The 422,942-nt window shown below is 39.3% G+C and overlaps 16 protein-coding genes and 1 non-coding gene across 33 annotated transcripts; 6 read left to right on the top strand and 11 right to left on the bottom strand.

The window, feature by feature from the left end:
• Positions 1 to 2,200: 2,200 nt before the first annotated feature.
• LOC130904546 (sodium- and chloride-dependent taurine transporter-like) lies at positions 2,201 to 28,733 on the bottom strand. 3 transcript variants are annotated; one of them, XM_057817395.1, is made up of 14 exons: positions 28,543 to 28,733; positions 24,827 to 25,056; positions 24,608 to 24,742; positions 19,516 to 19,750; positions 19,245 to 19,377; positions 18,853 to 18,987; positions 16,642 to 16,745; positions 16,354 to 16,478; positions 14,487 to 14,599; positions 12,153 to 12,290; positions 11,672 to 11,774; positions 8,491 to 8,591; positions 8,224 to 8,394; positions 2,201 to 4,263 (listed from the first exon to the last, which is right to left on the bottom strand). In XM_057817395.1, exons 2-14 carry the CDS (start codon positions 25,053 to 25,055, stop codon positions 4,108 to 4,110), a joined length of 1,878 nt encoding a protein of 625 aa, XP_057673378.1. In that variant the 5' UTR covers position 25,056; positions 28,543 to 28,733; the 3' UTR covers positions 2,201 to 4,107. The 3 variants fall into 3 exon arrangements, with proteins under 3 accessions (XP_057673378.1, XP_057673387.1, XP_057673370.1); XM_057817404.1 differs by having other exon boundaries at positions 28,408 to 28,543; XM_057817387.1 differs by lacking the exon at positions 28,543 to 28,733 and adding an exon at positions 26,291 to 26,404.
• A 26,378-nt stretch (positions 28,734 to 55,111) lies between these two features.
• Positions 55,112 to 71,112, bottom strand: abtb1 (ankyrin repeat and BTB (POZ) domain containing 1). 2 transcript variants are annotated; one of them, XM_057830203.1, is made up of 12 exons: positions 70,846 to 71,110; positions 62,980 to 63,042; positions 62,847 to 62,902; positions 62,570 to 62,714; positions 62,246 to 62,405; positions 62,109 to 62,154; positions 61,833 to 61,949; positions 61,632 to 61,744; positions 57,907 to 58,005; positions 57,660 to 57,827; positions 57,322 to 57,522; positions 55,112 to 57,193 (listed from the first exon to the last, which is right to left on the bottom strand). In XM_057830203.1, the coding sequence occupies exons 1-12, from the start codon at positions 70,899 to 70,901 to the stop codon at positions 56,987 to 56,989; spliced, it is 1,431 nt and encodes a 476-aa protein (XP_057686186.1). In that variant the 5' UTR covers positions 70,902 to 71,110; the 3' UTR covers positions 55,112 to 56,986. The 2 variants fall into 2 exon arrangements, with proteins under 2 accessions (XP_057686186.1, XP_057686187.1); XM_057830204.1 differs by lacking the exon at positions 57,322 to 57,522 and having other exon boundaries at positions 70,846 to 71,112.
• A 1,550-nt stretch (positions 71,113 to 72,662) lies between these two features.
• On the bottom strand, positions 72,663 to 82,703 carry LOC130912316 (deoxyribonuclease-1-like). The gene is made up of 10 exons (XM_057830312.1): positions 82,077 to 82,703; positions 81,923 to 82,005; positions 81,724 to 81,812; positions 81,562 to 81,648; positions 81,383 to 81,495; positions 81,062 to 81,174; positions 78,083 to 78,240; positions 77,863 to 77,959; positions 77,639 to 77,771; positions 72,663 to 72,870 (listed from the first exon to the last, which is right to left on the bottom strand). Exons 2-10 carry the CDS (start codon positions 82,001 to 82,003, stop codon positions 72,752 to 72,754), a joined length of 990 nt encoding a protein of 329 aa, XP_057686295.1. The 5' UTR covers positions 82,004 to 82,005; positions 82,077 to 82,703; the 3' UTR covers positions 72,663 to 72,751.
• A 4,124-nt stretch (positions 82,704 to 86,827) lies between these two features.
• On the top strand, positions 86,828 to 95,946 carry LOC130912315 (uncharacterized). 2 transcript variants are annotated; one of them, XM_057830311.1, is made up of 5 exons: positions 86,828 to 87,161; positions 87,330 to 87,588; positions 92,386 to 92,662; positions 92,851 to 93,096; positions 94,987 to 95,946. In XM_057830311.1, exons 1-5 carry the CDS (start codon positions 87,036 to 87,038, stop codon positions 95,744 to 95,746), a joined length of 1,668 nt encoding a protein of 555 aa, XP_057686294.1. In that variant the 5' UTR covers positions 86,828 to 87,035; the 3' UTR covers positions 95,747 to 95,946. The 2 variants fall into 2 exon arrangements, with proteins under 2 accessions (XP_057686294.1, XP_057686293.1); XM_057830310.1 differs by having other exon boundaries at positions 86,828 to 87,588; positions 94,987 to 95,945.
• A 2,865-nt stretch (positions 95,947 to 98,811) lies between these two features.
• LOC130911850 (N-chimaerin) lies at positions 98,812 to 116,664 on the bottom strand. 3 transcript variants are annotated; one of them, XM_057829453.1, is made up of 15 exons: positions 116,505 to 116,664; positions 116,221 to 116,315; positions 109,651 to 109,689; positions 109,447 to 109,502; positions 108,951 to 108,982; positions 108,757 to 108,870; positions 107,376 to 107,502; positions 107,128 to 107,289; positions 105,318 to 105,395; positions 105,170 to 105,254; positions 100,558 to 100,731; positions 100,396 to 100,473; positions 100,197 to 100,334; positions 100,022 to 100,127; positions 98,812 to 99,836 (listed from the first exon to the last, which is right to left on the bottom strand). In XM_057829453.1, the coding sequence occupies exons 2-15, from the start codon at positions 116,237 to 116,239 to the stop codon at positions 99,665 to 99,667; spliced, it is 1,380 nt and encodes a 459-aa protein (XP_057685436.1). In that variant the 5' UTR covers positions 116,240 to 116,315; positions 116,505 to 116,664; the 3' UTR covers positions 98,812 to 99,664. The 3 variants fall into 3 exon arrangements, with proteins under 3 accessions (XP_057685436.1, XP_057685435.1, XP_057685437.1); XM_057829452.1 differs by lacking the exons at positions 109,447 to 109,502; positions 109,651 to 109,689; positions 116,221 to 116,315; positions 116,505 to 116,664 and having other exon boundaries at positions 108,757 to 108,887; positions 108,951 to 109,406; XM_057829454.1 differs by lacking the exons at positions 107,376 to 107,502; positions 108,757 to 108,870; positions 108,951 to 108,982; ... (2 more) ...; positions 116,221 to 116,315; positions 116,505 to 116,664 and having other exon boundaries at positions 105,318 to 105,688; positions 107,128 to 107,274.
• A 3,458-nt stretch (positions 116,665 to 120,122) lies between these two features.
• On the top strand, positions 120,123 to 190,085 carry LOC130907800 (FERM, ARHGEF and pleckstrin domain-containing protein 1-like). The gene is made up of 28 exons (XM_057823268.1): positions 120,123 to 120,326; positions 128,040 to 128,251; positions 150,923 to 151,027; positions 151,113 to 151,155; positions 151,391 to 151,469; positions 155,601 to 155,698; positions 156,350 to 156,464; positions 160,075 to 160,222; positions 163,919 to 164,014; positions 164,120 to 164,286; positions 164,444 to 164,512; positions 164,587 to 164,656; positions 164,732 to 164,924; positions 174,037 to 174,227; positions 174,344 to 174,433; positions 176,624 to 176,760; positions 178,149 to 178,230; positions 178,309 to 178,370; positions 179,296 to 179,471; positions 179,877 to 180,007; positions 180,095 to 180,163; positions 181,787 to 181,876; positions 181,949 to 182,031; positions 182,193 to 182,305; positions 182,822 to 182,982; positions 183,944 to 184,051; positions 185,500 to 185,651; positions 187,490 to 190,085. Exons 2-28 carry the CDS (start codon positions 128,078 to 128,080, stop codon positions 187,563 to 187,565), a joined length of 3,078 nt encoding a protein of 1,025 aa, XP_057679251.1. The 5' UTR covers positions 120,123 to 120,326; positions 128,040 to 128,077; the 3' UTR covers positions 187,566 to 190,085.
• On the bottom strand, positions 187,068 to 190,931 carry LOC130907808 (gamma-glutamylaminecyclotransferase-like). Its single transcript, XM_057823277.1, has 2 exons — positions 190,834 to 190,931; positions 187,068 to 189,908 (listed from the first exon to the last, which is right to left on the bottom strand). The coding sequence occupies exon 2, from the start codon at positions 189,888 to 189,890 to the stop codon at positions 189,423 to 189,425; it is 468 nt and encodes a 155-aa protein (XP_057679260.1). The 5' UTR covers positions 189,891 to 189,908; positions 190,834 to 190,931; the 3' UTR covers positions 187,068 to 189,422.
• A 4,601-nt stretch (positions 190,932 to 195,532) lies between these two features.
• On the top strand, positions 195,533 to 215,024 carry LOC130908996 (uncharacterized). The gene is made up of 10 exons (XM_057825032.1): positions 195,533 to 195,694; positions 199,867 to 200,012; positions 200,915 to 200,996; positions 204,256 to 204,391; positions 204,571 to 204,770; positions 204,857 to 204,993; positions 205,078 to 205,219; positions 205,328 to 205,609; positions 205,913 to 211,922; positions 213,761 to 215,024. Exons 1-10 carry the CDS (start codon positions 195,569 to 195,571, stop codon positions 213,769 to 213,771), a joined length of 7,272 nt encoding a protein of 2,423 aa, XP_057681015.1. The 5' UTR covers positions 195,533 to 195,568; the 3' UTR covers positions 213,772 to 215,024.
• vegfc (vascular endothelial growth factor c) lies at positions 212,264 to 248,527 on the bottom strand. 4 transcript variants are annotated; one of them, XM_057825061.1, is made up of 9 exons: positions 248,120 to 248,527; positions 241,437 to 241,460; positions 241,220 to 241,361; positions 240,963 to 241,153; positions 235,369 to 235,499; positions 231,912 to 232,015; positions 231,412 to 231,546; positions 231,097 to 231,298; positions 212,264 to 216,927 (listed from the first exon to the last, which is right to left on the bottom strand). In XM_057825061.1, exons 1-9 carry the CDS (start codon positions 248,219 to 248,221, stop codon positions 216,816 to 216,818), a joined length of 1,143 nt encoding a protein of 380 aa, XP_057681044.1. In that variant the 5' UTR covers positions 248,222 to 248,527; the 3' UTR covers positions 212,264 to 216,815. The 4 variants fall into 4 exon arrangements, with proteins under 4 accessions (XP_057681044.1, XP_057681027.1, XP_057681037.1 ...); XM_057825044.1 differs by having other exon boundaries at positions 241,220 to 241,460; positions 248,120 to 248,247; positions 248,350 to 248,527; XM_057825054.1 differs by lacking the exon at positions 212,264 to 216,927 and adding an exon at positions 220,842 to 222,250 and having other exon boundaries at positions 241,220 to 241,460.
• Positions 248,528 to 256,572: 8,045 nt separating this feature from the next.
• Positions 256,573 to 256,654, bottom strand: trnas-aga (transfer RNA serine (anticodon AGA)). Its single transcript has one exon. It is a non-coding gene; the product is annotated as a tRNA-Ser (tRNA).
• A 171-nt stretch (positions 256,655 to 256,825) lies between these two features.
• On the top strand, positions 256,826 to 269,808 carry zgc:86609 (ER membrane protein complex subunit 3-like). 2 transcript variants are annotated; one of them, XM_057861385.1, is made up of 9 exons: positions 256,826 to 256,938; positions 258,418 to 258,580; positions 260,033 to 260,090; positions 266,340 to 266,433; positions 269,013 to 269,117; positions 269,181 to 269,262; positions 269,326 to 269,405; positions 269,471 to 269,553; positions 269,631 to 269,808. In XM_057861385.1, the coding sequence occupies exons 2-9, from the start codon at positions 258,426 to 258,428 to the stop codon at positions 269,757 to 269,759; spliced, it is 786 nt and encodes a 261-aa protein (XP_057717368.1). In that variant the 5' UTR covers positions 256,826 to 256,938; positions 258,418 to 258,425; the 3' UTR covers positions 269,760 to 269,808. The 2 variants fall into 2 exon arrangements, with proteins under 2 accessions (XP_057717368.1, XP_057717377.1); XM_057861394.1 differs by lacking the exon at positions 256,826 to 256,938 and adding an exon at positions 257,694 to 257,776.
• usp11 (ubiquitin specific peptidase 11) lies at positions 269,768 to 300,724 on the bottom strand. The gene is made up of 21 exons (XM_057861345.1): positions 300,243 to 300,724; positions 298,810 to 298,916; positions 298,066 to 298,196; positions 297,821 to 297,932; positions 293,134 to 293,279; positions 290,138 to 290,199; positions 288,633 to 288,732; positions 288,380 to 288,553; positions 288,146 to 288,304; positions 285,964 to 286,188; positions 285,347 to 285,430; positions 285,171 to 285,265; positions 284,852 to 285,034; positions 282,882 to 282,985; positions 282,350 to 282,814; positions 282,196 to 282,266; positions 274,149 to 274,261; positions 273,934 to 274,083; positions 273,756 to 273,871; positions 273,589 to 273,677; positions 269,768 to 270,546 (listed from the first exon to the last, which is right to left on the bottom strand). The coding sequence occupies exons 1-21, from the start codon at positions 300,353 to 300,355 to the stop codon at positions 270,397 to 270,399; spliced, it is 2,949 nt and encodes a 982-aa protein (XP_057717328.1). The 5' UTR covers positions 300,356 to 300,724; the 3' UTR covers positions 269,768 to 270,396.
• Positions 300,725 to 305,118: 4,394 nt separating this feature from the next.
• On the top strand, positions 305,119 to 316,905 carry rfc2 (replication factor C (activator 1) 2). 2 transcript variants are annotated; one of them, XR_009067342.1, is made up of 7 exons: positions 305,119 to 305,513; positions 307,823 to 307,928; positions 307,998 to 308,099; positions 314,174 to 314,432; positions 314,516 to 314,776; positions 315,091 to 315,255; positions 315,336 to 316,905. XR_009067342.1 is itself a non-coding variant. In XM_057861357.1 (6 exons), exons 1-6 carry the CDS (start codon positions 305,228 to 305,230, stop codon positions 315,199 to 315,201), a joined length of 1,125 nt encoding a protein of 374 aa, XP_057717340.1. In that variant the 5' UTR covers positions 305,119 to 305,227; the 3' UTR covers positions 315,202 to 316,904. The 2 variants fall into 2 exon arrangements, 1 of the variants encoding a protein (XP_057717340.1); XM_057861357.1 differs by having other exon boundaries at positions 315,091 to 316,904.
• Positions 315,344 to 336,478, bottom strand: LOC130932022 (protein NDRG3-like). The gene is made up of 16 exons (XM_057861372.1): positions 336,335 to 336,478; positions 333,592 to 333,671; positions 333,482 to 333,514; positions 329,402 to 329,507; positions 329,171 to 329,291; positions 327,924 to 327,986; positions 323,632 to 323,692; positions 323,102 to 323,188; positions 322,975 to 323,031; positions 322,792 to 322,895; positions 322,507 to 322,572; positions 322,383 to 322,434; positions 322,252 to 322,299; positions 321,099 to 321,134; positions 320,975 to 321,026; positions 315,344 to 317,401 (listed from the first exon to the last, which is right to left on the bottom strand). Exons 2-16 carry the CDS (start codon positions 333,646 to 333,648, stop codon positions 317,268 to 317,270), a joined length of 1,077 nt encoding a protein of 358 aa, XP_057717355.1. The 5' UTR covers positions 333,649 to 333,671; positions 336,335 to 336,478; the 3' UTR covers positions 315,344 to 317,267.
• A 1,641-nt stretch (positions 336,479 to 338,119) lies between these two features.
• Positions 338,120 to 355,713, bottom strand: LOC130909049 (PHD finger protein 20-like). Of its 5 annotated transcripts, XM_057825151.1 has the most exons (18): positions 355,639 to 355,713; positions 354,352 to 354,431; positions 354,087 to 354,261; positions 353,246 to 353,327; positions 352,303 to 352,376; positions 352,104 to 352,221; positions 351,939 to 352,022; positions 350,797 to 350,856; positions 348,998 to 349,193; positions 348,294 to 348,391; positions 347,785 to 347,898; positions 346,595 to 346,678; positions 346,361 to 346,503; positions 346,174 to 346,273; positions 343,346 to 343,541; positions 342,950 to 343,145; positions 341,436 to 341,658; positions 338,120 to 339,505 (listed from the first exon to the last, which is right to left on the bottom strand). In XM_057825151.1, exons 2-18 carry the CDS (start codon positions 354,429 to 354,431, stop codon positions 339,357 to 339,359), a joined length of 2,172 nt encoding a protein of 723 aa, XP_057681134.1. In that variant the 5' UTR covers positions 355,639 to 355,713; the 3' UTR covers positions 338,120 to 339,356. The 5 variants fall into 5 exon arrangements, with proteins under 5 accessions (XP_057681134.1, XP_057681099.1, XP_057681118.1 ...); XM_057825116.1 differs by having other exon boundaries at positions 351,939 to 352,221; XM_057825135.1 differs by having other exon boundaries at positions 346,595 to 346,675; positions 351,939 to 352,221.
• A 110-nt stretch (positions 355,714 to 355,823) lies between these two features.
• LOC130909072 (arf-GAP with coiled-coil, ANK repeat and PH domain-containing protein 3-like) lies at positions 355,824 to 389,603 on the bottom strand. The gene is made up of 25 exons (XM_057825161.1): positions 389,391 to 389,603; positions 380,623 to 380,680; positions 378,634 to 378,753; positions 378,265 to 378,318; positions 375,798 to 375,856; positions 374,681 to 374,864; positions 374,479 to 374,523; positions 374,303 to 374,398; positions 373,946 to 374,020; positions 373,446 to 373,457; positions 373,178 to 373,290; positions 373,062 to 373,113; positions 372,893 to 372,993; positions 372,581 to 372,692; positions 370,824 to 371,032; positions 369,481 to 369,550; positions 368,154 to 368,251; positions 367,052 to 367,269; positions 366,742 to 366,831; positions 363,518 to 363,607; positions 362,234 to 362,448; positions 359,901 to 360,010; positions 359,704 to 359,814; positions 359,082 to 359,143; positions 355,824 to 356,921 (listed from the first exon to the last, which is right to left on the bottom strand). The coding sequence occupies exons 1-25, from the start codon at positions 389,435 to 389,437 to the stop codon at positions 356,815 to 356,817; spliced, it is 2,508 nt and encodes an 835-aa protein (XP_057681144.1). The 5' UTR covers positions 389,438 to 389,603; the 3' UTR covers positions 355,824 to 356,814.
• Positions 389,604 to 391,403: 1,800 nt separating this feature from the next.
• Positions 391,404 to 420,367, top strand: fgd1 (FYVE, RhoGEF and PH domain containing 1). Of its 2 annotated transcripts, none has more exons than XM_057829720.1 (18): positions 391,404 to 391,826; positions 402,641 to 402,826; positions 402,895 to 403,057; positions 409,372 to 410,416; positions 412,497 to 412,586; positions 412,665 to 412,813; positions 412,957 to 413,113; positions 413,397 to 413,535; positions 413,810 to 413,868; positions 413,944 to 414,090; positions 416,130 to 416,222; positions 416,471 to 416,550; positions 416,620 to 416,650; positions 416,754 to 416,855; positions 417,528 to 417,656; positions 417,739 to 417,897; positions 418,360 to 418,506; positions 418,676 to 420,367. In XM_057829720.1, exons 1-18 carry the CDS (start codon positions 391,676 to 391,678, stop codon positions 418,949 to 418,951), a joined length of 3,303 nt encoding a protein of 1,100 aa, XP_057685703.1. In that variant the 5' UTR covers positions 391,404 to 391,675; the 3' UTR covers positions 418,952 to 420,367. The 2 variants fall into 2 exon arrangements, with proteins under 2 accessions (XP_057685703.1, XP_057685704.1); XM_057829721.1 differs by lacking the exon at positions 391,404 to 391,826 and adding an exon at positions 396,235 to 396,565.
• Positions 420,368 to 422,942: the final 2,575 nt, after the last annotated feature.

The raw sequence follows: 422,942 nt of genomic DNA, 5'->3' as shown, positions 1-422,942 counted from the left end.
AATCCTGTATGAGTGGCAATAACAGGGAAAAAGGTTCCCATAAAGATTATGTAGTACATAAAAAAGAAGCGGGACATTAAACAGAACTCTCCATCAGGCAAGGAGTTGAAGTAATAGGACAATGACCATTTTAGTTTCCCTCTAAACACTATCATGATCAGCCATCCATCTAAAATTTTTATCAATTCGCTATTCAAAATATGATAGATTGTTTTGTTTACCTGGCTTTTTTCTCTCTTTTTAACCTGTCCTGTGCAGGTGCTTGACACTGAGAATGGAAATCTGAGTGTCCGATTGGTCTGAAAAGTTTTATTGTACACATAGGAGTATGGCATATTCACATTGTGATCATTAATCATACCTCATTTATTACGAGAAAGCAGTGAACAGGAAGGGGTTATGGGGGAACAGAAAAGAGACCGAATAAGCACAAAAAAAACATTGAACGCCTACACATGTTGGTGCTATCGTTATCTAGTTGTATTTCCAGTTGACACCATGTGGAGGGCCTGATGACCAAGGAGAGAGGGGAAGAAAAGTGATTGGGAGGGGTGGAGTGTACACAAATCCGCCACGTGTTCTAGAACCCAGTATTTGTGTGAATCCCTTGTGTGAGTATGTTAGCATCCGATTCTATGCTGTCTTTGCCTGGCACGGCCAGACTGTTCTCACTTTATTTTTCAAACAATGTGAGAATAGTCTGGGACCCAGCCCATTAACGGCCTCTTGAGCAAGAACAAAATCAACCATCCAATCATTCGTTTATTTGGGTGACGTGCTCTTAACAAGCAACGTCACTCTTCCGCGTCGGAAGTAGTCTCCACAACAACACAGATGGCGAACAGAAGAGCTGAGAATATGTTCCAATCCACGGTAAAATCAGTTTTAAATTACCAAAAACACATTGACACAAGTCATTGACAACAGTCCGTCTCGCGCTAGCCATGTCGAATAAACTCCGCTCTCCTCGTATGTTTACTTCCGTGCGCAAGTCCCTCGTCACTTTACTAACGTCACGTCCGCCCATCGCTGATTGGTCCACTCTGCTGTCTGTTTGCTGTGGCTTGCTCAGCCCTTGAAATTTTATCTGCTGAATAATGGCCAGACTCAATAGCTGGAACAGCAGTGAGTCTGTGGTACCAGGCTAATGCTGTCTCATAGCTAATGCTGACACCAAGGGTTTGTTTACCTGACATCTTAAAACTAAAGCCATTTTTATACAGGCCGTTTGATATAATTTTATTTTTCTAAAAAGTGGGAATTATTAGATCACTATTCACGTCAGGCACGGGTTAGGTTGGTTACTTTTTCGCACGATGACACTTCACAATCCAGTCTTTTTTTTTTTAGCACACTAGTGTATCAATGAACACTTAAATGTTGATTGCAAGCTTGGTTTTTGTCTTTTTTTGGGGGGGGGGGGGGGGTGGATCATCAGTATAACTGCATGATTTCCAGTTTCCAAACAATATGGATAAACTTACTAACAGAGAAATAGGTTCCAATGAAAATATACAAATGGTGTTAAAATCCTAATTCTTACTTTCCATTTACAGTGTTATTGAAAATGTTCGTCTAAGAATCAAAAGATTTTGTATACATATGTAAAAAGACAAGCTTGTCCAATAAACAGTGTTTATTTGTACTCTATTTGAATACGACCCATTGTTAAATCAAACAGACAAATGTGAGATACATACTTTGGTACGTTTAGATTTTTAGTGGACAAAGTTGCAACTATAAATCCTTGCCGGTATTGCATTATAGTCCAGATTAATTGCTAACACTGAACATTAACATTGTCATTTCTACATTGAGTATTGCACATAGTAATTAAAACACACTTCTGAGTTGTCACTCAAGTCAACAGTCATGGTATTTGTATGATGTACAAAATTGTTACAAAAGGCATGTGTGATTTATAAACAATTGCAATTGTAATATACAACTAGCTAAAGTTAATGTTAAAGCCGGGCGGGAAAACCCATCATATTCCAAAATGAGCACAATAGATTAGTCAGGATGTTGAAGAGAAAAATAGTTGTAGTTGCATGATTAGTTTACAGATAACACTGGGGAACATAATATTTGTTGAGCTAGGTCTGACAGCTGTTTTTACCAAATTTTTAGGGTGCGGAATCCAAAACGTATCTGAATTTTTCTCTATCACATCAAGTTGTAGTATCCACGTTTTCTTAAAAAAAAAACTGTACTTAACATAAGTGTTTTGGAAAAATTCTCAATTGCCCTTCAATGAGATATGAAAGAAAAACATGACAGTCATGTTTATTTAACAGGCTTGTGTTTTTAGAAATATTGTTACTGTAATTCTAACTGTTCAAGTAGTAACATGGTAAGCAGGTAAGGTGTGGAGAAAAAAAATAGAAAAAAACGACCGCAACTTTAGAATCAGCATGCCAATTTTAGTTTAAACAATAAACCTGTTCCCCAGTATTATGTATAAATCAAGATGTATCATTTTAAGAATGACATGTTCACTAAACTAGGATTTATTAACATTTACAAAGTCAAAAACCTACATTAAAATATTACTTGCTGAAATGGCTTGCATGTTCTACAGCAACAATAAAAACAAACACTACAACAAAGGTGAAACAGCAATAAAGTGCAAAGAGGTTTCAAAAAAAAAAAAAATGCACCGTGACTGACCTTGGCAGTCGCACAAGTGTACAAATACACAAAAATGTCACTTTTTTTCACTTGTGATTTTGATCTACATTTTCTTAATGCGGACCTTCAAATGAATGTGCTTATCATTGTATTTGGCCAAGTCCTTCAAATAAAAGCAAGGTCCTACAGTGTAAATGCTGCATGTTGAAAAATATATGAAGTCCCCTAACACAACCAACCTATTTTACACCACGTACCGGTGTGATATGGGCATTTTTTTTTCACGGACCAGCAATGTGTGGCAGAAAATTACAGTAAATATAAAATATTACAACGGGGCTAAAAACAAACAATAAGTGCAGGGAAAATATAACTCACCATATGCTGAATTAACCTTTTTTAACAGCGGCCTCTCCTAAAACTTGACATGTCGCAGACATAGTGAGTTCTTCTCCAATCGTGAAAGTTTTTTTGGCTTTAGCAATGCGGTTGATCACGAGGTATGATGCTCTCACTGCATTTGCTTTTGTTGCCTCGTTTCCTAGCTTTTAGTCACATATTATGCAGAATAGACTTGGTTGTAGATTCCTCTTCTGGCTCAGCAGGTTGCCTTTTCCCCGTAAAAAAGCTGCCCAAAGACGTGTTTTTCTTCATTTTCGCTAACGTGTGGGCTTATTTCAGGGAACAAATCTAATGCGTCTACGTCATTATCGAGGACAAGCGCACAGTAATACGAGCAAAACAACTGGAAGTACCCCGTCCGCCACTGCTGAGGTGCGCCACCTGCAGCACACAGCCAACAGCAGCAAACACTGCTGTTTACATTGACAAACGCTGGGCTGCTATTGGTGTGCAAACACCCCAGTAATGGCAGCCAAACACTAGAGGGCGGCATACACAAATCTACTCTGATAAGTCAATCAGATTGCGGTCGTTAACAAATTATTTAGTATTTCTCCGCGGCCCGGTAGCAAATGTGCCATGGAGCGGTACCCGGTGGATGGGGACCAGAGATTTGGGCTCACAATTACCTATAGACGAGATACATTGCTGTTCAGAATCAGTTGAACGTGACAAATTAACTCAGTAACAATGCTGCTGCATTCACCTCGAGTGTTCACATATGGGCTACCCTTTCAATAAGAGAACTGAGAATTTCATTGCTCCTTCTTTGTCTGATGGAAAATACCTCAAATCTCCGGAATCAACAAGAAGAAAGGTAGTAAACATTGAACATGTTCTATGTCAAAATATTGTACTGCTTACGATCAATGTCAACTACAGCAACAACAGTTAACATTAACAAAATAGATATGGTATAAAATAAGAGATAATCACAACAATACATAATTCTCATAGATATCAAACCACAGGATGTCTAATGTGAATATGCAGGTCATTGTAAACCTAGCAACGTTAGCAAATACGATAAGACAGAAAGCACATGTATCTTATTATTCCTCTCACAGAGAGCGCTCACATGGTTGTTTCTACAATGGTGTGGGTGGACTTGATCAGGCCGTTGTTCCCGTTGGGGTCCAGGGGTTCCGTCAGCTCGCTGTCCTTTGCCGTCAGCTCTTCGGGTCGCGAGCTCACCCCTGACTTGGCCGGGGCCGCCACCGCTTTGATCCGCTGCGTGAAAGAGGACCAGCAACATCATTAGCATCATACCAATTTTTTAATGCCAGCTAGAGATGCAAGTACACACACGACCGGTTTATGATATGTCTACATCCCAAAAGTCACAATAAGGTTCTTTTTTTTCTATTCTGTTTAGCAAAATGTTTCGTCCCCAAGTAAAACATTGGATGATTGCATAAATACATAAAAATACTATTAATAAAATTTCTATACATAGAAAATTAAATTGAAAAAGACAGAAAAAGAAAAAAAATACTAAAATAAAACTTTTTAAATTTCAAGATAAAAATATACAATACAGATTTTTTTAAAAATTGAAATCAAAACCTAATAAATTGCAAAAATAAACAAGGATTTCATTATTAATTTCCTCATTTTTATTAATGTTTCCTTTTTCAAGAAATCATTAATTTTGTAATTATTTTAAAATTTGTATTTTTACACATTCTTAATTTTGTATCATTTGATGATTTTTTGTTGTATATTTAAAAAAATTCTACTAAAAAAAAATTACATAATCATTATTATTATTATTACATATTATACATTGATGCACTTATGTATCCCTTAAATGCTCTTGGATGTATATTTATTAACTCTTGCGCCGCCAATGATGGCGATAGACGTTTGCTGCCAGACCTCCCGGTTAAAGTTGTAAGTCTATCGAAGTCAATGGAAGCCAATGAGTTAAATAAATTCAGACATCAAGGAAGCAGTTCGAAAAGCTTTGTAGCCATCAAAGACTGTATTGTGCTAAAATTACATTAGTGTTTTCATATAGCTACAGATAAGCTCAGGCAGGCGTTTGCACAAAGCTGTGTAAAGTTGCCTGGCTCTGCCAAACTATTCTCCCTGTATTTTTCAAACACTGAGAGAAATAGTCTGGGAACCATCCCATTAACGGCCTTTTCGAGCAGGTACAAAATCGATCGACAAAGCAGATTCGTTTATTTGCGTGACGTGTTCTTAACGAGCAACGTCACTCTTGCGCGTTGAAAGTCGTCTCCACAACACAGATGGTCAACGGGATAACCGAGAACCTGTTCCAATCCGCGGTAAATTCTGTTTTAAATTACCAAAAACACATCGACACGAGTCATTGACAATAGTCTGTCTCGCGCTAGCCATGTTGAATAAACTCCGCTCTCTTCGTATGTTTACTTCCGCGCGCAAGTCCCTCGTGCTTCCGTCGTCAGTTAATAACGTCACGTCTGCCCGACGCTGATTGGTCCACTCCACTGTCTGTTTGCTGTGACTTGCTCCGCCCTGGAAATTGTATCCGTGGGAATGGTGGCCAGACTCAATAGCTGGAACAGCGTTGAGTCTGGTGTACCAGGCAAGTGTAAAGTGTATCTAGAGGGCTGGTGAAGGTCATTTATACCATAGGTGGTGTTGTCGGTCCCTTTAAGTACTGTACAGTGATCCCTCGTTTTTCGCGGTTAATGAGGACCAGAACCCACCGTGATAAGTGGAAAACCGCGAAGTAGCCACCCCCCCAATTTTTTTTTTTTTTTTTGTGTGTGTGTTCATTATACAGTATTTATTCAGATTTAGCATTGTAGCGTAGCATAGCATAGCATAGCATAGCATGGATATATATGACATGTTTTTTTTTTTCACAATCATGCATATATGGCGGAAAACACAGACAAGGCTGAAAAAGCAGTTTCTGCTCTTCCACCCCTCCTTAAAGTAAACTGCTGTATTTTAAGCCAAAAGAACTGTTGCGTTTGATAGAACATTGTCTATATGCTGCCATAGCAGATTCATGGGGCATTAAGTCCCCGAAATATTTTTAATTTGTCCGTTTTACCCTGGAAACCCCTGTTTACAGATGTCGCGCAACCCCTTTTGTTTCAACCTAGCCATAAAAAGAAAGTAAGTAATCATATTTAGTATTCAAAATGTCTGTAATTTTTAGCTTAGAATCATTAATTGATGTCTATTAGTTTAAAAAAAAAAAAAAAACGACTTCAAAAAAATCTCTTGCATATTTTAAACTTTTAAATAAATTATGTCACAATGAAAAAATTGGCGTCTGTAAAAAAAAGTCACTGATATCTACCTCATAATTATCGCTTAATTGTATTTTTTTCATTACAGTCTCATTTTCCCCAATATTTTAGATGATAATCGATCCAAACAAAGAAAAATTGAAGAAAGAAAAAAAAAGTTAAAAGGGTAAAAATATGAAAAAGAACATCTCGACCACTGCTTGATGTCTGCCATTTCTGCATCGCGACCCTTGTTATATTACTATGTTTCACCCATAAAATCCCCCCAAAATCCGGCTGTGGCCATTCACATCTGTGTCTTAACACTCGGTGACTACATTGAGTTTTGGGATCGAAATAAGGTAAGTACGTGATAATATCTCGTTAAAATCGTGGCGTCTCATCTCAATGTTCTCATCTTAAGTTAATGTTTTGCTGTTTACATTTTTTTTAATGCCCTCCTGTTCAAACCCCCCAATTGAGATTTTAAGCTTTCCAATGATGTATCACACATGCATATAGGACAATTTTGAAATATGGCCAGATGGCAGCAGGGGGTCTCAGAGCGGAACTGAGTGTGATTGAACTGAGTGTCACCTGAGTGTTTTCCACCATATATATTTTAATAAATGCTTACTAAGCATTAAGCATGTTAAGCACTTCACTTGCAAGTTTTAAACATGTTACTGTCCCATTTAATTATTTTTAAACAAGTAGAAAAATGATTGTCTTTATTACATGCTTCATTGAGTGAGTCCACTCAAATCTGCTCAAACTGCTCACTTACACACAATGAATTGCCACAGCAACTGTTTAACAAGTTAAACGATGATTGACGCATGCGGCGCTTTGAAGCTTCGGCTTCCAAGCATCTGTGACAAGATCAAACGAACGTCTGTCATTCGTCAAGCAACTCCAGTGCACTGCCTGACCAACAAGGAGCAGCAGTAGAGAAAGTGAGACTACGTGATCAGCTAGGGACGGGTCACCTGTATTTTTTAAAATTTTGTTTTAATTGAAAAAAGAAATCCGCAATGGACTGAGGGCGAAAAGTAGTGAGGGATCACTGTATATATTAGGGATGTCCCGATCACATTTTTGCACTCGAGTCTGAGTCACCTGATTTTGAGAGACTGCCGATACGAAGTCCCAAGCCGAAGTTTTAAACATGTTACTGTCCCACCGTGCCGCCTCCATAATGTGATCTTTTTAAATAATGTAGAAAAATGCTTGTCTTTATCAAATGCTTCATTGAGTGAGTCCACTCAAATCCACTCACGCTTTGACACTCACACTGCTGAGAACAGCCTTTCACTTACACAATGAGTTGCCACAGCACACTGCAAGTGTTTAACAAGCTAAATGATGATTGACACATGTGCGCCTTTGATGGTAGAGCTATCAAGATTCTCTGGCAAAGTCAAAGCTACACCGCTGTCAATCATTCATTCATTTTCCATGCCGCTTATCTCACTCGGGTCGTGGAGTTGCTGGAGCCTATCCCAGCTAACTACGGACAGTAGGCAGAGTACAGCCTGAATCGGTTGACAGCCAATCGCAAGACACAATGAGACATACAACCATTCACGAACACACTCTTACCTACGGACAATCATTGTTAACTTTAAATAGCTAACTCCAGGGTACTGCTGACCAAGAAAAGCTGGAGGAGGGAGAGTAAGAGGCTGTACAAGCATGAAGCAGAAAAACATAAATCATTTTTTAAGAATTAAAAGCCAACCTTTTCACCCGATTCCGATCCTCCGAAAAATAATGCGATCGGCCCGATTTCTGATCACGTGATCGGATTGGGACATCCCTAGTATAAATTGTGTTTTTGATCATCCTAAATATAGCACTTTAAGAGCTTGCACTATCATGTTTGTCTAGCTTGATTGTCAAGGATGCAAATGCTTGCTGTCCGTCAAATTCAAATTCTCACTTTGTTTCTACTTACTTCAATCAGGGGCCCCTCAGACTGCAAGATCTTGATGACCATCACCATTGGGATGCAGATCATAGAGGCCAAGGCCAAGCACCAGCCCAGGCCGATGGCCCATTCTGGATACTCGTACACTTTGTTGTAGGTCAAAGGCTTATACTTGACCAGGGAGAAAACAAAACAGCCCTGAGGGACAAATGCAACTGGGTTTTAGTTCAATGCATCAATACTAATATCCACTTAGGTCCACCTGTCTTTAAACGTAAAGGCTGAGGGTCCCACCATGCAAAGGACTGGTGTGATGAAGGACCAGCTCCATTTCATCCACGGGTTTGGTCTGTAGCCAATCATATCCTCGACGCCATCATAGAAATTATCAACTCCTAACAAACATTGATAAAAAAATTTTTTTTTAAAACATTCTTGTGAGTGACAAAATGGCCCTCAAAACAAGTGACAGTGTGGTAATTGTTTATAGCTTTACAAGCTCTTATCTGTCTGTGTAAATGACACCCTATCTTGTAACACATTTAACTCGAAGGCCACCAAGGATGTGCCTGACGGAAGCAGTTCACTAGGTCATTTATTTTCAACAGCAGAAGCGTATTGCGTTTGCGCACAAAATCTGTGACGTTGTCCAGAATGACACAAACATGGAAAGCTTGTGATTAGGTCACACAGGTGAGAATGACTCAACGTCTTTTTAAAGAGTGATATTTTCCTGAATGGTGTTGATGTTATTGTTGTTTCGTAATGTCTTGAAACTTCTGAATGAGAAGTGGCGAGTCCAGCTATTTGTGCTACTTCACTTATTCCACTAAGTCTGCAATCTAATAAAGAGGATAGTTTTTGGAAGTTAAGCTTCATCCACATAGAACTGATTTTTTTTTAGCTTAGTTCAACTGTTAACTCATTGGCTGCCCTTGACGGTGGTAGACAAGCCAGATGTGCTCTAAAAATGTATAGTTTTTACAGTGACCACACAGTAACTTTGGCATATTGCCACATGCAACAATGAAAGTAACCAAGATTAACTAATTGACAATTTGCTGCTAACTGTTCCATTTGCCCGCACAGAGTTGGGTAACAGTTTTTGCGCTTCTCTGGTCCTTCAACATGGAACCTGCTAAAAAATGACTGGAAAATAACGAACATACGCATCAATGACTTCAGATCTGGACTGAGAGCGCTTGAGACAGCCTTCATAACCTGTAACTTTTATCTAAAGCCCCTTTCAGACTTATATTCTGCTAAATTCCCGTGTAATGTGATGTGGGATTTACCAGTGTCATAGCTTTCAGACAATGGAGGGATGTACTGGGACTTATTCGGGTTATGGCGTTAGGAGACGGACTTGGGTGGGAGAAAGATTTCTTTGGAAACAACATAATAGAACAACAAGTTCTATAACATGAGACTCATCAGACTAATAAATACTGTCGCACGTTGTTTCCGAAGAAGTTGTCCTTTTCCCGTCCAATTCCATCTGCTTTGCTTTTTCCGGGCAAATGTAACAAGTGATCTAATTGAAGGGCAAACAGCCAATCAGTGTACTTGTGCCAACTCTGATTGGTTGGCTTCGTGGCACATTTGTAACGTGTGCCAAACTTAGCACGCAAAGAAAACATACCGGCGAGCGCAGGGGTTGAGAGATTGAGCGAAAGCGGGGGGGTGTAATTGAGTAGGTAAAACTAACATGCAAACAATTATGATGCACAGACTAGATTTTTTTTTTTCTGTGCTCGAAATATTTCAAAATATATCAAAATCTATCATTGCTAGCTCAGAATTGTGGCAGAAATATTACACCATACCGGGTTGGACACTTTCAGACTTGTGCCGTGTTTGCAACTCTGCGCTCTCTGTGTGGGGGACGGAATTTTATAACCCGGACATTATGCCATTTTTGGTCGGCATCAGCAACAAAATAAACCACACATTTCCAAAGATGGACGATGGACTGTCTGTTCGTCGGCTCTAAGATCCAGGAGCAATTTCATTTCGTTATGTTTCAAGTTTAATTTTGCCATCTTTCCAGTTTGCAATGTTGATAATTGTGATGTTTGTTAACGTTCGTCTTACTGCAAAGAAAGAGGGAATGACGGATGGCACGCCATTATATATACGTCATCAACCTTCACCCTGTGACTGGGGAATTAACAGACTGCTTTCATACATGCCGCAACATAGCTAAGTCCCGGACTTTATACTAGGACGCGACCCAGTTATTGTCTGTGTCAGTCAAACCGCTAAATTGCCTTCAGACACAAGGGCTACTCGTTAAAATCCCGGGACTTAAACGGAGTTCGGCGTATGTCTGAAAGGGGTTTAATTTGAAAGTCATGTTAACTGGGTTTTAATTGTAACTATGCTACCTCTTGGCCCGTAAATAAAATAAGGAAATGGATCAAAAACCTTTCTACAGTTATAATTGTTTTAATGTTATATAACAAAATTAGCTTACTGGCTGAATGGACAGTAATAGATGTCCAATCCATTAGTACTGGGAGGGTTGGCAGCGATCAGTGTAACTGAGACATGATCACTCAAGCCAGCCATGCCAGTTCAAATGGATTTCAATGGACAATATTCAGTATCCGGAGGACTAAAAGTAAGAACGACTACCCCGTATTTTTCGGACGATAAGTCGCAGTTTTTTTTCATAGTTTGGCTGGGGGTGCGACTTATACTCTGGAGCGACTTGTGTGTGAAATTATTAACACATTATTACATCATTTTCCATGTTATTTTGTTTTTTTTAAAGTGACACTGATGGTTTGGTAATGTCAGCATGTTCTTTATGCTGTAGATATCTGAATAACTTCATAGCTATGTTACGTAAACATACTGGCCACGTTCGCATTTCGTTGTACATGCATTATGTAACATTATCATACTGTACACTTATTCAGCATGTTGTTCTCTATTGTATTTTTATTTTAAAATGCCTTTCAAGATAACATATCTCTGTGTTGTATTTTATCAAGTAAATTTCCCTCCAAAATGCTTCAGTGCGACTTATATATCTTTTTCCTCTTCGTTGGGCATTTTATGGCTGGTGCGACTTATAGTCCGAAAAATACGGTAGGTTAAAATATTTATTACAAAAGACATAATGAACTTGTGCACTTTCCCTTCAAGATATTTCCTCAAAGTGGGTCTTTTTAAAGCGTCTAAATACCGCTACCATCAGCAATCAAATATGAGATTTTTCGATTTCATACTAGTTACGTTACTACGGAATTATAAATGTGTTTAAATTGGCATAATTAACTGTTTTGCTGTTAATTAATCTTGTCGGATCGCAAATAAACATCTAGTACTAAAAGAAGTACCGTCTCTTTCACAAATGTTGTGGACTGAAACACAAGGTATTTGTTTATTTGTGTTTTTGCAACTCTTCATGATCATTACTTTAACGAACAGCTTACAGAAAAAAACAATCAAAGTCACTTCCACTTACCATAAACCCAGGCTACAGCAATGCATTCAAAGAATGCAACCCACAAAAGGCACACACCGCTGGCTGCATAGTAGTCAAAGAGTTGAAACACGTACATGCCACCCTGGGAAGAAGAATGGTGGCATCAATCGCTCCACTGATGTGATTGTGTGTGCAATTGAAGACATTTGCGGAGATGGAAGGCGACTTGAATAACAGAGGGGAGGCCGGGATGTTGAATGTAAAGCGCAAGAATGTTTGGAGCCCGACCAGCTGGAGCAGAGTTCAACAGGTGCTGAAAGCTCATTGAAGCGCAGTTAACTGTAGCTAATAAGAGATTACCAATTCTTCCGTTCGAGGATGCGCAGAAAAGTGGGAAGAAAATATTTAGAACGCCGTATTTGGTCGAAACGCGAGTCGGCCAAAAGACAGTGACCTTATGGCGAGTCTCTTAATTTGCTTCTCCGAACAGGATCATCACTGGCTTAAAGTCATGTCTTACCTTAGTTACCATGGCAAGTCCGAGGAGATAGCTTATGAAGCAAATGATGGCGATGAAGATCTCTCGCCGGTAACCCTTCCTGAGGAGGGACGGATATAGATCCACTAAGGATGTGATCTGTCCTTCCACTTCAACAAACTGCACAGACATAAAGAAAAATAGTAGATCGTTATCAATATCATTTTACCAATTTAAATTTCTCATTGTTGGTTGGTATTATAATGTATATAAATCTACAAATCTATGTTTAAATACCAGGTTTTTAATATTTTTTAAAAATCCAGAACTCACATTGTATGATTTTTCAATCATTTATTTGTTTGCAATTACAGAGGTCAAACGCGTTCTGTAGTTCTTCGCCAGGTTTACACATATAGAAACAGGGATTTTGGCCCATTCCTCCACATAAATCTTCTCTAGATCTGTCAGGTTTTGGGGCTGTCGTTGAGAAACACCAAGTTTCAGCTCTATCCAAAGATTTTCTATTGGATTGAGGTCTGGAGATTAGCTAGGCCACTCCAAAACCTTGATAAGCTTTTTACGCGGCCATTCCTTGGTCAGCTTGGCTGTGTGTTTCAGATTATTGTCATGTTGGACGATCCAGCCACGAGCCCACGACTCATTTTCAAGTATCTGATAGAGGGAAAGAGGTAACGGCTCAAAATCGTCCTGTCCCCTTTGCCAAAAAGCAGCCCCAAACCATGAGGTTTCCACCCCTATACTTCACAGTGGGGATGGTGTTCTTGGGATTGTACTCATCCTTCTTTTTCCTCCACACACGACGAGTAAAGTTAGCACCACGAAGTTCTACTTTGGTTTCATCTGACCACATAACTTTCTCTCATGACTCCATTGCATCATTCAGATGGTCCCTGGCAAATTTCAGACGGCCCTCACATGTACTGGCTTCAACAGGGAACCTTCTGAGCAATGCATGATTTTGGTGTTCTACTGATTGTAGCCTTTGACCCCGTGCATCCAGCTTTCTTCAGGTCATTGACCAGCTCCTGCCGTGTAGTACTAAGCTGAGCCTTCGCATTTCTCATCATGAGTGATGTCCCACGAGGAGATATTTTACATGGAGACACAGTCCGAGGTAGATTATTAGTCATGTTTAGCTTTTTTCCTTTTCTAACAATTGCTGCAACTGTTGATTTATTCTCACCAATCTGCTTTCCAATTGTCCCATAGCCTTCTCCAGCTTTGTGGAGCTCAACAATTTTTATTTGGTGTCTTTCGAAAGCTATCTGGCCCATGGTAGTAGTTGGATTATGACTGACTGTGGGGTGTAGGTGCATGGTTACTCATGGGGTAAAGGTGGACATTTTTATAAGGTAGACTGTTAAATATTGCTGATTCTCAGGGGTACAAATACTTATGAACCCCAGTAAATTACAATTATTTAGAAAATCATAAAATGTGATTTTTACATTTTTTAGATTATGTCTCTATAAGTGGAAATGCATCTTTGATTGAAATTTCAGACCTCTACCTATTTTCTAAGTGTGTGAAAATCACCAGGGGTGCAAATACTTCTCCTCACTGTACGTGCATGACGAACTGATGCCACAAAATGACTACGCTTTTTTTTTTTTTTTAATCGCAGTTATCAGAGGTCTAATAAATTTGCATACTTAGCTCTTGATGCTTATTGTTGCAAAATAGAGACATTCAAGATCAAAGCAAGCTCAATGTTTTTTTTTTTTTGCCTAGATGCCTGCTGTCACTACACCATACATAAAATTATATTTTTTTATTATTTTAATATAATCTAACTTAATCCTCAATTTGATTTTGCATCTACTTGAAAGCAAAAACAGGTGAAAGCTTTATAAATCTAAACTCATTCAATGCCATTCACAGCAATAGAAATCAAATCAATGTCAAATAGGGATGGCTGCCATTGAGTGATCATGTTCAACATCAATTGACGGGAATCAGACGTCAAATGTATTTTGACTGCTGGACCCCCAGTCATGTCTATTGATGTCAATGACAGCCAAGGAGTTACTTTTTTTTAGTTTTGGCGTCAAGAAGTTAAATACGTGGACCAACCGCATTTCACGTGGTCATTTATACTCGGTGCTGTCTGAACACCCTCTTATAGCAGGAGGTGTAGTTCATAAATGATAATAATAAAAGACTAATCACATTCAAATTTACTTTAAATAGGATAGGTCCCTTAGACACTTGTGTTAACACGGACTGCTGTTTACAATAGTTCATGTCGAATATAAGTATTCCCTATTGCATATTGCCTCCCAGCTATAAGCTACAACAGACGAAATGTATATAACACCAGTACACTAGCTACATCATGCATTGAGCGCATACCTGGCTGTCAAGACCTAGTAGCAGCAGCATGATAAAGAAGAGGATAGCCCAGAAAGTTGGCAGTGGCATCATGGACACTGCTTTCGGATAGGCGATGAAGGCCAAGCCGGGACCTGAAGGGAAAACAGATTGGGGTAGGGGAGGAGAGGTGGTAAAAGACAGCATTAAAAACTCTTGTTTAGTTTAAGCTTGGACGAAATAAGCATGTTGGAAAATAAAAATCATGACAAGGCTGCGCTAGTAAGACAGAAAAGGATCCGAAAATCCCTGTTATTTACAGGAAATGAAGCATAATCAGAGAATAGCTCAAAGATTTAATAAATGTAAAAATTAAATATTGCGTGTGAAGTCGCCATGACAAAATCATTAAAAAATGCCCTCTAGGTGTTTACTTGCACGACAACCATAGAGGTAATAAATGAGTCAGAATGCAAGCAATCACATAGACTCAGCCTCTTTTAAATGGAGCATTCAAATATTAACTTACGTTTTAAATGATCGTATAGTTCAACTAGCCACTCATATCAGCCGTAAACAATACCAAGGTGCAAGTACTGTGAAGAATTGCACCATTAGTTTCTTCTCATTGGATCCAAAAATGTAACAAGGCTATAAACACTGATGCTGAATCACCTTTTTAGCTTTCATGTTCTTATATTGACAACAGGACAAATTTGGCATCAAGTGATCTTACCAACATGGTGGCAAACTGCTAACGATTTTTTTTTTTTTACATAAATCATTTTACAACATCCATTGACAATAATTCTCTGTTCTTCCATGTCAATTCCTCATCTGAGCTCAATACTATACTCCCACTCAAACGGTGGAAGAGAGCAACAATAACCATAGTAAATTATTTGGAGTATCTCTCACCATTTTGAGTCATAGAATAAGATAAACATTTACCCCAAATTGAAATTCTGACAAAGCAATGTACAGTGAAAGCAGATAATAATGTAGATATATAAAAACCAATACATTATAACAAAGCTTCAGGTATGACAAACATGCTTTTGACGGGGACAACAAATACGTTTATACAAGTCTACAGTGTATTCGTCTAATTGATTGTGCATTCAGTTTAAAGATCAAATGCATACAACAACATTTGTCAAACATTGTGGCAGCTGTTTAAGGGACTTTGTGAACAGCAGAACAAAGTGAGCGATTGTTGAGTTGTATAGTCACATAAGATCATTTGCAGTCTTCTTAAACATCAAAACCTCTGTGCGCCCTTATGGAAAAGGAAAATAAAATTGCTGCATTTAAAACTGATCAACCATCATAGTCATTCAATCATCAACCAATTGTGATTGTTTTTTGTTTTTGTTTTTTAGGTCACTGGGCATCAGTCTTGAAGCCAAGCAAGAGTTGCCAACAGCAGCAAGCACGCTGAGAGAAGGCGCATCTTAGTCAAAGACCACAAAGCAATAGAGAAATCAAATTCAAAAGAAATCCAAAGAAGAACGGATGTCATCCACTTCTGGTGATTCAAAGTTCGTTAACAAAACTGGGAGGAGGAGGAAATCGAGGAAGAGGCCCATCACTGGCAGTGGGGAGCTCAAGCACCCAATCTTCTAAGTCATGTCCCAAAGCTACAAGAGGGCACGAGCAGCTTGGATGTGGGACACGAAAGGGAGGCTGCATTGGTGCACTTGATAAAATGATGTCAACCAAATCCTCTGGCACCTGACCCACACTATGAAGCCCCCCACCAAGGAGTGTGCAATTGCCGATACCCCTACAATTAGCATTATTTCTTAATTTTTTTCCACTTGATTTTTTGGGGATACTTCTCCAATTGTCTTTTCCGAATGGCAGCAGTGCCCACCATCACTGCTGCCAGCACCTTGGACCCTCGTACCTGACTCTGCCACATCGGCAATGTCCACCCCTTGTTCTTGTGCCATGAAGCCCAGGACGGAAAATATTGCGAAGCCAGACACAAAGCTGGTACCGCTGTTGAGGACTCCCAGCAGCAAACAGTCCCTATGTCACACATATGTCATGGAGGTTGTTAATGAACACACACGGAACCGAAGTTCCCATTTTCTTTTCTTTTTTTTTTTTTTCTTTTTCTTTTACGCAGCCGTCTCAGACACGTCACTACGTCTGACCCGTTCCCCACCCTCCCCCCAGAGACTCTGCTCACCTGTAGCAGTTGTACTTGTATTTGTTGTAGCTCCCAAGTGATGTCATAGCACCCAAGCAAATGGCGTAGGAGAAGAAAATCTGAGTACCCGCGTCAATCCAAACCTTTAAGTACAGTGAAGAGGAGTAGATATGTGTGAGTTGATTATAATGACATAGCAATAAATAGAAGGTAATATCTGATTAGAACAAAAATAATCTTCATTAGACAGTTTTGGAACATTTGCAGCCAAGAAACACGCTATGAGATGAATATATTACTCCCAAAGCATTTGTAATTGCAATCATTTTCTGGGAGAAATTGAGCATTATCTGACAGAATTGCAAGGGTGCCAATACTTTTGGCCAGCACTGTAATAGACTGTTCGAAATGACGAAGAAAAAGTGGCAAACGTAGGTGAGTGCTTCATGTGGTGTTTAGGCCAGCCAGGATAGATGGCCCAGACTGCAGCTTACCAAGGGAAAAAACATAGAAAGGGAGAGAGAAATCAACTAATTTTATTAGGCCAAATGTCGATCACATGCATGCATTGCGATATTCACATATTGATGTGTGCCTTTACAGGGCGTGGCCTAGTAAGCAACATTAGAAGCCAACTCCAGGGCATTTACCACCTCCTTGTTTGTCATGCTTTCATTTCATATTTCATCACTGTCGAGCAAAAACCTATTATATTCAAATATGGTCAATTTCATGTTTTTCACATTAAGGATTATTCTTCTGTTACTAAATCTCTTGTTTTTTACAGGGGATATACAACACCTTTATCATGTAGATCCGAGCGGAAAGAGTCTTGTTTAATAAAATGATAAAGCATAATTTTCATGATGTGTAATAGTGGATAAAGACAGAGGCAATAATTCACTGACTTAGACTATTTAGCCGTTGTCAACTTGAGTTAAGAGTTATAGTATTTATTATTACGTGCCATTTTAGCCCATCTAATGGAAGTACCTCAGATTGTGTCCCCTATTCATCGTGCATTGGCTATTCACCATGGACAATATACGTTTTAATAGATTTAAAAGGTAAAACGGGCTTCATTGCTGCCTCAGAAGAAACTGGAAAGACAGTGACATTGAACAGGTACAGTAACTATACAGAGTGTGCACCCATCTTTTTTGCTATTGTGCTTTATACCCATTTTGAGTGTATTAGCATTTGTGCCGTATGCACACGTGTAACTGACATTACATTGTCACGCAATGGCTGTAGCCATTTTTTGTCTGTGAAATTTCACTACATTTTTCAATACTTTGATCAAGCATATTTCACATTAACGCCATACAGTGTATCACAAAAGTGAGTACACCCCTCGTATTTCTGCAGATATTTAAGTATATCTGTTCATGGGACAACGCTGACAAAATGACACTGACACAATGAAAAGTAGTTTGTGTGCAGCTTATATAATAGAGTTAATTTATTTTCCCCTCAAAATAACTCAAAATATAGCCATTGATATCTAAACCCCTGGCAACAAAAGTGAGTACACCCCTTAGAAAATACATACATCCCTCAATGTCCAAATTGAGTACTGCTTGTCATTATACCTTCAAAATGTCATGTGACTTGTTACAGGAGTGCTGTCAGCATTGCTGCAGAGATCGAAGAGGTGGGGGTCAGCCTATTAGTGCTCAGACCATACGCCGTACTCTACATCAAATTTGTGTGCATTGCTGTCACCCCAAGAGGAAGTCTCTTCTGAAGACGGCACACAAGAATGCCCGCCCGCCTCATCACGCCATCGGACAGTGTTCCAGTAACCCATGTGTTTTGTTGACATGTCTTCAGCAAACTGTTTGCGTGCTTTCTTAATTACTTATACTTACTTATACTTAACACTTTAAATATCAGCAGAAATGCGAGAGGTGTACTCACTTTTGTGATACACTGTATATACAAGGTGTGGTTTAAATCGTTTGCTCTCTTTAATGATGTAATTTTAATTTTTGATGAAATTTTAAGATTTTTTTGGGCACCAGCATACATGTTTTTGGCTTTTCACCCCGTTTAATAAGAGTAAAAACAACTAAGTGTAAGTAAAGTAACCAAGTAAAAACTGATCAAATGACAGTTTCTAAGTGGAAATTAGAGAACTCATAAATCAAGGCACTACTGCATATATGCAACAAGATTGTCATGAATGTAGAATTCTGCTTTTGGATAAACCAAAATGACTAAAACATTTTCCACCATTTCCTGTTTTACCTCTGGGTCCTGCAGGCGAGACAAGTCAGGGTAAAGGTAGAATTTGATGCCTTCTAATGCACCTGGCAGAGTCACTCCACGTACAAGCAGCACAATCAGCATCACGAATGGGAACGTCGCCGTTATATACACGACCTAGATAGGGCAAACAGTGTTATTGAAGTCCTGTCGTACTTTAACGTTTATTACTGCCAGTTTACATTAAGCCATTAATGCAGGACAAGATAAAACTGTCTTAAAGAGCAGCTATCAAGTAAACTACTCAAGGTAACAGGAAACTCACAAACACTTCTGAGGTAAGTTTATTTTCCCACTGTCCTAGCCTAGATAAGGGGGGGAGCTTTGAGGACACATAATATTGACAAACTACATTACTCAATTTCCTTACTCACTTTTCCTGTAGACTTGACTCCCTTCCAGATACAGAAGAAGCAGATAATCCACACTGCCAACAAACAAAGGGCCAGATCCCACTTGAGGGGCCCAATGTCTTCGATCCCAGAGGAGATGCTCAGGACATTGCGTCTGCACAGGATTTACATTATATATTAATTGGCAGCTAATGTCTTTAAGTTCCAAAATTTGGGGGGCATAACATTTACAGTGGTATTTTTTTAAGGTATAGATAATGTGACGTGTGCGTGAGTATCTCCAAATACTCACTCCCAGAATTCTGTCACAGGGGAGGTAAAGTTGGTAACATTGGCCATAAGCCAAAGGGACTTGTTCTTTCTAACAGTGTCCTCCACACAGTGTTCTGTGTTCCAGGGCTGCTTGCATTTGGCCCAGGGAAGCTCCGGCTGAAAGCACTGGAATAGGTAGTAAAGTCCCCAGGCCAAGATTACTATGTAGTAGATATTCAGCAGGGAAACGATCACAATTGAGGCATAGCCAATACCTGCAGACAAGAAAGAAGAAAATAATAGTAAAATTACATGTGAGTCGATGTGAGGCTGCTTGCTAGTCATGTACTCCCCTTCATGCCAATATCCAATTGGCAAACCAATAATATTATGTGATGCACTTAGACACCGTCAAGATAATCTGCTAAAAACATGATGACGATTGAAGTGATTATTGAAAGGCATAGTAGGTCAAACAAGGCAAAGGCAAATTTATTTATACATCACAATTCAACACAAGGCAATTCAAAGTGCTTTACATCACATGAAGATCATAAAAATCACATTAAATGCATAGAACGTAAAAACAAATACAATCGAAACAGGAAATAAAATTATACATAAAAATCGCATGCACCATATCCCACACTGGAAGCCCTCTTGTCTGCTAATAACAGAAAATAATGGTTGTAAATAGAAGAACGCCAAGTCTAAAGAGTGTTTGCCAGGTTATAGGGTTTCCAAAACTGACAATATGCGTCATTTTTAACTTTTTTGTTTCAGGATTCATTTTGGACAAACACGAGGCCATTTTTATAGCTGACTATAGTTCAGTTAACCTTTGCCTATCTTTGCGTGAAGACCTGCTCTTGGAGTTAAGTGATTGAATCAGTTGTGGTAGTGAGATGCCTTCCATGAAGATGTTTGTCTAGAACAGATTCCCTTTTGAGAAAATTGCTGAAGATAGTGTAAATTCTTCATTGGAGCAATGTGATAAAAGCTAATACTAACAGAGCACCTTTGGTAAGTAATGGAGATGGTAGATCGACAAGCATCAGCGTGATGCTATCTCATGGAACAAAAGCTCCAAGTATGTTTTGGAAACATTGCTAAGCCGTGCCATGAAGAATGAAGGACCCGTGAAGGCGAAGCAACTAAAAGGTCCAACGTGACGCGACTTATAACATTACCAATACGAGTCATGTTGTCTTGCCAGATAGTGAAGTCCCGTTTTAGCCCTGCCGTTGTCAACCTCAAACTCCTCCGGAGGGAAAATTTGGCTCTTATGCTGCGAAATTCTTCTACTGTGGCTAACTTTGTCAACGGCAACCATAAAACCAAAACAGCTGCAGAGTGATAACTTGCTGCAGATTTATCACTATGCGCTCAACACCTTTCACACACTTGTATTCATTTGAGCCATTGGGTTTCATGTGCACCATGTTAAATGTGAAGCTTGAAATGATAAATTGAAAAGTTCGACTATTTTCTGAACTCAACATCTACACTATATATCGTCATCTGCTCCAGGTACATCAAGTTCATAGATGACATAGGCATCTTTCCACTCTGTTTCCACACTGACTATGCTTACGGTGTTTCTAATGGCTAAATTTATTCTTTTAGTTATTTCAGGCCAAACTGAGCTACTTGGTTAAATTTAATTTGGACATGGATATATTTGTAAACTTTCTCATCCTGAAAATGGTACATGGAAATATTCCTGCAATACAGGTAACTTAATGTCTTCCAAGAAGTCGTTTGAAAATCAGTTTAGAAAAAAAGTACCGGTAGTACACATTTGCCTAAAAAAATCTGATTTTATAGATGCAAGTTTATTTTTCATTCAGTTGGGGACAAGACTGTTTTCATTATCTTATCGTTAATAACTGGGTCACAAAAAACCCCACCCCAAAAAAAAAAAAAAAAAACACTGATAGCAACTTACCTCATTTTTTGTAATTCTTATTACATTTCTGGACCTTTTTTTTTTTCATTTATTTTCAGGACAAATCATCCATTGTTTTACTACTAGGTCATTTGTGTTCTAAGGGTCCACAGTACAACTAGATACTGAAAAAGAAGTCTGTGTCAACAAAGCACTGTTGTTGAGCAACTCATTACTACTGATATCCATTCATATAAATGAGGTCAACGAGAGGAAAGCGTTTATAATGATTTTGCGTTATTTTTGGATGACTTTGGTGTGAACCTCAACACAGAATTTCATGCTTCTCAGAAATGCCTTTGACTCATCACCAAATCAAATCTCATGTGCATGTGACAGGTGTGAGAAAAAGGCCAAGTGAGTAGGCGTAATCATGTGTGATGAATAAGTTTCTTGATACATGCTGAATTTCTCTGAATTACTTATTGACGAGAGACTAGCTGCTAGAGCTCTGATCTCACAAGAGTTTCTGCTCTTTATGCCATTGTACCATGTGAACATGACTTTGAGGGTAGGGAGGGGTGGCGTCTAGGGTTGAGAAGCACTGTCTATGTGCTCTGCATCAAAGGGCCCAAACAGAACCTGACCAAAACAGCATGATGCAGCCTTTAGAAAGATCCTCAATGTGAAAACGGTGTTGTGTCAACACAACATGCAGTGCTCATTGCTAAGCAACTTGTCTTTTTTCTGTCTAGTCTGTTTCCATGGCAACCAAGAACCCATCAATCCATTATGTATGCAAACGCACAACTTGAAATGCTTTATTTGTGCCTTGGTATGTGCACATCGGTGATGCTTTTTAAGCACACAAATTTGATATATCTTGTACACTGTATAGTGATAAATTATTCATGATGCTCTCTTAAAATTAAGTGTTTGGGTGTTAATACTTGAGAGAATGGGGGGGGGGGTAAATTGACAATATGATTCAGACAAAAAATATATATTATTTTATAAATGAGAAAAAAAAAACAGTGTGTCACAATTTCCAATCACTCAATTCAAGGGTAAAAAATTACAAACCACTATGATGCACGAAATATTATCAGCTTTTATGTGACACAGTGAACTTCAATTACAATCATAAAGCTATTACTGCAACTGAGGGATACAGTTCTTGTAAATTATTAAAATACAGTGTGCCAAATGTGGCCTTACTGATTAAAACACTGAAAGCTGGTATTCAAGAAAAGCCAGTCAAAATCTATGTGGAGGTTTTAACTGGAACTTTAACTAAAAGTTCAATTCCACTGACAATTCCGAGCTTTAACCGTACACATTTCAGGTGTTTCTCAGTGGTTGTGAAGCAGGCTTTCCACTGCAATGCTTATCAATAAGAGCTCCTGTTTGGAGAATCTTGCCAAGTATAGTGTCACTTGGCAGGTGTGCTGGTCATAATGGTTCTAAAAAAAAAAAAAAAAAAAAAAACCTTGAAATTCAAGTATTCGGCCCCCTTGAATCTTGCAACCTTTCGCCACATTTCAGGCTTCAAACATAAAGATATGAAATTAAAAATTTTTGTCAATAATCAACAACAAGTGGGACACAATCGTGAAGTGGAACAACATTTATTGGATAATTTAAACTTTTTTAACAAATAAAAAACTGAAAAGTGGGGCGTGCAATATTATTCGGCCCCTTTACTTTCAGTGCAGCAAACTCACTCCAGAAGTTCAGTGAGGATCTTTGAATGATCCAATGTTGTCCTAAATGACCGATGATGATAAATAGAATCCACCTGTGTGTAATCAAGTCTCCGTATAAATGCACCTGCTCTGTGATAGTCTCAGGGTTCTGTTTAAAGTGCAGAGAGCATTATGAAAACCAAGGAATACACCAGGCAGGTCCGAGATACTGTTGTGGAGAAGTTTAAAGCCGGATTTGGATACAAAAAGATTTCCCAAGCTTTAAACATCTCAAGGAGCACTGTGCAAGCCATCATATTGAAATGGAAGGAGCATCAGACCACTGCAAATCTACCAAGACCCGGCCGTCCTTCCAAACTTTCTTCTCAAACAAGGAGAAAACTGATCAGAGATGCAGCCAAGAGGCCCATGATCACTCTGGATGAACTGCAGAGATCTACAGCTGAGGTGGGAGAGTCTGTCCATAGGACAACAATCAGTCGTACACTGCACAAATCTGGCCTTTATGGAAGAGTGGCAAGAAGAAAGCCATTTCTCAAAGATATCCATAAAAAGTCTCGTTTAAAGTTTGCCACAAGCCACCTGGGAGACACACCAAACATGTGGAAGAAGGTGCTCTGGTCAGATGAAACCAAAATTGAACGTTTTGGCCACAATGCAAAACGATATGTTTGGCGTAAAAGCAACACAGCTCATCACCCTGAACACACCATCCCCACTGTCAAACATGGTGGTGGCAGCATCATGGTTTGGGCCTGCTTTTCTTCAGCAGGGACAGGGAAGATGGTTAAAATTGACGGGAAGATGGATGCAGCCAAATACAGGAACATTCTGGAAGAAAACCTGTTGGTATCTGCACAAGACCTGAGACTGGGACAGAGATTTATCTTCCAACAGGACAATGATCCAAAACATAAAGCCAAATCTACAATGGAATGGTTCAAAAATAAACGTATCCAGGTGTTAGAATGGCCGAGTCAAAGTCCAGACCTGAATCCAATCGAGAATCTGTGGAAAGAGCTGAAGACTGCTGTTCACAAACACTCTCCATCCAACCTCACTGAGCTCGAGCTGTTTTGCAAGGAAGAATGGGCAAGAATGTCAGTGTCTCGATGTGCAAAACTGATAGAAACATACCCCAAGCGACTAGCAGCTGTAATTGGAGCAAAAGGTGGCGCTACAAAGTATTAACGCAAGGGGGCCGAATAATATTGCACGCCCCACTTTTCAGTTTTTTATTTGTTAAAAAAGTTTAAATTATCCAATAATGTTTGTTCCACTTCACGATTGTGTCCCACTTGTTGATTCTTGACAAAAAATAAAAATGTCATATCTTTATGTTTGAAGCCTGAAATGTGGCGAAAGGTTGCAAGGTTCAAGGGGGCCGAATACTTTTGCAAGGCACTGTATGTCACGCAGCACTGTTTTGAAATCACTAAAAAGAGGTCCATCCGATTTAATCCAAACCTTACTCATTGGTATCAAATGGCTTGCCTAATTCAATGATGAGCGGTGACGCACAAAGTATTTGGACTGACCGGTGAAGATGGGGCAGAGTTTGGCCCAGCAGGTGATACCCCCTTCAGAGGTGTACTGCCCCAGTGCCACTTCCAGGAAGAAGACAGGCAGGCCTCCCCCAAACAAGAAGATGAAGTAAGGGATGAGGAATGCACCTGCGTGATGGACACCCGCAATCAGTTCAAATGGCATCTCATTCCCCCCCTTCCCATTTTCAGTTTTGTGACTTTCCAACCTACCTCCGCCATTCTTATAACAAAGGTAAGGGAAGCGCCAGACGTTTCCTAAGCCGACAAAGCCTCCGGCTACAGACAAGACAAAGTCAAGCTTGCTGGCCCACTTCTCCCTCTGCGGAGCCTTGCCTTCGGCCTCGTCTTCAGGCCGCGTGCCTGGGCTTTTCCCCGGCGAGGGTTTCAACGTGTCCTTGTGAAAGTCCTTCAGGCATTGAAGCTTCTCTTTTTGGGCCATGCTAAAGAGAACGGAGGCAAAACAGAAGACACACGGAGGCAGAGGTGAGCGGGATGAGACGACAAGCGTTAGCGAGATAATACCGTCTACTGATTGCGTTACAGAGTGCTGTGTAATCACTGGGTACATGATATTCAGTGGCATGGTGCTAATCTTGCTAATCTGAACAGCTGATGCGTGGAGGTCATTCAAGACTCGAGAAATGTTTGGGTGGACGATTTAAAACTGAGACAAGCCACCTTGTCAAACTAATCAAACCTTTGTCTTAAGAAAAAAAACAAAAAGTTATCAAAAGGCTAATCACAATGAAGCAGCACCATCTCCAATGTGCCTAATGAAGTTAGGAAAATCAACACAATACGTACTTGAAGGCTGACAAAGTTGACATCTATCTTGTGCTACAGCACTTATAGGTCCAAATTTAGGGAGGAAGATAACGCTTAGCCTGCTTACTCGCCAGCTTATACAGTAGTAAGGTCAACTGAATGCCTGCTAACGTACCTTTCCAGGAAAGAACAAGATTTATTAGTGACTGAACTACATCCCTTTTAACCAGAAGGAGGGTTCATATTGCTCACTCATTGGTCAAAACCTATTGTGAAATACAAGGTGAATGACTTTTGCCTAATGTTACGTCAAATCAAATAAAAGCAGGACAATAATAACCGCCGGTCGACAGTTCATCTCCATCATCCATCAAACTTCCAACTTTGATATTGGGATGGACACATTTTCTCACCTCAATAGCACCCTGCCTAAGCGTGAGCACTGTTTCATCCTTTTCTGGCATTTCTCTCTCCTCGTTATGCATGACAAGTCAAACTGAGTGGCTTTCCGTTCTCCAACCTCATTACATAACTGCATCGCACCCACGCCATTTCTCATCCTCTCACTCCCTTTCCCCTCTTTTGCTCCTGCAAATGCTCCTGCACCTGCCTGCCTTACTTCTGTTGTTCGGTGCCTGCAAGATAGTTCAACTCTCTTTGACATTTAACCCCTTATTGGCGTTTTAAAATATTTAAATCCTTACATTTTGTTTAAAATTGAAGTTCTACAATTTTATGGAAGACATCATTTCTACCCCCTGGTTGCTTAAACAATTAAAAAAACACACTTTAAGAGAGGACTAAATTAAATTCACCATCGTTATTTATGAAATTAAGATAACCTTGGCGATGAACAAGTGACTCCCTGAACTGTCATATTCTCTAATAAAGTCAATTAAGACAACTTACATTTCTTTCATGGCTGCAAAAATGTCAAGAGTTTGTCGTTATCAGCTGTCACCATTCCTCTGTACTGAGTGCATTTATGCCTGCTCGGGTCATTCCGAGTGGAGCTGACAGCACGGCCCGCCCCTCAGCTAAAGACAATTAAATCCAAAGCCAGGATTGGACAGAGCTGTGCTTTGACAGACAACTCAGGTACAAACATGGGAGACTGTAAATTTCCACTTCCTACTGCCCCCCCTCCCCAACACACACACACACACACACACACTATCTCCTCATTGAAGTTGGAGACACAAGAGACACTTTTCTCAAAAAAAAAAAAAAAAACAAAATCAATTCCAGAAAAGACCATACCACCAAAATGTCTTGCTATAATAATTAATGTCATCAGTTAACATCGATAAAATTAAGGTTAGGCCACAAAATAAAAAGGGAAATGTTATCTGGAACTTTGGGGAAACCAGCTCATTTTGAGTCAGTAGTTATGTCGTTGTATTGGATTCAGATCCTAAAAGAAATTCACACAAGGTGCTAAAGATGTCATTCTCCCTGCTCAATCCGATATTTGCGTTCACTCTATATGCGACTAAAAGGTCCTTTAAACATCTGTTGGGTTTGGACAGTGAAGGCACTCGATAGTCATATTGATTGAGCGACACACACAACTAAACTAATATTAAAAATGAATAGATAAATTATGCTCATCTTTAATCCACACTTATTTGATCAATTAAGTGGGAAATATTGTTTATACAAGGAGAATGTCGTTTAATTTCAATCTCTATTCCAGTGTTACTTTGGCGAAAGAATCAACATTGCAGCACTACTTTTGATGGACAATAATAATGTGATCCAGGGCCCATGTTAATATCCATAAGCAGCTGACATGTTGAATTTATCAAAGCTTATTGTTGCATGCATCAACTTGCTGGACACATGAGACAAACTACTCTCAATAGACGACAAGTCTGATAAACACTTGTGGTCTAATTCTCCCGTTTTATTGCACGATGTCACAGAAATCACCAATGCCGTAATTTCATAGAGGGTCCTTCAAATCACTTTGGCATCCAAGTAACACTATTAATGAGCATGTTGCAGCACTTCTGGTATGCAGGCCACTTTGAATCTCTGTCCTCCATTCTGCCATGACACTTGCTTTATCATCTGTGTGCTGTAAACAACTCCAGTATCAGCCTATAACATAGCCTAAAAAGGAAACTATGGATGCAGATACGCCACTCAATGCTCCAAGAGCGAGTCCAGCATCACTGACATGCAACAATCGATTAAACACCAAAAGGTTCCTCGAGAGGATTTGGGGAGTTTAACAGGGGAGCAGGAAGCAGTGAATGACGAATGCTATCCTACTTGTACACACATGCACGCACGACCCCTCTAAGCTCTGCATGACAACATAAGCCATCGCATTTTGGCCCATGTCATGCTCTATGGACATCTGTTATGTAATGGTGAACAGTCAGTGTGTGAACAATTGTGCATAGTGAGAGCATCATCGTCACATTCATCCAAGATGATTTGCAGGGAGATATGCAGAAACAAAACTGTGATTGGTTTTAGTGTTTTGATGTAGACATACAACCAATGTCACTACATCATTGAAATGATCTCTAATTTGGCATGCCTTAACCAGGTTTCATGTTTAAATGTTTAAACATGGCTGTGCTTGAGAATGAATATGAATGACATTAAAATGAGCAATCCTGTGTAGATGTTTGTGTTGGATGTGCGTCATTTCTATTTGGGGTGCGGGGGGACCGTACAATAATAAAAATTGAAGCGTTTGTAAAAATACTCAGCACTGTTGTCAATTTGAGATATCAAAGTCAGATTTTATTATGTCAAGAAGATTATTGAAGGGTATTCCAACTATTAATAGTTTAAGTAGGGTCTGAGACAATTATTCTAAACAATTATGACAATAGTCATTTGATAGATGGATAGGAAAATTACTATAATTTTTCAAAAAGTAGATTTGACATTGTGTTATCAGCATCACATGGGAAACTGACTGTGTTCAATGGCAATCGTTTTGTTCTTTTCATTATTATTAATATTACATTTTATGCACCGTAACAAAACAAAACAGGGCACCTTACGTCAAAGAAAATCATGCATGGCACGAAGAACTCCCGACACTGGCTTGTCACCTGAAATGTCAAATATTCTCGCACTGTCTCGTCCAATACGTTGTGATGTCATTTTCTGGCTTCACGTGAATGCAAAAGATTTACCTGTCGCCAGGGCCGTTTGCTCTTCGTCACGTTTATCACGTTCAGCGTTGATTGAAACAATTAAGGCAATTTTCCCGCGTGACCATGACGATCACAGGAGACGTTTGCCTTAATATCAGTTTGAGTGGAAAATCACCAGCTTCTCCATGCAACAACCCCTTAAAGCGACAGTCTCCACGAGCGCACCTGATTGTCAGAGCGCCCCCAAATCCTCATCGCATTTTTGCTCTTGAGTGACACTTTGCTCGTGACGTCCGTGTCGGTGCATTTAAAAGTGCAAGGAAGATGAATAGGAACGCATCATAAAATAGTGGGCAAATTATGCTGAGAATACGCGCTCCGATGAATGATTAACAAAACGTTTTATTTTTATTAACTGATAAACAAAAAATATATATACTGTACATGAGGATTCGTGTATGTATTATCAGTAAATATGCATATTTTCTTTTAAAAAAATAAATTAATATTTGTAATAAATTAATATATATTACAATTTCTATATCAGTTGTTGGTGAAGCTGGATAAAACTACCTCATGCAGTGGCGCCACCAGGGGGTGGCCAGGGGTGGCCACGGCCACCCCTATAAACTGGTTGGCCACCCCACTGGCCACCCCGCTTGCCAGTATATCGTTAGATTGTTGTAGCATCAGTTATGCATTTCATCCCAAATGAATGCATTTATTTTGTTTTGTTAAATGTAGGGCTGTCAAATTTATCGCGTAAACGGGCAGTAATTTTTAAAAATTAATCACGTGAAAATGTTTATCGCAATTAATGCATTCGCGATACGACTCATTCACACATTGCCGCAAACAGGCTACAATGGCGCCATTTTACTTATATACAGAGATAAGAGGCAGTTTCAAGTGAGTGGAGTAGATACAAGCATTCATTGGGGCTGTGCTTTTAATTGGCAAAAGCTTTGTCATCTCTCACACAGCAACTATAAATATTGTGGGAAGCGACGTGGGGAAGAATGACAGGAGTTGATCTTTTTCTTAACACCCTGTATTGTACCCAACGCAGAGAAGATATAGCATTTGCAGCCACCACACACAGTCATGGTTGCACCACTTCCCATTATGCATTTGGGCAGAACAGTTAAGTCGCTACAGTATCATGTACTGAAAGCTCAACAAATACACTAGATGGCAATATTTAGTCACAATATACAAACTCACATTTATCCTTTAAGAATTACAAGTCTTTCTACCCGTGGATCGCTTTCACAGAAAGAATGTTAATAATGTTAATGCCATCTTGTGGATTTATTGTTATAATAAACAAATACAGTACTTATGTACAGTATGTTGAATGTATATATCCGTCTTGTCTTATCTTTCCATTCCAACAATAATTTACAGAAAAACATGGCGTATTTTAGAGATGGTTTGAATTGCGATTAATTACAATTAATTAATTTTTAAGCTGTGATTAACTCGATTAAAAAGTTTAATCGTTTGACAGCCCTAGTTAAATGTACACCTTATGCCTAATATATACATAACACAATAAAACAGAATTGTTGTGGAACTCAAAATGTTGACTGGACAGTTATGGACTATGCACATTAAATCATTAGTAACATCAAATATTACACAATACACCAAAGTATATCAGTAGCCGTGTCCTTAAGTCTTTCTGATAGTTTTCCCCTGGCCTTTTTACTACAATAATATAATGAAAACCGGAAATTATGGCTTTTAGTTTTGGCCACCCCATGATTTTAAGTGGCCCCATCTAGCCACCCCTAGGAAAAATTTCTGGAGGCGCCACTGCATAGGCGGAGACTTTGGGGGGGGGGGGGGGGGGGGACACAACATGTTGATGACCCCGAAACGCAGTGTCAGCAATAAAATCAGACTTTATAGAATATTTATAATAAGTTGACAATGAGTGTTTTTTTGTTTCCCATCATTCTAACTAGGGCTGCTTAGGCAATACTATTTGCCAAGATCGTCATCCATTGAATATGGTACGCCGGCCGGTGTTGTGCCAATGTAGTTACCCCAGTCAAAAATTGTATCCCCTGGGCGGAGCCATACGGAGGTGGATTTGTGTCTTTATTATTCAATCCAAAAAAAAAAGTTGCTTGAATAATTTTTTTTTTTTTTTTTTTGCTTCAATCAAAATATGTATTTTCAACCCAAAAAAAGTCGCTTCAATCAAAAAAAAAAAAAAAAAAAAAAAAAAAAAATGTTTGAATGCAAAAATAAATGTAAAACTAAAAAAACTCAACAAATGCAAAGTTTTTTTTTATTTTTTATTTTTTTATTGAAGTAATGTTGATTTGTGTTGGGGCCACATTTTGGCTAGGTCCTTTTTGTCTTTATCATTCATTCAAAAAATAAATGAATTGCTTCAAAAAGTAAATATTTTCAAAGAAAAATCAATCAAAAAAAAAAAAAAACGATTTCAATCATGGAGAAAGTTTTTGAATGCAAAAAAATATTTGAGATTGAAAATTTTGCATTTGAACACTTAATTTTTCATTGAAAAAGTGTTCTTTGATTTGTTTTTTTTGTTTGTTTGTTTGTTTTGTTTGTTTTTTGTTTTGTTTTTTTCTTGGGCCTCAAAATATAGGTAGGACATTTGTGTCTAAATCCCCCAAAAATTTGAAAAATAAAATTGCCCTCCCTAATTTTTGGGGGGGAAAATTATATACAAAGCAAATGACCATCTACGTTGCTAGTCACATGATCCGTTTGAAAAATAATTTTTACCCATTATAATATATTTTTTTGTTCATTTCATTTATTTTTGTTGCAGTTTTATTACTTTACAACTTTTATATATATATGAAAGTCAATGACATGCAATGACACTTTTGGACCCCCTTAAAATCCGCTTATGAACTATCTCCCTGCAACTATGGTTCATGTAAAGACAGATAGACAGTCCAGGCTTTGGGAACAACTAAATTAATGTTTTTCAACTGTTTGTTTCAACCGCGAGGGCTGACAGCCAGTGGCGGTTTTAGGAGTGGGGGAACAGGGGCACCTTTAATCGCGTAATGCACGCTACACGTCACCTCCGCTCATTAATATTCATGACGTTAGCAACTGTTGCTAAGGGGGGACACCAGTGGTGTTATCAGGATGGCAGCTGTGGGTGGGCATTACTCTTACCTGGGGAGGTACTTAGAACACAACTTAAAACTTCTATATGAATGGGATACCATACGCGGTGCCCAGAGCGTGTCCCTGCCCACTCCAGCCCCCCCCCCCCCACCCCCCCCGCCCCCCACCCCCGGTAACGCCCCTGGGAGACACGCTACCATTCGTTCCCAACTGTAAATTAATGGAAATAGTGCATGAAGGAGATGTTTACAGAGCTAAACCTACCAATTCTGTCCGAAAATGATGTCCCTAGTGCCAAATTCACAGCTAAAGATGTGGAAGAACATACAAATGTTCAGTTAAAGAGATGGCTGATCCACACCTTTTTCCTTGCGCCGCTGACAATGACGCTCTCCTGTTTCAACATGCTATCCTATTCCCCCATATGCCCTGTCTTTTTTATATATTATATCCTCTGGTTCTCTGATGTCTCTGACTGTTCTTGGGGTAATTGTAATTTATATTGTTAGTTTTGTGTAGCAATTGCAAATTCTACCTTGTGACAGCCAACGAACACTTTTAATTTTTTCATCAGTAACAAATCTTAATTCTATTAATTTATTTACACTTCCCCCTTACTAAAGTTGTTTCTTTACAACAGAAAAGGAAATGGTGGCAGTCAGATATCACTTTCATTCTTTTCAGGTCAATCATTGTCAGACAGCAGCAGCACGGCAAAACGCCACGCTAAAAATTAGATTAAAATATCAAAATAGCTTACCATTTCAGGGAACGCTGTGGCAGGCAATGGGTCGGGATTGTCATTTGTAGGTGAATGACTTCACCTTGCTGGCATTACACTGGTCTTTCAGACGTCCGCACAAGCTGATCCATTGTTCACATTTTTTCCTTTGACTCTTTGGTTTCGGGAAGCGTATGAAGAAAACATCTTTCATATGTGGGCGTCGTAATGTCTAGAGTCATTTCTAGTTTGATCGGCATGTTCGTTTTTGAAAGATTACCAGAGAAAACTAGCAGAAATATAAATGTTTGTATGTGAGGGCGTGTCTATAATGTCCCACTTCCGCTTTACGATGCGACATCATGGTCTAAAAATAGCATTCGTGCGGTACTCTATTTGAATGTCCCCTGAAGTGCCCTTGGGTCATGTCTATCATTCACTGTCAGACTTTCCAATTCAAATCGAATAGACGTCTGTCAACGTCAATGGCAGTCTTAAACTCAAACCATTACAACAGACGTCAATTGCAGTCTTAAACTCAAACCATTACAAAGTATAACTTTATTTTCCCATACCTTAGGGCAGTGTTAATGTGCTGACTGTGTATGCCCTTAATGTATTGTTACTGTTGGCCATTTTAGGTAAATTGGTAAGCAAAGACATTTTTTTGGAAGGTATCTGTTGTAAAAAGTTAAATGACCACTGGAAGGAAAAGGAATACAGAGAGGAAGAAAGGATGAACAGATGTTTGGATCATTGCAACATGCAATTATGGTACAATAATATTATTTTAGATGGGGAAAAAATGCATTTCGGTCATATTTTTATATGGGGTGCTATGTGGATGTAACAGAGTGGACAGTAATAGAGGGGAGATTTTGTGCTAAAGTTAGCCCTCAGCCTTGCTTTGCAAGCATAAACGCAAACATGACTTGATACTTGATGAAAAATCTATAATTTTACAAATAAACCTTTTAAAATGGTTCAATTCAATTCATTTCTTTGATGTATAGCTTTAACAGAGTGGACATTAACCATCAACCACACTGAACATACCTCATAAAACTGCAAAACCTCATTTTTATTTTAAATTGCTTACCATAGTTGAATTTCCCGCCACTGGTGTGATGTTATCACAGAAGAGTGATGTCATTAATAAAATGGGGGATTTTCTTAAAGGGACACAACCACAACTTAATAGGACTGTGACACTGGGGCCGACAGAAACCTTTTTTTTTTAAATTAATTAAATAAAATAGTTTAATTTATAACATCATATGATTAAAGATAGTTGAGGCAGGACAATAGGATTGTAACAATTAATTTAGATTTTTTTTTTCTACTTAAATTAGTTATTTCATACACTGAATGTGAATGAAACCCTACGGACATAGCAAAATTCCATTAAAACCTTTTACCAGGAGTAAATAGAATTTTGAAAATAGAATTTAGGTGCCTGTACTCTTGAGTTTATGATAGACGACGATTGATAATAAACAAAAGAATGAATTGAATCAGTATTTGGCCAACTTTAGTGAAAATACAGCTTAGTTTATACTGGGGACACATATGGCACCCTATTAAAAATGACCCATTCTTAATAAAGTGTTGCTCTTACTTTATAATTACATAAAATACTGAAATAGCCTCAGTTAATAGCATACCAAAACTTGCTCATGCAGCCAAACAAGGATGTAAATGAGTGAGCAAGTGGCAGAACAGTAGACATTGTTCATTGTGTGGGTTAACCAGAGCATCATCTGTGCTATCGGATGCCTTTTTGTGTGTGTTTCATGCTATTTAGTGTTTCCATACCTACAATGTCATATCCGTACATACAGGACTGTATGTACAGTTATTATTTACAGTACTATGTCCATATTGTGTTAAAGGCAAGTCATCTAAGATGTGTGTAGCAATATCTAGAAATAGTAGGACAACACTTCCCTTTTTTCGCAGTTTTGTCGTGGCAGGGTCCATACCAACGATTTTTAAATGAATTTTAAAAAATGTATTTCCCTACATTTTGAACCTTAAAACGAGGTCAATTTGTTTTATAACAAGAAGGTTCAGTGATTGTATTGTTGTGCAGAGGTAATATCAAATGCTTACCAATTCTGTTTAAAGATCAATTTTATTACTGTTTAACCTTTCAGTGAAGATAGGTTAGATGATCTACGACTGGACCCCGTGGAAATGATTCAGCAAAAATATTTTCTCATATCATTCAGCAAAATATTTTGATCGACATTTTGAAGTGCATAAATGAATAGTTTCTTATTTTTATTTAGCATGTATGACTTGCACTAGTCCAAAATCACATTGAGGCAAGATGGAAATAAAATAAAACAGCCATTGATCTCCTTCAGCGGTGGCGTCACCGTGTCAGAAACAAAAGCTTTGTAAATGCTTTCTCACTCCCAAAGGTGGGGAAACGGCAAAAATATGCAAGTGTGGACTCTCACTATTTGGTCACAAAAACAAACCTTGAATGTAAAGTAGCTGAAGTCACATGGGTGAGCAAAAAAGAGCTAAAGTCAAGCTTGCCAATAGTGTAGCATAATGACATTTCATTTTCAAAATAAAATCCCATTACTTACAAAAATATGTCATCATCCTTGTCCAACACATACTTAATGCATTTATTCTTAGACTCTTTCCTCTTTTACGTATTTACATGGAAGAGGTTTGGCCTGCTTGTGTTGAGTTCTGTCTGAGGTCAGAGCAGTCACATGGTTACATTGTAATCCTTGTTCACATGCAGACACTTTTTGTTTCTGCAACACTGCCATGTATTCTGCTACTGGCAATATTTACCACAGGTATATCTTTATCCTATAAGATACCAAATAAAGACAGAGGAATGAGGAAGGATGCAGGGGAAGATGTTTCCTAAAAACAAGACTCATGATAATTCCCGAGTCATTACAACAGTTGCCATGTTTACATGGAGCCAAATATTCCAATTACAATCGGAATATTTGTTCAAACCGAATAAATGTGTTCCATATAAACACCTCATTCGGAATGAACAGGCCTAAACCGAATGGAATTTCATTCCGATTCACAGGGGTGGAATATTCCTTTTCCCAAACCGATTAGAAGTAAAATTATATCATGTAAACAGGGAAGCGGAATGGTGTCTGGTTGCGTTCTTTCTGCACATGCTCCGTACTGACGTGGTGACGTCATTTGGTGACGTAAGTAACGTCATTTGCAACATGGCTTCCAAGCACACGCACAGCGCACCTAATTGGAGTCCAGCGGGAAGATTGTATTTAATTCAAACTTTAAAAGAATTGAATATAATTGCTCGCTTAGACGGGCGTAAAACGAGGAACAGTGAACTATTTAAAAAAGTTCACGAGAGGTTACACGAAGCCGGAATAGACCGGAGCGTTGACCAGATTAGAAACCGGTGGAAAACCGGCTACTACAAGGCAAAAGAGCAAAACAGCAGAAGCGGATATGACCCCACAAACACAACAAGTGGGTTAAAGTTAAAACAGCAGCACTCCGACGATTGATCTCCATGTTTTGCAACGTGACGCTTTGTTTTGATTAATCTGCGCATGTCAGACGGCAGTTGTCAAACGTCCTTTCGGAATAAAGGCAGTCACATGTAAACGCTGGATCGGAATAGATGAAGTGACATGTAAACAGCTGATCTGAAATTTCCATTCGGAATGATTTGAATCGGTATGAATAAAAGTCAGCATGTAAACGTGGCTAGTGTTCTACATGGACATGAGGAAACTGAATAGCGTACCGCACGAATGCTATTTTTAGACCGTGACGTCGCATCGTAAAGCGGAAATGGGACATTATAGACACGCCCTCGTATACAAACCATTATATTTCTGCTAGTTTCCTCCGGTAATCTTTCAAAAACGAACTTGACAATCAAGCACTGCCTATATGGAACTTGTAGAAAGGACTTTAGACATTACGACATATGAAGGATGTTTTGTTCATACGTTTCCCGAAACCAAAAACTCGGAGGAAAAAATGTGAAGAATGAATCAACTTGCATGGACGTTTATCGCCAGCAAGTTGAAGCCATTCACATTTCACATGCAGGAAACATTTAGTTGGTTGGCATTGTCCTTCACAGGACAAAGAGGTAAGCCATTTTGATATTTTTTATACTTATTTTTTAGCATGGCGTTTTGCCGTGCTGCTTCTGTCTGACAATGAATGACCTGAAAAGAATTAAGATGGTATCTGACTGCCACTGTTACCTTTTCTGTTGTAAAAAAACAACTTCAGTAAGGGGGAAGTGTAAATAAATTATAGAAGATTTGTTATTCATGAAAAAAATGAAAGTGTTCATTGGCTGTCAACGAGTAGCATTTCCGATCACTACACAAAAATAGCAATGTAAATTGGCCAAAAGAACGGTCAGAGACGTAAGACAACCAGAGGATATTACTGTATTGGCCCGAATATAAGACGGTGTTTTTTGCATTGAAATAAGACTGAAAAAGAGGGGGTTGTCTTATATTCGCGGGCTAGACATTATACCCATTCACGACGCTACATGGCACCGGATATCATTGAAGCGATGTTCTGTCATGACAGAGCTCAGCTACTCTCCCAATTCATGACGCTAGATTGCACCAGATTTCATTGAAGTGATGTTCTGTCATGACAGAGCTCAGCTACTCTCAAGTTTAACCAGTTTGCATTATTTTATTGCAATGCTTTTCCTTATTCAGATTTGTTTCAAGACTACAGTTAGTTAGACTTCACTATGATGGTTAATGCAGTTATTGCAATTTTGTTGTTTTATCACAATAGATTGGCTTATTTACATTTCAAAAACCAGAAGCCATTCATTTACGAATGTGAATGCACTTTAGTTTATTATATATTTAAATGTTCAGATATTAAGATTTGAATGAGGCAAAATAACATGCGTTTTCTTTCAAATATATTGTTATTATCATTTGTTTCGGATGTACTGTAATTATTTTCTGTATATAAATTAATTTGGTATTCAAAAAGTCTTTTTTCAAACTTGAGTCTTGAAAAAGAGGGTGTCGTCTTTTAATCAGGGCCGTCTTATATTTGGGCCAATACGGTATATATAAGATAGACAGGGCATATGGTGGTAAAGGGTAGATTGTTGAAACAGAAGAATGTCAGTGGCGTAAGAAAAAGGTGTCAATAAAAAATCTAAGGTTAAGCTTAGGTTGGCTTGTTTCTTTTTTCTGTCTTTTTAAGCCCTTGACACTCAAGCCATCTCTTTAACTGAACATTTGTATGTTCTTCCACATCTTTACCAGTGAATTTGGCACCAGGGACATCATTTTCGGACAGAATTGGTAGGTTTAGCTCTGTAAACATCTCCTTCGTACACTATTTCCATTCATTTACTATTGGAGACAAACGGGAGCTTGCCCCCCGCCCCCACTTAGCAACAGTAGCTAACGTCATGAATATTATTGAGCGGAAGTGATGTGTAGCGTGTGGTACGCCGTTCAGAAATTTGATTCAGAATACACTGATGACAATGTAGTACTGAATTGTTGAGAATAGATGAAGCATAAAGCCATTTCACCATTTCTGTTCAATAATTTTATTTAAGGCATTGCTAAAACAGGGAGCAGCAGCCGCCTCAAACTTCAGCGCCTTTGTTTGAACAGCTTCCCTTTGCGTCGTTTGCTGGCATTTCTTCTCCACAAATGTCAAACAGACTACGAGGAGGACTACAACTTGACTGCAACTATGTGGACCACGGCTTTAAGCTGGCCTGGTGACTATAAAGCGCCTCACTGTCAGTGCACAGGAGAAAACATAGATATAGGTAGGCATAAGAAAGATTTGATTTTTGATTGACAGGTGACGTGTGTAGGCCGTGGCACATTGAGCAAACACGTCAGCATTCAAATTTGACAGGATTAATGACAACACACTTTTCTGTGATGAGTCAAATTTAGAAAACATAGCCGAGCTGGGACTTTGAAGGATTATCTTATTGATCATTTAAAACAACGTTTTGTTTTTTTTTTGTTTTGTTTTTTTTGTTCTGGATTTACTACCCTAAAAGAAGACAATTTGATCTGTAGCATACCAAGAGGGTTAACTGGTGTTTCTTATGTGAAGAATATCCAATGATTACAAATTGTGTTCAATTTTATTATTGTTTAACCTTTTTGGTGAGGATATGTTTGATGATCTACAAATGTACCACGTGGAAATGATTCAGCAAAACAGTTTGCACCAACATTTTCAAGAGCGTAAATAGTTTGTTTCTCGATGGACTTGTTTATGTGATCATGCCGAGACTTGAATAATTCCAAATTCGCATTCAATGACATACAGTGCCTTGCAAAAGTATTCGGCCCCCTTGAACCTTGCAACCTTTCGCCACATTTCAGGCTTCAAACATAAAGATATAAAATTTTATTTTTTTGTCAAGAATCAACAACAAGTGGGACACAATAAAGTGTAACAAAATTTATTGGATAATTTCAACTTTTTTAACAAATAAAAAACTGAAAAGTGGGGCGTGCAATATTATTCGGCCCCCTTGCGTTAATACTTTGTAGCGCCACCTTTTGCTCCAATTACAGCTGCAAGTCGCTTGGGGTATGTTTCTATAAGTTTTGCACATCGAGAGACTGACATTCTTGCCCATTCTTCCTTGCAAAACAGCTCGAGCTCAGTGAGGTTGGATGGAGAGTGTTTGTGAACAGCAGTCTTCAGCTCTTTCCACAGATTCTCGATTGGATTCAGGTCTGGACTTTGACTTGGCCATTCTAACACCTGGATACGTTTATTTTTGAACCATTCCATTGTAGATTTGGCTTTATGTTTTGGATCATTGTCAAGTTGGAAGATAAATCTCCGTCCCAGTCTCAGGTCTTGTGCAGATACCAACAGGTTTTCTTCCAGAATGTTCCTGTATTTGGCTGCATCCATCTTCCCGTCAATTTTAACCATCTTCCCTGTCCCTGCTGAAGAAAAGCAGGCCCAAACCATGATGCTACCACCACCATGTTTGGCAGTGGGGATGGTGTGTTCAGGGTGATGAGCTGTGTTGCTTTTACGCCAAACATATCGTTTTGCATTGTGGCCAAAAAGTTCAATTTTGGTTTCATCTGACCAGAGCACCTTCTTCCACATGTTTGATGTGTCTCCCAGGTGGCTAGTGGCAAACTTTAAACGAGACTTTTTATGGATATCTGTGAGAAATGGCTTTCTTCTTGCCACTCTTCCATAAAGGCCAGATTTGTGCAGTGTACGACTGATTGTTGTCCTATGGACAGACTCTCCCACCTCAGCTGTAGATCTCTGCAGTTCATCCAGAGTGATCATGGGCCTCTTGGCTGCATCTCTGATCAGTTTTCTCCTTGTTTGAGAAGAAAGTTTGGAAGGACGGCCGGGTCTTGGTAGATGTGCAGTGGTCTGATGCTCCTTCCATTTCAATATGATGGCTTGCACAGTGCTCCTTGAGATGTTTAAAGCTTGGGAAATCTTTTTGTATCCAAATCCGGCTTTAAACTTCTCCACAACAGTATCTCGGACCTGCCTGGTGTGTTCTTTGGTTTTCATAATGTTCTCTGCACTTTAAACAGAACCCTGAGACTATCACAGAGCAGGTGCATTTATACGGAGACTTGATTACACACAGGTGGATTCTATTTATCATCATCAGTCATTTAGGACAACATTGGATCATTCAGAGATCCTCACTGAACTTCTGGAGTGAGTTTGCTGCACTGAAAGTAAAGGGGCCGAATAATATTGCACGCCCCACTTTTCAGTTTTTTATTTGTTAAAAAAGTTTAAATTATCCAATAAATGTTGTTCCACTTCACGATTGTGTCCCACTTGTTGTTGATTCTTGACAAAAAAATTAAATTTCATATCTTTATGTTTGAAGCCTGAAATGTGGCGAAAGGTTGCAAGATTCAAGGGGGCCGAATACTTTTGCAAGGCACTGTATATGCAATTATTTGATGTTGAAATAAATAAAAGGAAAAGAGCATTTGAAAGCCTTACAGCTCATTCATTAATGTAACCAGCTTGAAAGAAAAAAATCAAGGCAAAACCATAGCCCTTTTAATAATAGTTTGTTGAGACCTCTGCAATCTAAATTGTTACGTAAGATTTAGGTGTGTGCGTATCAAACAGCAGCTACTGTGGTTCACTCCTTGTAGGCAAACGGATGTGTCCGCTTTTCAAGTGTCCCTCATTCGGGCCGTACGTTTCAGCTCCCCCTATAATTGTTCAATCAGATTTTGATCAGGACTTTTCAGAGTAGTATTCTTGTGAATAATAATAATAATAATAATACATTTTATTCATGGGTATTTTTAGCTGGGTGTTTTGAGTCTTTCGGCTGAAGGACGACCCTTGATATGCAAATGAGACCAAGCTCTTTGACGCTCAGCAGCACTTCTCGGTCCAGAATGCTCGGCTAGTCTTGAAATGTTATTGTAGTCTGCACTGACTCAAAATAGCATCTGATGGACAACTCCAGACCATTATGTTTTATTCTAGAACCACATTTTAAAACTTTATTTAATATTATTTGACAATTGAAAGCAATGAACAGACCTTAAAGTCTTTCTTTCAGTCTAGATTTTAATTACCTTTCCAAATGTGACAAGAAATGAATAAAAACAAAAATGTATCAAAATGTCAAATGACAGTTAACACTGAGGCTTTCAAACATAATTGTCTTGTAAAATTCACATTGATTTCACATTTGACTAGCATGTGGTGAATTAAGGAAAAGGCTGGCGATTGTGGAACAGTCTTCATTTTCTGGTGAGAGATTTTCCGCCATAGTTTAAGCAAAGCTCCTGAAGCCCAAGGTAAGTGCCTGCTAATATGACCACTGCTCACTAACTTGTCTCCGTCCTGACAGCTAATACTTGGACGGCGCATGTAAGACTTAATCCCTTATTACTGTGGCTATGTTAAGTGTAGGCATCGGACTATAGCACACTTCCAGGAGCTGCTTCCATGCAGAGTGAGAAGGTAAACAATTGCTGCTGGATAAGCTTGAGCTTGAGTATCAGGATGGCACAAGAACTGGGGTCTAGAACTCAAGTTATTTCAGGGTGGCTAGATATACAGTATGAATACAGGCCACAGCAATGATTCCACAAAAAAGGTTACTTTGAAGTACCATATTTTTCGGACTATAAGTCGCACCTGAGTATAAGTCGCACCAGCCATAAAATGCCAAACGAAGAGGAAAAAAACATATATAAGTCGCACCGGAGTATAAATCGCATTTTTGGGGGAAATTTACTTGATAAAATCCAACACATAGAACAGATATGTCATCTTGAAAGGCAATTTAATACAAAAATACAATAGAGAACAACATGCTGAATAAGTGTACAGTATGATTTTACATGATGCATGAACAACGAAATGCGAATATACTGTCCTCACCAGGATGCTATGGCTCGGTCCTGGCTATACAGCGAGCTAAACTCCCAAATGACGATGCTGGACGTCCGTATAATTTGCTGAATCAATTCCGTCCTCCAACAGGTTCGCATCAACGTAAATAAATGGTAATTAGGTGCTATTACAGCAATGACACAAACAGTTATTATGCATTTGCTAGCATTAGCACATCTTTCAAACAACCACACAACTGGCACAAGCGTCCGATCGCGTGTGGAAAACACAAAACAACAACAGGAAAGACGATACACACAGGCGTTGCCTATGCAGAGATATTTTACAAGCATAAACAATGAACGTAGGTTCGCAGCTGTGTCTCTCTCTCTCGCTCTCTCTCTCTCTCTCTCTTGCCCACTCGCTCAGAGACGCTGTGTAGCTGTCCCTCTTCTTCTGGCATGTGAGTGCTCTTCTTCTCGTAAACAAGTGCGAGTGTGCCCCCACGTGGGGGTGAAAGCGCCACAAACTATAAGCATGCATTTCAATATAAAAAAGTCAATAATACAATTGAATACACATTGCCAAAGGCAGAACGCGAATGTGGCCATAGGTATTAAGAGTTACTCAGATAACTATAGCATAAAGAATATGCTAACAAGTTTACCAAACCATCAGTGTTACTCCAAAACACCAAAATAACATGTGAAATGATATCATAATGCGTTAATAATTTCACTCATAAATCACTCCTGAGTATAAGTCGCACCGCCAGCCAAACTATGAAAAAAACTGCGACTTATATTCGGAAAAATACGGCACTCAAACAGGTGGTACTCCAAAAAGTGCAACTGTTCCAATCTTTCCTATTTTTACTAATAATATTTCGGTAACACTTTAATTGACAGTGGCGTCATAAGACCGTCATAATATTGACATGACACTGTCATGAGCATTAATGAAGGCTTATGACATGTCATTAAGTGTCATTCGGCAAATTATGTCACTTCTGAATGGATGTAAAAGATGCGGACTGGGCATAGATGGAGTGACAAAATTTGCACGATGACACTTGACATCTGTCATATAAGTATCCATTAATACTCATGACAGTGTCATTATTAGGGCCTCTACCCCTCCCCTCCTGAGACCAGGCCCACCTTGCAGGTTGGATGTTAGACGGGTGGAGCGGCCACAGGTGCTGGCAATGCCAATGAGCCATCTTTAAAAGCCAGTGGACACAACCACCTTGATGCCCGATCAACTTATCTGGTTCCTCCGTCAGTTGTTTCTAACATTACTTTCCCGTCGGATTACTACGCCTGGCACCTTCCCGAGTCTCATTTCTCCACAGTGGCTTGACTACCCCGAGTGGAAAGCTCCAAACACCTTGCAGCGGTCTACTCGCCCTCTGCGTAAGCTCTGGCTTTAGTCACGGATAAATACGTAAAATAATTTTACTCATCACAAACTCGTGCTTGTCTACTCAGGGATCCTCTCAATTCAGCGCACCTTGACAGTCTTATGACGCCACAGTCAAATAAAGTGTTACAAATCTTTTAAAACCTGAACGGTTCTTCATAATCTTGAATAGGAGTGATGACCTGCTCCCCCACTTTTGTCTTTATGGTTTATCGCATACTACTTATCCTGTGTAGTTCAGAAATGGTGTCTTGTGTTGTAATACTTGAGCATTGCAACTTTCTCTGTCCCATTAGGCACCTGAGATTGCCCATGTGCTCAGCAAAAACACATTCCGTCTCCATAGACTTCATAATTGTATTGACGGTTCAGATCGGTCATGCACTTTGCCTCGGCTTCAAGTAGGGGGCCGCCCACATCAAGAGGAGCTATTCACAAACACTCGCATGCACCGATCTAATACAGAATTTCTGTTGAAAAAGTATGAAAGCTGTACCGCATACAAACAGGAAGGATTGTCTGAGGAGTGATTTGTTCGAGGATTCAAGGTAATTATTATATTTTTCGTACCATGCATGCATTTTGAAACGCGGGAAAAAAATCAATGGGAGAAATTAGCCGCTACTGCATTGGCATCATAGTTCGCAATATTTACGTAAAATAAATGCTAACCAAGAATCGAGACTGTTTTACGTCCATATCTATAAAGAATTCAGGGATTTAAGCATTTATTCACGCGAATTTTCACCGGAAAAGCTCTGTTTACATAAGGCAGCCGCTAGCTACATTCACTAACAGACTAGCATTGTACTTCGACATATTTACGTAAAATAAATGCTAACTGCACATTTTTTTGTTTTTTGTTTTGCTTTAACCAAGAATTGAGACTTTTACGTCCATATCTATAAAGAATTCGGGGATTTAAGCATTTATTCACAAGAATTTCCACCTGAAAAGCTCTGTTTACATAAGGCGGCCGCTAGCTACATTCACTAACAGACTAGCATTGTACTTCGACATATTTACGTAAAATAAATGCTAACTGCACGTTTGTTTGTTTGTTTGTTTTGCTTTTAACCAAGAATTGAGACTGTTTTACATCCATTTCTATAAAGAATTCAGGGATTAAAGCATTTATTCAAAAGAATATTCACCAGAAAAGCTCTGTTTACATAAGGTGGCCGCTAGCTGCATTCACTAACAGACTAGCATTGTACTTTGATATATTTGCGTAAAATAAAGGCTAACTGCACTTTTTTTTTTTTTTTTTTTGCTTTTAACCAAGAATCGAGACTGTTTTACGTCCATATCTATAAAGAACTCAGGGATTTTAGCATTTATTCACAAGAATTTTCAACGAAAAAAGCTGATTGTCTGTGATTCCACTTGGTCAACTTTGATGGCCTGGCCTCGGCAACAATGCAGGCTCCCTATTTATCGGCCCCGCGCCCCTTCAACACATTATGAAGTCTATGCCGTCTCCCACTTCTACTGAAAATGGTTAGACATGGTTATATATAGACAGGCATGGGACTGGTTGACAGGATGTTTTCCTTCCAATTGCTGTCAATTCAATATTACATTTAACTAAGGCAGTGTTACTAATTCACTTTGGCTAACTCCTCTACAAACGCCACCAAAAGTTGTCATGAGCCTGAGCTTTTGTAATGTGCAAGTGATTAAACAACAACAGAAATGAAAAAGCTCAGTGCAGAGGTCCACACTGCACTAAACTTTGATACAAGATGGTGCAAGTAATCATTTGGGTCTGTTTTGTTTTGTTGTTTTGTTTTGTTTTGTTTTGTTTTGTTTTGTTTTGTTTTGTTTTGTTTTGTTTTGTTTGTTTCAAGAGATGGCCTTGGAGTTGTTTTATAAATGTTTTAGTCCAATTGCGCACGAGAGTTACATTGAGTCTCTCCAGCTCTTGTGCCTGCAAGGCAATCCTATAAAGAGATCGTCTTGGCGGCAACCTTTTTCCAATGGGGTACGTGTGTGGTCCATACTGTGCCACTTCTTACATAACAGCTGCCTTGGAAATCACAACACAACAAAGGCCCATGTTCTAAATCTCTCCAATGAAATGTAAAGGACTTCCTGTGTTGCTTGTTTTATTATTCACAAAGTGAAACATTCACATATTTCATGAGAGAACATTTACCTAATAAGCAACCTTAATTGGGGAACATGGAAAATACGTTCTAAGGTAGCTTTTCAGGTCAGTGTCTGGCTAAGTACAGGTTTACCACTCTGTCTCAAGTACTAATCCTCTGACGAACTGACTAGGATTTTTGCAGAGATACAAGCAGCGCGTGACTTTGAGTGCATTCTCTATCCGTTGGAGCACATAGGCTACTGTCTTTAAGTAACTATGATGGTCTCACACTGAAACACATAATCCTTGAAAAATTGTAGTTTTAATATTAAATTCCAGTCAAAATAAATGCAACTATTCATATTGGCAAATAAGCAAATAAATCTGTATAAATTAACCAATCAAACTTAGACATGTCAACGGTGGTTACTGTACTGCAGGGGTCCCCAACGACCGGGCCGCGGACCGATGCATTTGGTACCGGGCCGCGCAGAAAAAAATAAATAATTTATTAACGACTGCATTCTGGCCGATTGACTTTGGCCTGTGCCGCTTAACACACCAATATCCCTGTCTACTCTAGGTATACAACTACAGGATAGGAGGTCGTCATAGAAATGCATTGATTGGACTGTTAGCAATCCATCTTGTTTTGTATATCTATGTGCACTTGGCCTCGATAATAACATATGACATAGGTCGTCGCCCATCACATTTGTTCCCGGAAATAATTAGCCCCCACACTAGAATGAATGAAAAACAGACGTCTTTGGACAGATTTTTTACGGGGAAAAGGGAACCTGACGAGCCAGAAGATGAGCCTACAACCTTGAAGAAAACAAAATCTATGCTACTTCCCAATCACTACAGAACCACAAACTGCGAAGGAGTGGATTCGTGACCCATATGTGAATAAACCGAGTGATTCGAGCATGTCTGTGCAACAGGAATATCAGCTTGCAGAGATCGCAAATGACGGCGACCTTAAACGTACATTTCAGACAACTTTACTGAGGTTCTGGATTAAAGTCATTTTGGAATATCCTGACATCGCTAGGAGAGCACTGAAAACTGTGCTATAACTTTCAACATCGTATCTTTGTGAAGCGGGCTTCTCTCACTCTCTCCCATCTTGGGACCATCTCGTCTCAATGAAACAAGCTCAGGCCTCCCACTGATTCAGCGGGTGAGTTGTATTTTCCCTGCACTTAACACGACGGGGCTAAAAACAAATGTTATTTTATATTTGCTGTATTTTTCTGCCGCACATTGCCGGTGTTATGACAAATTTGGCATGCGTGTACCGTTAAAAATGACCGCGAATGCAACGATTCCAAAGTACACACTACAAACTTTCTTTAAAGAAAGGAATATTAACTTACGTTTGCCATGTCAGCTGCATACAACAACTGCACGCAGCTCCCTCACTTAACGACTTCGCCGTGTCGTTAAGCAATAATTTACGCCATTTTCGTGTTGCCCACGTATATTTATGATGTAAATAGTTTTTTAGCACCGTTGGATAACATTGAGAGTCCAACTGAAAATAAAAGAGGGCTTTTTTCACCGCTACAAAAGCTTTGGGAGCAAAATTTATAAGGGTGCAAAATTTGATAGAACATCGGTCCGTGAAAAAAAGACCCAAAACACACCGGTCCGTGGTGCAAAAAAGGTTGGGGACTCCTGCTGTACTGTATATGATGCGTAAAGGTGCACAATATAGGACTGATGGCCAAAAATGGCACTGCAACTACATCAAAAATATTGACTAGGACAAAATGCCATTCAGCTTCGGGTTGCCAGAATTCCACTTCACATTGGACAACCTGCAGGAAAAGAACTTTAAGTGACAAGAGACGAGTCGTCTGCAGAAGTTGCATCTTATTTTTCATTTTCCTACAAGATGTTTTCAATGTAATAATGCCAACATATAGTAATGATGATTAAAAGAGCCGTGATACGAGGTCCAAGTTAGTTTTTGTCAAAATGACCAACGTGAGGGAAGGCTACTTTTCTCAATGTACAAGCACACTGGCAAAGAAATATATAATTTGGTAATGCATTGATAGCATCACAAAGACAATTTAATTGCTCCAGCCATTATAATTTAATTACCAATTAAATACTGCATATACACGCGTAAAGACTTTATCTTTGCCCTGGTCAATGGCTCCACATGCTAAATAAAGTAGCACAACCACGCCAAATGAATGCATATCCTTGTTTTTCTATGTTGTCTGGAATACTTTGCTTGAGAGTGTAGACATATTTCAGACTTTGTCAAAATTGGCAGTAGTTTACAATGCGCACAGAGTTTTGGCAACCAGACTGAAGACTGGAAGCTGGTGTCGTGATACTGATAGCAAGATTTGAATGTGATGAATAGCATATGAACCGTCAAGAATGTAGCAGTATTAAGCTAGCATTAGAATTCTAAACTTTAAACATTAAACAAATTAAATGAGTTTTGACATCTTGCGGATAATCAAATATTTAAATAAAAGTTTTCCCTCCGGTCTTTGCCCCATACATATTGTTGCAACGATTGAATCTTTCCACACTATAGAGTGTTATTATAACACAAAATGTTTTTAAGATTAATTCTAAGGTTAAGGTAAACTGACCTGCCAAACAGAAATGTTGCTAACTCTTCATTGCTTTTGATTCCTGTCAGCTGTCTGAGATCCCTATTTTCGATTTCTTTTTGCTGGTCGTATATGCCCATTTGTTGGCAAACAAGGAATGGCCATTTCTTTATTTATTTGCAGAGGGTGATATTCTGCCAGTTTCAGACAAATACCTGAAGCCTAAGGTAACAGGTCAACTAAACAACCTACAGGTCATGTCTTGTGCCTCTGAGTGTTTTTCCTCAGGCACAGTGATTTCATAAAAATCCAAATTAGAGGCATAACATACAGATGGATTTTACTTTTTCACAGGTTATTTTACCAATTACCTATTATTAGCTTTATATTGTAAGTTATAAAATAAAATGACAATGCCTATGTAACCTGGAATGCCCAAAATGTACCCCACAAGACATTTTCTCGATTTACTCATATATGTGCTGTAGCTGAATGGAAACACAAAAGTGTGCCCGAGAAAACCTCAATTATCCCTTTAATGCCTGCAATATGAAGCAATTGCAGAGAATCACAAAATTTGAAAAATAAGGTCTAAATGAAACATTTTTTTTAATTTGTAAAAAAATATATATATGTGTGTGTGCAATAAACACTCTAATAGCTATAACCCTTGCTAAATCATGTTTTTTTTTTTCTCATGGAACCTGCAGATGCATGAGTTGACTTGCATCCATCTTTTTTTTTTTTTGAGGAAAGATATTTGGAAATTCTGAATTAGTCTCAAAATCATGAATTTCTAAGTGTATCAAATGTGATACATTTGGCAAGAAAGGGTTATCCAGACGTAACAGGAGACAGGATGCAGTATAATTTTGTTGTTGTTGTTTGTAACCGTTAACAGTAAATTCATCTGTAGTTTTTAATGAAGACCACTACATGGGTAACTTTGTTTTAGAGCTGTCCCAACTAGTCGACGTAGTCGACGTCATCGATAACGTAATGCAGGGGTGCCCAATCCCGGTCCTCGAGAGCCCCAATCCAGCTTGTTTTCCATGTCTCCCTCCTCTAACACACCTGAATCAGCTAATCAGGATCGTTATCAGGCTGCTGCAGAGCTTGCTGATGAGCTGAGCATTTGATTCAGGTGTGTTAAAGGAGGGAGACAAGGAAAACAAGCTGGATAGGGGCTCTCGAGGACCGAGATTGGGCACCACTGACGTAATGCTTCGAGGGGTACACCAACCGGTCGACGGTTAATGAAGGGTTAAAAAAAATATATGCGTGGAAAGGTGAGAATGACGGACGTTCGGGATGCATGCGGGGAAAGCAGCTCAAAGCCAAAAAAACGCACCAGAGTGGCCAAAGCATAGACTTATTTCAACAAAACAAGCTTGCATACTGCAGCCGCATGTCGGCCGAGAATGAACATTTGAAGTGCCGTCACCCAGTTGTAATTTTGGAAGACGACAGGAGACAACAAGCTGGCAAATCGTAAATCCATAAACCCTAATTAACTAACTAACTAAATAACTAACTAACTAACTAACTAACGGTAGCATGCAAGGACAGGAGTCTGGCGTGTAGTATTGAACCATGGAGCTAAGCCGAGCTGTTTTAATGACATCAAAAAGCAAACAATACAAAACGCCTTACACTCGTACATAACTCGCAGGAGGAAGCCTCATGCATCCGGCTTTTTCCTTTACTAAACCCTTACCCCTGGCAACTATATAACCCGTTAACATTAGTTCCAGGGCTGAGTTCTCTAAAACTCACTACATAACGACATTTGTTATTGAAATTGCCTTTATGTGCGTCGTATCAGCGTGCATTGTTATTTTCACGTGCTTCATTCCATTGATACCTGACATTTATTTATCTACTGTGCTGCTGCTCCCAAAAGCTGTAGGTCTCACAATATCTGTAGTCCATGCACAGCATGCGGATTCATTTGCTAGAACGATTGCTGCTCCCGCTAGGGAAAAACATTTAAAAAAAAAAAAAAAAAAAAAAAAAAAGATTAATGGAAACATTGGCCTGCTTACTATAGTCCATGACTGCACTAATCTTACTTACTTTATATCATAACGTATTATTATGTATATACATATATCAGTATACTATAATATTAATGCTCCATATTTATATGGAGTTTTTCAAAGAATTGTTTTGAATCATGTTGGAAAGTTGAAGTCACAGTGTTCTGAATCTGTTTACGTTCCATTCTTTTAAGTTAATGCTATCAGCATTTGACCTCATTGTTTATTTGTGATTTATTATTGTTATTTAAGTGTTTATTTGTACTTTAATACAGAATGTAGGGGTTCCAAAATGTTTTTGTGAATTAAATAGCATAAACATAATTGAATTGCAAATTAGTTTAAAAAAAAAAAAAAAAAAAAAAAGGAAAAAGAATATTAGATTAGTCGACTAATCATTAAAAAAGTCTGTTGATTAATCAGGAAAAAATTAGTCGTTTGGGACAGCCCTACTTTGTTTTGTTTGGGATGTACATGGTCTACATTTGTTTTGTGGGGAAAAATAAAATATTAGGGGTGTCAAACGATTACAATTTTTAATCGAGTTAATTACAGCTTAAAAATTAATTAATCGTGATTAATCGCAATTCAAACCATCTATACAATATGCCATATTTTTCTGCAAATTATTGTTGGAATAGAAAGATAAGACACAAGATGGATATATACGTTCAACATACGGTACATAAGTACTGTATTTCTTTATTATAACAATAAATCAACAAGATGGCATTACCATTATTAACATTGTTAAAGCGATCCATGGATAGACAGACTTGTAGTTCTTAAAAGATAAATGTTAGTACAAGTTATAGAAATGTTATATTAAAACCCCTCTTCATGCTTTCGTTTTAATAAAATTTGTAAAATTTTCAATCAAAAAATAAACTAGTAGCCCACCATTGTTGATGTCAATAATTACTTACACAATGCTCATGGGTGCTGAAGCCTATAAAATCAGTCACACTCAAGCGCCAGCAGAGGGCGGCAAAACTCCGAAAAACACAACCAGTACACCTTTCACTGTGCTGTCATTTTAATCTGTTTGAGCGGGGCATTTGTGCGTTAATTGCGTCAAATATTTTAACGGGATTAATTTAAAAAATTAATTACCGCTCGTTAACGCGATAATTTTGACAGCCCTATAAAATATATTTGTTACAACGCAGACTATTTGTTTGCTCCGAATATAACCTTATTCTGGAATATTTTACAACACACATATTATCTGTAGTATATATATATTTTTTTAATTTGGCAATCATGTGTTTTTTGGATTTGTGTTTAAGATTTTGGATTTGTGTCAAAGTTATGAGAATATAGGGTGTGCTTTCAGAAAAATGCGTGTAAACAATTGAGAAAATTTGTAAAGAAAAAATGAAGTAGAAGATTCCATTTTTGACAACCTAAAAGGGCAGCACACCAGTGGAAAGCCATTGTATCCCTAAAGGGACAGTTGTCTCAGATTATAGGCTATAAAAATGAACCAAAAAAAAAACGAGACAGTTGAGCTACATTATTATATCGCAGAAATGAGCTGCTTCACATGAATTTGTGACCTTGCAGATTCATATATACGAGGAGACAGATGTCACTGTGAAGCCTCTGTGAGTCACGCAGAGGCATGAGTCAAGAGCCAAGAGATTTCATCCCCTGCTGCCCTCTTCAAGTTATTTTTTTTCTAAAAACACATGGAACTTGTCAGTGCTAAATATTATTCAGAACACTAGTGGACATGCAAGAGAAATGTGAACCACGTCTTGGCAAAATGGGAAGAGTAACAGTGAATAGTATTCAAAATACAGACAAGTAGGGATGGGAATCGAAATCCGATTCCAATTTCAAACCGGTTCCTAGTGTTTCGAGGCCTCGACATCACAATAAAAAAAGCCTTAAGGATCCCTTTAATGATTCCTAAAGACGCGTATTGTGTCATCAATATGCATCTTTAGGAACATGTCACGTCACATGATGACTCATCACGTGACGTGACATGTCTTGTTGTCCAGATGCATCAAACTAGCATGGCGCCAAGAACCACCTGCTCCAAAGTTTTGGCTTCACCAGGACAATTTGCAAAGTGTGGATATCATGGGCGGCCGCGGCGCAGTTGGTAACTTGAGTTGTCCTGGGACCGAAGAGTCAGCAGTTCGATTACCAGGTATTAATTGCCCACAGTTGACGTGCCCTTGGGCAAGGCACTGAACCCTAACTTGCGCCCAACGGGTTTGCAGCACCTTGCATGGCAGCAGCACCATTAGTATATGAATGTGTGCGTGAAAGGGTAAATGTGTGCTAATGTAAAGCGCTTTGGGCATTGTAACAAGGTAGATGAAGCGCTATATAAGTACACTCCATTCCATCATCTAAGGGTGGGAACACCAGTAATATAAACATAAACATTCGCAAACACAGCACGGCGTCTGCATCACAGAGTGTCACGTTTTCGACTCATTGCGGATACAAAGTGACTCAAGTAGCGGAGACAGCGGCAGCACAGTGGCTACTCCAGGTACCTAGTCACATAACTAACAGCGCACACAACATGCCCTTTGCTTCACATCGAAACGTAACATTAAGCAAATGCTATGCTTCGTTGTTTCTTTTACACTTAGATCAAAACGATGATGATAGACAGAGCCTGACTTGTTCAGAGGCTGGTAGCACATGTTCATTGGCTGTCGCGCCACCCTTTGTCGAGGCAGGAAAAAACAGACACAGGAGAGGATCGATCAATGTCACCGAGCAGTGACTAGGTTTGTCGTAAAAGGGTTACATCCCTTTTCTACAGTCGATGCCCCTGACTTTCGGTAGGTTGAATTTGTTCAGGCTTTGCTGTGCTTCTCAGATGGAATTGTTTTATCCACAACTGTTCGGTAAAGGAAAAAAAAATACCCTACAGCCCACTACAGTAGGCCTACTATTACATTTGTGGTGGGCCTTTTTCTGCTAGGCTATTTTGTGATTAGGCTGCTTAATGTTTAATGTAAAACTACCCCACTTTTCTTTGTGAAACTAGTCCTGTCTGAATTAAAAATGATAAAAATCAGAAAAAATAAAATTGTCCACCCCCCAACCAGATGTTTCACTGTCATTCTGATATTTCTTAGAGAGATGGCAAAGGTCCTCATCAAGTATATTTTGGTTCTCAGGTTAACTGCTTACAATTTATTTTAATAATGGTATATTTTTGGTCCTCAGGTTGAGTCCAGGACACTGACCACAAGACTTTACTGTTTGATTTGAAAGGTATTTCCAAACTAAAATAAGTGGATGCAGATTTACTAGTTTGGTGTTTTGTGTCCTTTGTTTTAAAAGTGAGAATCGATAAGAGAATTGGATCGTTAACTCATTTGATCCCAAAAACGTATAAATACGTTCTATTTTTAATTGTTTCGGTGTCCCAAAGACGTATTTATATTTTATGTTTTTTTTTTGTTTTTTTTTTACAAGAAACATCTCTGGGTTCTGATTCAATTTAGATCCAAAGCACAAAGCTGAAAATCCATTTGAAAGCAATAAAACTGGCCACTGGAGGACAGTAGCGCACTTGGTAAGACCCGCCACCCGAATCAACGGCAACGAACAGCCGGGCCGCTTGGCCTGGGCGCCAGCGAAAGACGACCGAATGGAGAACAACCTAGAGGACGCCTGGGATGCCAGGCGCTGGACGACTGAGCAGAACGACTGGGACCACCAGTGCAGCGGACGATGCCGTTGAGTCTGTGCTGCTTGCCGAGCAGACCCCGCAGAGACTCAATAAAATCCATCTTTATGAGACAGGCGGCGATGAGGGAAAGGTTTACCCGGCTGTCGCGGCCGCAGCAGCGTCATCTCTCAGTTATGTGTAAATAGTTACTTTGCTATCAAAAGCTCTATTTGTCTTGTTTATGTTATTTTGTAAAAGGAAAACTTTATTCAGATGTTTGGGATGTAACTAAAGCAAAAAATAGCTGTGTTAAAGTCAAAGTTATGTTTGAAATGTATGCTTTCACAAAAAGCTCAGTTTCTCTGTTTTTTCATCACAAATTGGAAAATTGCTCAAACTAAGCTATTTTCTAATGCTGATTTCTAAAGAATGGAACAGATATGAACTTACTTTTTTGTCCTGCTGAAAGAAGAGTGTCTAATCTTTCTTTTGGTGGGTACCATGTTTATATTTGCCTGGTACACCAGACTTACCGCTGTTCCAGTTATTGAGTCTGGCCACCATTCAGCGGATACAATTTCCAGGGCGCAGCAAGCCACAGCAAATAGACAGCGGAGTGGACCAATCCGCGACGGGCAGACCTGACGTTAGTAAAACGACGAGGACAGGACTTGCGCACGGAAGTAAACATACGAGGAGAGCGGAGTTTATTCAACATGGCTAGCGCGAGACAGACTTGTCAATGACTCGTGTCGATGTGTTTTTGGTCATTTAAAACTGATTTTACCGTGGATTGGAACATATTCTCGGCTCTCCTGTTCACCATCTGTGTTGTTGTGGAGACGACTTCCGACGCGGAAGAGTGACGTTGCTCGTTAAGAACACGTCACGCAAATAAACGAATCTGATTTGTCGATTGATTTTGTACCTGCTCGAGAGGCCGTTAATGGGCTGGTTCCTAGACTTTTCTCTCAGTGTTTGAAAAATACAGGGAGAACAGTCTGGCTGTGCCAGGGAATGTTTATATAGCAATAGAACAGAATTTTCTGTGGGCCTTGCAAAATCATTCAAAATCCAGAAAAACGGCCGGGAGCGAAGGGGGTTGCACCGGTGAAAATGGGAGTGAATGAGTTAAACTGAATCGAAAAGAATCGGAATTGGAAAAATCGTATCAATTCCCATTCCTACACACAAGTCTTGAAAGTACAACACTTCAACTTTTATATTCCTCTTGTGTCTTTGCTTTGACGAAATGAATGAAAAGTTGTCATGCTAGGGTTAGGCCGGGGTTTACAATGTGTGTGGCAGTAAACAACTCTATAAATGAAAAATGTTATTTATTATTTGACAAAGGAGTAAAGGTGCAGTGTGGTAATTGTCCTGAATGCGGATAAGATTATAGTACAGGAAGTGAAAGGAACATTTCCTAGATTTGCAATCACATGATATGTAGACAGGTGAACAAAGTGTACAGTAAAATATTACACAACTACTGAACAGGACATTTCTTTGATATCAAAAAGAAAATGTTACAAGGACACTGTCCTACGACCTATGACTAAACCGTTGTTGGTTGCATGGCAACAATAAAACATTTGCACAAGAAGCTTGTTGGGGTAATAACTGTGCTGTTTATTCTAGTACAGTCGACCTGTCAGCATTGAAGAGACATTAAAGCCAAAGGTTTTGTTCACTGACCTTTTTAGTGGCACTGCATAAACATATCAGGATGGTAACTATACTTAGTTGATTTGCACTCTGATAACTTCAATCTGCTCTGAACATGGAGCTACAATGTTTTATAAAGAAAAAAAGGCATAAACTTCAAATGTATTACTTGAACATGGGGAGGAAATTGCCATACTAGATACGTTTGTGATAGATACTTTGTGTGACAAAGTTGACGGTAGAACTTGTTGAAAAGCTGTAAAATTCTACCATCTAGTGGTAGAAATATAAACTCATCAATATTACCGGGGAACAAAGTATTTTTACCCAAACCAAGCATATTATTCTCTTATTAGACAAATTGCAGCGAATTTATATGTAAGTTTCCACTTTTTTTCGCTCTTACAAACACAGCCAAAGATGTTTCATAACATACAACATTGATAAGTATCAACTCATACTTGATATAGAATATGACAATTAAAATATTAAAATATATGAAAAATGCATATATGGCCAAATATAAGTAGTAAAAGGGTGCAATGGAAGCAACTAATAGTGATGTTGCAGAATTGTTTAGAGAACAAATTAAAGTCAGATAGAATTGTTTAGAGAACAAATTAAAGTCAGCATGTAACCCAAAACAGTCAAATATGATGACAGTGGAGATACTAAAAAGTATACACGTCCCTTTTCAAATACAAAGTTTTTTCGAGTCTTGCAACCGAGATAAATTTTCATCAATTTCTATCATTGACGTGTCGTATAATCTGGAACTAATCTGTGGAAAACAACGAATAAAATAATGTTTCCGAATGAACCAATTACTTTCAAACTTCTGTTAAGTGCAAATCAGCACGTCTGCCTTTCTTAAAAGTGTCTGGGATTAACCCTAAATTGAGTTCAGGTGTTCTGATATACATTTTCTGACATTTTTGTTGGTGTGCGGAAATCTTCCATGTGATCAAAGGACATCATTATTCAATCAATCATGAGAAAGGGGTCGAAATAATTTCCCAGTGACAACATACAGATGACCACAAAAGGAGAAAATATGGGACAACAGTGACATTAACAATGGATCTCTCTCCAAAACTGATGAAAACTGGTTGGCGAGGACGGAATCCTTATTTCCTGAATCCTTATATACAGCTCAGTTAACATGCCCAAACGTGGAAAATTGTTATGATCCAAATGAAACCAAGATTGTGTTTAAAGGCCATAATTACAAAAGGGGTAGTATACGTGGAGCAAACAATATTGCTAATCTCCAAAAGAACACCACAGTGACAGTAAGGCATGGTAGCAGCAGCGGCAGTCTTTGGGACTTTTTCTACAGCTGAACCTGGGGCCTACAGCAAAGGTGGAGGAAATTTTGAACGGTTTTAAATAGCAATCATTGTTCTGATAGAAAGGAAATTAATTAAGAGGTAAAGCCTATAGGAACATTTAAACTTGAAACTTGTGTGCTGACTTCCATTTAACGTGAGTTTCAATGCAAAACCCCCTGGAGCCACATTACCTCAGTTGGTAACTTACCTTATGGATGAATGCTAATGAATTGAGTTGTACAGCTAAGGAGTTCCATTAATGGTGAAAAAAACGTTTTGAAATGCATTTAGACAGGGGTAAGTATACTTTTGTTTCTCCACTGTACAAGACAAGATGGCATGCAGACTAATATATGCAATATTCTCGCTAATCTTTAAAACTAAAAGTAGGTTCTGTACATTATTTTAACAAGGCGTGGTACATAAAATAAGCTTGCAACAGAAAAAAGGTCATTCCTCATGCAAATTGCACCTCAAGAAGTCTTCAGCAGTCAATATCAATGCTAAACAGCAGCTCTTCCAAGGCATCTAGCTTCTGATTGGCCTCCTCGATGGCACTGTACGTCTGAACGTGGGTGGCAATGTGGAAACGGATGTCGTCTATCAGAGGGACCGAGTCGGTCTCGTGACGCTTCTCCAGCAAAGCGGCATCCTCTTTGACCATCTCGGCAAACTCTTCATTCTGCACCAACTGTGACAGACACATGACAAGTCAACAGGTCAATGTTTTCGATAGAGGAAAAGTGCGGTCGGTCCGAAACAATAAAATAGCAATGCAGATTGTTGGAAAATATATACAACAACAACAAAAAAACGCACTCGCTCAATTATTTTGGCCATAAACTCTATGCATTGATCCTCCAGCCGAGAAAGCCGGAAAAGCTTGGCTGTCTTCCACAGGCACAGAACGTTATCTTCACATATATTCTTGGCAAGAGTCTTCCCGCACAGTCGTTTCAGGCCCGGCAGAAGGTACATGTCAGCCACACATAGGACGTCAAACACGTTCTCCCGTGTCAGCTGGACATGAGGAAGAACCAGTTGGTTGTCGCACTAATGATCAACACTCAAGTAGCAACATCAAGGAAGTTGATGTTTTAATATTGTGTGGACTGTAAAAGCACCACCGAGTTCAAACAAAACAACCTTTCTCAAACCTGCGTGTCATCGCTGTAGATGTAATACATGACGTGGATGAAAATCTGATGAGAGATGTTGTGCAGAGTTATTACAGGTGTGCTTGGCTGGGACTGAAGCTGCTCTCCCTCACTGAAGTGGTCCTCCACTAAAGCTTTAAAGTAATCACTCCGTCCACAGAAAAAGGCCTGGGGAAACACACATTGGCAATAAAACTTCAGTTAGTGTGAAAACATGGGGAATGAGAATGAAAAGAAGGCTTTAAACCTTATGACACAAGAAATCATAGCCATCGACTCGAAAGCAGACGTCGGGATAGGTGGGCAAGTGGTCCACCCGATTGAAAGGAAGTACCCCATATCCAACCTGAGGTGAGTTAAGAACATAACAAATGTCACATAGATGAACTAAACCATTAAAACAAGAGCTATAGCAATGGAGCCCGTTGGCCCAAGGCAGTACAATATAGGTAAATGCTGGGCACCCTTTATAAGGCTCATTGGTTGCCATTGACGGCGTTTGACGTCCAATCCATTTTGACAAAGAGCAGCGTTCATTCACATTTTTGGTCATGTAGGCCAGTTCCTAACCACCGGTCTCGGCCCACAAGACAAATAAATAATTATTTTCGTTTTAAACCCGTCGCACACGAGTAAAGAGATCAGGAGCCAACAGCGCGCTTCACCACAGGGTTTCACGGTATCACGGTATTGCAATTATAGCTCCAAAATGTGTTGTTTTGAGATGTATGGGTTAAAAAAATAAATACATTCTGGGATTTTTTATTTTTCAGAACATATTTGCAAATTGGAACATGAATATAATGTTAAATGAATAAAAAAATATATATTTTAAATAAAATTAAAATCAATAGAACTTATACTAGTAGACTATCCACAGCCACAGCTCAGGTTGCTAAAGATTAGAGAAAGAACAAATATAATTGCTATAAAAAAGTAAAAAACACTTCTAAATAAAATTAAAATATATCGACCGTACGACTTTTTTTTTTTTTGAGGGGGCAAAAAGCTCAAGTGAAGTTTCGCTATTTTCAGCCACTGTGTCAGCTTTAGTCTACATGTCATGCCTTTGTGTTAAAAAAAAACAAAGAATTCATAAGTTATTAAGTTAAAAACATATAAGTTAGTTGAAATGTAAATATTGTTGAGTAAAGGTTTCATCTAAAAAATGCTGGGAGTGAGACCTCTCCTTGTCCAGCGAACGTACATTTGTGCTTAGAGCACGATCATCTGTCCCAATTAGCGCCCTTTGATATTATCCCTTTTCCTACATTCAAGCTTGTTTCTCAGTGGCCGTGAGATTTATAACCTCGACAAAGTTGCTCTCGCAGCTAAGACTAAGCTAACATTCGTCTTTGTAAGTTTTGAGTTAGTTTGTATTTTGAATTTGAAAGGAAAATGTGTTTTGTTTTTGGCAAACATTTTCATAGTGTTCATGGATATGACTTCCTTACATTCTTCTGTATTTGTGCGAATAAAGCTACTCACACGTGTAAAAATACTATTGTACAACTTTTTAAATGTATTTGTTTTGTTTATTTCAGTTATCATGATTAGAGGCGTCCATAAATTAAAGAAAAGTACGCCTTGTGTTTGGACTGTTTCTTTTTTTGGTTCGCTGGCTGTATAGACCCTACTCACATGACGTCACAACCACGCCTCCGCACCATATTGTCCGTCAACTCGTCGTGTTGACGCATTACCGCTACGTAAAGTCCTCCTATTATGGCGTGTTTTTCTGCTCGTTAACATTAATAATCAAAATGGTGAAGGCGTGTGTGGCGATTGGTTGCAATAACAGAGAAGATAGACGGAGAGACTTGAAGTTCTACCGTATTCCGAGAGGCCCGGAGAGGAGAGCGAGATGGACTGCTGCAATTCGACGAGAAAACTGGGCTCCAAACGATTACCACAGATTATGTAGTAGTCATTTTATATCTGGTAAGATGCATTTAATATATATTTAGAGGGTTTTGGGCTGACAACCACAATTAAGATCATTGCGAGGCTAATCGCCGACAACATACAGTTTCAAATTCAAGATGCTTATTTCTTCCACCATCATTACATTTTGAATAATATTTAGCTGGTACCAAGTGAAAGAAGCTGGCATCGTCTACGGATCATCAGTTAAACAGGTGTGTCCAAACCTTTTGCAAAGGGGGCCAGATTTGGTGTGGTAAAAATGCGGGGGGCTACCTTGGCTGATTTACATAGAACAATATATTTAAACAAATTTTAGCAAGCCCTTCTGTGTGTCACATTTGCTTTATTATTTTTTTTAATTCATCATTTCAACAGTCTCGTCTTGCGACACTCGGGCTCTCGCGAAATACTGCTGCTGTGAAATTAAACTAGCTTCAAGTTGCTATAATTTCTCACTGCGTATCTTCCCTGTAATCTCGTCGTACATGTCAGCGTGTCTTGTTCGGTAATATCATTTTCGCGTCACATCGAACTCTTTGAAAACAGCGACTGTCTCTTTGCAAATGAGGCAGACACAGTTGTTGCGTGTTTTATTGAAAAAATAGTCCAATATCCACCTATCCGTGACGCGTCAGCCATCGCAGTCAACTTTTTTTTTTTATTGATTGTCGCCATTTTAGAAAATTGGAAGTAAAGGGTCACACGGGGTATTGTTGCTTAGAGTGCTGCTCTTAAAGTTTTTCAAACTTTCGTGAGAATAGGCTGATTTTGTGTGGACAAGATAGTTGTAGATATCAGGGTAGCAGATGTCAGGCAGAGAGGGCGAAGACAGCGGGTCGAAAAATATCGATTTAGGCATCAAATATGGATCTGGCGAATGGATAGACTGAAGCTTTTCCACATAACGCCTTTTATGCAACGCATCCAATGAGTTAACAGCGTCTGAAAGCACCGGGGCTTCCATGAATTGCACTATAAATTGCACGACAAATTGAAACCATTGAGAATACGGATAAACAATGACGGACAATATGGCGGCCGGATACAGCGACACGCCATTCTGTGACGTTGGTGAGTAGGGTCTATAGCAGAACAGTGTCACTAACACATACAGCAACAACCGGAGAGGGAGGGGTGAGCGCTGCTGCTCCAAGACACTTCTGGCTGCATTTTTGGGAAATGTATAATAGCGAATACCATACTACGGTGTGACGGAAAATTTTAGTGGTTTTGAAACCGTGACGTTTTCATACCACGCTAAACCTTGAAACCGGTAACCGGCACATGCCTAAGTATAACCAACCCAGTTCGGAGAGAACCCACCCAGTCAGTCAACACTGCTGCTACTACGCACTCGCAGCGCATGCGCTCATCACACAACAAATATGGCGGCCTACTGCGAGTACATTTCAGAAACTCTTTTTCTTTTCGTAGCAGAGCCACTGGCTCTCGGGAGCAATCAGCACAGTGTGCAGATGGCGCAGTGCAAGTGGTGCCTTGTATGCACTGGGCACAAAGGCTGAACGATAGCAGTGCGCAGCTGGCAGCACGGAAACCCATATATTGTGTATGTCAGTCGGGACTTTCCATAAGTGCGCTTTGTTGAAGTTTCACTAGCATTGGGACGCTTGAAAAGTGCCTCAACCAAATTCTTGCTGAAACTTGTATATCTCGCCCTCTTCCTTGAAATAATAAAAATTGCGGCCTTCGTGTTGCGCTTTAAATTCCCGCTACCCGACCCGAATGAATAAAAGCTGTGGTTGTCTTATTTAACAATGAAAAATAAATGCATTCGTGCTTTGAATTTGGGCTGTGGCAAGGTCATCTTTGGCCGTCGTGTTCCCCCGGTCTGCGAGAAATATGAAATGGCTTTACCAGTACGTGATGACAAAAAGGTTGGGTCCCATTGGTCCATGGAGGACCAGGAGTACAAAAATTATATAAATAAATAAATAAATACACAAATACATTATTTAGATGTGTCATTAAAATGCTTCTATTTCAATATTTATTTATTTATTTCACTTCCTCAAACCCATTTCTTACTCTGAGCTGAGGCGGCAGAGCACAGTCTGCCAACTGGGCCATATCCTCCTGGAGTTGGCAGATATGTGGCTCCAGACTGAGAACCTTCACGCAAATGCCTGGCTTGTTGGAAACTTTGGTACAAAAAACAAAAAAACAAAGACATTCAAGCCTTGCAACATGAGGGATAAAGTGCAGTCTAACCATAAAACAGGATCTTACCAAAGTCATACACCTGTTTACACTTAATCTGCAGTTCCTCAATGAGAGCTGTCATTTTACACTGCTTTGCAAGTCGTCTGCAGTCATCTACAAGGCTCACATCAATATCCATACGTCCTGGAACATCAGACCATAGTAGTTTTTGGATGAAGTTATAGTCAAATGCATCGATCGAGGAGATTTTTCGTTTACTGCAAATGATTCATGGCTCACTACAAGGCCGTCACGTGTTATCATTTCTCGCCCAGAGAATTACGAGCTGTCGAATATCCCCACCTGTATATAAATACTGCAGAATGGCTCCAAAAGCTGCAGGGTTGATCTGAAATCAAGTACAAATAAGTATGCTACTACCACATACAGTGTTATCATCTCATAACAGAGCAGGCAATGACTCCGTCAAGTGGACCTACCAAGGGATGTTTGAGGTGGATCAAGGTTTTGTTCTTCCATTTGTTTGCGAACATTTCAGTGAAATACTCTGACAGTGCACCGAGCACGCATCGGTGAGCCGTGAACATTTGCCCGTGAACAAGGAAGGTGATGTCACTATGCAGTCCCTGCTCCAGCAACCTGCGGAGAGAGCAAATGGTTGGAAGATGAGGCCAAAGTATATAAAAAGTCTAAACACCCCTATTCAAAAGCATGCATTTTGCGCTATAAAAAATATAGACCAAGATAAATAACTTCAACGGTTTTTCCACTATGAGTGTAGGAATGCCTGCGTCTGTACTTACACGTGCAGGAAATAGTTAAAATCGTCTCTCTTCATGGCGCGAACACTGACACATTTGTACTCTTTTAGCAGGCGTCGGATTGAGTCGTTCAGTGACCCGTACAGGCACCGCTCACCGTCAAATGTGTTGGCTTCACATTTGGCACCTACACAACAAGTAGGAAGGAGAAAATAAGTCATCTTCTGAAATCTTGATCTTGAAATGTTGTGTCAGGCAAGATAATGTGACTTTACGAGGTTTGATTTTTCACATAATGGTACTAATATTTTGCCCTTACCACTTGCCAGCAGGTACTGGACAAGCTCCTCATGGCCACAGAGACAAGCATAATACCTAGCAAATAAATGCAGGTCTATATATTATACTCTTGAGTGGAATAAACATAAAGGTATTGTCTGAATGTCACTTACAAGGGGCTGCTATCCCATTTATCTCTTACATTGAGGTCCACATCTCGCTCTTCAATGAGGTATCTAGGAGACACAAAGCGAGTAGACTCATAATAACATAATAAATGGAAAATGAATTAATGAATGAATAATAAAATGACCAAATATGAGGTGGGTGAGTGTCAATGAAAGACGACCAGAAAAACAAATTTCTCAGATTTTGCTATTTAATCAAAGTATACATCCATATAATTAACTTTTTTGTTTGATTCAATAAACTAATGACAACCTAACTCCCAAATATAAACAAATACCGTATTGGCCCGAATATAAGACGGTGTTTTTTGTAGTGGTGTCAACAATAATCGATGCGGCGATGCATCCCGATGCGGGTCATGGACGATTCGATTCGATGCGGGCAACAAGCCGAATCGATTCAACGCATTTTAAAATATATAAGTACGTTCAAAAATCTTCCCTGCGCAATTCCGGTGATGCAATGGATTTGGTTTCCCCATTTGTATTATTATTGTCATGTTTCATTTTTTACACACTGCATAACTCTGGTCAAGTTTCCCACCAACCTCATAGAAGCCAAAATGTCTCCAGATGTCAGCTTTCAATGTCTTAGGTGCATCAAGAATCTTTCTTGCTCCCTCTTTCTCCGCTTCAGCCATTGTTATGTTATGTCCTATCTCTTAGAGGTTAGATCTTGTGCCCGAACCCGAACGGGTCGGGCCCAAAATTTTAAGCATTCATGTTCGGCGCGGGGCGGCCCGACCCGACCCAACCCAACCCGCGCCGGACTAATAAATTATTTTTTTAAAAAAAAAGGATAAAACCGAGAACAGGCTCTCTGTATTGTGCATTTGCTTGTCCACTCACATGAAGCAGTGGCGCCGCCCGCTTTTTCTTCTTCTCCTCCGCTGTGGCGCTTGCGATTCGTTACGAAAGACACTTTTATTTATGCACACAAAGGCAACACAAATAAGAACCTTTTGAATCCTCTCCTCTATGTGTCTGCAAACTCTTTTTTTTTTTTCATATTAAACTTTCCCAGCGTTATTTCGTTGTGTAAATGATTTTATAATGATCACAAAAATATGTAGACTATTTAAACATTAAGAAAACTTGCGTTTTTTTTCTGCCAACTGAGAATTCGTTACGAAAGACACTTTTTTATGCACACAAAGGCAACACAAATGTGATCCTTTTGAATCCTCTCCTCTGTGTGTCTGCAAACTCGTTTTTTTTTTATATTAAACTTTCCCAGCGTTATTTCGTTGTGTAAATGATTTTATAATGATCACAAAAATATGTAGACTATTTAAACATTAAGAAAACTTGCGTTTTTTTTCTGCCAACTGAGAATTCGTTACGAAAGACACTTTTTTTATGCACACAAAGGCAACACAAATGTGATCCTTTTGAATCTTCTCCTCTGTGTGTCTGCAAAATCGCATGTTTTTTTTTAATATTAAACTTTCCCAGCGTTATTTCGTTGTGTAAATGCTTCTATAATGATCACAAAAATATGTAGACTATTTAAACATTCAGAAACATGCGTTTTTTCTGCCATCTCGAAGAAATGAAAATGAATTGCTGCTGCTGCGTTTTTTTTTTTCCGCATCACTCCAAGCCGGGTCGGGCTTCAATACCAGCGGGCCGTGTCGGGTCGGGCTGGATTTTTTAGGCCCCATCTAACCTCTACTATCTCTCTGCTCTTTCACTTGCAAAAAAATGATATTTCCTCATGTTGAAACAGATTGTTATGGCTGCTAAAATGCTGCTGCACTTCATTTTAATTCATTATTTTTTATTGTTATGTGGTAGTTACTGATTGCATTTCTAAGTTGATTGCACATATATAGTGGGCTAGGCCTACATTTTACTTTTGTTCTACATTGCAATTTAGTTGGATGTTTTGTTTGCAACTGAACTGATCCCTGGATTGATATAGCGATAAAGATGCTGCTGCACTACAATATTTTCTTTGTCGCTTTCTTTAATATTTACTTGAATATTTTTATCGATGGGTTGTTGTGACTAAAATACAGTTACTGTTATTACTGATTTTGCACAGGAGTTCAGATGCTGCACTGTGTAAAAGGCAGCTACTGTGTGTAAAAAAAAAAGAGAAAGCCCTGGTCTCATTCAAAGCACCAATTAAATGCTGTGATCTGTTTTTTTTTTTTTTTTTTTTAATATATATCTAAAAGTATTTTCATTTGACTTCAACCAGGAGCGACACAAGAGCCAATAAAAAGTTGTTTAATGTCTGACCGCTTGTGTTGCCTCATGATTCACGAAAAATATGCTTTGCTTTAGAATTTTAATGCATCCCAGGCTTTAAGGCATTGCGATGCATTGTCAAATCGAACCGAATCGAATCGTGACCCTCTGAATCGAATTGAATCGAATCGTGGCCCTCCGAATCGTAATCGAATCGAATTGTGAGGGCAGTACCGATGCACACCTCTAGTTTTTTGCATTGAAATAAGACTGAAAAAGTGGGGGTCGTCTTATAGTCGCGGTCTAGACATTATACCCATTCACGACGCTAGATGGCGCCAGATATCATTGAAGCGATGTTCTGTCTTGACAGATCTCAGCTACTCTGAAGTTTAACCAGTTTGCATTATTTTATTGCAATGTTTTTCCTTATTCAGATTTGTTTCAAGATTACAGTTACAGTTAGACTTCACTTTGATGGTTAATGCAGTTATTGCAATTTTGTTGTTTTATCACAATAGATTGGTTTATTTACATTTAAAAAACCAGAAGCCATTCATTTACAAATGTGATTGCACTTTAGTTTACATATTTAAATGTTCAGATATTAAAATGTGAATGAGGCAAAATAACATGCTTTTTCTCTCAAATATATTGTTATAATCATGTTTCAGATGTACTGTAATTATTTTCTGCATAAAAAAATAATTTGCTGTTCAAAAAGTATTTTTTCAAACTTGAGTCTTGAAAAAACATTGAGACATGGAGAAAAGAAAGACCAAAGAACTGTCTTGGGAACTGAGAAGTAACATTGTGAGGAAATACGGGCAATCTCAAGGCTACAAGTCCATCTCCAAAGACCTGAATGTTCCTGTGTCTACCGAGCGCAGTATCATCAATGAGTGTAAAGCCCATGGCACTGTGGCTAACCTCCCCAGATGTGGACGGAAAAGAAAAATAAACGAGCGATTACAACGAAAGACTGTGCAGATGGTGGATAAAGAACCTCGACAAACATCCAAACACGTTCAAGCTGTCCTGTAGTCAGAAGGTACAACAGTGTCAACCCATATTATCCGTCGGCGTCTGCATGAAAATGGACTCTATGGTAGGATACCTAGGAAGACGCCACTTCTGACCCGGAGACATAAAAAAAACAGGTTGGAGTTTGCCAAAACATACCTGTGAACGCCAAATACGTTTTGGAAGAATTTTCTCTGGTCAGATGAGACAAAAGTAGAGCTTTTTGGGAAAAGGCATCAACATAGAGTTTACAGGGGGAAAAAAACAAGGCCTTCAAAGAAAAGAACACGGTCCCCACAGACAAACATGGTGGAGGTTCCCTGATGTTTTGGGGTTGCTTTGCTACCTCTGGCACTAGACTGCTTGACCGTGTGCATGGCATTACAAAGTCTGAAGACTACAAACACATTTTGCAGCATAATGTAGGGCCCAGTGTGAGAAAGCTGGGTCTCCCTCAGAGGTCATGGGTCTTCCAGCAGGACAATGACCCAAAACAGACTTCAAAAAGCACTAGAAAATGATCTGAGAGAAAGCACTGGAGACTTCTAAAGTGGCCAGCAATGAGTCCAGACCTGAATCCCATAGAAAACCTGTGGAGAGATCTGAAAATGGCAGTTTGAAGAAGGAAACCTTCAAATCTCAGACCTGGAGCCGTTGGCCAAAGAAGAATGGTGTAAAATTCCCGCAGAGCATTGTAAGAAACTCATTGATGGATACCGGAAGTGTTTGTTCGCAGCTATTTTGTCAAAAGGTTGTGCTATCAAGTATTAGGCTGAGGGTGAAGATACTTTTGTCCGGCCCGTTTTTGGAGTTTTGTGTAAAATGTTAATGAATTAATTTTTTTTCATTCTCTTTTGTGTTTTTTCATTGCAGGCAAAATAAATGAAGATATTACTACTAAAGTTTTTGTAATTGCAATCATTTTCTGGGAGAAATTGAGCATTCTCTGACAGAATTGCAGGGGTACCAATACTTTTGGCCAGCAGTGTATAACATTTATTTGGAATGTGAGGTTGTTGGGTGTTTTCTAATGCAGAACCGAAGCACCAATTACACAGACTGGCTCTATTTCACTAAATTGTTGACAGACTTGGTCATATTTAATTATGGATTCCTTCAGACTGATGGAATAGAAAAAATAAAATTTTACAGTATTATTTACCTATTATTATTTAGTTTCTGATCCTGTCTAGCTCATCTTCTTCATGTTTTGCCTGTGTCTTTTTTAATTATGTCACATGAATTCTTATCTTTGTTTACCTTCTGCTATACATTAGGGGCCATAAAATGCATACTTGGGGGGCCTGCAAGCTTTTATTGGTCATGTCAGATATTGTGCAGGCATACGCTTTCTGGCAGGGAGGAAGCGCTTTTCTGTCTTTATGTCTTAAAGCTTCACACATTCAAAAATAACATTGATTTTGACTGAACAATCATCTGTTAAAAGAAAAACTGCCAAAACACTGGCATCATGACCAATAATTAAACAAAGTACAAACATGAAATCAATACACAATAATTTCATTGTTATTATATAGTTGTGCTCATGAAGTCAATGTGAAATTATTCAGATGTGCATTATTCTTCAAAGTAAACATGCGCAATCAGGTAAAACCACTTTTTGCAGAAAAGCCTGTATTTCTTCTGAAGCTGCTTTTGTTTTTTTTCTCTGCAATCCAAACACTGTGGCAGTTATGGCTAAATCTTTGTTGGTTTCAAAATCTGTGACCGTGGCTCAGTATTAAAAGAATCTATATTTTTTTAAATTATTATTATATTTACCTGATTTATCATGTGTACATCATTGAATGGCATTTGCAAAATTTTAGATATCCTTGCACATCAATTTTATAAAGTTCAACTATCATTTCTTCCAGACTCATATGTGTAAACCCACCAACGTGATTACTGCCTCCAAAAATTAACAAATGTTTGCTAAGGTCTTATTTGGTAAGACACAAAAGACAATCGGTGTGCTTAAATAAAGTGCAGCCGATATTAGAAAATATTTCCTTATGGGATGCTGGAATCGCAGCATCTGGACATTTAAAAATGAAAAATGGTGCATCAATTTAGTTTATGATCAGTCAGTTGTTAATTAATAAATAAGATGCATTAGTAATTATTTCAGTAAAAGAAGGGTTCACTAACAGATATAGACAAAAATTATTTGATAGAAAGGGCTTATAATCCTATGGCCTATTGACATTCAAACATGAGCATTGACAGTCAGTCCTCCCAGTTGAAATGACTTGGACATCAATTGCTGTCATTGGCGGGCAATAAGTTAAATAATATGAAATTTAAAAATGAACAAATTTAATAGCACCTTCGAGTGTTACTTGGGGATAAACAGTGCATTTCTATTTTTATTCGTTTCACACACACAACACAGACACACACACACATATATATATATATATATATATATATATATATATATATACACATATATATGGCGGAAAACACAGACAAGGCTGAAAAAGCAGTTTCTGCTCTTGCACCCCTCTTTAAAATAAACTGCTGTATTTTAAGCCAAAAGAACTGTTGTGTTTGATAAAACAATATGTCTAAATACTGCCATAGCAGCTTCATGGCGCAACTATTTTTAATTAGTCCGTTTTACCCTGGAAACCCCCGTTTAGAGACGTCATGCAACCGCTTTTGTTTCAACCCAGCCATAAAACAAAGGTAATTAATGATATTTATTATTCAAAATGTCTGTCATTTTTATCTTAGAATCATTAATTAATGTATAATATTTTGTTTAAAATAACAAAAAGCCTTTAAAAAATTATCCACTCACAAATTGTAAACTTTTAAACAAATTACGTCACAATGAAAAAATTGACGTCTGAAAAAATGTCACTGATATTTACCTCATGACTATCGCTTGATTGTTATATATATATACATTATATATATATATATATATATATATATACACATACATATATATATAATATATAAAATTATCGTGTTAACGGGCGTTAATTAATTTTTTTAATTAATCACGTTAAAATATTTGACGCAATTAACGCACATGCCCCGCTCAGATTTAAATGACAGTACAGTGAAATGCCCACTTGTTAATTGTGTTTTATGGAGTTTTGCCGCCCTCTGCTGGCGCTTGGGTGCAGCTGATTTTATAGGCTTCAGCACCCATGAGCATTGTGTAAGTAATTATTGACATCAACAATGGCGGGCTACTAGTTTATTTTTTGATTGAAAATGTTACAAATTTTATTAAAACGAAAACATTAAGAGGGGTTTTCATATAAAATTTCTATAACTTGTACTAACATTTTGCTTTTAAGAACTACAAGTCTTTCTATCCATGGATCGCTTTAACAGAATGTTAATAATGTTAATGCCATGTTGTTGATTTATTGTTGTAATAAACAAATACAGTCCTTATGTACTGTATGTTGACTGTATATATCCATCTTGTGTCTTATCTTTCCATTCCAACAATAATTCCCAGAAAAATATGGCATATTTTATAGAGGGTTTGAATTGCGATTAATTGCGATTAATTACGATTAATTAATTTTTAAGCTGTAATTAACTCGATTAAAAATTTTAATCATTTGACAGCCCTAATATATATATATATAATTCCAAAAATACAATAATTTATTGGAGGGAAAAATACATAATTGAGGCATAGCACGTTCACATACATGAACATTACATTTTTGGTCATGTAGTTCACAATTGTTTACCAATGTTATCACACATGCATATCGGACAATTATGAAATTTGGCCAAATTGGGAGTCTCAGAGCGGAACTTTATATATATATATATAAATTAAATTAAATTAAGCTGTAATTAACTCGATTAAAAATTTTAATCATTTGACAGCCCTAATATATATATATATATAATTCCAAAAATACAATAATTTATTGGAGGGAAAAATACATAATTGAGGCATAGCACGTTCACATACATGAACGTTACATTTTTGGTCATGTAGGTCACAATTGTATACCAATGTTAAAATAAATTTGAGGCCTACATGACCTAGAACGCCATGACTTAGGAGGTAAAGTTGTTTGTTTGTTTGTTTGTATGTTTGTTTGTTTTGAATGACCAAAAAAAAAAATAGTCACTTGCCTTACAACGGGTTAAATATTTGCGTTTAGCTTGTGAAAAATATTGAGTCACAAGCAACTCGTAGCCTGCCCTTGACAGCGCTAGACGTCCAATCCATTTTAACTGGGAGGGTGCACGTCCATCGCCATCAGTGGTCGCCAATGAGTTAAGTAGGCAAACTTGACTTGCTTTAGTGGGCCTTGAGTTTAACTAAATTCTTGATCATACGGTTTGGATGGCGGATGTGTTTGGCTTTCTTTTTACTTTGATATTTTATCAGAATATCACACGTGTCCTTGTTGTATCGTCATGTAATGACGTCAAATCTCTCATCTGATCATGGCATAATCTGCCAAGGTTGCATGTGCAAACTGAGCCGCCTGATTCTCTGATTCCAATAAACTCATCTTTGCTAAATATAACAACCCTCGTTTCGCTAAGCAACAGCTGTACAATACAATCATGCTTTAAAAAAAATTTTTTTTTAAAGAGCTTCAGCAAAAGGCACTCATGTAAACAAATAATGGTTACCTGACTCTACAAACGTCGCCCTTTCTGCAACTACTAAATAACTCGTGGACGTCCATGATGCCCTCGGTGTTTTCGGTCCTCTGAAATGCATTGAGTCGGCCTGTCTGCTGGACAGGTAGGCGATAAGTTACTAAGGCTTGAGAGTTTGTTAGCTCCGAACTTGGCAGAGGTGGCGGTGGTGCGCTTAGCTCGACGCGAGGTTGTTGACGAGTGCTTTCTGCTCAGTAATGTTTTGGTGGAAGGGGTTCTGGAGTCACGTGACGTGTAGCGTTGCCTTCACGGTCTAAAGAATGGCGAAGAAAAGAAAACTCCCCACTTCAACATGTGTGTACACTTCGATTTCTCAGAGGAATTTTATAGGGCATGTTTTAGGTTTCTGACAAACTTATCCTACTTGTTTCAATAGAATTCAAATTGCGCTACGGCATTATATATTTTAAGAGAAAAAAACTATTTTCAAAACATGTGATGCACGTGAATGCAATGATATACGTAGTATGGCTTGTGTTTTTTCTGGGTGAAAAAATGCAACGTTTACGCTGAGTAGCAGTGTCTCATTTATTTAATACCTTTTTTAATGTAATAATGTCATCAAGCAACATTCTACTTCTGATAAAACAAATATTTAACCTTGTAAAACTTTAAATTAAACTGAAGCTATTTCAAGGCAAAATTCAGCCATGGCAACAACATGTTGATGACCCCGAAACGCAGTGTCAGCAATAAAATTAACTTACAAACATTCTTGAAGGGAATTCTAAATCAGGCTGCTTAGGCAATACTTTCCCCAAGATTGTCATCCATTGAACATGGTACGCCCGCCGGTGTCGTGCAAATGTAGTTACCCCAGTCAAAAATTGTATCCCCTGAGCGGAGCCATATGGAAGTGGATTTGTGTCTTTATTTATTCAATCAAAAAAAAAGTAGCTTCAATAAAAAATAAATTAAAAAATGTGTTTGCAAAAATAAATTTGAAACAAAAAAAATGCATGTGAAAGCTAATTTTCCTTGATTTTTTTTTTGTTTTTTTTTTTGTGTTGGAGACAAGATTTTTTTCATTGAAGCAACTTTTTTGATTGAAGTAATGTTGATATGTGTTTGGGCCACATTTTGGCTAGGACGTTTTTGTCTTTATAAGTTGCTTCAAAAAAATATTTTTTTTTTTCAAAAAGAAAAATGACTTCAATCAAAAAAAAAAAAAAAAAAAAAAGAAAAACAATTCAATCATAGAAAGCGTTTTTGAATGCGAAAAAATATTTGAGATTGAAAAATTTGCATTTGAACACTTATTTTTCATTGAAAAAGTTTTCTTTGATTGAAGCAATCCTTTTTGTGTTTGGGCCATATTATGGGTGGGACATTTGTGTCTAAATCATCCAATCCCCCCAAAAAGTTGCTTCAATCAAAAAAAAATATTTTCAATCAAAAAAAAAAAAATCATTTGAAAAATAAAATTGCCCTCCCGTAATTTTTTTTTTTTTTTTGGGGGGGGGGGGGGTCATATGCAAAGTAAATGACCGTCTTAGGTGCTAGTCACATGATCTGTTCGAAAAATAATTTTGACCCATTCTAAATTTTTTTTTTTTTTTTGTTCATTTCATTCATTTTGGTTGCAGTTTTATTGCTTTAAAACTTTTGTCTATTTATAGGAAAGTCAGTTTCATGCAATGACATTTTTCTGCCTGCCCCCCTCTTAAAATCCGCTTATGGTAGTTGGCATCAATAGAAGTACAAAGACATACTGTATTTGTAATTCACAAATAATGACTGAATTTGACATATTTCCTGTGGCAGCCCCATTGATCTCTGTCCCCAATTTATGATGCATTCATTAGAAGTTTCTCCTCTCCAAACTAGGGGAAAAAATTATAAGACGGGGTATATGAAGGTACTTTATTGACTCTGGTCACATTCTTCTGAGTGTGGCAAGGCGATGCTTTAATAAAGCGATCTGAAGTTGAAGCTTTTCACGCTCCAGATAGAGGTTTTCCTTCTGCAATCTCAACACATCATCATGCAGATGCTCTGGGAAGCGAAAGACATACACTTTATTATTTTATTTTAGGGAAGGCACACCTTATTAGTATTTGAAAGCTCAATTACATGTAGGCCTACAGTAGTACCTCGACATACAAACGCACCGACATACAATTTTTTTTCTACATACAACGTAAACTTTGACCAGTCATTTGTCACGAAACTCTCAAGATACGACATCATTTTCGGACAGAATTGGTAGGTTTAGCTCAGTAAGCATCTCATCCGTACACTATTTACATGCATCTAGCATGAGGGACAAACGCAGGTTTGATCCCCCTAGCAACAGTTGCTAACGTCATAAATGTTAATGAGCAAAGGTGACGTGTTACATGCGGTACACTATTGTACCTGCAGTATTTATGAAGGATTTATCATAGGTTTTTGGGCTGTGGAACAAATTAATCGAATTGTAATGTATTGCTTATGGGGGAAATCCCTCTCGACATATGACCATTTCGACATACAAACCAGGTCCTGGAACGAATTAAATTCATATGTCGAGGTACCACTGTACTGTAGTCACGAGGATATTTAAATTCCCTTAAAGTTAATATCTAATAATATCTTAACAAATGAAAGTATTTTAATTAGTTTGTTCATCAGACATACACACGCACTTGTTTTGAATGAACTGTCACATGTGATGCCTTGTTAAGTCATCAAAACCGCATATTTGGCAAGAGTACAAGCCAACACTAGACTGTAGGATGTGTCCTGAATACCAAAGGCTAACAATAATCTGAATTGTAACAATTGTAGAAAGTTGTTATGTTGTGTGTAGGTGCTTTTAAATGAAGTCTACTTTGGTAACACACCCAAATTCCAAGCATTCCGTGTTGTCCTGAGTGCACCCTAATTTGTACGGAGCAACTCATGAACGTGCAAGTGAGAAGTGGTGGAATGTAACAAAGTACTTGTTACTGAATTTAAGTACATTTTTGTCTATCTCTATATTACTTGAGTACAAATATGAAGTGGCCCTTTTTACTGCACTACATTTTACAGCACGTATCTGTACTTTTTACTCCACTACTTTTCAAATTGTTGGCTGCGTTACACATTACCTTTATTTGTTTGTTTGTTTTTTTCTCATTGAGAATTGATTGTTTCGTTTTCGTGCCTCCAGCGCAATCAATAAACCCCGTGCAACTATTCCGTAATCGCGCACGAGAGGCAGCAACACGACTGCAAGCATGATTAGGTTTATGAACAAGATAATTGATCAATAAAAACCAACAATGAGAGCAGCGCACCTTCTGATGGGTGCTGCACACGCTTGCACAGTAGATGTGGTATTGCACCTGATAGGTGCTTGCAATCTGCCATTAAAGTAAGTTTTGGAGGTTGTTTGTTTGTTTTTGTTTTTTTTTTGCTTGTTAAGCTTCTGTTTAAAGTGCAGTCAATTTTAATTCTTATTTACATTCTGCACAGATTTAAATAAAATAAAATTGAGCAGTCAATGAATTTTGTATACTATATATACTATTAGAGGAGTTCCAAAAAATCGATTATTACATGCATCGCGAGTCGACACGTGACGATTCGATTACGATTCATAAAGGTTCAGAAACTATGTTTTTCCCTCATAACTTTATGGCAGCCGCTCGTAGCAGAACGAAATTTAAGACACGTCTGCTGCCGGGCACCGTTAACGGGCGCGCGCACGTTATGATGGATGCTGCCGGTTACTGAGAAAGAGATTTACTGCTTTTTAAAAGACTGGAAAATAAATTTGTGTATTAGACAGACAGGAACAGAAGTGCGCAAGTTATTTTTTGGGAGCAAGAGGGGAAGAGAGATAGTTCGTTGCTCCTTGTCATTTAGATGTCCAGCAGTAGTTTTAAGGCATTTCAATTGAAAAATGTCCTGAGTGTGTTTCTTAGACCCGTGTGCATCTAAAAGAGGTGAGTACACGAACCCTCTTGTACTGTTTGGCCTTTATTGTTGTTGTATTTGACATGTTAATAGCGCAGAGCGCTAAGCTAATCAACTAATTCACTAACGTGTATTTCATATGCAGAACGTGTAAAACCACGATTAAGTACAGCGGTATCACTACAAACATGCGAAATTGTACAGAATTCTGTGAAAACAAAGTATATTGGTTAAAAGAAGTCTTATTTCTAAAGACACTTTGTTTCCAGAAAATGGGGAATTCATTCCACCTTGTGTAAATGTCATTGTATTGTTGAGAGAAATAAGTACTCCCTTTAAAATGGTTAATGTTTTTGCACTTTCTTGTAGTAATACATTTTTTGTTTTTTTTATTTATAGAGCTCTTTTACCGGTGCTCAAAGGCGCTTTACAGTTGAGGAAAATAAATAAATAAATAAATAAAGCTCACACAACGTGGGCAGTACAAAACAAAATAGAAAAAATTACAAATTAAAAGCCAGTTTAAAAAGGTGAGTTTTTAACAATTTTTTGAATGTGGGAAGATCAGAACAGGTGCGTATGGTTTTAGGGAGTGCGTTCCAAAGTGAGGGGGCAGCAACGGAGAGGCTCTGTCCCCCCAAGTACAGTGTGTTATTAGTGGGGGCAGTGCGAGAATGTGAAAAATAAATAAATAAAATGGTTAATGTTTTTGCACTTTCTTCTAAAAAATAAAAAAATTAAAAAGCAGCTTAAGGGCAGCTTTTTGTTGTATGGGCATGTTTCCGTCGTTCCTGTTGAATCATTAGGATATTTTAAATAAATAATGGACATAAATTTGTTTGGCTACTGTATTAGGTAGAAATGCACGAAGCATTGATAATTGCGATAACCGTGATTATCGTCAATACCAGGATCATCGTTTAATAATCGGATCGTAGCACCCTGAATCGTAATCGAATCGAATCGTGGGGTGCCTTAGATGGCACACCCATAATATATATATATACAGTGGGGCAAATAAGTATTTAGTCAACCACGAATTGCGCAAGTTTTCCTTCTTGAAAATATTAGAGAGGCCTGTAATTGTCAACATGGGTAAACCTCAACCATGAGAGACAGGAATGTGGGGGGAAAAAAACAAAAAATCACATTGTTTGATTTTTAAAGAATTTATTTGCAAATCATGGTGGAAAATAAGTATTTGGTCAATACCAAAAGTTCATCTCAATACTTTGTTATGTACCCTTTGTTGGCAATAACAGAGACCAAACGTTTTTTGTAACTCTTCACAAGCTTTTCACGCACTATTGCTGGTATTTTGGCCCATTCCTCCATGCAGATCTCCTCTAGAGCAGTGATGTTTTGGGGCTGTCGTTGGGCAACTCTGACTTTCAACTCCCTCCACAGATTTTCTATGGGGTTGAGATCTGGAGACTGGCTAGGCCACTCCAGGGCCTTGAAATGCTTCTTACGAAGCCACTCCTTTGTTGCCCTGGCTGTGTGTTTGGAATCATTGTCATGTTGAAAGACCTAGCCACGTCTCATCTTCAATGCCATTGCTGATGGAAGGAGATTTTCACTCAAAATCTCTCGATACATGGCCCCATTCATTCTTTCCTTTACACAGATCAGTTGTCCTGGTCCCTTTGCAGAAAAACAGCCCCGAAGCATGATGTTTCCACCCCCATGCTTCACAGTGGGTATGGTGTTCTTCGGATGCAATTCAGTATTCTTTCTCCTCCAAACACGAGAACCTGTGTTTCTCACAAAAAGTTCTATTTTGGTTTCATCTGACCATAACACATTCTCCCAGTCCTCTTCTGGATCATCTAAGTGCTCTCTAGCGAACCGCAGATGGGCCTGGATGTGTACTTTCTTCAGCAGGGTGACACGTCTGGCAGTGCAGGATTTGAGTCCCTGGCTGCGTACTATGTTACTGATAGTAGCCTTTGATAATGTGGTCCCAGCTCTCTGTAGGTCATTCACTAGGTCCCCCCGTGTGGTTCTGGGATTTTTGCTCACCGTTCGTGTTATCATTTTGACGCCACGGGGTGAGATCTTGCATGGAGCCCCAGATCGAGGGAGATTATCAGTGGCCTTGTATGTGTTCCATTTTGTAATAATTGCTCTCACAGTTGATTTCTTTACACCAAGCATTTTACCTATTGCAGATTCAGTCTTCCCAGCCTGGTGCAGGTCTACAATTTTGTCTCTGGTGTCTTTCGACAGCTCTTTGGTCTTGGCCATAGTGGTGTTTGGAGTGTGACTGAATAAGATTTTGGACAGGTGTCTCTTATACCGATAATGAGTTAAACAGGTGCCATTAATACAAGTAACGAGTGGAGCCTCGTTAGACCTCGTTAGACCTTGTTAAAAGAAGTTAGACCTCGTTGACAGCCAGAAATCTTGCTTGTTTGTAAGTGACCAAATACTTATTTTCCACTCTAATTTGGAAATAAATTCTCTAAAAATCAAACAATGTGATTTTCTGTTTTTTTTCCCACATTCTGTCTCTCATGGTTGAGGTTTATCCATGCTGACAATTAAAGGCCTCTCTAATCTTTTAAAGTAGGAGAACTTGCACAATTGGTGGTTGACTAAATACTTACTTGCCCCAATGTGTGTGGGTATGTATATATATATATACACACACACACAGTATATATATATATACACATACATATATATATACATACATACATATATATATACACACACATATATATATACATACATATATATAGCAATTTTTTCTTAGATACTTGTACTTTTACTGAAGTATTGTTTTTTTTTGCCCCTGTCTCTGTCCATTGAAAAAAAGGTTACTTTATGCAAGTGAGAACGACAATATCAACTAAATTCTAATTTTGCTCTTCACCTTGAGAAACATTTTTTACTTTGGGATGCAGTTGGTATTCATTACAACCTCTTTGGTTGAAATTTCTCATCCAGAAAGGAAGGGAGCTAATCAATTCCAGTTCAACAGGGTAGCGGTCACTCACTTGCAATGCCTGTGGAAGTGTGCAAAATTAATATGAGAATATAGATTTTTTTCACTATTATTATTGTTATTATCACATGTGAAACAACTCAGGAACTTACCAATTCTTCTGTCATTGAAAACTCTCTGTGAAAATTGAATGGTTTGGCTGACTGTGGAACAATGGCAGCCATCATTTCATCTCCGTACACAACAATCCTTTTTGAAAGCGATAAAGACAAGATGAAACTAAACCTTCGACTCTTTTCTTAAAACAACAAAACCAATGAAACCACTCATCAGGATTTTCCTTAAAAAAAAAACATTCTAATGACTACGTGCCTGTCATATGTGTGTACATTTGCTGTATCAGCAGTTGTGTCCATATCATCACTAATGAGCCAGTGAAAATTCTTGTCGCTGCGAATGCGAAGCGCATTCATTCCATTTTGAGTGACAAATTTTCCATCTGCATTGAAGTCACCGAGGATCATTATGTTCTGGGGGAGAAAGATGACAAGTATCTCAAGTACTTTAATTTTTATATGTTGTTTTTAGGCAAATTAAGAGTTCAGTAGAAGAAGCCAACTCATGTCATCGTATGCTGACAATCCACGGATTTCACGCACCATAAGCATACTTTTCATTAAGTGGACTCTGTGCTTTTTATTCATTTTACCCGGTTGGATTTCATTTCATATCAAATATGGAAAGGATGAGTGATGAAGTACCAACGGCACTAGGCTAAACAAAGTGTTGTTTTTGTTGTTGTTTTTTTACTGAGTAATGGATTTTAGGAGCTTCCTTTTCACAAATTTACTTATACACCATCACCACCTGGCATCATGTTCCCTGACAGCAATGCAGCTTAAAAGGTTACGGTAGGTTAAAAAAATATCCTTTATTTCAATTCGAATGCTATTTATAGACCCTACCCACCTACGTCACAAAACCACGTGCTCACTGTATGGTTCCGCCCACTTGTCCGTCATTTTGACTCTGTATTAGCATTGTTTTCAATTGATGGCGGAATTTAAAATGCATTTCATGGAAGACCCGGTGCTTTCTGATGCCGCAAACTCACTGGATCTGTTGCATAAAAGGCGTTATGAGGAAAAGCTTCGTTCTATACAGTCGCCAGATCCATATTTGATGCCCAAATCGATGTTTTTCGACCCACTGTCTTCGCCCTGTCTGCCTGACATCTGCTACGCAGATATTTACAATTATCTTGTCCACACTAAATCAGCCTATTCTCACGAAAATATGAAAAACTTCAAGAGCTTGGAGGCTTATAAATACTTCGTTGCTGGTTGGGTGAAACAGGTCCTCGTCCACGAAAATTCGGCAGGAATCTATCTTGTGCTTGGAAAGGTGAGTTACGAAATTTTCAATTCAAAATCTTTTGTTATTGCTAACATCCACTGTCAAGTCTAATGTATTTCATGTCGTTTGTCAATGGAGTTAAGGCTTTTAATGTTTATATGGTTTAGCGATAGCACTCTCACTACATACATACGTGTATGTTGTCGGCGATTAGCCTAGCAATGATCTTAATTGTGGTTATTTGTCAGCCCCGTAGACGAGGCCAGTTTCTTTCACTTGGTACCAGCTAAATATTATTCAAAAAATAACGATGGTGGAAGAAAGGGAAGTCACAAACATCTTGAATTTGAAACTATGTCGTACTACGTCGTATGTTGTCGGCGATTAGCCTCGCAATGATCTTAATTGTGGTTATTTGTCAGCCCCGTAGACGAGGCCAGTTTCTTTCACTTGGTACCAGCTAAATATTATTCAAAAAATAACGATGGTGGAAGAAAGGGAAGTCACAAACATCTTGAATTTGAAACTATGTCGTACTACGTCGTATGTTGTCGGCGATTAGCCTCGCAATGATCTTAATTGTGGTTATTTGTCAGCCCAAAACCCTCTAAGTATATCTTAAATGCATCTTACCGGATATAAAATGACTACTACATAGTCTGTGGTGATTTTTTGGTGCCCAGTTTTCACGTCGAATTGCAGCCGTCCATTTCGCTCTCTTTGGATCCCTCGGAATACGGTAAAACTTCAAGTCTCTCCTTCCATCTTCTCTGTTAGTGCAACCAACAGCCACACACGCCTTCACCATTTTGATTATTAATGTTAAGGAGAAGAAAAACACGCCGTAAATAGGAGAAATGTACGTAGCCGTAACAGGTTAACACTATGTTTTGACGGACAAGTGGGCGGTACCATTCAGGAGAGCGGAGTTGTGACGTCACGTGGGTAGGGTCTATAGGGGTTTATTGTAAATGAATTTACAGTACAGTATTTGCAAAAGCATCGACAGGTACGTGCTGATTGGTGGCATCTCTGCCTCTGCTCAGTCGCTTCCAATGTGAATAGCGATGGACACCATACGGCAGACATATCCAAAGTCCGGCCCGGGGGCCAAATGCGGCCCATGGTCAAATTTCATCCGGCCCCCAGACTCCGTCATGAAATCAATAGGGTCTGGCCCGCACACAGACTCAATAAATTGGTCAGCAGTACTGCTACCAGTATAGGAAGTAGCTTACATACTAACTGCTTCTCCTCATTTACCCACTACAAGGCAGCAGCACCCTAAGCAATATTACCCCTTGTGACCCTTTACTTCCAATTTTCAAAAATGGCGATAATCAACAAAAAAAAGAAAGTTGACTGCGACGGCCGACGCTTCAAGGATAGGTTGAAATTGGACTATTTCTTCACTAAAATATCCAACAACTGCGTCTGCCTCATTTGCAAAGAGACAGTCGTTGTTTTTAAAGAGTTCAATGTGAGGCGATATTACGAAAAAAGACACGCTGACATGTACGACAAGATTACAGGGAAGATACGCAACGAGAAATTGAAGCAACTTGAAGCTAGTTTAATTTCACAGCAGCAGTATTTCGCAACAGCCCGAGAGTCAAAAGAGAACGCCACAAAGGCTAGTTGCAAGATTGTTGAAATTATTAATTTAAAGAAATAATAAAGCAAATGTGACACACAGAATGGCTTGCTAAAATTTGCTTAAATATATTGTTCTACGTAAAGGACGACAGACAAGGTCGGCCCCCCACATTTTTACAGCACCAAATCTGGCCCCCTTTGCAAAAAGTTTGGACACCCCTGCCATACGGCAATCTATGAAATTAAATGGTAGAATGTAGTTTTCCCACAGATATTTTTCCAAATTCACTGGAATGCTGGAAGTGAACCAAAACTAGTGTGTACCAATTTACCAAATTATAAATTACTAGTATACTCAGTCCTACAGAGTTTTAACTCTAGGGGATTGGTAGAACTCACATCCGTTTTCCATTTGGCCTTGACTGCCAGGAAGACATCATATAGTTCATCCAGCTCTTTTTCAGTGTCCCATGGTGTGGTCCGGACTGGGATTAGCACCATATCTCGCAACACTGAAACATAAACACACACACGGCTCTATCTGCGTGTGCATACGTGACATAATATCTGCACATGTTCTGCCTTACTCTAAATCCAGTGATTGACTGAACTCGACAAACCTGCTTGTCTTTGATTTGTGGCTCATTACCTTAACATGTGCATATGGGACTCAAACATACTACTACAGCCAGTCCAGAAAAGTAAAGCAAATAAGCTTGCCAGTGTTGAGTGGTTTGAAGTGCAGAATATAGGGTTCCCTAGAAAAAGCATCCACATCACAGTCTTGGTTGTCTTCATATTGATAGCAGTCAATAAGGTCAACCACGTCATCCCTTAGACATGGAGAAACAAGACTTTGGTGAATCTTCGCTGTATATTTCACTACTGTATGAATTTACCTGTAGAGAAAGAGGAACTGTTCCTTGTATCTGTTTCTACCCAGTCGGCCACTAAGTTGCTGAGCATAGTGATGGCTTGTGTTGACTCTGTAAGGCACAACAGGTAAGATACAACAGAACCAGGCAACATCTTTTGCTTAATTTAGAAACGAACAAGCCAACCTATTAAGTTCTTTTACTAAAATTTCAATTGATGCACCACTGACATCCACCACTTCTAGAATCACAATGATGTCATATCGAGACACAATCTAAAAGATTTAAAGGTTGGAGAAATGAGGACATGGGGGAAAAAAAGGTAAATTCTTTTGGAATGAGTCACCTCGTGTTCAAATATATCCCTGTCACCAATATGTTCTACCTTAACCAGAGTTGAGAGCACGGCTTGATTTGAGACTTTAGTTAGCCCAAACCTCTGAACATTGAATGCAGCAATTTTCATATCTAACAAAAAAAGATTGATACAATTAGACACCAAAATTGTGCTAAAATGTATTCCTCCAAGCAGTTCTTACCTGCAGTTTAGATGTGTGCCTCACAGGTAGCGCACACTGAAAGCACGTATACCACAAGATTGCGCTAGTGACTATAGAAATGCTTGTTTGAGAGAGAACAATGATTGGATAAACATTTTCATACGGGAAAAAAAAATCAGTTTGCAAGACCAGTTCCTCGGAGGTATTGTTAAGCAGTTATTTTACTTCTTTCTCTTTAGCAGAAATATGAAAGCTGCAGATCTGTTATCATTTGATTATTTTTCATTTTTGTAAATAAACTGAAAGTTCCTTCTAAGAGTACTATAAAATTATTTCATGTGAATAGAAAAAAATAGAATTGTAGACACGTGAAATTTAAATTTTTGATCGTTTCTAGCCATTCTTGACTGCGTGAGTTACATACAAAATCTGAATTTAAGGTTTTCCTTGTTGTGGGGATCCATTGCCAAGCAAAGCTCCCCACATATATTGTTCGTATATTTTTCCCTGTCCCCTTTTTCAGATCGCCATATGCACATGCACTTTGATCAATTATGACCATTTCAACTTAGAAACATCCGAAAAATTCACACGACACAGGCGCTCTTTTGAGCTCACCCGCAACGTTTACAATTACAGCAAAAATGTGTTATTTGTCAAAAACAACATTCCTTTACAATGGCAAAGGTAATTAAAAATGTTAGATTTCAAAATGTATTTATTTTTTATGCAATTCACAGAATTTACAAATAAACAAAATTCAGGAAATTGAGGTGCACAAAACACCCCCATTCACATCCAATGGGGAAAAAAATACTAAAAAGTTACCTGGAAAAAAATCTACAGGAAGTGATCCAAAATGTATTGGAAGTGACCCCAGAATGACCCCAAATATGCCACAAGTGACCCAACAACAACAGAAAGTGACCCGCAATCGAATATTTATTTTCATGATACGTAATTGAAAAATCGGGGTGGGATTTAATAAGTTTTCTTCGTCCCACTCCCTTTCAGGCATTTTTTTCCCCCTCTGTTGTTTCTTGAAAGCAAAGAACTGTTTTCGTGAAGATTAATGTAACTACCTGAAATGAAATGAAAAAAAAAAAAATTTAATTAGGCATGCAATCAACCAGCTTTCTGTGGAGGTCCTTGGGGCGCAGCTGGTTGACTACAAAGAGCCTCGCAAATATTCAGGTACATTTAGTTTTGATGAATAGTATACACTATTCGTATATTGCTACGGACTAGCATCGCCCTTCGACATACTTATGTAAAATAATAGCTACCTGCACTTTTTTTGCTTTTAACCAATAATCGACTGTTTTACGTCCATATCTATAAAGAATTGAGGGATTTAAGCATTTATTCACATGAATTTAAACACAAAAAGCTCTTTGTTGTGGTCAGGCGGTGCCACAAAACACGAGCGGCACATTCAACAAATTTACTTAAAATAAACCCAACCTGCACGGTTTTGGGTTTTTTTTTTTTGCTTTGAACCAATAATCGAGACTGTTTTACGTTCATATCTATCAAGAATTCAGGGATTTAAGCATTTATTTACAAGAATTTGAACATAAAAAGCTCTTTGTTGTGGTAGATGGCGCCACAGAAGATGAGCAGCTCATTCGACATATTTACTTAAATTCTACCTGCACGTTTTTTTTTTTTTTGCTTATAACTAAAAATCAAGACTGTTTTACATCCATATCTATCAAGAATTGAGGGATTTAAGCATTTATTCACAAGAATTTAAACATCAAAAGCTTTGTTGTGGTAAGGCGGTGCCACAGTGTACCTTGAGGACGAGCCGCACATTTGACATTTACTTAAAATAAATTCTAGCAGTCCTTGGAGCAGTGATGTTTTGGGGCTGTCGTTGGGCAACATGGACTTTCAACTCCCCCCGCAGATTTTCTATGGGGTTGAGACCTGGAGACTGGCTAGGCCACTCCAGGACCTTAAAATGCTTCTTACGAAGCCACTCCTTTCTCGCCCTGGCTGTGTGTTTGGGATGTCATGCTGATATACCCAGCCATGTCTCATCTTCAATGCCCTTGCTGATTTTCACTCAAAATGTCTCGATACATGGCCCCATTCATTCTTTCCTTTAGTCCTTCAGTCATCCTGGTCCCTTTGCAGAAAAACAGCCCCAAAGCATGATGTTTCCACCCCCATGCTTCACAGTGTGTATGGTGCAATTCAGTATTCTTTTTCCTCCAAACAAGAGAACCTGTGTTTCTACCAAAAAGTTCTATTTTGGTTTCATCTGACCATAACACATTCTCCCATTCCTCTTCTGGATCATCCAAATGCTCTCTAGCGAACTGCAGACGGGCCTGGACGTGTACTGGCTTCAGCAGGGGGACACGTCTGGCAGTGCAGGATTTGAGTCCCTGGCGGCGCATTGTGTTACTGATAGTAGCCTTTGTTACTGTGGTCCCAGCTCTCTGTAGGTCATTCACTAGGTCCCCCGGTGTGGTTCTGGGATATTTGCTCACCGTTCTTGTTATCATTTTGATGCCACGAGGTGAGATCTTGCATGGAGCCCCAGATCGAGGGAAATTATCAGTGGTCATGTATGTCTTCCATTTTCCAATCATTGCTCCCACTGTTGATTTCTGTACACCAAGCATTTTACCTATCGCAGATTCAGTCTTCCCAGCCTGGTCCAGGTCTACAATTTTGTCTCTGGTGTCCTTGGACAGCTCTTTGGTCTTGGCCATAGTGGAGTTTGGAGTGTGACTGACTGAGATTGTGGACAGGTGTCATTTATACCGATAATGAGTTAAAACAGGTGCCATTAATACAGGTAACGAGTGGAGCCTCGTTAGAAGAAGTTAGACCTCTTTGACAGCCAGAAATCTTGCTTGTTTGTAAGTGACCAAAAACTTATTTTCCTCTCTAATTTGGAAATAAATTCTTTAAAAATCAAACAATGTGATTTTCTGTTTTTTTCCCACATTTTGTCTCTGATGGTTGAGGTTTACCCATGTTGACAATTACAGGCCTCTCTAATCTTTTCAAGTAGGAGAACTTGCACAATTGGTGGTTGACTAAATACTTATTTGCCCCACCGTACATTGCACTGTTAACAACTATAAACATGCCCTGACACTGTACATTGTTAACACTAAGCACAACAGTGTGTTTATGTGCATCTTATCCTCTTGCTCCTAACTGTTTTAATTATTCTTCAAATATTACCAATGTATGTCACTCATATTAACAGTTGAGGAAGACTTTGGTGTACAGTACACAAAGTATATTGCATGTTCAAGCTCTGACGTAACTTGAAGGACTTGCAACATTTTCACTTAAGTACCTATTTTTGTGTTTTGGACCTTTTGTTTCTGTGTAACCTTGTATTTTGTTGCAGAATATATCAAAATAAACCATGTCATTTGGATAGTGCTTTCAAGTGTTTATTCAATTAAGGCAAATATTAGGTGTACATCAAACTACATTTTTACAAATATTAGTTAAGGCACAGCAAACGGTTACTATTCAAGGTTATAATCATCCAACTTTTCTTTCAACAGCTGTTTTTCTTCCAAAAGGTTGTTTATCATGTCTTTCCTTGGTTTACACAACACACAGACTGGTGGCTGGTCCATGTCTGTCTGTGTGGCAACATGACAAGGTGGCTGGTCCATGCCTGTGTGCATTGCAGGAGGAGAGGGTGGCCAGTCCATGTCTGTCTGTGTGGCAACATGACAACGTGGCTGGTCCATGCCTGTGTGCATTGCAGGAGGAGAGGGTGGCTGCTCCAAATCGGATCGTGTGGCAGCAGGAGCGGGTGGCCAGGCCAGTTTGCGTCTTCGATGCCTCCGAAATCTTGCATCATCTGTCACCTGCACTTCACCTTGGCCCAACCGCAATGACTGTTTCCAATCTGGGTGGTTCTCTAGCATTTCATAAGATGGCTTACCTGTAAACAATGCAAGAACAAGCAACACAGAGAAAACATCAGTCTGTGACCACAGAATAGATGTACAAATTTTTTGTTGCAGAAAATGTAGCCAGTGTACAAATTATTTGCCATCCTCTCACGTCAACATAATACAGCTTTTTCATTTAGAAACAACAGGAATTATGTCTTATGAACCATTTCTGAAGACAATGCACATATATGCAAGCTAGTTGTTTGGCTGTAGCAATAATTCACAACAGGCCGACTTTGGGCATGAAGTTACCGAAATTTGCGTAGACAAATGAAATTAACTTACCGGAGTGGAAGTGCATAGAGCAAACTCTGTGAGTAACTGTAGAATCAAACGTTATGTCCTTTCTTCTGATCGAGGTGACCCATGCAATTCTTCGACGTTTGGTAAGTTCAGATATGAGCATTCCCTCGCCTTTTCTCCATGTAGGGATCCGGAAGAAGCTCAATGGGGTTCCGTCAATCTGTACATTCACCTTTCTATTCGATCGGTTGTTGCAATTCGTTACCGCACAATAGTTTCCAACCATTTTTGAAGAGCGACCAGTGTTGAAATGCCTCACTGTTTATGTTTCCCAGGGTTCTGATAACGAACTTCTTGCTTCCAAAATGGCGATAGGGGCGGAAACCTCGCGAGGTGGGGTGGAGTGCTACGTCTTACACTCGATCCTAATGTTGAGACCAAACCTACGCCCTTGGGTCCACTGCTGCTCCCCTTAGCATCCACAGCCCCACAAACACCTTCAACCTCTACCTCATCTATGCTTTCATTTACGGATTGTGTACTGTAGAACTTTGTTTACATTTGCGGCACTCACGACAGCTGCTTTACGGCAGCTCCGCGGATACATCACATGACCGCAGCACTGCCGTCTGTTTGTAGCCGATGTACTTCTAGCTCGCGTCCACGCGTTGTGCATGATACTTTTGTTAAGCCGAAATAAAGGCTGTGTTAGAAAAAGATATCTGACCACTCGTCATTTCACATGGTGTCAGACGTTAACCGGACCTGATTTTCACCACAAAAACGGGAAGGTGAATGAGAATCTAGCGCCATGGCTATGTTTAGCCCGCCTGCTAACTTTTCCTTTGAAAAACCGACTGAGTGGCCGGACTGGAAACAGCGTTTTGAGCGCTACAGAATCGCCACAAAACTGGACAAAGACGAGGGGCCAGTGCAAGTAAGTTGTTTAATCTATGCTATGGGCGCTGAAGCCGAGTACATTTTCAAGTCCTTCACGTTTGTACAAGACGGGGACAAGGACGACTTTGCAATAGTTATGGCAAAGTTTGATGACTACTTTTTCCCGCGACGAAACGTGATACACGAGCGGGCCCGTTTTCATCAGCGTGTACAGCGTCCCGGGGAGAATGCGGAGAGTTTTATCCGAGCACTCCATGAAATATCCAAGCACTGCGACTTCGGTGCGGCAAGGGATGAGCACATCCGCGACCGGATTGTTGTTGGGATCCGGGATAAAGAGCTCTCACGTATGCTGCAGCTCATGTCGGATCTCACACTGGCGCTCACCATACAAACAGTGAGGCTGTCTGAAGAGGTGCGGCCCAAGAATAAAAGCACAAGCTGGAGAACACATCGCAAACAAGGCAAGTTGAACACTCACAAACTCTAGGGAGAGACTGGGAAAACGTGTGGGAAATGTGAAAAAACTACAACACAGATGAGATGAAAGGTGCCCAGCAGGGCCATGTAAAGAGGGTTGCGACTCTCCCATAGGGATCCATTATACGATTTTACCTTCGGTAGTGGAGTCTCGGGTAGTTACAAACATCGCTTGGACGAGGGCGGACCGCATTTATACGAATGGCTGTCAAGTATATTCGGAGGTAAGTTGATGAAAAAAACGATCCCTTTTGAATTTTAAACGCACTGTATTCTATCAGAGGCCTTCTGTAATGTATATGCTGAGCTTTATTTGTGCGTGGCGTAATTATACATATATTTTATCTTGGTTAACGAGCGATTTTATTCTACTTTTTGAGCTGACGCTGCTGACTGGGAATCTATCGCCAGGGATAAATTCATTAAGTCACTACGTCTTTTAAATTGTCAGCTCTTTCAGAGGCCCTTTGTGACGTACACACTAATCTGTATTTGTGAGTATTAGACGACCGGCTTTCATGTGCTTATTAGCTCGATTTTGTAAGCTTTGAAGTAAGGTATCACCCTCATTGAACCTGTATTATCTACACCAAAAGTTTGACATTATATTTTAGAGACGTGTATAGATTGAAAAGTGATTTGAACAGTGAACAGACACAAATTTATAATAGAAAACTAATTTATATTAATTTTTTTTAAGGTTACATTGATCCACATCATGCTGCTTCTGCTGGGGACAGCTGCTGGCTGTGGGCACTAAGCCCATTTTAAATAGCAACAAACAGACAAAAAAGCCTTTTATTTCATGTTTTGACTACCGACCATTGCCATCCATTTTTTTCTGCTGCTCTTGGTCCTTGGGGAAACCATGCTGCACGACCAACCACCACAGGCCACTGATCTATAAAATGTTAGGTGTAAACGATAAACCATGCCACCTATTGTTCAATTTTTAAAAAATGATTTTCTTTATCAAAGGGTAATACATTGTTGTTGTTCTTATACATTACACCATGTTGAGGAAAATAATAAAATGTTGCTCCTGTCTTGTAATTGTTTTGTGTTGCTTGGGTCCAAACGAAATGAAAAATGCATCTAAAGAGGTACAGGTTTGGTTTTGCTAAAATTAGAGGCTATATTAAAAATTTAGTTATGCAGGAAATATTTGTTAAATGTCATTTGTTTGTGTTTCAGGTCAAACTAAGTCTATAAAATAAGGAAAATGTACACAAGCATATTTATATGGATTAGAAAGTACAACAATAAAAAAAAAATGGAAAATAGAATTTAGAAGTTGTGACACAAACCCAAACTTTTCGGGAAACAAAATTATTTTTGTATGTCAATGCGACGAAACAAACTAGGAAGTAGGAACTACCACTTCAAACTTCGGAACAAAAAATGTTATACATGGTGTTATCTTTAATATAACAGGTGGGTGAATCAAGGAAATTTAGACATTCTCTGGATTCTAGTTGTATTCTAGTTGTGAAAAGAAGAAAAACCTAAATCTTGCATTTCAACGTAAAAGCCGATTTCCCGTGCTAAGGCTAACACAAACATGATACTTTCACTCCACAACATGGGAAGGTTCCCTTCTGCGGAACAGTTTACAAAGTTTTCAGTTGTCGCCTTACCACTCCAATTGTAAAACTAGCATTTGCAAATATGTTATAATGCAATGACATAATCAAACAAGTACTTAGATACGTGATTTTATCCATTTTTCCATAAATGTCGCAATTACTGCTGTCAGTTCCATTGAAAACCACTACCGCGCAGCTTGTGCTTGGAACTACTAACGCCCTGCATCAGGGTTGTCAAACTGGTTCCACAAAGGGCCGCAGTGGGTCCTGGTCTTTGTTCCAACAAATGGAGCACAGACAGTTCAACCCATGAGGTTTCTGCTAAAACAAGCAGCACCTGACTGCAATCAATTGTAAGACGCCAGGTTCGTAAAAGGCTGTCCTCCTGATAAGTTACAACAAAAACCTGCACCCACTGCGGCCCTTTGAGGACCGGTTGGACACATGTGCCCTACATGAACCACGTGACCACCCGCGGCAAGATCAAAGAGCGTCGCAACTCTCTTTACACGGCTATGATGCCCAGCTTCAAAAACTACATGTCACAAATGTAATAAGATGGGATATTGGGCTAGAGTGTGTCGTACTGGTAGGGCAGTCAATGAAGTCACGGAGACAGAGCAAAATGAATAAGCTGCCCACTTCCTGGGCTCAAAAGGCAAAGTGAAGCATGGACAGTGTTGCTCCAAGTTGATTCGGTCACAGTCAAATTCAAGATTGACACAGGAGCCGTTCCACACCATCTCCGAGGGAAAGATATTACAGCCATCGGACTTCCTCTAGACAGTCCAAGTGGAGAACAGCTGTGCTTGGGCTGCTTTAATGTGAATGTCTGCTACAAAGGTAAAGACTATTTGGCCAAAATTTATGTTGTGCGTGGAGGAAAAGTGAACAATCTGCTAAGTCGTTCCTTGTTACTGGAAATGAACCTTGTGAAAGAGTGGATGGAATCTAACAATGCAGACAAGCAGCCGCAGCAGCCTTATGGGGAACATGGCACTTTAAAAATTGAACCAGTAAAAATCGAGCTGAAAGACGATGCTATGCCATATTCTATACACACACCGAATGCCGTGTACACTTCCCCATGCTACAAAAGGTGAAAGGTGAGCTGATGAGCAAAACAGTGCCATTACACGCGTGACAGAACCTACAGAATTTTGTTGAGGTTGAGATGCAAAACAACTTGAGTATTTTTTTTTTTTGTACCTCATTGAAACCCGTTAATGTTTACATATTAATGTTTACACAACTTAAAGCAGAAAAACACATTTTTGAGCCATTTGTCTGGAAGCAGTAGGACACATTGTCCGTCATTTATACCTGAGCTCACTTTTAGTTGGATAAAAATATATATTTTTGCCAAATGCTACAATTTATTATGTTGAAGATTGAATGTAGTTTAAAGCTGCTGATACAGAATTTGGACTTGAGTATTCTATTTACTGTTTTGAACTGTTAACTTGATACTGAAATAGTAGGTTATTTAAGCCTGAGAGAATTTTTTTGTAACTAATGTACGAAACATTAAAAGTAGCTAATAGTTTGGGGGGGGTGCATCAATAATCGATTTATCATCGAATCATAGCCTCTGAATCGTAATCGAATCGTGAGGTGCACGAAGATTCCCACCTCTAGTACTATGGTGTTTTGGTCTCTTGATGCTGCCAGCGGCTTGTGGCAGATCCTTCTAAATCCAGGCCGATACTGCTTTAAGAGGTTTCCCTTCAGCATCACAAATGCACCTGAAATTTTTCAACGGAAAATGATGGAAATTTTGGAGGGCGTGGTGGTTTTCACGGATGATATCCTGCTGTATGGGGCCACAATGGAGGAAGATAACACTCATTTGGACAAGGTGTTCAGTAGCATTGACTCAGCTGGCCTGAAACTCAACAAAGTGCACCCTGAGGCAGAGCCATCTGCGGTTAATTAATAAATTAGTTACTGGTCATCTGATTGACCAGTCAGGGCCAAGGCCATACACCGAGAAGGTTCAAGCTATTAGCCAATTGCCCCCACCACAGAACATACATGAACTGAAAAGGGTGCTTGGGATGGTCAATTACCTTGGCAAGTACATTCTCACACTTGCAACTGTTGGTCAACCCTTGTATGAGCTGCTGAAGATCAACACATGGACTTGGGGTCCTTCACAGCAGTCCTCCTTCGACAACATCAAAAACATGCTAACGACAGCACCGGTTCTTGCCTTCAATGACATGGAAAAGTCAACAACAGTGTCAGCCGACGCAAGCAGCTATGGGTTAAGGGCGGTGCTTCTGCAGCTCCACAGTGACATGTGGAAACCAGTCGCTTAATGCTCCAGACGTCTGTCTGAGGCTGGAACAGACAGAAAATGAAAAAAAGATTCCTTTTGAAATGTTCATTCATCTGTGTTTCACTGTAATGTTTATTACTAGTTATTGCACTTGGAAATAAGATTTTGAATAGTATTTGTGTTTACAGAATAATTATTATTTCAGCTTCATTCCGGGAGGAATGTGCATGTTTACATAAAAGTTAATTATGAGTTAATAAGTGCCAATAAATTCTGATTATCTACTGTGACTGTATTTGAGCAGACAAATAAATGAAATGATTAGAAAATTGATTGCTTATTTTATATGCTTTGTTGCACCAAATAAATGAAATGATTAGAAAATTGATTGCTTATTTTATATGCTTTGTTGCACACTGAGAAAATATTAACTCAAAAGAGGAAGGTGTCATGTATGCATTGTGTAGTACTTTTACATTTATGGCACTCACGACAGTTGCTTTATGGTAGCTCCGCAGATACACTGCAGCACTGTTGTACGTTTGTCTCAGTTGTAGTTCCAGCTCACATCCCCTCGCGTGTTGTGTTGTGCATGATTATTTTGTTAAGCCGAACTAAAGACTGTGTTAGGAAAAGACATCTGACCACTTGTCATTTCACATGGTGTCAGACATTAAACGGACCTGATTTTCACCACAAAAATCTACTCCTTGTCTTTCCCTGGTTGTGTCACACTCATTTGTGGCTGCTACTCGCGATGTGCTTTTATTCAATGTCAAGTATAGATATTTGTTTTTTAACCTGTTTTAAAATGTGACGATACAATCAAGCTAACGAGTCATATACTGACATGCGTGTTACGCAGTTGTATGGAGAATTTTCATTTCAAAATATCTTTGCCTAATGTTTTTTAGATACATCTCCAATGTTGGCGGAGAAGAAATCTAAGCCTGTTGACGTTGGGAGTGATGGTGCAGTCCAGTCATTGGCCAACTATTTGTGCACCTTAAGGGACCATAGCCGTGCGTTGTCTATGGAGGAGTCAAGTCACATCGTGTCCCTCTGGAGTGCACTGAGTGACTTTGACAAAGCCAGGACAGTGTACCTACCTCGTCATCAAGACACATTGGCGAAAGGTTGCTTTAGGGCCACCAAGAAACTTGTGCCACCAGGAGTCAAATCCATTAGACGGTATGTAAAGATAACTCTCAATACTTGTTACTTATCAACTCTGATGTTAAAAGCTGTGTGTTAGTCCTTTTAGTTTTCCTTGAAGTGTTGACATACTTTCGGCTAGTGTGCTTTCCAACAATCAAGGATAAAGCATGCAGGTCAAGGTTGTTAACACCATATAGAGTAACTTCTTTTCCACATTTCAGCTGCTTCGCTGGCTCCAATACCCCAGCTCAATGGCCTGACTGCAACCGTGTGGTCGAGGCCATCTTTGTTAAGCTCTGCTTAACAATCACCTGTTGCAAGAAGACCCTAGAAGGCACTCGCAGCAGGTGGGCTCAGGTCATCCATTCATACAGTACCATTAGGGAGTGCATCGTGACCAATGCAAATGTGATGGCTGAGACGACGTTGCAACTTCCAGAGGTCAATGTAGCCACATTGGCACAGTGGTTAGTAAATCACTCAGTATTTCATCTTATGCTTGTGTACTAGGGGTGCAACGGTTCAGTTAGCCCACGGTTCGGTTTGAACCTCGGTTTTGGGATCACAGTTTCGGTTCGGTTTTGGTTTACGTATTGCTTTATTTATTTATTTTATTTTATTTTTTTAGCTGCCTTTATTTTGCTTAAAAAAATGAAATAAACACTTAAAATGTAAACATTTTCGACGGTTAAAATGCCTCTTAGCTCTTTGGCTAGTGTAGTGACTGACTACTGAAATACACACACAGTAGTAAAAAAGTTACTTGGCAAAGTAACTGGTGATACCTTTCATGTTTTTTTTTCTTCATTTATATTAAAAAAAAAAAAAAAAAAAAATAGTAACCTTTGCTATGTTTGGAGGTCATTTAATGTTGTCAATCAACTGTTAAATTTGATAAAATTGCTCCCGTTTTTGCATTAGTTCCCTTTTGTCTACTTTCGACATGTGAAAATTTTAAAACTGTTTCATCCTTTAAAGATAGACTCAAGTCAAGATATTGCCGATTTAGGAGTATTTTACATAAAAAGTTGCTTAGGTTCACTCGTAAGGTTTACTACAACAGAGCCTTTCTGAGAAGTTTACTGCTCTAAAATGGCAGCTGTTTACTAACGCTACCGAGTCTGTCATTTCGCATGTAGTTCTATATGCATGAGACATCTAGGCGTAGATTGTATGTTGTCGGCTAAGTCAGGTAATATTGGAGCCACCTAGCCTAGCATCGGGTTTGCTACAGCGTCTCAACAAACACTCTTCCCTCTCCGAGTCTCTGACTTTTCTCGCGTCATTCAAGCAACGCATTGTCTTGTTGCAGAAACGGTGACCAAATCCGAACGGATGAAAAAAAGAAAACGTGCAGATTTTGAACTTACTGTACGGCGTACACATTCAAAAATGAGTGCTCACTTGTACAAATTACGACGAGACCGTACAATTTGGCAGGTATGAATTATAGTGGACCGTCACAGTTAGGTAGTAGCACTCTGTAGCACGGGCGTCCAACTTCTAACTATCAGTGGTCAGGGCGAAACTATGTGCTTAAGCAAAATCATCTTCGATGGCTTTGCGTGCCATTTCATAAATGTCGGGGATTACGTTGTTGGAGAAATATGTCCGCGAGGGAACAATGTAACGCGGGTCAAGCGTTGCAAATAGATTAACGAAGCCCGCCGTGTGTTTTCACTGGTGTCATCTTCGGGGTTGTCCTACCCTGTGAAAGTGATAGCTGTTGGTGATGCTGGCTGAGGTGCCGGAGTCATGTTATAAAAGTGTTGCCATTAGCATGGGGAACAAGCGCTGAGCAATGCTTGCATTTTTTTTCTTCATTATTTTCTCTCCCTCCGCATTGTAATCCACAGGGAAACTAAAATGTTGCCACACCGCAGATTTGAAAGAAGCCGGTGCTTCCTCAAAATTTGGTCTCTCCACTCCTCCGCTCGCCATAGCTATTTGTTTTCTTTCTTGTTTCACTTTCACTTCGCTCGTAAGCGAGAGAGGGCGTTACTCGGCTTCTATTACACAGGTGCTTGACAGTGATCCGACATTTACTTGCGGGGCGGGAATTTCTCCACAGCGGTGCTTCACATCACACACAGGCACACAGAGCTCGATCAGTTCATTCCATAAGCGTTCGGAATACATTAATTGCAAAACCGAAAAGGCGTGGTTCATAAAGGCGTATTGAACCGTGCAGGGCGAACCGAACGGTTCGGCTTTGAACCGCAAACCGTTGCACCGCTATTGTGTACATGTGTAGAACTATCAACAACAATAAAAAATGGATGTAATTGAATTACACATGGAGTAACTTAATGTTTCATGACATTAATTCTAAAATCTATGCACATTCTGTTCATTAGGTACAACAAGCGGAAAAAGAACAGGGAGGTTAATCAAGGTATCATCCACTCTGATGGACTACAGGCTGGTCCTGTACACCTTTCTACACCTCAAAATGAAGTTTTTTCTACCTCACCAGCTGGCAATAAACATGTGTTCGTGCTGCCACAAAACACAACCAGGATGGCAAAAGAGGAGAAGCCTCTCCAATTTGCTGCCACAGCAGTGTCAACTCCCATCCTCATTTCCCCCATCTCTACTACACCAGTGCCACATCACCAGCATCCAGTTGGCCAAGGGACCTCTGTCCAGCATCCACCACCAACCCCTGTTATGGGCTTAATAATACCTGTCTCAATCACCTCACTGTCAGCCAGACCAGGAGCAACTGGAGCAACCTTCCTGCTCCCCCAATCCAATCCTCACGGTGGTGAGCAGCAAGTAACACCAAGGCCAATCCTGCCTGCCACCAGAGCTGCCCTTCCTGCACCTGTGTCCTCACGGGTGTCCCTGTCCCTCAACCCAAGCCTTCCAACTGCTACTTTCTATTATAGAAAGCGAAAGAGAGAAAGGGAGATTGCAGGTATTTTCTCCAGAAAATATGTGAGGAAGAGTGAGGTGATCCATTGCAAAGCATGCAAAAAAGACAGAAAATCAGATGGCCACCACCACCACTATGGCAACTGGTACTGCCAAGAAACTGCCAGTCAAACATTAGATGAGTGGAGGGAGGCAATGGCAGCCAAAGGCTATGGCAGAAAGGGCACAGGACAAAATTAATGTTATTGTGTAAATAATGTGTTTCCAACTGTTTGAAATGTTTCCAACCAACTTACTCCATTTTGTATTGCAGCTTTGGGTTTATTTTAAATGTTTCAATATACACATTGTTGATTAAAATGTTTCCTTGTGTTTAATTTATTTTCATTTAGTTATTGTTGGTTTTCACATTTTACAACAACATATATGGGCCAAAGTGCTTTGAAAATGAAAACAAAAACAGCAGGGAAGGAAAATACTCTTAAATCATCAAAAAAAAAAACAGAAATAATATATAAATGATACAATTATTCAATACAAACACTTAATAATTAATGCACGGAAACAGTCAATGTGAGTTTAAAGCTAGCTTGGGACTGTTAATAATTAATGCATGGAAACAGTCAATGTGAGTTTAAAGCTAGCTTGGGTAATGAAGAGTTTTGTCTTTATATCCCAATATATAATTTTCCAGTAGTTACAGTTGCTTGGCACAAGGGAACATTTCGTTCAGTACCATAAGGGGTTTGGCAGTGTTGTCACTAACGCGTTATTGTAATCTGATTACTTTCAGTAACAATCTAACGCGTTCATTTTTCGAAACCAGTAATCTGGTTAGTTTCCTTAGTGTCTGCGTTACTATTTTGTTATTGCCTCATAATGTATGTAAAATGAAGAATATTGTAGTCATATACGAAGACCATTTTGAATAGAAAATGTTGGAAAGGTTCCCACTATGCGTTTGTTTCCATGGTAACAGCTCATAGTCACTTCCTGTTTTGGTATCGAGTCACAAGTGCAAAGTGTTTTGGGACTGAGAAAGACGTGCTCCAGGCCAGCGCGGGTGCACATTCGAGCCGAGTGCAGCCACCTATTGAGATGTGCGAGGGAATGTTGATCTGTGTGCGTCCGTGAATGAACGTATTTTCATTTTCATTTTGGAGGGTTCCAGCGATAGGTTGGAGCCGCTACATGTGCAGCCGTTTTATAGCTTTTCCGTTGCAACGGCGGGAAGTCAGTGAACATTGATTACACCATATTCGTGTTGCACATTTAAGGCGTGATGTGACGTGTTCGTTTAGCATCTTTGGAATGTTTTTTAAGTTCGATTGAATGTAAAGTCCTTAGTTGCCGCCACGTTTTTTGGCCAAATAGACCGCGCGTGTGTACGGCGTACTTCTTGAGGGTTATGCATGCGCATTTGCGCCCTCCTCACCTTTGTGTTCTATGGTTAAGCATAATGCCAATGTATGTTTCACAATGTATTCAAAAATAGCCCCAAAACTATACATACTATACCCCCCCCCCCAGTACACGATGTTGATGTTCTGGTTTATGAACGCAAAAGGGTGGATACAATTTTATTGTAACTTCTTAATATCTGATGGAAGGGCATTTTTTCCTTCTGCCTGTCACCTCTACATCACTGGCCTTGATTAACATCATTTGTATTTAACAAATACCAAAACTAAAACTATGCAATGCATGTCTTAAAAGTGACAATATACTGTATACTAGTCCTTCTAAAAAAATTCGCATATTGTGATAAAGTTCCTGTACTGATAAACATTACACTTTTATTTTAGATACATTACACACAACTGAAGTAGTTCAAGCCTTTTATTGTTTCAATATTGATGATTTTGGCAAAAAAGTCCAGAAAAAATCCCTACCTCAAAAAATTAGCATATCATGAAAAGGTGCTCTAAAGAAGCTACTAACCTAATCATTTGAACGAATTAACTCAAAACTCCTGTGAAAAATTGCTGAGGCTTTTAAAAACTCTCAGCCTGGTTCATTATTCAAAACCGCAATTATGGGCAAGACTGTCGACCTGACTGCTGTCCAGAAGGCCATCATTGACACCCTCAAGCAAGAGGCTAAGACACAGAAATTTCTGAGCGAATAGGCTGTTCCCAGACTGCTGTCTCAAGGCACGTCAGTGGGAAGGAAAAAGTGTGGCAGGAAACGCTGCACAACCAGAAGAGGTGACCGCACCCTGAGAAAGATTTTGGAGAAGGGCCAATTCCAGAAACAGCAGAAACAGTGGACTGAGTCTGGAGAAGAAACATCCAGAGCCACCGTGCACTGGCGTGTGCTGGAAATGGGCTACAGGTGCCGCATTCCCTAGGTCAAGCCCCTTTTGAACCTGAAACAGCGGCAGAAGCGCCTGACCGGGGCTACAGAGAAGTAGCACTGCACTGTTGCTCAGTGGTCCAAAGTACATTTTTCAGATGAAACCAAATTTTGCATCTCATTCGGAAATCAAGGTGCCAGAGTTTGGCGGAAGACTGGGGAGAAGGAAATGCCAAAATGCCTGAAGTCCAGTGTCAAGTACCCACGGTCAGTGATGGTCTGGGGGTCCATGTCAACTGCTGGTGTTGGTCTACTGTGTTTTATCAAGGGCAGGGTTAATGCAGCAAGCTATCAGGAGATTTTGGAGCACTTCATGCTTCCATCAGCTGAAAAGCTTTATGGAGATGAATAGTTCATTTTTCAGCACAACCTGGCACCTGCTCACCGTGCCAAAACCACTGGTAAATGATTTACTGACCATGGCATTACTGTGCTCAATTGGCCTGCCAACTCTCCTGACCTGAACCCATAGAGAATCTGGGGGATATTGTGAAGAGGAAGTTGAGAGACACCAGACCAGACACTGTGGATGAGCTTATCGAAGTATCCTGGGCCTCCACAACACCTCAGCAGTGCCACAGGCTGATTGCCTCCATGCCACGCCGCATTGAAGCATTCATTTCTGCAAAAGGATTCCCGACCAAGTATTGAGTGCATAGCTGGTATAATTAATTGAAGGTTGACTTTTTTTGTATTGGTTGGATGAAATATGCAATTTTCAGATGGGGATTTGTTTCTTTTTTGCCAAAATCAATATTAAAAGGTTTGAACTACTTCAGTTGTGTGTAATGAATCTAAAATATATGAAAATAATTAACTTTATCACAATATGCTATTTTTTGAGAAGGACTAGTGTATATTATAAACAAAATACTGAATATGTAGAATCCACTAGTTTACAGATACATGCACTCGTTGGACTGACAAGGCAGGGCAAGAGCAGACATCACTCATGACAATTTGGAATAATTTAATTTCCCCATGCAGACTATACAGAAAATTGTTTACATCAACATGACAATGTAAAAAAAAAAAAACATTGAAGTGTCACAGATACAAAAGGCTCATAAGTGGTTCGGTTTCAGCAGATGGCGGTAGTTAGTCAATGATGGAATCAAAAACCACGTATATTTTCAATTCACACCAAAACCAAAACAAACTTCATTTGTTAGAAAATGATGTTACTGTATGTCACATCTCCACATTTTTAGGCAGTCCAGCAGCAATGGGTGATTAGATTTTTTCACAACCTTAAATGTTTTACTTCATGAAAAAGTTCAAGTAAAAGTTGTTCATTGTCCCCTTCCCCCGACAGAAATGGGGTGGAACTCACTCCTATTGTATGCAATAACTAATAAATAGCAGGACAAACAAAACGAATATGGACTTCATTTCCCCTCTTTTTTAAATGGCACTACTGTATTTCTTTTAATTGAACTCTGTGAACACAATCCTTCATGTTACGATTACGTGATATCGCTCTGTGAAATTAGTAATGCTCACTTTTAGCAAAATACAATCACTAAATCGGAAATTGAGGGAGTATGTGGTTGTTGTGGTTACCATAAAAGCCTTGCTGCAATATTTCAGTTAATTTTGGCTCATGATGGCAAGCTGCCAGCTCATTGTGACAAAGCTCAATGAACAAGAATGGAAATACAGCATTTTCTTGACTGCTCTGACACTATATGGCTCAGTGTTAGCATTTTTAAGTGTCTTCTCAAATTTCACTTTGGTTCTGGGCAAATCCACAGACAAAAACAGGCTCCCTCTTTTTTTTTTTTTTTTTTTGCCCGCCGCCTCTCAGAACAACACGTCCTCATTGGTAATGAGCGTTTCAACCACCAGCCTTTGGTAGCGAATGTCATTGAGTGCCGTCATAGCATCGAGGTCAGGTGATCTCATCAGCGTGGGCCCAAACACGATTCCCAGGTTTTCACTGGACATGAGGTTCTCTTTCTCACACTGGGTCACCCTGAGGGAAGCGAGACAAGCACTCATGTAAAGCAAAGGCGTGCCCAAAAAAATTCAAACAGTGATCTTTTTTGGGGGAAACTTCTCCATGGGTTAGACTGTGTTGTATACTATTCCCAAAAAGACGCAGCTGTATTTACTGTTCATACCGTTACAATGAAATAAATAAATGTGGCAGGCGATTACCTCTTAAGGTGAGCCATGAGGTACCGCAGTGACTCGCAGTGAGCCGGCGGCAGTAGCTTCAGGGCATCGTGGAGGGATTCCAGACGCTTTTCTGTGTCAGAGATCTCTGCAATGTGTAAATGGAAAAACATCAGGAAAAAAAACAGGTTGTCGCGGTCAGTGTTGGGGGGCCTACTTGCAGACTCTATGAAACGTGGGTAGGCGTCGTATGTGATGAGGGGAATTGGCAGCTCTCTAAAATACAGCTTGAGTGCGCCAGTGATGATGTTTATGTCCTCATATACGCTTGACGAGATATCTGCCCTCTCACCATCTGTGGATGCAATGCATTGAAATAGAAAGTGCTCATCACAGATTTTTCTAGCGATTCTCACCTCTATCAAACGCTAGTTTGACGTCTTCAACCAGCTCGCTGAAACCAGATATTCTATACAAACCCTCCGACTGCAGACCTACGGAGCAGCAGCAGGTCATAGTTAAAAAAGCAGAGTGATCAAAATGGGGCTTTACCTTAGGAAGCTCTCCACGCCACTCACCTCTGGCTTCAATTTCCTGAATGCACATGTCGACAACCATAGGTCTTTTGGTGTTGTGCGCTTTGACCAGTGTGGTCAGGTCGCAGCTGTACACCTTTTTGACATGACGCAGGTCTGGCTGGCAGTCATTTGGCACGACCTTTGAGCACTGCTTGTGGACGTTCAACCCGCAGTCTGACTCACACACACACACGCACGTTTTTTTTTCAGTTTAAATGTGAGAAATGGGTGACTCAAGTCACATAAATTTTCTTGGTATTCAACTCAACTATCGGAATCAACAAGTAAAATTCGAGTCTTTCATGAATTGAATCCAAGTTCCAAAATTCTAAAAAGTAACCTAAATCTTTTCAAGTCCCATAAATTCGGTCGAATTGAATCCCAAGTCATATTCAAGTCTTTGATGACTTAATTTCAAATTCCACACATGATTTGACTCAAATAAGATTTAGGTCACTTTTTTTTAGGAATTGGCATTCAATTTAAGTCATAAAAGACTTGAAATTTTACTTGGGATTCTACTTAACCAAACTTAAAACCACATGATGTGAATAGTATTGTCTGTTAACATTGTCAAATCTACATTTACCAGAAGTGTGATTTTGTTTAGGTCCCACTGCCAATGCTATACAGTGATCCCTCGTTTTTCGCGGTTAATGGGGACCAGAACCTGCCGCGATAAGTGAAAAACTGTGAAGTATCTTTTTATTTTTGTATGTGTGTTAGAGCAGGGCGGTAAACCGAAAATTTACCGTTACCGAAATTCTTCACGAAGACCGACGTAATTTTGACCATGTCGGTAAATTCGGTCATTTAATAAAAGAAGAAAATATAGTCTTTTCATTCCGCTTTGACTCTGTGTTGTTCGGCTATGTTCATTCCCCTTTAAGAAAGCAGACAGTGTGCTTACGTTTGGAGTCACATGGTTTTCAGGAAGCCAATCAAACAGAAGCCCGGTAGGCTAACGCTAGCGGCTAACGCTACAAGTAAACGGGATGAAGTCGGGCTTAAGTTAGCTTCGCCAAACTTTCACCCGACATTAAGTAAACTCTTGACGGGTTCCAGATAGGGATGGAAAAACCTAGGCTTTCTGAAACAATGAACCACTTTTAAGACAATTGCCCTAAATTGAATCACTGTTTGACACTGCAAGAGCCCCATCTACTGGATAAACAGTGCACGTTTCTTTTCAAAAGTAAAATTGACAAATTGCCTCAGCATTATATATCTTCAATAGAATTAAGTGGATGTCGTCTATTTCAACCAGGAGATTGTGACATCATTAAGTGTGATTTACACAATTAAAGTTGACCTCTTTAAGCCTGTGTCATTGCTTTTGTCTGTGAAGATGTGTTCAAAGCCGTATTTGTAATACACGACAGTGCTAGTCTTGTAAGTGGCTCGTCCTAGATGACGGGGAGTAACTATGTATTGTTTATTTTTTGTAAAAATTACAGTACAGTAAGCACAGTGCTTGGGAACAGGAATATTATTTATTGCATACTGTAAGGATTTCCAAAATCATAAGATGTAAATAATTGAGCCGAACAAAAGAAAGGAAAGGTTTGTGAAACATTTTATTTTTTAATTAAGTATAATTTCTGGGGGGCGGGTGGATGTGTCGTATTTGTATCTATTCTAAATATCTAAACGTATGCCACTATCTAGTGTATAACAATGCGGAATGAATTTAATGAAATTCAAGTGATGATATTTTTCAAGTCATACAAGCTGTTATAAATGTTCACACAAGAATTCTTATTGTTTACAATATTTTTTTTAATACTTAATGTTTAGACTGCATGTGCAATTGTTAAATTGAAAGCTGGTAAATAAATTTAACGAGAAACTATTAATTTGTATTCCATGCATTGATTCAAATTTTCAAATTATATAACAGTTTGCTTGGGCGAATTTATCGTCATTTATCGTTATCGAGGTAAATCTGCTCTTTATCGTGATACGTACTTAAGGCCATATCGCCCAGCCCTAGTGTGAGTTGAATGTATTTATTCAGATTTAGCATTGGAAAGATACACAGAAGACATGTTTTTCACCTTAGGGCTGTCAAACGATTAAAATTTTTAATCGAGTTAATTACAGCTTAAAATTAATTAATCGTAATTAATCGCAATTCAAACCATCTATAAAATATGCCATATTTTCCTGTAAATTATTGTTGGAATGGAAAGATAAGACGGATATACTGTATACATTCAACATACGGCACATAAGTACTGTGTTTATTAAGACAATAAATCAACAAGATGGCATTAGCATTATTAACATTCTCTTAAAGCGATCCATGGATAGAAAGACTTGTAGTTCTTAAAAAATAAATGTTAATACAAGTTCTAGAACTTTTATAGTAAAACCTCTTAATGTTTTCGTTTTATTAAAATTTGTAAAATTTTCAATCAAAAATAAAATAGTAGCTCGCCATTGCTGATGTCAATAATTACACCAACTCACTCAAAGTGCTGAAGCCCATAAAATCATTTGGACCCACGCGCCAGCAGAGGGCGCCAAACACCAAAAAACAAGTAACAAGCAGACATTACACTGCTGTCATTTTAATCTGTTTGAGCGGGGCATGTGCGTTAATTGCGTCAAATATTTTAACGTGATTAATTTAAAAAATTACCGCCCGTTAACGCGATAATTTTGACAACCCTAATATATATATATTTTTAATAAATAGTTTTTAAGCACTTCAAAGGTAATAATTATGATAAGTTTTAAACATGTTACTGTCCCACCGAATTATTTTTTAAACAACAATAAGGCAGAAAAATGTTTGGCTTTATTAAATGCTTCATTGAGTGAGTCCACTCAAATCCGCTCAAGCTGCTCACTTACACACAATGAGTTGCCACAGCAACTGTTTAATAAGGTAAACGATGATTGACGCATGTGGAATTTTGAAGCTCGCTTCTCTGCCAAGATCAAACATTAAATGTCTTTCAACCATCGTTAACTGTTATAAGCAACTCTGGTGCACTGCCACCAACAAAGAGCAGGGAGAGGGAGACGCGATCGGCTTCGGACAGCTCGTCTGTATTTTAATTGAAAAAAAAAAACTGCAATGGACAGAGGGCGCGAAGTTTAAAGCTCGAATTAGCATGGGACCACTGCAATACCTTTTTGAAGACTTGAGGCATAGGACTAGCTGAATCTAGTGATGCAAGACTAACCGTAGTGTTTGTTCACGAAGTAAGACGGGAGAACACTAAAATGTATGCCAACTAAGGATGCAACAATACTCGGTTTTATATTGAACCGTTCAACTCTTCAATTAAACACGCAATAACATTTGATCCAAATGAAAAGCCCCCAAAATGTATTTTCCAAATTTATTTTTGTCGTCTCTCTCGCTAAAATGTCTGGCGCAGCTCTGCCTTGGAAAAACGAACTCTGCCACTAGCAGCCCCTCTCCTCCACTCCTCCCCCAAACTGCATGAAAGGTGGGAGCTGTGGCGCACGCGAATCCTTGCTCGTGAGGTAAGGCAGAAACCTATGGAGGCGGCTTGCTAGCTTCAATATCGTATAGATCCGTTGTTTGACAACATTTTGGGTGAGCTGATATGCTATCCCCATTCGTACATATTAAACAAAGACCGTCAATATATTGTAGCCGACTTGGCCGCTGCGAATAACCTCGCTTTAACAACAGACAGGTTAAGACCGTGGGTCACAGAGACCTAACTCACGGTTTAATGATGAACAGTGAGTGGCAAATTAAGAGCACTGTACTTCAAACTTATCCTGTTTATTAAAGTCGATCGTCAAATGCTGGTGTTGTGCAGTAATGAGCAGACGTGACTTCTGTTGCATTTGTTAACTTTTTTAAATGCCCGACAACATTCGCAAGCACACAGTAGATATCATCAAATAGCAACCTAGATGTGCTACGTTAGATCCCCCCCAAGTCCCATGCCATTGGCTGCGTGAGCCCAGAGTGCTCATGGGACGCGTAGTCCATATACTTAATTGATTAATTAAAAATCGCCATGACTGAATGGAAGTTTAAGCAGGCCAAATCAATCCAAACCAGTGACTATAGATAATGCTGCAAATATTGTTAATTTAGTACGTAACACAGATGGACTTGGACCACAAATAGGATGTTTTTCTCATGTGGTGAACATACCTCCTAAGAGAGTAATAGAAATCAACAGTGTGCCCCGCCTCACTTTACAAACAGTAAAGATTGTTCTCAGCACTTTTATACAAAATTTCTTTAGATCAGTAAGAAGTAAGCACATAAATATTATGCACTATAATGCATGTTTACATGATGGCATTGTTATTTTTGCTTGTTAGCAAAGTAAAACATTTTTAAAAAAAACACTTGTATTTTTTGTTTCAGAGCATTAAATGTATTGAATCGAATTGAAAATTGTACTGAACTGTGACTTAACTGTATCGTTGCATCCCAAATTCCAACATGATATCCTAATTTAATCACCGAAGACTTGACATTAACAATTTCACATAACGGGTTAAGGAATAAGTGGTGTTATCTTATGTCACTGTAACTTGGCAATTGCTTGAAACTTTAATGTTAAAATTAATGACAGTCCCGCATTTGGTGCCCGTGTTCATGTGTTACCTGCGCACTTGACTCCTTGAGCAATGAGTCCCCACATGAAGTTGGCGCAGTACTCACACCAGTGAGGGCCACGAAATGTATGAACCTGATGATGGAGACAAAACCTGAATAAGCAATCAACACACACACACCCACAAGTGTGTCTCACCTTAAAGTTGTGAACCTTCTCGTATTTGGGCACCATGTCACTCTCCCTCAGTGTGGCTCGACGCACTAGCGATGTGAGCTGTGAAAGGGCAAAAGACTTTATTGGCTGCCAGAAAGCGGACACAGGAGGTGTGGATTTAGACAGAACTGTGCTTCGGTCAACTCTGGTCGCTGTCTTTACAATTGGGTCCAAGGCACTGCCAGCAACAGGAAGATGAAGGACTGAGCCACCGCCGCCTTTCAAACCAAGAGCAGCAGCAAACACAGAACCTTTTTGACGTGCCCGTTTCTCAGCTCGCCTCCCTGATGGCTTCTTACCCCTCTTAACAAAATGAGCCTCACCGTTTGGCATTATGTAACGTCGTGTTAAATCTATAAGAACAGTTATGGTAAATAACACAACAAACAAAGAATAAGTTGTAGAATCCAAACAAAAGGAGTCCCTGTAGGTCACAGCTGAATTTCTTTGCCTCCTGATCCAGCTGCCAAACAAAACTCAGCAAGTAAAAAAAAAAAAAAATGGTGAAGGCTCTACAAATCAATGTAAAGCATCTCCATTCTCAAGACTGGACTGGTGTTACATCTCTTGCTCTGCACGCTTCACTCCACATGACTGAGTGTGCGCTAATGCGCCTCTACTCTGAGCAAGTGAGAGAGGGAGGGTGAGATGGATTGAACAGGTCACATTCAGAGGAGAATGAACCAATAAGACTGCAGTGATTCTTACAGTCACTAAATCCTGGTCCCCGGAGAGAAAGTCAACAAAGATGATTGTCTGTCTTGTTGCATGTTACAACCCTATTCTGATTCATTTGTGATACTCGCCAGTAAGCCTGAACGATATATCGTTTAAACATCGCCATCGCGATGTGTGCGTGCGCAATAGTCCCATCGCGAGGACGTGCGATAGTTTTTTTTTTTTTTTTTTTAATCCACACACGCCCTGCTTTCTGCTCTGCGCAGAGCCTCACACGCTCTTTGAACCTCACAGTCACTGCTGGTATCTTTGATCTTGCCAAAGAAGCGGATATCACAGCACAGCAGCTGTCAATCATCGTTAAACAGTTTCTGCAAGGAAGCCGCTTTGGAATAAATGTGTGTGCGTGTGGAGACGTTTGTGACATAAATTAAATGCCAGAAGTGATCATGAGGAGTTTGTAATTTCTACATGTCCACCAAGAATCACAGCTAAGGTAGATAAACAGAAGTATTTAATAAAGCCAAGCGTTTTTCCACTACAGTACTTTATTCTTGTTCAAAAATGATTTTGGTTGGACAGTTATGTTTAAACTGATCATAATTATTACATTTGAAGTGCTTAAAACCATTTATTAATATGTATATACATTTTTTAAAAATCATACTTTGGGGAAAAAGTGAGAAAAAAAACATGCCTGATATGTATCTCTTTCCAATGCTAAATCTGAATAAATACATTGAGCACACAAAAAAACAAAAAAAAAACAAAAAAATTGGGGGGCGGGGTGCGCAACTTCGCAGTTTTTCACTTATCGTGGCAGGTTCTGGTCCTCATTAACCGCGAAAAACGGGGGATCCCTGTACATTGGTCATTGTGAGTCATCCAAAGTCTTTCCAAACAGCTATTCAAGTCATCTAGTGAAAATTTATTTTAAAAAAAAAAAAATATATATATATATATATATATATATATATATATAAATTTTTTTTTTTTTTTTAATATCGCAATATAATATCGCAAACCCCCAAAAAATCGCAGCAATAGGTTTTTCCAATATCGTTCAGGCCTACTCGCCAGTCAGAAAACTGCATATAATTCTCAACGTTCTCACCCGCTCCTCAGTGTTGCGATCATCTTTGATGGGAGCTGGGCCATCAATGGCGTCCATGCTATGTACCAAGTGTTTCTTCAGAGTGGTCTCCTGGTTCAATGTAGTGTAGCCCACGTGCTCATAGATAGGGTTAATAGTCATCTTGGCAATGTACTCCGCTGCCTGAAATAGTCACAGTTTTAAATCAGGCAAAAAGCTTTTGATTGCTAGAAGCAGCAATTTATGAATAGTGCCTACTGAGTGTTCACCTTTGTTTCAATATAAAGAGTGATGAGGCCATCTGTGACCAGATCATGGATGGACTCGAACCTCTTCTCTCCTACAAAGTGCTTTCCATCATGGTAAAGACGGAAGTTTCTTGTCTGGCTACCAAACCTTTAGGCAGTGGAAGGTAAATTATATTTAGAAAAAAATCAGCCCACTCCTTAAAGGGTCAGACAACAGCTTTATAGTGATATTATTCTGATGTGTAATAGTGGAGAAAAACATAACTAAAAGCCAGTATTTTCAGGAGGTGGCATTCCAGGCAGACATTTTATCAGTGCTGTTATTATATTAGGCAATCAAATGAAAGTATCCCAGATTGTCCACCCTCCTTGTGACATTAATACTTATTATCACATGCACCTATGCTTGAGTCTATCCGTGTTTATGTGCGTGCATGTAACTTACGTCACAGAATTCCTATGGTGCTGAGTGATGTCATTTATTTGTCTTTAAAAAAATATTTTCTCCACTATCAGATATTTTAATAAAACACCATTTGCATATTTATACACTGAAATGTAACTAAGTCTTTCACATGAGGGTCAAGCGATCGGATCACTGCCACCACTTTCCAGTCAGAATGGATTGGACATCACTGTCAATGGCACTGAAATATGATCATTCAATGCCATCCATCCTATTTTGAATGGGTTTGCACTGAATGAGTTAATGCCTCTTAAGAATTAATTCATTTTTTCGAGCCGCTTATTCTCACGAGAGTCGCGGAGTTGCTGGAGCCTATCCCAGCTATCTATGGGTTGTAGGTGAAGGACATCTTATATCAATTGCCAGCTAATCGCGGGGCACAAAGACACAAACAACCATTCACGCATACATTCACACCTAATAACGATTTGGATCAATCAGCCTATCATGCATGTTTTTTTGGGATGCGGGAGGAAACTGGAGTACCCCCAGAAAACCCAAGCAGGCATGAGGAGAACATGGAAACTCCACAAAGGAAACCCAGGATTAAACCCTTGATCTCAGCCCTGTGAGCCAGATGTATTATCCACTCACTCACCGTGCCGCCAACTCGTAATAAGATAAAAAATGACAACCGTCATAAAGATACCAAACTGGGACAATGCTTTTTCTAGGCCTTGGATAGACACTAAGATCATTAACCCAAAATCAAAGCTTTCATTCACTGAGAAGTATTTATGGAAGGTAATTATAACCACAGGGAAACATGGAAGCGGCTGTGTGCAGGTGGAACACGGCTATGAATAGAGCATGCCGACCCAATATCAAGTGGTGCCCCAATTTGGCTTAAACTCATTCAGTCTGTGACGAAGATTCACATTGACCTTCATAGAGCATTTGACATATGGAAAAGAACAGTTTTGGAAATGCATGTACCTCAGCGCAAGTGTATATGTGCCCGGCTGTCTCTGACTCTCTCGGATGAGGTAGCTGCCTTCGGCCTGACTCAGAAGTTGGTCGGCCTCCTCTCTGGAAATCATCCCGTGATACCTGGACACAACACAAGCCTGCTGTTTGAATTATATAATTATCACAAGACACGTTTGAGAAAATGCAGTATTTCTACTTACTCTCTTCCATAGTATTTGGGTCGATTGTCCACCTGCAGGTGAAATAGACATTTTCAAGAACAACGACAAAAAAAAAAAGTTATGCAGAAGAATTCCACCCACAAGGAAAACTAATATTATTCGTGAGATGAAAACATGCAGCATGTGAGTTGGTGTACGTGTGGGAGCACAGAAGCTCGAATGAGTCAGGAAAAGATCAAAGCGTTCTGTTGTTCCCGGGAAAAAAAATGTTGACGTCAACACACTAGCAAATATTTGTGTGGTGTTACGTAAGGGTTAGTGGTTGTACACACTAGTCAGTTTATGGGCAAACGTTTAACATGACGTCAGCTTGTCACTAATTATGTGAAGTAATATAATCTATATATCTATCTACAATTTTAAATTATGCAACCTTGAGTTTGGGCCACAATTTCAGCATCACATAGAAAACATAAATAGCATTAAAGATCAAATCAAAATACTATTTTTAAACATAAGGTAACTGGAACCTGACCTCACACGTGCAGGTCAATCGACGTGGGTGTGGCGCCTCCTGCTGGAGTTGATACACTGTGGCAGAAATCTCAATGTAAGTTTTAAGGAAGTTACAACGATGCATTATAACCACAGTTACAATTTTGTAATTCACAAAATAGGGGATACCCATGCAAAAAACATACATCAGTAAAAAATACAATGTACTCTAATAAACACTTACAATAGGACTTCCATACCGGTGGCCTGTATTCATCGTGATCTGAGGAAGGAAAATGTAAATATTTCCTCTATTAGTTATAATCAATCATTAGAGGGAAAAAAGAAACGGTGGCCTAGTGGATGAATGGTTAGCAGGACCGCCTCACTGTTCAATGATCAGAGGTTCAAACCCGGACTTCAACCTTCCTGTGTGGGGTTTGCATATTTACTCCATTCCTGCGTGGGTTTTCTCTAAGTACTGTATTTTGGTTTACTTCCACATTCCAAAAACATGCATGCTAGTTTGATAATACAGTTTAAATGCTACATAGGTGCGTAAGGTCATCTATCTACTTGTCCCTTGTGATTATCTACTAAAAAGCAAAAATACACAACAAATATAAGTTTAAGAGTTCATTTACAAAAACCGATACAGGCCATTTTGGAAAAAATGGATCTGATGGTTGCGACTTACTACTTGCTTGCTTACTTACGGCTGTTTTAAACGTCAAAATCTATTTTTTTTCTAAGCTAAAGCTGTCAACTCCTCTCAGCCAATCAATTCAGCGCATTTAGACACGCACGCACACACACAGACACACAAGCAATGCGCCAGAAGCATACCCAGCAGAGAAGCTAACCATGTTTAAAATATTAAATATAAAAATGATGAGGACACAGAGGAGGCTGTCGTTCTTTCATCATGTTGACATAAAACGAGGCGAAATATACAGTAATGGCCAAAAATATTGGCACCCCTGCAATTCTGTCAGATAATGCTCAATTTCTCCCAGAAAATAATTGCAATTACAAATGCTTTGGTAGTAATATCTTCATTTATTTTGCTTGCAATGAAAAAACACAAAAGAGAATGGAGAAAAAAAAAATTAAATCATGATAATTTTAAACAAAACTCCGAAAATGGGCCCGGACAAAAGTATCTGCACCCTCAGCCTAATACTTGGTAGCACAACCTTTAGACAAAATAACTGCGAACAACCGGTTCCGGTATCCGTCAGTGAGATTCTTACAATGCTCTGCTGGAATTTTAGACCATTCTTCTTTGGCCAACTGCTCCAGGTCTCTGAGATTTGAAGGGTGCCTTCTCCATACTGCCATTTTCAGATCTCTCCACAGGTGTTCTATGGGACTCAGGTCTGGACTCATTGCTGGCCAGTTTAGACGTCTCCAGTGTTTTCCGTCCAACCATTTTCTAGCTCTTTTTGAAGTGTGTTTTGGGTAATTGTCCTGCTGGAAGACCCATGACCTCTGCTTTCTCACACCGGGTCGTACATGATGCTGCCAAATTTGTCGGTAGTCTTCAGACTTCATAATGCCATGCACACGGTCAAGCAGTCTAGGGCCAAAGGCAGCAAAGCAACCCCAAAACATCATGGAACCTCCGCCATGTTTGACTGTGGGGACCATGCTCTTTTCTTCGAAGGCCTCGTTTTTTCCCCTGGAAACTCTATGTTGATGCCTTTTGCCGAAAAGCTCTACTTTGTCTCATCTGACCAGAGAACATTCTCCCAAAACGCCTTTGCCTTTCTCCGGTAAGTTTTGGCAAAGCCCAGCCTGGCTTTTTTATATCTCTGGGTCAGAAGTGGGGTCTTCCTGGGTATCTTACTATAGAGTCCCTTTTCACTCAGACGCCAACAGTAATGGTTGACACTGTTGTACCCTCGGACTGCAGGACAGCTTGAACTTGTTTGGATGTTAGTCGAGGTTCTTTATCCACCATCCGCACAATCTTTCGTTGAAATCTCTCGTCAATTTTTCTTTTCCGTCCGCATCTAGGGAGGTTAGCCACAGTGCCATGGGCTTTACACTTATTGATGTCACAGCGCACGGTAGACACAGGAACATTCAGGTGAGTAACAGGTGTTTTTAATTACACAAATTTGAAATGAATCATATGATTTTTCAAAGGGTGCCATTACTGTTGTCCGGCCCTTTTTGGGAGTTTTGTGTAAAATGTAGGGCTGTCAAACGATTAAACATTATTAACATTCTGTTAAAGCGATCCATGGATAGAAAGACTTGCAGTTCTTAAAAGACAAATGTTAGAACAAGATGTAGAAATTTTATATTAAAACCCCTCTTAATGTTTTTGTTTCAATAAAATTTGTAAAATTTCAATCAAAAAATAAACTAGTAGCTCACCATTGTTGATGTAAATAATCACACAATGCTCATTCATAGTGCTGAAACCCATAAAATCTGTCGCACCCACGTGCCAGCAGAGGGCGACAAAACACAGAAAAACAAGCAACAAGTGGACATTACACTGTGCTGTCATGTTAATCTGTTTGAGCAGGGCATGTGCATTAAATGAGTCAAATATTTTAACGTGATTAATTTAAAAAATTACTTACCACCCGTTAGAGCGATAATTTTGACAGCTCTAGTAAAATGATCATGATTTAATTTCTTTTCCCATTCTCTTTTGTATTTTTTCACTGCAAGAAAAATAAATGAAGATATTACTACTAAATCATCTGTAATTGGAATCATTTTCTGGGAGAAATTGAGCATTATCTGACAGAATTGCAGTGGTGCCAATACCTTTGGCCAGCACTGTACAGCCTATAACCCCAATAACAATGAATGCCGGGCAGTCAAGCTGTCTTCTAAAGAGATCACCTATAAACATCAAACTCTTTACTGTACTGAAGACAAGGTAAAACAAGGCGCTGTGCTGTTTTCGTACATGGATGTCAAGACAGTAGAAGCATATAAGATCCAAAGTGAACAATTGTCCACAACAAAAGACGAGAGACATATCTGTGAAGTACTTGGTCCTGGCCTATGAACATGAGTACTATTATTGTCTTATCTTCTGCGTCGCACCTTTTTTTTTATGATGCGCTGAATGTTCTCTATAGGTGAAAGATCTGGACTACGAGCTGGTCGTTTCAATACCCAGATTCTTTTCGAAGCACCCATAATTAAGTTCTGGCTTTACCATGTTAAAAAATGACAGTTCCTCTCCGAAAGAGATGACTTCTGGATGGGAGAGTACGGTATGTTTTTGTAGAACCTGAATATACCTTTCTGCATAGTGCTTTCAAGATGTGCAAGCAGTTCATGCAACACAAACACTCCATTTTAAATGGCCCCTGGCCCAGAGAAAACGTCTGCGCTTCAAGGTCCTGTTTAGAAATTACTTCTACTTTGCACTGTAGTTTCAGCTGGCGAGGGTGGATGGCACGGTGGATTCTGTTCACTGACACTGGTTTCTGCAAGTATTGCTAAGCCCATTCAGTGATTTTCTTTAACTTTCCTGTTTGTGGTGCAGTGCTTCATCCACTATAGTTTTACAGCCTTGGCCCTTTATCCAAAGAGACTGTGCCGGATTCTCAGAATCTTTGGATGATGTTATACACTGGAACTCGTAACTCATCATTTTAAACTCTTTGCAATTTTTCGCTGGGAAGCACCTTCCTGGTATTGCTCCACTGTCTACCTCTGTGCAACACTGGAGGAATTGGTGATCCACAACTCATCTTAGATTCTCACAGACACAGCCACTCTGAGAAACATTTTATAGAATAGAATAGAATAGAATAGAATAGAATAGAATAGAATAGAATAGAATAGAATAGAATAGAATAGAATAGAATAGAATAGAATAGAATAGAATAGAATAGAATAGAATAGAATAGAATAGAATAGAATAGAATAGAATAGAATAGAAATGTTGCCAAAGAACCCGATTAGTTCTCATTGGTCTTTCAGCTGTTCATTATACAGTGCCCTCCATAATTACTGGATTTATAATATTTATGTGTTTTTTAGCTTCTAATATTTTTTTTTCTTTTCTAAATAATATGGGACCTTAATGGGGAAAAAAAGAGAAAAATCCAACCTTTAATACAAGTGCATTTATTCAGTGGGGGAAAAAATCCCACATAAAGAATTATTTGACATCAAATAATGCGTGTCACAATTATTAGCACCCCTGGTGTTAATACTTTGTGCCCTTTTGCCAACAAAACAGCACCTAATCTTCTCCTATAATGTTTCACAAGATGGGAAAAGACAGAAAGAGGGATCTTCAGCCATTCCTCTTTGCAGAATCTCTCTAAATCATCCAGAGACCTGGGTCCTCTCCTCTGTACTCTCCTCTTCAGCTCACCCCACAGGTTTGCAATGGGGTTGAGGTCTGGGGACTGAGATGGCCATGGGCGGAGCTTGATTTTGTGTCTGGTGAACCATTTCTGTGTAGATTTGGCCATATGTTTAGGGTCACTGTCTTGCTGAAAGACCCAGTGACGACCCATCTTCAGCTTTCGGGCAGAGTGCAACAGATTTTGATTTAAAATGTCCTGGTATTTCAAAGCATTCATGATGCCATGCACCCTAACAAGTTTCCCAGGGCCTTTGGAAGCGAAACAGCCCCACAGCATCACTGACCCACCCCCATACTTCACAGTGGGTATGAGGTGCTGTCTACACGCCAACAAGCTGTTTGGGAGACATGCACGGAGAAAACCTTTCCTCACTCACAATCATAAACGCAAACGTCTGGAGTTCGCCAAGCAGTATTGGGGCTTCAACTGGGACCGTGTGCTTTGGTCAGATGAGACCAAGATTGAGCTTTTTGGCAACAAACACTCTAAGTGGGTCTGGCATGCCACGAAAGATGCGCATGCTGAAAAGAAATATGCTTTGTTCCATACCCGCAGTATTTAAAAGCAAACAAAAACCCGTTTTTGTGGGATAGATTACGGTTTTGTTTTTATTTTTGCTCCTCGTGGCAGGACAAGGTCCACATCCACTGTGAATAGAGGAGAGCTACAGTAAAGTGCACTGATATGTGCTATAGTGTGCCACTTGAGAACAACAAAAAAATGGAATTTCCTCACTTGATCGGTTCACTGTAAATTATCAAGGCTTTTCAGTTATATTGATTAGAAATGCATGGTACGAATCAAATAATCAGGATTGTTATCAGGCTCTGGCAGAGCTTCCTGATGAGCTAATCATTTGATTCAGGTGTGTTAACGGAGGGAGACATGGAAAAAAAGCTGGATAGGGGCTCTCGAGGACCGAACTTGGGCACCCCTGATTTAGACTAACGTAAAACTTAACTAGAACCTAAAAATAGCTTGACACAAATGGAAATTCAATTGATACATGTGGGAAAAACTGCTAACTTTTCAGTGATGTGTTATCATGCGTAATAACATATTTAGGTAAGAAATATTTTTATAATTTTGTTTTATCTTTTTTTTTTTTTTTTTGAGTGAAAGCAGTGAATTTGTTGTTTTTTTCTAGTCACATCTGAGATGAAATTGTTGGCTGTTTTCAACAGTGTACATCTAAAAGTCATTGATTGTCTATAAATAGTTCAATATCAGGTAAAATGTCTTGTTTTATCAGGTAAATTTATAATTGCTGTTTACCTAAAAAAACATGTTTTATCCGATTACACAATTAATCGACGGAATTTTCAGTAGAATACTCGATTACTAAAATATTCGATAGCTCCAGCCCTAATCATTCATTAGTAATAAGACAATGCATTTTAAGATGAACTTCATACATACTATTCTCAACATGACGAAATTGTTTCCTGTCTTGTCTTCACTAGTCATGCTTCTCCTCACAACATTGTCTTTTTGGTGACATTCTAAGTAGTGGCACACGACATGGGATGCTGAGGGTGCTGCCGCACTCCCAGGTGCTGGGGAGTGGAAAAGTGTTTTGGTAGATTCTTTTTTAGTTAGATTTCTTTCTTGTTGTTAAAAATAAAATAAATAAATATATCATTGAAACAATAAAGTATTCAACTTTGGGGATTAAATATATATGTTGAAAAAGTTTTTTGGGGGAATAACATGGTCACCGCCTGACACCTTTCTGGCTTCCAGGTCACATTGAATAAGGCGTTAGTGGAACGGAAAAGTAAACTGTTGACAGAGGAGGCGTTAAAATGTCGCAAAAATGAATTTGCAATTTCTTTCTTTTTGCAAATTTCTTTTCAAAAACAGCAAAATTTTCCTAAAAATCATTTCTAGCTGCACTGATTTGCGTTATAATACACAGGGGCTTTTATTTCCAATACAAAAAATTCCAACACTCACTGTAGGTGGAAAAAAAAAACTCTGGCTTTCTAATAGCCTAGTAGTAGTAAGTCAACTATCCAGCATGTGTGTGTACTGCCATTGTAAACGCCTTGTACGGAGAAATACACGAGCATGACTTTGGACCGAAACGTCTGTTTTTAGATAGGAAACACTAAAAAAAAAAGCACCCTCAGCACCCCCTGCTGTGATTGACTTCCAGCGCCCCTGATTCTAAGTACAGTATTTTTCAGGCAAACTCAGCAGACAAGCTAGTTCCAGTACAGGCAAAATCTTTTCTGTAAAATACGCTCAATTAAATCACTACCATTTTCATGCCATATTAAATTTAACGGTGTTCTATACTGATCCGTTAAAAAATAGCGACTGGTTTCTTGCGAGTTCAAGTAGGCTACATGACGAGGAGACAACAAATAATGAATGTTTCAATCTAATGAACATTTACGAGAAGAAACGATTATGCACTCGGAATAGGCAGTATTTGTAAACTTGATGCTGCTTACCAAACACATTTAGGGCCATCGTGATTCTGTAATTAGATGACGAAGGAGGTTAACAATGGAAAAATCACATCCAAATCCTGCTGGCCCTTAAGATCCTACAACAAGAATGAAAAATGAGCATGAGTAACAATCTGAAATATACAAAGTGTAAGACACCCAGCCAGGCATACAACAAATGATCCAGCAGCAGCTCAGGTTGTGCGATAAGCTAACACGACCAGGTTTATTACTTCACATGACAGGATTAGTCGCAACTCGTTGCATTTAAAAAAAAAATCAAATACCTTGTGTTGTGTTAAACATGTGAGTGCGACTGCTAAATGTAGAAGAATACACCGGCAGTTCCAAGGTAGCTGTGCGATAATTAAACGAAGTACAATACTCTCACACACTAGCATCAATTCCACAATGTGGTCGCCATCTTGCTGGGTCACGTGAGCAGTCTCGCCCTCTCCCGCTGTCTATGGTAACTATAGCAACGGGTTTGACCGGTGAGCAAAACAATATATCCCATGATTCTTTGCGCCATTGAAAGCGTTGCGTTGCGAAAAATTAATATTTTTTGTGAATTTTGTAAAACACGCATGGACGCACCATTATTATGTCATAAGTAATTTACTTGATTGACCCTTTATGGGACACTCATTTAACTCATTGGCTGTTAGATGGCTGCCAAAAGCAAATCGCTGCCAGTCCTCCTCGTTTAAATTGGACGTCTATTGTTGTCAGTGGGAGGCAATGAGTTGAATACTATGAAATAGAAAAAAGTTAACTTTAGTGTGTTGTTGGGAGCCATAACCAGAGTTTATTTATGTTTTTATTCAATATTTATGATGCTTTGATACAATTTTATTAATTTTTAACGAAATAAATATATTTGATACAGTATATATGGCGGAAAACACAGACAAAGCTGAAAAAAAAAATACTGTTTCTCTTCTTGCACCCCTCTTTAAGATAAACTGCTGTATTTCAAGCCAATAGAACTGTTGTGTTTGATAGAACAATATGTCTATATGCTCCCATAGCAGATTCATGGCGCATTAAGCCCCCGAACTATTTTTTATTTGTCCGTTTTACCCTGGAGACCCCCGTTTACAGACGTCGCGCAACCTCTTTTGTTTCAACCCAGCCATAAAAAGAAGGTAAGTAATTATATTTATTATTCGAAATGTCTGTCATTTTAAGCTTAAAATCATTGATTGATGTTTAATATTTAGTTTAAAAAAAAAAACACTTTTAAAAATTATTCACTGCATATTTTAAACTTTTAAACAAATTACGTCACAATGACAAAAATAGTGTCTGTAAAAAGTCACGGATATCTACCTCATAACTATTGCTTAATTATATATATATATACTGTCGCATTTCCCCCAATATAAATGATCGATCCAAACAAAAAATAAAGAAAAAATATGTTTAAAAGGGTCAATATATGGAAAAGAAAATTTCAACCACTCCTTGATGTCTGCGATGTCTGCATCGCAACCTTTGTTATATTACCATGTTTCAACCATAAAATCCCCCAAAAATCCGTCTGTGGCCATTCTCAGCTGTGTTCTTGACACTCGGTGATACATGCTACATGGAGTTTTTGGATCGAAAAGAGGTAAGTACGCGACAATATCTTGTTAAAATCATGGCGTCTTTAATTATGCTCTCTCGTGCTCTCAACTCCAGTGAGGGTTTTTAAAAAAAAACATTTAAAAAAAAAAAAAAAAAAGCCTCTTGTTCAAAATGTTTGTTCCTCCAAAAAAATGAGATTTTAAGCTTTCCAACGGTGTATACAGGACAATTTTGAAATTTGGCCAAATTGGGGGTCTTTATAGCAGAACTTCAAGTTACGTGAGTGTTTTCCGCCATATATATACATAATATATAGGATACAATAATGATTTTTTTTCTAATTATTGAGACCTAGCGTCCACACGTGGACATAACGTTTTGGGTCATTGTCGGCCAGAGCACACTTGTATATAGAATGTTAATATTGTTGCCTACATGACTAGAAATGTGATGTCCTTATTTGTGGACGTCGGGTCTTCTTTATGAGATTAAATTTTTCAATTCCCCAAAATAGGCACTTCCCATGGAAGCCCATTCCCGCCACTAAAAAACAAAACAAACAAAAAAAAGTATAAAAACTTTTTTTTTTTTCCAACAAAACAAGAAGCCAATTTCCGCCACTAGAAAAAAGGGTTTTTTGTTTTTGTTTAGTTTTGTTTTTTTACTTGCTGTTGCCCGTTCCCTGTGAAGCATTGTCGTTATCAAGGAAAACCCGCTGATATCACGTGGTAACTACACAACAACTACAAGCAGTGGCGCCTCCAGAAATTTTTCATAGGGGTGGCCAGATGGGGCCACTTAAAATCTTGGGGTGGCCAAAACTAAAAGCTATAATTTAAGGTTTTCATTATATTATTGCAGTAAAAAGGTCAGGGGAAAACTATCAGAAAGACTTAAGGACACGGCTACTGATATACTTTGGTGTATTGTGTAATATTTGATGTTACTAATGATTTAATGTGCATAGTATATAACTGTCCAGTCAACATTTTGAGTTCCACAACAATTCTGTTTTATTGTGTTATGTATATATTAGGCATAAGATGTACATTTAACTAGGGCTGTCAAACAGACACCTTATTTGTTTCAACCCAGCCATAAAAAGAAAATAATTATATTTATTAGGGCTGTCAAACAATTAACATTTTGAATCGAGTTAATCACAACTTAAAAATTAATCGTAATTAATCGCAATTCAAAGCATCTCTAAGATATGCCATATTTGTCTGTAAATTAATTTTGGAATGGAAAGATAAGAAAAGACTGATATATACATTCAACATACTGTACATAAGTACTGTATTTGTTTATTATAACAATAAATCCACAAGATGGCATTAACATGATTAACATTCTTTCTGTGAAAGGGATCCACTGATAGAAAGATTTGTAATTCTTAAAGCATAAATGCGAGTTTGTATATTGTGACTAAATATTGCCATCTAGTGTATTTGTTGAGCTTTCAGTAAATGATACTGTAGCGACTATACTGGTCCTGCCCAAACGTATGATGGGAAGTGGTGCAACCATGACTGTGTGTGGTCTCTGCAAGTGCTATATCTTCTCTCCGTTGGGTACAATACAAGGTATTAAGAAAAAGATCAACTCCTGTCATTCTTCCCCACAATATTTATATTTGCTGTGGGAGGGATGACAAAGCTTTTGCCAATTAAAAGCACGGCCCCAATGAATGCTTGTATCTACTCCACTCACTTGACACTGCCTCTTATCTCTGTATATAAGTAAAACTGTTCTATTGTAGGCTGTTTGCAGCAATGCGTGAATGAGTCATACCGCGAATGCGTTAATTGCGATAAATATTTTCACGTGATTAATTAAAAAAACAAAAACAAAAAAAAAACGCTGTTAACGTGATAAATTTGACAGCCCTGCATTTAACAAAAAAAAAAATTTTGGGATGAAATGCATAACTGATGCTACAACAATCTAACGATATACTGGCAAGAGGGGTGGCCAGTGGGGTGGCCAACCAATTCATAGGGGTGGCCACGGCCACCCCTGGCCACCCCCTGGTGGCGCCACTGACTACAAGACGCCCTCCATTTATCATTTGAACAAGAATATTACAATAAAGTGATTATATGGAATAGTAATTGAGTACATTTCTTAAGTGCATTCATTTTTATGGTTAAAAAATGTTTAAAATAAAGTATGAGGGGGAAATACAAATGAAATTCGAAACTAGAAATGGCCAAGCTTTTTTTGTCGACAGACATAACGGTGCAGGTATTTTATTTTTTCTACCAGAAGATGGCGTGACAGAGCTAAATCATTGTGGCCGGGTCCCACTGGGTGGCTTCGGGACTGTAGGCGGTACACTGCTTATTGTTCCCGAAGAAAGCTCCGAAAGCTTCGTTCGCGTTTTCCTGCATTTGTCCTAATGGCTGCCACGCAGAGCCCACGTCCCACCTGAGAGCGGACATCTACGTAGCGGGAAACGGACCGACTGGCCGGCTCCCGCTCGGTGACGGTAATCCAGACAAACCCAACGGACCACCCGGGAAAGACGATTTAAGGTGAAGAAATCATTCTATCCGGATTATCGAACCAGGTTACACGTAGGCTCTCGGCGACGACTCGTTTTGCACGCGTTAACATCAATTTATGGTTAAATGAATGAGCAACCTTGTGTGATGTTTAGTGTTTTTAGTGAACCAGCAAATTTGAGTAAAATCTCATTTTATTTGCATCAAGTCTCAGCAAAACTAAGGACCACATCAGCAAATCTTATTTGGCTGTACAGTACTGTGCTGCAAGTGTGCTTAAGTAACTGCTTTCAGTATTTTACATCCTTTTCACATCGCTTTGTCTTCAAGAAGCTAGTTGGGCAACTTATTTAGTTTCCCTTGCTGCTGTTATACTCCCAAGTTTGTCATATTGTCTAAACATTACCATCAGTATTTCCTAACAAGCAGCAATCCTTAGCCTACTGACATCTTTACTAGGGCCTAAGGATTACTCTGCTAACCTACATCTTAGCCTTTCACTCTGTCAACAAAAAGCATTATGTCCCTGTACAGTGGAGAGCAGGAGGGATGGCGGAACTTTTCTCATTGGGCCCCTTACAGAAGTATGCAAGGGCCACTTTGACATTCATCAATAAGTTTTTTGTATAAGCTTAATAAATATGATTTTTTTTTTAATGCATTACACAGTCTGTACCAGGTAGTGCTGCAACAATTAATCGATTAACTCGAGTATTCGATTAGAAAAAAAATATTCCAAAATTAAATTCGCTGCTTTGAATATTTGTTTAATCAAAGTGAAAGTGGCGTTGTAATGGTTTGTTTTGAAAGTGTTTGCATTAAGCTTTATTGATTTGGGTGGATACACTGCCCTCTAGTCTGCCTCATTTCACATGGCTCAATCCAGCTGCTCGTTGTTAAGACCAACATAAGCTAAATTTTTGTTTGACGTAGTTTTTTTTTAATGCATTTGTAATTTAATTTATAGGTATATTTAGCCATTTTTTGTGGGAATATGTGTGTGAATCATTTGTTAAGAGCAGGGGTCGCGTTAACCGAATATTTTCCGTCGTTGACCGGTTTTTTAAAACGGTGACGGAAAAAACTGAAGTCCATCCGTCATTTTGACAGGTTGCAATTCACACCCCAGACCACAGGGTGGCGAGTGAGCATATTAATTAGCTATTGTCTCTCTTGATGCATGACGTCGTTGGCCTTACTCGGAAAAATGTCAAGGCAACTGAGTGTTTGCCTGGCACGGCCGGACTGTTCTCCCTGTATTTTTCAAACACTGAGAGAAAAGTCTGGGACACAGCCTCTCGAGTAGGTACAAAATCAATCGACAAATCAGATTTGTTTATTTGCGTGACGTGTTCTTCACGAGCAACGTCACTCTTGCGCGCCGAAAGTCGTCTTTACAACAACACGGATGGCGGGAGAGCCGACAATATGTTCCAATCCGCGGTAAATTCAGTTTTAAATGAGCTAAAACACATCGACACGAGACATTGACAACAGTCTGTCTCGCGCTAGCCATGTTGAATAAACTCCGTTCTCCTCCTATGTTTACTTCCGCGTGCAAGTCCCTCGTCCTCCCCTGGTCCTGCTCTCGTCGCTTTGCTAACGGCATGTCTGCCCGTCGCTGATTTGTGCACTCCGCTGTCTGTTTGCCTCTTGTTAAGCTTGTTCGGACAGAATATTGATTAAAAATGAATGAAAACTAAATACTATTGAATATGTCATTATTATCATTTTAAAAATGTAAGTGACGGGTAAAAATAGATTATGACCGGATTTTTATGACACTGTCAGTCAAAATGACAGACAACGAAAAAGTCTAGCGCAATCTCTGGTTAAGATCATTGTAGAAAAAAGAGTTAGCATTTTATAGCATTTAAGCTAGCTGACTTTTGCTATGTAAGTTAGCCATTTTTTTGTTTTTGTTGTCCATAGATTCTCATTTATTTATTTTTTTATACCGTTTCAGGCTCAGCTCAGGTATTTTAATTTTTTATATTCCTTATCTGATTACTCGATTATTCGAACTAACTAATTTATCGATTAATCAAGTACTAAAATAATCGATAGCTGCAACCGTAGTTCCAGGTTATAGGCGTTTGTGTAGTATTTTACTACAGCTGCAGTTGACAACCATTTAAAAAATTGTTTTAAAAAATTTAATAAAAAAATTCCATCCCTTTATTAAAACGGACAGAATATAATCAAAAACAAAAAATGCAAACAAACGTACAAGCAAGTGGATTATTACCACATTGACTGACATTGAAGGCGAAAGACATCCATCTATGAAATGGGAGGGCAGGCAGCCTGGCAGTGATAAATGTGGAGTTATGCAGTTTTTGCTTTTTGTTTTTCATGAATGTCTCAGCAAATAGGCACAAGTGTTTACCATTATATTCCAAACCCTAAAAAACAGCTTGCTTTCATGCCACTGTTTCCAGCGGTCTCACATTCAATTCCAGTAAAGCTAGGAAGTTTGGTTAAACATGAATAAAAACTTATATTCAACCTACTGTATGTTCAACCTATATTAATAACTACAAAGACGAGATATTTCCTGTTCAAACTGATAAACTTTATTGTTTTTAGCAAATAATCATTAACTTAGAATTTTATGCCTGCAACATGTTACAAACGAGCTGGGAAAGGTGGCAAAAAAGGATGAGAAAGTTGAGAAATGCTTATTAAACACCTCTTTGGAACATCCCGCAGGTGAGCAGGTTGATTGGGAACAGATAGGGGCCATGATTGGTTATAAAAGGAGGTCCCTGAATTGCTCAGTTATTAACAAGCAAATGTGGGGTAAGGTTCATCCACTCATGTGAGAAAATTGAAAATAGTATAAAATGGGGAAGGCACAATTAATACGGAAAGGTACAGACAGGTTTTGGAGGAACATGGGCTGCCGTCCAAATAACATGTTTTTGATGGATGCTCCTGCCTAATTCATCGAGCCAATGCCAAACCACAATCTGCATGTGTTACAGCAGCATGATGTTGTAGTAATATAGTGTGGGTACTGCACTGGCCAGTCTGTATTTAAGACCTGTCTCCCATTGAACATGTGTGATGCATTATGAAGTGTAATGTACCAGAAAGGAGATCCCGGACAGCTGAAGCTATACATCAAGTAAAAATGGGAAAGAATTCCACTTACAAAGCTTCAACAATTGGTGTCTTCAATTACCCAAATGTTTATTGAACATTGTTAAAAGAAAACGTGTTGTAACACAGTGGTAAACATGACCCTGTCCCAGCTTTTTTTTTTTTTTTTAAACATATTGTAGCAGCAATGAAATTTTTAATTTCAGGATTAGTGGAATAATTGTGGAATAATTGGAATAATTCTTGAAAAAAAGAAGCTTTAAGCTTTTACTTTTGGTTTATTGTCAAACTAAAAACACAGAAAATAACACCTGTTTTCAAAACAACCACTTAAATTGAGATTCTTGAAGTAAAGTTATCTTAATTCTTACACACAATTAAAAATGCCACGAACGGCAAAAAATAGCATCAGTTTTGTAATGGTATAAACATTTTACGCGTTTGCTGCCATTGATACACACTGTTTAACTAATGAAATACAATTTTTGTCATTTCTGTATGTTTTCTTAAATTGGAAAGTTTTACGATCTTATTTTTCTGATTAAATAGACATTACAAAACATTTTGATTTTTGAGGGGAGGGGAGGCTAGAAGAGATTACTTACTAAATTTTGACTGCTTTGCAGAGCCCTGCACGTCATGCTTTTTTACCATGCATTGTACACAAATCTTATGTCGTTTGGGGCTAGAAAGCCACAAGCCTACAGTACATAACAATACCTTTTCGCTTAACTGATCACATTAAAGGCCCAGGTTGTTATTTGTTATCGTCCTTCTCCAGAGTGAGGTCAGAGAGGGCATCACCTCTGATCCTGCCACACTTTCATTGAATGGACCTTCTGGTCTCGCACCTTTCACACCTGCTTGTTCATTGCACAGTGTCAAAGTTCTGTTCTTCTTGCTGCTAGATGACCTTGATGAGTGCATGAATGAAAGATTGAAAGGTGAAAGATGCCCCCTTCAAGTCTTTTCATCGCACTATTCCAAATTCCAAAGTTGCTCCTGGATATCTTTGTATCATCTCTTTGTAGGTGTGCCATTTGGCTATTTATTGGTCTCTTTCAACTTGCATCATAAAGAGTGTGTGTTGCTTTGACTGCCAAGACAGCCATCCAGTTAAAGTGCCGGCACTTTATCTTGTCAAATGCAACTTTACCATCCACATGTTGTTATTGTAGTTCCCAAGTAGACCCCCACACAATTGCATGGGAACCCCAGCGCTTGGCTTTGACTCCCACAAACCCCTGGGAAAAGTTCTGCGAAACACCAGTTCAAAGGCTGTGTGAGCGTCTCTCTGAGTGAAAGCATTGCTATTAGAAGCTCCCACAGTGGCTTCCTTTGTGTACATGTGACTAGTTTGCTCTGTATTCTCCTCTCGCCCCTTACTGCATCCCTGTTTCCTCTCATCACTCAACCCACTGAGCCGAGAAATAGGTCAAAGTAACAAGGAGAGCGTGTCATCCTTAATTTTGGTATTGTTTATTATTGCCGTTATAGAAGAGATCCTAACTGATACTGTGCCAGACTTTGTCCTTGTGGTTTAACAAGCAGTTTGCAGAACTCTGCCTTATGTGATATTGGCTTGTAACTGTTTAGGGTAAAATGCCATCTGGTCATCTGTGATTAGACACTTCGAAAGAGACAATGATCGCCTCTTCAACTCATGAAAGATGTGTTTTGTTTTGTTTTGAAACAAAAAAAACAACAACTGCAGTATACTGTATTGATAATTTAGTTTTTTTCAATAAGTGCTTTTCACGTTTTTGTTTAAAAATTAAAAACCCACAATTGTTGAAAGAACATTGTCCCCTGAAGCATTGTGGCTTGTCATTATGCATTTAAGCAGATTCCAGTCAGATCAGTGATTTTAGTTGTAGTTATTTCACTGATTTTCCTGTGCAACGTGTACAAATAAAAAAACAATATCGTACTTACAGTGATACAAACAGCAGGCTCAGTTGTTCTGAGGCTGCTTTGCTAAATCCGCCACGGTATCTGTGCATAGTGCAAAGGAATCTCGAGATTTATCAAGGCATTCTGGAGCAAACCACCCAATGTTTGAAAGTTTGATCATGGTGAAGGTCATGGCTCTTACAACAGGATAAAGACACAGTACACAGCTGCTAAAAAACAAGAAAGGCTAATAGTAGAACAATGGAATGATGTACAGTAAATACCATTGGACATCTGCCAAGGAATCTGACATTTACAGTGTGGAGAAGGCAAGTTTGAAACCCGACATTTTATCATGAATAGTGGATCAAAGTACCTGCTAAGAGTTGAAGAAGTCAACTGAAGTCGAATTCAAAGTTACACAAGTCTTAATTGCAGTGGTTCCTTCAAAAGGTTCTGCAGTAGTAATTTCTATTAGACCAATCATCTTTTGTTTGCTAAGATAATGCTGGACAGCAAAAATATAACAATGCCCAATTTTTATTGTTAAATCCTTGTAAATCTGTTTCCTATCATTTATCAGTTTGAATCCAGTTATTTGTCTTCGATTGTGGCTTTTGTTTCACTGACAGCGTTACCAACATTTTTTTCCTGTGTGTGTAATCGAAGGTCAGATCAGTTCATTGATTTCAATTTCCTGTGAGCTTAACTGTTTGTATTCTTTAGAAACCTTCAGGCTTAAGTAAAGGGACATCTCCAAAACGTAAACATTTCCAAGGGTCTTTTCGTGCAGATGCTTGGAAATATTTTGTGCATGTAGACAACAAAAAGCCTTGCCTTTCTTGACCTTTTAATCAACGTGGTATGTAAATGTGTACACCCCGGTTACCAATAAAAATATTGATTTTTTTTTTTTTTTTTTTTCATGGCACTAAATTAAAGTGGGGTGGTGTTTGCGCAGGCTGGACACCACCAAATGGAACCCTGGAGAAAAATGAAAAACGGAAGCTTTCTATTTCTTGGGTAAAATGTGTGTGTGTTCTCAGGATTATCTTCTAAAACATTCCTCAGACGTGATGTCACCGAACGTCTGAGAGGATATTTGTCTGAGGCAGAGGGTTATCAAGTGTGGGATAGAGGTAGGGGGTGCTGAAAGGTTTGTGTGCTGCGGTGTGTGTGCGTGTAGGGGGTTGTGTCTTTGTGTATTCTCAGACCATGTCTCATCTGCCCTACTTGTGAAGATTTAACACAAGTCTGGACTGGTTGCTTGGTTTGTAGGAAAATACCATTACTCCCACCTTTGTGTGTGTCTCGCCACAGTTTTATGTATGTGTGTATGTTGGTCCAATCAATGAACAAATTCAGCAACAAAAATATTTGCTATTCCCATGTCAGCAAGTAACAAGATTTGTTTAACATTTTCTTGACCTCTTTGCAGTTTCCTACATTGCTGCTCTACACTACATGATGCTGTTAGGTATTTCATGATACATGAACTCCTTCAATTTCCAGGAGCTTTCCATTCATAGTTTGTATTAGGCCTGCACAAGATATCGTTTGAACATCGCCATCGCAATGGTCACATCGCAGGACGTGCAATTGTTTTTGTTTTTTACATGTTAACCTTTGATTTACTTCATAAAAGCGGCAGGTGTGCAGATTCTGGATCCCTTTTATATACCACAAGCCTGGATTAATCGGCATTAAAAATTAAGGATGTCACCGATCCGATCACGTCATCTGAAATCGGGCCATTTTTCAGTGGTTCGGAATCGAGTGAAAAGGATCAGGTTTTTGATTTTTTTTTTTTTTTTTAAAAAAAGGGGTTTCTGCTTCATGCTCCTACAGCGCCACAGCCTCTCAGTCTCCCTCCTGCTAAGCAGTGCGACCACACTGTTTTTCTTGGTCACCAGTGAAGCTGGCGTTTAATTGGTACTTAACATTAGCGATGATTGACAGGTTTGTAGCTTTGATCTGGCCAGAGATGCCTCGGTAGCGCTATGATAAAAGGAACAAATGTGTTAATCATCGTTAAACTTGCAGTACAGTCTGAAAAGTTGTGTGCCAACTCATTCATTGTGTAAATTAGAGGCTGTTCTCGGCAGCATGAGCGTCAAAGCATCAGTTAATTTGAGCGGACTCACTCAATGAAGCATTGAATAAAGACAAGCATTTTTCTACGTTATTCTTGTTTGAAAATAATTCACATTATGAAGGTGGCACTGTGGGACGTCCATCTCACAGTTCTAGGATCGTGGGTGCAATTCTGGCTCCGGCCTACCTGTGGGGAATTTTCATGTTCTTCCTATGCCTGTGTGGGTTTTCTACGGGTTCGTGCCACAACCCAAAGAACTGCATAGTATGCTGATTGAACACTCTAAATTGTCCATAGGTGTGAGTGCATTTGTGAATGGTGTGTGTCTAGATGAGATGTGCCCTGCGGCTGGCTGGCAACCTGATCAGGGTGTACCCCTCCTTCTACCTGGAGTTAGAAGGAGTTTTTTTGTAAAATGCATATTTTTACACACTCGCAAAATACAGTGCAACCCAGGGCAAGGACTCATGTAAAAGCTTGGGTGTCTGCGGAAATGCCTGAGTGGAATGTGCCTGCTTTTTAAAGACCAGAATATAAAAATACTCAAATGGCTGACTGGGGAGGTCGCAGCCAGTTTAATTTGGAAAAATAGACACAATCTGCCAGCCATTTGGAGATGAATCACAACCCTTCTTTTGTTTCTTCAGCAGACGGGAACCGATCAAGTGAAGAAGTCACAAGCCCTGCCATGGTTGAACCAGCTGACAGACAATCCACGGCCGGCCAGAGGCTGGGTGCTCCCGAAAGTTTTGGGGTGTCTACCCTGGAGCCCGGCCTGCGTCCGCCTATACAGGCACCAGGAAGAAAAGTCTCTATCAGGGTGCAGATGTTAGATGACACACAGGAAGTCTTCCAGATATCAGTGAGTAAACTGTATGGCACTGTGTTGAAAGTTCTTTAGTAAATAACACTTGACTTGTTTCTTATTTATCTGTTGTGTCTTTTGGGTGGAGTATTTTTTTCCTTTTGTATTTCTTTTTGGTGGTGCCTTTTTAACAAAGAAATGGATGCGACTTTGCTTACGTTCGGGAATGCACTCTGAGTGCACTGTACTACACTCCACATTGTTCAGAAACTCAAGAGTATTGTTGCAATGTGCTGTTAGGTTATTCATAGCGCCAAACTCTGGGAGTGCTGGGCTGGATGGAAGACGCAAGAGTTGTCTACTAATGGATTATTTGACAACAAAATACTTATAGCGGTGCCTCGAGATACAAATGACCTGATTTAAGTATTTTTCAAGATGAAAGCCACCTTCTGGCCAGTAACCTTACTTTGAAATGTGAGCAATAAAAAAAAACTCAAGCCCAAGTGCTGTATGGTGGCAGCCAAATCAATTCGCTTAGAAAAGCCTCAGTTTGAAGATGGTCAACAGTTCTACAATTATGACGCTTCAGGCACCCCCAGTTAAAGTTTACTGTCAAACTATTCACAAAACTAAAGCAAATAAACGTTGGATATCTAAAACAGCTAATGGCCAAGGAAAGTTCACTTAGCTTCATGCGAACCAACAATGCAATATGTTATCAACTGGCTAACAAATAGTGTTTGAGTCAGTGTGACAATTGTAAGTGATGTGGACGAAGTCAAAATCAAATCAAAGGAACCCACAGATTCTCCAAAAATGGATTTAACACAATGTAAATGAGGGTCTGGCACTGTCTTTGCTGTGCGAACTCCTGGAAGCGCCTAAATATATGGTTTGAAGGGGAATGTTTTTATCACCGACCAGCTACAAAGTGCCACTGTGGATGTACCCCGCCATACGCCTTACATTCCGAAACCAGCAGCAGACAATATTTCAAGAATGTGGATCACTTCTCTAAACTTAAAATCTCCACCTAAACGATTATATGTTTGTTCTTATCACTTCGTTAATGTAAAACCCACCGAAGAGCATCCTTTCCAGGAACTATGGTTGTGTTGTTGTAGTAGCAGCTACAGCAGCAGTAGTTGTAGTATAAATTATTAAACTTCATAATTACAATCATCATCGTAATATCAATAGCAAAGGCAACAAGTCGATTCATGCGGCAGATTTTAGGTTTTGTATTTTTGGAGAACATACCTTGACCTTCCATAAAACAGCGGCAGCATGATGACACGTACGCCTGGGACCCGCGATACATGTACAGCCCGCAGTTTCGACATCTCCCTCCTTGGTTACCACCAACCATGCTTTGTGGTACATAGCATTGAGGCACTGGCTTGGTTCCACATCCGTCTTCATGATGACAAAATTCCCGTGTTCATGTAAGAGGACACATCCAACTTTGTGGCTGTGCAGGTACTGGAATGCCTCGTAACTTTTCAGGTTCCTGATGGCGTTTCCATCCACTGCCATAGAGTCAATAAAATACGATAATATTTTACTTGGGGTCACCCTCAGCCATTTCTTTATGTTGTCTTCCCATGTTGAGATGGCAGAAGGATGCGGTATTTCCAAATAGTGTTTTTTTTTTTTTTTCCCAGGGTTTTTAGTGAGTGATGTCACTCTAGCGCCATTGCTATCAATGTTAAATAACGTGAAAAAGGAAGTCGCGAGCAGAAAGCAGGAAGTATAGCGGAAGTACCTCGGAAACTTGTCCATAGATTAGAATCGGTTAAAAAACTGATGAAAATGAAACAAAAAATGTTGGCCTGTTTAATTTGGTAAAATAAAACAAGTAACTGTGTAAGATAGTGCTGTTTTGGTTATGTTTATTGTCAAAGGGGTAGTATTTCAACGACAGGAAGCAAATGAAACACTTTCACCTCTTATCACTGATCCTGGGAAAACAAGGGAGCCATTGTCTTGTCTAATCATGTCCTCTGCCATGTTTGTGCTGTTTTTGTCCACCCCCCCTCCCTAACCTGTGCAACCTGTGAATGCACAGATAAGCAGCTCATATTGATCAGGCTGGCCCTAGTTGGAAGTATTTTTTATTTTCCATACAGGAAAGTCCAGGTTTTGGTCATGCAGCTATCCATCTAAATGTACAGTATGTTTCTGCTTTAAATAAAATTAGCCGGGAATGTGCACTTGATGACTCTCATGAGGGATTGTCGTATTCTAATGGAAGGCACATTACTTAAAATCCTATTTCGCTGTTTTGCAATGGCAGGACATTCCAGATAAGAAGTAATATTGAACATGTATTCATTCTCATTTGCACTCACGCAAAGCCCTGCAGACATCTGCAACATCTTCATATTCACTGGGGAGCAGCGAAGTCTTTTGCTTCGTAAAACGCCCCACCCCCAATTCGAATTGATCAGATGATAAATGTGTAGTAAAACTGCACACAGAGCCACTATTCCTGATCCCTGATAGAACGGTATTGTTTTCTAACCCAAGTCTCTAATTGGTCAATAATTTCATCTCATCCAGCAATCTTACTTGACCTTAATCCGCGTAAGGCTGTCCATTACATCCTCATCATGACTGACTTCCTTGGTGGACACCAGCCGCTTTAAAGACCTAGACGGTGTGCGTGTTCAGGCGCAACAAGATTACTGTGTGGGGTTTTTGTTGCATGATTGGATTGTGGCTTTCTGATCTGTGCGTGTACAAGCGTACGTGGGCGTGTGTTAGATCAAACCACGATAGGCTATGGGAGGAGGATTAAGGCAGAGAAATATCATAAACATCATCTATACTTCACCTCCCTTTGAACTGAAAATTTCGTACGTACGTACATACATACATACATACATGTATACTCTGATTGCTCTTAGGACTAGAAAATGCTATTTCTGGAAAAATTGCATGGGGATGCTTTGCTCTACTGGACAGGAAGGATTTTTGGACATTTCTAGGTCATTTCCTGTGGCATACGGGCCACTTCCTGTTAATTTTTAGGCATTTCCAGGTCACTTTCTATTGCTTTTTTTAGGTCAATTTCTGTTGATTTCGGAGCATTTATGCATCACTTCTTGTTCATATTCTCAAGACTGAAGATGTATGAATCCGCAGCTACTGTACTGTACATAATACGTACATATTGTACATACTCTCATCCATCTTAAAACTTTAGGGAAAACGAGGCCACACATACAGACTGAAAACAATTTGCCTGGCACGGCCAGACTGTTCTTCCTGTATTTTTCAAACACTGTGAGAATAGTCTGGGACCCACCTCATTAACGGCCTCTCGAGCCAGTACAAAATGATCCGTCCAATCAGATTTGTTTATTTGCGTGACGTATTCTTAACGAGCAACGTCACTCTTCCGCATCTCCACAACAACACAGATGGCGAACAGGAGAGCCAAGAATATGTTCCAATCCACGGTAAAATCCGTTTTAAATTACCAACAACACGTCGACACAAGTCTTTGACAACAGTCTGTCTCGCGCTAGCCATGTTCAATTAACTTCTCGGTTCTCCGCTTGCGCCGCGCAAGGGTTGTCGCTTTACCAACGTCACGTCTGGCCGTCGCTGATCGGTCCACTTCGCTGTCTGTTTGCTGTGGCTTGCTCCGCCCTGGAAATTTGAACCACTCATTGGTCGCCAGACTCTATAGCTGGAACAGCGGTGAGTCTGGTCACCCAGGCTAGAAAACAAATGGGTTTGACGGGAATAATAACAAATGTAGATTTTCTCATTTATCTTTTGATGTTAAATCAAAATATTTCATTTATAGCAAAAAGAACACTGACTAATTTACAGCCCCTCTAACAACAGTGAAGAGTCTGTCTTTTTAAATGCATATATAACGGGATTGCTTTCATTGATTTACAGTAAAACAAAATTGTGAAAACGACTTAGGCTTCCGTTAAATGTGTTACATTAGCAATACTGTCGCTACTACAATAGTCATACAATGCAGCAACCCCTCACTAAGATGTTAGGTTTATTAGTTCATACTGTGTTAATGTACAGTGCCTTGCAAAAGTATTCGGCCCCCTTGAATCTTGCAACCTTTCGCCACATTTCAGGCTTCAAACATAAAGATATGAAATTTAATTTTTTTGTCAAGAATCAACAACAAGTGGGACACAATCGTGAAGTGGAACAACATTTATTGGATAATTTAAACTTTTTTAACAAATAAAAAACTGAAAAGTGGGGCGTGCAATATTAATCGGCCCCCTTGCGTTAATACTTTGTAGCGCCACCTTTTGCTCCAATTACAGCTGTAAGTCGCTTGGGGTATGTTTCTATCAGTTTTGCACATCGAGAGACTGACATTCTTGCCCATTCTTCCTTGCAAAACAGCTCGAGCTCAGTGAGGTTGGATGGAGAGTGTTTGTGAACAGCAGTCTTCAGCTCTTTCCACAGATTCTTGATTGGATTCAGGTCTGGACTTTGACTTGGCCATTCTAACACCTGGATACATTTATTTTTGAACCATTCCATTGTAGATTTGGCTTTATGTTTTGGATCAAATGTTGTTCCACTTCACGACTGTGTCCCACTTGTTGTTGATTCTTGACAAAAAATTAAAATTTTATATCTTTATGTTTGAAGCCTGAAATGTGGCGAAAGGTTGCAAGGTTCAAGGGGGCCGAATACTTTTGCAAGGCACTGTATCTCAAATTGTACCCATATGCAGGGGTAGACAATAAGGGAAATTAGCCATTGGCCCTTCGAGCTAGTGGCTTTTGAAGTTCACTGGCCCCACTATCAAAACCACTGGCCCAGCTCAATGCGTCAGTTATTGATCCCAATAATCATGAAAAAGGACAATTTGTTTGAATAACATCAATAACATTTTTTAACATTTAACATTTTTGTCGACCCCTGATATGGTTTATTGTGTTTGTACAATTATCCAATCAGTGTTATAATTTACGGCAGTGGCTTTCAAGACGTTTGTTTTCAACAATGTCCCTATAATGCCTCCAAAAATTAAAGATAGCTCCCATGTGTATCCATAAATGCAATACGCAATAAAAAAATATACTTTAATGTTACAGTATATTGCTACCACCCCTGCCACCGGCTTGTCACGAAAACATACGCAGTTTTTAAGTATATATCAAGTAGAACATAATATTTCACCAGACAATGATTTTAATAAAAAAGAATTCTTTGAATGTAAAGTAAAATAAATTAAGGGTCATTCAGGGGCCCCTATGGTCCTGAGGCCCGGGACAACATACCCAGTTGCCCTCCCCAGTAGACGGGCTTGTCCTGGTGTATTGTAATGTGAGACTGAAAGTTTAAAGAGGGGAAAAAGTCAAAATTTTACGAGTGAATTTTCAATATACAACTTTCTTTCGGATAATAGAACCCATTTTATTCTGGGAAACACAACCTCTAAAAGGACTTCTATATTCTTGAAGAATGTACCATCTGTTCTCAAAAATAGGACTTTACTCCTATAATGAGATGGCTTTTGTTCCCCCCCAAAAAATCATTAATAAAATCACAAGATGTGATAATTTTATGTGATACGTTACAGTTATGCAGTATATCACCTTTAAATTACCCCATCTTGTATGGTGTATTTGCATGTCGGTCAGTTCATGTATTTATGCAGTATTTTTTGATACAACATGTTTTATTGTAAATTATTTTGTGGACACCCCCAAGCTCAGCTCACGGACCCCCAGGAATCTGGGGACTTCACTTCCTAGTACTCCGGTTTGAGTCAAAACACTGTGAATTTATCTAGCAAATGCAGCACATAGCACTACCAATATCTCATTCAGTGGTCATTTCCCATACCAATTGATCACATGGAAGCAGCATGCAGTATCCCACAGACAAAGGGTTCTATGTTACGCAATAGTCGGCATTGCTTGCACTCATTCCTGTGGTCAGATACTTCCTTTAGTGGCGCACAGAATAGCAATTCAACTTGTGACAGCCTCTATTTTTCTTGGACTTTTTGAATTTAGAGCCACGTGGAAGTACTGGCATGTGCTGGGTTTAAAGACAAGGCCACGGCGTGAGCTGTCCCCTCCAAAAAAGCACGGCCATTGCAAGAGCATTGAGTACGGAATTACCACTCAAGAGAGTGAGAGATGGTTTCCGAGTGAAAGGGTTCAGGATGGGGCCCAGCAGCAGGACCTTGTGTTGTTCCGCTTGCTGTCATGGAAGAATACAGCGATATCACTCAAAGAGCAAGGGCATTCACACACACTCATCCGTCCCCCATGGAGGTGTCTCACCATGCGGCCATTATACTCTGTCCACTCTGCATGGCTACAAATAGGATGCTTGTTGTTTTTTGCAAATGCTGTGAGTTGTATCCCGAGTGTGTGTGTGTGTGTGTGGGGGGGGGGGGGGTACTTGAAGCCAATTTTACTTTGTTTTTTTCATAATGGAAGATTATAAATGGAAGCACAAACATTTGGCAGAACACATCCTTCTGTCAAAACAAGAAGAGATACAGCGGTGAGCCCAACCTAAAGGGCCACATTTTGTTTTTAAGGGACCATTTGATGAAGTATTTCAAAAACGTATAGTAAAATAGTGTAATAGTCAATTAATTCATGCTTATTTTTAAAATGTATTGTTGAAAACTACGTGCAATTTTGGTGGCGCGATGGTTACTGGGTAACACATCGCCTTACAGTTCTTAGCATAACGGTTAAACCTAGGTTGTGGCCTTGCTGTATGGAATTTGCATAATTTTCCCTGTACCTGTGTGGGTTTTCCCAGTTACTCACAATTTCCTCCCATGTCCACAAAACAAAAGATTTTTAGGTCAGTCGTGACTGTGAGTGAAAGGTTGTTTTGTCTATATGTGCCCTACAATTAGCTGCCCGCAAGTTTAGGGTGTCAGTTATATTTATTTTATTCAATAAATGAAATAAACACACCCTCAATTTTGGTATCTTCTCCATTATTTGGATTACAACCAGCCCAGTGGTCTCCTTGCCATATCTCATGAGTGTGTTTCTATGAGAGTCATGAAATTTACGAGGGTCATTATTGCGGGCGGCAGACTGCAGACGGACGCATCAGCAGACATACTTTCTGTATGGGAAGCTAATTGCTTTCTTAATGGGACGAGGCTGTGCATGTACTTAATTTGTTTGCTTCAATTGTGCTAAGAGGAATAGCGTGCACACGCGCGCGCTTGCACTCACTCACCCACGTGCGTACGGACGCGTGGAGCACACACACACAGCCGCTGCACACTAACATGCTGCTGCCAGTCACCTGCAGACATCTTCATTGTTTCCAGTTCCATAATGCCTTGTTGTGTATGTGACAGGAAGATCTTCTACATGCTGGAGTGGTTTTTTCCCCCTCTAGTTGTATAGCGGAAGTGACTTTGACATTGGTATAAGCTTTTTGAACTTAATCTGAGTGAAGTACTTTGGTCGTTGGTGGATATTTAAAGAATTGGGAGTCTCTCTCAGCTCTCTGGCAAATTTTCCATTTTCTATTATATATTAGTATATACAGTGGTACCTCGACTTACGATCGCTTCGACACACGATCTTTTTGGCATCCGACGTAAAATTTGACTGGCTATTTGTTTCTACATCCGACGACATGCTAGAAATACGACAACATGAGAGCACCGTAGACGAATGCATGGCAGATTTTCTTGTGTGAGAAATCAACCCAGGTTTCAAAAAGGTTGGTACAGGTGGTGAAACAAGGAAAAAGGTGAGGCTTACCTTCTAAATGAAGATGCAAATTATAGAGAAATATGAGCGTGGGGTGCGCATCCGTGAACTACCTCAACAATACATCTCCACGGTCCTCCTCCGACCACCGTTCGCCAGTCTTTATAAGTTAAGGTGACACTTATTATTGTGGTAACATTGCCAAAGAAATTGCCAGCTTTGTCTCGTTTTTATCATTTATTTCACAATTTATCCAACACAAACGTCTACCGCAGTTGATGGTGTTCTCTAGAAAACATTGAAAACGAAAGTAAGCTCAAGCTCTTCGCTCCCTCTGTCTCTCACGTCAGCCACGCGGTGCGTTCAGGTACAGCAAAAAACGTCCACCACATTAGAACCCGAGTTGCTACATTATTACAGGAATTATTATTATAATTATTAAGTTATTCCGATTTTTATTTATAATTTATTTGATTTGCTATGTGTAATTGCCATTTGAAATAGTACCAGCAGTATTTATTAAGGATTTAGTGTAGGTTTTTGGGCTGTGGAACGAATTAATGGAATTATAATGTATTACTGCGGAAAAATCCTGCTCGACATACGACCATTTCGACTTACAAACAAGGTCCTGGAACGAATTGACTTCGTATGTAGAAGTACCACTATAGTACTTAGGACAGTATATATTATATTTTATCGTTTTTTAATACCAGTGAAATATTGGTGTGTACCACGTCAGTGAAGTAAGTGTGTTGACACTTTTGACAGTTACTGATGTAGCCAGACTGGAGTTGTGCCCTGGCATTTCCAGTATTTTCCCATCTGGACTGGCCAAATAATGAAAGTGTTTGAAGCAAAAAGCGCCCTCACTTGTGTAAATGTGCATGACAATGAGCTGCAGTGAAAAGTTTTCCGACAAATTTTGCAGCAGGGGTGCAAAAGAAAAAGTAGTGTTTGTTGGTTGTTTTCTTTTGCTTTTCTCTTCTTTTCTCTCCCCCAAATCACCCTCCCCCCCACCACCACCACCATCTTTCTCGGATGGTTCTTATCATCAGTCTCACCCATCTGGTTTCCATTTGTTCTAGTCCCTGCGATTTCTACAGATCGAGTGTTTCATGCTTCCCAGTCTCCTTTCACTACATTTTGAAAGGCAAAATACTAACTGGCAAGCAACAATTCCAGATGAGAGCTGCTGGAACGCTTCACAATATATTGAAAACCTTCCCTTTTCCTGTCTTTTCAATTGCCAAAGTTGACCAATTCCAGGTTGGCATCCGTTTAAAAACCAAGCTACCGAGCACAGATGGTGAAAATGTTTTACTTGGCCCCGCGGTGAAGAGTGACATGACATACCGGAAGAAAAAAAAAAGTAATTCCTGGAAATATACAAGTTTTATACAACATAGGTCAGGTGTTTGCTGAGGCGCTTTAGGAAAGTTGAATGCTTCAGATCTTTTTGTAAGCTTTAGGTTATACCAGCATTTATTCTTCTGTTGTTAACTATATCGTAGCTTTACACTAATGACGAAACGTAAAGACAATTTGCATCTGATTTAAGCAATCCCCACATGACCTTACTTTACTACTACTACTACTACTTGCATGTTAGGGCTGCAACTAACGATAATTTTCATAATCAGTCGGACGATCAATTACACGATTAATCAGATAAATGTCACTTTTTTGTAATTCCCTTTGTAATTTAACTTGAAATTGTTTCAGGCATGTTCTAAGTAACAATGAAAACAAAATGAATGAGTACTTCCTTCAAAAATGATATTTTATTATAGCTTTCTGACTAAAAAGTACAATTGTACTTTTAAGGATATAACATTTGTTTAAAGGTTCTGAGTATAAAAACTTTTTCTCAACTTTTACACAAATCAGGTAAAGTTCAGTTCAATCAAATAAAAAATTCATGCTGATTGACATTTTTCATGTATTGGCAAAGTGCTGATGTAAATTGTGTCAGTGACTTTTTCTAAAGAAACTAAACAACATACATTTGATCAAAAATGGAAAAACATTTGTCAAGCTAAATTGGGACATTTCTGTCGAATTCAAATTCTATATAACAGTAATAGTAATTATTCATTCACATATATTTATTCTACTTAAACATGAATGAAATGATTAATAAAACAATAATTCAAATACTGACCTCAAATTCGCGGGAGAAAATGGATGGATGGATGTTTTTCAAACGTGATAAACTGTAGTTATTGTCAAACACTGACAGTGTCCGTGCAGAAACTGCCACTGAACTTCACTTCCGCTTACCTTAGCTCGCGCTAATAATTTTATGAGGAAAAAATTGCATAAAATAAAACTGAAACGGTATGCAACTGAACCAAACTGAACATGCAAAACCAAAACGGTTCAATACATCCATGTGATAGGTTACACCCACGCACAAACTGTTGAACAACCTGCTAAATTGTGCTTAATGAATTGATTCTGTTTTACATTTGTGTTCTTATCACAGAAATTACATGGTACGTGCCAAGTCCATTTTGCGAATTGCAGGTGATTCTTCGCTTCACTTTGTTTTAGGTGAAATGTTGCCATGTTTGTGATGTTTTTGTAGATCATGTGCCTGAGCTGCAGTCGAGTTACTCAACACTGCCATTGTTGTATTAATTCACTGTCGCTACTGCATATGCACTTACATGGAGTACACCCACAATTAGTTGCCAAAAATAAACGATAATGAAATTCGTTGGCATAACAGATTTAATCGATAAGAGCTGTCCCGACTAGTTGACGTAGTCCAAGTCATCGATGACATAAATGCGTCGACGGGCACGCCATCCCGTCGACGATTAATGAAGGGTTAAAAAATATATATACACGTGGAAAATTAAGAATGACGGACGTTCGGGATGTAAGCGGGGAAAGTGGCACAAAGCCAAAAAAGTATACCAGAGTGGCCAAAGCATGGACTTATTCAAACAAAACAAGCTTGCATTCCACGGCAGCACGTCGGCCACGAATGAACACCTGACGCGCCGTCATCCAGTTGTAATTTTGGAAGACGACGGGAGACAACAAGCTGGTAGATCGTAAGTCCATATAACCTAACTAACTAACTGTAGCATGCAAGGATAGGAGTCTGGCGTGGAGTGTTGAACCACAGAGCTAAGACGAGTCGTTTTAATTACATCCAAAAGTACACGATACGAAACACCTTACACTCGTACATAACTCGCAAGAGGAAGCTTCATGTATCTGGCTTTTTCCTTAACTAAACCCTTACTCCTGGTAACTATATAAGTCGCTAACATTAGTTCCGTGGGTAAATTCTCTAAAACTCACTAAATAATGACATTTTGTATTGACGCTGCCTTAATTTGTGCCGTATCAACGTGCATCATTAACATTTATTTGACATTTATTTATCTACTCTGTTGCTGCTCCTTAAAGCTGTAGGTCTCACAATATCTGTAGTCCGTGCACAGCATGCAGATTGTATTTGTTAGAATGATGATGCTTCAGCTGGAGCGGGAGTCAGCAACCTGTGGCTTTAGAGCTGCATCAGATTCAGATTCAGAGATTAATTGTCATTGACAGGATAATACCGAAATTCAGATTGGCGTTTCAACAACACTACGTATTCAGTACCCATTAAAAGTGCTTGGTGCAGAGCAGGATAAAGGTAAAGTGTCCCCACTGCCCCTCACAATCCGCACCATAAATAAATAATAAATATCAATACATTTACATAGCCATTCGGTTTCTGTAGGAGGACAAACACGACAGAAACATTCTTCTAATTCATTAATATTGTAATGACGTTAAACATGAGGCGGCGGCGTACAACAGAGTCGTCACGTGGTTCGTCACTCTATAGGATGCACAGCAGGGAAAATAAACATTTAATCATGAAGGGTCATTATGTATTTGTAGCCAACTTAATCATTTTAGTAGTAGGATGATATAGCAAATATAGATACATATAGTATGTGTTGCCTTCATCACAAGGTTTATGTAAGGCTTTTAATTTTTTGCGGCTCCAGACATATTTGTTTTTTGTTTTTTTCAGTATGGCTCTTTCAACATTTTGGGTTGCCGACCCCTGCGCTAGTAGAAAAATATATTTTTTAAATTATTTAAAAAAAAAAAAATGGAAACACTGGCCTGCTTACTGTAGTCCATGACTTCACTAATCCTACTTACTTTATATTATAACAGTGTATCACAAAAGTGAGTACACCCCTCGCATTTCTGCAGATTTCTTATCATGGGACAACACTGACAAAATGACACTTTGACACAATGAAAAGTGGTCTGTGTGCAGCTTATATAATAGAGTTAATTTATTTTCCCCTCAAAATAACTCAATATAGCCATTAATATCTAAACCCTTGGCAACAAAAGTGCCAGGGGTTGCCAGAACTGCCTTTATTCTCCTGGGCATGGAGTTGACCAGAGCTTCACAGGTTGCCACTGGAATGCTCTTCGACTCCTCCATGACGACGTTGCTGAGCTGCCGGATATTTGAGACTTTGCGCACCTCCACCCTCCGCTTAAGGATCCCCCAAAGATGTTCTGTTGGGTTCAAGTCTGGAGACATGCTTGGCCAGTCCATCACCTTCCTCAGCCTCTTCAGTAAAGCAGTGGTCATTTTGGAGGTGTGTTTGGGGTCATTGTCATGCTGGAACACTGCCCTGCGACCCAGTTTCTGGAGGGAGGGGATTATGCTCTGCTGCAGTATTTCACAGTACATGTTGGAGTTCATGTTTCCCTCAATGGAACTCTCCAACACCTGCAGCACTCATGCAGCCCCAGACCATGACATTCCCACCACCATGCTTGACTGTAGGCATGACACACTTATCTTTGTACTCCTGACCTGGTCGCCGCCACACATGCTTCAAACCATCGGAACCAAAAAAATTAATCTTCGTCTCATCAGACCATAGGTCAGGGTTCCAGTAATCCATGATCTTTGTTGACATGTCTTCAGCAAACTGTTTGCGGGCTTTCCTCCTGGGGTGACAGCCATGCACACCAATTTGATGTAGAGTGCGGCGTATGGTCCGAGCCCTAACAGGCTGAACTCCCACCTCTTCAATCTCTGCAGCAATGCTGACAGCACTCGTACGACGATCTTTCAAAGAAAGCATTTGGATGTGAAGCTCAGCACGTGGGCTCAGCTTCTTTGGACGACCAACCCGAGGCCTGTTCTGAGTGGACCCTGCTCTTTTAAAACGCTGGATGATCTTAGCCACTGTGCTGCAGCTCAGTTTCAGGGTGTTTGCAATCTTCTTGTAGCCTTGGCCATCTTCATGTAGCGCAACAATAAGTCTTTTAAGATCCTCAAAGAGTTCTTTGCCATGTGGTGCCATGTTGCAACTTTCAGGGACCAGAATGAGAGAATGTGAGAGCTGCACTACAAATTTGAACACACCTGCTCCCTATGCACACCTGGACCTAATAACACTAATGAGTCACAAGACATTTTGGAGGGAAATGACAAGCAGTACTCAATTTGGACATTTAGGGATGTCGTTTCTAAGGGGTGTACTCACTTTTGTTGCTAGGGGTTTAGATATTAATAGCACTATTTTGAGGGGAAAATAAATTAACTCTATTATTTAAGCTGCCCACAGACTGCTTTTCATTGTGTCAAAGTCTCATTTTGTCAGTGTTTTCCCATGAAATCTGCAGAAATGTGAGGGGTGTATTCACTTTTGTGACACACTGTATATACTGTACATATAGTAGTATGCTATGATATTAAAGCTACATATTTTTAATAAGTAGTTTTTTTAAGAATTGTTTGAATCATGTTAAAAAGGTGAAGTCACAGTGTTCTGAATCTGTTGACATTCCATTCTTTTGCGCTAGTTAATGCTATCAGCATTTGACCTCATTGTTTATTTGGGATTTATTATTGTTATTTACGTGTTTATTCGTACTTTAATAAATAATTTAAGTGTTCCAAAAGGTTTTTTTGTGAATCAATAAACATCAACAATTTAATTACTAGATTAGTTAAAAAAAACAACAACAACAACAAAATCTTAGATTAGTCGTCTAATTGTTAAAAAAAAGTTGTGAGAAAAATAGTCGTTAGGGACAGCCCTAGATTAGTTGTTGCAGCCTTATTGTATGTAATGCCTTTTAACTGTATATGACTATCAGTTATATTTTGCTCTGCACTGTAGCCCTGCATGACTTTATGCTTCTGTTGAATCTTTGTTGTACTTATGTCCAGTACTGTGTCAATGTTTACACTTGGCACCTAACCCTTATACCTGCAACATGAAGCAATTATCGGAGAATCCAAAAATTTGAAAAATAAGATCCTAATGAAACCTTTTTTTCAAATTTGTAAAAAGAAAATATAAAATGAATATGTGTAAATAAGCGCTCTAATATGTATTACCCTTGCTGAATCCTGTTTTTTTCTCATGGAACCTGCAGATGCGTGTGTTGACTTGCATCCATCGTTTTCTTTCTTTTTTTTTTTTCAAAAATAAATGTCAAAATTCTGAATTAGTTTCAAAATTTTGAAATTTTAGGTGTATCAAATGTGAGGCATTTGGCATTTAAGGGTTAAGGGTATTTATTATATGGGTTTTGCACTTTATCAACTTACCTGTATGGATGCTCCAAAGTTTCGTTGTGCTTTTGTAACAATGACAATAAATATTCTGAATCTAACTGTCATATTGATTGCAAGCAGATGTCAATCAAATTACTTGGCTGCTTACTACATGTTGGATATTATGACCTTTTGTACCTTTTAAAATTATAGACATACAGTGGGGCATATAAGTATTTAGTCAACCACTAATTGTCCAAGTTCTCCCACTTGAAAATATTAGCGAGGCCTGTAATTGTCAACATGGGTAAACCTTAACCATGAGAGACAGAATGTGGAAAAAAAAACAGAAAATCACATTGTTTGATTTTTAAAGAATTTATTTGCAAATCATGGTGGAAAATAAGTATTTGGTCAATACCAAAAGTTCATCTCAATACTTTGTTATGTACCCTTTGTTGGCAATAACGGAGGCCAAACGTGTTTTTGTTACTCTTCACAAGCTTGTCCCACACTGTTGCTGGTATTTTGGCCCATTCCTCAATGCAGATCTTTTCTAGAGCAGTGAGGTTTTGGGGCTGTCGTTGGGCAACATGGACTTTCAACTCCCACTCCAGGACCTTGAAATGCTTCTTACGAAGCCACTCTTTTGTTGGCCTGGCTGTGTGTTTGGGATCATTTTCTTGCTGAAAGACCCAGCCACGTCTCATCTTCAATGCCCTCGCTGATGGACGGGGATTTTCACTCAAAATCTCTCAATACTGGCGGCACAGTGGCTGAGTGGTTAGCACATCCGCCTCACAGTTCTGAGATCAAGGGTTCAATCCCGTTCTTCGGCCTTCCTGTGTGGAGTTTGCATGTTCTCCCCATAGCTATGAGTGTGTGTGTGTGTGTGTGTGTGTGTGTGTGCGTGCGTGCGTGCGTGCGTGCGTGCGTGCGTGCGTGCGTGCGTGTGTGAATGGTTGTATGTCTCATTGTGCACTGCGACTGGCTGGCAACCAGTTCAGAGTGTACCCTGCCCTCTGCCCTTAGTTAGCTGGGATAGACTCCAGCACCTCCGCGACCCTCGTGAGGAGAAAGCGGCATGGAAAATGAATGAATGAATGAATCTCTCAATACATGGCCCCATTCATTCTTTCCTTTACACAGATCAGTCGCCCTGGTCCTGGAAAAACAGCCCCAAAGCATGACGTTTCCATCCCCATGCTTCACAGTGGGTATGGTGTTCTTCGGATGCAATTCAGTATTCTTTCTCCTCCAAACACGAGAACCTGTGTTTCTACCAAAAAGTTCTATTTTGGTTTCATCTGACCATAACACATTCTCCCAGTCCTCGTCTGGATCATCCAAATGCTCTCTAGCGAACCGCAGACGGGCCTGGACATGGCTGGCTTCAGCAGGGGACACGTCTAGCATTGCAGGATTTTAGTCCCTGGCGGCGCATTGTATTACTGATAGTAGCCTTTTTTACTGTGATCCCAGCTTTCTGTAGGTCATTCACAATTTCCCCCCATGTGGTTCTGGGATTTTTGCTCACCATTCTTGTTATCATTTTGACGCCATGGAGTGAGATCTTGCATGGAGCCCCAGATTGAGGCAGATTATTAGTGGTCTTGTATGTCTTCCATTTTCTAATAATTCCTCCGACAGTTGATTTCTTTACACCAAGCGTTTTACCTATTGCAGATTCAGTCTTCCCAGCCTGGTGCAGGTCTACAATTTTGTCTCTGGTGTCCTTCGCCAGCTCTTTGGTCTTGGCCATAGTGGAGTTTGGAGTGTGACTGACTGAGGTTGTGGACAGGTGTCTTTTATACCGATAATGAGTTAAAGCAGGTGCCATTAATACAGGTAATGAGTGGAGCCTCGTTAGACCCCGTTAGAAGAATTTGCACAATTGGTGGTTGACTAAATACTTATTTGCCCCACTTTATACATTAATTTTCTTTTTAAGTGTAAGTCAGAGTTATGACATTCTTTGTCTTTTACACACTTTCCAGGTGGTTCATGGCCGTTGTGCGAGGCCACATGCAGTGATATGTGTGTCTAAAATGACATGAGTCCTTCTTTACAAAAGATCATTGCTAAACTTAAGATGAGAGATTTTGCTTTTTTTGTAATAAGATTTTTCAAGCTATTCAGTTAATTCTTTGAGGCCTAGCTAGTACAGTGTACATCAATTGTAACATTACAAGACAGCAGAAAGAGTAATGTTGCAATATTACATACACATTGGCATGCAGTAAATATTAGAGCTGAAACGAATACTCGAGCAACTCGAGTAACTCGAGTTTAAAAACTGATCCGAGTAATTTTATTCACCTCGAGTAATCGTTTATTTTGACAGCTCTAAGCATCACGTTTTGCTCGGACTACTTTTAATGCGGGACAACGCGCTGATGTCACGTGCGTAGAGGAAGAAGCAAAAAAAAAAAAAAAAACTTACTGCAGCCGACAACCGCTACAAACGACGCCGACGTTGCTAAATACTAGCCCGCTCATGCTACGTTAGTTGCAGGTGGCGTCCAGTGAGTCTCATAGAGATCACATGTATGTTGAACTAGATGCGCAATGACAGACTAGGCCGCGTCTGGGCAGCGTTAGCAAACAGCCGCCATCTTAAAGCAGTAGAGCGCTAAGCGCTAATAAAGAGCGCTAAACGCTAATATATACTGTATAAGATTAACGTTACTGTCACTACTAGCTCACCTTACGTTAGCACTGCGGAGGGCTAGGTTTCAATTAATTAAGACCGCTTTCGATGCGTGGCTAACGTGTCTTACATACAGGCTATAACATAACATAGCGTTATGGAGTGATGAGGGTGTCAAATAAAAACTCAATAATGCTAACGATCAATTTTAGCTCAGTAGTCATTGCTGGATAAAACACCAAGTAGCACTAGTCCCTAATGTGCTCCAATACAGCCTGTATCATACATTTATTTTGAACAGTGCAAAAACTCAAAATCCTATCAGGACTTACAGTTTAGACCAGACATGTCCAAAGTCCGGCCCGGGGGCCAAATGCGGCCCGTGGACAAATTTCATCCGCCCCCCAGCCTCTGTCATAAAATCAATAACGTATGGCCCGCACACAGACTTAATAAATTGGTCAGCAGTACTGCTACCAGCATATTAAGTAACCTACACACTAAATGCTGCTCCTCATTTACCCAGTAAAAGTCAGCAGCACACTAACATTACCCCATGTGACCCAATTTTCTATAATGGCGACAATCAACAAAAAAAAAGAAAGTTGACTGCAACTGCTGACGCTTCAAGGATAGGTGGAAATTGGACTATTTCTTCACTAAAATACGCAACAACTGTGTCTGCCTCATTTGCAAAGAGACAGTCGCTGTTTTTAAAGAGTTCAATGTGAGGCAATATAACCAAACAAGACACGCTGACATGTATGACAAGATTACAGGGAAGATATGTAGCGAGAAATTGAAGCAAGTTGAAAGTAGTTTAATTTAGGGCTGTCAAATGATTAAAATTTTTAATCGAGTTAATTACAGCTTACAGATTAATTAATCGTAATTAATCGCAATTCAAACCATCTATAAAATAAGCCATATTTTTCTGTAAATTATTGTTGGAATGGAAAGATAAGACACAAGACGGATACATACATTCAACATACGGTACATAAGCACTGTATTTGTTTATTATAACAATAAATCAACAAGATTGCATTAACATTAACATTCTCTTAAAGCGATCCATGGATAGAAAAACTTGTTCTTCTTAAAAGATACATGTTAGTACAAGTTATAGAAATTTTATATTAAAACCCCTCTTAATGTTTTCGTTTTAATAAAATTTGTAAAATTTTCAATCAAAAAATAAACTATTAGCTCGCCATTGTTGATGTCAATAATTACACCATGCTCACTCACCAAACCCATAAAATCATTTGGACGCCAGCAGAGGGCGTCAAACAACAAAAAACAAGTAACAAGCGGACATTACACTGCTGTCATTTTAATCTGTTTGAGCGGGGCATGTGCGTTAATTGCGTCAAATATTTTAGCGTGATTAATTTAAAAAATTAATTACCGCCCGTGAACGCGATAATTTTGACAGCCCTAGTTTAATTTTACAGCAGCAGCATTTCGCAAGAGCCCGAGAGTCGAAAGAGAACGCCAGGCTAGTTGCAAGGTTGTTGAAATTATTAATTAAAAAATAATAATAAAGAAAATGTGATACACAGAATGGCTTACTAAAATTTCCAATATATAATAATATAATAATATATTGTTCTATGTAACGGACGTCAGCCAAGGTCGGCCCCCCCACATTTTTACCACACCAAATCTGGCCCCCTTCGCAAAAAGTTTGGACACCCCTGGTTTAGACTAACTTAAAACTTAACTAGAACTTAAAAATGGCTTGACACAAATAGAAATTTAATTGAAAAACGTGGGAAAAAATCCTAACTTTTAAGTGATGTGTGTTATCAAGCGTAAAGGCATTTTTAGTTGTGTTTATATATATATATATATATATATATATATATATATATATATATATATATATATATATATATATATATATATATATATATACACTTTTTTAAAATAAGATCTAAAGGTTTTTTGAGTGAAAGCAGTGAATTAGTCATTTTTTAAAATTCTAGTTACATCTGAGATGCAATTGTTGGCTGTTTTCAACAATATACATAAAAAATAAAGACATTGATTGACTGAAAATGATAAAATGTCTTGTTTTCTCATGTATATCTATAATTGCTCTTCACCTAAAAATATATTTGTTTTATCCGATTACTCGATTAATCGATAGAATTTTCAGTCGATTACTCGAGTACTAAAATATTCGATAGCTGCAGCCCTAGTAAATATTTTGGGGTCCTGCAGACTAGGAACATCATTCCTAATTTGGGACTTTGACCAAAAATATTTGGTAAATAGCTTGGGTTAATTAGTACATTTTAGTTTGAGATGTGTCAGAAAACCTCCAAGACACGTGTCGCGAAAACAATCAGTTTTTCTATTTGAGGTACCCAACTTGGTCTGTGTAATCAATTTTCTCAGCCTTCTCTGTCACACTTTCATTCACTTGAAAAATTATTCAGGGATCCACTGTAGCCTCATTATCATGATCATCTTGACATTTTCCTCAACTTTAAAACGGATCCATTTGGTGAACTTGGGAAATATGAAGAAATCATACTGAGGAAGCGGCTTCCTGATGTCAGTTTATCATGATGTGTACTTTTAGGCAATGATTACTATAATTTGCTGGGTGAAAAACCACCATGACTCACTTTATGAAAACTGCATAGAAATGGCAAGCACCAGCTGTTTTTGGGCGACTTGTTGTGATAGGAAATAAGATTTTGAGTTCTCTTTCCCCTTTGTGTGTTATTTTACAACAAGGCAAATGAAGAAGAAAATAAGGTTCAAAAATATATCTTAGAGTTTTGAAGGAATTTTGACTGTTGAATCTGGATATTTTAGTCCCAGACATTTGTATGAACGTTTCCACTTCAGGCGTGCTGCCAAATTCCAACTCTGCTTGCTGATGGACAGGCGGCTATTGAGGCCACTATTCCAGCTCTCTAATTATTCTAAATGTGACGAGCTGTAGTGGTATGCGTCCCGAATTTGAACAGACAGCCTGTATGAAACCTAACCCCCTGCTTTTACCAAAGCTTTGCAGGTTCAGCATCAGAATGGGGGGGGAAATCCCTCTTCCACTGGTTAATCGTTGGTTAATCTTCGTTAATCTGCCTAATCCTCGAAACATCACAAGTATGCATTCATGGTTAAAAATATTACAAAATAGGTGGGGGCTTGTGTATTAGACAGATACCGAAAAAGAGAGTGTGTGTGAATCTGGGTAAGAATCATAAATCATTAGTGCTTTTCACCAATTTTAACAGTTAAATTGTGTTTTATGTATGTGTGTTTGTGTGTGTGTGTGTGTGTGTGTGTGCGTGTGTGTGTGTGTGTGTGTGTGTGTATATATATATATACACAGTATTTTTTTTTTTTTTTTTTTTTTTTTTTTTTTTTTTTTTGTGATGCTAATTCACTTTCACAAATTTTACGTACGTACAGCTCCAAAACTGATAACCATTTTAGGAAGACTGTTTTTCGGTTTTAGGTCTCCACTTACTGGTGAGGTGTTGTTATTAGTGGTAACGTTAGCTTGGAGACATCCTTCTTTTCCCTAGAAAACTTTTCACAGTTAAAGGGAAAGTCTTAAGTTTGTCCAAATGTTTAAGGTGACATGATATGTGTTGATGAAGCCCGTGTTATTGATATTTAATCCGTCATTCCCTTAGTCCATTGCTGTCCAAACTCCAATGTGACACATATCTCTGTGAAGCATGCCTTAAGGTTCTTGGAATAACTCAGCAGCTGAGACTGAGGTGACTAAAAATAATGTTTTTCATTTAACTATGAGAAGTACTATATTCTGTATGTGCTTTGTAATTTTAAACACCCATAAAAAATCATTTTTCCTTAAGTCATTCACTATCATTGACTATCATGCACGTCCAATCTGTTTTAACTGGGAGGTCTGGCAGACCTGTCAGTTAAAATTGATTGCTTGTGATATATGTCGAAGCTTGTGATATATGGCGAAGAGATTTGTAGTTCATAATATGATAGTATTGCTGGAGTACTACTACTTTATGTGTGCATGGAAAATGAACAAAATGTGTGCACAAACTTGAAATTACCTTGACATCGGGAGTGTGCATTGAATTTGTTTCCATCCAAAATTACCCAACTGAATGGATTTCCTCAATCTTCAGGAAGAGATGATTAAAGACTTTTTGTATTGGGAAAGGCTCCAGCACTCCCAGGACCCTCGTGAAAAAAAGCTGCATGGAAAATGAATGAATGAATGTATTGCATCAACATGTCTGTCATCCCAATCACTCACGTTTTGATGTCATCAGATTTTTTAAAAATAGTGTTGTATTGTGGGCTGTTGTAGGCATGTCTGTCTGTCTGTCTGCTAATGCTGCCAGTGTGTGGGCATGTTTGCCCATTCAGACTGACTAGACACGCAAGAAAATGGCCATACACACATGGTAGCCAGATGGTGGGAGACTTGACTCGCATCTTTGCCATTCTGATCTTTCTTTTGGCATCTCTTCTTGGCATGACATTTTGGGAGCTTTTTAGCAACTTAAACATGCGTGAAACTAAATGAACTCAAGTCATAGCTAAACCAAATGATACCCTCAAGTTATCTACTGTAGGTAGCTGGTTGACCATCTTTTTTCAACTCAGCCATCATCATGTTTTTAAGGTTTTAATTGCATAAGGCATGTTTTCAGGTAGATTATTTAAGATAGTACTCTTTAACTGTTCTATTCACACTAAAAGTTTTTCTCTTCCAACTTGTAGATGCAGTGATATGAAGGAGATTGCTGTATGTACTTGTACGGTGATCCGTTTCACAAATGAGTATACTGTATTCAGCTTTATTTTTGTTTGGCTTCAGTTTATTTAGGATTATTTTCTATGTGATCACTTTATTATACTGAGCAGCAAGTACAGAAAAATAGCTACAACATTCCTACAGCAAATCACATTTCTGTTTTTTTGGTATACATAATCGTAGTATATCTTTGCCATGACTTATACACTTTTGTTGTGACGTCAAACCAAAAATAGACAACCACTAATCTGAAATCTTGCCGTTTGCTGTTATGTTATACATGCGTTACTGTGGTGAAACCACAACAATACGCTGTAATTTGCATAAAATCCCCCTTTATAAAGATAGTCTATTGGAAACGGAAGCTTGGAATTCCGTAAGTTTTTTTTTTTTTTTTACAATCCAGAACATAACTACATGTCCCGAAACAATTTTGAGTGCATCATTGACGTACTGTATAGGCATCATATTATTCTACTGAGAGGAGTGGTTCGACATTATTATAGGAAACATGGTAACATAAGAATTCTTTCAGACACTAACAATATTTTTGGTTGTTTTTTTTTTTGTGCAATGCAGTACCATGAGTTGTTACCAGTGCGCATGCCCGAGGATGGTTGAGATTCTTGTCCTACACTATAACAGGAAAAAAAATATATCCTAGGTAATTTAGGGTTTGGTTCCACAGCTTTGTAAGTTTTGCATTCCCATTTGCAGAACACAGCTGAGACCACTGGACAAGCAACTTGTTGCTTTTTCCTGTGGTCCATTGGTTGGAAGCTATGTACCCTCTTAGTTATTCATTAGATCAACACTTAAAGTCTACACTTGTCACTTAGGTCAAGGATTGTCATCTTGTGTTCAGGGAAAAGTTTTGTGTTTCTAGCATCTACTGTATATCTGCAGCCTAGTTTTGCTGTGAACCATCTAATTAGACTCTCATAAAGATGAATACTCCTCCAAAATTGACACTCACTACATTCGTGCCCTAAAAACACCGATTCAATTTAACCTAATTTCCTTCATGTTATCTCGCTTCCAGCAACGCTCCCCAGGCAAAGTGCTGTTTGACCTTATTTGTGTCCATCTCAACCTGGTGGAGGGAGACTATTTTGGGCTGGAGTACCAGGACCACCGCAAGATGACTGTGAGACGTGCATGAAATTTGAAACAATTTTTAAACTGTGGCTTTGTAACTGTGATGTCATTGTTTCAATCTGACCTTCACACAGGTGTGGCTGGACCTGCTGAAGCCAACGCTGAAGCAGATCCGACGTATGTTACATTAATCCCTTGTATTGTTTTGTCTTATTAGAGTAACTAATATTTGCATAGAGCAAATTATTGTTATTAAACTTGAATACCCTTCGATACATGTCAAAATCAGAGAAACTGATTATTTCGAAGTGAGTTCTTAATTCTCTTACCGAACTGTTCTTTTACACACAAATAAAATGACTCAAAAGTTTACTCTGCTTTACTTTTTTGTACAATACTGTCCTTGTTCAAGGGCCAAAGAACACCATTCTTCGCTTCGTAGTCAAGTTCTTCCCTCCTGACCACACACAGATCATGGAGGAGCTGACACAGTAGGTCCTACACACACGCGGACACACACAACCTACACACACGTGCATTGGCACCCATATGTGGCGGTGCAATTTCTGTATCATGTCTACCTATGGAGATAGAATAGTGCCAAAAGAAGTGAGGTTGTAAAATGAAAATTCTTCCTGTAAAATGACCATTTTTAACTAAAAAACACTTGTATTACCGACTTTTTCCTTTTGTAATAAACATGAAAAAAACACAATGTAAAAAATACATTATACAAGTGTTTTTTTTCCAATTACAAGTGATTTTTTTTGTTCTACGGGTGTTTTTTCTTAGCTACAGGTTAAAAAGTTTTGTCTCACCCTTGTCGCGTTTTATGAGACAAAAAAAATACTCGTAACCTAGTTTTAAAATAAAAACATACCTGTAAAATGACTCATCTTAACTAAAAAACACTTGTATTTTAACTAAAAAAACACTTGTATTTCCAAATTTTTTCGTTGTGAAATAAACATGAAAAAACAATATTATAAAATTTCTTCAAGTGTTTTTTTTCCTCATTTACAAGTGATTTTTTTTGTTCTACGGGTGTTTTTTCTTAGCTACAGGTTAAAAAGTTTTGTCTCACCCTTGTCGCGTTTTATGAGACAAAAAAAATACTTGTAACCTAGTTTTAAAATAAAAACATACCTGTAAAATGACTCATCTTAACTAAAAAACACTTGTATTTTAACTAAAAAAACACTTGTATTTCCAAATTTTTCGTTGTGAAATAAACATGAAAAAACAATATTAAAAAATTTCTTCAAGTGTTTTTTTCCCCCATTTACAAGTGATTTTTTTATTTTTCTACAGGTGTTTTTTTCTTTGCTACAGGTGAAAAAGTTTCGTCTCACCCCTTGTGGCGTTTTCTGAGACAAAAGTCACTTGTAACCAAAGATGAAAAAATCTACTTGTACATCGAAATAATATGTTGTAAAACACAAAAATATCATTCCAAGTCGTGGTCAAAAGAAGACGTTAGTTAAGAAAGAACACAATCTAGTGAATAGTTCTTCGGGTGTTTTATCTTTAATAATCTACAAGTGTTTTCTGAGCATGTACAACTAAATTTCGGCCCAAGCATGTGATGTGAGGCAAAATTCAGACCAATCGGAACGGCGATTGTTCAGGAGGAGGGCGGGACACACCATTGCCGACCTGCTCCTTCTTGCTTTATTCATCACGGCAGAGTACGACATACGGCAGAGTACGACAGAAATGGCAGAGCAGCTCTGCCATTTCTGTCGTACTCTGCCGTGATGAATAAAGCAAGAAGGAGCAGGTCGGCAATGGTGTGTCCCGCCCTCCTCCTGAACAATCGCCGTTCCGATTGGTCTGAATTTTGCCTCACATCACATGCTTGGGCCGAAATTTAGTTGTACATGCTCAGAAAACACTTGTAGATTATTAAAGATAAAACACCCGAAGAACTCTTCACTAGATTGTGTTCTTTCTTAACTAACGTCTTCTTTTGACCACGACTTGGAATGATATTTTTGTGTTTTACAACATATTATTTCGATGTACAAGTAGATTTTTTCATCTTTGGTTACAAGTGACTTTTGTCTCAGAAAACGCCACAAGGGGTGAGACGAAACTTTTTCACCTGTAGCAAAGAAAAAAACACCTGTAGAAAAATAAAAAAATCACTTGTAAATGGGGGAAAAAAACACTTGAAGAAATTTTTTAATATTGTTTTTTCATGTTTATTTCACAACGAAAAATTTGGAAATACAAGTGTTTTTTTTAGTTAAAATACAAGTGTTTTTTAGTTAAGATGAGTCATTTTACAGGTATGTTTTTATTTTAAAACTAGGTTACAAGTATTTTTTTTGTCTCATAAAACGCGACAAGGGTGAGACAAAACTTTTTAACCTGTAGCTAAGAAAAAACACCCGTAGAACAAAAAAAATCACTTGTAAATGAGGAAAAAAAACACTTGAAGAAATTTTATAATATTGTTTTTTCATGTTTATTTCACAACGAAAAAATTTGGAAATACAAGTGTTTTTTTAGTTAAAATACAAGTGTTTTTTAGTTAAGATGAGTCATTTTACAGGTATGTTTTTATTTTAAAACTAGGTTACGAGTATTTTTTTTGTCTCATAAAACGCGACAAGGGTGAGACAAAACTTTTTAACCTGTAGCTAAGAAAAAACACCCGTAGAACAAAAAAAATCACTTGTAATTGGAAAAAAAACACTTGTATAATGTATTTTTTACATTGTGTTTTTTTCATGTTTATTACAAAAGGAAAAAGTCGGTAATACAAGTGTTTTTTAGTTAAAAATGGTCATTTTACAGGAAGAATTTTCATTTTACAACCTCACTTCTTTTGGCACTATTCTATCTCCATACTACCCCTCACTTCAAGGCAAGGCAAGGCAAATTTATTTATATAGCACAATTCAACACAAGGCAATTCAAAGTGCTTTACATCACATGAAGATCATAAAAATCACATTTAAATCAACACAACGTAGAAACGAAGACAAAAGATCGCATTTAATCACAGAATAAAAATAAATAAATAAAATAAAAATAAAACAAAAACTACTACTAATAATAATAATTGAAATCAGCAATGGAGATAAAAACAAGAGGAATAGAAAGCAGGTAGATTGAAATATATAGACAGTTATAGATATGCAGTGCTAAACAAAAGCGTTTTTAGCCCTGATTTAAAAGAGCTAACAGTTTGAGCATACTTCAGACGTTCGGGTAACTTGTTCCAGAGGTGGGGAGCATAATAACTAAATGCTGCCTCACCCTGCTTGGTTCTTGTTCTTGGAACATGCAGAAGACCGGTTCCAGACGACCTTAGGGGTCTAGATGTCTCATAGGACTCTAACAAGTCAAGCATGTATTTTGGTCCAAGGCCATTAAGTGTTTTGTGGACGAGCAGTAGTATTTTATAGTCTATCCTTTGACTTACTGGAAGCCAGTGTAGCGATTTCAAAACTGGTGTAATGTGGTCCAGCTTCCTTGTATTTGTGAGGACTCTGGCTGCAGCATTCTGTACCAGCTGCAACTTCCTGACTGATTTTTTTATCAAGACCTGTAAATATACCGTTGCAATAGTCCAATCTGCTAAAAAAAATGAATGCATGCATAAGTTTTTCCATGTCTTGTTGAGTCAAAAGCCCCTTAATTCTGGTTATATTTTTTAGGTGGTAATAAGCGGATTTAGTGACGGACTTTAAATGGCTATCAAATTTTAGGTCTGAGTCAATAATTACGCCAAGGTTTCTGACTTGATTTGTAGCTGTAAGTGACATTGTGCTAAGTTGGCTGCTTATCTTTGACCTTTCCTTTTTTGGCCCAAAAATGATCACCTCTGTCTTCTGCACATTTAACTGGAGAAAATTCTGGCACATCCATTCATTGATTTGATGAATGCATTTGCTCAGGGTGACTAAGGGACTATAATCATGTGGGGACACAGAAATGTACAGTTGTGTGTCATCTGCATAGGCGTGATAGGAGATGTCATACTGTTCCATTATCTGAGCTAACGGAAGCATATAGATGTTAAATAAGAGTGGTCCAAGAATTGACCCTTGAGGGACTCCACACGTGAATTTGGTTCGTTCTGACTGATGGTTTCCGATTGACACAAAGAAATCCCTATCATGTAAATAGGATGTGAACAACTGAAGAATAGTGTCAGTAAGCCCTACCCACTGTTCCAATCTGCTGAGTAGTATGTTGTGATCAACCGTTAGTTAAAGGTCAACCGTATTTTCTGGTGGCACAAAAATCCTGCCCAGTTTGAAATCTCTGAGCGATCAGACTGACATCAACAGACAGTGTTATTACCATCTTTTTCCCCTTCGTGTCTCTCTTACAATTGTCAGCATTTGCATTGGATAGGTCAGTGTTTCCCGACGTATACCAAGATTCATTTTTTGCATTATAAAAAAAAAAAAAAAATCTATCGGCACACAACTAACAGAAATGACACATATACAGTAATCACATTTACTCACTATGTATTAAATCTGTGTCTGTTAAATTGAACACAAAGCCCAGAGCAGTGTGCACAAAAATGTACTAAAGTATAAAAGTACTCTTGCTTTGGCGCTTTTCCATCTCTCATCCCTATGCTACTGCTTGTTTTACAGGTATTTGTTTGCCCTGCAAGTCAAGCGTGACCTGGCCTGCGGTCATCTCATCTGCAACGACTCGAGCGCCGCCCTGATGGTCTCCCACATAATCCAGTGTAAGGGCAAAAAGCATCACTTACATTAAAGGATCTCATGCTTGGTGGTGGGAATGATGGTATCAGAAGTCTTACCAAGCATGGGGAAATAGCTATAAATGCTGGTGGAAAACCACAAGACTGAACAGCAGGATGCAGAGCAGAAGGCTCATGAATGTGTACTGGTTTCCAGGGTAACCATCATTGCTGTGTCTTTGCAGCTGTACTGCATGGGGAGATTTATAAAAAGTAGAACTAGAATAGAAACCATCTGAGCGTAGACCTCTGCCAAGGCAAAAGGATCATAAGTGTATGTCTCTGTCTTGTATGATTGGAAAAATCAGGAGTGCTGTTAACTCTTTCACTTGAGTCTAGCTGATGCAGCTCCATCTGCTGGAGCAGCTAGAACACTCACGTTGCAAAGCAGATGAACTTTCGAAAGTCAATTAAATTACTGTATTCAGATTGTCAATAAACCGTAATGGTTTCTTGTGCTTTACACTCTCCATTCATTATAAAGATGGAAATCTTACACTCTGTTTTGCATAATGCCATATACAGTATGATTAGTAGTGTTGGTGGGGGGTATTTGACCTGCCTTCACAGAACTGGTATATATATCTCCATCTTTATCCCTTCCCTTACATCCCTTCTGTCTGTCTCCTAATTCAGCGGAGATAGGAGACTTTGATGAGACTCAGAGCTGGCAGCATCTCCTGCACAATAAGTACCTGCCAGACCAAGATGCCATTCGGGACAAGATCACTGACTGCCACCGAAAGCATGTGTAAGTTACAATACCCTACTTCTAGACCCATCACCAGATGTTATTCTCAAGGGGGAGGGGCGTTTGAAATGCATGGGGGAGGGGGGCAAAGCAATTACATTTATTACCCTATACCTATGTTTTGAGTAAGCCTACAGTATTCACCTTTCACATTAATCATCACGTCTGAGGAAGGTTTGCTACTTTCGATCAGCTGCAAAAAGAAATTGTGAACATTGTTTCAAAATAACATAAGCAGAGAAGCCTCAAAAGCGGAATTCAAACCCAAGAGAAGAGATTTGATGGTCTTGCCTCACTGAAAGCATTTGACCACTGCACCACATGTTGGTGCATTTTCACAAGTTAAAATTGGTCTGTCTGAAATGTGTAATATATTGGCTTGCCATGGTGTCGTGTGTGCCTACTAATATACTGACATTCTGAACAAAATAATATTTTTCTCCATTTGAGCTGTTAACTTTTTGGAGAATGGCCATTTGTGTCTAAATTGCTACCCTTTTGAATCATTTTCGCTTTTGTCAAAAACCAAAAGAGAAGGTTTAGTATAAATGAACTTCATGTGAAATATGGTTGCTCGGAGAATCATGAATTTCTTAGAACTATGATAATGGAGAAATCATGTTTTTAAAAAAATGACTGCACTTGCTAGCACAACCATTTGTGACAAACCTGATGTCAGTCATGCCATTCACGAACAGCACATACAGTAAATGCTGATCTACTTGAAACAGGTAATAAATAGCAAAGAAAATTGACACACACTCTTTATACTGTACCTGTTCTGGAGGGGTTCGGGAGATTTTTTTTTTTTTAAATGTCAGACGCTTGGTATGCAAGCGGGGAAAGCGGCACAAAGCCAAAAAGCGCACCAGAGTGGCCAAAACATTTGACTTATTTCAATGAAACAAAGGAGGGTACACTGTTGTGTCCTGTCTCTTCAATGCCAAGCTTGGCTGCACATCGGCTGTGAACGAACACCTAAGGCGCCGTCACTCAGTTGTAATTTTGGAAGACGACAGGAGACAATTACAAGCTAGCAGATCGTAAGTCCATCCAACTAACGAACTAATGTTATGTTTTATTGAAACTGCTAAACCTGCCGCGATATGCAATGATTCCATTTATCGCACGGTAAATAAAAATGAGGGCGGTAATTTTCACGGCTGCGCTTTATCGTCGCGTGTGTGCATACATTTGTGCGTGCGAGTACACGTGCGTGTTGATGGCATATGAGACTCCAGTTCTTTTCACAGATGTTTTTTGGTCATCAACACGCCGTAGAATTAAAGTTCTGACATACAAAATAAGGAAACACATCTATATTAAACACAGTAAACGTTAGCATTGCTACATTGAGGCTAGTGGGGGAAAAAAGACTTTAGCCTGCTGTAAAACATTGGCAGTCTTCTCAAAAACGCAAACTTGCGGTTAAAAGGTGACACTTCAAACATGAAAAATCGCTGCTTAACAGCATTTACAAACGAAAAAAATGGAGAAAAAAATTGATTACTTACACCACTTGCAATGACAAAAAGCTGTTCTTTTGTGGGGTGTAAAGCTTCCTGTTAGTGGTTTAGCGAACGTACTTCCAGTGAACATTTCAAAATAAAGCACATCATGTTCGTCATATAAATAACGATTTCTAGAGTTAATCCCACATACTTCAGAATTCAGATTGTACCCTAAGAATAGCTTTAAAATGACACCCTTTATGAAAAATCTGATTGCAATAAATAATTATTATACTACTATTATATATAGTAGTGTACTATAATATTAATGCTAGATATTTTTTTAAGAATTGTTTTGAATCATGTTGAAATGGCGAAGATAGTGTTCTGAATCTGTTTACATTTCGTCTTTTGCACTAGTTAATGCTATAAGCATTTGACCTTATTGTTTATTTGCGATTTATTGTTGTTATTTACGTGTTTATATGTACTTTAATAAAGAATTTAAGTGTTCCAAAATGTTTTTGTGAATTAATAAGCGTCATAAAAAATGTCATTGCTAAATTAGTAAAAAAAAAAAAAAAAGGGGGGGGGGGGTTATTATTAGATTAGTCAACTAATCATGAAAATAGTCGGCTGAATAATCGGGAGAAAATTAGTTGTTTGGGACAGCCCTAGTTGTACAGTATACCGGAATATATTTCCTCCACACCCTTCTCCCTTTTTTTTTTTACCCCTGACCCATTTTCATGCCTGCATCTTACATTATTAAGCTATTTTTGTACAAGGGAGCAATTTCATGTAATGTTCTTTGTTTGAGAAATACTTGCTGGTGGATTGCTTATTGGGTTTCAGTGGAGCAAATGAGCAATTTTTCCCCCCAAGAACTGGTGAAACTGTCTTGACTCTCTTTGACCATTAAGAACAATTACATTATAATAGTTGTAAGCTGCCTCTGGATTCTAAATGTGAAAATTTAGTAAAAACAATAAGGTTCTACATAATCATTATATATCATAGTTTTAAAAATTTTGCATGGAGCAAACCAACCAGATTTTGAAAGTTCAGAAAATGAAAGTGAAATTTTGCGCTAATGTCAAGAGCTGATGCTATTTAAAAACTAAATGCAGTAAAAGAAATCTTTTACAACTCTGATTATGTTAAATGGGACCACAATGGGGCATGAACAAGCTGAAATGGTTGTAACATTGAGAGTTAAAGAGCTGGTTTAGGTTAGGAGAGCATGTTAAACGTAAACAACACTGAACAGCTCTTATCTGACTAGATATCGGTTCCAGAAGGGTGTCAAGAGACGTAAACACAGACGTCCACAGCAGGCCTCGCACCAGATTTCTATCTCACACACTACACGCTACTCGCAATCATACCCATCCATCTCTCTCACTCAATTATAAACACCTACATTCAGGGCTTTGGCGCACATTAGAAAAATTCCTCTTCAAGCTTCCTGTTTCCCAATGGATTTTTTTCCACGTTTGCCAATGTTGATTTCCTATATTGTGATTACTGTTTTAGGACCACTCTTGTTATATGAAAAACGTTCAGTTACTCACTCTGCCACTCCCTCCATCCACTACAGCAGCTTTTCCTGCCGTACTTCTCTTGTCCCAATCACGCCAATAATATCAATGTGCTCCACCCACGACTTTTATATCTGGTAACTCAAATATGCTCACTCCCCCACACGTTTATTTTGCCTCTGCACACGTCCATTTATTCCTACTCCCTCAGTGAAGACAGTGATCCACAAACTCATCATTTAGCACACTGAGTATGCACCTGGGTAAACAAATATACACATTTTTCTGGTGTTTGTACACGTCATTTCTTAGTTAAAAAGGGCTGAAACCCACAACAGCCTTTTCCTGACCCGTTTCCCTTCCCCCATCCCTCAGCCATTGCAGGAAGGAAATGGCTAATTCAGCAGAGTATACAGGAAACAGGAAGATATTTTCCGATTTGCAGGGAAACAACGTTTGTCATCGCCATCTGATCTAACTATGTACTTCTAATGTGTATTTTTCCCAATCACTTATCACTTTAGTCCAAATAGAAGGTACGGCAGACATGAACAAGGTTCAATTTGTATGAGTATGGGATTATCTATTGATTGATAGAGCAGCCTTTCTCCCTTTCAGTGGTCATACTCCTGCAGAGTCAGACTACCAGTTGCTGGAAATCGCCCGACGACTTGAAATGTATGGCATTCGTCTGCACCCGGCAAAGGACCGTGAGGGTACCAAACTCAGCTTGGCTGTTGCCCACACAGGGGTGCTAGTCTTCCAGGTTAGATCCAAACAGCATATAAAAAGTTGACCATAGGACAAGATATGGCAAAATTGTCAGGATAAAAAAGGAGGGGGTTGTAACACGGAAAATAACTTTATTTTTACAGAATCAAGAATTTCATTCTGCGGGGTGAAACTAGGAGTGTGACAAAATATCAAAATGGTGATATATCGTGATACTTTATATCCCAAAAGGTTATCGATATGCTCCTCCCAAGAATCGAGATATCATTTTAAAAAGGTGTTAATGTTTTTTAAAAAAAGGGAGCCAACAAGTTGCTACCAAAATCTTCCACCATAATAGTAGTGTCTCAGGTAACTCTAAGGCTGCCATTGACGGTGCGCAACACCCAATTCATTTAGACTGGGAACGTTCGTTCATTCGAAATAGGGCTGCAGCTATCAATTGTTTTAGTAGTCGAATAATCGATGAACTATTTAGTTTGAATAATCGAGTAATTGGATAAGGAACATAAAAAATTTAAAATACCTGAGCTGAGCCTTACACGGTATATAAAAAAAAAAGTCAAAAGTCTGCTAGCTTAAATGCTATAAAATGCTAACGCTTTTTTTACAATGCTCTTAACAAATGGCTCAGACTCATATTCCCACAAAAAATGGCTAAATATACCTTTAAACTAAATTAGGAAAGCATTCAACAAAATCATTAGGTCAAACAAACACTTATGTTGGTCTTTACAGGGAACAGATGGATTCAGCCATGTGAAATAAGGTAGACTAGAGGGCTGTGTATCCACCCAATTCAATAAAAACAATGGAAACACTTTCAAAACAAACCTTTACAACGCCACTTTAATTAAACAAATACCGGAAGCAGCAAAATTTTAATTTAATTTAATTTTTTTCTCATCGAATACTCGAGTTAATCGATTAATCGTTGCAGCACTAATTCGAAACCAGAGCATTCGCAGTCATTCTGTCCGATTTTCGGGGCATTTACAGGTCACTTGCTGTTCATTTACAGGTCATTTCCTGTTGAGTTTGAGTAATTGCCTATTCATTTGGGTGATTCCCAGGTCACTTCCTGTTCTGCAACTCAAAATAAACAGGAAGTGACCCATAAAATACCCCAAAATCAACCGGAAGTAACTTAAAATCAACAGGCAAATGACCTTAAATGGCACAAAATTACCTCATTGCCTGGCATTGGCTGCCACTGACGGCCATAGACGTTCGATCCGTTTGAAGTGGGAGGGATGGCACTGAATGAACGAATGTTCATTCACTGCCGGCTTCAAACGAATTGGACGTCTACTCGCGATAAACTCATTCCAATTCACAGCAGAAGCTTGGTTTTCTGTTTATTAGTTGTTTGTAGAATATCCTAGAATGATTTCCTGACCAATGTATTGAAAATCTTTGTATCGCCATATCGTCAGATCATCGTTATCATCGCAAATCGTATCGTATCGTATCGTATCGTGAGGTAACAAGAGGTTCCCACTCCTAGGTGAAAATGTAGAACAGTATACCGTATTTTTCGGACTATAAGTCGCACCTGAGTATAAGTCGCAGCAGCCATAAAATGCCCAATGAAGAGGAAAAAAAAAACATATATAAGTCACACCAGAGTATAAGTCGCATTTTGGGGGGAAATTTACATAATAAAATCGACCACATAGAACATATATTTCATCTTGAAAGGCAATTTAAATTAAAAATACAATATAGAACAACATGCTGAATAAGTGTACAGTATGATAATGTTACATAATGCATGAACAACAAAATGCGAACGTGGCATTTATGTTAACGTAACATACAGTTGTGGTCAAAAGTTTGCATACACTTGTGAAGAACATAATGTCATGGCTCTCTTGAGTTTCCAGTTAATTCTACAACTCTGATTTTTCTCCGATAGAGTGATTGGAACAGATACTTCTTTGTCACAAAAAACATTCATGAAGTTTGGTTCTTTTATGACTTTATTATGGGTTAACAGAAAAAGTGATAAAATCTGCTGGGTCAAAAATATACATACAGCAACACGAATTAGCAATGTCTTGTGAGTGATTATTGACTTGAACAAGTCAGGAAAGTCACTTGGAGCCATTTCAAAGCAGCTGCAGGTCCCAAGAGCAACAGTGCAAACAATTGTTTGTAAGTATAAAGTGCATGGCACTGTTTTGTCACTGCCACGATCAGGAAGAAAATGCAAGCTATCACCTGCTGCTGAGAGAAAATTGGTCAGGAGGGTGAAGATTCAACCGAAAATCACCAAAAAGCAGATCTGCCAAGAATTAGAAACTGCTGGAACACAGGTGTCAGTGTCCACAGTCAAGCGTGTCTTGCATCTCCATGGACTGAGAGGCTGCCGTGCAAGAAGGAAGCCCTTGCTCCAAAAGCGGCACCTTAAGGCTTGACTGAAGTTTGCCGCTGATAAAGATAAGACCTTCTGGAGGAAAGTTCTGTGGTCAGACGAAACAAAAATCGAGCTGTTTGGCCACAATGCCCAGCAATATGTTTGGAGGAGAAAAGGTGAGGCCTTTAACCCCAAGTGCACCATGCCTACCGTCAAGCACAGTGGTGGTAGTATTATGCTGTGGGGCTGTTTTGCTGCCAATGGAACTGGTGCTTTACAGAGAGTAAATGGGATAATGAAGAAGGAGGATTACCTTCAAATTCTTCAAGATAACCTAACGTCATCAGCCCGAAGATTGGGTCTTGGGCGCAGTTGGGTGTTCCAACAGGACAATGACCCCAAACACACATCAAAAGTGGTAATGGAATGGCTAAATCAGGCTAGAATTAAGGTTTTCGAATGGCCTTCCCAAAGTCCTGACTTAAACCCCATTGAGAACTTGTGGACAATGCTGAAGAAACAAGTCCATGTCAGAAAGCCATCAAATTTAACTGAACTGCACCAATTCTGTCAAGAGGAGTGGTCAAAGATTCAACCAGAAGCTTGCCAGAAGCTTGTGGATGGCTACCAAAAGCGCCTAATTGAAGTGAAAATGGCCAAGGGACATGTTACCAAATATTAGCGCTGCTGTATGTATATTTTTGACCCAGCAGATTTGATCACTTTTTTCTGTTCACCCATAATAAAGTCATAAAAGAACCAAACTTCATGAATGTTTTTTGTGACAAAGAAGTATCTGTTCCAATCACTCTATCAGAGAAAAATCTGAGTTGTAGAAATAACTGGAAACTCAAGAGAGCCCATTATGTTCTTCACAAGTGTATGTAAACTTTTGACCACAACTATAGCTATTAAGAGTTATTTAGATAAATATAGCATAAAGAACATGCTAACAAGTTTACCAAACCATCAGTGTCACTCCAAAACACCAAAATAACATGTGACATGATATAAAAATGTGTTACTAATTTCACACATAAGTCGCTCCTGAGTATAAGTCGCACCTCCAGCCAAACTATGAAAAAAACTGCCACATATAGTCCAAAAAATACGGTAGTTGAGGGCCTAAAACAGAAACGGTGGAAGCAGAAATTAAATAGATTAACAGAAAATCTCGATGGTGTAAATTTCATAATCTGATTTGGACTTCTTTCCATTTTTTATCAAGTCGTTATTGTTAGTTTTCATGGTCAAATTAAATGTCCAAAGCAAGATAACATTTGATTTTTAAAATGTTTTTAGTTTGCTGAAAATGATTTTTTTCTTGGTTATGTAAATCTAATTACCTTTACCTTTCTAATTTCCTTTCAGGGGTACACAAAAATAAATGCCTTCAATTGGTCCAAGGTTCGCAAACTCAGCTTCAAACGCAAGCGATTTCTTATCAAGCTGAGAGCCGACCCAGCCGTAAGTTTCTCCTGTTGTCCTCCAAGCCACTTCCATGACAAACCATTGGTATTGTGGGGCTGTTGTTAGCTGTCCCTCTTCATACTCTGTTTCTGCATCTTCCAGCAAAGTGGTCACCATGACACACTGGAGTTCGCAATGGCCAGCAGGGACTGCTGCAAGATTTTCTGGAAGATCTGTGTGGAGCATCATGCCTTCTTCCGACTCTTTGAGGAGCCTAAGCCCAAACCCAAGCCCATCCTCTTCACCAGAGGATCCTCATTCCGCTTCAGGTAGCAACTTCTGGAAAGCCACATTTAACCACACCATTAGGGCCCTATTTACTGCATGCAAGTTTTCTGTCATTTTGCAGAAAAGTTAATTTGATAATTGCTATTTAGATATACCCTTAATTTGTCTTTCCTATTTTCCCTTTTTTTGGCCCTGCAGCGGTCGGACCCAGAAGCAGATAATTGATTATGTGAAGGATTCTGAACTTAAAAAGGTTCCGTTTGAAAGGTGAGACTGTTCTTCTATTTTATATTTTACCATGTATTTTGCATAAGATTTGACCTCATCTCCACACTTATCAGGAAGCACAGTAAGATTCTGTCGAGTAGCAGCATGCCACATCGGTCCTCTTCCTTCAGATCGCCAAAAGAGGTAACGGACTCCTCTTACTGAAGATGGTTAAAAGTCAGAGGCCATTAACGTAGCTTCTGCTCCAATTTCACGCAGAGTGACACAGCTGTGCCGTTAGAAGATCTCACAGTTTCAGCTGGACAAGTGGACTCTAACGGTATGCAGGAACCGCCTGGGGCCGTGTGTACCACCAATGGCACGCTTGACATCCCTGCAGCTCCTTGCTCAGATGCCAGACAAAACCACAAAGGCACGGTCTCCTCACCAGATCAGCATCTTCTCAATCCAGGTCCATCCTGCAGGGCAAACAAGGGCAGCAGTTCTTCCATCCCTTATATAGACTGCAGTGACATAGACAGTGAATGTGATGTCACAAAAAGCAGCACAGGGTGCGGCCAAGCAAATGGCAGGAATGATGACAAGCCCAATAAACTTCCAAATTGTAACGATTCTAACGGGGGCCCAAATGGTAGTTTGTTCAGGCTTGTTAATGGATTCCACCACACTAATCATCCGGGTATTAGGCAACAGCCAGACATAATGGGACATCAGCAAGTTATGCTGGGTAACAAAAATGGCAACGACCAGTCGCAGTCCAGCAAAATTAATGTTAGCCACGAGATCAACCATGATGACAGTTTGTCAAATAATAACAGCGGTTCTTATCATGGCCGCATGCCTCTCCACAGCACTCTGCTGGACGAGATCTTTCAGGGTCGCGAAAAACGTGCGGCTGCATTGGGGCGCCCATTTGGAATGGGCACCCAGAGCCAATGCTCAAGCCCGGTGATGAGCAGTTTCCATCAACGCACAAACTCGCTCGGTCATGCCGAGCTAACAAATGGTCACCCTCGATGGGATGACGCCGGGCATTTTTTTAGTAAGCGTCCTGGGGGTATGCCTGTTGAGGCGACCACTGTTCCTCCACCCAATCACTATGGCAGCTACTCACCCGTCAACATAATCTCCAACCGCACTCCAGCACATTTGGCCAAACAGTGCCACAACAACATGCGTAATCGCTCCGATACAGATCCGTTTATTCTCAGCCAGCTCACTTCCACACCCATCTACCACACGAGCCCACATCATACCAGGCTTCACGCACAGACCCCTTGTTCAGCCCCCCTGGAGCGAAGAATGATCATAACTAATGGCAATCACACTGGGAACCTACTGGTTCCGGGTCAGGCTCGTTCAAATACAGTGCAGCGCCTGTTTGGCCGCCATGGCAGGCCTGTGGCTCAGAACAATCGTAACAATCTAAACCAACCGGTTCAAATGATAGATGGCTCCACCAGCAGCGGCAGCGACACTAGTGACACAGAGTCCGATACTGGCAGTAGCTCATTCGGACAACCTCTTACGTTTGGCAATCCTGCCGCTGTCAGCTCCATGAATTCAGTCAATTCCAACGGTGTAAACTCCTCTCCACTTCCCCACTGCAAATTCTCCTTTGGGAATCTCCAGCTGGAGGATGGTAATGATGGAGCGGTAGAGCAAGGATGCTACAATTTTAATGAGGGTGATATAGGCGCCCGTGTTTTCAGCTGTTAAGGGTGATGAACCCAACAATACTTGGGCACCAGTATCACAACTTTTTGCTTGTTTCAAAGGTATTGTGCTGTATAAATATACAGCGGGGATCTCAATTATTTGATTAGTTGAATAAGCCACTGGCAAAAGTATAAACATTCTTTGTTGTTTTTGGTTATAGTAATAGATAGAATATTAGTAAATTAATATGTAAACAACTTTGCAAATGAAAACGGTATTTGATTCCCAAGCAAACCATAAGGTAGTACTTGGTGGAGAAACACATTTCTTTTCTTACTGTTGATCACCAGGAGCACACATAATTAAAAAAAAGTCCCCCTATACATTGGTTGCAAAACACCCCTGTTTCTCTATGGGGCAAAGTTGATAAAGCAAATATTCCGGTAATTGCAGTCAGGAAGACTGCCCACTGTCGAAGTGTCCTTGAGCGAGACATTCAGCCTTTAAATTGGTTTGATGGGCATTCTGCATCCATACTGGGGTGTGAATAGGTGAATGTGAGCCTGTAAACAGATTTAGGCAATGGTGGAGATAAAAGCGCATTGTAAGCCCTCTCCATGTACCACTCTTTGAGTCAAAACTCAACTGTGGTTTTCATCTGACCACAGCACTTGAGGAGGGGCAGCATGCAGGCACTACAATATTTCAGTACTTCACAGCGCGGTGTGGAAATCAGCTGTTTTCATGGTGTGGGAGGTCGCAGTTGCCTTCACATCATTAATTACATGCCATGTAGTTTGAGGCTGCGCTTTTACCTTTTACACAATCCTCGTCCAACCACATTGCTACAAGGTATCTTGCATGGTGCTTGAGATTGAAGAAAATGGATAGTCATTTTGTTAGTCATTTAGTAGTTTTGATGGTGCTATAGAAACTGGTAAGGTAAGAAATTGATTGCTTGAATAGATGTGATTTATGCATGCAAGTTGGGATTAGGAAATATGGCCTATCAGTGGTAGTTAGTGCTCTGCCAGTGGTAGTTAGGGTTCTGGCTGTGGTGTAAGGGATCACATTTCTGCATAAAATCACCATCAAATGTGATGTGATCTTTGTCAAAATCACACAGATGAAAAAAAACAGTGTCTAATTTAACTAAAACCACCCAAACATTTATAGGTTTTCATATTTGAATAAGGATAGTATGCAAACAATGATAGAAGGGGGAAAATAAGTAAGTGAACCATCATATTATGTGCCCCCTCCTTTGGCAGCAAAAACTTCAACCAGACGCTTCCTATAGCTGCAGATCAGTCTGGCACATCGATCAGGACTAATCTATGCCTATTCTTCACTACAAAACTGCTGCAGTTCAGTCAGATTCCTGGGATGTCTGGCATGAATCCCTGTCTTTAGGTAATGCCACAACATCTCAATGGGGTTCTGGACTTTGACTTGGCCACTCCAGAATGTGTATTTTGTTCTTCTGAAACCATTCTGAAGTTGATTTTCTTCTGTGTTTTGGATCATTGTCTTGTTGCAGCATCCATCCTCTTTTTAGCTTCAACTGTCTGACAGACGGCCTCAGGTTTTCCTGCAAAAAATCCTGATAAACTTTTGAATTCATTCTTCCATTAATGATTACAAGTTGTCCAGGCCCTGAGGTAGCAAAACAGCCCCAAATCATGATGCTTCCTCCACCATGCTTCACAGTGGGGATGAGGTGTTGATGTTGGTGAGCTGTTCCATTTTTCCTCCACACATGAAGTTGTGTGTTACTCCCAAACAATTCAACTTTGGTTTCATCAGTCCACAAAATATTTTGCCATAACTTCTGTGGAGTGTCCAAGTGCCTTTTTGCGAACATTTAACGAGTAACAGTGTTTTTTTAGACATCAGTAGCGTCCTCCGTGGAGTCCTCCCATGAACACCGTTCTTGGCCATAGTTTTACATATACATAGTTGATGTGTGCACAGAGATATTGGACTGTGCCAGTGATTTCTGTAAGTCTTTAGCAGACACTCTAGGGTTCTTTTTTACCTCTCTGAGTATTCTGCGCTGAACTCTTGGCGTCATCTTTGGTGGACGGCCACTCCTTGGGAGAGAAGCAACAGTGCCAAACTCTCTCCATTTGTAGACAACTTAGCTGACCGTCGATTGATGAACATCCAGACTTTAGAGATGGTTTTGTATCCTTTCTCAGCTTTATACAAATCAACAATCCTTGATCGCAGGTCAAGACAGCTCTTTTGACCGAGCCATGATGCACATTGGACAATGCTTCTCATGAAGACAGTTCTTACCAGGTGTGTGTTTCATAGTGGGCAGCTTTAAACCACTCATCAGTGATTGGGCACACACCTGACTTAAATTGTTTGGTGAAAATTGGTTTCAGTTGCTCTTTAAGTCTTCTTAGGCTGAGCAGTGACGCCACCAGGGGATGGCCAGGGGTGGCCGCTGCCCCCCCCTATAAATTTGTTGGGCACCCCACTGGCCACCCCGCTTGCCAGTATATCGTTAGATTGTTGTAGCATCAGTTATGCATTTCATCCCAAATGCACAGCCAGGACTATGGATTATGGATTATTTACATTAAATCATTAGTAACATCAAATATTACACAATACACCAAAGTATATCAGTAGCCGTGTCCCTAAGTCTTTCTGATAGTTTTCCCCTGACCTTTTTTTACTGCAATAATATATTGAAAACCTGAAATTATGGCTTTTAGTTTTGGTGTGCCACCCCAATATTTTAAGTGGCCCTATCTGGCCATCCCTATGAAATATTTCTGGAGGCACCACTGAGGCAGAGGGTTCACTTACTTATTTTTTCCCCCTTCTGTCATTGTTTGCATGCTATCCTCATTAAAAATGGAAACCTATAAATGTTTGGGTGGTTTTCGTTAAAGCAGACACTGTTTTTACATCTGTGTGATTTTGACAAACATCAGATCACATTTGATGGGGATTTTTTTTCCAAAGGTCCAGATACTTTTTCATACCACTGTACTTATTTCACTTCATAAAATTGACAGTTTTTTCTAATAATTTTTCAACAATATTCTGTCTAAATCATACCATTATAAGAGGATAGATTTATCGGTTCAGCGGGGGGATCAAATACGGTTGATTATTTCCACCCATTATTACCAGTATGCTCTCTGAATTGATTTTTTGAATCTTATACAGTGGTACCTCAACATACGAAGTTAATTCTTCCCTGGACCTGGTTTGTATGTCGAATTGGTGTATGTCGAAAGGAATTTCCCCATAACAATACATTATAATTCGATGAATTCGTTCCACAGCCCAAAAACCTATGTTAAATCCCAAATAAATACTGCTTGTACAATTACAAATAGCAATTAAACATAGCAAAACAAATACAGTATAAATAAATTGGAAGTAAAAAAGCGTTTTTATTGTCATCTTAAGTTATAGAGACTGCCGAATGAAGACAGTGGGTAGATGTTGAAGTATAGGATACGGTGAACTGTGTTCTGTCTAATTTAACAAATGCATTAAATTAATCAATGGTTAGCGTCACCTTCTTCCTTTTTTCACCACTACTACCACCTGCACTCACCCTCATGGGACGCATGATGATACTTCTCACAAAAAAATCCGACATGCTGCCCTCTTGCCGGAAAATGATGACATTGCGACGCTTGTCGTACATCGTCGTGTTTCGAGCATGTCGTCTTAGGTCGAGACAGATGACGAGTCAAATTTTACGTTGTATGTTGAAAGAATCGTATGTCGATGCGTTCATATGTCGAGTCGAGGTACCACTGTACATTCCAGACAAGCAAAGCATCAGGGATGTAGATATGTAAGTTGTACAAAGTCCAAATATGTCATTCCCTCTTATTGTGAGCCCAACATCTTGGTTCTGCAGACGGTTAGATAGCCAGAAAGTCGGGACATAATAGAGAAATAGTAATAGAATTAAAATGTTGGTTTGAATGGTGGTTTATGGTTTAAGAACTCTTAAAGGCTAAGCTGTTGTGGGCATTTTGTTAGACGCCGATCCTGCCTGCAAGGTTGCTGTTGAACAATGTGCCATAACCCCTTATTATTGTTTAGCATAGAATGCCGGAGTTCTACAGTATATCTTTGGTATGTAGCCTATGTAACTTTAGTTTTCCTCACTAGAATTAAGAGGTTATCACCTCTTAAATCCCTTTTTGGTTTGTTACATTCTTGACATGTTTAAGCACCGAGGTGAGGTTTTTTGTTTATACTGTAATGTCGTATGTGTCGTCTTGTGCAATATATTAGTTTCATTGTTGAATAATATCAAAGCAGAAGTAATGTGACAGCATTTGTCTTTAGGGCTTCCGTACTTGTCCTGACTCTGTTACCCGTGAGCATATCAGCCATCTTGAGTGATCCTCATTTGTTAAGACCAGGGGTGGGCAAACCGGTCCTCGAGGGCCGCAGTGGGTCCTGGTCTTTGTTCCAACTGACCCAGCACAGATAGTTTAACCAATGCAGTTTCAGCAGAAATGAGAAGCACCTGACTGCAATCAACTGATTGCACTTGTAAAACAGCAGATTGGTGAAAAGGTGTCCTCTTAATGGGTTGCAACAAAAACCTGCACCCACTGCGGCCCTTTGTGGAATTAATTGCCCACCCCTGGTTAAGAGGTTGGTCTTACTTTGGTGGCCGGAGTCGAACTGTTCACCGCCTTGGAGCTAACATCTTTTTGAGCACTTTCACACTTTTTGTGGCAAGGACTTGTGTAGCATTTTGTATTTCAAATTTGAGACACTTAACTGAACTTTGAATAGACTAGTGGTAGTTAGAATATCCTTTATTAACATTTATTGTGCGTATTTTTGAAATATGTAGCTCGATCACATTGGTGGTTGACGAGCCTTTTCTCATCTTTACCCTGTTACATCTTTCCAGTGACAGCAATCACCAATCAAACATGTACCCATCCACTTCATTCTGTCTGCTTGGCTTGGCTCCTGGCATGCAACCACACACACACGCACAAACGCTACCTGTGCGTGCACTTTTCTTGGTGCCAGATTACATAACCCACTTTGGTTTCTGTCGTGGTGTTGCCACATTATTGAATTCTGTATCAACCTGCTATTTGTTTATACATTTCTTTATCATGCTTACAAATGAGGCCGAATGTGAACAATTTCTCAGAAAATTGCTTGCTAAATTCTTTTTACTGAATTACTTTTTCCCCTTGGTTTGTTCTGATTAAATGTTAAAACTTCATGCTCTGTCATGGTACTTTTTCAAGCATGGTTTCTGTTTTTCCGGGTCTTTAACCCCCCACCTAAATGCATGTTAACCAGCTTTTTTCTGTCATTCTGGTTTGTTCTTGCTCACCTTGTCACTCACTGTTAAGGGTCTTTACAGTGTATCACAAAAGTGAGTACACCCCTTGCATTTTCGCAGGTATTTAAGTATATCTTTTCATGGGACAACACTGACAAAATGACACTTTTACACAATGAAAAGTAGTCTGTGTGCAGCGTATATAATAGAGTTAATTTATTTTCCCCTCAAAATACCTCAAAATATCGCCATTAATATCTAAACCCCTGGCAACAAAAGTGAGTACACCCCTTAGAAACGATGTACATCCCTAAATGTCCAAATTGAGTACTGCTTGTCATTTTCCATCCAAAATGCCATGTGATTCGTTACGCTGTCAGCATTGCTGCGGAGACTGAAGAGGTGGAAGGTCAGCCTGTTAGTGCTCAGACCATACACCGGACTCTACATCAAATTGGGGTGCATGGCTGTCACCCCAGGAGGAAGCCTCTTCTGAAGACGGTACACAAGAAAGCCCGCAAACAGTTTGCTGAAGACATGTCAACAAAGCACATGGATTACTGGAACAATGTCCTATGGTCTGATGAGACGGGCGGGCTTTCTTGTATGCCGTCATCAGAAGAGGCTTCCTCCTGGGGTGACAGCCATGCACACCAGTTTGATGTAGAGTGTGGCGTATGGTCTGGCATTAACAGGCTAACCCCCAACCTCTTCAGTCTCTGCAGCAATGCTGACAGCACTCCTGTAACGAGTCACATGACATTTTGGAGGGAAAATGACAAGCAGTGCTCAATTTGGACATTTAGGGATGTATGTAGTCTCTAACAGGTGTACTCACTTTTGTTGATAGGGGTTTAGATATTAATGGCTATATTTTTTGAGTTATTTTGAGGGGAACATGAATTAACTTTATGATATAAGCTATACACAGACTACTTTTCATTGTGTCAAAATGTCATTTTGTCAGTGTTGTCCCATGAAAAGATATATTTAAATATCTGCAGAAATGCGAGGGGTGTACTCACTTTTGTGATACACTGTAAGTGGTTCCAAAATGTTTGCGAAGCTTAGTGGTGCAAATACACAGTATGACCGTGTATTACGTGTTTATTTTACCACAGCACCCTTCCTTTGAAAATATGTGGGAACCATTTGCCCTACGTTTCTTCACTGTGTACATGCAGGGGCAATAGAAAGTGGCCTCAACTCCAGTAGTTTGGGAAGGTAACAGAGAGGTAAAGTAAAGTTACAATTAAAGCATATTGTAAGTGCAAACATAAAATTGAATTTTAAGTTGTTCAAGTGTTTTTTTTCTTGTCAGAGTAAGGATACACAAACATGTACATTCTGGAGTTGAGTCCGCTAACTTTCCTCTCATCAAGCACATGCATTGTGATCATTTTAATATGCGGTACATGACAACGTCAAATATATGTTAACATGATAGTTTGTAATTTTGAACTTTTACAAGATAATCAACCAAATTTGTTCGAACAAGTGCTAGTTATTTATTTTTGCAATGTGGCAGTGGTAGCCTTTTGCAGTATATGACCTGTTCGTGGGATAACATGATGTACTTTAGAATGTTTTGTATATGTATTTGTTTTTCTTCCACTGTAAGATTAGAACTTGAAATAATCATTGGTTGTGTAAAGGTCAAGCTGCACCAAATAGAACTGCTAAACATGTATAGTATTCCTAACCATTTGCGTTATGTTGTGGGTTCAGGACACACTTGTTTTCAGTCTTGTAACTTTTTTTTCTGCTCATCTGTCATCTTTTTTTTTTTTTTTTTAATTTCCATCTCAAAAATCAAATTTGCTGGATTGTGATACTCTTCCTTCCCCTGTCTTTAACACTGTAACCTATTTTTCTGCACTAGCATTAATTAAAAAAAAAAAAATCTACTGACAAAAATGTGCATGTTTTGGAAAAATAGGAGTTAGGAATTATTTGTCCCTGTGTCCAGCTCCTGCGCATCCTCACACAGCTTGGCATACATATTGAAAGGACATCCACCCTCCCCCAAGCACAATCTCTGTTTTGTGTTGGTTGACCATTGTGTGCATGTGGCTGGCTCAATGGCTCCTGCACTATTTTTACTTTCTTGTGTTTGTGTTTGGGCACACTGGTAAGTAGAGATGGATTCAGTGGTTTTCGCCCAGCATGTGGATTCTTGGAACTTTACACCCGGGCAAGTATGACATCACAATTTTGTAGTTAGTTGTTTTATAGTGTAGTGACTTATATGTAGTTCAGAGTGCAATCTTCCCACAGCAATTTAGCATGTACCACTTGTTGTGTTTTATTATTGTAGCCATGTCTTGCTACTAATGTTTATTCTCACTACTAACACATTAACAGAATCCTTCCTCACTAAAAATTTCATTGCCCAGTTGCTTCAGTGTGGAGGAATATGTTGAATTCAAGTTGCTAGTGAGTGTCTAGACAATAGTTGTGCGTGTTGTTGCGTCACATTTGTTAGACTTCATGTGTTTCCTTGCTCCTCCACGACCATCTGCTCTGTCATCTCATCTATTTTATACTTATCTATGCACCGTCATCTTCTTCTCCATTTACCTCTTCTCTTCCTCCTCAGGAAGTCCTACCTCTGAAGCTTTCCCACTGAAAAGTCACCACCCGAGTGGCAACGCTAACGGGATTGTGAACGGAGAGGTGCCTGCAGGTGTTGGCTTTGTGCCACCTAGTCAGCTGTCACCTCTCACCAGCCCTCTACTTGGTGATGCCGGACATGTCCGCAATGATGATGAAGATGAGGGCAGGAGAAAGGTGAGCGTGCAAAACAAAGCAGAACATCTGGTAGGGGGAAAATGACCTTGATAGCTTTTAATACGACATGGCAGTTTTGTCAGATGATTCCATGCCGCATTTTTGATTGTGTCCAGAAGTTTCCCACAGACAAGGCCTATTTCATCTCAAAGGAACTATTAACCACTGAGCGGACCTACCTCAAAGAACTGCAGGTCATCACTCAGGTGGGGATAATAACTTACAGACAACTGAAAAATCTATTTTTCAACGTGCACTGAGAATACGGAAAAGATAATGTAACTATGGCACAAGGCATAAAAATCCCAAAAAATGCCATCTGATATTTTATCTATCATTTTTAAAAAAAAAATAATAATAAAGGATTTTTTTTTTTTTTTTTAAACTAATTAATTTAGCATTTATAATTATTTTGTCATTAATCCACTCCGGTTCAATTTTTGCACAAGATTTGTCCTTATCCATGAGGTGATTATTTTGTGCCTTTATTTTCTCTCAAAAGCATCTCAGGAAATCTTGCCTATTTAAGAGCAAGAAAGCAAACAAACAAAAAACATTTTTTGGGACAAAGCAACTGAGTGCTCATCAACAGTGCTGGGAGTAACGCCCTTATAAATAACGCCGTTACGTAACGGCGTTATTTTTTCAGTAACGGGGTAATCTAACTAATTACTTTTTCCGCCGTTACCGTTACTGACGGTCAAAAGCGGTGCGTTATTTACTCTGAATAAATTGAAGAAACTACCAGCCGTGTTGAGTCGACTCGCTGCTCTGTTGACTTGTCATCCAAGACTTGGGGTGCGTTCAGGTTCGGGAATAGCGCACGTACTTCTGACTCCAAGCTGTTTGTCCCTGCTCATTCAATTAGACAATGCTTTCCAAAGTTTGGTAACGTTTCTGTGTTTGCTACACCTGATACTCGCCTCGTTCCCATCTCCCACTGTCAGCCAGCAATAATTCTGCTTTCATCTTGAGGACGGCAGACGCTTTGAAGGTGACGTGAATTGTCAGGAAACAAGCCTACCTGAATGCGGCCCCTCGAGAGATGCGATGGAAGTGATTGTGATTGGCTGAGGGTTAGTCATGTGTCGTGGTAAGCCAATCAGAGCCAGTGATTTCACAAGCAAACCGGAACAGCGCTTGCGGCAAACACACTCGCAAAACAGATGCACAGGGTCGGGATGGCAGATCATACAGAAGAAAAATTGTCCTTTAAGAGGTGGAGATATAGACACTATTTCAACTTTGTCGAAATTAAAGGAAAGAACCTGCATGTAATGTGTAATTTATGTCCCGGGGCAAAGCTTGTGTCGACATCTGTGGTCAGCAATTCAAATCTTCTGAAACACCTAACAAGTTAACTACCTGTCTGTTCTTCTCTATTCCACTGACTCAAATACTGCTCAGAAAATTTCAAATTCTTTGACATACAACAAGTTCTTTTTAAAGTAACGGAAATAGTTACTTTCCCTGGTAACTAGTTGCTTTTACTATAGAGTAATTCAGTTACTAACTCAGTTACTTTTTGGAAGAAGTAGTGAGTAATGTAACTAATTACTTTTTTAAAGTAACGTGCTCAACACTGCTCATCAATAGCCGAAGGCGTAACATTGAATTATGACAAATTGCGCTTTTCAAGCAAGACTCAAGCTAGCACCTTCTCAGATATGATTGTAGATATGATTGAGGGCGAAGGTGGCGCAAGAGGTTGAGCAGGTTATCCATTGATTGAAGGATCAAGCGTTCAACTTCAAATCCAGCTCCCACCTGTGCCCATTGTTGTTGTATCCTTGGGCAAGATACCTCACCCTGCTTGCCTGCGTGAAAGTAGTGTGAGAACGAGTGGTTGATCGTTTTCAGAAGGGCCAATGGTGCAAATTGACTTCTGTCAGACTGCCCCAAGGCAGCTGTGGCTGCAATACTCGTATACCACCATCTAGTGTGGAGTGAAAGAATAATGCAATGTTTAAGCATCTTTAAGTGTCCTTAAAAAGTTCTAAATAAATCCAATGCATTATTACATATACTGACAACAAGCATGAAACATTCATTCTTGCTTGAGTTTGTTGCGTTTTGTTTGTCCAGTTGATCATTTATACCTGAATATATTTGAGATCTTGGTTTGGGGCGAAAAAGAATCCGAATGTGATTTTTTTTTATTTTTTTTTGGCCAAGTCAGCTGTGTTTGGCTCTTTCGCGGTTCCATCTGCTTTGATGTGGAGAAAAAGGCGTGTACTGTGTTCTTCTTTTAAAAAATTCTTCAATATTTTCTTTGGGTGGCACTGCTGTTTTTTCAGTATGCTACCCTCCCTTTCCTTTGCCTTTAAGAACTGTGTTGTACTGTAAATCCTCTCACCCCGCTCTTTCCTTTCCCCTTCTGCTTGTGTTTATTCCAGTCGTTCAAGAGGATTGCAGAGAAAGATGAAGAAGCCTTTCCTGTTGCTGTTAGCAACCTGATATCAGCCAACTATGATCCAATCCACAAGTTCCACCAAGGGTTCCTCACAGAGGTGGAGCAGAGACTCGCACAATGGTCAGTATCAATGTCAGGCGAAACACAATCCAATCAGTAAACTACAGTCTTATCTTTTCTTACTTTGTGTGTGTGTGGAGAGGGGGGGGCAACTTGACCTGCTTAAACTAGTTGCTATTACAGTGGTACCCCGACATACGATCGCTTCGAGACACGATCTTTTCAACACCCGACGTAAAATTTGACTCGCCATTCATTTCTACATCCGACGACGTGCTCGAAATACGAAGATTTATGACAGCGCCGCAGTTACTTTGTTATCCCACAAGACTGACGCACAGTGGATTTTCTTGTGAGAGAAATCAACATGGGTTCCAAGAATGTTAGTGCGGGTGGCGAAAAAAGGAAAAAGGTTAGGCTTACCATTGAAATGAAGATCAAAATGACACAAAAATATGAGCATGGATGTGTCCGTGAACTGACATGACAAAACAGTCATAGAATGTCCAGAATCTAGACCACTGGTCTCCAAACTATTCTACATAGGGCCGCAGTGTGTGCAGGATTTCACTCCAACTAAACAAGACCACACCTTTTCACCAATCTGGTGTTTAATAAGTGTATTCAGTGGATTGCAGTCAGGTGCTGCCTGTTTTAGTAGAAACCACATTGGTTGAAAGGTCTGTGCTTGATCGGTATGAACATAAACCAGGACCCACAGCGGCCCTCGAGGACCGGTTTGGAGACCCCTGATCTAGACGGTCCTCCTCCATTCGCCAGTCTTTATAAGTTAAGGTGACAAATATTGTTGTTGTAACATTGCCAAAAAATCGCCAGCTTCGTCAGATTTTTAATCATTTATTTCAGAACTTGTGCAACACAACATGCCCATTGTCTGCCCCATCTGAACAAAGTGAAAGTAAAAAGTCCTCCCTCCCTCACTCTGTCAAGTCAGCCACGCGGTGCGTTCAGGTGTACCACGCAAAACCCATCCGCAACATTAGAACCCCAATTTTTACATTATTACATGTATTATTATTATTATTACTCTTATTATATATTATTATTCCGATTTTTATTGATAATTTATGTGTTTTGCTCTGTTTAATTGCTATTTGCAATAGTACCAGCAGCATTTATTAAGGATTTAGTGTGGGTTTTCAGGTTGTGGAACGAATTAATGGGTTTATAATGTATTCCTTTGGGGAAATCCTGCTCGACATACGACCATTTCGACATACAAACAAGGTCCTGGAATGAATTAACTTCATATGTAAAGGTACCACTGTACTATAAACTGATTGTGAAAGACTCAGTGATTTTTTTTTTATCATTCAAATATTTTAGGCACCAGCCATTAAAGATGTTACAAACCAGGAAAAATGCCCCACGCGGTTTTTATAAATACGTTATATGTCAATAGAAAATAACACCTTTTCTACTTTCAGGGAAGGTCGATCCAATGCACACATTAAGGGAGACTACCAACGAATTGGTGATGTTCTTTTAAAGAACATTCAAAGTCTGAGGGTAACCGAGCTATATTTACGGCTACTGTGGAGCTTTCCCCCTAGTTTGAACTTTTATTCTTTACTCATGCATGTGCAGCAGCTGACGACTCACTGGCAGAAACATTCGGAGTGCCTGGTGGAGCTTGAACGAGCTTGTAGGTAAGTATACTGTATACACAGCTCCTCAGAAAGGTTTTCTTTCTTTTCATTACAAGTGGAAGGCCCATTAAGTTGCCGCTAATGTTGTCATTGGTGGTATGTATATAATCATTTTTCATTTATTCCTCTGTTATTCGTGCACAGATAATTTGATAGGTATATTCTATGGGTCAGTGTCTGTTGAAACTTGTAGCTGTTTTCCAGAGTTTCCACCTGATTAATTCGATCTTAATTAAACGATAGAAAACAAAGAGATGTCTATTTTTCAGTTAATTGCATAGGGTGCGCATGAAATTCGATATAGATATTCTAGAGGAGAGTACCTGCAGTATCAAGCATCCAGTTTCAATTCCACCTATTAATGTGCATGTATTTAATTAATAAGTCATTTTAGAGTTAGTGTAGTTATTCCTCCATTAGTAATGGATGGATTGATCTGAAACTTCATTATGCATATACTTAGAGGATATCTTCATCAACGCTTGAGTCCAATTTTTGTGTTTCCTTAATTACTTAATAACGCACTTAATAATAATAATAATAATAATTAATATCCTATCAGTTTTCATCAGAAAATAGTCATGTTTGGTATCGAATAGATTGAGCGTAAGGCTACAGAAGGATACTCATCATTGCTAATGACTAATCAGCTAAAGTGTTAATTGATAGTTAATTAAAATCCAATCAATTTTCAAATTGGTCAGAAAATAGTCATGTTTGGTATCAAATGGATTAGGAATGAGTGTAGAATACACTTGCAATCTAGTAAGCATAAAATGCGAACTGGTAGCTTGTTTTTTTAATCTGTTAAGGTCAAATGTAGCCATTCAGCAAGAAAATACATAGATTGACCTGAACCTACCATGTGTGCATGGGAAATGAATCATATTTCAAGTTAAGCCCCTCCTCTATTTATCTGTGTCAGGTCGAGTCGAAAGGCGGAGGTTCTGTGTGGAGAGCTGGAGCAGCAAAAGGTGTGCTACCTCCCCTTCAACATCTTCCTCTTGCGGCCACTCCACCGCCTGCTGCACTACAAACTCATCCTGGAGAGGCTCTGCAAGCACTACCCACCCACTCATGATGACTTCAGGGACTGCAGAGGTATCGAGTCCTGCTGCAACATACGCCGTCTCTTCATAGCAGATGGGTGAACACTGAAGACCTAAATATATAAATAAAAATATTTGTGTGATGAATATTGCCCCTCTTTTTGGACATTTTGGAGACCTCTAAATGCACTGAAACGTTCAAGTTTCTGGACATTCAGGGAATGAGTTTTTAAATTGAACAAAATTGTTCATTTTTAAAATTTTCCAAAATATTTTATTTTGGAATAATTATAGTTCCAAGGCTTATATTCACATTTTAGCGCTTGAAAGCATTTCAGTTCAGTCAGCTCTTCAAATCCACATTCAATTTAATCAGAAATTGCATTCTCTAGTTTCACATGGGCTTCATTTTAAAAAAAAACACACAAAAAAAACCCTTCTTTTTTGTCACCTGCAGCGGCCCTTGCGGACATCACAGAGATGGTGGTGCAGTTACAAGGTACCATGATGAAGATGGAGAACTTTCAAAAGCTTCTTGAGCTCAAGAAAGATCTGACTGGGATCGACAATCTGGCCATCCCTGGCAGGGTAAAGACACTTGATTTCATAAGAAGTAAATGTCCTTAATAATAAATGGTAAATGGTGTTATACTTATATTTGTGTTGGGCTCACAGGAGTTCATCAGACTTGGATGCCTCAGTAAGCTCTCGGGGAAGGGCCTACAGCAGAGAATGTTCTTCCTGGTAGGACCTCAAACATGCTTTAATTAGAGATAGACCGATATTTGGAAAATTCTATATCAGTCTTTTTTTGTTTTGTTTTTTAAAAGCCAACGAGCCAATATGAAAAAGTCAATTTAAAACTAGGGATCGCGCCATTTTTCAGAGGATTGGAATTGGCAAAAAAAGATTGGGTTTTTAATTTTAAAAAATATTTTTCTCCTTCATGCTCGTATAGCCTCACTCTCCCTCCTGCTGCTTTTCTTCGTCAGCAGTGCACTCTGAGTTTTGCTTGTTAAAATTAACGATGACTGACAGGCATTGAAGCTTTGATCTTGCCAGAGAAGGTTGGCAGCGCTACCTTTAGAGACGCCAAATGTGTCAATCATCGTTTTGCTTGTTAAACACTAATGATCTGTGGCAACTCAGGGGCAGTTTACATAGTGACTCTGCGACACTAAGACGCAATGATTGTGTTGCGGAGTGGCCTCGCATGCATTTGGTGTCGGCGAAGACGAAAAATTCTGAATCCTGCCTCCAGGAAGGATCCAATTGCGGGGGATTGAGGGTGGCTTCCTCGGCATGCATATCAAAGGCTCCCGCGGCGCGAGACCGCGCCGATAACATCAGCACTCGTACACGTCATATTGGGCGTGCGCAGCGGTGCTACTAAATATTAAAAACAGCAAATATGGCGGAATGTCAGCTTTAATTTACTGTTTTAATAATATTTTTAAATTAAATATGTTGAATGTTTCCATTTTTGTGCCCTTTTGAACAAAAGAAAAATGCTATTGCTTAAAGTGGGCGGGCATATTTTTTTCCAGGCTGAGGGAGCTTGGTGGGGTCAAAGTGCATCGTTCTCTGTCGCCCTGTTAATCTGCACTGCCCCCTAGGGCCTGCCATGAATACTACATTGTTTTCATGCGGAATTGCGACATTGTTCGAATGGAGACTCAAATGCAAATGCAAATTTGAAATTTTTCATTTTCTCGGAGAGTCACCATGTAAACGGCCCCTCATTGTGTGCGTGTGCGGGGCTGTTCTCAGCAGTGAGCGGATTTGACTGGACTCACTCAGTGAAGCATTTAATAATGACAAGCATTTTTCTACGTTATTCTTGTTTAAAAATAATTTGCATTATGAAGGCGGCACGGTGGGACAGTAACATGTTTAAAACTTTTTTTTCGGAACAACACAAATTTTTCCGAATAGCTATTTATTTAACCTTTTATTCAACTTTAAGAGATGTTTCTGAGTCTAAGAAATTCAGGCACTTCCGGAACTATTATTTTTTTTATTTGTGTGATTCAATAAACATGCTTTAGGCATTTCAATGAAGTTCAGTGTTTGCATCATTTAGTTTTTCTACACCAATTTTTACAGTTTTGCTGCAAATGAATATTGGCTTCAAAAATCGGTAATCGGACCCTCTAACTACTAATAAGTATCGGTCCTGAAAAACTCATATCGGTGAATTGCTGGCTTTAATGCAATGGTATCAAACTCATCTTTGTCTTGGGCCACATCTCAGTTATGGTTTCCTTCAAAGGGTCATCATGTCGGCCAACCATTGAACTCATTTGGCTGCCATTGACGGCGCTAGATGCCCAGACATTTTGACAAAATCTTTTTTTCTCTCTCTAGTTCAGTGATTCCTTGGTGTACACTAGTCGGGGGATGACTCAATCCAACCAATTCAAAGTCCACGGCCAGCTACCTCTCTTTGGCATGACGGTATTCTGCTGTTTAAAATAATATTCACGTAAAGGACATTTTATTTGAGAATTTTGTACTCTTTATATGCAGATCACAGAAAGTGAAGAGGAGTGGGGCGTCCCTCATTCGTTCACATTGTTTGGACAACGGCAGTCAGTGGTGGTGGCGGCCAGGTACTTTGCAGCGCACATTTGTGTCACTTCATTTTTATCACTATTTGGAAATTTCTTTGAAGTTTTTAGTGATTTGTGTGCTGGAATTGAACTTGTTAAATACACACTTCATCATCCCAAGTCCACTGTCCACTTTCTCACGGCTCCCTCCTTGCCGCCAGCTGTGCAGCCGAGATGGAGCGGTGGGTGGAAGACATCAAGATGGCCATTGACCTCGCCGAGCAGAGCAACGGTCCTCATTTGGATCTGCTTTCTGCCAGCCCTTCTGATAGCAGTAAGTATGCTTTGTATTGTACTTTTTGAAACTTTTCAAGACTGAATCAGGAAGCTATATGTTCTGCTTACCTTTCTACCAAACGGTGTCTACCCAAAATTGTCTGATTATGAGGGGGAAAAAAGTGGCAATTTTTTAGATAACTTTAAAATATATTTTAAAATTTAAATAAAAGTTAATTTGTTTCACAGGCACTCTTATAACTCGAGACACTTTATTAATCGCAACTCATCTGTCCTCATTGAAATGAATGGAAATTCCATTAATCTGTTCCAGCTTCAGAAACCCAGCAAAATGTTTCTAATATTTCAAAAACGGGAATTATGTATTTAACTTTATAAAAAATAATAACAAAAAATATTGAATGTAAATTGGAGTTAACAACTAGTGTACCAAAACTACTTGTATCTGGGGGGAAAAATGTAAATTGGGCCACTCATATCCTAAGGCACCACTTTTTACTTATTTGTATTCATTACAGTCAAAATAATGTTTGACCTGTCTATTGTTCCCCAGAGCTGCTTGAGGAAGGTGGAGCTGAGCATGAGTCCGAGGAGGAGTTGTGTGGTTCGCGTTCGTCTCTGGAGCGGCAACCTCAGCGCGGTAACACCACAGTGCACGTCTGCTGGCATCGCAACACCAGTGTGTCTATGGTTGACTTCAGTATTGCTGTGGAGGTACATGACTTTTTCCTCATCAGTTTTCTACTACAGTACTGCTACACTATTTTGCATTCCACATATCTTACACTAGTGGCTCTGGAACAGCTCTATGATTTGCAAAATGTTATATGATTCAAAAAGATGCATGCATATTTTTTACATACATTATTTTTCTTCGAAAAATTTTTTGCCATCCACAGCAGGATTTAAAGTCGTCCACTAATAATTCTCAAAATCTTCAGTTCAGTTGTATTTAACTTTTTGGTTCAGTACCTTTACATTTAACCTTTTAGAACAGTTTTGCTTTTAAATTCGCCTGTCTGAAGCCATGTACTTGCATGACGAGCTACTGTCACGCACATTTTCAATTTCCTTTGGATTCTGGATAAGCTTCATATCTAATGCGATCTCTCCGCTTCATTTACTGTACAAACACACACCTTATGCCCAGCAGTAACATTTTTGGATTTTCTTCTTGCACAGTAGTAGTACAGTTAGTCATATTATCACACCTGCTGGCCATTCGATGTACTGCATTTGTTATTACTGTGGGAAGGACTAACAAACTATAGAAATTATTGAGAAATTATGTACATAATCTGAGATTGGGAAAATTCTAAATTACCAATTTCTTTTACAAAACTAAGTGTCTTTTCCTACTGTTGTCGAATTTTATGTCCAGCTTTAAAATACATAAACTGTATACAGTGGGGCAAATAAGTATTTAGTCAACCACTAATTGTGCAAATTCTCCCACTTGAAAATATTAGCGAGGCCTGTAATTGTCAACATGGGTAAACCTCAACCATGAGAGACAGAATGTGAAAAAAAAAAAATCACATTGTTTGATTTTTAAAGAATTTATTTGCAAATCATGGTGGATACTTATTTGCCCACTGTATACAAAATAAACCGATCTTTTGTGGGCCGTGTTAATCTTTCCATTCATTTATATCACTGCCGCACCTGTTTCTAGAACCAGCTCTCAGGGAACCTGCTGAGAAAGTTCAAGAATAGTAATGGCTGGCAGAAACTCTGGGTGGTCTTCACCAACTTCAGCCTGTTTTTCTACAAGTCACACCAGGTTTGAGAAATTAAAAGGATAGTTTCTGTACATATTATGTTGCTAGGTAACATAGCCACCTGATAAGGCATGTAACAGAGGTGAAGGATTCCAGTCGCCTGACATGACTTGACTTAAATTTTTAATAACTCCGTTTATGCTTCTTATACTATATATATACAAAAAGCGGGGTGGCGGCAAAATACAAGGTTTGCAACTCAGGAAAAAAAACTAAAATTACAACATCCAACTTAATCACAATCTATCAGGCCGATATTGTAGCTGGTCGAACATTAACTTTGCCATTTGTATATCAAATTGAGAAGGCAATAAAGTGATAAAGAATATTGAGACTGTTTCAGGCACCTTAAAAATGTGTTGACAAATGTTTTACTGCAGCTAACGAAGGCAAGGACGGTACATTTACAGAGTGCAAATGGGCTAACATTTGAGTAAACAAGATTGGATGAGTTGCTGAATCCAAGTAATTACTTGATTCAACTTAAAAGACAAAAAAATGTACTGTACTTTTTGGACTATAAGCCGCTACTTTTTTCCTTCATTTTGAATGCTGCAGTTTATAGTCCAGTGAGACTAATTTGTTGATTTATTTGGGTTAATAGGTAACACTTTATTTGATAGCGGCGTCATCAGACTGTCATAAGACCATCATAATGATGACATGACACTATCATGGGCTTTACTAAATGCTTATGACAGATGTCATTAAGTGTCATCCAGCAAATTAAGTCACTAATTCCATTTATGTCCACCTTAGAATTTTTGCATGAATTCAAAAGTGAGATAATTTGCCAGATAATACTAAATGACATTTGTTATAGGCATTCATTAATGCTCATAAAAGTGTCATATCATAATTATATTTATCTAATGACAGTGTTATGGAGCCACTGTCAAATAAAGTGTTACCATATACCATAACTAGCAATTAATAAAACTGGAACAGTAAATGAAAAAATAATTAACACAGAACATGAATTTTGAATGTTATTTACATCTGTAGCACTGCAATGCATGCTAGGAGGTATGTTGGACAACAACAGTGTTGACAGCAGGTGGCAGCAGAGGTTGACTGTCTCCTCCAAGGGAGTAGTGATGGCCAAATGAAGCTTCTTGAAGCTATGGTGGTTCATTTGGTCTTATGACAGTCGTATGATGCTGCTGTCAAATAAAGTGTTACCGGTTAACATCTCTTGGTGTAAATATCCCATAATACAGTGAGGACAGCTGCAGCTTATAGTCCAGTGAAGCGTATCTATGAACAAATGCCGTTTTCGTGCCAAATTTGGTGGGTGGCGGCTTACAGTCAGGTACGGCTTATAGTGCGAAAATTACAGTACTTGACTACCATGATTTTTTTTTTCCAACAACAAAATTTAAGACTTGAGACTTTAATCCATTTGCATGCAATAATACTGAATAAAGTTTATAACAGAGGTCCCCAACAGGATGACTACCCTCTGGCCAGCCTTCCTTTGCTCGGCTACTCCGTCACCATCCCGTCTGAGTCGGAAAACATCCACAAGGACTATGTCTTCAAACTTCACTTCAAGTCCCACGTCTACTACTTCAGATCAGAGAGCGAGTACACATTTGAACGGTGAAGTTTCTCACTAATACAGTGCATGCAAGAAATGCATTTACTGCATATACAGTGTATTACAAAAGTGAGTACACCCCTTGCATTTCTGCCTATATTTAAGTATATCTTTTCATTGTACAACACTGACAAAATGACACTTTGACACAATGAAAAGTAGTCTGTGTGCAGCTTATATAATAGAGTTAATTTATTTTCCCCTCAAAATAACTCCAAATATAGCCATTAATATCTAAACCCCTGGCAACAAAAGTGAGTACACCCCTTAGAAACTAGACCCCTAAATGTCCAAATTGAGTACTGCTTGTCATTTTCCCTCCAAAATGACATGTGACTCTTTAGTGTTACTAGTTCCAGGTGTGCAAAGGGAGCAGGTGTGTTCAAATTTGTAGTGCAGCTCTGACACGCTCTCATACTGGTCACTGAAAGTTCCAACATGGCACCACATGGCAAAGAACTCTCTGAGGATCTTAACGTATTGTTGCGCTACATGAAGATGGCCGAGGCTACAAGAAGATTGCCAACACCCTGAAACTGAGCTACAGCACAGTGGCTACTATCATCCAGCATTTTAAAAAAGTAGGGTCCACTCCGAACAGGCCTCGGTTTGGTCATCCAAAGAAGCTGAGCGCACATGCTGAGCGTCACATCCAAATGCTTTCTTTGAAAGATCGTCGCAGGAGTGCTGTCAGCATTGCTGCAGAGATTGAAGAGGTGGGGGGTCAGCCTGTTAGTCCTCAGACCATACGCCGCACTCTACATCAAATTGGTGTGCATGGCTGTCACCCCAGGAGGAAGCCTCTTCTGAAGACTGTACACTAGAAAGCCCGCAAACAGTTAGCTGAAGACGTGTCAACAAAGCACGTGGATTACTGGAACCATGTCCTATGGTCTGATCAGACGAAGATTAATTTGTTTGGTTCCGACGGTCTCAAGCATCTGTGGCGGCGACCAGGTCAGGAGTACCAAGATAGTGTGTCATTCCTACAGTCAAGCATGGTGTTGGTAATGTCATGGTCTGGGGTTGCATCAGTGTTGCAGGTGTTGGAGAGTTACATTCCATTGAGGGAAACATGAACTCCAACATGTACTGTGAAATACTCCAGCAGAGCATGATCCCCTCCCTCCAGAAACTGGATCGCAGGGCTGTATTCCAGTATGACAATGACCCCAAACACACCTCCAAGATGACCTCTGCTTTACTGAAGAGGCTGAGGGTAACGGTGATGGACTGGCCAAGCATGTCTCCAGACTTGAACCCAATAGAACATCTTTGGGGGATCCTCAAGCGGAAGGTGGTGGTGCGCAAAGTCTCAAATATCCGTCAGCTCCGCATAGTCGTCATGGAGGAGTGGAAGAGCATTCCAGTGGTAACCTGTGAAGCTCTGGTCAACTCCATTCCGAGGAGAGTAAAGGCAGTTCTGGATAATAGTGGTGGCAACACAAAATATTGACAGTTGACCAGTTGTATGTTAATATTGACAACTTTCACTAAGGGGTCTACTCACTTTTGTTGCCAGGGGTTTAGATATTAATGGCTATATTTTGAGTTATTTTGAGGGGAAAATAAATTAAATCTATTGTATAACCTGCACACAGACTACTTTCATTGTGTCAAAGTGTCATTTAGTTAGTGTCGTCCCATAAAAAGATATATCTGCAGAAATACGAGGGGTGTACTCACTTTTGCGATACACTGTAGCACATGTATGGCTATTGGGATTTCAGATAGGATTCGTGATTAACTTCAAATGCAGTGTTGTTTGAAGGTCTACTTAAGTTAATCTTCTGTACACACTTGGCCAACCGTCTAATATTATCTTGCTGCATTTTACCAGGTGGATGGAGGTTATCCGCAGTGCCACCTGCTCAGCCAGCCGCTCCCTGCCAAGCACCAGGAAAGACAATTATTGATTGAAACCATAAATGGATGAAGTTTTGGACTCTTGGTTGCATTTCAACCTGAATGACTTTTAATTCAGACCAAATCATGCCACTTTGCACAAATATTATCAGCTAATAATCTCTTTCCGCCAACTATCCAACGTACATACACCTGAGGTTCTTCACCACCTTAAGTAACTTTCTGCACAGCTTTTTTGTATTCACGATGGCATTTACCTTCTTCCTCCTAGCAAGTGTTGCTCACACATTCACATTCCGAGCAAAAAAACTCAACCGTTTGACATCAGTGTTTGCATTGTCCCCATCTGAAATCATTTCATGCGCACATTCAAGATAAAAATGTACATACTCGTTCATAAGCATTTTTTATTAGAATTGGATTTCATGAAAATTTATATACAATGCAGTGCCACTTTCAAACAGAACCCATTATTTCCCCTAGTTTCACAGAGACCTTTTGTACAGTACTTTGATTCACTGTGAAACGTTTTTTCTTGATATTTTAATTTTTACTGTTATCTCATTCATCCCAACAACCAACCTACCAAAAGATGTTCTTTTCTACAGCCCTGGCAGTTTTCCATTCTAAATAAAGATGACAATCTGTTGGAATTCAAGAGAAATTATTCGAGTATTTTGCGGTCAGAACATTTGTTAAAAAATAAATAAAATAAAAAAAGACGCATGAGTAGAAATCAGACAATGTTTTTGCATTTCAATGGAAATATCCTTTAAAAACAAACTCAAGAAAATTAGGCCTTGACAAGAATGATGGTACCCTTTCAAGACAATCACAGTCACAAATGAGCTTTTTACTTGAGACTTGGACACCTTTCAGCAGGTATTTTGGGCTATTTTTTTTTTTTTTTTAAGTCATGTTTTTTTTGGTCCAGATATGCTTTTTCTTACCCATTTGGACTGATGACTGACTGAGCACAACATTACATTTCAGATTTCAGCACAACATGGTACAAAATAGGCAGTTGTCTCAGTTTTGAAGGGTTTCCCCAAAATTCTCATCATGTTTCCACGCCTTCCATTGATGTTCAACAGGATATAGACTAGGGCTACTTGAGAACAGTGCAATGTTTTGCCTTTTTGGGGTGTTTTCAAGATGTTATAAATCCTGTTCCATGACCTGCAAATGAGCTTTCTGACACAGAACGGCACATTTCTCTTTGGAACACTTTGAACACTTAGTCTTTAAATTTCATTGGACACTTCACATATTCAAAATACTCTGGGCCAGATGTATCAAAGCAGCCCCTGTAGATATCGCTGTTGCTTCTTCTTCTATTCAGGAGAGTTACTAACTTATGACTACTTAAGTTGTTGAAATTGTCCCAAATTTCTATCCTCTATTCAGGAAAACTTATCAGCTTTGTTAAATGAAAGTAAGAATTTTTAAAATCTTTTTTTTTAACATTCAGAGAATGAGTATTAACATTTTTGCCTATTTTCTAATGTGCTACAGAACAAAACTAAATCAGAATCATGTTTGTTTTTTTTAACATTTTCTGCTTTTTCAGTTTAAAATAGCCAATTTTTTGAATCAAGGAATGTAAATAATTTTTCTACCTGATTTATCAATACCCCCCACACAAATAGTTTACATGTTAATCTTTTTAATTAATCTTTAGTTGCAGGCCTACCCGCAAGTAGTGTAGCAGCTTTGTGTTCAACTGACTAGGCAGTGATTTCACAAGGTGCATGTAGTTAGTAAGTTGAGACCAGATCATTTTAGAGAATTTTTTATGGTTGTGGCCTGCAAGAATTCTAATGAAAAAATATGCATCTTGGCTTAATTAAAAGTTAGAAAACATTGTAATAGAGCACCCCGTACCATGATGGATCAAACGGCATCTGTCAGGTTTCACGGTATCGTACATATTCAAGCCCATGAGAACCACAGGAGTCATAGCTCTCATAGTGAGGCAGTGAGACCCATTCCGGCCGATATGTGGTCGTGCTGTACACAAAGGCCTCGGTGACGTCCCCTGCTGCGGACCTCTCCTCGTCTTTGACCTGCCCCAGCCACTCTTCCACTGTAAGCTTCACCAGAGTCCGCTGATACATGGTAGGTGTGTCTTCAAAGTCATCCAGGAAATTCAGCAATTGCTCATCCACTCTGTAGATCTCGCCGTGAACCCTGTGACCCAGACTTGGAAGGTTGAGGAGAAAGGGAATGTTGTATTCGCCAGCGATCACTAGAGGAAACTTCTCTGTTGTGACGGCAGAGGCAAGCAAATGTGCCTCTCCAATGCTCTTGTCCAACATGCGGAAGTGATTCGGTTGCCCCCTCTTCAGAGTTCCATATACGAAGACACGGGCCATTATTCAGGAGGCTGACTTCTGAAATGGCAAAACAGTACACCGGGACCAAAATTATTCATTCTGTGTTAATGATGTTTCGTATTGCTTTCTATTAGTGGCTGAAGTGGCTAAAACATGGATACTTATGATTGAAAAAGGTTGATGTACTTTGAGACTCGAAAATGTACTAACAAGAACAGCAACTATCTAATGAAATAACTTGGCACTACTGTATATAATTTCCTGTTTGGGTTTTTACCCAAAATCTAAATAAATATATATATTTTTAAATTTGTATATTTAGTCTGCAATGCAAGTTGAGCACTGACTATTTGGTATCAACGTGTGATTTCTTCAGTTCTGTGCAATGAAAATCCATAATACAGGGTGATCCAAATTTAAAAAAAAAACTTTTTAACAATCCAATAAAACCGAAAGTGATGGAAGAAAACTATTTTATGCACAGTAATTGAAACCTTAAAAATGGTGTCGTCCTGCATGATTGCGTTCTTAATCTGACCTTTGTCGAAAAAACGGTAATTCTTGCATATTGGCAGACATGAGCAAGTGGGGTCACCATGTAATATACAAATTAAGTCAATTCACATCACTAGACTTGAAACAAATTGTGGAGTTTGTTTGAAAGATAACTGCATACATACATATCTAAGTACTTGCTTAAGATTTGATTATCTTTGAATCTCTTTTACTTTACTTTTTATGTAAATATATATACAGTATATATATATATATATATATATATATATATATATATATATATATATATATATATATCACCCTCCACCTTCGCAAAGGCTGTACCGAAACCAGCAATCGATAAGAAAACAGTCCTTTCTAGTAACCAATAACAGCTTTCTCTTGCAAGTTGCACGACGCGTGTAAGATAAGGTGAAACATTGCTTTACACGCAGCTGTCTCAATATCAACGTCGAAAGGGCTTTACCTGGATTGCAGGTGGAAAAGCAAACTCACAAAACATTGACCCACTTAGAATAATGTCCTCCGTGAAGGTACGTGCTCTCCATTCTCACGTGGGTGGCTCTACCCATAGAAATACACACTGAAAACGCCTAATGGCGCTGTTCGTGTGTCAACTTTGTCGCCATATTGCATGTGGCTATATGAAAGCTTTTATTTATATAAACTTTATTCATTTATTTATTAATACAAATATGGGGTGAACAATTTACATACAATCAACATATTTCCAACAACAACAAAAAGGTTTGGGGTAATTTTAACACAAGCTTTACTGTTTGCAAAGTCTTTTGTCCTTATAGCTTTGAGGTTCAAAGAGGAACTTAAATCGTCTAAATATAAAGAAAACATTTTCCCGAAAACATGAAAATTTGGTCTTTGATTAGCATATTTTACACAGTGAATGTGAAATTTTGCCAATATTAAAATAAGATTTATAACATATCTTTTATCCATTTCTGGTTCTTCAATGTTCAATAGGCCAAACAAAATATGTCTAAAAACAATTTTCAGTGAGGGCTTAACTTAAACTGGAATTTATATAATTGTTCAGGTCAACTCAAAAGATCTGGGAGTAAGTACATTCCCAAAACAAATGGGCAATAGTTTCCTCTGCATTTGCACAAAAAGAACGTAACGTATCAATATCAATTTTAAATTTAACCATTGTTGTCTTAACAGGATAACACCTGTGAAGTAATTTGAGTGTGATTTCTTGAACTTTATTTCTTAATAAATATTTTCTAGGGAAAAGCCAAGTAAGTTTCCAATCAATATTTTCATATAAATTATTCCAATAATAAATTGCTGCAGGTTTGGAAACTATCTCCCTTTGAATAAGTCCTCTCACACAATGGTTGGAGGCTTCAGAGCTTAATAATGCACATTTATAACCAATGAACACAGACTTTGGATCAAAGATTGGTATTTTACAATGTCTACCTCTAGGAGAATTCTGTAATAATCTTCGAGAGCCCTCTGGTATTTCATCAAACTCAAGAGAATATTCACGAGGCGTAACAACAATACTATAAGATGAACAAAACTCTTGATAAGTAAAAAGTTGACCATCATCGTTTAATAATGGACTTACTAAGAATATGTTATTTTTTACCCATCTTTCAATATATAAAGATCTATTTCGATATTGTATATCTTGGTTGTTCCAAATGTAATATCTATGTGGTGAAAAATTGTGTTTATATATCATTGACCATGACATAAGTAGTTGAGTGTGGAATTTGGCTAATTTAACTTTGAAATGTTGTAATTACACCTTAACAGAAAGTCTAGACTTCCTACAGATTTAAAGATATGTGTAGTGATGAACGGCTATATGAAAGCTTCATGGAATGGCGTACCGCAAGCAGCACGTCACTTTTGTTCATTAATATTCATGACGTTAGCAATTGTGGCTAGGTGGGTCAACCTCCCGTTTGTCCCCAATAGTAAATGAATGGAAATAGTGTACAAACGAGATGTTTACTGAGCTAAGCCTACCAATTGTGTCTGAAAATGATGTCCCTGGTGCCAAATTCACTGGTAAAGACGTGAAAGAACATACAAATGTTCAGTTAAATAGATGGCTTAAGTGTCGAGGGCTGAAAAAGAGCCGACCTGATCCAGAATTAGCTTTTTTATCGACATCTTTTTCTTGTGTGCATTGCCTTACACCAGTGAAAATGGCATTCTCTTGTTTCAACAATCTATCCTTTACCACCATCTGCCCTGTCTTTCTTATACTAGTATATTATAGCTTCTGGTTGTCTTACGTCTCTGACCGTTCTTGGAGGCAATTTACATGGCTATTTTTGTGTCGCGATCGCAAATACTACTCAGTGACAGCCAACGAACACTTTAAATTTTTTCCATTAATAACGAATCTTAATTCTATAATTTATTTATATTTACACCTACCTCTTACTACTAAAGTTGTTTTTTTTAACAGCGGCAGTCAGATACCATTTTAATATTTTTTTCAGGTCATTCATTGTCAGACAGAAGCAGCACGGCAAAACGCCATGCTACAAAATAAGTAAAAATATAAAATCGGCCTTCCTCTTCGTCCTCTGAAGGACCATGGCCCCCAACAAAATGTTTACAGCTTATACCTCCCTTGTGTGACTCTTGGAGTAACATGTGGAAAACACAACTGTACAAGATCACTTTTTAACTTGTGGCGTTTATTGCCGAGCACACAAACACGTCCGGCTGCCACACACACATTCATTAGAGCGTGCGCGCTTCCTTATCTCCCCGCCCGCACATGCGCATACACAGCCTTTCGGTTCCCAGGCAGCACTTGCAACACTACATATAACATGTGAGTGGCTTCACCTTGCTGGCGTTAAACTGGTCTTTTGGACGTCCGCGCAAGTTGATCCATTCTTCACATTTTTTCCCCCGAGGTTTTGGTTTCGGGGAACGTATGAAGAAAACCTCCTTCATATGTCGTAATGTCTAGAGTCGTTTCTACAAGTTCCATAGCAGCAGTATTTGATCGGCATGTTCTTTTTTGAAAGATTACCGGAGAAAACAAGCACAAATAACATGGATTGTATGCGAGGGCGTGTCTATAATGTCCCACTTCCGTGCTACAATGGCAACGCGACGGTCTAAAAATAGGATTTGTGCGGTACGCTGTTGAAGTATAGGACTGTATTGCACATGATGAGAAATGATTAACAATTTATTGGGTACATTTTGATTGTCACTGACAATGCTAGAGGTCCAATCCATTTCACCTGCGATCCTTTGCCGCTAGTCCTCCCGTGGCTCCAGGTCAAAATGGATTGGACGTCTATCGCTGTCAATCGCACTAAAACATAAGCATTCCACAACCTGTCCCAATTTCACCCTTTCGGGGACAGTGGTCATTATAGTGGGCATCTATTCAATTTCATCATTAGCTTAATTTATTCACTGTCAGGTGAGTTCACAGAGAAACATACACACACCTCCACACATCCTCTGTGAGCTCACCAAACAAGTATTTAAAATAACCCACAGTTATAAAAAATACTACCTCCTGCAAAAGAAGGAAATTAAAATCACCTATTGATGGTAAAAGACATCCATTCCATTTCAACTGGGCCCAGCCCCTCCCAGTTAAAATGGATTACACGACAAAACAGAACAGCCAGGCTTGCGCTTTAGCCAGAGAGCCAACACAGACAACATGCATGACAAACTGTCTTGGCTTAAAGTTGATTCAAGGCTGCGAGTATCTCTTCTCTCTTTTCTGAAAAACATCATGACATTGAGGAAACCAGGCAGTTTGTTTAAGCATTACACTCTGAGCTCAACTCTGCACTCATACCCAACCAGACATGCTATTAGCGGTAACTATACCATACCTATCATGAAAACTAACTTTAAACAACGTACAATACTATGTAGAGCTATGATTGAATGGAATGCCCTCCCAGACCAAATTTTAAAAACTCAAAATAAAGCTAATTTCAAGAAACAAATAAAGCAGTACTTTAGGGTCAACTGTATTTGATCATTGATGTAATTTGTAATGTAAGCCTCTTTGTTGTTGTCGACTTATATATTACCTCTTATATTGTCTATTTACCTCCTTACTAACTCTCTTCTGTCTTTATGTTAGTATGTTGAATTATGTTTGTTTTAGTGTGTAAATTTTTCAAGATAAGAATTCTTTCTTTTATATGCAGTATAGCCTATGTTGATTAGTTTGTTGATGTTTTATCTGTTTTATGCTTTGTGTGGACCCCAGTAAGGGTCCTCCATAGATTAGTATGTTGATGTTATGTCTGTTTTATGTTTTGTGTGGACCCCAGGAAGAGTAGCGGATGTTTTCATCAGCTAATGGGGATCCTAATAAAAAATACAACAACAAAAAAATACGCCTACTTTCTTCAATAGCAGCCAGAGTTAAACTATGTGAGGTCCCAAGAATAAAAATTAATACCAGTGCGAAATACATCCGGCTGCACTTATTTGAACTTACGTCTTTCTTTTTTCCAATTCATGGCAGTTTGAATATATTTTTTGTTCTAGTTCTATTTTTTTAATCTATTTTATTTTTAGAATTATTTCTGTTTTTGTTACTCACATTTTTAAAAAAAAAAAAGTTTGCTTTATTTTTATTTCTTTATTTACTTATACTACCTAAATATTTATTTTCGAGAATTGATCCTTTGATTAATTAATTTATTTACAATTTTTTTTTTTTTTTTTTGTCAAATGGGGGCCTCGAAAAATTGTCCCACGGGCTGCAATTGGCCCCTGGGCCGCAACTTTGAAACCCCGGTCCTATATGAATGTAATAAAAACAATCATAATTCGTGCTTGGAAGGGTTAACATTTCTATTCAGAGTAATGTGATGAATTATCATGTATAAACTAATTCATTGCTGTTTATGGCAATAGACGTCAAATCCATTTTAACTGGGAGGGATGGCAGTGAATGATACGTTCCAAATACAATCAGCCAGTGTTGTTCGGTTTTATGCATTGTCGGGGCATTCAATGGCTTCGTTGTCTAGATGTACGACGTTGTCTTTGGCGTGTGGACATGACAAGCTCACGTCGGCGCACGCCAGGTTGCCAATCAAGCGCTCTAGTTTTTCTCGCAGTAGCCAATGAGCGCTTGGGGATGTGTGTTGTGTTGCTTTTGCTTGACTGGCTGGCTGGCTGGCTGGGGCTGCTACGAGCCAGCCTAAGCAGCTAGTATGGCGGAGGAGGACACTTTACCCGAGTTGGAGGATTTAGAAAAACAATTACAGTCGCTAGTAAACTTGTATTCAAGTGACGAGTTGCGAGCGGACAGCAAAACGTTCTGTTCGAACCTTTGTAAGGTAGGCAATCGTAGCTCTCGTCGCTGACAGATCTGCTTGTCGAAGGTATTCGCTTATATGTTAGCTTACTCCCCTCCCCCAGAAATGGATGGCTAGCTTTAGCCGTAATCGTTGTGAATTTTCGCCAGTGGGTAAAATAAGTCGGTGCCCATTAAAAACACAGACAGAGTTTTGTGTAATGCGCGTGGAAGTCACGACAGTATAAAGTGAAATGTTTTGTTAAGTTCAGTGTTATTCTGTCGGAGGCTGTTTTAGTGCAGTTAGCCTGCTAATGTAAGGGCTGAACAAGCTAGCACGAATTACTCAGAAAACTTAGTCAGAGGTTCAAATAAACGTTTACTGTGTGCCATTTGAGGATTGATTTACTGCACCGGCGAGGTGCTAGATGAATTTCCAATGCTGGTTGTCTAAAAAGGATCAAACGGTTAAGTAAACTTGTTGTACTGTCAGTATAAAAGTACCAACGCATATAATTGGAATAGTTTTATTCTCATTGCATGTACAACGCAGTTTTCAAAATTAGGACCTTCTTTAAGTGTTTACTAACCTTTATTGAGTTGAAGCACTCATTCGTTGCTTTTGATGACAGTTCATGTCTGATCAATTTGAACGGAGACTGGTGACAGTTCCAAAAGATTTGTCATCTATGGGCGTCAATAGTGATAAACTAGTTATTAAAAGCGCCGCCATTTTTAAATAGTACAAAGTGCTCCCCCTCATCTGCAGGGTAAAGAAGAAATTGTGTTGTTTGCGTTTTGGGGGCTTGATTTCTTGGACAATGTACAGTATATAATTGAAAACTAAAATAGAAAATCTAATCAAAAAGATATTCACACTAGAGTTCAACATTTTAAGTTTGATTCTTCCTTTGTCCAAAATGATTCAAAGGGATCCACTGATAGAAAAACACGTAGTTCTTAAAAGGTAAATGTTAGTGCGAGTTATACTAATTTTATATTAAACCCCTTTACCAACATGGTGGACAAACAAATCTCGTGGATTGAAAACGACATCTTGCATACATAACTGAATCACTTGCTGACATCTCACTGACTTGCTATCACACATTAGCAAACTGGAAGGTAAGAAATAACACCAAAATTCCACCAGATAGAACTAAGGTATTACTTTGGAGAATAAAAAAAACACTCAATGGCCCAGATCTTCAGCGAATTCTAAAGGATAGATTAAAAACCAAACTGACCTAAAACATTCTAGTGTGCTAAACCGCGAATATACTGGTGTTTCTTAACTTTGGTTCGATCGAACCCCATGGGTTCGGTGAGTAAGTCAAAGGGGTTCGTCAAAAGACCCGCAGGGCCCTATTGTCGCACGCTGACTAAATCTACGCAAAGTGGCATGTTAGGTTAGATTTTTGACTGGCTTGCCCCCGATTTACAGATTTTACTCAGTTTCTTTCAACTGTTTGTCCTCTATCTGATGGGAGGAAAAACTGTTTTGTTCAGTGGAAGGTAGGTATGAAGAAGTATAACAGACTTATGGGCAGCGTGGTCTCAAATTTTGACCTGTATAAAATGAGAATCTGCTTAGATATTAGCTGAGATATACAGTATTGGTTTTGAATTACGATTTTTAAAATTATTTTTTAAATCATTATCCAATTCAGAAGGGTTCCATGAATGCATATGAGAAACTCGTGGGGTTTGGTACCTTTAGAAAGGTTCAGAACCACTGCTCTAGAAGTTGACCGAAATGTGATTTTTAAATGCCGATACCAATATCTCAAATTTTCAACCGATTTTTTAAGCCGATATTTGAGGCCGTTATACTTTTTTTTTTCTTCTTCTTTTTTAAGAATGTAGATTATGAAAGGCATTTTCTCAATTCCTTCAGCAGCTTCAAATTTACAATGACCTGAGATTTAAAGGATTAATTTGGTCTAGTGCTACCAAACCAATTAACGCAGCACTTCTTTTTATGATTATACACATTCTGCAAGAAAAGTACATTATTTTTAAATAATTAAACCCACAAAAGCATTACGACGAGATTTAAACAAGTGAGAGAGGATGCTTTTCATGCTAAAGCTAATGCAAACATGAACGTTGCGCTAACGCTACGAGTTACATTTTGAGTGCAAGGATCATTCAGTAAAAACCTGAAAAGGCTAAAGGAACATTGCATATTCTCTCATGCAAGATTTTGAAAAAATCCTACTATATTTACAAAACAAAGCAAACCTTTGGCCGAAAAAAGCTAAAATTTCTTTATCATTTTTGGATTAAAAGGCCGAAAGTTTAACACCGAATAGCATGAAGAACCGTAGTGATGACAAAATCAAAACACGGCAAGAAGCAACATTACCGGCTCACAGCCAACATGTCCGCGGTATTGAAATATTTGAGGTATCAAAGAAGTATGTAAATTATTTAAATTAAGGATAATAAATTTGCTTCATCGCTGCTACACGCTCGTTCAGTGTACAGTGCATTTAAGCCCGTGTGGGAGTGCTTTGGAGTTTAATCAAGCGAGCAGTATACAAATAAAGTAGTATTTAAATGCATACACGTGCATTTGCTGTTGTTTATTACAATCATCTTATGGCATGACCACTTCTTTTTGTCACATTTTTTCCGCAACTTCCACACCTTATCTACCAGTCGCCGTTTAATCCGTCTGGGAGCGACTTCACTCAGCTTCGTCGCCGCTAGGACCCGGCCCACTTGCCTGGCTCTCAATGGATTCCACTTGTTATATAAGAAAACAGCGAGTCTTATTTTAAGGAGTAGGAGAGATTGTAATTGCCTTGTAAAGAGCTTTAGTAGTTTCAACGAGAATGGAATAGTTTTTTGTTGTTGTGAGCAACAGTTCCACAGCTGTATGCACGCTTAGTACATCGAGATCTCATTTAGCTTAGCAATTGGAGACGTGAGACCCACTTTTCCACTGTCCCAAACTTCCAAGAAAGCGCATTTTTCAAGGTTTCATTGGCCGTGACGTCCACTGAACAGAATGCTTTGACGACGCCGGCACCTCTGCTATAGGACGGGTTCAAAGAGCCACAAAATGCTTACTGCCATTGGGAACGTACCACCAGGTTTCAGAATCTGCATCATTCAAACAAAATTTCTCGAGCTTCGGTGGTCGTAGAACATTTTGGAAGATGTTTGCGTACTTTTAAGAAAAAAAGGCCACAGCAAAGGGCATTAATTGCGAAATAATGAAATAAAATGTACATTTAAAAGAATATGAAATAAATTAACTGTATTCGTGTTTATTATTCGACCTTTCAGTTTTTCCCCAATATTCTTTTTTTTTTTTTTTTTTTTTCGGCCAAGAATTTTGCTCTGGGTACATCCCTAATAAGTATATGTTAGTTGTAATAAATTTACTAAATTTATTTAATATTTCTCGAGATAGAAGTCACACCAGATTATAAAGCGTACCATCAATGAACAGGTTTAAATGGATTTGAATTTGTTCTTTATATTTTAACATTATAATTCATGTTTTATGCATTCATGTGTTTATTTAAGGAATTGATGAATGATGAAAATGTCTTGAGCACTTTACTGGAGCAGTCAATATATTACAATTATGCTTCAACAAAGTAGATTGAAGGTTATTAGGCATAAGTGAATCCATACATTAAAGGCACATTAGACTATAAAGTAATCAAGGTACAAAATCAATTTTTGGGGGAAAAAGTTTTAAGTATGCTTTATATCCCAAAAATACAGTAATGAAATTGACAAGAGTCAGTTGTCCCTGATAGTCTTCAAAGACGCTTGCATTATGGCTAAAATTAAAATATGCAGCAAGTACTCCAGGATTTTTAATAGTGCAACATTAAATCTCACGGCACACATAATGTCACAAGAAGCAAATAGTTTTGTTTTGTTTCTGATCTCACAAGTGTACAGTATGTACTCTATTAAATCTGAGCTAGTTGTATTGAACATAAAGCAGATATACTCTCATAAAACCGTGACGTATGATTAGGAACAGGTTTATTGCTACTTTTGCCTTCCAGTGTCATTATATGTCAATGACTCGCAAGCCTGGATGGCTGTATAAAGATAAACTACTCATGTTCAGGCAATTTAAGTGAAATATCATTCCAACAGCACCCCTGATGAAACTCAAGACTCTCTCGATCAAGAATCATCAGTCTTACACACGTGTCCATTTTTCTCTGTATGTCCACGCAGCTTGTGGAAGAGTACACTTCTCGCTGGAAGACACCACTTCCTCGACTCAGGATCCTTGAGACAGCGCTGTGCTATTTCGCTAGGGGCTCATCCTCCTTCACATCAAGCTGCGATCACGTGCTTCACACGCTTAGTAGTTTGGCCTTGTAAGTCTAGACGTCGGCAAACCTGGTCTTTCTTTACATAGAACTTTGCTCAAATGCGGATTTAGCATTTCTTACTGAAGGCTTTGAACTGCTTGTTGCAGTCACAGAAATCTAGAGGAACTTCTGAAGTGAAATACAAATGGATGCTGGCAACCTTTAGTTTTGTCTGATTTACAAAACAGTTACTCTGGGGAATAATAAAAATATCAATTGTAAATTTATTTGAGTTGGCATTTTAAAAAAGGCTCTTATTTTATATTTCTTTGATATCTTTATAGTGTAAATTTAAAAACAAGAGGACACATCTCTGGTAAATAAAAACGCATTAAGTGATGGTGATTACTGATTAGAATTGTAGACAAAGCTGATGTGGGCTCATGTTTGGACATTTTTACCTGTCAGGTACGCTTTTGTTTCATGTTTCAAATGGTCAATGTTCAAAAACATCGTATATTGCCTCCTCGCATGTCTGTCTTTAATGCACATGTGAAATTGTGGTGATTTACATCATCTGTGGTGGCGCACGTGCAGTAGGGGTAATGTGGGTCATACAAAAACAAATGCACAAAAAAAGCCACAATGTGAGCAACAGAGCCCTGACATCAAGTGCCAAAGAAAAAGGAAAATGTGTATTATTAATGATTTGATTCTTCTTTGTTTTTGATAAGTCACATAATATTAACTCCCAATGTCCTTTGATGCTTGCTTAGCCAAGGGCTCACATTTACTTCATTTAATTTTTGGCACTAGTTTCATTTTTCTGTTTTCTGTGTGATTAGAGGCCATTGGGTTGGGATTAGAATTTTTCCAATTTCTGGGTTATTCCATTTGAGAGCTCTTATTACCTCCTTACTTATTCAGATTTTCTTAAATGCCTCTTCTTTGCTTTGTTCTTCATACAGGAGTGTTTATGAGGTGTTGCTTTTCTTTGATGAGCAGGACTTCCACAAAGAGCCATTGAAACACTTCTCTGTTAAATTTCAGGTGAGTATTCTTTACTGTATGCACTGAGCACCCTATGTAGCTGAAACTTTATACCCAAACTGATGCCACTGCCAGGGTTGCCAGATAGGAAAGCTCAATCTCCAGCTCAATCACAACGTAAAACCTGCCCAGTCCAATAAAAAACAGCCTAAATTACAACATCATGTTCAAGATGTTTACCTGAATTACTCAGTCTATATTTTGATATTATAACAAGAAAAGAAATCAACAGTTGGAGACGCATTGTTGAGGAATCACTGCTGTTTCCTCAATAGGCATCATGGGAGTTGTAGTTCTTCTAACTAAGGGTTAAAACTTTTTTTTTTCTTTTCCATAAACAAAAATAATAATAGTATATAAATCTGTTATTAAACATAAAAAATACACGTGAATCAATAGAAATCACTGACTCGAAATACATTGTTGACGATATTTTTCATAGCTGATTTGGAGTGCATTCTGGAAAGAAATTCTATTGTGATTGGTGTCAGAAGCATAAGGAAATCCATCTTTCTCAAAGAAACCACTCGAAACGCCAAAATATCCAGCATACAATCATAAAAAAACATGTGTTTCTGTTCATTTTTATGTTGTTTTTGTAATTATCATTAAATTTGACTGTTTACTTAAAAATCAGAAATAACATGCAGTTCACAGCTCCAAACGCTGTGAGGCGCTAAAATGCCAGATATAATTAGAACAAATAGAATGCTGTTGTAAGAAAGTTGCCTGGCACGGCCAGACTGTTCTCCCTGTATTTTTCAAACACTGAGAGAAAAGTCTGGGAACCAGCCCATTAACAGCCTCTCGAGCAGGTACAAAGTCAATCGACAAATCAGATTCATTTATTTGCTTGACGTGTTCTAAACGAGTAACGTCACTCTTGGGCGTCGAAAGTCGTCTCCACAACAACACAGATGGTGAACAGGAGAGCCGAGAATATGTTCCAATCCACGGTAAAATCGGTTTTAAATTACCAAAAACAAATCGACACAAGTCATTGACAACAGTGTCTCGCGCTAGCCATGTTGAATAAACTCCGCTCTCCTCGTATGTTTACTTCCGCGCGCAAGTCCCTCGTCCTGCCCTCGTCGTTTTACTAACGTCACGTCTGCCCGTCGCTGATTGGTCCACTCCGCTGTCTGTTTGCTGTGGCTTGCTCTGCCCTGGAAATTGTATCCGCTGAATGGTGGCCAGACTCAATCGCTGGAACAGCGGTGAGTCTGGTGTACCAGGCAAGTAAGAAAGCAAAAGTAGTCGAACTTCAAGGTGTAGACCAGTGTTGTCACTAACGTGTTACTAAGTAACGCTTGATTGTAATCTGATTACTTTCTATCAGTAACGAGCAATCTAACGCGTTCATTTTTCCAAACAAGTAATCTGATTAAAGTTAGTTTCGCGAGTGTCTGTTGAATTTGTTGAAAATCAACTCCATCAACTAATTAAACCCCCGCTATCTCTAAGTTTAAGCCTTATGTGAAAAATTCTGATCTTCCCCTTTAAATTAAATTATCTGAAAGTCAATTACATGCGATTACATTTTTCTGTTGTAATTCTTATGTTGAGGCAGAATAGCCGGAAAAATTTGTAAAAGTAACCGATAACTTACTTTCAAAGTAACTTAGTTACTTTGATAATGTAATCAGTAAAGTAACTAGATTACTTTTTTGAGGTGTAATCATTACTCAGTAATTACTTTTTCAAGTAATCTGTGACAACATTGGTGTACACCAGGGGTCCCCAAACGTTTTCCTGTGGGGGCCACATAACTTTTCCCTTCTCTGGTGAGGGGCCTGGGTCAGTTTGTAACAGAAAAAGTGTGACGATTGCAGAAGTGCCTAAATGTAAAAATGTATTGTTTTTCAGAAAGCCACAGTCAAATAACCCTTTTTGTGATTCTTCACGGAACAAAAGTAAATAAAATAATAATATATAATAATAATAATAATAATAATAATAATAACTGAAAAAGAGGGTTAATTTGACTGGGGATCCCTCTGTGGGTGTGTGGTATAAAGCCGGCGATGCTATGGAGTTGTAACTCCGATCAGAGAATCAACAGGGGACATTCGGGATTTATTTGTTTCCTTTATGATGATGAAAGGAGTATGAGATTTATTTTGTTGTATTGTGGTTTCTGTGAATACAAGATAACCATATAACGTCAGTAATATAATATATATATATAACCTATAAACATATACTGTATTATAAACATATCTAAATTAACAGGAACAACATTAAATAATATAAATGAAATACACTGAAGTTACTCGTGCGCGCGTCGCTTTTCATAAAGGGCCAGCGTAGCAACAATTAAACTAAAGCACAAACATGCAATGGGGCTTTCCTACAATAACACTATTAATTAAATAGATAATAACCAAATAACCCTCTCGGGGTTCTTCACAGAAAAAAAGCCAGGAAATAAATAACATTTATGGGCGGGGGTGATTTTTAAAAATCAAAATGTGCGCTGGTATTGTTCAGGGGGCCAGACCAAATGTGGAGGCGGGCCGTAGTTTGGGGACCCCTGGTGTACACTTACAAGTGTACTGTAAAAACTAAGCAAAGCAGTTCCTTCCAAAACCACCAAATTTTGTCAAAAGTAGCACACATTTCGTAAACCCGCCCAATGCATTTTATCCCGCCCTAAGCCTTTGAAAATAGCCCAATTTGGCAGGAACCCGCCCAGTCTGGCAACACTGGCCACTGCCTACAGTACACGTTGTTGTAATTCCTACACTGTTAATGATTTAGATGCAAGTAAAGCAAAAAGTTTGTAGATAAAGCACATATTGTTTGTTTTATTCAAAATCTGTTGTGTTGTGTAGCAAAAAAGGTGAGAATTGTGTGAATTCCCCCCATATTTCAGACTGTATGTAAAAGTTGCCATGATTTTACACTACACCAGCCCAGTTTACTATTTAGTTTTTCAAAATACTTGTGGGACCACCTAAGTTGAGCAATTCCCAATTTTATTAGTTTGTCAATTTTTTTTATGTATGTATCTTTGTTTTCACTAGATTGTGGACATGTTTAATGTATTAGAAAGAAATGTGAAATTGAAATCATACATTTGGTTTTCTTATCAAATTATTTTTTGTCAAATGAGTGTTTTCAGTCTACAACACGAAAATGAAATGTCACGCTTCTGATACTTTTAGAGGACAAATTTGAGGAGAGTATACAAATTTTAGATTGTCATTTGTCAACTATCCCTCTTCTGTACTGATACATCATTCACCTGTCTTTTTAGGAATGTAACATCGCCCTTGCAAGGCATCAAAATGTTCACTTACTTCAGGTTGAGCCCATAATTCGTGGAGGAGGTGCTTGGGTCAGTAGAACCTTGAAGGAAATACTCAGTGAATCTAGTTTACCTCAAAATGAAGGTGAGTGATATTTCTTGTTCTAGCAAAACCGAATTTGCTTTCATTTCTATTGAATTCTTATTTTACAGATACAAAATGCACTCTGTAAATACTACCGTATTTCTTTTGCTAACAATTTTAATCAAAGTATAGAATTGGTGTATATTTAATTGGGAAACCTTATGATTTTTTTTTCTCAGTGGACAGGTTCCTCAGCTCTGAGCCACCAGTGTTCTTGGCTCTACGGGTGCGCTACCTTATATCGCGTGAGCGGGTTAGTGAGGCTCTAGCCCTGGCCAAGTGTTGTATTCGTCATCCGACGGCAGGGAAACACTTGTTCTTCCTCCAGGTCTACCTCACATGGCTTTACAAGACTCAACGCCATCAGCTGCTTCAAGAGGTGGGTGGAAAGGTTATAGCTGCAAAGCTGTTTCTTCTCAGCTGCCATTTAGTGGTGCCTGGATTATTTTGTCTTTTTTTTCCCAGGTGTCTTGCCTAAATGGTAAAGATGCTGTGCACATCATCTGTAGTTTAGAATATGAGGAAACAAATGAATTGCTGTTAGCCCTCTGCCAGATGTTCCTCTCCCAACAACTCTGCAGGGGAGAAATGTACTATTTATGGTGGGTAAATGTAATTTTAATTGAAATTATTTTTATATCCTTTTTCATGATATTTTAACGATTCCCCCCTTTGTCCCTGAACAGGGAGCTCATTTTTGTGTGGAGCAAACTTCATGATCGGGTGAATACTTCCAAACAGGCTTTTCTTGAGGAAAGCCGCCGGCTAATGTTGTCTGCCACAAATATCAACTCAATCTTTCCGTTTATCAAAGTCTTAATTCAAGAGGTGAGAACAATACAGCTCAAAGTATATTGGCTTTTTATCCCAATGTGAAGTTGTAGATCCTTTTGTGTACCTTATCATTTTACAGCCTTGTTTTCTTTGTCTTGCCAGCTGGGGGAAGAGGGGATCCAGTTTTGCGTGGAACTTTGTGCAAATGCCTTGAAATCTTGTCTCCCTGGTGACACTACAACTAAGTCACTCATCTATAAAACTATTGCTGGCCTGCTCCCCAATGATCTTGAAGTGTGTCGTGCATGTGCGCTCCTCGTCTTCTTCTTGGAACGTACCGTGGAAGCCTACAAGATGGTGTATTTGCTGTATATGCTTCCAGACCAAGACTACCATGTGGAACACATCCCCATCAGAAATCAAATCCGATTTGAAACACTACAGGTAAAACACAATCTCTGTATACCGCAATTTCTCGAGTATAATACATTCCTGAATACAAAAGTTTATATTCATTCTGGTTTTTTTTTTTTTTGGTCGGATATCTTGCATCTCTTGCAAGTACAGAAAATTACAGGTCCATAAATATTGAACATCAATTTGTTCGCAAGGAAGACAATGCTAAACAGTTGAAAAATGTATATATCGTAAACAATAACTGTAGAAAATTAATTTCAAATTGAACTTGAGCATTTTTTTTTAAGTTATGTAATACACTCATGGCATATTTCAATGTTTTGTTCGCAGGTCTTGAAGAAGGACCTTTACTTTGACCCAGAGTTTTGGAACCTCATTGCTTTGCAAACCAATTGTTTGAAACTGATAAGTGAGAAAGTAGTTGATGCCGCGCTAGAAGAACTCATGGAGGAAACATGGATCGCAAACTACTGTGCCAAAGAGTTTTCTTTTGTGTATAGCACATCAACAGGTGAAGATGACAAAAGAACAGTAAAAAAGCCTCACCATAATGATGGCAGACAGAAAGAAATGAATAGTGGGGAGTCACCCCAAAAACTGAAATTGGGCCAAGGCAAAACAGACCTGAATGATAGCAATGCTGTGAAAAAAAAGGGCACCCACAGGTCACGATTTACAAAGGAAGCATCAGCTCAACCTTTGAGGCGTTCATTTTGGCAGGTTGACAGGATACATGACATAACGTCCGGGCAACTAAGACGAGTTACACGTTTATCTGAAAAAGATCCCCCAAAACGGAAAATTCAAAAACCCAAATGGCTACTGGAAGATTCGGGTGGTCTGCAAGACTCCAAGTTTAGGAGACGTGGTTTGAGAGATCAAAAGGGGGGTGCCCTGAAGAGGTCTGAATTTGGTCATATCAAGAACAACACACAGCCCAAGGTTTCTAAAAACTTGAGTACTAAGCATGAGAAAGGATTTCCTCTGGACTCTGTTGAACCAGCTTCTGCTCCACAAGTAATTCTGGAGTTGTCACTACCGGACAATGAGCTGAGTGGAATGTTTAATGAAGATTGCAACAGACAGAAAATGTGTCCTCCAATGCTCTTTTATAAACCAACACTCAAAATTCCTGAAAACTCCCCTCCAATGAAGGTGCTCCAAGGAAAAGAGGTCATTCTTCGAGCAAGGGATGCAACTACGCTTGTGCAGCTTTTGCACTGTTATGCTCGCAGGCCCAAAGGAAAGGGTAATGGTCCAAATACTCATGGATCTGTATCAACAATCACACGCTCTTCTGCACATGCAAGTCCCCCTAAAGAACCACAGGGTGGGCTTTGTGAGAAACCTAATGCGGAGACAAAGGGTGGTTTGAACTCAGAGGAAGCAGTTGCAACTAAACATCCAGAACCATCAAACACAGTCTTACAGTTGTCAGCAAAAGAATGCTTAGAAAAGATTGTAGAAGGGGTTCTTTCTGATAAATCGGTAAAGGGAACAGAAACTAAAACTTTAGGTGAAGCTGCTCCATCTCTAAGCACAAACGAAGTCCATAGCACTGTTAAGTCCATTGAACTCTGTTCAACTTCACAAAGCCCAGCAGTGGAGGAGGTCATACAACAGCAAACTACAGCTTCCATCGAGTTTTCTCAAACACAAAGCAGTCAAATACAAGTTACTGAACATACCTCGCCAGTTGCCAGTACATTAACAAGCCAAAACCCTGACTCTCCATTTAAAGTGCCTCTTCCAAGTACAAGAGCACTTAACATAGATGAAGAACAACACCCAAAACCACTTCCTTCTCATTCTCAAATTGACACATGTATCGAAAAGACCAAAGGAGTTACAAGCTTAGGACAAGCCGAAAAGTCCAACGATACTAATGGCAATTCCGAATTAGTAACGGAGACGTTCACACATGTTCCTCCTGTTGAAATTCCTCAAGATATGGTAAATCCTGAACAACCTGCTGACACTAAGACTAACGAATCAGTGCTTCCAGACAAAAGCAGGGTTGCAAATGTCTCTAGTCATACATTCCCGGAAGCAGCAACCCCTGCATATATTGAAGGTAATGACCAAAGAAGTCCAACCGAGGATGATGACTTTGAGGACGGTGAATTGATAGAAACAGAGGAATCGAAGTTGGAGTCCTGCTGTACTTTTTGTCAACGAGAATTCAAGGGCAGGCGTGTAGTAATACATGCTATGTTCCATTTCCGCAAGGATGAGTGTATGTTTTGTGGGACCATTTTTAAAGATGACCTCCTGGCCATGATGCACCTCTCTGATCATATTGAAAAGCTCAAAAGAAGCAAGGAGTTAGCCAGTAACAAAGCGCAACAAAGTGGTGTATCAGTGACCAAAGATTTCTCCCATCCCAAGACGTCTGCCAAAGCTAAAGCTCCAGACTGGCTCTCTGGCAATCACATAAATAGGAGACCGAGAAAGTCTTCTATCTGCAAAAAGTTAATTAGCCAACCAGAGCCACACTCACAGTCAGAATCAAGAAATTTACGATCAAATGACAAAGCAGTCGATGGTCCGTTGGTACAGGGAAACAAGCAAAATGACAGAAAATATTCTGACAGGAAGGTAAATGGAAATATTGGCAAAACTCAATTTGACCAGATGAAAAGGACCAACTCAAAAGCTGCACACGAGCAGACACAAATGCCAAACGTCAATAAAGACGACGCAGGCAATGGCAAGATGAATCACGTGATGCTTACATCTTGTGGCTCATTTGCATCATCGGCGCAGAAGAGGAAACACATTGAGCTGACACATATGCCAAATATCAATAAAGACAAAGCAGGCAATGGCAAGGTGAATCACGTGATGCCTAAATCTTGTGACTCATTTGCATCATCGGTGCAGAAGAGGAAACGCATTGAATATTCTAAGGAGGATGTAATTATTGACACCAAGAAGGTTTCTCAGAAGAAAGTTTGCTGTCCAGCAGATGGATGCAGTTGGTCTACAGACCTTTCTAAAAATCGTGTTGCACTGCTCTACCATGCTTTGGAACATCACTATGGTGATACCAAACCTTTAAAGCTCTCATTGAAAGTAGCAAACAACAAATGCAGTATTTGCATGCGAGTTTTATGGAGTTTTGAGCATTTTCAGCATCACGTGGAAAGACATCGGCTTAGTCCTCGACATCCTTGCCTTCATCTGGGTTGTACTGCCAGATTCAAAACTGGTAATGAAATGAGACGTCATGCCAGAAAACACAGTCCATTGCAGGCAGTGTGCTGCTTACCTGGTTGTTCCGAACTATTTATTTGTCTCTGGGCGCTGAATCTTCATGAAAAAGAACACTATGCTTCCAAACTCACCAAGCCAGTAAAGACTGTTGATGCTCAGACTGACAATAAACCTATTAGCATACAGGTAAAAACTGTAACCTCTAGTGTAAAAGGGACTTTGAGTGAGTCAACTCGTAAATTAAGGGGCCATGTATCTCAAGACTCGACATCGAAAATTGTCAGTGATTCTCTTCACCCCACTGAAAAATCTGTGGGTAAAGAAGAGCAAAAAGTGAAAAATGAGTCCAAGAATTCAAATGTTTTAAAGAATCTCTCCAACAAGGACCCCACCACACAGTCCAATAAATGTAGTTTGAATCTAAGGTTGAGGAAAGCTCAAACATCAAAAACGAATCTAGTTGCTACAAAACTTCTGCAAGCACCCTTCTTTAAATGCAAGGCCAAATTGAGGGATAACTGCAAGAAAAAGCAGGTCAGTGTGACCCGAACTGAAATAGTCCCTAAAAGAAGAGGACGTCCAAGAAAGTACAAAAAAGAGGAGCATGACAAAGTCACGACTAAGGTTCAAAACAATCAATGTTTAAAGAGCAAACCACCAGACTGTCCTTCAGTTAGCAACAAGGTAAAAATTAAAGAAAAACCCAAGCATTCCAACAATGCTGGCTGTATATCGGAGATGCCAGACAGTAAATCGAAGTCCAAAAAGTCAGTGAGTGAAAACAGGAGCAATTGTGTCGAAAAAAAGATGTCCTTAAACAGAGACTCCCATTCGAGGAAGGCATCCCCAGGTACAATTGCCCCTGCCCATAGATTAGGTGCTCATAATTTGAAAAAGCGCTGTGCTTCAAAAGAAGGAGACACTTTTGGTGCAAATATAGCAAAGAAGAATAGAGTTACACCCAGGAGAAGTCCTCGCAGACAATCTGGATTGCCAGCAGCTTCAAAGGAGCCTGCAAAGTCAGCATTTACTGTAGTACGAAGGTACAAAACACATTCATCCCAGGGTAGCCCTGCAGATTGTGTCCCTGCTGCCACTGCAGTGAACATGCAGAAGATGATAACTAATAACAATAAATCAGAAAAGAGGTTTCATGGTAAAAATAAAGTAGGTGTCACAATCTGCCCCAATGATGAAAATATGTTAAGGGGAGAACTTTCAAATATGTCTATGGATGGCACCAGTTCCACCACGTCTGAATTGAATATGGAGTCAAGTGAACAATCTTCAAACGTGACTAGTGGTGGCTCCAGTTCCAACATGTCTGAATTAAATAAGGGGTCAAAAAAAGAACCTTCAAATGGGACTATGGGTGGCTCCAGTTCCACCACGTCTAAACTAAATAAAGAGTCAAAGAAAGAACCTTCACATGTGACTATGGATGACACCAGTTTCACAACGTTTGAATTGAATGAAGAGTCAAATGAAGAATCTTCAAACGTGACTATGGGTGGCTCCAGTTCCAACACATCTGACTTGAATAAAGAGTCAAAGGAAGAACCTTCAAATGTTACTATGAATGGGTCCAGTTCCACAACGTCTGAATTAAAGAAAAAGTTAAATGAAAAACCTTCAAAAATGACAATGGATGGCTCCTGTTCCATCACATCTGAATTAAGGAAAGAATCAAAGGAAGAACCTTCAAACGTGAATATTGAGGACTCCAGTTCCATCAAGTGGACGGAAGAGTCAAAGAAAAAGCCTTCACATGTGACGAGTGATGACTCCAGTTCCACTTTGTGCAATTTGAAGAGAAAGTCAATTGAAGAACCTTCAAACATGACTAGCATTGGTTTCAGTTCCACCACGAGAAAGTCTCAAGAACCTTCAAACGTCACTGGTGATGGCACAAGTTCTATCGTGACAAAATTAAAAGGAGAGTCAATGACAGAGCATTCAAATGTGACTAGTGATGGCTCCGGTTTCTTCACCTTGAAATTGAAGAGTGAGACAAAGAAAGAACTTTCAAACATGACCAGTAATGGCTCCAATTCAACAATGTCCAATATGAAGAGAAAGTCAAAGAGACAACCTTCAAACATGACTAGCAATGGTTCCAGTTTCAGCACCTTGAAATTGAAGAGCCAGTCAAAGAAAGAACCTTCAAACAAGACTAGTGTTGGCTCCCGTTCTACCAAGTCCAATTTGAAGAGAAAGTTCAAGAGAGAACATTCAAAAAGGAAAAGCAGTGGTTCCAGTTGCAGCACCTTGAAATTGAAGAGACAGTCAAAGAAAGAACCAAACATGACTAAGGATGGCTCCAGTTCAACCACATCCAATCTGAAGAGAAAGTCAAAGAAAGGACCTTCAAACGTGACAAGTGAGAACTCTTGTTCAACACAGTCTAAATTGAAGAAAAAGTCACATAATAAACCTTTAAATGTGACTAGTGATGACCCCAGTTCTACAAAGTCTAAATTAAAGAGAAAATCAACTAAGGTACCTTTAAATGTGACAAGTGATGGCCCCGATTCTGCCACACCAACTTCTCAAGCTGGGGAAACAGCACGTGGACGTACAAAGTTAAAGATTGCCTGTGTTGGGAAAACCAATGCTGCCCAGACAGTTAAAGAAGGTACAAAAAAGGCTAAGAAAACTAAGAAAAGTCCACATCCAGTTGAAAACATTGCCATTCAAGTAGCAACTGATGTTCCATACTGCAGTCAAGTGAAGGCTGGACAAGTGGACAACTGTGCTGATGAGCAGGGACATGTAAACAAAACACCTGATTATAGTAAGCACCCTCTCTCTCTTAAGTCAACCTCAGCACAAGAGGAAGACAAATTCACATTGTGCATTGACACCCTGGCCGAGTATGGAAAGAAACACATGCGTGCGCCTCCCACGGCCTACCTCAACGAATGGTTCACCGCCATGCCCAAAAGAAGAAAAGTGGCAGGGTTCCTTGCATCCACCTCACAACAGGAGACTTTGGTCACCACAAGACCACAGAGACAACGGTGTGCCAATTGCTTTACGACGTTCAACAGTGCAGAGGAGTTGCAAAGTCACCTCCAAGTCCAGCGCTGCTCCAATCTTTTTGGCTTCGACTCTGATGACGAAGGTGAGTTCAAACCATTTCAAAATGTTTGGAAGTAATAATAATAATACTTCTAAGTGGCAAAAAAGTGAGTGGCTACCGCTAGCCCAGGGGTCAGCAACCCCCGGCTCAGGAGCCACATTTGGCTCTTTGATCCCTCAAATGCAGCTCAGTTTTAAAAATAAAACATGAGTGTTTGATTAAAACATATTGTGGCGCTTATGAGATTTAACAAAGAAATTTAGCATTGCTATGGTGAGCAGAGCAAGTTGAGCTTACTTTCTTTGTAAATAGAACACACAAACAGGTAATTAATTCACCAACTATGTAATGTCAAAGTGTTACATTCCATGTGAAACCGTGACTTTAAATAGTTGTGACTGGTTGACCTGACTGGTTGCTTACCCCTTGGCTAACATTTTAATTTGAGATGGCAAAAAGTGTGTGCAGCTCCCTGTGTTGTCTTTTCCGTGGAAAAAAAGCCAAACTGGCTCTTTGGGTGTTAAAGGTTTCTAACCCCTGCGCTAGTCTAAAAGGAAATGATGGAACAAACTTATCATGTTTAGGGTTGGAGGAACGCAAAAGACTTGCCAGACACCACCTCACTACGACCTGAGTGTCTTGCTGTTATTGTGGCCAGGGTTGTTGATCTTACTTAAAAAAAAGCTAGTAGATATAGTTACAAATTACTTCTCCCAAAAAGTAATTGAGTTAGTAACTGACTCATTGTAAGAGTAATTAGTTATTCAGCAAAGTAACTGACGTTACTTTTCATGTTCTACACCAGCGGTCTCAAACCGACTCCACAAAGGGCCGCAGTGGGTCCTGGTTTTTGTTCCAACAGATCCAGCACAAACAGTTCAACCAATGAGGTTTCTACTAACATAAGCAGCACCTGATTGCAATCAACTGATTACACTTGTAAGAAACCAGATTGGTGAAAAGGTATTTGTCTCGTTTGGTTGGAATGAAATCCAGTACCCCCTGCGGCCCTTTGAGGACCGGTTTGAGACCACTGTTCTACACATTACATTATACATTCTATAACATCTTTCCCATCAAAGATGTTTATGTTAACTAAATTGAACTGATTTTATCATTTTAAAAAAACGTAGGTCACACTATTTACATTTTAAAAAAATATTTTCCCTATCTTAGAGTGTAACTGTATACAGACTTTAACTTTCAAATGCTGCGAGAGTACTGATCCCATGGTACGTACTGAACCGTGACTTGTGTGTCACACTCCTAATATATATACAGTAGATATATTTTTCAATATGCAGGTGAGGCTCTGAATCTCCTGCCTCTCCTGTCTTTGCTCTAGATGTTTTGATAAACGTCAAACAAGGTTCATGGACACGTCATTCAACAAAATTTGGGGGCAAGTAACTATTATTGGTAATAAATAAAAATAAAAAAACACAAAAAAAAACATTGTTGCGTCTACAAGGGCAACCTCAACTTGGTGATGATAATGCACACTCAGCAGAAAAACAGTACATTACTTTCAATTAATTGTACCCAAAGTTGCCCAAGACTTTAGAATATGCTTGCCATGCTAATGTTAGCGAGAATACGAATGCTATGCTAACGCTTCGAGCCACCTAGCCAATCATCATCATGTTTGCAACGGCATCACCACTGTACCCATCCCGCTCTGCTCTTTTTCAGATAATCAGACAACTCGTGTTCGTTCTGCCAAATTGTAGTAACGCGCCCCTTTACATCCTCAGTAATGGTAACGCTTTGTAAAGGGAAAACTAATTAGATTACTCAAGACTGAAAAAAATAACGCCATTATTAACAACACTGATTGTGGCTAAACTCAACCAGTTTCATTCGTATTCTTTGCATTGTAGGGAATTCTTGAAAAGTTGAACTGGAATCCAAGTTGAGAGGACCTTGTGGATGCACAAATGATTGACCAGTGGACCTGTAAGGAACTGTGGTTGGATCATGGTTCCCTGGACCTCTTAAGGACCGTAAGGGGAACTAAAGCATTATTTTGGTTTCATGATTACATTACGTTGCCCTACTAGGCTGTACACTGTATTCTGATCAATACATTTGTGGAACAAAACATATGAATTGTCATCAGTTTTAATTAAATCTCGGACAACCGCAATGTGGGCATGTCAGGTGGTCTGAACCCCAGTTAATGTTGTTCAAACAATCATGTCATCAACTATTTGTGCTAATTATCACAACATTGGCAGGGAGTACACTAAGACGAGAAATTGCAACATTTTTATACTGGAGTGCCACGTCAAATTTCGTTGTTCACAATGTTCATTCGTTGCTGACAATGACAATAAAGTTCTATTCTATTGTAATTAAGTCTATTGGAAGAATGAAAATGGATGAATATTTGTCCACAAACACAATATTATTCAGAATACAGTATTAAGGTGAGCCGGGCACGTACAATGTGTACTTGAAAAACCATGGGGGGAGCTTTACTTCCCCTTTGATAATGTATACACCTATGATGTACAGAGCAAAGCATAAGAAAAGTGATGTTTGTTAACAAAGCCTGGAAGAGAGCCAGTGGGTTAAAAGGCAAACAGATTGCCGAAGACTTTGTACTGAAGTGCCTGTTCTGGAGTCACATTTTCCAGCTTCTTGATAATGGACTCTTGACACCACGGACAGAGCTGCCACAAGGATAGTCTTTTTTTTTTTTTTTTTTTTTTTTTTTTTTTTTTTTTAAAACCTCTCCCCATCAGTAAGCCATAAAATGATGCTTTCTTTGCATTTTGCACTCTTGATTTGGGTGCTGCCAGTAGAGGTCAGCGTGCACTCAACCTCAAGCGGCTGCTGTCTTTCTTTCACTGACTTCAATACTTTTTTGCAGGTTTGCTCCAACGCGCAGGTCATTTAAGAATTATGTCATTGTCATCAAACAGGGCTGTCTGCTATAACCATTATTCTATCGTCTCTGGCTTCCTTCAATAAATAATGAATTGCAAGTACCACAGTTGTAACTGTTTGCAGAAGGCTGCAACAGGCTCTATTTATTTTATTTTTTATATTGTAAATATTAGGAAAATATCGACTGCTTATGTCAGGGTTTGCTGGAGCGCAGTTTATATTTGTTTTTGAATAAAACTGATTTCAAGTTGCTGATTCTGTCGTTATTACAGCTGTCCTGAGTTAAGTTGTCAGCAGGGGTCATTCCAAAATTTGGAGCCCATTTGGCTTCAAAATTCTTGAAAACAAATCTTGACTATGCATTGTTAGCTTTTTCTCAGAAGTACTTGTGGAAGCTAGCTGTTTAGCAAGCTGTTCCTGCTGATCAAGTGACTCTAAAAAAACAAACATGTATGTGTATGTATGTATGTATGTATAATATATATATATATATAATTGTTATATTTCTAACAAGGCCGCATGGTGTAGCGGATTCAATTTGGTCATTTGAGGTGTGGGACAAGAGAAATGGTGGTTTAGGGACTACTCCAGAGTCCAGAGTCATTTGACATCTTTAAAAATATTTTCAAACATTATATCTCAGGGTTTTTTTTTTTTTTTTTTTTTCCATATTTGGTCTCTGGGCAAGTAAATTTATGCAAGAACGTACATGCAGTGTTTTGTATTTTGATCGTTTTAGTTTGAAAGGTGGGAAAACAGTTCAAAATTAACCACCCACTACAGTATAATTTGGCAAGTATGGCCTTTAATCATATTAAAACTTGTAAAATCGACTTGCATGTAGACAAATGTAATTGTCGATTTTACAACTCTTAATTTGATCCAATTAATAATGAGATGATAAATGTCATACTTGTTACAACCCAATACTGCTGTTGTTCAATAATTCTGAACAACTGTAAATTGTCTACCAATTCTTGAATGACCCTGCAAATTTCATATGAATTTTTTTTTCTTTCGTAACAGTGGAAGAATATTTAAATGAGCCCGCACAGCCAAGTGTTGCCTCAGGCTCACTCAAACCACATGTCTCTGCAGGTCTGTGTTATAAAATTATACAAATATTAGCATGGAAAGGGTCTGATTTAATTAGAAACACTGTCCAGACGTTTGCCCATAAATCATTTAATTGGAGAGGGGAAATAGTTATTTCAGAAAGGATTATGAAACACTTCAACGCTTTTTTAGCTCTATTGTTTTAGAGTTTGATTTGAGCCTTAAAATAATAGGATTTATTGTTTTAGCACTGTTGGCAGTATCACGAATTAAAATATTGAATGGGAGAATGGAGTGCCTTAAATACAGTGTTTTACAACTACAAAATATTTTAAATATTTAGACATTAAATATTTACATTGCTTAGTATCATTTAAATAAAAGTAAATGCGGTAGAGCAGCAATAACTATTACCTGTTGAAAGTGATTGCTTACTTAAGAAAAAAAAAAAAAAAAATGACACCAAGTGGTTTGCGGGTAGGAATGCAAACATTGGGTTGAAAAAACGATTGAATGTTGGTGTCATGTTCATTTTCTTTTGCTGTGACATCCCTGCAAGCCAAAATGCTTCCAACGCACAGCCTGCAGCAAAGTTGTCCTAAGCTTATTCCATCTCTACTCTGTCATTATCTTCTTCCACTTGCCATTCCAAGGAAAGTGTCAGCGTGCATGCTCTAGCAGGTATCAAAGCTCGCTCTGAAGCGATTGGTCCGATGCGTCCTTCTGACATTTCTCAGGTGCGGTTGGACGAGATCCTGCCCGCGGATGTGTGTGAGTCACATAGATCTCATTTCCTCTTTAATTGTATCCACCCAAGGGCCAAAGCATTTTTAGCGCCTGATATCATTAATAGGTCTGTTGTAATCCAATAACTGTTCATTAGTTGTCCTGTTCCACCTCCTAGTCTCACTTGCAGTTTCAGGCCACATGTTTCCCATGGTTTAAACACAGCCTTCGGCTTGTGTCTGTCTGCTCCTCAATGTTTGGCTAATTCCATTCGGGCTTCATATAGTTGGGGATGCACTGGCAAACTTGGTGGCTGTAGTAAAAGCCAGATAGGCACGGACGTCTGGGGCTCCTGCATGGTAACTTGTAGCAACTGGGGAAACGTGAAAGAGGAGAAAAATATTTAGTGGAGATAGGTCGAAAAGTTTCCCGTTAATATCTGGGGGAATTTAACCCTTTAATGCACCAATTGTGATTTTTTTTTTTCTCATTACATTCATATAGGACAGTAGTCTTAAACTTGTGGCCCACGGGACAGTATTCTGCGGCCCCATTTGACATCCAATTGTAGTATTAGTGTTCCCTGCACAAATTTTGAGATGGGCGATTTAAAACAAATCTAGAATAATTAAAATATGCATTTTGGGGGTGGGGGGGGTCAGTTTTTTTTTTTTTTTTTTAATAACAAAAATATTTTACATTTTGAATATTTTAACTTCAAAAAGATAAAACTAATTTTAATAAAATAAAAAGAATAAAGACATTCAAATAAGGCTACATTTACATGACAACGAACTTGCACAATAATGCAAAAGTGGTATTTTGCCGTTATTTTAATTCCACGTTTACACGACCATTATGTGTGGGGAAAACTGCGTGCACACGGAAGCGCAAAGCGCAATTTGCTGAGGTAATATGCATTCCCAATGTGTAGGAGGCAGCACTACCAAAACTTGATTCGTGCATTTAACCCTTCCCTTCCGCTGTGTGCTCTTTCAGCCTGGTCAGATTCAGATTCAATAACTTAGCGAAGCACATCAGGCAGGGTAATTTTGTGTGGACTGACAACAATGTAGATCTGTTGCTACACATACACTGCTGGTTAAAAGTGTTGGCACCCCTGCAATTCTGTCAGATAATGCTCAATATCTCACAGAAAATGATTGCAATTACAAATGCTTTGGTAGTAATATCTTCATTTATTTGGCTTGCAATGAAAAAACGCAAAAGAGAATGAAAAAAAAAAAACACATTATCATTCTACACAAAACTCCAAAAATGGGCCGGACAAAAGTATTGGCACCCTTTGAAAAATCATGTGATGCTTCTCTAATTTGTGTAATTAACAGCACCCGTTGGCAGCGGCGGACTGAGACTAAAAAGCAGCCCTGGACTTTGACTCAGCCCAGCCCACAAGAATCGCTATACGAAGGGAAACACAGGGGGTCTGGGGGGCATGCCCCCCCGGGGAGAATTTATTTATTTATTTTTTACATTTTATTGTAAGATGCATCCATTTCATGCACTTTGAGAGAAAAATGAAGTAGATGTGTCTAGACTGACTTGGGGCGCTCAAAGTACTGCAAGGCTGAACTGGAGTTGGGTTCATTTTCTGTACTAGCTCTATGATCAACCTGAATAAACAAATGAAAGAATTTATTTTTCAAAACAAGTTTTATGTATCCAATTGATTATAATATATCTCTATATATCTCTGTCTATAAAATGACTTCATTGTTTATGCCATGATTCAGTGGTCTCCAAACTATTCCACATAGGGCCGGGGCGGGCACAGGATTTCATTCCAACAAAACAACACCTATGCACCAATCTGGTGTCTTACAAGTGTAATCAGTTGATTGCAGTCAGGTGCTGCTTGTTTTAGCAGAAACTTCATTGGTTAAACTGTCGGTACTCGAACGGTTGAAACAAAAACCAGGCCCCACGGCGGCCCTTGAGGACCGGTTTGGAGACCCCTGCCATAATTAATCTTGCCATACAAATAAAAAATTTAAATGAAAATACAATAAACATTTCAAGACAAATCCTGAATACATAACCTTCATTGGAAAGTATTAACCAGAAAACAAAACGATATATAAATGATTAGATATATATATATCAATTTAACTACCTAAACTTTAAAGTAAAACCATTAATTTTATCAATATTTTGTTATATTTCTTCTGAATTAATATTGCTGCTACGTGTGCATACATTGTTTACAGCTAAAATATTTTTTCTTAGAGTGATAGTAGGACTAGCATACTGTAACTTGACACGAACGCAAATGGGTACATCGACTAGCTGGCACTAACCCTTGAATTGTCATTTATTTAATTTAAAATGTAGCTACCTGGTGTCTGGGGAACTTCCACCAGCTTGTCATTACCCCCTCCCTCTTCTTTTCTCTCTCCCTGCACCGGCTGCACGTCAGAACGGCTGCCGCTACCACTCTCAACATCGCCGGAAGCTGGGCTGTTGTTACCCGACGTGGCCGTTGCAGCCAGACTGCTGCTTGCGAAAATATTTGTCAACTTATGACATTTTAATGCTTCGCTCTCCAGTTTCTTTAATTTTTTCTCCCTAACCTTCACCGCGCCACCCTTCTCTTTTCTTTTTTTGCCACCACCATCCATATTGTGCAATAACGCTCGTCGCTATTTTGCTTCCACAAGGAACCAATGAAGGCTACTCTGTGCTTTCTTCGTTCTTCTATCAGATTGGCGGTGAACAGCCAGGCACATTGCTGCCACCTGTCGGATTGGATGCGAACTGTAGATAATCAGAGGATAGGGTGGATAAAAACAGTGAAGTATAATAAATGGCGGCCGCCGGCCGTCCAGGGCACCGGCCGTTCTGTGATCCTCCAGAACCCACAGATTACCAGTCTGCCCCTGCCCGTTGGCACATAACAGGTGGTGGCAATACCTAAATCATACTTGCAGCCAGTTAAAATGGATTAAAGTTGACTCTACCTGTGTCCTTGTGTGTACCACATTGAGCATGGAGAAAAGAAGACCAAAGAACTGTCAGAGGACTTGAGAAGCAAAATTGTGAGGAAGCATGGGCAATCTCAAAGCTACAAGTCAATCTCCAAAGACCTGAATGTTCCTGTGTCTACCGTGCGCAGTATCATCAATAGGTGTAAAGCCCATGGCACTGAGGCTAACCTCCTTAAATGTGGACGGAAAAGAAAAATTGACGAGAGCTTTCAACAAAAGATTGTGCGGCTGGTGGATAAAGAACCTCAACTAACATCCAAACAAGTTCAAGCTGTCCTGCAGTCCGAGGGTACAACAGTGTCAAAACGTCTTATCCGTAGGCGTCTGAATGAAAAGGGACTCTATGGTAGGATACCTAGGAAGCAGGGTCGCGTTAACCGAATATTTTCCGTCGTTGACCGGTTTTTTAAAACGGTGACGGAAAAAACTGAAGTCCATCTGTCATTTTGACAGGTTGCAATTCACACCCCAGACCACAGGGTGGCGAGTGAGCATATTAATTAGCTATTGTCTCTCTTGATGCATGACGTCGTTGGCCTTACTCGGAAAAATGTCAAGGCAACTGAGTGTCCAAAGTTTCTTCAAAAAGCCCCAAAACGACGATGGTGTTGATAAAAGAGGTGAAAAAAGAGGGACTGATGCAGTGGAGGATGAAGGATGACAACAAATCAAGTGAATCGCCGGTTCACTCCTCACTGCGGCGAGCAGTTGAAAACGCCGCCAATTACCAAGAAGGGCAAAATTGGTAACACGGTGAAAGCGGCATAAAGCCAAAAAAGCGGACCAGACTAGCCAGAGCCTGAAATTATTTCAAGGAAAATATGGAGGGTGCCACCACTGTTTGTACTCTTTTTGCTAAGCTGAGCTCACATACCACGGTAGCACGTCGGCTATGAACGAACGAACACTTGACGCGCCGTCACCCAGGTGTATTTCGGAAGACAACAGGAAACAAAAAGCTAGCGGATTGTAAGTCCATACAACTTTCTAACGATTTTTTAAAAAATTGAAGTTTCCTTTATGTGCGTCGTATCAACGTGCATTTTTATTTAATAATAATAATAAATTTTTTAAAATGTATATATATAATATTTTATTATTATTAAATGTATTAGGATCATGGAAGGTCCCACTTGGGGTGGGGGAATATATATATACTGTATATACATAATTGTAATAAAAATATATATGGAAGCACAGCACTGGCCTGCTTACTGTAATCCATGACTGCACTAATGTTACTTTATATTATAAAGTATTATTGTATTATTGTGTATATACATATAGTGACTGCATCAAGATATAGTCATTTAAAAAATTTAAGTGATGGGTAAAAATAGATTATGACCGGATTTTTATGACTGTATCAGTCAAAATGACAGACAACGAAAAAGTCTAGCGCAACCTCTGCTAGGAAGAGCCCTTTTCTGACCCAGAGACATAATCCAGCCCCATAAAACACCATCGCTCTGTCAACGATCGGGTTCTCCCCCCTTGCCGGGTAAACAGCCCCTAAGTGTAGCCCGTTTATATTTTTCTCTAGGTGCTGGGAGTTTTATTTTTCTAATTTTGTTTTGTTACATTCATCTCTTATAAACTCACATTGCTTAACTCTTTGGATGCCATTGATGCGAATAGATGTCCAGACATTTTAACAGGGATGGGCTCGACCCAGTTAACTACCAAAGTGTATACTCTGTGACGTAAGCTGGCAGTGAATGAGTTACGATAATTGAATAGATTTCCACTGTAGTTCCACAATTGCAAATTGGAAGGTTTGGATTGTAATTTAATGGAAAGATGTCATCACCAAATCAGTCCGGTTTTCTTATTCTAACGCGTGAGGCTATTATAGCCTGCATTGTTTATTTTCGACAGAAAAAAGTAAAAACAACATGTTTTTTTAAGTAATAGGACATTGCCGATATATATTTTTAAAAATTGTAGCTCGGACCGTCTCTGGTCAAAGTTGAAATACACAGAAAAATAGTTTAGTGAAATTTTGCCCTTCCCATGGCCTGCACAGGATGTGAATGATGCAACTTCCCGAGGACCATTTGACTTGTGCAATATTCCAAAATTTTCTGGGGGGTAATGTGTGTTGGGCGTCGCCTGAGTTAAAATCCAGCAGGGGACATTTTTTTTTGTAATTAATACTGTTAAAAATAACTGCAAACAATGTCAAGATGGGATAAGCAAGTAAAACGTACAATAAAAATGCAACATTACTAAACAATGTTAATTTTAGGAAGTTGAGACAGATGCTTTTCCTTGCCCATATGTCAGGGAAACTCCAAATTGAAGTATTCAACCATATTGTTTTTAAATACATGCCAGTTTTTTCGATTCCAATTAATAATATGGAATATTACAGTGCAGAAAATTTTGCAATGCTATTACCGTTTTAATCATAAATCTTTTCTTTCTTCACACAATGCCTGAAAATGTCCACCATGACAAATCACTTTCACATCTGAACTTTCCCTCATGGCTCAGCTCCCCGTTCCTTTGTGTGTTTTTCTTTCGGTCCTGTCACTCCATCCATCTCCACGGCTGCCCGGCGGCCTGATGGCTGCTGTGCTCTGCTCACTGTCAGCAAACTCAGGCCTCTCGGGTCAGAGGCCTCTCGCGTGCAAGCTGTGGGAACTGCGCCGCACATTCGCAGCTAAGAACGTGGTTGGATGCTGGGGACTTCTCATGTCCATAAAAGGAAGCATCGGAACAACAGTAAATGGAGAAGGTTTCGAGTGAGCAATGTTTGACGCCACTTTAAATTTCCTTCATCTTCTGAGCATCTCTTTATGGAGGAAGTTTTTAACTAAAACAACAGCACTCTGTAATATGGTACTTTCAAAAAACACAGAAGTGACAGTTTATTAGTTTTTGTCACACTGCATAAGTCGAATGACCATTGAACTGCTTTTCCTAGAAGTGTGCCTGCATTGGACAGCATTACTAGACAAAATGCCCAGATATACTGTTCAATGTGACTTCAACTCCTCACAGGGTTAGAGTTGTACTGTCTGCATGTGCTGCTGCACTGTTTGTTCAATCTGTTACTTCACCCTTTATTGAGAAAGTGACTATTTTGGGTTATTAAAAAAAACAAAAATCATAAATACTTGGCATCAACATACAAGGACATTAGATTTTGGGTGGTGTAGGTCACAGTATTAACATTTGGCATACAAGTGTGGCCTACGTCACTCAAAATGTGATGTCCACATATGTTGATGCCAGGCCTTTATGAGCTAGTTTTTTTTTTGTTTAGTTTTTTAATAATTACCCTTAATAGTAACATTCTTAATAAAGCAAAATTGAACAAACAGTGCAGCAACACACACGGACAGACATTGCAACAGTAGCACCAGTACAACCCTTGACAAATGAGAAGCCAAAAGATTTAGGTTAAATGTAGTTTTAAAAAAATGTTATATATAATTTTTCAACAAAATAAAATGGTTGGATGTTCAACGCCATCAATGACAGCCAATGAGTTAAACAAGTGCCCTATAAATGGTTAACTCCTTGGTAGGCATTGAAAGATGAGCTTTTACAGCCAGCCCACCCACTTTAAATGAATTCGATATTTCTCTTTATCAGTGGCAGGCAGTGAGTTAAATACTATGATATAAGGATACAAATTCTAGAGTGTCATTGGGGGCCATATCCCCTATCCAGTGGTCTTATTCATCTTAAGTGGATTTTTTTTGTTTTTGTTTTTTTATATCAACGTTTTTATTATCAATCATTTTCTTTCATCATTAAAATACATGTGACGAAAAAACATAGATAAGGTTGAAAAAGCAGTTTCTGCTCTTGCACCCTCTTTAAAATAAACTGCTGCATATTAAGCCAAAAGAACTGTTGTGTTTGATAGAACAATATGTCTATATGCTGCCATAGCAGATTCATGCCACATTAAGCCCCCAAACTATTTTTAATTTATCAATTTTACCCTGGAAACCCTCGTTTACAGACGTCGTGCAACCGCTTTTTTCAAACCAGCCATATAAAGAAGGTAATTATATTTATTATACGAAATGTCTGTCATTTTTAGCTTAGAATGGTAATTGATGTCTAATATTTATTTTTAAAACAACGACTTTAAAAAATTATTCGCTTGCATATTTTAAACTTTTAAACAAATTACGTCACAATGAAAAAAATGGTGTCTGTAAATAAGTCACAGATATCTACATCATAACTATGGTTTAATTGTATTTTTTTCGTTACTGTCGCATTTTCCCCAATATTTTAGATGATAAATAATCAATCCAAACAAAGAAAGATTGAAATAAAAAAAAAAAAAAAACGTTTAAAAGGGTTAGGGGTAAATAAAGGGTAAATATATGAAAAAGAAAATCTCGACCACTCCTCGATGTCTTCGATTTCTGCATCGCGACCCTTGTTATATTAACATGTTTCACCCATAAAATCCCCCCAAAATCCGGCTGTGGCCATTCACAGATGTGTCTTGACACTGGGTGTTACATGAAGTTTTTAGATCGAAAAGAGGTAAGTACGCGATATTATCTCGTTAAAATCATGGCGTCTTAATTTATGCTTTCTCATGCTCTCACCTCCAGTTAGGGTTTCGCTGTTTTAAAAAAAATTTTAATCCCCTCCTGTTCAAAATTTTTCGTACCCCCAGGAAATTCTGATTTAAGTTTTCCAATGATGTACCACACATGCATATAGGACCATTTTTAAATTTGCCTAAATTGGGGGTCTGCATGTCCAAAATGTAATGTCTATGTATGTGGGTGCCAGGTCTAAATTATAATTATATATACAGTAAATATACTTTAATTATTACCAGGGAAAGGGAAGTTTGGGGATCAATGCTGAAAGCGCTGCCCCCGCAACCCTACTCTGGATAAGCGGTTGGAGATGGATGGATGGATGGATGGATGGATGGATGGATGGATGGAGCCTCCATCAATCCATCACTGAGGATAATTGCCGTTTTTCGGGCACATGCAGAGGGGAGGGCGCAGAAGGTGCTTGAGGACCTGCTCCTTCACCCCTACATGCCCAAAAGTGCCCTTTTGACTGGGCTTTTTTTTGGGTGCGTATGTGTGTGCTGCCGACTGTGCGGGCACTCCACCGAGTACTTTACTGGAAAACTGAAAACACCTTTAAAAAAAATTTTTTTTTTTTAAAGCAGTCTGTGTGCCGCTAAACCGCCACAATTGACTACCCGTGTTGCATCCATTTCCTGGACACTCAGAGGAACAAGAAGTTAGGAAAAAGTGGGCTAGGATTAAAGCAGAAATGTGAAGTAATTTCATAACATGCCAAATAGGGTCACAATTGAAGTAATTAAACATTGTGCAACAAATAAAGCATTAAAAAATAATGTATATGTTTTATGTTTGACAAAATAATCGCGTTTCCGAAGTTCGAGCCTGAAAGGGGCCGAACCCTGAAGTGATACGTCACACCGGGAACAGCGATGGCAGCTCCATACATACGGCCGCCATACAAAGCCCTTCAAACAATGATTCAAACAGCGATATAAGCGATAGATCGAGCGCAAGGGAGGAGATCCAAGTTTTTGAAGAGTTGGAGGAAGAAGAGGAGCTTGGAATTTTATGTTGGACCTAACATGTATTAGCCAGACGCTAATCAGGATGCAAACAATGTGCATAGACTACCTGACATGGAATGGATGCAAGACCCATCGAGATTACAAAATTGGTAAGATATATGCTGTTATTATTTTCATGATTTGAAGATGCAGGCATTTGCACATAATTTTATGTTTTTGTCTATCTGATGACATTGTAAAAAAAAAAAATAATCAGACTTCATGTTCATTTTGGCAGATCCGGCAGCTCTCGTGCATATAAAATAATAATATAAAAACGTTGGGGGGAAAGAAGGAGATGAGTCGTTGATGGCTTTCTCCACTTTATTGTGGCAACAATAAGAAAACAAAATAATAGCGGACTGCTGGCACATTCGACCGCGAAGTTTTGCTTCTCGCTGATCTCCTCCTCGCCTCCTACCACTCCAGCGTCTCTTAAACGGATCGTGCATAGTGTCTTGTTATGAGCTTTTTGTTCACAAATGTATCGAACACACGACGTGCTGACAACTTTGTTTCTTTATTAACACATGGAGCTAACAGTCCGAACACAGCTTGGGGCTCTCGGCAGGAAGTGGCGTCTAATGGCGTGAGGAAATGTAGTTTTTTCACACAAGCGAAAATATTACAAAGCACCACTTCAGTGTTGTCCCGAGACTACATTTCCCATGATTCACTGCGTGACCTGCGCGCTCGCTGATTCGCTGCCAGACATTAAAACCAACATGCTTGTTGTTGTCACCTGTCAGCGGCTCTCGTACGTAAAACACAAACTAGAAGGCTATCAAGCGATCACCGTGAAAGAAACGCCGAATCGTACAAATGCAATGCAATGCTTGAAGCATGAAGGTGGAAATACATAATTCAAATACAAATAAATCTACACAAACTCACCGGCGGTGTGTGTCTCTTACGGCAACGTGACCGTGAATTACCGCGACGCCGACCCGCTTATATGCACATCCACACCCCTTTCCCAATTGACAGTGGATTAACCCTTTCGGACAAGATCGTAGATGACGCACAATTTAAACACGCTTAACCTAGCGAACGCAACAACAACTATGATCGGGGATTGCCACGAGTTAACTTTCGGCTAATGTCGTTAGCTTATACTGTTCATTCCACAACAGTTGGCAGCTCTGCTTTGACAAAGTCATCAGTCATCTATCCAAAAATAACACTTACTTTTTGGCAAATCCTTGATCATAAGCAGACCGGTTAAGGAAGCAGGCATCTTCGAAGTGTTTGCAGCAGAGAACACTACTCGATGATGGCATGAAATTCATTCGCTTTGTGCGAACGAAAGATGTCCATTTACGTGCCCTGCTATCCTTTGGCTACTCATACAACTTTTCGTTTGAGTGAGAACAAAACATCGCCACACATCGCCGTGGCATCTTACCGAGAAGCAATGCAACAAACAATACTGTTCTATGGCGGACTTCCCTTGCACTTCACGGTGTGGCGTAATTTCCGAAGATTGCCAAAGAAAAGCATTTTTGTTGTCAAGGGCGTTGCTATGGTTTAAACAAAGAATCTGGAAGGGTTGCGTTAAAAAAAATAATGAAAATATGCTTATAGTTGTTTAGCCATTGATATTCAAAAACATGGTTGGCCAACCTTAGTTCACATTTCCGCTTTGAATATCAACGGAAAGAACTTTGTTCAAAATCACAACAGCTGGGTGAGTTTTCTCCTTGCAGCTGGAACGTCTCATTGAGTGGTCTTTCTTCATTATCAACAACACCAGCAGTAGCCACTAGCAGTAATTGTAATGTAAACGCATGTAGTCGTCTACTGCGTGCTTCATATTTAATCGAATGAATAATAACTAAAGAATGAGACGATGCAGCATGTGCAGATGTTTATTTGTTGTACAACACAGAATCTCATAATTGCGTAACGGTAAAAATTGTATTTCTCAATGTGGGCGTCTAGTATAGGCTAACATCATTAGCCAGCTAGTTGGGCTACCCTGCTTACTGATAACTTAGCTGGTTACCTAGAAAGCCTTTGAATGGAGAAAAAATATCTTGACAGAGAAAGATTTTTCATCTTTCATCATAAAAAAAAAAAAAAAATCTGGGCCAGTAGGAATGGGCATTTAATGGTGTATTGTTTGGGTTAACTTATTTACTGATTGTATTATCATTTACTTTTCATGACACCAGGTTTATTGTGAGGATTTAAAAAATAAATAAATAATACATAACATTCTTTTATAGTTTTCATCTTTAATAACACCATGGCTCTCATTCCAATTCACAGCAGAAGCTTGTTTTTCTGTTTATTAGTTGTTTGTAGAATATCCTAGAATGATTTCCTGACCAATGTATCGATAATCGTTGTATCGTCATATCGTCAGATCATCGTTATCGTGAGCTTTGTATCGCAAATCGTATCGTATCGTGAGGTACCTAGAGGTTCACACTCCTATCTAAAAACGTACATATCTTTAAGTTCTTGTTTTAATCTAAATCTAAATTAAATATTTGCAATCCGTCCCTTTATTTCATTTTCTGTGTTTCCGGTGTTTGCATAAATCCTAAGTGATAATTTGGTAATTCAATTTCTATGTATTTTGTGGTAAAAAATAAATTAAAAATTGTATTGTTCCCGCTAGCCACCCTCGTTAAGTGTTCTGTCTTCTCTCTCTTTACAATGTTATTGAGAGAGAAATAAATTAAGAAAGCTTGAAAAATAAAAGCCACCAGGGAATCGGATTTTCATAAATTTAGGGTTTATATTTCGTTATGTAGACATGCCTCGTAAGGAAAGCAGGTTGAGGGATGAAAAAAAATGAGCTGGATGAGGCTGCTAAAGGCCGTGGATCCCTCATCAGCTGGGTGAAGAGTACAATAGGTAAGAATAACAGAGTTTGCAAGGATATTCAGGTATAAAATACAACAATTATAAACACAATTACAATATTATTGTATTGAGGAAGAAATTTTGATACAGAGGTTGAAGGATGAAAAGAGGCAAAGACTTAAAGTCACAGTCAGAAAGTGTTGATAACAGTGTTGTTTTCTATTCACTATTCCACGCTGCCAATTAAGGTCTGTCACAGTCACAGCCAATTATACTGCAAAGCTGGTTAAACTAAGTTATGCTGTTGTAAGGTGAGTTAAATTCTTGTTCATGTGCCCCTTTTGATCCATTTAGCACCTGCCCCTCGGTCTCTGCACGGCCCTGCTGTTTTTAATTATTATTTTATATAATTCAATTAACAAATACAAATGAATAAAAGCAGAAATACACCCTGGTTATGGCCCCCAATAACAATCTAAAGTTTATTTTTATTATTATCAGTATTATTATTTTTGCTTTCATAGTATTTAATGCATTGCCTGCCATTGACAACAATAGATGTCTAATTCATTTAAACTGGGAAGACTAGCTGTGAACGCTAATTTATCAGTGTCAATTACGGTGCTAAATGAGTGCTTACTATCAACCCTCCCAGTCAAAATGGATTGGTCTTACTCCGTCAATGTCAGCCAATGAGTTAAATGAATGCCCTATAACGTTATTGGGCTGCAACTCAGGCGCTCTTTAGCTGTAGCATAAAGCTAGCAGACTAAAAGGCTAGGCTATGTGGTTGTTTCAAATACAACAAGGAGTTTTCTGTTTTATGTTAAATTTAACAGTAAACTACAATTGGGACCATACAAAACTTGTCTTTCAGGTCTGTACTTGCAAGTCAAAATAAATAGCAAAAACAATGCATCTTATCTAAAAACTAAAAAGTTGAGTCACTTGGATCCGAAGACCCCACTGTCCACTGCATTCATGTTCCAAAATTTAACTTTTTGTCAGATTTGTGAGGTAATAAAGAGCTGGCAAAGTGCATATGTATATATTGCGTAAAAGAAAACAACCTAAAACTATTATTGAATTACTAATATACTAATACTAATTGAAAATACAGTAGTTTCCATCTTTTATGTAGTTAGTACCTTTTCTGAGAAGGGGAAAAACACATGTTGCATTATTGAAAGCTTGGCTCAAATTTCATGCTATCAAAACATCAGATTCTTGGCTTTGCTAACATTGTGAACGGGTTAATAAAAACAATTCGCAGTTTGGTAATAATAAACAATACACTTTTTCGTGTATGTGTTTTTAGTTTAGACAGAGCTATGGGAAGCCAAAAGCTAGTGGTTTTTAGACTGGCCCAAGACAATATATTCACTAAGAATTTTTTGAGGCGCCAACAATATCAACCAACACTTAAAAAAAAAAAAAAAAAAAAAAAAAAAGCCACTGTTGGGGAATTTCTTGCTTTTCTGATTCTGTAGCACTCAATTTTTAATGCTCCCTGCAGATCATGTTTCTCCTGTTGCAGTTCTTACTCCCTCATAAGACCAGTTATCTATCGTAGTTGACATTACTTCTCTGTTGTGACATCTTTGAAGGTAGATGTCCAGCCCATTTTGACTGGAAGGGCTGAGTTCGAAAGATCCTCTTTCAATGCCGTTCACAGTGATGGACATCTAATCCATTTGAACTGGAGGTCGCTGCTAGCCCATCCAGTTCAAATGGATTGGATGTCTATTTCCACCAATGGAAGCTAATGAGTAAAAACAAGTAAATTTGACTATGTAAACTAGTCTAGGCATGTGCTGGTATGATATTCTGACGGTATGATAACTTTAAGCCAAAATATCATGGTTTCATGGTATCAAGGTATTGCAATTACAGCTCTAAAATGTGTGAGTTTGACATATCTGGGTTTAAAATAGTGCTGCAACGATTAATCAATTCACTTGAGTATTCGATTAGAAAAAAATGTTCAGAATTAAATTTTGTTGCTTCGAGTATTCGTTTAATCAAAGTGGCGTTGTAATGGTTTATTTTGAAAATGTTTACATTTAGTTTCATTGATTAGGGTGGATACACTGCTGTCTGGTCTGCTTCATTTCACATGGCTGAATCCAACTGCTCCCTGTTAAGACCAACGTAAGCTAAGTTTTTGAGCTAATGTTTTTTAATGCATTCATAATTTAGTTTATGGGTATTTGTGCCATTTTTTGTGGGAATAGAGTTTGAACCATTTGTCAAGAGCCTTGTAAAAACAAAAATGTTAGCATTTTATAGCATTTAAGCTAGCGGACGTTTGCTATGTAAGTTGGCTAATTGTTCTTTTGTTGAACATAGATATACCGTACCGTACATACCGTTTGAGGCTCAGTTCAGGTATTTTAATTTTTCATGTTCCTTATCCGATTACTCGATTATTCGAACTAACTAGTTCATCAATTAATCGACTACTAAAATAATCGATAGCTGCAGCCGTAGTTTAAAAAAAAAACTTTTTCCCATTGAACAGGATTTTTATTTTTCAAACCATTAGCAAATTGTAACATAAGTGTTATGTTCAGTTAAAATGAAAAAAAACAACAACAACAATATTCTAAATAACATTAAAATAAGTCTTAGGTGATTCTAACCACCCTCCACAGGTTAACATTATTATCATCAGAACAAAAATTGAATTATTTCCCCCCCCAAAAAAAGGAGTTTCCCCTCCTCCAGCCATCGTGTAGCACAGCTGACTCACTGACACTGAGCAACAACCAGCTGCAAGCGAGGGATTTCTCCATCCATTTTTGGGATGTAAAAAAAAAAAAAAAGCTAATACCATAGGGACGGTATGACGGAAAATTTTTGCGGTTGTGAAACCTTGACGTTTTCATATCACGGTATACCTTGAAACCGGTAATCGGCACATGTCTAAACTAGTCTAGTAAAATGCAAATATAGTCTCTGAAAAATCAACTTGAGCAAGTCATTTTTCACTCTCCCATGGGAAATCACATCGAAAGAAAAACAAGCGCTTGAACCATCTCTAAATATACCAGCAGGAGGGGGAAAAAACATACACATGAAGAAGGAAGGAGCTCCAGCAATCGCTGAGACTGATCTTATTTTGGCTCACCTGCAGGTGTTGGGGTTGAACCTCTTGCCTTGCCGCAGACACGACTGTGAACTCTCTCTGCACTGGCAGAGGCAGGTGTCCGGGTTCAGGGGTTGATTCCCGGGACACTGGGCGGCGCACACGCAACCGCACAGATCCTCGTCCCAGCGCTGGCCGACAGGGCACCACTTGCCCTCGCCACGACCTTCACATTGACATTCACCTGAAGGAATACAGTCTGCTCAGGTACTAAAAGATGACTGAAAACACCTCAACAATATACTCTCTCCTTACTCTGCCTGTATTCCTGTCAAGATAACATAAAACACCCCTTACAAGTGTTGTGGTCCAGTTTCCAGCCCAGACCGCAGCTGGCTTCAGTGAGTCCGTTTCGACAGACGCACTCGCAGCTAGGCTCTTTCAGAACCCTGTTGGGGCCACACAGAGCCAGCAGTCCTGAGTCCAAAGCCTCTGGAAGCCACAGAGATAAAGAAAAGTAGTTGGAAAAGCACCAGCGGTTAGTTGCTAAATCCAGGCCTTGTTAAGTAAATAGAACTGAAATGCAGTACGGTCTGCACTTTATTTCTCTTCCCAAGACAACTTTTTCATGGAGGATGCCATTTGACACACTGTGCAGCAAGTATCACTTACACACCACGCATCCGTTCATTTTCTACAACAATTGTTCCTATTAGGGTGGCTTGTAGCCTGTAGTTCACCTGACTGGACGCCAGTTAAAACAAGAATTCAAACTCGGATATAATACTAAACAAAATTTTGGGTTTTTGAAAAATATTCAGTAACATGCATGTCAGAAAAACAAAAAAGGATTTCACCTGTGTCTTTTGCAGAATAGTTAATGGCTTCTGTTGGTAGGCACATACAGTTCACTGGGTCCCACAAGTATGTTGAAGCACAGGGGACCATGGGAGGGGGACACCTACACATGTAACACACACTTAGAACAAAGGTATAGACTAGGGTGACAAAACTATTAAGGGCACAGGTGTCAAACTCAAGGACCTGGGGCCAGATCTGACCGCCACATCATTTTGTGTGGCCCATAAAACCAAATCATATGAATCAACTTTTAAATTTTAGTTGTTTTTTTTTTACACAGGACAGAATTTAATGCCAATTCCAGGTCAACCTGTATAACATCAGAACAATTTCTTACATAGAATTCATGAAAAGCAGCGAGTATCAAATTCAAGGAATTGAAGACGGACCAGATGAAATTCAATGTTGTTTTTAAGACACTTTATCAAGCTGAGAAAATTTAAAAAAAAAATTTAAACCCTGTTGGAATCCTGAAAACTGCCGATTGTTATTAATAAAGATGCTGATGAATATGAGGTGATCTCATACGGGTTAGCGGTGAGGATGGTCCTTTGACAGAAACTGTAACTACAAACCGGATTCCCAAAAAGTTGGGACACTATAAAATTGTTCGTAAAATGCAATGATGTGGAAGTGCCAAATTTTAGTATTCAGAATAGAGCATAGATAATAGGTCAATGGTTTCAACTGAAAGAATGTATTATTTCAGGGAAAAATATGTTGATTTTAAATTCAATGGTGTCAACAAATCTCAAAAAATGGACAAAGAACATTTTTACCAACAGTTGGGTCTTTCAGCTGTTTGTTCTGTGAGCAATTGATTTTTCCAGCCTCTAATTGCTATCTGTTCCAACTTTTTAGCATTTGTTGACAATGAAATTTAAAGTGCATGTGACACAAGAAGGCATGTTTATTTCATATTACGCGCAGTATTTTGTGCCCCTGAATGAAATGGACCACTTGGATGTGTGCCGAAGCGATCAATATATTTATTCAATTTTTGGAAGACTTTCGGCCACAGTCTAGGATGGAGGAAGAAGGCTGATGTGACATCAATGGGAGACATCATCTTCACTATACAGCTATGGTGTTGTAGGAGAAGGACTACGTCTTCATCTGATTTTGCGGATCATTTTGTTTATTTTTCGTGTCTTGCCAGCCCAATGTGCTGCAGGCTTTTGTTGCTACACCAGAGAGAGTGGTGCGAGCCTTTTTGGATTTCCAAAAGATCCTGTTCACCGCGAAGAATGGGCAAATCAAGTCCAACAATTTAAGGACCAGTGGACAGATGAGGAAGTAAGCTATGTGTTTTATGTCAAATTCTGGGATCATGGCACACCTTTTAATAAGGAGGTGACTTGCATTTTGTGGGTGACAATGCTCCCTGTCCACCGAGAAGGCAGCCACTCTTGCCTTCTCGGCCGATGACCGGCGGCTTGTCGCACACCATGGTCGCTGGCTGATGAAGGGCAGCCAAGCGCTCTCAGTTGCCGTGTGTGTCGACACTTCTACCCCCCTCAGCCCTCTTGCGTGCCAGCCTAGACAGCGTTATAGTCGGCTTGGGCTCAAGAAGCCCCCCGCTCTCTTCTCCAGTTCTCGATTGTGTCGAGACTTCCACCCCCCTCGGCCCTCTTCCCATGCCCGGCTCGGGCAGCTACGTGCTCCGGCGTCGGCCGGTTTGTTTATCGAGAATGGGCCATTTTCAGGTGTTCATTCCCCTGCTGTGTCCCCAGCAATGAGCACTCCTGCCAGGTCACAGCAGTGTAACAACGAGCCGTAACTTGCTCGCCGCCGGGGGCTGGCCGATCGGTAAAGGCAATCATTCTCGCCGCCGTGTGTGACATGAGTTGGTGTAGTTTTGTGTGATTTTTCGTGTTGGAAAGGCGACGAAGACACTTGGAAGATCTGCTTGCTCAGTTCGGGTTAGCATGTAGCCTAGCTCTCACCTTCCTCTTTTGTTTACACTCTGTCCTCCGTCTCAGAGTTCCTGGCAAGGAAATGACAAGAGCCGGACTAACTCCGGTGGCATAAAATACCGTTCGGGAGCTTTAAGAAGTTGGCAGTTATGACCATTATGCAGTAATTTAGCCCTGTTGTACTGAATAAATGCATTTTTAATATTTCCCATTCCATTTAACATACTAAGTCTGTTTGTTATTTGTTATTTGTCATGACCATACAATTTATATAGCAATCGGGGAAAAAATACTTAGATACAAAGAATATCCTGTAAAAATATTGGACAATGATGACATTTTATGTTGCAAACGCTGTCTGCGCAAGTCATCAGCCTCGTGTTTGTTGTCGCTGTCGTCTTTTTCTCTTTCTGAATCTTCCTCCTCCTCCAAATACGACTCAAACATATATGGCTGTATGTCACTTACTTCCTCTGGATCGACAATATAGTTCGAAAAATCCACACTTGAACCAGAAACGATGAAAAACGCTTCCTCCTCCCTTGGGCTCAATGCTAAATCCGCTGAATTCGCTAATTCTCTGACGTCATCGCCAAGATGGAGGCGCCAGAGCGCTATAATAACAGGAGGAGCTAAACGACAGATTTAAAGACGCATTTCTCATTATCTGCGCTTTGTTGTATATATAGTTGTTGTATATCGTTAAATCGTCTCAAAATATGACTTTAATTCCAATAATAATGCTATTTAAGATTTTTTTGGTCATGTCACATGAACTTTAAATTCAACATATTTTTATCCCTTAAAATGATACATTATCTCAGTTTTAGCTTTTGAACTGTCATCTATGTTCAGTTCTCTCTCTGAATAAAATGTTGAGATTTGGCACTTCAACAGCCCTTCATTCAGTTTTTATTCACAATTTGTATCGCATCTCAACTTTTTAAGTAATCTGGTTTGTAAAATGTGTCTGAGTTTGACACATCTGTGCAAGGAAGTTCAGTTTGGTTGTGTGTTAGTGGACATTGTTGGGGATTGTTGGACATATAAATGAATTTCAATCTGCTTAAATTATGATGTTAATACTGCCTAAAAATAATAATTGAAAATGATGTAATAATGATAAAATGTTATTTAAATACATAAAAATATACACTGTACATATGTAGTTATTTAGTTACCCAAACTTGACTGTGAAGTAATTATATTTACATTCCCTGTTTTCATTCATAGGTTTACAACCTACTCTGTTACTGATTAACAAAATAATCATGTAATCAACAATAAACTGTGAGTAAAAGTTGAATTATACAGATGTGTCCTCTTTTGGATCTCTTTCGGTAGGGAAAACATTATTAGAGTGTAAACAGACGAACAAGTACAACTTAAATGAGCAAATGATACTGAAATAAATTGCATGTTTGATGAAGCTTCACTAAATCATTTTTTTTATTTACTTGTTCCAAAAAGCGCTAATGTATTAACTCTATGGATTAGCCACTGAGCACCTTGACACGCCTTCTACAATGTCACTCACAGGTGATCTGTTGCGGCTCGTCTGATGATGGAGCGCAGCGGACGCTTGTGGCGGCACTCGCAGGCCGTGTGATTGATGAAGGTTACCATGACAACCGAGGGGTCTATCCTGTGTGGTGATATCTCCATCAGCTGGGATGACAGAGGAGCATGAGAGTTTGTCAGTGATTGCCATCCACTGTGAGTGGGAAACCATCCAATTTCACTTGGATTTATTTACAACATATAACATTTTTGTGTTCATCTAGCTACATTTTTGTCATGGTTGTGTGCTGTGAGATTATTCTGCTGTGAAATATGAGGTTTGTCAGAAAGGCTCTGGGATTTGCGTCGCAGAAATACATTTCCAATCCAAAAAGTTAAGTTTACCCTTTAAAGTAAATTCTTATGCACTTTCCCAGCATTCTCTGTCCAGTTTTCAACTATTCCTGGAAGGATTCTTCCAGGACCCTCCCAGCTCTCTGGTCACTGTGCGATCCTGATCTCATCCACATCTTTAAAATGGATTGAGCTTGGGAAAGAGGGAAAAAAATATGGTGCCAGGTGTGGTATTTAAGGGATCGAGAGTCGGTCCAAGACAGTTGCAAATTAAGCAGACAATTTGGGCCCCTTCACTATCAGGGGTCCCCCAAGACCGCCAAGAAATTGTTATAAGAAATATATATATTAAAAAAAGTTCATCATACAAACAAGAAGAAATTTGAAGAAAGAAAACATTTGTTCATGATAACACTTTAAAATGTTTTTTTTAAATAAATTAGTTATTCTGGTAGATTTGTTAACATTCGTCAAAGGTACCATACGAAATTTTTATTTTTAGTGTTAATTCAAAAACGTTTCTACTCCACGCATGCTCCACCAATGCCCTGATGAGTACACAGAGACATTTTAACTGAGACTGCCCTTCGGGTCGAACGCTCTGGGCAAACACGCGAGTGTGCGTCCTTGCAGCAGCAGTGCTATTTCACCGAGCCTCTTACTTGTCTATGCTTGACAAAAACACCTTTCGAATCCACTTTTTGAACCCACTTAAGACTTGCTACTAATAATAAACAATCACGTTTGCTGTTTTTACATTTCAGGTGCTGATTTGATGGGCGACAAGCATGCATGCCATGTACGAGCTTGACACAGGCTGCAGTTATGCTTTAGGCAGGAGGTGGACATCGCAAGTAAACATATATGGCATAGCATATACATATGGCACCTTTAAGTTTGCCAATATTCACTGCTGTTTGGCAAATCACCATCGCATCTCTCATGACGTCACCCAAAAATATAAATAAAAACAAATTACCCCTACGATGCAGAAAGAGATTGAAGCTGCTCTGTGGAAAAAAAACAACCTTCCAATTAATCTACAGGGTGACCCAAAAAAAAGTTTACACTGCCATATTACAACTTAAATGCCATGTTTATTCAGCTTAGAATTAGAATTTAATCACAAATTATACATTATTGTAAAGAACATGTACAGTACACTCTATTTTTCAATGTGTCCTCCCTTAAGTGTCACAACAGCCTCCAGGCGCCTGCGGAACGCTTCTTTATGTAGGATGCTGTCATCTTTTCCCAAGATCTAACAATGGACCTCTCCAAGGCTGCCACGGAAGTTTGTGGCTTCTTACAGGCACTGTCCTCCACAGTTGCCCATATGATATAATCCAGGGGATTGAGATCTGGACTCTGGGGTGGCCACATATCACCTTGTCAATCAACTTTTTGGTCCGCACAGATCGGGTTTTCCAGACCCAGGTTTTCGTGAGGCTGTTCCAGTATCTTTCAGCTTCTTTTTAACTTTGTAGACTGCACATCTGGATATTCTCAGATTTGCTGCAATCTCAGTAGGTGTCAGACCGGCACGCAGCAACTCAGGTACAGCTAAAGTTTTCTTCATTTTCAGCAGAAGCACAGGAATTGTAGAGACGAGAGATTACCAGCTGCATTGAGTGACCTTAATGAATCACTTAAGCATGACAACCTATTTAGATATGTTTCAATGGCTTTTAAACAAGCAGTCAACTGAGTGTAAACTTTTTTTTGGGTCACCCTGTTGCTATCTCAAGATTTTAAGCTAACATAACTCAAATTGTTAAGTTCTCTTCAATTACTTTGAGTATTCCTAACTCATTTTATTAAATGAATATTGTAAACCAAGTCCAGTTTACTTAAATGTTGAGTTCAAATGGTTTAACTGACATCCAGTTTACTTAAGATTTTACTGATTTTTTAAAAAATGATCACGTTTCTATCACAATTGACCCATTTTGAGTATTTCTAACTCATATAATCATGTTAATACTGTAAACCAGGGGTCAGGAAACTTTTTGACTGAGAGAACCATAAACCCCACATACGAGAGCCATTAAGTGTATGTGTGTTTATGTGTGGTATGCAATTCTGTCTTCTGTTGGTCGCTTGTCTGATTCTGTTAAGTGAGCACTGTTATTTCTGTGTTGTTCTTGAATGCAGCACTAGGCAGACGGGAGCGAGAGTTGTGCTCAGTTCCTCGCTGTTGCCAGTAGTCGCTGTGTTGTGATTAAATACATCTTGAGGAAACAACATCAAAAGCCTAATGTAAATTTGCGCAGACAAAAGCTGAGACTCCACACTTGTCAAGCAAGAATGGAAATGTTTGAATCAGTGATTTTAAAAAAGCGGCTGTCATTTAGGATCAACTTTCGCGTCGCAAGACATGGTGTGACGTTGCACATATATGCAGGAAGTGGAAACCACAACCAGCCAGTGCCATCAGGTTGGCTGTGGGGTCGTCAGCTGGGTGCCAGCCTTAACTGGTGTTTCGGTCTTTTAACCCCAGAACACCTCTAGGTGGTGGAGCAGCCACTGGAACGTCTCCCTGCCGCTCCCCACAGCCGACCCAAGACCCTTCCTTTCCCCATGCCTTATCCTTTCTTCAAAGCCAGAGCCAACAACTTCTTTGCTCCGCCTCATTGGCCAGGTCTTTTGTCGTCTTCCTTTCTTTGGAGCCAGTGAATCCAAGTGATCAGAGGAAGCGCTGGGTGGAAGTCCCTATAACCTCGGCAGCCGACTTCCACCGGGAATCTATGTGCCTTGCAACCAGATTCGAAACACAAGGTTGCCAGCTCTGCATACTGTCCCTTTTTTTCTCTCAAAGGCCACTTCCATCCCTTCCTCCCATGGTATCGTCAGCTCTCCCATGATACCAGTCTTGGTGAGGGCAGACAAGATTACTATGTCCGGACGCAATGGAGTTGCTATGATCTCTTGTGGGAATTTCCGTTGGCGACCAAGGTCGACCACTGGTTTCCCACTCAGCTCCATGGGTGAGAAGCAATAGGGGACACTTAGGTTGGTCTTGTGTAGCCGGTATTCTTGCCTCACAAAGCTTATGTGCCTCTGTGGTGGACCTGGCTTAGCCCCATTTGCTTCCAGTCCGCGTGCCTTGAGACCTTCGGCCAGCCTGCGCAGAACCCAGTCGTGGCGCCATCTAAACTGGACCTGTGCTAACGCTGTCTTGCACACTGACAGAATATTCTTCAGGCTGGGATTCTAGGACTCACAGAGCAGATTAGCTTCTTCAGAGCTATCCCACCGGTGTGGGTTCTCGGGGCTGGGGAGTGTGCCGTATGTGGCCCAAATGTGGAAACTAAGCCTTGCCTGAAGCCTTCCCCACATGTCCATCCACGTTATTGCCCTGTCAACCACGGCCTTACAGGTGGTCCCTCTCCCTTGCTTTTATTGGGACACTGCTTGGATCTTGTGTAGATTCTCCTCTTCCTTCACCTCTTCTGAGATCACTAGTTCTTTCCTTTCCTTCTCTGACACTCTAGACCAGCCGCCGCAAATCCGAGACCGGCCCTCTCCAGTTGATGTGCTCCAGTGACCTTGCGATGCTTTAGGTGGTTAACGGCGTAAGCAACTGACTGGATCGTGCTCAATTTGGGTCTGGTGCAGATCTGCCCGTTGGCATTGCGCACACAAGTGTCCAGTAAGGTTTTTAGTTTACGAGCCTCACCATTTCCAGCTTGTAACCAAGTCTGGCTTGATTTTAGCGGGAGTTTCAGGCTGGTTCTCCTGGCGGTGAACAGACAACGAGGAAGTCCAAGCCACTTTTTGATAGCGTTGTTTGCTTTTGCTTCCAACTTCGCAACTGCTGAAAGCATGATGTCACAAAGCTTCAATGGCCACATCAGGGGTTAGTATAAAGTGAACTGCTAATACCAGACCTTGAATTTACCTTTTAGGAAGCTGTAGTTGAATTTGCCCAACCCCTCTGTGAGCTGGAATGTAATGAAAGTGAAAGTGATCGCGCATTCTGGCATATGAGTGACTTGAAACCAGCCCAAACACGCCACTGGCTGAGTCACGGCTAACGAGTTTTCTGCCATATAGGTCAAAGTCTTGGAAGTCTCGGGTTCTAAAGCCTATCTCCGTGCAATTCACAATGGGCAGAGTACCGATTGTTGCTGAACTGAAGCACGTTATTTCAATGTACTGTAGTGTACTGAAGGATCCAAGATCCATATGTCAGTTCACAAGCAGCTCATCACAGCTGATAATGTCAGGTAAGCATGCCAGTTACACGCTTAACATGTCGGAGTCGGCAGAGAGCCAGATGCGCTCATTTAGAGATCTGCTATGGTTAGCAAGCCATACGTTCCCAACAGCTACTGTTAACTTTCAACTTTGAGTTCAAACTACTTAAATGAAGTCTATCTAACTTAAAATGTTGAGTTTTAACCAGTAAGTTTTTCATGAATTTGAAAATTCAAGTAAAAATGTTTACAAACTTTTTTTTTTTTTTTTAAACCTGTCCTGTTCAGCTGTTTGACACAGAGAATGGAAGTCGAAGTGCCCGGTCGGTCTGAACAGTTTTAATGTTTCACATTGAGAGTATGGCATACTCCCATTGTGATCATTCAACATACCTCTTTTATTATTACAAAGCAGCGAACAGGAAGGGGTTATGGGAGAACAGAAGAAACACAAGAGAAGAAAGAAAAGAAACACAAACAAACAACAACAAGAAATACATTGAATGTCTACACTAACTACTAATGTGTTTATGCTATCATCAGCTAGATGTATTTCCGGTTGACACCGTGGGGGCCTGTTGACCAGGGAAAGACGGGGACGGGGGTGGGGGAGTCTATAAGCTAAGTGGTTGAAAGGGGTAGACTGTACACAAATAAGCTCTGTGATCTTGAACCCAGTAATCCGTGTGAATCCCTTGTGAGTGTAAGCCCGTTGGTGACTGACCCTACGCCGCCCCACCGCCACTCTCGGCACCGGGACCCCCGACCCGAGCACGCCCTATCACATCCTGCCGCACGCGAGCCCTGAAGTAAAAATGGTTGACCTGAAAATTCAGGTTCTGCAGACTTTTTTCCCCTTCATTGGAACAAGATAATACATTGCCCATTTTGCAACTTTTGCTTTTAGAACTACAGGAAGGTTGCTGATCTGTTTCCTGAGTTCCAATGTTGTGTTAATATGTCAAAGGTATTGCATGGTCAATGGAAACGAAATTCATTTTTAGTCCCGAAACATTTCTGACATACCTCATCTGCAGCTTGTGAAAAAGGTCTTTGCAGCAAATGTGCTAATATTTACCGTCTTGTTGACGAACGCATGACTCGTGTTGGTGCAGTAAAAGGCTTCATTAGTGCAGCATCCACCGCAGCGATGCAGCGCCACACAGCGCGGCCGATAGAACGGAGTAGTGGATTGTGGGTACTCTTTGGTCACCTCAATGCACACCTCCCTCGGTTGACATGAGGTGCGCTGGATCTCCTCTATGATGACTGATCATGTTTGATCGCGTTAGCCACTAAATTAAGAGCATTTTGACATGATAGACATTTGTTTACCTGCAAGAGTGCCGTCCACTTTGTAAAGAGGCTCCTCCCTCAGCTGCACCCAGCGATCGTCGGGGTTTGAATGGACCGCTGGGCTCGCTGAGGAGGTGGGAAACGAGAAGGAAGAGGTGTGCCATGACTTCTTCCTCAGGCACTGCTGAATCAAATTGTATTCAGGGTAGAGAAGCCGCAGCAGCTGATCCACGCTCACAACGCTCTGTAAACTGACCTGGTCATCTGACAACACTGGAGCCTGAAAGTTTAAAACAGATACAGCATTCTAAAGTTATTATAGTGCCGCGTAGTGTTTGGAAGCCGCTTTTGCTTAGAGCTATCCAGTGAAATGATGAATATAACAAGATAATAACAATCGCGGAGTTGTTTGCTTGCCTGTACATGGTATTTGGTATTTTCACTTTACAACTAAAAAATGTCTTAGCCTTCATCTCATTTTCCCTTGTTCTCTATAACTGGGACATGAAGTCATTGTTGTGGGACTGTGAGGTCATGATGGACCAATGACCAGTCTAGTGCTCTGGGGTGTGTCCTCTTCCAGGAACATGGGAGAATAATATTCATGGCTGTTTCATTACCCCAGCTGCACCAGTATTCAATTACTTCAAAGCTCTTCTCATGTTGGAAAGAAAAACCTGTCATTGGATGAATGAAGCCAAAATCTGAAACTTAAAGTAACTGTTGTCTTTTAGTATAAATGACCTTTATGTAAAAGATGGTTGCTCAAAAAATGTAAATATGCATATTTTTACACACTTATAGTTACACACTTACTTTGCCCTCCTGATACAGCTCACCATTGTGGCAAATCGACACTGCCTTCACCTTTTCTATGTCATTTTTTTCAAGTAAATCAGTGCATGAAAGAATATATACTCCACGAATGAGTGGTAGTAGAGCTTCAGATAGCTACATGAATCAAAGTATGACAAGATAGGCTAACGTACAAATAATATGAGAAGGACAAAATACAAAACATTCTCCTTTTCGTTTATCGTTTTCGTTCAAACAAAATCGGTCTGTATGAGACTGCAAAAGTGTCAACTTGCATTTAAACAACATTGTCTTTGCAATAGCCTAGGAAATTTTTGATGTATCTGACGTCACGGACAATGCGGACAATCTGAAATACTTGCATTTGATTAGTCAAAACACTTCTGTTGTTTAAAAATGGCTGCTCACGGCAATTTTGCATACTTCCTGAAACTAAGTGTTAACCCACTATCAAATGGCAGAAATTTAAATGTAGTTATTAATCAAATTCGTAAATAATATTCTTCTGGGACACACTTGATTAAAAAAAAAAAAAAAAAAAAAAAAAAAAAAATTCAATTCCTTTAATATTTGCCTTAACTAATAATGTTGGCTACACTTAATCCTTTATGGGGTACTCATTTTAACCCATTGGTTGCCTTTGGCCGCTCGCTGCCACCTCTCTTGCCAAATTTGTCACAAAAACGACATTTGTTCATAGATAATCTGAACTGGACTATAAGCCGCAGATGCCCTCATTGTATTATGGAATACTCACACCAAAAGATATAAACCGGTAACACTTCATTTGACAGCGGCGTCATAAGACTGTCATAAGACCAAATGAACCACCATGAAGGTTGGAACCAATTGCTGCAAAGCTTCATTGCTCCAAGAAGCTTTATTTGGCCATCACAGCTCTCGCTGGGGACACAGTCAACCTCTGCTGTCAATACTGTGGTCGTTCAACATGCCTCCTAGCATGCATTGCAATGCTACAGATGTAAATAGCAATCAAAATTCATGTTCTGTGCTAATTATTTCTTCAGGTACTGCTCCAGTTGTTTCATCAATTGCTAGTTAGGATATTTGGTAACAATTTATTTGAGATTGGCGCCATAAGACTACCATAATTATGACATGACACTGCCATGAGAATTAATGAATGCTTCTAACAGATGTCATTTTGTCATCCGGCAAATTATCTCACTGTTGAATGGATGTAAAAGATCTGAGCTGGACATAAATGGAGTTAGTGACAGAATTTGCCGGATGACACAAAATGACATAGGTCCTAAGCATTCATTAATGCCCATAATAGTGTCATGTCATTATTATGACTGTCTTATAGCAGTCTTATGACACCGCTGTGAAATAAAGTGTTACCTATTTACCCAAATAAATCAACAAATAAGCCGCACTAGACTATAAGCTGCAGGATTCAAAATGAGGGGAAAAAGTAGCGTCTTATAGTCAGAAAATTACGGTAAATTATTTATTCCTAGATAATATCTTATCAAAAATAGTCACATGCCTGATAAAGAGTTATTATAATTTTTTTTAAAAAAGTATCTGCAGGCAAAATTAAACAAGAGTGCTATTATCTGTAGAATCAATGTAACATCCGGACAACCAAATTTGTTGTTTAAACAATTTTTAGCACATGAAAATAGGTTGAAATAGTTGGTGTCAAGTTGTTATCCGATTCACCAATGGTCATTTCTTATCGAATGTTCATCATAAAGTCTTATTGGCATTACTTTTATAATACAGTACTTTTGAAGTCAAGTGAAAGGTCCACAAATATTACTTAGCTTGTACAGTATATGTGGACTTTCATCTTTGAATGAAGAGGAATGGCAAACATATTTTGGACAATTGAAAAATAGTCATACATTTTCATGCTTGGATTTAATGCAATCAATGAAGACATGATGTCTAGAGCCCGTTGGCGTCACAACCAGCCGAGATCTCTTCCCAGATTTGCTTTGCCAGGCCTTCCACTTGCTGCTTCTTTGTGGTTCTGACTGCCTTTGCTTTTGTCTTCACTAAATGAAAGGCATGCTTTATTGGCTTCAGTTCAGACCACTGACTTGCCCATTGAGGAATATTCGCTTTAGTCGCCTTCCAAAGACTTTACTATGCCTTTTACTGTATGTCTAGGGTCATTATCCATTTTCACTGTCAAGTGCTGTCCAATCGGCTTTGAAGCATTTGGCTGAATATTTATCCTAATATCACAAAGCCTCCATCATATTTAGACAACATGGTCATGCTTTGATTCAAAAGTTTTTCCTTTTCTTTGCCATCAATCTGTCACGAGTTGACATACAGTCATGTGAAAAAATTAGGACACCCCATGAAATATTCAGTTCTTTATTGAGAAATGTTCACATATCAATGTCTGATCTTGTTTTTCTTTATCTCTGGAAAAGAAAGTGATTTAATTGCAGGTAAACAAAAAAAAAAAAAATGTTTAACTCATTAAACCAAAATAATGCAAATGCAATTCTGAGGAAAAAGTTAGGACACCCTACCACATCATAGCTAGTGTTACCCCCTTTGGCTGAAATAACTTCAGTGAGACACTTTTTGTAGCCATCTACCAGTCTTTGACATTGGTCTGAAGAAAGTTTGCCCTACTCCGCAACGCAGAATACTTGCAGTTGTGAGATGTTTGAGGGGTTTCTTACATGTGCAGTCCATTTCAAGTCACCCCACAGCATTTTAATGGGATTAAGATCTAGGTTTGACTCGGCCATTCCAGGACTCTCCATTTCTTCCTTTGCAGCCAGTCCTTGGTGGATTTACTGGTATGTTTTGGATCATTGTCATGTTGCAAGATCCAGTTTCGCTTCAGCTTTAAATTTTTCACAGATGATCTCACATGTTCCTCAAGCACCCTCTGATACACGATAGAATTCATGGTGGATTCTATGATGGTGAACTGGCCAGGTCCTGCTGAAGCAAAGCATCCCCCAACCATGACACTTCCGCTTCCATGTTTCACAGTTGGTATGAGTTTTTTTTTCCTGGAATGCTGTATTGGGTTTACGCCAAACATGTCCTCTCTTCTGGTGTCCAAATAATTCAATTTTAGATTAATCTGTCCAAAGAACATTATTCCAGAAGTCCTGGTCTATGTGTACGCTCACTCTGGCAAACTTCAGTCCGGCCTTCATGTTCATCTTGGAGAGCAAAGGTTTTCGTGTTCTTCTTGGAGAGCAAAGGTTTCCTCCTTGCACACCTCCCATGAATGTTAAATTTGTGTAGTCTCTTTCTGATTGTAGAGGCATGCACTTTCACATCAACAGTAGCAAGAGCCTGCTGTAGGTTCCGTAATGATATTTTAGGGTTTTTGGAGACTTGTTTCAGCATCTTATGGGCTGCTCTCGGGGTGAACTTTTTGGACGGCCAGACCTGGGCATGTTGGCAGTTGTTTTGAATGTCCTCCACGTGTAGACTGTTTTCCGGACAGTGGAATGGCTGATTTTTACATCCTTTTGAGATCTTTTGAAATCCCTTACCAGACTCATGAGCGTCTACAATCTTCTCTCTGAAAGAAGGCCTCAGACAGCTCATTTGATTTCACCAAGGTGTTTTCTCTCACTTCAATAGTCAATCACTGTTGAAAGTATTCTGTGTTAAGGAGTGTGGCAAACTTTTTTCATACTGATGTCAAAGACAGGTAGATGGCTTCAAAAAGAGTATCAGTGAAGTTGTCTTAGCCAAAGGGGCTACCACCTAATAGCTAGTATTAGGTGGTAGGGTGTCCTAACTTTTCCCCCAGTTTTGGTATGCATTTTTGTTGATATATTTGGTTTAATGGTTAAAACAATGTCAATTTTTGTTCTTTACCTGCAATTAAATCACTTTCTTTTCCAGTGATAAAAAAACAAGATCAGACATTGATATGTGAACATTTCTTAATAAAGGTCTGATTATTTCATGGGGTGTCCTAATTTTTTTCTCATGAGTGTATGTTCTGTCCGAACAATATTTCCATTCACTATGGGACCTCCTGGTCGTACGTTTACCAAGGCAAGAATTCTGTGCCAGCATCTCTTGAGGTCTCTTAGACCTTTGGTTATAAATTATATAGATTTTTAGAAGATTGGTTGTCTCCCAGCCTTCCTCACTAACAATGACATCTTATTGGCTGTGATTGCTCAATGCCAACTTCCTACTCCAGACTTTCAGCTGCTTCATTTTGAGTACACTAACTAGACTGCTTGTCAATGAAACTTAAGAGTCAATAGTCCACATATTTTTGGGCTTGAAAATGGATGCACAGTATAGTTATAGCGGCGTTTGTTTCAGAAGCCTCGCAATAGAGGAACATATTCTAAGTATTATATCGATATTTTAAATCTTTATGGATTATGCCATTACAAAATATGCATGTGATGAAGGGCTGGGTGATCTGGGCCCAAAAAGATCACGATTTTTAAAAAAAACACTTTTTTAACCTGTAGTTTCATGCAACTGTATTTGTTGTACTGTATATTAGCATTAAGATGGTGAGCGCTTGAAAATTAAAGTGTATTTTGTATTTTAGTGCACAATATGCGGACCTTTCTTTGTTATGCGCGTTTACCTCACCTGGAGTGTAATAAAACCGCTTGAAAAACATCAACATTGGACTGTTTTTGAGGGACTGTTAAAAATCTAAAACTAGTCAGTTCGTATCTGTATATGGCGGAAAACATTCAGGTGACTTGAAGTTCCGCTCTGAGACCCCCAATTTGGCCAACTTTCAAAATTGTCCAATATGCATGTGTGATAATCATTGGAAAGCTTAAAATCTCAATTTTCTGGGGGAAGAAAAATTTTTAACAGGAGGGCATTTAAACAAAAAAAAATAAAAATTTAAACAACAAAACCCTAACTGGAGGCGAGAGCATGCAAGGGCAGAATTAAAGATGCCACGATTTTAACGAGGTATTATCGCGTACTTACCTTGTTGCAATCCAAAAAGTCCATGTAGCATGTATCACCGAGTGTCAAGACCCAGCTGGGAATGATTTTGGGGGGATTTTGGGGGGATTTTATGCGTGAAACATGGTGATATAACAAGGATCGCGATGCAGAAATCGAAGAAAACAAGGAGTGGTCGAGATTTTCTTTTTCATATATTTACCCTTTCAAACGTTATTTTTTTCGATTTTTCTTTGTTTGGATCAAATATTTATCATCTGAAATATTGGGGAGAATGCGACAGTGATGAAAAAAAACACAATTAAGTGACAGTTATGAGGTATATATCCGTGACTTTTTTACAGACGCCGATTTTTTCATTGTGACGTAATTTGTTTAAAAGTTTAAAATATGCGAGTGAATAATTTTTTAAAGTGTTTTTTTTTTTTCTTAAGCTAAATACAGTATTAGACATCAATTAATGATTCAAAGCTAAAAATGACAGACATTTCGAATAATAAATACGATTACTTACCTTGTTTTTGTGGGGTAGGTTGAAACAAAAGCGGTTGCGTGACGTCTGTAAACGGGGGTTTCCAGGGTATAATGGAAAAATCAAAAATAGTTCGGGGGCTTATTGCGCCATGAATCTGCTATTGCAGTATATAGACATATTGTTCTATCAAACACAACAGTTCTTTTGGTTTAAAATACAGCTGTTTATTTTAAAGAGGGGTGGAAGAGCAGAAACTGCTTTTTCAGCCTTGTCTGTGTTTTCCGCCATATGCATATGATCCATTAAATAGAACATGGCTAATCACTGGGATCAAATGAATTTTTTAACATCTCGACATAAAATCGCCCAGCTCTAATGTGATGTAGTTATTCTTATTTCCATATTTTAGGTGGACCATTTTTATATTCTACAGTACACTATCACTGATTTTGAATATCACTGGTTCTAAAAGATGGTGTCTGGGACACATGACCCAACAAATGAGTCTACAATTGTGGCCCTGCATCTAGTGCATTATTGAATCCTAGATGCCGCCATTGAAAGTGCACCAGCGGCTGTGTCTATCCTTGACCATTTCAGGATAGATTACAATTTGACAATGACTCCAAAATGGAATCATTTGTATCTCAAGTCGCCACTAAATGTTCAAAGTGATTTTACTTCAGCTTATGTTGAGAAGTAACGTGGAAGTCCATGTTTGCGGCGCTCACCTGGGTTCCCGTGTCTCCAGCTGCGTAGTAGTCCATGTAGTCTTGTCCTGAGCACAGGTTGCTGACATTAAGAATCCATAGGAGTACAGCTGGTATCAACATAGTGAGCAGAGCAGGAGAGAGTCGAGCTGAAGTGAAGGCAAGGACAGAGGAAGGTGATGAGGGAGACAAAAAGGAGGAGGCTTGTCACAGGCTGTGACAATCTCAGAGGTGTCCTTTGCTCATTCTACCCGGGGACGAAGTTGCTCTTCCGGCGCTGGTTGTTGGACTCTGGGAATCCAGCTGAATCGAGCATGATGAAGAAAGTGCTCTACTCCGGCCGGGTGAGAGCACAGCTCATTCAGTGGGCGTGTGACGTCTCGTCTCGCCGCATTCCCGCCGCTCACGTTCAGGTGGATGTCAGATTAGGGGGCAGGGTGGGGGGGGGCTCCTTTTTTTTTTTTTTGCCCTCGCCGGCCTCTTTGCCCTTCACACTTGCACACCTCCTCGCCTTCTTTATCTATATTTTTCTTTGCTCCTCACACAGCAGCTGTGCTCTTCCCTCCCTCCGTCCCCTGCTCAGACTATCCGCCTCTTGCCCGAGAAACCTTCAGGGCAAAGCTCTTAAAAATCTGAAAGAAAAGCATCAGAGGAGGGGGGTGAAAGGGAGAGTGAATTCCAGATCCTCTGGGGAAAAAATGGAGATGATGACAGAGGGCAACGTCGGCTTTGGAAGCTCTCATGTAAGCAGAAGTGTCAAGGAGCTGCCGTTAGACGTCCTGCTGGAGTCAATGAGAAAGAATACAAGAGTGGAAAGCTTGTTGCGTGTGGGCGGAGCCAAGTATCAGAGGGATGATTTATTATTGCTAGTTACTGTACACTGGCACTCTCTCTTTCCTTCCCCCCACCAAAGAAATTGCAAGTTCTTCTTTAACCCTTTATAGGGCACTTTTTTAACCTATTGGCTGCCACTGACGGTGCTAGGTGTCTAATCCATATTGATTGGGAGTTCTGTCAGCCTGAAACCAGAACATTCACAGTCATTCCTCCCAATTTAAATGAATTGAAAGTCCATCAGAATTAATGGCAGGCAATGAATTCAATATTTTGAAATTTACAACAACAACAAAAAATCGTATGTTATAGTGTTATTGGCACCATAACCAGTGTGTATTTCCTTTTTTTTTTAATCATGAATTTTTTTAATGTGTTGTAAATTTATAATTTTACTTATTCATTAAAAAGAATCAAATATTAAAAAATACACAATTTAAAACAACTAACACAATTATAATTTAAACCCGACTTCCAGATATTTGGAAATTACATTTTGGATTATATAGGCCACACTTGTTTACCAAACGTTAATAATATGGCCTACATGACCCAAAATGTGATGTCCACGAATGTGGACAGCGCGTCTTTACGCTGTTAACTTTTTTTTTTTAATGCTGAAAAATAGTTCTCCGTATAAATTGTCAATGCAATAGACAACAACCTAGTATAAATTACCTTCATGTGAAAGACTTGCACAATATATTTCCAAGTATACCAATAGTACATTTCTTAAGACGTCCGATAACGGAGAAAGTATGTTGAAACACAAAAAATGACACTGCTTATGAGCGCAGACATCATTTGACGAACGTTACGTCAGTCACACCACGCGTGTAGATCGCATAATTGCTGATACACCCCAAACCATTGTTGTTTTCAGTCAATGATGGCGATAATAAAAATATTTCATTGACACACATTTTTCGTGACGACGACGAGCTAAGAACATGGCTTGGATGACAAAAACATAACGAAATGAAGGCCAATTTTCGTCTGACAAGACGACAACGAGACGAAAATGTGCCATAGTTCTGTCATATGTTCACTATGTGTTTTATTGTATGTGTAGTCAGCATGCACCGTAGCAGTGTTTGGTTGCGTCACTCATTTGACGTGGTGACCCCCCCACCCCCACTCACTGATGTCCTCTCCTGGCACCAGGCTTGCTTGTTTTGAAACACAAATTTGCTTTCTTATCTTGGCAAGAGAGAGTATGCTATGTTGCTTTAGTCTTCAAGGGTCTATGCTGAGTGATCATTGGACACTAAATGTACTCGTAGCATTAGCATAGCATTCATGTTAGCATCAACTTTAGCGTGGCGAGCATCCTCTTAAACTCTCCACATTTTTTTTTATCTACAATTCGTTATTAGAATAGAATAGAATAGAATAGAATAGAATAGAATAGAATAGAATAGGATAGAATAGAATAGAATAGAATGGTCTTTATTGTCATTGTATTGTACGAAGTGAACATTGTGACACAACGAAATTTGACGTGGCACTCCAGGATAAACTTATAAGCACAATTTAAAAAGAAAAAAATAAGATCTATAAAAAAAGAATATTAGAATAGGCCTACTAAGTGTTTTCGTCCAATATACTATGACTAACACGAAAATTAAAAGGGCTGCCAAAAACAACACGGCTCAGATTAACTCATTTGTTCACAAAAACGTATGAATACGTTCTATTTTTAATTGTTTCAGTGTCCCAAAAACGTATTTATACATCTTTTACGTTTGTTTTTTTTTTTTTTTTTTTTTACAAGAGGCATCTCTCGGTTCTGTTGCACCTAACCTGCAATGCACAATGCTCAAAACTCATTTTAAAGCAATAAAACTGGCCACTGGAGGGCAGTATCGCATTTTGTGAGAACTCATCTGGGCCTAGAAAGGAAGTGAAGAAAAATAGTCAGGAAACAGAAGTTGGAGGGATCTTGTGAAGACGCGTGAGAAAAATGTGGAGAACGATCGGGGAAAAAAAGGCAAACGACACTGGAGGAGTGTTTTGAAAAGAAAACGAAACCATCGTCAAAGAAGGATTAAAAAAAATCTATCTTGATGAGACAGACGGTGATGGCCACAACAGTGTCAGGTTGCACACGCGTTCTGCGGAGCTCACGTTGCGTTACTCCTGAGCCCGAGGTTGAAACTAACGATGAAGATGTTGAAAAATGTGAGACCGATCTTGATCCACACTCATCAGATTACTGGGAGCCACCTCATTCAACAGGGAGTAGCCGAGAGCCTTCCCCGTTGTTATGTGCGCAAATAGTTCAACAGTTCAATAGTTTAGTTATGTGTAAATAAATTGTTACTTTGTGATCAAAAGCTCTATTTCTCTTGTTGTTTATGTTATTTTGTAGAACGAAAACATTATTCAGATGTTTGGGATGTCACAAAAGCGAAAAATAGCTGTGTTAAAGTCAGTTATGTTTGAAATGTATGCTTATACAAAAAGCTCCATTTCTCTGTTTTTTCATCAGAAATTGGAAGATGGCTCCAACTAAGCTATTTTCTAATGCTGATTTCTAAAGAATGGAAAAAGATATTAACTAACTTTTTTTTCTGCTTTTTCTTTTGGTGGGTTCCATGTTTATATCACAATAGAAGAGAATTTTCTGTGAGCCTTGCAAAATCAGTCAAAATCCAGTAAAACGGCCGGGAGCGAAGGGCCTTGCTCCCGTGAAAATGGCTGGGAGTGAAAGAGGTAATAGTAACTAACAAAATAGCCACACACCCTTTTATAGTTTCTGTACCTGTGCAGTATGTCACTGTCTTTCTCATTTCTATGTCTGAGACTCAGACATAGCCTGCTTCACTTCCTAGCTCCATTAATGCTTGTCTCTCCAATAGTTGCACATACTACAGAGTGTAGCTAGCGTGACAAAGACGCGGGAAAATCTGAGATACTCACATTTGATTGGCCAAAATTGTACTGGCATTAAAAAATGTCTGACAACGGTTGTTTTGCCTACTTCTAGGAAATATTGGCTTTAATTTACGTTTTTCATCGGATAAATGAGATGATGTGCCTTCACTTTATTAAACAACATTCCTTTTGCTGGGGTGCACATTATGAAGGTGTTGTCTATCCTTTTAAGTCATTGGCTTCGATCGACGGTGATAGACGTCCACTCCATTCCAACTCCCAGTTCAAATGGATTTGACATCTATCGGAGTCGATGTAGCAAACGTGTTAATTTCTGATCGTTATCATTCACTCCAAGTTTAAATTGTTTCTTCCCTCCCAGACTCACCTCAGTGGAGCAAATGGTGATGAATGCAGCTCCTAAGTGCCTTTTTATTGGCCGTTAATACTTTTGCTGTCTGTTTAAAAGTTTCTGGTTTACATCACTCCACCGGTGTCGGAAGAAGAATAAAAGTTGCCGTGAGATACATTTTTCTTCCTGTGCTTTTAGTGTCCAAGGTCAGACATTGCATATTTTCACAAGTGCCCCAAGGCTTAGAGGCATGTGTGTCGCAAAGGAAATGCGAATGGCAGAAAGCTGGCTTTTGGAGTTATCGCCCTCCCAAGGTGAGGCGAGACAGCGAAATACATCCGACATGGAAATTGCTTGGATAGAGAAAAAAAAACATCCGATTTTTTGGGGCCAGTGACTGGCAGACTTTACAAGGATTAGAAGCGCACACGCTCTCTCCCACACACACAGTGACAAGTATGTGCATGCAGATGTGCTTTATGTGTTGAAATCTGCGCAAGACAAATTCCACATTCCAATCATTGCTGTCTCCATCTTATCGTGTGAGCTCACGGCATGAAATTAGACATGATAGATCCGTTCGCAGTGAGTTGCTGAGCAACATTTTAACTAAAACTACTTTAAAAAAAACAGTAATTTTGATGTTTTTGACAGTTTTGTTGCTGAAACAGTTCACACATTTGAAGAAAACTAAATTAAAATGAATACACACGGAAATACACTCTGGTTACGGCCCCAAGTAACACTCTAAAGTGAATGTGAAAAATTGACTTTTTTTCTTATATTCGAAATAGTGTTTAAAGCTACAGTGGGGAATAAAGTATTTGAACCCCTTGTGATTTTGCAAGTTCACCCACTTAGAAAATGGCTAGAGGTCTGAAATTTCAATCATAGATGCATTTCCACTCATACAGACATAATCTAAAAAAAAAATCCGGAACTCTCATTTTATGATTTTTCATTAAGTTATTTCTAATTTACTGTTATTTGTGGTGGCCGTGGCGCAGTTGGTAGCTCAAGTTGTCCTTGGACCCAAGGGTGCGTAGACGGGTAAATGTGTGCTAATGTAAAGCGCTTTGGGCATGGTAACCATGCAGATAAATGTGCTATATAATTACTGTCCATTTACCATATTTGTACCCCTGAGAAAATCAGTGCTAATAATTAATGCGAAATCCTTTGTTTGCAATTACATAGGTCACACGCTCTCTGTAGTTCTACACCAGAAACATGAAGTTTCAGCTCCATCCAAAGATTTTCAATTGGATTGAGGTCTGGAGACTGGCTAGGGCACTCCAGAACCTTGATATGCTTTTCATGCAGCCAGTCCTTGGTCAGCTTGGCTGTGTGCTTCGGATCATTGTCATGTTGGAAGATCCAGCCACGACTCATCTTCAAGTCTCTGACCAAGGGAAGGAGGTTGTGGCTCAAAATGTGACAATACATTTCAGCATTCATCCTCTGCTTTATACAGTACAGTCGTCCTTTCCCCTTTGCCGAAAAGCAGCACCAGGGCATGAGGTTTCAACCCTCATGCTTCACAGTGGGGATGGTGTTCTTGGGATTGTACTCCTCCTTCTTTCTCCGCCACACATGATGAGTAAAGTTTGCTCCAAAAAGTTCTACTTTGGGCTCATCTGACCACATGACTTTCTCCCATGACCCCTCTGCATCATTCAGATGGTCCCTGGCAAACTTCAGACAGGCCTTCACATGTACTGGCTTCAACAGGGGAACCTTCCCAGCAATGCATGATTTTAAACCATCGTAATGTAGTGTTCAGACAGTAGGCTTTAAAACTGTGCATCCATCTCTTTTCAAGTCCTCCTGCTTTTGTTTAGCATTGCATATCCATAACTGTCTATATTTCAATCTATTTGCTTTCTATTGCTCTTGTGCTTATCTCCATTGCTGATTTCATTTATTACTAGTAGTAGTAGTATTTGTTTTATTTATTTTGATTTTTTTTAAAAAATTATTATTATTATTTTTTTTAATTCTATTCGTGATTACATGCGATTTTTATTTATGATTTTATTTCCTATTTCGATTGTCTTTGTTTTTACGTTCTATTGATTTTAATGTGATTTTTATGATCTTCATGTGATGGACTTGAACTGTATCTATTCATCTTTGTTGCTTCATTTCTAATTGTGTATCATATTGTCTCTGTAAAGTCCTTTGAGACATCTGTTGTGATTGAGGGCTATACAAATAAAATTGAATTGAATTGAATTGAATTGAATTGGAAAGCACTTTGAATTGCCTTGTGTTGAATTGTGCTATATAAATAAATTTGCCTTGCCTTGCCTTACCTCCTGCCGTGTAGTTCTAGGCTGAGCCCTCACTTTTCTCATCATGATTGATGCCCCACGGGGAGAGATTTCACATGGAGCCCCATTCCAAAGTAGATTATCAGTCATGTTTAGCCTTTTCCATTTTCTAACAATTGCTGCAACTGTTGATTAATTCTCACCACGCTGCTTTCCAATTGTCCCATAGCCTTTTCCAGCTTTGTGGAGCTCAACAATTTTTTCTCTGGTGTCTTTTGAAAGCTCTCTGGTCTTGCCCATGGTAGCAGTTGGATTATGACTGTCTGTGGGGTGCACAGGTGACCATACTGAGCTCAAACGGGTGGTGGGTGGGTTAAGGTTACTCATGGTGTAAAGGGGGACTTTTTTTTTTTTTTTAAGGTAGACTCTTTGAGTGTCATAATTATTGCTGATTCTCAGGGGTACAAGTACACATATGAACCATAGTAAATTACAAATAAATGATTGAAAAATCATACAGTGTGAGTCCTGGATTTGTTTTTATTAGATTATGTCTCTATAAGTGGAAATGCATCTGTGATTGAAATTTCAAACCTCTACCTATTTTCTAAGTGGGTGAATTTGCAAAATAACAAGGGGTGCAAATACAGGGTGTTCCAAAATGGTGGAACCCATTCTAATTGCCCATATCCCGGAAACTACTTGATGGATCATAATGAAACTACATAGACTTTATGTTGAAGGTCATAAGTTTTATTGGTTAAATTTACAAAGAAAAGTACAACTATTTGTTGGTTCTATGACAGATTTTCATAAATGTTCAATATAAGCGCCGCCTGCGACTGCACACGTTGAGTCGATATTCGAGCTCGTGCCAATCTCGCTGAAATTTCTTGAAATTAGTCCGAGCATACTCTAACACGCAATAATGGCTTTTCTTTTGAAGTGAACGGTATTTCTTAACCTGAAGATAGAAATGACAAATGTTACACACAAAAACTTGAAACGTTTCTACACGAGCTGTAAAAATTTGAGGTCATTCCAACGAAAATTGTCAAAATTATTGGCCTACGAAATTGGGTCAAACATTTCGGAACACCCTGTACTTCTGCTCCTCGCCGCACTAGTTTATATTGTAAATATTATTAAACGTGATTCCCCCGAAAACACACACACACACTTTTTTCTTATCTTCAGACATACATGTTGTAAATAATGCTTTAATAATTGCCAGTTTTTTATAGTGTAGTATTTGTGGACTTGTGGAATGGCAAATAGTAAATATAGCAAACCATTTCCTTCCTAATCCCTTTCATTTTCTATTCATACTTAAGCAATGGAAAAAAACACAAAACTGTAGAGGCATTTAAAAATAAATAAAAAGAACCAAAAAAATAAAATAAAAAATACCCATGTGATTGCAAGTCCCCAGTGTGCTGGCTGGCGGGGGTTCGATTCCAGCTGGTGTCGCACCCACCCCGTCTTTTCCGCTATTTGTGTAGTCATCCATACAATAGTTTCTCTTGTCTTTGTCTGTTTTTTCCCGCGTTTCTCCCTATCTTCTCTTCTTCCCCCGCGCAGACTAACTGTTTTGCCCTGTGAGCCTTTTTGGATTTTGGTTAGGATACAGTATGTTAGATAGGATTCAGGCAGGATTTGTTTGGATATGATTAGCCGGCTGATCGGCGCAAATATTTCCTTTATAAACCTGCTGCCAGTCATATGATAAGGCTTCCTGCAACTGTATCAACTTTGTGTATGTCTCAACATGGAGGTAATTTGTAAATTAATTCCGATATAATATATATTTTTACTACTTATCAGCTCACTACAGGTTGGGACCTTAGAAATGGGCGCCACCTGCTGTCTTCACTGTCATACCACTATAACGCTAAAATCAGAGAGAATAATATTTAGCGAGTCACACCAACATTTATTTGTGCCCCCTACTTTCACCTCGTCACATAATATCTTAGGCAAACTATGTACTTTTTCTACCTCGTCGTTTCCCACCAAATTCTTTGCCAAAATGGTCTACATTTTTGTAATTGTTGTGGCGTGTTAATAATGCTCAAAATAAAAATATATAGCCTTGATTGCTTCTTTAATTATTATTTTTTTGTATTAAAATTAAAAAACGTTGTCGGCAGGATTCGAACCTGCGCGGGGAGACCCCAATGGATTTCTAATCCATCGCCTTAACCACTCGGCCACGACAACGGCGGCGCCATTGATGGGCGTGTTCATTTTTAAAGGGTCGTGATGACGTCAGCTTAATATGTACGAAATTTCATATCATACATTAAGACTCTATATCTGTGTTTTCTAACGTCACTCATCAATATTCGCAAATTTTTATTTGTATATACAATTAATATTCCAAAATTTATATTTGTATATACATTTCTGTTCTTCTCAACCGGAAGTAGTTTGTCGTATTTTCTTCTTCGTTTTCTATTTGCGAGTTGTAGCTCCGTGTTAACATTTCCAACTTCATTCATGTGGTAAGTCCAATCCTTCTTCCTCGTTTTATGTATATATTTTCATTTTTTTCGACGCGTACGAAGCCAAAACTCAATGCTGGTGGGAGTAAAAACCAAGCTAGGGAAAAGACTTTAAAACATTGCCACAATACCAAGTAACGTACCCATTAGCCAGCTAATGCTAACTAGCGTGTCTCGTGTTACTTTCAAAAGCTGCAAACAACGAGCATTGTATCAGATATACGTATGGAGTTTCAACTCACCGTAGTCAAACGGGATAGGTTTATTTCTCAACTCCCCGTCTTATTTCGACCTGAATTTGAGAGGAAACAAAACGATTCCAAGCCAAAAAACTCATAGCTAACTTAACCTTTTAAAGGGGCTACGTCGTGGGAAGTACACTTGTGTACTATAAGTTTGTGTTATTAGACGTAACTGCCCTACAACTTGTGAAATCTGCGTCAACTCGTTATTAATAATGTTTTCGTGTATGTCGCATAGGGATGGAAAAAACGAGGCTTTCCGAAACAATGAACCACTTTTGAGACAATTGCCCTAAATTGAATCACTGTTTCGAGGCGTTTGACACACTGCAAGAGCTCCATCTACTTGATAAACAGTGCACATTTCTTTTTAAAACTAAAGTTGTCAAATTGCCTCAGCATTACATATCTTCAATAGAATTAAGTGGATGTCGTCTATTTCAACCAGGAGATCGTGTCGTCATTAAGTGTGATTTTCACAATTAAAGTTGACCTTTGTAAGCCTGTGTCATTGCTTTGTCTGTGAAGATGTGTTCAAAGCAGTATTTGTAATACACGACAATGCTGGTCTTGTAAGTGGCTCGTCCTAGATGTCGGTGAGTAACTATGTATTGTTAGTTTTTTGTAAATATTACAGTGCAGTAACCACAGTGCTTGGGAACAGGAATATTATTTATTGCAAATTGTAATGTTTTCCAAAATCATAAGATGGAAATAATTGAGTCGAATAAAACAAAGAAAAGGTTTTTATTAAGTGTAATTTCTGGGGGGTAGTTGTGTCGTATTTGCATCTATTCTAATTATCCAAACATATGCCACTATCTAGTGTATAAAAATGTGAATGAATTTAACTCCTGACTTGAAAATGAGCAAATGTTTGTAGCACTCGCGAAAATTCCTCCTCTCAAAAAAACCGCCGAATAACTGCGTTATTCTGTCACTTTTTATTGCGTTCGCACCGATTGAGCGGGCGGGCTTCCATCGAGTTTTCATTTTCCTTTGGAAACAGTGTGACTCGCTGACACATCTGTGACGGTCGAGGCCTTGTCAGAAGTGGTCACGTGACTTTTGGCTTGCTCGATGCGGTTTTCGGAACACTGCTTTGACACACCTCTACTTCATTTGCTCGAATCAGATTCGAGCAGGAAGGCTCGAGCATCCCATGTCTAATGTCGCAATACTAGCGTGCCTTTATTTTGAAGGCCCAACTTTACAGGATGAATGCTCTTGTTTTCAGAGGGAGCGATGGCCGGGCCGGAGCTCCTGCTGGACTCCAACATCCGTTTATGGGTTGTGCTGCCCATCGTCTTTATCACCTTCCTTGTGGGCGTCATCCGACATTATGTCACTCAACTACTGCACAGCGACAAGAAGGTGGACCTGGAGCAGCTTTCTGACAGGTCGCGCTCAGTGTTCTTCTAGATTTGCCATTGACAGCGATTGATGTCCAATCTATTTTGACTGGGAGAGTTGACAGCGATCATTCACTGTCAGCTCCTCCCATTCAAAATGACTTGGACGTCTAGCGCTTTAAATCAGGGGTCCCCAACCTTTTTTGCACCACGGACCGGTGTGATTTGGGTCTTTTTTTCACGGACCGGTGTTCTGTCAAATTTTGCACCCTTATAAAATTTTGCTCCCAAAGCTTTTTTGGTGAAAAAAGCCCTCTTTTATATTCAGTTGGTCTCTCAATGTTATCCAAAGGTGCTAAAAAACTATTTACATCACATACATACATGTGCAACACGAAAATGGCGTAAATTAATGCTTAACGACACAGCGAAGTCGTTAAGTGAGAGAGCTGCGTGCAGTTGTTGTGTGCAGCTAACATGCCAAACGTAATATTTCTTTCCTTAAAGAACGTTTGTGGTGTGTACTTTGGATTGCTGCATTCACAGTCATTTTTAACCTTACGCGCATGCCAATTTTGTCACAACACCGGCAATGTGCGGCAGACAAATACAGCAAATATAACATTTGTTTTTAGCCCTGTCGTGTTAAGTGCAGGGAAAATACAACTCACCCGCTGAAACAGTGGGAGGCCTGAGCTGTTTCGTTGAGACGAGATGGTCCCGAGATGGGAGAGTGAGAGAAGCCCGCCTCACAAAGATACTATGTTGGAAATTGTAGCAGTTTTCAGTGCTCTCCTAGCGATGTTAGGATATTCCGAAATTACTTTAATCCAGAACCTTGGTAGAGTAGTCTCAAATGTACGTTTAAGGTCGCCGTCATTTGCGATCTCTACAAGCTGATATTCCTGTTGCACTGACATGCTCGAATCACTCGGTTTATTCACATACGGGTCACGAATCCACTCCTTCGCAGTTCGTGGGTCTTTAGTGATTTGGAAGTAGCGTAGATTTTTTTTTTCTTCGAGGTTGTAGGCTCATCTTATGGCTCATCAGGTTCCCTTATCCCAGTAAAAAATCTGTCGAAAGACGTCCGTTTTTCAGTCATTCTAGTGTGGGGGCTAATTATTTCCGGGTACAAATGTGATGGGCGACAACCTATGTCATACGTTATTATTGAGGTCAAGTGCACATAGATATACACAACAAGATGTACTGCTAACAGTCCAATCAATGTCCAATCAATGCATTTCTATGACGACCTCCTATCCTGTAGTTGTATATCTAGAGTAGACAGGGATATTGGTGTGTTAAGCGGCACAGGCCAAAGTCAATCGGCCAGAATGCAGTCGTTAATAAATTATTATTCCTAAGCGGCCCGGTACCTCATGCGCCACAGACCGGTGCCGGTCCGGTCGTTGGGGACCCCTGCTTTAAATGGTTGTGAACAAATTGTTTGTGCAAAATGTTTAACTGGACAATTTCATGGTTTTTCTTTTATAGTCAGGTGCTTCTGCGCAGTCGCATCCTGCGGGAAAATGGCAAATACATCCCCAAACAGGTGAACAATCTTATGTGACATCTAACTTTTGCAGTGCACTAATAGGACTTCAACAAATTATTTTGGTAGTTGAGTAATCAGCATTGACAAATGGGCCAAAGGTTTGGACACACCTTCTCATTCGTATTTACATTGTAAATCCTCACTGAAGGTAACTGTGAATAAATTATGTACTCATCAGAAAAAAGTGTAATAACTAAAAAAAATGTTAATATCCTTGTGTCTTCAATGTAGCCACCCTTTTTTTGACACTCTTGCCATTCTCTTAGGGGCAGTTTACATGGTGACTCTCCGAGAAGACGAAAAACTTCAAATTTTCATTTATATGGTTCAGTCTCCATTCGAACAATGTCGCAATTCCGCATGAAAACGAGGTAGTATTCATGCCAGGCCCTAGGGGGCAGTGCAGATTTACAAGGCAACAGCGAATGATGGACTATGACCCCACCAAGTTCCTCAGCCCGGGAAAAAAATATGCCCGCCCACTCGAAGCAATGGCATTTTTCTTTTGTTCTAAAAGGCACAAAAATGGAAACACTCAACACATTTATTTTAAAATATTATTAAAACAGTAAATTAAAGCCGACGTTCCGCCATTAGCTGTTTTTAATGTTTAATAGCACCGCTGCGCACGCCCAATGTACGTGTACGAGTGCTGACGTTATCGGCGCGGGTCCTGCGCGGCAGGAGCTTTTGATATGCATGCGGAGCCAGCCCCCCTCAAGTCCCCGCAATCGAATACTTCCACTTTGGAGGCAGGATTCAGAATTTTTCGTCTATGCCGACACCATATGCACGCGAGGCACTTCCGCTACTCAGTTATTGCATCTTCGTGTTGCAGAGTCGCCATGTAAACTGCCTCTTAGTTTCAAGAGGGAGTCACTCACCTATAGACCCTACTCACCAACGTCACAGACATGACGTGTCGCTGTATCCGGCCGCCATATTGTCCGTCATTGTTTATCCGTATTCTCAATGGTTTCAATTTGTCGTGCAATTTATAGTGCAATTCATGGAAGCCTCGGTGCTTTCAGACGCTGTAAACTCATTGGATGCGTTGCATAAAAGGCGTTATGTGGAAAAGCTTCAGTCTATCCATTCGCCAGATCCATATTTGATGCCAAATCGATATTTTTCGACCCGCTGTCTTCGCCCTCTCTGCCTGACATCTGCTACCCTGATATCTACAACTATCTTGTCCACACAAAATCAGCCTATTCTCACGAAAAGTTTGAAAAACTTTTAAGAGCAGCACTCTAAGCAACATTACCCCGTGTGACCCTTTACTTCCAATTTTCTAACATGGCGACAATCAATTAAAAAAAAAGTTGACTGCGATGGCCGACGCTTCAAGGATAGGTGGATATTGGACTATTTTTTCAATAAAACACGCAACAACTGTGTCTGCCTCATTTGCAAAGAGACAGTCGCTGTTTTCAAAGAGTTCGATGTGAAGCGATAATGATATTACCGAACAAGACATGCTGACATGTACGACAACATTACAGGGAAGATACGCAGCGAGAAATTATAGCAACTTGAAGCTAGTTTAATTTCACAGCAGCAGTATTTCACAAGAGCCCGAGTGTCGAAAGAGAACGCCACAAAGACGAGACTGTTGAAATTATGAATTAAAAAAAACAATAAAACAAATGTGACACACAGAAGGGCTTGCTAAAATTTGTTTAAATATATTGTTCTATGTAAATCAGCCAAGGTAGCCCCCCGCATTTTTACCACACCAAATCTGGCCCCCTTTGCAAAAGGTTTGGACACACCTGTTTAACTGATGATCCGTAGACGAGGCCAGCTTCTTCCACTTGGTACCAGCTAAATATTATTCAAAATGTAATGATGGTGGAAGAAATAAGCGTCTTGAATTTGAAACTGTATGTTGTCGGCGATTAGCCTCGCAATGATCTTAATTGTGGTTGTCAGCCCAAAACCCTCTAAATATATATTAAATGCATCTTACCAGATATAAAATGACTACTACATAATCTGTGGTAATCGTTTGGAGCCCAGTTTTCTCGTCGAATTGCAGCAGTCCATCTCGCTCTCCTCTCCGGGTCTCTCGGAATACGGTAGAACTTCAAGTCTCTCCGTCTACTCTGGTATTGCAACCAACCGCCACACGCGCCTTTACCATTTAGATTATTAATGTTAACGAGCAGAAAAACACTCCACAATAGGTGGAATTTACGTAGCGGTAATGTGTCAACACGACGAGTTGACGGACAATATGGCGCGGTGTTAGGTCTAAACTTAATACTTGAACTAAGAAAACAACAAAGACCTAGGAGAGGGACCGGAGTAGGATCAGACTAGGAACGAGATACGTTTTTACGCTAACGGCTGTCAGGAGAAAAGGTTGATGCGAAGCGCGTGGCTTACAACAAGCTTATCTGCCTTTCCCCTGAGGAGCGCAGCCTTTTATTGACAGAGTGAGAAAGTTTCAACATACATGTGTGAGTTTCACATCTTGAGAAATAGCTGTTATCTTGAGAAAAGAATGCGGGCAATTATTTGTCTTGTCTCATTGTGTTGAAACTTTATGGTCAGCAATAGAAACCTAAAACAGGAAATCTGCCCTTCTGGGTCATGTTGGTATCTGTCCTTCAGTTGAATGTGACCTTCCGCGACACATTCTTTCTTTTGTAAGGCCTTAAGACTGTTAAATAAGACTGTAGTTATAACTATTAGTTTTAAACACACATTATTAACCTTAGCACGCAAAAGCATTAAAGCACATCTTGCACGCGGAGGCGTGATTGTGACGTCATGTGAGTAGGGTCTATTATGGTTTATGACATCACAGGTAGGAGTGGGAACCTCAAGGCACCTCACGATACGATACGATTCGCGATACAAGGCTCACGATAACGATTATCTCACGATATCACGATACAGCAAATATCGATACATTGGTCAGAAATTTGATACATGATTTTCTATGATACAACTGTTGAAACGAAAAAAATATATATATTTCAAAATAGAAAAAATACTGTTTAAGTCATTTATTAAACAGTGACACCTTTTCACTGCAACATTGCGGTGAAATATAAATCTACTGATAATTGTGTACCTGAACATATAGAGGAAACAAACCACAACCACTGATATTTCTTGGAGAAATCATGATGAATGGCACCCTTAATTTCTTAAGTTTTAAATCTTTTGAAAATTTTTAACAGTGCTGCAGGTGTCAGTCAGCAGTTGAGCTTGGAGTGGGGCAAGGATAAAATTGGTGCGTCTTTTCTTTGTATATGACCTTTGTTGTCAAAAGCATTGGTTTGAGCACTTGCACCATCTGCTTCAGCATTTGAGATGTCAGACTCAGTCAGTTACATTCTTCCTCACCTTAAAAACAACAACAACAACAAAAAAAAAAAAAAGAAATCCTGGTTTTTGTGTGTGTTTGAAGTATTGAGTGAATTAAAAAAATATTAATTGAATGTATAGAAATTAAAAAATCAATAATTACCTATCTTTAATATGTAGGCTACATTAACTATCATGCACGTCACCTTATATATCTTGGAAGCTATTCAAACCGTTTTTATAGCTTATTGTATCAAAATGGCAGTGATAACAGTTTGTGTCGTAAACTAGATGGAAAGTGGTTCTCAAGTAATATCATATAAATCAGTAAATTCATGTAGGCTTATTCGCTATTCATTTTCATCCAGTTTAGGGTCCTGGTTCATTTTTTTATCATTCAACACCAAATGTCATCAAAATAATACATGTAAATTAAAAAATCAATTACTAGTACATTGCAAAACTTTCTTACCTCAAGTGATGCTCCATTGAAACCCGGTGTCTAATTGGTCACCAGCTGCCAGTGAACCTTATTTTATTAGACATTTCTTGCATACAGCAAAGTCCTTGTTCACCTTACTTCCATTATTATTGGTGTAAATTCCAAAGTGTGTCCACATGTGTTATTTTCAGCAATATTTTTCTCACTTTCCCTCCACCGTTCTCACGAAGCTTTTTAATTTTTTTCAACCCACTTGGGGCCGCTCTCCTTCTCTAGGCGACTTGTGCGCACTTTACCTTCACCGCCACTGTTGAGCGCCCCTAGTGGACCGCCAAGGAATTGCTCAACAGTGAGCAGTTTACAGCATCCATACTGCATTGTATGGCCAATATGTCAAATAAAAGTATCGATACTTGGCGGGAGCATATCGATAACCGATCGGGTTGCAAAATATCGCGATATATCGCTGTATCGAGATATTGTCACACACTTAATCACAGGTATGCCTTTCAGGGTTAATTAGTGGAATTTATTGCTTTATCAATGGGGTTGGGACTTTCATTTGTGTTGCATTGAATGAGGTGTGTCCAAACTTTTAGCCGGTACCGTAGGTATAATTCACTAAGGCTGCAGCTATCGAATATTTTAGTAATCGAGTGATCGACTGAAAATTCTATCGATTAATCGAATAAAACTTTTTTTTTTTTTTTTTTTTAGGTAAAGAGCAATTATTAATATAGATGAGAAAACAAGACATTTCATCTACTATTGAGCCATTTTCAGTCAATGTATTTTCGATGTACGTTGTTCAAAACAGCCAACAATTGCATCTCAAATGTGACTTAAAAAAAAAAAAAAAGTAATTCACTGCTTTCACTCAAAAAACTTTTAGAGCTTATAAAAAATATATATATTTCTTACCTAAAAACGTCATTACGCTTGATAACACACATTACTTAAAAGTTAGGTGTTTTTTCCACGTGTTTCAATTGAATTTCTACTTGTGTCAAGCTACAAGTTCAAGTTAAGTTTTAATTTAGTCTAAACTGTAAGTCCTGATAGGATTTTGAGTTTTTGCAGTGTTCAAAATAACTGCTGTGCTGTATTGGAGCACATTAGGCACCAGTGTTTCTTGGTGTTTTATCCAGCAATGAGTAGTGAGCTAAAATTGACAGTTAGCATTATTAAGTTTTTATTTTACACCCTAATCACTACAGCGCTGTTTTCACAGATTAAATAAAGCCTTATGTAAGAGCCAGCCACGCATCGACAGTGGTCATAATGAATAGAAACATAGCCCTCCGCAGGGATAACATTACGTGAGCAAGTGACAGTAACGGTAATCTTATTTATGAGCGCTGAGAAGTGTACTGCTTTAAGATGGCGGCTGTTTCATTAACACCGCCGAGTCGGTCATTTCGCATCTAGTTCTACGTACATGTGATCTCTATGACATGCATCAGACGCTACCTGCTACCACAGTAGCAGCATGCGGCAGTAGTTTTTAGCTACGTCGCCGCAGTTTGTAACGGCTGTTGGCTGCAGTAAGGTTTTTTTAATTGCTTCTTCTACGCACGTCAGCGCGTTGTCCCGCATTAAAAGAAGTCGGGGCAAAACGTGATGCTTAGAGAAGGCAAAATTAAACGATTCCTCGAGGTGAATAAAATTACTCGGATCGAGTTGCTCGAGTATTCGTTTCAGCTCTATAATTCACGCTATTGTTATATTACTCTTCTATTACTACGTGCATTAGATCAAAAACTACACCCTTTGTGGCTATTAGGGCTGATGCTATCGATTATTTTAGTCGTCAATTAATCAACTAGTTAGTTCAAATAATCATAGGATTAGGAACATTTAATGCGTCGCAGAATAAATTTTAGGAGATGTAAAACAATGGCTTGCTAAGATTGCACTTTCAAAAGAGCATTAACTAACACTAAATTTCTGTTTCTTCAAACTATGCAGAATTGTACTTTCATTTTAAAATAAATTGATTTACCTGAGCTTAGCCTCAAACGGTATTAAAAATTAAATGATTTAGGTACAACAAAAGAGCAATTGGCTAACTTGCATAGCAAACGTCCGCTAGCTTTAATGCTATAAAATGCTAACGTTTCAGCTAAATATACCCATAAGCTAAATTACGAATGCTTAAAAAAAACATTAGCTTATGTTGGTATTAACAGGGACCAGCTGGATTCTGCCATGTTAAATGAATTATGTCATATTCACTGTTGCCACAAGAGGGCAGTGTATCCACCTAAATCAATGAATTACTCGAGTTATATATTACGACTGTATTACATTCTTACAAGTTGCACATGTTTTTGCAGTATGAACGGCTACTTCAAAAACTTTAAAGCAAAATATCCCAATTGGGCATCACACGCTGCGGCCTGAACATAACCTCAGTCGATTTATCGTGGCAGACCAAGTTACATGTCGGCATTCACTTGGTATCTCTCATTCTGCATGATCAGTCGTTCACCATGAGGAAGCACTACTTCAATGATGAAGAAACGGGTTTCTTCAAAAAGGTCAAGAGGAAGGTGGTCCCCAAAAACCCAATGACAGGTCTGTCACATTAACAGGGTCATGAATTCTGTCAGTTCTTTCCATGTTTGTCTTCACGAAGCACTATAGTCATCTTCCCAAAATTTTAAACTGTTTCATGCATAAGATTAGTTATTTGATTGCATTTGCAAGTTGAATCAGCTGATCGCTTCCAGCCCCTCCCAACTGAAATGGATTGGAAGTCTATTGCAGTTAATAGGTGTTTTCAGTATCAATTTCCTCTTTTACTGACTACCATAACAAGGGGTGTGCCATCTTAGGCACCCCACGATTCGATTACTATTCAGGGTGCTACGATTTGATTTTTGAACAATGATCACGGTTATCGTGATTATCACGATTATTGATGTATCGTACTTTACTGATTAATAAAGTAGCCAAACAAATTTATGTCCATTATTTATTTAAAATATCCTAGATTCAACAGGAACGATGGAAACATGCCCATACAACAAAAAACACCCTTAAGCTGCCTTTTTATTTGTTTTTTACAAGAAAGTGCAAAAACATTAACCATTTTAAAGGGAGTACTTATTTCTCTCAACAATACAATAAAATTTACAATGGTGGAATCAATTCCACATTTTCTGGACACAAAGTGTCTTTAGAAATATGTAGGGCTGTCCCAAACGACTAATTTTCTCCCGATTAGTCAGCCGACTATTTTTACGATTAGTCGACTAATCTAATAATTTAAAAAAATATTTTTTGTTTTTGTTTACTAATTTAGCAATGAAATTTTTGTTGACGCATATCAATTCACAAAAAACATATTGGAACACTTAAATTATTTACTAAAGTACAAATAAACACGTAAATAACAATAATAAATCACAAATAAAAAATGACTTCAAATGCTGATAGAATTAACTAGTGTAGCATCCCGATTGAAAAGATGGTCTCTTAAACTGATGGTTTACAACTTTTATTCCATCCTTGATGTAATCACACTGTAAGAGCTACGGTGCACACAAATAAAACAACACAATTAGAAATTAACGAAAACTTTTCACCTTTTTCGTTTTAAACCTTATTTATATATCAATGAATTGCCTATATGAATTTCCTTTACCTTAATTTATTACCTTATCATTGACAATCTCTTCCTTGAGTGCAATCACTGTATATACTGTATATATTTATGACCTTTTAACGTTATATAATTTTCTATGCCATAAAATAAACCATAACATGAAACAAACCTTTCAGTTGGCAATACTAATAGCACTTATAGGCCCATTGTCAATGAAACATTATTATTTAGTAAAGCGACAGCATCCTCTGGTGTACAAAAAATGAAAGAAAATTTTTTTTACAAACGGTGACGGCGCTTGAGGTGTTTATTCACGGCCGACGTGCAGCCAAGCTTGGCAGTGAAGAGACAGGACACAAGAGTGTACCCTCCTTTATTTCTTTGAAATAAGTCAATGTTTTGGACACTCTGGTGCGCTTTTTTGGCTTTGTGCCGCTTTCCCTGCTTGCATACAGAGCATCCGACATTCTGAACTTTCCGCGCATATTTTTTTTAACCCTTCATTAACCGTCGACGGGATGTTGTGCTCGTCGACGGATTTACGTCATCGATGACGTCGACTATGGCGACGAGTCGGGACAGCTCTAGAAATATGACTTTTAACCAATATACTGTTTTCACAGTGTTATCTCCCTTGTGTAACTCTTGGAGTGATAGGTGGAAATCACAACTGCTCTTGATTACTTTTAACTTGTGGCGTTAATTGCCGAGCACATAAAAAAGTCCGGCAGCCTCCAACATCGCCACACACGCACTCATTACAGCACGCGCACTTTCTTCTTTCCCTGCCCGCCCACGCGCCTGTCAGCTCCCAGGCAGCACTTGCAACTACAGATTTCTTCACTATTTCGTTGGTTTGTAGTGTTGCTGCTGTACTTCATCATGGTTTTACACGTTCTACATATGAAATTTACGTTACCTAATTAGCTTAGCGCTCAGCGCTAACTATTAACATCTTAAAAACAACAATAAAGGCTAAACAGTACAAGAGGGCTCGTGTACTCATCTCTTACAGACGATCACAGGTCTTAGCAACACACTCAGGACATTTTTCAATTGAAATGCCTTAAAACTACTGCTGGACATCTGAAAGGAACAAAGTATCTCTCTTCCCCTCTCGCTCTAAAGTAACTTGCGCACAAAAGCGCGACCACTGGGTCGCGCTTCTGTTGCTGCCTGTCTCATAGACGAATTTATTTTCCAGTCTTTTGAAAAGAGGTAAATCTCTCTCCCAGTAAATGGGAGCATCCATCATAACCTTGTGCGTGCGTCCGTTAATGGTGTCCGGGAGGCAGACGTGTCTTGAATTTCGTCCCGCTACAATCGGCTGTCATAAAGTTATGTGGGATAATCATTTTTTTAACCTTTATGAATAGTAATCGAATCGTCACATGTCGAATCGCGATGCATGTAATAATCGATTTTTTTGGAACTCCTCTAATCATAACACACTCTGTGACCTGGGCTGCCAGTGAATGACTTAAGCTAATCTTTTAAATAGATGTCCACTATAGTGACCGCTGTCCATAAAAGGAATGTTTTGCAGACACAAGCATGCTGACGGACATGATGAAAGGAAACCTGACCAATGTGCTACCCATGATAGTGATTGGTGGCTGGATCAACTGGGCTTTCTCCGGATTTGTCATAAGTCAGCCATCACACGTTTCTTTCACGTCTAAACAGACCGACTGACCCTTTTCAACCCATCCAGCCAAGGTTCCGTTCCCGTTGACATTGCGGTTCAAGCCCATGTTGCAGCGCGGCATTGACTTGCTCACGCTGGACGCTTCCTGGTTTGTATTCAATCAATACAAATTGATAATATGGCTCAGCTATGACATTTGTGATATATGCAGGGTGAGCTCCGCGTCTTGGTATTTCCTCAACGTGTTTGGCCTCAGAAGCATGTACAGCCTCATCTTGGGACAAGACAACGGTTAGTCTCAATCCACACCAGTAACGCACTCCTGTCGCATTACAACACTTTGGACACTTTTGCAGCCGCGGACCAATCGCGTGTCATGCAGGACCAGATGACCGGCGCCGCCATGGCCATGCCACCTGACCCCAACAAGGCTTTTAAAGTGACTTTTTTTTACCCCCCCCTTCTTCGGCCATTCTCTCGGTCATTGCGCCTCACGTGCTGATTTTCATTTCGCAGAGCGAGTGGGAGGCGTTGGAGATTGTGGAGCACAAGTGGGCGCTGGAGAACGTGGAAGAGGAGCTCATGGCCCGAGAGCTCAACTTTGCCGGCATCTTCAGCCAGGACCTCAAGTCACCTGTCTTCTAAATCACCTTTTTCTTAATCCTTAATTTATGAATAAAGATTATGAATTTGACCACACAGTTTGGCTCAATCGTTGGAAGTAGACAAGGTGTCCTTTTATTTCAAAAGTCTTATAAAATCTTCGCATATTTGACAAACAGGAAGACCCGAGAAAGCCCGAACAGTTCCCATAAAAAGATGCTCTGTTAGAAAAATACTGTACAGCGTCACGGCTGTCAAACAAAGCGCCTTCACGGCCTCGACAGGTCACGTGATGGCTAATAAATACCACAACAGGCAAAATATACAAAAAAAAAAAAAAAGTACAAATAAGAAAAGCCCGAAGTCAACATGTACAAATGTAGGAATGGAGAGATGGAAAGAGAAAAAGTTTAAATTAGGTCAATACTGAATTGATGGTTTTTGGCTGCAATTATTTTCATCCAATTTTAGTCTGGACCAAGTAAATTTTATATTACTGGACGAAGAAAACCTTTTTTTTTCATCCAATTATTTTTTCTGTGGTTATAGATTTTTATTATCCAGTAAAGTGACCTATGAATGAATACATAGCCAATTAATGTCATTTTTGTGCAACTATAATTGTGTAAAACCATCAAAAAGGGGAACAAAGAATTTACCCACACACCCCGCCCGCGGTTCAGTCCGTCTCCATGGTGAGCTCAGCCAACGCGGATGCGGCGTCGGTACATGGCGGCGCGCCCTCGGCGGCTACAGAGCCTGGCGCCGGCACTGACGGTTTCCTCATCTTGTCTTGTCGATGGTAGAAGAGCACGTAAGCGGCACTGGTCTGCAACGTATCACAAATCGGGACGCAAAAACGACTTATCAATGTTTCGTGTTCCAAAGGTTTGTGTATGTACCTTTTTTGCAGTTTTTTGTAAAACGACATTTTATTCTTGCAGTATTAGAAATCTGGAAAATGTAACTTCTCGTACAGAAACAGTAATCTCAAGAATATATGGCTTTCTTTATCTCAACATCCTTAAACCTGAAAATTCTTAACATAAAACGCAAATATTTTAATCGACAACAGATATTTTTGTCTCATTACATATAAAATATATGCATGGCACAAAACGCAGACAAGGATGAAAAAAAGTTTCTGCTCTAGCACCAATCCTTAAACTATTTTAAGCCAAAAAGAACCGTTGTAAGCCAAAAAAACCCGTTCTGTTTATTACAACAATGTCTGTATGCTGCCATAGCAGTTTGATGGTGCATTAAGCCCCCGAACCATTTTAAATTTGTCCGTTTTACCCTGGAGACCCCCGTTTACAGACATCGCGCAACCACTTTTGTTTCAACCCAGTCATAAAAAGAAGGTGAGTAATTGTAATTATTATTTGAAATGTCTATCATTTTTAGTTTAGAATCATTAATTGATATCTATTTAGTTTATGAAAAAACTATAAATTATTTACGGATATCTACCTCTTAACTACTGCTTATTTGTATTTTTTTGTTACTGTCGTATTTTCCCCCGATATATTAGATGATAAATCATCGATCCAAACAAAGGAAAATTGGAAGAAAAAAAAAAAAAAAACATTTAAAAGGGTAAATATTTGAAAAAGAAAATCTCGACCACTCCTTGATGTCTGCGATTTCTGCATTTTGACTCTTGTTATATTACCGGGTTTCACCCATAAAATCCCCCAAAAGTCAGGCTGTGGCCATTCGCGAAACAAGGTAAGTATGCGTTAGGGTTAGTTAGGGTTTACGGGTTTAAGAAAAAAAATTTTTTTTTTTTTAAATGCCCTCCTGTTCAAAAATTTTCTTCCCGCAGAAAATAGAGATTTTAAGCTTTCCAATGATGTATCACACATGCGTACAGGACAATTTTGAAATATGGGGGTCTCAGAGCGGAACTTTGAGTCACTTCAGTGTTTTCCGCCATATATATGTTTGTATGTGTACAGTGCCTTGCAAAAGTATTCGGCCCCCTTGAATCTTGCAACCTTTCGCCACATTTCAGGCTTCAAACATAAAGATATGAAATTTAATTTTTTTGTCAAGAATCAACAACAAGTGGGACACAATCGTGAAGTGGAACAACATTTATTGGATAATTTAAACTTTTTTAACAAATAAAAAACTGAAAAGTGGGGCGTGCAATATTATTCGGCCCCTTTACTTTCAGTGCAGCAAACTCACTCCAGAAGTTCAGTGAGGATCTCTGAATGATCCAATGTTGTCCTAAATGACCGATGATGATAAATAGAATCCACCTGTGTGTAATCAAGTCTCCGTATAAATGCACCTGCTCTGTGATAGTCTCAGGGTTCTGTTTAAAGTGCAGTGAGCATTATGAAAACCAAGGAACACACCAGGCAGGTCCGAGATACTGTTGTGGAGAAGTTTAAAGCCGGATTTGGATACAAAAAGATTTCCCAAGCTTTAAACATCTCAAGGAGCACTGTGCAAGCCATCATATTGAAATGGAAGGAGCATCAGACCACTGCAAATCTACCAAGACCCGGCCGTCCTTCCAAACTTTCTTCTCAAACAAGGCGAAAACTGATCAGAGATGCAGCCAAGAGGCCCATGATCACTCAGGATGAACTGCAGAGATCTACAGCTGAGGTGAGAGAGTCTGTCCATAGGACAACAATCACTGCACAAATCTGGCCTTTATGGAAGAGTGGCAAGAAGAAAGCCATTTCTCAAAGTTTTCCATAAAAAGTCTCGTTTAAAGTTTGCCACAAGCCACCTGGGAGACACACCAAACATGTGGAAGAAGGTGCTCTGGTCAGATGAAACCAAACTTGAACTTTTTGGCCACAACGCAAAATGATATGTTTGGCGTAAAAGCAACACAGCTCATCACCCTGAACACACCATCCCCACTGTCAAACATGGTGGTGGCAGCATCATGGTTTGGGCCTGCTTTTCTTCAGCAGGGACAGGGAAGATGGTTAAAATTGACGGGAAGATGGATGCAGCCAAAAACAGGAACATTCTGGAAGAAAACCTGTTGGTATCTGCACAAGACCTGAGACTGGGACGGAGATTTATCTTCCAACAGGACATTGATCCAAAACATAAAGCCAAATCTACAATGGAATGGTTCAAAAATAAACGTATCCAGGTGTTAGAATGGCCAAGTCAAAGTCCAGACCTGAATCCAATCGAGAATCTGTGGAAAGAGCTGAAGACTGCTGTTCACAAACACTCTCCATCCAACCTCACTGAGCTCGATCTGTTTTGCAAGGAAGAATGGGCAAGAATGTCAGTCTCTCGATGTGCAAAACTGATAGAAACATACCCCAAGCGACTTGCAGCTGTAATTGGAGCAAAAGGTGGCGCTACAAAGTATTAACGCAAGGGGGCCGAATAATATTGCACGCCCCACTTTTCAGTTTTTTATTTGTTAAAAAAGTTTAAAATATCCAATAAATGTTGTTCCACTTCACGATTGTGTCCCACTTGTTGTTGATTCTTGACAAAAAATTAAAATTTTATATCTTTATGTTTGAAGCCTGAAATGTGGCGAAAGGTTGCAAGGTTCAAGGGGGCCGAATACTTTTGCAAGGCACTGTATATATATTACACCCTATAATATGTTATGAAATAAAACTTGTAAGTCTGAATTCTTTTAAGTTTGAAAAAAATGATTTTTTTCTTAATAGAACTTAAAAAAGACTGAAAACACCAGAAACTTGATATATGTTAATTCTCAAAAAATACATGCTCTTGCTCAACTTCAATGAATAATATGTTAATGGTTTCTTCAAAAATGTACAACTTCATTTCATTATTAACAAAATATCTTCCCCATCCCCAAATAACATGGATATAAAACGTTTGTCGAATATTACTTATGCCTCACCATGATCCGCTCCTCGGTAGCGTATGTGACTTTGCTATCATCAAAATTGTACCACTGTCCGTTGTCCTTGTTCCGTGCATAGCTGGTGTCTACACAAGCACAGATAAAGTCAACTGAGACTCTGTTAAACTCTGTTATAATGTGGAAAGCAAACAAAAAGTGCTTACAGTGTCCGTCTCGGAGTCCTCCGTAGTGGTTGGACACAGCGATGAGGTCATAGCGGCTCGGAGGCTCCCCGTTCGAAAGCTTCTTCCTCAGAAGACAACCAGAGAAGTCCAGATCCCTGCAATAAGAAACACTTTGTCTTTCTGCTAAGATGGCCTCCCAGCATTACACGGTTTTTACCTGAGTGGAAAGTCCACAATGGTGTCCAGCTTCTCCCTGGTAAACTTGGTGTAGGAGAACCTCTTAAGGTGGATGATGAGGACCTCCGGTAGAGACCACAGGTCCAGTTTCTTGGTAGCTAGCTGGTGTTTCTTACAAATGGGACAGTACCTGTCCACATACACGTGGAGTTGAGTCACCATGTGAGGCTGGGGGCCATGTGTGTGTGTATATACCATGGGTTCTCATCCTCCAGTGTTTCTACAGTGGTGAAGAGCTGGATACACTCCTGCAGCTGCACGGTGGTCTGCTGCTGTGGGACATCCATGCTGCTGTGCTTCACGTACTTCTGCGGGTCACATCAAAGCAAATTCCAATTTTTGTATCATTTCACTCATCAGTTGCCATGGATGCCAACAGGACGTCCAAACCATTTTGACTAGGAAGGGTCGGCAGCGATCCAATGCAGACGTTACAATCGTAAACATGTTGGGGTCGAAAATACCCATCAAGTGCTTTTTTACTCATGTAAACCTTTTCATGCACAAATTGCACATTTAACTCTTTAGCTGCTATTGACGGCACTAGACGTCAAATTCATTTTGACTGGGAGGGGCGAATGAACATTCTGTGACCAAATGCTATTGGGCTAACGTGGCTAAATGTCTCTAGACTCGAGCAGAGAACAAGACAAGTTATATTATTGGTGATCACCTAATCAGACGCAAAATTTATGAAATTGGCCACGATCGATCGGTGCACCACTACTTAATTCCAGACGTGTTAGCATTATTGTGATTACTGCAATTTTTAGAATATAAGACACACCCACCAAATTCAGCAAGAAGATTATTACTTCATACAGTCATGTGAAAAAAGTTGGGTCACCCCATTAAATATTAAGTTCTTTATTAAGATATGTTCAGAAATCAATGTCTGATCTTGTTTTTCTTTATCACTGGAAAAGAAAGTGATTTAATTGCAGGCAAACAACAAAAATTAACATTGTTTTACTCATTAAACCAAATATATCAACAAAAATGCATATTCTAACTGAGGAAAAAGTTCAGACACAAGACCAACTAATCCATTTGAACTGGGAGGATGGCAGCGAATGAACAACATTCGCTGCCATCCCTCCCACTTTAAACGGATTGAACGTCTATGGCCGCCAGTGGCAGCCAATGCCAGGCAATGAGGTAATTTTGAGCCATTTAAGGTCATTTACCTGTTGATTTTCAAATACTTCCTGTTGATTTTGGGGTATTTTATGGGTCACTTCCTGTTCAAATGTGTTACAGAACAGAAGTGACCTGGCAATGCCCCAAATGAATAGGCAGTGACTCACACTCAACAGAAAATGGCCTGGAAATGCCCTAAAATGAACTGCAAGTGACCTGTACAGTTGTGGTCAAAAGTTTACATACACTTGTGAAGAACATAATGTCATGGCTCTCTTGAGTTTCCAGTTATTTCTACAACTCTGATTTTCCTCCGATAGAGTGATTGGAACAGATACTTCTTTGTCACAAAAAACATTCATGAAGTTTGGTTCTTTTATGACTTTATTATGGGTTAACAGAAAAAGTGATCAAATCTGCTGGGTCAAAAATATACATACAGCAACACGAATTAGCAATTTCTTGTGAGTGATTATTGACTTGAACAATCATTGACTTGAACAAGTCAGGAAAGTCACTTGGAGCCATTTCAAAGCAGCTGCAGGTCCCAAGAGCAACAGTGCAAACAATTGTTTGTAAGTATAAAGTGCATGGCACTGTTTTGTCACTGCCACGATCAGGAAGAAAACGCAAGCTATCACACCTGCTGCTGAGAGAAAATTGGTCAGGAGGGTGAAGATTCAACCGAGAATCACCAAAAAGCAGATCTGCCAAGAATTAGAAGCTGCTGGAACACAAGTGTCAGTGTCCACAGTCAAGCGTGTTTTGCATCTCCATGGACTGAGAGGCTGCCGTGCAAGAAGGAAGCCCTTGCTCCAAAAGCGGCACCTTAAGGCTCGACTGAAGTTTGCTGCTGATCACATGGACAAAGATAAGACCTTCTGGAGGAAAGTTCTGTGGTCAGACGAAACAAAAATCGAGCTGTTTGGCCACAATGCCCAGCAATATGTTTGGAGGAGAAAAGGTGAGGCCTCTAACCCCAAGTACACCATGCCTACCGTCAAGCATGGTGGTGGTAGTATTATGCTGTGGGGCTGTTTTGCTGCCAATGGAACTGGTGTTTTACAGAGAGTAAATGGAATAATGAAGAAGGAGGATTACCTTCAAATTCTTCAAGATAACCTAACGTCATCAGCCCGAAGATTGGGTCTTGGGCGCAGTTGGGTGTTCCAACAGGACAATGACCCCAAACACACATCAAAAGTGGTAATGGAATGGCTAAATCAGGCTAGAATTAAGGTTTTCGAATGGCCTTCCCAAAGTCCTGACTTAAACCCCATTGAGAACTTGTGCACAATGCTGAAGAAACAAGTCCATGTCAGAAAGCCATCAAATTTAACTGAACTGCACCAATTCTGTCAAGAGGAGTGGTCAAAGATTCAACCAGAAGCTTGCCAGAAGCTTGTGGATGGCTACCAAAAGCGCCTAATTGAAGTGAAAATGGCCAAGGGACATGCTACCAAATATTAGCGCTGCTGTATGTATATTTTTGACCCAGCAGATTTGATCACTTTTTTCTGTTCACCCATAATAAAAGAACCAAACTTCATGAATGTTTTTTGTAACAAAGAAGTATCTGTTCCAATCACTCTATCAGAGAAAAATCAGAGTTGTAGAAATAACTGGAAACTCGAGAGCCATGACATTATGTTCTTCACAAGTGTATGTAAACTTTTGACCACAGCTGTAAATGCCCTGAAAATCTGACAGATTGACTGTGAATGCTCTGGTTTCGAACGAACGTTCCCAGTCTAAATGGATTGAGTGTCGAGCACCGTCAAGGCAGCCTTAGAGTTAACTGAGACACTATTATGGTGGAAGATTTTGGTAGCAACTTGTTGGTTCCTTTTTTTTTATTTTTAGACATTGACACCTTTTTAAAATGATATCTCGATTTTTGCAGGAGCATATCGATAACCTTTTGGGATACAAAGTATCACAATATATCACCATTTCGATATTTTGTCACACCCCTAGTTTCTTGCATGTACAGCCTGTTTCAAGTCACCCCACAGCATCTCAATGTGATTAAGATCTGGGCTTTTGAGCCGACCATTCCATGACTCTCCATTTCTTTTCAGTCAGTCCTTGGTGGATTTACTGGTATGCTTTGGGTCATTGTCATGTTGCAGGGTCCAGTTTCACTTTAGCTTTAATTTTTTCATAGATGATCTCACATGTTCCTCAAGCACCCTCTTGATACATGATAGAATTCATGGTGGATTCTCTGATGGTGCGCTGGCTAGGTTCTGCTGCAGCCTCAAACAATGACATTTCCACCTCCATGCTTTACAGTTGGTATGAGGTTCTTTTCCTAGAATGCTGTATTGGGTTTACGCCAAACATGTCATTTGTTCTGGTGTCAAAATAATTCGATTTTCGATTCATCTGTCCAAACAACATTATTCCAAAAGTCCTGTTCTCTCTCTACATTCACTCTGGCAAACTTCAGTCTGGCATTCATTTTCTTCTTGGAGAGCAAAGGTTTCCTCCTTGCACACCTCCCATGAATGTTAAATTTGTGTAATCTCTTTCTGATTGTAGAGGCATGCACTTTCACATCAACAGTAGCAAGAGCCTGCTGTAGGTCCCGTGATGACATTTTAGGGTTTTTGGAGACTTCTTTTAGCATCTTGTGGTCTGCTCTCGGGGTGAACTTGCTTGGACGGCCAGACCTGGGCATGGTGGCAGTTGTTTTGAATGTCCTCCATTTGTAGACTATTTATCAGACAGTGGAATGGTGGATTTTATATTCTTTTGAGATCTTTTGAAATCCCTTACAGGCTCATAAGCGTCTACAATCTTCTTTCTGAAGGCCTCAGACAGCTCCTTTGATCTCATCATGCGGTTTTCTCAGAGTTCAAAAGTGAACTCTCTCAAAACTGTTGAAAGTATTCTGCGTTGAGGAGTGGGGCAAACTTTCTTCAGACCGATGTCAAAGACTGGTAGATAGCTAGAAAAAGCGTCTCACTGAAATTATTTCAGCCAAAGGGGGTAACACTAGCAGCTATTAGGTGGTCGTGTGTCCTAACTTTTTCCTCAGTTAGAATATGCGTTTTTTTTTTGATATATTTGTTTTTGAGTAAAACAATGTTCATTTTTGTTGTTTACTTGCAATTACATCACTTTCCTTTGAAGAGATAAAGAAATACAAGATCAGACATTGATATGTGAACATTTCTTATTAAAGAACTGAATATTTAATGGGGTGTGTCCTAATTTTTTAAATTCACTGTATATAAATCGCACTGGACTATAAACCGAAGGTTTTCAAATTGTATTATGGGATATTTACACCTAAAAACATGCACTTCATTAATATGTTTTATTGATCCCCTATAGAGGATATTCAGGTATTGAAGCATCATCCGACAGTATGCAGTCAAAAGTATAAAATATAGAGAAACTACCATATTTGCCCGAATATAAGACGCCCCTGATTATAAGACGACCCCCTCTTTTTCAAGACTGAAGTTTAAAAAAAAGACTTTTTGAACATCAAATTAATTTTTATACAGAAAATAATCACAGTACATCTGAAACAAATGATAACAATATATTTGAGAGAAAAAGCATGTTATTTTGCCTCATTCAAATCTTAATATTTGAACATTTAAACATGTAAACTAAAGTGCAATCACATTTGTAAATGAATGGCTTCTGGGTTTTTAAATGTAAATAAAACAATCTATTGTGATAAAACAACAAAATTGCAATAACTGCATTCACCACCAAAGTGAAGTCTAACTGTAACTGTAGTCTTGAAACAAATCTGAATAAGGAAAAACATTGCAATCAAACAATGCAAACTGGTTAAACTTGAGAATAGCTGAGATCTGTCATGACAGAACATCGCTTCAATGATATCTGGCGCCATCTAGCGTCATGAATGGGTATAACGTCTAGACCGCGAATATAAGACGACACCCACTTTTTTAGTCTTATTTCTATGCAAAAAACACTGTCTTATATTCAGGCCAATACGGTATATAAAATTAGCTTGTAAACATTTTATAAATAAGCCATGTTGGACCAGAAGCTGCACATCCTTAGCTTTGTTTAGCATTCCAAAAAATCTTGTTGTCAAGAAAAGACCTTTGCTGCCATTGGAGAAGAACTATGGATTAGACATCTCAGCTGCTGACAAAGCTTGCCAGCTGCTTTATCAGATGTCTCTCCGATGCTATGTGCCGGTACAAAAGAACAATTTTAACTTTTAAAAGATCTTTATCCCCTGTTTACTGTTTGTTAAGACAAGAGGATGCTATACAAACATTTCTTAGCTGTTTTCAACCAGGACTCAAGAGGACTACTGATACAAAGGCTCTTTCCATGTCATTAAAAAGGAACAGTTCAAGGCTAGCCATTGGTGTTTTGACAGATTTAAAAAGGAAGGTTAACTACAATCTGCCTCTGAGAAAGATGCTAGCGCTGATAGCCGTTAGCCCTGAGTTAATCACACAGCCTACTATGGGGATTTTTAAAAGTACATGGTCAACTGTGAAGGGAGAGATCAAGGTAAAGTGGATTGTATTTATTCTTTTTTATACATATAGTGACTTTTTTGTGTTTTTTTTAAAAGTTAGGTGTTTTAATGTTTCAGACTTCCTCAGAAAACACAAGTGGGACTTGTGGTATATGGCTCCCTTTGCACACCGATGCATACGAAGGATGCACTTGGCTTGTTGATGTTATTTTTATTAATAAATATATTTTTGATAGGGATGTCACGATCGAATATTTTTGCACCTGAGTCCGAGTCACCTGATTTTGAAAATCTGCCGATACAAAGTCCCGATCCAGTACTGAAAAAAAAGTTTTTTGTTTGTTTTTACGTGAACAAAAGTTCACGTTAAAGCTTTGTACTTTTTACAGTACTTCCATTTGCGCTTTTTTCTTGGAGGTTTGCGGATATAAAACGTATATATTTTTGCAACTTTGCGAATGCCATTGTAGTTCTGGATTATTTTACTTTTTAGCCCTTAAAAAGTAGAAAATATATAAATTAGGCCTGAACGATGCGGGAAAAAAATATTATTGCGGTAGTTCACGATATTATATTGGGATATTCAAACTGGAATATTTTCAGCAGATAACTTGAATAACTGTCTGGGATAGGCCTGTATGATTAATATTGTGATATACACTTTATTAGGTACACCATGCTAGTAACGGGTTGGACCCCCTTTTGCCTTCAGAACTGCCTCAATTCTTCCTGGCATAGATTCAACAAGGTGCTGGAAGCATTCCTCAGAGAGTTTGGTCCAAATTGACATGATGGCATCACCACACAGTTGGTGCAGATTTGTCGGCTGCACATACATGATGCGAATCTCCCGTTCCACCACATCCCAAAGATGCTCTATTGGATTGAGATCTGGTGACTGTGGAGGCCATTTGAGTACAGTGAACTCATTGTCATGTTCAAGAAACCAGTCTGAGATGATTCCAGCTTTATGACATGGCGCGTTATCCTGCTGAAAGTAGCCATCAGAAGTTGGGTACATTGTGGTCATAAAGAGATGGACATGGTCAGCAACAATACTCAGGTAGGCTGTGGCGTTCCAACGATGCTCAATTGGTACCAAGGGGCCCAAAGAGTGCCAAGAAAATATTCCCCACACCATTACACCACCACCACCAGCCTGAACTGTTGATACAAGGCAGGATGGATCCATGCTTTCATGTTGTTGACGCCAAATTCTGACCCTACCATCCGAATGTCGCAACAGAAATCGAGACTCATCAGACCAGGCAACGATTTTCCAATCTTCTATTGTCCAATTTCGATGAGCTTGTGCAAATTGTAGCCTCAGTTTCCTGTTCTTAGCTGACAGGAGTGGCACCTGGCGTGGTCTTCTGCTGCTATAGCCCGTCTGCCTCAAAGTTCGAAGTACTGTGCGTTCAGAGATGCTCTTCTGCCTATCTTGGTTGTAACGGGTGGTTATTTGAGTCACTGTTGCATCTCTATCAGCTCGAACCAGTCTGGCCATTCTCCTCTGACCTCTGGCATCAACAAGGCATTTCCGCCCTCAGAACTACAACTCACTGGATATTTTTTGTTTTTCAGACCATTCTCTGTAAACTCTAGAGATGGTTGTGCGTGAAAATCCCAGTAGATCAGCAGTTTCTGAAATACTCAGACCAGCCCTTCTGGCACCAACAACCATGCCACGTTCAAAGTCACTCAAATCACCTTTCTTCCCCATACTGATGCTCGGTTTGAACTGCAGGAGATTGTCTTAAACCATGTCTACTTGCCTAAATTCATTGAGTTGCCGCCATGTGATTGGCTGATTAGAAATTAAGTGTTAACGAGTAGTTGGACAGGTATACCTCATAAAGTGGCCGGTGAGTGTATATTGCCAACGCTCCAAACTTACTTTTTGCATCAGTTGCACTGGTGTGCCTAACTTTTTTCTCAAAGTGCACCAGCACAAACTGTAGGCGCACACATTTTTTATTGCATCATCATTCCATAACATTCACTCAATTCAAATGATTTGAGTCCACTCAAATTCTCACACTCTGCTGAGAACAGCCGCTCACTTACACAATGAATGAGTTCAGATGGGGCTGCAAGTTTAACGATGATTAATACATATGTGCCTTTTACCGTGGAGCTACTGAGGCTTCCCTGGCCAGATCAAAGCTACAAACCTGTCAATCATTGTAAGTACCAAACGCCAGCTGCAGTGGAGACCATGAAAAACAGTTTGGTAGCACTGCTTAGCAGGAGGGAGAGTGAGAGGCTGTACGAGCATGAAGCAGAAAAACAAATATACATTTTTCATTAAAAACCCGATCCTTTTAACCTGATTCCAATCCTCTGAAAAATGGGACAACCAGCCCAATTTCCGATCACGTGATCGGATCGGGACATCCTTAATTTTTTTATCATTCAAATATGTCTTTGTATTGTCTCTTTATGTAAATATCCTATACCAAAAAATTGACACATTCGGCAAATAGCGAGGTGCGGAGTTATATATGGATTATTAAAATTTAACGGAAATTTGGGCTGTGCAGTTTCTAGTAAAGTGCACGCAATCACGCATAAATTACATTATATGAGTTAATATATGATTTATCAGACACTAACCTCGGCCTCGTTTTCATTGTAGAATCTCTTCTTGATGTCAGCATCCCAGTCCAAAGCCACGTATGGCTGAGCTGCTCACATCAACACATCATATCAAACTTACATCATGTGAGTGATTGATTGAGACATTTCTGTGACTCATTTGTATACTCACAGCTGAATGTCATTTCAGGATCGTTCTCCCGCTCGGTACCGTTACAGTTGACCGCTCGGATGTCAAACAGCCGCTTTTTCTTCTGGCGACACGCCCTTGACTTGTCTGTTTGCTCGTTAGGCGGCGGGCCAGGAGAAGGCGGCTCCTCCTGCTTATCGTCTTCTTCGGCAGCGGCGGCTTGCAGCGGCGCGTCCTCGTTCTCCTCGTTTTCTTCTTGGCCGACTTCAGCATGGCCTTCCTCACCGCGGGCGTAGTGGTGGTGGCCACCGCTCGGGCCGGCGTCGCCGCTGTAGGGGGGCTTAGTGGGACCGATGCATAAGTTGTGAACGTCTCCCTCCTCCGGAGGGGGGGGCCGCCCAGGGCCCTCAAATGCGGGGTCTGGTTGGCGGCTATTCGACGGCCCGTCGGCATAGTGAGCCTCCAAATGCGGCGAGCCCGATTGCTCTGCATCCTCTTGGTCATCATCTAGATAGAGGGGAACCCTTCCATGAAAGCATTGTCGTATAAAGTGGCACCACCATCGCCTTGTTACCATCACTGATGCCGTTGGTCTGACTTTTATACAACTCCTCTTCGTCATCGTCGGCATCGTCCTCCTCCAGCTCCTCAGAGGAGTTGGGCACACGTACATAGCGCCTACAAACACAAGGTTCAGGGAGGTGAAAAAATGCAATTCACAGCATCATGTGTACTAGAACTGAAAGAATGGTTGGTTTTACATTATAATGGTGGATTTAGACATCACCAAGTCCACAACTGGATTTAGACATCGCCAAGGCCACAATTTATTTCATATGCGGTTAAATGACCAAAGATCTGTTCCACTAATGAATCTGCTCATTTATACAGTGGGGCAAATAAGTATTTAGTCATCCACTAATCGTTCATGTTCTCCTATTTGAAAAGATTAGAGAGGCCTGTAATTGTCAACATGGGTAAACCTCAACCATGAGAGACAGAATGTGGGAAAAAAAAAACAGAAAATCACATTGATTTTTAAAGAATTTATTTCCAAATTAGAGTGGAAAATAAGTATTTGGTCACCTACAAACAAGCAAGATATCTGGCTGTCAAAGAAATTTAACTTCTTCTAACGAGGTCTAACGAGGTCTACTCGTTCAGCTCCACTCGTTAACTGTATTAATGGCACCTGTTTTAACTCATTATCTGTAGAAGACGCCTGTCCACAACCTCAGTCAGTCACACTCCAAACTCCACTATGGCCAAGACCAAAGAGCTGTCGAAGGACACCAGAGACAGAATTGTAGACCTGCACCAGGCTGGGAAGACTGAATCTGCAATAGGTAAAACGCTTGGTGTAAAGAAGTCAACTGTGGGAGCAATTATTAGAAAATGGAAGACATACAAGACCACTGATAATCTCCCTCGATCTGGGGCTCCATGCAAGATCTCATCCCATGGCGTCAAAATGATAACAAGAACGGTGAGCAAAAATCCCAGAACCACACAGGGGGACCGAGTGAATGACCAACTGAGAGCTGGGACCACAGCAACAAAGGCTACTATCAGTAACACAATGCGCCGCCAGGGACTCAAATCCTGCACTGCCAGACGTGTCCCCCTGCTGAAGCCAGTACACATCCAGGCCCGTCTGTGGTTCGCTAGAGTGTATTTGGATGATACAGAAGAGGACTGGAAGAATGTGTTATGGTCAGATGAAACCAAAAAGAACTTTTAGTACTTAATTGCATCCGAAGAACACCATACCCACTGTGAAGCATGGGGTGGAAACATCATGCTTTGGGGCTGTTTTTCTGCAAAGGGATCAGGACAACTGATCTGTGTAAAGGAAAGAATGAATGGGGCCATGTATCGAGAGATTTTAAGTGAAAATCTCCTTCCATTGGCAAGGGCATTGAAGATGAGACGTGGCTGGGTCTTTCAGCATGACAATGATCCCAAACACACAGCCAGGGCAACAAAGAAGTGGTTTCGTAAGAAGCATTTCAAGGTCCTGGAGTGGCCTAGCCAGTCCCCAGATCTCAACCCCATAGAAAATCTGTGGAGGGGGTTGAAAGTCCGTGTTGCCCATCGACAGCCCCAAAACATCACTGCTCTAGAGGAGATCTGCATGGAGGAATGGGCCAAAATACCAGCAACAGTGTGTGAAAAGGTCGTGAAGAGTTACAGAAAACGTTTGGCCTCCATTATTGCCAACAAAGGGTACATAACAAAGTATTGAGATGAACTTTTGGTATAGACCAAATACATATTTTCCACCATGATTTGCAAATAAATTCTTTAAAAATCAAACAATGTGATTTTCTGGGGTTTTTTGTCTTCCACATTCTGTCTCTCATGGTTGAGGTTTACCCATGTTGACAATTACAGGCCTCTAATATTTTTAAGTGGGAGAACTTGCACAATTTTTTTTTCCCGAATAAAATTCGAATAAAAATATCAGCCATAAAAATCGTGATTAAGATGTTTTATCTAAAACTGTTCATCCCAATGTGTATGTATTTCAAAAGGGTTCCTCACGCTAATCTCTGCAGGAAGAGTTGGTAGAGGGCATCCTGGCTGCAGCTGCTACGTGGCACGTTCAGAAGCAGTGGGTGTCCGAACAGGGCGGTGTTGACAGAGCCATAGTCTCTATAGTGGGAACGCTCTCTTAGGTAGACTGCAAGCAGTACCTGCTGATCGCACTGAGCACTGCATTCGTACCTAAACACGCAAGAATTTGCTCACATTACGGGCTTGAATCAATAGCAGCCATTGACGGCGACAAACGTTCAATTCATGGATCAGACGTAAATCGCCGTCAAAAGCAGTGAACGAGTTAACAAAGAGATCGTTGTACACAAAGATGTCGTCTCGGTCCAGGATGCAGCTGAGAGATTCATCAGATGAGTAGATTTTATAAAAGCGATGATTGAAGACGTCAGCAACTACCATCTGAAACACGCAGCAGAATATAAACCTGGGTTTTGTACAATGAAAAAATAAATGGTATTACCCAGATGAATTTACACTCACCTGCGTGTCGGGAACATTAGTCATCTCTGACAGGGCTGCGCAGAGGTGTGACACTTTTCCCGCCTTGGGGACCACAACGCGATGCTGTGCATATAAACAGAAGCATTAACACAATACTCAAATCCTAAAGTAGAGGCTCCTTCAATCCTTTAATTGAAAATACTGTTAAACTGTATAGTCTTGTACGTGGCAGTGAAGAACATGACTCGCACAACTACTAAATAAGTCTCTAGGCGAGATGACGATAATAAATTATGTGTCGTCATAAATTTCACCCGTAGTCAATTATTAATTACATATTGAAGTTATTTGTATTGAAATCAAAAGCTCTGATATTTCTGAAATCAGTGATGTGAAACTACCACTAGATATCGATTTGTCAGCAAACCAGGGTTTTGATAAATCACCACACAACACAAATGGTGCATTTACTGTAATTTATATTAAGAAATATGAACAAAAAATACATCACCACTATATTTTCTGCATTTCCTACATCATTTCCACACTTTCCCTCTTACTACCCCCTACCAGCCAATTCGGTGAGTGATGCATTCAAAACCAGTGTTGTTTTGATATGGCTATGGTAACATTAAGAACATTAGTTGGGCTCTGACCTGCATGGGTTTGGCGTACGGATCAAGCGAGATGAAGAAGACTTCCATGACGCGCTCCTTGCTGACAGGAAGTGGAATGCTAAGGTAGCAGAATGGGTCAAAAGTGACCGACACCTTGTGGCACTGGGGACAGATGAGCGTGGACTTGAAGAGGCCGTGAAAGGTGTCCACAATCACAGAGTCGTTGCGTCGTTTGTGGTTCCGCCATGCCTCCTCTGCCACTTCCTGTTTCGGCAAACACATGAAAAATGTGTAACATAATGGAAGGTGGCTAGAAATACATCCACCATCATTTTTTATTCTCCTTTTGACTTCTCTGTTGTGTGTTTGTGTGTGTTATGCCAATGCCACCAAACATTGTTATTACAAATCACCTTTTACATTGGCCAGCATACCTCAATATTTTCAAGGGATCTTCCCCATTGACCATGTTTGGTTTAATGTAGTGAGTCAACTAAACTTTCTGTTAAGTCAGATTGCCCATCGGTCTGAATTTTGGTCCGTGAAATAAGATGGTGATGCTGTTCATAGTTTGTCTTTAAAATTAAAGTTTCTCAATATTTTTTGAAAGTATTTTTTTATTAGTTTTTTTTCATACTTGCTGCTTTCAAAGTCTTTTTTTTCTCCCAAGAATACAGCTTTATTTTATTTTATTTTATTTTTTTTAAGAAAAATGACTTTTTGGGAGAAATGAACTCTCCATAATGACTTTCTAAAAATAAACATGATTTATAGGGTTGTTCCGATCATGTTTTTTTGCTCCCGATCCGATCACGATCGTTTTAGTTTGAGTATCTGCCGATCCCGATATTTCCCGATCCGATTGCTTTTTTTTTTGCTCCCGATTCAATTCCAATCATTCCTGATAATTTTTCCCGATCATATACATTTTGCCAATGCATTAAAAAGAAAAAAAAAAACCTCAGACGAATATATACATTCAACATACAGTACATAAATACTGTATTTGTTTATTATGACAATAAATCCTCAAGATGGCATTTACATTATTAACATTCTTTCTGTGAGAGGGATCCACTGATAGAAAGACTTATGACTTTGTATATTGTGACTAAATATTGCCATCTGGTGTATTTGTTGAGCTTTCAGTAAATGATGCCATGCCCCAATGCATGATGGAAGTGGAACCATGACTGTGCGTCGTGCTACCAATGGATATATCTTCTCTGCTTTGGGAAATAACTTAAGGTGGTAGACAAAGATCAATTGCCACCTTGCTTTCCCACGTTGCTTCCCATGATATTTCTAATCATAGGGAGAGGGATTGCAAGGCTTTAGCCAATTGAAGAAAGGCTGCTAAAAGATCACTCTACTCGTTTAGCGCTGCCTTTTATCTCTCTATACAGGTAAAACGGCATCATTACAAATTGAGGGCGACAATGAGTGAGAGGGTCGTGCAGCGCATACATTGCATTAATTATTTTAACGTGACACATTTTTTAATAAATTAATTGCCGCCGTTATCGGGATATTTTTGATAACCCTACCTTAAGCCTAAACTAAAGACTCTGGATGAGTGTAACATATTATGTCTGAAATGTTAAATACAATTAGAAAACGATTTGATTAAAATACATATATATATATTAAAAAAAGGCATGGCCGATATTTTTTTGCCGATTCCGATACTTTGAAAATGACGTGATCGGACCCGATCGATCGGCATCTCTAATGATTTACTTTTGCATAATATTTTTTCCGAAACCCATTACTATTCATATTTTGAGTTAGTTGCAGCATGTGCACACCTGGGGAAGGAAATAAACACTCCAAAGTCTGTTCTTATCAAATGTTTTCCCTGCTGGTGACAAGTTTGGTGGTTTGCTGTTCATTGCGTCCGAAACAAGACTTTTGACCAGAAGATCACTGCATGCGCGATTACGTGAATTACCGAGCTGTATTCAGGCGTTTATTGTGGGTGTTGAGACAGGGTGGATTCAAAACAAAGGAGGACAGGATTTGTCTGCCTGGACATGCTGAGGGCGAAGAACATATCCCATCTTCATTCTTGGGAGATTTTTTTTAAACTCTGCAGTTTTTAATGTTTTCGGCATTATAAGAGGTGGACAGCTTAATAACTAATACTGGCCTGACAGTGCATCCCTAAAAAGTACTCTCTTGCATTGACTACTTTCATGACCCAAAAAAAAATGAGTGTGACCTGGTCCGGTCGCCCTTCTGCGTCACGCAGCTCGATATATTCTTTATTCTTGACCCGGTTCAAGTCCTCGTGCAGCCCGTCCAGCAGGAAGGAGAGCAGTTCCTGACTGTCGTGCTGCTGGTAGCCCAGAAACTGAGATGCAAAGTGGCCCACCTTTGTCTGTGCACACGCACATAAAAACAAAAGGATTCAGAAGTTGTTTTATGCGGATGGTCCACCGTGGTGTGGCTGCACCTTGAAGATGCGCGGCACCACTGAGTAGTGGTGGCCCGACCACATCTGCTTGATAACGTCAGCGTAGGCCTCGGCGATCTCGCCTTTCATGCCCAGCGGGTTGGCGAAGTTGAGCTCCTCTAAATAGGCGCTTTGGAGGAAGTACTCGGTCAGCGGAGGAGTGTTGCTCAAACACTGCAGGGCGGTTCAGAGAACGTCAGTCAAGTGTGTGTGTGTGTGCATGTGCGTGAGAGGAAGTATGTGAGCGAGATACCTGCAGGGCAGAGTTCATGAAGCAGGTATTGCCGAGGTTTGTGAGACCGCAGACGCCGGGCTGACCTCGATACGAGTCCAGCTCCTCCACTGAATTCCTCCTTAAAAAAAAAAAAAAAAAAAAAAAAAACACCAGACTTTTTGGATGAATGTTTAACTGCTCATAACTAAAGAATGAAAAAGTAGAAACAAAGCTTTTATGATGAAAGATTTAGAAATGTAATATTTTACGTTCTGTGTTCATGTAGTCCGCTGCTTCTCAATTATTTTCTGTTAAGCCCCCCAGGAAGACATAAATGTTTGCCCCCCCCAACTCTCTGCCGCCACTGTAAATAGTATCATTCATCTATAAATTATTTTAAGTACACCTCTGTCTAACATTGGGTCCCTTTATTCTATTAAAGGAAAAAAAAGGAAAAAAAAAGTAACATCAACTAAAAGTTTATCATGCATCAATTTGCCTGAATTTAAAAAAAAGTCACATCCAAACTGTAAAAATACAAAGTAAATTTTTTGACCATTTCATACTGATTTGTTTTAAACAATAAATAATAATAAAATCAAATTGATTAGCAACATTTAACTCATGAAGACAATATGCCAAACAGTTTGACCGGAAAAACAAAAATGAAAAGAACAAAAACGAAAGTGTCATTGAACAGAGGGACAGTTTTTATTTTTGCTGCAGGCAGTATCAGCTCCTTTGCTATATTATGGGGTTATTTTGCAATGAGCATGCTAAACAGTGCTTCCTGGTTTAGTTATGTAACACTGACAAAGCGGGACGATTGTTGGCAATATTCGACACGTTTTCAATGAAAAACAATCAAGCGGCTTATCAATGAGATTGGGGACTAATGTCTTTAAGTGACGTCTTAATTGATTTGGCTTCCCACTAGCCGCTACAAACATTTTTGGACACAGTAATGGTCTTTCCTCGTCTCCATTCTGTATTAAACTAAAAGTCAAAGCCAAACGGCGCATTCTTGGCGGCCACGGAGAACCTGAGGTGAGGGCGGTCGTCGTGATGCTCCCAAGCCAAACATGGTGCTTCTCGAGCGGACACGTAAGAACCGGATAACACAGTGGGTTGCTGCGTGAACCCGGCACGAAAACGGCGCACAGCTCTTCCTATCTCTTTACTGTGTGCTCTCGTTTAGTTTAAAAATACTGCTCACATTCTGAAAATGAGAGCGCCACTGCCACCCACTGAGTGGATGTGCAATGACACTTTATTCTAGTGCAATGACACTTTATTCACTTTATTCCCACTATTTGAGAAGTACTGATGTAGTCAAAGACAAAAATATTCAGTGGCACTTAACATATCAGTCAAAATCATCGCAAACGGACGGTACAAAATTGGAACTCTTGTGAGACATGGCTGGGAGTGAATGAGGTAATAATGCTTTTATGTGCAGCCATCTACATCTTACTTCACTACAGACCTTTTGAGTTTATTGATGCACTAAAAAAAGAAAATGAAAGCAAAACAAAGTCGCTTACAGAATTAAAGGTCTGGAGCTTGGCCAGGTGCCATCAGCATTCCTTGTCTCCATGATCACCGTCTGAAACACAAAAACACATTCGAAATTATATTAAGACACAAAAACACATTCCAAATTACATTTAGAGTTGAAAATGACATCGGTGACTTACAGAAAAAATACAAGAAAGAATACATTGTAGTAAACAAAAACAAAAAAGTAATTTTACATCAAAAGGTTACTTCAAGCAGTATGTTGGAAAAGAATGACATCCAACTACTTTGTGTACTGTAAACTCTTGTATTATAAAAACTCATATTGATTTACCCCTTTAAGCACAGATGTCTGCCATTTTTGGTGCAAAGTAGTAAAGATGAGTCACCATATTTGCAGCTTTGGTTCGTTAAAAGTCAGCAATTTTTCGACCTTGGCACATCACGGGTTAAGACAGTCATTTCACTTGACTTGTTATCTTATGAAATAATGACAAAATAGCAATCATTTTAAGCAAGTAAGGACGCCATTTTATTTAGAAAAAAAAAGGAATAGTGTTTGTGAAGTCAAATTGTAATATGTTAAACCAGTTTTAGTTTTTGAATGTAATATCATAGTAAAAAAGTTATTATTGAATAACAACATAAATACAAGCTGGATCCACTGGTTCTAGTACATGGTGGGGAAAAAAGGCAAATAGGGAATCCTGGAAATGTGGTGATGTCACTTGAGCACGCATCTGAGTAGCTAACTTCAACACCATGATGGCACTCCAATTCTGTATTGCGAATCAGTCGATATTTCTTGTACTACATTGGCCTTGTCAGAGGGAATGTGTTTGAGTGATGATGAGGTAGATGTTGGTGGGGAGTTTGCTGTGGAGCTAGAGGAGTTTGATGTCAAACTACTCCTCACGGCCAGTAAGATTTAGACTGTTGGTAGGTGAGCACATTTTTTATGTTGATTTAAGACAAGGCAAGACATATATTTACAATTGAATTTTATTACTTATAATAATATTAAATGGTCAATTGTATATTTATACAATTAGTACAGCACTTTTTCAACACAGGTTAATTCAAAGTGGTTTATATTACAAAAAAGGCGCATGACAGTTAAACACAAAACAAACTGGGAATAAAAAAATACATTCATTCATCCATCTTTTACACCGCTCATTCTCATGAGGGCTGCGAGGGTGCTGGAGCCTATCCCACGGAACTATGGGAACTATGGGCAGAGGGTGGGTTACACCCTGAACTAGTTTCCAGCCAATCGTAGGGTGCACATGCAAACAACTATTCATGCACAGACTCACACCTAGGGCCAATTTGGAGTATACAATCATCCAAACGTGCATGTTTTGGGGATGCAGGAGGACGCCGGAGTACCCCCCCCCCCCCCCCAAAAAAAAAAAAAAAACGCACAAAGACAAGGAGAACATGGCCAGAGCCTGGGATTGAACAGCTGATCTCAGTGATAAATAATTGGATAAAGAGCACAAGACGTATTTTGCGTATTTGAATAGTAAGGGCAGTTAGAAATACACTGCACTAAGCAATAGCATTTTCAGGCCTGTTTTAAAGGATTGAAATGCATTTTGCTAATATTTGCCTGTCAAGTAGAAAGTACGAGATGACAGTGACACGACACACAAGCCAAGTTTGCAGGACACATCATAACATTATGTAGCTAGTGAATGTATAATAGTACACAGCCTCTACAGGAATGTTTATCCTTGCACAGTAGGGAACATTCCAATGCGGTGTAACCTGAATATATCAAGCTGTGGTGGAATGGGGGCTTGGAGATGTAGGCTCGTAGCTAATAGCTAATAACAATAACAATAGTAGCTTGTGTCTAACAAGCTAACAGCTTCAGTTCCAACCTCGACACACGACTTATCTGCCACGATAGCCACTTATCATAGTAGTCTGGGGTTCACTGCAAAGCCATGACAATCTCGACAGTGCTGTCCATTCATCTCAAATCCACTAGACCAAACGCTTCTAGGCAATCCTTGTGAAATGTTTTCACACCAGACTCCAATGATTTAATAAAGCTGAGCAATATGTATGTGTATACCATTTCACGCAATCACTCATTAAAATAAAATTTCAAAAAGCTGAAATGGATGTATGGACTTGTGTAGGGAATAATAAGTGTAGCCTAACAAAAGTGTAATCATCTCGTGTGATGTCATACTCTGGGCATGAAGCTCTTGCAGCTCAGTGAGGCAGGCACATTTTCGATGGGGACTGTGTCAAAACTACTGGATAGATTGGGTCTAATGGTTGCTTGCATGTATCAGGTGATTACAAGAGTAATTTTGGCTTGGGAACTGGATTTGACCATTTTGGCTGGAGGGGAACTTTGAATTTAATGCCTTTGAAGACATTTCAAAGACCTTAAAAATATAATTTAAGAGCAAAACTTGTTTTTATTTCACTGTAAACACAGAGCTGCTGCCAAAGATCGCTGGTGTTTTTCTGCTCTCATATGCGACTCAACGGCTTTGACCCCCATTGTCCCTAATAAAAGTTTTTTGCAAGACTTTGCACTGGGCACTATTATTTCCACCAGGGGCCAACCGCCTCTTAAATAAACCATCTTCCGTTCGTTTTTGATTAACTGATTTGACTTCCCCATCTCTGCATATTCCCGCTCACCTCTACAACCGCGAATAACCAGGAAATGGGGTTATGGCGAAAAGTCTGTGACATACGCTAAGGTTGCAGACATACAACATTCCCACATGTATTTAGAGCACAACCATTGATAATTCAAATACACATCATTGGAAGTTTTAGTGGCATTAAACGCACCATCTGGAAATGTAATACCAACTGCAGTTTTCCATTAAATTTAAGACAATTTCAGACCCGGATCATCAGGATTTCAAATTAAAGACATTTTAAGATTTTCGAAAGACCCAGGAGCCCTGATTTGAGGACAAATGTAAAGAGAATGTAAAATAATATTAACAGCAAATGAAACATTTGTATTTATGTGTGTACATACCATCCCTGAGCTCAGACAGGCATCCAGCACACTCATATGGACATTCCTGAGACGTTCACAGCTATTGTCGGAACTTTTCATCCACAGGCGACATTCGGACGTCGGCGGCAGCGAAAATGCTCGACACATGGCCGACTGGATCGACTCTACAAAGACATAAACACTTACTTAAAAAATATTTAAGTCAATTGCGTGCAGTGTCATACAGTAAATTACATTAGCATCTTAAATAGGGCTGCAGCTATCGATTATTTTCGTAGTCGATTAATCGATGAACTACTTAGTTCGAATAATCGAGTAATCGGATAAGGAACATTAAAAAAAGTTTTAAATACCTGAGCTGAGCCTCAAACGGTGTAAAAAATAAATTTAAAAAATCTGACTATGTACAACAAAAGAACAATTGGCTAACTTCCATAGCAAACAGCCGCTAGCTTAAATGCTATAAAATGCTAACTTTTTTTCTACAATGCTCTTAACAAATGGTTCAGACCCATATTCCCACAAAAATCGCAAAATATACCTATGAACTCGATTACGAATGCATTTTAAAAAATTGGCTCAAACAAAAAGTTATGTTGGTCTTAACAGGGAGCCGCTGGATTCAGCCATGTGAAATGAGGTAGATTAGAGGGCCGTATATCCACCCAAATCAATAAAACTAAATGCAAACACTTTCAAAACAAACCATTACAACGTCATTTTAATTAAACGAATACTCGAAGCAGCAAAATTTAATTCGAATCTTTTTTTCTAATCGAATATTCGAGGTAATCGATTAATCATTGCAGCACTAATCTTAAACAAGATTAGGTAGTTTGTATTGAAGGCCTACTTTTACATTTTAAATGGAACAGATGGACCATCTAAGTAAAAACAAATGTTAAAATTCCATCAATTTCAACATCCACTGATCTTAACCCCCATAAGAGCAAAAAAAAAAAAAAAAAAAAAATCCCAGCAGGGGCAAAAAAGAAACCCCGCGAAGGGCCACAGATGAGGGTTTCCCCTTCCAAGATGACCAGGGAACAATCGATATTGAGTAGGCAACATTTAACAAATTAAATGATGCAATTTCAGAGTCAACTAGTATTACAAACTAGTAGGAGTGGGAACCTCTTGGTACCTCATGATAACATACAATTTGCGATACATAACTCACAAAACAGATGATCTGACGATATGGTGATACAACGATTATCGATACATTGGTCAGGAAATCATTGTAGGATATTCTAAAAACAACAAATAAACCGAAAAACAAGCTTCTGCTAAATTGGAATGAGTTTATCATTAGTAGACATCAAATCCATTTGAACTGGGAGGGTGGCAGCGATTGACCATTCGTTCATTCGCTGCCATCCCTCCCACTTCAAACGGTGGAACGTCTATGGCCGTCAGTGGCAGTCAACGCCAGGCAATGAGGTAATTTTGGGCCATTTAACGTCATTTACCTGTTGATTTTCAGTTACTTCCTGTTGATTTTGGGGTATTTTATAGGTCACTTCCTGTTTATTTTGCGTTACAGAACAGGAAATGACCTGGGAATCACCCAAATGAATAGGCAGTGACTCAAACTCAACAGGAAATGACCCGTAAATGCCCTAAAATGAACAGCAAGTGACCTGTAAATGCCCTGAAAATTGGACAGAATGACTGAATGCTCTGGTTTTGAATGAACAAACTTTCCCATTCTAAATGGATTGGGCGTCGAGCACCGTCAATGGCAGCCTTAGAGTTAACTGAGACACTGTTGCAACATGTTTGTTCCTTTTTAATTTAATTTTTTTTTTAGTCATTGACACCTTTTTAAAACGATATCTCGATTCTTGGCATGAGCATATCGATAACCTTTTGGGATACAAAGTCTCACGATATATCACCATTTCGATATTTTGACACACCCCTACAAACTAGTATTGGAGAAGTGGAAACCCCTACCCAACAAAGAGGAATAGGCAGTGCCCAATTTGCAGTGTTGGGAAAGTTCATTTTCTACATGAACTAGTTCAAATTGCAGTTCACAAATTTTAAAATGAACTGTTCAGTTCATAGTTCATAATTCAAAATTTTGAACTAAAGTTCATGGTTCCAAAAAATGAACTTTTGTAGTTCAGTTCTTTTTGTTCGCCAAAAACTGTTGCAAACTATTATTTACTGTATTTATTTCCAAAGCTTATAGAAAATAATCACAGTTCATTTCCTACCTGAATATTTGACCACCGATGCTGAAGAGTCTCCCACAATATACTGCAGAACTAGATTGTCTAGCTGCGGCTGGGAGAGACCGAAAACGGGGCCGCTCTGGTATGCTGTTAGCGGTATTTGGGTGGCAGAGGTACTGCTCTGGCCAACCGTTGCCGTCTCTTTATTTAATCGCACATACTCGCAGTCGCAGATACCTAGCAAGGCTTGTCGCATGCTTTATTTCGATGTGCCGTTTAAGGTTGGCTAAAGACGTTACCGACGTACGGACGGTCTTCTTATATTTTTGCCATCCGGGTCGGTACTGACTTTTTCGTAAAACTCTTTTAAATGCTGGTACTGTGTAGAAAGTTGCTCTGAGCGGGCCGGGTTTCGAGAGCTGCCAGCTTCTGTGTCCACGCTGCTCTTGTTATGATGACGTATTTGCTTAAACAATACGGCCGTGACAGGCAGCTTGGGTTGCCATGTTGGATAATGTTCCGCTATTAAGGTAAAAAATTTCATTGTGTGTTTTTAGCCTATGGCTTTATATGCAGTTTTGTCGGTAAGGCTCTAAATGTGATGAACTCATGAACGAAGTTATGAGCACCGCTCACAACCGCTAGAATGAGCGCGTTCACAGTAACGTTCATGAGACAGAAATATGATGTTTAATTCACGTTCGCCCAAAATATGAACGTGTTCATGAACGATCGTTCATTGAACGCGTTCATGCACAACACTGCCAATTTGTATATCATACGCAAAGCACATATGAAAGAAAGCCCATTGACGATGAGTCAGACACAATCCCGGAACACATACAGAGGCCAATAACTGCTGCCATATGACAGTATGTAAATATACAGTAGTTATGTGAATCCCATATTACCGCCAGAGAGAGGATGAAATCGAGTAGCATCAGCCATTTGTCACAGCCAATGACAATTGCTGTTCAATGTAATAGTCTCAACTGTGGCCAAGTCTGCAAGTCGATTACGACAAGAGACTGTCAATAAGATGGTGGACCGACTAAGCCTTTCACCATATGCAATAAATCAATTTATCGCACGGTAAATAAGTATGAAGGCGGTAATTTTCCCTGCTGTGATTTATCGCCTCGCCTGCATACCGTAGATGCGTGGCAGACGTGCTGTTAAAAGTTTGGCTTCCTTGTTACCAGCTACGCAATATGCTGTGACAAGACTCACTCTGTTTTATTGACTTTTAGGTATGTTCGTTTTATACATTTGAGTTTGAGTGGCCATCATTCAGTGGAAGGAGGCGGGACCGAGTGCACAGTCGGCGCACAGCAATAAGCGAGCAGAGTGGGAAGACAAAAGGGGCGGAAAATCCTGATTTCCAAGCCAAACGCCACAGCCCTGGTGTGGGAATTTTTTTATTTCAAACCAAATGAAAATGGCGAGGAAACCAAAAAGGATTACCGAGTCTGCAAAATTTGTTTGGAGGTTGTTTCAACAAAGAGGGCCAACACAACAAATATACATGCTCATTTGAAACCCCATCACCCTCTTTAATTTTCACTGCTTGGTAAGCAAACTGCATCGCAACAAACAGAGCCTTCCCCGTCACGTCAATCGACAGTTACAGAGGTGTTCGCTTGATGTGTGAAATGCAAATGAGACCGTGCAAAGTGGTGTTCCCTCACGGAAAGTGTAGTCCCCTACATTGCTGAAGAAATGAGACCGTTTTGCCTCCTTTTTACCTCCTTTTAATGTTGTTTGATACTTATTAAAGCCATGTTTTTGTTACCGCTACCTACTCTATTTTTCTCTGTTGTTGTTAAAGTGCAATTGTTCGTGTTACTGCAACTTAAAACCTCTATGCCTACACGCTTATGTTATTGAAGTGCAATTTAATTTTTTCTTGAAAAAGAAATTTAATTTATTCCGTGTTTCTGTATGATATCAATATTGTTGTCTTTTATCTAAAAGAGGCATGGTCTATTGTTTTTGGTTGTGATGTCTTAAAAAGTATTTTTCAATTTAAGAGAAAACATTTATTGCTTTTAAATGGGTTTACTTGATCTACTAATGTATACTGTTTTCTCAATGTGTTATTGTAAATTATCTAAAAAAAAAAAAAAAGGGGGGGCAATAATATCGCATATCGCAATAATTTATGAGAAAATTTATCGCCCACTAAAATTTGTTATTGCGACAGGCCTAGGAGCGGCCCAAATAAGTCCACAGGCCCAAGAAGTCGTGGACATGGAACAAATTAATACCCAGGGAAAAGATGCAAATTTACACAGTGATATCCTTTATAACAGAAATGTTTGTCTATATCAGAAACCTGTATTGCATTCAGCTTTTCAATAAACAACAAAAAAGCCAAAGAAACTTAAAAGACGCTGCAGGGCGATGAGTTAAACTCCACCCCCATTTTCTGATCTTGGGGACGCTACTACTTGTAGTTTGATTTCCATTTTTGCAACCTGACTTCAAAGGCAGCGTTCAACTGTTAACACAAAGAAACTCACGAATGCTGTCGGTGCGGCTAAACTGTGCCGTGATGACGTTCTCAACATGGAGACAAAGGAAAATCTCCACTGGGTAAATTTCCACTTTAAGTGTGCTGGGCAGATCCACCACCTGGAGTGCACAAGAGGACACAAACTCATGTTTATATTCCAAGAACTCAGTAATGTCATTAACAATTTTCTTAAGACTCAAGTTGCATGATTTCTTAAGTCAGAAAACATGGAAATGAGAACTAGTGAGTGACCTTGCGTTCTAGTGGCGGTTGCTGGTCCACCATCCCGTACCAGGAGTGAAGCTTGTGCCATGCCTCAGCGGGCAGCAAAACAAAGTCCTCGTTCTCCACCAGACGCTCCTTCAGGTGGTACGAGTCCAAATCTATGGGGAAGAAAGCCACATCTCTCTTGAATGGAATGGAAAGCGAGGATGCTCAACAGGAAACCATTTGCTGCTGCTACAAAGATTTTCTATGGCGTGAAGTTTAGTAAATGATCATGTTTCAGTGCCATTGATGACATTAAGACATCCGTTTCATCTGAACTGGGAGGAGCTAGGTGCACCATCAATGGTAATCTGAGTTAAATATTAAAAAAAAAAATGTTTTTACGACATTACTGGTATTTAACCTGAATAAAAAGTTGCTTTGAGAATAAAAGTCAACGTACTGTTGAGACAAAAACCTGGATAATGTCTCTTCTTTACAAGTGTAAAATCATTTGTATGAGAAAAATATCAATGAAGTCCATGTTTTGAGAAGTCATAATCATAAGGAGTCATATTACAATTTTAAAGTAAGGACATTAAGTAAACCTAATGGGAATTTGATGAGTAAATTTAGAAATTTTATTAAAATTAAGGTATAACAGTACCAGAATGTGGTAAGAATATTCCTAAAAAGATTTTTTATCAAAGACAATCCTAACACAAAACACACGTGCAACTCAAACACATCCAACAGTTTTCCATATAACATCTAAGCATGTTCACTGACCATCAAACAACTCAGTGTTGTCAATCTGACCAGGACACAGCGAGTTCTGGTCTCCACTTTCCACAAACTCCTTCCACTGTTCATACCAGCGATGAGCCACCATGAACCTTACACACACAGAGCACAAGTGATGTGACGTCTCATTCAAACCAGCAATGCTTCCTATTTCTATTGACTTTAATAATATTTGTAGCAAGTATGTTTGATCTTTTATGCACTTTTTCCTTAAGGCTAGGGCTTATTAACAGTGTCAGTTCTTTGTGATATTATTTCAAAATGGGAAAATGATCACTGCAAAGTTCCCCGATATAGCCCAAAATACACAATACAATGATAACATTGACGGTGATAGACGTCCAAATTGGACTGGGAGATCGCGGCCAGCCCCTCCCAGTTCAAATGGACTGGATGTCTATCGTCTTCAATGGAAAGCAGTAAGTTAAGCCTTTATATGTCACTTGTTATCAGTGGCGAGCAATGAGTCAATTTGATTGTTCAGCAGAAAACATTTATATGTAATAAGCTTTAAAGTGTTATTGGAGGTTATAAACAGTGTTTTCGTTTCATTTGAATTTTATGAACTTAACGTTTTACCAACAGTTCATTAATTTATTATAAAATTTATTCAATAAAACTTTTTTTTTTTAATAATGGTTAATCATGTTAATGGTTATCAAATTAACACTGGTTAATCAATGACAAATACGGCTGTTCCGATCATATATTTTAATTGTTATTATTTTATTACTTAGGGGGAAATCAATACAATTAAAAAACAAAACAAAACATTCTTTTAACCTCGATTTTTCATTGACGTGATCGAGCCCGATTTCTGATTGGACCAGGGATACTTGAGACCTGGCGTCCACATATGTGGACATCAGATTTTGGGTGACGTTGGCCGCTTTATTTACGAACCAAATCTTTATTAACTAAATGTTTATAAATAAATGACCCAAAATCTGATGTCCATAAGGCTGAGTATATATTTCAATTGCCAAATTTAGTCGCTTGCTCTATAAGGGGTTAGAAATCTAGAAAGAAATATTTGCGTTGAACTTGAGGCATTATGATATACTTTCCTATTAACCAGGCATCTTGGAGAACTACAGCAAAGGAACAAAGTTACACCAATATGCAAACAGATTCACTGTGTTTCGTATTTTAAAGCGGCCTTGAAATTTGGCGCAGCATCGTTAAAAAAAAAAAAAAAAAAAAAAGATCATAGCAAACATTTCATTGACAAGTGAAACTAAAAGGACAGGCACCTCACACATGCTAACATTAGCTACAAGCCGAACAGTTAAACCGCAGCCGCCCAACCATAACAGCCCTCAATGATGATACCAGAAGCCCCTTCGAAAGCCGCTTTAAAGGCACTAGTTAGAAGCCGTCGAGATGCGTTCACAGCGGGGGCTAGTTAGCCTCCTCACCAACTGTCCCCGGCGCGGAGCTCGCAGTCCCGAAGCAAACACTCAATCTCCCGCCGCTGGCTCTCCAGGCCCGGAGGGAGCTCCGCCGCGGAGCAGCGGCTGTTGGCCGCCATGACAACGCTCAGTGAGACATTAATGGCGAGAAACGAAGGCAAAAAGTGGACACTCGGAAACGCCGCTTTGCTCGAGCCATCGACTGGGGGGCTGCGCGGACTTGTTTGCGGAAGTAGGAAGTGGCTTCGGGGGGAGGATGACAACTTCCTGGTTCGCCGCTCCGACCTGTCCAAATTCTCGAATGGTTTTGGAGACTTTTCGCTAATAGTCTGCTCAAGCTGCACATTCGCTTGCACGCAGACGTGACTGCATTGCGCATATGTCGTGTGAAGTGCGAGCCTTGAAGGGCATTCAAGTGTTGAGGTAGCTTTAATGGCGGCGGCACGTTTGTCTACGTTCACTAAGACATCCTGGCATGTATTAAAGTCCCTTATTTGGGTGCGTCACATCGACGACCTCGTTCGGATCGGTGACGTCCTTTGTTTTGATTTGAAGTCCCGCGAGATCCGCGCCGACATGCGTCTTCGAATCTTGATTATCGCGAGACCTGTGGGAGGAGGGCTCCAAAACATAGTCAGGAACGACAGATACCGTCATAAAAAAATTAAAAAAACAAATATAGTTAATAAACGCATGACCCCAATGGAAAAACAACATAGTACAGAATGAAGAGATTACCAATCTAGATCAAGACTGGCAGGGTTGGAATTTAAAGTAGGCGTGTATTTTTCTCCACAGTTAATAATGTTGATATGTCAGTGGCAGAAAAAAAAAAAAAAAAAAAAAAAATCACGCCAAGTACAAACATGACGGTAGTGATAAACATTAAAGACTTTATTTTAAAGTTATTCGCAGTTTCAGATGTCAGGTGGAATCGGCGGCATAAGTAACTGGCAGCCATCTTGCGTCGGAGCATTGCGCTCCTGGAGCGGATGTAAGGTGAGTATTTTTTTTTTTTTTAATTAACAAACAACAAACATTACAACATACGTGGCATGGTACAATGTTAAACAACTTTAAAAGTAATTGACAAGCCTACAAAATAATCATGAACACAAAATCAGAAGTTACACTCACATATAACTGCAGTATTAAAAGAGAGAAATGAAGGAAAGAGAAAGAAAAAAAAAGATGCATAAATAATAAAAGAAAAATCCTACGAGCCAAGTCAAGCTCCTCAACAATTTCACACAGTTTCACAGCATTTTCCCCCTTCATATATTTCAAAGATGAAAAATAGTGACATAATTCTTAGTGAAAAATATTAAAAGTAGGAATAGATTTGAAATATTTATTCTTATGTATAGGTGAGTGGTTTTCCCCAGGCAAGGCAAGGCAAGGCAAATTTATTTATATAGCACAATTCAACACAAGGCAATTCAAAGTGCTTTACATCACATGAAGATCATAAAAATCACATTTAAATCAACACAACGTAAAAACCAAGACAAAAAATCGCATTTAATCACAGAATAAAAGTAATAAATAAAAATAAAAATAAAACAAAAACTACTACTACTAATAATAATTGAAATCAGCAATGGAGATAAGCACAAGAGGAATAGAAAGCAGGTAGATTGAAATATATAGACAGTTATGGGTATGCAGTGCTAAACAAAAGCGTTTTTAGCCCTGATTTAAAAGAGCTAACGGTTTGAGCATACTTCAGACGTTCGGGTAACTTGTTCCAGAGGTGAGGAGCATAATAACTAAATGCTGCCTCACCATGCTTGGTTTTTGTTCTTGGAACATGCAGAAGACCGGTTCCAGACGACCTTAGGGGTCTAGATGTCTCATAGGAATCTAACAAGTCAAGCATGTATTTTGGTCCAAGGCCATTAAGTGTTTTGTAGACGAGCAGTAGTATTTTATAGTCTATCCTTTGACTCACTGGAAGCCAGTGTAGCGATTTCAAAACTGGTGTAATGTGGTCCACCTTCCTTGTATTTGTGAGGACTCTGGCTGCAGCATTCTGTACTAGCTGCAGCTTCCTGACTGATTTTTTATCAAGACCTGTAAATATACCGTTGCAATAGTCCAATCTGCTGAAAATGAATGCATGCATAAGTTTTTCCATGTCTTGTTGAGTCAGAAGCCCCTTAATTCTGGTTATATTTTTTAGGTGGTAATAAGCGGATTTAGTGACGGACTTTAGATGGCTATCAAATTTTAGGTCTGAGTCAATAATAACGCCAAGGTTTCTGACTTGATTTGTATCTGTAAGTGACATTGTGCTAAGTTGGCTGCTTATCTTTGACCTTTCCTTTTTTGGCCCAAAAATGATCACCTCTGTCTTCTCCACTCCCCACCACAATACTCGTAAATTACTGAATTCCTGACGAATTTACAAAATATTTGGTTTATAAAAACATTAATGTGGTTATGATACAGGCTCGATGATGAAATAAAAATAAAATTATAATTTATTTTAATTTATAATTGACTGTATCTCTGACATTTCTAACGAAACAAGTTGTTTAAAAATTGGGCAACCGATTGCTATTTCTCCGGTAACTACAATAGGGAATGGGACGTACTACGTCACTGTTTGGACGCGCCTCCATGCTGGCAATATGATTTACTTCCGGTTCGGCAGAGTCAATGCGGATTGTAACGTGTGGTAGTGCTAAGCTAACTCTTTCGGTGTTTTAGAAAGAAAATATGGGTGCTTATTGTTGCGTTACCGGGTGCAACAGCGTCTCCTACGACAAAAAAAGGGGTTAGGAAAAATGGACTCACTTTTCACCGTTTTCCTGCATGGAGGACCAAATATCAGATCACGAAGGTACGACGGATGGCTGGATTGCAGCGGTTCGTCGGAAAAGCATTTCTTATGATCATATTTCTGCTGGAATGAGAGTGTGTTCCTGTCATCTCTACTCTTGTAAGTTGAACGATTTATCCACTTTTGGTTTCAATACGTTTTTCTTTTTTTTACACCGTTGTGTAAATCTGCCTCGGTAGCAATGCTCGCCTACTACGACTCACCTACCTGTTGTGTTCCTAGGTAAACCTGCTGACAACACATCCCGATTGGTCACCATCTCTCTTCTTGGATCATTTGACAAAGAAAATTTGTTCAATGGAGTGGTTCCATTTGTCCTGTGTCGGACTCAAACAAGCCCCTGCTGCAGACGCCATCTGGGTCTGCCCTTCTCGTCGATGAACTGCGGGCTTTTAACTTGTGAAAATGCAAGAACTGTAATGCACATATTTATTCTGCCTGGCTATTTAACTATGGCCAGTGACGTATTATTATTATTATTTTTTTTTTTAAAACCACTTTGACAAAGACACGTTTCATTGTAATGTTGAATTTATATATTCTATTATTATTTTTAAATTATAATATTCTTATTTGCACTTATGGAGACTTTAGACTGTCAATTCAAATAGTGTTGGAAAAGTTGCAATACCTAAAATAGAAATGCAAAAACTGTAAAGTACATATTTATACACCTTTATTTACCTAAGGCCACTGGATGTTTTTTAACTGCTTTGAAAAAATACAGGTTTTGTTGTGATCTTGTATTTATATAGTATATAGCTTTTTATAATGTATTATAATATTTGCTGCCCCCTGCCAGAGTGTGGGCCATTTTGTACTAAAAGGATTTTAAACTGTCAGTTCAAATACTGTGTTGGAGACTAGTACTTGCAATACTTAAAATGGAAATGCAAGAACTTTAAAGCACATATTTATCCTGTCTGGCAATTTACCCAAGGCCAGTAAATAGTGTTTTAAACTGCTTTGACAAAGACACGTTTATTGTGATCTTGTATTTGTGTATTACTTATAATTATATAATATTTGCTGCCACCGTCAGAGGGTGGGCCTTGTTTGCACTAATTTAAAGATTTTAAACTGTCAATTAAAATATCGTATTGGAGAAATTGCATTACTTGAAATAAATCTATTGCAACTTATCAGTCCCAGTTCTTGTCTACAACACTGTCCAAAAATTGTCAATGCATATTCCAAATAGAATAACAAAATTAAGTCACCTGACTTTGTAATTATTACACCTGTTTATTATGAAGACCTGAAGTAAACAACAAGCAGTTACAGTTTGTCAAGAAGTTGTTCAAGTCATGTTTTGGTATTCATATTTTATTGACTTTTCACAACAACACTTGGGATCGTGTTTGTAAGAGCAGAGCAAACTGAAGTTTCAGTGTGCACTCTTCGCCTTTCCAACCTCTCATAACGCTCCGATGTGGTGCGCTTGACCTCAGAATAACCCAAGAAAAGATATGGTGACCAATTGGTGATGTGTTGTCAGCATTTCATATGCAGGTTTTCCTAGTAACACAACAGGTAGGTGAGGAGGAGGAGTAGGTTAGCATTGCTACCGAGGCAGATTTACACAACAGTAAAAAAAACACAAAAAAACCGTATTGAAACCAAAACGGATAAATCGTTCAACTTACAAGAGTAGAGATGAGGGGAATACTCTCATTCCAGCAGAAATATGATCATAAGAAATGCTTTTCCGACGAACCGCTGCAATCCAGCCATCAGTCGTGCCTTCGTGATCTGATATTTGGTCCTCCATGCAGGAAAACGGTGAAAAGTGAGTCCAGTTTTCCTCGCCCTTTTTTTAGTCGTAGGAGAAGCTGTTGCACCCGGTAACACAACAATACACACCCATAATTTCTTTCTAAAACACCGAAAGAGTTAGCTTAGCACGACCACACGTTACAATCCGCATTGAGTCTGCCGACCCGGAAGTGAATCATATTGCCAGCATGGAGGCGCGTCCAAACAATGGAGAGATGACGTAGTACTTCCCATTCCCTATGCTAGGATTGTCGAAAGGTCCCGACGCAGTATGGCCGACAAATAAGGACGGACATCCCCACTGGGTCACAGATGGCATCTCCAAGTATCGCGAGACTTGAATAGTAACTCGTGGCTGTAACTTCAACCAATGAGAATGTATCTTAATCGTTTCCGGAGCGGGAACTCATTTGTTTTGGCCATCATGGACGTGGAGATAATGGAATCACAGAGCGAGAAGAAAGCCGTAAATGACCCAAACAAGCCGGACAAGGAGGCTGAGGACAGGGGCAGCACGAGTTCCGGCCCCTACGAGCTGCCCTGGGTGGAGAAGTACAGGCCGCTTAAACTAAACGAGATCGTGGGAAACGAGGACACTGTGAGCCGCCTGGAGGTGTTCGCCCGGGAAGGAAACGTTCCTAACATCATCATAGCGGGTCAGTGTTTAGCTACTAAAGTACAGTTTTCCCTGATCTACCCCCCCCCCCCCCCGAGCGATTTGTTGTGGGCAGGGCTGTCAACAGATTTGCCGGGGCCCGTAGACAGGAGACCATTATAGCCCCCACCCCACCCATGCCACCAGCTTGTCACGAAAACATACACAGCACTTTTAACGCTTTGCAAGCAATAGCAGAGTAAAATTTCAAAGTATTTAATTTCAGATGGACAGTTAAATTTAACAGATCGTAATGTGATATGACTTAATGTAAACAAACAATTCTTATCTATTGTCCCATTTTGGCTACTATACAATACAACTGAGAGTGCTATGCCTGCCTGCTAAGCAACAAAATAGTATAACTGAACATCCTGTGCCTACCCCCTCTACATCCCTGGGGTTATCAGTCACTCAAACAGTGATCTGCCTAGATTTTTTGACAGCAAAGTCATTTATAACATCAGTGAAATCCAAGTCTGTTCAGCCTCCCGCACCTGCCCCCACAGACTAACATATATCCCTGATCTCCCATCACCCTTTCTCTCCTCTGCTCAAAGCGAGCACTGTAGGGGTGTGACAAAATATCGAAATGGTGATATATTGTGATACTTTGTATCCCAAAAGGTTATCGATATGCTCCTGCACGAATCGAGATATCATTTTAAAAAGGTGTCAATGTCTTTAAAAAAAAAAAAAAAAAAAAAAGGAATCAACAAGTGACTACCAAAATCTTCCACCTTCTAGTGCCTTGAAGGTGATCGACACCCAGTCCATTTAGACTGGGAACGTTCCTTCATTCGAAACCAGAGCATTCACAGTCATTCTGTCAGATTTTTAGGGCATTTATAGGTCACTTGCTGTTCATTTTAGGACATTTCCAGGTCATTTCCTGTTGAGTTTGAGTCGCTGCCTATTCATTTGGGTGATTCCATAAAATACCCCAACATCAACAGGAAGTAACTAAAAATCAACAGGTAAATGACCTTAAATGGCCCAAAGTTACCTCATTGCCTGGCATTGGCTGCTACTGACGGCCATAGACGTTCAATCCATTTGAACTGAGAGGGTGGCAGCGAATGAACATTCGGTCATTTGTTGCCATCCCTCCCACTTCAAACGGATTGGACGTCTACTTGTGATAAACTCATTCCAATTTACAGCAGAAACTTGTTTTTCTGTTTATTAGTTGTTTTTAGAATATCCTATATTTCCTGACCAATGTATTGATAATTGTTGTATCGTCAGATCATGGTTATCGTGAGCTTTGTATTGCAAACCGTATTGTATTGTGAGGTACCAAGAGGTTCCCACTCCTAGCGAGCAGCATGTCTTGTCATACTGCAGCTCAATAGGCTACAAGTAGCGGGTGAAAGACTCGAATCGGGCTTTGGTTACGGTGATCGCGAATGTAAACGTTCAGTGTTAGCGGTTGTTGTTCACTTACCGACGTCACCCTCCACAGCCAACTCTAGACCTAATTCTCTGGCTTCTTGTCCCCCTTTTAAAAACGTCATCATTTTTTGTCATTCACCTCTATGATCTTCATTTCTTGTCTTTTCTACGCACCCGATTTATGATGACTCACCTTGTTTAGAGTTTATAACAATGACAGATTTAAATTTCTTGCTTCAGGGCACGTACGTAGTGTAGCCTTGAGTGCGCCAGAGCAGGGTCAAACAATTCTGTGCTAAGACGGGGGATAGGGTGTGGCCGTTGTTCAAAAAAAGGAAAAAAATATATATTTGAAATATTTAATATGTTAAAGTTTTTAAGTATATATATATATATATTTTTTTGTTGTTCTTCCTGCATAGTATATAAAATATAAAAATTCGTGTTGCACACTGCATGGTAAAGGATTCTTTTTTTCATTGTAATGTCACACCTGCTTCCGGTTGGCACCACAAGTAATCAAACCCTTTTATTAGGTATGCTAAATTTCCTAATTGGTCACATGCTTAAATAGATGATTTACCCTGCAAACGCACGACATAAGCTTTGCAATGACATTAAGATCACGTCGATTGGCTAAAAATTATGTCAATCATGTTTCAATTTCTTAAATGAGATGCAATTAGTCCATTCAGAAATTCTCTTCTGCCAATTCCACTCAAGCAAAATGCTATAAGAATACATATTAAACTATTGATACTTGGATGTTATTTCAATGTTATGTCAATTAATAAACCTGGAATGAAATTAGAAAAAGAAAATCCATAATATCACTTGTAAGAGATCATGTTTTACAACAAAACCCATCACTCAGGATAACCTGTCAAAGGTTAACTACTCCGATCTTTGATTCAGGTCCCCCCGGAACCGGAAAGACCACCAGCATCCTATGTTTGGCCCGAGCGCTGCTTGGCGCCTCCATGAAGGACGCCGTGTTGGAGCTCAACGCCTCTAACGACAGGTGAGATCACTTTGCTTTCGTTTATTTGCTCATTGAACGTGATCATTGTGATGCCTTTGGTGGGCGCAGGGGGATTGACGTAGTGAGGAACAAGATCAAGATGTTTGCCCAGCAGAAGGTAACATTGCCAAAGGGACGACACAAGATCATTATCCTGGATGAAGCTGACAGGTGAGCTAACCAGAGGCTGTCGTTAGCCTCTCCTTAAGTACACTAGGGGTGGGAAACTCTTGGTACCTCACTATAGGATACAAGGCACATTTTAACGATTACGTAATGAATGAACTACTAACTCATTGGCTGACGGCAGTAGACGTCCAACCCATTTTGACTGGAAGTTGCAGTGAAACGTGATCATTCAATGCTAGCTATCCTAGTTCAAATAGATTTAATGTCTGTCACTGTCAATGGCAGTGAAAGAGTTCAAGAAATGGAACAATAAGCACTGATTTAATTAAAAAAATATATATATTTTGTTTGCACTGTTGCGGACAGTCTGTCAAAAACTATTTTCTTCCACAGATTGTAAGAATGTTTTAGTGCAACATTTCTCTAAATAAATGCAGCAACACGATATATAATTGCAACGTTCTTTTAAACAAATGAGTGTCTTGAACACATTTTTAATGGAAAATTTCAGTGGCAAACTTTTGGTTCCTTTATTAAACAGTGACATCTTTTTAAAATGGTATATCGATCCTCGCGGGAAGCATGTTGAGAACTTATTAGGAAAATAATTACTGCAATATATCACCATATCAATATATTGTCAGACCCTTAATATTGTACGCTGAGGCCACATTTAAAAGTTGCAAGTAAAAATGGCACTTCAAATAGATACTTTAGACCGAATGAAAAAAAAAAAGCATTGTTTATTGCATAGCTTTCAGAACATTTTAAAATGGATTTACTGTTGCTGCCGTGTTTATTGCTTTGAAAATGCAGGTTTGGTAATTTGGTAGAAATCTCAATCTGAGTAGAGCCACAAAAAAGTCCCAAGAAAAGTCTCAAGCTGAAAAAGATGTAGGTAGTCAGGTCTTTTTTTTTTTTTTTTTTTTTTCAAGCGGCATTTTTAGACATCTGTGAGTCCGCTGGTCGTAAAGATTTGGACTACATCTAAAGCAAATATGATGCAGGTAGTCTGGTAATTTTTGTCTGAAGCGGCCATTTACAACGTCTCGAAGTCCGCTGGTCATAAAGATTTGTCCCATTGGTACTACATTTAAAGCACAAATGCTGGATAAATGGATCGTACTGAACATGTAAGTTTTTATCGCCGCGTATGGGCAAAGCATGACAGCGAAGTTCGACCATTTTCCATAAAAGCTCAAGTAAACCTCACAAAGAGAAAGTATCTTGTATGTGATGACAGAATAAAGAAACTTGCTTTCATGTAAATGCCAAGAAAGGTTTTCTTCTGATCATTATGGTCTTAATAAACTATTCGTACCTTTTAGAAAGCTGTATTCTTAACATAATGCCAGTTAAGATTTTTTTCCTACAGAAAAATATGATTGATTTGAGCCTTTTTTGCTGTTTCATTAGAAAACCCAATGCCAATTCTAAACAGATATTTTTTCCTTTTGCATATACAGCGTATAACAAAAGTGAGTACACCCCTCGCATTTCTGCAGATATTTAACTACCGGTATATCTTTTCATGGGACAACACTAACAAAATGACACTTAGACTAAAGATACACGATAATATCGGTGGCCGATAATTATCGGCCGATAATGGCAATTATGACGTCACACAGATAATCCAGATAATAAAAAATTCAACCGATAATGTAATCCGATAATTATATACTTGATTTAGCCTCCAAATGTGCACAACCGAAGAATTCAGCACGCCGCCTCCTCAACCCCTCCCCTCTCTGAAGCCCCTGAGGGAGGAGGGGTTGAGGAGGCGGAGTTACACGACAAGAAATAGTTGAATATTATGGCGGCTGTTACTAAAAAAACGACGCTCTCGCCATTTGCGAAACATGTACCGCAGAAGTTCCAAGAGGCCGAAAGAAAGCGTCCTCATTCAAAATCACTAACCCAGCATCCATTTAAAACTGCATCACAAAGATTTTTGGAACGAATGCCAGGCTGCTGCTGCTAGCGGGAATGCTAAAGCTATTGTAAACACTAAGTTAAACTAGGGGCTTGTGACGATTCAGAGTCGGGTTGTTTGGGAAAGCAGCCCAAGGCGGGTGGTAAACTCGCATCTAAGGCTAAACACCGGCACAACTGGAGACCGATAGTCGGCAAGTAGCCGTCTTCCGACGGAGCCCGCCGCTCTGGCCGGTCCGGCAGGCCGCCGCCGCCTCGCCCCGGCTTCAGGACCTCCGGCGAACACCCCGATTTCTCGAGCGTTCCCTCACGGCGTGTGAGCAGAGCCAGGCCCCGAATACGCCGCGGCAAACCGGCCGGTGGGGGCGGATTATCCGGTACGAACGTAGCCGCCGCCGAGACGAGACACGATTTTTTTTTTTTACCGAAATGACCCGAGAGCCAAAGCCCTGGATAAAAAAATAATGCAGTTTATACGACCACCATTCTTCATGAAAAACATGCCAATCACATTTTCACCACTACATTTGGAAAAGTGATGTCCAGTAAGCAAGCTTATCATGACGGCACAGTGTTTAGATGATAATTTAAACATGGAGAAAACGAAGTCAGCCCGTCAATAATACATTCAGTATGTAAAATGACGAGCGGTCAGATGACTTTGTAATGCCGCCTTTATTTTCGGCTTAACAAAACTCAGGCACAAAACAACACGCACGGAGATGCGAGCTCCAACTGCATCCAAATAGTACTGCCGTTTATCAGTTTAGCTGCTGTAAAGCGAATGTTGCGACTCGTGAGTGCCGCAAATGTAAACAAAGCGCTGCAGAATGGGTACATGACATCTCGCTCTTTTGAGTTAATCATTTTCACAGTGTGCAACAAAGCATATAACATTAGCAATCACTTTTCAAATTAATTTAACTTATTTGTATGCTCAATTACAGTCACAGTAGATAATCTAAACTTATTGGCACTTATTAACACTTATTAATATAAATATGCACATTCCTGTTGTAATGAAATAACAATAATATTCTGTAGCCACAAATATTCAAAATCTTTTCTTCTTCCAAGTTTTTTTTAGGATTAAGTATAATAATGTATTGCTTAAAATAAGGCTGTTGAGATTATTTTCAGCTAGCTATTTTTCTTCCAAGAAATCTGAGAGAAATACACATGAAGTGCTGGCAGATAATTTCACTTATTTCCAATAGATTTACACTTAAAACGGACTAGTTTTAAGGAAGTGTGTTTTGCAGTGTATTAATGTTATGTTAGGAATGGCTTACTTTTAAAGGCATTTTTGTGCAACTTAGGTATTTACTCTGTAAGTAATTGTTGCCAAAAGTTTACCATTACACAATGTCAGACAATGTCATTATTTAGATGTTGGAATTGACGACTTGTTCATATTTTATGTTGGAAAAAAAAAAAGCAATAAATTATATTTTTGCACAGTAATATTTTCTTTTGTTTAAAATTTTACATAAATCTTTTAATAGAATTATCGGCTTGACATTATCGGTTATCGGTAGGAATGAGGAGGAAATTATCGGTTATCGGTATCGGTTGAAAAATGTATTATCGTGCATCACTAACTTAGACACAATGAAAAGTAGTCTGTGTGCAGCTTATATAATAGAGTTAATTTATTTTCCCCTCAAAATATCTCAAAATGTAGCCATTAATATCTAAACCCCTGGCAACAAAAGTGAATACACCCATTAGTAAATACAGTGGGGAGAACAAGTATTTGATACACTGCCGATTTTGCTGGTTTTCCCACTTGCAAGCTATGTAGAGGTCTGTAATTTGTATCATACGTTCTCTTCAACTGTGAAGGACGGAATCTAATACAAAAATCCAGAAAATCACATTGTATAATTTTTAAATAATAAATTTGTATTTAACTGCATGAAATACGTATTTGATACATTACCAACTAGTAAATATTTCTGCTCTTAGTTCTTTTTTAAGAACCCCTCCTGTTCTCCACTCATTACCGGAAGTAACTGCACCTGTTTGAACTTGTTACCTGTATAAAAGACACCTGTTCACATGTCCACAATGGCCAAGACCAAAGAGCTGTGTAAGGACATCAGGGATAAAATAATAGACCTGCACAAGGCTGGGATGGGCTACAGGAAAGTAAGCAAGCAGCTTGGTGAGAAGGTAACAACTGATGGAGCGATTATTAGAAAATGGAAGACGTTCAAGTTGATCTGCCTTATTCTGGGGCTCCATGCAAGATCTCACCTCGTGGGGCATCACTGATCATGAGGAAGGTGAGGGATCAGCCCAGAACTACACGGCAGGACCTGGTCAATGACCTGAAGAGAGCTGGAACCACAGTCTCGAAGAAAACCATTGGAAACACATTACGCAGTCATGGATTAATATCCTACAGCGCACGCAAAGTCCCGCTGCTGAAGCCAGTGCATGTCCAGACACGTCTGAAGTTTGCCACTGACCATTTGGATGATCCAGAGGAGCAATGGGAGAAGGTCATGTGGTCGGATGAGACCAAAATTGAACTTTTTGGTCTAAACTCGGCTTGTCGTGTTTGGAGGAAAAAGAAGGATGAGTACAACCCCAAGAACACCATCCCAACCGTGAAACATGGAGGAGGAAACATCATTTTTTGGGGCTACTTCTCTGCCAAGGGTATAGGACGACTGCACCCTATTGAAGGGAGGATGGATGGGGCTGTGTATCGCCAGATCTTGGCTGATAACCTCCTTCCTTCAGTGAGAGCCCTGAAGATGGGTCGTGGCTGGGACTTCCAGCAAGACAACGACCCAAAGCACACAGCCAAGGCAACTAAAGAGTGGCTCCGTAAGAAGCATCTTAAAGTCCTGTAGTGGCCTAGCCAGTCACCAGATCTGAACCTGATAGAAAATCTATGGAGGGAGCTGAAAGTCCGCGTTGCCCGGCAGCAGCCCCGAAACCTGAAGGCTCTGGAGAAGATCTGCATGGAGGAGTGGGCCAAAATCCCTGCTGCAGTGTGTGCAAACCTTGTCAAGGACTACAGGAAACGTTTGGTATCTGTAATAGCAAACAAAGGTTTCTGTAGCAAATATTAAGTTCGATTTTTGTGATGTATCAAATACCTATTTCATGCAATTAAATGCAAATTTATTATTTAAAAATCATACAACGTGATTTTCTGTTTTTTTGTATTAGATTCCGTCCCTCACAGTTGAAGAGAACTTATGATACAAATTACAGACCTCTACATGCTTTGCAAGTGGGAAAACCAGCAAAATTGGCAGTGTATCAAATACTTGTTCTCCCCACTGTACATACAGTACATCCGTAAATGTCAAAATTGAGTACTGCTTGTCATTTTCCTTCCAAAATGTCATGTGACTTATTACATGAGTGCTGTTAGCATTGCTGCAGCAATTGAAGAGGTGGGGGGGTCAGCCTGTTAGTGCTTAGACCATACGCTGCACTCTACATCAAATTGGTGTGCATGGCTGTCACTCCAGGGGGAAGCCTCTTCTGAAGACGGTACACAAGAAAGCCCGCCCTTCTCACTAGGCCATAGGACATGGTTCCAGTAATCCATGTGCTTTGTTGACATGTCTTTAGCAAACTGTTTGCGGGCTTTCTTGTATACCGTCTTCAGAAGAGGCTTCCTCTTGGGGTGACAGCCATGCACACCAATTTGATGTAGAGTGCAGCGTATGGTCTGAGCACCTATAGACTGACCTCTTCAATCTCTGCAGCAATGCTGACAGCACTCCTGTAACGAGTCACATGACATTTTGGAGTGAAAATGACAAGCAGTACTCAATTTGGACATCACTTTTGTTGCCACGGGTTTAGATATTAATGGCTAATCTTTTAGGTTTTTTTTTTTTAGGGGAAAATAGATTAACTCCATTATATAAGCTGTACACAGACTACTTTTCATTATGTCAGAGTCATTTTGTCAGTGTTTTCCAATGAAAATATATACTAAAATATCGGCAGAAATGCGAGGGGTGTAGTCACTTTTGTGATACACTGCAGCTTCTTGCATCATCTTCCACAGAAATAACTCAATCTAATCTGAAAATGCTGCTTTCTCTTGGGAAAAAAAAACACTCAAGAAAGCAGTGTATGTCAGCAGAGTAACGGTTTGAACTTTTATTTTGGGCCATTTACAACTTTGACCTCCTCACGTCCTCCAGTATGACCGACGGAGCTCAGCAGGCATTGAGGAGGATCATGGAGATCTACTCTAAGACGACGCGCTTCGCCCTGGCCTGCAATGCCTCTGACAAAATCATCGAACCTATCCAGTCGCGCTGTGCTGTTCTCCGCTACTCCAAACTGACTGACGGGCAAATCCTTGCGCGGCTGCAGGACGTGGTAGAGAAGGAGCGGCTGTCCGTGTCCGACGACGGCTTGGAGGCCATCATCTTCACTGCACAGGGGGATATGCGGCAGGTGAGGAGTGATAATATTGTAGCCACTTACAAATAATACAAGAAAAAGCCTGATTTTCTTGTTTCCTGTTTGTGGGTGGCCAGGCTCTTAACAACCTGCAGTCCACCCACTCTGGCTTCGGCTACATCAACAGCGAGAACGTCTTCAAGGTGTGCGATGAGCCGCATCCCCTGCTGGTGAAAGGCATGCTGGGACACTGCGTGGATGGAAATGTAGATGAAGCATACAAGGTGGTGGAGCAGCTGTGGGCGCTGGGCTACTCGCCAGAAGACATCATCGGAAACATCTTCAGAGTGTGCAAGACCTACCAGATGGCCGAGTACCTCAAATTGGAGTTCATCAAAGTGAGCCACAATCTTATGTCATCTTCTCGTTTGTAACAAAGTTGGTCAAAATGGTTGTTTGTTACTTGGGGCGGTAATGATACAGCATTGAAAACAAGACCTAAAAAATAGGCACTTTTTAGTCACCCTAATTAACCGATGAAATCAGTTGCCCCAAGTTGTATTGTCGCTCACTGTTCTCACACATTCATCCGACGAGTCATCATTCTTGTCGAGACGAGAAGATACTCAGGTTTCTGAGTGAAAAAGCTACGAAAAAAAAAAAACGTGAAAAATTCTAATCTTGAACGTGGTGGTGGTTTTCTTGCTTGTAGGAGATAGGATACACACACATGCGGATTGTGGAGGGTGTTAACTCGCTGCTGCAGCTGGCCGGATTGGTGGCACGTCTATGCAATAAGACAACACCCCCTGATGCCTCCTAGCGGCGCTGAGGACTTCCGATTGACCGCATGGAATAAATCAAGCTTTAACACAATGTACATTGCTTCATAGCCTTCAAAGAAATCAAACTCTTTCTGTACTAATAAATCTAATTTTGTTAAATTTCCTGTTTCAGACAGAAACGACACAAGTTGCTCTTCACATTTCATTTCATTTTATTCCAAATATTTCATTCGGAAAGCTTCAGTACAAATGTTCCAAGTTGTAACAAAGCCACATTTACACACTACAAATAAATTAAAACTTTGGACACCTCCCACATTCCACTGGGAAGCCTAACAGCAAAACTGGTAAACAAATGATTCCATCAAGTGTGGCAAAGAATCAGATTTCACTTTATTCCTCTTTATCAGTAACATATTGTGTATTTGTTATGCAACATGTTTTCGCTCAATAAAGTTTGACAAATTCTGGCAAACTACGTTATCCAGTCAATACCAAAATTCAAAAATAATCCATCACTCGCGCTGTGTAACTTGATAGCCTTTGGTGTCCAATCCTTTAGTTATCAACGGCTGAACAACTTACGAGACGGTAAACACTGGACCATTTTCATGCCAAAAGTCCACTGGGAGCATGCCTGGCTTTGTCCAAACATTTCAAAAGTTGGGAGGGGGATATAGTTTTAGCCATGCTAGCACCACCTCACACAACATAATAGCAAAAAAAAAAGGTTATACAAGCAGGAAAGAATTAAAAATCATATTAGGGCTGCAACTTAATTGAACGATTAATCGGGTAAATGTCACATTTTTCAATTAGCTTCACAATTTACCTTGAAATTGTTGTAGGCATACTGCAAGTAACAATGAAGACAAAATGTATGACTATTTCCTTCAAAAATATTTTATTAAAGCTTCCTGACTTAACTGGGGTCCACAACTATCGATTATCAAATTCATTGGCAACTAATTAATCGATTTAGTCGATTAGTTGTTGCAGCCATATTAAGAAGTTTAGACAGTAAGATGTCTGAAAATTGGCAAAAATGTGAATTGTTTTCCAAAGTAATAGCAGATTTTTGTTCCTGTCCTACTTAATGAGAATATGAAGAAATCTGATATTTACAACTTAAGTTTTATGTAATAATTTCAAGAATTTGGACAAATTTAGGCTGAAAAAGGTCCTAACTGATTAACTGGTTATCAAAATAGTTGTCGATTTAATTGCTAATCGATTGGATATCGATTATTTGTTGTACCTCTAAGACCAATGTATTTTAGAATTAGGCCACACTTAAATAATGTACTCTGTGTGTATGAATTGACACATAAAATTATTAAAGTCAACTCATTGGCTGCCATTAATGACTAGTCCAATCCATTTGAACAGGAATGGGTGGCAGAAAGAAGTACTTGGCTTTCTAGAGTACCTTTATCATCCCTAACATTAAAATATAGTAGTGTACCAAGCCCATATGTTAAATATTTTAATTTTTTAAAATTAAATTTAAATGTACTTTAGGATTAAGAAAAATGATATTACGTTCAGAGGTTGGGTCAAAATATTTGAAAATGCACTGTTCTACAACTTTAAATGAACTGTACCGGATTAATGATTGTTTGAACATTTAATTTAGTCAATCTGGTGATACCCGTACCACACTGTACTAATAAATATGTTGGTGTGCCAATATTTTTTTCCCTTGATGTAAAATACAGTACAGTAGTTCAATAAAAATTGGGAATCACTGCCCTAAAATATAGACTGTCACTGTGCTCTATACCTCCTAAAGACAAATCGCAAGAAAAATAACAGCAATTCCAAGAACGGATTCACGACGGCAAAATAAAAAAAATCCATTGGCACCAAAATGAAGTTACCATACAATCCAAAAAACACCTCACGTGAACGCCATCTACAGCATCACCACCGCGAGCGCAGGACTGTAGGGAGGGAGCGAAAGAAGACGTCTGCCTTCGCTTCATTCGGAGAACTCGCTCGACGAACGGGATAGGGACGCGAATGACAATGAGACTAAACAGCAATGTTATTTCCCTGTGGAAATTTATAATCGGCGCTGAAATGGAGAATAGGAGAGTGGTGGTTAGGGGCTGATTGGCGCACCACCCTCTGGGAGTGTGTTGGTTGAACTGCGAGTTCGAACGCTGTCGCCAGAGCCTACGCTCGAAGCCGAGTGAGTCCTTGAGCGAACCAAGCGGGTCATGCCAGCCGTAGGCACTAGGAGAGTAAAATCAAGAGGTTTAGATACAGCGTTACCTTAATATGTTAAATCAGTTGTGTGAAAAAGCTAGAAACTCAATTTATTCAAACATTAAATATATTTCCGCCATGTGCCAAGAAGGAGAGTCGCCTCATAGCGTGGGTTCTCGAGGGCTTGTTTTTCATTATCTCATTGGCTGCCACTGACGGCGTTCATTCATTTGAAGTAAGCGCAGGGGTGAAAGTGGCTAGAATTTCTTGGCAACTGCATTACACTGACTGTAACAAGGCATACATGAGAAACTGATTTTTTGAACTATTTTTCAATGACGTGGAAAATAACACTTAACAAAAACACCATGCACTAACCCCAACCTCCATCTCATGTTTATTTTCCCTCATTTCCTCACATCTAAATGCAATATCTCAATTTTAACTATGACCATAGGATGTACAGTACATTAAAATGGAAAATAATGTCAACAATGACATGATATTTTAAAAAGTACCATGCATTAACAAAAATAAGTACAAATGACTTACATTAAGCACAGTGAAATGGAATATACCGTATTGGCCCGAATGTAAGACGACTCCCTCTTTTTCAAGACTCAAGTTTGAAAAAAGACTTTTTGAACACCAAATTAATTTTTATACAGAAAATAATTACAGTACATCTGAAACAAATTTTTATAACAATATATTTGAGAGAAAAAACATGTTATTTTGCCTCATTCAAATCTTAATATTTGAACATTTAAATATGTAAACTAAAGTGCAATCACATTCGTAAATGAATGACTTCTGGTTTTTGAAATGTAAATAAACCAATCTATTGTGATAAAACAACAAAATTGCAATAACTGCATTAACCATCAAAGTGTAGTCTAATTGTAACTGTAGTCTTGAAACAAATCAGAATAAGGAAAAACATTGCAAACTGGTTAAACCTGAGTAGCTGAGATCTGTCATGACAACATTACTCCTCAAGTTCAGCATTGGCTTCAATGATATCTGGCGCCATCTAGCGTCGTGAATCGGTATAATGTCTGGACCCCGAATATAAGACGACTCCCACTTTTTCAGTCTTATGTCAATGCAAAAAACACCGTCTTATATGCGGGCCAATACGGCATTTTGAAGATAACACAAACATAGGTAAATAAACAAAAATAAGTTCAAAATCCACATTAACTATATTGCCAAATGTGTCACGTTTGAGACAAGTATTTCTGAACCTCATTTTAGTATCAAAAATGTTTAAAACATTATTGTGGTTAATCTCACTTTAGTTATAGGGGCTGGACAAAATATTGGAAACGCCGAACATTTTGGCATCATAATCATTTAACATAATTGTTAAAGAATGGCATGAGAAACATTCTAATCAAGTTGAGCATCTCATATGGCCGGCAAAATCCTCAGACCTCAACATTATTGAGCACTGATGGTCAGTCTTACAGATTTAATTAAGAAGTCGGTTTCCACTACCTAAAACAGTTAGAGGGTATTGTAACTAAAGAATTAGAGATGCACGATAATATCGGTCACCGATAATTATCGGCCGATAATGGCAATTATGACGTCACACAGATAATCCAGATAAAACGAAATTCAACCCATAATGCAATCTGATAATTATATACTTGATTTAGCCTCCAAATGTGCGCAATCAACAGTTTTGTCCAATTCTGCTAGTTTTAAGGAGGTGTTTTTGCAGTGTAGTAATGTGATATATGTTAGGAATGGCTTACTTTTAAAGGCATTTTTGTGCAACTTAGGTGTTTAGTCTCTAAGTAATTGTTGCCAAAAGCTTACCATTACACAATGTCATTGCCATTGTTTAGATGTTGGAATTTACTACTTGGTTCTGTAGGAATTTACTACTTGTTCACATTTGATGTGGAAAAAATAGCACTAAATTACATTTTTGCACAGTAGCATTAGATCTTTGTATACTTGAAAATTTTACATACATATTTGAATAGAATTATCGGCGTGACATTATCGGTTATTGGGTGGAAGGGGCAGGAAATTATCGGTTATCAATATCGGTTGAAAAATGTATTATCGTGCATCACTATAAAGAATGGCTTAAAATTCCTTTGGAAACAATTCACAAGTTGTATGAATCAATACCTTGGAGATTTGAGGCTGTAACTGCCGCAAAAGGCGGACCTACACCATATTAAATTCATTTTTGTTGATTTTTTTAAAAGTGTTTCCATTATATTGTCCAACCCCTGTATATTTGCTTTACCAAGAGTACTGCATGTAATGCTTCATGTATCATCTATGATACAAATTACAGAACATATATACATATTATTATTATTATTTTTAATTTAAAAAATATTATATTATGTTTAATTACCCATAAAGCTTTCAAATTAAAAAAAAAAAAAATCTTTTTCACAATTTTCTGTTCATTATTCTTGGGGTCGGGTATTATAGGTTAACATGAAAGATCTGCTGTGAACCTCCCCATCAGATAAGAAAAAAGCCTCTTCAACGCTTCCCTTTCTCTTAAAGATGTGATCAATTTTCCGTTGCATTGCCCTTTTTTTGTTGTTGCATTAATTCAACAAGCGTGTTCTTTTTTTTTTCTTGTTGTCCCAGAAACGTGCATTTGAACCAATCAGAGCTAACTATCCATGCTGATCAAATGTCTGTATGTCAGTGAATAAATGGACAAATGGAGTCCAGGTAGGGTGATTTGCTGAGCGCATTCGCCCATGACGCAAGTCGACTGTCTCGTCGGACTCAGATGCACATGCCGAGAGAACTCCATGGAATTCAGTGAAATAAGTAAATTAGTAAATATCGGGGGTAAAGGATGATGCTACGCAAGCACTTTATTAGGCTTGTTGTTAACACTTGTGTATGTAAATCTGAATAAATAGATTGTTTTCTTCTTTTCTTCTTCTTTTTTTTTTTTAAATGGAGGTTCGTCAGTTGCCATCAAATATTCTGGATCAAAGCACCGTTCCGCCCCTGAATTTTATACCAGAACGGTGTTCCGGCCCACTTTCACCCCTGAGTGACAGGGTGTTCGATGCCACCCTCCCAGTTCAAATGGATTGGACATCTACTAGTGATAAACCTATTTCAATTCACAGTAGAAGGATGAAAAGAGCCAAATGTTTGGATGTCTACTGGCATAAAATATAATACGATCCTAAAAATGTTCCCTTAAAAATAAATGATTTACAGGTAAATTGTGTGGTTGAAACGAGCCCAAAATAGCTGTCAGACATGACATAATTTTTTAAACATGCACAGGGGTAGGGGGTTCAATAAATCCTGATTCCTGAACTACGGTGGCCGAGAGGTGTCAGGCGAAATGCATAGTCCAAACACTTTGCAAATAGAAAAAAGCACAAACCCCAATTGCAAACGCTATGCAAAAGAAAAAAAAAGCACGAATGCAAGCTGGCACAACACAACTCCCACTTGCCAAAGCATGACTGCAATTGGGAAAAGCACGAACCCTGACACCTCTCAGCCACCATACTCAATGGTTTATCAGTAATAAATCCAAACACTAGGAAGTCGACAAACAAGAAGTGAAAAACAAGAAAGATTACTCACTGTAGCCCATTCCCTGCACAAAATACTTGAAGGCCTCTGACAGTTTTCCAGGCTAAGGGGAAACAACGGCACATTCAAAAAGTTTCTCAAAAAAAAAAAAAACGGGCATGACATGAGCAGCTACCTGCACCACTTGAGGAAGTCCTCCACAGTCTGCCATCTAGAGGAAAAACAGAATTACATCACATGGAGAAGGCAAGTTTGAAATCTTGAAGGCGATTTTCTTGTACTTCATTCACGTAAGTACAGGAAAGGATTTTATATTTTCATTTTAAGATGTATATGGCGGAAAACACAGACAAGACTGAAAAAGCAGTTTCTGCTCTTGCACTCCTCTTTAAAATAAACTGCTGTATTTCAAGCCAAAACAACTGTTGTATTTGATACAACAAAATGTCTATATGCTGCCATAGCAGCTTCATGGCGCATTAAGCCCCCGAACTATTTTTAGTTTGTCCGTTTTACCCTGAACACCCCCCTTACCAGACGTCGCGCAACCGCTTTTGTTTCAACCCAGCCATAAAACGAAGGTAATTAATTTATATTTATTATTCAAAATGTCTGTCATTTTTAGCTTAGAATCATTAATTGATGTCTAATATTTAGTCTAAAAAAAAAGAAAACGACTTTTAAAAATTATTCACTTGCATATTTTAAACTCACAATGAAAAAAATTGTGTCTGTAAAAATTTCCCGGATATCTACCTCATAACTATCGCTTAATTGTATTTTTTTTTGTTACTGTCGCATTTTCTCCGATATGTTTGATGATAAATAATCAATCCGAACAAAGAAAAATTGAAAAAAAAAAAAAAAAAAACGTTTAAGAGGGTAAATATAGGAAAAAGAAAATCTCAACCACTCCTTGATGTCTGCTATTTCTGCATCGCGACACTTGTTATATTACCATGTTTTACCCATAAAATCCCCCCAAAAATCCAGCTGTGGCCATTCACAGCTGTGTCTTGACACTCAGCGATACATGCAACATGGAGTTTTTGGATCGAAACAAGGTAAGTACGCGATAATATCTCATTAGAGTCATGGCGTGCTCTCAACTCTAGATAGGGTTTTGCTTTTTAAATTTTTTTTAAAATGCCCTCCTGCTCAAAAAATTTCTTCCCCCAGAAAATTGAGATTTTAAGCTTTCCAATGATGTATCACACATGCATATAGGACAATTTTGTTGTTTGGCCAAATTGGGGGTCTCAGAGCGGAACTTCAAGTCACCCGAGTGTTTTCCGCCATACGACAGTTTTGGACAGAAAAACACGTACCTTGAGCAAGGTGGTTTTGGTGGGGTTTAGTCTCGAATTACATTCCACCTGGATGTGGAAATACACACACTGTTTATAACAACGTAACGACACAAAGTGATTGGAGATCACAACATCAGAAAAAAACTGACCACAGCATCGACAGCAGGTGAAGTGTCTCCAACTACCAGCAGGGCAGGACACCTGACACATGCACACAAACAAACATATCAGAATCATAAAATACAAACAACAAAAAAGACAGACAGTTGGTACCTGAGTGTGTTGACTGTTTCTTCGTTCAAAACAAGCATTGGACGCTCCATCTGCAACTCAGCTCGGCTATAAACAAATACAGAAACGCAGACAAAGATAGTCAGACTTACATAGTTACCACTCCTGGTGTGTTGCAGTACAAAAGTTATTAGAAAATAATTTTCTGAGTAAATTTTCAGTGTGAAACTTAAAGTGTAATCAGTAAATCAATGAAAATCATTCTTTTCACATTTTTTGCAAGAGATGTGAGGCAAAAAATGAACACACGCCCACGTGACAAATCACCTGTCATAACTGCAGTAAAACAAGGCCAAGTTGTCCAATGGAATGTCCCGAGAGATGTGTAGCCTGTAAGTCTGGATGAGCTCTTTGTTCTCTGTTAACTCATCCTAAACACACAAACACAACATTTTCAGAAGACATAACAAGCCTCTGCTAAAGCGTGTGCGTGCGTGTATGTGTGCTCACCGTGCTGAAGTGGTGTGCCATGATGATGTCCACTAGATTGCTAGTCCAGCCGCTCAGCTGCAGGAAGTAAACATGTCTGTTTATTGTAGTATTATAGCATATACACTACAGGTGTGTGAGAGTCAACCTTGGAAACGGCCCAGTCCATCCAGCCCTTGGCGCAGGGATCAATATTGATCAAAACTAAACCTTCCACAAGACTTGGTTCATTCAGCTGAAACGACAATCAGTGTTATAAAATGGGTTTCCAAATTCTTTAATATACATTGGGTATTACCCAGGGGTGAAAGTGGCTAGAATTTCTTGCCGGAACTCCCCGACCCCATTTTTTTTTATTGGGGGGCAGGGGGGAGTTAAAACCACCTAAGAAGAAATAAATGAATAACAAATATCGGTGGAAATGGATGACGCTACACAAGCTCTTTATTAGGCTTGTAACACTTGTGCATGTAAATCTGATGTTAGTAGATTCATATTGGAGATGCCTGTGTGACAGTGTGGCAGGTTTTTTTTGTTTTAACAGTGTTTGGACAGTTGCCATCATATTTGCGGGATCAGAGCAGCGTTCCGGAAGGTTCCACCTCATAAAATCATAGCGGAACTCCGTTCCGACTCGTTCCAGTCCACTTTCACCCCTGGAATATTGGATTTACTCACAGCCAGTTTGGTGAGGATGTAGGCTCCAGCACCAACCCCAATACCAATCACGCTCTTTATCCTGAGTACACAAAAATATGCATTTGCACCTGACATGAAACGGGTAGCCTAGATGAGAAAAAGCTCTTCCACTAAAGAATCATAATTTAATACCGTATTTTTCGGACTATAAGTCGCAGTTTTTTTTCATAGTTTGGCTGGGGGATGCGACTTATACTCTGGAGCGACTTATGTGTGAAATTATTAACACATTATTATATCATTTCACATGTTATTTTGGTGTTTTGGAGTGACAGTGATGGTTTGGTAAACTTGTTAGCATGTTTTTTATGCTAAAGTTATCTGAATAACTCTTAATAGCTATGTTACGTTAAAATACCGGCCATGTTCGCATTTCATTGTCCATGCATCATGTAACATTATCATACTGTACACTTATTCAATATGTTGTTCTCGATTGTATTTTTATTTTAAATTGCCTTTCAAGATGACATATCTGTTCTATGTTTTGGATTTTATCAAGTAAATTTTGCCCAAAATGCGACCTATATTCCAGTGCGACTTATATATGTTTTTTTCCTCTTCGTTGGGCATTTTATGGCTGGTGCTACTTATAGGCAGGTGCAACTTATAGTCCGAAAAATACGGTAGTCACATAGTCACCGGATTATGCAAATACTAGGGATAGACCGATTATCGGCCGGGCTGATTATCAGCGCCGATATTTGGAAATTTTACATATATCTGTATCAGCCTTTTAACATTTTTTTTTTTTATCCGACTGGCCGATATCAAATATCAATTTAAAACTGGGTTATTTTGCCCAGCTGCACCTCTCTCCTGCACTAGTATACACCCTGTCCTCTGATTGGTTAAATTGAGTTATACTTGGATTGTGCCTTTCCACCTTTTTAAGGCCCTCAAAGCGCTTCACACTTTATCCTCATGTATATACTGGTGATCCAGCACTAGGAGTAACGTGGGGTTTAGTGTCTTGCTTAAGGATACGTAGACGAGGTCATCAGGGCGGAGAATCGAACCCATGGTGGAATGAGTATTTTGCCACTGAACCACACCACCCCCTATTATCAGCAATTATTTTCTATTTGTGGGATTCAATAAACACGCTTTAGGCATTTCAATGAAGTTCGGTGTTTGCATTATTAATTTTTTTACACCATTTTTTACACTTTTACTTCAAATAAATATAGGCTCCAAAAATCGGTTATCGGCCCCTCTAACTACTAATAATCGGAATCGGTCCTGATAAACCCATATCGGTCGATATCTAGAAAATACCTGCTCACTTTGTGCCTTCCCACACGCGCACTCATCTCATCTCAACGTCATCTCAAAATTAGCTAAACTCAGACAGGTTTATAAATGGTTTCAATATATCCCTAAACATTTCAGAACCAGGATTTTACAGTGTTCTGGCCCATCATGTAATGATTGACTTTGAAAACAGTACACAATGTGCGCATTTCCGGTTAACTGATAGAAATCCACGCATTTGAGCCACGGAAAGGCAAGGTAAGACAACATAATAATGAATACATTTTTTGTGGTTTAATGCAACACTCAATTCTGTGTGTAATTGTTGATCTATTAGTGAATTATTAATCGACACCTAACGTGCAAGAGATGGATGGTGTCAGTCGTTCAAATATCAATTAATCGAAGGTAAGCGCTTAAAACAAATCTCCACCTCTCTTTAGTTTCCTCACCTCAGTTTCATTGGGTAAAAGCATAGTGATTTTTGCCTCCAGGAAGATTTTGGAACCAGGAAGTCGTCACGAAACCTTGCCTCCTGACTGAAATACACCTTTCTGCGCACAATTGTGCACAGAATCTCGCTGAAGCAAGAGTGTAAAGTGAATGAATATTTTTTATTCGTTGTAAAATAGTCAAGTTTGGTGTCATTGAAGAACAACTAGTCCCCGTCTCTGCGATGCGCTTAAGTTACCACACGCGTTGCCACCTGACACACCCACCTGATGGCCAATTAGAGCAAGAGTATTCTAATTAGATCCAGTCAGCTGCATATTAATAAGAAACCACACATCTGCAGAAGAGCCTTAACGAATAACCAACTAAAATAGCTTTAAAAATAATTAACTATTATAAAAAATAATGGAAGTGGGTGGACTGGAAAGACAAAAAGCTTCCTTAAAGCTGCAGTAATAATCATTGCCACCGGCAAAGAGAATGTCTGTGAGCAAAGGGGTAGGTGTGGTCTCAACATTGGTAGGAATGATATAACAGCATAACCTGCATGTACACTTTTTGTTGAGGACGGGACATTAATAAGACCAAACAGATTATTGAATGGGAGTCAGGGCTACCTTTCACAGGCTTAATGTTAAATGGAAGATAAATCTGTATTGACTTATGCTAACATTCATGTGTATTGTTTCAGGTGATACAACATTTGATTCAAACCTTTGTTTTCAAAAACTACAAAAGAAACATTTTGAAGTGCAAGTCCCTTTATTAAAAAAAACGGGGATCTATCCAAGAATGGGTCCACTTCTGGGGGACGCTGGAGCACCACTAGACTCAAACTTAAGTATTGTAATTAGAGTTGCACCGATACCATTTTTTGGGCCCGATACCGATACAGATACCTGGCTGTACAGTATCGGCCGATACCGATACCATTCCGATACCACTCTGTTAGCAAAAAAAAAAAAAAAAAAAACGTGTGTGTGTGTATGTATGTATATACATATACATATATATATACACACACACATATATATATTAACATATACGTATATATGTACGTATAAGGGATGCAACAATACTGTTAAGTCATGGTTCGGTACGATGTTCGATACATTTCAATACATTTATTGCGCTAAAACAGAAAATTCAACTGTTATTATTATTTTTTTTTTATTTGCTATCAAGCAAAAATAACATATAAACAAGCATTTTAGTGCATAATATTTATGTGCTTACTTCTTACTGATCTGAAGAAATTTTGTATATAAGTGCTGAGAACAATCTTTACTGTTTCTTCTTTACCCTTAAAATTGAAGACAAAGGAGTTAATTTCGTTTGGTAATTTCGAGACAAAGACATACAGATGTCATGCATCGGGATTTGGGAAGTTAGCTCACGTGGGGAGGACAGTACATTTGCGTTCAAGTGATGCCAGTAGATGGTATCAGCGCCCTAAATGTTGGTACTCGTCGATACCGATACCACCAATTCGGGCCGGATCGGCGCCCCCTGCCGATACTGGTATCGGTATCGGTGCAACTTTAATTGTAATATAAAAGTGATTTGAGTAAAAAATTAATGAAAAAAAATCAGTTATCAAAGGACAGATCTACATCTGAGGAATACTAGACTACCCCAAAACTCGGACCAAAGTACTCTCATGAAATTTTGATGTGCAATTTACGTTCACTTTTTTTCATGTCAATTCATGTTCACGTTCATGTCAGTGTCACCTTGAAGTGGACCTATTCTTGGATAGCTCCCTTGGTTTATTTATTTATTTTAATAAAGGGCACTCTGAAGCCACTGCGTTGCATTACCATAATGCGCATAATGCAAACAATAACCCAAATGAGAGACGGGTAGCTTGACTTAGTTGTTCCTTGTGGAGGGTGGCCAGACTGTAGTAATTTTTCAGGTTAGCAAGTTCGCACAGTTTATTGTTATGCTAAGTTTGATGCAGGTCGGACTTTCAGTAGCAAAATGAGTCGTGCTTCCACCACTTCCACAACATTGACGTCTTTTTAAATTACTTACAGTGGCTGCTGCTGACCGAAAAAAAATTCTAATATCCCCCCTCTTCGGAGGCGGCAGCATATTGTCGATATGACTCTGTCAGGGCTGTGTCAGTGTGTGTGGCAGGGGGTGGGGTTCAAATCATCAGCCGATCAAACGTGCATTTAAAGGAAAAAAAATTGACCGGTGCATTCAACAAGTAAAAAGGGATAAATGTAAGCATGAACATAATGAAAAGAATTCACTTAATCATGGTAGAGTCTATTCTATCCTTACAACATATGATGGGAAGACAATCGAAATTATCTATATAACTGAAGTCATTATATAATGCAAATAAGGTATCTTAAAAGTTGGTGGGGACAATTTGAGCCTCCTGAAAAGTTGGTAGTGTTATGTCCCTACCGTCCCTATGCAAACCTTTTACCTTGCCTGTGAGTTTAGTTGTATACCTTTTTTAAATATAGGTTTCAGACATAATTACATGGTTTGGGTGAACATTTTGGTGTCACAGGGGTTCACCATACATCCTTGTGCAGAGTACTTACTGAAGCTGCGTAAGCACAGAAGGCAGCATGGAAGCCAGCTCATCCATAGATGGATACTGGTACCTGAAAGCACAATCATACAGTAATTGACAGTCAATTTGCATTCACGTTCTCGTTGTCCTCCTAAATTTAATTAGTTAAAGTATGTGATCACAGGGTGATTTTGTGGGGTGTATTATACATGAATGAGTTTTATACTTGGGAAATTATGGAAATTGTTCTGCCAATAACTATACACCACAAGAACAAATAGAAAATGAAATTATTTATAGGGAATTAAAAAAACATAATTTTGGACCAACTGAGTGATACTGGATTATTACCTGCCACACACACACTAATATTGACAACTTTCTCTTGAAAAACAGAATCGTCCTATATTCAAAAACAAAAGTACGCGTCCTGTATTAAGCTAACAAGAGACATACTTTGTCCCATATTGTCATGAAAATTGAAAATAGGGCGCGATTTGTAAAACAAACGAATAATAAAATGGTGCTTCTCAAGAATATGTAGGGGAACGTATTCCCCTGCCTCTCCTGCTTTCTGACCAATGAGCTGAACAATGACAATACAAAATCCCGCTCATCTCATTGGTCGAGGTAATGTCGCTTGCCATTATGATACCGGAAGACAACATAGAGTGTGAGAGATAAGAAGTTTGAGTGAAGCTGAGTAAAAAGCATGCTAAAAAAATGATGATAATTTGTTTCTTGTTCTTCACTGTATATTCTATTTTCACTATTTGTATTATATTTTTGCATTCTGTCAATTTCATAAGTAGTTCCACATTATATTTGGAATGATCATTTGTGAACTTTTTTCTGTGGGTACTTGGAACACACCTCAGTTGTTAAAAAAAAAAAAAAAAAAAAAAAAAAAAACCTTATAGTTTATATTAAAACTTTTTTAAAAAGGTGTTTTAAAAACAGCCAGACACATACACACCAAAAGCGCGGAACCTTAAGGGTTAAATGATAGTTTTAAATTAAGCAGGACAGATGTAAATTTTATTCTAGCATTTTTTTTGTATCAAAAATACATGGCCAATAATTACTGTTTCTCCATGCACCGAAATTAATTCAGACCGTTATCAGGCCGATCAACTCTACCAATCAGGTGTCCCTTTTTTTTTTCAGGGAGTTGGCAACCCTACACACTAAAGTGCCACAGACAAGGGCTTGGGGTCAGTTAGTTAGTGGATATTGCATACGACGAATGAATGCGTAAATGTATGTGCGTGTTACCCATTGGGGTACGTGGGTGCGTTCTCCTGTTGTCCGGGAGCGTCCACGTGCAATACTGAGAAGTGTTGAGTCACTTCCTGCATATCCTCATAGTTGAAAAGGCTGTTAAAGCAAGACTTATCTAAATACACGCACGTGCACACACGAACACGCACATGCACAGAAATACACTTCAAGTTAGCATTTATCCATACAACATAGATTTGTGTGCGCGCATATGTTTGTACTCACGGTTCAGTCCAACATCATGGTAGGTGAGGATCGTGGGTCGGTTGCCCTTCGCGATGCCTCTCATGGTGACATGCAGTACACAGTGAGTTGTCTCTATGTCATATTCCTGGCCAATCAATACAAATACACATTGATCACCTAAACATTTGGGACATATGAAAACGTTTAGCAACATAAGGGCAGTTATTACAGTTTTTCTCAATTGCTTTGGTACATTTCTCAGATCAGACTTGCAATTTTCAAAATTACTTGTTCAATCCTTATAACATCGCATCACTAGTGCACATCAAAAAAAGCAGTTTCTCATTCCTTTGAGCAAGTTGCAGATGTTTTTGTGCATCCATGCACAGAAATTTGGCTTTTGCAGGTAAGTCATGGTGTTTTGCTACTCGTGCGACATGTTGTGAGGATTTAACAAGTAGTTTTAAGAATTTTAATTTTAATCGGAGAAACGTACCAGAGCAATTTAGAAAAACTGTAATAGTTAGCTCCTTCAAATCTTAATTCAGAGGTCGTCAATTCAAATCCAGGCTGTGGAGTTTGTATTTTCACTGTAGAGCTGAAACGATTACTCGTATAATTTGAGTAACCTGATTTTAAAAATTGATCGAGGAATTTTCTTTGCCTCGTGGAATCGTTTAATTTGGCCAGCTCTAAGCATGACGCACCGTGTGACTGACGAGAGAGTGAGAGAGGTGTAGCAGCGTTTTTACTTGTTCTGTTGTTGTTGGCGTCGGCTACGGCAAACAGTACCTGTGTTATGTTGCACAAGTTCTGAAATAAATGATTAAAAACCTGACGAAGCTGGCGATTTCCTTGCCGATGTTACAATAATACTAATAAAAATAATGAGAGTTGTCCTCGAGATCGTAGACCTATTCCGGCCGGATTGTCGAGCCAGTTCACTAACGTACACACCACGCTCATATTTTTCTATCGTCTCCTTCTTAATTTCAATAGTGTCACCTTTTTCCCGTTTTTTTACCCCCTACTAACCTTCTTGAGACCCATGTTGATATCTCCCACAAGAAAATCCGCCGTGCGTCCGTCTTGCGGGAAAACAATGAAATTGTGACGCTGTCATAAATCATCGTATTTCGAGCATGTTGTCATACGTCGAGACAAATGGCAAGTCAGATTTTACGTCAGATGTCAAAAGGATTGTACCACTGTACATCTAAAAAAATAAATAATAATTTTTTTTTCCCCCACGATGATTTTAGGTAAAGCCAGTTTTTAAAAAAATATATTTCGCAAACCAATTTTAAATTCAAAATATTTTTGTATTACAATATGGGCAAAAATAATAAATGAATATTTGCCCTATATTGTCATGCAAAAAAAAAAAGTTTTTTTTTTTCACCCCAGGTTTAGATATTCCCCTCCAGTAAAATCTTAGCAAATCCAAATAATTTTCCTTAATATATTTTGAAAAGGATGGCCCCGAGAAGATGTCCAATCAGCGTCCTGGAAGAAATTGTATTTGACCTGAGCACTTCACTGTACAGACCCTACCCACGTGACGTCACAACTCCGCTCTCCTGAATGGTACCGCCCACTTGTCCGTCAAAACATAGTGTTAACCTGTTACGGCTACGTACATTTCTTCTATTTACGGCGTGTTTTTCTGCTCCTTAACATTAATAATCAAAATGGTGAAGGCGTGTGTGGCTGTTGGTTGCACTAACAGAGAAGATGGAAGGAGAGACTTGAAGTTTTACCGTATTCCGAGGGATCCAAAGAGGAGAGCGAAATGGACGGCTGCAATTCGACGTGAAAACTGGGCACCAAAAAAATCACCACAGACTATGTAGTAGTCATTTTATATACGGTAAGATGCATTTAAGATATACTTAGAGGGTTTTGGGCTGACAAATAACCACAATTAAGATCAATGCGAGGCTAATCGCCGACAACATACGATGTAGTACGACATAGTTTCAAATTCAAGATGTTTGTGACTTCCCTTTCTTCCACCATCGTTATTTTTTGAATAATATTTAGCTGGTACCAAGTGAAAGAAACTGGCCTCGTCTACGGGGCTGACAAATAACCACAGTTAAGATCATTGCGAGGCTAATCGCCGACAACATACGACGTAGTACGACATAGTTTCAAATTCAAGATGTTTGTGACTTCCCTTTCTTCCACCATCGTTATTTTTTGAATAATATTTAGCTGGTACCAAGTGAAAGAAACTGGCCTCGTCTACGGGGCTGACAAATAACCACAATTAAGATCATTGCTAGGCTAATCGCCGACAACATACACGTATGTATGTAGTGAGAGTGCTATCGCTAAACCATATAAACATTAAAAGCCTCAACTCCATTGACAAACGACATGAAATACATTAGACTTGACAGTGGATGTGAGCAATAACAAAAGATTTTGAATTGAAAATTTCGTAACTCACCTTTCCAAGCACAAGATAGATTCCTGCCGAATTTTCGTGGACGAGGACCTGCTTCACCCAACCAGCAACGAAGTATTTATATGCTTCCAAGCTCTTGAAGTTTTTCATATTTTCGTGAGAATAGGCTGATTTAGTGTGGACAAGATAATTGTAAATATCTGCGTAGCAGATGTCAGGCAGACAGGGCGAAGACAGTGGGTCGAAAAACATCGATTTGGACATCAAATATGGATCTGGCGACTGTATAGAACGAAGCTTTTCCTCATAACGCCTTTTATGCAACAGATCCAGTGAGTTTGCGGCATCAGAAAGCACCGGGTCTTCCATGAAATGCATTTTAAATTCCGCCATCAATTGAAAACAATGCTAATACAGAGTCAAAATGACGGACAAGTGGGCGGAACCATACAGCGAGCACGTGGTTTTGTGACGTAGGTGGGTAGGGTCTATAGCCACATCTAAATGTAGCTTTAAAGTATGCTTACTTGGAACAGTATGAGATGTGATGTAGGTTCCACTATAAAAAAAATAACAAGCAAGGTCTCTCATTGGCTGTAGCAAGCCAACATCGAACATCTTGTTCTAGGGAAGCTCATAACGTCTCTTTTGGAGATGACTCCCACACAGCAGAGTTGGCTTCTATTTTCCCTTGTGAGCTGACGCTCTGATTTATCTCACAATCCCTCAAAAAGTCGGCACGGTGTCTGACTAGATGTCATGCGAAGGGGTGAGATAATTGGGGATATGAGGAGGGCGCAATCCATATTTAGTGTTCTAAAGATTCTGGGCCGCAATACCTCCAAAGAGCGCAACGCTTAAACCTAGCGACGTGTACCTCATGCATTTCCACTACAATGCTTCTCCAATAGCAGCTTCACATGGTACTCTAAGTTTAAGGATGTACAAATGTTTCTGAAAAGGAGACCACAGGATGAGTTTGACACCAGAGTAGCTGTTACTATCTGTGTTGGGTCTTGTATGGACAGTTAGGGAGACCGTTAGAAGGTGGAGCATTCCAAACTGCTCACACCAAAATTTGCGCTTACTAGGTAGGAGGGACTTTTGATAGTTTCTTTACTCAGTTCTGCTGTCTGAGGCTTTGAAGCTCTAATTGGACCAATTGAAGGAAAATGGAAAACCCAAACACAGAAATAAATTGTAATACCTTAGAAAAAAAATAATAGTACAAAATCGTAATTCTTCGGCCCGATCATTTCTTTGTACTTTGTCAAATTGACTCTCTGATTGCTTCCTTAGTGGCATGTTGGCATATCTCAATCAATCAATCCTCCTTCCCAGAAAATGCAGCACAAAGTGAAAAAAGCAAAACAGATGCCATATGCTAATCCATATTACACACAGGTTTTACACTTGTTTTACACAGGTGCATACAGAATACTTAAAACAAAAAAATGAAATGAAATGAGAAAAGTGTTTATTTATCTGAAGTCTAAAATAATGACTGTAAAACTTGCATTTCTGCCACTGGCCTTTTACTTAGGAGAGGGAAGACTGGGGAGTTGTCACCCAAAGTCGAGTAAGAACTAAAGATGTAGGCTTGATGACAAAAAAAAAAAAAAGCCTACTGGTAGCTTGAAATTCACTGGAATGTTTCCAGAAGTTTCCCCACCACCAATTACATTGCAGTATTGGCAACAACTCACCTGACAGTTGAAATCCTGTAGGTTTGTGCCATTCTGAAGAGAGAGACAAAAAGCATGACTGATTTCAGGTGCAGTGAAACTTAAACCGTTGTTTAAGTTTTTTCACTTACCTGTGTTGTCAACAGAGGTTTGATCTCAGTCAACTGTACGTCGTGAAGTTCTTCCATTGCGTGTTTGCCTTGCTATTGCCCTGAGTGTAAGAACGTCATTTAACATTTATACCGCACAATGAAGGAATATCATTGCATCACTTAATCAATCAATAGGAGTAATATCTCAAGACGATTTTATTGAATTGATGTGTTTTGTGACTTTTGCACCCCTGCTGATAGAAACCAGAAAGGCACTAGTCATAGACTTCATAATATATTGAAGGGGCACAGGGTGCGGGACCGATTAATAGGGGGCCTATCTCTGTCAAAGCTGACCGAGTGGAAACACAGCCAAATAGTTTTTTACGTTGAAAATTCTTGTGAATAAATGCTTACATCCCTGAATTTTTTCTAGATATGGATGTAAAACAGTCTTGATTCTTGGTTAAAAGCAACAACAAAAAGAACAAATAAACAAAAAACGGGCAGTTAGCATTTATTTTACGTGAATATGTCGAATGAGCTGCTAGTCTTTAAGCCACTGTGGTGCCGCCTTATCACCATAAAGAGCTTTTTAATTTGAAAATTCTTGTGAATAAATGCTTAAATCCCTGAATTCTTTATAGCTATGAATGTAAAAGTCTCGATTCTTGGTTAAAAGCAAAAAAAAAAAACGGGCAGTCAGCATTTATTTTACGTAAATATTGCGAATTATAATGGCAATGCCTTAGCGGTTAATGTCTCCCATTGATTTTTTTCACAACGTTTCAAAATGCATGCATGGTACGAAAAATGTAATAATTACCTTATCCCTGTACAAATCACTCCTGAGACAATCCTTCCTTTTTGTATGCAGTACAGCTTTTGTACTTTTTTAACCTAAATCCGGTGTTGGATCGCTGCATGTGTTTGAGAATAACTGCGACCGACTTCGACTGACTGAAGCGGAGTGTGGGACGGCCCCCTACTTGAAGGCGTGGCACAGTGTCTGGGGAATGTGTCCGGTCAATATCATTATGAAGTATATGCACGAGTTTACAAATGTTGCACAGTGATACCATTTTATGTAACTTTAGGGTGACCATGTTTTGATTTCCAAAAGAGGACACTCGGCCCGGCGCCAAGATACTAGAATTTTAGGATCACTCAAAATTGCCTATATCACCCACTTTTTTTTATTCAACTAGTTACTCAACAACTAAAAAAAAAACGAATAGTGATTAAAAAAATAATATAATGCAGACCCATGGAAATGTAGTCCAGTCAATACACACACACTGTATGCCATGTGCCAACTCAACATTTTTTAAAATTACTATCACGACAGTTGTCGTTGACAAATTGTTATTCCCACTCAATTTTTATTCCCATTAAATGTTCTAGATAGTATGTAAACAATAACCGAAATAAACTGACAAGCTATTCAGCCAGCATGTTTCCAAACGCAGCAGTTCAAAACTACATTGCCCATAATGCCTAGCGCGGCTGAGCTCACTGATTACTACCCTATTAGCGAGTACGGGAGCCGAGGCAAAATCAGACTTTGCTATAAAAGTTTACAAACATCGGCAGCGCAAAGACGCGAGACGCGACACCAAACGGGATTTTACAGATTACACCAGTCCAAATCTCCGACAGAAGTCAACAGTTGCCATTATATACGTATGTACGTGTACACATATAACCCTATACACCACAGAAGACACGTGATCGACAGGAGATAAACTTACAAAAAGGTGTATGGAGCCACGTCTTTTAGAACTCCTTATTGAACTCCTTACTGTAGTCTGCTCTCTCGCCAAACCGTCAGTAGATGGTGGCAATTCCCCATGAAACAAAGGGTAAACTGCCAACAAAAAAGAGGAAGATCTACTCCCCCTACTAGTTGGAGCCACGTCAACGCAGACATGCGCTGCCCCCTAGCGGCCAGAAGGATTCTCTTTAAATTGGTCCCGTGAAAAATCATAAAAACCGGACATTTTCATGAATTTATGAAACCCGGCCGGACGCTCCGGAGGGCACGTAATAAGAGCACTTGTCCGGGCAAAAGAGGACGTTTGGTCACCCTATCAGTAACTTTTCCAAGACCTCTGTTGAATTTTTCAAAAGGTAACAACATGAATTGTCCATAAACCAGATGTTATATACCATACACCAAATGTTAATATTGTGGCCTACATGACAAAATTTGATATCCATGTACTTGGACAGGTCTTATTAATGTTGTTTTTTTGTTTTTTTTTGTATTACCAATTGTCACCTGCTCTATAGAGGGTTAATGAGGCCAAACGTCACTGTTCAGAAACCTGAAAACTGGTCAAATGTGTAAATTTCAGCCTTCTCTAATTGTTAAAAATAACATTGCCTGGGGGTTGGAATGATCTCTGTAAACGTAGCTTACCCTGGCTAGCATAGGTAACGTCATGCCATTACTAGCTGCGTGAGTAAATCGGCAGCTGTCATGAGTGACTAATCATAATTTCTACTTAAGTATTTTAAGTGTATAAATTTTTTTTGAGGTTCTACTACTAGAGTACACGTAAGCAGACTAAAGCCAGGATGCTAATGTTAGCTCCGGTCATACAGCCGCTGCATAGCAACCGTTACCATGGAAACCGTTTCAACTCCCTCGCTCGCTCGCTTTCAAAACATGTATGCGCATAACGCACACTACACTATCACGACTAGTTAGCCTGAATTAGCAAGCTAATTAGCTGTGAAAACTAGGTTAGGACAAAACGTTTTGCCAAATTTAACTCACCGTAGAGCGAGGAGTCGAATACACCGAGCGGTAAGTGTGAGGGAGGTCGAAAGGGAAGGAAGAGACAAGTGATCCGTTTGGAAAGCAACTGAGCTTGTTGGGGGGGCTTTTTTATTTTAGCTCCGACCTACCAAGAAATTGCGGGGGCGGGGCTTAGCTAATGTAAACAACAGATCGCTTCACCCCTGACCCCCGAAATGCAATACATTATTAAAATCAGCAAATTCCATTATTACCGTCCAATTATTTGTATTTGTATTCTAAAAAAAAAAAAAAAAAAAAAAAATCTCGATTTTATTTTTTAATGTTCAATTTGAACTCCTGGAATCTGTTAAATCAAGTGCGTAGGTTTGGTCTCAACATTGGTAGAGACGATATAACAGCATAACCTGCATGTACAATTTTTTCTGGGGATGGGACATTTAAACAGATTATTAAACGAGTGTCAGGCCTACATTTCTCACAAATATGAACCTAACTAATTGATTGTCTGAATGATCAATGCAAAAGAAATCTGTATTGATTTATACTGTACTAACTTTTGTGTGTATTTGTTCAGGTGATACAACGTTTGATTAAAACCTTGGTTTTAAAATAAAAAATTAAGAAACCTTTTGAAGTGCAATTCTCCTGTGGTGGTTGGTTGTGGTATATCTGTGACAGTGGCTGCTGCTGGCCGAAAAAAAAAACTTCAAATATCCCTCCTTTTCGAAGGGGATGGAGGAGGCGGCATGTTGTTGAAATGAATCTTTTAGGGCTGTGTGAGTGTGCCTGTGTGTGTGGTGTCAAATCATCAGTTAATCAAACATGTGTTTGAGGGGGAAAAAATGGAACGGCACATTCAGCAAATGAAAAGGGACAAATTATGTAAGTCTGAACATAATGAAAATAATTCACTTAATAATGGTAGGGGCTATTCTATCCTTACTACATTTTGGAAGACAATCTGATGCAAATATGCAAAAATGATGCATATAAGGATGCTTAAAAGTTGTTGGGGATAATTTGGGCATCATGAAAAGTTAGTATTGTTATGTCCCTACTGTCCCTATGCAAACCTATGCTCTTGGGTTGAATATAGTATATCATAAAACATTTACCTTTATGCGTTATTCACATTATTTTTAAATCCATTTTTTATTTTTTTTATTTTCACTTCTATTATTTTCACATTTTTTACTACTTCATCTCCAGGAAGGTTTTTTTTTTTTTTTGCAATTAACAAATGAAATACAGCATAGTATTGTTTTTGTCCTATAAATGATCACATTACAACTATTGTTGTCAAAGTTTTTCAAAATGACAGCTGAATTTGAACTTTTTTCTTGCATTTAATATATCATTGAAAACAGTGTTTGCATATATTTTACCAAAGGTACATTTTTACCCACAAAGGCCAAATATGACTTATTTATTTTCATACTATCTTAAAAGGTACATTTTTACCCACAAAGGCCAAGTAGGACTTATTTTCATATTATCTGTAAATTAGTAAAGTTTTTTTTAAATTCTGCTTTTAACTTTTGGATTTAATGTGATGTTTAGGAATCATTTTATCTCTGTTTGTGGATGTTCATGTGATGTCAAACCTTGCACTAGTAATGTTGGGTCACATCAACATCATTAATTTGAACATTTTAATGCTAGGGGTACACATTTTGAGGATTTTTGTTCAGGACTTTGTAAACAAATTGTCACCAGAATACACAAGTTTATCAAAAATGTTTTTTAGTGACAGGTGACGTAGTAGTGATAATAATAATACAAAGAAATAAAGGTCTGACGTACATGAGTGATATTATTTGAGTTTAATACCATCAAAATAAACTCACAATTTCATACAGTTTAGTTTCATATACATGAATAGAAACATTTTGCTTGCTCTAAGTGTGCAGGACAACGCCACCAATCAGTGAGTAAAATCTTCATCTCCGCTTGGATATAAATCCTGGGATGCCTGCAAAAAGTCAAAGGTGACTTTGTGTGTTGTATACAAATAGTTGTGTCTTTTGAGTGCCTGCTCATCCATTATGGTTGAAAATATTTGTCTTAATTATTTCTTAGTTAAAACTTTTTTTCCCCGTTACCGGTAGTGAGGTTAGTTAAGACAATAACACCCCCAAACACACCACCACCACTGTCTCGCTCAGGCAATGGGCAAAGTTCCAGCAAAAAATAACAGAGTGGCTGTAAAAATTCTATCACTTTACAATACATTGTGAAGTTCTTCCATTGGGTGATCACCTTGCTATCAGATAATAAGGTTAGAATATTGTTTGGCTAAGTTGTGTGAGGGTAGGGTGTTTTTTATGTTTGGCGATGCCATGTGCCACATTCCCTTACTACAGAGCTTAAAAAGTATCAATTGCTTGGTAATGAAATGCTGCATCCACCATTCACCATTTGAATCACCTAAGCCACTCACTTAAGTGAGATGAACGAAACTTCGATTGCTCTATGAGGTCATTGGTTAGCAGAGTGCATGGACAATAGTATTTGGTGATGTGTCTAAGCGCTAGAGAAATGAGTTCATTGTTTTGGACACGCGCTTGGTTTTCACACTTGTCGCTGGGTGAGGCGGAAGAGGAGATGACCAAAGATCCAGCCCACTGGTCATCATGCTAAAAAAAAAATCTGGGTTCATAATTAACCCAGCAGTTGAGAGTCAGCTGGTTGTTGTAAAACCTTTATCCAAGTGGTGTACATGTAATTCTGGACAAATGCATGAGTTATGGTTATCTGTTGATATGAGTATAGTTTTTTTTATATTTAAAACAAAAGCAACATGCTGTGGGTCTAGACTCTAGAAAAACAAAAACCCTATTAGTTGTTAACAAATCAAATAGAGCAACAATGTACAAAGTAATGAAATAAAGCAAGTAGATCATGCTAAGGTCAATGCATTGATGTCCTGGACAGAGTGAAGTTAGTAAACTGCAGAAAGAGGAATACATCTGTCTCTGTCATTTTGGGGCTGGGTGTTTGTGTCATTTGTCCGATGTGCAAGGAGAGTTCCTCTTTGTTAGCTGGAGTGCCAATGTCGCACGGAAAGTTGTCTCACGATGGACAGGTCGTGAAGCAGACGTTTGATTCGCTGTTTGAGCTGCGGCAAGCGGGTCAACGGCTCAGGAGGTTCTAGCTCACCAGAGTGGTCCAGCCATGACTCCAAAACTGAGGAAGGGGGGAAAAAAAAGCTCTATGTGTTTGTCTTGCATATAAAGTACACATTAATACACATTATCCAAGTAATTTGTGGATGTTTATTTTCAGAAAAATACTTTATAAATATTCTCTGCATTGGGGAACCATTTACTTGTGTATGTTATGTGCAGCCAGGGGCAGCGCTTAATGGCGACAGCTCCTCCAAGGCATCTGAACCAGACTTGGACCTGATCCTCGCAAAAATTTGTCACCACTATAAAACTTAAAAACCAAAAAAAAAAAAAAAAAAAAAAAATACACGTGACAAAAAAAGCAAAATTATAGTACTGTGAAATTTAAAAAAAAAAAACAACAACAAAAAAAAAACATTTTTACAATTAATTTGACATTTTTGGGGGAAGCTACCCATGGAAACCGCTATATCACTGTGTATTCAAAAATGTCTTGAGTATTAAAATAAATAGATATATGTGTTTTTATTCAGTGTATTTTTGCTATTGTATATTGGGCCTGGTCCCTGCAAGCTGTAATGCAATACAGGAATATTTTTCCTCACATTATCATAATCTGATACTAGCACATGTCTTGTTTTTACATACAGTATGTAAATTATATAAAGACATCTATACAGTATAGATTATACACGCACATTAGAGCTGGGCGGTACACCGAAAATTTACCGTTACCAAAATTCTTCACGATGACCGACGTAATTTTGACCTTGTCGGTAAATTCGGTAATTTAATAAAACAAGAAAATATAGTCTTTTCATCCCGCTTTGAATCGGCTATGTTCGTTCCCCTTTAAGAAAGCAATTGGTGTGCTTACGTATGAAGTCACGTGGTTATCAGGAAGTCAAACAGAATCCCGGTAGGCTAACGTTAGCGGCTAACGCTACAAGCAAACGCGATGGAGTGTAGCGTCACCAAACTTTCACCCGACATTAAGAAGACTCTTGGCGGCATCCAGATAGGCCTTTACCCGCTGTCCTCCCTGGTTCTCACAATTTTAGAAGAGGGTGCTTTCTACTGGTAGCCAGGCCTAAGGCTAAAGCTAGCGGCTAACGCTACAAATGAACACGATGGAGTCGGATAGCGGCTCTAACCTTGTCGAAACGGCTAAACTTAATGAGTGGATTGGGCATGGACTGCATCTAGCAATTAGTATGCCACGTTATTTTGTATCTGTGTGTGTGTTTTATTTCCTTGATAGCTTAAGTACAATCCAACAGTGAAACCTATAATATGACCGTTTAATGGCCACAGCTATTTTTCTGTATGTGCTTGATTTATTCTGTGTCATTACTACCATCATAAATTCTTAAAAGTTTCATTGGCATAACAGCAATATAGCTTTAATGTGTGTGTGTGTGTGTGGGGGGGGGGGGGGGGGGGGGTTGCATGTGTGCGTGCATGTATCAAAAAATGCTCTGGGGAAAGAAGAAACCTGAGACCTTGAAGTAAACACTTGTGTTGAGTAATTATGTCACCGCAGCCATTAACAATAAGTTGTCAGTTTGAACTGTACTGTTCAAGCTGTAAGTCATTTGCGTTATAATGGCATGTTTGCACAGTCGTCGTAATGATTTTTATAATGTTGTTCATTGTTCAAGTCATACAAGCTGTTATGAATGTAACATAACAATAACAATTCTTATTGTTTACGAGAATCTTTTATGTACTTAATGTTTAGACTGCATGTACAATTGTTAAATATGTTAAATTGAAAGCTGGTCATGCATTGATTCAGATTTTCAAATTATATAACAGTCCGCTTAGTCGAATTTATCGTCATTTATCTTTATCGAGGTAAGTCTGCTCAATTTACTGCGATACGTACTTAAAGCCATATCGCCCAGCCCCTAATGCACATACAGTATACTCTACACATAAACGTCAGACATACGGTACATGAAAGGAAAAATGAGCGCATGTCTCACCATCAATGTCCTTCTCGATTATGTCCATCCTGGTGCTGATCTGCTGGTGTAGACCTTCGACATGCTCAAGCAGATTAAGCTGGCACATGGTCACTGAGGTTGGCGAGGTCGCCATGCGAGCGCACATATCCCCTTCGTCGCCATTCGTGCACAAGTTCTTCGCTCTTTTAGCCTGGCTGCGCCAGTCACCTTCAAAACATAGCTTGTCTCCGCGCTTTATTTCCTAGAAGTAATGACAAATGGTTGGATTTTGTGAGTGTGTAAGACAGCACATATAGATACATTATGTCACAATTCATTGTATCATAAATCTTTTTAAGGCTTTTATTGCTTTTCTGAATTTTTTTTTTTAAAAACATAAAACAGATTTCCCATTTTAAAGTGAATGCGAGGGGAAAATAATTCGGATTTTTTTTTTTCTGTTTCTTAGCTTAACGTTACCTAGAGGGTTCAGAAAAGTTGTCAACACTACGTTTGAAAAGTAGCTCCTTTCTGTTGTTGGTGTAAGAACTGAATGTCAGCAGTAATGCACTTTGAACTGAGAAATGAAAATATATTAATTTAGTTTTCCTGAAGAATAAACTTATCTAAGTCAGAATGACAGAGGTAGAATGCTCAGTTTGTTTTTGCTGTACTAGTTAATTTAACATTTTACAATGGAACATTTGGGAAATAGAGTGAATGGATGTACATGAGGTTTAAAAGCATTTTTTGTCTTGTAAAAATAATTGCTATGCTACTCGCTGCATCTCGCTTGCAAGTAAAAATAGGTCATCACTGGCATTGTCATGTTGCCCTGGCAACAGCAGCCTTGTAATGAACAATGCATCTGCACCATTCTTTTTTGGGCGCCTGTACAAAGCAGAGTTAGCCCGATTATCAGCCGGGCCGATTATCGGCGCCGATATTTAGAAATTTGATTCATATCGGTATCTGCCGTTTTTTAAATCCGACCAGCTGATATGAAAAAAATCTATTTAAAGCTGGGTTATTTCGACTCAGATGCAGCCGCGCCTCTCTCTCCTCTCTCCTGCAATAGTATTCACCCCGTCCTGTGATTGGTTGAATGATATTGGTAAATGAAGTTGAACTTGTATTGCGCCTTTCCACCTTTTTAAGGTCCTCAAAGCGCTTCACACTACTAGTATATCTTCATCTACCTACTGGTGACGCAGCACCAGGTGTGACATAGGGTTTAGTACTGTACCTTGCTCAAGGATACTTAGACGAGGTCATCGGGGCTTTCTTTTCTGATGAAAAATTTCAGAGCTATACATTTAACCTTTTATTCAATTTTATAAGAGATGTTTCTGAGTCTAGAAGATTCAGGCACTTCTGGAGTTGTTATTTTCTATTTGCGTGATTCAATAAACATGCTTTAACCATTTCCGCAAAGTTCAGTGTTTGCATTATTAAATTTTTTTTAACACTTTTACTGCAAATGAATATCGGTCCCAAAAACCGGTTATTGGTCCCTCTAACTACTAATAATCAACAACAATTCATTTTCTTACCTTATCCTCCTCATCCCATATTTCCTGTTTCACAGCGGCCGTTGGCTTGTCCTGTGCCTTTTCCCATGACGCACCGGGCTTCTGGTAACAGTGTTCGCTGCTGACATAACTGATGGGGGTCTCTCCTCTTGGTTTTTGCTCCTCCTCCAGCGTCCATGGCAACCGCCACAGCTGTAGGTCAGGGTGTGACGGAGCGCTGCGTGGCAGGATGGCAGCGGTGGGAGTAAGCCATAAATGGACTAATTACACGTAAGCCTGAAGTTATTATGCAAGTTTCAATTTAATTTGAAGTCAAATTACATCATTATTTTGGTACTCAGTCACACATAATATTTCTTGAGTCTCTCACATCTGTCAAATGTTGAGACAGAGCTCTATAAATGAGTGCAGACTCACCGTAAGAGGCTGATCTTCAGCTGCAGCCCGCTGAGGACCTGATTGAGGCTGTGTGTGTGTGCCAGGAGGCCGCTAGTTTGCATAATGGTAGAGGCGTTGCTGTCTGAGTAGTTTTCCCTCACAAAAGACAGGCCGAACATGCGCCCGGAAGTCAACATGTCGGGCTCGGACAGGTAACACTGAGTCCGCCGCCAACCTGGACACATCGAGTCACAACATTGCAATTAAAGCCAGCGATGGCTACAGTCAAGGGGAAAAAACAAGGGATTTTTTTCCGATCCAATTCGAACTAAATGACCAGATGGCCTTGGGCAAGGCAGCTGGCAAAGTGTGAGCTTAGTTTAGCGATTGTCAGAGGGCTCTCTGTTCTGTTTCTTTTAATGTTGGTTTTATTACTTATTTTTAATTATCCATGACTATGGCATTGCTCATGATACTAAAAACTCACTATCAATAGAATGTTTGTGCTGGGGGGTAGTTTGATAGAATTAGGGGATCACTAACTGAGATGGGACCATCTCTTGGGATGTAGACGATTTAGTTTGTTCAAAGTTGTTGCTCCTTCAGGTAAGATGGTTGAATCACCTTAAAGAGTGCCGTAATTTTCGGACTATAAGGTGTACTTGACTATAAGCCGCCACCCACCATATTTGACACGAAACCGACATTTGTTCATAGATAAGCCGCACTGGACTATAAGCCGCAGCTGTCCTTACTGTACTATGGGATATTTACATCAAAAGATATCAACCGGTAACACTTTATTTGACAGCCGCATCATAAGACTGTCCTAAGACCAAATGAACCACTATGAACCAATTGGCTGCAAAGCTTCATTGCTTCAAGAAGCTTCATTTGGCCAGTACTGCTCCCTTGGGGGAGACAGTCAACCTTTGCTGCCAGCTGCTGTCAACACTGCTGTCGTCCAACATACCTCCTAGTAGGCCTGAACGATATATCTTTTAAACATAGCCATCGCGATGTGCGCTTGCGCAATAGTCCCATCGCAAGGACGTGCGATAGTTTTTTTCAATTTTATTATTATTTTTTTTAAATCCACAAACATTTGTTTTGGGGAAGGAGAGCGCACAGTCTCTTTTCCTCCAGCTCAGCAGTCATCGGCTCCTCCCCCTCCCCCTGCTACAGCGGAGTGGAAGGAGAAGGGGCCGAACAGCAGAGCGGGGGGAGGAGGGGCCTTTCTCAAACTGAAATCAAGCAAGCAACTCGTTGAAGGAAGCGAGGGAAGACTGTCTCCAAAAGTAGTTTTGGAAGTATTTTGGCTATCAACAAGATAAGGAACAAAAAACAGCTCTGTCGACAGTGCTTCGCCGTGGTTGCCTCAACAAGAAGTAATACGTCGAACATGTTGGACAATTTGAAACGCAAGTATCTATGCATTCCTGCTACAAGCTTCCCATCAGAGAGGCGTTTTAATACAAGTGGGAACATTCCTACGTGCCAACGTTCTTGTCTCAAGCCTGCGATGGTGGATAAATTAGTAGTCTTGGCCAAAAACCTATTAGACCCAGTTGAGAATTGCTGAGCAAGGAAGGTGGCCGACACGCAGACAAATACATAACACAGATGCACGAATGTCTTTTCTTCTTTTTATTTCTGTGACAGGAATCAGAAAGGCAGGAAATTTGGGAGTTAAAATGGTTCAGTTATTCATCAGTTATTTGCAGTTATTCAGTTCAATTATTTACAAGTTCAATTGAGTTTGTTTCTTTTATATTTAAATTTATTGTAAATTGTATTTTTCAAATAACTGTACATAGTACAGCAGCACATATAGTTTTAATATTTAATATTTTTGTTTAAAGATTTTTACAACTTTGTTGCTGTTTTGCAGTTTTATATTTATTGTTATATTTTGTCTAAACAACTTAGGGGACTAATGCACTTGCACTTTTGTTTATTTGATTTAATGTTTAAGTTCAAATATGTTGATAACTTTTTTGTTGTTTTACTGAGGTTTTTATTTATTTTAATAGTTTTTGAACAACTCTTATTTGTCATAATAAATATTTTTGTTCAAATATTTTTACAACTTTGTTATTTTACAGAAGTTTTTATTTATTGTAATATTTTGTCAAAAACTCAGGCGACTAATGCATATGCTTTTTTATTTGTCATTTAATGTATTTGCTGCTGTTGAAGTGTAAAATACAGTGTTCAATAAATGATCTACTGTATTTTGTGCAGACATGGCTTCCTGTATCCCTTCATACAGCAATCTTCATCATTGATATGAATACACTGTGGTCACGGTGTGTCATCCAAAGTATTTCCAAACAGCTATTCAAGTCTATCTAGTGAAAATTTCTTTAAAAAAGATAGAGCGGTATATGTTTTTTTTCTTCCTAATATCGCAATATGATATCGCAAACCCCCAAAACATCGCAACAATAGTTTTTTCCGATAACGTTCAGGCCTACCTCCTAGCATGCATTGCAGTGCTACAGATGTAAAGTAAATTACAATCAAAATTCATGTTCTGTGCTAATTATTACTTCAGTCACTGTTCCAGTTGTTTCATTAATTGCTAGTTATGGTATTTGGTACCACTTTATTTGACAGTGGTGCCATGAGACTGTCACAAGACAATCCTAATTATGAAATGACACAGTCATGAGCATTAACAAATGCTTATAACAGATGTCATTTAGTGTCATCCAGCAAATGATCTCACTTTTGAATAGATGTGAAAGATCTGAGCTGGACATAAATGGAGTTAGTGACATAATTTGCCATAAGTTTCCAATCAAACCTTGAAATAGGTTGCCTGAAAATTTCATGTTCTGCTAACCTTTTTTTCGTCAGTATACCTGAACAATGTCTGCAATGGTAGCAGATGTAGTTGCGTGGGACGTTGTCCTCATACAAGCCCATACAGGTGCCGTGCTGCCAACACAAACACGACTCACACTGTACACAAACAACACAAGCACAAAAACAGCAACGCTATCAGTCTTGCTCAGGTAGTCATAAAAAAAAGCTACATGTGTACATCACCTGGATCATGAAGTCATTCTCCTCATCCACCTCGCAAACACACCTAACCACCTCATAATCCTCTGTCCCTGTGGTGAACGACCAGAAGGGTGCGTCCTCGCCGCTCTCCGCTGTCAGCGTTGACCAGTCGCTGCCATCGTCCACTTCAAAAAGCAGGACAAGAGTGGTGTGAATTACAGTCAGGCACTTCTGCTGCTAACATGTGTTACTGTGTGCGTGTTTTTGTTGTTTTACATGTGTGAGTGCTGGGGTGCTCCTCGTTCAGTTTGAACATGATGGGAGATAATGTCAAGCCCTCGTTGTCACTACTGCAAACTTCTGAGAAAAAGAATAATCATTAACCTTTAAGGCTTTAGAGCACAACCATGTTTGTACGCGTGCCCATCGCATTGTCCCACACATATGTAGTTTTTAATTCTAATTTAGTTGACTTGGAATCTGTTGTCAATGGCAGGCAATGAGTTAAATACTATAAAACTTACCAAAAAAAAAAAAACTGCGAAGTAGCGCCCCCCCCCCCAACAAAACAGCGATATTTTTTTCGTGTGTGTGGGTGTTCAATGTATTTATTCAGATTTAGCATTGGAAAGAGATACCTATAAGACATGTTTTTTCACCCCGCCCCCAAAAAACGTGTATATATATACAGTGGGGAGAACAAGTATTTGATACACTGCCAATGGGAAAACCCATTGCCAGTGTATCAAATACTTGTTCTCCCCACTGTGTATATATATATATATATATATTTGTTTTTTAAATGTTTTTTAAGCACTTCAAATGTAATCATGAATGTAATCATGATGAGTTTTAAACATGTTACTGTCCCACCAAATTATTTTTAAACAAGAATAAAGTAGCAGTAGAAAAATGCTTGGCTTTATGAAATGCTTCACTGAGTGAGTCTACTCAAATCCGCTCAGAGCGCACTTACACACATTGAGTTGCCACAGAAACTGTTCAACAAGGTAAACGATGACTGACATGCGGCGTCTTATAAGTTCGTGACACTAGCAAGATAACACACATTAATCTGTCAATCATCGTTAAGTTTAATAAAAAACTCCAGTCCGTGTGCACTGGCTGCCTAATGAACAAAGAGCAGGGAGAGGGACAGCTCATCTGTATTTTTTTTTTTTAATTGAAAAAAAATCCGTGATGGACGGAGGGCGCAAAGTAGCGAGGGATCACTGTAATTGGAAAAAAAGACATTCATTTAGTGGGAGTAAAAAAAAGATAGTCTTTTCACATAGTGTATAATTAGTAAATACTTTGTTCGCAATCAATTGCAGCTATTCGATTAACTGTCGTCCTTTAAATACCTCAATTCTACTTTGCTCATGTGACTAATTTGTCAATAAAATGATTTTTGCAGCTTTTTCCCCTTCGATTGCTTTAGCACACAGGTGTTCTGTATCTTTTACCTGATTGATTTGTCTTTTTCTTCTTTTTCTTCTTCTTCTTTTTTTTCAGTTTGACCCTCAGGAAGTTTTTCCTCTCTTTCCTGTCTTGATAACTTTTGTCCCCCTTCATCCCTGCTGGCAAAAAAAAAAAAAAAAACACACACCAAAAAGGCTGGATTTACATAGCATGCTCCAGGAGACAATATTCCTATTTTTCATTGTGAAGAGGCATCATTGAGATATGCATTATGGTAGTTTAATAAAGAAAATAAAGATAAAAATTGCACTCAGATTGGAATTGGGCCTCTTTGAAATGTGATAGGTAAAATAGTAAATGCATATCAGCTGTTGCAAGGTAAAGCTCATCAATGCCAGTTTGATGTCAAAATAAACAGATAAGTATAATTGTTTACCTACAAGAAACATCAAACATGTATGTGTGTTTGGGTGCCAAGCAAAGTGGTATGATTCTAAAAAGACAGAGCCCGATATTATACAAAGACAATCACATTAAAGTGACATCAGCCGACCTGTTACCGTAGTCTTGTGCTCTTTCTCATCATGGTTACATGCGACACTTGCCATGTCATACAGGAAGTGGCCCTCTTCAGATGATGAACGCTTCCTCCTACAACAAAGCCCAAAAACAAAACACAATATTAGAGAATTTAAAAAAAAAAACTCTGGCTGGCTGGCCATGATTTGTACATTACAGAAACATTACATAAAACACACACACCCACGCCGGAAGACGTATTTTGGTGACGTGTGTTGTAGTCGCTGCTACCCCCCGAAGTATTGTTAGAAATTCAGCAGGCCGTTGGTGGAATTACGACCGACCGTATGCATCTACTGCACCAAACACCCACTTGGCTGCGAGGGTTCTTGCATGGTGCGTCACTGTTTGCTAACGGCTGTCTGTTTCACCTTGAGGTATTATACAAAGCCCAAATATCATGAACTATGTGAGTGATAATAAATATTGTGGGGAGCTGGTCATCTGGTCATCTCTGCAGTGCTATATAGAGCAAAGACTCTCTTCCGAGGTCATCTAATGTGTGGTGTTCCACTTTTGCCTCGACTAGTAGCATGCTACAGAGCCAATTCAAGTTACGGTTTCAGGAATGTTATTTCAGTGAAAGAAGCGTTTCGTACTAAACCAACATTTTTAGTCACATTTCAGCTGAAACTTTTTGACCATCGAATTTTCGGTGAATCTGGAATGGCAACAGACCTGGGCTGGTCCACCACTGTTGTACTGCTTTGTTCTTCCAGCGGCTGCTGCTCTGAGTGGTAGTACTTGATATGGTAGTGTAGCAGACTGGCTTTCCGGAAGGATTTGGTGCAACCCTCAGATGAACATTTGAAAGGATTGTGGTCAAGTTCAATGGAGAGGATGGGGGGTGGCTGGTTCTTGATCACCCTGTACACTGACACACAAGCGCTCATATAAGTCCAAGATAAAAACACGAAATACATAAAAACCAAAGATGAGTAGTTACACACTACATTTACTCAATTACATTTGCTTAAGCAACTTTTTTATAAAATGTATTATAATTATTATTATTATTCTAATGAATGTTGCCCAGAATACTTGGGTCTTAGCTTATCTGTGCAAAGCTAATACAGTGGTACCTCTACATACGAATTTAATTCGTTCCAGGACCTTGTTTGTAAGTCGAAATGGTCGTATGTCGAGCAGGATTTTCCCATAGGAATACATTATAATTCCATTAATTCGTTCCAAAGCCTAAAAACATACACTAAATTCTTAATAAATACTGCTGGCACTGTTACAAATGGCAATTAAACATAGAAAAACAAATAAGTTATAAATAAATAATTCAGAATAATATAAGAAGAAGAAGAAGAATTAATAATTATTCCTGAAAATAATGTAACGAATCGGATTCTAATATGGCGGACACTTTTTACTGTCCCTGAACGCACCGCGAAGGTGACGTCTCCAGTGAGATAGGTCGGTGCGGTAGAGATAATACTTTCGTTTTCCTGAGAGCAGTCAACTGCTTAAGACAATGAGCGTTTTGTGTTGGATAAGTTCTTAAATAAATGATAAAAACGTGACAAAGCTGGCGATTTCCTTGGCAATGTTACCACAATAATAATTGTCACCTTAACTTATAAATAGTGGCGAACGGTGGTCATAAGAGGATCATGGAGCTGTATTGTTGAGCCAGTTCAGGGACGCGCACCCCAAGCTCATATTTTTCTATAACTTGCATCTTCATTTCAAAGGTAAGCATCACTTTTTTCCTTGTTTCTCCAACTGTATCAACTTTTTTTGAAAACTGTGTTGATTTCTCACATAAGAAAATCCACCGTGGGTTCGTTTGCAGTGCTGTCATGTCGTCGTATTTCGAGCAACTCGTCGGATGTAGAAACAAATGGCGGCTCAAATTTTACGTCGGATGTCGAAAAGATCGTGTGTCGAAGTGATCGTATGTAGAGGTACCACTGTATTATATGGTTTGTTGTTGGTCTTGACAAATTCACCACACTGCCATGGACAAAAATCTTCGTCAATTCCAATCCAACTGGCCACTGCTATTCACAATAGTACATTTCAATCACATTTTCCAAAGGGAATGGCTGAGGCAAGAGTCACTGCTATAGTGAATTTGATGCTAGGAAATAATATTGTCGGACAACCAACCGTGGATGGCAGTGACGCACCATTTTAGGTATGAGATCAGCCTTGTTTGTGGTTGCACATTGAAAGGTTACTGTAAAATTTCACATACATGTTCTACTGTTAAATACTAATTAAAATGGTTGAATCAAACTTTCTTATCCTGGTGAAAGAATATAATATTTTGTGGGGCTTGAAAAATCAGTCAAAATGCTGTAAAATGGCAACCAATAGGGTACTGGATACTCCGCAGATATTGAATGACCTTATCAACAATCCATTGCTGGGAGGGGTTGGACTGATTGCGTAGTTTAAGTGAAAGAACCCCTCCCCCCTCATCATTTTTCTCAAATTCCTAACGGAAATGTTGGGTAACTTACATGGTTCTCTGCTGAATTTGTGAGTAGTGGGCAAATGGGCTTGGCGCTCCAACAGCACATCTGCTCGAGACAACACACATGTAATGAACATCACAGTCGCAGTGTAGCCAACAGGTTATTTCCATCAATGCAGGTTTGTACTCTAGGGCTAGACAGGGAACCGGTTTTATCTTGTAAGTCAAAGCAAATAATATAAATGTAGTTCCAGAGGTTCCAGCTGTTAATACTCAAGCTTTAATGTGCACTAATCTTTACTGAAGAACAACATTATTGTTGTTTATGTGTCGCATACGAGCTGCGTTCAGAAACTTTTTTTTTCTTTTTACTCAAAGCTGCACAGTAACTGGGTCTGCTTGCCCAATATACTGATGTGTTGCATACTTTTGCATCCTTAATTTTTGAGGATTTGTTTTAAATTTGAAAAAAGGTGCACCATAAAGGAAAAAATGCTGTATTACATTTTTTACATAGATCACCTATTGTTTATTTCATGCTAGCATGTGTCCATGAATGATAGTCGGTTACAGCTGCCACGTTTACATGGAGCCAAATATTCCAATTACAATCGAAATATTTGTTCAAACCGAATAAATGTGTTCCATATAAACACCTCATTCAGAATGAACAGGCCCAAACCAAATGGAATTTCATTCCGATTCACAGGGGTGGAATATTCCTTTTCCCAAACCGATTAGAAGTAAAATTATATCATGTAAACAGGGAAGCGGAATGGTGTCTGGTTGCGTTCTTTCTGCGCATGCTCCGTACTGACGTGGTGACGTCACTCGGTGACGTAAGTAACGTCACTTGCAACATGGCTTCCAAGCACACGCACAGCGCACCCACACAACTTTTTAAATGAACGGCGTATCATTCTGAAGTTTTGTTTCCACTCGAAAAGTTAAAACAGCAGCTGATCTGACGATCGATCTCCATGTTTTGCAACGTGACGCTTTGTTTTGATTAATCTGCGCATGTCAGACGGCAGTTGTCAAACGTCCTTTCGGAATAAAGGCAGTCACATGTAAACGCTGGATCGGAATAGATGAAGTGACATGTAAACAGCTGATGTGAAATTTCCATTCGGAATGATTTGAATCGGTATGAATAAAAGTCAGCATGTAAACGTGGCTAGTGTTTACCTTTCTCAATATGTGTGGGGTTTGGTACAGCAGGCTGGCTGAGCTCGCTTGTAATTGGCTGCTTTTGAGTCTCATTGTTTCCACCTGGTGATAGAGAAAGACTCTTCTCGACTGCAGGTGGAGGCAACGATGATGACGACGAAGACGGTTGTAGCCCTCTTTCACCTTCCGGTTTTTCCTCTTTCTCCTCTTCTTCCTCTTTGCCTCCTTCCTCACACTCCTCTTCACTCTCTCCCTCTTCCAAACCCTCACTTCCTTGAGCTTTTTTCTCACATTTTGATTTCTGCACACGCACATATGCAAACAGGTTAAAGAAAGGCATTCTTGATTGAATGGGGTCTGGTAATTTTGTAGTGTTCCATACTTTCTGTAAGGCTTTGACCTTGGTGGGCTTCACAGTCCGAACCACGCCATCATAGAAGCGTACTGTGTAGGAATCTGAAGACAAACAAACAAAACAAAAAAAATCAAGAGTCAGAAATATGCATAGAAATTCAATTCAATTCCTTTATTGTCATTGCAAGCCAAGCAAACAACAAAATTGGAAAGCTACTTTGTGGTACCATAAAACACAAGACAGTAAAATAACAGACAACTTAAACATACTACTAAATAAAAGACAAAGAATAAATTATTGTGCAAAAGTCGCTACATAGCAGCATCATGAACAATTAGTGCTGTTTAGTGTTGAGAACGCAGATGGCCCTGGGAAAAATCTCTGAGTCTGGTTGTTCGTGATCTCATCGCCCTGTATCTCCTGCCAGAGGGCAACAGTTCAAAGAAGTGATGACCAGGATGGCAAGAGTCTTTAACAATATTCTTAGCTCTTTTAAGGTGTCGCGCAGTAGCAATGTCCTCCAGTGGTGGCAAAGAGGGGCCAATAATTTTCTCAGCCGCTTTCACTACCCTCTGCAGTGATTTTTTTGTCCGCTACCGAGCAGGTTCCATACCACGTTGAGATGCAGTAGGTGAGGATGGACTCAATAGCTGCTCGGTAGAAGGCAATCATTAGTTCCTTGCCCGTGTTGTTCCTCCTGAGGCCCCTCAGAAAGTGGAGACCCTGGCGAGCTTTCCTCACCACGGCCGAGGAGTTAGCTGACCAGCAGAGGTCATCAGAGAGGTGGACGCCGAGGAATTTGAAGGTCTTTACACATCCAATCCATTTGAACAGTTCAAATGGAATGAACTTCTATAGCCGTCAATGGCACTGAAACCATCATTTACTCCAAGCCCTCTTGACTTTAAACTATCCTACAACTCCAATCTGATGACAACTAGTGGAGGTTTAAATGTAAATGCAGCTTCACCATCATTGTTGACACGCAGGATTTTGGCTGGGTAGAAACGACAGTCGGTCCAACAGGCCAGAACTTTGGTGCCGGGAACAAACTGGTAGAAAAAGAAGGGAACAAAGATTGATCAAGTTTTATGCACTGCTGACACGTTTGCAAACTCCTAGAATACTAATATTTAGCATTTTGTTTAAGAGATGAAAGTCTTTAGATTGCAAGAAAAAGTCATTTTCAGTGAATAAAGTTCTTTCTTTTAGGCTTTATACAAACGTACAATACATGCGTAATTATTGCGGGGATGCTTTGAAAAGCAAAACTCCCAAAATATAACATTCATATTTTTTTTTCTCCTGTTCCCACTTTTCCACATACCTCGACCAATTCTCTCAGTTCAAACTATTGAAAAGTTCTTGCGACACAAGCTCTCTTTTGCTTTCAGCCCTAACGTTTACAACTGCAGCAAAAGCACGGGCTCTTCGATTAAAAAGACCACAAAAAAAAAAAAAAAAAATCCAATGGCAAAACCATTCAAATTTTCAAAATATCTTATCCTACATTCTTTATCCTAATCATAAAATTTACACATAAAAAAAGTCAAGAAACAACAAATACAGTTTTTGTCATTAACATATAGGACTTTAACCAAAATTTTACAAAAACATCCCCATTTTTTCCAATGGCCCCAAAATGTGCAGGAAGTAATGCAAAATAATTTGGAAGTTACATACAGTATTAGTAGAAGGAAGTGCCCAAAATTATAAGAGCAAAGCATTCCGATGCAATTTATCCCAAAATTAAAATTTTGAGTCGTAATATTTATTCTTATCATCATTAAGCGCATGTGTGCAGGTTATACCGTCGACACGCTTGTGGGATCGAGTCCCCGCCGCCTCCTCAGGCTGACTCGCTCTAGTGGCCGCAGGTACGGCGAATTCCAGTGAAACCACTCATCATGACGGCGGCTCCATCGTCGAAAGTGGATGAGAACGCGTTCTTTGTCGTAGTCGACTTTGTCGATGGTGGCAGAGTACCTGACAGCCCCCCAAAAGCCCGCAGATAATTATAAATTTAGTGTGTGTTAACGTATTACTCAACACCCTGTCAATGTGAGTAACATGTACCAGTTTTTGTGGCGGTCTCTCGCCTGCAGTTGTGCGCCCACCTCAAACTTGATTCCTGTCCTGTCTGGAGGAGTCTTCATCTGCACACAAAAAGGTAAAAAATGAGAAGTCCTACAAAAGAATTTACACAAAACCGCAATTGTTAGAATTGGTTTAGTTAAAACGGGCCAGTTTTTAAAAAAAAAATTTGATCACTGCTAAATACAATATTATAGTCAAATATTTTTGTGAACATTAAATAATGAAACCAAACAGAAAAAATCTGGTTCAGAAATGCTGAGAAATTTCTCCTATAACGAAGGCATTTATGCTTCAACTCTTCTGAGTTTAGCAGGTAATGCATGTAATAAGATGTAATGCATGAAATGCAGCTTTCCATGTTACGCATGGAGCCGTCAAGAAATGTTCACTGTATTTGCTCTTATTTTAAATGCCGTCATGGTTTTATCTACATCCACTCCATTTGGACTGGAAGGTCTGACAGCGAATGACTGCTGCCAACTTCCCAGTGAAAATGGATTGGACGTCTAGTGCCGTCAAAGGCACTAAAAGATTAGCATTCACAGCCAATTCGCTCGCTTTTAATGAATTAGACATCTATCGTTTTTGATGGGGGAATGAACAGCCTGTCCGCTTGATTCACGCGTGCCATCAGAAGAATTATGTATTAATTTCCAGCAATTAAACGGGTTTTTTCATTGTCGTTTGACAGCTGGACTATTTTTTGACATACAGTATACAGTATAATTATTTCCTGTGTGAAACCCTCCAATTGGCTAGAGACGGCGCAGGTCCGCATCCCTGACTTTTCATTGGTCAAAGAAGGTCCCATATCCGCATCTTAGACTTTTTTTATTGGCCGTTCTTGTTGTCAGCGCGGTTTAAGTGCCCGCCCCCTTTGCTTGCTGTTTTTTTGTACTGGTGTGGATTATCGTCGCAAAGAGAGGCGATTAAGGTCATAAACTCCAACAATAACTCTCAGAAACGACGGAAGGGTCATCTAGGCGCATGCAGCTGTGGAGATAGCTTCGCATAAGAAATTGTTCATTTGGCTTTGTATTGTAAAAGCGATGAGTTGTGGCTGTGCTCCTCCATTGATTATGACTAGAAGAGCTAACGGCTAGTCCCAAAGACAGAGGACCTCAGTGTCAACTGTCATTTTAATGACAAGTTTTGTAACAAGAGACAAGTTACACACAATCACCAACTATCCGCGCTCTTTAATTTGACTTATCAACTACTGTGGTCGCGCCGAAATGAAATGGAGAAAAGGAAAAACTGGTTTACCTCTCAGGTTTTGCAGCGGAGTCAGTGAGTGCACTCATTAGTGACGTCATATTGAGCTGGCAATTGAGCGCATGCGCAGTTTCGCTTCACCGAGGAAATTGTGGAAGGTGACCAAAAGGCAGCGCTATTCAGTCACATTTTCGTTTTGTGTACATATGTCAAATTATCCTCCCTCATTGAAAAAAAAAGACAAGACAAAAGTGTTGTGTTTTTTTGTTTATTGACATTTTATTGCATCTCATTTGAAATGGGACATTGTTGACAGTACATTTGCCCAAGTAGTTGTGGTATATATACGGCTTATATCAATGTACAGGGTGTTAAATTCTGGGAATTTTCTAAATTGAAAACTGGACAGTAATTTTGTGTTACAGAAGTTCTTTGAAGCCATGAGCTTATAAAAAAAAATAATAAATGTTGATTCTTAATAGGGAACCTATTCATTGAAAAAATACTTCAGAATAATCTTGACTAAAACAGCCAGATTTCATGCAAGTGAAGTACAGTTTTGCAGCTATTTTGAATGGGATTGGGGGGGGGGGGGGTAACAGGTGCATTTTTGTTCAATCTTGAATGGGTTGGGTCAGAGGGAATGAGCATTATCGAACTCACCATTTCAGTTTTTGTTCGTCAATAACAAAATTCTTCACTTAAACAATTAAAACATGTTCATGTTCTTATAAATCTGATGGGAAAATGCTTTTTTAAAATGTACTATCATGAAAGGATGTCTTATGACAAAAAATGTTTGAGTATACCAAACTTTTGCTTTAAAATTATGTCTACTTGCATAACATTACGATTTTTCCTCTTTAAAAAATGATGTAAAAATAATTTTAACATAGACTGCTCGGAATCGGCAAACCTTTTGTATTTCTAAGCCATGCAGGGGTAGTTTTGATATTTGTTTTGAATTTGAAATAAGAGTATGATAGACAGAATACTGTCAAATAATACTGTACTTTTGGTTGGTTTGATAATTCAGGATGCACCAAAGCAAGAGAGAAAACAAGTGCTATCTGTTTGTAAACACTCACAAAACTGAACACTCCCTCTAAGGATATGACCTGCAAATCCTCAGGGACAAAATAAAGCATAAAACTGGAAAATTAAAAAGGAAAAATAAGGTGGCTGATTTTGTCCAAGTCACAGGTCAAAGGTGGTCCCCTGGATTGACTACCTGAAGGAGTGCCTGAAGTGCACGCTTCTCCTTTTCAGCTTCTCGGGATTGTGGGACGCCATGTGCGAGAACTCTCGGAAGATGTCCAGGTACGTGGCATCCCCTGAGGAAGAACCACAGCCGAAGTTGAGGACGCAAATATTGGACAAGGCAGGGCAAAAGAAAGGATGTTTTTGATATGCTAATTAGAGAAGCCTTTTCCAACAGTGGATGGTAGTCACGGCAACGGCTCAGTCCAACCACACTACATCTTTTGTGTCCTGTCAACGGTCCCAGGCTCAATTAAAAACAAACAATGAACCTCTCTGAGTGTGTATGCGTTTTTTGGAGCGAAGGAGAAGTTTCCTTTCATTGTATTTCAGCCAGGACAGTCGACACACAGTTTCCTGTAGCTGCAGTTGAATGAGGACATTTAACTTCCCAAAAGCAAGTACATTTGCTGTAAAAAGTGACAATGTTCTGACCTCCTTATTCTGACCTCTGTATGACTTCTGCTCTCTGTGTGGTATTCAAGATGCATTTGGAAAGTTCTTAGAAGCATTAAAAGTGAAAAACCGCCAAGATATTAAGTCACATTTGTTTATTTCTTAAATAATTAGGTAACAGCTGCCATTGATGTCTGTAAAGGTGCAATCCATTTGAACTGGAAGGGTTGGCAGCAAATGAACATTAGTTCAAAATGTGTAATAGTGATAAACTAAATTAAATATGCAACAGAAGGGTTACAAGAGCCACATGATTGGAAGTTTATAATCGCCAATGGCTCTGAAAGAGTTGAAAAGAGGGTTGGAAGCAGGGGTCGCGTTAACCGGATATTTTCCGTCGTTGACCGGTTTTTTAAAACGGTGACGGAAAAAACTAGAGTCCGTCCGTCATTTTGACAGGTTGCAATTCACACCCCAGACCACAGGGTGGCGAGTTAGCATATTAATTAGCTATTGTCTCTCTTAATGCATGACGTCGTTGGCTCTTCTGTCAGAATATTGTAGCGTCACCGGGGTCTGGCGGCGGCACCGTGATTGACACATCAACGCGAGGTTCTTATTGGTGCACCCGGTGTGCCAGCGCGTCATCCAATTGATGGACAAGATTGCCGCCTGTGTATAGACCCCAATCACATGACGTCACAACTCCGCCCCCCTGACTGGAGCCGCCATATTGTGTGTCAGCTGTTCATGTTTACACATTACCGCTACGTACATGCCTCCTATTACGGCGTGTTTTTCTGCTCGTTAATATTAATAATCAAAATGGTGAAGGCGTGTGTGGCGGTTGGTTGCTGTAACAGAAAAGATGGACGGAGAGACTTGAAGTTCTACCGTATTCTGAGAGACTTGAGGATGAGAGCGAGATGGACTGCTGTAATTCGACAAGAAATCTGGGCACCAAACGATCACCGCAGACTATGTAGTAGTCATTTTATATCTGGTAAGATGCATTTAATATATATTTAGAAGATTTTGGGCTGACAACCACAATTAAGATCATTGTGTGACGTTGGTGATCGGGGTCTATATCGTTGCCTCTTTTTCTTTGGGGGCGGAGTTGTTGGCGGTAAACAGAGTAAAAAGGAAGAAAAATACCACGACTCCCGTGTTTAATTTTTCGCCGCCAAGCAAGCGTTACAATATTAATTAAAAATGAATGAAAACTAAATACTATTGAATATGTCACCATTATCATTTTAAAAATTTAAGTGACCGGTAAAAATAGACCATGACCGGATTTTTATGACCCCGTCAGTCAAAATGACAGACAACGAAAATGTCTAGCACAACCTCTGGTTGGAAGCAAGCTTAATTTTAATCTAATAACTAGACAGCACAAATACACAAATGAAGTGTTACTGTTAAAAGCATTTTAGTTTACACGACTCACTTAAGTCTTTCCTTTCCTGCTATGATTGTAAAATGATTTGAAATAAAATGGTTAAATAACTATAATCAATCAATTACTGTATTCATCACCAAGAAGAGAACAGAAGCATAAGTGTGTGGGGGTCTGGAAAACATGTTAAAAATATTTTTTTTGAAAAAAAAAAAAATAGAGCTCATGTTTCATTGTTCATTATCAAATCCCTAATTAATAATAACCAAACCAACAGTACAAAAGGAAATGAGAAATGTCAAATGAGAAATGTGGAAATGAGAGTTTAGAACATTCTCCACACCCTCAAATGAAACCTCAGTGCCGTGGCACGGTGCAATAGCTATGGAAATTAAGTTGTGAATGCATCGCCTGTACTGCCGCTCGGTGCCTTGACCTGCTTGGGCGAAACCTCCTTCCGATGCACGCATCTCCTCGTTCATCCTGGACAGTCGCAACCTGAGCAGCAACAACAGCAGAGTGGAATGAACGTGTTGGACATCACTTAACTCAAACAGAAGAAAATGTTAAATAACATTTAGGCAATTTCAGCTTCAAATTACAGTATCAAGTTGCAGTTGTGATGTTGGTTTTGGTCCCTGGGAGAGAGAAATATTCCCTGATTAAGTTGATGAATGATTCTGTTTAACTCTTTTTCCATAGAAGCAATATTAAGCAGAACACTGTGTTGTGCTTCTGGATGCACAATGTATTCTTGCAAAAGGTTTTGTTACCTTTTAAAACGGACAGATGGGCAGGGTCAATCATGGATAAGGTTTATTAAAAGAAAAAAATACTGTGCAATTTTCTGTAATAAAATTCTGTAAACGTATTTAAAAAATAATAACCTTAGATTTTCAATTATTTCATTTGAATAAATCTGAATAAAAACGTGGGGTTATGGAAAGGCTCTGTGTGATTTGCAGCTTTAATTTTTCTATTCATTGTTTTTTCCCTAATCTTATTAAATGTTGGCTTTGAGGAGAAAAAAAAAAAAAAAAAAAAAAAGAACAACATACAATGTGACTATGTCAGCGTTGGCTTGCTGTACTGCAATGCTTAACGGGTCCTGACCGTCCTCGTCACCATTATTCTGGGCTGCACCCCTTTTGAGGAATAGACACACCTGCCTGTAAACACACAAAGGCGACTGGTAATGAATAAAGGACCTTCAGATTTTAAACTGCGCCTGGCTGACACCATACATTTGACTCACCCCGTGTGGCCCAGGTAGGTGGCGTGATGCAGTGGACCCCGCCCTCTTGCATCTCGTTGATTAACATCAGCAGCATTTTGAAGTAAAAACTCGCAGGCTAGTAAGGAACCCTTAACCAACACATGACCGACATTTAGAAAAATTATACAAAAATACTAAATACAGATGTTGGTTTTTATTTGTTTTGGTGGTGAATGTTAGAACATGTTTCATAGTGTCAACAAATCTTCAACATTTTTTGAACATTTAGCAATTACAGACGGGAAAAATTAACTGCACATTTACATATACAGTGATACCTCGGCTCACGAACGCTTGAGCTCACGAACTTTTCGCCTCAAGAACATTAAATTCGCGAGCATATAGTCTCTGCTGGCGAACTAGTTTTCGGCGGACGAACCAAGCCACGCGGTCGGACAGCGCCACGAGAAGCTGACGCACGCTCACGGCGTCCCAGTTCGTCCCCTCCCTTTCGTTGAGTGCGGACGTGGTTTGTGTTTGATAGACATTTTGGACCATATTGAGTGTACTTTTGCTATTATGGGACCGAAAAAGAGTTACATACAGTCCTTATGGAAGGTGACTCGTGTTACCAATTCGCCCTCGACTGGTAATTGGCGGTGCTTTCAGCTTCCCACCGTCGTGAGAAGTGGACCGGCGAGTCACGTTGGCTCGTTGTCGTCGGTTGTCTTCGGTTCGCCCGATTTCCTCTCCAGAAAGGAGGCGGCGTGCATACAAACACCCAGAGGCGTCGGATGGCTTTTTGTGGGCACTTTTATTAACAACCAAAAGCATGTGGGGGGCACAGCAGTGGAGTCTACGCTAACTGCGCACTTTGCCGGTAACACTCTCCTTCCAAACAGTAACTCCCTCCCTCCTCCTCCCACTCCTCCCACTCCCATACCATCGCAAAGGTAAATAAAACAACTTTATTATACAGTACAGTTTATTTCTTTAATTATAATACAATAGCACACTTATTATACATAAAATAAGGTATATTTTTGTGTAGTTTTAAGGCTTATTTAGTAGAAAATTATGTTTTATGGGGACCTGGGAACGGATTATTCTCATTTTAATGGTTTCTTATGGGAAATAAATGTTCGGAAGACGAACTTTTCGCCTCACGCACACTTTCTGGGAACCAATTATGTTCGTGAGCTGAGGTATCACTGTATATGGAACTGATGTTTTTCTCCTCTCATGTGCGACTTGACGGCTTCGACCCCCATTATTCCTTGACGAAAGTCTTTTTGCAGACTTTGCACAAGGGGCGGGAACCTCTGTGTACCTCACGATACGATATGATTTGCTCATGATAACGATCTCACGATCTATTAAATCGATCTATTCAACTCTGCATATTCCCTCTCACCTCTACAATATAATAACCGGAAATAACCAGGAAAAGGCATCATGGCGGCAACTGAAGTCGCTGACGTACGCCGAGGTTACGGGCAACATACCATAAAACATATATTAATCCCAAACTCTCGTATTTAGCGCATAGTCATTGATAAAACAAGTACACACTTTGAAAAGTTTTATGTCAAACTAGAGTGATTCCCCTCGTTTGGAAATTTAATACCTAATGCAATTTTCCATTACATTTAAGACAATGTAAGATGTTGATTTTGCGGATTTTAAATTTAAGACTTTTTAAGGACCCACGGGAACCCTGATATAACACACAGCTGAAACACCAATTAGGTCCACTGGCAATATGAGTTACTATAAAAAAAGCTTCATCATAGTAGTAGTGTCTCTCAGATGCTAAGATGGCTAGGGGATCACCAATTCCCCCCACAGGTGTGCAGAAGAATGTTGGAGGATATCAAAAAGGCATTTCCCAGCAAAAAAATGCAGAGTTATCATCATTTACAGTGCATAACATCATCCAAGCGTGATGGGTCAAGGCCAATACACCATACTGGACGCCTGTGATCTTTTGGCCCTTAATTGGCCGACAGAATGAGCTCAACAATACTTCCAGAAACCATTGTCGGTGAACACTGTCCACCGTGCTATCTACAGTTACCGGTTGGAACTACAATGATGTATTTTCTCAGTGTAAACTTTCGACCCCTAATCTTTGCTCCGTTTTGAATAAAATAAGTACATTTGGCAATTCCACATGCTCATTTCATTTAGTTTTTACTCAGACTTTGTAAAGTGTCCTAACTTTATGGAATTAAGTTTTAGAAAACTAAATAAAATTTCATTTTTGAAGTAGAAAAACTACTGTAATTTGTAAAAAAAAAAAAAAAAAAAAAAGTGTTTTAGTCCAACTAAAACCGGAGATGTAGAGGTAATAAATTACATTGAGTACATACCCCAATCACAGCTTGTATAAGGGGAGTTTTGTCTTCATCGTCCTTGTTCACCAGATTGACATCCGCACCGTGCGCGAGAGCTTCGGCCATAACGGGAAGGTTACGAGCTTTGGCGGCTTTATACAGAAGTGCCCCAGGGTGAAGGTATCTGGCGTCCTCCGGGTCCGACGTGTCTGGATCAGCCTCGCCACTCGAGTCCTCAGACGCCTCGCAATCTAAAGACCAAGAATGTCGATATATTTGAGATTGCGACAGGTACAGTATGTAGTATTGTCATGAGCAAGTGTCGTGAACCAGGTAGAAGGGAAGAGTCAGAGCGTAGCAGAGCGAACTGCAAGTACATTTCCAAAGGCCCCTTGGTGTCGAGACCGTTAATTATAGTATATCACTCTAAAGTGGCATTCCAGGGGAAATTATTTATTTACAGATTGTATTAAAATACATTGATAATATTAAAAATAAGAGTAGTTTTATTTTCCTGAGGAAAAAATACATTAAATGACCTGCTAGTAAAATAGCGACCATCTTGAAGTAGAACCTCACCTTAAGCTAATGCATTATAATTGCACGTCATTTCACTACACAAGTCATAATGTATTTTATTACACTGGGCAACAATTTACATGAACACAACTTACCCTATTCTTCGTAAAACGTAAACGTGTTGAATAAACATAGCACTTATGCCCATTTCTTTCCTATTTTCATTGTATGTCAACGTTTGAACATTTTAATAATAACAAGCACATATATTAACTCGGGTGTTATTCATGTTTATTTTTAAGAAAACGGGAACCCTTTAGTGCAAAAACTGATTAACAAGAACAGATCATTTTTGGATTTTAAAACCTAAAATTTATTAAAAACAGCTGTCAGACCTAAAACAACAAGAATTGTGCTCTCCGGTGTTATCTGAATCTTAAATTTATTTTGCACTCCAAGAAACTGCAGCTTGTTTTTGTGAACATTTAGTCTGGCTTTTGTGTGTTACCTGCTGAAAAAAAATCTTGTCAGCAACTTTAAAACTAGTAGTTTTTACTTCCAAAAGTCATAAATCATGGGACACTAGGATTTTCACTATTCGCAACAGGGTCCCTATGCTCTGCAAATAGAGGGTGTTTACTTTATATGTGCAGACTCATATGGTTGTTTCCTCTTAAGAACAACTGGGGTTGCATGTTTTCTTCAACAGAAAATCACTGTGTGTGAAAAGGTAGTCACCAACTAAATTTCTTGCGGTTTGTTTGCAAAAAATTGGAGTCTGGATCACTGATATGAACTCACTTTCCTCTGTCACGCTATCCACTGCCGGTCCCAGGACCAAAAAGTCAGTGCTACCGTCAGTGCTGCCCAAACCGCTGTCACTGCTGAGGCCTGTCGGACAAAGAAATGCCACAACATGGACGCATCAAGATAGAGTGGATACTTTTCATGCATGTGTGTTTGTGCAACACACGGCAGTACTTTTATAAGATATAAAATAGACTTAGCTTGTAAATAAATCGGTGTGAACATCCGCCATTTTAAAGTGGACTACACAGAAGTACAATCAAGCTTTAATCTTTTAAATAAACAAATTTTTGTAACATTAAAGGGAGCCTTGAATAAAAAGACATGTAGTTCTTGAAAGTTAAATGTTAGTACGAGTTATAATAATTTGATCTTAAAAGCCTTCTAAATGTTTTCGTTTTAATAAAATTTGTAAAATCATTTTAACCAGTAGGTCACCGTTATTGTTGTTGACGTCGCAGGGCGGTGACGTCACATGGGCTCGCTGCCGGAATTCCACAGTGTCACTCGTGAACTACATAAACTTGTCGTCGGTTCTGCCCTTCCAATTTGAACCCGAACGTAATATTAGTGAGAAAGATAGACCTGACGATATTTCACAAAACGAGCAGCAAAAGGAAAATGAACATCAACAATGGGATGAGAGGAGTAGCTTACATGTTTCAAGTTTGCTAGTGACAGCTAACTCCTGCTCTAGTGATGGAGCAGGAGAGTGATATGAAAAACTGTTTGCAGATCTTCACGGTAAACTATTGTGTGATCCAACTTATTCCATTATTATTATGGCGATAGTTAGCATCCACGCAGCGGTTTATTTTTTTCCACCACCTTACCTTATTTTTGTACGTAAAGGCGCTGTCCATGTAGTTGATGATCATCCTGTTTTGTTTATAAGTTGTTGCTCCTGAGAGTCCGAAAACTTGCTTCCCGGTTAATAGGAGACTTTGCTTGGGTTTTTTCATATTCCTGCTGCCCTGGTTATTTGAATCATCTACCACTATTTTTTTTTTCGCCTTACTTTCACAGCATCCCACTGCGGTTTTGCCCGTTTTTTCTATTGTCTCCCGTTTGGCGGTTGCATGTTTTTTTGTGTGTGTTCAATAAACCGTTGTACGCAACCCCTCTGCATTTATTGTCTAATTTATGGTCAAGCTTCACTTCCCCATTCGCGGACCATTTGTTGCTCTTCATCTAAGGACTTGAGTACTGTTCATCTAAGGACTTGAGTAACTGATTGCAGCTAGTAGATTGATAAACAATATACATACTATTGATTGAGTGTGTGGTCTTGAACACTCCCTTATTACAGCGCCAGTGTGGAGTGGAAAAGAGAATCACGTTTGCTCACAATGTGTCTCACATGCTTCATGTACAAATAAAGTACACGACAGTCCTCTTAGATCTCAATGTGCAAAATAAGGCGTCATTATAACCTGTTGGGCAGAAAATGATGTGAATAGCCAGCTATCAAACTAAGTTTAAAACATTTATTCATTCGTTTTTAAGCAAGCTTTGGGACTCTCAGTAGCAACATTTGATAAACTGAGACACAGGCAGGATGATCACTGACGACGTGGACAGCCCATTTACGTGACAAAAATAAGGTAAAGTGTTGCAAAAACATAATCAAACCGCTGTGTGTGTGTGTGTGTGTGTGTGTGTGTGTGTGTGTGTGTGTGTGTGTGTGTGTGTGTGTGTGTGTGTGTGTGTGTACTAATGCCATCCACACAACAGCTCTGGATGCTGCCTATCTCCATAATAATGTAACGAATTGGGTTATTGTGGCGGTATTCGCTTGCGTTCCTGAATGCACCGCGGGACTTACAGAGGTGCGGCAGACAGCAGCCGTGTGTTGTATAAGTTCCCATAATAATGAATTGCAACCTTACTAAGCAGGTGACACTTTCTACAGTGTGACCCAAAAAAAGGTTTACACTCAGTTGACTGCTTGTTTAAAAGCCATTGAAACATATCTAAATAGGTTGTCATGCTTAAGTGATTCATTAAGGTCACTCAATGCAGCTGGTAATCTCTCGTCTCTACAATTCCTGTGCTTCTGCTGAAAATGAAGAAAACTTTAGCTGTACCTGAATTGCTGCGTGCCGGTCTGACACCTACTGAGATTGCAGCAAATCTGAGAATATCCAGATGTACAGTCTACAAAGTTAAAAAGAAGCTGAAAGATACTGGAACAGCCTCACGAAAACCTGGGTCTGGAAGTGCCGATCTGTGCGGACCAAAAAGTTGATTGACAAGGTGATATGTGGCCACCCCAGAGTCCAGATCTCAATCCCCTGGATTATAGCATGTGGGCAACTGTGGAGGACAGTGCCTGTGAGAAGCCACAAACTTCCGTGGCAGCCTTGGAGAGGTCCATTGTTAGATCTTGGGAAAAGATGACAGCATCCTACATAAAGAAGCGTTCCGCAGGCGCCTGGAGGCTGTTGTGACACTTAAGGGAGGACACATTGAAAAATAGAGTGTACTGTACATGTTCTTTACAATAATGTTTAATTTGTGATTAAATTCTAATTCTAAGCTGAATAAACATGGCATTTAAGTTGTATTATGGCAGTGTAAACTTTTTTTTGGGTCACCCTGTAGACGTTACAATAAAATTGGAATTAGTTGGATCAAAGTAAAGATCTGCAAACATTTTATCACATCACCCTCCTGCTCCGTCACTAGAGCAGGAGTGCTAGCTGTCACTAGCAAACTTGACACATGTACGCTACTCCTCTCATCTTATTTTTGATGTGCATTTTGCTTTTGCTGCTTGTTTTGTGAAATATCGACAGGGCTATCCTTCTCATTAATGTTACGTTCAGGTTCAAATTGGAAGGGCAGAACCGACCACATCTTTATGTAGTTCACGAGTGACACTGTGGAAGTCCGGCAGCGAGCCCATGTGACGTCACCGCCCTGCGACGTCAACAACAATAATGGCGACCTACTAGTTAAAATAATTTTACAAATGTTATTAAAACGAAAACATTAAGAGGGGTTTAAATCTCTAATTAGTATAACTCGTTATACTAAATTAAATTAAATTAAATTAGTAATAGCATTTATGTTCTAACAGCTAAATGTCTTTCTATCTTTGGATCCCTTTAAGACTTCTTTTGCAAATCTTTATGCGAGCTCTATGTCATCTCGTTCTGTGCTTGTAGTATCATCCCTTGAGCTCACATCCGTCATGGTGTGTACACATGTCTTACTTCGAGGTCCAGATGTGGCGTGGAAGTAGGAGAAAAGGGAATCCAGTTCATCTGGACAAAATAAGGATTCTCGTTTGGACTTGACAGAACCTAAAAAGGGGGGGAGAAAAAAAAGTAACATTTTATCGGTGGTGTCAGTCAGTTTGTCTTTGAAATATAAATAAATGTTTTCATTAAGATCTTCCATCCATCACTCCCTCTGCTCCATTGTTGATCATAACTCCAATTTCTCGTGCTTATTATGCATTTATAGTAGTTGCCAAAAGACAATGATCCACAATGTGTATGACACATGAGTAGAGGACGGAACCTGAAGAGAGGCTGGATGGCGAAGTGCTGCGAGGCTCCTGTCGGTATCTCCGCCTTGTCTTCGGTACCGTGGTGGCACTGTTGTGCCTCCGACACTTCTGTACGTTCCAGCGCCGCGTCAACTTTCTGTCGCCGTTGATGAGACTCGCCACTGCAGTCAGCTTCTTTATAAACTTTTTCTCCACATACTTGGCCTTAATCCAAGCCTCCTTCTCTTGTCTGCAAGACCAAAATTTGCAGATTTGGTGGTCTTTGAGCATTTATCACTTTTTGTTAAATCCTGGACAGTTTTATAACAATGTTTGACAATGTGCTATTCTTAATTCATAAACTGTCATTGACAGTGATAGAAGTCGTATCTGTTTTGACTTGGAGGGGCTGGCTTGGATTGGACGATGTCCATCGCATCCAGTGGGTGTTTTTTTTTTTTTTTTTTTTTTTTTTTTTTTTTTTTTTAAATATAAATGTTCCTATTTTACTAGTAACTACCACAACAACCACTCTGTGAATACTATATTAACATACATCTAAAATCTGAAAATCAGGTGTACATGTTGTTCTGGCCTGAATTTTGCAGCATATTCACCACAGACTGCAAAGAAGAACTGGACAGAGTGCGGGTGACGACACCTCACAGACTTCCATTTCAAGCTTGCTTCAGGCTGCTGCCATGACATGCGGCATTTTTTCGTCCACGTACGTGAAGCTCATATTTGGGGTATTTGTATAGTATGAATTCTCTACTGTAGTCTATGAACGGGAACCCCAACGTGCCAACTTGGCAAACATTCCTAATGATCCTAGAAATGTAAGTGGCTCTCTCATGACTTTGTGGTACAAAAAGCGAGATTACGACTTAATGATTGTGATACCAAAAAAATCCACTCCCAGTTGTCATGAAGCATTATGTCCCCATGCAGTTCAAATTCAAAGTGTGAACTGGTATATTTTGATGGTGAAATCGAGCAGTTTAGAATGGAGGTTCAATGGAAACTGGCAGAAAAGCCAGACCCAGTGGCCAACGTCCGTTACTGCAGGCTTTTTCAAACACATCTGGGACTTCCATTTTTAAGACGGGAGGTTGGGCCTCACTATTCACCTACCGGCAACTGGACGCTGTCGCTTTGCTGACACCTTGTCCTTCGTGATAAGAGCCCTCATAAATGTGGTTGACGACACCGTTACCCAGCTCACACATTAGCTGCAACCGAAAAAATAAAATCACGATGATGACCAGTTTGCCCTCTTACCCGCCGTATGGCACATTGTTTTTGCTAAAATGTTTAAACTCCACTCCTCTTTTAATGAATAATAATAATAATAATAATGATCTAAATGTATTTAGACTGCACAATATGTTTTTCTTTAAAAAAAAAATAAAAAAATGTTGTGTTATGAATGCTAACAGTTTTTAACAAACCATTAGGTGCGGAATCCAAAGTTATGTTTTTATATTATCAGATCAAGTTTTTCTCCAACTAGCCATATCCTTTGTAAAAACATGTGTTAAACAATGCATTCATGACTATTTTTCATGTTACTTTCGTATTTCATTGTATGTCAATATTTTTCATATTAAAAGCACATAGGCTGAGTAAAGTGCTTTCCATATTTTTATAAAAAATAGGGATCCTATTTCTTTTCTTTTTTTTTTTTTTTTTAAATCTGTTGTTTTTGTTCTAACAGCAGTTTTTGCCTAACTTTGGGTGTGGAATCCAAAACAAATCTCAGTTTTTCTTTAGCAGGTCAAGTTTTTTGGTCTAAGGTCCAAGTTGCTATGACATGCTTGTTTCTTTCATGTTTCATTCATTGTATATATATATATATTTTAAATATAATATATAATAATAATAATTTTAAAAATATAAAACAAGCTCATAAGTTAAATGCACCATTTTCTTATGAAAATAGGGATGCTATTGTTAACAAGTTTGTGTGATTAAGAAAACAGATCAGCCTCATAAGGTTTGTAAAAACAGCCATCATACCTAAAAAAACTGATTTTTTTTTTTTTTAATTAACATTGCTCTGCAGTATTAATATATTTTGATTATTGTTCAAGTATAACAGGTTTGAACCATTAATCAGTCTACTTGTACTTTATATATACACTCTATACACTAGTTTATATAATGTATAAAATAAAGGATTCTAAGTCCCACTTAGAGCCCCAAAATTACTATTGGGCATAAAAAAAAGGAGCCCATCTTCAAAATACTGTAAATACGTGTAAAAAAATATATACTAGTAGATGTTTCGCAGGTCGCTACTCACAAAAATGCTGGAAAAACTTACAATATGGTACAATATTTTGCATTACAAAGACCTGGCAATTAAATACTGGCTGAGAATAGACTTATATAGTTGACTTCGTTTCTATTGATTGTCGGACCGGTTCTTCATAGTCAATCCAGTTGCTCAGTGCTTCACCTTTAATAACTCCGGTTCCCACGAGTCCAGCGTTAGCGAGCGCACTTTGGAGCAATGAACGCCGAGACTTCTGGAACCAAACACAATGTGACAATTCAGTGAGACACGAGGGCGGTGGCACAACAGACACTGGTCGATCACTTTGAGGATAGCCGCTCCCCAGGACGCTGACATTAATGTGATGCTAATCCTCTCAAGTTCCATGCACGCAGCGGCTGGTAACCCAGCAACTAGTGATGCCATGTTGTCTCCTGTGTGACTCGAGGGACGCACCATGAATATTCAACAGCTGGCCAGAAATTTAAATGGAAAGTATTCTTGTGGAATGCCTGCCGGACAATCAAGTGTGAAATAAAATATCTGACTGATTCTTACAACTTCAAAAACTAAGTTTTAATAGCTATGACTGTGCAGCGAGGTTAACTCAAGGTCAACCATTTTCAAGCATCATGTCACAGCAAAAAGACAACCAGAGCTGCAGTGTTGTTGGTTGCACATATTATTTAGTGTCTGTACAGATAAGATGTACAACTGTCCGTAGTTGTTTTGGGTATTTTGTCAAAAGCATATTAAAGAAATATTATCAAGATGCACTATTTCAAAGTACAGGGTGACCCAAAAAAATTTTACACTGCCATAATACAACTTAAATGCCATGTTTATTCAGCTTAGAATTAGAATTTAACCACAAATTATACATTATTGTAAAGAACATGTACAGTACACTCAATTTTTCAATGTGTCCTCCCTTAAGTGTCACAACAGCCTCCAGGCGCCTGCAGAACGCTTGACAAGTCTTCTTTATGTAGGATGCTGTCATCTTTTCCCAAGATCTAACAATGGACCTCTCCAAGGCTGCCACAGAAGTTTGTGGCTTCTTACAGGCACTGTCCTCCACAGTTGCCCATATGCTATAATCCAGGGGATTGAGATCTGGACTCTGGGGTGGCCACATATCACCTTGTTAATAAACTTTTTGGTCCGCACAGATCGGGCATTTCCAGACCCAGGTTTTCGTGAGGCTGTTCCAGTATCTTTCAGCTTCTTTTTAACTTTGTAGACTGCACATCTGGATATTCTCAGATTTGCTGCAATCTCAGTAGGTGTCAGACCGGCACGCAGCAATTCATGTACAGCTAAAGTTTTCTTCATTTTCAGCAGAAGCACAGGAATTGTAGAGACGAGAGATTACCAGCTGCATTGAGTGACCTTAATGAATCACTTAAGCATGACAACCTATTTAGATATGTTTCAATGGCTTTTAAACAAGCAGTCAACTGAGTGTAAACTTTTTTTTGGGTCACCCTGTATGAAAAAACATTTAGAATTTTTAATCAAAAGACCTGTGTATGCCAGAACACTCGATGCACAGCAGAATCCCCAAATTGATGGAAGCCCAACGAGGCTCGATCTGACCGCAGTCGCAGCACTGTTGGTTGCCCGGCAGGCAAAGGATCCTCTGCAGGATGCTATCACCACGGCCGCCGGGTTCTCGCAACTCGCTGGCCGAGTCCAGGCTGCTCGTGGATGGCGACGCCGCTCTGTCTAGATGCTATAAAATACGGGAGACATCGTCAAAACTACGCATCCTAATCACTTACCCTTTCACCCTAAATTATAGTAGTTAAGATGAAGTGAAAGTTGGGAATGAATGAATGTTTTTTTTTTTTTTTGCTCAAATGTGTACCTTTATCTAGACTTTTTTTCTTCCCAGAGAGAAGATACTCCCAACTGTTTCATTAAAAACTTTATTATTCTATTCTCTATGTTTGCAGTGTTTTCTGCTATTAATCCTAATACAGTACTGTAATGTGCGGGAAAAAAACACAATTGTTTGAGGGAAAAAGAAACACATCCAACCAACATCTCTAATTAGATGTATATCTTATATGGTCTATCGGGACAGGTTTCAAACTGAAGCCCCAGGGGCCAGATCTGACCTGTCATCTGATTTTGTGTGGTCCGACGAAGGAACATATTTGCATCAATTTAATGGTTCTTGCTTAATAATAACATTTCAGATTGTCGTAAGCATTAAAAAAAAAAAAAAAAAATCAATCTCCCTTTAAAATAAATTAAATACTTCCTGAACAGAACACTTTCTCTTGGCTTCAAGACCAGGAATTCGGACAGTGTTGGGCAAAATATTCCACAAAGGGCCACAGTGGGTGTGGGTTTCTGTTCCAACCCAACATGAGGAAACCTTTTCATCAATCTGGTGTCTTGCAAGCGCAATCAGTTGATCGCAGTCAGGTGCTTCTTGTTTTAGTAGAAACTTCATTGGTTTATTGTACTGTTAGTGCAGGATCTGTTGGAACAAAGACCAAGACCCACTATGGCCCTTTAGGACCGGTTTGCCCACCCCTGTATTATTTAAAAAATAAATTAAATAAATTTTTTAATTAAATAAATTAAATTTTTAAAAATTAATTAATTAAAAATAAATAAATAAAAAAACACGCTCTATTAAGTCTCTAGACTCAAATGACTTAATGGAATGATTTTGGCCCTAAAATTTGGAACAATGCAGGTAAATTTAAAATGTTAGTGCTGGTACAGAAACTTCTGGCGCCTGTACGATATGCAATTTTGCATTTATTTTTTTTTTCCCCAACTATTGAATGAATAATACATAAATGAGCTAATAAAGTACTGTTTTCATCATTAATATAGTGGAAATGAGCAGGAATGGGAATTTTTACTTGATTCAGATACATTTTCAAATTTCGACCCCAAGATTTCAGGTTAGGTGCTGCAAGGGCTCCTATTAAAAAATGTAGTCTCGAGCGTTTGGTATCATTCAATTTTTAGTGTATAAGAAGCCAGAGACCATCATATAATCATATGACTTGGCAGACATAAGAAAACTGAAGGGATCCATTGCTGCAATGTGGCCCCTAGACAAAAATGAGTTTAGACCTAAGTGGATATCACGATAGAGGAAAAGCATGGGACTGAGTAGATGTGATGCAGGTTACTGAATGGGTGTAAATGGGTAGATATAAAGGTTTTGAATGGATGAATGTCAAGCATTTGTCTTGATATAAAGAACTCTAAATGTAAAGAGGATGAGTGGGTAATTAGAAATCATGTGACTAGCCTCGCTGCGGAGGCTCTCAGGGCTCTCCCTGTAGGCTGAGGCTATGCTGGCTTGGACAGCCTGAATCCAAGCTTGTCTTAGCTTCTCTGACTCGGCCTGCAACATGCAACTCCTGACAGGATTGAGAACACAAACAAGAATAAGTGTGACATGAGAAGTATGATCACTTTTCATTCTATTCAGTACTCGAGCAGCAGCATTTGCAGTCATAGGGAGGATAAATTTTTTATATTAAAGAGAGCCAGTGCAGTGACACACATGTTGCAGTTAGTTCTACTCAGTTTTAGTAATGCACTGAATAAATAGTCCTACTTGGTCGGGGAGGCAACTTCGAAGCAGAATCTCCTCTCAATATCCTCACAGGGTTTGACGGAACACAGACGGAGATCATCCACCACCACTGTCAGAGAGTCCTAGCAGGAGATGAAACAATGTGTGAGACTCAACTTTGTTCAGATTGAACATTGAAAATTGTGCTTGCCTTGAACTTCTTCTGATAAACCAGCTGGCTGTTTTGAATGGAGAACCAGCGTCTAGAGAGCATAAAGGAATGGTTAGCCCGCCTCCAGAAAGGGATTCTGGAGTCTTATGTCCCACCTGTTCCACGTCTTAAAGGCATTGCTGGCTCTCTTAAACAAGTAACCTTCCATCACCACCCCGTTGGGAGAGTCCAAGTTGAACTCAGCCTTGGATTCTTCGTAGGCAAAGTCCTGGGAAAGCCGGTGAGCAAACATTTCAATGATGAACGAATGAGATCATCATGGTCCGCCACACATTTGTCAATCACCAGGAATTGGAAGTAATATTCACTCCCTTCATGTGTGGAATTTTCCTTAGGTTAAAAAAAAATGTTGGATGGACTCACCTGCATGAGTGTCTGAGAGCAGTAAAAAAGAGGGACAAGAGGAAGAAACATTAGAAGCATGTTGAAACAGCATTCACATTGGAATATTACAGTGAATAACTTCAGTGTGGATTTAACTGGTAAAAGCTGTAGTACAGATTTGGGCAGCAGAATGTTCCACTAAATGAGGTGTCAATGCTGAATGTTAGAGGTTGTTAGTGCAGTAAGGCTAGCACTGGAGCAAGATGATCCCTTAAGCCTTTATAGGTTAAATTGAGTTTTATGTCAAATGACCAAAAATAGTCACTTGCCTTATAAAGAGAGTTTTAAGCGATTGACAGCGCAATCATATCACAGTAATAACTTTAACAGTTTGTGAGTTTGATCCGCTTCACGCTTTTGCCCAAGCACTATAGGAGTCCAAGCATGTTGCTTAATGTCACACCTGGTGTCTGTTATTCATTTTGCAACCATGAGAAGACATAAAAAGGACACAATGTATCTCGCATATACCAACTCACCCTTTGCTGGATGGTCGCATGTTTGTGCTCTAACTCTCTCTTCTCCATGGCTGACTCAATCACCAGCTGATCCAACTGAAAGGAAAGGACAGTTACTAAATTATAAGTCACAAGGCACATTTATTGTTTTTTCTAGTCTCAATGAAATTAGTCTGTTACACATAAGAAAGTGCTCACAAAAAGTTTTTGCTAGGATGACAACCCCAGTGTGAGGCAAGAAGCAAGTAAAAACAAGGACACGAACAGACTATATTTTCACTGTTGAGGCAGCACTTTTTCACCCAAATGTAAAAGATTAGCTTAAAAACATGTTTATTGCCCCAGTTTTGATTGAGACGTTAAGGATGACTTGCTCACTTCAGCAGCCAGCCTCTTCATGTAGGGGTCCATCTCTTCCAGCCGCTTGTAGCCCTGCTGGAACAAGGAGTACTGGGCATGCATGAAGGACAGCATCTGGACAGGGAGACATACATCACACCCTGTATGTATATTTATACAAAGTTAAGTTTGAATGGAATTTAAACAAGACTCACTGTATCCAGGATCTCAAATTTCTTCTTGGCCTGAAGGACATTGATCTGCGGGGAGAAGATGTGCACAGCATACATTAATAAATAACATTTTCAGAGACGCGGGCACATTAAGATACGCACTTTTGTCACATGGCTTCAAACATTAATGAAAAGCACAGGAAAAAATATAGACCCAGAGGCATATTGATGCTTAATCTCCCACCTGCAGAACGTAATCCAAGGCCAGATGACGGAAGCACTTTCGCGAGACGCTGAGTGCGCAAGTGGCTTCCTCTACCTCGTGGGCTTTGTTCCTGGGCGCCTGCGCATTCCTTACTTGTGCAATCTCCAGGTCCTCGCGCACACGCTCAAAGTGTTTCTTTGTGTCCTTGAACTTGCGCACGTCCCTAAACAAATGAACTATGTATCACTTTAAGAACTGTGGAAAAAGTGACTTTTGAATGAGTTGTACTGATTAAAATTGTACGTTTAAATTGTGACCCAGTCTCCACTTATCAAGACAAAAATCAAACTAACAATTAATATTGTACATCTGATTGGGATATCGACTTATTAAAACAATCGAATTCAATCAAAACGCTAAATATTTAAAAGATTTTAAACATTTTCAAGAAGCATTTCATTAAAATGTCTCAAATTCTTCGCAAACAAAATCAACAAAAACATAAAAACTGATTTGGCTTTTTAAAAAATTTTCCTTGGTGAAATGGAACTGATTGTGTTCAAAATGTACATAATATTGTATACACTCAATCAAAGGCCGTTGAACCAAATTTGTAATTTCGCAAATATCCTATCAATGTCCAAAGAATTGATATACTATTGTATCATCATGAAATTCATGATTTATACCCTTACAAATGACAGCGTAAGTCTACTACTATTACTACCACCTTTTTTTCCCCAAAGTTATTTTTCTTAGAAAAACAACAACAACAAAACTTATGTTTTTTTAATACGACAAAAAAAGGAAAAAGAAAAAAAGTTCATTTTCCCCCTCCTTTGAAAAACTGTGGCTTCTTAAAAATATACATTTTTTCCCTGATAAATATAAAGGAAACATGACTTTATATTCATATGATTAATAATTTATGGCCTTGAATCATCCTCAGTTTTATTTTCTGATAATTTTCCAAAATGTTTCTCAAAGTGACTTATCTCCTTTTTGCCCCATAATGATGAAACAGTTGGAGTATTTTACATAAAACTGCCTACCGGTATACACCAAGACTGAGTGTCGAACGAGTGCTGTGTTGACACAAATAAAATAAGTATTAACATAATAATTTGTCTTGAGCATAATGAAGATGACAACTCACTCTTTGACAAAGTGCTGTAACTGCTGCTTGACTGAACGCTGAGCTTGATCAAAAAGCATCTGTGACACAAAGATAAAAACTTTAAAAACAGTGTCAAGTGAGCTGGGCTCAGATGAATTGGAAATGAGGCAGGCTACACACTGAACGTGCCTCCAGCAAAGGCAGGCCACATATTGATAAACAACAGACTGATTACATGTCAATCAAAAGGCACATACCCATATAAACAAACATTGTAGTGTTTGGCAGTCAACTGCAGAGTATTGAGATAAACAATTGACTAGGCAATGGTAGGGAACAGACTGTGTTAACCCTGCGCCATTTAACAGCGTATAGTTATCACATGTATTATCCTTAATGAAAACAATATATTTTTCTCGGGATGTCCCCGATCCAACCACGTGATCGGAAATCGGGCCGATCCCCCATTTTTCAGAGGATTGTAATTGGGTGAAATGAATAGGATTTTTAATTATTATTATTATTATTATTTTTTTTTTTTTACTTTTTAAGGACAAAAAGTAACAAAATAATCCAGAAATACAATGGTATTGACAAAAGAAATTAAAATATATCTTACTAGCTCTGGACTCAAAATCAGGTGACTCTGACTCCGGCGCAAAAATATGCAATCGTAAAATGCCTATACATTTCTATTACTTATATGGAAAGTGTAGTTTGTCATTGCTCGGTTAGTTTTGTTATTTTTCATTCAATTCATTGGCTGAAATTGAAGGTAATAGATGAACCAGATCTGCTCTAATGAAATCAAAATGAACTACAACCGCCGAGCTTCATCTACTGGCCAACTCAGAACCTACAGGCGACAGTAAGCCCAATATTGATATACAGTAATTAATCAGTTCTGAGACAGAAATTAGAAACGAGGATCGATTAAAATACACAATAAAAATTTAAATAAGAATGGATAACCATTTATTCATTTATTCATTCATTCATTCATTCATTTTCCATGCCGCTTTTCCTCACGAGGGTCGCGGAGGTGCTGGAGCCTATCCCAGCCAACTACGGGCAGTAGGCAGGGGACACCCTGAACTGGTTGCCAGCCAATCGCAGGGCACAAGGAGACATACAACCATTCACGCACACACTCATACCTACGGACAATTTAGATCTCAGAACTGTGAGGCAGATGTGCTAACCACTAAGCCACCGTGCCGCCGGATAACCATTTAAAAAAGAAATAATGAGATAGACATAAAAAATACAACTTGGAATGTGACTGAAACTCAACAATAGCCATCAAGGTGTTGTTATCTCAATACAAATCTTATTCCTCTTCTCTTTTTTTTCTAATTCAAATCCCATGGAATGTACTTGCGCACCAAAAGAGAGTGATGGAGCACACGTTCACATTCAAAGGAAAAGTCAGTTGGCGAGAATGAATGGAGCAGGAATGTGTGTGGCAACTGGCCATTTATCCCCCCATCCTCCCCCCTCCCCAAATAATGGCACTTTTATTTTTATGTTTTCAATCTGAGAAGCTTCTATTTCACACTGGGAGCACATGCTCAGAAAGTCCTGCAACATTCCCACTAAATAGGTCAATCTGGCAGATAGGGTGGAGGAGTGGCGGACATTCGGGAGGAGGCCGGACATTTGGTGAAATGTGAGCCTCCATCCCAAACTGTCAAAATATTGTATTTTATAGGGAGTCTGAGCAAACTTCCAAGACTACATTTTTAAATAGACGACCGCGACTTCCAGTTGACCCGAGCTTGAAAATTATCATGAGATATGTTTGTCCCACAGAAACAACTACAATTGGGCAGCGGAAATAAACCTGTGGCCTCGATGGCATCTCGATGCGGCCGCAAGCTACTAAAAGTCAACCACTAGTGACTCCGTGTTGAAGAAAAAGCAAAGCCAGATATCTTGACTCAGGACAGCTTGGTGATCTGGCATTAAAAAACACATCCCATTTTATCACAGAATAAAGTTTCCTTCTCTTAAACTTTAAAATCAGTTTTACTACTAGCCAATTCTGTTAACAAACAAGGTTTGAAACAGTTTAATCCTGCATTAATTTGAACAACCTAAGGAGAAGAACAGTAAAATGTAGACACTTTAGTCTTTTTAATTTCTTAGAATGCCCAATTCTATGCCTTTCTTTAACTCTTCTAATCGCTCTGTTACAACCTGCTGAAATGCTGTGACGCATACTGGCCACTTCCCCTTTGAAGACTCTCAATAGTGAGGTATTTTTGCTCTCATGTTCGATTCAGTCTTGTCTCATCTGGTTGAAATATGAACAATTGGATGAAATAAAAGTAGTGGTGGAATAGGCCACAGATATGATATTGAGATTATGCAACAATTCTAAATAAATGCACATTATGGCTCCTTCAAAAGCACTGTGGAGGCTGCTCCTTCATTTGGAATAAGCATTGCATAAAAAAACAAAGAAAAAGATGACAGGTCAAATTACTTTTTTAATTGTGCTTACTATGTGGTAGTTAATGATTTCCTGAAGACTTTCACCACACTTTTCCAGGCATTCCTGCCAAGAATAGAAAAGAAAGGAAAGAAGAAAAATTAGTCAATTAGCTGAGGAAAACTACTTACCGTATTTATCAATTTTCTCTTGGGAAAGAAATAATAAAAACTAAAAATTTTTTGTTCCTTTTTTCTCACATGGGTTTTCTGCCATTTTGTCATCATATGAGGATGTACAGGAAATACAAAACATGTACAGGGACGCAAAATATTGATAAAGGACTTTTATATGAGGCGAGTCGAAATGGTTTAACACGTAGCCGGATGCCTCATACACAAACCAAACAATACAAACTGATGCTTATTCACTTCTTCTCACCGAGATCATTTCATCATTCTTGCACTGCTGCGACAGATCCCGAATTCCGTTGATGAAAAGTTTGTTGGCACTGACATAGGCTTTCCCAGCGTCTATCATGCCACCACATAGCTTCACCAACTGTATGGACAAACAGGGCAAAAGACTTATATTTCTGTTGAGAGAAATGGCGGAGGAAATGTTTTGTATTCATAAATGTGTCCTCAGTTGATGTTGAAATAATGTTCCTATTGCTTGTTATTATTGACATATTATCTTTTCGCCACAAGATGGCAGGATGGGACTTAATTGTCTAAAGTGCTACATTTATTACTTCTTTGTGTTTGACTTTGGTTACTTTGATTTGTGGGATTGCCTGTGAAGACAGCAATGAGAGAGGATGTATCCGCATGTCAGTAGAAATTAAACACGCCACGTTTTGGCTAAAAGACGACTTATTCTCCGTCAATTCTTCCTACGAATGCAACGTTGAGCTGCAACCACCTCAACAATTTCATTCTACAAAATTTAAGATATAGTAACAATTGGACACTCTCGACAAGTCTTTGAAAGTCCCAGTTAGAAAATCACCCTAAAATGGACATTTAAAAGCATAATGCTCTAACGCCATGTTGAAAACAATTGTAGAAATTACTGGTGTACTATCCCTTAAGTACTCATGTTTTAAAGTTGGCACTACCCAGGACAAAATCTCGAGTAGTTTTGCAAGAGCAACGAAATAGATTACCTTAAATTGATCACTTCAAACCAAATTGGTGGGGGGGGGGGGGGTGCCTTTATTTCTTTTCAGGCACTTGTTGAAACATTTTTGTGTGTATCCTCATGATTGATGTCCCTTCCAGATTTCATGCTGCCTAGTCAAACATGCTTTGGGGCTATGGAATTAATTCATTAGTAGAGTTGTCCGATCTTGTCGGGTAGCCGATAATATCAGTGGATAAAAGCATTTAAAAATGATATTGTTTTTTCATTATTGGTTTTGGACCAATATGCATGTCGCCTTAAAAGTGAAGGAGGAAGCCTTCTGCCTTTGTACAAGTGCTGGTCACAGCTTAGCACAGCAGTTATACCTATTGACCATTAGATATCTCCAAAATAAGTGTGCAGATCAATTGACTGGGCATCACAATACAACTAGCAATAATATGTTAAGTCCATGACCGCATTTTTCGGTTTGATCTCGATATCTGATTTTTGGAGTTGGACAATATCGGTTTAAAAAAATCATTCTTGGACCCTAATTATTAATTTTCTGTTTTATCGCGAGTGAAACTTTGTAGCCACGCACGGCCAACAAGCAATGGTGAAAACTTTTCGTTTGGGAAAATTAGGTTCAAACACCTGTTAAGTATGAATGGTGGGACATAATCAAGATTAACCTCGGAAATGGCTCAAATCTGATCAGAAAACAGACAATCCAGATCAAAACGACACACTTACTATGTTTTTTCAGGTATGGCTTCTTGCACTTCTGCCTACTAAATTAAACAATGCAAAATGACTTTGGATTTTTGTGTTTTAAGTAAGGATAGGACTTGAATTAAAATAAAATCTAATTAAAGGCTTCATAATTAATAAATCATGATTATGCACGTAGTAAGTTTAGTGAAAAAAAAAGTGAAAGTAATGAATAATTAATTTGAAATGATTTTAGTGGATGAAAGAATCATTCATTCATTCATTTTCCATGCCGCTTTTCAATCAAATAATATACTCTGTAACTAATCAAGTCCTTTTTTATTAAATAATTGTAAGTAACATGTTCGTCTCACCTTTAGTTTTAGAGCAAGCCATCAAACATAACTGGCATCATCGGCTATAATCAGTGATAAAAATGAACATTTTTATAATTCCACATAATTTGCGGATTTTTCAAAACTGGTAGCAATGTTTGAGATTCTAATTAGATGCGTGTCAGAAGGATTGTGTGCAACAATCTGCAGCTTTACATTCATTTTGCACACACGGGGCAAACAGCAACACACTTACCTTGTCCAGTTTTGCCTCAATCTCCACAACCTCTGTCTCGACATCTTCAATGTTTGCCCTAAAACATAAGAGCAAATCAAGTTGTTCATTAATGCCTGCAGAAAATTTTTTTGTTTAGTCAAGGGGAGTTACTGAAGGTCTAGCTAAAGCCATTCAAGTAAACTGCCATGGAGTGAATGAGATATTGACTAGCACTAATTCTGGATAAAATCAAATGTTAATAAACTATATCAAAGTGAAAAAATATATTTACATAGCAACAACACCAGCTAGTAGCTAACATTAGTGGACGGCGGGGCGCAGTTGGTAGCTCGAGTTGTCCTGGGACGGTAAGGTCAGCCATTCGATTCTTGACTACGACTGCCTACTGTTGAAGTGCACTTGGGCAATACACTGGGCCCTAATTTGCCCCCAATCGGTTGTCAGAGTCTTGCACGGCAGCAGCACCATTGGTGAATTTGTGCGTGAAAGGGTAAATGTGTGCTACTGTAAAGCGCTTTGGGCATGGTAAACATGTAGATAAATGCGCTACACAGTGATCCCTCGTTTTTCGCGGTTAATCGGAACTAGAACCCGCCGCAATAAGTGAAAAAACGCAAAGTAACATGCCCCCACCCCCCAAAAAAATATCTTTTTTGTGTGTGTTCAATGTATTTATTCAAATTTAGCATTGGAAAGAGATACCTATAAGACATGTTTTTTCTCTTTTTTCCCCTCGAAGTATATATATTTTTTGTGTATATATTATAATAAATGGTTTTTAAGCCCTTCAAATGTAAATAAGTTTTAAACATGTTACCGTTCCACCAAGTTATTTTTAAACAAGAATAAAGTAAAAAAAAATGCTTGTCTTTATTAAATGCTTCATTGAGTAAGTCCTCTTAAGCTGCTCACTTACACACAATGAGTTGCCACAGCAACTGTTTAACAAGCTAAACGATGATTGACGCATGCAGCGCTTTGAAGTTTCGGCTTCCAAGCATCTATGGAAAGATCAAACCTTAACGTTTGTCAGTCATTGTTAACTTTAATAAACAACTCCAGTGGGGAGGAAGAGGGAGACTACGTGATCGGATCAGTACAGCTCATCTGTATTTATTCTTTAATTGTAAAAAAAAAATCCGCGATGGACTGAGTGCGAGGGATCACTGTACAAGTACTCTCCATTTACCATTACTGGTTAAATTAAGACCTAATTTATGAAGTACTCATTTGGTGCTTGCTTAATGTAATAGATTGTATGCACAGTATGTAGATGGGTGTGTGGCCGAAATACATGACTTAGAACACTCTTTTCAGTCAATAGTGATAGTGTTAGTCCAGAAGTGCCACAATGTGGGACAGCTGTTAACAGTAGTCAACAACCCAAAGCTATAAACCCCCCGCCGTCCCATATCATCGTACCCCAGCCTACCTCCCATTAACCCGATAATGGAAACGGATGGTGCCCCCTGGGCCTGTTGCCATAGAAACCATGCTTATGTGGGCTGCAGAGGTCCCTGCTGGGTTCGTGAGTTGACTGACCACACACAAGGCACACGCGTACACACGCAAACATCTTTACACTGACGCAGAGAAAGGTGGTAGGGTAAGGTTAGATTTGAAATGAAACAAACTAGTAATTTAATTTGGGGATAAACACATCCAAATCAGTTGAACAGTATGGGAGTTGCAACAGTTTCTCAACACCTCTCACTCTTTAAGGGCTAAAGTAACGTATTTTTCGGACTATAAGTCGCAGTTCTTTTTCATAGTTTGGCTGGGGGTGCAACTTATACTCAGGAGCGACTTATGTGTGAAAATATTCACACATTATATCATTTCACATGTTATTTTGGTGTTTTGGAGTAACACTGATGGGTTGGTAAACTTGTTAGCATGTTCTTTACTCTATAGTTATCCGAATAACGCTTAATAGCTATGTTACATTAACATACCGGCCATGTTCGCATTTCATTGTTCATGCATCATGTAATATTATCATACTGTACACTTATTCAATATATTGTTCTCTATTGTATTTTTATTTTAAATTGCCTTTCAAGATGACATATCTGTTCTATGTGTTGGATTTTATCAAGTAAATTTTGGCCACGTTTGCGTTCTGCCTTTGGCAATGTGTGTTCAATTGTATTTTTTACTTTTTTATATTGAAATGCATGCTTTTAGTTTGTGGCGCTTTCACGCCCAAGTGGGGGCGCACTCGCACTTGTTTACGCAAAGAAGAGTGCTTAGACGCCAGAAGAAGACGGACAGTTATGCAGCTCTGAGCGAATGGACGAGTTAGCGAGAGAGAGAAAAACGGCTGCGAACCTACGTTTATTTTGCTTGTAAAATATCTCTACAGAGGCAAAGCCTGTGTGTATCATCTTTTCTGTTGTTGTGTGTTTTCCACCCGTGATCGGACACTTGGAGCAAGTCCTGTGGTTGTTTGAACGATGTGCTAATGCTAGCGAACGCATGCTAACCGTTTGTGTCATGGCTATGATAGCAGCTAATTATTATTTATTTACGTTGATGCGAACCTGTTTGGTATCGAGGACGAAATTGATTTGTATTATTTCTATTTTTAGTTTCACTCTTCAAATGATGGTGTCATAACGACGGCCAAAATAAAGTCAACAAATTATACGGACGTCCAGCATCGTCATTTGGGAGTTTAGCTCGCTGTACAGCCAGGACCGAGCCGTAGCATCCTGGTGAGGACAGTACATTCGCATTTCGTTGTTCATGCATCACGTAAAATTATTCTGTACACTTATTCGGCATGTCGTTCTCTATTGTATTTTAAATTGCCTTTCAAGATGACATATCTGTTCTATGTGTTGGATTTTATCAAGTAAACTTCCCCCTAATATGCGACTTATACTCCGGTGCGACTAATGTATGTTTTTTTCCTCTTCATTGGGCATTTTATGGCTGGTGCAACTTATACTCAGGTGCGACTTATAGTCCGAAAAATACGGTAATAGGACGAATTTACAATCATACATTAAACTTTCACTTTTTAACATTTGGTTGAAAATCTTTTACAGTCTGTCAAGTCTTTAACACATATCTATCACCAGCCAATTGATTTCATACCTGCTGTTCCTATACCAGGCTTCTACTGCAACAGTCTTCCGTTCCTTTATATATTTAGGGCATTTTTTATCAGTTTTGTCTTTACCAAGTGAAATGCAAGGTCATGCCAATTCAGGTTGAGGTGATTGACTTGGATTTTGGTAAAACTTCCTCCTTTGGGACCAATCATTTCATCATATTACCATGCATGTAAATTCCCCCTCATGATGGAATTCAACAGTTACCAATGCTAAAAAGACATGATTCTTGTCTTGTAAATAAGAACATTCCTTCATTGGAACATTCAAATAAAACACCACATTTGTACAATGTGGCTGTTCTCCCACTGTCAGGAATCCAAAGTTTACAAAAAGAGTGGAATCTTGGCTGCGACCAAGGAAACGTTTTCACTTCTTCTTCATAAAACAATGACCCCATAAGGGTTTAAAAAGGTACGTGCTACGCCTTTTCACACAATTCAAGAGTTCCCAGGTGTCAAATAATTAATCAAAAATTAAGCACAGCATATTTCTTAATGAGAATGAGAGGGCAGGATATGTGACCATCTCCTCATCTTTGCTTGTAGTATCAGAAGCAGCTAAGCAAGGAGGAAACAAGTAGGTGACACTGCCCAAAAAAATAGCACCCCTTGCAGCTATGCTTACCTTGTGGCTGACAAATTCAGTGTAGGGGCAGTTATTATGTTAATTGCTCTCACTGACAGTGGACAGAAGTGCAAAAGGTCTTGCTCAATGCTTCCTCAATGGTATATTTTCAGAGTCATAGATTTCTAAAGATTGAATTGGTTATGTTATGGGTTGTCAGGCCCTCCAAACACAAAACTATTTATATAAAATAAATGATAAGCTCCTTTGTTAATACAATATGCCTCCTTTAAATAGTTTCAGAACAGCACTGAAACTTCCTTAGTAGACTGGCTCTGTTCTTCTTCAATTTCATCATGTAAACACAGTGTTCCTTTGAGAAGACATACAAAAGACATCCTCTCAAAAGGAGCATCTTTATTTCCTGCAACAGTCTGACATTTTGGAGAAATAGCAGAAATCCCTCAGCGACCCTCCCTCACACATTCACAGGGTCCCGGTGTGCCGAGAGTCTTGCCGGCATTTTTTGCTAGCTAAGCACGCAGCTTGGCTTGCTGCAGAGCGACATAGCAGACGTGTGAAGCATGCAAGTAGCACTTCCTTGTCTGGGAGCTGCTGCTGAGGTGGAACGGCTTTGATTACAACCAAAGAACATCTCAGCCTGAGTCTGCAAGCATCTACATTTAGAGCAATCTACAGCTGGAAGACAAAGCCTTCAGATAAAATCTCAGATCAAGAGAAAATCCTATTTGCGAATTTAATGTTTTCCCACGTTTTCCCCTGATAGTATTAGCAAGTGACATTATTTCAAACAAGTTTGCTACTTACAACGTCACTGATACTTTGATGCAAAGTGATACCAGACCTTCTTTGCATATTGGACCGGTTCCACATGAAGACATATTTTGAGTTGGCACATGGGGGCTGGGGGGGGGTTACATAAATATACAACTCACTTGATTTTTTGCATGAGGGCTAAGTCCCAGGGATTTGCTATGTTTAAATTGCCAATTACTGTAAGCGCTAATCTTCAACTCTGTAAATTATTGGTTTGCTTCTACTTATTATTCTTATAAATTCAAATTTTATGAGTAGTTTATGTCAGCAAGGATGCACTTGGAACTAAATGTAATATGGTGCTGAAACGTTATCTTGAAAAATAATAAAGCAATGAAATCGATGGATAGGAAGCAGAAAATCAAGGATGAATCCTCACTTCCTTCTAGGTTTCCTCCAGGTGCTTCCTCTACTTGGTCAACAATCAGGCCATGACATCACCATCTTTCGTGACCCTATGCCACTTCCATTAACTGTATCCATGCTCCCATCTATCCATCTCTGCATGTTGTTGACGATTGCCATAAAGAAGGGGAGCACTAAGCTAGTTAGCGATCAGTTAGTTAGTTTATTTAAAGAAAATAAATGAGTCATTGACAAAATGTATAGAAGTGCTTTGCACACAAGAAAAAAAATGTCAATCAGCAGCACTTTTTTTATAACCAAATCAATAACCATTTTATTTTATTTTATCCTTCATTCTCTACTCTTTTCCCTTTAACCCCCTTCCCCCATACATGGTGTCCCACGGGTAAATAGAATTCCATTACGATAGCATCACTATGTTCTTACGTAACATAAGTGTTTAATGATTTTTTTGTTTCAGTTCTTCTCCTCTTCAGTCAGCTTCCTTTCTCTCTGTTCCCCCAAAACCTCTTCATATCTTTTGCTTTCTCCTAATAAATAAAACAATATACACAACCACAATGGGAGTACATATATACAACTCCCATGTGGCACATTAAAACTGTTTACCGTGGTCTATAAGGACACTCAGATGTCCACTCCCTGTGTTGATAAATGATGAATGTACTGTAGATATTGAGAACTTTATTGGAGTAGCATATTAATGTTATGCTCCACCTAAATAGGTTCAAGGTCATTGAGAACAACCAGAATTCATACATAATGGATAGTAAGGCACACTGTCTTTTTTGGGGGAAAGTTAAAGAGTGTTCCTTATAGTCTGAAAAATATGCTAACATTAATTTAATACGTATATGATTCATAATGATACCATTTTTAAATATTTTACTTTATATTCAATTTTACTTTAACTTATTTATATTTTATTTGTGGTTACTGTTTATTCATTTATTTAGTGGAATATAACAATACATTGATTCATTGTCAACACTTAAATACAAGCATCAATAGACTTAAACATTTCAACATACAGTAGACACTTTATATATTTTTACTTAAATACTGTAATAGGCACATCTTTATAATTACAAAGAAAAAAAATTATTCAAATGAGATTCATTATTTTATAATAAAAATAAACTAGGTTACATCTTAATATTTTCTGCATTATTTACCGACAAATGGTATTGTCCATCAGTCAATTTTGTAGCCCTCGAGTCCAACCATGCTTGAAAATTTCAAGTCAGTCTTTTTGGTGCAGAATACCAAAGAATACTATAAAAGGCTGATGTATTGAAAATCTACATAAAGTAAAGAATTAGTGTTTGTAGCCTGTGACTCAGGATGAGCTGTCAGAGCAAGGGAGTCAGCGTCCTCAGCGTCCTCCTCTCACGGTGACCTCTACTTTTGAAAAACCACCACACTGACGCATTTTCCGGCCCGGCCCTGGTCCGGTTCTGGCCTGGACAGTTAACACATGCTGAACATGAGGTCTTTCCTCATGTAGGCGAGGACAGACGCAAAGTAGGAGGGGGAGAGGAAAGGGGCAGCGGTGGAGGCAGATAGTGGAGCAAATGGAAAGCAGATGCCTGATTTGCGATATGGCTTTCCACAAAAGAGGCTTTAGAAGAGCGCAATAACCAAGACCAATCATTTTCCGGCCTCTGACTTCACACCACAGCTGGACGATATGACCTTAAAATAAAATGACTATTTGTAAAAACATCTTAGTTTTTGTTTTATTGCCTTCCTCTCACTCATTTTAACAATGATTCAAACTATTCAAAACAGGTTTTCCTTTGTTTCCCCTGTATTGGGATTTGGTTTAATCTACTCAATAGCACAAATACTTTGAAAAGGTTTCTTCCATCGAGTTTTTTTAAACAGATAAAAATCCTTGTAATCAAAATGTGTACTAACCGTGCCCTTAATCAACGACCACTGAACAGCTCTCTCATACCCTTTTTTATGTAGAATTGTACTGTTGAAGCAAGTCAACCTTGGCAAAATACTTGCAGACTATTGCAAGCACTTGCCTCAGGTCAATAGATAAATGACTTCTTTTGCAGCGTATAGATGGGTATGATATACAAAAAAATTCATTCATCACTTAGCAATGTCAAAGGTAAGGCTGTTATGATCACTCAACTTTAGTAATTCGATTACAAAAAACAGTCGACACTTGGATCGCTACATCATTGTTAGCTAATTTAATAGACCAGCAACGCAAGTTACAATGTGTGGTAATAGCCCTGCAAGTGGTCAAGGATTGATAAAGGTATTTGTATAATCTGATAATTTGTAGAACACACAATTTCACAAAACAAAACAAAACAAAAAAAAAATGACAGCTGCAGCCTATGAAAACACACATACTAGTTCATAGACAAACAAGCATTCAGCTTAATGAACAGTTTTTAACCCTCAGTTAAGATAATCAGATTTTAAAACAAAACATGTTAATTAAATAAATGGCAAAAATTATCAACAGATTACCCATCCATCCATTCTCTCTACCACTTTTTCTCCCAGATGTGCAAGAGCATATTTTAGCTGATGCAAACAGTGTTTTGGGAATGTAGAAGGAAACTCGATTACCCAGAGAAAACCCACACAGGGACGGCACGTACATGCTAATCTTACACAGGAAGGCTGAAGCCTGGATTTGAACCCACAAAATCAGATCTCAGTAGTTGCAATCCAAATGTTCCACAATCAAAGAGTCGAACGCAGAACCTATTAACCATGGGTCCCCCAAAATCTGTTCTCAAATAAAACGAATAATTAGGAATGTGGGACAAGTTCAGCCAGTGATTGATGCAATACTTTAGTCAATGAAGTGGTCCTCAAAGGTCCCATTGGCTGAGTTGAGTGTGAAACGGCATTTAATGGTTGTTGTTCAAGAACAAACACAAACATGTCACCATCCAAACAACAGTAACAGTTTTTTCAGTCACATGTGGACGGAAGAAAAAGTCAACAATTTACACTAACAACACTCCATCTGAAAGCTAGCATTCTTCCTAAAAAAAAGGAAACCAGTTTGCATTTTTCAATAGTTTTGAGGCAGGTAAAGCTCATTATTCAGGCAAAATCCACAAAAAGTATACTTAAAATCCACGTTCAATAACCTGCTTAAAACCTGTTTTCGTCAGATGTTTCTGTCTCATGTCGGTAGTGTGTACACTATTTTTTTTTTATTTAATTTTGGACGAGCACAATGAAATTTGGTAGGTACATTCTACGGATGTATGCATATCGATCCTCTGAACCAGATTTTTTTAAAATGTAACATGTCAGATTAAATAATTGTGGATTTATATTTTGCCTGCCGTTAGCCAGTAGAGGGCATGTGCGCTCTTCTTCAGCCTGTATAGCACACTAATGCTGGTTTAATTGTTGCTGTTGAGTTCTTACTCAAAACATTTTGTTTTACCACAAAGGTAGTTATACTCTGACGTTGACCCACAACACCCACAAAAATTCAAGGGGAAGAGGGGGGGAAATGTCACTCAGGCCAACGTAACCCTGTTTGTTATTCATATGATCAAAACATAGGACAAATTTATCTCCTCAAAACTTTTCAATAATATTAATGTTTGTTCCTGAGCAGTTAGCAAAGGATAGCAGGTCACATAACTAGCATAAACTTCAGCAAAACATCCATTAGCATTGTTTAAAAACACACACACAAACAAAACTCTAATCTCATGTTACTGAAAATACTGTACTACTTCAGTTAAAATAGTATTCAAATAAGTATTAAAATACTTTGTATCTTAATTTTTTAAAAATCACATACTGTATATATTTAAATTAATGACTCTTAATTCACTGCCAATAGATAAACTCTTAAATGCTCGATTTAGTGGACGAACACATAAACGCATCACTCACCTGAAGCGGGGCGAATCTTTGACACACTCCTCAAAATCCACTGTCATTTTTGGCGTCTCTGTGATCTGTTATTCGTTCTCAAAAGTCATGGGGCATGTCTCAGTGGTCCGTTACTCGGTTCGGCTTGCTGGCTTCTTTAGCCGCCGCGCCTTGACTAGCCGCTCTGCTCCCGCCGACTGAACTGAAGGCTTGAAGAGCCAAACCCACACGCCCCAGCACCATGTGGCGTTTAGGTCCTCTCACAAAGATTTGACGTTCCGCCTTCCAGCAAGAACGGCAACTCGAGGTGTACCATGCACGCAAAAAGAATGTTGACAAAAATGTTGAGCATACTGTATAAAGATCGTGGGCCGTTTCATCATTATGTATCATTTAATTTTATACATAGTGTTAGGTAGCCATGGCATCGCAAAAGTCCTAAGTTATACTTGAACGCAGCACTCTTACTGCACCTCCGAGTGGGTATGAATGAATGATGACGACACGTCTTTATCACCGCTTCATTTTACGATTCCTATTCAGTTTATCAGTCATTTATTTTTTTACAATTTTTGAAGCTTTTTAAACTTGATTTGAATATGGAATACAAGTGTAATAATAGACAACACAAATCATAACACAAAACAGAAAGAAAGAAAGAAAGAAAGAAAGAAAGAAAGAAAGAAAGAAAGAAAGAAAGAAAGAAAGAAAGAAAGAAAGAAAGAAAGAAAGAAAGAAAGAAAGAAAGAAAGAAAGAAAGAAAGAAAGAAAGAAAGAAAGAAAGAAAGAAAGAAAGAAAAGAAAATACTTGCCTCCGGCATACGTTTTACGTGTTTTAACTGGAACGATGCTGCTATCTAGCGGCCAATGTTGTGCATTAACGCTTCTAAGTAAGGCCTCGAATAATCATTCCACTTTCCACAAAAGCAATAGGATAAAAATAATCAATGATTATTATCCTCCAAAAAATACAAACTAAAATGGTGGTGGAATAGATGACTGGCTGGGTGGCTGGCTGGCTGCATGGATGGATGGATGGATGGATGGATGGATGGATGGATGGATGGATGGATGGATGGATGGATGGATGGATGGATGGATGGATGGATGGATGGATGGATGGATGGATGGACGGACGGACTGACGGATGGATGGACAGAAGGACGGACCGATATATGGATGGATGGATGGATGGATGGATGGATGGATGGATGGATGGATGGATGGATGGATGGATGGATGGATGGATGGACAGAAGTACGGACGGATATATGGATGGTTGGATGGATGGATGGATGGATGGACGGACGGACGGACGGACGGACGGACGGACGGACAGAGACGGACAGACAGTCGGACGGACGGACGGATGGGCTACTGTCGATGGCCAATGGATTGATTGGTTGGTTGGTTGGTTGGTTGGTTGGTTGGTTGGTTGGTTGGTTGGTTGGTTGGTTGGTTGGTTGGTTGGTTGGTTGGTTGGACGAATGGAGGAACGGGCAAATAGTTAAGACAGAAACAGACAGACAGAAAAACAATCAGATAGATAGATAGATAGATAGATAGATAGATAGATAGATAGATAGATAGATAGATAGATAGATAGATAGATAGATAGATAGATAGATAGATAGATAGATAGATAGATAGATAGATAGATAGATAGATAGATAGATAGATAGATAGATAGATAGATAGATAGATAGATAGATAGATAGATAGATAGATAGATAGATAGATAGATATCAACGGAAGAAAATGAAATCCATATGCTTAAACCCTGGTGGTCCATCCAACTGTCAAACCCTAATGTGACCTTCCAGCACAGACTACTTCTGATGGAGGCCGACCAGGAAAAAAACTCCAGGAATTTTCCCTTCAGTTTTCCTTTGCTTCATGTTTCAGGAAGTGAGAAAGGAGGGAAAATGAAATCCAGACCACAGAGACTTTGGAAGCTGGGAGGTGGGGGGAGGCTGCGTCTAGGATCAGATGTCCAGACAGAGGCGGAGCTGTAACGTTCGACTTCACTTCAGCTCCCATTTTCACACAAAAGGCTAGAAGTGGACCAGCAAGAACGCCAATGTCCATCAGGACGTGTGTGTGTATTAATTAGGTGTAGGCGTGAGGAATCAAAGAATGAATTAGGAGCGTCGCTGAGTCGGCAGACAGCTGCTGAGTCTGCACTTTGGTGGCGTGGCGAGCATGTGGAAGAGGTGGATGCCAGGAGAAGATGCAAGTGAGCGGGAGGACGACGAGGGCGGGAGAAGCGGCGGGACGCTCCCGACCCAGCATTGAGCCTTGAACCCATGAACCGGACTAGTAGCGCCCTGCTCGGCCTCCCCCCTCCTTCCTCTCCTCCTCCTCCCCCTCCTCCTCATCCTACTTCGTCTTTCTCAAGTCACTTCAGCACCATGAGGTTCTCCTATCACCTCAGCAACAGCGCTGCTAGCAGGACAGGTGAGTAACTACAACAACGACCGATGGCTGGGTAAACTTTTGTGCTTAAGGGCAAATTGGATGTTTTGTTTTGTTTTTTTTCCCCACAGACTGAAGGACATTTGTTCACTCAAAGAGTAAAGCTGTTCAAAATTGTATGCGAAATTGTTTATTATTTACCATAAAATCATTGTTTAATCTGGCAGCTGTTGGCTAATGGTTAGCACATTGGTCTCGCAGTACATTAAGAGAGAATCAGTTCTTGGTGTTCTGATGTCACAGTGATGCCATAGTCCTCCCACACTCCCCTCTCCATCCTCCAATATACTTAGCCCCACTTCCTCTAATTCCCAACATGCAGTGGGCCACACGTGAGAGCTAAAAATAGATTCAGCTGCTTGGCACAAGCACATACGCACACACACACACTAATGTGGCAGTGAATAAGTGACCCAGTGACCTAGAGAGAGACAGAAGTACACACACAGACTCTCACACACACGCGCGCGCACCAAATTAATGGATGTGCTTGTGTGTCCGTGGGTTGGGATGCAAGGTCAAAGTTCAAGCTAGCCAGTAGATGATAAGGATGGGTTTTTTTTTCCTTCAAAATTTGTGGTTGTGTTCAGCTGTGCTTGTTTTTCAGATATGAACCTGGAAGGCCGGGAAGGGCTAGTGCTAATTTAATGGCTCTCCTCTCTTTATCACTTCCTGCTGCATGTTTGCTACCGTGTATGTGTGTGTTGGCGTGAGGGTGTTATTGAAGGCTGTGACAGCGAACATCTGGGATATGTTTATTTTGATCACCGACGCGTCACCACATAGATGTTGGGCTTATGTTAGACTTAACAAATGTTTGTTTGTTTATACAGGCATAGATTTATTAAATATGATGGTACTTTTCGGGCCTTATCGTGGACAACCCATTTGATTTCTTTTACAACACACTGAAGAACAACTGGACCTGTTGACTTTAGCAATGTGGTGATCGAATCCAAGAACTTTGATCACCTCTGAAGTCCTATACAGTATAGAAGTTTTAGACCCATAAAACTTAAAGAATATTCTAAAAAAGCTACAATTACAACTCTGTAGTGGACTATCAGAACCTCCTTGAGCACAACTACCAACTTCCATAGGACATCCGAAGAACTCCTAAAACCTATATAACAACGATTATCACGCCATAGTGAACTATTGAACACTTTTTTTTATTACCATGAGAACTATAAAGCGGAAAACACTCAGGTGACTTGAATTTGATTTGGCCAAATTTCAAAATTGTCCTATATGCATGCGTGATACATCATTGGAAAGCTTAAAATGTCAATTTTCTGTGGGAAGAAAAATTTTGAACAGGACGGCATTTTGAAAAAAACATTTTTTTTTAAACAACAAAACCCTAAAACCTTATCTGGAGGTAAAAGCACGCGAGAGCAGAATTAAAGATGTCACGATTTTAACGAGATATTATCGCGTACTTACCTCTTTTCAATCCAAAAACTCCATGTAGCATGTATCACCGAGTGTCAAGACAGAGCTGTGAATGGCCAGAGCCGTATTTTATGGGGATTTCATGGGTGAAACATGATCATATAACAATGGTCGAAATGTAGAAATTGCAGACACCAAGGAGTGGTCGAGATTTTCTTTTTTATATATTTACCTTTTAAACATTTTTTTCCCCATTTTTCTTTGTTTGGATCAATTATTTATCATCTAACATATAGGGGGAAATGCGACAGTAACAAAAAAATACAATGAAGCGATAGTTATGAGGAAGATATCCGTGACTTTTTTACAGACACTTTTCATTGTGACGTAATTTGTTTAAAAGTTTAAAATATGCGAGTGAATAGATTTTTTGTCTTTTTTGTTTGTTTGTTTTTTGTGTTTTTTTTTTTTACGAAATATCAGACATCAATTAATGATTCAAAGCTAAAAATGACAGATGTTTTGAATAATAAGTATAATTATCTTGTTTTTATGGATGGGTTGAAACAAAAGTGGTTGCGCGACGTCTGTAAACGGGGGTTTCCAGGGTAAAAGGGACAAATTAAAAATACTGCCATAAATCTGCTATTGCAGCATATAGACATATTGTTCTATCAAACACAACAGTTCCTTTGGCTTAAAATACAGCAGTTTATTTTAAATAGGGGTGCGAAAGCAGAAACTGCTTTTTCAGCCTTGTCTGTGTTTTCCGCCATATGTAAAAGTTTTAGACACATAAAGCCTATAGAACTTTCTTGAAAGCCTTAATATTAACCCTGCAGTGGGTTGCCAGAACCAAAATTTATACCTACACAAAAAGGGCTTGTAGAATGTACATTACTCTACTGATTGCTACATTCCTGTGCCAGTACGCCACACAAATTTGTAGAGAAGTAGGGGAACCTCCTTCAATCGTTACTTGAACCTTCTGCAGAACGTCTCTGCAGAACGTATAGGATCCTGCTAATGCAAGTTGGTTCTCTACTTTTTAGTAGAGTACCAGAACATCCTTCATCACTAACATTTAACCTCCTCAAAGGCTTTCCTCTTTCACAACCAGAAACCAGGTAGCAGTTGTTACCTAATTGTTGTTGTTGTTACCTTGTTACCTAGTTGTTACCTAATCTCTTTTTGAGTTTTCTTCCTAGTATTTTGTCCTAGGGGTGAACCAGTTTTTGTCAGAGGGGGTTCCTGGTTTTGAAAAGAAATAATGTGTTATTTTTAGATAAAATCCTTCTGAGTTTCTCAGAAAAAAAAGTGCCACGTATTAGACCACTACATTCAGTTTTCAAGTTTGGTTGTTGTAGCTTTCGTTTATTGGCGGATTTGTAAAGCACCAGTTTGGACACCGCATGTAGTAAAAGTCTGCCTGATGTGAGTCTTTCTGTTATGTACTGTATTCTTTGGTGGATATATCCTCTTCTCTATCTTTGAGTCTTCTGATAACTTCCAGCTTGTGTTTCAGTGGGCGATAGGAGTCAAAGAAAATGTACTGGTATCCTGTAAAATTAAAGTTTCGATCCTTCCCTGTGCATATCTTGCAGTCTAAAAGCAACTACAAAACAAATCAAATTTATTTATATAGCCCTTTACAAAAACCTGAGTGGTCCTCAAAGTGCCTTACAATAAATGAAACTATAGAATATGATTTTTTTAAAAAGGCAGGAAACTACTTTACAATAAAACTGAGAAAAAAACAACAACAATGCATCATGCTAAAAGATCCTCTTTTAATGTCTTACAGAGTAAAATGTTCACAGAGTTGATGTGTTCTGAAGAGAAATCTACACAGGGTTTGATTCTTAACCAGACAGCATACTTGAACCAATGGCTGAGCATAGTTCCTCTGAAAGAATGAAGTGCTATTATTTCCACTACTTCCATGTCCATATTAGTCCCTATGTGCAGAATCAGTAAGCCTTCAGAGCAGGTCTATGAAGTTATGGATGTGGTTGAGAAGTACACCAGTAGTTGACCAGGTATTTTGCATTGTTTTAGACAGGTGAGTCACTGCAGCTGATTGTTATCAAAGATGCTCCTTCCTTGCGAGTTGTAGGAAAGTTGCAAATTTCCTTGGTTGTGATTAGAAGATTAGATTGTCCCACATCAAGAACCTTAAATGACCACTACAACATTCATTAGAAGATAGATCTGTAGATCTCTCGAACCCTCTCAGTTCCCACAATATTTGCCATAGATCACCATGTATACTGTAGATCAGGGGTGTCCAAATGTCATCAAGGGCCACTGTGGGTCTTGGTTTTTGTTCCTACCAATTGAGCACAGATAGTTCAACCAATTAAGTTTCTTCTAAAACAAACAGCACCTGACTGCAATCAACTGATTACACTTGTAAAACACCAGATTGGTAAAAAGTGTCGCATTGTTTTGTTGGAGTGAAATGCATGCAGCACCCACTGCAGCCCTATATGTGGAACAGTTAGGATTCTGCCGTTTATAATAATAGACACAAATTTTAAGCACTAATCAAAAAATACCATGTAAGAGCATAAATTCCCATCATGCAGGCATATTTCTCACATTGCCCTCTTCGGATCACCTGTTGTCAAGGTTACAGTCTGTCGAGTTTGAAAGTTATGAACTTCAGTTCTCTCTTGCGTCAGTTGCAATGATAATTTAACATCAACAGCCGTTTGCTTCACCCAGAAGTTTCGCTGATGTACAGGCAAGGCTGCAGTCACATGATTCGGCTGTCACGCACGCTCTCGTTGAATTTCATCTCGTTGTCAAGGAAACCAAAAATGAAGGGAGAGGGGAAGCAGGAACAGACACACCCACCCCCTCCACAGGTCTGTTAGGCTTTCTTGCTATTGCACCGCCCGCTTCCTGTCAATCCACGGGATTAAATCAAGAGTGTCTAACCTACATTGAAGCAGCAGTCTCTCTCTCTCTCTCTCTCTCTCTCTCTCTCTCTCTCTCTCTCTCTCTCTCTCTCTCTCTCTCTCTCTCTCTCTCTCTCTCTCTCTCTCTCTCTCTTACTCTCTCTCTCTCTCTCTCTCTCTCTCTCTCTCTCTCTCTCTCTCTCTCGCTGCGGTTTGCGCGCGCGCGACCCGATCGAGGAGCCGGTTCCTCCGTCTTCACTTTTCCCTCATTTTTCTTCTTTTTATCGTCTTCTTTTTATTTCTTCTTCTGCTTCGTGTATGTGGACCGGGTGAGCCGCGGTCTGCCATCGTCAACATCGTTGTTCATGAGCGGCCTAGTGCTGTGTTGTGCGATGTACATGGACAGAAGCAGCCTTGGCAGGGGTGAGCGCGCACATCCGCACACACACATTAAGCTGCATTGACGCGCGCGTGCATGTCGATTGTCACATCGGGCGCAGGAGACGGTGAAAAAAATCGCATCTGCACGTGCACGCGCTGACCGACATCTCGCCGCAGTGAATGTAGGCTAGTGTGGCGCGCGTGCACATCACTGCGTCTCATGCCAGCAGATGTGCTGCTTGTTGTAGCGTGCACGCGCGTGCCGCGGATCGATTCCGTCGCCAATCCGCAGTTGGTGTGTGTGCGAGCGCGCGTCCTTGCAAGATTTTAGTCGTCCTTCGATAATGGTGGCGGTGAGACCTTCATCTCCCATATGCAGACACACCCCCTCTCTCGCAATCGCGGCCACGAGCACAGGTTCATGTGTGTGCACGTTCGAGCCAGGCTCAGTAACGTCAAAACCAACAATGACCTCTACAGTCGTCACAACAATGTCAACCGAAATCAGAACCTGATGACGTGATTTAACATCACCTCAATAATGTGTCAGAACACTCTTAATGCCAGAACGCATCGATCATGATCAGAAGCTGCTGTCCAACGTCTGGATCTGTAATATCATGAAACCTTCTCCATGAACACGTTCAAGAACTTGTAGTGGCCTAAAAGAACCTATGTGATCATCATTAGAACTTTGGAGTAACTAGACCTTGCATTGTAAAAAAAAAATTTTTTAAAAACGAAAAAGAATTTACGGTAAAATACAGGCAACTGAGGTAGCCAGAAGGAAACTGTATGAAAATATGTAATCTATAGACCGGCCCACTTTATGTCATGACTGATTGAAATATCATAATAATAATCGTGCTGTCAAGTGAAAAAAATAATTTAATCGCGAATAATCGCATGCTGTCAATAGTAAATTTGGGATTAGTGGCATTTTTTAAAATGCATAAATTATATATTTTTAAATACACCTAGTAGCACAGGAGTTGATAAATGTGTTTACCTTACTTCAAATTTAAGCCTCATTAGAAACAAGAAAAGGTTTTACTGTACACTTGTAAAGATGAATTAAACATTATTTTTCCTCAAATAACTTGTTAAAAGGGAGGCACATGCAGAGGAAGAGTGGTTAGCATGTCCACTGACAGTTCTGAGATCAAGGGCTCTAGCACGGGTTCTGTATGGAGTTACCATTTTATTTTTGGAGTACCATCTTTAATTTTATCTCATATATTAGACTATTTTTTTAAAGGCTAAGGAACCTTTTGCAGGTGTTTTGAATTACACATGTGGAAAGTGTGTACAAAACCCTTTTCATCATAATTTTTTTTCTTTTTAAGTTTGTGGTTATAATAATCTGAAAATTTTTCAGCATCAGAATAGTTACGGGGAAGTGCTTTAGATGAGCCATTACATAAAAGTTGACATATTCAATTTTGTTGGTTCAATCTTTTATGTGAAATTGCCAAAATAAAACAGCTTTTACCTGCTATTCAAATTTTCGGGGAGTACTGTATATATTTCAATGTAATATATCATTGGTTATCAGTGTTTTCATATCATTTATGATATAATTTGAAAGAATTGCAAAAAAAAAATTAAATGTGAATCATAAAATGATTGAACTTACCAAAACAGCTGTCTCCCAAAGCACTTAAACAGTTCGAACATCTGTGCATTTCAGGGAAATTCGCGCCCATCAGTCCACCTCAGAGTGCAATGTTTTGGGTTATGTTGGGTGATGTTTTGCCTGCGAACATGGATCCCACCCCATTCCTCCTTCTTTGTGCCCAAAATTAGTGAGCTTCGGGCGGCTGCGACACAAGCACGAAGTGCCCGGAGCCTCCATGCTGGAGTGGTGCTCTCATTAAAATTCTTTGATTCTGCATGTTCATTCACAGTTTACTGTATCTGTGCATTGCACAAATAAATGACAAGAGTGCCAAATTTTGGTCTAAAAAAGACAAAATTACGTTTCGCCGACCATGGGGATTTGACCCCTTGCCTCCGTGTGCTTTTGCCCACCGGTAGGGCGTCTCAGACGGCCAACACGCCGGTAGGTTCATTGCTGTACTTTCATCCTAACATGCTAGAAAACAACCATAATGGGTCGCGCCGACAGCCAGACGGGGTTCACGCTTGCCACGTTGCCTCAACGTGCCTCATTTTGACCATTAAAACCCAAAATTAAATTTTACCAAGTTCAAGTCAACAGGAGGATACTCTCCCCTAGAGCTCGGCTGGCGGCATTGGGAGCATGTCGCGGGGTCTTGAATTCCAAACTACGAGATGCTAGATGGGACATAATTTATTAAGGGGGGGTTGCGTACTTACATTATCAACTGATCGTCTCATTAAAAAATATATGTTATATAAATATATATATTTATATATATCCTCCCGATTAGCCACCCCAGGCCTGCTCTTTAGTAACCATAAATTTTCAAGTAGATTTTTTTTAACTGAAAACCATGGTCGAAAAATATATTGTAATATATTGAAATATTTTTATATTGTGATCAATACATAATTGGTCTTCATTGTAGTGACATCATTGCGCTCCTTTTACACACATCAGCGCACTAAAACATTTAGACTAAACCCAACTAACCAAACTAAACCTTCTTAATGTGCACTTTTACAATGCAGTAGTGGACTAATACTAAACCCTCATTGATCAACACTAGAAGCAGTCTTAGAACAACTTGACCTACATGTTCATAGGTTCTGCTGTGTATTCTTCACAGCCATGTAACTATATAACTATAACTGAGTAAAACCTTTAGAAACCTTTTTGATGCCAGTTATCCCAACCTTGTAGTTGACAAGAAGAATCTTCTTGAGCACCAGTAGAACCTGTTCACCTTACACCAGAACAAACTTCAGCACTTTCTACATTTTTAATCATGTCATGATCTGCCAGTACCTTCTTAAAGAAGCTACTGTAGAACATCCTTGACTAGTCAAACATCTATAAAGTCCTTCGTGGCCACATTTGAAATCTTGTAGTAGCCTACTAGAACCTAATTCATCAATGCTAGAACCATCAGAAAAGCATTTTTATTCAAAGAACCTATAAAAGTTTATCTTATTTACTTTAACGTACAACATTGTAGTGGACTATAGAACCTGTAGATCCACTGTAGATCTTCAAAAACAGAGTTCAGCAATCTGGTGACCACAGACACAAAATTTCCCACAAGGATCAAACGAGACTGACTATGGACCTGTTCGAGTCATAACATGCTACATGTTGACATTCATGTTTCCTGAATTGTATTTTTAAAAAAACATTACATTCACGGTAATATAGTGACAGCTGAGGTTGCCAGAATATAAAAACTATTTAATATAAAAATATAAAAATCATGCTTTCATTAATTTTATGGTAGATTTTTACATTTAAAAAAAAATTAAAATCACTGTACAAAATTTTTTATAGTGTTACATTTTATACTGTAATTTACATGTCACCACTCTTGATGGTGGTCCCCCTCTTCAGTCTCAATTTGAACTCACTCCATTATCTTGGTAGACAAACATGCTAACCTCTTAACTCCTGCAGACAAGTTGGAGGGAGTTCTGTGCATGTAGAAGGTGATGAAAACATGACTGCCTAAGAGTTTAAAAGAGTGTTCTGACATTTGAAACCAGACTGTACTGTTGGCTTAATGTCATTTCACCTGACTGCTGGAGTAACAATCTCCATTTGGAAAAAAAAAAAAAAAGGGGGGGGGGGCAAAAAGGGAGCTGTATGATAACATCACAACAGTTGTTTACATGTGCTTTTTACAGTTGTATGATGTAAAACAACAGTTACTATATCAAGGGCGTAGGTTTGCGTAGGTACGGTAGGGACAAAACACTACCAACTTTCCAGGATGCTCAAATTGTCCCCACCAACTTTTAAGCAACCTTATTTGCATTATATAATGAGCTCAATTTTATAAGTCTTTTAGATGTCGTTCCCATATGTTGTAACGATAGAATTGCTGCTACCATTATTAAGTGAATTATTTTCATTATTTTTAGACTTACATTTACCCCTTTTTCACTTGCTGAATGAGCCAGTCCATGTTTTTTTTCTTCAAACATGTTTGATTGGCTGCTGACTTGACCCCCCCACGCACAGTCTCACAGTACAGAATTACGTTACATGTCGACATGCCGCCTCCTCCGCCCGATTCGAAGAGGATGGATATTTTTTTTTTTTTTTTCGGCCAGCAGCTGCTGTAAGTAATGTGAAAGCCTTGGTAGGAAACTGCTTCAACAGAAGTATCTTCCTGTATGTGTATTCTACTATAAATGTTAATTAAACTGAGAAATATAGTGAACTCTGCTCAGCTGTAAGAAATGTAGTGAACCAAGGTTTACCCCCTTCTTCCCAGTTTTCACTTTTATTTTGCTTATGTGGTCTTAAAGCAGCCCAAAGGAGCTTTCATTTTTTGTTGAGTTTGGCTGTGCTTGGGGACAAAAGCAGTAGTGTTTTTCCCGAAGGAAGGCTCCATTTTTATTTATTTTTTTTAGACAATTTTGAGTGGTATTAAGACAAGTGTTTATTTTTTGGCATTCCTGGACAGTTAAGAGATGATTAACAATTTTGTATTTCTTTGTATGTTAATCCGCAAATTTCTGTTCAAATTGTGTAATTTAAATTTGCTAATAAAATCAAGACTTTATTCTGGAAGTTTTCAAAATGTTTCTTTAGTAGTTTTTGAAAAGCAAGGTTTGAATCGAACGGTGTATCACCTGAACCTAAAGATATGTACTGCTAAAACCCATCTACTTAAAACTGAAAAAAAAGGGGGGGAAATCCCTTGTTTTCAGTGTAAATCTACTAGAAATAAGTGAAATGATCTGCCAGTGCTTCAAGTAAATTTTACTCAGATTTTTCGAAATTAAAAAAATAGCTAACTGAAAATAAGCTTATTATAAGCTTATTTTAAGCAAAAAGCTTCTATATTTAATCCTAAAAAAACTTGTTTGTCAGAAATGTTCTTAACTCAAGAATAGATATTGTTCAAAACATTATTTGAAAGCATTTTTTCTTGATTTAGGTGAAAAATGACCGACTTTTAGATTTTTGGGCTTAAAAAGAACAAATACTATTATTCACTAAAAGTAAGTGGAAGAATCTGACACATTAATCTGTTAACTAGCCTTAAAAACTCAAAAGAAGAAGAAGAAAATTATTCGACTAGATTTAAGAAAAAATATCAGATTAAGATGTTATACTGAAAATTTGCAGTGTGAAAGTTAGTATAAGTCAATATAGATTTATTATGCATTAATCATTTAGCCTATCAAATAATTAGGTTCTTATTGGTGAGAAATGTAGCCCTGACTGCCGTTCACCCAGTCTGTTTGGTCTTATTAATGTCCCGTCCCCAGCAAAAAGTGTACATGCAGGTTGTGCTGTTCTATTGTCCCTACCAATATTGAGACCAAACCTACGCCCTTGAGTTATATAGTATGTATATAAATATATAGCATGGATTGGCTCCAGTACCTCCGCGACCCTCGTGAGAAAAAGCGGCATGGAAAATGAATGACTGAATGAATATAGATCTTTTTACAGTAGTTTTACGGTTTTCTTTTTTTAACGGTATAATACTGGCATAGCTGCCAGAATCTTAAAGTAAATTTAGCGTATTTTATTCACTGTGTGCCTTTTTAAATCATCGCGTATATTACGTGAAAACATCAGCATGATCAATGATAAATGTCCTTACATCATGAATTATTAATGACAAAACAGTAGTGTGTATGAAAGTATTAAGTGTGTATGGCCCTTCGCATTAATCAGTACCCAATATGTATTGTAGCTCTCAGTTTCAAAAGAGTTTTAGCCTTTTCTAGAACCTTCAGAGGGCCCCCAATTAACTCCTTGTAGTGGCCTACCAGCACCTCAGTGATCACCACTAGAACTTGCACCTGCTGTGGAACTACTAAAACTGTCACTGGGCCATCTAACATCTCATCTATGCTGATTTGGTCTTGCATGTTTCTGGACCCAGGAAGATAATTATTCCGTTATTAACTGATGTTACACACAGGTATGTGCGCTCAATTACAAGCAGTGATATTACACCGCAACTCCCCCTCCTCCAGGTTCCCCGTCCTCTTTGAGTCCTAGCTTGCTGGCAAAGGGTCTCTCTCTTGAGACTTCTTGTGGCCCTCAGCAGTCCACCTCCTCCTCCTCAACTCCCGCCTTGATCCAGGAGGAGGAGGTCAATGACACCGGACCGCCGCAATTTAGTAAGAGTCGGCCTCCTTTGCTTGGACCGAAGCCTCAAGGTGAGAGCCACCTGCTGTCAACAGCAATAACTGCACTTTTTGACATCATTAAATGACCTTGTCTTCAGTTCCACCCAAGCCATCCCACTTGCAGCATCAGGCAGGGGCGTTGAGGACCCGACCACGTGCACCAGACAAGCCACTGCCACCTCCGCCACCCTGCAAGCCCCCCCGCAGCGAGGACCATGCTTCGCCCACCTGTGTTCTGTCACTTATCGAGAAGTTTGAGCGGTGAGATACATGTCATGGTGATGTTACACATCTTAGAGTTAACACTAGAGAGGATATAATAGGGTGACCAAACGTCCTCTTTTGTCCGGACAAGTCCTACTTTCATGTAGTATCCTTGTCGTCCGGGCGGGTTTTATAAATTCATGAAAATGTCCGGTTTTTATGATTTTTCACGGGACCAATTTGAAGAGAATACCTACATTTCCATGGGTCTGCATTATATGTGTATATATATATATATATATATATATAGTGGGGAGAACAAGTATTTGATACACTGCCAATGGATTTTCCCATTGGCAGTGTATCAAATACTTGTTCTCTCCACTGTATATATATTAGGGCTGTCAAAATTATTGCGTTAACGGGCGTTAATTAATTTTTTAAATTAATCACATTAAAATATTTGACGAAATTAACGCAGATGTCCCGCTCAGACAGATTTAAATGATGGTACAGTGAAACGCTCACTTGTTAATTGTGTTTTATGGAGTTTTGCCGCTCTCTGCTGGTGCTTGGGTGCGACTGATTTTATAGGCTTCAGCACCAATGAGCATTGTGTAAGTAATTATTGACATCAACAATGGCGGGCTACTAGTTTATTTTTTGATTGAAAATTTTACAAATTTTATTAAAACGAAAACATTAAGGGGGTTTTAATATAAAATTTCTATAACTTGTACAAACATTTTTCTTTTAAGAACTACAAGTCTTTCTATCCATGGATCGCTTTAACAGAATGTTAATAATGTTAATGCCATCTTGTTGATTTATTGTTATAATAAACAAATACAGTCCTTGTGTACCACATGTTTAATGTATATATCCATCTTGTGTCTTATCTTTCCATTCCAACAATAATTTACAGAAAAAATATGGCATATTTTATAGATGGTTTGCGATTGAATTGCGATTAATTATGATTAATTAATTTTTAAGCTGTAATTAACTCGATTAAAATTTTTTATCGTTTGACAGCCCTATACATATATACCGGCCACTTTATTAGGTACACCTGTCCAACTGCTCGTTAACACTTCATGTAGACATGGTTTAAGACAATCTCCTGCAGTTCAAACCGAGCATCAGTATGGGGAAGAAAGGTGATTTGAGTGACTTTGAATGTGGCATGGTTGTTGGTGCCTGAAGGGCTGGTCTGATTATTTCAGAAACGGCTGATCTACTGGGATTTTCACGCACAACCATTTCTAGGGTTTACAGAGAATGGTCCGGAAAAGAAAAAATATCCAGTGAGCGGCAGTTCTGTGGGCAGAAATGCCTTGTTGATGCCAGAGGTCAGAGGAGAATGGCCAGACTGGTTCGAGCTGATAGAAAGGCAACAGTGACTTAAATAAAGTTAGTTAAGTAGTTAAGTTACATAAATTTAATTGTGAAATCGCCATGCAAATTAATGACTTTTTGAACAATAGGCGCTAGACTGTCATTGGACTGATCATGAGCTGTTGCTTGTGCGACCTTGGTGGAAGGGGGACGGGTCCCGATAAGCTTTGGCTTTTTTTCCGTTCCCTTTGTCATGTCTCTTTTCATCTTCTTGGAGAAACAATATTTTTTATCTTTTTTTCTTCCTTTCATTTCTTCCCTTATTACATGATTTAATGCTGATGATGATGATGTTGATGTGATGATGATGATGACAAATGACAATGACAATAAATTCAAATTCAATAACCACCCGTTACAACCAAGGTAGGCAGAAGAGCATCTCTGAACGAACAGTACGTCGAACTTTGAGGCAGATGGGCTACAGCAGCAGAAGACCACGACGGGTGCCACTCCTTTCAGCTAAGAACAGGAAACTGAGGCTACAAATTGCACAAGCTCATCGAAATTGGACAATAGAAGATTGGAAAAACGTTACCTGGTCTGATGAGTCTCGATTTCTGCTGCGACATTCGGATGGTAGGGTCAGAATTTGGCGTCAACCACATGAAAGCATGGATCCATCCTGCCTTGTATCAACGGTTCAGGCTGGTGGTGGTGGTGCATTGGTGTGGGGAATATTTTCTTGGCACTCTTTGGGCCCCTTGGTACCAATTGAGCATCGTTGGAACGCCACAGCCTACCGGAGTATTGTTGCTGACCATGTCCATCTCTTTATGACCACAATGTACCCAACTTCTGATGGCTACTTTCAGCAGGATAATGCGCCATGTCATAAAGCTGGAATCATCTCAGACTGGTTTCTTGAACATGACAATGAGTTCACTGTACTCAAATGGCCTCCATAGTCACCAGATCTGAATCCAATAGAGCATCTTTGGGATGTGGTGGAACGGGAGATTCGCATCATGGATGTGCAGCCAACAAATCTGCACCAACTGTGTGATGCCATCATGTCAATATGGACCAAACTCTCTGAGGAATGCTTCCAGCACCTTGTTGAATCTATGCCACGAAGAATTGAGGAAATTCTGAAGGCAAAAGGGGGTCCAACCCGTTACTAGCATGGTGTACCTAATAAAGTGGCCGGTGAGTGTGTCTGTATGTGTATATATATATACATATATATATATATATATATATATATATATACAGTGCCTTGCAAAAGTATTCGGCCCCCTTGAACCTTGCAACCTTTCGCCACATTTCAGGCTTCAAACATAAAGATATAAAATTTTAATTTTTTGTCAAGAATCAACAACAAGTGGGACACAATCGTGAAGTGGAACAAAATTTATTGGATAATTTAAACTTTTTTAACAAATAAAAAACTGAAAAGTGGGGCGTGCAATATTATTCGGCCCCCTTGCGTTAATACTTTGTAGCGCCACCTTTTGCTCCAATTACAGCTGCAAGTCGCTTGGGGTATGTTTCTATCAGTTTTGCACATCGAGAGACTGACATTCTTGCCCATTCTTCCTTGCAAAACAGCTCGAGCTCAGTGAGGTTGGATGGAGAGTGTTTGTGAACAGCAGTCTTCAGCTCTTTCCACAGATTCTCGATTGGATTCAGGTCTGGACTTTGACTTGGCCATTCTAACACCTGGATACGTTTATTTTTGAACCATTCCATTGTAGATTTGGCTTTATGTTTTGGATCATTGTCCTGTTGGAAGATAAATCTCCGTCCCAGTCTCAGGTCTTGTGCAGATACCAACAGGTTTTCTTCCAGAATGTTCCTGTATTTGGCTGCATCCATCTTCCCGTCAATTTTAACCATCTTCCCTGTCCCTGCTGAAGAAAAGCAGGCCCAAACCACGATGCTGCCACCACCATGTTTGACAGTGGGGATGGTGTGTTCAGGGTGATGAGCTGTGTTGCTTTTACGCCAAACATATCGTTTTGCATTGTGGCCAAAAAGTTCCATTTTGGTTTCATCTGACCAGAGCACCTTCTTCCACATGTTTGGTGTGTCTCCCAGGTGGCTTGTGACAAACTTTAAACGAGACTTTTTATGGATATCTTTGAGAAATGGCTTTCTTCTTGCCACTCTTCCATAAAGGCCAGATTTGTGCAGTGTACGACTGATTGTTGTCCTATGGACAGACTCTCCCACCTCAGCTGTAGATCTCTGCAGTTCATCCAGAGTGATCATGGGCCTCTTGGCTGCATCTCTGATCAGTTTTCTCCTTGTTTGAGAAGAAAGTTTGGAAGGACGGCCGAGTCTTGGTAGATTTGCAGTGGTCTGATGCTCCTTCCATTTCAATATGATGGCTTGCACAGTGCTCCTTGAGATGTTTAAAGCTTGGGAAATCTTTTTGTATCCAAATCCGGCTTTAAACTTCTCCACAACAGTATCTCGGACCTGCCTGGTGTGTTCCTTGGTTTTCATAATGCTCTCTGCACTTTAAACAGAACCCTGAGACTATCACAGAGCAGGTGCATTTATACGGAGACTTGATTACACACAGGTGGATTCTATTTATCATCATCGGTCATTTAGGACAGCATTGGATCATTCAGAGATCCTCACTGAACTTCTGGAGTGAGTTTGCTGCACTGAAAGTAAAGGGGCCGAATAATATTGCACGCCCCACTTTTCAGTTTTTTATTTGTTAAAAAAGTTTAAATTATCCAATAAATGTTGTTCCACTTCACGATTGTGTCCCACTTGTTGTTGATTCTTGACAAAAAAATTAAATTTCATATCTTTATGTTTGAAGCCTTAAATGTGGCGAAAGGTTGCAAGATTCAAGGGGGCCGAATACTTTTGCAAGGCACTGTATATATATATATGTATATATATATATATATATATATATATATATATATATATATATATATATATATATATATATATATATATATATATATATAAAATATTTTAGTCATTATTTTTTTTTTTTTTTTTTTCAAACTGCATTTTCCCATCCAGAGTGAGGGGGCACACTTTAAATATATTAAAGTGATATAGACATCTTTGAGTGAACTTCGAGTAAAATTCAAGTATCTTGAGGTCGGGCTGAGCGTCCTCTTTTTTGGAAATCAAAATATGGTCACCCTAGGATATAACCATCATAGTTGTGCTTCCGTCAAGATTATTTCAAAGTCATACTTGTATATCACTGTCATAAGAGTGTCCCAGTCATAGTCAACATAACGGGAATTTCACCAATGAATTCAACATCATGGGAAGTTACCATTATTTTGGGGGGGTAGTCTGACACATTACAGTACTGCAGTGCAAACCCCAATTGAATTATCCGTAAATATAGTGTACAATGATTTGCATAACATTTCAACCTTTTTTCAACTGACTGCTTTTGAAAAACCAGATATTTAATGTTTATTTAATGTGAATTTATAGTTTGTTTTTGATTTTTCAAATGTTGACTCATTTTGAATTTGTTATCTTCAACACTCCATAAAAGCTGGGTTAGAAGCATGTTTGCCACTCTATTATATTACATTTTCATTTTAACATTACATACTTGGGAAGAGTGGGCACTTTGTTATTTTATTTTCTGTAGGTGTATTTCTTTCACATTTTTGCTTAATGTCCAACTTCAGTTGCTCAAAAGTCTGAATCGCCGTTGTCATATTTTGTGCCATACATTGCGCCACACGTTTTCAATGGGAGACAGCAATTGCTGGAGTGCTAGTAATTTACTAGGCACACTCTTATGGCGCCATGCTTTAGTAACTGTTGCGGAATGTGGCTTGGCATTGTCTTGCTTAAATAAACAGGTACTTTACATCCCTGGAAAAATGTTGCTTGGATGGCAGCACACGAGCCATTAAGTCTTGTAAATCAATCTGCTTTTTTAACCTTGTGAATATGTAAAAATGTGAGTTAGTAAAAAGGCAGCGTGTTTTCTTACCATAAAACTCATTATCCCACAATGCACTAGCACGCGAAAACAGACTAATCCGAGGCCAATATATCTGTGAGTAGACCAAATAGACCAATCAGAGATCACTATATATGCTCGAATTAATGCCGTTATGCCAAAGGTATTGTGGAAAATCTTTATGCATTCCCTGCCTAAACATAGCTTATAATGACGTGGACTTAAAAAAAAAACGTACAAAATTAGCAAACGGAAATCTTATTTTTTATACTGGTGCCTGTAAATTGAGGTGTATTCAGTTGAATATAAGTGGGAAAGGATTTGCGAATCATCAAAGATTGTGATGTCACCGTCATGGTGAAGTCATAATCAATGGGATTTCACCGCCATGGTTACCGTCATGGTCAATATCATGAAGACAGCACCATCACGGTGGTGTCACTGTCAAGGTCACTGTGATGATCACCGTTACGGTGATGTCACCATCATGCTTTCTGACAAGGTTCAAAGCAATGATGTCATCTGACAAGCCGCCATGTTGTGTATTGTTTTACATTATAGGTACACTAGTATACTTTTTTTTTTGTTATTTTTGTGCTTTGTTGATCTATAAGGTATTACGTATATTTACATAATATTTACATTATTTACATAATATTGCTACATTTGCATCGTATTTATTAATTAACTTGTTTATATACATACATATATTCTCGACATGTTTCCGTTTTCACGTTTCACCATTCATGATTTGGTATGTTCAGAGTTTTACCTTAACATACTGATTGATACCTTATACTTATTAACATGCTATCATCTTCATTGATGTTTCAGTGTTTTCAAGTTAGGGTATGTTTATTTACAGTTCTTTGATGCTAAGACTATAATGGTTATTGATACATTGTTTTGTTTTGTATTGTTGTTGTTATGAGTGATGGTGTGTTTATTGATTTGTTGTCAATTTATTATTTGTTACAACATTTTTATTAATACTTTATTAAGTATATTGATACCTTAGCATGATTGTTGATAGACATCTATCATGTGAATCGATGTGTTACAGCGAGCAGATCATTATGGTTCCTGACATCACCGGGGTAGCTATGTGTCCCCGCCTCCTCGACACCCCCTTATCGCAACCTTCATCACCACCGTCATCATTGTCGGTCCCCGCCCTCCTTGAGCAGGAGGGTCTTCCCGAGCTGAAAAGTCATGATGATGTTCAGCAGGAAAGTGAGGGGACGGAGGAACAGGTGTCTCTGGAGATGAGCGAATGTCTGCCACCTGAGCAATCAGATCTGCCGCTCAAACAATCGGATGTGCTGCCTGAGCAAACGCATCTGCCACTCGAGCAATCAGATCTGCCACCAGAGCAATCGGATGTGCCGCCCAAGCAATCGGATGTGCCACCCGAGCAATTGGATCTGCCGCCCGAAGAATCGGCTATGCCGCCCGAGCGATTGGATCTGCTGCCAGAGGAATTGGATCTGCCGTCCAAGCAGTCAAATCTGCTGCCAGAGGAATTGGATCTGCCGTCCCAGCATTCAAATCTGCTGCCTGAGCAATCAGATCTTCCACCTGTGCAGACAGATCTGCTGCCAGAACAATCAGATCTGCTGCCACATGAATTGGATCTGCCAGCCATGCAGTCAAATCTGCTGCCTGTACAATCAGATCTTCTGCCCGAGCAAACGGATCTGCCGCCAGAGCAATCAGATCTGCCACCAGAGCAATCGGTTCTGCCGCCAGAGCAATCGGATATGCCACCCGAACAATTGGATCTGCCACCCGAGCGTTTGTCCCTCCCCTCCTCACAGACTGATGGCAAGCTGGCCAATCGCGACAGCGGCATTGACAGCATTAGCTCGCCGTCACACAGCGAGGAACTCTGCTTTGTTGGCGTGGACGACGGTGGTAGCGGCATTTACTCTTGCGGCCTCCCTCGGCTCTCCAGCTCCTCTTCATACGCCGGCGAGGGAGAGGAGGGTGAGGTGAGGTGCATGGCCAGGAGGAGGGACTTCTCGGAGGATGTAGACAGTGACCTAGAGGAGGAGGAGGAGACCGAGCTTACCTTGGTTCTTCCAGCCCCCAGACAAGACTTGACTGAGGTAGGTCAGGAATCTACTTAATGATCACTCTGATTTTGACTGTGGGTTACTATAGTAACCAAAAATAGATGAAACAAACTCTTGCTGCTTGTTGTCATTGCTCTTCATACTCATTTTTATGTAAAAGGACTGACTCTTTAAACTGATTGCCAACGTTCGCTATTTTTTACTTGGCTCCCAGAACCACATTCTTCTACTTCTAGTGTTTTCTTAATATCAATCCTTACAACATTGAACATCCATCAATCTTCCATTTTATCTGAGGTCGGGTCGGGGGGCAGCAGCTTCAGCAGGGAAGCCCAGACTTCCCTTTCCCCAGCAATTTTGTCAAGTTTCTCCAGCAGGATGCAGAGCGGTTCCCAGACCTACCGGAAGATATATAATGTTTTGAACAACCTAGGTCAACCCCTGGGCCAAGGTGCACACAGGGCATTAATTGGATACCCGAGCCAACTCATAGCAGTTCTCCTCTGATCCCTTGCCGGATGACCGAGCGTCTCCTTCGAGAAAGATAATACACTGTGCGAAGGAAAATCATGGTGAGGGTAGGAACGTAAATCGACTAGAAATAGAGCTTTCCATTTTGGCTCCTTCAACATGATGTACTGATACAGTCACTGAAGATTCTGCACTGATCAGTCTATTGATCTCATGCTCTATTCTTTTCTCACTTTAGAACAAGACCTCAAGATACTGTACTTGAGGGAGCCCCTTTTAGACATACACTTAGGTCCGGTGATGTAGTAGTATTTACCCGATGGGTAAATACAATTTGCCGGCTCAGTTAGCACAGACATTAGCCAGAACTTTATCGGCTAATAACCTAGTCACAAGTCCAGAACATTACCAGCTCGAACTATGTCTGAATGCAGCAAGTAATGTCCTGCTTCAGAATCAGAGTGCAAAAGTTTGTTGTAACCATCTCCTGACTACACTGCTTTTCTTAATTTTCTTGAACTTTGGATGAAATAACATTTTACAAGTAGTAAAGAAAGAATTTAGTAACTAACCTATTGATAAAGTAACTCCGACAACTGTTCGCCAATCACAGGTTTTAGGAAGAGGCTTAACGTTTGACTGGGACGGGACCCTGAGCAAATGCATTATGAGTGTTCATTGCTATTTTCTTCAAATTATCAATTTTATATATTGTGACTGAGGACATGTCGTTGTTCTGGCCTATAGTCTCTTACTAATGAGAGGCTGAAATCAGTCTAGTAAATTACCTTTATTTCATGAGGGGAATCTAACTTAAACAGGGATGACATCATCCTGGATTTGCACCCTGTATATGAAAGCTGCAGAGTTGGGGCAAGTGCTGCTACATTCCCTCGTCTTAAAGCGGCTCATCTGGTTAAGTTTCGGTAAATTTCCATATATCTGCAAGCTACGATCCGTGTAGCTTTTCAAGCAGCTATATACTCCTCTACTTGGGGAAGGATCATATTCTTTGTACCATGTTTTCAAACTATTAATTATCACTTGTACTTTCTGTGGAAGAGCGACCCTGTAAAACCTCTCGAACCTTTTCAATGTCACATTAACAATTTTCTTTAGTCCTTTAGGCAGTGGTCTCCAAACTATTCCTCATAGGGTCGCAGTGGGTGCAAGATTTCACTCCAACAAAACAAGACCACTCCTTTTCACCAATCTGGTGTTATATCAGTGTAATCAGTTGATTGCAGTCAGGTGCTGCTTGTTTTAGTAGAAACATCATTGGTTGAAACAACAACCAACCAAAAACAAGGACCCACAGCGGCCCTCGTGGACCGGTTTGGAGACCCCTGCCTTTAGGGGTCGGCAAACCTTACCGTTAAAACCAACAGTCACAACCATGTAGTGGCCTACCAGAACCTCATTGATTACAAAGAATCTGCACAACATATTGAACACCCACATTCACAACCTGATAGGTGAATAGCCAAACCTCCTTATTTACCACTGGATTGTGCTTTCGATTCGGGAAATAGCTCGAGAAACTATTTACAGAAAGAGTAGGTCTGTTCGTTGAGGCTGATCACTTAATCGTTTGACTGTATTTTGAACTCTGCCGTAACATCCATCATCATGTGTCTCTCAGTTGTCCGTTCAACAGAGGGTGTTCAATATTGCCAATGAGCTTATTCACACTGAGATCTCCTACGTGTCCAAACTCCATCTCCTGGATCAGGTAAACTGTTATGACAACACACACCTAACAAAAGGTCTAGATTCGAGTGATAAACTAATTAACTGCTGTTCCCCTCAGGTCTTCTGCGCTCGACTCTTGGAGGAAGCACGCTCCCGCTCTTCTTTTCCATGTGACGTAATTCATGGAATCTTCTCCAACATCTGCTCCATCCACTGCTTTCACCAGCAGTTTCTACTTCCGGCTCTGCAGAAACGCATGGAGGAGTGGTGAGTTTACTTCGAACTACTTGAGGGTTTTTGTGTAGTGTACACAAACCTGGTAAACCACTGGTATGCTGTGGTGGCGAGTGCAAAGGCCATCTCATTAATTGAATTGAGATAACAGATTATGCTTTTGATAAAATTCATAGGGACTCAAACCCACGAATTGGAGACATCTTGCAGAAGCTGGCACCCTTCCTGAAGATGTATGGAGAGTACGTTAAGAACTTTGACCATGCCATGGAGCTCGTAAACACGTGGATGGAGAGATCGGCTGTGTTCAAATGCATTATACATGACATCCAGGTACCCGACTCCGCCCATCACCACTATTGACATTCATACAGTTACCGTACACCTGTTTAAGCAACTTGGCCTGTTCCTCTAATAAGTCAATGTATCTGACATATTGGATGTCATGTGAGAGATTTACCCTGTGAATTCATTCAAATAGTTCGATGAACTTCAATAAGGTGCTGACCTATATGCTGAACAAAGTTAATGCCTCTACATTAATTTCAGGAAACCAATCAGTTTTTGCAAATTCCTAGGGATATTAGTCAACAATGTGTGTATGTGTGTGTATCAGAAGGATGAGCGCTGCGCCAACCTGACGCTCCAACATCACATGTTGGAGCCGGTCCAAAGGATTCCTCGATATGAACTCCTGCTTAAAGATTATCTGCACCGCCTGCCAGTTGACGCACTGGACTACAAGGATGCACAGAGTATGCACATCACCTGTTATTATATCATTGAGAATTGATCAAATACGAAGATGCGGGCAAATTTGTAGCAATATTGTAAATTGAGCACAGAGCACCCAAAAGCAGATCGATAACCATTTGATTTGAAAAAATGCTAGCACTGCAGATAGTATACATGCAAGACAACATGTTATCTTGCAATATGTATTTTAGCCATGAAAGGTGATAACAGAATGGAAGGATAGCGATTTTAGTGTGTTACTTGACGTTATGTGACCAGCCTTTGTCTCTGCAGAGTCTCTAGAGCTCATCGCCACAGCAGCAGAACATTCCAACGCTGCTATTAGGAAAATGGTAAGAACTTTTAAAATTGGTTCCTGGAACTCCAACTTTCACAGGAGTTCTGGTTAACAGTTTTGTGATTTTCAGGAGCGAATGCGGAAGTTGCTGAAGGTCTATGAACTCCTGGGTGGCGAAGAAGACATTGTAAACCCGACCAATGAGCTCATCAAAGAAGGACACATACTAAAACTATCCAACAAGAACGGCACAACGCAGGATCGTTACCTCATTCTGGTACTGACTGCTCCGTCTGGCCCAGTGGTTCTCAAACTGGGGTATCCATACCCCGAATTATTTTCATTCAACTATTGTCGTATCGTTTTTTTCCCAAAAATGCATCCCAGCACCAGGAGATCTGTAAATCTAAAACACACAGACTAAGCCAATTACTTCTCATTACCTTAGCTACAGTGGTGTTGAACAAGTATTTGATACACTGCCGATTTTGCTGGTTTTCCCACTTGCCAGCCATGTAGAGGTCTGTCATTTGTATCATAAGTTCTCTTCAACTGTGAGGGACGGAATCTAATACAAAAATCCAGAAAATCACATTGTATAATTTTTAAATAATAAATTTGTATTCAACTGCATGAAATAAGTATTTGATACATTACCAACTAGTAAATATTTCGGTTCTTAGTTCTTTTTTAAGAACCCCTCCTGTTCTCCACTCATTACCGGAAGTAACTGCACCTGTTTGAACTTGTTACCTGTATAAAAGACACCTGTTCACATGCTCAAACAAACAAACTCCAACCTCTCCACAATGGCCAAGACCAAAGAGCTGTGTAAGGACATCAGGGATAAAATAATAGACCTGCACAAGGCTGGGATGGGCTACAGGAAAATAAGTAAGCAGCTTGGTGAGAAGGTAACAACTGTTGGAGCGATTATTAGAAAATGGAAGAAGTTCAAGTTGACGGTCAATCTGCCTCGTTCTGGGGCTCCATGCAAGATCTCACCTCGTAGGGCATCACTGATCATGAGGAAGAGGAGGGATCAGCCCAGAACTACACGGCAGGACCTGGTCTATGACCTGAAGAGAGCTGGAACCACAGTCTCGAAGAAAACCATCGGAAACACATTACGCCGTCATGGATTAAAATCCTTCAGCGCACGCAAGGTCCGGCTGCTGAAGCCAGTGCATGTCCAGACAGGTCTGAAGTTTGCCACTGACCATCTGGATGATCCAGAGGAGCAATGGGAGAAGGTCATGTGGTCGGATGAGACCAAAATTGAACTTTTTGGTCTAAACTCGGCTTGTCGTGTTTGGAGGAAAAAGAAGGATGAGTACAACCCCAAGAACACCATCCCAACCGTGAAACATGGAGGAAGAAACATCATTTTTGGGGGCTGCTTCTCTGCCAAGGGTACAGGACGACTGCACCGTATTGAGGGGAGGATGGATGGGGCTATGTATCGCCAGATCTTGGCTGACAACCTCCTTCCTTCAGTGAAAGCCCTGAAGATGGGTTGTGGCTCGGTCCTCCAGCGTGACAACGACCCAAAGCACACAGCCAAAGCAACTAAAGAGTGGCTCCGTAAGAAGCCTCTTAAGATCCTGGAGTGGCCTAGCCAGTCACCAGATCTGAACCCGATAGAAAATCTATGGAGGGAGCTGAAAGTCCATGTTGCCCAGCAGCAGCCCCGAAACCTGAAGGCTCTGGAGAAGATCTGCATGGAGGAGTGGGCCAAAATCCCTGCTGCAGTGTGTGCAAACCTTGTCAAGGACTACAGGAAAAGTTTGGTATCTGTAATAGCAAACAAAGGTTTCTGTACCAAATATTAAGTTCGATTTTTGTGATGTATCAAATACTTATTTCATGCAATTAAATGCAAATTTATTATTTAAAAATCATACAATGTGATTTTCTGTTTTTTTGTATTAGATTCCGTCCCTCACAGTTGAAGAGAACTTATGATACAAATTACAGACCTCTACATGCTTTGCAAGTGGGAAAACCAGCAAAATCGGCAGTGTATCAAATACTTGTTCTCCCCACTGTATGTGTCAGTGGGACATTTCACCATGATGTCAGCAATTGACTGGTTTTGCAATATTTAAATTGGCATAATGCTTTTAGCAATGTTCAGCGGCCTTAACTCTGTAACTACCTTCCACTGGGCTCCTTTCTTACGAGAGATATTTTTATTCATTTATTTATTTAAAAAACAAAAAACAAATCCAAATTATGATGGCATGCTGAGAAAATGCTGTTACGACCCCAACATTTTTGAGAACCTCTGGTCTAACCTTCTCAATTTTCCTTCAGTTCAACGACAGGCTGCTCTACTGCGTTCCCAAACTGCGTCTGATTGGTCAGAAGTATGGTGTCCGTGCTCGAATCGATGTGGATGGCATGGAGGTGAGTTGCTTTTCTGGGCCAGTATCAGGTTAGGAAATGTTCAATACTATAAATTGCTGACACCAGTGCATGATGATTACAAATGTGGCATATATATGTTGGAATAAATCATGCCAGACATCTTCACGCAGAATGATTTAAGTGGAATGTTGGCATGTAACCTAAATTATGAGTTTTGTACAAATGTATCTTGTTGTAGGTTAGCATGCATGTTCCATCAATTCCCGTATTTTTTTTCCACTGTGCAGCTGAAGGAAACAAGCAGCGTAGCAGTTCCTAGGACCTTCCTGGTGTCAGGCAAACAGCGGTCACTTGAGCTGCAGGCCAGGTAATGCTAAAGCAGAGCATAAAAAAACATGCGAGTGCTGCTAACTTTTCTTGACTTGTGTCTCTGCAGGACAGAAGATGAGAAGAAAGACTGGATCCAGGTAGAGCCAAAGCAGGCTAACAGATAGGAAATCAAACCAAACATTATTGACCCTATCAACCAGTAAGACGACATACATGTGTGTGTTTGTGTGCGCCTTGCAGGCCATCCAGGCCACAATCCAGAGACACGAGCACACCATGGAGACATTCCGTCACCTGACTTGTTCCCTCCGAGATGATGAGTCCACACCCCCCCACTCTCCGGTAATGCACACACACACATAAGAAAATCTGGAAAACTATCTGTTGTGTATCTGTCCATAAGTACTCTAACTGCACCCCTTCCAAGGCAATCGGTGCAAATATTTTTTGGCTGGGATGCAGATATCAAAAGTTTCCCAATTATGGATAAATTACTGCTTTTGTAGCATATTAATGGGGATGGCGTGAGTCAGTGGTAGTGTAGTCGTTCCCCAACTCAGAGGTTTTGGGTTCGATTCTCCCCCCTGATTAACTCGTCTAAGTATCCTTGAGCAAGGTACTGAACCCCACGTTGCTCTGGGTGCAGCGTCACCAGTAGGTAGTGCCGGGGATTACAACTCCTGTCCTCTGAGCCCCTACCCAGCTTGTTTTCCACGTCTCCCTCCTTTAACACACCTGAATCAAATGATCAGCTCATCAGCTAGCTCTGAAAATGATCCTGATTATTTGAGTCAGGTGAGTTGGAGGAGGGAGACATGGAAAACAAGCTAAATAGGGGCTCTCGAGGAGCGAAGTTGGATACCCCTGAATTATTGAGTATGTGAATTATGATTACCAACAATAAATAATAAGAAATATACATACAATGCAAACAGAATTAATCCCAAATCAACTCTATTTTCATTCATATTAAATCAAATAAAAATAATGGCCTCTTTACGTCATGTCGGTTAGAGTTGTGCCGAGCTGGGCAAGCGTGCGCCAACGCCCATTCGCGAGAAGGAAGTGACGCTGTGCATGAAGTGCCAGGAAGCGTTCAATGCCCTCACCAGGAGACGCCACCACTGCAAGGCCTGCGGTCACGTGCGTTCAATAAAAGCTTGCTCGCTCCGTCGATAAGACAAGCCTTTCATTGCCTTCTAAGACTCTAATATCTCACCTCTAGGTGGTTTGTGGGAAATGCTCAGAGTTCCGTGCCCGCCTCTCGTATGACAACAACCGCACCAATCGCGTGTGCATGGACTGCTATGCCATGCTGGTGGGTGTATCCCCGCCGCCCTCCGTGGTGGCTGCAAACAACCAAAGGAGGCGCTCCATCCTGGAGGTGAGGAAGATGTCACAGTAAGACTCGATCAGACTTTTGCCAAAGTAACCGTTGGACTTGTGTTGTGTTTAACGAATTATCTAATGTATGCTATGCCACGCCTTAGTATTTGAATAATATCTCGTAGAGCAATGAGTAGCCATTTTGGCTGACTGAAATCTGATACCTGTGGCAGCCTTTTGGTTAATCCTTGTATGCAAATTTTCCTGTTTTATGTTGTGGCCCTAATAAATAGGGGTTGTTTGAGCCTGTGAGCTCAGAGCCTCCCTTACCATGCAAGTGGTAAAAACTTTCCAAAAGGACAATGCCTTTCCTGAGTGTATAGTTGGATTAGATAAGAATTAATGTTTAACACTAACAATAAATTGGGACAAAACTTGAAAGTTCACACTTAAGACTTTTCTAGCTATTTACAGTATGTGACTTACTAACAAACACAACCACTTCTGGTTGTCACCGTAGAAACAAGCCTCACTGGCAGCTGAGAACAGCGTCATGTGCAGCTTCCTGCACCACATGGAAAAAGGAGGCAGCCGGGGATGGCAGAAGGCATGGTTTATCATCCCTGAAAACGAACCCTTGGTGCTCTACATCTATGGTGCTCCTCAGGTAGGCCCTGAACACAACATAAGGAAGGAAACACAGGAAATGTATAAATTTCATTGTGTGTCACATTATTATGCATCTTATTTTTATCATATGTCTGATTATTTGGGAAATTATTCATTTGTCTTCACTGAGTGCACACACAATTACCCAGAATGCCGGATGTTTTCAGGACGTGAAGGCGCAGCGTAGTGTTCCTCTGATTGGTTTCGAAGTTTCACTCCCAGAGTCATGTGACCGCCTGGAGCGTCGGCACACCTTTAAGATTTCCCAGAGTCATCTGACGCTCTACTTCAGTGCTGAAGGCGAGGACCTACAGCGCCGATGGATGGATGTCTTGTCCAGGGCTGGCAAAGGGGAGGAGCCTGGGCTTCACCTGCCAATCGTGGAAAGTGTGGAGGAAGAAGAGGAGGAGGAGCTGGATGGGGCAGAGGGCGACAACACGTGATTTGACTGTATAAGTAGTGACGCCGGAGGGGGTGGGCAGACCATTTTAATTCTTTTAACCTGCATGGACACTAAATTGGGACATTACCCTTGAGCCTCTGTACAGCTGTGATGTCACATGCTGTCTGAAAGCACAAACCTCCTGATGGCGCCGTCTCGTTTTGATGACATCATTACCCATATTGCCCTACAAAAGACTGTCAAAAAAGAAGTGCAATGTCAATGTGGCGTGGATGTCCGGATTGGACACGCTTGGAAGCAATTATGACTTTATAGTGGCCATACTTCATTTTAATTTCAGGCTTTTAGCTTTTGTCATTTCATTCCATCTTGTGTCCTGAAAGATTTTATTTTGAAGGGGAGAGAAACAGACTGAAAAAAAAGATGGCGGAAATGCAGAGGAGAAACCCGTACTTACAACAATTTGACATTTGACCATCATCCTTTTCTTCCTCTTCTGGTCATTTGATAGTCATTCTCTTCTTCCTCTTATCATTCTGATGACTCGCTGTTTGATATTGTGTGTGGGTGTATGTGTGTGCGCCTTTGGCCATAGGTGGGTGGGTGTTGTTTACTTGATACCAAACATTCTTTGTAAACTTTGTAAATATTATTTATTCATCTGCAGACACGTAAGTAAGTGTCAGAAGGAGGGAAGAAACCGCTAGCACCAAGCCTAACGTAGCAACTGACTAGCTTCCTTAACGGGAGCAATGTCTTTGTGCTGAAATAGGCTATTCTTTGTGTGGAACTTTGACACCATTTGTTATTTAACTCAATGGCTTCCACTGATGCCGATGGACATTCAATGCATTTTAACTGTGAGACCGCTAACCTTTCCCAATTCAAATGGATTGGATGTCTTTTGCTGTCAGCGACAGCCAATGAGTTAAGATCACCACATTTTTGAGAACTTCTTTGTTTTTTCAATCTACTTTCCAACTTAGCTTTCACCAAGCCTTTTACTTGTGTTTTTAGGGCTAAGCCTAGCATAACAACTGACTAGCTTCATTGGGGGCCTTGCTCTTTGTGCTAAACTAGGCTAATCTTATTTACAAGCTTCGATTCTCTTTGTTCATTAAGAGCAACGTGTTTGTATGAAAGTCTCATTTTTTGTTGTTTTAATTTTTAAACTTTTGCTTTCAGCATGTGTTTTTAGCATGTTGGGTTTAGCACTAATCCTAGGTTAGCAACCTAGCAGCTTCCTTAGAGGAAGCAGGCACTTTGTGCTAAACTAGGTCAATCTTTTCTTGTAACTTTGATAGCGTTTGTTCATGAGATCAAGGTTTATGTGTGAAAACCACTTTTTTTTGTTTGTTTGTTTTATTTTCCACCTTGGCTTTCACTGCACAATTTTAGCGTGTTGGTTGTACGGTGTGGTGATGCTCTTCCCTCAATAATGTTAGAAGGAAATGGCCTTACAGTTCATTTTTTATGTATTCTGAAGCTTCTGACTTTGTGTCTTTGTGCTTTAGCAACCATGGTGCTGAATGCTAGATTACGTCTCTATTGTTGGATGGTAACAATTCCTTCCCTTTTACGAGCTAGTGGACAAGTCATGCTGGGATTCTTTCAGTCATGTGACTCATTACAAATGATGGGAGTGAGCGGTGCTGATGTTTACACGTGGTCACAAGGTGGCGCTGTGAGTTCTGAGTGAACTTGTGCCAAATGCAGTGTTCTATTGTAATAATGTTATTATCGTTGTTGGGCTTTTTGCCTCTGGTGAGTGTGTTTCTATTTTTACAGTTCACATGTACCGTATTGTGGACTATAAATGGCTGCTGTTACCATGGAGACCAAAACATCTTAAGATTAAAGTCACATTAATGGGTTATGTGGTACAGTCTAGCCTTAAAAAAACATCTCGTCGTAGTACTCCGTGAATTTTTGGGAGCCTTGTGTTGCCAAAGCAACCACCAGCCCCCTGAACATGCTCTTCGGTGTAACCGCTTACAGCCACACCTTATGATGTCTTGTTGCTATGGTGGGTGCCAAATTCCTGTGCTTCTTGGTTGCCGTGGCAACAACAACAGTGAGAGATTATTAACGATTGATGAGAGTGATTGGTTAGTGGCCGGCCACTGCCTTCCTTAAACCTTTTGTGTCACTTTGCCTTGTGAATGAAATCACGCGTTAAAGACAAAATAAAGCATTAACAAAGGAATTAATGACTACTGTCTTATCTATAAAAACAACTTCATATTAGTCTGAGCACATTAATGAGGTCACTTTCAGTTGATGCACTAATTACTTAACTGTTAATTATTTGAGAAAGAGTTCAACCTTTTGGCTACTTGGCATGATTCTGAATCTGAACTGTGTGCCTCGATACCGGGCATAACCCAGCATCAGTTTAGAGTCCAGTCTAGTGGTGATCTAAACGTGCAGGCTTATACAGCAGCCTTAACTCCAATATACAGTACCCTTATAAAGTATTTTGCCTCTTCCTGATTTCCGTTTTTTTTTTATTTTTTAATTTTGCATATTTATCACTTGCAAAGGTTTCATCGAACCAATTTCAATATCACACTGAGACAACCCAAGGATACATAAAATGCAGTTTCTAAATGATGATTTTATTTCCAGGGGTGGGGAATACAAACCCTACAAGACCTTGTGTGAAAAAGTAATTACACTCCCTTGTTAAATCATAAAACAATTGTCTGACCGGTTTTCAGAGAAATTAGCTTAATTTCACGGGCCACACTCAAACCTGATTGTCACCACCGTTGTTCTCAAACATTCCCAGGAGTTGTCGACAAGTGGAGATAGTTAGTGATGTCCAAACAGGGTGCCGTGGAGCGTTGAACCCTTTTGGCCCATTGTGTTGAAAATTGGTTCATTACTCAAAGACAAATTTGGCACATTGATTTGTACTGCAGGCTGCGGCCATGAAATAGGTTGACGCTACAAGTGTGCACGTTGAACTGTTCAAAAGTGAACAAAATACAATAACGTTCAACTTAAACATTGCAGTATTTTGCACAATTTTGTTATTCTTCATAAGTACTTCTATTCCTTTGTAATTTAACATGTCTTTTTATGTACAGTGGGGCAAATAAGTATTTAGTCAACCACTAATTGTGCAAGTTCTCCCACCTGAAAATATTATAGAGGCCTGTAATTGTCAACATTGTTAGGTTTTGTGTTGGTTTCTCCTAGTGTGACTTGTCCCTGTGATTACCCATTGCTCTCACCTGTGTGTGTTCTCCCAGTGTATCCTGCAATCTGCATCCACCTGTGTTACCCAGCTGTTCCTCGTCTCATTACCCCTTGTCTGCGTATATAATGACCCAGTTTCTTGTCACTCCTTGTTGCGTCATTGTCTATGTCCAAGTCTGTCTACGTCCATGTCCATGCTCTGGTCAACATTCTTGCGTCTCTCCAAGCCCTCGTGTTCCCCTCAGTAAGTTTTTGATACCCAGCCTTTGTTAGTAACCTGAGTTTTGTTTTCCGCTGTGTTTTTTGGAACCTCGGCATTATTTGTTAGTACTTTGTTTTTCGCTTGCTATAATTAAATCATTTTGCACTGTCAATCTGCCTCGTCTCCCTTCCCTGCATTTGGGTCCACACACAACCTGCCTGCCCGCTTTTCCTGACAAACATGGGTAAACTTCAACAATGAGAGACAGAATGTGGAAAGAAAACCCAGATAATCACATTATTTGATTTTTAAAGAATTTGCAAATCATGGTGGAAAATAAGTATTTGGTCAATACCAGAAGTTCATCTCAATACTTTGTTATGTACCCTTTGTTGGCAATAACGGAGGCCAAACATTTTCTGTAAGTCTTCACAAGCTTTTCATACACTGTTGCTGGTATTTTGTCCATTCCTCCATGCAGATCTCCTCTGGAGCAGTGATGTTTTGGGGCAGTCGTTGGGAAACACGGACTTTCAACTCCCTCCACAGATTTTCTATGGGGTTGAGATCTGGAGACTGGCTAGGCCACTCCAGGACCTTAAAACGCTTCTTACGAAGCCACTCC

The sequence above is a fragment of the Corythoichthys intestinalis genome, chromosome 2, assembly GCF_030265065.1.
Source record: "Corythoichthys intestinalis isolate RoL2023-P3 chromosome 2, ASM3026506v1, whole genome shotgun sequence".
Lineage (NCBI taxonomy): Eukaryota > Metazoa > Chordata > Actinopteri > Syngnathiformes > Syngnathidae > Corythoichthys > Corythoichthys intestinalis.
Note: the sequence above shows the minus strand (reverse complement) of the source record. Positions and strands in the feature narration are given on the sequence as shown.

Excerpts from the sequence above, each read along its gene's own strand:
- zgc:86609 (XM_057861385.1), top strand. The coding sequence starts at position 258,426 with ATGGCCGGGCCGGAGCTCCTGCTGGACTCCAACATCCGTTTATGGGTT. Across the intron at positions 258,581-260,032 it reads CTGGAGCAGCTTTCTGACAG|TCAGGTGCTTCTGCGCAGTC; the intron begins GTCGCGCTCAGT and ends TTTCTTTTATAG. Across the intron at positions 269,406-269,470 it reads CATCTTGGGACAAGACAACG|CCGCGGACCAATCGCGTGTC; the intron begins GTTAGTCTCAAT and ends ACACTTTTGCAG.
- LOC130908996 (XM_057825032.1), top strand. The coding sequence starts at position 195,569 with ATGGCGGAGGAGGACACTTTACCCGAGTTGGAGGATTTAGAAAAACAA. Across the intron at positions 195,695-199,866 it reads TCTGTTCGAACCTTTGTAAG|CTTGTGGAAGAGTACACTTC; the intron begins GTAGGCAATCGT and ends ATGTCCACGCAG. Across the intron at positions 204,771-204,856 it reads GCCATCAGCTGCTTCAAGAG|GTGTCTTGCCTAAATGGTAA; the intron begins GTGGGTGGAAAG and ends TTTTTTTCCCAG.
- LOC130909049 (XM_057825116.1), bottom strand. The coding sequence starts at position 354,431 with ATGAAGACTCCTCCAGACAGGACAGGAATCAAGTTTGAGGTGGGCGCA. Across the intron at positions 352,377-353,245 it reads CCTGCGTGTCAACAATGATG|ATTCCTACACAGTACGCTTC; the intron begins GTGAAGCTGCAT and ends GTTTGTCTTCAG. Across the intron at positions 346,679-347,784 it reads GAAAAAGACAAATCAATCAG|AAGTTTGCAGTAGTGACAAC; the intron begins GTAAAAGATACA and ends TCTTTTTCTCAG.
- abtb1 (XM_057830203.1), bottom strand. The coding sequence starts at position 70,901 with ATGGACGTCCACGAGTTATTTAGTAGTTGCAGAAAGGGCGACGTTTGT. Across the intron at positions 61,745-61,832 it reads TAAACAGGTGTATGACTTTG|TTTCCAACAAGCCAGGCATT; the intron begins GTAAGATCCTGT and ends TTTGTACCAAAG. Across the intron at positions 57,194-57,321 it reads TGGCCAAAATAATTGAGCGA|TTGGTGCAGAATGAAGAGTT; the intron begins GTGCGTTTTTTT and ends TGTCTGTCACAG.
- vegfc (XM_057825044.1), bottom strand. The coding sequence starts at position 248,221 with ATGTTGATACCAGCTGTACTCCTATGGATTCTTAATGTCAGCAACCTG. Across the intron at positions 241,154-241,219 it reads AGTGGACGGCACTCTTGCAG|TCATCATAGAGGAGATCCAG; the intron begins GTAAACAAATGT and ends AAACATGATCAG. Across the intron at positions 235,500-240,962 it reads ATGCGTTCGTCAACAAGACG|CTGATGGAGATATCACCACA; the intron begins GTAAATATTAGC and ends CTGTCATCCCAG.
- LOC130911850 (XM_057829452.1), bottom strand. The coding sequence starts at position 109,094 with ATGCTGCATGTTTTCATCTCACGAATAATATTAGTTTTCCTTGTGGGT. Across the intron at positions 108,888-108,950 it reads CCCAAATACTATGGAAGAGA|GCTTGTGTTGTGTCCAGGTA; the intron begins GTAAGTAGAAAT and ends TTCAAACAGCAG. Across the intron at positions 107,290-107,375 it reads CTCTTTATATTGAAACAAAG|GCAGCGGAGTACATTGCCAA; the intron begins GTGAACACTCAG and ends TGACTATTTCAG.
- LOC130912315 (XM_057830310.1), top strand. The coding sequence starts at position 87,036 with ATGGCTATGTTTAGCCCGCCTGCTAACTTTTCCTTTGAAAAACCGACT. Across the intron at positions 92,663-92,850 it reads GGAGTCAAATCCATTAGACG|CTGCTTCGCTGGCTCCAATA; the intron begins GTATGTAAAGAT and ends TCCACATTTCAG. Across the intron at positions 93,097-94,986 it reads GTAGCCACATTGGCACAGTG|GTACAACAAGCGGAAAAAGA; the intron begins GTTAGTAAATCA and ends TCTGTTCATTAG.
- fgd1 (XM_057829720.1), top strand. The coding sequence starts at position 391,676 with ATGAACCGGACTAGTAGCGCCCTGCTCGGCCTCCCCCCTCCTTCCTCT. Across the intron at positions 403,058-409,371 it reads CTTATCGAGAAGTTTGAGCG|CGAGCAGATCATTATGGTTC; the intron begins GTGAGATACATG and ends GATGTGTTACAG. Across the intron at positions 412,814-412,956 it reads CAGAAACGCATGGAGGAGTG|GGACTCAAACCCACGAATTG; the intron begins GTGAGTTTACTT and ends TAAAATTCATAG.
- usp11 (XM_057861345.1), bottom strand. The coding sequence starts at position 300,355 with ATGGCGGCCAACAGCCGCTGCTCCGCGGCGGAGCTCCCTCCGGGCCTG. Across the intron at positions 282,815-282,881 it reads GACCAACGGCATCAGTGATG|ATGATGACCAAGAGGATGCA; the intron begins GTAACAAGGCGA and ends CCCTCTATCTAG. Across the intron at positions 282,267-282,349 it reads TCCTGAAATGACATTCAGCT|CTCAGCCATACGTGGCTTTG; the intron begins GTGAGTATACAA and ends TGATGTGAGCAG.
- LOC130907800 (XM_057823268.1), top strand. The coding sequence starts at position 128,078 with ATGGTTGAACCAGCTGACAGACAATCCACGGCCGGCCAGAGGCTGGGT. Across the intron at positions 164,657-164,731 it reads CCTTCAGATCGCCAAAAGAG|AGTGACACAGCTGTGCCGTT; the intron begins GTAACGGACTCC and ends AATTTCACGCAG. Across the intron at positions 176,761-178,148 it reads GAGCAGAGACTCGCACAATG|GGAAGGTCGATCCAATGCAC; the intron begins GTCAGTATCAAT and ends TTCTACTTTCAG.
- LOC130912316 (XM_057830312.1), bottom strand. The coding sequence starts at position 82,003 with ATGAAAATTGCTGCATTCAATGTTCAGAGGTTTGGGCTAACTAAAGTC. Across the intron at positions 81,496-81,561 it reads CAGTTCCTCTTTCTCTACAG|GGATGACGTGGTTGACCTTA; the intron begins GTAAATTCATAC and ends TCCATGTCTAAG. Across the intron at positions 78,241-81,061 it reads AGGCCAAATGGAAAACGGAT|AACATAATGATCCTCGGTGA; the intron begins GTGAGTTCTACC and ends TTTCTCCCCCAG.
- LOC130907808 (XM_057823277.1), bottom strand. The coding sequence starts at position 189,890 with ATGGCCCGTGTCTTCGTATATGGAACTCTGAAGAGGGGGCAACCGAAT.
- LOC130932022 (XM_057861372.1), bottom strand. The coding sequence starts at position 333,648 with ATGGAAGAACTTCACGACGTACAGTTGACTGAGATCAAACCTCTGTTG. Across the intron at positions 323,693-327,923 it reads TCTGTGCTTACGCAGCTTCA|GATAAAGAGCGTGATTGGTA; the intron begins GTAAGTACTCTG and ends TTGTGTACTCAG. Across the intron at positions 322,300-322,382 it reads CACCTGCTGTCGATGCTGTG|GTGGAATGTAATTCGAGACT; the intron begins GTCAGTTTTTTT and ends TTCCACATCCAG.
- LOC130909072 (XM_057825161.1), bottom strand. The coding sequence starts at position 389,437 with ATGACAGTGGATTTTGAGGAGTGTGTCAAAGATTCGCCCCGCTTCAG. Across the intron at positions 378,754-380,622 it reads TTGAGGCAAAACTGGACAAG|TTGGTGAAGCTATGTGGTGG; the intron begins GTAAGTGTGTTG and ends TTGTCCATACAG. Across the intron at positions 368,252-369,480 it reads GGGAACCGGAGTTATTAAAG|CTAATGTGTGAGCTGGGTAA; the intron begins GTGAAGCACTGA and ends TTTCGGTTGCAG.
- rfc2 (XM_057861357.1), top strand. The coding sequence starts at position 305,228 with ATGAGAATGTATCTTAATCGTTTCCGGAGCGGGAACTCATTTGTTTTG. Across the intron at positions 305,514-307,822 it reads TCCTAACATCATCATAGCGG|GTCCCCCCGGAACCGGAAAG; the intron begins GTCAGTGTTTAG and ends TCTTTGATTCAG. Across the intron at positions 314,777-315,090 it reads TCAAATTGGAGTTCATCAAA|GAGATAGGATACACACACAT; the intron begins GTGAGCCACAAT and ends TCTTGCTTGTAG.
- LOC130904546 (XM_057817387.1), bottom strand. Across the intron at positions 19,751-24,607 it reads ACTCTGCCCCATCTTCACCG|GTATTGGCTATGCCTCAATT; the intron begins GTCAGTCCAAAT and ends TCTTGTCTGCAG. Across the intron at positions 19,378-19,515 it reads CCTGTGACAGAATTCTGGGA|ACGCAATGTCCTGAGCATCT; the intron begins GTGAGTATTTGG and ends AATCCTGTGCAG.